This window comes from Oryzias latipes, chromosome 1 (assembly GCF_053564925.1).
Source record: "Oryzias latipes strain Hd-rR chromosome 1, Olatipes_Hd-rR_3.1".
Classification (NCBI taxonomy): Eukaryota; Metazoa; Chordata; class Actinopteri; order Beloniformes; family Adrianichthyidae; genus Oryzias; species Oryzias latipes.
In genome coordinates, this window is record NC_136237.1 from 31,683,412 (window position 1) to 32,260,127 (window position 576,716).

At 40.2% G+C, this 576,716-nt stretch overlaps 7 protein-coding genes and 2 long non-coding RNA genes across 59 annotated transcripts in view; 4 read left to right on the plus strand and 5 right to left on the minus strand.

Annotated features, from left to right (window-relative positions):
• Positions 1–61,583: 61,583 nt before the first annotated feature.
• Positions 61,584–66,884, minus strand: LOC144992900 (uncharacterized). Its single transcript, XM_078949453.1, has 5 exons — positions 66,658–66,884; positions 65,783–65,963; positions 65,535–65,705; positions 64,695–65,456; positions 61,584–64,576 (listed from the first exon to the last, which is right to left on the minus strand). Exon 5 carries the CDS (start codon positions 62,541–62,543, stop codon positions 61,584–61,586), a length of 960 nt encoding a protein of 319 aa, XP_078805579.1. The 5' UTR covers positions 62,544–64,576; positions 64,695–65,456; positions 65,535–65,705; positions 65,783–65,963; positions 66,658–66,884.
• A 3-nt stretch (positions 66,885–66,887) lies between these two features.
• On the minus strand, positions 66,888–70,200 carry LOC144991199 (uncharacterized). Of its 3 annotated transcripts, none has more exons than XM_078945216.1 (6): positions 69,376–69,519; positions 69,075–69,263; positions 67,944–68,201; positions 67,423–67,500; positions 67,216–67,310; positions 66,888–67,022 (listed from the first exon to the last, which is right to left on the minus strand). In XM_078945216.1, exons 1-6 carry the CDS (start codon positions 69,413–69,415, stop codon positions 66,888–66,890), a joined length of 795 nt encoding a protein of 264 aa, XP_078801342.1. In that variant the 5' UTR covers positions 69,416–69,519. The 3 variants fall into 3 exon arrangements, with proteins under 3 accessions (XP_078801342.1, XP_078801344.1, XP_078801345.1); XM_078945218.1 differs by having other exon boundaries at positions 69,075–69,260; positions 69,376–69,505; XM_078945219.1 differs by lacking the exon at positions 67,944–68,201 and having other exon boundaries at positions 69,376–70,200.
• Positions 70,201–77,329: 7,129 nt separating this feature from the next.
• On the minus strand, positions 77,330–252,941 carry LOC101166443 (adhesion G protein-coupled receptor L3.1). Of its 16 annotated transcripts, none has more exons than XM_078945360.1 (26): positions 252,467–252,941; positions 233,347–233,431; positions 209,442–209,607; positions 201,385–201,598; positions 175,812–175,921; positions 166,001–166,015; positions 164,175–164,963; positions 140,084–140,494; positions 139,840–139,943; positions 137,690–137,875; positions 135,816–135,854; positions 128,389–128,572; positions 119,536–119,658; positions 119,151–119,356; positions 112,507–112,683; positions 111,739–111,948; positions 105,124–105,344; positions 102,266–102,332; positions 99,098–99,189; positions 93,410–93,578; positions 91,470–91,598; positions 90,869–90,962; positions 84,158–84,196; positions 83,002–83,019; positions 82,378–82,680; positions 77,330–81,208 (listed from the first exon to the last, which is right to left on the minus strand). In XM_078945360.1, the coding sequence occupies exons 2-26, from the start codon at positions 233,371–233,373 to the stop codon at positions 80,565–80,567; spliced, it is 4,737 nt and encodes a 1,578-aa protein (XP_078801486.1). In that variant the 5' UTR covers positions 233,374–233,431; positions 252,467–252,941; the 3' UTR covers positions 77,330–80,564. The 16 variants fall into 16 exon arrangements, with proteins under 16 accessions (XP_078801486.1, XP_078801483.1, XP_078801481.1 ...); XM_078945357.1 differs by having other exon boundaries at positions 84,116–84,196; XM_078945355.1 differs by having other exon boundaries at positions 84,158–84,286.
• Positions 218,842–249,088, plus strand: LOC144991386 (uncharacterized). The gene is made up of 3 exons (XR_013655369.1): positions 218,842–218,973; positions 238,896–239,006; positions 248,950–249,088. It is a non-coding gene; the product is annotated as an uncharacterized LOC144991386 (long non-coding RNA).
• Positions 252,942–253,408: 467 nt separating the features above from the next.
• LOC101166191 (multiple PDZ domain protein-like) lies at positions 253,409–319,803 on the plus strand. 3 transcript variants are annotated; one of them, XM_023956120.2, is made up of 44 exons: positions 253,409–253,977; positions 254,677–254,742; positions 255,860–256,026; positions 261,925–262,155; positions 262,246–262,314; positions 262,421–262,543; positions 262,655–262,738; positions 263,437–263,544; positions 263,653–263,755; positions 263,854–263,945; positions 265,817–266,036; positions 266,393–266,467; positions 267,040–267,119; positions 268,179–268,325; positions 269,926–270,111; positions 270,258–270,419; positions 272,354–272,563; positions 276,494–276,664; positions 281,035–281,158; positions 287,321–287,519; positions 295,523–295,831; positions 301,688–301,861; positions 302,318–302,495; positions 304,937–305,047; positions 306,032–306,088; positions 306,378–306,449; positions 306,921–307,014; positions 307,959–308,167; positions 308,493–308,584; positions 308,663–308,786; positions 308,894–308,986; positions 310,262–310,336; positions 310,419–310,745; positions 310,937–311,020; positions 312,399–312,592; positions 313,136–313,283; positions 313,367–313,438; positions 313,576–313,690; positions 313,772–313,812; positions 314,028–314,150; positions 316,069–316,173; positions 317,164–317,267; positions 318,763–318,886; positions 318,975–319,803. In XM_023956120.2, exons 2-44 carry the CDS (start codon positions 254,730–254,732, stop codon positions 319,119–319,121), a joined length of 5,736 nt encoding a protein of 1,911 aa, XP_023811888.1. In that variant the 5' UTR covers positions 253,409–253,977; positions 254,677–254,729; the 3' UTR covers positions 319,122–319,803. The 3 variants fall into 3 exon arrangements, with proteins under 3 accessions (XP_023811888.1, XP_023811894.1, XP_023811896.1); XM_023956126.2 differs by having other exon boundaries at positions 261,928–262,155; XM_023956128.2 differs by lacking the exon at positions 306,378–306,449.
• A 3,572-nt stretch (positions 319,804–323,375) lies between these two features.
• tyrp1b (tyrosinase-related protein 1b) lies at positions 323,376–331,661 on the minus strand. Its single transcript, XM_011474610.4, has 9 exons — positions 331,552–331,661; positions 330,738–331,096; positions 329,966–330,074; positions 328,087–328,300; positions 327,584–327,788; positions 324,348–324,515; positions 323,966–324,145; positions 323,748–323,894; positions 323,376–323,673 (listed from the first exon to the last, which is right to left on the minus strand). Exons 1-9 carry the CDS (start codon positions 331,563–331,565, stop codon positions 323,468–323,470), a joined length of 1,602 nt encoding a protein of 533 aa, XP_011472912.2. The 5' UTR covers positions 331,566–331,661; the 3' UTR covers positions 323,376–323,467.
• A 5,071-nt stretch (positions 331,662–336,732) lies between these two features.
• LOC105354031 (uncharacterized) lies at positions 336,733–347,633 on the minus strand. Of its 2 annotated transcripts, none has more exons than XM_078945365.1 (6): positions 347,422–347,633; positions 345,987–347,045; positions 344,204–344,548; positions 343,897–344,014; positions 339,122–339,337; positions 336,733–337,107 (listed from the first exon to the last, which is right to left on the minus strand). In XM_078945365.1, the coding sequence occupies exons 1-5, from the start codon at positions 347,483–347,485 to the stop codon at positions 339,151–339,153; spliced, it is 1,773 nt and encodes a 590-aa protein (XP_078801491.1). In that variant the 5' UTR covers positions 347,486–347,633; the 3' UTR covers positions 336,733–337,107; positions 339,122–339,150. The 2 variants fall into 2 exon arrangements, with proteins under 2 accessions (XP_078801491.1, XP_078801490.1); XM_078945364.1 differs by having other exon boundaries at positions 339,227–339,337; positions 347,422–347,629.
• On the plus strand, positions 346,927–367,800 carry LOC110014970 (uncharacterized). Its single transcript, XR_002873433.2, has 4 exons — positions 346,927–347,056; positions 353,286–353,349; positions 354,281–354,442; positions 367,615–367,800. It is a non-coding gene; the product is annotated as an uncharacterized LOC110014970 (long non-coding RNA).
• A 27,478-nt stretch (positions 367,801–395,278) lies between these two features.
• The window catches only part of ptprdb (protein tyrosine phosphatase receptor type Db), a 227,028-nt gene continuing 45,590 nt past the window's right edge, over positions 395,279–576,716 (plus strand). For 12 of the 31 annotated variants that reach the window (XM_023956020.2, XM_023956040.2, XM_023956048.2 and 9 more), the window contains exons 1-15: positions 395,279–395,411; positions 395,585–395,688; positions 443,138–443,163; positions 476,070–476,146; positions 477,274–477,447; positions 478,061–478,099; positions 539,144–539,293; positions 553,463–553,608; positions 556,892–557,033; positions 567,363–567,551; positions 569,361–569,369; positions 571,666–571,683; positions 573,254–573,364; positions 574,779–574,790; positions 576,037–576,306. In XM_023956020.2, the coding sequence (XP_023811788.1) occupies positions 539,209–539,293; positions 553,463–553,608; positions 556,892–557,033; positions 567,363–567,551; positions 569,361–569,369; positions 571,666–571,683; positions 573,254–573,364; positions 574,779–574,790; positions 576,037–576,306 (982 nt within the window). In that variant the 5' untranslated portion in view covers positions 395,279–395,411; positions 395,585–395,688; positions 443,138–443,163; ... (2 more) ...; positions 478,061–478,099; positions 539,144–539,208. Of the gene's footprint in view, positions 395,412–395,584; positions 395,689–443,137; positions 443,164–476,069; positions 476,147–477,273; positions 477,448–478,060; positions 478,100–503,401; positions 503,551–539,143; positions 539,294–553,462; positions 553,609–556,891; positions 557,034–567,362; positions 567,552–569,360; positions 569,370–571,665; positions 571,684–573,253; positions 573,365–574,778; positions 574,791–576,036; positions 576,307–576,716 lie in introns of those variants that run through there. The other 19 variants (XM_023956031.2, XM_023956085.2, XM_023956072.2 and 16 more) reach the window with 9 other exon arrangements.

Here is a 576,716-nt window from a genome sequence, read left to right on the forward strand (position 1 = left end):
TATTGAAGAAATAAAAGTTAGAGTGTCTCAGAGCACTCATAAGAATCTATTTCCCTGATTTGGTTCGGTCATTGTTGAAGCATTTGTTTGTTTGGAGCATTGTGGCTTTTCACCATAACCAACTGTGTTCTGTAGCAGCAGATGTCGTGGGAATGGTGGGGGTCAGTCGTTTTTTTCCCCCCGGTCGATTGTGTAACTGGTGGAGTGCACTTGCATATTTGTGCACACACCGTCGTTGTGTACTCCATTTATTCAGGAATTTCCCAGATATCAACTGGCACGCATTCATTTCCCAGCCTCTCTCATAATCCGCTTCCTCTTTCATAAGTGTTTCCCAGACCAAAGTGGAAAAGCAATTGACTAATGAAGTTTAATCTGACACAAATACTTACATATGTTTTCCCATTCATCATGCTCACTAATGAGGCAAACAGGGCAGCTTAACAGGCTGTGTTTATGGATAACAAAAGCCATCCCTTAAGAAAACTCTACAAAAGATCCATCTACAGTATATTCAGCTCACTGTCTCTTTATTTTCTTAAACAATATTTCAGATTGCATTTGGCCACAATTACACTAATAGAGGCAAAGAAGCACTCTCAACTGTTAACATGAAAAGCTGTACTGTGATTATAGAAACTTAAGTTGATTGTATAGCATAATTTCAACACCGGCCTTTTTACCGGACAGGGCAAAGCTGGATGCGTTCCCTTTTTTCTATCGTAATCATGTAGGTTTTTTTTCTCTATTATTTTGATAAACTGAGAAGCTTCCATTATAATATGGCAGATCGTAAATTAAGTCAGTTAATGAAGGATTCATTTATACTACAACGAAATTAAAAGTTTAAGGAACTTCAAAACAATAATAGTTTAAATGAGAGAATCTATGAGTCATACTCCATAAAAAAAAGTCTTGATATCAACTATTTCCTGCATTTACTGAGAAGCAGTAAAGATATAAAGAGGGACAAAAGGGACAATTTTAATCCTTGTTTTGGTATTCAGGCCAAATTTGGCGTTCGGGTTAATTTTGACCCGAAAACAATGTAAGGGTTAAGACTGTTTTCTGGCTCGACGTAAATATAGCATTGAAAGTCAAACCAGTTGAGCTTCGACCAATCAGGGACTCGGATTTGGTGGTGACGGATGGATGGCGTCACTTTTAATTCACAGAAGTACCAACTGTTTGAAAATTGATCATGAAGGAGAAATAAATAATTGCGGTCTGTGCCTGGCTGGAATTATATGACAGCCTCTTCAAACTGTAGGTGGTGGACATGAGCTAGTAAAAATTAAAAAAGAAAATGTAGCCCCTCCCTACTTGTCCAGTGTGAACACAATTTTAGCACATTCTAGAACACACATCACATGCTCAGTGTAAATGTAGCATTACTGTGGTAAAAACTCCTCTAAATGGTTTTTAGCCTCAAAAAGGATTGTTCCAATTTTTTTTATTGGAAAAGGAACTATGATACTAAGCTTTGTATTTGCAATTTTGTCCAAATTGCTGTGAATATTAGAGACATTTATTGTAAAAAAATAAAAAAAATAATATGAGACTTAAATATCTTTTCAATAAATTCCAATTCCAATTGACGAATGTACAAAAAAAACATGAGATGAAACATCAATTGCTCCGTAAAGTGAGACCAAGCTTGAAAGACAGGAGAGATTTGTGATTTCTAGGAATATTTTTGAAGAAGTCTGTCTGACTGTCTTGCATCAATTATGATTTTGCTGGATTTGTCATTTGCCTGCCAACAAAAAGGCAAACAGCTAACTGGTGCCCCAAGCGAGAAGGAGGCAATGGAGGGAAGAGCGTTTTTAAAGCAGAGATGAGGAAGAGTTTGAAGTGACAAACTGAAATAAAACTCCCTAAAGGAGTACCAACCCTATTTTCAGCTCTGTAGCAAGTATGGTTTTATATAAAAGAAAAGCAAGTCAATGGGGAGGTTAAAGCCTTAGTCACATGCAACTGTATGGGTGCTGCAGGTTTTTTAAGAAGTCTGGGCCAGTGGAGCGGGCGCATTAATGCTACGTACACACCAGGCATGTTATATATGCGCTCAAGTACACAGGTTCTTTTAGCATATAGTGTATTCACTGGACTGTCACTGCCCGAAACTTGTGCATATGCTCACAGTTGGAAGAGGCTTGATGGGAAATGTACAAAGCGGTGCAAATCTGGTGAAATTTTGCTCAATGCTTTGTCTTTCACAGCTCTATTCCGATATATGAAAGAATTTGTGTCATTTAATTCTGGCTGGGCTCAAACTGCAATTGTTAATTTCTCCTCCATTATCAATTTTCAAACAGTTGGCACTTCCGTGAATTAAAAGAGATGCCATCCATACATCTCTACCAAATCAGAATCCCTGACTGGTCAAAGTTCAACTGATTAAACTTTCAACCCACGTTTAATGACTGCATTGTGCATGGAGAACCAAAAAATGGACTTAAAATGTGCATAGTGTGAACGCGACAGTTTTGAAAGCAGAAGCCAGAAATGTGCATATCTGCGCGCTTACATAGACTTCCCATTGGAAGCAGTCGCTTAAATGTGCGTTTCTAAGCCTGGTGTGAACGTTAGGGTATGTCTTGCAATTCCCTTGAGGGACCACCCCAAGGCAAGTCATGAAAACTGAATATGCAATTGTCTTGGTTGTGGCAAATGTACTGTGAAGTATTTGTAAGACTTGAAGCTTGAATCCCCCAAGACACATCATCCTGGATATTTGAATCTACCTCCAGCAGCATTCAGGCAGTAGCGATCCAACATGGATAACCTCAATTGGCATGCACAGCAGTCCAAGACTGATTCTACCTCACCAACACCACATGCACACACATTTCTATTCACACACAACACCCGTCCACTCGTGCACTAACCAGACCCAGAAACCAAAGCCCCAAGTAAACTTTACTTTAAACGTTTTCAAGCCATTCACCACAAGCACTCAAACACTCCCATCTGGCATGCTATACCAAGTCACCCATCTAACAAACTTCATCAAACCATCAGAACCCTTGGTAGACACACAATAAAATTCTGAACAACAACACCCAATGGATGCTAAATACTATTTCTATCTTGCAGGTACATTGCACTCAAATATTAGATTCAGTCTTTATCACCATGTTCAACTTGGTTGCCTTCCAGATAGCCACTGGCTGGGCCCGCAAACGCTATGGTGACAAAATAACAGGCAAAACCCTCCAAAACACCCAAGACATCCTCTTTGCCTGCCACGCCCAGGGGCAACTATTCCACTCACGACATAAGTTAATTCACCTTCCTGACCCAAACCCGTTTTCCTCACCTGTGCAACAATGTAAATCCCTATGTACAATTTTCAATGAAGCTGTAATTTCTGCTGACCACATCCTTTCCTGTTCCTAACAGTCAAATGAGACCAGGCTGCACAACTCCACTCTACCCAAAGCATACCAGAGCTGAAAGGGTCAGAGGCATGCATGATGAAAGGGACTAATGAGGTTCAACCTGAACTACAACTAGTCCATTCTGAGCCTTCCTCATCCACCCTTTTTAGGGGGTCTACGCCACCTGGCTTTCCACCACCAGGTTTCATTACTATTTGTGTCCCTGCCAATTCACCACTAGCCACACCTCTGGATCATCTCTCCCCTCCCATGACAATACCTTCACCCCCATCACCTCCATTCATCCACCACTGCCAGATATGGCGGTTTCCCACCCAATTGGGCGGTTTGGTTCTGAACTTGTGGGCAAAAATTGCTTTGAAATAATTTGGGCGGGTTTGAGGTCGGTTTAGCGTTTTTTAGTCTTCATCAAAATACTTTTCAACCAGGGACGTGCGTGCAGGGGAGGCACCTGAGACAGTACCACACATGCCATCGTCCTTGCTTTCATGAGCAACTAATGATAAAATTAATTTGTCTCCACTAATCTCTCTATAAATGCAATTTTATGTATCAACAAGGTTTACCCAAGCCCAAACCCTAACTCTAGCTCTGACCCTAACCATAACCCTCCACCCATTACAAGGTAACCATGTTGCTACAAAAAAGTGAGACTTAAAGTGGAGTTGCTGGATCCAGTCCAGAGCATTAATTGTTACAATGTGGTACCCCAAAACATGGGTTTTTTTGCTTCGTGAGTCAATAGCTTCAGAAAGAGTCTAGGCTGCTTTGTGCAAGATTGGTGACACCCATGGCTTTAGGGAAGGACCCGTCTAATGTGTAAATTGAAAAAGTGCAGGACATTTCATCCAGCTACTGTTTCAGCCTCTGGGATAAGAAGTACACAGCAGAAACAGGCTTCCACAAAAAAATCGATGTGTTTTAACAAAGGTCAGAGGTGACACAAACGCCTTAGTGGTCAAGAAATCTTGTCAACACAGGCCTTACGAATTTCTTCTCAGCTCCGAGTCTTTGTTTAGTTGGATTTTTAGTTCAGTGGATTAACAGCTCCCCTCCTGCAGATATCAGCACCTGTTGCAGTCCAAAGTGTTTAACTGCTAAACAGCTGTTGGAAAAAAACATAATGTTACAACACAAAGAAATCCAACTTTATATTGTTTTAGGAATCATTGAGACAATCAAATGATGAGATGAGTTCGACGAAGCGTGACCCAGAAAAACAAAGAGGGATAAAGCCTGATTTCCACTGGTTCATCTGCGCTGTGTCTTTGTTGCGTTGACACAAAATAATAAAACATTCACTAAACAATCGGAATGTTTACATTACCTTAGTGACGTCTGCGTTTGACATCGTCCCTCTGCAACACAAGGTTTACGCAGGAGTTCTATAACCTGTCTATTGACGCTTCAATTTTGTGTCAAAAAGAGAGAAATGGGAAACAGGGTTTTAAAATAAAGACTTCTGTTGCGCTTTCAACTTTATACATTTTTATTTTACATCTAAGGTGATGTGCCGATGGGATTACACACCAACACCAGTGTCCTTTTTCGGCAGGGATGATGGGAGTTTAATTTCGGAAGTACTGAAACATAGCATCATTTATGACAAAAAACATGCATTTTACATGAGTGATGAAGGATAGGGCATGGGGCCTGAATACCAAAGTTTTGAATGAAATACTGTAGACAGGGGCAGCAGGACAAACCATTCCTCCAGAAGCCGGGGGGCAGTTAAATGTTGATGCAGCGAAGACAATGTAAACCAGGGATGGGCGCAAACCACTGTGCCACCATGCAGCCACTCCTTCCAACTCCAGCCAACATTCACCCAGTCACACACACACACACACACACACACTCTCCCACACTGATGGCGGATCCGCTGCCTCACACTAGTGCCAACCTCCCACCAGAGGAAAGGTGGGGTTCAGTGTCTCGCCCAAGGTCACTTCGACTCATGGGCTTGCAAGGCGGGAATCGAACCTGCAATATTACGATTATGGGTCCACCGCCCTATCGCTGCATCATGGCCGCTCATGTCTTGATTCAAGCTCTTCAAATGAATGGCTTCCATTAATTCTTTGTTTGGTTTTTGGGCTGTGGGAGAAAACCAGACAACTCTTTGAGCATAAGCACCAGAACACATAAGCTTCACACAGAAGGGCATCTTTCATCTTCCTTGCAACAGAACAACCACTCTTCCACCGCCAACACGGAATCATAATTTAAACGTTGGTAAAAACTGAATTTTAAAGGGCCTCCATAAAGCAAAAATAAACTTTTTGAGCTTTTAAGTGTATTCTAATGTTCAACCCAAAGTGGTATTTTGATCCATTCACGCGTTTCTGAGTATTCCTCTGAAAACCTACGCTCTGAGCAACAGGCCCTCCCAATCCAGGAAAAAGAGTGGGTTCTCACATTGTGACGCAGACACAATCCAGGAAGAGCCTGCACAGCCAGCACCGCCCCCAGTCCAACACACAGACTTTCTCCGGGGAGTTGGCGGTGATCGGCAAAACACTTTTAGTTTATATGCACAATATGCACATTTATCTTTGCAAAAGTTTGGATCCTGTTAGTTTTCGTGGGCAAAGCGCAGAAACGCTGCCGAGGCAGACTCTAGGATGATGTCATGAAATGGGCGGCACCCACAAGGAGAGCTTGCCGGTGCCTCAGAGATCGAGTCATCTGACTTCCAGGTAAGAAAATGAGCTGCAAAAATAACTTCTATTTCATAAAAAATGTGTTCTTCAGTGTGCCAAAGGGAATACATTATCATGGATATGGCTTTAGTTGAAAGGCATAAGAAAAGCATGATAAAAGCACTCTAACTGTTTAACTTTCAAATAAAAAATAAACCAAAAAAATAACTATACAGCTGAAGTTGCAGAAGGCTTTCATCATAAACTCTGTTCTTTTAAAAGATTCATCTACTTTTTTATTTTCAGTGACATTTCTCCATCATTGAGCGAAGATAATTGCATTCATGCAGCATCTTTCCACTCTCCCAATTCACGCTTCTCTCCTGAAGCTGCTGATGCCCTTAAAGCACATATTGATCCTTCAAGTCCTTCCAAAGAGGATGCAGTGATTGATCCCTTCTGTTTTTTCTTACCTGTACCCATGTCGAGTAAGATAAGACATGTAAACAACAATAATGTTCTCCATTTTCTAATAACGGAGCAGATCCCTTGGCCTCACCTCTACATTTTGAAGCATTTAGGGCCTTTCAGAGGGTCTAGGAGCTACAAACACAGTGGTGTTCTAAATGTTCCCCTCTTCTCATCCATGATATTTAAAGTTTCTGAAGTAATAAATGTTCCAACTAAAGCAATTCTACCCCCACCCCTCAGTTTTTCGATCGTCATTGAGAAGGAGTGTGAAGAGGTGAAGGTGGGGTCACATGGTGAAGTGGGATTCCCCCTCTGTCTTAGGGGGAGGGGGGCTTTTTATTAATCTTTTTCACTCGTCTCACCTAGACTCGTCTGTATTCATCAACATTCAGGTTGGTCTTGTTTGTTTTTCCATTGATCTGGAATACTACCTCAGCGCTAGCGGGCTCCTTGTTGTAAAGCAGGCAAAAAACAAATACCTACCTCTGCCTGTCAATGTTCTAGGGAAGGAGCCAGAGCATCTGTTTCCCTGTCATGTCTGTAAATCTTATTCAACTTGGGGTGGGAGAAACTATGGGCAAGAAGGCAAAAAAACAAATCATAGTTGCAGAACAGCATGGCCCAAGAGTGGATACTTAGTGCTGCCCAGTCTTGCTTAAAACCCTTGTACTATCTAATGGGGTCCAGATGACCCCACCCTTACCTTGACGTGTTTTCCTTACCAGGACAAAGCTGGACAAAGGGAATTTCATGTAATCCATGGACACCAGTGAAGATCACAAATCATTGAAGAAAAAAGGTTCAGAGCACTGTCTAGTGGGTCTAGATGACCCAAGTCCAAATGTTAAAGTGCCTAGGATAGCAAAATGGTTACGAAGTATCCACTAGATAGGAATCCACCAGACCTTTCTGGTATCGAGCTGCCAGTGCTCATGCTTTGATGATCTTAAGGTGAAACACATATACATAGGAACATGACATATATTCTTTAAGTTTACTTAACTATATAATTATTTTTTATTATTGAAATGATACCTTTCTGTTCACTTTTGAATACGTATCCCAACTTCTAAATATGTTTGTGATCCATACATTCACTGACAAAGCTGGTGTTCCAAACAAACTTACTGGGTTTTCGTCTAATCCATCATTAAACACAATATTACTGCAAAAAATTAAATGCATAATGTAAATTACCCAATTTTAAATAGAAAAAATAAATAAATGCATTTTTGGCACTAAAAGTAGTTTCCATGAAATCCATGAAATTTCAGTATTTTGCGATAAATGCGAGATATACGTAATTCATAGGTGTTTCTTGCATTCATCATTTATCGATGTGAGCAGATGTCCATTTAGGGTTTCGGCTGATGGATCTTTACATGAATTTGGTTTTGAAGTGTTCTAAATTTTTGGTCAATTATTAAATTAAATATTATGCAATTGTGCGTAATTTTTGCGAAATGTATATGCAAATTTGTGGCTTTCCACAATCGTTCTACGTTTGTCCATGTTTAATGGACTTTTCAGGCATGTACCACTGACATCTAACTGTTATATTGCATATACGGCGCATGTATCATGTTCAAATTACACAACTGACGCACCAATCACTACTGAATTGCATATTAACAGTGCAATAATCACGCACGGTTCATGCTCTGAGTTGGTTTACATGTTCTGTGCGTGACTTATTTGTACTCCTTCCGTGGTTTTAATGAGGTTTATTCGTGATACATTTCGGAAAATATCTAACTTTTTCTTCGTATTTTCACATATGAATAATTTTCATATGTGGAAAATGTACAAAATGCACAAAGGGACACGGCCGTAAAAACAAAAAGCTGCATTGGCTTTAAAGACAAACCCCTGCTATCCTGCCTAAATTGAACTCAAAGTAGCAATTACGGATTAAAGCGTCTGAACTCAGCTCTACATGCTTCAGACATGTTGAATTCACCTCTTCTACCGTTCAAACTCCATTCATTATCTTCACCCACCCCTATATATTTTTTCTCAATTTAATGTTTTTATTTTTTTAACATTACTTCTGGTATCTTCACGCATCTCTTTACAGAGCCATCACTCTGACTCTGAGGCAGACACACAGTCTCACTGTCTCATTTCCTCACACACCCAGCCATCTTTTCAAAATCACTTCCTTGATTCACATCTTTGCCCTCCTCATTTATGAGCACTTTATTGAGAAGCAGAGAGGTGGCAGAGAAACAGACATAATTGCCTAGGGTGGTACGTTATTGGAAAATGGATGAATTGCTTTCTTCAGAGAGGAGCTGTGAGAGTGTCAGGAATAGAGAAGGCTCCTTAATAACAGTGAAGGTCAGGTGCAGGCGTAGTGGGAGGATGAGGACGAATAGATGCATATAAAATTATGTCTCACTTTGCTGCATATGCAATTTATCAGTGTGTGTTTTTAAGGGCATTTGTGTTTGTGTGGTGGGTTTGTGAGGGATTAAGACCACTGATATTGTTTGTGCTGACTTGGGTCACCCAGGTAACGGCCTCTTTGGCCAGTGAGGTTCATCTCCATGGTTACAGTCTGTGATGGCTGCCTACGCTGCCACCCCATCAGGGCACAAACCTCCTGCATCACACCCTACATATAATTTCTCACTTTACATTGTTCACACAATTTCAGATGTTTTCCTTTTCAAACTTAACACAAACACATTTTTGTTTGGATTAAATTTAACTTTTATCAACACATTTCAATTTACTTGATTGCAATTGAATGTTTTTTCTTTTCTTTTTTTTTTTTTTTTGAGTTACCGGTGTTAAGGGGACCATTGCTGCCATCTGCTGCTGGAACCACAAAGTCAGGACTGACACAAGAAAGCATGCAGATGCCTAATATTCAGCAGGCAGCTGATTGGACTGAACCATCAAAACTCATCGAAACTCTTTTTGCATTGAAAATTGCTTTACTTTGGTTTCTTTTTGATGTTCATTTCTTGCAATTTTTTGCATGATATCTTCCATAGGATGGACATTAAATTTGATTTTTTGCTGTAGTTTGTCTTAGTCTTTTTCAGTTCCCCCTTGTGTGTCTTGGTCTGATCAGCCACTCTATATGTTCCCTAGTGTTTTCAATACTTAGATCAGTTTAATTAAGTTTGTTTGTCTGTTCAATTGTCCTCTGTTAAATTTAATTTTTGTTACTTTGACCTCTTTTAAAAGGCAAATTTTTCTCTGTGTTGATGTTTTAAAAATAAGTTTAAATATTTGTGACATGTTTTTTTTGGTAACGCTTTCTTTTACAGTACAGTACTTACAGTGTACTTAAGTGGTATTTACATGTTACTTATTGTGTAACTACTGGGTACTTTCATGGTATTTATATGGTACTTTTTATGGAATTTACTGGGTACTTACAGGGTGTTTACGTGGTACTTTTTATTGGACTTACTGGGTACTTACATGGTACTTTTTTGTGTCTAATCAGTACTTACATGGTACCTCCTGTGTATTTATGTGGTACTATTTGGTTCATACCTATGTGGTGCATACTGGGTATCTTTATTATACTTACTGGGTATTTACATGTTGTGCAATGGTGTCTTTTGTGGTACTTACCACATTTAGGAACAAGGTAAGTACAAATAAAGTAGCTTGACCTTTAGGTCTACACTCATATGTTTCATGGTATTTACCATGAATTTACCACAGAAACTACCCCTTAAGTAAAATTAAACTGGACTGTAAAAGAAAGTCAGCCCTATTTCCACTCAACTACTTGGTACTTTCAGTAGTAAATGATTGGGTATGTTCACGTATTACCTTCCCGTACAGTGTACATACACACTTGGTCTTCTGACCTCACCGAATGAGACAATGTAAACTTGTTGGTAAAGGTGAAGTAACTGCATTGTAAAAACATATTCTGGCCTAATCACTTCTTGTAAAATGTGGCAAATTTAAAGAGAAACAAGACAGCAGTGAAAACAACAATCTTTAATATGATACACTTCTGCAGCATACAAAGTGTCATCACAATGAAATTTGTTTTAAGTTCTCAACAAAACAGTAAAACGCCTCACATGTTGCCAGTGTGATGTAGACAAAAATACAATAAATTTGACTGCAACTATTGCAGAAATGACTTTGGTTGGAAAAGGTGAGGATCTGGGGCCATTTCCTGTTTTCACAGTGGGTGACAAACTCATGAGTTATGCAAAGGAGTGCGAATCATTCCTGGAACAAGACCAAAACTCTGGAAGAAATGATAAATAATATGAAAAAATCTGTTCTTTGGAATGCTCCTTCTTACTGTTTTGTTGAGAACAAATTTCATTGTGATGACACTTTGTATGCTGTCTTGTTTCTCTTTAAATTTGCCACATTTTACAAGAAGTAATCAGGCCAGAATATGTTTTTACAATGCAGTTACTTCACCTTTAACAACAAGTTTACATTGTCTCATTTGGTGAGGTCAGAAGACCAAGTGTGTATGTACACTGTACGGGAAGGTAATACGTGAACATACCCAGCATTTACTACTATTTACTATTATAGTACCGGTAGTTTTATTTACATCTATTGTAAAGAAAGAGCCATAATGATAAACAGATTGGACTCAAACAGCTTACATCCTGATTTATTAAACTAGTTTTTACTTGAATAAGAATGAAGTTTATGTGGGATATCTATTTTTACTTTGCTGTAAAGACCAAGCACTTCTAAGCAATTTATTTCCTGTACTTAAGAAAACAAAGGAACCCCCCACCAATGCTTTCTGGTAAATTCTTTCTTTATGTCATTCTTTCCTGTCTCCCTCAGTTGGAAGGTAACATTGTCAATTTCTGATATATTTTTAAATCAGTAATCAAATTCATGGGGTAACATTGAGCATAAAAAGCAAACTTACTCGACTTTAACAAATAAAATAGGAAGGAGTTTTCAAAGAACACAGCTTGGGTTTATTGGGTCGATATAGAAAGAAGGAATTATGACATGGTTTTGAACAGCAGGCTGTCTGTCACTTATATGCAATGAGTGTTTTTCCAGTCTGTGCAATTTTAAAGAATAACTTTTGATCTAAGTGGGCTCAACAGTGGGATTGGAGGCAACCGTTGAGACTAAACTGCAAATGATGGGAATATAAAATTGAATATATCTTTACAACTTGCTTAATCAACTTTATGTGGCCTCTTATAAAAATAGGTGCAGTAATCTCAACTCCAGGGTGGTAATTTAGTTCCAAGGTTATTAGGTGCAATTTGGGGCTAGAAGACAATTACAAGAAAGATTGGACTAATTTTTCTTTGAGCTTGAATAAAAGCAAAAAAAAAACTGTTTTCTTTATGATTACGAATAAAAAGAATTTATCTTTTCCTTTTGTTCTGATTCTTGATAAAAATTATCGTTTGCTTTGTTGTACTATTGGAAAGAAAAAAACGCTCATTTCAGCCTTAATTACACTGAAATAAATATTCAGCTGGACTGGAACTTTGACTTTTGAATAAAAATAAATTTGTGAGTGACTTCAACAAAGGGCAGCAAAACACTTAAGCTGAAGGCCCGCAGTGAGCATTTCTCTACGTTTATGACATATTTAACAGACATTTTCATTATATAGTCAAGTAAAAAAACAAAATCTATATTTCATTACTTGCAATGAATAAATGCATGAATGAAAAACAGAAAATTATGGGAACTAAAAGTCTGAGAGCATTTTAGAAGGAAAATTTGTCTATGTGTTATGTTTTGTTCATCAAATATGAAATAAAATGGTGACAGTTGGATGAACTTAAAAAAACTCTTAAATACACAGAGGAGGATTAACTTAGCTGTGGATGATTAGCAACTTGAACCTGGTGTGACTGACAGAAAAACCAGACCATGACTATAAAAAACAGCCCTGTTTACAGAAAAGTGTACTCCACTCTGCACAGTTACACATTCCAATCAAAAACACCAGGTCTAATGCTACACACACACACACCTACACACACACACACACACACACACACACCGGGCATTTGGTGCGTATTACAGAACACGCTGAACAGGTTTTTTTTTAATGCTATTTTAGCATCTGGTGTTCACACTGGACTGCCACTATCTGTCACGGCGGGGGACTGAGAGAGTACCCAGACGCAGAGAGGAGGAGGCAGGCGGTTCCAGGACAACAAGGTCTTTTAATACTCAAAGTCCAAAAATCAAATAAACACCACTGCAACAGGCAGGCAAACTCGAAACTTCCAAGAACACAAGAAACGGGGACCATCAAACAGACATCGGACTACAACAGAGTACAAAAGATTATGGACCAGCCCAGGAAGAAGGGAAAGGCAGGACTTAAATACATACAGACAAACGAGATACAGGTGAAAACAATTAGGACAGCTGGGGACCAAAGTAAAACTCAATACAACAACAAAACAGGAAACCTTGCAGAATAAAACAGGAAACCGAAACTCAAAAGATGACAGAACAAAAAGAGAAGCAAACACAAAAGCAAAGAAACGTAAACTGTAACACTATAAGATACTTGTAAATCTGGCTCCAGGGTTTTTCTTTCACAGCTCTATTCTGATACATGATGGAAATATATGTCATAAAATTCCACTATTATTACCGTATTTTCACGACCATAGGGCGCACTGCGTTATAGGGCGCAGTCTCAGTAATAGGTTATTTTTCGGTATTTGACACATAAAAAAGGGTGTTAGGGCGCGGGCACGGTAAAACATGCATGCTAGTGTGTGTTTAAAAAGGCAGCGGTAGCAAAATTGAGTTGCTTGTGATTTATTTTTTTATTTTTTTAATCATAAATCAGCATCCGAAAATCCATCAAAGACCTTGCAGAACAGTGCAAGCAGACACGTGTTGAACCTTTTCTGCTTTGTATGCGCTCCACGCACTCACATGCGCTCTCCCCCCTCCCTTAATGCATTACGCGAGGCCAGACACACCAGTTTAAGCACACACACAAATCCCACAACACACGTTAGCCCAAGCATCTACAATCCATTCACAAACTGTGGCGCAACTCCCCCGGCGCTGCCTCCCACAACAATAAAAGCAGACTTTTCCTGCGCCATTGTGCGTATCACTACCGGCGTTTTATGAAACTGAAGCAAAAGCTTCCTCTGCAGGCGTTACTGCTCTTAATCCATCGCTGGAGCTGCATCATCTTGACTGTCTGAGTTCGTTTTCCAGCTTCCTCCACTTGCGAACCATGGATTCATTCATCTTTTTTTTTTTTTTTTTTTTTTTTTTTTTTTTAACTTGTCCTGTCCAACAGCTAGGCAGACAGATGAGAGCTGAGGGCCTCTTGGGTTGGACATATTTTACTTTAACAAGAGGGGTTATTAATCTTCAGACAAACCAAAGGTATGTCTGAATAAACCCCTTTTGTAATTGAGGCCAAACTTTATTAATTTCAAACATGTCTGAAAATCTTTGGTGTTGGACCGGACGGAAAAGGAAAGACGGGAAGAAGAGAGAGGGACGTTAGAGAGAGGGGGGGTAGGGGGTGATAATAGGAGGGGAAGGGGGATAAGACCATGAAGCAGCATAAAGCAGCAAGTTTACTGGTTGTTAATCATTATGGTAAGGTTCAAATGAAAAAAAAAAACAAAAAAAAAAGGGCGGAGCCTGTCCACACACACACTCAAATGTTATAAACACACCTGTTAGTTGCAAAAATGTCCACCTGTCGACATGTACACAAAACAGATAGTGTTCACACGCATACTTATGCCTTAAAACCAACTAGTGTGAAATATTTCAGTCATTCAGTCTGTTGAGCTAACACCTGTGCTCAGGTGAGTGTTTATGTTCTTCTAAAATGGATGGTGGAACGTGAAAAGAAGGAGGGAGAGTGCCCAGCCATCCCCACCCCAAGACCCCCACCGCACCAGCAGCGGCAGCCGGAATCCCCCCAACGCCACACGGGAACCGGCAGGGAACAACCGCCGCCCGGGCGACCAAGCCCGCCACCCAGGCCAGGGCCAGCAGGGCCGCCGCAAGGCCCCCAGAGCCAGAGAGCAGGGAGGCACGGAGGGAAAGAGGGCGCCGCCCCAGCCCAACCAGGAGAGCAGCCCCCCAGCCGCGCCGGGAGAACCCAACGCAGGGCCCCACCGGAGAAGGACGCCCACAGCCCCAGACGAGCACCCCACCACCACCCAGGAGTTCCGGGCATCCCCCCGCCCCAACCCCAGGTACGAGCCAGGACCCCCCAAGGGAGACCCACTCCGCACTCCAGGCAGCCATCCGCCCGGCCCACGGTTGGTCCAGGGAGGAGCGAGGCAGGGGCCCGCCGCCCCCGCCCAGAAGGGGGGAACCCCGGGGAAAAAAGAGGGCCCACAAGGGGTGTTGTAAATATGGCCCGACCAGGCTCGGCCACAGTTGGAAATTTGGCGGGGCCCAGCACTCAGGAGCAAGGACCAGAACCCACCCCCCAGGGACACGAACACCCCCGGCTCAGATGTAATGTGAACCCCCCCACCGCGCGGAGAGAGCACCGCCGGGCCCAGGAAGCCGGCACCCCGGGGACACAGCCGCTGTTGCAAAGGGGCCCGTACCCCCCACCAGGGAAGAGGCAGGGGACAGATGGTCCTAGGTCCCACCTTCCTTGCAAAATGTGTGTGCGTGTATGTGTGTTTGAGAGAGTGTGTGTGTGCATGTGTGTGTGTTTATGTTGGGATGTATATATTGAGGGGGGAGGGGTGTGTGTACTAAGGGGGGTGCGGTTAAAATTGGCGGGTAGGGCACTAAGGGGACGTCTCCTGATTACTCACAGTGACGTCCCCTCACCCTCCCCACCAAGGGGCCCTAAATGTCTAAGGTGCGGTTAAAATTGGCGGGTAGGGTGCTAGGAGGACATCCGCTGCTTGCTGGCAGTGATGTCCAAGCACCCCCCCTACCAAGGGCCCTACATGTCTAAGGTGCAAATAAAACCGAAAGAGGGGGGGCCCACTCCATACGGCAACCACAGGAGGGGGGTCACTGCCTAGTAAACCCCCCCCCCCCAAGGCTCATCGCAGGCTAAGCCCCCCACCCCCCTCACCCTATTAAGATTCATTCATCTTGAATTCTCTTGCAGCTGCTCCCATGTTCCTCTGCATAGCTGATAGCTTGCAGTTTAAACTGTTTCAGCAATGTTGTTCTGTTGTTTATGCCCAGACTTCTTTCACTCGTTCTCATGGCATCTTCTTCTCTGCTAAAGTTCCACAACAACACATTAGGCGCACCGTCTCATAGGGCACCCCCTACATTTTGGAGTAAATGTAAAACTTTTAAGTGCGCCTTGTGGTCGTGAAAATACGGTAGTTTTCTTCTTTGTGATCATGTTTTTTAGGATGGTACTTCCTGACTGGTCACAGTTTGGCGTTGTGGCGATTTAGCATTCAAGGAGTTCAGCTGGTTAAACTTCCAGTGCTCGATCAATGAACTTACTTAGCGACCCGTGAACCCAAGAGTTCTGGATGTGGAAGCCAAAAATTAATGTTGACATACATTTACATTGACTTTTCATACAAACTGGTCGCTTGAACACGAATCGACGCGGACGGTGTACCTTCATTGGAAGTGGTAGCTAGAGCACTCGTTTCCGAACCTGGTGTGAACGTAGCATAAGACTGCAGGCTGCTCTAAATGATGCCTTCAGGGTACTGTGAAAGTGTCCCAGATGGACCAGAGCAAGTGCCATGTTTGTCATGATGTTCCCACACTTCAAACTGATCTGATAAACTACAGTTGAGTGACTCAAATAAGATTCACAGAAAATTATATTTTTATGGTGTCAGTGAGTCTGTGCAAGAGAGACATTAGGTTCCTTTCATGAGTTCTTGGGAGGATATATGTCTTTTAATCTGCGGATGACTGATTATTTTGGTTTCCGAATTTATGTATGTAGGTGTGTGGGTGTGTGTGTGTGTGATTGTGTGTGTATGTGGTATTTAAAGTTCATTTATTAATCAAGTTCCAGGATAATAACTTGTTTATTATGATAATGAGTGATCTTATAATACTAAGTACTCTAAGTGGGCTGCAAGCTGCTTCTGGCAAGCAAGGGTCAGAATAAAAGCTGCAGTTTCAAAAATGAAAAGCTGCTTGCTGATTTATGGGAGAAGCACAGAAAGATAATTTAGATTAAACACTTTCCAACAACTATGTTTGCTATTCTGCCATTTGGCAAGTGATACAAAGATAAACAGTGCCACTCTGTGAGACTGGAGAGCCGTTTCTCCTCAGGCTGTTAAAGTGTACACTTCAAATGGAAGAGAAAAAATATACTCCAGGATAATCATTTCTTCTGAATGCATAAGTAGGAAAAAGAGACCAAGTGTTTTTCCTTTTTTACAGTCATGTTTTTACACAGTTTATTAGGCTGAAGCTTGAACTGGGGCTTTTAACAGAACACTGGAGCAGCCAGATTTGATCTAGGATCACTGGACATGTGCCAAACCCTCCTGTTGAAGCCATCCTGTTATCTAATCGGCTTTGATAACAGCAGGTCTTTGAAACTAGAACTTGCACAAGAAGGCCATCCAATTAGGGAGAAGAGCCACTTCACGATTAAGTTTGTTTGGGTTATCTTGCAATAAAAGTAATCAGTGATTATTCTGCAATTGTTTGTTCCAGTGAAGCGAAATGTGGCGTGTTGCATGTATTTAGTTGACTATTTGAGAGAGCGTAAAACCTTTGTGTGGTGTTTATTTCACAACATTTTATTTTTATGAATTAAAAATACCCAAATCGAAACTATTTAGTTAAATGAAAAAAAAAACAGACTTGAAGTCTTTGGCTAAGTCCAAATGCAGTCACTCCTCCCTAACCCCTCCAAAATGTTTGGTTGGGTGTTATTGTGAATACACTAACGCGGCTAATGCGTAGTTGTGACATGTGTATTTTTTATGTGGTACTAACAAGATTGGGTTTACAGGTATTGTTAATACGCTAACAGGGCTAACGTGTAGCAGTGTAATACTATGTTTTTTTTTAACGTTTTACTAACAGGGTTGGTAGTTAGTGTAGTCATGGTAACCATTTTTTCTAGAGGTATCAATCTGTTTTTTTTTATATGTTGCAAAAATGCTTGGGACCTTACACGGCTAATGTGTAGTAGCATCTCTGATCGAATTCCCACTCTAATCCCCAACTACTAAAAAAACATATAGTGTGGGACTTTGTATTTTAAAAGCAATTTGGAAACCATGCTTACTATTTTTATTTTATTTTAAACGGCAGAAATGACATCATCGATTTCACAAATTTAAAACTTAATTGATATGAGCGTTTTGCTATGATTATTTATGAGTCCAATGTCTTCTGAGGATAAAAACGTTGATGATTGATTAAAAAGGAACATTTAAATTCCTTTTTCTTTGGCAAAAATTGTTCCGACGCAATGCATTGTGGTGTATATTCGCCGATCTAGTGAGCATTGATGCACACTGGTTTTTCGCAGAGACTTCTGGGAAATGTCCAGGGCACTAGATTTCGGAATTGTAAATTCAGACAGCACTACAAAATGGCCAACACACTGTATAGGGGTTAGGGTGGGTATTCTGACATAGTAATAGTGTTTTTTTTACGTCTTAATAACAAGATTGGGAATTACAGATGTTGTAAATATGCTAATGCAGCTAACGTATAGCACTCTCGCTGTGTCTGAATTCCAACCCTAATCCCTAACTACCGGAAAACGACATAGTGTGAGACTATGTAGTGCCCTGGATTTTAAAAGTAATTCGGACACCATGCTCACGACTTTTTATTTTATTTTAAAGAGAAGCTATGACCTCATCGATTTCATAAATGTAAAATTCAATTGATATGAGCGTTTCAGAACGATAATTTATCAGTCCACTGTCTTCTTCTAAAGAGAAAAACAATGATTTGTTTAAAAAAGGAATTTAAATACATTTTTTATGGTAAAAATTGTTCCGATGCAATGCATTGTGGTCTACATTCGCAGATCTAGTGAGCATCGAGGCACACTGGTTTTTTCGCAGAGACTTCTGGGAAATTTCTAGGGCTCTCGATTTTGGAATTATAGATTCAGACAGCACTAATCTAGCCACAGGGGTTGCAAGCCAGTTGCCTCTGTGCCGGTCCCAAGCCCGGATAAATAGAGAGGGTTGCGTCAGGAAGGGCATCCGGCATAAAAATTGCCAAAATAACCATGCGAATCATCCACAACACTTTAGACATACCGGATCGGTCGAGGCCCGGGTTAACAACGACCGCCACCGATGCTGTTAACCTACAGGGTGTCGGTGGAAATTTGACTACTGTTGGTCGAAGAAAGAGGGGAGGCAGAAGGGCCCGTGGCCAGAGAGAGAAGGGAAAAGGCAGGAACATAGGTTTGAGAATAGGGACTCTTAACGTTGGCACAATGACAGGGAAAGGCAGAGAGCTGGCAGACATGATGGAGAGAAGGAAGGTAGATGTACTGTGTGTGCAGGAGACAAGGTGGAAGGGCAGCAAGGCACGTAGTATTGGAGGAGGATACAAACTGTTCTATCATGGTGTTGATAGGAAGAGAAACGGGGTAGGAGTGATTCTGAAGGGGGAGTTTGTAAACAGTGTTCTAGAGGTGAAAAGAGTCTCAGACAGGATGATGAGCTTAAAGTTAGAAATCGAAGGGGTGATGGTGAATGTAGTCAGTGGGTATGCGCCACAGGTTGGCTGTGAGTTAGAAGTGAAGGAGAGATTCTGGAGTGAGTTGGATGAGGTCATACAGAGTTTCCCCAGAGGAGAGAGAGTTGTTATTGGAGCAGACTTTAATGGGCATGTTGGTGAGGGCAATAGAGGTGATGAGGAGGTGATGGGCAGGTTTGGTGTGAAGGAAAGGAATCTGGAGGGACAGATGGTGGTGGACTTTGCGAAGAGGATGGAAATGGCTGTAGTCAACACTTACTTCCAGAAGAGAGAGGAACATAGAGTGACATACAGAAGTGGAGGTAGGAGTACAGGTGGACTACATCCTATGTAGACGAGGTCATTTGAGAGAGGTTATTGACTGCAAAGTGGTGGTAGGAGAGAGTGTAGCCAGACAGCACCGCATGGTGGTGTGTAAGATGACTCTGGAGGTCAGGAAGAAGAAGAGAGGGAAAACAGAAAAAGAAGACCAAGTGGTGGAAGCTACAGAATGAAGAAACTTGTGAGGAATTTAGGCAGAAGTTGAGACAGGGTCTGGGTGGTCAGGATGAGCTTCCAGATGACTGGGAAACTACAGCAGAAATTATCAGGGAAACAGGTAGGAAGGTGCTAGGTGTGTCATCTGGAAAGAGGAAAGACGGTAAAGAGACTTGGTGGTGGAATGAGGAAGTACAGGAATGCGTCCAGAGGAAGAGGTTGGCTAAAAAGAAGTGGGATGTAGAAAGGACTGAGGAAGGTAGACAGGAGTACAAGGAAGCGCAGCGTAGAGTGAAGAGAGAGGTGGCAAAGGCCAAACAGAAGGCTTACGATGAGCTATATGACAGGTTAGACACAAAGGAAGGAGAGAAGGACTTGTACAGGCTAGCCAGACAGAGAGACAGAGATGGGAAGGACGTGCAACAGATAAGGGTGATTAAGGACAGAGATGGAAAGGTGCTAACAACCCAGGAGAGTGTACAGAAAAGATGGAAGGAGTATTTTGAGGAGCTGATGAACGAGGAAAATGACAGGGAAAGAAGGGAGGAAGATGTGGTTGTTGTGGAGCAGGAAGTAGCAGAGATTGGAAAGGATGAGGTTAGGAAGGCTCTGAAAAGGATGAAGAGCGGAAAGGCCGTTGGTCCTGATGACGTTTCTGTGGAGGTATGGAAGTGCTTAGGAGAGGCAGCAGTGGAATTTCTAACAAGGTTGTTCAATAGGATTTTAGAGAGTGAGAAGATGCCTGAGGAATGGAGGAGAAGCGTTCTGGTTCCGATCTTTAAGAACAAGGGTGACACGCAGAACTGCAGCAACTATAGAGGAATAAAGTTGATGAGCCACACAATGAAGCTGTGGGAAAGAGTAGTGGAAGCCAGGCTTAGGAAGAAGGTGGAGATCTGTGAGCAGCAGTATGGTTTCATGCCCCGTAAGAGCACCACTGATGCCATTTTTGCTTTGAGAATGTTGATGGAAAAGTACAGAGAAGGTCAGAAGGAGCTGCATTGTGTGTTCGTAGATTTAGAGAAGGCGTATGACAGGGTGCCGAGGGAGGAGCTGTGGTACTGTATGAGGTCGTCTGGAGTGGCAGAGAAGTATGTCAGAGTAGTTCAGGACATGTATGAGAGAAGTATGACGGTGGTGAGATGTGCTGTTGGTCAGACAGAGGAGTTCAAGGTGGAGGTGGGACTACACCAAGGATCAGCTTTGAGTCCTTTTTTGTTTGCTATGCTGATGGACAGGCTGACAGATGAGGTAAGACAGGAATCTCCCTGGACAATGATGTTTGCGGATGACATTGTAATTTGCAGTGAGAGTAGAGAGCAGGTGGAGGAACAGCTAGAGAGGTGGAGGTTTGCTCTGGAAAGAAGAGGCATAAAGGTCAGTCGTAGTAAGACAGAATACATGTGTCTGAACGAGGTGGATCAAGGTAGAAGCGTTAGGTTACAGGGGGCTGAGGTGAAGAAGGTGCAGGAGTTTAAGTACTTGGGGTCAACAGTTCAGTGTGATGGGGAGTGTGGAAAAGAGGTGAAGAGGCGAGTGCAGGCAGGTTGGAGCGGTTGGAGGAAAGTGTCAGGAGTGTTGTGTGACAGAAGAGTGCCAGCAAGACTCAAAGGAAAGGTGTACAAGACAGTGGTGAGACGAGCTCTGCTCTATGGGTTAGAGACGGTAGCAGTGAGACAGAGACAAGAGGCTGAGATGGAGGTAGCGGAGATGAAGATGTTGAGGTTCTCCTTAGGAGTGACCATGTTAGACAGGATAAGGAACGAGTACATCAGAGGGACGGCTCATGTTGCCTGTGTTAGCGACAAAGTCAGAGAAGCCAGACTGAGATGGTTTGGACATGTTCAGAGGAGGGATAGTGGATATATTGGTAGAAGGATGTTGGAGATGGAGCTGCCTGGCAGGAGGGCAAGAGGACGGCCAAAGAGGAGATACATGGATGTCTTAACAGAGGACATGAAGTTGGCTAATGTTAGGGTAGAAGATGTCCATGATAGAGTGAGGTGGAAAAGGATGATTCGCTGTGGCGACCCCTGATGGGAAAAGCCGAAAGAGAAAGAAGAGATTCAGACAGCACTAAAGGGTTAGGGTGGGAATTCTGACATGGTCATTGTGAATGACTGACTGATGACCTTATCTCTGCCTCCTCTGTCTCACTTAATGTGCCTTAAAAGTTGATGTGCCAGAAGTTTGAAAATAGACCATTCATTGACGCTGCACCTTTTAATCCTGTGCACCCAATAGTGCACATAATACAGTATAGTGTGGGACTATCTAGTGCCTGGACTTTCACACAATTTGGACACATGCTCATACAATCCTTTTTTTCAAAAGGCAAATACCATGTCACCAATTTTCTAAAGTGAAACCTAATAAATTATCTTCTGATGATGAAAACTTGTGATTCATAAAAAAATGAATCAAATGAAATTGTTTAAACACAATGCACTGTGGTCAATATTTGCTAATCTAGGGAGTATCGATGCAGAGACTTCTGGAAATTTTCCAGGACACTACATTTTTTAACTGTAGATTCGGACGACCCCAGAGAAATGGCGAATACTTTTATTGGGACTAGGTCACATAACCTTTGACTATGATTCTGGGGGGTCACAAGTTAAAAAAAGAGCAATAAAATAAACAAAGGGATGTAACTTGAATAAGGTCAAATGTTTTTGTCCTAAGAGAGTAAGTGGTGGGGTGAGTGGAGGTTATAGTGACCTGCATGTTGAAAGATTTATTGTTGCTTTTACTAGAGATTCAATAAATATTTAAATTCATAAGGTCAAACAGTTTTAAAATTTAAATATTTGTTTTAGTATGATGCACTTCCTACTCCTGGAAAAAAGTCTGAACTATCTGAAATAGTATAACATGATTTATTTAACATGTTCTGGAAGTTAACAGCAGTTTTGGGAGCAGTGCTTTGTTTATTTGACCCTCAGGCCAAAATGTTTATGTTTTTGTACTCTACTCATATTTGTTTCATAGTAATTGTGAGATGTTTGCCGATAAAAGCATACAATTCAACGACTTTTAAGACCAATTTCACCTGTGAAAATTCTATTTCGGAGTGGGAATTTAACGAGAAAGTTTTTTTTGGGCTTGGCCAATACAACGTAGTCCTTGTGAAATCAAAAGTAAACATCTTTTTTCTTCAATAAATTCTGATTAGGAAGCATGAATTATCTTCCTGATTGCCTTATTAATGTAATGTATGCCAAACGTCACAATCTGGTTAAAAGAAGCTATAGCCTAAAGGGGTCATTGTAATAGAGGGGAACATTTGACAAACATAATAGCCAGATTTTAGTTAGATCTTATACTGGAAAAACACACCAGAAAAAGGTTTGCATATGTTTGATTGATCCTCGTTGTTGTTCACCTTTCAGCTTCTCCCTTCAGGGTTTGCCACAGATGTTTTGCGCTAAATGGCAAATGGCAAGATGGGGTTCAGTGTCACTTTGACGGGAATCAAACCTGCAACCAACCAATCAGGGGTCAACGGCGCCCTACAGCTGCCCATCTGGACACAGCCCTGTATATTCTCCAGGCTGGGGACCGGCACAGGACATGGACCCCTTATGGCTGCATAATTAGGCAGTATCCAGCGAAGGATCCTGCCCAAGAAGCCACACTGGATGGATCTTAACCTGAAAATCAAATTCCTCCACGTTGCAAGCCCCTCACTTACCCAACGGAGGTAAAAAAAAAATAGGGATGTACCACTAGTAAATGTTAACTACTGTCAGCTGAGACCCAAACATTTCATTTTGTCATATCAATCAAGCAAACATTTTTTCTTCAGGTAGGTGATCTTCATCATGCCCTCTTATATTTTGCATTCTTGTTTCTACATCCTTTTTGAAGTTATGCAGAAAAACCCCTTAGACAAGGGTCATGAAACACCTTGACAGACATGAGAAACAATAACGAAGTTTGTCAAACCATAACGATTTGACTGCTGACCCCAAACCTAGTTTCACACTGAAAACAAGATAACCCTTGTGCTATCCTAGGCACTTTAACATTGGGAGTTGGGTCATCTAGACCCACTAGACAGTGCGCTGAACTTTTTTTCTTCAATGATTTGTGATCTTCACTGGTGTCCATGGATTACATGAAATCTTTCCACCTTTATCCACCTTTGTCATGGTAGGAAGAACACGTAAAAGTAAGGGTGGGGTCATCTAAGATAGCACAAGGGTTAAAATAACCCAAGTTGGGTTGTTTTTTAACCAAACTTCAAGGTTATAAAGAAACTAAGTTTTTTTGCTGGGTTATTTTAATTTAAAAAAACTCATGCATTTGGTTAAAATGAAATCCGATAACTCCCCAAATTACAATTACTGTACCTAGAAAAGTTGCTCAAAAATATACATCAATTGGGTTGAAGAAATAACCTGTGTTTTAAAGAAACACTGATGAAAATTGTGATTTTTATGTTTTTAACATGTTCCAGTAATTTTAGGTTGGGGGTGTTAGGGCCTGTAAGCTAGTGCGAGAGCATGAAAACAGGAGGGTGAGGGGAAGTGGGGCGGTGCCGCCTACAACACAGAGGTTAATTCTTCTTATGAACTCCTGCCGCTGTGCAGAAACTATGTCCAAGAAAATGACACAGGTTTTTCTGATTTTCACTAAAACAGCATAATCATTAAAAATTGATCCAAATTTGATTGGAGTGGGTCTTTAAGATTCCTGGAAAAGCATTCTGTGCAGATTAGGGCCACAACAGCGTGAATAAAACTGAAATTTGAAAGTTGAAAGGAAAGTGGGCCACCACACTGATGTGAGGATGAGAAGTGCGTGAGAGAGAGTTAAAGCGTGTCAGAGGGCTGTGATTTGTATTAACAAAAGGCTGTAATCACAGCCTTGACAGCCTTTAAGGCACGGCGGCATTTACACCCAGCCCTTCTGGGTCCGTCTCTATCTAAACAGAAGTGATGTGGTGTGCTTTCCATGCTTCATCCCCCCTTTTACACGCGTGCCGGCATCAGTCAAAAATAAAAGATACTTCCGCGTACATGCATCAACACCCGGCTGAAAATTGATTTTGCTTCCAACGTTTTCATTCCAGACAGTCAAAAATAGGCCAAAGTTTCCAGAATAGCTGCAGAAATCATCTGATCAAGGAATCCATCACTTCCATGTGCAATCTCTTTTATTTCTCCCCCTCTGGGAGATGAGTCTCAGGAGCACTGCAGAAGGAAAGAGTACCCAGCATGCCATTAATCAGTACTATGTAACTCCTGGATGCAGCACACTGTCTTATATTGAGAGTTTAAGTGGGACTTTATTGATCTACCCCCCCCCCCCCCCCCCATGTGTTTTATTAGGTTATAATGTTAACAAAATGATAAAAAAGGAATATTTTTGGAAGATTGTTTTGTTTTTAACAAATCCATAACCTATTGACAGATGACTGCTGGGAGGGTTCACCAGACTCTCATGACCTTTGGCTTAGTTAGATGGATAATCAAAAGTCAGAAGTTTTATTTTGTTGTTTATTCTTGTGCGGTACAGTCTGATTTCGTGTGTTTTGTTGATACAGTTCTCCCCAGGGTTGGAAAAGTTGCTTTGCAATGTCAAAATTAGTCAGAATGCCAACAGACAAGACATGCTTCTTTTTATTTTTCCTAAAAAAAAATCCCAGTGGGAATCTGGCGCAAACAGTTTTGGCAAAAGAAAATGTCTATGTTCAGAGAGCACATCTAACGGTCTGGCAGCAAATGAGGCGAGCGGGCAGGCTAGCGTGCACGCTGGAGAGGCTGCACTCCATAGAAAATATGGATTTTATGTAGAGCAGCAGGCCACAAAAGATGCACGCAAAACTGGATATTTTCTTTGTAGCAAGAAAAGGAAGAAGAATGACGGAATTTAACAGGTTCTCCATGCCAGAGGTGTTCATATTAAAAAAAGTGGTAGAGAGAAGGTGCAAAGAATATGTCTTATAGGGTCTTCTAGTTGAGAAAAAGACAAAAATCAGAGGAGGAAGCAGAGAACAGACAGAGCTAAAAGGGGTTTGATGTCTTCTTTTTTCTTACTTTAACTTAATCTCTCTTTCTGTGTCTCTCCCACTGCTGTTGCCATGGCAACCAAGTTTCGAGATGCAAGAGTTGTTTAGGAGGATGTTGTACATGTTTACCAGTTTGTGTGTTTCTACGTGCATAAAAGTGTGTTGATGTTGTCGAACAAAGGAGGTGTGTTGAAGAGCAAGGACAGTCGCTAAACTCACAAGAGGTGTTTTGGAATTTTCGTTTTTTAAGGACAACTTGTGGATTTTCACAAAACATTTGAGACTTTGGTTCAGAATGAGCAAAAAAACAACAACATGTTTGCTACTTTGTATGATTATTTAACAGTGCCACTGTTTGTGAATTTGATTGACTTTAAAAAGAATCACGAATCAATCTAGAATTTGCAGCCGGCAACACACATCTCAAAACAAGAAGGAAGAAAAATATAACAAATTGTTCAATTAACTTGTTGTTGAACCTCTCTGGCTAACATCTTTTGGCACGGATGACTCCTGACTAATACTACCTTCACACGGGGCATGTGATGTTTGTTCAAGAACATGCTAAACATGGGTTCTTCAACGTGGGTTCTTTACTTGTGTTTTTAGCATATGGTGTTGACACTCAACTGTCGCCATCCAATACTGGCGCATGTGCTGACGGGAGAGGCTTGGTGTGAAATGTCAAAGTGGTGCAAATTTTGTGAATATTGCTCCTGGCTTTTTCTTTCATAGCTCTATTCTGATATAAGAAAGACTTGAGGCCATAAATTGTAATTCCGACAGGGCACGAGCCGGGATTATTAATTTTTCCTCCATGATCAAACGGTTGGTACTTCCCTAAATTAAAAGTGAAGCCATCTATACGTAACTGTCCAATCCGACGCCAAGAATTGTCAAAGTTAAATTGGTTTGACTTTCAACACGCGGCCACTGAATGCGCATTTTGAACGTGAAGCCTGAAAATGGTCTTAAAAACCTACGTAGCGATGTTTGAACGCGAGAGTTTTGAACGTAGTAGTCTGAAACGCACATTTACACAAATTAATTCATAGGAATTCGGTGCTTGAACGCGTGTTGCAGAGGACAGGGTAAATGCAGCATCAGGGCTTGGTGCATCTCGCGTTGGTCTAAATCCTGGTTGGGACCTCTCTGTGTGGAGTTTGCATGTTCTCCACGTTGGTTTTTCCAGGGATCTCTGGTTTTCTCCCATAGTCCAAAAACATGCTTCATTGGTTCATTGGTATCTCTAAATTGTCCCTAGGAGTGGTTGAGTGTCCCTGTTCAAGTTGTATTCCACACTTTGTTCAATAGTAGCTGGGATAGGCTCCAGCAACTCCATTTGATGGGTTTTGGTGCATTCTGACTAAGCACTGGCTGACTGGCTGACAGTATGGTTGCTTCACAGGAATAAATATTAATTAGGTTTTGATCAAGAACGGCGTTCTCCATCTCCAAAAAAGTCCATTGAGTTATTTACTATTGCTGCACATGATAAATGTTTTCAGATTGCTCCATGTAGCAGCTTTTTTTTTTATCTTTCACTCTTCATCTTTCCATTCTCCTTCCTCTAATGTGTAAACTTCTGTCAGGGACTGGAGGTAATGGAACCATTATGCAGGAGAGGCAGGCATGTTTTTTTTTTTGGCATATAAAAAATTGTTCAGATGACTGCAAAATCTTAAATGTGAAAACTGAAAACCGAACACACCCAAAGAATTTCTACTCTTTAATAAGTTTGATAAGCCATAAATAGCAAATTTGATTATTATTATTATTTTTGATTCCATGATCACTTTTAGTATCCACGAAATGCAGCAACTCCAATAACAACTTAGTGCATTTTCTTGTGAAGAGATCAAGCAATTCTAGTAACCAGATACGCTACAAAGTCAGAATTGTGTGTGTGTGTGTGTGAGGGGGGGGTACATAATACTAAAGGCCTAGGACCAGACTTCCATGCATCAATAATCATCATGCTGCTGTGATCAGCAAAGCCCCATCACCTCAGGAGTACTCTGCAAAATCATTGTCAACCTGCAGCAGTCCTACTGCTTCTAGCAATGGAACTGTAAACCTCTTTTATGCAGAAGAAAGTGACTTGCCAACTTTGCAAGGAACCGCTGCCAAGAGCAGTGCAAAAGTCAGCGCCTCTGATTCGGCCCGGGCGATTTGTCAAAATGTTCCACTTGATTACTCTAAGTCCATCAACTGTAGATTGTATTCCAAAGCATGTGTGTGTGTACTTATGTCCAGTCTAGTTGCAGGGCTGTCTGCTGCATTCTTCTCACCCTACATTGCTCTTTGCTTTTAGTAGGATTTCTCATCTGGATTTTCCAGAAAGGGACAGAATATATATTTTTTTGCTGTTGGGTAAAAAATCTATCTAAATTTGTCCCACATAGAAAGAGAAACTGAAGGACAAAATGCGATTTGACATATCAGCAAACAACAACCCAACCCAACAAACAACACAATCAAAAAAAAAAAAAATGTGTTCACAGGTAAAGATGGGTAAAGAGAGGATTCCATCTTTTTTTCTGAAAAAACAAAACAAAAAAATAAAAAATAAAGAACGGAGCTCTACATTACTTTAAGTCTCATTCTGATCATCCTTCGATCTATTTTTAAAGCGTTCCCAGTGATATTTTGATTATCATTATGCTGTTTCTAGCCAAAATAAAATAAAATAAAAACCTAGGACAGAGTCACTTTTTCAAACAGCATTTTTTTCGTCTTCTCCTGATTCACAATGATTTGAATAAAATAATAATACACAGAAATGAAATCGTAAGCCTAATTTTCTTAATATATGTCCTTCATCGTTGAAAGATGCCCCAAGCACATGTTAAAAACACACAAACAGGATTTTTATTGGAGTGGGTGTTCAATGGCCACACGGTTTCTCTATGCGGTCCGTGTGCAGAACTCTTGTTCACAAACCCAAGAGTTTTGCTTAAGGAAGCCTGAAATGCACAATAACACACATTTACATAGACGTTTTATAGAAAGTGGTCGCTTAAACACGCTTTGACAAGGGCGGTTGGAAAATAAAGTACCTGTGGTTAAGGTTTTAACGAACAAATCCCTTGTTTGGAGGGGTGTAACAATCAACCGATGAATCGATTTCAATTTCTAGAATCGAACCAGATTGATCTGTCCGAGGTAGAATCAAATCGAACAATACTATTGTAAAAATCCTTTCAAAATGAGATGAATCGAAATAGGAAAACAACATTTGGATCAAGGTACGGCAGTTTTATTTTACTATAACATAAAAACAACCAAGAGCTTCACAGCTGATAACACACTTCCGATGACAGCAGAAACGAATCAGTCCATCACTCCGGTCCAATGTGTGGAAACACTTTGAATTTAGCAAAGTCATGTGACCATTAACAGTGTTAGAATGTTCTAATAATGTTCCCTTTGGATTATTTGGATGTGGAAAAACAACAGTAGGCTAAACTTTACAAAACTATAATGGTAATGGAATTATCAATAATTCTTGTTTACTTGTTAACATATTTGTTTACACTAATTATCTTGTTAAAAATACAAGGAATGTGGAAAACTTCCTCTGCACTGTTCAGTACTACAAGTATTTATCTCTGATTCACACTGGTTGAAGTTTTGGCTAAAGATGTCCTGGATCACTTTAAAGCAGGGAATGGGATCGTTCAAAATGAACCAAAATCAAGGTGAATCAAAACAGCAACCATAAATATCACATCGAATCGTTGTTAGATTGAATTGTTACACCCCTACTTGTTTATAACCATCTTTAGACAGAGGAAGACCACAAGCAGACTCCATAAGTGACATGTGGTGAGGTTCATTGCAGAGAAATGCACAGACTCCTCAGGAGTCAGACCTATAATTTTAAGACTATTGAATTGGCAGCATGCATATTGATTACTGTCAGTGATTCATATCTTAAGAGCGTTTCTATCTCACACACACAAACACACACACACAGGAAGAAATTTGATTAAGGAAATCTTTTTTATAGCAACAGAGCAAATTTAATCTGCACCTTTCATCTGTTTCTGACAATTATCACTTATTCCAAATTGAATTATGGCGATGTAAAATATGTTTCAATTTTGACCTTCAGGGAAGTTATTAGTTGATTTTAAAATGTTTAACTCGGAGGCTTTAATCAACTTTAATCCAAGCACAAGGACAGTAGAAGGACACCAGCCGCTCTCTAAGGAGGGTGATCAGCAACTCGCTTCACCTTTCACTCGCTGCTGAGCTCTTCTCCTCCAAAGTCTTGTTAATGGAAAAGAACAAACATTAGGATTGTGACTTCCCTGTGATTTCTTACTACATAAATGCATTATTCTGTGCCGCAGCAGTCACTGGCTGGAAGGACCGGACTTTTTTCACAGTTGGAAAGATTTCTGCATCTTTGAGCAAAAATGTCACATGTTCGAAAACTCACCAAAATTTGCACACACATCCCGCGAAAATACTTTTTGAGCATAGTAAATGACCCCCCTCCCCCCCTACAACGATGACATCAAAAAATATTTACACTAACGAAATGAAAACACGCGTGTCGGAAATATCCGAAGGAAGTTTTTTAATTATTTCTGGATGACTTTTGTGGCAAAGTATTAGATTTGGTGGTTTTCGTGTTAACCAACAATTTAGGAAAAGAAACTTTTGTTCGAGTGATTTTCACAAAATTTCACACATAAATGCCGCCAGCTTGAGTCAACCTGACGTCTTCCCGAGGTCAAAGGTTCTCTAATTTTCCAAAAATAACAAAATCACCTTCAGTGCAAAACACAAATTAAAACTAGTCCACAGAATTATGTTCTACCACCTCCGAGCTTCTAGTGCATCACTGGGAAGCTACTGTGGAAAAAAAAAAAGTTGCAACTAGAAATTGTAGATTTTGAATGCTGTGCCTGTGGCAAGCTTTCAAATGTGATGTTCTCCTGTTACTCACACAATTTTTAAGAAAATAATGTGAAAATTGAATGCATGGATCCCTGGCTAGAGCTGAACAAATTGTAGGATAGGAACATACTAGGAATGTGGGCATGGTTTGCAAACAACCTCCGTTGCTTAGGAAATCCAAAAATTTAGCGTTTTGCCGATTCTTTTGAAACTCATATCGATCTGTTCGGTATTGCCTGGCAACCAAAACATTTAATGGTTGCTATGGAGATAAAACCAACAGAAAAGCCGACTTTTTGAAAAAGGTATTGTTGTCTTTTTATACCAATTTGTAAAAGTGGGGGGCCATGAAGGTAGGGGTGTGTGTAGCGTTTGCTTAGCAAGTGAGGTGGGCAGGAAGAGGTGCGCGGCGAGTGCGGGTACCGCCTGCAGACCGTACAAACGCCATTCACAGCTTTAATTTGTCTCTGTAGTGTCTTTTTCTTTCTTTCCAAACTCTTTTGTAGCCTCTTTCTTGACCATCTGGACCAAATTTTCCAGGTTATCGTGTGTTTCTCTCTGACTCCAGCGCTCCTGATGGTGAGCGGGATTCAGATCTTCCTCCTCCCTAGCCAGCCAGCTCCCCAACTGTAACCCTCCCTGCTCATGAATAAGGTCGGTCTATCCCAGGATTTTCTGATTTTGGAGGTCATGCAAGGACACAGTATAGATTTTCTAATGTGAATCTGCTCGGATTTACAGCTGGCCTTAGGCATCTTCTCCTGCTTTTGCATCAGGAACAGCGCCTGGTGTAAACCCCTTTGTCAAATCCCCATGGGAATTATTCGGCTATGATGACACCCCCCCCCCCCCCCCCCCCCCCGGGAAGCAGTCAAAAGACAAACAACTAATGCACTGCCTCACTGTCAAACAGAAAAACCCCAATCCAGGATTTAATTACCTTGGATGACAACAAAATCGCAACAAATGTAAAAAAACAAATAGTTTTGATACAAATCTACTGACAAGTGAGATGATAAAATCCGATTAGTGTTCCGTCAAACTTAATCATGATAACCTTTTAATTAAATATGGAAGATCAGGGTCAGAAAGTACTGTACTGGGAATACAACATTGCTGTGCTTTTGCCCAGACTTGTGTTTTTGGCCTTCAACAGTCCCAGGGTAACCTCCCCTTTTGCTGTTCCAGTCTTTCTGTCAATCACCATCTGAGAGTAATGCTGCTTTTTGTGTTTCTAGTGTTTAATTGGTTAGGAGAAGCTCTGTAACAAAGCATTTAAGCTTAAAGGCTCGATTTCAAACCTTACAGTTAAGGATGCCCCGGGTGGCTGTGTGGCATGCTTGTCAATATCTAAAGCTACTTCCCGAGATGACGTGGCGCGCTTATGTTTATCAACTTTTTTTTTTTAATCGTGGATTTACTCAGGCTGACAAGTTTTGTAGCTTTTCTTAAAAGCAAAAAAAAGTTTACTGATCGGGCTGCACAGTGGCGTATAATAATGAAACTGTTAGAAATATGTATGTTTTAGCTTTTCATTTGTAATGGCCTTCCACTCTGGTGTTTTGCCACCCTTCCAAAGGCCTCTGCCCCCCTTCCTCTGTTTTAAGCGTGAGGAGGATACAAAGAATAGTGGATGGAGGCAGCTGATTTGCTGTGGCAACCCCCTAAAAAAGTGGCTGCAGGAAACATTTATAGAAATTTACCATTTTTTTCCACTAGATTCTGCGTGTTTTCAAGCAAGTTTCTACCAATATTACCGAATTTTTGAACGAAGAAAAAAACAAAACTTGCATCATTGTTGTCAATAAGGTTTCATGACAAAACCATTGGAGCTAATCGACAACGCTTTCTTTTAATGCACGTAAAGTCCCACTCTGATCATTTTTTGATCTATTGTAAAATCGTTTCCAGTGGTCTGTAATGATGATTGTGTGGTTTTTAGCCAAAATCGAAAAAAAAAACCTGTGTTGTTTTCTAGGACAGTTTCTGCAGAGCGGCAGGAGTTCATTAGAGTTTATTAGAGTTGTGGGCGGGACTGTTTGTGCGAAAAGAGTGTCCTCTCATTTCCCATCATCCCTTAGTTTACACTCTTGCTGGTTTACAGCCCCTCACAACCCCAAGATAACATAAGCAGTGCAACAAAAGTCTGGAATGGAGCAGAGCAGGCGATTGTAGATTTAACTCAACTACAATCGTCTTCAAACAGCCTTTTTTTGTTCGTTCCTGGTTTACATTGAATTGAATTAAGAAATTCAGGCAAAACAGTTTTAATCTAAATTTTTCGTATGTCCTCCATCATGAGAAAAATTCCACAAGATGTTAAAAAACAATACAAGCAGCATTTTCATTGAACTGACTCTTTAAAACGTAAAATATTAAAAATCTGAAGGTTTTGAATCCATTTTAGTCAGATATATTGTATTAACACATCTTGGAGTGCAGCTTTAAGTACTTAAGAGGGAACAGAAGCAGCTTTGACAAATAGCTAACACACAAATGCTTTGTGTGTCTCCCAAAAACACAATCGAAGGCAGAATTTCAGGATTTTTGTTGTTGTGTTTCTTCAGTGAAAATGCATTACCTTTTTGACCTTACCGCTGAAGCGTACTTCAGATTTTACTTTTGCAACAGACATTCCTCTTTACAAGAGCCGTGACAGAAACAAGAGTGACAGCAGTTCCTTAATTATCAAAATGATTCAGTGATGGTGATGTGTTTTGGTCACAGTGCAACAGGAGTTTACCAGTGAAGGATTAAGAAAGTGTCATATCAAGAGAAAATAAAACCTAAAAAAGAAGAAGTAAGGTTCTTATGTGACAGATGGGCTGTGGGTGTCAGTATCTCAGCATGTGCTAGTGATTTTCTGCACACTTGTGGGCGTTCAGTGGTTCTTACCTGCTTTCTCTTGCCGTCGATCCTCTTTGGTTCTCTCTTTAACCATGCAGTGAATTTATGTGGTGCAGCACAGATAACTCACGGTGGGAGAGAGCGTGTGATACTTTGTGGGCGTCTAAGAGGCATTCGTGGAAAAGATGGGGCAAGAGAAAACGGAAAGGTGCAGATCAAAATGAGAAATGGCGGAGAGAGGGGAGGCCATCTGCACAGGTCAAACCGACTGATTAGTGTGTGTTTGTGCTTTTCTTCTCCACTTTATATTGTTATTGAGAGTGCTTCTTTAAGCATAAATTTACTAACTAATAGGATATTGATTGCTGCTGAATAATAGTTATTAATCAGGAAAAGGCATTTTCCAACTGCGTTTATTGCTAACACAGTGTTACAAACAGAATTCCGCAATTTACACAAATGTCAAACACTTTATCATCTAGATTGGATCCAGCAAGATCTTACAAGAAATTTGTATTTGAGATGTGTGAAAATTCTGATATAGGAAGGAGATGTTTTGCCATTTTTTTTTAACCTTTTTACACCAGAGCTTCAGCTTCAGTGTATACATTCTTTGGACTAGCATAACTTTTCAACTGTTTACGCAAGTAACGTAAAGTCCAGCGCTGATATACAACACTCTACAGTTGTGAAATGTTAACACTAGGGGTGTCTAAACCCAGGCCTTGAGGGCCGGCCTCCTGCTAGTTTTCCCAAAAACCCTGCTTGCTGCTGATCACCTGGATCAGGTGTGTTTAGCCAATAAGGAGCTTCAATGGTTGGTTGGAAAACAAAGGGAAACCCGCCAACAAGGCTTGGAATTGGAAGCCCGTGGTTTTCGCAATCAGCTGATTCTATCACAAAGAAAAGCGTTGTTGCACTGTTAACAAATGTTATGTGATTTTCATAAACAGTTTACGTTAGTAACTGATTCACATTGATCGCGTAAACGGTCAAAAGATTTACGGTACGCCAGAGAATATTCACACAGCCCTGTGCAACGCGATTTCAACTGGCCACTTATGAAGAAAAGTCCACATAAACATGCGTTTCGGCTTTCCGCGTTCAAAACTCTTGCATTCACGTGTAACTCTGAAAGGTTTCACAACCGTCATCGGGCTTTATGTACAAACCACGTGGACACGTGATGCAAGCATTGACTGTATATAGAGAACTGCACAGAGTGGGTGTGACGTCACCCATACAAAATGGTTTACCTCCAGATCCAGTGAAATGAAGTCAATTCAGTTGCCATTTTTCTGTTATACGGCCGTTGCCATGTTGGAGCCAGAAGACAGTGATTTGTCTTAGAGGTCTGGGTCAACGTTTCTATGGCAACTACAGTCACGAATCATGAGTAAGCTTGTTCGGCGTCCACCCCCTTTCCTTTGAAAGTGAGCTCAGGAGAATATGTCAAATGCACGAGGTGGGAGCCAGCTGGCACCACATGCTTTTAGTGAGGCATCTGATTGGTCAGTTAATAACTTGAATAACTTGCAATAAAGAAAAAAATAATGAACAGAAAATTAGGTTAAGCAAGAAGATGTTAAAAAAGATTATTCTGATTAATAGAATGACCGAGTAACAGCTGTTTATTTCTCTATAGAAGTCTATGGGATTTTGGCTTCTTGGAGCCAGCAGGTACTTCCTATTTGGGACGCTAGGGGGGAGGGGTCACTCAGGCCAGTTTTCTATATACAGTCAATGGTTGGAGGTCAAACCCGGTCCAACATTGACCAATCAGGGGTTGGGATTTGATCGTGCCGTATGGATGGCGTTCCTTTTAACTTACAGAGTGCCAACCATTTGAAAATTGATCATGAAGGAGACATTAATAATTGTGGTTTGTGCCCAGCTGAAATTCCATGACAAGTATTTCATAAATCGGAATAGAGCTTTTAAAGAAAAAGCCTGGAGCAAAATACATGAGATTTGTACCACTTTCATATTTTGCACCAAATCTCTTCCTGCTTGAGCTGGCAGACATGCGCTAGAGTTAACTGAACCCCCACAATGTAAGCAACTTTTTTTAGAATCCTCTGTGCTTGATTTTATACAGTTAAAAAAATATCGGGAGCCTCTAACAGGGAGGAGTGGGTCTGCTACAGATTCCAGGATCTCTGTCCAGAGGAGCAGAGCTTCAGGGCAATCACTCATACGGGGGAGGTATAGAAATACATACTGTACATGTTTTTGTGGGCATGTGTAAAAATAACTAACTATTTGGCCCTGCAGAATAAAAGGGTACGATCGAAAACTTCTCATTCTCATTGTTGATTTCTGAACTTCCCAGTCTATAATGTTCACCTTTAAGATGTGCTGCTGTTAAACACCACCCTGAAATTGGCTTAAAATGGTGGCTCTGTTCCCTATAAAAGGAAAAAGTGTAATAGTAAGACGTAGGCACAAATCAGCATGAAAAGGTGGGGATCTGCCCCGTTGTGAATGGGTCAAAGGTAAGAAAAATAGGCTGTCTATTGAAGACATTTTTTTCCCCCCTGCTCATGTCTTACTAGCAGTGAGCAGATGTTAGGCCTGCACGCCTCCAGCAGCATGAAGCCTCAAAAGCTAGCAGTGAAGCAAAAACAGCTTCAGCATGGATGTCAGGTTGTGTGTGTGTATGTGTGTGTTGGGGGGTGAGACGTGCTGACACAGCTAGAGCAGCAGTGGATAAAAACACTTAGAGGTTTAATCCACAAATGTGTTTTACATGCAGGCACTAAACCTTGGCAACTTTTAGTTTGCTTTTTTGTAGCATTTTTCTATTTACTGTTTACCTGGCAATGTAGAAACACTTGAAAAGTTGAAAGTCTTCACACTGGGGTTTGGAAACGCGCAACAACTTCCAACGAAATGACTATGGAAACCCTTTTTATTTGGGCATTTTGGGCTTCATGCATAGATATGTGCATTTTTAAGACCGTTTTCATGCTGAAACTTAAAACGCAGGTCAATTGAACGCGCGTCAAAATTTAAACCAAACTTTGACCAATCAGGGACTCAGATTCGTGGTGACGTTTGGGTAGCATCTTTTTTCAATTCCCGGCAGTGCCAACTGGTTGAGAATTAATCATGCAGGAAAAATATTAATTGTGACTTTTTGCCTGGATAGAATTATATGAGATGAAGTCTTTCATATGTCGGAATGGAGCTTTGAAACTAAAAAAACTGGAGCAAGATTTGCACTGCTTAGACATTCCACACTAATTTTCTTCCAACTGTAAGTACATGCGCTAGTATCGGGTAGTGACAGACCAGTGTGAACACCTTATGTTAGGCATTTATTCCCCACATGGCGAATGTCTATGGTGTAGCACAAGAAATGCAATGTACCACGCCAATCATCTTTTGATTTATTGTAAAAGCATTCTTTTAACTGTGATTTTGTCATAATTAAAATTTTCCTTTTCGATTGGACACTTTTTGCAGAGCGGCAGTGGTTCATTAGAAATTCACCTCTGAGTTGTGGGTGGGACCATTGGCCGTTGTGGAGTGGAGCAAAGGCTTGTGTCCCACCTCAGCATATGTCACAAATATGTTGCTTTTTCAAATGGCAGTCTTGAATTTGCACCTGATTCAGAACGATTTGAATAAAGAAATACCCAGAAATGCAATTTTAAGTTTAATTTTATATTTACGAGTCCTTCATCATCTGAAAAATGCCTCAAGAACATGTTAAAAACACCAACATGTTCAATTTCACTCACCATAAAAATAGAGGAGTAGCCTAACATGAAGGAAAAATATCCTTAACAGCTCTCCGTATTTACAGAAATATTTTCAGCAGTTCGGTTGGCACTTTTACCGGAAACATGGGCTGTTGTTAATGATTCAGTGATAATCTGTGCGAACTTCTTTTCCTGTTAAGTGTTTATATAAGAAGTCTATCCATTTGTGCTCTGGGACGATGTGGGACAAGGTACTATATTTGGGGAAATTATATATTTTTTTAAATTAAGGATATGAATTTCCCAAAGAAAGCACAAGCTTTTGGTTTAATCAAAGAAAAATTAAATGTATCTAAAATTGTTTTGTTAATATATCCACTGCCACTTTTTTAACCAAAACAAAATAAAAGCAAAAGAGTTGACTTTTGGCCTGAAATTTTAGCCTAAAAACCGTTTTGTATCAATTTCCTTTTCAGGGAAAAAATTTCAAATTAATCATGCAGCCAAAGAAGCTTAAACAAAGAATACTGACGTCGCGTCCTGGAATTCATATTTTAGAGGCAGTACATTTAGTGCTAATCGCTACACACATAAATGACTCATAAACCATTAGGTGTATGAACCCTTACATTTTTGTGATTGGATCATAATGAACATATTCTTGGATAATAACAGTCTAAAGTGAGTTGGATCACTTACCTTAGAATTACCAATCTAAAATCTGAATAATAATTGTCAGTTTGATTATTAATTTTCTCCACTATGAAAAGCCTGGGTCAGATTCCTCTTATTTGATAAATTATGTCAGCTTTTACCACCATCACCTTAGTTTGCATTATCAGCGCTTGAGGGAGGGGATGCTTTAGAGTGATAAAGTTCATTTGCCTCAATAATTGGCGAGACACGAGACGGTTATGCAAAGTATTAGCTTTGGATCAGCTTGACTGTATTCATTGTGTTTATTAGCTTGGGGGCATCGCAATGCAAATGTTGTCTCAAAGCTGTTCAATAAGAGAATTCCCTCCTCTTTCTTACCATTAAAAACCCCCATTGTGATTTTATATTTTCAAATTTTGTGTTGGTCTTATCATTCACCCATTACAAAGTGTACTTTTTAGGAGAAAACAGCTTTGTCTCTTTGGACATAAGAAGTTCCAGGAGAAAGTTTGTTGTTTCCAATGGTTGTTTTGCATAGCAAACATTGTGCAGCAAAATGCAACCACAAGAAGGCACAATCCAGAGTTTTTGTGTGCTCATCCCAAGTAAATGTGGAGCGTTGATATTTTGGTGACTTGTAATGCTGTGTTCATACCGAACGTGACATAGCAAAAGTCATCAGCCTCTGTATAAAAGCTCCCCTGGTCTTCTGTGTATCACAAATTCAGTGGGTTTCACCCTTGTATAATGACAAATAATGTCACCATTTTTCTTTTGTGTGGGCACAGCTGTAAGTTGAAAAACCTGTGAACTGCAATGGAAGGAAACCACATCATCATAGAAAATCATGATTGGTTGAATGGAATGAATGGTTTTGCATGTTTTTTTTCCGTAGAGTCTTTCCCTCCTGGGACACCGACTTCCTCCCACGATACAAAACAAAACACACACACGCACACAAACATTAGGTGCTCTTTAGTTGTACATTTGACTGGCAACCTGTCCACCCGATCATGCAAAATAGATGCACGCGATCCGCACAAACAAGAACTATTCTATTCATCAAAAGACTCACACAAACAAACAACATTCAAATCAAAATAAAAATAAAAAATTAACATGCAAGAAAATAACAGCAGGAGCACAAAGTCAATGAACATGTGGCAAAAGATAAAGAAACTTTTGTAATAAATATTCAACACTTTGCACAGCAGATCTGTGAGCCAACATTTAGACTGTAGATTCTGCGATGATACTTCATGCTTGTCAGGCTAGCAAAGGTTGTGTTTGCATGTCTGTATTATAAATGACATTCATGTATTTTAAAAAGTGTGTCAGTGATAAAAGAACAGAAAGATTCCCTTCAGTGACGGCCTTTAAACTTCGCAATAATGGTTACCTTGATACAGCAATGCCCTGTGTTGTATTCTGTGCTGTTTTGCATTTAACACCATTTGAACAGAATGATAAGATGTGACAACTCCTTGTCTTGTCACAGCAAATTAATTAAACAGAGAAAGAGAACACAGAAGTGTGTTAAAAATAAAGTGTGTTGTATTATTCAAGTGCTACCACAGTAGAAAATGTTTCTAGTAATATTCATCTTTATCTGCAATGTTCTAAAGGGGGCCCTTTCTGTATAAATAACAGTCTGTAGTAAAAAAATTGTGTCTTTTACATTAATTGACTTGATTAATGGAGATTGGTATTCATGCAATGTTTTCTTGAAGCCACACACAGGACTTTGGACCTGAATTTGACACGACCCTTGAATTCCCCAAGGCCTGTCTTTGTTCCTTTATCAAGAAAAATCAGTGGTAGATCTGAAATGAAAGCCCAGATTCTTGACCCACACTTCTGTTTTGTTGTGTTAAGGAATTTATGATTTCAGTAAAAACTTACAAGTCCTTTTGTCTGCAAAGAAAAAGCCTCCATCAGGCTCTCACTCTGCAAGACATGCATGGCCTTGAGCGCCTGATGCTTGGTGCCTCGCGAGAAGCTTATTGCAGATTTTCTATTAAATCCACAGATGTAAAGAAGACATGCTCAAAAGCACTGTAGGAAGTGGCAACACCAGGATCCAATTCAAACAAATAAGCAACACAGTGACAGGGGTAGAAATTGAAAGCTCAGAGCATGCAGGTGAGTCCGTAGAGCGGCAAAGGTTCACGCACTTTGCTTTCTTTGAGTATGCTGGGAGCAACAGGTCTTAGCGGATACTGACACAACACGAGGGGGAAAGTAAGGGTTAATTAGGTGAAACGCAGATCTGCTGTAGTCCTTTTTCTTTTTTTGCCTGCGGACTGCTCAAGGGACCTGTAAGTGCTGTTCACGTGATTAAACCTTGAATGCCCAATACAAGTTTTCCCATTTTGCGACCTCAGACAGCTCACATCTATCCGTAAGGGCAGTTGTAACGAAGGCTTTTCCCAAGACTAGAGCAGGGGTGAGCAAACTACGGCCCGTTAAACCATTTATTTTGGCCCACCAAGGTGGAATCAATTATATTTATACTCATTGTGGTTTTTCCCCCCCCTGTAATTCTGGTCTCTGCCGATAGACGGTGCACTACAGATACACTGACCTTTGTTCAGGTGACTGAAAGTTATTCTGCATTCATGTGGTGTCTGATTTGATGTTTTTCAAGTCAGTCATTTTTCCGATTATTCCAACGCCACATGAATGCAGCATTTCTCTAGTTTGTGTTTTCCCTTGAGGGACCTTCAACCTATTTGTGCATTTGGCACTGAAATCAGAACAAAAGCCACAATTTTGAAATAAAAAGTCCCAAATTTTCTGTTTTAAACACATGTTAATTTTCCCAAACAATTGTTTTTTTTTTTTATCCAGATTCCATGTTATTTCTTTCCCTCATAAGGTGGATTACCAAAACAATCCACACATCTGCTCCTGGTCAGGTCTGAACCTTTTGTGGCTCGCAAGTCTAAAAGTTTGTCCATCCCTGGACTAGAGTGTGACGTAAAGGCACTTCGTATGTCTGAAGGGTGCACAACTTACATTCACAATTCACAATTACCACACCTGGAAATTGCAAGATACACATTTGCTCCTCTTAAGACGTGCCTTGAAGTGGTTGCTTCTTTCTACAACCCTCCACGACCCGTGCAACCCAAAAACCTACAACACCTGTACAGGTCAACTCTTGTGTGAGTACACCTTAACCCTTGTGCTATCCTAGGCACTTTAACATTGGGAGTTGGGTCATCTAGACCCACTAGACAGTGTACTGAACCTTTTTTCTTCAATAATTTGTGATCTTCACTGGCGTCAATGGATTACATGAAATCTTTCCACCTTTATCCACCTTTGTCATGGTAGGGAGAACACGTCAATGGAAGGGTGGGGTCATCTAAGATAGCACAAGGGTTAACAATGGTTGCATGTTTGACATCAGTATTACCACAAGCACTAGGTGAGTGCAAGGTTTTTGTACAAATGTGGAAATGGACAGAGTTGTTTTCAAGAAAATTTTTGATGGATCACACATTCCGACCACTTCCTTTGTCATTTTACACTATACCTTAATTTTGACCAACAGCAGTGTAAAAGAGACAGGACTTGAGTTTAGCTAGAGTTGGAAGAACCCCATAGAAACAATGAGTCACATCATAATTTGTGATTTTAAATTGTTGTAAAATGAATCTACCGTGCCTCAATCCAAATGGTAATCTCCAAGATCAATATGATCAATTTATTTTTCATTTTTAAAAGGTTTTCTAATGGTATAGGTTGATTCAATTAACTTTCTTCAGACAGATCGATCTGGTTGCATTGTAGGAAAAAAAATTGATTAATTGATTAAGATGATTAATTGTCACACCCCTTTATAAAACAATAAATGATGTAAGCTAAAACAATAAATGATTTAAGCTGCCTAAAAGAAGTTGCCTCTTATGAAACAGTCTTCATTGAGCATGCAAGAAAAAAATAAAGCTATTTTCTGTCCTCATTATTTAGAAGAATGAGCTTTCTAATAAAGCAGCCATCAATGTCCTTGCATGAGTCTATTTAAAATTGGTCTAGACATGAACTTTGCTGTACTGTCCTTGCACAAACAGTCATACCGAGCACAGAGCCGGTCAATCAAAGGCGGAGATACCCTTCCACAAATGAGGGTTAAGAGTCCCCAAGTGTGTGCATGTGTGTGTGTGTGCTCGTGTGTGTGAGGGTGTACATGAGATTGCAGGGTAATTGAGGTGCCTGGTCCCTGAGTTTTGATAAGGGGACTAATGGTGCATGTGGTTGCTGGGGAAACCTTTGTTTGAATAGTACAAGGACCTTCATTCCTCCACACATCACACATATGCCCCCCCCCCCCCCCCTACCAGATACACTCACACACACAGCATCTCCATCAAATGAGTGTGTAGTGCACGCATCAGTGATTTAAAAAGAGCCTGCAAATACATTATGAACAAGTCCTTGGAGGCACCAGCAAGTAAGTAAGCAGGGACTACTTCTTTTCCTGTCTGCGAGGATTCAATTTCTACCAAAAGTGTCACCATTTGCCAAAGAATCTTTGAAGGCGGCCCCAGTTCATTAAGCATAGCAGGAGTACGGGTGGAGGTATTTACAGAAAACAACCCCCCCCCCCCTCCCCAACACACAAGTGTATCTTCTTACGTGACATTCATGCTGTGGGCGCGTGGGCAAATTGGTAATATTGCAGGGTGCATCGAGGCTTATACATTTCAATAGTTTTTAAATTACATTTTAAATTTAGATGAGCTGTTTCTGACGAATGTGTTGTCCTGTTAACTTACAGTGTGTTGTCCTGTTCAGATGAGGGGGCTGGGGCCGCTTAGAGCACATCCTTCCAATAGCCAATCACTATAAACCACATTTTTATTTTTATTAAAAAAAAAAAAAACATCTCTTGCCAAGTTTGGCTAATCAGACACTTTTTAAAGCACTGAAAGACCTCTATCTCTGAAGTGGGTGTTGACGCTTTGGTAAAATGTGTTGCAAGTTGTTGCCCATAGCTTCTGTGGAAATTAATTAACGGTCTTTCAATCAGGCATATTCATCAAAGCAGATAATCACGCTCACAGAAATTTAATCAGACTGAATGTTTGATAATGCTTCTGCAATTTCTTATGTAAACATCATCGTTCACAGAAGAACTTCCACCCACAAATACCTATCGGTTATTGCCAATAGTCTACCCCACCAACTCAGCTCGCACGCCAAACGGATCTCTATGATGTATCTGTGAAGATCATACATGGCAGTATACATGCAGGAAGAGGATTAGTGCCCATAAATGTTTGCCTTATGTAAACAATCTGTGTATCTCACAAGGGCTGCACCATCAATACTGAGCCAAATACTTGTTTTAAGAGTTTGGGAAAGGAAATCGCTGATTGACGTGTTCCAATTACAGCCATCAGGAAATTTCTTGAAAACGGTCAAAATAAAAATCTACTCTTTCATGGCACTCTTCTTATCCCCCTTATGATATTGATTTTACCAAGTGCTTTCTAAAATGTGCCGATTCAATCTGTGTTTACACTCTTAGTGAACCAAAAGGAAAACTTATTTGGACCTTCCCCAGCCCAGACTTAATGAATGTGTTTATCCACGAGAGGAGAAAGGGCCAATTTTGAAAGCATTAGCGAAAAAGTGTGAAAGACAAACAAAGGGAGAAGGGAAGAAAAAAAAAAGAGCCTCCACAATCAAAATTCTCTCCGAAGATGCTGAGCTGAGAAGTTCTGTAGCTATAGCAACTGGCAAGCGGCATCTTCTCCAGGGAATGAAACAGGATTCATGATTCATATCCAAACAACAACAACCGGCTGAGACTCCAAATGGAGGTAAACACGGAGGTAAACTGACACCCCCAGAAAGTCAGGCTCACAGCTGTGAGACAGAGGGACCAAGGCCAAATAAAAACAACCACAATCATCCTCAAACTCAACTGCATCTCTTCTGGTCATTGCTGTTCGTTTGCCTCTAGTAGCAGTTGCTTACTTGCAATGACAAATTGCTCAAAAGTCAGCTACAAGTGAGTCCATCAGTTAGTTGAATTAATAAAAAAAAAGCTTGTTTTATTGGCTTGGTAGAGCTAAAGGTAAAAACAAAAGGATGCATAAACTTTCCGGTTCAGATCTATTAGATTATATCAAAAAACCTTAAGAGTTTTTAGTATAGCCTGTAACCGTTGTAAATGGCATATACTTGTATAACGCTTTTCTACCTACAAGAACAAAGCGCTTTTACAGTCACCATCCCATTCACCCAGTCACACACACATTCACACACTGGTGGCACCCACCTACCATCAGAGGCAAGGTGGGGTTCAGTGTCTTGCCCAAGGACACTTTGACTCATGGGCGTGCAAGGCTCGAATTGAACCTGCAACCTTATGATCATGGGCCGCCCATTGTGCTATCCTAGGCACTTTAACATTGGGAGTTGGGTCATCTAGACCCACTAGACAGTGCTCTGAACCTTTTTTCTTCAATGATTTGTGATCTTCACTGGTGTCCATGGATTACATGAAATCTTTCCATCTTTATCCACCTTTGTCATGGTAGGAATAACACGTTAATGCAAGGGTGGGGTCATCTAAGATAGCACAAGGGTTAAGTAGTTCTTGGATGTCCTAAAGTTTTTATTTGATTTTATTTACTGATTATTTTTGTGTGATGTGTATGACTTATTTATTATAATTAAAATATTTTTCCAAAATTTATTTTATTATGTAAAGCCCTTTGAGGGGCTCTTTAGCAGGAAAAGTGTTACATAAATAAAGTTTAACCATTCATATTTTAAATATCAGACCAGAAAAAAGTTATACATGGACTACTAGTTCATTTCAGGTTGTTTTTTTTAATTATATACAGTGTCCCCTCACTTCTTGTGGGAGTTTTATTCTTAAAATAACCTCACATCAGGAAAAATCCACGATTTTTCTATTTTTAAATAGTTTTTATAGATTCATTCAAGTTTTTTGTCATTCTTCTCTCTTGTTTGAACTTTTATTAAATATCAAACCTTTGTAAAGAAATGTTGAATGCAAGCAAAGATCTGCTACAGTTTAAGCTAAGTTATGGCCAATCAGGACACACAATACAATTCGCTGTTTTAAGAAGCAAAAAAAAAAAAAAGACGCAAAATTGCCGGAAAAAAATCTGCAGAACTGCAGGTGAACCATCCTAGCAACGCACCACTGTAAAGCCAATTCAAACAGAGTTTTTATAAAACACCTCATAAAAGTTGCTGGAACTGGTGATGTAGAACCCAAAATGCAGGAGACTGACTGGTGGCAGAAACATTAACACTTCATAAAAAAACTGAAACATGACAAACCCCTCAGAGAAACAAAAAAGTGACAAAGCAGAAGACATGACAAAGAAGAACCTAAAAATTAGAGACCTAAATACTCTGAGGTCCACTAACACAATTCAAGACACCTGTGGATGAGAAGACACACTGGGCATGAATGAAGGCACTTTTAGCATACAGTGTTTACACTGGATCGTTGCTACCCAAAACTAGCAACAGTTGGAAGAGGTTTGGAGCAAAATGTCAATGCCATGAATCTTGCTGCAGGCTTTTTCTACCGCTCTATACCGATAGACGACAGACTTTGTGTCGTATCATTCCATCTGGGCTCAAACCACAATTATTAATGTCTTCCTTCATGATTGACTTTTAACCGGCTGGCATTTCTGTGTTTTGAAAAGAACGCTACCCATACTTCCCTACCAAATCCCAGTCCCTGATTGGTCAACGTTCAACTGGTTTAACTTTCAGCGCGCTCAGTTGCTGTGCATTTTGAATGTAGAGCTTGAAAAGAGACTTAAAAATCCTGCGTAGCAAAGCCTAAATACGGGAGTTTTGAACTGTGCATTTACAAATTTCCTGAGCCACTATATGTACTTGTAAATCTTAGTCATTAAAAAAATAAAAAAGGGATTTCATAGAGAGAGATTTCATAGAAAGAAGATAAAGGTAAATGCCAGGTTTTACAGCCTTATAACAGTGTGGGTGTGCTGTATGTTTAAATCTAACCACATTATCTCACCTCCAGAGCCCCACAATGGGAAGAGCTGGCTCTGGTAAGACATCACTTACTCTACTAGGTTGTAAATTACCACCAGAAAAGCAGGATTTGCATGAGGCATAAGCCAATGTAACATGTCTATGACGTTTTTCTTTTTTATTCCTCCTTCTTACTCCAATATCCAGAAAGAACGCAGCCTTCACACATAACAGGACTGCCACACTCACTGCCAAAGAAAATATATTTAGCAGGCCAGGAATTCTTGCACACCATATTTAGCAAAGTGTTGAGCACTGGTCTGAATCATAACAACCATGATTGGAATCTCCTCGTTTAAAAAGTCCCCATTCTTGCACCACTATTGCAGTCCAGTACTTCTTGCCACATTTTGTCTGCTTAAGTAAGCAGCCGCAATCAAGACCCTGCCTGCTGGGTCTACTGTGAGGCAGCTGTGCCTCATTACTAATCAGAAGAACGGAGACACGGCGCCTGGGTGACAGCAGTCCTGGTGTGCGAGTCAAAAAAAAGAAAACCCACACACACAGAGGGTCTTCTTCTCTGTGGTTTGTCACGTTTCTGCGTTGCATGTCATTCACACCTTGTCTATATCACACATTTTTCTCCTATTTTTAGCTTTCTATTTTCTGTTTTATTGAAAACACCAGTAATTGTAATTTTCCCACTGCTGCCAACAAGAAAGATCCTACTTTCAAATGTTTGTGCGATGACACACCTGTGCTAAAATTATTTCTAGTCTTTTGCAAAGCAATTCATGATGTAACTCCATTTCTTTGCTAATTGAATTGTGCTTAAAAGCGTCAAAACAGAATTTTAGGTGCATAAAACAAAAATAGCAATAGTGGAGATGTCATCTTTATAATATTGATACTTTATTTATCCCACAATGGGGAAATTTTTCTCCGCATTTTCACCCATCCCCTGGGGGGAGCGGTGAGCTGCAGACTAGCTGTGCTCGGGGGGCGACAGCTGGCTGTGGAGAGCGGGGATCAATCCGCCAACCCTTCGGTTGTTGGACGACCTGCTTTTCCGCCTGAGCTAAACTGCCGCCCTGATGATATAGGGCCAATATCATGCTTTTCTTAAGCCTTTTAGAGTAAACTATATATGACCTTTGGCACACTAGAAAATGATTTTTTTAATGACACATGAGTTTTTACCGTAGCCATATTTCATGCCTAGAAGTAAGACAGCTCCATCTCTGAGGCACCGGTTTTCGGTAGTGGCGTCAACCTAGACTCAGCCTCGCCCCCCAAAACAAACAACATCCAAACTTTTGCAAAGTTTAACGTGCATATTGTGCATTGTGTTTTTGCCGATCACCGGTAGCTCAGCGGAGAAAGTTGGTCTGTGAGTTAGCATGGGGACGGTGCTGGCAGTGCAGAATCTTCCTGGAAGGGGCTGTTCTTATGCACTTGTGGGTTGGGAGGGGCTGGTGCTCAGAGAGGACTAATACTTGAAAAGATTCCTCTTTCGGGCTGTTTTTGTGAGGAATTAACATTATAATACACTTAAAAGCTCAAACAGTTGATTTTGCATGATATAAGTCCCTTTAAAGATAAATGAACCGTGCACTGAAAAACATTTGAAAGACCTCTTCCCATCCTCTTTTGATCTATTTTTAAAAGCTTTTCCAGTGGACTTTAAAATATGCGGATTTTAGCCACAATCAAAAACCGGTTTTGTCTCCCAGGACACAGTTTCCTCAGAGGGACAGGAGTTCATCAGAATTAGAATAATTGTGGGCGGGACCGTTAGCGCAGAGCAATCTTATCCCCCTCTTCCACTTCCGTTGCTGAGAGCTCTCTGTTTACACTCTCTCCAGCTAGCTTACAACCTCTCACACTCCCAACTTAACATTACCAGTGTAACAAAAATGCAGAGTAATAATGGAGCTAGCCAGTCAGACAGTTTTGAGTCAGATGCCAGCTAAGATGAGGAAAACAAAGACGAAAAATCTTGACTTATTTAAGATGCTTTATCATATTTAACCTCTTTTTTGATAACTACCTAATGCTTAAAATGCATTGCAATGATTCCTTCCAGATTAGCTCATCCATGTAAGCTAATTTAGCAAACCTGACAAAAACAGAACTTTTGGATGGTGTTTGCCAAAGCTAACTGGCATCCTCAATTATAAGTGAATCTTTTTTTAAGGTACGCTTTTACAATCTCACACTAAGAGCTGAAATATTATAAGTGGTAAAAAAGCAGCTACATTTTAGCAATTTTTAGCACATTGAAATTCAGCTGTTTTACGCATTTTTCTTTCTCAGCACATGTATACTAGATAATTGTTAATTTGTAAAGTTATAGTTTAAGTATTTTTATATCTCTAACATCGCTTCATGCGATGTTAGAGATTTTTAATTTTTTTTTCTAAAATCAAAGTCGGCAAAACTGACAACGGACCCAAAGGACAGAACGTTTTTCAATTTTTGAACTTTAGTGTTGGGGAAGCATGTTGTTGTCCTTCTTTTTGGTGGGTTAAAGATAAACATACATACAAAAGTGTTAATTATTTAATTTAGAAAGTTTTCGAGCACACTCAGTTAGCACTCCCGCTAAAACTGTCATTTACGCTTGTATAGCCGCCTCTCTTTTTTTCAGCTGTCCCACAGATAGTCTAAATGTCAGTGTTTTCTGGGCTACCAAAGCCGTCCGAAAATAGTAACCGAGTAGCTGGAGCTTCGTGGAAAAGGCCATGCTCCAGAAAATGCCTGACTCACAAAGCAGAGGCACCAGAAATCCATGCCATCCCAAAGCCAATTAAACATGCAAAGGGGTGTAGTGACCTCAAAGAGAATAAACAAATGTCTTTCCACTCCATAATTTACTGTCCTCAATGTCTTCCTCATTTCTGGTGAATCATTTACGGGTGCCGCGGGTTGACCCGGCAAAGTGTTTATTTTTGCCGCTAACTGTTTTCACATAGAGTGGAGGTGAGATGCCGATCAGGAGCGCGGCTGTTCTAATAGATGATGCTATTTGGACATGCACTAGCGGAAGTAATTCATTTCAAAACTGTTCTTGGAAACGTAGAATTCTCACATGTGTTTCTTTCCATGATGGCCTAAATTAGATTCTGGAATAGCTTTTGTGTTTGATGCTGCTTAGCAGTGCAGAAGAAGGAAATGGGATGGAAATATTAAAATGTCATACTGTATATGGATGAGCTGATTCTTCAACATTTAATAGGATTCAGTCTCTATTTTAAATGTCATCGTAGCCTTAATTAACAGACACAATGTAACACTGTTTCAGAATTGGGCTGCTTGTTATCATGCCATTTATTCACATGCATTTGCTAACACTGGATTTTTGCAACGCCTGCTATGGGCAGTGCAAAGCACCCTGGGGCTTCCCAGAAGAAAAGTCAGTCAACTTAGTAAACATTTGCTTCCAAATTAACATACTGATTCCATTGGGTGTTCTGAAAATCTTATGACAAATGTTTTGCAAGAAAACCTTAAAAGAAATGTTTAAACATTTTGAGTTATTTTAACCTAAAGTGATAAATGAACTAAACTTTTGTAACCCTTGTGCTATCCTAGGCACTTTAACATTGGGATTTGGACCATCTAGACCCACTAGACAGTGCTCTGAACCGTTTTTCTTCAATGATTTGTGAACCTCACTGGTGTCCATGGATTACATAAAATCTTTCCACCTTTATCCACCTTTGTCATGGTAGGGAGAACACGTCTATGTAAGGGTGGGGTCATCTAAGATAGCACAAGGCTTAACCCTTGTGCTGGGATTGGGTCAAATTGGTTTGTTACTAGGGATGAAACACTTTACTTTCCCTACGATTTGGTCCAGACCTTGATTTTATAGAGTGATTTTTTTGCCATTATTCCAAAACTTTAAAAACATTAAAAATTTTGTCTTTTCAAAAAATTATTATAAAATCATTATAAAACATTTTTACTCTTTAAACTCAAAAATATGTGCAGTCAAAACAAATTTCCCTCAAGACAAATTCTCTCTCCTTTGTGCTCAAAACAGAGCAGGACACCGTGCTACAAAAGTCAGCCAATGACAGACTTGAACATAAAGGTTAATGCTGATTGGTTCAAATTTCTGACTTTTGTGGCACATTTGTAACAAAGTGTCCTGCCATGTTTTTACTGCAGAGGAGAGAGAATTTATTTTGAGTGAAAATTGTTTCAAACTGCTCATATTCTTAAGTTTTAAGACCATTTGTCTGTTTCAAGTGCAAAATGCTTTTTTGAGCACACAAAAATGCTAGAGTTTTACGCTCAAAACAGTGAGTGTTGCGCTTGGAAAAATGGCAGAAAAAAATCACTCCATAAACAAAAAAAATTCAGAAAATTCCACTTTTTCATTCGCTAATAAGCAATCCTGATGTAATTAATAAAACAGAAAATAATAAACCACTTTTGATGTGAACATACTGATATGCTATAGGAATGCAACAATGCACTTTCCCCACGATTGGGTTCAATGGTGTAACATACGGTTCAGTTTAAAACCCAGAATTGTTTTAAAATTTTGTTTCTTACATTGCAAAAAAAAAAAAAAAATCTCATTTATTTAGTCTAAGAAAAAACGTCACTTTCCCATTACGATAGACCCACAAACTATGCAAAAATGAAGAAAAAAATGGTTAAAATATTTTTACTTTCATTTGGTTTACATGGCTTTTGCAGCTGAGCAGACCAAAATCCCCCCCCCCATGTTCACTCACCTGACCACTTCCTGATATCTTGGGCTGCGTCCCTTTGGATAGTTGATTAACGGGACAAGATAAATTTACTTCTTCTGCGCTTTTCCTTCACTGTCAGTTATCTTATCCTGTCCCAAAACTAGCAGCTGTTGGAACTGCATGATATTTTCAGTCACTTGTTCCACTCAGTGTGAAAGCAAACCAAATCAAGGTGTGAACATTTTCAAAGATCCCCACCTGTTCAAAGAGACAGGAGGGCTATCTTTGTGTAAAAAAAAGCCTTTTTAGAAAAAAAAGATAACAGCTTTTTCTTACCAGTAAATAAAATAAATAAAAAAATAACTCACCAGGAAAAAACTGTTTTTTTTTTTTTTGTTTTTTTTGGTAAAGTTGAATTTGAAAGTTCGTCCCAATTTTGAGCAGCTGATTGACAAACCATAATCAATAACTAGTGTGTGATCACTTTTTGGATCTTTGTCCCAACTGCCCTTACGGGTGGATGCAGGCCATCTGTGGGTAAAAAAATGGGCAAACCTGTAAGAGGTCCAGGTGGCCTCATAAATTTCTAAAAATCACAGATCCCAGTGAGCCCGTGGAGCTTAAAATGTTCATGCACATTTTGTGCTGTGGGCATGCTGTGAGCAACAGGTCGTAGTGAACACTTATACAACACGTAAGGATAAGTAAGGGTGAAGTAGGTGAGTCCCAGGCCAAACCAGGCACACAGTGCAAGGAGTGACATCATTGGTGCTTTTCAAGTGAAAAGTGACCGCTCCTTTATTGCAGCCAGACTGTAGAAAATAGGGACCCTAACCCCTGATTTTACAGACACATAACCTACACACCTCATGCATGTAAGCATGTGCGGACAGTCAGTAAGGAGCCAGTATACGTACCTAACTAATGACTAGAGGCACTGTACGACAGCATCATTTGCTTAGAAGTATGTACTACATATATCAGGGGTCGGGAACCTTTTTGGCCAAGAGAGCCATAAATGCCACATATTTTGAAATGTAATTTCGAAAGAGCCATACAATAATGTGGTGTCTCTTTCCCACACTGAGGCACGGAGACTTAACCTCTTTTAAAGTTCTTTATTCCGATTACTGCAGACCGCAACAAACGCCGTTCAATTAATTCAGCAACTCCTGAATCTCTCCCGCCGACACGAGAGCGCTTCTCCCAACTTTATATTCCCCTGCTCCCGCTGCAGCCCTCCCGTTTCCCTTATTCGGCCCATAGCTGAACCCCATTGGTCCAAACTACCTAACAACAGGCTGAGCGACAGAACTGAGGGCCAATCAGATCTCTGCTTGACGCGTTCAATGAACTCCAGAACTTTTAACGCGGCCCAACAGCCATCCAACTCAGTCCGCGACAATTTGTTTAAAACTAAATATACAAATGAATGTGTGCATTTGATTTAATTTCAACATTTTTAAAGTACAATAAGTCTTTGGATTCTTTTTTAATAACATTGTTATTCTGTTGCTAATAAATGATGAGTATTTCTCGTGGTAGTTTTGCTGATGGTCTAGTCTGGTTGATACGTGGTGAGTTTCTGCTTCGTTCAGGCGTTGAGGCTTTAAACGTGATCTTAGGTTAGTATGAATGTACTTTAGATGTGAGACAGACTGCTCACATGCAGACGGGGAGCCAAACACACACTCACACGCTGCAGTGAGTGACGGGAAGCGGGTTTTACGTTTTTACAAACCCTGCGCGATTCACCTGCTGCCTGTCCCCACAACACCTCACCCCCACCCTCTGCTTTCTCCCTCACACATCCCGTCCCCGCATCTGCGCGCTCTTTCTCAGAGACGGGAGCGCGTAGTTTTAGGCACGTCAATTCACAAGTTTCCAGCTGGTACAAACTCTGTGAAATAATAGATAATAGTAACTGATAGCGCTGGCGCAGATTTCTCTCTCTAAGCACTGCTACTACTGCTCGCCTCTGGCATCGCATCGCGCCCGAGAAGGACTGGTCTAATGAAAAAAAAAAACTATAATTAAAGATTTGTCTGCGAGCCACATGTGACCATCAAAAGAGCCATATATGGCTCGCGAGCCATAGGTTCCCGACCCCTGACATATATTATCTTAACATTTGATACAAACATGACAATTGTAAGTTCCATTTTCATTATGACCTTTGGCGCCTGAAGGCAACACACCTGCTCTCCCATTAAGTTGTGGTTGCACCGGCCAAGACCTTCCACGGGCCCAGACATGCAGCACTGGTACAGATCACTCAAACAGGTGCATGTGACTAAGGGTGTAATCAGACTGGACACATTTGGTTTGCTTAAAGTGAACCTGAGTTTGTTTTCCCTGACAATCCTGATGTTCTGAATACACCCAAGCGCACCCTGGTCCAGTACCAAGCTTTCTAAGATGTCTCGGTTCGTTTCCAATCGGACTAAGCTCCAGTTCCCTCTGAGTTTCTTCAGTCTAAATAGGCACCATGCTTGGAGCGGAACAACTGGACCAAAACAGCCACCGTAGCATTACAAGGATGTAAACAGAGTAGGAATGTAGCGACCATAGGCTAAGCTGTGGATAAACATGGGGCAACAATGAGACACTGCAGCTCATTGAAATGTTGTCAGATGACTAAAACAACTTTTAAGGTGACACACATTGCTTCTCACACTCTTTTCCCATCAATCTATATGTCATAAACACTTCTCAGCATACCTCAGTAACCGCCTACCAAGTAGCAAATCAAAAGTATTGTACCCATGTTGATTCGTTGGTCAGTGAAATCTAAAATTTGAATAATGGAGCTATCCTGACGAGAATCACAAAGTGTAGGATTTCCATAAGTCGGTCTCTCATTGTTATGCACCGCCCTCATAATTCCTGGCCAATGACTGAAGAAATGTTTAGTCATGTGGTTGTCTTTACAGGCTTTGAGTTGAAACAGGAAGGTCCGCCGTGACGGTAGTCTGAATACAGAATAAACGTAAGGTTCAGGACTCGATCCGCACCAATTTAAGCGGACTCGGTCTGGAACAACAGACTTTTCCACTCTCAATACACCCTGTGATGCTGTACTAAACCTGTTTTCATTGTGAATAAACTAAGAAACTGTTAATGGTAGTATTATTTTTTTCTCTGATGTTGGTGTTGGTTTTATTTTTCATTTCTGGAAATGAATCAATATTTCGACATAAAAAGCCCCAGAGAAATCGAAGAAGACTTTTTTTTCTCTTGATGAAAGCAACATTCTTTTAGATTGCAATACATGTTTTTCCAGACAGTTCACTTCCCATTTTGATTTATCCTTTTCCTTGCCTCAAAGTTGTCCCATTAAGATTCCACAAGCGTCGCCAAAAGTCTGAATTAATCATTAACAAACACAATAAACAGGCTTATTCCCATTAATTTTTATTCCTGCGCATCACTGCTGTCTCATACCTTCCTTTGGTCTTTGAGGCGAATCTGTGAGACATGTTACCCTGTAAGACATAACTGAAAGCCTTCCCTTGAAGGAGGGAAACAGAGAGAGCAGGAAGATAACACAGCCAGAAAAGCACTAACCGATCAGAGCACTCCAGCAGAGATATGACCCACATAGCCCAATGCTCGTTTAATCAGTCTGCTGCTGGCAGAAGAAAGAGGGAGTAGGAGGGAGGTGCGGCAGAATGAACGTAAGGTGGCTTCACCAGGTTTAAAAGAAACTGAAATATATGTATGAAAGTGCACATTTTTTTTTACACTTTTTCTTCAACTTTTATTCATTCCAACCCAATCTGGGACTGTTTCATGTTATTTCCCCAAAGATGTTACATGACATTTTAAGTCCAATCCTAAAAAAAATACAATCAAGGCAGGACAAATATGGCGGATGTCTACAACAGCATATAGTACAAAGGATTACACCCAAAATATTAAAAGTTCTGCCAAGGCATTTTGTGTAAGAGATGAAAGGCTTGCAGCCTTTTCATTAAGCTGCTGCCATAAATCAGAAGCTGACCATTCAGTTTTATTTTGAATTTCCACTCACATAGTAGTCGGCAGCCAACAGCTGATCGTAGAAAAATAGAATCGCTAATTCTTATTTTTTAATGGGATTTTTAAAGAATTTGATCAAATCATGACTAGTCTGTGACGTCATCGTCAGAAATGATTTAAAGTCCTCTATCGACGCATTTTATCATCAATGATTCTGGTATTGACCTTGAGTTGACCTTTTAGGTTGCATGAATAAGAACACACTTATAGCTTGTTTGAATGCACTGCTTGTCCCTGAGTTACTCAGACACTCATTATTCTTGAGCACTATTCATATAAGTAAGCAACGACTGCTGTTCATTGTATAACGCAGCGGAGCAGCACGGGAGTCTCAAGGATGTGAGTGAAGGTTGGGCGGTATAAACAGGATGTGAGGATAAGGTTTTAGGGAGGAAACATGAGGACGTCGTGCCTACTGGAGTCTAGAAGGAAAAGTGAGTCAGAGGACTAACAAATACACCATGAATCAAGGACTGCCAGCTCATCACTGCTCTAAATGAATGGAAGTTATTTGGTGTGCACACGAGGATGGAAGCTAGACGTCAAAAGTGAGAGTTCTTTCTCCCCCTCTGGTCATCGGCGGGAACCGTCAACAGAGTTCTAAACGCACTACATATCCCAGCAACCCCAGCGGACAGATTCTGGATGCCACACACCTGACTCTCACAGTTCACTTAAGTACTGCACTGAACCCCACTAAGGGCTGTTGCAGCCGCATGAGGCCATCCCAGGTTCCGATGGTTAAGGATGTCAAAAACCAGATACGCAAATGGGAAAAAGGGAGAAAAAACCCCCCACACAAGTCTGCATGAATTTTCAAACCTTTTGCAAAAGGGAGAGGCAGGGGCGTCAGCAGAAAAGTGTTCCGCTTCTGCGCTGATCTGCTCTGAGTTCCCTCTTCACAGCAAGCAGGTTTTATTTCCTGACATGTTTAAAATGATGGCTCTGTGTTCATCCTTACAAGCACGAAGTTAAGAAAAAACGGTTCCAGGTACAAATGGAAGGTGTGACCGCAGACAAAAGGCAGATACAGGTTGGGGCACTTACTTCACAGAATGTTTATGTCTTTAAAGAACCAAGTGAATGCATAATCAAAAAGTGTAAAAGTATAATAAAATCCGTGATCATAAAGTACGTAATCATGCTACAGTGCAAAGTATTATTTGTGCCACTCTGCCTGCATTACTGAGTGTTATATCCAGACCTGATCTTCGGATTTCCTGACCCTGTTTTGTGTCTGACTCTGTTTACCTGCTATCTGCCCCGAATCTCGCCTGAATCCTGACTTCTCCATTCTTCTCTGATCCCCCCATTGCTCGTTGTTTACCCCTTGTCTGCCTGACCTTGATTTAGCTTTATGGATGTTTGGCTGAGCTAATAAAACCTGCTACAATTGGAACCAAATCTGCCTGTTCTCGTGACAGAATACTTCGCCAAACCTGGATCCAGCAGCAGGAGTTCCTAGCCCCAAGAACCTGGTGGGGTTTGCTACTTTGTTGCTGGAGCACGGTCACTTCAGCAACTTACTTATTGTAGATTCCATAGCTTCCCTTGGGTGACCTTGTTCGTGTATGTGTGACCGGATCACTTCTGCGTTGTGTTTAAGGGATCAAAATATGTTGGGACACAGCAGCACCCTTGGAGACCACCTCCATTTAATGTGGACCTGACAATTTTCCAAAAAGAAAATAGGAAAATAGCATCCCATATTAGCTCTTGTATGGGGGTGACAGGCAGCAGGAGAAAAGCCAACTCTTACCCTTAAATAAACTGTCAACATCTATAAAGATTTTGTCTTTTTCATAACAGATCTCAAATAATAACAGTATATTGGACACAATTGACATAAGATGATATTCATATTGCTAACGTTACAGGACACCCACCTCTCCCGCTGGACAACAAAATAAAAAGGGAAGAAGGAAAGCAAGTGGCAAACATTTAAAGGGAAAAACCAGTTAAGAAGAACACATTAAGGAGGGGCTACCAACCCGACGCTGCATATAGAGGGGGAAAGAAAACCCAGGGACAACCAATCTTTTGTGTAATTAAAACAAAAAAACAGATCTCGTCCCGTTACACATGAACCACCATAGCAGTGGTCCTTGGCATGCTTGGCTACAAAATGAACAGCACAAGCCTTCAGGAGCCGTGATCCCAACAGAGAGGAAGACTCAAAGCCAAGATCAAGGCAACACAGAGAGCCATTTGCCAGATATGAGGGAGAAAGAGAAGTCCAATAAAGTGATAACCTTCAAAGAAATACAACAAACCACTCAAGACGAAGGCTTTAGGGAATGCTAAAGTTCCCGACTAATCAATTCCTCACTCTGGTTTTGCGAGAGATCACAGGAGCTGTGCTGGAGAGGCTCATAGGAAAAGAGGCCTCACATTACACCAATACATTGTAGGATCTGGTTTCAGGGCTGATCCTATCTGTTTTGAAGACAACCAGTGAGCACTGAGGATGATGATACATTCCAGATTCATGACCAGAAACAGTTGGATCACATCTGAACTTGACAAGATCACACCTACTGTTAAAATGCACTAATGAACCAGAGGTTTATGAAGTACCAGGCGGGTCTTTGAAATGGTAACATCAACTGTAAATTAAACAAAAATTACTTAATATAATTTGTAACCAGCATTATTATTTATTTATTTTTTTACAAAAAGCTATATTAGCTTTCAAAGGGTTTCTGTTCCTATGGAGTTATGTTCTAAAAAGGAACCCATGATAGACAAAATCTGTGAAGAAGTTTATTTTTTTTTTTTTACTATATATACAATATTTGTAGTTATAGGTGTTTTAATGCCCTATAAATTTTCACTACGCAGTTTATACACTTTTCTTAGATAGACAGGAACATTTTGACATTTTTCTCTTTTGTTTAAACTCTCAAAGTCCAAACTCATTTCAAAATGGTTGCCTCTGTGAAATCTCAAAAACACTTTTGGGGTTTATACAAATATACACTGTCTGTCTGAAGATCCATAAACCCCAATTGTAACAATAAAATCTGTCCAATACAAGAGGCACTCTGCTCTGATCTGCTTGCTCAGCTGTTGGACAGGACAAGTTTAGAAAAAGAAAAAAAAAAGGAAAAAGAAAGATTTCACAAGAGTTAGAGAAAAAACATCTTGATTTCCTCAAAACTTGAATTTTTTCTGTCAATACATTGAATTGATGGGTGTTGCAAGGTAGATAAATTAACTTGAACTAGACTAAATTCAATGAAGAAACAAAAAGGAAATAAAGCAGATGACCTGACAATGACAAGCTGAAAAGCAGACCCTTATATAAGCTGAGGACAATCAACAGGAATGAAGACAGCTGTGAATGGTGATGAAGATGAACCTGGAGTGACTGAAGGGGAACAACTCAAAGGAAAACATGAACAAAAACATCCCTGAAACACCAGAGTGCACAATCCTCCCAGTCTGATGATAGTTTGGTTTGTGGCTGCTGCTCCACACTGGAAACGTGCACAGGGAAGACATACCACACCCTTATTAAAGAACAAAAACAACAACAGATGCACATTCTAAAATGCTTGCAACTCTTCAGATGAAGACAACTTAATGATGTTTGATTGTAGGCCTGAAACAATCAAAGACTTCCGACCTCAACATGATGACACTAGAATGCTAACATAGGACTAAATAGAGTCAAAGAAAGGCTTGATGATCATAAGGGATTCCTAGAAGACTACATGACAGACATGTTGAACATGTCATGGAAGAGAGACAAAAGGAAAAGACAAAATTCAACATCTTTTGGTCCAAATTTGACCATACATAACTCAAATTCTGCCCAAGATATGGTTTCTGTTTATATTTTTTTGGTTTAATATCGGGTTGGATGTTATGTTTTGTGCTCCGTTCCGTCACATTTTCTGGCTGGTTTCAGCTCATTTATCACTGCTGCTGGATTCCTGATTGATTCTCAGAATGAATTTAATTGTCTCAGCTCCAGCTTCCAGATTTTCATGTCAGTTATGCTGTCTTGTTTCTACGATGGATTACCACGGCCAACGTAAAAGAAAAAGAAAAAATCATCACATGAGAATAAAGTCGTAATTTTACAAGAAAAAATCGATACTTTTTCAAAAACAAAGCTAGTGGTGTAAGCCTCTCTCCACAGTACGATTAAACCCATCAATGCAGCCATAGATGGTGATGCCAAGAGGTTTTAGTTTATCATAGGATTCTGTGTGCCATAATACATTTGGACCTCTGCATTTGTAATCAAGGCGGTGTAAATGGCGTGTCGCTGGAAATCCACTCCTGATGGATCAAGAATCTTCTTCTCAATTCTTTTCGTTGCCCTTATACTGAAAATAAAATATGATGTCGATTCACAAAAAGAAAATTCAGTATTTTCTTATTTGTTAACTTAAGGCAGAGGTAACAATGTCCTCTACGTCTCTCATAACTTGATTTTCTTCCTTAGTAAACAGTCTTATGTCTCAACTTTAATCTTCTAAATTCTCAGTTTATAAATAGTGAAATCATAACTTTATTCTCATAAAATATTGACTTTTTTACTCATACATCTACAAGTTTATTATGGGAAATGTTGACTGTTTTCTCATAATGTTATGACTTTATTTTGTAAAATTACAACATTTTTCCTATAATTTTACGACTTCAGACATTTTTTGACTTATGTTTAATTTTACTTATATTTTATTTATTCATTTTATTTTTACAGTGGCCCTAAAAGACTGACATATGTTTCACAATCATTTACTGCAAAGACGATAGTCGGTTGCATTTTACAACACTAAATTATTTTGCTGCACTTTAGTTTACAACTTCTAAATTGCAAATATTCCAATATTATTGTTATCATGGTTTGTGACCTTTGCTGTTGACCTCTTGGTCAGGTCACCCTTGCAAAAGAGATCTTGATCTCAATGGTTTTTTTTACCTGGTTAAATAAATATTTATGGTTTTCTTTTTGTATGTCTTTTTTTTTCAATCTGCCTGATTTAATGTATTGATGTTTTTGTTTTAACCTGTCTGCATCTGCTTATAATTTCTTTGACAATGATAAAAGAAAACTTTTTTTTTTTTTGTCATAAGTGTTTCTTTCATTTATTTTATCATTTACTCATTGAATGTTATTTACCAATCATTCACTGTTCTGGCTTAACACGTCGCCGTTTAAAATAACATGGCGGTCTGCAGTAATCACATGACTCATCACAATTGAAACTCTTCCTCTCTGATCACATCATTATACGATGCATTTACTTCTTTGAAAAACTCCATTACTTCAGAATTAAAAATAGTTCTCTCCTTAGTTTAATGCTCAGAGCTAAGTGACGGCTATTAGCAGCTCGGAAAGCATTTCTGGCTGTGAGGTGTTTGTGCATTTTCTAAAAACAAGGATGCAGCTGCAGGCTGGAAAAATCTCTTTTTTTCCTTTTCTTTTTATTATCAACCAAAATTTTAGGTGCCCCATCAAAACCAGACATCATCTTTGAAATCCTTTATTGGGTTCTGGAGAGTGATGATAAACGGCGTATGAACGCCGGAGTGACCGGAGCCTCGTTTAAAATCAACAAAACTGATTACAAAAAATAATTTAAAAAAAAAATCACGACAAATTCCTTAAAAAGCAAAATAACCTGTAAACAATAAAATAACACTTTATGTTTGTTTTTGGTACAAAATTAGACTTGTTAACCTAAAGGCTGGTTCAAAACTGCTGCCATTTGCAACCACCCCCCAGTGGCCATTTAAGGAACTGTAACATTAATAATTTTCCTGGTTAGCTTTAAATCTGGTAAAGGAAATGTGAGGCACGAGAAGATAAACAAAACTGCAAGTGAGCACAATTTTTGATTAATACCAGTGTAAGTATTATCCGTGGAAAGAGAAAAACAAACAAACAATCATGTTGTTCAGGTTTACTGCATCGCTGTTTTGCGTAGCTGATAGTCTTCTGCAGGCTACACCACACAAAGACCTTCCAGCAGGCACTGAGGGAGACTTTCAGTTGAGTGTGAAAAAGCCCAGACGAGATCCAGCACCTCGAAGTTTGAGGCTAAGGTCATCAGTGGGAAGAGAGTGGAGTGCCATCTTTGTGTTCTCAATGAGTCACTGCTTCGAGAGGAAGAGTTGAAATATCTGGAGGCCTCGTTCAGAGTAATGGTGTTTCATGAAGAAGAGAGCCGAGCAAAAAGTCTTAAGCTGTGAATTCACCTGTGGCCCTAAAGTGTAGGTAACTGAACCCGACAGAAGAAGAGACTATGAAGGCAAGCAACAGATTCTACTGAAGGCTGAGGAGTTTGACACAAAGGAGGAAGAGTTCTTTCCATTTGAGATAGGATTGGAAAAGATTTGATGGAAATAGATGGGGAGATTTTAAGGAAAAAATTTTAAGAGAAAAACATGTTATCTTTACCCGATAACACTTTATATTAAAATTCCTTAACAAGCTTTGTTAACGCATTAACAAGCATTATAAATTAATTTATAGGGTGTTAGTGACACATTTATTAGTACAATAAGTCTAATAAGGTTTATTAAATTAAAACATTTACAAGCATTATTATTAAGATGTTTATAAGATGCTAATGATACTGAAACATTTGTTAGGCATCTATAATGCCAATAAATGCATCATTAGCATCTTAAAAACATCCTTATAGTAATGCTTGTAAATATTTTAACAATGTAATTTAATAAACCTTATCAGACTTATTGTACTAATAAATGTCTTACTAACACCCTAAAAATTCTATTATAATGCTTGTTAATGCGTTAACAAAGCTTGTTAAGGAATCTTAATGTAAAGTGTTACCCCCTATTTTTCTTTTCTAATTTCAAGTGTTTTATCATCTTGTGTTTCAGTTTTCCTTGTGTTTGTTAAAATGTTCCCATCCATGAGGTCCATCCTCTGGATTCGGTTCCACGTCTCCTCCGGTTCCACGTCCTCTGCATTCGGTTCCACGTCTCCTCCGGTTCCACGTCCTCTGCGTTCGGTTCCACGTCTCCTCCGGTTCCACGTCCTCTGCGTTCGGTTCCACGTCTCCTCCGGTTCCACGTCATCTGCGTTCGGTTCCACGTCTCTTCCGGTTCCACGTCCTCTGCGTTCGGTTCCACGTCTCCTCCGGTTCCACGTCCTCTGCGTTCGGTTCCACGTCTCCTCCGGTTCCACGTCCTCTGCATTTGGTTCCACGTCTCCTCCGGTTCCACGTCCTCTGGATTCGGTTCCACGTCTCCTCCGGTTCCACGTCCTCTGCATTCGGTTCCACGTCTCCTCCGGTTCCACGTCCTCTGCGTTCGGTTCCACGTCTCCTCCGGTTCCACGTCCTCTGCGTTCGGTTCCACGTCTCCTCCGGTTCCACGTCCTCTGCATTTGGTTCCACGTCTCCTCCGGTTCCACGTCCTCTGGATTCGGTTCCACGTCTCCTCCGGTTCCACGTCCTCTGCATTCGGTTCCACGTCTCCTCCGGTTCCACGTCCTCTGCGTTCGGTTCCACGTCTCCTCCGGTTCCACGTCCTCTGCGTTCGGTTCCACGTCTCCTCCGGTTCCACGTCCTCTGCGTTCGGTTCCACGTCTCCTCCGGTTCCACGTCCTCTGCATTTGGTTCCACGTCTCCTCCGGTTCCACGTCCTCTACATTCGGTTCCACGTCTCCTCCGGTTCCACATCCTCTGGATTCGGTTCCACGTCTCCTCCGGTTCCACGTCCTCTGCGTTCGGTTCCACGTCTCCTCCGGTTCCACGTCCTCTGCGTTCGGTTCCACGTCTCCTCCGGTTCCACGTCCTCTGCATTTGGTTCCACGTCTCCTCCGGTTCCACGTCCTCTGCATTCGGTTCCACGTCTCCTCCGGTTCCACGTCCTCTGCATTCGGTTCCACGTCTCCTCCGGTTCCACATCCTCTGGATTCGGTTCCTCGTCTCCTCCGGTTCCACATCCTCTGCATTCGGTTCCACGTCTCCTCCGGTTCCACGTCCTCTGCATTCGGTTCCACGTCTCCTCCGGTTCCACGTCCTCTGCATTTGGTTCCACGTCTCCTCCGTTCTTGGCACACTTACACTTACTTTTTCTTTTAGGAAAGGCACTTTTATTTCCAGTGAAACATTTAGTTAGGAGTTCATTCCCCTCCTTTTTTATTTAAGTTGCTAACTTTGCCCTAATTCCCCGAGTTTGAAGCAGGAGGATCTTTGTGGTTGAAGACTTTTAACCTACTTCATGTTGGACTTCAGTTCAAAGGAAGGTTGGGACCAAATCAGGAGAAATGTTTTCAAATGTTTCAAAACATGATTACATCATTTATACAGTGAGCAGTTCAGCCTGCTCTTCATCTAGAAAGTTTTTGTCCACTCTTGACCAAAAAAGAAAAAAAATTGGAGTCCAGTTCCAACCATAGTCACTGGGACCTCTTTTTGATGAAAAACTAGTTTTTCTGCATAACCTTATCTCGTCAAACCTACATTTCAGTTGTCTGTGGTGAAAAACCTAATATTTGTCATTATTTTCGAAAACCTTACCAAATGCTAAAACGTGCAGGAACATTCTTTCAACATATTAACTATCTTGCATTGCTGCAATGTTCTCTACAAGTTTGAAGTTCAGTTTTTGTTGCACTAGTTACTGCTAAAGAAATCATTTAAAAGGTTAATAGAAGAGTTGATGCAATTGTTTTTTACAAAATATTGGAGAATGTTCAAAAACGGACGATTACTGTGGTACTTCCTAATTTGATTTTGTTTTTCCAAATCTCAAATTCACAGGATAAAGGTATTTTGTTGTTTTCATTAGCAGGTGGGTGGATGTATAGACAGAGTTATCAACCTCTAAGCTTGTTTCTTTCAATCAGTATGTGGTCATGCCACTTTTCTTCAACGTTTACAATCCTTTAAAGAATTTATTTTCATTTAAAAATATAAATACTTATATCTATAATTTTTTTTAAACACAAAGTGTAATATATATTCTTACTGCCGTTTGTCACTACCAATAATCTCATTCTTTTTAAACACAATTGCTGGTAATTTAGGAAATGGTTAAAGAAGCTTTAAAATACTGTTAAGAGAAAAAAAACACAATTTTTTCATTTATTGTTGGAAGATTATTAGACCTTGTTTTTAAGTTTCTGTGTTTGACCAACAAAAAAAAAACAATGAAAAAAAACATGACAAGTCTTCCAATTTTGCCTTTTTTATTTCACCAATTGAAATGCCGAATTAGAAAAACCAGTTAGGGGACGTGCAAATGCTTTTTAATTGACTGTTTTTGTTTTAGAAGACCTAGTACGCTTTAGTGCAGGCTCTTCATTTTATTTTTGCTATGTCAGAGTGGCAAAAGTTCATGTAGAAAGCCGTTTGAGGTTTGGACGGTCTTATTTTTAACGATTCTTTTCAAGAATTTTAAATCCCAATTTATCAAGAAAAGCTAAGTTTCGGTATGCAACAAATAAACGTGGAGACACGTCTTTAAGAAGTGGGAGAAGGCCAAAGGGCCCGGAGAAAACCCACACGCGTGTAACAGGACCACATCTGTCTTTTTAACTACAGACTAAAAGACAGATACGTTTAGCGCATTCTTTAGCGATATGAATGCTCATTTGATCTCAGTTATGTCCAATCTTCTTTTATTATTTGAGATCTGTTATGGAAATTACAAAGACTTTATAAATGTTGATGTTTTCGTGATTAGCTGATTTCCCTCTACCACCCTCATCTAACACTGTGGATTCTATTTGCTTGTTTTCGGAAAATAGTCAGATTCCCTAAACACAATGCAACCTTGTTAGACTTAAGTACGCTTCTAATTAAAATGATTTTTGAGCTTCTAATTTGACGTTTTTACAGAGGAATTAAAAAGCTTTGGCTGGTTTTTGCACGTCCCCTCCTAGTTTTTAGGTTTTTCTTTCTGCCAATTAAATCCATTTGGTTTGGGTGGTGCACGCTCCTCTCCTGCCCAAGCTCTCTCTGAAGACGACGCCAGGGGGGGTTAAAGGAGCTGCAGAAAAAGTGTGTAACAACCCCCCCCACTAGCACCACCAGCACCACCATCACGCCAAGGAGTCCTGTTGAAAAGAGAAGAACAGCATGTCAGGAAATGACACTGCTGGAACATCTAAAGCTTGATTTTGGAGACATTTACTTTTTTACATACTGTAGTGATTGTCTAGGATAACAACTCACCAATATTTGAGACACAGAAGGTCCTGCCAACTCTCTCTGGAGGACATCCGCACACGGCATCCACGAAGGTCACAGCAACACAGACGAGTCCCGGTCACTGGAACGAGGAAAACGAGGCAGGTCTTTCCGGGAGAGTCAACATTAGCACAATCAGTGGAGACAGAGAACCCAGAAGAACACCATTTAACTTTTGTCCAGTTTTTCTGTAACTACTTGTATCTCCACCCCATCTGGATTTTCAATTATACTATACTACGTTTCTTTTAACAACATTCTGTTTTTTAATGCTGCTTGGTGCCGTGTTTCCAAACATCAAAGCAAAGGAAGACTGAAAAAAAAAGGAGTGTATCGTTTAAGTTTGGGGTACTTTAACAAAAGGACGTAGTAATCATGGGAAATGCCACTTTTTAAACCAATTCCAATTCTAAATCTGGCATAGTTTCCTAGGTAGTACAAAGAGTAAAAACTTTCATTTTATAATATTGCCATCATTTGCCCCTAATGCAGCTAAACTTTAGTATTTATCATTTTCCCTTACACTCTACATTTATATTCTAAGGTCAATTTAGGTTTGTGATTTTTGCTAAAATTTCTAAACTTTTTAAAATTTCAGACTTTTGAGTTCTCTGTTCCTGTGTGTGTGTGTTTGTGTGAGTGTCTGTGTGTGTGTTTATCTGAGCCATGGATGGTGGAGGAGGTCTTGGAGGTTGGGGCGCTGTTCTACGGAAGTATCTAAACATGCTTGGAAAAAGTCTTGGCACTCTGGAGAAAGTAAAGTAAAGTAAAGTAAAGCTGAAGGTCAGAGCCCGAGTATCCATGCAGAGACAGATTATTTCTTACCTTCTGACAGTTCATCGTCAATCATCTGATCCCCTTCGAGAAAATGTAGTGTAGAGAAATCGTTGCAGTAATGGAGGGTCTCATACAAAACTACTCCAAGCTGCCACACTGTGGTTGATCCAGGGCTACAAAAGCCTCTAAATGCTTCTGGGGGAGCATTTATGGGAGTTCCTGGAAAAAATAAAATAAACATGAGTCATATTCATGCTAATTTTCCACGTTTTTATTTGTAGATGCAGATCTTCTACCTGAAAATCCTCGAAGGATGGAATCCTTTTCTGCCATGCAGCTCACTCCAAAGTCTATAAGACGAGCTTGTGGTGTATTTGTGTGGGTTTGAATGAGGATGTTGTCAGTTTTGATGTCTTGATGGAAGATATTTCTGTCCTCGAGGTCTATGGCTGTGCGAATTAGCTGTGTCATTATGATCTGAAAGAGATAAAAAAGAAGTAATAAGCTGAGGCAGCAAAGCCCAAGCCTCCTTCTAAAACAGCATCCACGCCGGCCTCGTCAAGATGCGTTCAGGTTCACTTCCAATGAAAAGTCTATGTGAATGTGGGTTTCGGGCCGTCACCTTTAAAACTCTCAATATGCACTTTTTTACGCCGTTTTCAAGCTCCACGTACAAAACACACGGCCATTGAACATGTGTAGCAAGTCAAACCAGGTTGAATTTTGACCAATCGGGAACTCAGATTTAGTTGTAAAGTATGGATGACATCCCCTCCAATTCACAAAAGTTTACATTTTGTGCCTAAATCGAGAGATTTGCACTGCTTCAACATTTTGCACCAAGCCTCTTCCAACTGTAGGTGGCAGACATGGGCTGGGAAACAGTGGATAAAGGCGAAGAAGCCCGCCCCTGCTTGTCCAGTGTGAACACAAAGGGCTAAATGTGTGTTCAAGAAGCCACGTTTAGCACGTTCTTGTACCACGCATCATATATGTAGCTTTAGAAGTACTCTTCTTTCTAATGTTCTGAACCTGCTGAAAGCTACTTTTGCTTCTGCATTGAACGCTTAACTACTTTATGAAACAAGGTTGCATTGAATAAACGCTTCAGCTTCAGGAAGTTTCTGCAGAAACAGACAGAACATCTCAAACCAACACAGACTGCCACTACCTTGGCTTCTTCTTCTTGCAGTGTGCCTCCTTCGCTGTCAGTGTAATGACGTAGGTCCTCACAAGGGATCGGTCTCTCCATGACCAGGAGGATTTCTCCACCGATCTCATACCAGTCCAACAGGGCTACTGGCGCTGCTTTTCCATCTGAATGAATGGACTCATCTTGTAACTTTAACATTATGGCCACTTCAGAAGGAACCATTTTTCCATTGCCATCGTCCTGAAGAATCAAAACAAAGAGAGCAATGAGGAAGAGAAGCACAGAAACCCATTTAGACCAGAGATACTCCGAAGAATTTGGCTCAAGCAACTTACCATTTTTTTATTTGTGATTTTACGTTTGAAAATGTGCTTGACGGCTACCTGCAAGACACAAACAAGAGCATCTCTGAGTGTGAGATGATCGACAGGAGGATTTCCCCTCCATCAAAATCTATTTTAATTGAGACCATTTGGACCACAAACATCAACAGTCTGATCATAAATGAATATACCCAAGTACTTTTCTCATGCTTTTATAAAAAATCTCTAGCTCATTTACTCTAGAAACACTTACTGGTAGGTTGTCAGATTTGCGAAAGCCACTGAATATGGATCCATAACCTCCTGAAGCAAAGTAATATTCTTCCACATATTTGGCTTCAAATTTATCTGAACACAAAAAAACAGAAATGCAATGTTAGTTCATTTATTATTGAAAATTATATTATTAAACATAAAGTAACAGTATAATCAAACGGAAAATTGTATTAAATCATCAGACCTTTATCGGTTATCAAGTCGTCCCTCTCAGTTAGCTCTGAGGAAGTTGCAATCTGTTTGGCGTCACAGGAACTGGAATCTGAAAATGACAAGAAAAGGGTTTTCTTATTGCACAGCTTTTCTTTTTGTACACCTCTACTACCCCTTTGTGCTAAAACTTAGAGGCAAAACTGTATTTAATTGTTTTTCTAAATATGTTTTTTTTTTTTAAATGGGCTGAGCAGTTTAAGAAGCAACCTTAGGAAAGTTGAACCACAGACGGTTGCTTTGATTGTAACAACTAAAACATTTTAAGGTTCAGCACAGTTTAAATTAGAGTGAGTGCTCAGGAAATGTAAAATATGCTGATGAAAAATAGAGACATTCATTTGGTTGCAGTGTTAAAGCAGACTTTAAAACAAAGACAACTCATTTTTACTTTTTGAGATAGTCCAAGCGGAGTATGTCCTTAATTTGTTATGACAGTTTTATTTTTTTTCTTGTCCCTCGAGAAAACCATGAGGTCTGTGTCAGCTTATTTACCTTTTGGAGGAGTTTTCATCTTCTTCGACTCTATTGTTTCTTCTTCCTCTTTGTCTTCCTGTCTTTTTCGCTTTAGTGTTTTCACTGGGGTGTTGGTAGATGGTTGGGAAGGCTCAGATTCAGAAGACTCAATTGGTTCCTGGTTTATGTGTTTATTCTTCTGTTTCTTCTTTCTGGAGACAGGCTGCCTCTCAACATTTTTGTTTTGTCCATCATCTGGAGATGCCTTATCTTGTTGTCCCATGCTAGTGCTAGACTCTGAAAATGACAAAAAAAAACAACAACAACAACAAAAACAGCTTAATTACTATAGAATATTTCTTTTATATCTTCACCGTTTACTGCTCGAGCTCACAAAGTATGTCAATGTGTTGGGGGGTTGAGATGTTATCACAAAAACCAAACTTTAGCATTTTTACGAAGCAAACGTGTGACTAAAAGTTTTGCTGGGACTCTCATTTACCAGTATATTTTGGATTGTCCATGGCAGAATCTTTGTCCGTGATCGTTTGCTGTTTATTACACAAAAACTTGAGTAAATCGGAAAAACTTTCCTTAGTCTCAAAATACGTGCTTCACTTTAGAGCTCGAAGAATGTTATGGCTTAACCGTGTTGCTAAGCAACTTATAAAATGGGGTTCAATGATATCAGTGATGTCACAGTCTGTTGCTAAGTTACACAGCATGTGACTTTGGCTACTTTTTAGTGTTTATGTTTAAATTGACACATTCTGAAAAGCACTTCAGTGTAAAACCTTTTCGAAAATGTGATTTTATTACATATGTACTGTTGTGAAATGTACGTTAAAGGTTTGGTGCTATAGTCTTGGACAGTTGATTGCTGTAATGAGCTTTGAGGCACACAAACTTGCTCCTACGTCTGACAAAGCCTTAAGAAAAAACCAGCGACTCAACTTTTGAGATGGTCTGGGAGGAGTGTGACAATCTGGTAGTTTTTAATTTGTCATGCTAGTTTTATTTTTTTAATTTTCTGACCTTTCATTTCTTTTTGTAGCACTGTACTGTCCAACTATTAGAGACATGTCCTTTTAAAAATAAATTAGAATTAGACCTGTTCTGTTCAGCCTACAGGTTATCGTGTTGTTTGGGGGTCTGTTTCAGCTCATTTACCTTTCAGTGAAGTTTTCAGCTTCTTTGGCTTCATTATTTCTCCTTCATCGTCGTCTTCCTGTCTTTTTTTCTTGAGTTTTCTCACTGGGGTGCTGGTAGATGGTTTTGTAGGCTCAGGTTCAGGAGTCTCAATTGGCCCAGGGAACGTCACTTTTTTCTTCTTTTTAGGACTGGTCTTCCTCTCAACTTCTTTGGAAAAGCAGGATGAGTTAAAATATTATCATAGCAACACAAAAACTAAACTTTAGCATTTTTACGAAGCAAACGCGTGACTAAATGTTTTGCTGGGACTCTCATTTACCAGTATATTTTGGATTATCCATGGCAGAATCTTTGTCCATGATCGTCTGCTGTTTATTTCACAAAAATCTGAGTAAATCAGAAAACTTTTCCTTAGTCTCAAAATACGTGCTTCACCTAAGAGCTCGAAGAATGTTATGGCTTAACCGTGTTGCTAAGCAACTTATAAATGGGGCTCTCTGATATCCGTGATGTCACAGTCTGTTGCTAAGTTACACAGCATGTGACTTTAGCATTAGTTTACTTTTTGGTGTTTACATATCAATCGGTACAATCTGAAAAATACTAAAACATTTGAGAAAAATGTGATTTTACAACATAAGTACTGTATTTTTCAGACCCAGAGGTCCAACAAATTATATCGTGCATAAAGCATAAAAGCTGTCATGAACTTGATTTGACTACACTACCCATAATGCCAAGAGGAACTAAGCGGCAGGGGATTGGTCAGAATGGTTGATAGGAAGCTTTTATTGTGAACTGAGTTTTAATTGTATATTTTCTTCATTAAAAATGAATCCATTGAATACTTCAGTTTATTTCCAGCTGCAACGTTTTAAATGTCCTAGAATGCTTGAATGGATCACCTACTCCACCAAACCCCTCATACGGGGGAAAAGCTTTTAACAGCCAATCAGAGGTTGTGGCTGTTTTGCTAGGCCCAGCAGCTCTCAGATCAGTTTCTGAGCACGTTTAAAAAAACGAGTCTTTTCACTTTAACCACGGAAAACAGCTCTTGCTGTTCTAGCAGAACAAGCTGTGGAAGACCAGAGAGGCCTCGCTATCGGGGTGTTAGCTTCAGCAATTAACATCTCAGCGGTCATTTTGAGAGATGTAGCGCGGCTGAAATCCACATGTTCAGCTTTGAATCCACAACATTGGTGAGAAATGTGTTCCTGTAGCTGTGATGCTGCACTGTAAACCCGAAGAAGTTACCACAATTATTTTAAGTTGATTAACTTTGTGCAAATCAAATATTGGCATTAAATATGACTTACGTTTTCCTGTTAAGACAACTTAATTGTCATCAGTTACTATGACTCACCAGGTTCAAGTTTTCACAGTTTGCATAACTTAAAAACAAAAATTAAGTACACAACAACAATTTTATCTTAACAGAACTTCATCTTTATTAGTTACCTTCTTGGACAGGGTTCATCACATTTTTTGAGTCAGTAAACTCAAAACCATGCGTTTCAAAACTTAAATATTTTCAGGGAAATGATTGCCTAAAAAGCAATGAGTAGCGGTAACTTAAATAAAGCACAATGTCATAAACATCTGCCCAACAATATTATTTGCTCATTCCCTTCTGTGCAATGTTGAAATGAAAGAAAATTACACTTAATAAAAACGTCAAGACAGTGAACTTTGAGCGACTGCCTGAGCAAATGCAGAGTAGTGCAATATTTTTTAGGCATATTTAGACAAAGGGAGATAACTATTGCTTTATACCAGTGTTTTTCAACCAGTGTGCCGCGGCACACTAGTGTGCCGTGGGAGATGGTCAAGTGTGCCGTGGAGAAATTGCCCTCATTAATCATTCACTGATCTAAAAATATTTCCCATCTCCAGGATATCAGCTCTTTGTTCATCCAAACAGGCCCTGATAAAACAAGTGGACAATACAATGAAGCTCAGAGACGCGAGTCTTTCTGCAAGTTTTCGGCAGTTTTCACACTACATCTCCCATGATGCATTGGCTTAAACGGCCAGTGTCCCAGCGCACAATGAGTCGTCCTTGCGAAACGCCTTGAAACCACAACAAACAAACAGTTTCTAAATTTTCTAATTTAACTTTCATTTCATCTCTTAGAAAAACAGCCGCAACTTCCTGCTTTTCCGGCCACACTTATCACAAAAATGCACGTGAGATTGCGGGGGGGGGGGGGGGGGGGGGCTGTCGATCAATACAGACCATGAATCTCTGTTTTTTTTTTTTTTTTTTGGATGCTGGTGTGCCGCGGGATTTTTGTCAAGGTTAAAGTGTGCCGTGGCTCAAAAAAGGTTGAAAAACACTGCTTTATACCTCCTTATTTCAACTTAGTTTTACATATGTATCAAGTCATTTTTGAGGGTCTGCAACCTGGGTGGTTTTGATTTGATTTGAAATGGTTTATTTCAAGCAAATAAGTAGAAATAATACAGAAAAGCAATATAATCATCAGTCATACATTCATACAGTAACTAATCAAACTTAGGATAATTAGACATATTAATAAATATTGCTTGAAAGGGAGTGGAAGGAAGCGAACTTATATAATCCCACCCCGTTATACTATAACCATTTTATTACATGATTTATCAATATCCGGTTCCTAGCTTTTATCAGACAGAATTAAGAATCATAAGGTATCGATAAAGCACATGCCAAAGATGAATTACTTAAGTATTACGCCAAAAATAACTATTTCAGAAATCAACATGGCAAATGCAGATATATATGCAGATTATATTACTTATAAAAGTCATTCATATGAATAAAACATAATACTATATCAGTAAAGTAGACACAACACTGTTTCAGGAATTTTCATAGCAAAATTTCATCAAGTATCAAAAGTTAAAAACATGTGCAAAATTATGCTACATTAGGAAAGATTTTTGAATCAATTTATCAATTTTTGGAGAAAGTGAAGTAATATCATTAAAAGTCAATCAATTTAACAATTTTCAATAAGTGATTAATCATTTGTTTTCCTTTTTTTAATTATTTTTTGTATTTTTATTTTTTTTATGATAAAGTAATGCTGTAAGGGAAAAATAAAAAGGGTCCATAGTCTGTCGATTGTCCAAGGTTGGTATTTCTTCTTCTGCTGAATAACAGCTGTCCTTCTGGGTTCAAAACAGTTAATAGTTCTCTTCGATGTTATGTCTCAGACATTAGATTCAGGTCCATATCCTTCTTCAGCTGATAACAGCTGCGGTGAAAGTTGAGGTCAAGTTGTCTGCATGTCAGAGCTCTGCTGTTATTCAGGTGACGTCAGACGATGGAGAAAGTGATGAATCAAGGCGTCATATTTCTTGAAATGATTTGACTCTTTAATTTATTACTGCATGTTGTTTCAGACATCCGTGATCAAACACTTTTCAAAGTCCTTCATGGTGTTCACAACCAGAACCTTGGACCGGTCCGGTGGACCGAGCGGTTTGACATAAATCCTGCAGCCTTTAACCCAAGTGTTCTCAATCTGCTTATGCTTCCTGAGAAGCCGTGCATGTTTTGAGATTTCAGCATTCCTTCTGGTCAGATGGTCGTTCAGATAAGCAGCCGAACCTTTCAGGTGTTTCCTTTGGGTCATCAAAGCTAGCTTGTGTTTTTGATTCACAAACCTGATGAGGATCGCTGGTTTATCCGTCTCCTTTCCCCTGGGGAGCAGGTGGCAGGTCTCGATGGTGTTGAGATCCAGGGAAATCCCTTTAGATGTGAGAAATGAATGTATTTGCTGTTCCAGAGACTCTCCACCGCTCGCCGGTTCACTGCTAGCTACGCTAGCGCTAGCATTAGCAGTGCTTGCTCCTGCTGTCAGCTTCGCTCCAGTTTTGATTGGTACTCCAGTGAGAATGACATTATTCATCCTTACTTGCTGTTCCACATCGGGAGCCGGTTTAGCTCGTGCTGGTTTGCGGCGCCTTCCGTCCGTGAAACCAGGGTTCGACTCCGGGCTGCTCCCTGTTCCCTTCTCTACTTCTGTGCCGGTCCCAAGCCCGGTTGCTTTGAGAGGTTTGCGTCAGGAAGGGCATCCGGCGTAAAACATTGCCAAGTTTACCATGCGACTCGTTCGCTGTGGCAACCCCTGATGGGAAAAGCCGAAAGAGAAACAACTTGCTGTTCCACATCGTCCAGTCTTTTCTCCAGAATGTCGACCCGGTTTTCTCGTTGCTCGTTTTGAGCCCGAAATCTTCGGAAGTCTTCCATCATTTCCCAAAGTAGCGTTAGCTTAGCAGACACTTGTTCCTTAAAACTTTTCAGCGTTTCTTGAATAATGTCAAGAGTCTTTTTGAGGTCTTCGTATTCCTGCGTTTTCTTCGGGGGCATGGTGGGCTCTCTTTTTTTTGGAGAAAATCAACTTTTTAAGTAATTTGAAGATAGTTGTATTCGCAGAGAGGCACTCCACGCATCCTGCTGTGTAACCCGGAACCGGAAAAAAGGGTGGTAGTTAACCACCTTCTAGACCAAGTACAATCTTTTGAGTGAATTCAAACGCGTTGGTCAGTGCTTTGAGATATTTGAGGTGCATTGCATAGATGAGTCCAAACATCACCACAAAGGCATCACCGAATCTGGGGAAGCGGACCACTTCATCACAACAGAGATTTTTACCGGCTCGTAGTACACTGGACTTGTGTGATGGTAAGAAGCTCCACTGTGACACCGTCAAGCTCTGGCTCATCAGACTCATCCTGAATTCATTTAAAAAAAAGAAAAAAGAAAAAGAGAGATGCCAATCATAATCCAATCAACAGAAAATATAGTGTTTCTTTATTTAAGAGAATCCTGTTAAAAATCCAATACCTCTATAGTGATAAACAGAAACCACCTGATCTACACACAAATCAATCAACTTAACAGAGAATCTAAATGCAGTGAAATAGACATATTAAGCTGATGAACTAATACTGTTCAAGTTTGTCCTACTGAAGATCTTATCACAGGAAACAATATGCCAATTCAGTTCCTATGTAGCAACACCAAAGAAAACAGACCATTTATGAAAACTGTATAGATAGACTAAACAAAATGATGTTGGCATTTTGATGGACCATTTACATCCTCATGCAGATGAACAGGCAGGGCGTGAAGACCAGATGTGCGCTTGGTGTGAATGTCCTGGATTTCCTGTTTACATAAAAACAAACAAAAAGGTACACATGCAGAAGTCAATTTACTTAACAAAGCTTTTGTCAATTTGTTCACATCTTCAATACAATTAGACAAATGGCAAATATAAATTGGACAAAATGCAATATTAAGGGTAGAAAATCAAGCTAAATGTCAAAAGAAGAAGAAGAAAAAAACCCTAAAACAAAACAGTAAAACAGTCATCATTACTGGATAAACTTGAGATGCCAAATAAGTGGAGAGCTACTACATCGATCGAAGATGCTTAAGCGAACGTGATGGCGCAATGCCCACCCCTCAACACTAGGGGGAGTTTGCACCTCTACACATCCACAGTGTTACCAGAAATTGGGAAGTTTTGGTTCTAAATTTGTGGATAAAAATGGTTTTGGGGGAGTGTGCATAATTCAAGGGATTCTGTGATCGGTTCGGCGCTTTTCATTTTCTCATGAAAATATAGTAGTGGTCTAAGTTAGGCTGGGTGACTGTTGGAGTTCCACTAAGCTTCTATGAACTGGAGTTCCATGAACGCATCATGTGGGAGGAGCTACCAGCTAATGTTTTTAGCCTGATAGCCACATGGAGCGGTGCCTGTGCTTATCTCAGTGGATGCACAATGCACACGGAGAGTATTGAGAGATCAGGTTTATTTATTTTGAATAGTTCTACATGATAACAATGTTTCCATGTTTGAGTTCATGGGATCATCCCAGAGAGTCTCTGCTTCAGCTCCTGCAGTGAAACTACGTCTTGATGATGGCCGTCTCAGCGTTTTTTCCACTCTATCAGAGCGCACAGCGCAGGAGTGTGGGAGCGCAAGTTCGCCGGAAAAGTATTAAAAACAGGTCTTCTCCAAAATAACAGAGACTTGTTATTTTATTAACCCGCTGTGGAGGGTCAGAACGGGGTAAGTCCAAAACAGGGGCAATCTGATGAAACAGATTCCTCCCAGGAATTCAGCTGCCACTGGAACAGGGGTTGCTTGAGACTTTTGTCCTTCCCGCCCAGCCTGGTGATTGGAGGAGGGAAGGAGGGCGCAATCATCTCCTGCAGGAGGTGAAGTCAGGTGGCGTGGTGGAGGCGTCTGCAAAGGACACACACAAACACACACACACACACACACACACACCAAAAGGCTTGGGGCCATAACACATGCCGATGTATGATTTCACTATTGGGAAACTTTGTGTCATTTTGCTGTTGCTTCTTGAAAGAAAGGTTTTGAAACACGTCAATCTTGTTTAGTTTGTCTTTATTTTGTAAATGCATCTTCCTGGAAGTAATTCAGAGAATGTGAGGCTTTTTAGGCAGGTGATCTGATCTTGAAGGTGCAGCTAAAGTGAACCAGATTGAAATCCCACTCTAATTATCTTTTGAGCTATTTTCACTTTAGATGAGGTGCTGCAAAACAATTAATACGTTTATTAATAGTCTAACAGTTTATTAATACATTTGTTAAGCTTGTTAGCAGTTTGGTAATATGGACTTTGAAGAGAATGGTCTGACTTTAGATCTTATTGAATCTTATTAACACTTTCAGGTATTTGCAAGACATCTATAATGCTAATAAATATCTTACTAGAACCCCAAACAACAATAATACTTTTTTAATTTGTTAACAAAGGTTGTTAATAAATCTTATTAAGCTTATTAACACTGACACATTTGTTAAGCATCTATAATGCCAATAAATGTATCATTAGCATCTTAAAAACATCCTAACAGTAATGCTTGTAAATGTGTTAACTAAGTAATTTAATAAACCTTATTAGACTTATTGTACTAATAAATGTATTACTACCAGGGTCAGTGTTCAAGAGACCAGTTAATGCAAACACCCATTTATGTGCAAGCAATTCGGACACCATGCTCACTACTTTTTTTTTTTGAAACGACAGACATAACGTCATCGTCAAAATCTAATTAAAATGAGCGTTTTGCGACGCTAATTTATGAGTCCACTGCCTTCTGATAAAAATATAATAACGTTGATATTTTATATTAAAAAAATACATTTAAATAAAAATTTTTGGTAAAAAATGTTCTGACGCAATGCATTGTGGTCTATATTCGCCGATCGAGTGAGCATTGACGCACACTGGTTTTTCGCAGAGACTTCTAGGAAATATCCAGGGCACTCGATTTTGGAAATGTAGATTTGGACAGCACAACAAAATGGCGAACGCACCTTATACACTATATAGGGGTTAGGGTGGGAATTCGGACATACAGTCAGATTTGGTAGTGATGTTTAGATGGGAACCCTTTTTCGTTTAATAATTATGGAGAAATTAATATTTAAAGTTTGTACTCGGCTGGAGTTAAAGTCTTTCATATATCAGAGTAGAGCTGTAGCTTTTACGTAGCTTTTTACTCCTTTACGTAGCAATAATTCGGATTGGGGAAAAGGATATCGGTGCAAAACAGTTGGAATTCCGTTAATTGCCTAAACGTTCAAAAAGTTGCTAATTCAAAGATCTACGAGTCTTGAAAGGGATAAATGTAGCAATATTTTCTTCTTTTCTTCTTTGTGGCTTTGCATGTCGGGGTCGTCTGTCTTTAACCACCAGTCCTACCCTTTCATTCACATTTTTATAAAAGGAACTTGCTTTTTCGAATCTAACCATACACGTGTGCTTTTGCGTGCAGCGATTTGCTGCCTCTATACCCTTGAGCCCTGCCCCTCACATTTACACATTTACATGCAGGTTTTAACTGCATTTGCAAATTCCCAACATAAGCAGCAGAAAATGAATGGATGGTTTAATGGAAGGGCTCAGCTTTTATGTAACAGATTATCCCTCCATGACTGTCAGGCAGCAGATAAACAAGTGGCAGTAATGGAGGTTAGATCCCAGAGAAATCCTTCACATATTTATCTTTGATAAATACAAGAAAATCATTAATCATTTACTGACAAGTAAACTGGTGCACTCAGGAGCGGTTGCAGCTTCTAATGTCGTTTCAAAAGGGGGACGGAAAGGTGTGTGAGTGGAGGGGAGAACATGTCTGCGGTGTTTTGTGGCGGCCTGAAGTGCATCTTTGACGCAGACGCGCTGATTTGCAATTATCCAAAAAGTTAAAAGGACTCAAGAGGCAGAGAAACCAGAAAGCTATGTCAGTAATTTATTTGTTGGCAAACAACTTTCACTGTCACAACAAATATTAGTTATGAGATCTTTCGACTTGAAACCCATACAAAAAGAATAAATAATTATCAGTAATATTGTAATTATAATCATGATCATAATAATTTAAAGAAAGGAGGAAAAATAAAACAGTGTTATTTTTATATACTCCAGTCTAAAGCCTATTTTTCCAAGCTTGTTTGGCTGTTTTTTTTAAAACCAATAAACAGATAAATAAATAATTTCTCTCTCGGGACATGGAGGGGAGGGGAGCATGGGAAAGCTACAATTCATAAATCTATGACTCTCCATCTCTAGATTTGTAAACCTTGATTTTGCAATATTGAATGGAGTTGCTGTGTGCAAGTTGTGAGGATGCAGCATTTTCTAATTTGCATCGATTAGATTTTTAACCCTTGTGCTATCTTAGATGACCCCACCCTTACATTGACGTGTTATTCCTACCATGACAAAGGTGGATAAAGGTGAAAAGATTTCATGGAATCCATGGACACCAGTGAGGTTCACAAATCATTGAAGAAAAAAGGTTCAGAGCACTGTCTAGTGGGTCTAGATGACCCAAGTCCCAACGTTAAAGTGCCCAGGATAGCACAAGGGTTACAGCTGCGTTCACACTGAATACGATTTGCTCGTCAGAAATGTCCGGCTCGAATGTTCAGCCAATGTGCCGACCCGATCAGAGGTCCAAATTCAAATATCTGAACATTGCCGAAGAAGTTGAGTCAACCTTGTTGATGATCTGTCCCAACATGGAGAAGAACTCCTCCTGAATTTTATGATATCTTTCGTATTTGCATAGAGACAATAATAAAAGGTTCCTCTAATTTTAATTTTGTTTTTATTTTCATTAAACTGGGTCACAGAGACAGAAGTAGCGCCGGAAGCGGCCGTCATTTGTACATTTGTACACAGCTCCTGCAGTAGACGGTAAGGCTCACCGTACTGGGAGAGTCTCTGAATGATCTCATGAACCCAGACATGAAGACATGATTACCGATGTTTTTGTAGAGCTCTTTAGAATAAATGAACCCAAACTCTCAACGTCATCTGTGTCTTCTATGCATTGAAAACGAGATATACTGTTTACCGCTTCTGCGTAGCGATGAGGCCAAAATCTTTGACGGTAGCATCAGGTCTATCAACACATTTTCGGAAGTGTTTCAAGCAGCAAATTAGACCCGCTTAGAAAGGAAGACATCTAATGCGAATTTGACGAGCGAATCGCATTCAGTGTAAATGCTGCATAAAGGCTGATTTCCACTGGTGGGTCTGCGGTGCGCATCTGTTGCGTTGACACAAAAAAAAATGGATCGTTCAATGATAAATCAGAATGTTTCCATCGCCTGTTTACATCTGCGACGCCGGCTTTACACAAGAGTTCTATTTCCTGTCCGTTGACCTATCAATGTCGCTGCAAAAATCCTGAGAAACAGGTCCAGGTTTCAAAATACAAACTTCCGTTGCACTTTCAAAATAAAATGTTATCAAATTCAATTTCATTGCAATAACGCACGTTAACACCACTGATAACATCGGTGTTCGTATTCGCCACAGATGGCTAAAGGTTAATTTTGGAAGTACAAAAACATGACATCATTAATGACAAAAAACAGATATTTTATAAGGACTCCGTGAGGAAAGAGAGGAGACGGAGCCTGATTGCTCAAGTTTTGGATGAGCGAAGAGAGCGGGATAAACTAGACATGGGGGTGGTGGGAGAAACCACCAGGGAGCCAGGGGGGAGAGGGGGACAGACCGGAGACCCAACGGAGACAATGTAAACTAACTGACGGTCATAAGACGGACTCCCCAGGCAACGGAGTTGCACCGCAGACGAACCATGTGTAAAATTGGGGTAAGACTGGCAGTTCTTTCACTCGCCGCCAGTCACTTTAACTTAATCTCTCTATCGTCACAACAAGGTCATGTCAATTTCTATATATTTGGCAACAAAGACAATATATATTAAACCATTTATTCATTTCTCAAGTCTTGCATCTGTATTTTGTATCATCCAGGGTCCTTTTTGCGGCGGTTTTATAAAAAAAATGTTCTCGTTCATCATTTGACCATTTCGTTTTCCCTTCATATATAAAATAAAAATGAAGCAAAGAAGAAAGAAAACACGGTGGTAAAGTATATAGGAAAAACTGATTTGCAAACGTGTCAGTGGTGTTGCTATTCAAGGACCAGGACGTCCTGTGTGAGGGTATATGCATATTAATGAAGGAGTGCCTAAACTTGATCGGAGAAAGAATGACGTGACAGATTGTTCTTTGTTCCATCTGTGGCCCGTAGACGACCAGAACATGTGACGGTTCAGAACAGTCCCACAGACGAAAAGATTTTCAACTTCAAAAATAAAAGACTTAGTCATATGCAACATTTTTGTATCTGTATTCTGTACAATACATAAAAACAATTTGTGAGCTTCTCGTAATCCTTTGATAAATGAAAAAACTTTTACAGAAGAAAGGAGAATCAATCCATTCTTGTTTTCTGTTTTTTTCTTTTTCTTTTTGAGTTCAGTCAAAAGTTTTATGGTCCTTCTTGAGTGAAATACACAGTATCCGTAGTCACTACAACTCGCAGGAATGTTACACCAGCCCAGACACGATTCCAGTTTAGCAGAAATGAAGGAAAAAAGTTTGGGAATTTGGCTTGTTGTTCATCGCTTATCCTTCACTTGGCAGGTAGGTGGTACCTCCCGCTCTGACCTTCAAAACGTTGACAACTTCGTCCAAATAGATGTCTTTTCAGAGCGAGACAGAGAGACGGACACACGGACACACGGTCTGACGGCCACGCCCTTGTGGAGACTAGGTGCTAGAATCTTCTTGAAGCTCATAGTTGGGTTCTTGTCGGGCTACGGTCAGTTGAAGAGTCCAAATCGAGTTCCTGGTAGATGCTTCCTGGTAGATGCTTACAAAAAGAAGTCTTCAAGACCCGCCTTGTTAGTCTGCAGCGTTTGTGACAATACATTCAGTCTCCTGTTTTTTTTTTTTGTTGTGTTTTTTGTTTTTTTTGATTCGACCAGTGATATCTCCTCCATGAACAACTGAAAATGTCCCACACAGTGTATCAATCCAAGGACGGGCCAGCTCTGTCTGCCAGTCAACAACACAGAATGTTTGAACTTTAAGTGTGACGTTGGACTTAGAGGGGCGGGGGGGAGGGGGGTAGAAGTCTGGGCCGGCTCTATAGACTGGTAACCAGATGAGAGGGGTCTACGGGCACCTCCTCGGGAGATGAGTCGGACTCCTCCTTGCTTCCGGACACCATGTACCCATCGCTGCCACCTCGGCCCATGTGGTAGTAGCTCTGCAGCTCGTGTAAGTGATTCCTGGAGCCCAGGTTTGGCATGCTCTTATAATAGACGTCGTCCAGCTCTGGAGCAGTGGCGCTCTTGCAGGGCTGGAGCTCCCCGGAGCTGTCTTCCTCTCCGTCCGTTAAACCATTTATCTGCCCATCTGGGAGGTCCGTCAGCACCGGCATGCTTGTGTAGAGCGAGTCTCTGTGGTTCGGGGAGTGTGTGTGCTCGTCGGTGTGTTCGTTGGTTAGCAGGGGGAAGAAGCTCTCGCTGGGCTCCTGGGGGATGCGCCGCTGTCGGGAGAAGCTGTGAGGAGGGGGCGGCGGCGGCGGGTGGCTGTCTGGCGGAGGGGGCCGTGGCGGCAGCAGAGGAGCGTTGGACTCCTCCCGGATGATCTCCAGACCGAGGTTTTCCTCGTGGGGGAACGCTGCGGGGTTGTCCAGCACCAGGTGACCGTTGTCCTCTTTGCCGCTGCCCACACAGCCGCTCACACCACTGCTGCTGCTGCTGCTGCTGCCCCCGGCCATACTCCCTACAGCAAAGAAAAGAATCAATGCTGTGCTTCCAATCTTTTATTTTGAAAAAAAGAGCTGATATCGTCAGTGTTAGCAGAAAAATCTGGACTTTTCTCCAAAGTTTGGACTATATTTAACACTCTTTGATATGAATGTGACCTTAAGGGACGTCAAGAAAATGGAAAGTACCATTGTTGTGCATGTGGTTAGTGTGTCGTAAATGATTTATAAGTTGCACGCACTTAGGACATGTGGGTGATGCTGTCCTACAGTATCCTTACGCCACACTCTAGTCGTTCATAAGTTGCATGATGGCCCCTTACTGACGGGGGGCAAATGCTGAACGCACAGGGTTGTGTTAGAGCGCATTTATCACTTGAACAGCACTAACAAGCAGGATTCAGAGGGATATAAAAATTTAAAAATCAGTATGACACGCTTGCATTTCACCCTTACAGATCCCTGTATTTTGGTTAAGTGTTCAGTACGACTTGTCGCCCGACTAAAACTAATAAAAATAGAATAAAACATGCGTGAACATTTTTAGTCTTCGGGCATACTGAAGACTAAAAAAAAGACTAAAAAAAATATCAAGTGGCAATGTGGCATACCACATTGATATTTTAGGCAGGACACCTGTATGACCCGTACAGGTTTGTCCTTTTTATCCGCCTGTAAGGGCCATTGTGAATCACGTAACCCCCTTTTTTCCTCAATTGTTGGGGGAAAAAAACAGCAAAAAACTAACAAGTTTATCTGTTTATTTGCAACTGTACTGCATTCATGATGTCTGCCAACGGATGCATCATCACTGCTGTCTGGACTTTGCAACTAACGTTTGGCCAAATATCTTCAGTATTTGGTTTTTAAGCCATAAATACAGAAGTCAAATCAAAAGAAAACACTCCAAATTTGCCGAACACTTTCCTGCTTGGAGTATCCACCAAACTCAAGGACAAGTTTGTAAAAAAAATGGAAAATAAACAAACCATGTGCTGAATGTGCACACAAACAAGTGTAGCACTTTATCTATTATTTTTGTTGTACGTTTTTTTCTAAAAATTAGAAATTACTTTAAAATTAGTTTTATTAGTTTTAAAATAAAATAAAAATGAGTTTAAAAAATGCACATTTAACACATCAACACTGTTGCTCTCAGTGGTAAAACCCCCTACAGCTGATGTACCTCCATTTGCCAGACTGCTGTTGACCAGCTTGTTCATCAGGTTGTGACTGCGCTCCGTGGTCGCTCGCTCGTGGTTGTTAAGGTACGGCGGGATGTAGTTGGAGGTCAGCTCCTTAAGGATCTTCTTCTCCAAGGTGGTCTCCTTGTGGTTGCTATGGGTGCCGTAACCGCCGCTCCGGTCCAGAATCTGAACGCAGTCGCTCAAGTACTCACTGCTTGCCATGTTGTAGTTGTTTGGGTGGTTACCATTCAGAGGAAGTGTATCCATCACACTGGAGTCTCTTGCGTTGTTCAGGATGCCCTCTGGAAATCAATCAAAAAATGTAGAATCTGACAAGATTTGAATCCATTTTAAATATCAGCAAGAACAGAGAATTGACTGCCCACTCGAATGGCAAATACAGACCACAATGCATTGCATTTTAAGGATTTAACTTTTTTTTTAAATTGCGAAAAAAAACTTTTTTTTATACAACTATCTAAGTTCTCATCATCAGAACAAAGTGGATTTATCAATAGTGATAAAAAAAATGTTCCTATTTACAAGGGTTTTTCTTTGGAAGATGGGTAAAAAAAAGGAAAAAGGAAAACAAAAAAGGGAGGGTGAAATCTGGAAGAACTTACTTGTGTCCCGATAGGATGCTACAGGGCAGCAAGAGGTAGGGGGGAGGAGAAAAAAGACAAAATATGAGTTTACACACGGAGAGGAAGACGTTTCAGCAATATTTTTGTCAGATTTAAAAAACTCAGAGTCTGAAGGCCGTGTCACACAGCCACTATGCACATTTTGCACATTTTCCACCCATGAAATTTCTGACTTGTGTGAATCATGTGTGATTTACGTAATTCTTAAGTGTTTCTTGATGATGTCCGTTGAGGGTTTTGGCCGAAAGGTCTTTTCATGAATTCGGTTTTTAGATGTTCAGAATATTGGGACGGTTAAGAATTACGGAGAGTATGTATTTCATGTAGTTTATGCACAAGTAACAGGTAACGTTTACGCAATTGTGCGTGATTTTTGCTACATGCATACACAAACTTGTAGCTTTTTATGACTGTTCCACGTATGGCTTACAGACTTTTCACGTATATTCCCCCAATGTATAAATGTTATATCTACGGCGCATATATCTAGTTAATATTACGTGACTGAAATCTGAATCAATAATGAATTTAGTTTTTTATGTTGATTTTTGTGTTTTTTGCGTGGAATATATGTCATTCTTCCGTGGTTCATTTGTGATGCATCTGTGAAAATTTCATGCAAAGATCACAACTTTTCTTGCTTTTTTCCACATATCACCAATTTTCATCTGTGCAATATGCGCAAAATGTGGCTGTGTGACATGGCCTTTAATCAGAGCCTCTCACTGGTTTATTATAGTTCATCCTTTTTAAAAATATTGTGTTAATACGATGTTTCAATAAAAAGCAGAACTCAAATATGTGCGTAAATATAACAAGCTCCCGGTGATGCATGCACAGACAGCATCCATTAAAACAAAGTAAAAACTACAAACGATAAAAGAAAAAAAACTATAATTAAAAAGGTCCCAAATAGCTTCTATAAATAAATCTAAAATGAGTTGCACAAATATAATAGCGTATTTGGGACATGCATATTACGCTGTGAGTCATTATCTCACTTGGGAACAATAACGAAGACACATTTAAGTATTAAACATTTCAAAATGAAAACGCCATGCAGTACACGGTTAAGAAATAACTCCCAACTAACTTTTGAAATGTTGTACGTTCATAATAGGAACATCAGGCACACCTTGGGTGTTGTACATGCCCACGGCCGGGTTGTTATAGACTGCAGAGTCCCCCAGGAGGGTGTTATAGGGATTGTTAGTACCATGGGGACGAAGGAGAGCATTAGTTATAAGATGATTAGCCATGGCTCCTGGTGCAGGCAGATAGAGAAAGAAAGAAAGAAAGAGAAAGAGAGAGATAGAGAGAGAGAGAGAGAGAGAGAAGGAGCAACAGCCAGGGCAAGAGAGGGGGAGAAAGGAAAAGCAACAGCCAAGTCAGGAGAGGGGAAAGAAAGGAAGAAAGAAGCACTCAAGAAGAAGTGGAGACAGAAGGAAAGAGCGGCGTTGCAGAGTGGAAGTCAGCAAAAAGGAGGTGGGGGGGGGGGGGGGGGGGTAAGAAGAAGGGAAAATGAGTGAGTGTGTGGAAGAAAAGGGGAGAGAAGGGGACAAGTGAATCAAACGAGCAAACACAGTTTAGGGAAAAAGCAGAAAAAAACCCAAATAAAAGCTTGTCAAGTCATTGTTGCAGCCACTGCGTTGCAGCCTGAGGGGGGGGGCACAGAGAGACGAGGAGAGACGAGGAGAGCGTGGCATGGCTCAGAGCAGGCTGTGCTGCAGTTCAAAGCACTCGAGCAGAAAGGCATGACTACAAGATAGTTAATGGACGAAAGGTTGCCATAAAGCTGTGTTCTCAGTGCATTTTCTCCCCCAGCTGGGGGATAGATCATGTACACATTAAGACACTTCAAGAGAGAGAAAAACACACACACACTGACTCACACAGGAGACAAATGAACACATCGGTGCATATCTATTTATCCTCAAACCATACTCCCCCGTTGCACGCAACCTCAACCCCGCGATGTGGGGATATCCTGGGCCAAATGTGTGTTTTTTTAAAGTACAGTGAACAATTTTAGCATTAGGAGGGGCTCCAGTATTCTTTGTCTCATGTATAGCGCCACAGACTGTCATAGGTGGGCCGGTTAGGGTTGATTTCGGGACAAATCGTCTATTTCGTGGTACAAACATATATATATATATATATATATATATATACATATATATATATGTATATATATATATATATTTTTTTTGCAATACGGTAACTTCCACGTTGGACCCAGTCACTAAGCATATCGGTCTAAGTCGATCTGAGTCAACATTTCTATGGCAACCACTCCAGCCAATCAGGAGTGAGATTGTTGGAAATCCACACCCCCACCACTTGAAGACGGGCTACACAAAATCTATCAATCAAAGTTTCAAACGTTTGACCACATACTTTCATTGAGGCATCTGATTGGTCAGTTTCTAACTCGAATAACTTGAACGACAGAAAAAAATAAAGTTATTAAAAGGTAACAGAGCAAGAATGTTGTTCAGACAAAAAAGGAATACTAGCTATTTATTTCTCTATCGAAGTCTATGGAATTTTGGCTTTTAGGGGCCAGGGGTACTTCCTGTTTGGAGCACAAAGGGGGAGGAGTCGCTCAGTCCAGTTCTCATTTACAGTCAATGATTGAGACTAGATCTTTGTTTTTATTCTATACTGGACTTATTTTTCCACTTTGAACAATAGAGAAAACTGTAAAAATATTCACATCTGTCTGAAATAAAAACTGTATGAAGTGTAAAGTGAAGATATTAACAGCCTTAAGACATCAATAATTATTAAAATTAAAAGCCAACCACTTCACGTATTACATCTATCGCAGGTTATTTTTAGAACGCAGCTCCTGCGATGAATGAGGGAGCGGATATTTGGTACAAATATTTACTTTGAGGAAGCAAATCTATCATTTGGACTCAAAATAAGTTCTTGTTGAATAGGTAAAATGAATAAGAATAGAGACAAAAGAAGGTTATTAAAACTTGATAGTAATGAATAATTTATTGACAACCCTCTGCCATGACGACAGGAGACCACTAAGCTGGTTTTTATTTTGTGTTTTTTTAAGTTTAGAATCCACAATTTACAACTACTCAAGCTTATATTTAGTTACGATTCTGAAAATAAACTAAAAATGGTAAGTCAAAAAAACACAACACCTTAGAAATGAAGCGACGTGTGACCAAAGTTTTAAATGGGAGTTTTTTTTCCCCTTTCTTATATGGTCTAAAAAAACGAAAAATCAAAAAGTGAAGGTGTCAGTAACAGGAAATGAGGTTGGAGGCTGCTCTTCCTGCTCTGTCTCTACCAGATGAAGCCCTTTTATCATCATTTCCATTTTTAGCAACTAGATAAAAAAAAAGAAAAAAAACTTTATATGAGACGATAAAGAAATTCTCAATTGGCTCCTACACTGCATGAGTGCTCATCGCCATGAGTCATGACTGACAGGCTGGTTGGTCACGTAAGCACAACAGGTCTAACATTTATCGCAGCATTTCCAGCGCTTTAAAGCGATGAACAGAGGGCGATTAGCCAACCAGTGCAGGTTTAGAAGCTTATGTAAGATGCTTTGCAGCGAGTTTTCCTGATCTCTTTACGGCAGGAATGAACCAAGGCGGGAATCTGTCTCACAGCCCAGAATTACAGTTGTCACAGGTGACGAGCTCAGAAGAAAAAGTCTGTAAAAAAAATGGTTTTGACTGCTTTAAGAGCCTGACAGGAGAGTGTGCAGACCTCTGACATTGAGACAAGATAAAGCAAAGGTTTATGACAGTGTGACAATTCTTTTGCCCTTTTGATGCCTCTCACAGCTTCAACAAAATAGCCAAAATCTTGGCAGCCATTTTTCCACAAAGTTTATGACCATCATGGTGTTGTTCTGTCATAAACGACAGCCCGATTGTGCTAAAATGTTTTTCTCCAAGGAGACTTTGTCAACTCCTGCAATGTGTTTTATAGATTTCAGAGAAATCTGTGGGAGGGTTTGAATACAAAAAGGGCAAAGGGGCATTTTTAGCTTTTAACATTTTAGCCCAAACATTTGTATCATTTTAATACAGGCATTTCTGAGACCCACATCTCATTTGCATGATCAGAACTTTCCATAACCCTTGTGCTATCATAGGAACTTTAACATTGGGAGTTGGGTCACCTAGACCCCACAAAATAAACCTTTTTTCTTCAATGATTTGTGATCTTCACTGGTGTCCATGGATTACATGAAATCCTCTCCACCTTTATCCACCTTTGTCATGGTAGGGAGAACACATCAATGTAAGGGTGGGGTCATAGGATAGCACAAGGGTTAAAGACCTATTGTTTAAAACTTGGTGCACATTTTTTGCCCATGTTAAAAATAAGTGCAACAATTTTGATGTCAATTTTTTTTCATCTTAAACTAACATTTTTGTGAGCAAAAACTTTAAATCAGCCAACGTTTTATAATGAATATTATCTATATCTAGTTAAAAAAAAGATTTTTTTTTTGGTGGATTGCATGAAAGCGCTTAAAAATCTTACTAATTGCCAAAAAAAGGTGAATTTTATGTCAAATTTTTCATATATTAGGCTTGACAGTGTTACACTTTTTCTATGTAAGTATATATTTCCTTCTTTAAGCAAAATTTCTCTATGACTTTTTCGGGTTTAGAAATGTACAACCTCTGGTTTTTGCACTCACAAAATCGAGACAAGAGGTGTGGGGTTTCTTTAGCTTTGCCTCAGTAAGTGTGTGATAATTTAGGCACTGACACACATACACACACACACACACACACACACTGCTTTTGTATCAATCTGTCATGCTAACAGCTTATTAGTGGCCTGGAGAAAGCCTGGGCCACCCTTCAACTTACAGTCTAAGGAATGGCATCGTGCTTTCAGTGCGTGTGCGTGTCAGGCCGTCTTGCCATCGGGTGTCTACACACCCTCATTACACTCGTCCCAGACAGCCAGACGTATGGATTTGCTACCACATTCCATTAAGGTTTCTTACTCTAGAATGTTTGGACATAGACAGCATAAAAATACTGCAACTACTTTGGACGAACCCTAAAAACGAATTAAAACCTTACAAACTTTTGTGGGCATTTTAGATAGCGGATCGTGGCGGACTCGGTCTGATTGGGTGAAAAAAATAAAAAAAACAATTAGACATGGTTTTCGTTGGTCTGCTGTTATAGAATAAGCGACTCGTTTAGAAGATCTGCTTGTTTGGTGACTGACAACAAAGAAAAAAGAAAACCGTGCCTCTTTTCTAAAAATGAACATCAACACTGTCTGGTTGTGTTTTAGGTTTCTGGCTATTGAGGGGCTGTTACCAGGCAGCTGATGGGTAGACAGAATATTATTCAGACAGAATAATTAAACTTGTTGAAGGTTCTCTTTTAATGTGCTGGTGAGTCCCTGATAACATTAAAATTGTGCTAACGTTTGGTCTTCTTGTTGCGTTGTTACCGCTGACTAAGTTCGAGAAACTGGACCAAGTGTGACATCACCCCTAGAAAATGGCTTACTTCTGGCTCCAACCAAATCAAGTTGATTCAGTTGCCATTTTTTCCCAATATGGATTCCGACATGGTGGAGCCGGATGAAGTCAGTAAGCAGTGAGTCGGTCTGAGTCAACAGTTCCACGGCAGCCACTCTCACCAATCAGGAGTGAGCTTGCTGGCAATCAACACCCCTTCTACTGAAAGCAGGCTCGTAAGAATCCGTCAATCAAACGTTACGAACGTTTGATGTGAGACCACATACTTTTATTGAGACGTTTGATTGTTCACTTCATTACTTTGAATAACTTACAATTACTTAAAAATATAACAGAAAAATAGCGTTAGCAAGAATAAAAGGTAGTAGAGCAAAAACAGTTATTCTGACCAATAGAATGACTGAGTAACAGCTGTTTATTTGTCAATAGAAGTCTATGGGATTTTGGCTTCTTGGAGCCAGCGGGTACTCTCTATTTGGAACATAAGAGGGGAGGGGGGGGTCACTGAGTCCAGTTCTTATATGCACTCAATGGTTGTTACTTGTAACAGTTTGTCTGCATCGCTCTAACACTTCACGTCCACGCCGGTCCAGAGCAACCTTGTTGTTGGCTTCTGAGCATCCCAAACCCAGCAAAACCAGCATTAAATAAATGCTAATTGACAGAAACACAGTGCAAAAAAAAGCAAATTTTTACAGTTTGACTCCACTGGTGTGTAATCTAGAGTAAATCCAGATATAAATACGATTATTTTGGCATTGTATGTGTTAGGGCTCAATTCTACAGTCACCAATTCAATCACTGACACTCATTAAAGTTGCACTAGAATCATGTTTGGATCTTTATTTTAAATACGTTTTAAATTTGTGGTCGTCTGCCCCCACTTCCCATCACCCATCTGTTTACCTGCTCTCCCCCTAGCATCCAGCTCCTCACACCCAAATCTAACATTACCAATGCAATATCTGAGCTATCCCGCCGTACAGTTTGGGGCACCTCGAACAAGGGAAAACAACGATGTTCATGGGGCGTGGCCTGACGATTGTAGCATTTACATCATAGCAACATGCTTTTTCCTGTTTTTCTTCTTCTCTTGATCCACAACAATCTGCATAAAGAAATACTTTATGCAATTTTAAGCTTATAACCCCACAAGAACATGTAAAAAACACCATTTTAATCTCAAAGGGTGTTAATACCTCAAAATAAAAGCTAAAGGTTCAAGCAGGGACTCTTATAAGATTAATGACACTGTTTAAGGTAGTTATAGACCCCAACATTCTCTTAAACATTTTAGGATTAAAAAAATCATCATAAAGCACTTTAACAAGACTGAATGGAACATTAAACCTGTTGAAATTTTATACAATTCTTCTAAGGGATATAAATAAGGGAAAATGAGACATTTTTTTAGTTTGTTAAGTACTTTGTATTGTGGTGGTTTATTAGAACGACTGTGGACAAAAAGGGGCGTGGCTACAAGGTACTATTGAAATTTAGCCTCCAAACAAACATGTTTTGCTTGAAATAGTTAAACCTTTACAAAGTACTATTTTATTTCTCAAAAACATACAATTTCAGGGCTGAAATGAAATTGATGAAAATACTTTTGAACATGTGACATTTTTCTGATGATGGAGGACATATATGATCAAAATTAAGTTACAAATTGCATTTTGGAGAACTACTTTATTTAGGTGTTTGTGAATCAGAAGCTTACTCTGCGCCAACAGTCCTGCCCAAGGTTCAGTGGTGAATATCCGACCAAATAAATACACTTTGAAGAAAAAAGCAGGTCACGGGCAACGACTAGGGGTAGAGGGGGTGGGATTGGTGGGCGCTCTACAGAAACTATGTTCTATTTTTATGCCATTTTAGGCAAAAATGGCAACTAGGAGCGCTTTGAAAATAGCTTACAAGATGATCAGAGTGGATCTTTAAGGGTATTTCCGGAATTTTCACACTTTAAAAAAAATCTTTTTTTTTTAAGTCAGGGTTATGCTGAAATATGGAACCAGTTTACCGCCTACAAAATGAAGGTTCTAATGCTGTTGAAGTCAGCTGCAGCGTGTCAAACGTGCCTTCCATTTATAAATTGGTTGATGTTTCACCGCTGTCATTCAGTCTGCACCTTTTTCTCCTCCATTCCAGTAAAGTCTTTAAAGCAGCATTTAGAGCACTGTGTGGCATTTATGTTCTTCTGTTCTTCCACTTTTTCAAAAATACAATGCAATTATCAGGAAATGCAACTCTTTGCTAAATGACAGTATATGCTGCCTGGGCCTCCTGCTATTAATAAAGCAAACACGGTGACAGTGATGCGGATGCAAAAGCTCGGTATCCCGTGGTTACCTCTGTTGAGCGTGGCGGAGCTGTTGATGTCTCCTGTGATGAAGGAGGACTCCTGTTTCCTCACAGTGTCGTTCCACATCCGCCTGATACGGCTCTATGTGCACAGGAGAAAAGAAGCCAGGCAGAAAGAGAGGAGGAGGAAAAGGAGGGTAACGAGGATACGGAGAAGAGTAAGAAAAAATAATAATAATAATAGCAAAAATGAGGGGAAAAAAGTGGGAGTTCAGAAACAAGCGGGGGAGGAAAGACAAAACAAAGAAATGTGGTAAGAAAATGTGGAATATGATGGGCAAAAGAAACGGCAAATTAGTGCAGGAGAGGCATCAAAGGAAAAAGGCAAAACAACAACCAACGGGAGAGAAGTAGGCGGAGAAAAACAACATCAGCATTTGCGGTTCGGTGTGCCCGAATTCTTAGCAACCGTACTGGAAGTCGGGGTTTGGGATACATCGCCTTTAAAAAGAACAACCTTCCACATTTGAGCAAACGAACTTTGCCTCAAACTGTGGAGCGATAATCTCAAACCCCATTTGGCGCATTCTGGCCTCACCTGAGAGTCTGCTGTGCTGTAGCGTCCAGGTGTGCAGGCAGGTAAGCTCACCTGTGAGCCTGTGGAGTAGCGGCCGGGAGTCCTGGAGGTTGTGGTTTTGCTGGAGGAGGAAATGGAGGTCTCGACGCTCTTGCCGCTGCAACAGTGAGTGCGCAGACATTTGCCATACTCTTTGCGCACCTGGGGGAAAGAAAAAAGAAAGTAAATCTCAAAGAGAAGCAAAAAAAAAAGAAAAAAAAAATCGCAGACATTGACTGATGGTCCCTCTCAGCCTCACGTATATTGAAGCATACCTTCAGGATGATGTAGCAAGATAAAGAAAACACCTCTTTCCCTCTAATTCCCAGAGTAAACATTAAACTCAGAAAATAAAGACATTAAAAAATTAACTTCATAAACTTTCCTCCATTAACGTCCACCCTTAAAAAAACCCACGTATCTATCTTAAATGGACACATTCCTCAGGGAGACATCCGATGCACTTGTAAACTGGGAGCATCTGCACTTAGATCCCAATCAAGTTAGAACAAACAAGACTGTAATTGATTTTTAACAAGCTTGTTGGACTGGCAGACGCGGATTGCCACACGGTCTGTTTGAACAGCTGTGTGCTGAGTTGCTCCATGCATCTTGAGAGAAGGCGTGTTGGGCCGAGTCCAAAGAAAACCTCAGCACCGTTCCGAAGACGACTCTCTGGGTAGCTGAACCCACAGCCCGACACATACTCGAGTGCGGCGTTCGCACTCGTTCGTCACCAGTTGTAAAAGCTCCCCCTTTCAGCAGCACTGCTGTAGAGAAGAACACTGATGGCTTTTTTCCCCCTTTTCTTTTCCAGATTACCACTAATCTTGGTGATTCACGGGTCCTGATGATTTGGCTCAAACTGAGTGTGACATTTATCTCAAATGTAAAATATCACGCAAGTGAATTTTCAGTAATCCTTTAGAGCTGAGGTGGGCCATCCCAGGCCTTAAGGGCTGGTGCGTCGGCCCACTTTCGGATATCCATTCCCTACTCTTAACTGATTACTTGGATCAGGTGTGTCCAGCTGATTAGAACATGATAAAGCAAGGTATCTTTACCATAGAACACTTTCACTCTGAAAAGGTATCATTTTTTCCGGGTAATTTTTACCCGATGTAATATACCCAACAAAAAGTACTGGTCATAAAAAATAGATTAAAACACGACAACACATGATAAATTAGACTGGTTTACTTTTATTTTCAACTGTGGTATGTGTAAAAAAATGAATTAGAAAACATAAGTTCTTGAAAACATGCCAAAAAAATTCCAAAAAAATACTATAATGATACTGGAAACTTGGTCTTTGATCCACCCAGTCCTGGGACATGTGAGACTTCCCTGGTGAAGGCACAGACTCCTTGACACAGGACATATTGAAATTCATGTAAATGGTTTTCCTTGGGTGAAAATCACCCAGCAATGGTGCTCTAGGGTTAGAGAACATGCAAAAATTTGGCTCTTGGTGTTGACCCCCGCTTTTAAAACCTATATAGCATATATGATGAAGTTTCTGCGTTGAGCGCGGTTGATGGACCAAATTATAGAAATCAATGATTCTGAAAACTGACTAAAGTAGCAAATTGTTCAACGTAAAAACTGGTAAAGCTGCTCTTCTTGGCTTTCAGAATCAGTTGGATTGAAGTTAGAATTACGCTAATTTTGTAAACAGTTAAAGAGTTACCAAAGGTTTTTAACTACCATTACTCGATAACTGTTTTTTATGCAATTGGTAAAATTCCAAGAGTTTTTTAAAGCCAGCAAAAGTAGTACAGTGTTGCATGTCAACTCAAAACTACCTGTCTTGTCTTTGAGAATCCATTGGAATTACATTGACTGCATGAAAGGTCAAAGTCAAAGAGTTTCTGTTGTTCAACGATTGTGTGCTATTTTCTGTCACCTGCGATGGATCCACAGTTGAAGTGTTAAACCACCCTGCGGAAGTATTGAACCTTTCTCCCGCTCACCTTTTTCTGCAGGATGCAGTGGAAGATGAAGATAAACATGCCCTGCAGGGAGTTGAAGATGGTGAAGAGGTAGGCCATGATCACCGTGCTCTCGTTGATGTACATGAGTCCAAAAGCCCAGGTGAGGCCCAGCAGACACAGCAGAGCGATGGCGCCGATCACCCAGGACCTGAGTCAGTGAAAATCCAGTTAGCAGGACACTCTACGCAATTGAAATTCAGACATGAATTTAGATCTAAAAAGCTAGTCAGCCGAGGCTATAGCATTGTGGGGGCCAGGAGAGAGTCGTCAAAGGGTAGGTGGTGGGGGCTATTCTGAGACCAGGCACTGTGGGAGAGACGGAAGGAAGGAACAGTGGGAGCTTTGCTTAAAGTATTCATACTTGAACAAATCGCACAGCGTTTTCTCTTTTCAAAAGCGGGTATAATCAAGCTAGCTGCTCTAAAGCGCTTAACTAATACTTCATTATGCATTTGCTAACATGAATAAAGGGCATCTTTATTACTTATTACACCTAATTATTACCTAATATTTTCATATTTAAAGGGTGTCCATAAGAAAAATGCAGTGACATTAGCTGTTAAATAAAAAAAGCTGTCTAGGCTGTGAACCCTCGTTTAAAATAAAAGCTTTGAAAAAGAATGAGTCATAGGCTAAATGCAATAGTCACGCTGAGGTATGTTTACGTGCCGATCTCTTTGTGTGTATCTGTGTGTTTGGGTCCATTTGATTGGCTTCATAGAGCAGCAAGCAGAAGGACATTACAGCCTTTACAAATGACATTTCCCACAAAAGGTCACAGTTTTGGGTCTGCCGCAGCAGCAGAGGCGATGACTGTTAATTTGATTGGCTGACTGGGCAGTGATCACCTTTAATGCGACGGAGGGGAAACAAAGGAAAGAGGAAAAAAAAAGACGAGAAAAGAAAAGAGGAGGTGTGGGAGGGAGAGAGCGAACAACACCGAGAGGGAAAGATATTAGCAGCATCATGAGGAGGGAAGGGAGACGGAGGAGGCGAGTAAGTGAGTGAGACTAAGGTGATTGATCTGCTGTTGCCCTCCGTGGCACCATTCAGGCGAGACAGAACCTCCAATAAAGCTTGTCTGATGACCCTCTTCAATAAAAGGAACGCTCATCTTTCTCCTCTCTGTCCCACTGTTTCAGACTCTCCCCCCTAAGCCCCCCTGAGTCAAGGTTTTTTCTCTCACCCAAATTTGTTGTTCCTCTTGAATTCAAAAAACTCCATTGTAAAAAACCAATGGCACATTTTTTATTTTTTTTATGAAATCTTTTGGAAGGCACAGATTATAGAAAGCGGGGTCTAAAGACAAACAAAAGGAGAACTGAAGAGTGATCTTACCAGAGCTAATCCACAACAAGAATAATTAATGATGTCGTGACGTCAAAGGGACAGAGCAAACAAAAGGTAGACAAAATAAATATGAAAGAAAAAAGTAAGACAGATGGAGCAATTCATAAATTAGCCACACAAAAAACACAGAAATGTATGAAATGATAGAAAAACCTGACCTAAACCTAATTAAAGATTGAGGTCACTTGCAAAATAAGATGCACTAATGTCTTTGCAACAGCCATTAATGTCTTATTTTGTCAAAAATCAATAAAATAAAAAAATAGCAAAGTGTCAACTTTGACATGACTAGGGGTCTGCAACCTTTAACACTAAAAGAGCCACCTGGACCAGTTTCTAATGACCAGCAAGAGTCATTTTTTGAAAATATACTTTATGTTTTTGCATTAACCCAATAATTGATCATTTTTAAATATTTACAATAATTTGATTACTAAAGTGTTACACTTTTCTACATTTAACTATTTTAACTTTTTTTTTGTTTTACTTTCAACAGCATATGAGTTCCTTTCAAAATAAAATGCCCCCCGTGTCAAATAAGATCCTCTTGCTTCAGCAGCTTTACTAGAGTTTAAAAAAGCATGAAAGCCAAATCCAATGTGACGTTTTCATTCTTTCATCCTTTTTCCCTCATTTACTATCAAATATAAACACGACAACATTGGTTGTCGTGTTTATATTTTATAAGGGATGAAAGCGTGACTAGACCATTCTAAAACCCTTCATTTCTGCTTTCCTTTGGAGCCATTTTCAAAGAGGGCTGGTTTAGGCTTTTATTGTGCTTCATGACCTCAGTGCTCTGGAACGTCAGTCACTAACTGATGGGAAACACTGGCTTCAGCATTTCAGGTTCCCTAAGTTATGGGAAGTTGTTTAGTTCCTGAAGATGCAAGCAGCTCCCTGTCATTACAGAACCAAGCCCTCTGTTTGACTGTCACGCGCTGTAACAGCACGCATATCTGATTCCTGAATATGATGGCCGTCTAGCAGTGTCTTTTACCAACTCCACCACAAATGCATGGTTTGTCTTGTCTATTCGGTATTATTAAGTAAGTCATGGACTCTGACCTTTAGTTGAGTCCTGTAAGGCCTGCACTGGTTATCCTTTGGTTCTTTTATGCCCCCAAAATGAGTCACTGCTTCACTATTGGGAGTCATTATAGCCAACCTTGAACTGGACGTTTAGAATCTGCTTTGGAAATTCTTTAATTCACCCCAAATGTGCTACTTTTCCAAACTTTTATTGTGCCTTGTTTTTCACTAATTTTTCTGTGAATTCCTGAAATAATAGTTCGGACAGGAATCAGCCCAAATAGCACAAAAGTCACTATTCTTCACATTTTGGTTGTAAACAGTTTTAAATTTAGAAACAGCTAAAAAGGTTTGGTTTCTTTTATTTTGCTAAATCAAAAATAATAATAAAAAAAAACCAGGAGTTTTTTATGTTTACCCTGCTTCCTTTTGCTGAATCAATATGTTTGCTGATCTTAGTCACTAAAAGTGTATAAAAGAAAATAAAAAGTTCTGGCAGGGCTTTGAGCTTGACTGGTTTAAATGTTGCCAGTCAATGACATAATGAAAACCATAAAAAAGATTTATATGAAAAAAAAAAAAATCAAACAGAGTCGCTTTAGAAACCTCTAATTTGCTGCTCTGCAACATGTCCTTGATTTTTACAAAAGCAAAGATGAGTTTTTATTTCTGAAACATTTCACCCTAGGAATTCTGATTAACTGTGAGGTATTCAAACAGAAAAAAAAATATTATCATAAAATTCCCCTTGACAAGCAAACAGCATTTGTGTTATTAACTCTGACCTAGGATTTCAGCCCTTAAAACTTTCATTTTTGAAATTTTGTGAAGCTTTTATTTTGAAGTCGGATGAAAATCACAGGCAGCACCGAAAACACAATTTAGTCGAAATGCACTTTATGCAACATGACGACACAGAACGACATATCATGACGTACGTGGATCTAGTCGTCAAGTGGATGCAACAGAATTATGCTCAGCAGGATAAGTGCAGTGTCTGCGTCACAGATCCGTTCTTTTTCATACTGTATTTTTCAGGTATGTTTGTAACACTTGAGTAGACAGGTGTGTGGACAGGCCCCGCCCCTTTTGACTAACATTTACACCAGGCATTAATGATGGTAACCCTCCAGCATTTTGTTGCTTTATGATTGTAACCCCCCCCCCCCCCCACCACCACCACCACCACCACTTCTGTAATCCTCCTCCAGATTTCCTTAACTTCCCGTTTCCAACAGGACATTTGGCAAAAAAAAACAGCTGTATTTTTCCATCTACTTCTGATTCAATTCACTTACATTTTATTGATTTAACCCAATATTACAACTCAGTTTTCTCAACTGGCTTCCCATCGGTAATTGTTCAAAAACATAGAATCAGTTATAAAATACAATAGCTGATTGTTAAACTAAACCAAACTAAACTAACTAAGTTAACCTGGGCATCCCTGTCCTTAGACCCTCCTTCTCGGTATGGAGAAACTCCTTAAAAACAAAAAAGAAACAGATTTTGGGGAAAACAAAACAAAAAATCACATTGATTAATATTTGAAAAAATCCTAAAAAAGGCTATTTTTATTTAAATTTTCACAAGAAAAGTCCTCCGTCAACAAAAAAATGCCACAAGAGCATATTAAAAACACTAAAAAACCCAACTTTCCCAAGTGACCCAAGTGAATCTTCAAATTAAAAGCCTGGACAGAACGACTACAGTGACTCTAATATTGGGACAGCACCAAAAGCAAATTGAAAGCGTGAAACAATGCACTCCGTAACGACTCCATTATCTTTTTTGCTGAATCTGTGCAAAAACCCAAGTGATATCCATGAGGATTAATTACTCTAAGTGGTTGCATTTTAGTAGAAAATGAGCAGAATGTGTTTGAACTAAATAGTGCCTATTGACATTTAAAAACACAATATTGTATGTTTTTATTTTGCTTCATGCATTTTTTAATTCAATCTTTTTATAGCGGATGAGCTTTAGAGACGTCACAGATAATGAACAGTGTTTTTTTGTCTGTTTCTCGGCTCCTCATCAATCTTACATCAATTCTTATTTTGGTTCTAGTCCTGTTCTTAAAGGATGAGAGTCTTGCTTGTGCTTCACATCATGCTGTCTAGATTCATTTTCAAACAACAACAGTCTGCAGAATCATCGACTCGCAGGTTATTCGTGGCGCATTTGTTCTTGGAAGTTATATTAAATATTTTCAAAATCCAACATTGTATTTCAACTCCTTCATCTTCAGCTAAAAACAAGGATTTGGGGAAAATGCCAGACAGTAGAAGCTGTGATGTGACATCTGACTTTGGTGGCAGGTGAGCAAGTGTTGTGTTTACGTCACAGAACGGCGCTGCCGTCTCCTCCGAGAGCGAGTAGAGCAAAAAAAAAAAAAAAAGTGTCAGACTGCAATGTGAGAGCGGCAAACAAACCTTAAAACCTGTCGCACGCATAATTACTCATCCAGATTTGTTAATCCGCGAACAGGAAGGAAAGTAACAATGGCAGCTGTTAATAATCTTCCACGGATTTCTTGCTGCACGTGAATCCTGACAGCAACATAATCCAACAGGAAAACAAGCATTTGACAGATATTATACTATTACTGAGAGACATCTGTGCTGACTTTCATTCATCCTGGATGGTTCTATAGAAGGAAAAGTTCTAAAAAAGGATCATCTGGACTATTTTCTTGTATTTTAATTAAAGATGTTCTGTCATTAAAAACAAATGCAACTCTCAAAAGCAAATCTCTTCTCTCTTCACTGCAAAGTTTTTGAAGTACTATTCAGGATGTTAATTTCATTTCGTAGCTCCTTGCCTTAGTTTAAGGTCATTTTACATAGTGAGGGACCAAAGGGGTTAACCCTGCTGTCCAAAATTAAAAGATGTGCAAACAAAAAGGGCAACTCTGTAGTTGGAAGCAGTGCGCTGTCTTATTTTGTCCTAATATACTTGTGAGTTTTGAAGGTCAGAAAACCCAGAAAACAAATCTGTGAAAACATGCAATTAATGAAGGCTAATATTGATATAAAATGTTGTTTTGTGCTTCATGGAAAGCATGACACCATCTTTATTTTTTTTGGGTTGAACTCTGTTCCTCCTCTTTATCTAAACCTCCTACTCTACTGGACCTTTGTGTCTCCCTTCTTAAATTAAAATCCATCTTTTATTCCTGAAGTTTTATTCAAAGTTTTGGTGTTAAAATTATAAATAAAACAGGTCACCATCAATACATTTGCTCTGAAATGGTGGTTTGATGAAAGATTGGTATGAACTTACTTGATGTTGTCCAAACACCCGGAGTCTGGTTTCAGGATAGCCGTGTGGTGGAACATCTTATACAGGGCGATACCCAGGAAGATCACATTCAGCTGCAACAAGCGCACATACAGATGAATGCCACTAATTAAAGACGCCATATCAAAGCAGTAAATTACTGGTGAACAGCGCATATCATTTAGCCTTCCAGCTGTAATTGGCTCGGGGGCAGAGTATCGGCTCACAATCAACAAGCCTTTCTGTGCCTCAAATAGCCCAGCTTCAGGGATATGCAGCGGCCATTGCATCGCTTAAAGCTGATTGTTACGATAAACCCAATTCTCCCAGGTCTTGTATTTTCATTTGGCCTGTTAATGCATAGTTAGGTTGGTCTGGTAATGGCTGCTTGAACTGTTGGGCTGGGCCTCTTATGCCAGAGGTCAACAACCAGACATTTCTCTTGTCACTGCGTAACGACGTTGAAATAACAAATAAATTAATTCTGAAGGAATATTAAGTCTTTTGATTTGATCTATTTTGCAAAATGGAGGATTTTTTTTTTTTTTTAATTGGGAAAAATCATAAAAGAACAATGTAGATGTGATGGCAATAAAAGAATAGATGGATAACTAATGTCTTAAGAAAGCTAGCTTTTGTAATACATATGTTTTGGTTTTATAGAATAAATAGCAAAATTATTGAAACATTCTTTTCTAGTCCCGGCCCTGCTTGCCCACGTTTTTTTAATTGTGTTTTTTTTTTTTTAGAAGGCTGGCTTATGCAACACTACGATAAAAAGTAGGCTTTTATTTCTTAACCAACATGGATTTTTTTTTTAAGGGCAAACGATGAAAAAAATCGATATTTACATGAACTTTTTTTCTTCCAGTTTGCTCATAAACATATGATTTCATGAGAAATATAGGCCTACAGCCCCCCTTTGGGTCAGCTGACCTCAGGCTGTTAGCCTAGCCTATTAAACCAAAGCAGAAACTGAAAGCTACAACTTTACTCACAAATGGTATAGTTACAAACAGATTAAATTAACAGCAAGGACACATAAAGCATGTTTTTTTCCCAACTAGGAGTCAAATTATACCACATAGACGATGCAGACCAGACTTGAACTAACTAAATGTACAGTTAGGAGCACTGCTGTTTTACAACACGTCTAAATCTCAAGCAAAGTCTGGGGTTTATGAGAGTCCGCCAGAGAAACCCGACTAATGTTTTCCTTTTTGAGTAATGTGGGTGTAATTAGAGCAAAAATCCTAATGGTCCAATGGATGTAATGTGGGGTAGAGTCATTATTTAAACTTTGCTTTGTATCCCAGAACTATGAATGGCTTACATTATGTACATGTTTGTTTATGTAGCCTGGCTGCTTTGTCTAAATGGAGTTCAGAGCATCAGTTGAACAGTCTGCCGCAAACATGTCACTTTGCTGGACTCTGAATGCATCAGTCACTGCGTTTTTTTTCTTCCTCTTGCGTGTTTGCGTCCTTGCCAACTTGTCTAACTTTATTCCTCACTCTGTTTATTTATCCAAGGTTGAGTGTCTTTTTTTTTCTCTCCATCTGAGAGCGATTTGCTGGCTGTTGACTCATTCTGAATGAAAGGACTGGAAAATGGTCAAAGTCTTTGGCAGTCTGAGTTTCACAAGTAGATGTTCAGTTTGTAATGTAGATACACAGCTACAAACAGGAAGGTAACAGGTATGAAATAGTCATGGGAAGGTTTCTACTTCATAGCGATTTATAATCACTCGGGTTGCATTGGTTGCAGGGCCATCGGAAGGGAATCGCCCCAATCGCTACAAAATGTGACACAAGTTGAGGACATCATCCGCGATTGGAATTTTACGCCCGTAGTGTATATCAGGTCTTTCAATCTATTTTGAACGATGAGAACATGCAATGGCCGAGCATGATCCATCCAGAAATTTGTAGTATCTACATCCCAGGATTTCAAAGACAAAGCCACAATCACTGCATTCTAAGTACATGAGGGGGTAAACATTATTTCATTCTGACTCAGTTCCAAAGAAATAAAAACAACAACTCAACATTTTCTCTTTCTAATGCAACTATACTTCCTCTTTCGGCTTCTCCCATCAGGGGTCGCCACAGCGAACAAGTCGCATGGTAAATTTGGCAATGTTTTACGCCGGATGCCCTTCCTGACGCAACCTTCTCAAACCGGGCTTGGAACCGGCACAGGGGTAGAGAAGGGAACAGGGAGCAGCCCGGAGTCGAACCCTTTTCTAATGCAACTATAACTTCACCTATTTTTGGATAGGATATGGAGCAGGTGGAAAATCTCTTCAAATCTATCTTTAAAAAAACGTTATTTAGTATATTGAGGGTATTAAAACAAACACACACAGAAAGAAATGGTGATATAGCATCTACTGTACATTCCCTTGTCTTGTCCGGACCATTAAATATCCACAAACTTATTTATATGGATGTGTATAAAAAACAGAATCTTAAAGATTATTTATCCTCCTGAGAACCAACCCATTCATTTCTGACCTCTATAGACACCATTTTATCTCCCCGGGAAACCAAACATCCCGTTATCCCATCCAAACACAAAGGGATATCATTGGAAAGACCAGGATGTTCTCATCAGGTCTTAGTAGAGAACTTTAATGAGTCAAAGGACACAATCTAAAAACAAATGTCCCCTACAGAAGACATAAATGAATGGGCTGGTTCTCAGGAGGCTACATCCCTATAAATATATCTATACACCCATAGAAAATAACAAATCACTAAAAAACATCAGGCTTGAAAAGCATAAATACCACTCAGATGTTTGTCGCTGTTATCGCGAACAGTCCCAACCCGAACCGGCCAACAGTAGGGATGCAATACGTCTAATGCGATGGCTGATCGCTTTGAAGAATAAACCGGCCTTAATGTTAATGGGAACTTTGTTTCTCTGAAATTCTTGTATGATTTAGTTCCTGCCCCACGTCCCCACCAAATATGTTCCCACTTAAGAGCTAATCCATGAATAGGATTATTGACTTGGTACAGTACTTTCCCTTTTTGCACACCCAAGAAGCTTAAGCCGACTGTTGAAGTCGTTGAACAAACACCTTAATCTCACCTTTAAAACCCCTTTTTTTCCCTCTGTTTGTTTGTACAGAAAGTTTCATGAGAATGCACAAATGTTCCTCACCATAATTATGAGAGTAGCGGGACCTATGAAGCTCCAAATGAAGTATGTGTCCAATCGAAGCCAGCACCTAGAGACAGAAAGATAAAAGAGTGAGAGGTGGGGGGGACAGAGATATCATGCATGGGAACCACTGAGAAGAAAAACGGGAAGGTAAAAAGAAAGGCACACAGGATTAAAAACAGGCTTCCCTCCCAGATGGATGTAAGCTATAGAAAATTTAGAGGAGAGACATAGATTTCACGGTCACACACACACAAACAGGAGAAAATGGAGGCAAAAAAGAAAGATATTATATGACATACTGTATATCAAATGTTTCATGACTGTAAAAAAAAAAGAAAGAAAGAAATTGGGGTGGATGAAAAAGGGAAAAAGATGGAGGAGTAGAAAGGTGTTACAGGTTGGACAAAAATGGAGGATCCGGACACCATTGGCATCCATCACACACAGAAGGAGAGGCAGCGAGGGGATGAGCACCTGTGATAAATAAACCTTTACGGTCCCCTTTAGGGCACAGATATATGGCGCGGCCACATCCTGTGGTTGCAAATATATGACATGACCGAGATCATTTGAATACTGAGTTATGGAGGCCGACCTCACAAGGCTATTTATGGAGTCTGGGACTGACTGCCATGCCAGAGGAGAGAGGAGGGACGCACAAAAAAACACGCCGGTACATCATTTATGCGCGCCGCCATGCATGAACGACGTGCATGAACACACAGAAAAACCCAGCGTTTCTCGACCTCGAGGTTAGCCTAGCGGTTAAAGAGATAGCGGCGTGTGCTAAAATGATCTTATCACGACACATCTACAGTTGACAGCACCACACAAAGAGGAAGACAAAAAAAAAAAGGGAGGGGGGGCGTCCCAAATCGCCCTCCAAGGAGGTCAAGCCCAACTGGTTTGCACAAAGAGATGCCAGACTGAAACTGCTGGAGCAAAAATCGCCCAGCTGATTCATGACTGAGCACTTTTGAATTATTAATCATTCAATTTTCAACACATTAGTGAGCCCTCCATTATAGGTCTCTTACTGTGTCACAGTATCCTCCATTACGGCTTCCTTTTGCTAAGTCACAGCCTTCTTCACTGTGGGACATGAATGAGGCTCGGTGCCACTGGCTAACATTATATTTGGGGGGGGGGGGGGCACGCTCTGCATGACAAGGTGACCCTGCAGGGACTGCAGAGGATATTTTTCAAAGTTTTGCCTTGTTGTGGTTTGTCAAAAATGCTAGCCAGTGTCCTCTTCCAATCTGAAGTGATAAATAAGTTATACAAGGTGCCGACACCACAAACAGTTCTTCCAGGTTAATGTTTCAATTAGAGCTTTTTGCTATTTTCTCAATAGAGATCACAGCAAAGTGGATCTGTCCTATCGTGCTCCGTTAGTCTATGGCCTAAAGTGTAATTACTCATCCATTCTAACTCATATTTTATTAACTGGCATGCGATTAGATAATGATCTAAGGGGCATGAGAACTGGTGTTGCTCGATAGTTAAATACAGTAATTTGATCTAAGTCTCTTCAAAGTCTTGCTTAAATAGTGGAAATGTCAAATTTCTGCACTTCAAAAGGTCCCCGAAGAACCAGAAAAGTCTAAGAATTTTTTCTTGACATTTTTTTGAAGCTCTTCATAAAGAAACTAACTTGCAATTACTAGGCTTTGAGTGCAGCATTGATGTTGTTACTTGTTGACTTTTCGTACAGATGTTGGAAATCAGGACAGAGTCCCGAGCCTTGCGTTTGCTCTGTATTCAAAATGCCTTTGAAGTGACTAAAGATCTCTTCAGTCATTGGCCAGGAATTACGAGGGCAGGGCAAAGCAATTTTGCTGACCCATTTTAAACGTCTGTATCAACGTCAGGTACAACACTTTTTACTCGCTACTTTGGTACGCTGAGACATGCTGCCTGGCAGTTACTGAGGAGACGGTAGCTAAGAGGGTACGCTGATAAGTCCAGTTGTTCCGCTCCAAGCACAGGGCCCATTAAGACTCAATCGGATGGAGACCACCACGGGGAACTGAGACCACTTTGAAAGATGGGTCCGAGAGCTGTTCCTGGTTCCAGGGCAGGATCTGCTTGGGTGTATTCAGACTGAAAATCTTTTCCAGATTATCGGGGAAAACAAACTCTAGTTGACTTTAAGCAAACCAAATGTGTCCAGTCTGAATACACCCTTAGGTGTTGCCAACGACATCTCTGGTGCTAATGGATTAAAGACCCACTCTACTGAAAACGATGTTTTTAACATGTTTTTATGGAGGACATTTATAAAGAAAATTAAGATTGAAGTTCCTTTTCTGAGTATTTTTTTATTCATGAGACAGTTTTATGCTTTTTTTATTGAAAGGTTACGACTTAAACTCAACTCTGCCCATCCTCGTTTTTCTCACAATCAACCTTTTACCAGCGGTTGGACAAATCAATGCATTCCACACACAGGGGCAGGCTTCATGACAGCTCACGTAAGTGCAAACAAACAGGTTTGTGTGCTAACAGGCGGCTCCATCACCTTCACTTTCCTCAATCTGCTCCCCCGTGCAGACCCTCTTTTAAATCCTTCCATATTCAGACGTTGTCGCTGCTGTGCTTATGTAGACGCTCTGCGGTGCACCCTCTCTTGCTTGTCCCTTTGCCTCCCTCCTCCTCTTCATCTTTCTAAGCTTCTCTCTCGTCTCAGCCTCTCTGTGTCGACTCTCGAGAAGTGCCAAAGCTTGTCGAGTCAACTGCAGCAGGCAAGGCCAAAACGAGAGCGGGCGTTCCAGCTCTCCCAATCCCACCCCTCCTTTCCTTCCACCCATCCGCCCTTCTTAGTATTACAGTATTCTTTGCCCCCATCTACTTACACTCGGTCGGTGCCGTAGCTCCGATAGTCCACCGCAGCCGAGACCGCCACAATGATGGCGGGCACTCCGTATCCTGCCAGGTAGAAATACTTAGTCCTGGAGTGCTCGCTTTCAAACACCTCCACCAGCATGATGTAAAGCTGCACCCCTTCCAAGAACATCCAGGTGAACGCTGCCAAGAAGAAGAAATGCAGCAGGGCCGCAAACACCGCGCAGACAATCTGGGGAAGAGACGGGGAGGATTAACACACACGGTCAGACCCAACACAAAAACTCTCCAGACTGTTTCACACTGCTGACAATTTAAGGAGAGACCGTGAGTATTAAACAAAATAAAAGTGTAGAAAATGAAACAAAAACTGAATAAGAAATAACTTTATGTTTTTATTACACACAATGAACAAGGATCTTAGTAAAATAATCCAAAAAGTTGTATCAATAAAAGAAAAAAAAATCTAAATGTACACAAGGTAAAGAATATCTAAAATCATGGCAATAAATGCAATATATAATTTAAACCTAATTTACTGCCCTCAGAAAGAGTCAGGGTGCCGATTTCACTCTGAGTACTTGCTTTTATTGTCGGTCCAAAAATGTTTATAGAATTATGGGTGAAAAAGTTTCTCCAGGAAACCTTTCGTCAACGATTTAAAGATGAGGCACATAAATACTGCATAAGGGTTTTAAATGATTGAATGGCTAAAACAGCCAAATGTTGTTTTGCTTGTTTTCTTGATTTGACAAAATTTTTTTATTAACATCTTGTGCGTGAAAAAAGGGGATTTTTTACTGTAAGGTATGAAAACTGGATAAGAAGAGCTTTTATTTTGAAATCCCCTTCATAATTTCTTGTCTTTCTACAGACTGTAAATGAGAAGTTGACAGAGTGAGTCTGATGTCATCCATAAAAAAGGAATTTTGTTTCCAAAGAAATGAATGAAATGTTCAAAATGTTTCAACGCCATTCAGTCGCCATCTTTTCGCAATATGTTGCAACCAGTGGCAAACAGTGATTGGTCAGAGTCGGTCTGAGTTCACGTTTCTTTGGCAACCACTCTCTCCAATCAGGAGTGAGCTTGTTAGATGTCCTTTCACTGAAAGCGGACTCGGGAGAATCTGGTAAAGAAACGTTTCAAACGCTGGAGGCAACCAGCGGGTACTTCCTGTTTGGAAGGCGACGGGGAAGGGGGTCCCTCAGTCCAATTCTTATATACTGACAATGCGTCCTGCTTTCATTTTGCTAAAATAATAAAAGGTTTAAAAGGATTGTGCTGGAAAGGATTTCCTTAAAGGATTTTCAGTACTTGAGTTCCTTCAAAAGTATTTTTTTTTTTATATCAAAAAGTATTTTTAACAATACATCCAAAGTTTGGACCTACTTGATCCGACCTTTTGTCTACATATTTATAGAAACTGAAAGAAACAGCATTGAACTGCTGATGGTTTCAGAAATGGCCCGTTCAAATAAAAGACGGGGGGTAAAAATGTGGTCTTTAAGAAAAAAAAGCCACTGCATAAAACGGAGACTGAATAAACACACCGCTGTGATGAAGGAGTTTGCTGAGAGACAATTACCTAATGTCTGAGAGACAAGGAGTTTAGAGGGCGAGGAGAGTCACTCATTTCCATTTCTAATGAACACCCAGTAAAGCTTTCCCAACTAATGTGCAATCACACACACACACATACACACAAAGGTATAGAAAAAAAAAGTGTCCCCTTATGCAAAAGTCATTACGTTTTCCTTCTGGAATAACTGCCCCCGGGCTGGGAGCTAAGCGATGCTGAAGATGTTAATGGAGGTCAAAAATAGTTGCCTGTAATTAACGGCAGAACAGCAAAAAAAAAAAAAAAAAGACAAATAAATACAAAGCAGAAACGCCGATCTGTCTCTCGCAAACACACACAGAGAAATGTGTCATTGTAGAGGCACACTTTTCATCAGATCATCCGGCGTCTTTGTTTGCCGAGAGATTGTTTTCTCTCTAAACGCTCGGCGGGACACAAAGGCCTGTGGCGGTTCTTGTGTAGCACTGGGGAGATAAGGGCACAGCCTTTGGCGCTTCCTCCCAACAGGACACACAACTCGTAATGATTTAAACAGATCAGTCACACGCGGGAGCACACTTTCAACACTGTGAATTACACTATGAACACATCAGCTGCTTTTGTTTGGTTGACCCTAAACATCACCTCAACCGTTGACTGTATATGAGAACTGGACTGAGTGACCCCTCCCCCCATTGTGTTTCAAGAAGCCAAAACCCCCTAGTTTTCCGTACAGAAACAAACAGCTATTACTCTGTCATTGTTTTTGTCAGAATAACCATTTTGCTACCTATTTTTTTATATTCACGCCAAAAATTTCACAATATTTTTTCCTTTGGCTGATGATATTCGTCTTTGCGTATTTGCCTGAGACCAAGCACTAAAACGTATGGAAGTTCCTCTTTGCTGACCGTAATAGGTGCCATGTTGTTCACCTTTCGGCTTATCACATCAAGGTTCGCCACAGCAAATCCGCTTTCACTGATCGCACAGGTGGTTAGGCAGGGATTTTTTATGCCGGATGCCCTTCCTGACACAACTTTATATTTTCAAGGCATTTTCCGGCGCGGCGGGGGGGCTGCTCTCCTGGTTGGGCTGGGGCAGCGCTCTCTTTCCCCCCATGCCTCCCTGCTCTCTGGCTCTGGGGGCCTCGCGGCAGTCCTGCTGGCCCTGGCCTGGGTGGCGGTCTTGGTCGCCCGGGGGGCAGTTGTTCCCTGCCTGCTCCCGTGTGGCTTTGGGGGGGTTCCGGCTGCCGCTGCTGCTGCGGCGGGGGTCTTGGTGTGGGGGTGGCTGGGCACTCTCCTTCCTTCTTTACACATTCCTCCATCCATTTTAGAAGAACATAAACACTCACCTGAGCACAGGTGTTAGCTCACCTTTGCACCAATAGTTTGCATGATTGAATGAATGAAAGATTTCACACTAGTTGGTTTTAAGGCATAAGTATGCATGTGTGAACACTATCTGTTTTGTGTACATGTTGACATGTGGACATTTTGCAGCTAGCAGGTGTGTTGAAAACATTTGAGTGTGTGTGTGGACAGGCCCCGCCCTTTTTGTACTACATTTGAACCTTACCGTGAGTGATTAACAACCAGTAAACTTGTTGCTTTATGCTGCTTCATTGTCTTAAGGCCCGTTCACACCGTGACGAATTTCTTTCGCCGACGTTTAACGCCTCGTGACTAAACAAAGGGCACCAATGTGAGTGTGCACACCGACGCGAAAAAACGCCACGCGTCAAAGCGTCAAAGAAAAAAACGCCTCGGGTTCGTTTTTTTTTTTCGACGCGTCGCGTCGAAATCTATTCGACCAATGAGAATGCCGCTTATGCACACGTGTCTGGAGCTTCTGAAGTTACAGTAAAACACAACTTGGGGGCGCTCAAACACAAAACTGCCTTGCTGAGCACACATACCAACGAAGAAGATAGACGTCAAGTAGCGCCTACACTGCCGCGAAGAAATAATGACGGACATTCTAAAATATCCCCGAACGAAGCACCAGTTGGAGCTACTGGTGCTTGAAATATTCATGTTTTCTTTGTTTGATTCTGACTAGCGCGTAAATACTTGCTCTCTTCTTCTGAGTGAAAAGCGACTTTAAGAAGCGTAAAGTTGCGCAGCGCCACCTTGTGTACAGGAGTATTTCTGTTTACATTAAGCGCCATCTAATGTCAGGGAATGAAATTGCATGTTCGCTCGGCTCATCGTCAGCGAAAATCGCCTGGGTGTGAACACAAAATACGTGGCGAAAAACGCTGGCGAATAACGCCTGGCGAATATTCGTCCCGGTGTATACGGGCCTTTATCCCCCCTCCCCTCCTATTATCACCATCCTAACCCGCCCCCCCTCTCTCTAACATCCCTCTCTCTTCTTCCCTTCTTTCCTTTTCCTTTAGAAGAACATAAACACTCACCTGAGCACAGGTGTTAGCTCACCTTTGCACTAATAGTTTGCATGATTGAATGAATGAAAGATTTCACACTAGTTGGTTTAAAGGCATAAGTATGCGTTCGTGAACACTATCTGTTTTGTGTGCATGTTGACATGTGGACATTTCTGCGGCTAGCAGGTGTGTTGATAATATTTGAGTGTGTGTGAACAGGCCCCGCCCTTTTTGTACTACATTTGAACCGTACCGTAACGATAAACAACCAGTAAACCTGCCTGCTCTATGCTGCTTCATGGTCTTACCCCCCTTCCCCTCCTATTATCACCCTCCTACCCCCCCCTCTCTCTAACGTCCCTCTCTCTTGTTCCCCTCTTTCCTTTTCCGTCCGGTCCAACACCAAAGATTTTCAAACATGATTGAAATTAATAAAGTTTGGCCTCAATTACAAAAGGGGTTTATTCAGACATACCTTTGGTTTGTCTGAAGATGAATAACCCCTCTTGTTAGAATAAAATATGTCCAACACAAGAGGCCCTCAGCTCTCATCTGTTTGCCTAGCTGTTGGACAGGACAAGTTAAAAAAAAAAAAAAAAAAAAAAGGCACAAGCAGACCCAGATAGACAGCAGCGCTAAGGATCTTGCCTAAGTCCTGATGACACAGACTGGATTTTTTTCTCTTTTGTTTCATTGGGCCCCTGGGAAAAACCAACTATTGACTTCATCTCGTCGGAGGCAAAAATAAGCCATTTTCTATATGTGACGACAGACTCACTCGGTTCAGTTCTCATGTACAGTCAACAACACCACTTCATTTTTGTGGGAAGGGAGGGTCAGAGTGGAGACCAGATCTTTGACATGCAGTGAAGTACTTACCCAATCAACGTGAATCAGCTGATTCCGTTGCAAAGAAAAGCAGCTTTGGCTGGAATTAGCTTATCCACTTTGATTGCGCAAACGGTCAAAAAGTTGCAGCTGTAAAGCGTTGCATATCATTGCAGGGATGCTTTTCACCAGAATCCACTGGAATTCTTGCATCAACTTTTCAAGAGTTATGGTAGTCAAAAAAACGTGAAATTTTGATCATGCGTGATATATACGTAATTCAGGAGTGTTTCTTGCGTTCGTCATTTGTCGATGTCTGTCTTGGGTTTCCAATGAGTCTGTGTATGATTTTGGTTTTGAGCTGTTCAAAATTTTGGGTCGGTTGAGAATTATGCACTTGGTGCGTATTTCACGTAGTGTTTATGCAATTATTATCTAAGTCTTACGCAGTTGCGCGTAATTTGTGATGCACACGAAAATTTGTGGCTATCCACGACTGTTCCACGTTTGTCTAATGGATTTTAACAGCATGTACCACCGATGTATAACTTTCAGATCGCGTATACGGCGCACATATCACGTTAAAATGAAGTAATTGACGTAAAAATCACTAATAAACTACATAAAAACAGTACAATAATCACACATGGTTCACATTACTCGTACTTCTTTGGTGGTTTTAACGTGGTTCATTCGTGATATATCTGTGAAAATTTCACGCAACTTTTCTGCCTTTTTCCACATATATTCACGTATGACTCATTTTCATCCGTAGAATGTGCTTAGTGCCTGTGTGATACAGCCTTAAAAAGATAATACAAGAATGTGGATAATAGAGCTAATAAGAACTGCTGTACTTTACAGTCCATTACTTTTTTTTCCTGAATTCCTGCTCTTCACCCACAGAAATGAGTAGGGTGTTGAATTCTGAATCATAAAAAATGATTAAACTGTGACTAAATACCAACATGTGTTGTTTGTTCCCTGCCTGACCTTGCTTGATTGGAAGGTTTCAAGATCCTATATTTTCGTACAAGAAAAAAAGCAGGTATATAAATTATGAGGAGAAAAAAAAATCCTTGACAATTATTGCAATACCATATGGTGTGCTTTTACTGGCAACATTTACATTAAAAGCATTTTTTTTCAGGCTTTGCTTTGTCTCAGCAGCACTAAAGCTGCAACTGCTTGCACAGCATAAACCTTTAAGAACACCACTTTGCTGCAATCAATATTTAAGAAAAAAATGTTTTATAAGTATGCTTTCTTTCCAACACAAAGGGCTCATTTTTCTCTGCAGCTCCCAAAATGTTTTTCTACTCTAGCAGTGACACCTTCACACTGAGGCCTCAGATTAAGTACAGTAGGAGTGCAGGATGAATTCCCAGATGCAGGTCATGCAAGGCTTCATTTTTACAGTTATTTATCTTCAACACAATCAACAGACTCCTTTGGTCAAACAGATATACTGCAGAACTTATCTCAAGGGCAAATATGGCCAGTGAAGACTGACATCATCAGATAAAACTCATAAACCTCTAAGAATTACTGCTGCAGGTCTGCCTGGAAAAGCTTTGCATTGTAAATATAGTTCCCTTTTGGGGATGGATTCAAATGGGACAAATTAAAGTTTTAGACACTTAAATGTATTAGGTTGCCTTTTGCATTCACAAAGTGCAACAATTCAATCCAACAGTCAGTGATGTGGCTCCAATTTGCAGTGCAATTACTGTGAGGCTGTGTTCTGTTTGGTTGGTTCATGAATGTGTTGAGTAAAGGAGATGTCAAGAATTCACTTCTTTAAAGTCCGACATAAAAACAGTAACAATCCCTAAATCTAGTCTTCTTACCGGTTGATCTGCCTTGTTGATCCCAACCAGAAACAAGGACTCTGCGATGAACAGGCTGATGCAGAGGTTCTTGTGAATGGTGTTGCGGTCACTCTGAAGCCCTCGGAAGAAGCAAAAGGTGAAGATGCAAATCAGCAGGCACACCAGGGACAGCAGGATGCCCACCCACGTGATGACGTCCAGGAGCACGTCGTGCATGCTGTCCGTTTTCTGTAAGAAGAGCGAGAACGAAGTAGAGCGTTTAAAAAAAAAAAACACCCACTTACTTGCTTGCACACGGGTGTTCCATGTGACTTTTTTTTGCAGGAATCGCACATGAATCAAAACCTTGAAAAATGAAACCCACTGACAGACCCCCCTTGCCTCTCTACTCTCGCCATCCCTGACTGATGTGAGCCTCGCTGTGTGTCGCTGAACGTTCAGGGCCGCGGCGTTACGCTGCATTGCACAGGTGTGCAGGCTCTATCCATCAGTGTCCTGCAGGCTGGCAGGCAGAGCAATGTTCAACATAACATTGCTGTGATGGATCTACTGTTCAAAACCTCACACAGCGTGCACAGAGGGCAGCCAAACTCCCCAGCTCTGACCATGACCTCTTTGGATGTAACACACATCCTCTGGCTCAGATGGAGAGAATAGATGTCACGCGGCTGATTCGTGACAAAAGAGGGAGACAAACCCCGCTAAGCCTGAGCCCACAACCTAAACAAATAGCACTTTTACCATTCCAACGTAGGCACAGCATAGCACGGCCACGTAAAGGCATACCTTCACTTCCACATGAGCCATGAGGACCGCAAAGCTGGTCAGGTGGGTGCAGGAGCAGGTGGTGTGTGTGCGATTGGTGGCCAGCAACCGGCAGTCCTGCGTCGACCAGAATCCCGTCATGGTGCGCTTGGAGTAGCTCCAGAAAGAGCAGTTGGGATTGAAATTCTTTTCCGAATGCTGAGGGAGGGTGGGAAGGAAACAAGAGACACGGCGATCAGGATGCACCCCAGACAAAACGGACCAATCTGACAGACAGAAAAGCAGGAGGGCCAGAGGAGCTTGATGGCAGAGAATAGACACTTGGCCACGAGAAACGAAGTAGGCAGAAAGCACGGCGTGGCTGAGGAGCCAAAACAAGTGAGAAAAGTGGTGGGAGGAATTGGTGGGAAACAGAAAAAAAAAAAAAAAAGGACGGGAGCAAGTGCACACACAAAACAACACAACAAACAGACGCAACAGAATGCAAAAGTTCAGCAACAAATAAACATAGCGGCCATGGCAGGAGGTGACAGCGCGGTGTGCGTGGCTGTTGTGTGCGGTTCTGGAGTGCAGAAGCGGCTTGTGTTGTGTAAACTGACGACATCGTCTTTGTTCGGTTTGCAAAGTAACTCCCAAAAAGACCAAGTGAGGATTCTGTCGCTGCCAACAAGCTGGGTCACCAACTGGATTCACATTTGCTTGTTGGATGAGAAACATTTAAAAGTTACTCTCGAGCTGTCCATCCCGATTGAAACAATAAGAGGCAAGATGGAGTTCACTGGAAATGCCAGAACTCTGCGCAAGGTCACTTGCCACTACCATGATTCTTAGTCTTAAAATACGAAGTTCTAACATTTCCCTGTCAGAGCTGGGACTACCAACATGTTATGGCAAAGAAAACAATAAAAAATTAAATAAAATCTGAGCTGTCAGGAAGCCAAACGGCAGTAAAGACTTTTTATCGTTTCAGTCCTAAGTTAAGTAAAATGTCAAGTGAATGGAACTCTGGGTAATCGGTGTGATAATTTTTTTTTTGTCTTTCCCAGATAAGAGATGGCCAAAGTCAAAGAGCTGTAGCAGTGTCTTTGATCAAGGCCGAGTCAAAAAGTGAGAGCAGTTCAAAGATTTGCTGTTGGGATAATTTCACCAATCGAAGACAGAAAGAGACGTGTCAAAAAAAAAAAGATAGAAAATGGGAGCGATCCAAACTGTGAGATGTGTCTTTTAGGCACCTATGGAACGCTGGCCTCATTTTTTTATTTATTTAACATCACAAAGGTCATGACCTCATCATCTCCTGCCTTCCATCTAATTTATTTTAGTGTGCAGAAAAAGAAGAAGCTGTTATTGTTAAAACGCACAACAGGGGCACGGCCAGGCTAAAGTTATAGCCAGGGAGTATCAAGAGTATAAGGATATAAATAAGCACAGAAGTGTTTACTTTTCTTTAAATCCCTTTAAATAAACAAGTTATTTTCTACACTATAAGCAACACTTAAAGGTCTTAATTTTATTTCGAAAACCACCAGTGCTTTTAATGACGTAGTAGGGCTGTTGATCATGGCGATCTAATTTTATTCACGAATCAAGATCAATAATTCACAGATCAAACTACGATTCTTATTTTTATATTGTTATTGAATGGTTACCGTGGTACGCTTAGGGGTTGTCTTTTTACTGGATGTATGAAAATCAAAATAATATGTATTGAAGAACAGATCAGAATCAACAAAATATAACAGATGGAAAGAAGTAAATGGTATTTGTCACTTTCAAAAAAGGTTTTTCTGTCAACTGCATTGTTAACTTTAGCAGTAAAAAAAACTGAAATCCCTGAACATATGAGTATTCAGATACAGCCCTATAAGTGAAGCATCTTTACAAAAAACAAATGTCTGTCCTTGCATAGTGACGGACAGACTATTCAATGTACATTGAAGTTTAACATTAAAAGACAGTCTATCAAGACAATTAGTTAAGGTGTAGATATTTAATCCAAGATCGTGTTGCCCCCCATCAATCCATACGTTATAGATCTACACTCTCATTTACTACAGGTTTTTTCTAGGCAAAAAGTACTTGAGAAACATTATTTGTGCTCGTCTTAATGACATAAAGTTAAGATTTTTAGCTTTCAACAAAAGCTTTCAACAAAAAAAAAAAACCCTACAGATTAAGTCAAACCTCAAATTTAGTATTGTACTCTGTTTTTATTAGTGCTGTTTTAGAGGGGAGGCAGTGCTTTCACTGCTGGCTCTTGTTATTTAATTCTCAACCACAGCGGCTGTTGATGTGTTGCTGAGATCCGGCGGGGTGGCTCAATTTGCTTTTTTCTCCTATTTAAAACATTAATGTACACTTGAGTCATTTTTATGTGGAGCCTATTAAGAATTCATCCTGATCAAATCATCCCTATTGATTAAACTAAAACTCTGCACAAGTCGGCGCGCATGATCAGAGACGGCGTGAAGACTTTTGATGGTAAATCACTCCTTTTCAGCCATCTTTGGCACAGAAGGGAGCGTTTGCAGGCACTGCTGGTGCTGCCAATGCAGCGTTGTTGTGGAGGACCCAGATGCAGGGATTGGATGGAGGGAGGCAGATGGATGAGGGGCAAAAATAATTTATGAAACTCAAAACAAAAGGCCTGCCAAGCAGGTGATCCACAGAACAAAACATGGACATGGAACAAAGGGAAACCAAGGAAGCTATGTGGGGCAGTGGTTAACAAGAGAGCACAGGTGTAAGACCATTGATGGTAAAGCAGAACAGGAAGGAAATGAAATGAATTACCATGAAAAAACAGATCAACAGACAAAAATAAATAAATAAAAAGGACTAGAGTACAACACTGCAGCTGCTTATTTCATCTCATCTAGAAAATGTCAGTGGTGTAGTTTATCAATGTTTGAATATGAAATACAGTTTATAAACCAATTTGGGGAATATTGTCATTTTCTTTTAATAAGATCATAGGCTTCACCCAGAGGATGTAGAGTGCAAAAAACAAAAAAAGTCTGAGGTGGGTTGGGTCATGTTAATTTGCTCCGCCCCCTCTATAATGTGTGAAAATTTGGCCATTACCAAATGTGAGTTTTGCTGAGTCCAACCACCTGCCAATCAAAAAAAGAAAACAATCCCTAATTATTTTTTAAATATGGGCTCTAATGAATTAGATTTAAGTGTAAAATTTCTTTTTGTTGAGAACTAATGTATGTTCCCCACAATAAGGCACACTTAAAAACCTTAGCTAAAAGAAAATTATTATAATCTATTCGACATTATATATGGATTAATGCTGGTTATTCTTAATTATATTAAATCTATTTTGAGAGGTACAGTACCTCAGGTACTTCAATATGTCAGTCTGTTGTTTTCACAAGGTTGAGTGGTATCGCGGCTAACATGTAGCGGTGTCCTATCATGCTTTTTTAGAATATTACCTACAATGTTGGATGTTATTGTGAATACAGCAATACGGCTAACGTGTACCGATATTGGACAGTAGTTTTTTTATCTGTTACCCAAAAGGTTGGTAGTTAGCATAGTGAAAGTAGTGTTTTTATAGTGGTATCAGTCTGTATTAAACATGTTGCAAACAAGGTTGGGAAATATAGGTAATGTAAATGCGTTAATGTGGCTTCCACGCTTCCAACATAGCTAACATGTGTCAAGGTAATGCGCCTTTTAGTGTCTTTTATAGGAGCTACGTTTGAAAATAGACCATTGTGGAAGATACGGTGCTTACAGTTACATAATATTTAAAAAGAAACAGCTGAAAAAATAAAGAAAATCATATAAAATAAAAATTGATACCAGTCTATAGAAGATTTTGGTGTCAAGTTGGACCTTTTAACGTTGGAGTTGTCATGGTTTGGGTTTCTTTGTATTGGTTTTTGCTTTCCATTTTGAGTTTGTCATGTTTCAGTTCTGTTTCCTGTCTTATTTTGGAAGGTTTCCTGTTTTGTCATGCTTTTGAGTTTTACTTCCCTGGTCTCAATCTCTTCTGGTCATGTTCACCTGTGTCTTGTCAGTCCTGTCTGTATTTAAGTCTTGTCTCTGCCTTCCTCTTGTTCTGGTCCATTACCGTCTCTTCTCTGACTGTCTTCTGCCATGTTTTCATGTTTTACCCACAGTAAGTTTAGTTTTGATTCCCTAGTCTGCAGCACTTTTTGTTAGTTAAATAAACCCCTTGCCCTGGAACCGTGTGCCTCCCGTCTCTGCATTTGGGTCCTTCACGCTCCCCAGCCCAGCCCAACCTGACAGGGGTCAATTGGAAATTGCTACATTTTGAAGCCAGCCTCCAGTGTTCAGTTGAGGAGTGCAGCATTTAATATTTTGAGCTTGCCTCAAATTTCAAAATAAAATTTGCGGTGAAAAAAACAAAAAACAAAGAAAAGTAGTTTCGTCAAATACTATTTAGAATAAAAAAAATAAGATCAAGACAAAGGAATTAATATTTTTGACTATAAAAAAATAGTGGACTGTGACAGAATGCAACCCTAGTGGAGAATAAAGACAACTGAAAGAAAACAATAAGGTAGGAATAGACGGCACAGCAGTTGTCCAGGGATTAGATGTAGATTATAAACATCTTGAGCTCAGTGTTTCCAAAGAGTCTTTTTTTTTTTTGCTCCTCTGTTGCTGCAATAACAAAAACCAGGAAAAAGTGGACTAAGTTTCTTCTTTTGTGAAAACATTTTACACCCCCTCTACATCCTGTGATGAAATCCTTCCTACCACAACTTGAATGCACTCTGGAGCCAAATATGTGTGTAAATGAAATGTTTGTAAACTGCAGATGGTAAATGGACTGTGCTTATATGGGGCCCTCTCTTGTTTATTCGACCGCTAAAAGGTCTTTTACACTGCAAGCTACATTCACGCTGCACTTCTTTTTTTAGTCAAGTACAAAGTGCATTTGTCACATTCACACGTTCACAATAGATGCATCAGGGTCAACGTGGGGTTAAGTGTCTTGCTCAAGGACACATCAACATGGGAACTGTAAAGGGGACTTTGTGAGGAGAGGAACAACACGCATGGACATAAAACATACAAAGACGGGTGAAGGGCTAGAATTTTTAGCACTAGAAAATTTAAATGTGAATAAAATGCTTCAAGGTTATGGAAAAAAGTGTGAGAGAATAAAGATTTTTTCTTGAAATATCCTCTTAGAGGAAAACCCCCCCACAAAACTAAGAGCTGGACTCTTAAAGCCTTAGTCACATGCACTCGTTGGGTGGTTCACCCGCATGGGTACTGCAAGGGTTTTAGGGCTGTCTGGGTCAGTGAATGGTAAATGGTGTACATTTATACAGCGCTTTACATTCACAGTCCAGAGCACACACATTACTGGTGGTTCCACTGCGCCAACCTATAACCACCAGGAGCAATTTGAGGTTCAGTGTCATTGCCCCACGACACTTGAACACACGAACGGGCACGGCAGGAACCAAACCTGCAATGTTCAGATCAGAGGTCGACCGCTCCACCTCTGCACCACGCCTGCATCTTAAAGGGAGCGCAGGTGTGTCTTAAAGTTCCCTTAAAACTTATACGGCCACCTTAGGGGACATCAATAAAAATGGAAAAAGTGGACTAAGTTTCTTCATTCTAAAAATGGAAAGTACCATTGTGGTACGTGTGATAAACATGTATGCTGTTGTACGGTCCCCTTACCCCAAACTCTTGTCTTTGGGTGTCAGACCTCGAGGGCCGGTCTCCAACATTATTTTCCGACCAACCTGCTATCGAAGCTCCTAATTGGCTAAACACTCGGCAGCAGATAAGGCAGGATTTGTGGAAAAACAGAAGGAGGCCAACCTTTGAGGCCTGGAATTTGTTAACCCTGCATCTAGTCATTAGTGTTTAGTGCAAATATTGCACGATCTGTGTGTACATTGTACCTAGGATGAACATAGAGTCTCAAACTACGCTTTGATTGCCTTAATTCCTTATTTCTAACAGTCAGGCTGCCTGCAAGGAGGCCACAAGAAGCCTCTGCTTTCACCAGGCATGTGCGCATGCGCGCTTAGCATATTATGTTTATACTGGACAAGCATGGAGGGGATTCTTCTTCTTTTGTATTTTCACTGTTAACAAGCGCATATCCACCACCTACAGTTGGAAGAGGCATAGTGCAAAAAGTGGTCTAAATCTTACTATTCCACTATATAAAATACTTAGTGTCATATAATTCTGGTCAAGCACAGACCACAATTACTAACTTCTCTCCTCCATGAACAACTTAGGGTTGGCACTTCCGTGAATTAAAAGGCGCGTCATCCAAACGTCACAACCAAATTCGATTCCCTGATTGGTCAGAGTTAAACTGGTTATCTTTCAATGCACGTTTAATGGATGTTTTGTATGTAGAGCTCTAAAACGGTCGTAGAAACTTCTGTAGCGACACGTGAATTCGAGAGTTTTTGAAGGCGGAAGCTCAAAACGCGTATATACAGACATTTGCATAGACTTTCCATTAAAAGAGGCCACTTGAACGCACGTTGCCAGGGGCGGTGTGAACTGCTTTGATATTTCGTGTCGGGCACCTGTACAGATTTGCCCATATTTCCCCCGCAGACAGCCCGTTTCTACCCCTAAGGGCATTTGTGACTGAGGCCTTACTTAAAGCTCTGTCTCGTTACATGTGTCTGACCTACCTGTAGGTGTTTGACAGTGAAGACCACCGGCTCAGACAGGTAAACCTTATTGCTCTCCTTGTTGATGGAAGCTGTGATGACCGGTGAGTTGACGATGACCGAGTAATTCGGATAGACTGCTTCACCGCCCAGTCGGACGCTGGCATTCTCTGTGGGCAGGTATGAGCCCAAGTTTCTGTACAGCACAAACGCCATCCTGATCTCACCTGTAGAGAGATATATGGGATTGTTGCTCTCAATAATGGCTGGCATAAACCATTATGACAGAAATAAATGGTGGATGGGAAGTTTTCGAAAAAAGGGCTTGCACAGCAGTTCCATGCATGGCTGTGGATCCTGCAGTGAGCGAAAGGAAAAGCAAAAAGGTGCGAGTTTTGTCCTCTACCATTTTTGCCGTGTTGCTTCAGAGTGCTGGCTGACAGCTGGATGGAGTTTCCGTGTTGCTCGGACTGAGGGAACGTCAGGTCGGCGAGGTTTCCGTCCGTGCTCAGCCTGGCCACCTCCAGCTCTGCAACACACGTGCATGCAAGTGTCAGGTCTTAATGCAACACATTCCATCAGATCTGCTTTTTTATTCCACCCTGTTTTTTTTCCTACTAAGTGCTGGGCGGCAGTTGTTTCCGAGCTTCAATAAGAGGGAAAAAAAAAGACAACTTTTGAAACTAAAAAAGCTAATGATGTCTCCAAGCAACTATTTTAACACGATGAGGTGGATTATCTTGCCTCTTTCCTGAATTGTAGGAACCACAGTTCACAATCCAAGTTTGTTAGCACATTCCTGATTACAGCTGCTTAATGTGTGAGATAAAGTTTCTAATTAAGGACTAATTATACCTTTGGTATACCACTATCTTGTGCCTCTGAATGATTCACTGATTTAGGCTGCTGCTTTCATGTTGAAGCAGCTCGACAATCACATGAACAAGTCAGTCGCATCTGCAACAAAAGCGAGAGTGCGTGCAGAGGGGAGAACAAAAAAACTAAAAATCGGTTGAGGTGGAAAGGAGAGGAAGTTGAAGAGGTCAAGGGAGGAGAAGGAAGAGATTGAAAATGGAGGGCTGTCAGAGAGCAGAATGGATGAGAGGAGAAACTGAGCAGATGCGTTGAGAAGAGAGAGGGCTGGAGTGGAGACAGATGGAAATGAGACTATGGTCTTTCACTGAGTTTAATATATGGGGGCCCAAAAGCGGGAAACTGCTGCCGAGAAGCGGAGAGGCCGCAGAGGCGAGACGTAAACACAGACAGTGATGCACACCAACTGGAGGAAAGAAAGAAAGACAGAAAGAAAAACTCTGGTCAAGTGTTCAGAACAGCAAAGCTAAACATTCAAGGGAGGTGTACCATTGAGAACTGGACCGAGTGAGTGTGATGTCACCCATAGAAAAGGACTTACTTCCAGCGCTAATGAAATAAAGTAAAATCAGTCGCCAATTTTCTGTGATAAAGACGCCACCAGGTTGAAGTCAGACATTAAACGTAAGCAGTGATTGGTCCAAGTCGCCCTGAGACATAATTTCTTTAGCGACCACTTTTGCCAATCAAGAGTGAGCTAGTTGGAAGTCCACACCTCTACCACTTGAAAGCCTTGGTACTGCTATCACAAAGGATACAAAATCTGTCAGTCAAACATCTTGAACATTTGACGTGGGGAGCATCCATTGATTGTATATGAGACCTGGACCGAGTGAGAGCAACATCACCCATAGATGTAACGTCATCCGTAAAAACTGTGATTGGTCCGATTCGGTCAGAATCAACGTTTCTATATCAACTACGTTTGCCACTCAGGAGTGAGCTTGTTGGAATTCCACAACCCCACCACTTGAAAGCAGTCTACACACAATCTATCTATCAGACGTTTCAAACATTTGAAGTGGGGGCCAGCCATTGACTGTATATGAGAACTGGATCGAGAATCCAAAGAAAATGGATTACTTCCGTCTCCAACAAAGCAAAATAAATTCAGTCGCCATTTTGTATGCAATATGGACCCTGCCATGTTGAAACCAGAAATGTTATTAGGCAATGATTGGTCCAAGTGGTTGTTTTTATGTCTAGAAAATGACTTGCTCCCAGCTCCAACAAAATGTAGTTATCATTTTATTCCGGGATACAGATGCCACCATGTTGGAGCCAGGTGTCGTCAGTGAGCAGTGATTGGTTGGAATCTGTCGGAGTCATTGTTACTCTGGCCTCCACTTTTGCCAATCAGGAGTGAGCTTAATGGAAGCCCACACCTCCAACACTTGAATGTGGTCAGCACAAAATCTGTCAAACTAATGCTTCAAATGTTCCATGGAACACAACATACTTTTATTAAGGCTTCCAATTGGTCATCCTATAACTTGATTGGCCAATACTACAAAAAGAGTATAATGAATATAAATTAGGATTAGCAAGAACACGTAGCAATGACTGAGTAATAGCTGTTCATTTCTCAATAGAAGTCTATGGGATTTTGGCCTTTGGAGCCAACGGGTACTTCCTGTTTGGAACGCAAAGGGGGAGGGGCCACTCAGCTCATTTCTCACATACAGTCAATAAGTTGCAGACCCAATCCTGAAGATCTGGGTGGTATCAAGACACACTGAGGCTAATCTTGTTAAAACATGTTAGTGACGATTCTCCTCCTAGACAGACACTCGTTCATTACTGTCACCACACAAGCGCACTGTTAACCGCCGTCTTATCCTTTCTCAATCACTGTTTTGCTTCTAATAATAACACTTTTTCGTCATCCGCATTGTACTCTGCCTCATTGTCTCACGCACACATTCTAACGCAATAATAGCATCTCTCCATCGCTAATAATTAATCCTTGTCACTCATCGAAAGACTCGCCGGAGGGGAAAAAGAGGGTGTTTAAAAGGAAAAAAAAAACAGTGGAGAATTAGAAAGAAGAAAAAAAGAAAGATATATACATCTGGGGAGAAATAAAAAGAGATGGTGTAGGGATGAATACGAGCGAGACATAATCGCGGTGGATCACTGGATTTAGCTGGGAGGGAAGATTAACGGCACAAAAAGAAGAAGACAAATTTAGGGGGGAAAATAAAATAAAAACTTGCTATTTTAAGTTCCCCTTAGAGATGTTGGAGCCTCCGTCTCCATTTATGTAACCATATTTATGTATTTCATGCAGGAAAAATAAAAAAAAAACATAAAAAGGAGGAGATTGAAGCCAGATATTACGTAAGTTGTGTAGGATGTCAGCTGTTTCAGTTTAGGTTTCATCCAGAAAAATATGATGAAGATATTTGGGACAGGATTTTTTTTCCTTCTCTGTAGTTTTTCTTCTCTCTGACGGGGAAAACTACAGTAATGTAATCGTCACGCCGTGTGACCTAAGCAGCAGTCATTTCTCTGCTTACTGATGTGAAAGTGAGGAAAAGAAAACCCCTCAGAGCACCATTTGACATTCTGCTGCCACCATCAGCCATCCAGCATGCACTCAGCCAGCTTTTTTTCCTTATCTTCCTGTCTCTTCTCTCCCCCTTTGCGACTCCTCGTCTGTCATAGAAGCGGCACACAACCACGCTTACGTAAAGTGGGGAACATATGAGACTAATTTTTTTAGATTTCATATCAAACGGAGAACACTGCAGGATGACTAAGCGGAACGTACGTGCATCCAGTTTTCTGGTAGGGCAGGGTGAAAAATGACTCAAAGACATTTCAGCAGTTTAGGCGGCAAAATTTCAAATTTTTTTTTTTTTTTTCTAAATCGCAGTTAAAGGACCTTCCAGTGACCTCCATCCAGCTTCTTTGCATATTAACGTTAAATAATAACAGGCAAACCCATAAAAAGATCTCCCTCTTCCTTTTGTATGACTATACTTTAAGCAGGTAAAAGGCCACTGTAATTATACAAAGCTTTAATTCCACACAAAGGGAGCCATTATCTCCAACACAAAACACTTAATGTGAACCAATTGAAACAGTTCATTTAAAAACCTTTTTTTTCCCTTTGTTACTCAATAAACTCATCTTGAAATATCATTCATATTCCTGCTGATTAGATAGATTGGCAAACCATAAACATGTACCAGAATTAGGGAAAATATGCTGTAGATGTGGATCATATGAGCAGAAACAGGAGCTAAAAATCGTCCATTGCAGCTTCTCATCGCCTCATCATCGCAATGAGGAGGTGCTGGGATGATGAAAATGTGGGAAAACAGGATTTTTTATCTTTTAGCATGGAGCATGTAAATGACTATAGGAGCTAGGAATTATAAGCATTCTAAAACACGTTCTGGTAAAGTCTGGTAAAGTCTTTTAGGCTTTGCCACACCATTTAATGAAAACGTCTTAGTGCAGTTGCGTTCAAAATTCAAAATAGAGGCACAGTAAAACAGATTAAAATAAAATAAAATAAAACAAATCACTGAAGTTGAGGATTAGAAGTCTTTTTTTCTGAAGATCTATTTAAAGATAATTATTTTTTATTTTGAAGCTCAATTTTTTAATTATTAGATTTATAATTGATTATTTACTTGTGTCAGCATGTATGACAAGTGCTACATTAATAAAGGTTAATTTTATTTGAAGGAAAGTATGGCAAGAATATTGTATAGCATATATATATATATATATATATATATATATATATATATATATATATATATATATATATATATATATATATATATATATATATATATATATATGAAGGGCATTGGTAGAGAAGGGCATTGGTAGAGACTCCAGAGGAGCCAAACACCAACTCCTGGTCGACAGAACAGCCGCCCAAGACTGCAAGTCACGACACACCAACCTGTGCACAGCCTGGATTGATTACAAGAAGGCCTATGACTCAATGCCACACACATGGATCACTGAATGCTTGGAGCTGTACAACATCAACAGGACTCTAAGAGCCTTCATAGGAAACTCAATGAAGCCGTGGAAAACCACCCTTGAAGCCAATGGGAAACCACTTGCACAAGTGTCCATCAAATGTGGGATATACCAAGGCGATGCTCTGTCCCCACTGCTGTTCTGCATAGGTCTGAACCTCCTCAGCCAAATAATCAACAAGACTGGCTATGGATACCGACTCAGAAATGGGGCCAACATCAGTCACCTCCTCTACATGGATGACATCAAGCTATATGCTAAGAGCGAGCGTGACATTAACTCCCTGATCCACACCACCAGGATCTACAGTACTGACATTGGGATGTCATTCGGGCTCGAGAAATGCAGCCGGATGGTGACAAAGAGAGGCAAGGTAGTCCACACAGGAGGGGTCTCACTCCCAGAAGGAACAATAACAGACATCGAGGACAGTTACAAGTACCTTGGAATTCCCCAGGCAAATGGCAACCTGGAGCAGGCAACAAGGAAAGCTGCAACAACTAAATACCTCCAACGAGTAAGGCAAGTCCTGAGAAGCCAGCTCAATGGCAAAAATAAGACCTGGGCAATAAACAGCTACGCACTGCCAGTTATCAGATACCCTGCAGGAATAATAAGATGGCCAAAGGAAGAGATACAGACCACGGATGTTAAAACACGAAAGCTCCTCACCATGCATGGAGGGTTCCATCCCAAATCCAGCACACTGAGACTGTATGCTAGCCGCAAGGAAGGAGGCCGAGGACTAGTGAGTGTAGAAGCCACTATCCAGGATGAAACATCCAAGATGCATGAGTACATCAAGCTCAAGGCCCCAAATGACAGTGTGCTCAGTGAATGTCTCAGGCAATGGAGAGCAGAGGACACAGTGCTGGAGGACAGATCCTCATGGGAGGACAAACCCCTGCATGGGATGTACCACCGGACCATAACTGAAGTGGCTGATATCAAGAAGTCCTACCAATGGCTAAAAAAGGGCTGGCCTACAGGACAGTACTGAAGCGCTCATCCTGGCAGCTCAGGAACAAGCCCTGAGCACCAGAGCGATAAAGGCTCAGATCTACCACACCAGACAAGACCCAAGGTGTAGGCTGTGCAAAGAGGCCCCTGAAACAATCCAGCACATAACTGCAGGGTGTAAGATGCTGGCAGGTAAAGCATACATGGAGCGCCACAATCAAGTGGCTGGAATAATATACAGGAACATGTGTGCAGAATATGAACTGGAAACCCCAAGGTCAAAATGGGAAACACCTCCGAAGGTGGTAGAGAATGAAAGGGCAAAGATCCTGTGGGACTTCCAGATCCAGACTGATAGGATGGTAATGGCAAACCAACCAGACATTGTAGTGGTGGATAAAGAACAGAGGAAAGCCGTTGTGGTGGATGTGGCAGTGCCAAGCGATGGAAACATCAGGAAGAAGGAACATGAGAAACTGGAGAAATACCAGGGACTCAGAGAAGAACTGGAGAAAGCCTGGAAAGTGAAGGTGACAGTGGTGCCTGTGGTAATTGGAGCACTCGGGGCAGTAACCCCTAAGCTGGAGGAGTGGCTACAACAGATACCTGGAAAGACATCAGACCTCTCAGTCCAGAAAAGCACAGTGCTAGGAACAGCTAAGATACTGCGCAGGACCCTCAAGCTCCCAGGCCTCTGGTAGAGGACCCGAGCTTGGAGGAGAAACCACCCGCGGAGGGTGAGAGGGGCGTTTTTTTTTTTTATATATAAATACATACATATTTCATTTAACTATAATTTAGGACTAAATTATTTGGACTGATTGTGCATTGACATAACCCACTGGTTTGTATCATCTCAATTTACAAACCACTTTTTCGGCTCTGTGGTTTAACAGTTTTTGGCCAAATATGACATATATGGCAAAACAAAAACATGCATGCATATAACATGTCTTTATTTGAGCCACTATTGTTTTTAAATAATTAAATAAAATAAAAAAACTACATAATGAAGTTCCTCCAATGACCGCTGGAAGCTGGTTTCAAAAGAGAAATATTTTAAAAGTCCAACTTTACACTCGAAATAAATCCTTTACAGGCTGGTATCAAAAACTTTGCTTTAACTTCTATTAATGGCAGCTCTGGGGGGTGATTTTCTTCTTCCCAATCTGTCATTTTGATGTTAATTGTTTATTGGCAGGTGGGTGGACCCATGAGTGTAGTCCACAAAACTGTCATCTCTGTTGTTCCCACTCAATCATCTATTTTTGGAGCATTTCCGAGATAAATAAACTCCAGTCAACATGTCTGTCCCACTTCAGGCTTGATTTTTACCACTCAGAACTTGACGTGAGAGATGTTCATTCCTGTCTAAACATGTCAATGACTAAATCCAACCACAGAGAACAGAAAAGGGTTTTAGAACTAAGCTGTAGGCACAAAAGCTGAACTCTTTAGTACTATAGTAAAAAGGGACTTACTTTCTTGCAGAACTAACCCAGTGGTCACCTGCTGAATGTTACCTTTGAATTGCAACCAGCTTTGAACAGGAAGGAAGAGTATTGCCATTACTGTATGTATATTGGAAAAACAGGATGGAGTTTATACATACTTAAGCCAACAGGTTGGCTTTCTCAAGTAATGTTTGCATTAATCCTTTAACAACGGAGCTTTGGCTTCATTGTTGACATTCTTTTAACTCTTCACCTGTTTACACAATTATCATATTTCCAGCAGATTCGGAAGCGGAGAAAACAAAAACAGCCTTGTGCCGAAATACAACATGGTAAAGTGATATATTGTTACACAATTAACGTGAATCTGCAGACTCTGTTATAGAGAATAGTGGCTTTGCACCGTTACGGAACACTTTACATTAGTAATTTACTAATTACTGTTGTATATCAGGGCAAAGTCGTTATGAAAAATCCCTTTTCTCTGTGTTTGAATCAGCTGACTCATGTTGATGGCGTAAATGGTCAAAGAGTTATGGTAGGTCAAAAAGGTTGTGATCAGTGGTGTCAGCAACATCTCCGGTTTTAAAGAGTTAAGCAGGTTCCTTAAATCTATGTTAACACCGGGCGTTAGACGAGGGAGGGGCTTCCTCTTTTCCTTTTCAACTGTTTACTAACTCATGTCCCCCACCTTCAGCTGGAAGATGCTTGGTGTGTAATGTGGAAGTGGTGCAAATTTCACAATTTGGTAAGATAAACCAGCTACACTGTGAGTTTAGTGAGTTTCACCATCTGCTCCAGTTGCTGCGTAATGATGTTGGTTGCTTCCAGCGGTACTTCCATCTCTTACGTATGGCGAGTCTCTACCATTGGTCACTACCAAATCCGAGGCTCTGGTTGGTCAAAAAAATCTACCAATGGTTGAACTTGCAATGCAAAGTTAATGGCCGGAAATGGTCATAAAAACTTGCGTAACTTAGAACCCGGAATAATGTTTTTTTGTTTGTTTGACTTTTTACTTGTCCTGTCCAACAGCTGGGCAAGCAGATGAGAGCTGAAGGCCTCTTGTGTTGGACATATTTTACTTTAACAACAGGGGTTTTGAATCTTCTGACAAACCAGAGTTATGTCTGATTAAACCCCTTTTGTAATCGAGGCCAAACTTTATTCATTTTAATCATATTTGAAAATCTTTTGTGTTGGACCGGACAGAAAAGGAAAGAAGGGAAGAAGTGAGAGGTATGTTAGACAGAGGGGGGTACAGGAGGGTGATTATAGAAGGGGGGGGGGGGGGGGGGTAAAACCATGAAGCAGCATAAAGCAACAAGTTGCTGGATGGTTATAATCATTACAGTGAGGTTCAGATGTAATACAAGTCTATAAGGGCGGGGCCTGTCCACAGACACACCCAAATGTTATAAACCCCATTTATGTATTCTTCAAACATTGAGAAAAACAATCTTCATAAATACTACTTTGCTTATTTTTACTTTATATTGATGAAGTGAATAAAGAAAAAAACAGCTGTTGAGCCTTGTAGCGGTGGCTATAACACAGATTCTATTTAACCAGTGTGAATTTTCCCAGATTGCTCCCATGTTTTGACATTTCAAGAACATGCCTGTTTGGTCAATTCCTTACCTGTGCATTAGAGTAGTACTGTGCTTATACTGTATGCAGTCCTTTGCCAGGTCCTGAGGACAGTGAAATGCTGGTGCATCCTCCACTACAGCTCTAAACTTACGAAAGTCTTGCACAGCAAAAATAAAAAAAAAACTGAATGTGTCTGCTTTCCTATACCGGATGGACACCTGTTAAATGGCAGTGCAGCCGCAGGTCACTGCTCGAATTCACTTTAGCAAATGAAAGTTAAGTGCTGTGCTCGAATGCACCTCGGCTGCAGGGCCCAACTGAGAGTCGGTGGAAAAAAAAAAATAAAAAAAGGAAGAAAGAAAAGTACTCACGGATATATTCTGTTGTCTCTTGCACAGTGTCAGTCTTCAGGAGGTTGTCAGCCAACATAAAAGCTCCCGTTTCCACCGTGTCGAGGAGCATAGTAGCTGAGTGCAGCTGCTCGCTGGTGGGCAGCTCCCTCCACGCCGTCTGGGCTCGTGGATGCAGCAAATTATTTACCGTTTCGACCATTGCCTGGGGCAGCAACAGAGACACTTAAGGTTACATGTTGCAACTAAAAGCAAAAAGCAAAGACTTTTTTTTGTGACTTTCAGTCAATAGCATGAAAATGAATGTAAATCTATTCAGAGTATGAGCAGCGTTGCAGCGCACTAACAACTGAGGACAGAAGTCAGTGGGATGCAACAGTGAGAATGCGGTGGCTTCTTCATTTATCACGTTGATAAATCGTGGCAATCAAGACAACAAGATGCCAGCCATGCAAATGCGACATTCCCATGCAGACACAACAAAAGCAAAAACAAGGCATCGACATATATTATATGAAACAGTACATTCAAATGCCTAATATACTTTTCTTTGAGGATAGGCAAAAAAAAACCTCAGAGCAGTTCTGAAAAATTAAGCTAAGCTGATTAGTTGATTGCAATCACTGTGTGTTGAAACCCCAAAACCTGGTTCAGCTTTTCTCTCTCTTTTTTTTTTTTTAAAGCGGCTGTCTTATCTTCAAGTTGGGAAACTTGTGCTTGAGGGTGTGAGAAAAAATTTGAATTTCATCAGATAATGCTTGCTTGGTCCAAAACTCCAGCTGTGCTGTAAATCTAAATCCTCCTCAAAAGAAATTACAGAAATAAATTGAAAGGGTGTTTGCTTTTGGCACTGTGGGGGATGTTTTTCTATAAGACAAAGCCAAGTTTTAGTGCACATTTCCTTATATGTTTTTTTAAGTCTCACTTTGATCATCTGTTGATCTATTTTCAAAGCGTTCCCCAATATCTTTTAAAGTTTTTAGTCCAAATCAAAAAACCCGTGTTTTTTTCTAGGACATAGTTTCTGCAGAGCGGCAGTAGTTCATTAGAAATTTGCCAATTGTAGTAGTAAGTTGTTAATTGAGGGCTGATGCCGAAATGCAACTTGTGATGTGTTTTATACGTCACATGTTCTTCCATTTTTAAGATGCAACTTTTTCGTCGGAAAAAAAACTCAGAAATGCAACTTTGAGCTAAATGTTTACAATATATGTCCTCCAGTCTTGAGAAAAGTGCGTCAAAAACACGTTAAAAACACCAAAAACTTTATTCTCTTTAAGAGTTGAACTATTACCTGTATACGAATATTGAACCATGTGAATGACATCACCCACGGAAAATGACTTATTTCCGGCTTGTGCCGCCATGTTGGTGCCAAAAATCCTCAATAAGCAGCGATAAGTCCGACTCAGTCTGGATCCTCATGTCTATAACAACAACTCTCACCAATCAGGAATGAGCTTATTGGAACGCCACACCCCTACCACTTGAAATCGAGCTTGAAAGAATCTGTCAAGCAAATGTTTCTTTTGAATGTTCAACATAATGACCTCATACTTTTAGGAGGCATCTGATTGGCCCTTTTATAACTTGAATGACTTGCCCTACAGAACAAATATCATGAAACAAATAGGATTAGCAAGAATGTATATATAAAAAAAAGTTATTTTGACAAGTACCATATTTTTTAAAGTTTTGGTCGTGTTTTTTTTAATATTTATGCCAGGGGTGCGACTTATATTCAGGTGTGACTTACAGTACAGACCAAAAGTTTGGACACACCTTCTCATTAATGGGAAGGTGTGTCCAAACTTTTGGTCTGTACTGTATATGTGATTTTTTTTTAAATAAATGCCAATAACCACTAGAGGGCACTGTCGGTGTGTTTGCAGCATTTGCAGCTGACAGCAAAGTAAAAGAAGAAGAGCTGCTTAGTCTGGCGCTGGATTTGGCGGAATTGCTCCAAAGCAGCACAGAGGAGGAAGAATTAAACGAATTTAGTGATTTAAAGAGTTTAGTTGACTTGCTAGCATGTTCTTTATGGTTATCAGAATTAATGTTCATGATTTGCCTTTCAAAATATTGTTTTCCGTATTTTGTTAAATAAATGTCTTTCAAAAGTGCAACTTATATATGATCTTTTCTTCTTTGTTATGCTTTTTTTCTTTTTTCTTTTCTTTGGGTGCTACAACAGATAGTCTAAAAAAAAAGCTGTATATTGACTGAGTAAGTCTATGGGATTTTAGCTTCTTGGAGCCAGCGGGTGTTTCCTGTTTCGAAGATGGGGAAGGAGGGGTCGCTCAGTCCAGTTTTCATATACAGCCCAAAATCCAGCTTTTGTAAATCTAAATCCCTCCTTACAAAATTCACAAATAAATGTTTGCTTTGCGTGCTGTGGGTGAGTTTTAGCTATCCTTTCCCTATGTTTTAAAAATTCCAACTCTCTTCTCACTGCTGACGCTCGCACACGCGCGTGCGCGAACTCACGCAGCCGACACACGTATCAGAAGGCCCGTGGAGAGATAAAAGAGACAGAGAGAAAAGAGAACTGGTGCAGAAGAGGAGGAGGAGAGCCATGGGAGAGGGATAAAACAGTCCAGTGAGTCCATGGTGACAGGCGTCCACTGGGAGCAAGAGAGGCGGAAAAACGAATACAGGTGCTATCAAACACGCGCATCACAAACTCCCCCGGCCGCCGTATTTTTCTTTTGCTCCGCGCGCCACCTTTCATGCAGACACGATGCCATCCTTCGCTCATCTTCCCTACATCTTTCAGGGGAGAAAGCAACAAAAAAATAAATAAATGACACAGGTGCCATTACACAAGCAAAAGGGCTCTCCAGTGGGAAATAACAGGGGCTGGGAAAACGGACTGGAGTTTATTGCCGTTCACATATTCTTCACTTCCTCCTGGAGTTTGTCACTCCAAGGAAAGACCGAAGGGGGAATGATGTGTTACATCAATCAATACAAAATAAAACAACAACAAAAATAATCCCAAAGTGTTGGAATTAGGAGAAATACTGTTCATTTTGGTCATGCGTTGTTCACATTTATGTAGCACACATGAACACTGCTGCTTAATCAACAACCTAATATGATAATGTTATGTCCTCTTTTAGCACAAGCCGCTAATTAGTAGGAATACATATTGAATGAGTTTGGGAGGGGTACATGTAAACAAAAACTAATTAATTCACTTCTTCGGAAAAAAAACAAAAAACAGAACAAACAGGAGTGGATGTGATGCATGCACACGCATGCCTCAACTTATCGGTCTCTACCTGCATCAGTCCAAAGCCGGACGACAAGACTGCAAGTTTAAAGTTTTTTTCTTTTCTTTTAAATAAAACTTTGTGTTTAATAACAAAAAAGTTCCTTTTTTTGTTTTTAAATCAAAAACTTTACAGTTAGGGATGAATTAAGCCAAGTTGGTCTAAATTCCTCCAATGTTTCATTAAGCTAATAGCATCAATGTGTTACGGTAGTGAAACGGGCAGATATCCTGTCTATCATTTTTATCTTTTCTGTTATTAGGATTTGCCTTTCAAGATAAAATGTCGGATTTTACTCCCATATTTTGTTAAATACATTTCTCTCAACTTATATATATAATCAATTTTTTCTTCTTTAATATGCGACTTTTACTCCGCAGCAACTTTTTCTGCGATTAATACCTTCTGTTTGTATGTATGTCGAGTTTTTGTGCCACCTCCTCTGCAAAGGGTGAACCAGACTTTTCTAGTTTAGTTTACTGAGTCTCCATTTCCTCTAAATTATGCTTTAAGGTTCCCTCCAGCTAATTTTATTGTATTTTCATTGTATGCTTGCTGTTGACCTATACCCGGTAAAATTATGCAGAATACATGGAAACTCGCTTCATATTTTTCCCTTAAGCAATTGTCAAAAATGTACTTCCAGTTTAAAAAAGTGTTTTTCTTTATTCATTTACTTTAAATAAATCTGATTTTATAACTTTATTCTGTCTAAATGGGTTCCCTGTGACGTTCCACGGCCGATGAGGCCTTGCTGCCTCAAGTTTCCATGAATGTTGGATGGCACATGTTGAGCAAGACTGCGAGGCATATGTGCTTCTATCTGGGTTGGCATTGTGTGTCCTCAGCGCCCATGTGTGTAGTTGAGGGTGTGTACAAGGGGCTCGGAGAGGCATTGTAGTGCATCATTCTGCTCCACTTGCTTTACAGTAGCAGCCCCGGCAACAGAAAGGAGACTGAGGCAAAAGGGGGTGTTCTGTACTGTAAGCAAGGCAGATATTAGAGCGGCGGCGGCGGCAGCGCTGCTTTCTGCTCTGTGGGAGCCGCTCACACATGCTCACAAGGACGGATTCCAGATAACCCGGCTTTTCTACCCTTATTAAACTTCCCGCAGCTTTTTTATTGAAGTTTTGACTATCTTGCATTTTCAATTTCATTTTTTCTCTCTCAATGAAATTCAATTGGTGGAGATTACATCTGCAGAGGAAAGAGATAGGTAAAGGAAGAGAAAGGGTTGTGATTTCTTTGAGTTGCACACATTTCTAATATTGGTGGTGTGTGTGTGGGCATGTGTGGAACAGCTGGGTGACTTTTTTTTCCTCACAAGTAGAAGCACTTAAGGCTAAAGTTTTTTGTTTTTTTAAAGGGATGTTCACACACACAAAAAAAAGACTGCAAATACAGATAAGGGGGAGGGGGGTTACAATGAGTGTGCAAATTAGTGCATTTGTGTCTAAGTTTTGCACACATGGAGACACACTTCAGTAAATGGGGCAGAAGTGAAATGCTTTGAAGCGTCGGGGTAATCCAGCGTAAACAGCTATGGCAAGACAGGCTGGAACTGAGTCGGGCTACTACTCCCAGCTGCACGAGGGGAACACGGGCACACGCTTATGCGTGTTAGATTTGCGGAAAGAGGCAAGAGCGGAGAAAATAGTTTTTTTCCCCCCGTTTTTTTTCCGTTCTCGCCTAGCCGAGCTTACTCTGAAAGCGTCGGAGGAGCGGGCCGACCTTTCATTTGTTGGTAGCTTTTTTTCCCTTTTTTTTTGTCTCGGACAGATGAGTTTGCAGCTAAATCAGGCTTTGAATTCACACATTGCCACGTCCTGACCTGCCATCCAAATACAGAGGGCAAATTAGACACTGTCATTGAGCATCACTGTCTCCTCACTGCCCCCATTACTGTTTTTCTTTCTATCTCACCCCCCCCCCCCCCCCAGTTTTATTCTGTTTCTCTAAATTTCCCTCCTTCCCCATCTACCTGGCATGCTGCCTCCTTCCATCAGTGCACCCTAAAGCATCAAAGCCTCTCCACACCACCAACTTCATCATGAATAAATTGCCAATTTGGTACACATGAAACGAGTCCCAAGTTCCCCAAATGAAGTGAGTGAGGAGGGGAGATGAAGTGTGGGAAGGAGAGAGAAATGGAAGAAAAAAAAGAAAAGAAAAAAAAGGAGGGGGGGATTCAATTACTTTTTTTGTCTCTATTAGGGACCCAAACCTCCTGCCCACTCTTTTTCACTTGACAATTAGTGCTGTTGATAATTAACGAGGAGAGGGCACCACCCTCGGTGTCCCTAATCACGCACATTTCTATCAGGCACAGTCATGGACTGTTGCTATCTTTTTTTTTTTTTTGGGATATAACTAAGATTAATTACATAATCGATTACTTCCAGGAGTTGTGATCGAGCTGGAAGGTTTGGATTTGAACCGGCAAGCAGTGTGACCGGCATTAGTTGGGATCACGAACTCCCGAGCGTGCTGACATGACAGCGCGAGATCATCGGTGAAAGTATATTTATATATTTGTCGAGCACGCGTGGGGTGAAGAAGTGTGTGCGTGTCAGCTTGCATACAGTCTCTAAGCTGTGTTCTATGATGTGACATTGCTGACTGGTGCTGACGTTAAGACTTTTCGGAGGGGGGGGGGCTGCGAAAAGCCTGCATCAGGAGAAAAAGAGCTATCCTATCAGGAATGCGCGTGGGTGCCCGTTAGTGTGAGTGCACACGGGTTTGGGGGTGCAGAAAGGGAAAACGCTGCAGTCTATGTGCTGCACATAAATGAGGATGTCGGGTAAAGGGGGCGGGGGTCCTTTGATGTTCTCAACAGTGATTTTAGCTGACCAGCATAATCCCAGCGCCACGCTAGATTAGCGAACAGCGTGAACTCATGCTATGACACAAACAAACATCAGTGTAAGCAGACAAAACATCACGTAAAGGAATATTAACAGTTAAAAACCACAAGCTGGTAATTTTTCTGGGCAACAAAAACAGGTTAGACATAACTCAACCTCAAAAGAAGGCTCTTTTTTCAGCAACAGCAATATCCAAAAGAAAAGAAAAAAGCAAAGACTTTGAGGAGAGCATGTGTTGGAAACAGCTGTTTGTAAAAGAAATTCAACCTAATAAAAATGCCAGATCATTGACTGTATATGAGAACTGGACCTAGCAAGTGTGACATCACTACTAGAAAATGACTTACTTCCAGCTCCAATGAAATGAAATCAAATCAGGGGGGGGTACAGATGCTGCCATGTTGGAGCCAAAAATCGTCAGTAATGGACCGACAGAGGTTGACGACACCCATAGAAGATAGTTTACTTCTATCTCCAACAAGATGAAGTCGATTCAGGCGCCATTTTTTCGGAATATGGATGCCCCATTTTAGAGCCAGAAATCGTCGGTAACCAGCGATAGGTCCAAGATAATGTTTTTATGATACCCCAAAGGTGGCAAACCATTATCTGTATACGAAAACTGAATCCACAGAGGCGATACGGCTTAATCCCGGTTCCAACGAGGTAAAGTCAATTCACTTGCCTTTTTTGGTCGTAATACCGACATCGCCATGTTTAAAACTAGAAATAGACTCTAAATTGGTCTAGATCACTGTTCCTATGGCAACCACTCTCACCAATCAGGAGGAAGCTTGTTGGAAGTCCACACTCCTACCGCCTTATTCAACATTTTGAAAATTCAACATGAGACCACATAATTCTATTGAGGGATCTGATTAGTCATTTTATAATAAATAATTTGAACTACAGAAAAAAAAATAGGATTAGCAAGAACATGTTAAAAAATATGAATATGACTAAGTAATAGCTGTTTATTTCTCCATAGAAGTTTATGGGGTTTTGGTTTCTTGGAACCAGCAGGTACTCCCTTTTTGGAACACAAAGGGGGGAGGGGTCACTCAGTCCAATTCTTATATAGAGTCAATGAGCCAAACACCGTTCTCTTATGCGACTGCCCTCCTCAAAGGATTGGGTTTGCCAAATCACAAGACAATCACCGCTGCGTGGAGCTGCAACTCTACACAGACGGTTGTCATCACACACATTTGCAAGCGCGCTTTCCAGATGCTGAGGTGTTAAACAATAAAAAAAAAAGCAAAAACATGGACAACTATGGTGTGATCTACCCAAGCCAGGAAGCAGATACCTGTGTGAAAAACCTGCAGGACCTTTCTCTCTTCTGAAGCTGCAAATTCAAACAGTGCGGCAGTTATTAGAGATTCCACACATTCAAATGCACATAAAAGACAAGAAAAAGCTGCTTTTATGCTTGCCTGGACAAATCGTTGGTTCCCTTACCTGCATATCCGGTGAATTCTTTCTATTGCAATCATATTTTTGTTTTTCTGTTTTTTTACTCTTTCCTGCTTTTTTCTTCCATATTGAGTTATTTTGTGCATCTACTGTCAAGCGAACTGATGGCAATAATTACAAATGCACTCATGTGCGATTGGTTGCATTTAATTTTTCCTTAGCATAATTAGCATAATTAGTGAGCATCCTGCTCAATTAGAATTTAATCTATTTTTTATTTTTAGTCCATTTCTTTAGTAGTAAAACAGACATTGAATCATTATATTTGTCTGCGTTGATTGCAAGTATTAGTGCATTACTTTACTTTAATTAAGCTAAACAATTTTTAAGTATGTGATAGTTGGTTCAAATGCTGCTAGAAAGGAGAAATGAAAGCATAAAAAAGACATGAGGTTCAAACTTTACTGCTAAAGGCCGTGTCACACAGCCACTACATCCATTTTGTGCATTTTCCATGTCAGTTGAGTATCATGCAGTTTACGCGTAATTTACATAGTTTTTACAGTTATTAAGTAGATCTTACGGAATTGTGCATTTTTTTGCGAGATGCAGATGCAAATTTGTGGCTTTCCATGACCCTTCCAAATATGTCCACATATGTCTAACGAACTTTTCGCAAATGTACTGTACCACCAATGTGTGATCTTTATATCACATGTACAACACACGTCACGCTAAAAAAAATCACGTAATTTTTGTATAAATCGCTAATAAATTGCATGCACACAGCACGATAATCACACACGCTTCATGTTCTTCATTGATTTACGTGTCCTTTGTGTGGTTTATTCGTCTGTGGTTCATTCGTGATACATCTGTGAAAATTTCAAGACCACAACTATTCTCACTTTTTCCTTGAATATTCACCAATTTTCATCCATGCAATATGCACAAAATGTACTTAGTGGCTGTGTGACACCGACACGGCTTTAAGATGGGATAAATATGCGTCTTTTGGCAGTTGTACAGCAGAGGTTTATGCTAACTGATTGGCTCAATTTATAGATCTTTGTCAGCCTGATTGGTTGACAGCTTAATTCAAACCAGCGTTCTTAAAAGTTCCAGAACAGCATTCTATGGAAAAATTACAATTTGTTCCACCTAAGGGAGATTAGTCGGTTAAACCAATTTGAAGTAGCTGTGGTAAGGGATTGTTTGAGTTATAGTTAATCTAATCCCAAATAGGGACTCCAGCCTGATTGTCAGCATCATGTTAAAAGACGAAGCTAAATGGCCGAGTTATATTATGTGATTCATGATGTAGAATCGGTCCCAAGACCGTGCTGTAGGTTGAAACGAGAAGAACCGAGATGGGGTATTATTGAATTTTGGTTGTGATTTGTAAAGAGTTGAGAGACCCTGCCAAAGACTAAAAGCAGCTATCTGTCTCTTCTAACGTTAGGCAAAGCTTGTTACAAAGATCCCCACAGAAATGAAGATGAGAAAATGTCTAAATGCAACAATACATCATGTGGAAATCTGGAATGTTCCGTCTGCGCCTTCATCAAACTCTGCATACAGACTTTTTGTAACTTCTGAAAATGACTTAAAGGAAAAAAGGACCGAGCCAAGTTGTTTATATTTCATTTCAGAGATACTCTACCGTTAGATTTGTTTCTCCTGTTTCCTTTTTGTTGTGAGCTGATTCATTTACTTTCATAGAAAATATTATTTTCACTGCACATCTTTCCACTAAGAGGGCAGTACCTTGGTGAGGCTGCGAGCAGCGCTGTCTTTGCCACCAGGGGTTAGGTTTCGGAGTTGAACGTCCAGCAGCTCAACCAGCTGGGCCATGGCCCTGACCGTGGACGGCACGTCACCCGGCCGCAAAGGGCCCTTGGTCTGCTCCGCCAGCTCCCTGGCCACTATCGCCGCCGTCTCTCCCGAGCGGAGCTGTAAGGCAAAAACAAGGACAGAGCATAGGATAGAAAAAAAAAGATGGATGGAAGCTTTGTTTTAATGTCAGATGAGGTGAGAAGTGAAGGGTAGGTAAAGGTAAAGAAACTAGAGCCATAAAGTATCAAGAACAGGGAGAGAGGACGTTACGGCTAATAAATAAGAGCAAGGACAGAGATGGAGCACAGAGGATCAAATACAGACAAAAAAAAATGAAGCCAAAGAAAAAAATAGGAGTAATAATGTAAAATTGTAAAGGACTTTCTCAATTATATACTTTGACGGAGCTTGGTTTAACTAAATCTGGTGCACCCTGGTCGTTATCCAAAACCACGGAGTTCTAACCATTTAACACCAGAGCTTTAGCTCCAGTGTTGACATTCTTTCAAGAACAGTAACTCTTCAACTGTTGACGTTATTAACACAATTTCAACAGATTTTGGAGAAAAGCAGCCTTGCTTATACAACTGACATAAATCAGCGGATTCTGTCATGGAGAAAAAGGACTTTTCGCCATTTAGCGACCCGTCGTATAACTTTACTAACGTTTACATTGATCAAGTGCTGCATATTGTTGCAAAGCTGATACGCAAAGCCCCTTCTCTCCGCGTCAGAGTCAGCTGATTCATGTTCAGTGTACGCTATTTAGGTGACACCTGCTACATTTCCAATGTTAAAGGTTTCATCTAGCCAAGAGAGAATTATCCATATATCCATCCATTTTGGATCAAGATGGAGGATGGGTTGCCAGTATCATTGCAGGGTCCCAAAGAGAATATATACAATGAATCTAAGTCCAGTGCGGGCAGTTGCAATGATAGTGTGACAAAAGCCAAGACAAAAGGATAAAGGTAGAAGCTGAAACAGTATGACAGATTAATTTCAGAAGGATACAGACTGACAATATTTGAAAGAAGTGATGGGAACACTGATCAGAGCCACATGGGAACTGCGTTTGAATACAGAATAAATGGAAGCTGGGATCAACCACACCAGGAATGTGTCCAGGCTGTACTGAGATCCAGCACATTACAAATTAAGTTGAAAGGTTGTTGGAGGTAAGGCAGATAAAGAATGCCATAAACAAGTACAATGAATAGTCTTCAGAAACATCTGTGCGAAATATGAGTTTGGAGTTCCAAAGTCATACAGACCATCCAATGGTTGTTGTTCACCTTTTAGCATATCCCTTCAGGGGCCGCCACAGCAAATCAGCTTACATTGATTTGCACAGTTGGTTTGGCAGAGATTTTCATGACAGATGCCCTTTCTGACACAACCCTGTATTTTATTCAGACTGGGAACTGACAGAGGGGGACCTGGACTTGGGCTCCTTTGTGGCTACATAATTAGGCAGTAGCGCAAAGGGTCTTGCCCAAGGACCCACACTGGATGAGGCTCATCATGCACCTTGGGAAAGGAACCCTCACTTCCCATGCTCCAGTCCTACACACAGCCAAATGAGCTGTCCAGCTGCTATAAAGACCATCCAAAAGTGGTGGGGGTAAAAACAACAAATCATGATGGCCGACCAACCAAACATTGCAGTACTGGACAAACACAAGATAAGGACGCGGTGGTGGAGAGATATATACATCGCCAAGTGACCCAAACATCAGAAAAGAGCTCAAGAAGACCTACTAGAAGAGTAAGAATAGTAAGGAAGGGGAAGACCAGGGTTGTCCCAGTAACAGTTGTAGCGCTTGAGGCCCCAACAGAAGTCTAAAGTCTAGAAGAACAGTGTCTTCAAGGTTCTCTAATCATCATTTATCTTTCAATTGTCCTGTTTTTAGAGAAAACTTTAATAAAATACCAAATAAAAAGCAAAAACACTGTCTTTTCATCACCAAAATGAATATTGCCTAAATGAAGTCATTATTAGCCCTTACAAAAATGTTGTGCATTACAAGTAAACATGGACACACCAGTATATGTCAGTCTTTGTAGAGGCTTTAACTTACCTTCTGCATGATGTGATTCACCCAGGGTGAGGTACAGTTGCTGAGGTCGGGGCCTTGAGGATCCCAGTAACCAAAATGTGCCATGCACACGTAGGTAGCAACTCCTGCAGAACAAGCGAATCATACTGGGTGACCCGTCCTAACCTACCATAAACTGTCTTTGGAAGCGCCTTCTTCAAATGAACTTTTGGATTAAAACCTGAGACATAAGCCCTGTTCACCTGTGCAGTGCTGGCCCTCTTACCTAGTGTCCCCACAGGGCATGGCTGCTTGGCCGTCTGGCCTTGTTGTGTCCGGGGCCACGAAATATCGGCTGTCACCCTCGGACTGCAGAAATCTTGGGGAGGAAGGGCAGGGGGCTGTGGGACTGCCGGGGGGATTAGCACCGGAGGGGATCCCCCAGCTTTTTGGTTGGTGTCCGGAATCTGGTTACTGTCAGACACCGAGCCTCCAGCGGGAACCAGGATGGGCTGGCGGACAGTGGTGGTCGTCCGATAACGCTGGCCGGGGGAAGTGGTAAGAAGGGGCCTGGGGGTGGTGTAGTACGGAGGAGAACGGGTGGTGGTACCTCGGCCAGTCGACGAAGAGGAGGAACCCCCACCGCCTGTGTGACCTCCTCCCCGGTTAGGTGGGATGATGGGAGGCGGTCGGAAGTCTATGGAAAGAAAAAAATGGTAGAAAAAAAAGTAGATGTGAGTACAAAAAGATCTCATGAAAAGAAACACACACAGCACCGGCGATGTAAGCAATGGCCTCCAGGAGTAAATAATATAGAGCAGACACAAACACATTTGTATACATTCATTTTCCCAGCAGTAAACGGCTGTGACAGCTCGTGGCTCATGTTTCTGATGGCTTCCAAATGCTAGTCACTGAAGTCTCATATCAGACCCCAGTGATACTTTTAACTGTAAGTTGACGACATAGTCATAAAAATTTTAAAATAGAGCGCCACAGTGAGCAAGTGTTGCTTTTTGAGTCCTAACAAATGACTTTTTATTCTGATTTCCACTCATTTCATTGAGTAAAATGATCACATCTTACAGAAAACAACATTCTTTTAGCGTAATGCATTAATCATGACATCACATGACGCAGAAAGGCCACTTTTGACGCTCTTCTATAGTCAATATTTTATTGTAAAAAGGCTCCATTATTCACAGTGACCCTATTTGAGTGACAGATATAAAGAATGGATGGATAGAGAGGTGCAAAGAATGAGGAGTTAAGCATCTTTGTCGATGCAAAATACCCCTTTTACCATCTGGCTATTACTCACATTTTCCATAACTACAGGCCATTTAGTTTTTCTCCATTTTCATTAAAAAAAATGTTCATTAGTGTTAATAATTGAAACGCATTGTGTGTAATATTAGCATAGATAGATAGATACTTTTATTGGAAATGATTGATACGTGAGAAAAACAAAACAAAAATTAATTCATATACCTGATTTGAAGTCTTATTTACTGAGTCCATAAACTTGAATAGATTTGTTAAACGTTTCAATGTACTGTTTTATAGAGCTATCTGTAATTTGCATACCAATATGAAACAGAAAAATGGAATTTCCACATCATGTACAAAGATGTACTTTTAGCTACCATATTTTCTGCATTATGGGGCACACACACCAGATTATAAGGATGGCCATCAATGAATGGTCTATTTTTAAACTTATATCATATATATGGCGTATTAAGTGAAACAAAAGAGTCAAAAATAGGTCAGTACATCAATCAGATCTTGTTACAACTTTTTGGTAAAAAAAAATTTAAAAAAAAGGTTGTGTCCAAATTCCTTCACTACTCACTACGTAGTGCACTATGTAGTGCGTTCGCCATTTTGTAATGATGTCCCAATCTAAAATTCCTAAATCGAGTGCCCTAGAAATTTCCCAGACGTTTCTGTGAAAAACCAGTGTGATTGGTAATAACAGACCACAATGCATTGCGTCTGAACAATATTTCCCCAAAAATGTGTTTTAATGTATTCTTTAAATAAAATGTTCATAAAACGCAGATATCAATTAGATTTTGACTTTGTGAGATTGATGAAGTCATATTTACACTTAGAAAAAAAGAAGTAGTGAGCATGGTGTCCAAACTGCATTTAAAATCCAGGGGGCTACATAGTCCTGGATTATATAGGTATTTTCTAGTTAGGGATGGGAATTTGGACACTGTATAGTAGGGAAAATACAGTAATCTATTAAATGTCATATCTTTATTTCATCAGTAATCCTTGTGCTTTTCATTGTTATGTAGTACAGATGTTTGACTCCCATGAAGGCCACAACCTAAAGTAAGGTTGTATGAGGTTGAGAAGTCATACATTATGCAAGACATGGAGGCTTTTGACGGACACTTTTGAAATAACTATTTCATCCACAATCAAAGCGGGGGATCAAGTGCGGGATAGTCTTTATGACAACACTGTAACAAAAGTTTATTCGATTTTGCAAACGTTCCCTTTTTGCAGAGCTATTGAGGTCCCAAAGCAACATCTTTACCCCCCCCCCCCCCCCTCTATTTTGTTAAAGACTTGCAGCTGTGCTTGGAAATCTTGTCCTGCATCATGAGGTCATGTTGGATGAATCATATGCTTTCGGACAGGCATCGTCTTGCTTCATTCTTGAATACTTAGATAGAGTTGTGGGGTGGGTCTCATCGCTGGAATGTCGCCTAAAAGCTGTAAAATAAGCTTCACTCCACCGATATTAAGCTCAGCACTTGAAATGGGCCGCACACTATGGAAGAGGTCAGGTTTGTTTTGAAGTAAATTATCAAAACATTGTACAAGCTTGTAGGGCTGTAACAAGTATACTCGAATATTCACGATCTGTTCCCGGAATATTGAGGATGAATAGTTGTGACGTTGGAAATCGCTCTTTTGCAATCTTTTTAAATGTAGTAGAGTAAAATTACACTTCAGGCAAATAAATTATCGTTCTGTTATTAAAAAGTAGTGTTGGATTTTTTGTATAAAAACCAAACAAACCTAATGTGCTACTGTGATCAGAAGTAAATGAATCTTCAAAGTAAAGTGTGAAGGTTCCCCTTTTTTAAAAATAAAATTATAAAATGTTTATTTTTGAAGTTGAAAAAGTGAGACTACAGTTCAGTTTCCCGGAATAAGTTCTAAAAACAGATTTCTTTTTGATACAATCACCAATCTGAATCAAAAAATGATGAATATGAAATTAAAAATATTGTTAAAATCTTGCAACCAATTGTGTGATGTTCATCAAATATATAGATGAACATTCAATGCATTTCCAGTTCAGATGAAAAAAAAAGTCATTTTTAAAGCATCTATTTTGGAAACAGTGTTGTCAGTTTAGAATAAAGGACTGTGAGTGTTTTCTAATCATTTTTGTTTGGTGTTGCTGTGCCTTCATTTACTATCTTCTTGTTATCTATCCACTGTAACAGCAGTCAGCAAGACTTTGAGGATAGAAAAACATTTTTAGGATTTGTTGTAAAATGATTAAAAGCAACAGTTACTTTTATGTTTTGTTTAATGCATAAGTTAACCCGGAAGTTGACAGCAAAAAAAAAAATGTGAAAAATTGTTTAAAATGATAAATATCAAGTTTAAATGTTTATCATTTTAATTTTCCTACATCCTCTAAACAGACGTACTTGTAACAACTGTTCAAGGATAAAATATGAAATAATAAGAATCGTGGTTTGATCTGTGAATCGTTGATTTGTTAACCGAATAACTACCAAAAGTTTTAGTCACTCACTACTGGGGTTGACCTGTAGTCAACCATGGAGGGTCGTAGACAGGGGAGTGCAGGTGTATCCTGCAGCTCTATTGAGGCTTGAATGGCCACCCCAAGGGCCATCGTGAAATCAGAACAATTGTCATGCGTGTGGTAAATGTATCGTGAAGTATTTATTAGGCTAATGTAAGTTCTATGCAGTAATAGGTGCCTGTACGCTACACTCTAGTCAACAGTAAAGTGCGAGAACTGGCCCCTTATTGACCGTTTGCAAATGTCACTTGCATGTGTTATTTAAGTTCTTGCTACAACCCGTCCCCCACTGGAAGCCTCTAGAAAAAATGTGCATGACAATTTTCGGCTCTACAGGCTCCCCGAGCAACCTTGATACTTTGTGCATCCCCCCTGCATGCCCCATACAGTTTTGCCCCGCAGACAGCCCGTATCCACCCATAGGGGCAGCTGTGACGAAGGCTTAGTGACAATCTATCACATAGTTGAACACCTTAGTCCTGTTTGTTTCCTACATTACATAATGGGTTTTTGGACGGATCCTTTCGGAGGACTGTGTTCATGTTTCACTATCCAGTTTTCTTTTTAGCAAATGTTTACAAAGCCTCTGTTAATTGGCAAATCACAACCTGGTTGTTAATCATCCAGTGCAGCTCTTCAAACAGACATGGTCATGGCCTCGTTATTGTTAATGCATCTCCCTGTCATATTTATCCTCTCTCCCATGTGTAGTCAAAGTCTACTAGTGGATTTAGACACATTTAACCTTGTACTTCATAAATTTTGAAAACCATTTCTCAACATTATAAGCACTTTTGCTGACGTTTAATCTAACACAGCCAATTAACGTGTGGAGAGTGATTATTTATTGATTAGCTTGCAACACATATTTTTTTTAGATTAAGCCAAAGACTTAATGTATACCTGTTTTTTTTTTTTTAATGAGCTAACTTCAGCTTAAATTTTGCTTCAATATTAAAACTATTGATGTGAAGAATCTTTGCCGGACTGTGAAGCACAAGCCCTCGCTTTTTTCTTCAAGACTGCTTTAGGCAAGATGGCATACTGTCAGAGGGGCACCCAACTGACAGCTCACTACATGTGGCTGTACAAAATAGACTGTGAGTGTGTGAATTACATTAGAGTAAATTTATGCTAAATTTATTGTATTTGGCTTTTTAATCAAACTTGATTTAACTTTACTGTAGGTTGCTAAATGACTATATTAGACTGAAGAAGATAGATCCCTAGAGATTACTTATTCAAGGATGCTCCTGCTCATGCATTTCAATGTATTATTTTCTCACTTTTTCTGCAGAAAGGTCTGTGAGTCTCTGTGTAAAAGGATGTTATAAAAGTCTAATATTGTGAGTGGATGTTCATTTTTCTTACTTTGAGCTCAAAGTGACAGTTGCTGTGGGTTTTTTCGGATCAATTAAAGAAACCATACCTCCCTCCACGATTTCTAGCGTCTGCCTGTTATGACAGACAGCCGCGTCAGATCTCCGCCGTTCTGTTCTCTGCCAAGACTCGACGGAGGGTTTCTCTCTGCCTAAGCCGCGCACCGCTCCCGTCATCCCGACTGCTCTGCCTCGCGCATTCTCCGCAGAACATCGCCATCAATCACGCTTGGCAGCAGCGGCCTGGGGACTACCTGTCAATCTGGCTGTTTGTGTGACTGCGTGTACCTATGAGGCAGAGAGGCGGGGCGTGCCTCTCAGGGCTTCGAATGAGAAGCTCCATTAGGAGTCCTGCCTCAACAATAGCAAAGTAATGATGTGTGTGTTTGTGCCTGAGGTTGATGCCTGCTGTCATTTGAGTACAGGCCAGAGAACACAGGCGGTTGGCAGCTTACTTTTAAAGTAACACAAAGCTTGAAAGCATCAGACAGAAGACCACCTCTTTGCTGACCTTTTTTAAGTCTTTTTGAGGACATTGTTTTGCAACATCTTTTCCATTGATATAATCTGTATTAAACTCATATTAAGTCCAAAAAAGGCAATCCTTCTCCTCAAAGACTCCCCCAGAAGATCTCCCAGTGATTTCTTTTAATTATGTGTATGCAGTGTCGTTTTCTAGGACATAGTTTCTGCAGAGCGGCAGTACCGGATTTTCAGCACTATAGGTCGCACTGGATTATAAGGCGGACCGTCAATGAATGGTCTATTTTCTGATATTTGTAGGCGAGACAAAATAGTCAGAGATAAGTAAGTACATGTACATCAGTCAGACTGTATTAACGGCGCTCATAGAAACTTTGGTACTTGTTAGCAACAACATTAGCGTTTTCACAACACCTGTAACTCCCAACCTTGTTCACAACTTGTGGAAGAAAAAAAACAGACTGATACAGCTAAAACAAACAATACTGTGACTAAGCTTACTCCCAAACTTGTTAGCCATACATTAAAATAACACTACACATTTGCAATGTTAGCATATTAACGATATCTGTAACTCCTAGCCCAGTTGAGAATATGTAAAAAACAAACTGATACCACTAAAACAAACATTACAGTGACTACGCTAACTCCCAACATTATTTGCGTGAATATGTTAAAATAATAGTCCGACACAGCTAAGCGTTAAACACGTTAGTGTATTTACATTACCCGTAACTCCCAACCTTGTTTGTAACATATTAAAAAGACACACTATTACCGCTAAAACAAATGTTACTGTGACTACGCTAACTCTCAACCTTGTTAGTAGCATAGAAATAAAAAAAAACAGTGACACCGCAACACATTAGCCACTTAGAGTAGTCACAATAACACCCAACATTACTTACAATTTGTAAAATAAACAGACATTTTGACAGAGCGTTGTGTACCTCTCAGGGTCACTTTGAAATAAGTAGCCACAACCTGAATTAATCCACATATGAAGCACTCCAGAATATAGGGCACACTGTAATTTGTTGGAAAAAAATAAGACTTTTAAGTGTGCCTAATTGTGCCTCTGCGTTGTGGGCGGGACCATTAGCACAGAGCAACCTAGTCCCCCTTCTCCTCCCCGTTGCTGCGAGTTCTCTGTTTACACTCTTCTGCTAGCTTACAGCCCCTCACACCGCCAACCTAACATTAGCGGTACTACAAAAATGGTACAAAAAAGCGATATTGGAGCTATCCACTCGGACAGTTTTGAGGCAGAGGCCAGCTCGGACGAAGAAAACAAAGACTTAAATGGATCTGTCTACAAGTGGATGCATCAGAATGGAGCCGAGCAGTGAGCCTGTGGCCCACCCAGGGTATTTCCTACGCTCTTTTTTACAAACTGCTTTTTTTGTGTGTTCTTGATTCACAACATTTTCAATAAATACGCAGAAATCCAATTTTGAGTTTAATTTTCTTTACACTTGTCCTCCATTATCAGAAACATGCCACAAGAACATGTTAAAACACCAGAGTGGGTCTTTAACTGTACTTCCTTCCATTCCTTTTTTTTATTTTTTATCTTTTTGCAGTACTTTAACATGCCAAAGATGAATTCATCAATTGCATCACTCAAAGCTCAACGGCACTAAAGGAACATGACATAACAGGTTTATAAAACATTTATAAAGAGGAGGGAATAGGTAATGCTCACAGGAACTGACATTACCCCCTACCCCCGCTTTGTGTGTTTAAACTTACGAAGCTTCGAGTAAATCCGCTTTGACAGTTTCAGTTAGCCCAAACATTTGCCTCTTTGCTATGCTTTTACTGTCATAAACCTCAGGAAGAGGTTCATACACTGTTTATACTCTCAGTGACAAGTTTGACGAAATACATTTTAGAGGAAACATCAGTTATCACATTCACTGCTTTTGCCTTCCTGGAGTTTTTATGTAAAACAACAACAACATTGAAAGAAACGTCCTCTAATTTCTATAGTTTTATAGCCTTGGTGATGTCTTTCTTTCCTGAAAAAACAAGGTCCTGCTGCAGTATATTAGACTTTTCTGCTATAATTTTAAATATTGCATAGTAAAAGGAAATAGTTTGATAGTAAAACTGAATGTACACAACCTTTTTCAAGGTTCGAACCACATCCTATCTGTGAGAAAGACTGAAATATATTTCCGTATCATATGCCTATTCAATAAAACCATTAAAAGTATCGGAGTACTTTATTCTCCAAAGCTTGTGTGATGCGGCTGAAAGTTGCAGATTTATGGCTCCTAAAGAGACACGGTAGTGAGATATTGTTTTTATCGATAGTGTAAGTCAAGAAATAAAGATTCGCTTTCAGCTTTTAACCCAGGATAGATGAAAAGTGTGTTGAAGATGGAAAAAAAAAAACACAGAAACAATACATCTAAATCTTCCACGGGCTAAAGAATGCAAATAATGACTAGAAGATTTTGCCAACTGTTGTCTTCTAGTGTATTGACCTGGAAGTAGGCAGAGGTGAAGGGGACGACTGGACGGACAGTAAGCTAGCTCTTGAAGATGTCATCTGTCACCACACTGTAGGGAACCATGCAGGTTCTGTCCATCAGACTGGGATGTTAAGCACATCTCACCTGCAGACAATGAATGACTGCTTGTGTGTATCGTCGTACAACTCTGTGTTGCTAGGTTACTCTTTTTTGTGAAGTTTCGTACCTTTTTGCCCACAATAGTCTAGTTGACTTACTATTTGGTAAAAAATGAAAGACCATAAAACAGCAAATATAAAAGGTAACAAGGTAGGTATGGAAGAAAAAGGAGAAAGAGATACTAGAATAGAGGTAAATGTTTCTAGGAACTACAATGGAGTGTATACTCTACTATTGACTTTAATCTAATCAAGTATTTTTCCAAAATGATTAAAAACTGCAGTTGTCCAACCTCTTGTAGAGTGTAGATGTTATAGATCATAATCTAAATGTCATTTCGTTTTCCAAGAAATCTTTTTTTTGAAATAGCTGATTTGATCACACCATCAGTTGACTTTACAGGTGCCGTGCATTTTTGGGTTGTCCAGGACAGCAGAGGGTTGTGGGAAGTAGCGACCACGTCTCAAGGGGAGGGTGGGTATGTATTACAGTATTCTTGACCGCCATGGTGTCTCGTGAAATATTAGAAAGGTTACTGGAAGTTGCATGCACTTATGTCGTAGGGTTGATGCTGTCGTATGGCCCCGGACGCCACACTATAGATGTTAGTGGGGTGCGAATACTGGGTCCTTACTGACAATGTGCAAATGCCACAGACATGAGGTGTGAACATGATACGTAAGTGCCTGTAGGACGGCCACATCAAATATGATCTTAGTGCACAGCAGTAACAGGCTCATAGCGGGAGATTTCGTTGGATTGAAAAAAATGAAAAATTCTTGTGTCACTTTTACTTACCCTTAAGTGGGGTACAAGTGTTCGCTACAACCTGTTGCTCACACCATGCATTTTCGCGATACGGCACATGTGTCAAACTCAAGGCACGCGGGCCAAATGCGGCCCGCCTTGTCATTTTATGTGGCCCGCGAGAGCATAAAAGTTTTTAATTTCTTAAAATAAAAAACAAAAATTGGTGTGTTTTTATTCATATCTAGGGGGAATCAGACTTGAAATATTGGATTGGGTAACTATACATTAGGACTTAAACAATGTCCATATAACCTAACCGAATCAACAGAATCAAATTTAAAAGGATTTATGCTAGAGTAACAAGAAAACATATGTTTTCTATTCAACTGTAATTGTCACTTTAAAAGGTTATAATAAATAAATAACGGGTTGTTTAACATTAAGGAGTAGTTACATTTATTTTTCATTACATTTAGTTACATGTATACGATATATCTGGCCCTTTGAGGACAACCACTATGTTGATGTGGCCCTCGGTGAAAATTAGTTTGACACTCCTGCTCTAAGGGCTCACCAAGAGGTCTACAACCTTGATATTCCTTACAGGCCCCATGCGCGCCTCGTACAGGTTTGCATATTTTCAATGATAAACATTTAATATCCACACATAAGAGTAGTTGTGACTAAAATTTAGGCCGAATCAGAGAAGAAGAAGAAGCGGAGAAGAAGCACTTTTCTTTATGTGGGGTGTGCTTTGAAGCACACAAGTTTACACTTAAATGTAAGAAAAGACTTTTTGTTTTAGCATGCCCTTTCTAAAGTTATAAAAAACATGTTGCAGAGCGCTAGCAGGTCTGCCCTAACGTAGCTGACCGGTAACTATTGATGACGTCATCGAGTGGGAGTAACGTCCAAATTCGAAGACGCAATTTTTTTTATAACTTTCTATTTGGAAGGCTAAATGCAGTGGTAAGGAGAAGTTTTTGTTACTTGATCTAAGTGAAGCCTTTGATGTTGTAAATCCTAAAACCCATCTTGATAGAGTGGAGAAGTGGGTGGGGTTATCAAGTACACTCCATAGTTTGTTTAGATCTCATCCTACATTCTGTCACTTCTATTGACGCTCAGAAACTTGAGGGAGTCTCATAGCCAAGTGGAGTTCCTCAGGGTTCAATTCTTGGACCCATTTTGTTCAATCAGTACACGTTCTCTCAGATCTTTCAAACCAAGAATGTTTCACATCGCGGTTATGCAGATGACACTCTTTTAGTAGCTCTGTCACCAGAAGAACTATTGTCCATTAGGCTCTAGACTCGAGTCTAAATTCAAATTCTGGGTTTATGGGCTCACACATTCAGGCCACAACTAAATCCACTTTATCACCTTCCCAGAGATTTGCAGCATCTCTTCATTGCCTGCAAGATGTACTACGGTCACCGATATGTCTGCTCTACCAAAACTGACTGCTGGAAAGCTGTAGCTCCTTCAGAATGCTGCTGCCTGAGTTTTAATCAGAACCACGAGAACTGACTACATCACTACTGATCTCAAGTCTTGACACTGGCAATGATGTCAGGACTAGTCTAATGTTGCTGATACCAAATACCCATCAGATCTACTGACGGTATATAAACTCAATAAAGCTCTGCTACAACGGACGGAATAGAATAAGAACCAAAAAGGGTGAAGCTTCTTTCAGTTGCTATGATTCCATCAGCTAGCTGATGAGCTCAGATGTTCCCCATCATTGCCCTTCTCTGGTGCCTCTGTAGAAAATGCAGCACTTTAACCATTTCCCCTATAATGATGCTTTGTTTTAGCGCTACATCTCTGTAAAGCACTTTAAATGCCCTCTGCATATGGAAGCTGCTATAAAAATAAAGCTGTCATGCATCAAGATTGCTTATAAATGAATAATAATTGTTCCTGCATGCACATATATGCGCAAGCCATCTTAGTGATGCTTCCATAGGGGTAATAGCAAAATGATAGTCTCAGTAGGGGGTGGGGGCGCAAAGCTTTCTAGGTTGCACACACACCCATGCACACACAGTGAATAAGGCTGCATACTGCGATAACACACCATCCCTATGGCAGGAGAGTGCGTGCACACAGACGCGCTCCCTTCTCCAGACCTATTTTTCTCAGGCGCGAACACTTCAACAGACGCGCGCTCATGGAGCTCATGGCGAGCAGCTCAAGCCTGGTGATAAGACGGAACGGAACACTTCAAAGAAGTGATGCTTTAAGATAAAAAAGAAACAGCCTCAACTAATAGAGCCTCCTCTAAAATGGCTGCCAGACATCCCCTTCTTCCACGGCTAATGTTTCGCATCCAGACACACGGCTGCTCGGCCCTGCTGGCTTTGCCTCATAGTTGCACAATCACGTCATCCTGATGTTGAGGTTTTGGGGGCATTTGATGATCTCCTTTTTTTGAGACCAAGGGAAGTTCCCATGTTCAAAGAAATAAACTGAAAGGACAAAATAGCTTCTTTTTTTTTTTGTTCTTCGTTTAATAAGCAATCATCAGCATATTTTTGAAAGCCTTGACCGTTTTAATAGATTTACGTTAATTCTTTGGCTTCATCTGGGAAAATGTCATTTATGAGCTTTAAAAAACTGTAACCTTTCACTGCAAACTTAGTGGCCATTCATCAACTTGGTCTTTTTCATGCACAGTTTGTGAATTTCACAGACAAACTTAAAAAAAGACACACAATGCCATGTTGTCACTTTGTCTTGCCACTCTCAGGATTGTGTATACTTCCTGTGAAAAAGGGAGGGGGGGGCAGGTTTCCTTTCCACCCTATTGTACCGGCCAGGTCTGCCTCATTCGGCGTTTGCTGTTTGGCAGAGGGGACCTGGTGCAGAGGCCAAAAGCACGCAGAGGTTCTGCCTGGGACCGTTCTATTGATAAGGACACAGTGCAGGCGGAGAACAGGTGCAGCAGCTTATCTGAAGCACAAGTTCGGTCCCTGCTGCAACGGCAGTGTCGTAATCTATTTGGGGGAGGATGGGGAGTCGTGGAGGGGAGGCGGTGACGGGTGCAGTTAGGGAAGACAAATGAGAGAGGGTGGGAGAGCAGGCTCACCTGTCAAAGAATGCATTTGTGCGTAGCATTGTAGAGATAAGTTGTGTAACACAGTGACAGTTTGGAGAATTAGATGTGGAGGGAGTATGTTCATATGGGATCTTAGGCAGTTTGGATGCTAGCTCCAGCACAGGAAACTCCCAAATGTTGCTGAGGAGCCCTCGCTATACTCTAGTATCATTGACTGCATAATGAGAACTGGACCTCAAATTCAAAACAGGAAGTACCTGCTGGTTTCAAGAAGCCAATATCCTATAGACTTCTACTGAGAAATACATAGCTATTAACAGTCATTCTATTGGTCAGAAGAACCTTTTTTGCTCTGATAAGAAAAGAGATAAGATAGGCTTTTATTGTCACTGTCCAATTGGACCATGAAATTGAAGCCATCACCATTCAAACTGCAAGGACAAAATCTAACAAGTAGAATATAAAAACTATCAATATGTATAGTATGTACAAGATGTAAAATGGAAGTTTGCAAATATGCAAAATGTGTGAATATAAAATGTCCGTAATTGTGTGCAGAGTGATATGTACAGATATAAACATGTCAGATGTGCAAAAACAGCATGTAGGTAAGGAAGAGTTGCATGTATGCATATACACATATATAAACATGTACATTGTAATGTGCCGTGGCAGATTTTATCTGTGCATTTTGGAGTTTAGCATGGTTAATGCCTTGGTGAAAGAAGCTATTTATGAGTTTGTTTGTTTCAGTTCGGATGTCTCAGTGGCACCTCCCAGAAGGCAACAGGTCAAACAAGTACCTCTGTTTTAACATTTTCTTGCTGATCCTAATTTTTTTTCATTATATTTTTTTCGGTAGGGCAAGTTACTCAAGCTATAAACTGGCCAATCAGATGCTTCAATAAAAGTTTGTGGTCTCACGTCTGTCGTTCCAAGCGTTTGGTTGACAGATTTTGTGTGGCCCGCTTTTAAATGTTAAGGGAGGTGGAGTTCCGACTAGGTCACTCTTTATTGGGTAAAGTGGTTGCCAAAGAAATGATGAGTCAGACAGATCTGGTCCAATCACTGCTTGTTGACGACATCTGGCCCCAATGACATCATCATTTTTAGTTTTGGCGAACCGCCCATATGCAATGTGCTACCTTCGATCTTGTGGTCACTATATTTTTTTTCCGCCATTTTTGTGACTTTAGATTACTTTTAATTGTGTGTTTAATACAATTTATGCAAGGGCTACACTTAGGTCTGGACCTTTAGGCTAGCTCACTTCTTAACTTCTTGCACAACCCGCCATAACTCTGCGGCGATCCTTGTCTACAGTATCTCTCCGTCCGCACGATGACATCAAACAACCTGACATCAAAACGGTGCGTTCGTTCATATAGCTAGGATTAACTGATAAGGGAGGGCATTTGGATGGTTAGAACATCATTTCGCGCTACTGGTAGGAAAATCAAAAATAGGTCGTTTTCTGTAAAAGACGTCACACCTGCTCGGTCCGGTTCTCATATGCATTGTCCTTGAAAGTGTGATCAATACAAAAAAAAAAAAAAAAGAGTCACATTGTCAATATCCAAAATTTAAAAAATATATAATGTTTATATTCAGGGAAAACTTGTGGAACAGGAAGTAACGACACCCAGAATCAGAGTAAAAGACACCCCCCTCCTGGGGGGGGAAACCTTACCGAGTGTTATTTTTGCCAAAGTCACAGAAATGCCCTCCCATGTGGGGTTTGAGCCTTATTTAGAGAGCAAAGGTTTACCTGACTGCTGCAGCAATCCTATTAACCTCCTTTTTTCTGTTCATTAAGAATTCCCCCTTTACTGCAAGCAGAGCAGCCGCTGCTCCACCTGTGAGGGTGCAGCTTTCCCTTCATATACTGATACTATGGAGCAGGAAAAAAATGATGTCATGCTTTGGAATAAATTCACTAAAGCAAAGAGATGTTAACAAAGTTTTAGTCACTACAATAACATGTTTTGATGAAAAACGTTTTGTTATCCATATTTATGTGTCTATTGCTTTTGTAATAGCAAACTAAATGTGGAGTTTTGGAACAAACCATTTTGAGAATAAAAAAAAGAGACTAAAATGATGATGTGTGTTTTCCTACTTTATTCTTGTGGCTCGGAAAAACCACAAAAATATCCCATGTATCAGCTATTTTGGGTTTTCTAAAAGTAAAATCCTAAATGTTGCTCCTATCTCAGTGTTAGCAGTCAAGATAAAAAATCCAAAACCTTTACAGCACATCTATTTCCAAAGTACAATTCTGGATCAAATGTGGCTTTGAAACGAAGAGTTTTTGTTTTGTTTTGTTTAGATTATATGTATTATTGAGTAAAATTACATAGGAGTGGCTAACACGGGTAGAAAAGGAAGTACCTCAATGTCAAAATGAAGGTGGCCTTGAAGTGTAAATCGCATCAACACAACATTAAACACAAACACATTTTAAAGGTAAAAAAATAAAAAAAACAATTACCAATTAAAAAAGTGGGGATAAAAAAAACATTTCAGGAATTTAAAATAAAAAAACCAAAACATGAAAAAAAAAAATAATTTCCAGAAATCAAAATGAGATGTTAAAAAAATTCAACAAAACAAGCAACTGGAAAAGTTTGGTACAATAGGACATCACAGACTGGATGATGATGTTGGAGGACACAGAAGGATGTTTTGTTTCTTATTTTTTCAACATTTCATTTTGATTTCTAAAAGTTACTTTTTTTTTGACGAAATGTTTCCTTTCTATTTTGTGTCATTTTTTCATTGTGTTTCTTTTGATTTCTAAAAAGTAACGATCTTTATTAATAATTTTCTTTCTTAATGGTCAGTGTGACCTTTATGGTTGATGGTGTGTTTCTTGATGTGATCTGGACTTCAGATGGCAGAAAAACAAAGTGTAATTCTGGAACACAAAAGGATGGGAAATTTCGTGAAATTCAGTCATGTGAAAGTCTTCCAGAGCGGCCGTGGTGCAGCGGTAGGGCGGGTGATCGGAAGATTGCAGGTTCAAATCCTGCCGTGCCCGCACGAGTGTCGAGGGTGTGTGGCTGTAAAGCGCTTTGGGCCTTCAAGGAAGGTGGAAAGCGCTTTTCCAAGTATACGCCATTTACCATTTATTTTTGTTAACCAACTATATAGAAAGAAAAAAACATTTTTTTTTTTTTTTTTTTCTGGATTATCTAGAAGAACCCCATGATATTACATTTTTTCAGCACAGATTAATGATATCCTAAAATTTCATTTGAATTTTGACTTTTTCGGAAGATAAACTGTCTATTTTGTGACACGACATAATAACATTCTTTAAACAAATAGGATTGGGGCGGAGCAGAAAAAGAACACGAAGGTTGTTGCCATCAGCGATCCGGTGAAAGACGGTTTCCACATGAATGCGTTCACACTTCCTGCCGAGCAGTCTGGACGTGCGGTTCGTAACAGCGGAGGAAGAAGGCGGTGTAAGCGGGTGGGGGTTTTGGGGGTGGAGGGGTTAGGACAATAGACACTCAAATGGGTGAGTTCCTTGGGAAATGGAACTCTGATTTGGACCATTTAGAGGTCAAAGGTAAACCTTTCAATTGCTCCGAGCAGACAGAGCGGCCAGCAAAGGTCATTTCTATTTATCCGGACAGTTCATGGAACATAATGGAGCTCCACTGTTTCATTAGGTTTATGTTAGGGTTGTTGATTTCACCTTCTGATATGCTAAATAGTCAGTACGGCTAGAAAATATAGTTTGCGTTCAGGTTTGACGAGTGAGGCGACGTTTTTATAACTTTAAATGCTAAGAAATTCCACAAAAAAATAATGATACAACAGCAATGTTTCATAGATTTTTATTTTCTTGGTGGTAGAAGTAACACTGACAAACACATTAGTGCTGTTAGATAAATGAGGTGAACATTAAGGTTGTTATAAAAAAAAGTTTTGCTCCTTAGTGATGAATTTAAATGAGAAAGTGTAAACATTTTGCAAAGACAGCTTGTTTTGCTTCAGTCGTTCAGATAAGGTTAAGTCTTAAAAATGAGGCTCTTCATAGAAACTTTGGTTCAGAACAGCTAGTTTTCTTGCTGGTGGCTGAAAGGCGATGTAGGAGGAGGAGGAGCTGTGAGGAGATCAGACCCTGAACCTCTGCCACAAATGATTACTGGTACTGCAAATGAATGGAATTAATGATATGGAGAACATCTACAGTTATCTGAAAAAAGGGTTATTATCTTTATTAATATTCTTTTTTAACATTGTTATTAGATATGTGGAATCTGTTTGTAATTTAAATATCATGCAGTAGTCCAAACAACAGGTTTGAAAGAGAAGAATCATTCTTTTTTCAAAGGAACACTTTCTAATTTGTGGAATGATTGCATTATTTAGGTGTAGGCAGTTGGCCATTTGAAATTTCCTTTGGGATTAATAAAGTTTATCATATATATATATATATATATATATATATATATATATATATATATATATATATATATATATATATATATATATATATATATATATATAATAATGATAAAGAAAACACTCAGATAAATTAGGAAGCATGGCAGGGGAAGGATGGTAATGTGGACGAGCTGTGTCAACATAATGGAATGAAGGGGTTTCGAAAGAAGCTACCATTTTTAGAGAACTTTGGATGCAAAAATCCAGCGATTTCATCTAATAAGTCCAGGTCTTTTGTAGGCCTGCACAATAAATTGCAAATTTATCTTTATTGATATATGAAGCTGTGCAATATTCATATCGCAAAAGATGGCAACAATTGGAATAAATGCCAACCTTAAATGTGCTAAAACAATCTTATGGCAGCTTTAAGTATTTAACAAATCAAATAAATCCCTTTATGCCTTTGACCAATCGGATAGACGTTTTTACATTGATAATCAATCAGATGGAGCCCTTTTATGTTAGGTGTTTGCTTCCTATGTAGACGAGGGTCATTTGGGGTACAATATGGGTTATGTTGACTCTTATTTAAATGAAACTGTTGCAGTGAAATGAAAAATATATTTTTCGTTTTTTTGCTATTTGTTCGTGTATCGCAAGTGATATCGTCATCGCAATATTGATCACTAATATCACAAAGCACGAGTTTTCTTCATATCGTGCAGCCCTAGATCTGACCACGATTGAAATTGTAAATAAATATGGAAAGCTGAATAGCGTTTGGGGATTGATTGACAATAATCTATAGCCAATCAAGATAAAGAGGGAAAACAAAAAGCATGCAAGATTGCACTTAAAAAAATCCACGAAACAGTGAGACCGCCAAAAGGTAAATTGTCATTTAGTGAGAGAAAACTCTGAAATGTTGCATAGTGCTGCAAAGGTCCTTTACTCAGAATCAGATTTACGTTCATTCCGTAGACGCTCTTGCATTTCGGCACAGAGCTGTTTTTCCGTTCGAATTCCGTGAATTACGTAAACAAAGCGTTGTGATAATTCAAAGAATGTTAGCGCTGGACCTAAAACTCCGGGGATGAAGGTTTAAAAGTCCAAAGTCCGGCCAGTGGGCCAAATGCGTCCTGCATTCAAACGTCCACCGGCTCAGCACTGTCCAACAAATGTGTGTGTGATTCCATGATTGTGGTTGGCTAAATACCGTTATAAGCCATTTTTAACCCTTGGAGACACGTTAACGTTGGGAGTGGGGTCATCTGGACCCCACAAGATAGCACAAGGGTTAACCTGTCGCACACTGTTCTGGATTCTTCCAGCTCATTTCTGAAATGTCAACAGCAAAAAATCAAAAATAAAATTTGACAAGAAGAGCCGCCAGCAGTCATGTTCATTGGAGGCAATTTTTCTTCATTTTTTGTGAAATAAAAAAAACAAAGTGTCTGTAGTTTGTACCTTTAAATAAGTTTTTTTTGTTTTTTGTTCACATAGGGCACTTTAGAGTGAGGATTTAATAAAGAATGCCGTGTGTCATTTGTTTTTTCCACACAAGTATTTTCTTGAATCTATTTCTGGTCTTTAAATACAACATTTTTGGTAATTTGGAGAAAAATGTATATTTTTGTTCTATGTAGAAAAACAAAATGCATTGCATTAGAATTTCTATAAAATCAGACTTAATGTTATCAGAAGAGTTCAGATTTTCACCTGACCAAATCTAGCCCTTTTTGCAAAAAGTTGGAACACTTCTGACCTAAAGGTATAAGAGCTAAAGAATAAAAAAAATAAAATAAAATAAAAAAGCTGCTGCCATAACCCGGTTATGGCCTGATTAAAATGCTCCAGCATTGAAATGCCTGCAGACTTCAATGAACTGAGGTATTGAGAGAAGAGAGGGTAAAAACACATCGTCATGAGGGGGTGATAATGAAATATATATTTATTGCTGCAAAAAAAAAAAAAAAAAAAGAAAGCTACAAGCTACTAAAAATCAGAAAGTTTACTTAGCTGTTCCTGCTCCTTGTTTCACGTCTCCGAGTAGTTTATATTTAATAATTTGTGACAGAGTAATACATCATGTGCTGCAGTTCATCCAAGGTTTTATTTACTTTATTTTAATGAGCACATAAAGAGAGTACAAAGAATTTAAATGGAGGTCTTCTAAGACTGTTCTATCTGAGAATTTTAGGGGGAAAAAGAAAGAACGATTAAGGAAATTCTTTAGGAAAAAAAAAAAAAAAAGGAGTGGAACTGGATCTAAAATGCAGGAAGCACAAGCTGGTCTGCTCCTGGTTTTAGCCCTCTTTGCCCCTCCCATCCCCAAAATGCAGATAACATGAATAATTTTGTGACTTTGTTGGGGGAAAAAACTTTCTAAAGTGTGGCAAGGCAGACTGGAGGTAATAAATTATTCAAATGCTTCATTGGAGCCACGCTGCGCAGGGGCAAGCCTCTATAAAATGCATGTAAGAAGACGTGATGAAACAGCTCCATAAACAGCGCAGAATGAGCGAGCATTCGGGGGATTGTGGGGTTGGAATTAAAAGGGCCGATGCCGAGACAAGTGACTTTGACTCCGACTTTACATAGGCATTTATGCACTAGGCATCTATAATATATGCATCAAAGGATGCTGGATGAAATAGCCCTGTGTGATGTGGAGGGAACAAACCGGGAGCGCAGAAGGAGGGCAGATTGGAGGGGGGGGGAGAGGCGAGGGAGGGGGCACTGAAAGCATGGAGTTAAAGAGAAAGATGTATGAGAAGGCAGAGAGGAAACTCTGAGATTCCTGCCATTGTGAGTGAATGTTTTTGTGTGAGAAACAGGAGGGGAAAGAAAAAAGAGACTTAAACAAAACGCAAACAGACAATAGATGGAGGAGCAGCTTTTTTCTTTTAAGTGCCAAGGGAGAAAGAGTACACATTTCAAAAATAAGCCTGTACTGTTGCACGCAGAGTGATATATTCATGGGAATAAACCTTAATATTATCTGTTAGCTTGATGGTTTCTTTCCTTTTTCTCGTGATCTTTCAGTCGTTTTGCTCAAAATCAACCTCTTTAACTATATTAGGCTATGCCATACATCTTTCTTCCGCTATGCTACATTCACACGGGGCTCAGAAATGCGCGTACGAGCCATCGCTTTCAATGAAGTCTCTGTGATTTTAAAAGCAGTTCGGACACTATCTTCACTTTTTTTCTTGTTTTTTTTTTTAAACGGCAAATGTGACATCATCAACTTCACAAAGTGAAAATCGAATTAAAATGAGCGTTCTGTGACGACTATTTGTGAATCTACCGTGTTCTGAAAATGAAAACGTTGATGGTTTAAAAACAAACATTTGAATACATTTTTTGCAAGAATAGTTCAAACGCAATGCATTGTGGTCTATATTCGCCGATCTAGTGTGCATCGGTGCAGACTGGTTTTTCGCAAAGGCTTCTGGGAAATTTCGAGGGCACTCGATTTTGGAACCACAGATTCAGTCAGCACTGCTAAATGGTGAACGCACTATATAGTGCACTAAAACGCACGTACATGATCTTTTCGTCCCTCTGCAATAAAAAAAAATAGTGCATTCGGAATGTATGGTATGTAAACCGGACTGTCGATACCTTGATCATTGCCAATCCAGAATCCCTAATTGGTCGAAATTTCACCTGCCTTTACTTTCAAAGCATTTTCGGATACGGAACCTTGAAATACGCATAACCATAGACTTTTCATCGGTCGTGGTTACTTGAACGCGCTTTACAGAGGGCGGTCTGAACGTAACCATAGAAGTGCTTTACATAAAATCACCTTTTTGCCCTACCAGGTCAGCAGTGGAAATTGGAAAGACCCACTCTGATGAAAATCCGGCTTTTAGGTGTTTTTAACAGGTTCTTGTTGTTGAAGGACAAAAGTAAAGAAAAGTATTCTTAAAATGGCATTGTTGAGTAATTCTTTAAAGAAATTGTTGTAAATCAGGAGCAGATGAAATAAGTCAGGGAAGGGGGGGGGGGGGGTTGCTTCATGCTCACGGTCCTCCCTGCAACTCGGATGAATTTCGAATGAACTCCGGCCGCTCTGCAGAAACTCTGTCCCAGAAAAGGAAGGAAAAGGAAAGATAAGGCAGCTCCTACATTTGTTTTAATACCGGGATCCATCTGCATATATATTATTTTTATCACTGATTAGAGCATTTGTATCAAAGTGGGAACAAAAAAGCCGCTTAAGAGTGAGAACTCAGTGGCGAGAAGCGGCCGCTGAAAGGGCAGAGCTCTGCGTCTAGAGAGGACACTCAGCTGACACCACTCTATGACAAATGCTAGGCATGCTTTTAAGCTGAAAGTTCACTGGCGGGTGACGCTGTCAGAATGTGCGATTGCAACCCCACCGAAAAAAAAAAAAAGTCATAATAAAGCAGAACAATTAAATAAAAGGTTAGGCGTCATCGCAAAAGGTTATGTTTAGCAATGCATTAGCCATCGCTGCTTAATAGATGTGAGAAAATGCAGCAGCTAGACAATGTCCCACATCAGACACTGTATTTCAAAAAGAGCATGACCCCCCCACCCTACCCCACCCCCAGTAGCAGTTTATTTTCAGTGTTGCCCTTCCTATCCTCATCGATATCATTTGCAACAACATGACCCTACAAAACATCCATGGTGTTGGATGAAGCGCCTCTCCGACTGAATGTAAATGTGTGACAAGTGCAGTGCAGATGACATCCACTTAGTACTTTTCTAAAGCCTGATAAATGTGTTTGGAAATCCAGAGAAATGTGTCTAGAAATGACTAGCTTGAAGAGCCACTTTTGGTGCTTTTATTTTGAAAGGCAGACTTCACTTAGGTTTGTTGCATTTCTTATGAATATTCTCTATTGGCCTTGTTAGAAAATCTGTCCGTTTGACAAAGTAGTCGTTTTTTTGGAGGAAAAAATATGGCCGCCAAACAAATGGGTTTGTGTTTACTTCTGAAAAAAAGAAAAAAAAAAGGTTGATGGTCTGCAAACTGCCCACATCCTTTAGCTGCAAAACAAGCCCCAACAGTCACCCCCTCCACTCGAGCACTTCACAGCCGGTGTAAAGTGTTTGTGCTGATATGCTGCATTTGACAAACATAATGATGTGCATTAAAGCATACCCCCCCCTGCCCCCTGCCCCCGCGTTCTGCAGGAATTTACGCAAAGGTCGGAACGCTGTGGTGTTTTTTTTTAGCTTTCTGATCCTTGGAAAAACAAAAAAATGAAAACTGCAGAAAATAATCTGGATAATAAAACAAGTGACATCTGTCTTGCATTTTTTATGGCCATTTTACGCAAAATATTGGAACCCTGACACAAACTCACAAACTCACCAAAATTAGAAAAACCGAGTACCAGGTTAGAATGACATTTTTTCACATTGTGAATGACGCCCCCTACAGCCGGTGTAGTGTACAATCTCCTATTAGGGATTTCGATTTAGCCTCAAGCGTCATCGAGAAGCTACTTAAGAAAATAATGTTGGCGATAAAGTTTGTAGATTTTGAACGGCGTCAGCGTGGCTATCTGACTAAAGTGGCAATAATGTTTCTCACACATTTTTTTTTTTTTTTTACGAGTATGAAACTTTCATACATGAATCCCTGGCTCAAGATGAATAAAATGACATTACGTAGCATATGAAAATATTAGATGTGTGGGCGTGGTTTACAAAAAAACCTATGTTGCCAAGGAAATCTAAAAATTCACTTTTGCCGATTCTTCCAAAAGTTACATCGACCTGTTCATCACCCCCAGATGACCACAACATAAAACCAACAGAAAACTGGGCGGGACAAAGAGGGGGGTGGCGAGGCAAGGTAGCACCTGTGGGCCATGCAATGCTGCTCAAGTTTTTGTTCTGCTCCTTAACGTCCACATTATACAGTATTGTATGCAACATTTGAATAAACTATACCAGAGCACTGGCATTTCAAATCTGCAAGATTTGGCCCTACTTTTACAACCCTCTTCATTATTTCTTCACAGGGTTATCCCTTTAGAACACTTTATCCAAAATGTTGCAATGGGAGTTACTAAAAAAAAAAATGATTGTGTGTATATTTCTCCTTTTTTGAAGCCGAACAAAGCAACCGCTTTCGACTTTGCCTCTCCAGAGCGCCCGTCTTTGTTATCCAGCCAGATAGCTCCAACTAAGTAATATGCGCTGTCTGTGTTGTAGCCCAATTACTCTCTGTCCTCTTGGCCGGCTTCTTGGTCTCTCTCATAGTCCGTGGCCCATTTCCTGTCTCATTTTATGGCTTAAAAAGCTCACATGGGCAAAAAAAACACAAAAAAAACAGAAAAAAACTAAAACAGGGTGAGCTTCCAAATAGCCCATTTCCTTTATCTGTTCCATGATATGACAAAAGCAAGCAAAACAACTTTAAAAAAAGAAGGTAAAGAAAGGGCTTTAGTGTGTGTTTATAGTAAAACTAAATATTAAGTGTTTCCTTTTCTCCGAGGAAATTTATAGAGCAAAAATTGTATCAACAGACAACAAAAGCAAACTTCAAAGTATCGATCAGTTGCCTTATTTTCTGAAGAATAGGAAAATCATGCGCTTCAGGTAGGTTATTTATTCCTTGAGGGAGTGTAGAGTGAGGAGGAAAGTAAAAGAACACAGTGTTGCATTGATTATATGTATTTATCTCTGGTCAGCAGTCTGGCTTGTTGCTGTGCACTGGAGGTCATCCTCCACATTGAAATCCTCATTGATCTTCTCTACAGAGCCCCCCGAGACAGGCCGGGCTCTATAATGAGAGTGATCACACTCTCATAATAAACACTCATGAAATGAGGAAACACAAACTCATCCAGCGAGTGCATTAGCACATGTGTGTCCCGATCATTATTCGCTGTAAATACCCGTTTTTTGTGCAGAGGCGTCGCGCTTCGCGCAAACTCACACACGTGCCTGCAACACTGATCGGTGGAAACCGGGTTTGGAGCTGTCTCTTTCTCTAATTTCTTGTACTGGGCCTCCTAACTGCATGTAAGAGCATGCGCTAATTCAGACATCATTTAATAAGACACACAGCCAGACTTCCTCCACCACTCCATAGAAAGGTGTTGAAAGGCAATTACGCCGGGCAAATAGCCCTTCAGGCTCCAGGGGCCCGGGCCCTTCCATTCGGAGCAAAACGACCAAGGAGGAAGCTGCGCTGCCCACCACGGCTGAAAGCGAGCCGCAGAGTTGGGGCGGTTATCCAGGTTTCCTCAAATGGATGCAGTTAAAGATTTATGATGCAGATTAAACACAGAGATGAATTGTGTCTGTGGTACTCTGAGGAGTTGAAACAACGGCTGATTTGTCAGAATCTTTTAATGGAAAGCGAGGAACGGCTGTTGTGGCATGAACAATTGTCATGAGGCTGAACCACATTAGAGAACGGAGCTGAAATGTGCTTAAAACGCTTAGCTTATGTACATAATTGAATCCCAATCTTTGAATTCTTGAATTGTATTATGATCCGCAAATTATATATCATAGGAACCAATACCTTCACTACCTTTCCAAATCTTTGGGGAGCAACAACAGGTCAGTTGACCAAACACACACAAGTGTGGTCTGCAGTCAAAACCGGCTATCGGGACACCTTTGGTGGTTTCACGCCCCAATCAAACCCTTGATGTTGAGTTTCACGCAAGAAGACATTTAATCCCATTTTTTGAGTATCTTGGAATTGAAGCCCAATCTCCAAGTTTTAAGCAAATCACCACTTGAGCCCTAAGCTAGATTTATAGAAGGTTTAAAGTCGCGCTTCCCCAAAAGGCAAAGTTTTCTGCCTAAAACTGGAATTGCTTGAAGAAAAGTAGTCTTGGACTCACCATTATTCCCGAAGTCCAGTGAATATTTGACCACATGGTAGTTATTCCACACGTACAGAAGGTTATCTCTTGGGTTGTAATCCACGGCAGCGATGTACTGGTAGGAATTCGGGAAGGGTATGTTGATGGTGGTCTCCTTGCTCTTATCAGTGTTGTACATATAGTCAATCTTGTTCCCCGTCCCTTCATTGTCATCGTCTTCGTAGACCGTTTTGACCACATAGAGGACGCCGCAAATCATGAAGGCGTTGGAGGCGGAGCGCTTGTCGTAGCTGGTGTCCCAGGAGCCCTCGATCCGCAGGGTGTAAGGGTTCAGCTGGCTCACCACGATGCGCCCGTTGTTTTGCTCCGTTGCATAGATCACCCACAGCCCGTTTTCGTCCACGGCGAGGTCAATGTCCGACTTGCCGCCCCAGCGGTACGGAGACGTGTCGTGGTAGTTGGCGTTAGCGATTATGGCCTCGCCGCTTTTGATGCGCGTACGCAGGTCAAACTTCACAATGTTGCGAGTGCGCTCTTTGTTGAAGAAAAGCGCACCATCGTAGACGACGAAGCCCGTCCCGTCCACCCGATGGGGTAGTTTGTACGTGGTCGTTGGCCGGCCTGCTATGAAGTCCTCTTTTGACGAGTACTCTGTCAGAGTGTCTGTACGGTAAGGTGTCCAGGGCATATAGTAAATCTTATCGGAGGCCTGCAGTGGGTCTTTGCACCACGCACCAGACTGGTGATCCGACTCAAAGAGATGCTCACTTTGGTAAACTCCCCGCAGAATACCAGGGCACAGAAAAACTGAAACAAACAAACAACAACATTTTTCACATTAGATAAGCTTCACCCCATTGATGTTAAATGTCAGCAATTCTCTCTGGAGTTTCAGCAGTTTGTTTGCTTTTTTCTTTTTGTTGAAAATGTCCATAAATAATAAAACTGTGTTCTAGGTTACCTTTAACAACCAGTGACTGATAATGACATGATAGGCTCACTTTGTTGTGTAGTCACTGTCATCCTTAAGCACAGCAGCCTGTCTTCTATTCAACAGATAATACCCTGCTCGCACAGTAAAGAAATGAAGAGAAAATGGCACATTTTGTTCCACTTTCACTCCTTCTCTTTATTCTTGATTCTCCCTCCCGCTTTAGCTCCTCATTAGCTTCACAGCTCAGTCTTCATTTCTCTCCCTTTCTATTTTTGTCACTAACCACCAACTATGCCAGCTAACAGAGCAGCATTTTTTTTTTTTTTTTGCAGATGTTACAATAATTATTTTCACACACCCCGTTCGGTATTCCCATCTTGGAATCCCGGGGTCGTGTCTTACGAGCCATGTGGGAGATGTGGTAGGAAGCCACTGTGACCAATCACAAGGACTTTTGTAATGTATCTGGAATGTTGCATCTGTACAACACAGACTCTCCGAGATGCCAGATGTGCACTGCACTATTCCCTTTTTTTGTTTTTGTTTGGAACAATAACAGATTTCACTAAAAAGCATGGAAATCTTTAATGAATATTCATCAGCTTTTTATACAAAGCGCTTAAATATCACGGACAGACAATCAATTAATAAATATCAATGTGATTCTCTGCTCATCGGCTCATTGTGACCTGTAAAGAGTTTGTTAAGTGAAATTCTACTCATTCAATGCAACCATAAAGTGTGTCTAATTAGAATCGCTGCCTATACAGTAGTCGCAGGGACTTTGAAGGGAAATGTCATGCAGCCAAAAAGTACAAATCATTTCAGGCTTTGGCTTCAAAGTGACTCTCCATTCCAGATTTTGGAGCGTGTGCGTAATATCAGCGTGTGTTTGGAGTTGGAGACTTACCTTTTTGTTCCACTTCTGCATAAGCCACGGGCAGAGGATTTGAAAGCAAAACGCAGCAAAGAAAGGTTGGGGGAGTGGGGAGGGGGGGCGAAGACAAGAGACAAAAATAGATTAATGATGCAATAATAAGGAAATCATGATAATACAATCTGAGATCTTCATAATCTTCCTCATATTTCATCCTAACCTTGTGAGAGTGCCAGAATGCTCTCCATGTGTGATTGGTAATAACATTACACAAACGTCTGAGGAGACTGCACTGCAGCGAGGAGACACTATTGCATCTAACATATGTTGTGCCACACATGTGAAGGGAGACAAAAGATGAAGGATGACACAATGTGTACCAACACATACATGATCCCTGTTGGTTCCATCACCGGTTTGGAACGAAATAAAATCCAGATTTCCTAAATGTACATGGTTAATGCAACAGCATAACCTAAAAAAAAAAGGAAAAAAAAACTGATGGGATGACTTGGATTGTTAGCATCCTTAGAAGCCAGTAAATGTTGTGTATAGGTCATGGAATGTGGTGAACTGGGTAGGCGTGGATGACAAGGCTGGATGTACCAGTTATCGTCAAGCCTACCAACCATTTGATGCACAAAGGACTGTCTGCAAAGCTTCCTGGCAGCCCTACGCTGAAACATGGACGCTTGCACAGAACCTCTTAAACATATGAATTTCATTCCACCTTGCTCCCCGTGGGACCGAGTGGAATGTGAACAAGGCAGAAACCTTATCCTAAAGGCTGTGCCCTTGTGTCTTTCAAGACCGTTAGAGACCTGCCACATGGAACTGGTCCCATGAGAGGGAAAGGAATGGAGTGGAGGCCAAAAAGCACCCCCAACACACACACACACACACACAGAAGCAACATTTCGTGGAACTTCTGGATGTTTATATATAGAACTTGTGCACTATATATTGCACACATTAATCTTTCAACACATTACAGCAAAAAGCCAACGACATGACAAACAGCACACGTGACACACGCTCACCCAACACACAAGCAACCATTAAATCTTTGGCTCATAAAAAATGCATGCTAACTGGTGCAGTTTAGCACAACTCCTGATAAATAAGCAATATCTGGAAGGGGATCGAGTTGAACTCCGAAAAAAATCCAAACAAGTGTGTACGAGTTTGTGTGCGGCATGAGGAGTCAAGACGTATAAAATGGTTTCATTCCAGGAAGTAGAGCTTCTCTCTGAGGAGAACCGAGGAACGCAAGCCGATCCTCTTTTTTAGGAAAGGAGGGCGTGACCCTGGGCTGGGCGATAAATCAATGTTAGCGATAAACTCGAATTTTTTGTTTGAGGAGATTTATATTTAGGAAAATTAGGATTTTATTTCCCTGACACACTGCTTTCTTGTTTGGAGAGGTCACCTCGCCATTTCTCCCCAACGAGGAGCTTGTTCCCCAAACAGGAACAGTTTCGTCAGTTTTATGGAACCGGTTCAGTTTTGGGACTTTGGACTCGAAGCAACAAACCACACGCTGCAAAATCTATTTGAAGGCTTTTGCTGTAGTAGCGACTTAGGGCTGATTATTTCTCTGCTATTTCTCCGTAGGGGGATACGCGGTGCGGTTGTGGGCGGAGGGCAGGAGTTTACATTTTAATGTCAGTATTGAGTTTTTGATTGTGATTGAATTTCTAAAACCAAATTTATGTATTTTATTAGCACTGGCAGCTAGACATTAAAGTAGATGACCGGCGATTATTGATGACATCATCAAGTGGTAGTAATGTCCGAATTTGAAGACACTATTTTTCTGACTACACATTATGTGTAAAAAGAGAGAGAGGGTTTTGTTTTTGGCAGAATAAAACCGATTACAATTTGCAATTCAAATTATGTGTAAAAAAAACAGAATTTTGTTTTATGGACCAAAAAAATTGATTGAAATTGTATATCAAATTATGTGTGAAAAAGAAAAGAGATTTTAGTCTTTGGTCGAAAAAAAAAATCGATTTAAATCAAATTTTGGGTAAAAAATTAGGGACTTTAGTTTTTGGCTAAACAAAATCGATTAAATTTGCAAATCAAATTAATCGTCCAGTCTTAGCATGACCGTTGACTGTAAATGAGAAGTGGACCATGCGTGTGACATTGAAAAAGACTTACTTCCGCCTCCAATGAAATGACTTCAATTCAGTCGCCCTGTTTTGTGGTACGGATGCTTCTACGTTGGAGCCAGACGACGTCAGTAAGCAGAGATTGGTGAGTGAATCAGAGTCAATGTTTCTATAGCAACCACTCTCGTCTATCAGGAGTGAGCTTGTCGGAAGTCCAAAAGTAGGCTACACGAAATCTGTCAATCAAATGATTTGAATATTCGACCTGAGACTACATGCTTTTACTGAGGCATCTGATTGGTTAGTTTATAACTTGAATAACTCGCAATACAGAAATAATATAAAAAATAAATTAGGATCAGCAAGAAAAAGTATCACAAAAAAAATGGGGGTTATCAGAGCAAGAATGGTTTCTCTGATAAATATAATGACTGAGTTTTATTTTTTTCTCTTTAGAAGTCTATGGGATTTTGACTTCTTGGAGGCGGGTGGTACTTCCTGTTTGGAACGTGAGGGGGGAGGGGTAACTAAATCCACTTTTCATATACAGTCAATGGGCATGAGAGGTGAAACAATTGATGTTAGTGAACCAAACGCAAACACGGGGCACACACAACATTACGAATGAATCCTATTGTGGGCCAGGAGGACGAAGATTGATGACACCAAAACAGCAAGGCCCTTCGCAATCCCACGAGGCCCTCCAACAGCGACTGGCAGACACCAGGCAAGAACCCCGAGAGTTCAAGGTTGCCAGAAACTAATAGATTTTAAATGAAAGTCTGGCAGCAACAAGTGTACCAAATGGCAAAGAAAATGTCAAACAAATGTCATTCAATTTGTACTGCAACTCGGTGCATCGCTAGATTAATAGACGTCTCTGCTGGCGGGCTTATTGCGGGAATTTATTTTTCAGGTGTCCCTTTTTTTTAATCTGCGGGACAGGATAGGAAATCAAATCCGCTCATAGATCACGGGCGTTCTTTATTTTTTATTTAGCGTCTAACTTTCAACAAGGGTAATATATGTCAGTGTGACATCTGCTGGAACTTCCAAGGTTTTCTCAAGGATAGCTGAAGCAAAAACTAGGAAGTCTTCTTCTACCTTAGTGCTATTTTAGATACTGCTAAATGGAGGTAAACAATTGCTGGAAAATGTCCTTAATTCCGGGAGAATCGGAACTAGACAGCATTTGTGTGTGTGTGTTTGTGTGTGTGCGTCAGGTTCTGCTTTTATCTTATTCCGTATCTTTTGACAGATCATTTGCAAAATCACTTAAACTGCAGCGTTACCTTATGCAGCTACAAAGACAGTGTTCTCATTAATTCTGAGCGGGACATTGAATGAACGTAAAACACTTGCAGAATAATAATAAAGATCTGTTGCCTTGTCTAGTTTCACATTTATTAAAAATCGTCTAATTATTCATTAAAATGCGCAGCACAGATCTCACTCTGTACTCTGGATACCATCACAACCCCCCACCCCTTTCTTCTTTTGCACACACACACACAACCACACACATATGCATAGATAGAAGGTAGGAGTGTTAACCTGCCTACGCTGCAGTGTAAAGATAATTAGCATTTTTATTGAAAACGTATGGTTTATTAGGAAGGTGTTCGTCTACGAGGAGAGATGTGTGTTCTTGAGGATGGGGTGGGGGGCACGTTTCCACGGGCAACAGCATCCTTCCCCGTGATTATCGCTGATCTCCAATCAGCTCAGCCCAGCTGAATCTCAAGGTCATTTCTGGACACGGATGGATTTTTTTTTTTTTTTTCTATTGTTCTGTAACCCCCCGCCATCCATCCATCCTAACCTGCCATTCTATTTCATTATTTCATCTCTCCATTTCCCCACCCAAACCAAACGGCCTTTTCCTCTCCTACACCGGCGTCTCTTGGAAACCGTCTGTGTCGTTTGCTCCCACAAACATGCTTACACTCACATAATCCACATGTGAGGAAGGAATTACGCTGGCGGGCAGCTGTTTCCAAGACTACATGCACACACACGTGCATGAAACCGCTCCACTCGTGTCATCGTGATGAAGCTATCCCAACGCTTGTATCTGACAGAAGTCCTTAATTGGACAGAGAAGAAGGGGATTTTATCTTTTAATTAGCTTTCCAACTGAGTCAAGTCCTATTGTCTAAAATAGACTGCATGGGTATTGCATAACATATCACTGGCTTTTCTGATTAATAATTGCTAATTGCTTCCCAACAGCAGCTCCGAGAGGCAGGGCTCGCCGAATGAAGATGAGGCGATAGACACCAGCCCACGTGTTGCTACCTGTCTTTGACGGATACTGGAACTACACCCACTTTTTTTTTTTTTTCCCCTTCCTGAATCTAAATCTATCTGTGCATGACATTTGCCTTAGAGAAGCACTTTGTACAGCAGATGTTAATGGATGTATGGATATTTATAGAGAGCCTGCAGTTCTATCAGAGCGTATACACAGGTGGCTAATTACTGCAGGAGCTAGCTGGCTAGCTTGGCGCACGGCCGCCTCGCACTCGTACGAGACAAAAGTGTTGAAAACATCAAAATGTGCATAGAAAGAAAATGTGAAGAAGAAGAAAATAATAGAAGCAGACACGATTTAATTACCTGTGCCCTCTTTGAGACTTGTTTACAATATTTGCAGAGTGGGAACTGAACCAGTTCGACTGCAACAGCCGTTCCCCTGCAAAAGTAACTACATTTGCAGTGTGCGGCTGGGTCTCGGTGGAGTTCAGCTTATTTTCTTGCCATGCACTTACTCAGTGATTAGCAACACCGCCCTCGGAGACGATTGCTAAGGGGTCAGGTGTTTACACCCAGCAAGCAGCGCAGCGGTGTGCTTAACGTCGGGGGACGTGCGCTCTGAGTTATGGATGTCCCTTGATATTACAGTTGAGTTCACACAAAAAAATAACCAAAAAAGAAAATAGCCTAACTTGCCTTCATAAAGATTTATTCAAGCCCGTACACATCCTTAAAAAGGCAACTTTGAGTGCACTGTCGTATATTTCAGAGCACCGCCGCTGTTTATTGAATCATCGTAATGTGATTTACGGCAACATTTTAGAGATATTTCACCACTTAATGTCCAAGAAAATATATCCCCTCGCACCATTTCCGTTGACAGCGTGGATCTGCTGTGTCAAGTGCGCCGTTTGATCGTTGACGGCCAAATCTCCGGCCAAGATTCAGACATTATTACGTTTTTAAAGAACATTGATTTCATAAATATTTGACGAATTGCAATATGAGGCCTTTGAAGGAGTGTGCCATGTCAAGGTTGAGGTATTTTCAGACAAAACTATCTAAAAGTGTCAAGTTATACCAGGATTTCTTTAATCTTTTATTACATGTTCCCCTCTGTAACGTTGTAAAGAAGTTCTCCAAACACACCTACAGGAGTCAGGTAAGGTTTCCTGGCGCTACCCGATCCAGCTGAGCGCTTCGGACAGAAGATGCTAATGCGCTGCCAAAAGCTGCTCTCTTTTTTTCCTTAGAGTCCTTTCCTTCCCTGGGATGCTGTCTGTTTCTTGCTGGGGAAAAATCTTACCCAGACCGACTTTATCAGATCCCCTAGAACCCCCCCAACCCCACCACCACCACCCTTTTGATCTTAAGCTTTTTCCACCCCCCCACCCAGTGATAAATTCCTGAAACGAGCAGCGCCGCATTATCAAACAGACATACAGTAGCGTTGAAGATAAAGACAGTTTGCGCAGACAAGCCTCCCCTGAACGAAGCAACAGTGAAATCCTACAGTGCATCGATACTTTCTGATGCCAGCATGTATGTGCAGTGGCGGCGTGCATGCACACGTGTATGTGTGTGTGTGTGTCTGCTTAGCAGGGCATTAAGCAGGTATCAGGTTGTGTTTCCATCTGCTCCAGAGAGGGCTCTGATAGTTCTATTATTTAATCTGCTGGTCATTCTAGACGCCAGGCAAGAGCCGTTTAACCAGACATAATTGAATGCTTCAGTGTGGGAGATCACCTTGGCCGTCTGTGTGGACAGCCGTGCCAAAACTTAAGACCATGTTGGAGGAAACATTTTTGCTGAATTTTACAGAAAAAGGTAATCCCCCCCCCCCCTATTTTTATTAATATACATCTTGATGTTGATGCTGTACATCAACATCCAGCTGCTATTGACTCAACACCTGAAGGTCTTTTTTTTTATTAGTCCTTGCTGTGTTTCTTTTTGTACTGATGTTGCACTTCTGTTATTTGTTTATTGGGTATTTATTTGGTGAATCTGAGTTTTTTTTCTCAGCTTTGAAATAATAAGGGGGATTTTCAATGCTCCAAATGCAATTTTATTGTTTTAATGACAATGAAAAATAAAAGGAATCTTGAATCTTGAATGTTGGATTGTCATTTTCGCATAGAGTTTCCAGATTCCGGTGTATAGGGTCAAATTAGGATCAGTCTAAAGTGAATGAAAAACCAGATTTGTACATTTGAAAACAAAAACTCTACAATTAAAATAAAGTAAGTAAAATATTTAAACCTAAAATGGTCACCAAAGTGAAAAAAAACGTTTATATGTATTTTCAACTTTTTTGTTCGTTCCTCCCTCTTTGCTTTCAATTCTCAGTTTTCCGGTTCAATTCACTTTTTTCAAATTTTCGATGCTAAGGTGACCCTATTTTTATGTGGGGGCGGGGCTTTGAGCTCATTGGCTACCAGAACATGTTTCCCATTTGGTGACAGAGGCGACTCCCCATTACACATTTTCTACACTTTTCTCTCTTGTTGTTTCTCTCTTGTTTAAACCTTCATAGAAAATAAGTCCAGTATTAGAATGAAAACGAGAATCTAATCGGGATGAAGATTTATGTAACATCGGCAAGCTGTACGTGCCACGTCTCCGTAAAACACGGCACAGAAGAGATTCCTTGACCAGTTTAACAGCAAAGTCGCGCTGAAAATACATCAACCAAACGGGGAGACCGCAAAAGGAGATTGTTTGGTGATAATGATTTCCCAAAGTTTGGTACATCAGAGTGGGTTGGCACATGAACAGACATTGTTCTGGAGCATAACCATAACCTCTTTGAGAATCATGGGAAATCATGTCCTGGTAATTGTACAATCTCTTTTTAATTTTTATTTTTAAGCTGATCCTACTTTGACCCCAGACCGGAGTTTGGTTGCAGATTTGACTAAAAATCCAACTTTCTTTGGAATTACACAATTATGTACATGTGCAAAATGTATATAGTGGCTGTATGATATGGCTTTAAGATCAATGGGAGTTTGATAAATGAGACTTTTCTATGGTTTAGTAGGTGATGTACACAACCATATCTAGTTCATAGATTTTTTTATAGTCATCCCATAAACTTACATGAATGGTGAAAATGTCAACAACTGTCTTACATTTTGGACAGAAGGAGCCATCATCTGAGTTCTTCTCTGCTTTTCTTTTCTTTTCTTTTTATGTTTTTCTTTTATACAACTGTGAGAATTTACAGAGCAATCCATAGCAAAATGTTGGTATCAATGGAATAATCAAGCTTAATGAAAATACCCTTTATTGAAAAAAAAGTCGTTTCAATTGATCCAATATTGTTTATTTTTGATGCTTTCTCTATGAATGTATCCACCAGATGATTATATTATATGTACTATATGATGCATAACCTTCTGTTTTATTGTTATGATAGGCAAAGGTAAAAGTTTAGAAATACTATACATTTTAATATAACTTTAATAAAATACAAGTTTAGAAACAAGCAATTATCAATTTTTAACAGCTAGTGTTGCGGGTCATCAATTATTTAGGTCAACTCCATAATGTATGTTTAAATTAAAACACACATTTCATTTCACTGTTAATCAATAAACACAGAATTGCATTATGCATTTACTTTTATCCAAACTGTTATGTTAAAAATTGCGTATGGCATCACATTAGGGGCATAAATATGTTTGGCATTCACTATAAAGTAGAATGTGACCTATTTTTCTTGGAAAACTAGTGTAACTTACTAAAACCATGCAGGGAAGAAAAAAAAAAGGATCCTGTACTGAATGCAGAACTTCCAACCTCATAATTTAGTTAAAGGTCATCTTACTTTCTTTCATTTGTCTTTCTTATCCTGTTTACTTTTAGACACATTCTGACCTCCCCAGTGAATTAATTAATTCATCTTCCTCCGTTTTATCCCTTTCGGGGTCACGGGGCTGTCGCAGGGTCAGTCTAGTCCAGGGGTGTCAAACTCATTTTCACTGAGGGCCACATCAGCATAGCGGCTGTCTTCAAAGGGCCAGATATAACTTATACATGTACAGTGATCCCTTGATTATCGCGGGGGTTACGTTCCAAATAGAACCCGTGATAAGCAAAACCCGTGAAGTAGAAACCTTTATTTTTTTACAATTATTATACAATGAAATTCACTATTATACATTGAAAAGAAAGAACAAACCATTTAACAGGCTAAATCAATTGTTTTTTTAACAAATAAAAGTACTTTAGAAACGTTTTTCAACAAATAACTTCTGTAGTGTGCTGTCAAATAATAATTTCAATCATCGATAAGAACAGAAGGCTTTAAATTGCGGAGATTAGCCCCGCCCACCGCGACCCGAGTGGATTAAACGGAGGAAAATTTAAAATGATTATGAAAAAAATAAAAAAGTACAGTGGGACAGATAGTGACACCGGTCTTCTTTTTCACTGCTCTTCATACTGAGCCGCTGCATCCTCTGCAGCGTTTTTTCCTTTTGAAGCCCGCGGTGCAGCTGCAGGTGTGTTTGTTCGGGAGAGGAACATAGTGATAGGCAGTTGTTGTCGCTCTTTTTTCTTCTTTGCTAAAGATCCTTATACACCGACATGCCACCATCGATTATGTTGGAGAACTGTTATGAACGGCTCATCAAAGGGTCCCATTCTTGAGCTACTCGCTGAGTGACTTTTTAGCCAATCAGAATGCAGAACACAATGCACAATCCAAATCCGTGAAGTAGCAAAACCGTGAAAAGTAAACCGTGATATAGCAAGGGATCACTGTAACTAAATGCAACGAAAGATAAACATAACTACCCCTTAATGTTAAATAACTCATTTATTTATTTATAACTTTTTAATGTGACAATTAAAGTTGCATAGAAAACATATGTTTCCTTGTCACTTTAGCATAAATCCTTTCACATTTGATTCTGTCAGGACAGTGTTTAAGTCCTAATGTATAGTTGCCCAATCCGATGTTTCAAATCTGATTCGATATGAATAAATACACACCAATTTTTATATTTTATTTGAAGAAATTAAAAACTGTTATGCTCTCGCGGGCCACATAAAATGACATGGCAGGCCACATTTGGCCCCCGGGCCTTGAGTTTGACACCTGTGGTCTAGTCTTTCACACACTCCCATTCACACCTAGGGACAATTTAGAGTGACCAATTGAACTATGAAGCATTTTTTGGAACGGTGGGAGAAAGTGGAGAAAACCCATGCATGCAAACTCCACACAGAAAGGTCCCCTATTAATGTTCTGGTTCAGGTCCTAAAGCCGGGTCTTGAACCGGGGGCCTTGTTGCTGGGAGGCACGTGCGCTAACCACTGCGCCAACGTGTGTGAAATGAATGTTCAGACTCTACAGAATGTTGTAGCCCGGTCAAAATACTGAAGCAAATACTTTATATGTACAAAAAAAGGTGGAAATGTAGAAAGAACGGGAAGAAAAAATAAATAGAAGTACTTACTGTAAGGGACACACTCGTACTGGACTTCTAGGTACTTGTACGTGCCCGGACAGGGATCAGGAAAAACATCAGGACCGGCCACGACTGCACACTGCGTACGGTTGTTGCATCTATCAAGAGAATAGGAGTTAAATGTGAATACAATACACTTCTTATCATTTTTTAAAAGAAAAAGTTCTGTTAAAAGTGATTTTCTAGAGTGAGATGTACAGACACATTCACAGAAAGTTGTTTATATTTAAAAGAAAACGTAAAAAGTTATATTGCCAGGGAACTTCTCAGTACTGTAATATTTTAAAGCAAAGTAAAATAAATTATTTTAATTAGTAAATCTGACAAAATTATTTTTCTTATAATTAAATCCTAACCAATACTAACTTTTACAACTGTAACACAAAGTCTCTGATTAAAAAAAGAATACATCTATTATTAAGATATTTAGATAATTATTTAGTAATCATCACATGATTTATCTTTATGCTTAATTCTTAATTACCTCAACACTGTGCAAATTGGATGTGGATAAAGAACCTCAACATTTTTGCTTAAAATGTTATATGACCACTTGTTTTCCATCCAAAAACATGAATGCACTATACAATGACATGCTGATAAACATTAATAATGAAAGAAAAGAGGGAATTAAAAGCCAAGAAATGTCTTTTCTTAACGTATACTTGCAAGGTTAGTATCTTTCTGACAAAGTCCATTCTTTTGTACAACAACATTTCATTAAGTAGCAACAGCTTTCAAATTATATATTTGATAATTGGAGGGGTTTTTGGACAGACTCAAACCAAAAACATTTTTATCATTTTCGTAAAGACCCACTCTGAGGAAAGTCATGTTTTTCCTACATCATTTTTTGATGATTTGGGAAAATTCCGGTTTAATATTGGATTTCTGAGTATTTCTTTATTGCCGTGAACCAAAAGCAGATGAAAATATGCCGTTTGAAAAACAGCTTCTTTGTTACGCAGTAAATACTCGGGCCGGCCCATAAACTCCCTGCTCTGCTCCATTCTAATGCATTCACTAGGCAATGACTAGATCCTTGTACGTCTTTGCTCCTTTGCTTGCCGTTTTTGTCACACCAGTAATGCTAGGTTTGGGGTGTGAGAGGCTGTAAGCTAGTGGGAGAGCGTGTAAACAGAGAACTCTCAGCAACGGAGATGGAAAGGGGGGGCGGTATTTTTCTGCGCCAACGGTCCCGGCCACAACTCAGAGTCAAATTCCTATAAACTGTTCCCGCTCTGCAGAAACTTGTGCTATGTCCAAATTCCCACCCTAACCCCTAACTACTAATAACGATGTAGTGCGGGACTATGTAGTTCCCTGGATTTTAAAAGCAATTCAGACACCATGCTCACTTTCACAGAGTGAAAATCTAATTGATATGAGCGTTTGCAACGATCATTTACGAATATTCTGTCTACTGAAAATAAAAGTGTTGATGGTTTATAAAAAATATACATTTAAATACATTTCTTGGGCAAAAACTGTTCCGACGCAATGTATTGTGTTCTATATTCTACAATCTAGTGAGCATCAATGCACACTGGTTTTACGCAGAGACTTCTGGGAATTTTCTAGGGCACTCGATTTAGGAATTGTAGATTCGGACAGAACTACAAAATAGAAAATATATGGTGCACTATGTAGTGAGTAGGGAAAAAAATTGGACAGAGTGTATGTTTTCGAAAACGAAAGCGTTTTTAAAAGACCACTGGGAACGATTTTAAAAGAGCTCAAGAGATGATTGGAGTTGGTGTTTAAAAACTGGCATGTTTTGTGTACTTTGCAATGACAGAGCACACCTTTAACTGTACTGAGGTGATTGCTAATCGCGAGGAAGTAACAAAGAAAAGATGATGAATGTTGTCTTTTCTTTTCATGCGCAAAGTTAGGAGTTATGACAGCTATGACACGACAGATAGTGCCATGACAGTTCAAAAAAAATTATCTTGTCCAAACTCTCTGCAGACGTCTTTTAATTATACAAACAGTTATTATTTCGCCGACGTCTTTGTTATTACAAACTCCAAACAGAATTCCTGGCTAGCAGAAGCGTGTACACACACCCTGCATGGAGACAAAAAAAAAAAAAATGTATATTCGGTCTAGAAGAAACAGATGTTCTAGCTTAACTGTCACGATGTCAGCCTTATGTGCCTCACCCTGCTTTAGCCCAAAAAAAGAAGAGGAGGTTGTTAAAAATTACAGTGTAGCTTTGCTAATCTGGCCTCCCTGTCTCTGTCCCCTAAAACAATCTGCTTCACCTCCCCACTTACTCCGCTGCTAGCAAGAGCTGAATCCCATTACCACACAGTCAGTTTGAGAGAGATGACATCCATATTAATAACCACCATAAACTTATGATAGCTCTGACTTTCTAAGAGACTGACTCTCTTCATGGCATATTATGATATTTTTTTTCTGTGTCTTTTTAGCCTGCAGGAGAAGGTATGCTAACGCCGGTTTCTATTTACACTTTGGGCTTTATTCATATCATTTTACATCTCATTTTGTTGGGTGTGAAGGGGGCGAGAGATTTTAAGGCTTCCTGTGTGTTTTATCATTTTATTCTCAATTGTTTTAAACCTGTTAAGCCCTTTTTGTTGCTGCTGTGTGAAAAGTGCTTTATGAATAAAGTTTGAATTTGACTCCCTACTTAGTGAACTAAAGGTGTTCGCCACTTTGTCGTAGGCTCTGTTCGAATCCCGCCTTAACCCCGAACTACTAAAAAACAACATAGTGTGAGACTATGTAGTGTCCTGAATTTTAAAAGCAATTCGGACCTCATGCTCACTACTTTTTTCATTTTTATTTAAACAGCGGACATGACGTCGTTGATTTCACGAAGTTGAAATCTAATTGATATGAGCGCTTTGTGACGATTATTTATCAGTCCACTGTCTTCTGAAGATAAAAACGTTAATGGTTTATTTAGAAAAAATACATATAAATATATTTTTTGGGCAAGAAATTGTTCCAGCACAATGCATTGTGGTCTATATTCGCCGATCTAGTGAGCATCGATGCACCCTGACTTCTGGGAAATTTCTACGGCACTCGATTTTGGAATCGTTAATTCGGACAGAACTACAAAATGGCGAACACACTATATAGTGCGCTATGTGATGAGTAGGGAAGGATTTGGACACAACCATAGGGTATTTAAATCAATTTACTTCCTGTCTTTTGGTTGCCCCACCTTTTATCATCAGTCAGAGCTCAGATTTTCTTAGTATTTGTCATTTTAGGATTTTTTTATGTCTATTTTAGTATTTGACAAATTCCTGTGTCTGATGTAACTACATAGTGCATTGTGACTACATAATTGGGAATGTTTTTGCACTACCTGATCCATGGCCCTCAAGTGTTTATCATTAGTTACATACTTAGAAGTTCCCTTATTCATCCTGAAGCTCAAGAGTCGTCTGTGATAGAGAACCCTTATTGTTGTTAATGTGGCAGACAATAAACCCTCACTGGTGCTTCTAGAGTGGACATTACAGTAATGGAATCATTGAGTTCACTTGTACACAAGGTGGCCCATTATGGATACTAAAAAACCTGTCTCACAAGGACACTCCTGGGGTGTGTGTGCAGCGAGAACAATAACCCATGTCTTTAACAGTATTTTGACCCAGACTCCAGATAATTAGATCTAATCATCAGGGGGGCCCTCTCCTCTGACACACTAAATGTAAGTATTTCTCACTCCTGCTAGCACTAAAACTATTATAAGGTAGCACGCTATTAGTTTTCAGACTGAGTGTATATGTTTACATGAATGTATGTAGTTTGTATATGGCTACAAAAACACACATCAAATTTATGTGTGGGTGTAATTCAGGTTGAGGATGTTTCTCACTGTCAAAGGTGCTTTAATTTTGGATTGGGGGAAGACTGGTGCTTGTATGTTATCAAGATAGATATATGCAATATCTCAAAATGCTTCTGCTTCGCGCAGAAGCGCCACTTTGTCTCAATTGGAGTTCTGGTTGAGAATAAATGATTTAAATAGTTGAAATGAAGACTGCATGAAAACAGACAAAGAAAGCATGAGATGATGAAAAGGGGTTTCCACAGATTTGATTTTTGCCTGGATGGATGGATGGATGGATGGATGGATGGATGGATGGATGGATGGATGGATGGATGGATGGATGGATGGATGGATGGATGGATGGATGGATGGATGGATGGATGGATGGATGGATGGATAGATAGATAGATAGATAGATAGATAGATAGATAGATAGATAGATAGATAGATAGATAGATAGATAGATAGATAGATAGATAGATAGATAGATAGATAGATAGATAGATAGATAGATAGATAGATAGATAGATAGATAGATAGATAGATAGATAGATAGATAGATAGATAGATAGATAGATAGATAAAATATTATTTGCAGTCGGATTGACTTTATTTCCATAGAAATTTAAAGCTCACGCTGGCCTACTGGGCACTTTCGGTGTCAGTTTCAGACCACTTTGAGGACTTAATTGGGGGCGTGAAACTTAAAAACTATGTTTATTAGAATATGTCTGTCATATTTTAATAACAACACACGCCCCCCTCCTTCTCCTTTCTCCTCCCTCATTTTGCTTTCTCGCCTCTGTGCTTTTTAATTTCTTGCCCCAGTGCCTTTATCATCACTCACCTGTCACCAGTGCAACTCGTGGACTAAAAGTAGGGGGGGGCATAAAACTGACATCCTGTCACAACTTCGCTCACAACACCCACCAGCAGACACAACTAGCCGGGGTGCAGCGGCGAATCAGAGCACAAAAAGGCCCCCCCTTCCTGTTAATGAAGCCCCATATTTCCCAGCTTGAAAAGCCTTCACCACTTTTGATGTCATTACACAAATAGACAAGTGAGCTGAGCTAAGTGTTACACTTCTAGTGTTTGGAGGTTCAGCCACAGGCACGAGCAGCGTTTTAATTATTTCCACACCCTGACTTTGAGGTGAGAAAACTTCACTTCTGAGAGAACAAAGAAACCTGGCTGGAGGGGTTTCTTCAAGTGTCTCGTTATTAAGGTGTGTGTGTGTGTATATGGGTAGGGGGTGGGGGGTCTAAATGAAAGTGCAAAGACCTGAGAAAAGTAGACATTAAAAATAATAATAAAAAAGCATATTAGGGAAAAACCATCAACATGAAAAAATGTTTTAATTAAATTCCTCCTGCAAATTCTGCTCAAATGAGTCAAATTTCTCCTCCGTATCATCACATATTTCCCTTTTTTAAAGAGATGGCAAATATTTTATCATTATGCTCTGTCACTCTAGATGGTCTGGCTTTATTTTCCTTTAATTTAATTATTATTATTAAACCTTAATTTTGTTGGAAAAGCTGGCACACTACAAACATTTAGGTAAAAACTATTCAGCAAAACCTCTAATTACCTGCATCGCTTCCATTTTTGTTTTTTTTTAATGAAACTTACGTTGGATTTTTTGAAAAAAAAACTGCTGAAACACTAGACCACTGAACTATAAGCTATAACACTTAAAGAGTCATTCAGGTTGATTTCTCACAAAAGACAATGCAGTTGAAACTCGTCTGTCGCCTTATAGAGAAAAAAGGTTCTTCTTTGTATTTGTTACTTTTAAGATAAATATCAATATGATTTATTTTCAAAATAAAAGACATCCTGTCCCACATAAGATCATCCCACTGAAGCAAATGTAATAGTAGGTAGTCCGATGTCAACAGTGATAAAAAACAAAAACAAATATGCACAGTTTATGTTAATGTTTGTGATGCATCTCAGCCAGAAAGTCATAAATGTATCTAAACTTAAATTAGAGCTAATTGAGTGATTATTTTAGACCATAACTTAAAATCCTTAAACTGTTTTATAAAATAAACATTCCACCTTGTAATCTGGTCCGCCATAAGTATAAATTCTGGTTGTGCTTACTTACTTCAAACTAATTTTCTGTGGTCTACAGCACTCAAAAATATGTCAAAAGGTTTTTGTTCGACTTCAGTTAACTGTGAAGCTGCCCTGCTTGATGGATTGCTGGAGGATTATGGGTACTGTAGTCAGCAACATGATGGAGTGGTACACACTGTGCTTCAAGTGTTTGTGAGTTGAATAAAGTTTGGCTGTTTTGTTTTGCTTGATGCGCCGTGCAGTCTGAAAAATATATCAAAAACATTTCTTTAATCAGAGAGCTACAATGGAGAGGTAAAAAAGCCACACTGCACTGCACTAGACTGACCTCGCTCCTGCCCGCCACTTTTGACACAAGTACTGAAAAAAGAAGCACTGCAGGAATAAATTCAAATCAAATATGAGTGAAATTTCTTTTCGACAGTGTGTGCATTCAGACCAGCATTGCAGTCTGGTGTCGTGGAATCCGCAGCCAAGCTAAGCTCAAATGAAAAAGACATTTCCTCTCCTTTTCATTCGATTTCTGCGATGCGTCCGCATGCGTGCAGCTCTGATCAAACTCCCCTCCCAAACTGGGTCATCTTTTACACTGCATAGCGAGCGCGCCCATACGAAGACTAGAAAGAGGCGCTTTAATGCATTTCACACAGTAATCATGTTAACATCTGCCTGCGCTGCTCTTAGCTGTGTTATTGCTTCTTGCATCTGTCACCACCTCCAGAACAAGCGCATGCCCTGCATCATAATGCAGATGCCGTTGATTTATGAGGAAAATTTGCTGCCAATTGATTATGGTTGTTGTTGCAGAGCCAACTAACCCAACCACAACTTGGAATTGAAGATGCTAAACGAAAAAGTTCTTGACGCACTTTTGTCACAATGTGGCACAATGTATTTCTGCTTTATGACACTGCAAATGGGCATCATGGCTGAGTCATGAAGCACTGAAGGTTATTGACTAAATAAAGACTAGAGAGCAATGATTTGACGTGATCTTCCGTGCACTCATTCTCTCTATGTATCTATATTGTCTGCAATATCTTCATTTTTTTAATCATTCCCACATTCTCTAAGGGAAGATAATCACTAATTCTGACCCACAGCATTCCTGGACTACAAGGACAAAGATTCGAGCACAATATGGAAAAAAGAAAACTTTGGTTTGAGTGATTTTCACGACATTTCTAAATCGTTCCTTTGTTGTTAGCACATTTTTTAATTGTGATTATTGTGAAATATTATTAAGTAAATCTTTGGCTCAAGCTGAATGAAACACTATGACGGTATGTAAATATTAGGAATGCGGCCGTGGTTGACAAAAAACCTTAGTGTGAAATTCCAAAACTTACTTCAGCCGATTTTTCTAAAAATGACACGGATCTGTTCATCAGCCTCAGGCGACCAAAGAATAAGAGGGTTGCTATGGAGATCAAACTGACTATGATAGAGATTTAGGGCCACCAAAAAAAAAGAAAAAAAAGTGATATTACGAGATTTAAAGTCATAAATTTACGAGATTAAAGTGAAAGTCAGCATACAGTACAGCAGCAAGTGAACGCCGCGCAGCAGCAGAGCAGACCGACTAAACTTAATTGAACAGGTAAGCTGAATGATTGATAGCGTTAAAAATGTTTGGAATCTAATTGTTTGATTTACGATTTATTAATGTTTTATTTATTGATAGGTGGTTTGCAGGATCTCAGGCCGTTGATGAAGACATCGGTGTCCCTGCAGCTGTCCACTTCAATCCTTTCTTCCTCCATGAAACCAAGATCTCTAAGTCTGTTTGACGTCTCCGTCTGAGGAGGAGCACTTTTTGGCATTTTTTATGCTAATAGACTACAGTATTTTCATTCATCTTTGTTGTTTTATATTGAAATGAGACGTTTCATCTGGAGGAGGGGACGTGTGTAACACTGTTTCTGTGTTCTGGGCATGACAGACAGGTTCATGACGTAATGAGACAAATGGACTTCTGGGTTGTGTTAATGATGATGGCAGGATAAAGTAGCGGTCCTCTACACCCAAACGTGTCTCTGAGCTCTTTATTTTACATTTGAAACTCTGCTTTATCGACACGAAGTTCGGAAAGACGGCTACACTGACAATAATCTGATTTTGAGTTCCGGATTTCTTTGTTTTTGAAATCTAACTGTAAATAAAGCTTCTCAAACTGCTCCACATCTTTCATCTTCAAGCAAGGCTCCGATAAACAGACAACTTTGGTGGTTTTTCTCGTAAATGTACAACTTTTTTTTCAAAAATGTACAACTTTAAATCTCGTCATCTAAAAAAAAAATGTTTTTGTCTGTAAACTATCTCTAAAACTCTGTCGTAACTAACAGAAAAGCCGCCATTTTGAAAATTGTGTTTATTTGTTTTTCTTCCATGTAGCTGTCTGGTAGAGGGGAGTAAGGGGTGTTTGAAGGGCCTGAAGCATTCATTCATTCAGCCAGTGAGGGTTGGTTCTTGCGGGCCATGCAACTCTGCTTTTTTCTTTGACAGTAGTTTTTTTTGCCCGTCCCTCCTAGGAAATAATATCTCCAGGCTTCTTCCATTTCTTTGTTTCTACTTCCGACTGTCATTCTTTTCTGTCACTTCAACCGTCTTAAACCCACTTAGCCGCAGTTTCCAAATTCAAACCCAGATATATGTGGGAGGCCTGGTACTGCTGCATCCGCTCCCTCTCTCTCCTGTTCTCTCTCCCTCCTTAATACCTTTTCTCCTCCCTGCCTCCCTCAGGGCGTCATCTACAGCCTCCCTCTGCTTCTCCTTCAATCCCTCCATCCCCAGCAAAGCTGACGCTGACGTCACCCGCCTTTCTGAGCCAGTAGCTTGTGTCGGTTCCAAAAAAGACTCCCTCATGTCTCCAACACGTCCATCTCTCCAAGAACCAAAACAATTCGACTTATTTTTTTCCATACTCGTTCTGTTTTCTCTGCTTTTCTTTAATTAGCCTGACCACATCAAAACAAGACAGTGGCCTGGATGCCGTCTTACCCGCTGGTCTCGCTTCCTTGCAATGTACAAGCACACAAACACGCACACACTGTACACAAACAAACTTTTTTAGAACAAAGCGGAGCTGTGGTAGGCAGAGAAAGAGAAAGAGAGAGCCTTGCTGCTGCTGGTGGTGCTGGTGCTGCTGCTACAGTGGGTGCTAATGTTGTCATGTCTCTGATCTTTTTCACTTTGTCAGAACTCCCTTCACTTCATCTCTGTTCTCTCCGTCTCCCCCCTTTCACAAAAACCTCCCTGACTGACTGGTTTGATAGGGCTGTTGGTGCATGCACGTGCTCGCCGTTGTACAACTGTGGTGATGTGTGCACATGTCTGCAAGCACATGCCAAAGAAAAAAAAATAATGTTGTAAGTGTACATTTGTGTCACGAGTGAATGTGCTACAATTCCGATGTCTTGAGGAACTATATAATTACAGAACAAACGAGAGCTGGGAACTAATCCTCATGAGCTGAAAGAAGTGTCTAAGAGTGAGTGACGCACAAAAAGCTTCTCAAATCAACATTTAAAATGCATTTGCAATCCCACAGTTAGCTTCAGGACTGTGTGAACTTTATTTTTTTTTTTTGCTACATTAAATCATTCAAGTGTGTAAAAAGACAAGGATGTGAGAACAGTTGTTTGAAGAAAGACTGCCTGATAAAGACCTATGCCGATGATCGTTTGATCTGGTGGTCTATAAATAAAGATTATGCTATTTTAATCCAAAATCCTTATAATCTGTGTTGTGAGAGCACCAGCACTAAGCCCGCCTCCACTTCCCATCATTCATCTCTTTACACGCTATTTCACAGCCCAACACAACCCTAGCCTAACATTACTGGTCCAAAAAAAATGGTTAGCAATATCAGAGTTATCCAGCCATATTTTATTGTCTAAGTCACAAATAAAAATTTTTTTCCAAACAGCATTTTTTCATCTACTTCTGATTCACAAAGACTTAAATAACACAAATTACAAATTCAACTCTTGCTAATTAAACGTCCCACTCACTTTAGTATCTTTCAAAATAAGATAAAACATTCTTTATGGATCCAGTTCAGTGATTTCTTTATGTGGGTAAACATTCCTGATGACAAATACCACTCAATAATATATCTGAGGCACCTTCTTTACTTGGTATTTTTTCTTTTCATTGCTGGAATTTTGAAAAATTACTATAGTGGCAAAATATGAAATAACATTAAATATTTGTACCTTTCATTTAACATTTCATTTTAATTCTGGCTAGAAAAAAATGTAGAATTACTGTTTTCCTTTTGTTTGTCTTGATATTTAAAAATTCTATTTTCCTCGGATTCTGTCAAGGTTGCTTTTTATAAAATAACTTGATTTGTTTGCAGTTCAAACAGTTTATCAGAATTTTTCGTAAATTCACGTGGACACAACCAAAAAACTGCAGAAGCAAAAACTCTCAGCGGACTGAGGCGATTGCAATCTGACATCCAAAATGCATTTTCATGCTGCTTACACGCAGAATGTGTTCCAAAAAGCTTTTTCTCCACGCACAATTCCTGGAAAACAGTTTGAATAACCACACCAAATGATTGTCCTGATAATCTGAATTTAATTCCTTCACCTATTTGGAGCTTGATAAGCTTTGTGATCGTTGAGTTACCTTCCGTTTGGGGGGTAGACGAGCCTGCAGGAAGGATTTTTCTTTTTTTCTTTTTTTTTTGCAATTGGAAAAGATTTAGAAAAGCTAGAAACCCTGCAGAAGTTGTCAGATGCATTTGATTATACACCTCTTGTCTTTTTATCCACTATTTCTTTTATTTTATAAACAATTTTTTCATGTCAGCTGACCTGCTCCAAAGCAAAGGTATTCTCTCAAACAGAAAAAGGGGAACAATCTCTGACATCTGAACCATTTCGGAGGCCACTTCCTGACTAGAATGATGTGTCTTTCGGTTCCTGTTTTCACCCCAGCAGGATCACTCATGATTCAGGATATTGAGAAATCTCTTGATGGAGCTCCCTCTGAGCAATATGGACTCACTCTGCAAGTGCCGCCAAGTTTTTCCATCACTTTTTTACAGAAAATCTGGAGTCTAAGAACAGGAGCTGGTGGCAAAAATTCACGTTTAACCCTTGTGCTATCCAAGGCACTTTAACATTGGGAGTGGGGTCATTTGGACCCAAACCTTTTTTCTTCAATGATTTGTGATCTTCACTGGTGTCCATGGATTACATGAAATCTTTCTACCTTTGTCATGGTAGGGAGAACACGTCAATGTAAGGGTGGGGTCCTCTGGATACATCTTAATACATTTTCTTAAACATGGCGACAGAAAGTTTGGAGATTTAGGAGATCCCACAAATCTGTCCATTTTGTAGAAGTTAGCATCAGCAATCTTGTCTCTCGCCTCCTCTTTTCCCTTTAACCAGGTATTTTCCAAAATAGGAGAGGTATTTTTTAAAAACGTAATCGCTTAGGACCAGTCCATCGACTGTATATGAAAGTGTGACATCACCCATAGAAAATGGTTTACTTCCGACTCAAACGAAAATAAGTCAACTTGAATAACTTGCACTAAAGACCAAATTTCATGAAAGAAAACGTTAGGATTAGCAAAAACATGTTAAGAACAGGAAGTAGAGTAAGAATGGTTAATCAGAGTAATAGATGTCCCAATAGAAGTCTATGAGATTTTGGCTTCTTGGAGTCAGCAGGTACTTCCTGTTTGGAATGCGAGGGGGGGGGGGGGGTGTCAACTAGGCCAGTTCTCATTTACAGTCAATGGACCTGCCACAGAGGAGAGACTGTTGATTTCAATTATAACCAATGATATGCCCCTTTATCATAGTCCCATATAACAGCTAAATCATTGTCCATACACCAACTGTACCATCCTCATCTTAGCGTTTCCATTTTCATCATATCCAAATAATTATTCCCATACTAGTATATACGAAGTATACAGCAGTTACATGCATATTTTGCACACCTCTTTATTTTGCTGATACAATTCTTACCAACTGACGTTTTTGCGTAAGTTTATGTCCTACTAAAACAAACAAAGCTTCACGAAGCTTTGCGCTGAAGTGAACCGATGAAAGGCTTCAATGCTTCATAAAGCTTTGTTTGCCCATCACTACCAAAAACAAGACACATATATGCTCAGGCCAAATGACAGAAATGAAACTCAAACTTTAAGTGACGTGACAGGGTGGATAGCTCACAACATACATGACTAAAACAAAGATAATACCATTTAAAAAAAAGCAAATTAAAGTGCACAATTTTCAAACAGAAAAAAACAAGGAAAATTACATAATTAAAAGCAACTTTGTTGATAAGTTGTTGCTTTAACTGTTATAAATATAATATATTATGAAATGTTTACGTTTGGTGAAAGAAAAACCTTTGAAAAAGCATTTTATCTCCTAAAAATCGGTAATTTTTAGCACATGTAATCATCGCCACCTTTTTTTAATCATGTAAACATACCAGAGATTTCATTTCAAATCAATTCTTCAATAACCCGATCTGATAACTGAACGCGGGTTTGCACTGAGCCCCAAGTTTAGCAGTTAGAAAAACAAAGAGTTGCTGCAGGAAACCACAAAAGGAGGATAACAAAAGGAGAAAGATGATTTCTCTGGGCTCTTTGTGTCCTGCGGGAGCGCAGGAAGCCCATTTGACGGTAGATAGAGCATAGTTACTATATCTTGCTCCAGGATAAAAACCCACTCTTCTCCCTTTCACGCGTACAGCACATGAGCCTCCTCTGTTACTGGCCTCATTTCTCCTTTATTCTCCCCCTTTGAAACAATTCCACACACATACAGTAGGGTGCTTCAAACACAAGACAATTGGAGTGACAGAAATGGTGGGCAAATAGAAAAAGGGCAGAAAGTGAGGGGAAATGTAGTCAGCGCAAGTGTGTGAAGGCTGGGATTGACAGAAGTAAGAAGCAAGGAGCACAACACAAGCACCTGTGTGTGTGTTTGTGCCCGTTCGCTTGCCTGCGTGTGCCATTGGGACACGCACAAGCATCAAAATCCTCCGTCACAACACTGCCCTGATGGAGAAATGACGGATCTGTCTCGCTCTTTGTCTGCCGCCCGCACACATAACACGGCACACGCTGCGCAGCGGTCCCTGAATTAGTTTCTGTCAGCGCAGGAGCAGCCTGTCAGACAAGCCACAGGTAAAAAAAAACAAAAAACTGTTGTTTCCTCTGCAGGGAAAACAAAAGGAGGAAAAAAAAGAAACTTTTGAAATGTGCAATAATATTAATAATAATAGCAGCAGAATGCAAGCCTCCCACATATTAGGAGCATTTTCTAAAAAAAAATATACTGAACCTGCCGCAGGCGCTAAATCTACGGACACGCCACAAACACTGAATTCTGCATGTATGTGGCTCGAAGTAGACCCTCAGGACAATCTGTGTCCACATCAATCAAAACCATGAGAAACATGCATGCTAGAAAATATTATCCATGAAGACATTATCTGGAATTACAAGTCCTAATGAACTGAATGTGCTTTGATAATCAAAGCAAGCTACTGAGTCATCAGTCGACGCCAGAGGGGGCTATGTAAAAGCTTTGCCCCTCAAATTTTTAATCAATGTTGACAAAAAATAAGAAATCCTTAATGCAAGCTTCCTTAAGAATTACAAAAATATCAAAAACAACATTTTTAAAAAAAATTTGAGAACCTCAAATGACGTATTTGACCTATTTTTGACATATTTTTGATCCTTTCATTCGTATTGGCCTTCAATTCTGCTGTTTTCATTTGCCACCTTTTTCAAGTCTTCTAGCTTCACCATTTGGTCGACGCAGATCTGGACGTTTGTAAAAGCAGGTGAGACAAAGCTTACTCCACATGGAGCATCATTTTATATGCAAACGAAAACCACTCTGAATCATTTCTGGAAAACAGTGAGGATGAAATGTGTCAGCACAATCTGATTTCAATATGCTTTCTAGATATGGAGTTTGCTGCTTATTTCTGTATTTAATTTGACTGTAGATAAAAACCTAAGAAGTTTAAAAAAAATCCATAATGGAAATTATAAGGCTATGCTTTGATGCTAATCTGGCTATTAACAATATTAAATTTTTGGATTATTTAGATTTTTCTGTCTTTTTTCCATTTGAACTTTTCACAATAGCTTTCATATGATTCAAATGATTCTTCGAAAAAAAGTTAAATTGCATATTTCTTTTACATGTAACCTCGGAAAACCAGAAGGGAAACGGGGGAAAAAAAAAAAAAACTTTCTTTAAAAATATTTGTTTTAAGACCCACTCCAATCATCTTCTGAACTATTTTAATAGTGAATAGTGATCCCAGTGGTCTTTTAGTTATTATTATGTCATTTTTAGCCAAAATGTGAAAACCTGTCATTTTCTTGGACATAGTTTCTGCAGAGCGGCAGAAATTTGCCTTTAAGTTGTTGGCGGAACCGTTGACAATGATCAACCCCACTGCTGAGAGCTCTCTGTTTACATGCTCTCCCGCCAGCTTACAGCACAACCAAAAAATCAGTGCAACAAAAATGTCTAGCAATATTTTAGCTATCCAGCCACACAGTTTTGAGTCTGATTCCACTACAGACGAAGAAAACAAAGACGTACATGGATCTAGTTGAGGGCAAATGGATCAGAATAAATGTTTCTATATCAGAAATACCAACTCCTGGTTCATAACAATTTGTAGAAGAAAAACTTAGTAATGCAATTTTGAGCCTAATTTGCTTTATATACATCCTTCATCATCAGAAAACATGCATTAAGAACATGTTAAAAACACCCAAAACACATTCTTTATTGAAGTGGGACAACTTACCAAATGCATTTAATGTTAATACTTTTGCTGTTTTGTGTAGAAAGATGGGGGAACAACACACAACACAAACACTTTTTTTCCCCCCTCTCTGTCTTTCTGGCAGGCTGACAGCCAAGTCAAGTTTTTTGAGCTCAACCATCTCCCCCCTCCCTCCTCTTCTAGTGGTAACCATGGCAACCTCCACCACTTCCAATTCCAGGACACATTCGGAGAGTCTTCCTCCTTGTTTCCAGCAAAAAATAAATCAAAAATTCCTGAGCTGCTCTCTGCCCTGCTATAGATTTCTCTGTGTAGGATAACGCCTTTGTTTTCATGGCTCTCGTTCATGCAGGTCTTAAATCCGAGCGAACAATGGACGTCGCTCGTGTGTCGTCTCTCAGAAGAAACCTGTAAGACAGCATCAGCATTGTGGGCTGCGCTGAGACATTGACTTACAGGATTTAGTCATCCTCACCCGATGAAGCAGGAAGAATTTGCGCATGAGGAGTTGGGGAGGGCGGTGCCATGTTTGTATATATGTATGCATGCTGGGATGTGTGCTTCGGTGTCAGCGTGTCAAGCCAGCGCAGCCCTGATCCGCGCTCTCGTCTCTGGATGCGTCGCGTCTTTAGCTTGCATTTCAGAAGAAAAGAAGAAAAAAGTTTGCGCTGTCTGGGTCGATCTTGAAACCTTTTTTATTCTCTCAGGGAGCCTTGGAGCTTTGCTGCTCAGTGAGGCACGATAACTGAGGTTAGCAGAGGCGTGTACAACGGGGTCAGACAGCAGAGACTCGCTGCAACATGCAGTAACCTATGCGCTGCTGTCAAGAACGTACAGAAAAGTGCATTTTAAGGGGCCGTACTATTTGTGTTTAAGTATATCTGCACTTCCATTCATCTGTGTGTGTGTGTGGGCCCTAATTACTCCACTGAGCTAGGTGGCAGTTGGGCCCCTAGGGTGCTGCAGGGCATCTCCTGTAGCTGTGGTGACTGTGTAAGGGTGCCCACACACACACAAAGAAATATATATAAATATATATATCGCATACGCCATTACACACGCGTGCAGACACATTAAGTAGGACATTTCTTGATATGACCTCATTCTGTGGGAAGCCAGATAGTTAAATGGAGGGAGGACAGAGGGAAAAAAAAAAAAAAGAAAAGTCAGACATTGATGCAGTAATGAGAAAAATTTGGGAAAATCCCGGCAGGTCAACTTCTCCCATGCTACGTTCCCATCGGGCGTGTGACGCGAGTTCTTAATTGTGCATTATCCACTAATAGGGCACGTGAGCTGGGGTTAGACCGTCGTGAGACAGGTTAGTTTTACCCGTCAAAAAGTGATAACCGCACGCCCCAAAAAGATGTTCCGGTCACCTATCCTAAATCTTCTGTATTACTGCACTGGCTTCTTTAAAACAACTTTAGCTTCATCATCTGGACAAAAACAAGCAGTAAGAGGTGATATCTCTCTCTGAACTGATGCTTTATTTAACCCATCGGGATGATCAATATATATATATCGCCTTTATATCGCCGAATCTTGACTGCAGCAGTGGTGCGGTGCCTTGTCACGGTAACGTGACGAGGCACCGCTATACATAACAAATAGTCCGCTTTTCGTGAAAAGAAGAATTAAGGAATAAAAAAGGGTTAATATTTATTTATTTATTTATTTTGTAAATGACCATGGTATAAGCAGGTTAATGGCCGACGAAGTGTGCATTATCACTTTTTAGTGCACTTTGCTTCGCGGGCCATTAACCCTTACATGTTCGGCACCTACAGGTGGTGCGAATTTCGTGAATCTTGGTCCAGGCTTTTTTTTTTTTTTTGATAGATCAGTCCGGATATATGAAAGACTTGGTGTCAAAGAATTCCATCCAGATTTGTATGCAGAAACCCAAAATTAATTACGTTAATTTCGGGCAGCAAGTGCCTCAGACTCTAGAGGTCGTCCAATAACTGAATGGTTGGCAGTTTCGTTCCCTGCTCTCCCCAGTCAGCTTCCGAGCGCGGCTAGTCTGCAGCTCACCGCTCACTCAGGGGATCGGTCAAAATGCAGGGAGAACAATTTCCCCATTGACGGATAAATACAGTCAACTTTATTTTATTTTATTACTTAAATCCGTATACAGTTGAAGAGTTATGGTAGTCGAAAGACTGTCAACACTGGGGATAAAGCTCTGATGTTAAAAAGTTAAGACTTGATGTAAAGTAGCAGATAAACACTTGGGACTTGACTTGGATTCATCACCAGAGACTTCAGACTTGACTTGGGCTTGCAAAAAAAAAAAAAAAAGGGACTTGTGAGTATCTCGGCTTGCCATAAGTGCATAGCCCCACAGATGGTGAGAGGTCGCACGTGTGGCAAGAGATTTTAAATGTGTTTTTGGAAGCTGAACGAGTGTATTTCCAGAAACATTTGTGTTCTTTAGCTGGTTGGCACTTCGGTGAATGACAGGGACGCCACCCAAACTTCACTACCAAAAATCCAACTCCCTGATTGGTCAAGATTTGACCTGTTTAGCTTTTAACACACGTTTAGCAGTTGCGCGCTTTGTATGTAGAGTCGTAGAAACATTTGTAGCGACACGTGAGAGTTTTGACCGCAGAAGCTGTAAACGCACGTTTACACAGACTTTTCACTGGAAGTGGTTGCCGGGGAGATGGGAACGTAGCTTAGGACAAACACAAAAGAACACAATCATAACCACGAAACTATGTCAGAATATTAGATTCCTGACAACAACATTGTTTTTTGCTGTGCACTAAGGTGAAATAATCATAAATATGCAAAAATGCATATTTTGGAGAAAGTTCCAAGCATTTATTTATGTCATTATCTCATCCGCCTCTATTTTCTTCTGCAGAAAGACGGATTAAACCCAAATGGAGAAGACACACGAGCTGCAGATATGCCTGAAATAGAGCCAGAACCTATGGCACAGTTCACTAGTTGCACAGCGTTAAGACTGCAGCATCAGCCAACACTAGATTGCAGTCTGTGTTTCAAGTGGCTTTCTATAATTCAAAGAGTCAGAGGGGAAGAACTTCAGAGGGTTTGCTTTGCAGTCTCCAGCGCCAGCGAGTTCAAACGTGTGCTGGAACATGCTCCCTAACATGCAAACGGAAGAGAATGGAAGTGCGAGGGCGCACATTTCACCAAAAAAAAAAAAAAAAGGCACGCATAGACCTATATTCCATACGTGTCTGCACAGAAGTGCTCCCACACTGGCACACTAGTCTGCTGCTTTAAAGATCTAAAAAAAAAAAAAAAACCTTCTGCCAGGAGAAGCCTGAGAACTGATTAGAAACTCTTGAGAGTCTGTGTGTGTGAAGAAAACAGAACACGAAAACACTGAATGTATATTTATCTGTGGGCATTCACAGCTTAGGAGTTTGGATTTGAGTGTTTATTGGAATGGTTCCGCTCAGGTTCAACCCGTTTTCAACTAAAGAACTGGCCCGTGTCCCAAGCTTCAGGGGCGAAGCTTTGGGGAGGCAGCTGCCACCCAATTTTTCAGTCAATATTGACAAAGATTAAGATATCATCAAAATAAACTTCTTCAAGCATTGCTAAAATTTCAAAAAGCAACGTTTTTACCCCTTAAATTGCGTATTTTTTATCCTTTCATTTGTAATGGCCTTTTAATTCTGCTGTTTTTCTTTGTCCTCCTTCAGTACCTTCACTACTAAAATGTAACAGTTCAGCCCATGTATGTTGAGCGTCTAAAGCACCGTGCAGCGTGCAGGACAACCCATAAGCCTTTGCACTTCAGCCTCAACTCAACCTTTACCCTGCAGCTGGAGCCAATGGGGGGGGGGGAGTGCAAGTGGGAAAACAAGAAAGAAGCTGAAAGCTGAAACAGATGGAGAGGGAGGAAGGAAAAGTGACAGAGAGGGGTGACAAACACAGGGCAAGAGCCAATCTGTGGAAAAGGAAGAGGAAAGGGGAAAAAAGAGTGACAGAGATTCAAGATATCAAGTGTGACAGATAGGAGAATTAGAAATGAAGCGTGTTGCTGTTTAACGCCTCCAAAAGCATAGAAGTGAAAAGAAGAAATAAGAGCAATGCTACATCCATGCTTTTTTGCTTGTTGTTTTGGGGTAGGATAGAATAAAAAAATGGAAAGAAATTTGAAAATAGCAAATCTGGAGGTGGTACAGGGGTGACGGGGGAAAAGGTCTGTTTTGAAGTTCAAACGAAATTTGCTATCGCAACAGCTGGAGCAAAAAAAAAGCAGGTACTGTTGACGTGTGTTTGAACATTCTCAAGGACACTCGGCACCACAACCCAACACGTCTATCAGGAGAATTCTAGGGGCTAAAGAACACAAATGTTTCTGGAAATACACTCGTTCAGCTTCCAAAAACACATTTAAAATCTCTTGCCACACGTGCGACCTCTCACCATCTGTGGGGCTATGCACTTATGGCAAGCCGAGATACTCACAAGTCCCTTTTTTTTTTTTTTTTTTTTGCAAGCCCAAGTCAAGTCTGAAGTCTCTGGTGATGAATCCAAGTCAAGTCCCAAGTGTTTATCTGTTACTTTACATCAAGTCTTGACCTTTTAACATCAGAGCTTTATCTCTAGTGTTGACAGTCTTTCGACTACCATAACTCTTCAACCGTTTACATAATTAATGTAATTCCAGTGGATTCGGAAGCAGGAAAAAAATCGGCTTTGCGTTAACATTCTATTAGTATTGGTGTAAATTCACTTTTCTGTTCACTTTTCTGTGTGTCAGAAACAGTTTATTCACATTAATATGGTTAACAGTCAAAAAGTTACAGTTGGACAGGCAGCATGTGCCATTTAGGTTAAAGGGTTACAACATTTGGGTAAAAGGAATATCTTATATTCACAAATTGACATCAAACTACTTTTAGACAACTTGTGAGGACACAAAAACAAGCAGTCGGGTCTTCCACATCCCAAACACTTACATTAATGTATAGCTATACAAGTTTTTACAACCCTTTTCGGGCTACGTACCTGGTTGAACTTTGACCAATCAAGGACCAGGATTTGGTAGCGATGTATGGATGACTTCCCATTTAATTCATGGAAGTGCCAACTGTTTGAAAATTGATCATGGAGGATAAATGAATAATCGCTGTTTGTGCTCTGTTTTTATACAACACCAAGACTTTCGTATTTAGGAATAGAGCTTTGAAAGAAAAAGCCTGGAGAAAGATTGGTGAGATTTGCACCGCTTTGACTTTTTGCACCAAGCTTCTTTCAACTGTAGGTGGTGAACATGCGCTAGTAACCAGTAGTTAAAGAAAAAGAAGAAGAAGCCCCTCCCAGCTTGTCCAGTGTGAACACCATGGGCGGAATGCGCAGTCAAAGAACATTTAGCTGGTTCTTAAAGTGATGATGTCACTTGGTCCAGTTCCTCTAGTCTAGTCAATGTCAGATTCACAGCTGGCCTGGGTGCATTACTTTCTCTGGTTTACTATCTACCAATGAATGGGGTGGAAAAAAATAGAGCCAACCTGCCTTTACTTTCCCAGAATGCAGCTGTGGCAGTCTGTCTAATAGATCTAAATGTACCTACTCTATTTACATCAATGCTGTCTCTCATTGAACACAGAAGAATTAGCAGCTTTGTTGATGTTGTGGTTTGTTTGAAGTCCAATTGAGCAAGCTCACACACCAAAAGGGAATGTACCATTATTTACATCAGATGATAATTGCTTGGTAGTTAGCCAAAAAAAAAAAAAAAAAGCAAGGCCGACGACCTTTCACATGGATTACATACCATAATTCTTCTTCCCCCACCCATAGGGGATCACCCACATCGCATGTCCCACACATGACGGATTGCCTGGAGCATCATTTGCTTCTTTCTTCTTTTTTCCGACTAGTATTTATGAACGCTTACCCGGCATAGCCATTATGTGTTTCCTATGAGAATGGACTTGGCATGCTTAACCATGTAAGTAAGTAGTATTAAAAGGAAAGGAGGATAAGGGGAGAAAGACGGCTAAAAGGTATTTGGTTCATGAGGCACTCAAGTATCAGAAAGGGAGCAGGGAGAGTATATCGGTTCATGCCATAAAGCCATCTTTATGTGGATAGATCACTGGAACTTGGAAGCATTTTAGCACTCCTTCTGTGCATAAGTGTACTTTCACACACTCAATGTAGCCACACCCTTTTTTTTTTTTTTTTGTAGAGATTACAGCTTTTATTTTGGAAAGCTATACAGGGAGGAACCGGGGGAGGCCAGTGGTGCCAGTGGGCTGAGGCAAATACCCACTGACAATTGAAATCCTATGTTTGCATCCCTTTGATTTAATATTAAAAAGAAAAGTTTCAAATGGAAATATAAAAGCGGATGCTCTGTAGCCCCTTCAAATAAATGGGGCTTCAGTTTAAAAAGCTGATAAAACGGAGTAAGTTGTCGAAGCGAGGTCGCTATATCACTAAAATTGGCTAAACATAACTTTCATGACCATGGCTTCATTTCCTCCTCAACCCAGCGCATCCCAGTGGGGAGATAATCTGGGAAATGCGGCGGTATCAGGTCTTTCTAGGTTGCTTGAGAAGCTTTGTGAGACCCTCCAGAGATATGGAGCTTTGATATCAGGACCAATTATGTGCTATGAGCGCACACAAACAGTCCACATGTGCACACACGCGTGTTTGGAAAGTGTCCGTACACACTATCCTTGGCCTTGGTGCGGTAAAATAAAAAAACACAAAAGGGAGAATATGAAACCGAGGAAACGCAGGGCGGGTGGAACATGCTCGGATTTTTATCGGCATTAAAAGCCAGAGGTGGTGCCGGCGTGGAGGGGGAGTGTCGGAGCGGACAGACGGACGAGGAGGGGATGTGAAGGCAACTTTGTGGTTGAGAATGCACCAAGAAAAAAGAAAGAAAACTTCACTGCATTGTGGGTCTCAATAAAGCTTTCAGTTCACATTTCCAACCGTTCGAAACGCTCGTGCACGCTCCGACTCCCTGTCTGCTGTATGCATGTGTGCACTCACAGTGTTATGTGCAGCAAATAACTTCTTTCAATGCACATTTGCTAAAAAAAAAAGAGTGCATTTCCGGTCTGAGTCACCTCCACAGAGGATCCTTAAAGATTAAGTTTGGCCTCTGGCTCTGCTAATTGGAGCTTAAAGTCTGGTGTAGCCCCTGGGCAGAGTGTGCTATGAGCGGAACATGCCGTGCGCGCCGGCGCGTGTACGTATGCATGTATGCGTGCGTGTGCCTGTCTGATTGTGCCTGCCTGCAAATAAATTATGGATGGAAAGGAGGGGGCTGGAAAGAGCGGCCACACAAGCTGCAGGAGAGTTTGGAGGAGGCCAGAACAACGGCAACAGCACAACCCGTCCGAGACCGAAACGGAGGATGGTGGACAGAAGCAGAGAGCCATCCAAGTCAGAGAAACACAGGATTTGAACATGCAGATGCTGAAATGAAGGAGTTATTGACATCTGGGTGCACTGCAAACTGTTTTCACTACATAAAAACCTTGTTTTTAGACATTTAAGATATGTTACTAGGTTTAAAGGTGTTTTAAAGACAGATGATAGTTGCATTTTTGGTGTTTTTAACATGTTCTTGTGGCATTTTTCTGATGATGGAAGACATATGTCAAAGAAATAAAACTGCATTTCTGCTTATATCTTCATTCAAAATGGTGCAGATCAGGAGCAGTCCTACTGTTAATGTTTTGGTTACATTGAAAATATGCTAAGCTCCCTGCTCTGCTCCGATCTAAGACTCCTAAATCCATGGACGTCTTTGTTTTCCCCGTCTGAGCTGGCATCTGGCTCAAAACTGCATGCCTGGGGTTGTGATGGGCTGTAAGCTAGTGCAAGAGCGTGCAAACAGATGGATGTCGGGAAGTGGAGGCAGGCTCACTTCATGCTCAAGTTAGAGGTGAATTTCTATTGAACTCTGCAGAAATTTTGGTCCAGAAACTGACGGAGGTCTCATGATTCTGGCACAAAAAAAACCCCAGCATAATAACAATTAAACGACCACTGGAAACGCTTTGAAAATTGATCAAAAGATGATTGGAGTTCTTAAAAAATATGATTTAAAAAGTGGATTACTTGTAGTCTTTTTTTTCTTCTTTTCATTCATTATATATTTTTAAAACTTTTACTACTTTTAAAACACATTAAAAGATAATTGGAGTGGGACATTCAGAGCTGGGATCTAGAAAGAAGAAAATCATCATTAAAAAGTATTAAAATCCTTTTGCTCCCAACTCTTGACAATTTAATTGAGACTCCAAAAACCTCAAATTTCACTGTAATTTTTGGTTCCATTTTAAGGATGTTATTTAAAAGTTCAATAAATGTTGAAAGGGTTAGCCTGCCATTCATTATTTTGGGAACAAAAAATTTGATTTATGTTCTAAGAATTAGTTCTAGTTTTGAGTGACAGCCATTTTTCTGTATTTTGTGTCATATAAGCCCATGCGGGCTGGGCATATTAGTGCATGAGACTTAAATAAAATCAAACTCATAAAAAAAGTTGGAGGAGAAAATGTTTCTACTTTATAGTGATTTCCTTAAGATTCATGTTGTTTTTCCCTATTTTTAGGCTACTTCTTTTCGTCAAAAAAAAGCATCTCTTTTGTGTCCGCGGTTTTAACAGGCTCCAGTTGTTTCTGCATGATCAACAAGCCCGACCACAGAACAAGAAGGTGATGGCGCGGCCCGTGAGATCCCGAAGAGGGTCCTCGCTGAACGCTGGTGTGAGTAAAACTAGAACTATTGACAACCTCTTCATGGAAAACACGTTTGAAAAATTCATGCAGTGGCAGAGAGAGTGCTCTCATCTGTTAATAAAATTACAATCTCAAGAGCAGGAAGAGGAGCTGAAGGACGGGCAGAATCCCTGATTATTTTCATCTTTTTAAATGCGCCGCGCTCCAACAAATACTAAAATAAGTTAGTCCACCTATAAAAAAACACATTATTTTGTGGATTGGTACAATTTTAGGTGAGTCATTTGTTTTTTTTTTCCATGTTCCTGTTATTCGAGAAAAGTATTCCAGGTGACACATTAAGAAAATGCACAGAATTTTGTATTTTATTTAATTTTTTTATCCATAATTAAAAAGAAATGTATTTAGAAAAATAAAAACTGCTTATTTATACATGCACAACTATATTTTTTACTGATTTCCAAACACTAGCCTTCCCAAACACTGGGGTATTTCCCCCAAAATGTCACTTGTGCTTTCATTTTACCAGGAGACGGCTAATTTCAAAATAAGAGTTTCTTAGAGAATCTTCATTGAGGCCTTCTGAACGATCACAGCAGGGCAGACCGATTGAAAATGATGGGGGGGGGGGGGGGGGGGGGTCTAAAATGCCCATAAGGGTTGTCGCGCTTCATGACCTCAGAAAAAGTCTGCTACTTTTTTTTCATTCGAAAAATGTCAAATTTCGACTAAAAAGTACAAATAATACACAGAAATGCTTTTACCATTTCAATTGTCTGGCAATTTGATTCAACTAGTTATCTGAGGCCATCCAAACTATTGGAGGGCCCTTGAATCCCTTTGAAAAGCACTCTTTCTAATGAGGAAGGACACTTGAGCACCAAAGCGCTTCGCCAGGGTAATGATGTTTAAAAGTTTTCTCAAACTTGTGTCAAATCAAAGTCTAATCAACACTTCTGCCAAGAAGATTTATTGTTTCATTTTTTTGTTAAAAGTATAAAATTGCATGACTGTGTCCCTACAATAATAATAATCAAAAAAAAAACTGTATGGAAAAAGCTAATAGGATGTCAAAAATTCTGGTTTAAGTAAACATGTTATAATATTATATTTTATGAATCCATTGTACATAATAGTTATATTTTATTTGTTGTTGCCTAGTTTCCAGACAAAATTACCACTAATGTCTACAAAAAATACAATAAATGATCCATAAATATAGAAATTATAACTTTTCCAACTGCATTACATATAAAAAGTAATACCAAATGCAAAAATAAAGGATAAACTTGCTTTTTTGGGAAGTTAAACTAAACTGGAGAGGACACCTGTTGTTCATTTCTATTTCTATTTTACAATTTTAACTCATTATGAAGTAAATAATACACTACACTGTGACTTTTAAGACCCAATCCGATTCATCTTTCTGATCTGTTTTAATAATATTCCCAGTGGTCTTTTTGTCATGCTTATACCGTTTTAGCCACATTTTTAAAAATCTGTGTCGTTTTCTAGAACATAAGTTTTGTAGAACAGCAGCAGTTCATTAGAAATTTGCATTCCAGTTGGGGAGCCTCTTTTCATTTCCCATCATCCATTTGTTTACAAACTCACCCGCTAGCTTACAGCCCCTCACTACCCCAACCTAATATTACTGGTGCAAGAAAAACGGCGAGCAATATTGGAGCTGTCCAGTTTGGGGATACCAGCTCAAAGACGTTTATGGATCCATTTGTCTGCAAGTGGATGCATCAGAATGGAGCGGAGCAGGGAGCCCAGTCTACGGTACGACACAAAAACACCTTTTTGCTCCTGATTTACAATGATTTGAATAAAATCACTCCATTTTAAGCTTGCTTTTATTTAAAAATGTCCTCCATCATCAGATGAAGGCCTCAAGAACATAGTAAAAACAGCCAAAACATTTTTTTTAATCAGAATGGGTCTTTAAAAGTGACTTTCATGCAGTTTAATCTGAATTGGAGACAGAACCAGAATAAACGGCCCGTTTCAAATTGCTTTTCTAGCGTGAATCCTCCGTGTAAAACCCACCAAAGCAGACATGTAGACTGAAGCAACCGACAGAGCAGCAGACAGGACATGCTTCCCCAGAGTCCACGCTAGCGTGCTCACAAGCGCTGACCTGAATGACATGATCTTGTAGGCATCGGGCAGGTAGCACCGCGTGTTCTCCATCTGCGCCGGGTCCGAATCGCAGATCTTGTCGTCCGTGCGGCCGTAGTTGGCGCTCTCGATCATGATGACGTCAGTGCCCGGGCAGCGCAGCTCGATGGGGTAGGACTCGCAGGACAGCTCCCGTCGCACCACTGCCATGGGGATGGGCGCCCGGCCATAGACTGGACACACACAACGGGGGAAAAGTTTTATTTTGGAGACACCGCTACAACACCAAATATTCTATATCCTTTAATTCATGTTGTTGCATTTCGCCTGCACTGGAAAACCTGAAAAACAAATATTGATGCAGGAGGTAAATAACACCAGCATTCGGAGAGGCTGCATAAGTGCCGTCATCCTGATGTGTCAGGCTGGATGGTTCCCAGGGACTTTGGTTGTTGTGTTGTGGCCGGGATGTTGTTATTCTCTGTTATTGAGAGCCGCGCTCCCTTGGAGCATCAGCCATCATCCCCTTGATAGATGGGTTATGAGCTGAGGTGATCCCTTCTTGTTTTTTTTTTTTTGTTTTGTTTTGTTTTTTTCCATCACCTGCCTCCTTTGTAATATTAATGTTGACTGTATTATGTTGCGTTTCATTCATCACCCTCCACGACGGCAGCTTCCTCCCGGAATCTCATATGGGAATTCTGGCCATTTTCGCTATACATGTTATTCATTTTCATACTTGGATAAAAAAAATGATAGAAATGTGGCCGAAAGTCACGTCAGAGCATCTTATTGTGTCAAAAATAATTTATATATATATATATATATATATATATATATATATATATATATGGTATGTTTGAGCAGACAAAGATGTACATCTCAAAAACAAAAAAAACAAAACCTTCCTTGCTCTCCCTGTTGCAGTAACCATAGAAACCTTGTCTTCCCTCCCTGGGCTCTTTCATTGGTTAGGGGAGTGTCATGGTTACACATATGCAGCAAAGAATCTGAATGAGCTCAATGACACTCTGCTTGGCTCAACTTAATACTGCCCTTCACCACCACCACACACACCTACACACCCACACACACACACACACACACACAGCATGCATACAAATGTTCTGAGTGATGGAATGTGAAGGTGGAAATTCACAGCCGCTGCCAACCATATCTGCTGCAACCTGGAGGCGCAACTCAGAGAAAAGGCAGACTCTAGCTTCCAGATACCAATGATATATCATTGACATTTACTGGAAATGTCCTGTTTAATGAACACACATATGTAGGTGTATCGCTTGGACCCACGATTGGATGCCGTCTCTGTGAACAATTAGGGGGCATCATGGGGGATCGTGTGTGTGTGCAAGCGGAGCTCCAAGTGCCGTTTTTGTTTCTTTAAATGTATATTTTGTCCATAGTGACACCATGGCTGCCTTTGTGGGCCTAAATGTGGAGTAGGGGTTCATTATAGTGGTGTGTGAGGGTAGTTTGAAGCAGCTGTCTGTATTTGCGTCAATCAGAGCCCTCATCAGTCTAAACACACTCTTTGACACACAGGTATCACATAGACTGTACTCAAATTTACAATAATTTGCCCCCATTTTCATATTTGAGACAACATTGGACTTGAGTGTTTAAATTTAGACCAAGAAAAGATGGACAGAAAGGCAAACGGATCTATTTCTAACAAGGTTTAGGTCTATGTACGATTGCTGCCATAATATACATCAGCACAACGCAGCAGTCGGAGAATAAAGTGGCTGTTTATGTTAGTCTTCACACCTATTTAACAGAAATCTAAGAGGTATTGCAGTTATTTTTGACAGTAGAAAAATGCGTGGCATGCATTGAGTACCCAGAATACTGTTTTGCCACTTCTGAAGTGCAACTCTAGATCAGGCTAAGCCAGTGTGAGGATTTTGGAAATTGTAGTTCTAATCTTTTTGTTTTTCAAAGTCCTCGTTTTTCACTCCCCCTTCTGCTTTTCGTTTCTTCTTTTTTCTTATTCACATCTTTTGCAGCTTTTGTCCTTAATGTTTTTAAGTCTACTGCTGTAGTCACAACTTCCCCTATGTGTAGATACTAGCTGTTTGTGGACAAAAAATGGGAAACCTTGCACTAAATATCGAGGTCGTAGACCGCTCGGTGTGCGTGTAGAGCAAAAATATTCTCACACACACCCTAACCCTCTCCCCCAAATTCTGCCCAGTTCACAAGGAGCCCATTCATGTAAAAAGTGTGCGTAAGTTGGTTGCAGCCTGTCTGCTAACCCTGTCACATCCAGAGTTCAAATATCTGAGCTTTAGTGAAGAAGACGCATCAAGTCAACCAATTAGGGACTCAGCTTAGGCCCAAGATGTGTTGATGACGTCATCAATGGTGGAGTCCAAAACCAACACACAGGAGAATCTGATCTTTATACTGAACTTCATAATATTTATACTATTTGTGTGTCTGCAAATTTTCACGAGGTCATTTAGGGGCCAGTACTTGTACCTTAATAATGACCCTAAAACAGCATCGCTGGCATAAGTGATGGCATGAGCCTTTCAAACACTTTGGGTCTGTTTTTATGGGTATAACAAAATGTGCGGCCATTGAACGGGCAGCAAAGGTTCAATCAGTTGAACTTTGACCAATCAAGGACTCTGTGCGTGCATAACGTCCTTTTTAGGCCACAGAATTGCCAATCATTTTTAAAGTGATGAAGGAAAATTACTTTGTGCCCATCCAGAACTTTATGACACCAAGTCTTTCATTTATTGGAATAGAGGCAATGAAAGAAAAAGCTTGACGCAAAATCAGCAAGATTTGAACTGCGTCGACATTTCGCACTAAGCCTCACGGCAAGAAGGCCCCTGGTTCAAGACCCGGCTGGGGGACCTGACAATGGGGGACCTTTCTGTGTGGAGTTTGCATGTTCTCCCCGTGTATGCGTGGGCTCTCTCTTTCTCCCACTGTCCGAAAACATGCTTCATAGGTTAATTGGCAACTCTAAATTGTCCTTAGGTGTGAGTATGAGAGTGAATGGGTGTGTGATTGTGGCCCTGCAACAGACTGGTGAACAGTCCAGGGTGTCCCCTGCCTTTGCCCACAAATGGCCAGGATAGGCTCTGGCATGGGATAAAACGGTAGAAAATGAATGAATGTGAATTCAGACCATGTATTACACGTTGGACATAACTATAAACCATAAGCTCCCATTAGCAGGGATCTATTAGGAACAACATGGATCTCCATCAAAAATACAATTTACCTGAAAACAAACATTTACTGACTATAACTCTAGACATAAGCTTCCCAGCCTATTAGGAACAAGTATCGATTTAAAAAATAAAAGAAAACAGAAGAATATTGGCCAATGTTTTAATATCAGACCAATACCGATGAACTCAAGTTATGCAAATATCGGCGATACCGATACTGGCACCAATAGATCATATATCTAACCAGAACGGATCAACGCCCAGAATGGCTTAAGGCTTCAGCTGCTTCAAGATGAATCCATTTGTCACCTCGTAGTTGGTCCATAGTTTGGTCATCTCTACAAAAAGGTGATTTTTCTTTCCCTTGTTTTCTTCTGCAATTAATTGTTTGAGGTATCCTTAAGATGTTGGTGCTAAAATCACTTCAACAATAAATTAGCTTTAATCTGGTGAAACCTTAAAGAAAAGGTGCTTTCAAAGTAGCCTAAATGCCTTTATCTTTAACTTTAACTAATTGTGCCTTAGTCACAGTTCTTATCATTTAGACTAATATTTATCAAAAGGTGTATGCAAATAATTGAATAAAATGTCATTATTTATCACTTTTTAGCAAGATTATTTTTTCCTTTTGTAGGAAAAACTGTTTTTCCATCGGGTTATGCCATCTTTTTCACCATATTTCTTCAAAAGTATAATAGAAACATAGGTGACTATGAAGCGGCTATGATCGCAGATCATCATGTATTCCTGAGAGCGTTCTGAAACCTTCACAGTTGATCTCTATACATCAGCTGCCTTACCTACGCTAATGAAGTGCCACCAAGGAATTCACTTCCCACCGTTTACACACTGACAAATAAGAATGTTCAGTCACGGAGGGCTTGTTAAAGATTACGAGATACAAACACGTACAGTGCAGGGGCCCATGTTTAGCTCGCTGCCTTTGTCTGGTAATGTGTGAGGCATAAGTGCATGTTAATGTGTCTGTCATTAGGTGTGTAAGTGGTGACAGAAGCTTGGCAGCCACTGATAGTACAGACAATCTTATTCAGACACCTCCCACACCCCCAACCTAAGGTTAACTGTGCAACAAAAATGGCAAAAAATTTTGGAGCTATCCAGCCGTGCAGTTTTGATGTGGCAGCTCGGACGAGGAAAAGACAAATCACAAAAACGAAATGTCACAAACAGGCTCTTTTTCAAACAACTTTTTTTTTTCCCCCCCGACTGCTTTTTACAATTACAGCGGTTTAAAAAAAAAATCCAGTACTCATTTCTGGACTATAAGCCACTATTTCTTTTACAGGCGTTTAGCCCTGGAGCTTAGACTACGATGCGGCTAATTTGTAGATTTTTACGGCTTAACCCTTTGGAACCTGAAGGCGTCCTGCCGAGCGGCTGTGAGGTCAGCGTGAAAAAAACGACGTCTAAAATAAACTTTAACTTGAGATTTTACAGATTGAAAGCGAGGCTAGGGCAAGTATTTGTAGTTTCTAGACAATAGGGATCTTTTATTTTAAAACCCTAGATGAACGGGTACAGCTTGGAGCGGAGGATCCGCTATCAGAAATCCAATAACAAGGAAGTCGATCATTATTTTAGGATGGCGGGGCGATGGAATTTTACTATAACAACAAACACCATTGAAAGTGAAACAGCAAAAGTCCCGCCCACCGCCATTGCGGGAGGAGAGTAGCTTCCCCTGAATACAAAGTAGTCCACCTGTGAGGCACTGTTCGTAGTGGAAAAATCCCATAATACAACGTGGACATTAGCAGCTTAAAGAGAAGTGTAGCCTCTATACAATAATCTTTGACTTTTTAAATTTAGTGGGTGTGGCTAAAGTTCATTGGACTCTGTAGTCTAGTTACTCTACTAACAAATGCAATTTAAAGTTACATTTTCTGTTTGTCCTCCATCATGAGAAAATAAATATGTCAACACTAAAAACAAGACTTTTATTGTGTAAATATCTAAAAATCAATAAAAATCCTGGTTTTATCTTAAAAATGCCTGAAAAACTCTAATTGTGCATCTTTCATTTAGAGTTTAAGTGTAAATTAAAGACTTGTGCATTAAAAAAAAAGATTTTAAAAGTGTTTTTGCAAAAAGTAAACTTCTTTTATCTGAAGATATATTTTTCCCGTAAATCAAATATTCAAAATGCATAAAAAGGAAAAATAAAATGACATTTTAATAAATCTGCTATTGCAACTTATTTCAAGCTGACAGTGAAGCAGGAATAATAAAAAAAAGTATTTTTCCTTTCATCCAGCCCCACTTTTGCTGGTCACTGTCAATACTGTGGGCCTTGCAGCTTTTATCTCTTCATTTTGATGCTAATCATGTTACCTAGGAGATCAAATTCTGCATTTACACCCACTGAGATGAATTAGATCAGCTATGTCGGTGTCCGCAGAATAAGGCACCCTGTGGCACCGGCGCCCGCAGAGACGACTGGAATTGAAATACATAAAACATTGGAAATGTATCAGAAATGAACGCCCGTCTGAATGTGGGCGCGTACATGTCTGCGTGTTTGAGCATGATGGCGCTGTGGTTAAAGGGGCAGGTAAAGACGTGCAGAGCGTGGAGAGGACGTGCAAAACAACTGCCATGAAACAGATCAACCGAAGCAGATAAACGCCTAAAATAGTCTCATTTGATTTAAAAAGAAAAAAAAAAAACAGATCAAAACCATCAAAGTTTACCATACATCTATATATATTTTAGGGAAACCTTTGATTTAATTTGTCAGTCAGTGAGCTTTTTTTTGATTAGATTTCTTGCGAAATGCATTGAATTTTTTACAATTTTCTATTTCAACATTTTTAAAATAAAAACTTTTGTACGACGGCGTTTTAGGGCCTTCAAAATAAAAAAAAAGTAATATTGAGAGATACATAATAAAAATCTAGCAAATTTATTAGATTTAAAGCCATAAATGTATGACTTTAAAATCTTGAAAATTAACTAGATTTATTTCCTTTATTCTTGTAATTTATATTGGTAAATCTACGACAAAGTCTTAATTTTTTATAATTCATTTTTGTTTGTGAACTGGCCCAAAAACTCTGTCGCATTTTGTATTTGAGTTTATGTTCTGTTAAAAAACAAAACAGTTATGAAACTAAAACGCTTTTCTCGACACACCTTGGTTGCTTTGAACTACACAACAGTTGCAACTTTGTGAATAAATGTAATAAGGTTGACAAACTTAAAGTATTCTAGGAGTGGGTTGGGGCCTTTTTGAGTTTTTTTTGACGTCACAATTTGCTCTGTTAAATGCAAGTTTTTCAGCAAAGTCGGCAGCTTTTGTGATCAGGAGGCAGCAGTTGCGTTTTGAGAAAAAGTTCAAATTAAATGGCATCTGGACGATGTTTTTGACATTGATCAGTGGCTGCCCAGGCACATTTGGAGGTTGCGCGATGGCAGTCCGGTGACAGGTGGGGGGCAGGAAGGCAGCAGCGTGATAGCTGACTGATAGGAGGGTTTCCAAATTCCCCCCAAATCGTCTTATGATCAGCCGATTTCAGACCGTCACCCTCCAGCCCCCCACCCCCTGCCCCTGTGCTGCCATCCTACTGCCACATCCGTTCATCTGATGCAGACTGCTGCTGCGGCTGGACCTTTGTTCTGGGCGCTGGAGTTTTGCCCTTGCTGGGTTTCCTGGGAGGCATCTTGTCAAAAAATTAGCGAATTTGTAAATTCACTAGGATATAATGTGTGCTTAAAATTTAAGATTTATGAATGAGCAGTGGAGCAGAATGGCCCAAATTTTCTCTAACCCCGGGGCTACCAGGTGGTTAGTGGCACTTAATATGGATGGCCGCCATCCAAAGACAATCAGAGCCGTTGCTAGTCAGCGATCCGGCTGCCTCCGTCCTGTGGCTGCCCAGCTGTTGCCCGATTTTGATCCGCTGTCTGCTGTCGTCTACAATCATGACCACGGCAGCAATTTTTTTTTTTTAAAAAGGTGGCAGCATGAAATCTTAAAGTTTCTGCCAATCATTTCAGTGATTTGAGTCTGTGAATTTGCCCATTACTGAGTTTCAGTCTGTTGGTGAACATGTATAAATTTAAACGAAAAATGCCTCCCCATTACGTGGTGGCAGTTGTATTTGTGACCGTAGCTTAGTCCAACCCCTGATAGAGTTATGTGACAGAAAACTTCCACAATATCCCTAAAACTGTCCAAAAAACTCATTTTGGAGATGTAAATTTAACCATTTTGTCAAAAAAAAAAAGAAGTGAAAATTGTGTTTAAAAAAACAGGCAAAGAGGTAACAGACGAATAACTCTTGTTATATTTCTTTTTACCCAAAAAGGTCAAAGCTAAAAACTTTTTTTAAATCTTTACATTCAATTTTACATAAAAACTACAGGAATGGGGGGCTGATGTCATTCTTGTCATAACTACACAGGTGAGTTAGAGGCTGTAAGGTGAGAGGCTACCATGCAGGAAACCAGGGTTCAATTCCCAGAGGAGGATAACTAATGGTACTGAACCAATTACCATATCAATGGCAAGCAATTTAACATCACCCAGTGAGGGCCCTTAGGCAAGGCCCTTAACACTACTGTTAGGCTGCAGCTCACCACTCCCCCAGGGGATGGGTCAAATGCAGAGAAGAATTTCCCCATTGTGGGATAAATAAAGTACAATTTATTTTTTTTATTAAATGACAAAAGCAACAAATATTCACTATATTTATATATATAGAGAGAACTGAAGAAATGGGTCAAATGTCATGATTATTTGTGTATTTCTACAATTTGTGTTTTCTGTCTCAAAAGAAAACAAACTTTATCCTGAAATTGAATGAGCATGGGGGGGGGGGGTTAATGAGTGACGGCGTCTTACCGCTGGCTGCAGGGAAGAGCAAGGTAGCGATGAAGAGCAGGCATCTGGCCCACATGACGTCCAAGGTTGACCTGGAAGTGGATGAGTAGGTACTTCCTGCTGAGTCCAGACGGTCGTGCGGCGAGCCGTTTCTCTCACAGTTCAGTGTTTCTGACACCATGCAGGCCTGCAAATTGACACGCAGAGAGGATTTGCTCACTTGGTTGCTGTCCTCAAACACGATTTGACACTTATGTAACCCTTTTGGATTTAAGTGCAGAAGTTAAAATAAAAAAACACACAAGACACACAATACTTTCCCTCTTTTTTCAAACAGCCGGTCAGCTTTTTTGACAAAGCACTGAAAACGATCCTGACAGCTCCAGAAAAGCATCCTCATTTCCTGCACAAACGCGGGACTCAAGTCAAACTGTGGATGTTTCCTGTTTGGATTACATTTGCCTTCATGCCAGTTGCTTTTTCAAATCACCATCAAAGTGTGAAATGTAGTAATGTTCCAATCTAATTGTTGATTTCACGCTCCATCAGCAATAAACAATTAATAAGATAATGGTCTCTGAGATTAGGTGTGGCAGGAAGAGAGGCTGGAAAGGCTCGTTCCTTTCTTCTTCTTTTTTTTCTGATGCGATTAAGGCGACCGGCATTGTTCAATTACTGCTTCACACGCCCTCACACCAAGCAAACGAGTAATTCAATTACTATCTGCCTGCAACCCGAAAACTCAACATTTCCAATGAGTAAAAAGATTCTGTTGGTTTATCTAACATCATTCGGTAAATGGATTAGAAATCCAGCTTGGTGTTCTCTTTTTTGCGTTTTCCTGCTTGTATATGACATCGTCTCTGTTCACAAAGTCTGCCGCAGCTCCAACTAAACAGGCCTGTCACCTCTGTGTGTGTGCGTGTGTTTGTGTGCTGGTGTGCGACTTTCAGACAGGGAGAAACAGCAGAAATTTGCAGGAGCAGGAGGACAGATGGAGCGGAGCAGACAGCCAGAGCCATGGAAAATAAATCATGTGTAACAGAGACTATTGAACAGTGTGGCCATGTCATTCTGGCCCTGCAAGACAATAAGAAGCTATACTCAACGTGCTTTGCTCTACGGAAAGAAAAAAAAAAGTCCCATCCAATATCTCAATTTGGTTGTAAAATGACATATTCATTTGATATTTGTGCACAAAAATAAAAATGGCTTTTGGCACATTTTCTTTCTATAAAATGTCAAAATAAACCCTTAAAATTCAAAATTAATTTAGGACATTATCCCCCCCAAAAAAACTGTAGCTAAACTTAATTTTAGCTATGCCTAAACAGTAGGGATTACATTTCATTAGCATTCCTGAACAAAGTAAACATTTGATCAAATGCGTTTATTTTTAGAAACTTTGATCATATTCGTGCCTCTTTGGTGATGCAACTGTTTCTTTTTATTTTCTTTTTGATTTATTTTACAAAGCTTATGGTTCAGTAAAGCTTTCTTTAAAAAGAAAAAAAAAAGGGGGAAAAAAAACTTTAAAAATATTTCCTGCTTCCTGCAGCCTTTCAGCCAGTGTCATAAATGGGTTTTCAGAAAAAGACCCTGCTGGGCTTGTATGAAAGTTCCTCGTTTGGCCAAAGAAACAAGTTTAGAAAAAAAAATGACAGAAAAAAGCACAGATATTCCAATCCCAAATTAAAAAAAAAAAGTGCCATACTTTATACACATATCAAATTTGCACTCACTGCCTCTTTTTCCACGTCAGTCACATTCATGTCATGCTGCTTCAATTCAATTTAATTCAATTTTATTTATATAGCCCAATAATACAACAATATTTGTCTTAATGGGCTTCATACGGGTAATTGTTTAATTAACATGAATCATGAAGAACATGAAGTTGTAGAATTCAGTGAGTAATGGCTAAACTGAACTAAACAGAATAGGTTAAACTGAGCATCTCTGCCCTTAGACCCTCCGTAAGGAAAACCCCCTAAAAAAAAAAAAAATATGTATATATATGTATATATATATATATATATATATATATATATATCAACCAAGGACAGGAGCAGTGCTTCTTTTTCATTCATTTTCTCTGTACCGCTTTGTCCCTTTCGGGGTCACGGGGCTGCCGGAGCCTATCCCGGCTACTTGGGCGTAGGCAGGGGATGCCCTGGACAGGTCGCCAGTCTGTCGCAGGGTAGAACGTCCACAGTCACACACCCATTCACTCTCACACTCACACCTATGGACAATTTAGAGTTGCCAATTAACCTATGAAGCATGTTTTTGGACAGTGGGAGGAAGCCGGAGATCCCAGAGAAAACCCACGCATGCACGGGGAGAACATGTAAACTCCACACAGAACGGTCCCCCATTGATGTATTTTTCAAGTCCCCCAGCCGGGGCTTGAACCAGGGGCCTTCTTGCTGTGAGGCAAGAGCGCTAACCACTGCGCCACCGTGCAGCCCTGCTTCTTTTTCATATGGGTCAAATTCGCGTTCGCTCCACCCCTTTTCAAAGCGCGTCCAACTCACATCCGCTGCCTTTTTTTTGTGATGTGCATCAAAATTCGCGTCCACTGCCCCTTTTTTCAACACATCAAGTTTGCATTCGCTGGCTCTGCTTGGATGCATGTCAAATCCACGTCTGCTGCCTGTTTTGACGTGAGTCAAATTCAATGCTCAATGCTTGTCCAAAAAAGTGTTGATAAACTAAACGCTCCTGTTGCGTGCAGGAGAAGGTACTGGCGTGTTTTAAGTTAACACGGATGAAGTTAAGAGTTGCACAACTATACAAAAAAAACAAAAAAAAAAACTTGACTAATACTCCTAGAAATATGGTGTTTACCACTGACAGCACAGACCTAACAGAAGCTCCTGGACCAGTTTGGATCTGGCAAAAATCACCCATGAGCGTGGGAAAAACCCAAATAAATTTGATTTTCAACATCAAAGCCTGTGCACCTGATTCCTAGAGGGACATTTCCTGTCTGCAAATAGTCTCTGACAAATCCCTAATGGCTCTAAAATGATAGACTCACAATAGACTTCTGATTTATTCCTGCCTCCACTTAAACAAGTGAACAAGCTGCCCCCCCCCTTTTTGATTGATTGGTCCCTAACTCGGTTGAACATGAGCAATCTGACCAGCTGTCTCCAGCTCAACAGAGAAGGCACACGGGAACATATGGCCGGACGCCACCAGCCACAGCATTCCACTGTTTCATAATTCAAAAGCTATTCCATCAAACCCCCGTATGCTCCGCCATGCACCTCACCCATCGGTTAATTAACTCTTTCATTTCCTGGACGCACACGGGGCCCTAGCTGACAATAACGGCGTGATTGCCCAGAGCTGTCCTAATCCAAAGTCGAGACGTTCGTGCATAATTCAGCAGGGTTTGCGCTGTCCCATATGTTGATTCAGTGGCATGAGAAAAATATGTTTCATCTATAGTCTATAATGAATAGGCAATGGTGAAAACCCAAAGCAATGCCTTTCTTCTCCTCACCAGTTTCCTTTCATTATTCTAATGGGCTGATTGTCTCAAATAGTCTAAACAACAAGCAGTAATGATGCTAATTATCTGAACATGCGCGATGTGTTTAAGCTCCCCTCAGTCGTTTGTAGAAGTAAGGTCTGCCACACATGTGCCTCTGATGAACCTGCCCATTGTTGAAAATATTTGGGTTCATTTTTCTTGTAAAGTGAGAGAGAAAAAAATGATCAAAGGAATTTGAAAAATAAAACTGTCAGCAAGGATTTTGATGACTGTATCTTTTGGGGCCACTCAAGAGTATATGAAGTCTGCTAAAGTACATAGAATTTTGTGCATTTTTTTTTCATCTGATTTTGTATAAAAATCATTTTTTTATGTTTTGTCCACAATTTGTAGTCAAACCCTTATCCTTCCTTTTTTAAACTTGCTTTTTCACTTAAAAAAGAAAAGAAAAACAATAATTGTGGCCTTTTAAACTGCCCTTAGCAAAAAGTAATGAATTTAAATTTACTGTAAGTCTACTTGGTCTATACTAAGACTGATACAGTATACTTGAAGTTCATTTTGTAAACTTAAAATGTTCAAATTTAGTCTGAAAGGTTTTGCGTTTGGTATAGTTTTTTTCACTATTAGGCGCACTTTAAAACCTCACTTTTTTATAAAAACAAAGTGCATCTTACAATTCGGAGTACCTTATATATGGATTCATTGTGGTTGTGTTTACTTATGTTGAAGCCATTTTGTGAGGTAAACAAAACTCTGTCCAAATATCAGTCTGCTGTTTTTAAGAGTTGCAAACAAGGTTGGATGTCATTATGAATATATGCTAACGTATAGCAGTGTCCAACTGAGTTATTTTTTTACACACTACTAATAAGGTTTAGAGTTAGCGTAGTCACGGTAACATTTGTTTAGCAGTATCAGTCTGTTTTTTGTATTAGCGTAGTAACAAAAATGTTTGTTTTTGCAATATTGGCCCTTATTTTTTTAAGTGTTAGCGTAGTCACGGTAACATTTGTTTTAGCGGTATCAGTATATTTTTTTACGTGTTAGCGTAGTCACAGTAACATTTGTTTTAGCGGTATCAGTCTATTTTTTTACATGTTAGCGTAGTCACGGTAACATTTTTTTTTTTTTTTGTGGTTTTAGTCTGCTTTTTACGTGTCAGCATAGTCCCAATTTCCTTTTGTCTTTGTGAAAACGTATCAGTCTGTTTTTCTTTCAAGTTGCAAATTAGGTTGGGAGTTACAGGTAGTGTGAAAATTCTACAGTAGCTGTAACACTTCTTACACGGCTAACGTTTAGCGTGCTACAAACAACTTCTACAGTTACTGTGAACGCTATTAATAGTTTTCACTGATAAATGTATTTCTGACTCTTTAGTCTCGCTTAATGCGCCTTATATGTGAAAATAGTTCGAAAACATTTATTGACGGTGCGCCAATTGTGCAGAATATACTGTATACTTTCTGCACTACACATAAATTGTCTATAGTGTACTGGCAACACAATAGCAAGGATTCTTTTCTAAGTATACAAATAGTGTCAAAAGTACTTTTTGCTAAGAAAGATGTATCTTTTCTTTGTGTTGGACAACATTTTACATGTTTTCTAAAAATAATATCTGACAGTGAAATTAGGAAAGAAATGGGTAAGAAATGCTCGTCGTTGCAGCTGAGACATTCCGCAACCTGAAAGGTTCGACATTTGTGATTCCTCTGGTTAAGTACAAGTCAACACTGGAAAATGAATCAATTTCCTCCTGAAGCACATGCACATGTTGAAAATTGGTGCACAAATTGGTGCCAAGCAAGCGAGTGAAAACAGCACACACAATCCCACCACCAAGAGTGTTTTTGTGCTCCAAGACATTTTGGTTTTATTACCCCTGCAATCGTGTTATGATGTTTGTGTACGAGACTATTTAATTTGCATGTTGTGTGGTGAAAACCGTTCCCCACACACCCTGTAAAACCCTGTTTTGAAGCACCAAGAGGATAGACCTCTCTGCACTCTTGTATTCGTAAGTATGCGCTGTGTCCCACATTTTTCTGCCCCAAATCTTTAGTTCCAACAGAGTCTGCATTAACGAAGCTGTCGCCAAGGTCCCTGTACTCGCACACTATATTGCATGCATCCTTGAACTAATTGATGTTGGGCCAAACACCTAGGCAGCCTGACCTGGTTGGTGCGTCTACACATGCAGTCCTGCCTGTCACTGCAGCGCTCATTCGAGGATTCTCTCTTTCACTAATGAGTGCTGACCAGTCTGGATCCCTCGCTGCCTCGTCAACACACATTTCCACGCACACGAGCGCTTATCTCCCGGAGACCAGATGCCCCTCTCCTTCAGCCGTCATGCAGGCTCTCAAACGTATCTTCACCGCGTTTGCAGTCTACTTTGTGTGTATGCCCAGAAGCATACCATGAGGACTTGTGTCTGTGTGAAGCTTCAGAAAAACCAGCTGAAAAAAATAAGATTTGCAGCTACACTGTTTTCGCGAAACGGAAAAAAAAAAACCTCATGTTTCATTCAAACCCCTTTAATTTGAAGAAAAACAGTTTTCCGAGATGTGTGTTGACACTACAGCCAATGAAGCGTTTGATGTGATTGCATGAAAAAAAAAAAAAACTCTTGCGCATAACTTTCAATCATTCCCATATACTCAGTCAAATCTGTTTGTTTTGCACAGTGCCATAATTGCAACGAAGGCACTCCGGTACTCATACACGATTTTTTTTCCCTCTTGTCATTTTGTTTAATCTACTTTTTATTCACCTGATGGTTGCTCATTCTTTTCCTTGCAGAAGGAGAGGTCGATTGCAGAACAAAGCTCAGGAGGCTATGCACCATGTTGAGTAAAATGGTATCTGTCCACCAAGGTATGGTAAATTACCTCCAGTTGGCTTGCTGGGGGAGCGTTTAACCGCCGTGGACCGTTGCTCATGCGTGCTCCCTTGTGTTTGTGCGTGAAGCGAAGAGATGGAAAAGAGGATGTGTGTGAAAGAAAATGTGTAGGCAGTGTGGCAAATCATCATCAGTGCAGGTAGACAGGTTGGAAGAATTTTGATTAAAGTGACGAAGCACACATGTATGGAAACACACACATTCAGGTTGTTAATTTTGTAGAGTGCCGCAGAAGAGATGACTAATCAGGATAGAACGTGGTGGGAGTCTGGCCTGTGGCCTATAATGAGAGACATCAGACACAAGCACACACATACACGTATGCACACCGCTGCCAATTACATAAGATGCAAACTACATACAACAAACATGTACATGGGGACTAGCCAGCACGAAGCACTGGGAGCAGGAGATGCTGCTTGGCAGACTGTAGCGACCACAAAAGCAAACAAAAAAAATACATACTGTCAGTTCCAAACAATTTAAATGTCTTGACATCTTGATCCCAACATGTGTCTGCACTGTTGCACGTGTCAGACATCTTCTGGAATGAGAAAGCTCACACACAGGCGCCCTCCAACCAAGTTAAAATCACAATTAGCAATGAGTTAGTGTTGCATCTTTGTGCGGGTTCAATCTTAATGTAACAAGACGCACAGTCACGTCAGCTTGTGTCTGAGATTTGGGATCTGTTTGTGTGGCTGGTGCAGCCAGCAGCAGTGTGGATGCTTCTGTGGCAGTTTTGCGACATGGATGATACAGACACAGGCGTGGGGGAAGCATGCGTGTGTATAGGTGGGCAAGGGGCTAGTTTACTAGAGGAATGTCCTTCATTGTCATCGGGGCCCTAAAGACAAGCAGGCTTATTGGGGAAGTATTCTAAAAAGCCTCGGAGGTAAATCCTTTGTGGGTCTGAGTGGAAAAGACTAGAGAGTGCTGGAGAGTAGCCTTCAAGGTATGGGTCACCTCTGCATTGGGGTTTAACACGCTTCAGTCATGCCAGGGTCAATCTAACAAACCTCTATGATGAAAAACAACTGGCAGCCGAGTGTCATATGGTCATATTCATTTTTTATTCATGCATTTTATGGAATCTCTCATTTTTATTTGTCTATGGTATACTATTTCTGATTTTACTCCACAGTCATATGACCAAGTAATTTTAAAGCCAATAATATCCTTATCAAGGTCAGTTGTGCTATAAAACTACTATAGATGTAATCAGGTGAAAAGTGTGGAACATCCTAGACCAAAGACAAACCAATCACAAGGCCACTGTAGATTCCACAGTATTTGGAATCACTAATAGTCAATCACCTCTTGTCTACTGGTATTACTTTTGGTTCACTGACCAAAGAAGATTCAAGAAAGGATCAGGACAACATCCAGAATCCAATAAGAACAAACTGAAGTGGAATCCTCCATGCAGGAAGGCAACAGTCCCAAAGAAGGACCAGGCTGCAGACAAGATGTTACTTGACATCATCAGTCGGTGTAGGTACCATAACCGTCCGGCCTGGAACTTTCGACTGAAGGTAACCTCACACTACGGTAACCCCACTTGGACAAACTACGAAGCGTCGACATCTGCTTGGGCTCTACACATTTTCATTTCATGTTCCCTTTTGTAACCTAAAGTTATTTTCCCTCATAAATTGTGTCTGACAATATTCTTTGTAATTTTTATAAAGACATGTTGCCACAATCCGCTTGTTATTCCAGTTTAAGTTCAGCCCTGGCTGAAAATGTTGTTTTTCCGGGACCGTTCTTCCAATAATAAAGCACTGGGCGCACGGATTAAAATAACTATAAGCGAACATGCATTCAATAATAATCATAACAATAATAAAGGCACGTTTAGAAGACAATCTCGCTTTATGTCGGAGCTATGTTTGTTTACAACATACTTCAAAATATTTTCTTCTATGGTAGTATTGTAATTTGTCCAGACCAATCACTATCTGACACGTCATCGGACCAACCAACAGCCAATCACAAAATGTGACGTCAGCATTAGTCCGAGGACCCCGAACGGAAGTCCCAGGTACCTACACCGGAAGCAGAAATTATAAAAATAAGCCTAACCTTAACATTCACCCTAAGCCTGACCCAACAGTTTTCAAAATGGGCAAAAACTATAACTGTTAAAGGTCGCCAGTTTTTTTTTAGCAATATGGGTATAATTCCATTTCCGGCCAAGAACTTCCGATTCAGGACATTGATGTTTGCAGCAGGTTCTCTTGACTAGGGATGCTAGATTGAAACCTAAATCGTATGTTACATCACTGAGCTGCATTGTGTGGAAAGTGTATAGTTGCATCACTACTGCATGCCAGTAAGTTTACGTTGAAAGTATCAAACAATTTTTGTGCCAAATTTAAGTATTTTATATTTATTGTTTTATTACATTGCACAAGGCTTAATATGAGCCTACTGAAAGATTCTTATTTCATTTTTACTTGCTTACTAGCTATTTTTTGTATGTTGTTGTCGTATTGTAATACACAAATTATACATTGAACCAAAACAAAACCTTGACCCAAAAATCAAGATTTGAACTGAGTCATGGGTAAGTGAATTGTTGCATCCCTTTTCCTAACCATGCACCAATGCAGTCTTATGGAAAACAAATCAGTTGCACATTTTATCAAAAGTTTGGCATAAACTACATGTCGTTTGAAAATCATGTCCAGTCCAAACATCTTGAAGTTTTTGACTAAGTGCCTTATCCTTCACCTCCACATTAGACATGCTTTGCATTTGGAAAAGCTCTCGCTTTGACTGGACCACTGCAGTTCTCGCATGGCTGCCTCTGGCTGCTCTGAGGACGCTCCCAGAAATCCAATGCTCTGAAACCACCCTGAAAATCCATCGCCGGCGACCCTGTGTTTGAGGCACATCCGATTTGATTCTTTTCTGCCCAGCGGCGAGACACTACTTTCTGTTCTCCTCTGCTCTGAACTTTCTAATACTCCGTTCTAATCAACTCCACGCGCACTGGCTGCCTCACGAGACAAGATGGGGCTAAGGTGGAGACATGCAAGGCTGAGCTGGAAGAGCACAACACTGATAGAAGGAGGGATTGAAGAGTGAAGACAGCATGAAGAATATGAGAAGAGGATAGAAGAGAAAGCGGGATAGAGGTAAAAAGTGAAGAAAATTAGAAATGAAAGCTGAAGTGGCTTCAGGAAGGAGAAAGAAAGGCCAAATAACTGATAGAAATGCGCTAAAAAAGATGTAGGGAAATTCTCAAAAACGCAAGAAGATGTAATTTCTTTACCTTTTGAATCTTTAAGATTGACTCAACAAAAACAAGGCCTCATCTTTCACACAATTACCGAATGCCTTAAAAATGGCTAAATTAGCATATTATCCTTAAATTTCACAAATGCCTAATTTAAAACGATACAAATAGCACCTAAAATTAAAAAAAGAAGATAATCCTTAAAATGGTTGTTTAAAATAAAATAAAAAGGTTTTTAAATCCCAATAACAAGCTGATAAATTAACATCTAAATTTAGCCAGCTATCGACAAGGTTCGAGCTAATGTTGTTCTTACTTTTTGTTGTTAAAGCCATCTTTAAAATCATAAAAAAAACAGTTTTTGATTGTTGGATAACTAGCCATACCCTGGATTAAAAATGAGATCAAATAAATGAACACTAAAAGAACAAGTCATGCTGGGGGCTAACTAGCTAACGCTAGCATACAGAAAGGACTAAAAGACAAATAAGCATTAGCTGAAGGCTTATAAAACATGTAAAAAGTAAATGTGAATACCAGTTTGGCTTAAGTGGACTGATGGAAAGCTTTCTCTTAACATTTTGTTATTAAAAATAATTGGAGTCAGATAAATTATGTTTAAATTTCATACTGTCACTTGTACTGCAATAAACTAAGCTAATTCAGATGACAGGAACATTGGGGTAGTACCACATATTTTTTTTAGGGTTTTATTTATTTGTTATTTACTTGAAGTAGGAATACTGTATATAAATATAAAAACTGGGTTAGTTTAAAATTTAAGTTTCGTTAGGCCTTCCTCTACTTGAAGAATGTTCCATTTGAGAAATACGAATGAATCTCTAAGCCCACTGAAAGAAAATATTCATTAAACAGTGAGATATTTTAACAGGGGAAGTCAAAGTTTGCGGGATGGTAGGAGGAATAGGCGTTTCTCGTGGTAAGGAGACTTAAAGCTAGTTTTAAGGTTATATCTATGTTTGTCGCATTGTCAATTCAGGAACTGTTAGTCTCTTTGAATCCCAGAAGTCTATAACAAAAGGTTCAAATATCCGAGTGAGCAGACTGAAGTCACAAGTGAATATAGGTCTTATATTAGCATATATATTAATCTTTTCATGGTGTTTTCAGGATGTTCTCTTACCGTTGAAAGGTTAAAATTGCCCTCTAAAACTTACTTTAAGGCAGAATCTTTTTTTATGCATATACCTAGATTTATATATAAAAATGTACATGGATACAGAAAATGAGTGACAGTCCATGTCAAATATGGCATGAGCAAGTAGGAAGTTGTATCTCAATGCCAAAAGATTAGGAATTTAATTTGTTAAAATACTTTTTTTAAAGATTTTTTTTTTAATTGCTGAAACATTTGCATGCATAAAAGAAAAGCAAAAAATATGAGTTATTCACCTTTCAGCATATATCATCACTGGTCGCCACAGCGAATCAGCCATCACTGATTTGCACAGGTGGTTTTAGCAGACATTTTTACACAAGATGCCCTTCCTGACACAACCCTGTATTTGATACAGGCAGGGGGCCGGCACAGGGACAAGCAATAAAAGATACACTCTCCAACATATTAAGATAAATCCAATCACCAGGCTGGGCGGGAGGCATAAAAGTCTCAAGCTACCCCTGTTCCAGTGGCAGCTGAATTCCTGGGAGGAATCTGTTTCATCAGCTTGCCCCTGTTTTTGGACTTTTCATAAGAAGCCTGTGGAAACGGCCTGGTTTTCCCTCTGCGTGTGATCTTTGTTTTCGGTTATGTTTTGTGTCTTTGTGGTTTTGTTTGTTTGAATAGTGCCTGAGCCTTTAAGTTTGTTACCTTCTTTTCAGCCTTGTTGCTGTCACTCAAATAAACGTCTGCACTGGCAGCCTATAAACCCTACCAGCTTTAATATTATTTTCTTAATGTTATCTATTCTTCCTTCCCTTTGGGTTGGATGTGACACTAAAAAACGTAGAAGCACGACTAGAAGACAACAGTACCAAACATGCACAAGTAGCTACGGTCACACCGCCCTCAGCAATGTTTGTTCAAGTGGCCGATTTCAATCAAAAGTTTCCAAGTTTCAAGTTTCCATGTTCTACAATCTACACAAGTTTTTACAACTCTTTTCAGGCTCTATGGATAAAACACGTGGCCATTGAACATGCACTGCAACTTAAAACCAGTCAAACTTTGATTTCACTTTTAAGTCAAGGAAATTGCCAAAATTGAGAATTTGCGGTTTGTGTCCATCCAGAATTATATGACACCGAGTCTTTCGTATACGGAACAGAGCTGAAAAAGCCTACAGCGAGATTCATGACATTTGCACCGCTTTGACATTTTGTACCAAACCTTTTCGAACTGTCGTGGTGGACGTGCGCTAGAAAAAATTGAAACAGTAGAAAAAGACGGAGAAGCCCCTCCCTGCATGTCCAGTGTGAACAGCATGGTCAAAATGCAGGTTCAAGAAGCTGTGTTTTAGCGTGTTCTATGTAGCTTTTAAACATGGCAGTCTAGCTAAAAATCTCAAATTGTTTGAGGGGTAAATTACCAATTTGCCTGATACTTTGAACTTTGTCAACAAAAGATGCAGTGATGCTGATTCGGCTGTTGCTGTTTTCCTGCCTTTGATTCATCTGTCTTCTCCTTCATGCCACCTTCTCTCAGCCCCCAAAGCCCAACTCCCTCTCTTCCCCTCTGTCACTGTGCTCTAAAGCCAGTGCTGTCACAAAGGATATGTCAAAGCCTAGCCTTAAAGCCAGCGGCGGAGTTTATGTATGCATGCAATTGGATTTATGAGACAAGAAGAGAAAGTTGTCCTGTACTGTACAAAGAACAGCCACCTCAGCAGTGAGCGATGCTGCATCAAAGACACGGGCAGGGTCTGACACTCGTGACCCAGATTTAAACCCTGAAGACAGGCCTTGGCTCATTTAGCAGGGGAATACACTGGAATCTTTGTCTAAATATCCTTGTTTTGATTGCTTATCTCATTTTTCATTCCCTCCATTAACGTCCGTCAAATTGCTCCTTTTCATCCAATTTCTTTATCTGCCTTTTACAATTTGTCTCTTTTCGCTGCCATTTTTCTTTATAGTCTTTCCTATCACTCCATTTCCCGTGTCTCCTCGATCATCCGCCAAGTCAATCCAGAAGCTTCTGCTTTTCCATAAGGATGATAAAAAAAATAAAAATCTCATATCTTTATGTGTTTTTCATGTCAAAATAACCTCTAATAAAAGAGTAGAAGAGCTTCCTCGGACAGAGATAATGAGACTGCTTTCCGCTTTTCCCTGATAGTTCTCAGAAGCATGCAAACTTTCAAAGATTTGTTCAGAATCAGCAAACTTCAAAAGAAAAAAGAAAAAAAAAAACTCTAGAGATCCTTGTAACTCTGTTGGATAAAAAGGAGTTTGTGCATAAGACATTAGGACCAAATCTTTGCAATGGCAGTACAGGGCAGATGTGAACTGTGTGTATCAGGGTTTTAAAATATTCATTCAAAAAGGCTTTTCTGGGGTGCTTACCGGGCTCTTCATAACTTAATAATGCATAAGCACCAACACTGGTATATAAATATAAAAGAAGGCACTTAACGCTGGATTGTCTAACTGTGGAGAAAATAACATTGGAAGTGCAGATGGATCCACCTAGGGGAGGAGATTGAATTTGTCTGCAGACGGGACCCTTGATTTATGCAATAAAAACAAAGTACATATAGAAATGAATGTCTTTAAACATTTTTTCCACCACTTTGCGGGCTTTTCTATGCAATGAAGTGAAAATAATGTCTCATGGCATATCCAAGATGATGCAGGAGCATCCATTGGCAAGAACCTTTGTTTGCTTTTGCCTTTTTAGCTCTATGCATACCAATAATAGTAATTGGAAGTTTTCTTTAAAGGGCCTATATCATGCAAAAACTACTTTTTAAGCTTTTAGGGGTATAAGCATGTTAATTCCTCACAAAAAACAACCTCAAAGCGGTGTTTTGCTTCATTCATACAAAACTCAGAGTATTCCTCTAAAAACATGTTCTGTGAGCACCAGCCCTTCCCAATCCACGCAAATGACTGGGTCTTCCATTGTGACATCACAGAAAGAGGAACAGCCCCTTCCAGGAAGAGTCTGCACTGCCAGCACAATCCTCATACACACACACACACACACACACTTTCTCTGTGGAGCTTGCGGTGGTCAGCAAAAAGTTTTTCCTTGTACATCCACAATATGCACATCCATCTATGCAAAAGTTCAGACGTTGTTTTGTTTTCGTGGAGGAAATGCAGATACGCTGCAGAGGCCGGCTCTAGGTTGAGGTCATGAAATGGGCGGCACCCACGAGGAGTAAAGGGGGTGCCTCAGAGATCGAGTCATTTTACTTCCGGGACGGAAAATGAGCTGCGAAAATAACGCATATTTCATTCAAAAAATTGATATTTAGTTTGCAAAAGGTAATATTATTATCATATATGTTAATAGCTTACCCTGAAAGGCTTAAGAAAACCATGATATAGGCCTCAAAAGGGGGCCAAGGAGAATCAGTATTAGGTATTCAGTACTGGAAATGCATTAAAAATATCAATACAGGTAAGAATTACTTCTCTGCTGGATTGGACTTCCCTTTTCATTCCAGAGCAAAAACATTCATTGACTAATTTGTCTCAACCAAAAAAAAATAAAAAATCCTTGCAATTATCCTAAATGCAAGTTAATATTTTATTACTTTGGTGCAATCTAGTAGCCATGTCAATTGCATGCGACCCACACACACACACACGCTCACACAAACACAAAATGAGTGCTTCAAATGCAGCGATTTGTTGAGTGCACAGTGCCGATGGCGGCGTAGCTCCCCGCTGCACCAGCCACAGCGGAGACAGTGGACAACTTGCATATCCGATAAGCTCTATCCATCACTTTTCTCGCACCCATGACACAATGAGCTCCTGCAGGATGCGTAGGTGGCCATTTTGATGCAATCATTGGGGACAGCAAAAGGTAAACACTGAGCTAAATGTCAGCTGTGGTGATTGCGCCGCCACAATATCACCTCGGGTGAGGGATCCAAATAACCAAAATCAATAATCTAATCATTTCATATTCAAATCACACAGAGTAGAGGTCTGGATCTTATTGCAGTTTCATATCCCTGGTGGGCTGATTTATTCCAATAAGCAAAGCGAAGCAGGCACTCGCATTGAAAATACAGTAATTTCAGTATAGCTAGAAATGCCGATCAGAGTGATTGGACTGAATGCTTATCACTCGATGTACGTGTTGGTTGTTGTTTTTGTTTTGTTTTGCAATAAGTGTGATGCACAAACATTATTGTACCTTCCTGCTTTCCCCCTACTCAACAGAAAGCATTTGTCTGCAGATGTCTAGAATAAAGTAAAAACAAAACTCCAGCAAGAGCAGAAACACAGAAGAATGCCGTTTATTTAGTTCAAACAACAGAACCCAGGGTGTGTAACTATGCATCAATGCATAATTGTGTCTGAGAGGAATGTTTGATCAAAAATTCATTTTTCTGACGCTCAGATCTTCATATTGAGGTTGTAGCTCGAGGTGTTCAGGATCGCTTCACTTTGAAAAGTTGTCCATTGAAAAGTTTTTGCGCACAATGGCAGATCGTGAACAAAAAGACGACGCCATCCCCACATTTATTCCGCTCTGCTATGGGACTCAAGAGACTGGTTTATTTATTTTTCAGGGTTGAAAATGTGACAATCTGGATCTGAGGGCGCCAGGATGCTACTTCCAATACATTTTTACATTTTTCACCCCGAAAAAGTCACAATCTGCCACATTTGACCAAGAAGTACAAGAACGAAAGGTAATCGAAGGTTTTTGATACATTGATAATGACCTTATGGGTGGGTACAGGCTGCGTATTTGTGGTAGATCTGGTGGAACGTACAAAAGTTAAGCTACATTTTGGGACCATTTTTGTAACAGCTCTTAAAGTGGCCCCATAAGCCTCAAGGGAACTGCAAGACACACCTGTGCTAACCTTAAGATACAGCTGCAACTGTCTACAACCCTCCATAGGCCCAGACAACACAAAAACCTGCAACCCCCAATACGGACATAATTTGTACTGCCCAAACAGATTAACCAACCTCCTCAGCATGTGATGGGGATAATTGAACTGGTAAACAAACACAATGAGTGAGAAATCTCTGTGAGTCCATCTGGTAATCAACAAATCCAAATCTATATTCACAATACAATCTCCACGATTAGGACTGGCCACCCAAGCGAGAACATCACAAATGGACAAGGACACAGAGGGAAAAGAAAGGGCAATAGTAACTGTCACAACTTGTTTTCTTTCATAAAGACCCTTCTCACAAATGAGATGGATTATCCTTCCTGGAATACAGCAACCCTAAATAGCTGCTTTTTTTCCAGGCTGTTGACAAAGAGCATCTCCCTGGTCCATTCCCCTCCTTGTCGACCGTGTGCTTGGATGAGTGTGCGTTGCACAAGGTGTGCAAGTGAGCTCCTCTGCGTGTGCACAGAGGACCAGATGCTTGTGTGTTTGATTGGGTGTGTGCATTGGTTTTTGTTTTTCATTTCCCCTCTGATGCTTTGTCTCAGCCTTAGGAGGAAAGAACGAGTTCACCAGGGAATGACTTGTATCGTCAATGTAGTCAAGAGGATCCAAGTTGCAGCAAAAGTTGAAGCGACAATCTTTTCTGACTGCTAGTGATGCAGAAGAACTGCAGAGACCCACTTTTTGCATTTTTCGCAGAAAATGACATCAATCCAAACAAGTTTTTTTCTCTTCTGAATGCCCATCTGAGTGGAAAAAAAGCTGGATCACTTTTATCCATTAACGCTGTTACACCTGAGCTGTCTAAGGAAGCGCACAGATTCACGCTCTTGAACACAGAGCTGCCTCACTGGAAACGCTAAAGGTTAAGTGCCCGGAGGTTGTAGTCCTGATGGTATTTCTTGAGGGGGCTTTTACAGCCAAGATTTTAACAACTGACATACTACAGAGACGTCCAACCATGACCTGTCAGTCACAAGATCATTCCCTCTGTACCCTCGTGTTGCTGCAACAATCCTGTTTGTAGATGCAGAATCAAGGGGCCTCCTATCAAACCGATTTGCACAAATACATTTGTAATGAAACAATGCCCAGTTGTTCATCCAAACCTGCAAACAATTGTTTTAATCTTTATTTTGAAAGCAGGGTGACGAGACAAAGTATAATGTTGTATTTTTTATTCCATTCAAGGTGATGCTAAGTTACGCGGAGTTCTGGTTATATCCTATAAAGCTACATACACACCACCCTCGGCAACACACGTTCAAGGTTATAATGTAAACATGTAATTGCAGGTTTTGGGCTTCTGCGTTAAAAACTATCACGTTCACGCCTGGCTATGCAAGTTTTTACAACCGTTGTCAAGCTCTACGTACAAAAACGGTAAATGTAGATTGCAAGTTAAACCAATCAGGGACTGGGATTTGGCAGTTATTACTTTAATTCTCTAAAGTGCCAACTGTTTGAAATTTGATTATAAAGAAGATATTCATAATTCTGGTTTGTGCCCGACTGGCATTCTTTGACAACAAGTCTTTCATATATTTCAAGTCTTTCATTTTCATATATTCGTACTAAGCCTCTTCCAACTCTAGGTGGCGGACATATGCCAGTAAACAGAAGATAAAGAAAAAGAAGCTCCTTCCTGCCTGTCCAGTGCAAACCCCAAGGACTAAACGTGCATTCAAGAATCCGCATTGAACGCGTTCTTTAATGTGTGTCAAATACCAGGTGTGAACGAAGCTTTAGTAGCAGTGTTGATGTTATTTCAACTACTGTAACTCTTCAAACATACATATACGCAATTCATGTAAATGATACTGTCACCAAGAAAAGCGACTTTTGTTTTTCTCTTTGCGTCTGATTCTCATTGATTGCTTAAATGCTCCAGAAGGGCGCGTCTTATTTAGGAATCGTCAGCAAGGCGGTAATGGTAACTTGCAATTTAGCGACACATGCAATGAAAGGGTTAAAAAAAAGGTTCATTGTTTGCTAAATAGAGACTTTATTTTATTGATTTTCATCTTTTCAACTACTTCCTGTCACTTTCATACAAACTTGTTGCTTTCTTCAAATCACTTTGTTTGCAACATCAAAACGACCATTTTCCTTGCAAAATCAAAAGGAAAAACGCACAACCTGTAGAAAAAAACTGAGTCGTCACAGTTTGGTAAGCACATGGGACGCTCCACTTTCGTAATTTGTCAAGTATAGCTCAGAAATATTGACAAAAATAAATGTTTAGTGCCCTCCTCCATTACAGCTTCTGTCAGATCCAGTATTTCAGTGACATCTGCATCTTACCCAGCACTGGCTCGTGTGCCCATTTGTGTGTGTGCGTATGAAACCCACAAAAAAAAAGCTGAGCCTAATTGCACAAGTCCATCTGCTGACTCCCAAACAGGCTTCTAACTCGCAGACACAAACAACACAGACAAAAAATAGAAAAAAATGCAAGTACAGGCAACACACATGCCACAAGTTTCTGCCTCAAAGCAGTCAACTTAGACCCCGCACAATCTGCGCCTTTTTCTTTGGCAGCTGTGTGGATGGCGTTGACTGGCATGGTTTACAATATGGGCTCTATTGTTTCAGGACAAAGGCTTCTCAGCTCAAAGCAAAGGTCAAGTGAAAAAACAATAAACCAGTATTCATGGGCAAGAGGGGGGAGAGCATGGGGAGAGTGTGCTTGTATATAAGCATGGATGCTAATTTGACTACATTTAGAGGTTTTGAAACCAAAAACGGGAAAGCCTTTGCCCTCTAAGTTACAGTTCTTAAAAAAAAAATAATAATTGGAGCCAGGCACAGTTCACCAAGTGACCACCAAGGGGCTGTCACCCTTGAAACAATGGAAACCATGGACTGTGATGTCTCCCATAGAAAACGGTCAACATCCAGCTCCAACAAACTCAAAACAATTCAGTCTCTATTTTTGTACAATACAGATGTTGGAACCAGATCTAATCAGTGGGCAATAGCTGTGTTTACATGGACAAAAGTAATCGGAAAGAATGCCTGATCGGAAGAAAAATGTGTAAACACGCCGTTCGGAATACTCTGCCCCGATCAGACTCGTTCAGATCAAAATTTTTCTTTCCGATCGAGATAGGAGGGTTATGCCAATTGTTGATCCGATCGTTGTTCATGTAAACAGTTCATTCCGATCGTGGGTCACTACTGCTCTGCTTTAACGTCATGCATAGACGTGTTTCGCTCCAGAGAAAGCTTTGGAGCTCAAACAGGACCGACCCGCTGCTCTGCGGATGCTTGACGCGAAGCGCTGCTTCGCTCTCGCCCAACTGGCTCTTCCCCTTTCCCCTCTCTTACACCCCTTACGAGGGGGGTGCAGGGGAGGAGCGCTTCGTGCCCCGTGACGTCTGGACGCTGCGTGGTCCGGGCTCGGGCGCCGGTGGACCAAGCGAACTGTGTCTCTGAGCAGAGCAGCCGGACGTATTAATGTGTGTTTCAGGGGATGGAAGGATGCTTTGTTACGTGTGCGTTTTGTTGTTTTGTTATGTGTGGGATACTTCGGACTGCAATCCGTCCCACCGCTCTGGGTTAGCGGCTGCCGGACTCAGGAGAACCGTGTGTCCGAGCAGAGCTCCGTGTGTGAGCTTTTCAAAGCAGAAATGCCACTCAAACTTCCGAAACCGTTCAAACAATCAGCTGGATTTGTGTTTTCAGTCGTGTCCCGAAAAAATAAAGGCTGATGTTATGCCCACATATTTACGTGCAGCCAAAATGCAGGTTGCGGCATTTCCAGCATGGATTTTGTGTTCATCAAAGGCTAATATTGTTAGCGCGTGTTAGCCTTCTTCCAGCTCCATTCTTTCACAAAAAAAAAGCACTGACCACACCGATTAAACTCAAAATGATGAGCGAACAGGCGCTTCATAATATTCATAACATTAATAAAAGCATCTTTAGAAGATAATCTCGTATATTACCGAGCTACTGCATAAATGTAAACGGCAACTCTGTTTACAATGGGACCCATTTCCGCTTCCGGTATTTTCAACACTACTGCGCATGCCCAAATGATTTATTCCGGCCAAAAGTGTGACCGTGTGAACGTTTGTTCTAATCGGAAAATGGTTTTCTGATCCCATGTACACGGTTGGATTTTAATCCGACCATTATCCGATCAAGATATGTTGCGCATGTAACCGCGGCTAGTGACTGGTCCAAGTCGGTCGAGTCAACATTTCTATGGTAACCACTCTCAGCAACCAGGAGTGAGCTTATCAGAAGTCGACACCCCTACCACCTATAAACAAGCTCGGGAGAATCTGTCAATCAAAAATTTGACGTGAGACCACATGCTTTCATTGAGGCATCTCATTGGCCAGTTTATGCAGCTTGCAATACAGGAAAAATATCTTGGAAAAAAAACAGAGTTAGCAAGAACATCTTAAAAACAGGAAGTGAGCAAGAATGGTAATGCTGACAAATATGTGTCCAAATTGGAGGGCCGCGCTCTTCCTGGGCTGCATTTGTTAGTTCCTTACGTCATAGCGTCACGACAAGTGCTGTGCAAATTCAACGACTCCATTAAAATGCGGCCAACGAATGCGGCCTTCTTGATCCTGATTTCAAAGATTGGTCTGGTGTATCCTTCTATACTGTCCATATCCCAAGATGCATTGGGGCCGAACCCAGAGTTTTTTCTGTCAGCAATGGCGGAATGGGAAGCAGAACACGCAGTTGGAAATAGTCACACCTTTTTATAATTACACATCCAAGATTAAAAATTGAATCCAATAAGCCAAGAAGATGTTGGGCTCCATGCCTGGTTCACCACTCCTCTCTGTTCAGGACTCATGGTTGCTAGGCGAAAGGACATTCGCCGATGTAACAGCTGGAATTATCTAAAGGCTAGGCTCGTCCAAATTCTCAGCTGTTCACATCCGGCCTACCCGCTCAATGAAGGACCCGGCCATCGTCGCCCGGGAAGGGTCGCCCGGGAAGGCCATGGCCATTGAAAGAGGCAGCCATGACGACTAACAGTTTATTATTTTTTTCAAAATAAACAGCTGTTACTGGAATCATAGCTCATTGGAGCCAGTGGATACGTCCTGTTTGAAATGTGAGGGGGGAGGGGTCACCCCGTACGGTTGCTTTGCGTCATAGTAGTACGACTACAGCAAAATCAAATCTATTACCAACAACGATGAAGGTCATCCAGCAGCTTGTTTTTTTCCACTTGGCTTTTGCTACATCGTATAGACAACTCATTCAATGTTGTTTGAGAGAAAATTGTGGGGCGGTGAAGAGAAATACGCTTGTGCTGGTTTGGCACTTTCATTTGTCGCTATGCCCCTCAGCCAAACAACAGGTTTCATTGTGTGACCACAGTAGCTCTGCCCTAACCGGCCCGTTTCATTTTCCTACGTACTTACAACCAGTGGGGCACAAAAATGGAACAGTCCGGCTTAATGGAGCCATTCTACAATGGAAACACTCAACATACCGGACCGGACCACTCAGCAGAAACGAGGCTTTAAACAGACAATGTTAAAAAAACCATTTTTATTCCCAAATCAAATCAAACTTTATTTATAAAACTCATACATAGGTAACACAAAGTGCTTTAAACTGCAAAAACATTTTTACATCTTAAAACCAAAACTACTAGCACAAACCTTACAACCTATAAAAAACTATACAAATATACATTGTAGATTCTTTTCTTTAGATCAATTTACACCTACTGTAAAAGAAACCCCACACCTGTAACATGTGAAACTCTTTTTTTACAATTAGTACAAAAGCCCAAAACTGCCTGCACAACTCTGTGAAAACCAATCCGACCGATCAATTCAGAAGACGTGAAACTTTACGTGATTTGTCGGTCAGAAGGGGCCTTGGAGTACATGGTGTGAGCGTGCTGTGGGTAATACTAATTCAGCAGGAGCGGACAATCAAATTATGGAGATGTGTTTTTCTAACAAGTAGGGAAACAAAACTGCAATCTCCATTATGTAAATCACAACAGTTCCACTGTTTGGATATGGATATTGTTTGGCAGGAGCTGTGGATAAATTTAGAGAAAGTCACCTGAAAATGTTGTGTCAGCAGTCACGGGTGCACCAGACACAGATGTGAATATATCATTTAGATAAGTTAGGCTATATGTAGAATTGCAGCTCTTTCTTTTCTTTGTTTAACAGTCTTTTTCAAATTTTACAAACAAATTAAACAAAACAAAAAAACCAAATGTTTTGGGAAAAATTATATTTTCTGTGTATTGGTTGATGCGCTTGCATGACTATGTGACCCACGCAGATGCAGTCATCATGGCAACAAGTAAATATGAACTTAAAATTAATATGGACCTCCGTTAGCAGTGTGTTCAGTGAAGGGTTTTTATTTAGTCATGTTTGTATGTTTTTACTGTTCTTTCTCTTTTGCTCATGGAAATAAAAAAAACATTAAAACAAAGAAGTGCCCGGTGATGTCACAAAATAAAATTTCAAGCCAAACAACCTCACAAGAGACAAGGAAGGAAGGCGGGGCAAAACAAACAAGACAGGAAGTACATTGAAATTGATCTACAAACTTGCAAACGTGATCATAGAAAGTAGAAAACAAGAAAAAATAATTATAAAAAGAATGAATCCTCAAACTTAACAACAGTCATCCATTCTATACTATCTCTCAACCTTCAAATGTAAATCAATGTCTAATAATGACCATTTATCATAGACATATGTCTGACTTTGAGGTTTATTTAGGATCCTAAGACCGTGTCACACAGCCACTACGCACAGTTTGCTCATGAAAATTGGTCAAACATGAATTTATGTAAAAAAGTCAGAAAAGTTGTGGTCTTTACATGACATTTTCACAGATATATCAAGAAGGTGCGATGTTAAAACCAGGCAAAAAGTACGAATAAACCACACAAACATGTAAACTTAACGTACATCATGAACCGTTCATGATATTGCGCTGAACGTCAATAATGTAATTTTCACATTATATGTGCGGCGTGTATGTGATATAAAACACATGCATCGGTGCTACATGAGTGAAAAGTCCTTTAGACATATGTGGGACTGTCCTGGTAAGCCACAAATTTGGATATCCGGCACAACGGCGTATGATTTACATAATATTTGCGTCTATGCTAAGTAAAATAGGCATAAACTGCGTGATTGTCAACTGACCAAAAATTGTGAACAGTTCAAAACTGAATTCATGTAAAGACCCGTCGACCGAAACCCTCGACTGACATCCGTCCGCATCGCTGAATGTGAGAAATGCATGTATCACAAAAGACCGAACTTTCATACGTGGAAAATGTGCAAAATGTACGTAGTGGCTGTGTGACAGGATTAAGTGGTATGCAATTTAAAATAAATAAATAAATAAACACCTAAACTGCAAAGGAAAATGCTAAATCAAACAGCAGCAGAAATCAGCAGCAGCGTTAGCATCACTCTCAGGAAATGTAATCAATAAGGAATAGGATTGCAGATGAAAACATGACCTCTGGGTTTTTATACGGCAAGGATGCAATATATTGCTCTTCTAAGAGAAAAACGGATGTCAGGCAGCATACTTCGGCACGCATGTCAATATCCAACAGCTGCAGGACCCCCCCACCCTCCTCCTCCCCCTCCCGCCGCCAATAAATTGAACGAGCAATTCATCAGCCAACTCTAGGAGACAGTATTTCTAATTAAAAGGGAGCTTGTAAATTTGACATTTTATAGGGCCTGCTCAGCTTGTAAATACACTGTAAATAAGTTGTAGTGAGTGGCTTCATGGGCAGATGAAGGTCTGCGGCCAGCGTGCCGGGGCCTCCGGCAACGGCAGAGCGACTAAGAATGAGTCTCTCGGCGTTCCTTTGCTCTCTGTTGGTACACCTAGCTAACACAAGAGCCCCCCCCCCTTGTACTTTATTTTGGAGCTCGTCGAAAAATCAGATTGGATTAGCACTTTCAGAGGACACATTTGTCGGGCCAATTAGAGCACTTCCTGGCACAGATGGAACCCGAAGATCTCTGGGGAGAGCGCTAGGTCACATTTGGCTTCTAAAAAAGCGTAATGCATAGTGTAGAGTCTGCAAAAACAGCACACCAGGTGTGTGTGTGTTTGTGCGGCTAGGCCCTCAGGCTTTCACTCGCCTGCTGTAAATAAGAATACCTTTTGAACGACAACACATGAATTAGATGGAAATTACCACACAGTAACACTGTGTTTACCTGTCTCCGTGCACTTTTTTTTTTCATCAAAGGGGTCAGTCAACGGCGAAGACTCACATCTCAGTGGCAGTGGTACGTCCCAGACCTGGAAAGATGGGGAGAAAAAGGAGGGAGGAGGAGGAGGGGCTTTTTTAAAGCTCGCTGAACTTGTCACTTTTTTTCCACAATGGAGACAAATAGCCGTGATATGTGCTGAATGTGGGGTGCCATGTGAATAATGGCCTCCTCCAGATTGTGTGAATAGCCATAAGCCACTTCAACACAAAAACCAGACAGCTCATAAGCCCCTTTGGCTTATGATTGCTTGTTTAGTGTTTACGTGTCAATGCCCTTGTGTGCGAGCACAACACACGTGTCCGTGCCGCCTCATAATGACCTCTTAAGTGCCAGGATATCAAAGTCTATAATAGCCTTACTCTGTGTTTGCTGGCAGTTTATAGCTAAAAAAAAAATCATAAAAAGCTTTACTTTTATGCCATGATAACTGGCTTGTATGGGGGAACGTTTAACCGTCAAATGCCAGAGACAAGGAAAATTGTCAACTCACTTTCTATTTTGTAGGGAGGCAGTGATTCATCTTTGAGATGTCTTGTCTTCTGTTGTTTGTGTCAACTTTTTCTTTTTCTTATCCTCAGCTTTTTCCTTTTCCGTTGGTGTGTATTTTTCTTGTCCAGATGATGTTTTTTTTGTGGAAAGAACTAGTTTGTTTTTCTTCTCGAGTGGTCCATCTCACTCTAGCTGCATCTCACAGGTCAATCTCGGGACTATTGTTTGTGTTGTGGCTGACAGGGCGCTCCGGTTTTTTTTGAGTGCATCCACTGACAGGTCAAGCAGTGTGAAAGCAGGTTTTATTTTATTTTATTTTTTTTCCGTTTTGAGCGCACATGCTGCCGTTTTCTGGCAAATCTTATGGAAAAAGAAGTCCACTTTGACCGCGACCAACTGCTGCTGGCATGCAGCATCTTTTTACACCCAACACCTCGATGTACACTTTCAGGTTTGATGGTGCAGCTGCTCCCTTAATTCCTTTTTAAATTAAAAAATATATGTAAAAAGAAGGGATAACCCCAAGACGTGTGTGTGTGTGTGTGTGTGTGTGTGTGTGTGTGTGTGTGTGTGTGTGTGTGTGTGTGTGTGTGTGTGTGTGTGTGTTCCAACAACTCTCAACCCGTATACCCAATTTGGAAATATGTGATGAAAAAACCAGATTGGCGAATATTAACAACAATGCATTGCACTTGAACGATTCAACATTTGAAAACCTGTGTGTGAGTTTAGTTTGTAGGAATCCTCCTAGTTGGCATCATCACAATACAATGGATTCATTAAAAGTCTTTGTAAAATGTTCATATTTATTTGGTTTTTATGCGTGACGTCATATATAGGGTTTGAAAATAAAATTGGTGAGCTTGTTTTCCACTTGCATTCAAATCCAGGGCTCTAGATAGTCTTGTACTACATAGGCTGAATCAGAATTGCCCTAATTGTAGGGGCATTTGAAGCTGTAGTGGCGTCTGAAAGGGCTTTTTGAAGGAGAAGCCGTAGTGACTTAGGGCTGCACATCCCTCTGCCCGTAGGGTCTCCCGCATCGCGTTATGCTGCAGAGGATAAACGCATTTTTTCACGTGAGCGTGGTAAAAGTAGGTATCAGTGATGAAAGTCAGTCATGGAAAAAAACCTGAACTTTTCTTTGAGCAATATGGCGGGCGCGGAGCAAAATTTTGGAAAAATACATTGTTTTGGATGAATTCTGGTGATTCTGGCAGCTAGTTTTTCACTTCTTAATCAAGAAACTAAGACTAATTGGAGCATCATGATTTGTCATTCAAACCCCTAGTTTGACTTGGCATTAAGGACTTGCTGGTCCTAAAAAAGAATTTGTATAATTGCTAAAAGTAACACAATCCTACAATCTAAGCTTTTCCTAAAAGCTGCAAAACATACAATTGTTAGAATATAGTAACATCAAAGCCCCAAATGGCAAAAAGAACACCAGTAACTATGATATTCTATGCAAGTACCTCAATTATTTGAACGATTTCTGCCATAGAAATATTGTTTTCTTAAACTATAATTACATCAAAATATGGGATCTGCTTTAAACTATCTTTCTATAACATAATACATCAATTCTTTAACACCAATACTTATTAATCTGGGAAATATCAAAACAAACATATAAAAACAAAATTAAACATTGTAAACATACTTTTTTTAAGGGAGTGTGGGTCAAACCACCAAATACTTATAAATTTTTTTTTTTTTTTTTTTTTTTTTAACTTGTCCTGTCCAACAGCTAGGCAAACAGATGAGAGCTGAGGGCCTCTTGTGTTGGACATATTTTATTTTAACAAGAGGGGTTATTCATCTTCAGACAAACCAAAGGTATGTCTGAATAAACCCCTTTTGTAATTGAGGCCAAACTTTATTAATTTCAATCATGTTTGAAAATCTTTGGTGTTGGACCGGACGGAAAAGGAAAGAGGGGAAGAAGAGAGAGGGACGTTAGAGAGAGAGGGGGGGGGGGGTAGGAGGGTGATAATAGGAGGGGAAGGGGGGTAAGACCATGAAGCAGCATAGAGCAGACAGGTTTACTGGTTGTTTATCATTACGGTACGGTTCAAATGTAGTACAAAAAGGGCGGGGCCTGTTCACACACACTCAAATATTATCAACACACCTGCTAGCTGCAAAAATGTCCACATGTCAACATGTACACAAAACAGATAGTGTTCACGAACGCATACCTATGCCTTTAAACCAACTAGTGTGAAATCTTTCATTCATTCAATCATGCAAACTATTAGTGCAAAGGTGAGCTAACACCAGTGCTCAAGTGAGTGTTTATGTTCTTCTAAAATGGATGGTGGAATGTGAAAAGAAGGAGGAGGAGCGCCCAGCCCCCCCCACACCCAGACCCCCGCCGCAGCAGCAGCGGCAGCCGGAATTCCCCCAACGCCATACGGGAACAGGCAGGGAACAACCGCCCCCCGGGCGACCAAGACCGCCACCCAGGTCAGAGCCAGCAGGACCGCCGCGAGGCCCCCAGAGCCAGAGAGCAGGGAGGCGCGGAGGGAAAGAGAGCGCCGCCCCAGCCCAGCCAGGAAAGCAGCCCCCCCGCCGCGCCGGAAGAGCCCAACGCAGGGCCCCACCGGAGAGGGACGCCCACAGCCCCAGACGAGCACCCCACCACCACCCAGGATTTCCGGGCATCCCCCCGCCCCGACCCCAGGTACGAGCCAGGACCCCCCAAGGGAGACCCGCTCCACACTCCAGGCAGCCACCCACCCGGCCCACGGTTGGTCCAGGTAGGAGCAAGGCAGGGGCCCGCCGCCCCCGCCCAGGAGGGGGGAACCCCGGGGAAAAAAGGGCGGCCCACAAGGGGTGTTATAAATATGGCCCGACCAGGCTCGGCCATGTTGGAAGTTTGGCGGGGCCCAGCGCCCAGGGGCAAGGACCAGGACCCACCCCCCAGGGACACGAACACCCCCGGCTCAGGTGTAATATGAACCCCCCCACCGTGCGGAGAGAGCACCGCCGGGCCCAGGGAGCCAAATACTTATAATTGATGTCAATAATGTTTTTGAGCAAAACTGAACTAAATTATGGTAATTAGGAAATACAAAAAATTAGATAGAGAAATGTATTCAAATGTTTCAGTTTTGATCAATGTGGTCGGTTATTCTGCAGTCAGATCAAGAAAAACTCACAAAAAGCGGACTGTATGTTACGTAATGCGGCGCATCGCGCATCACGCAACATACAGTCCACCTTGCGCAGCACCACCGCTGCAGTCAAGATTCGGCGATATATATATCTGCTGATGGTCCCGATGGGTTGAATAAAGCATCAGTTCAGAGAGAAAGTTCATTTCTCATCCGAAAGCAACTAAAACGTCCCGTCATTGGTCAATTAGGCCGGGAAGACGAAGACAAGATAGCCGCGCCAAGAGAGAAAGCGATCCACGGAATACAGAAAATACAGCGAAAATTCTCCGATTTCAGACATTTTTCTTTCATCCGGAAAGCGATTTGTCCGTAGAGATCAGGTCTTTATTTCCCGGAATATACGATCGGTTTGCTCAAAAACCCGGATTTCCGGGAATTCCCGGAAGACTTTCATCACTGGGTATATGCTATGGTTACATATCCCAAAATGCCACATCGTGGCGACCTAAATGCAACTATCTATGCAAATTCGACAAGTGGCTACGCAGTGGCATTGGTGAAGGGGGTGCAGCAGTTGCATTTCTACTCGACGCGCGATGGCTGGGGAGGTTTTAAGAATAAGTTGAAATTTGATGTGAATCAGACGATTTTTCTGTAAAAATGGACATGGTCAGTAGACGCATGCGCAGATTTCGAGGTTGCCCAAAGGTAGTCCAGTGACAGGCAGAATGGCCGGCTTTTTATATACCCCCGGGCTACCAGGCGCCTGGTGGCACTTAATATGGACGGCCGCCGTCGAAATACACTTGCTTATCGTCAAATCAGAGCAACCACGACCCTGTGGCCGCCCCGATTTCATCCCCGCCTGACTGATTGACACCTGACCGCCACCGTCTATTCTCACGACCACACCAACGATTCTCAAAAAATTGGGCGGCGATTCCCCGTAGCAGTCTTATTTGTGACTGTATCCATATGGAGAAGCAACAGGGCTAAGTAAGCAATTTGGATTCAGCCATAGTCTTTTGTGTGGTAGTGAGAGAATTTGGACACAGCCTAAATAAGCAAAATGCTAGGAAACAGATGATGTCATCACCAACTTTGCTCCATCTATTTATAGTATTTACTTAAAACACATGATTAGAGCAGTTCAGATCAGGGATGTTATCAAATCATTGACTTCAAACTGATCATTGATTAGGATTTGTTGGAGTGAATTAGATTAGTTGTCAATTAATTGAACACGCTGCAGTCCTGTTTAAGGCCGGCTCTCTAATCCGCCCACTTCTCTGTGCTGTGGAGTCGTTTTGTTATACATGCTCGTCCTAAAGCCAAGGCGCCGACACAAAGGCAAAAAAATGGGTCAAAGCATAGGGTGGGAACATTTCTGGTGTGTGGATAACAAAGTAATAGATATGCAACCCAACAGTACGTCTAAATGCTCAAAAAGTTTACTAGAAACACCACCTTTATAACTCATTATCAGATGTCCTGCAGTGAATTCCATAAATCCAGGGTCAAAAATGACTGACAAATCATGACTATCCATTTACATGCATGGTACGAGAAAGTGCATTAGCATTGATTTAGCCTTTTCCTAACCTCAAAAATGTGCATCTGCCAACAACTGCAGTGCAATATTTCATTAAAATGCATTATTCCTTCCCACAACAAAACAAAAAAGAACAGCTCCATGCCCTGCTTTGTACTTTTTTTCTCATGTGTCTAAAGAATAAATGTAAATGATTGATGTTATGTATGTATATGAGCAAATCAAAGGTGCAGAAGTGCCAATGGCAATGGAGAATTAGTGGAAAAGAAGTTGGTGGCAAACTTACCCACCTACACAGACTCTTTATACATGTCTGCCTTGTTTCTCAGGGAGAAAAAACAGGCCGTTTGCGTTACTGCCCGCCAAAACAATCATAGTTAACAAAACGGAGGATCAGTGAGGAGGACGTTGGGAGGTGCAACAGAAACAGGAAATAGGAGGTGAGTGACTAAGAATGTGTTTAGGAATTCATTTTTTTGATGGGTTGTTTTACATAAGCAAGTGAGAAAAGGGAAAAAGATTTTTTAAAGCAGTTTCTGAAAGAAATGTGTGCACACATCAGAGGCATACCACTGTGTTCTTGTTCAAGGCTAAGGAGGAGTTATGACGTTAGCCTTAGTTGTTTTTGAATCACATTGTGTGTATGCTAAAAAAAAACACATAACAAAAAAAACGTTTCCCTATAATGTTGCGGTAAAACAATTTCTAGTCATTATATATCTCAAGGGAGTGACATACAGGCTCCTTAAGACAAAAAGAAAACCAAAAATCTGAGGTTTTGTGTATACTTAAATTAACTTTGGTTATTCAAAAAATTTGACAGAAGTGAAATTTTTTGTCAAACTTTTCAACATTTAATTTGCCTATATTTCAAAAATATATTTTTTCATTTGTTTGCGTAGTTAGAGTAACAATTGTTTTACCAGTTTCAGTCAGTTTTTTTTCCGTGTTAGCATAGTCACAGTTTGTTTCTTTTAGCAGTTTCTGTCAGTTTATTTACATGCTAGCGTAGTCACAGTATGTTTGTTTTAACAGATTCAGTCAGTTTTTCTTTTTCATGCTAGCGTAACAACAGTTGGTTTTAGCAGTTTCAATATGTTTCTTACATTTTGCAAACAAGGTTGGTAGTTTAAGGTATCGTTAATACGCTAACGTGGTTAACGTCTTGCGTTTTACAAACAAGTTTTGGAATTACTGTGAACACGATGAAGAAAGTCTGACAGACTTATCTCTGACTCGTTTGTCTCTCCTAAAGCGCCTTATATGTGACACAAGTTTGAAAATAGACCAGTCATTGACGGTGTGCCTTATGTACTGGTAAAATACGTAATAATAGGAAATATGGTAATCATCTGACCCCCGCAAAAACGAATGCATTTACAGGAAATGCCTGTAATGACCACCTTTTTTAACATTGTTTTATTTGACGATGAAACCAGTGCAGCTGCTGTTGTGTTGTATTAGCAAGTCGTTCAATTTTCTCTGAATCTGTAACACCTCCTGGTATTCTGCCAATCTTACAGCCCCCATTTTCAGAGCAAGGGTGCAATTCCTGGACTGTATATGAGAACTGGACGGAGTAAGTGTGACGTGACCTATCGAAAATGGCTTAAATGGTCATGTTAGAACCAGACAACGTCAATAAGCTGTGATTGGTCTAAATCAGTCTGAGTCATAATTTCTGTGGCAACCACTCAGGCCAATCAGGAGAGAGCTTGTTGAAAGTCCACACCTAACAACGGAAAGTGGGCTTAGGATAATCTGTCAATCAAATGTTTGACGTGAGACCACACACTTATACTGAAGTATCTGATTGGTCAATTCATAACTTAAATAACTTATAACAAAGAAATAGTATCAGGAAAAAAATTAAGATTAGCAAGAACCTGTTAAAAACAGGAAGTAGAGCAAGAATGGTTATTCTGATATACATAATGACTGAGTAACAGCTGTTTATTTCTCTATAGAAGTCTATGGGATTTTGGCTTCTTGGAGCCAGCAGGTACTTCCACGAGGGGGGAGGGGTCACTCACTCCAAATCTCATATACAGTCAATGATGCAAACACATTGTTTTTGGCCAGAGAGTGTTTTTAGGTGAAGCTCATGGAGGTCTATGGCCTTTCAGGCAGCAGTTGACACACATACATGGACGACATTGTTGGTTCACAGTAAATGCTGCATATTAAATAACTAAACTAATAGAAGCACTAATAAACAAATAAATAAAAAATGTGCCAAAATGCAACTCATTCAGACCCAACTCCTGTATTGTTGTTCCAAAGTATCATTTTTCAAAGCTAAACTAATGAAAACAGGCCTGGACAAATTAAAAACCACCCGTCTAAATGTTTAGTTGTGCAACCTTTTAAGGCAATTACTGCAATCATCCCCTTTCTGTGTCTGTCAAGGAGACCTCTGTACCTGTCAACAGGTGTTATGGCTCACTGCTCATGAGCAGAAACTGCTCCCGCTGCATCGGATTTTGAAGGATGCCTTCATGATCGGAGCGTAAATGGGGCGTCATGGAAAAGCATGGTGATTACTCGTTACCTTTTAAAAAAAGGCTGACAGATCAAATACAGGTGTGAAGACCCCCATGATGCTAAGCAAAGGAAAACATCATTTTTATGTATTCCTTTGGTCAAATTAATTTAAGTTTTTACTAGAGTACCATACCATGAAATGTGTTTTTTGTATTTGACCCGACTCCTGGGGGTGTGGTGATGTGATGTTGTAGCTGCGTTTGCGAACCACTTGGTGGTTCAACCCACTCCCCAAACCAACTTTAAAAATCAAACAAGGAGACCTTGGGTCCAATTTTTAGAGTCTCTGGTACAACGTGACCATGGATTTGGCCAAACAAAGGGGTCTATATCTGCAGATGGTAGAAACAATAGACTTGTCTTTTCTCTTTTTTTTTGGTTTTGTCTCTTGGATCTTTTTCCTCTCTCAAAAGGAGAAGGACACGAGAGATGCTGCGCTCTTTTCCCACAGCAAAACAATAGCGCTTTCTATTATGGGAAGTGCCGGCTGTATCAGTGTCGCACATCATACCTATTAGTCAGCAGTCTTCCTCGTGTAATTAGGTTGACTAGGATGTGCTTTCATGACAGTTTTTTCAGTGTTGCCCTCTGTAATTATGACATCAACGAAAGACTCCATCTAAACACATCAGATGGAGATTTACGGACAAACCAAGCTCATATGGGTGGAGATCTCATATTTGAAAAACCCACAGCACCCTCAATAGTCTCAAATTCACTGTTAGCATAAAGAACATGAAGCAATATTGTCCGTGGTATACCCAGGCGTTAAATTAAAGACTTTTCTGCGGGCAACATATAAATCTTTAAGGAAAGACATAGAGATAAATGAGGGACAAGGGTGTAAACAAACAAAAAATGTTTATTTGTCCTCCTAGTGTGAACCATTGAACTGCAATCAGCATTACTCAACCCTGGACAGAGAGATATTACGATACATGGATGCACATAGGCATTCAGACATGAGGCACACATCAAACAGGATTAACATTAATCTTGCTAAACACAAAAATCCCCTAAAGTCATTACTTATATGCACTTGATTGTGTGTTTTTCTTCTTTCTTTTAAAGCTAAACATCATTCATCAAAGGCTCGTCTCTCCTCCATATTATGATTGCCTCCAAACCGATTGCATCGCTCTCATTTGTGACGGATCCCGTCTCATTTATCATACCTCCGTCGAGGGGGTTCTAAACACATGTAAGCACACTAGAGAACGCACAAAACGCTCCACATTTGTAGAAAACAAGACACTCGGACCACGTTAAGTTATTGCTGCAGGCCCACGGGCCAGAGTGGTAGTCATCCGTCTTTGTGTGACATTATCAGGCTCGCTTGCACAACATAGAGGTGGTAAAATGACTTTATAGCACCATGTTAAGGATGCTTTAGGGACAAATTCATGGGGGCGGATATACGCCAAAGGGGCATGGTACTTCATGTAAAACAAGAGGGTATGGCGTTCAAAGTCTCTGAACAATGGGATTTTTAGAGTCTTTAATGTCCAAAAAGAGGCCGGAGACTTGAGTTTGATTGATTAGTTGGATCGTATTCCTTTAAAACAAAGAGGGTTCAATATCAACGCAGAGGTCAAAGCTTTTTCTTTTATCGTACAAAATCATAATTACTAAACAGTGCAACTGATCACTGAGATACCCCTAACCTCTACCTCAGTGTTTTTAGATTCATCAAGCGTTACCGTCTTCCACTTTCTTCAGCCCTACCCGTCAACCCCACCAGCGGTGCTGCGGATCAATACTCCCTGGCACATATTCTGACTCGCAAAGACTTTGGAATGAAAACGCCGTTCAATACCAATCAGGATCACAGCAGTACCGCCGAGCGCGCACAATAAATGACAAAATTATTTTTTCAAATTTACCGTCAAATGTCCAGTCCCATCAAAGACCCCCACCACCACCCTACCACCCCTACAGCTATGTCTTTCAGTCCAGTTTATGCTGAAAGGAAGCAGATGAACAGTAGGAGGAAGATGTATGTAATGCAGTTAAAGTAAAAGCTCAGTAAGCAGGAAATTTAAGAGGGGCTAAGGGGGGCTGATGGCATTACAGCAGACGCTGATCGTGGACAATCTGCTGAAGAAGGAAAAGATAAGGAAAATTTAAGCAGATGCACTATAGGGGATATCAAAGGCGGACAAATGTAAATATGTGCAGTCTGCAATGTTTTTGACGTCTTGGTAATAGTTGAAGCCGACACTTCCGAAGACATTAAATCAGAGCTTCTCATTTCTAGTCTCGGCCAGTGAAGTTATTTGACCCGGTCCTTCATCAGAGTCAGGCCTTGAACAAGCTAGCTTTTTCAAACCCTGCAGCTTGCTCCATTGATAAGAAACGCCGTCTTGTCTTCCACGCCACCGAAGAGATTTATGCCCCCAGCCCTGCCATGACCTCATTGTTCACTGCCCCATAATTCAAATCTGATCCGCCGCGTTGCATCACATTGTGTATGACTCATTTCCATGTTGCCCATTCTCTAAACAAGCCAGCCTCCCTGGCTTTCTACAGTCTACCAACGGGCAACAAAGAATTTCCTGCCAACAGACTGACTGACTTAACGTGGAAAACACACACGAACAGGGTTTAAATTGACAGAACGGGGGAGGAGTGAGGGCTATTGTAAAAGCCTTCCTGGTGAGACCAAAATAATTGGCGGGCCTTTGAGAGAGCTTCTCACAATAACTCGCGCCTTGTGCGCTGATTTCATATTCACATCTGCAGTGACACACAGGAGTGTCACTGAGGTGGGTACACAGCGGCGGGTGAGTGGACGACGTGTAAGCATGACTTGTTGGTGTTCAAGTTTGCCACATTCACAGGTTTTGTTGGCACTAAAAATATGTGTGTGTGTGTGTGTGTGTGTGTGTGTGTGTGTGTGTATGTGTTTCTGGTGAGTGGTGACAGCTCTGAGTGCCGCACAAGGAGGTGAAGGGCACACAAGAAACAATGTTTTTGGACTGGAAGGACTTTTTTCCTGTTTGTGAAAGACAAATCCGAACTACTATAAATGGCAACTAACAACATCGAAACGCCATACGTTTGGCCATGAGCAAAAGTTAGTAACCCCCTCAAAATGTGTATATTTTTAGTAAAAAACTGACCTTCGGAAGTCCCCCTTAACCCTTGTGCTATCTTACATTGACGTGTTATTTCTACCATGACAATGGTGGATAAAAGTGAAGAGGATTTCATGTAATCCATGGATCACAAATCATTGAAGAAAAAAGATTCAGCCCACTGTCTTGTGGGGTCCAGATGACCCCTCTCCCAATGTTAAAGTGCCTAGGATGGCACAAAGGTTAAAAAAACAGCAACAACTTTTATCTAAAGGGAGTGCAAAAGGATGTGGAAAATACCAAGTACCAACATGACTCAATAGCATCCAAGTTCAACTTAAATTCAAACGTGTCTCTTTTCCCTTAAGGTGCAAAGAGATTCTTTGCAAAGAGAGCCTCTTTTTTTGTTGTTCTCACAAGTAACCAGGGTCATTGTTGGACCTAATCAGCTTCACTTTTTGTATGTTGAATTTTTAAGCAATAAAGTAAGTGGTGAGGTTGCAGAAATAATGCAAAAAACCAAAAGATATAATGTATTTTCTGCACTGTAGGGCCCACCGGATTGAAAGGCGCACTTTCAACAAATTGTCCATTTTCGAATTTACCAAAATTCACCAGAGACAAGTCTGTCACTCAGTCAGACGTTATTTATTGCGTTCACAGTAACTCTAGAATTTGCTTGTGACACGCTACACGTTAGCCACATTAGAAGCATTAGCCATGTTAAGGTATTAACAATACCAAAAACTACCAACTTTGTTTGGAACACATAATAAAACAGATTGTTACCGATAAAACTAACTGTACTGTGACTAAGCTAACTCACAACTTTGTTGGTAACACATTAAAAAAAAAAAAAAAAAAAATTGTCCGACACAGCTACTTGTTAGTCGCGTTAGTGAATTTATAATACTAAGAACTCCAAACTTTTTTTGCAATTGAAAGACATAAAAAAACAGACCGATGCCGATAAAACTGACACTACTGTGACTATGCTAACTCCCAGCTTTGTTAGCAACATGTGAAAAAAAAAACACAGTCCAACATGGCTAGACGTTAGCGTTCCTTGTTAGCAACAGATTAAAAAAAACAACTGATCCCGATAAAACTGAAGTAACTGTGACCATGTTGTACCAAGATCCTTGTACCAAACTTGATGTAAAAAAAAAAACAATGCAGTGCTGCACGTTACCATATTACAATAAAATCCAACCTGTTTGAAACAGAAATTATCCATAAATAAGACATTTTGGATTAGTCATTACAACAACAAAAAGGGTTCCAAGAGTGCCTTATCAAAAATATATATAATATATATTATGGGGTTATATGTTTCAATTAATTAGTTTGTTCCAAAATGGAAATGTAGTATTTACTTAAAAAGCACTGTTTAATAGTTACTCATGTTTTTTCTTCCACAGAGATCATTTTAAGTAAACCTGCAAAGTGAAACGATAACTGGACACCTTTCAAACTTATCTAATGATTAAGGTCACAGCCGCTTACCTGAACCAGTAAAATTAGAACTGATCCTTTTGACCAGAATTGAAGCTTCAGAAAAGAAAAAAAGGAAAAACATGAGGGAACAATGTCATAGGGGCATTTCAAACAGCTCATTTCCTAATGGTCTTTTTTCCTTTTTAATTTTGGGCTGATTTCCATAAAAGAGGTCACCACAGTGAAGCAATTTGCACGGTCATTTGGCAGAGGTTTCACACCGGATCCCCCTCCTGATGCGACACTGTGGCTGAACCTGGAATGAAATCCACAACCTGCTAATTTCTGCCACCACGGCCACAGGCACAGCATGTTTCCTGACGGTCAACGGACAGATATCTGCTAAATAATGATCTAATTTTCCATGTAGTTATGGTCCGATCAAGTCCTTCACCCTTCATGCATGATATGTTGCTTAGAAGACAAACTTTATAGAAATGTTCAAACGTGGCTTTGAGTGATGATTTTCCATGTTATGGACCAGAATTCTCTTTTTGATGTGGTTGCCTTTTTATGGTTAGGCCTTTTTTTGACCTAACCATAATTCAGTTTACAGAAAGTTTTTTCCTACTAAAAAACTTTTTCATGCTCAATAAAGAATCAGGTTTGCTGACATGAACATGAACTATTTAGTATATTTTCAATTTTTCTCCATCTTTTTTTAAACAGATTTATGAACCCTTTTAGGCATTTTGGGTTCACTTAAGTCAAAGTGAGCTAATGAAGTTAAAGAAATAAAATAATGTAGAAATGAGTGTGTTCTTTTTCCTTAAAAATATCAATGCAGAAGGAAAAAACGTACATTATTCATTGATTTGTCCAGTTCCATCTGCTTCAGTTACATTTAAGGGTTAGACTAACAGTAAATTTGCCCTATATTTTGTTTTTTTTAGACGCATTTTAATACGTTACAGTGGTTTGTTCACAATGTCAACAGCTCATTTTTTTTCTTTTTTAAATGGATTTATAATTTCTTAGAGGTGTCCGGAATTTATTTTTTGCATTAGCTATAAAATTCTCCATATAAAAAGGTCATTTTCATTACAACATTATTTTTGTTATTATTGACTTGTGTGCATTCAGTAAAAGTCTAAATGCAGAAAATATTTTTAACTCATTGAGGTAAAAACTTTATAATAAGTATCACTCAAAAGATTTTTATTTTTAATAGCATCTGTGACTTTGGGTTCTAATCTAATTACTAATGTCTAGGATGATTAAAATGAACCTCTACAATATTAAAGGACCGCTGCAGTGGGTTCTCTTTGACCTTTAGCGTTTAGTAGACAACAACATAAGAAAACAACATTTTGGAGGTATTTTAACGGCCAAAAAAAAGAGGCTTCAATAGACCAGCATTTAGAAAAAAAGTGGAGCATCTTTCTCTGGAGGGCAGTTTTAATCGAAATCACATGAGTACCGAATCAGTGAATACCCTGAGACCTGACGGTTGAACGTCTTCTGCTGCCTTTCCGGGCATAATTAAGTAACTGCACACTCCTGCCGCATGGTCAGACACTAATAGAGCTGAATGATATCGGACACGAGTATTACACATGAAGACAGGAGGGCTGAGCTGACAGCTCAAGTCAACAGTGGAGAAAGTCTGGCTGATTCTTTGAAGGAGGGCAAGGGTAGGAGGAGGGATGTGTTAACACATGACCGGCTTCTTTCAGCCATGAATCAGGGCTCGTTATTTCAAAACGGAAGAGAGATGTCATCCAGCGCTGGAAGATGAGCTTTGGAATGTGGATGAGGCGAATTTTAAAAGTTGTCTTCTTTTATAAAGTAAGCACCTTTGTTTATTTTTAATTAAATAAACTTTTGCCAAGGCTTTAAAGACCCCCCCCCCCCCCCTCAACTTATAGGTCAAAAGAGTGGCAGATCATTTATATTCACCGGTCTGTTGCCTCTGAGAGGAAAACGTTTCCAGTTTATCTCTACAATTCTCTGACATTAGGGTTTACCCTCACTCTACATACGTTTATGGAATAAGAAACTGGAAGGCCAAGAAAAATGTAGGTTCTTAAAATGTTTTTTGTTCTGCGAAGAATTCACCACATCTATCAAAATGAAAGTTATCATCTTTAAAATTAAGGATCAAAGAACCATTTTCTTCTGGGCTTTTGAAGTTAATGTCACTATTTTTTGATTAATTCATTTTATTTTATTTGTGGTTGTTCATTTTGTGTAACAGCAAGAAAGATTGGCCAAAGAAAGAAAAAGAAAAAAAAAGCCAAAATACTGCATAGTGGTGTAGTGGCAGTAGTGGCAATTAAGGTTGTCAAAATAAAATAAAATAAAATATGTTACATGTAAAAATACCACATTTTGGGTAACAGCACTAAAGATTGGCAAAATAAAAAAATAATAAAAATAAAACAAAATGCTAAAATACTTCATTTTGGGTAGGAGCGATTAGAGTTGTCAAAATTAAATTAAATTAAATTAAATTACATTTAAAAATACCACATTTTGGGTAGCAGCAATTTAGAGTGGCCAAATAAATAAACAAGCAAATAAAAAAATTTAACACAAAAAACCCCACAGTGGGACAATTTCATTCCGTGGGTTTACCAGGGTAAAGATCCTGACATTCACATCCAGTGGTTTAGCAAATGCTGATTAAGCTAAACCTTCATCACAAATCAACAACCCCTAAATAACCAACAAGCTATAGCCACCAGAACAGCAACCAATCACGACCTGGAACATTTCAAACCTGGAAAAGGTCTACCGTAAGCCCACCCCACTGGACACCAAAAGCGTTTTCACACTGAGCTGTTGAGTTCAGGTAAGATGCTCTGCTTTGCTCAGTTAATGTGAGAGCTGATGGGAACTCCACCTGAAACCAGGGTCAAAGTTTCATTCAGAAACAAAAAGTGGTAGTTACCATGACGCCATGCATGGTCAAGATGTGAATGAACAGCTCCCAAAGCAAATCTGCAGGACCGCGGTCAAAATAAAGACAGAAAATGTCTTAAAAGGCAACAAACATGAGGCAAAACGAGGCAGTTTTCTTCTTTGATCTTTTATGGCCCTCTAGGTCAGAGGTCGATTCAGACTATAGCGCCCCCAAATGAGCAGCTGATGGAACTGGGGGACTTTTTTTGGGGTCACTTTTGTCTACTCGGGTTGGTGTGTGAAAACAAACCAAACCAAAGAAAATATTTTTAGTATTTGCAGCAAAAAAAAAACTGTCTTGGTGTTTGTTACTGCATGTGTTGTGTGTGTGTGTGTTTACACACTTGTGCTTGACTTTTAGCCCCTGCAGACTTCTTCCTCAACACCTGCTGACTCCGCCCACCCCCCCTGCAGAGATGATTGAGGCTGCCACCCTCCACCAATCACCTGGCTGGGAGGGAAGCTTAAAAGCTCCCAGGATCCTCTGCTCCAGTGGCAGCTGAATTCCTGAGAGGAATTCACTCTTCAGCCTGCCGCCGCCGCCGCCGCTGCTGTCCGTCCGTCCGTCCGTCCTGTCCGGCCTCAGCCCGTGAAAGCCTCTGGTTTCCCTCTCTTTTCTTTGTTCTGGCTTTGTCCTTTTGTTAAATTGAACCTCGTGAATATTTTTTGCTTACTATAGAGTTTACGTTAATTCATCATTTCAGTCTTTGGTTGGTTAGTGTCCTTGATTTTTACGCTGCAACACCTGCCACCTGGCACCCGAATAAACGTGTGTGGTCAACCTAAGCCCGCCCGGTTAGTTTTTCTTTCTGTTACCTATTTTCTCCCTCCTCCCTGAAGAGGGACGTAACAGTGTAGGAATACAGAAGAAAAAGAAGGACATTTCTAAAGAACGTCTTCTAGAACCTCATCCAAAACCCACCATATAGCAAAGATGTATCCTCTGGTATAAAGGAAGTCATGTTCCAACACAAAACATTCATTTACTGTTGTCCTGGAGCAGAATCAGATGGAAAACAGGACAGAAATTTCAATCTGCAACCACATTTTCCACAGTATTTGGAGGATGCAACTGTGGAGCAACATCAACTTTTTTTCCTGCAACTAGCAGCCCTGTAATGCGTTTGAAAGAACAGAAATGGGGGACTACGGAAGCCTGGAAGGGAGGAAGATGAATGGCATCCGGAATGTGTGAACTTGCACCAGCCACTGTATTCAAACGGATAATGGAAAAGAAAACTTTTGTGGCGTCAAATGTGTTATGCTCTTAATCAAGATTTTAGAAACTTTGAGATACCCCAACAGGTACCTGCAGTATGGAAATATTACCGATTTTACCAAAAGAAACGGACGATTCTTTATGAAAGTGATCTAAAAAGAAAAAAAAAAAAATAACACCATGGTTCTGTGCATGGCCGTATATAGACATGGGCAAGAGGAGGGCAATGTCCCACTTTAAATATGATGACTCGCAAAAAATCCAACTACAAAAAATAAAAATTACAACCAAAAAAAAAACCCTCACAAAGAGCCAAAAGTCAAATAAATTGACAAAAACACAACAAATGTAACGAATCGAGTAAAAAAAACACACAAGGATCGACGACAGATGGATTAAAAGACAGACCAAAAAAAAAAAAAAAAAAGATAAATGGAGCCTCAACAAGACACAAGCCAGTGAGTGTCCTGCTTGTGCCTGTCCCTAGCCGGGTAAACGTTGAGGATAGTTTCAGGAAGAGCATTCAACATAAAACTTACAAAACATGTCAAATAGATCAAAGGAGAAGATCAGTTTGTGGCTAGATGAACTGATATGATGATAGCATGGTTTTCTATGCTTTTTTAGGTGCACCACCAACTCTCAGCACATTCTACCGGCACCCCATAAGGGGCTGGCCAAATCTGGGCCTGCTTCTGTGTTTGCACAAAATTGCACCAAACCTGAAGTCGGACTTTCTAACAGCCAGCTGTAACTAATCTGATTATCCTCCCGCTTGTCTTCAGTGATCTGATCTCCGGCGAGATTGAAATTTTCCCCGTGAGCTTTGGACGTTCACAGGAGATGGGTTGGAGGTGGGCCCCCGTTGACACAAAAAGATCCTTTCATTAGCGGGTTAAGAGACTTTCCCAGAATCCTGTTAGCATGAGGGCGCTCCGAGTGAGGCCTCCATCCAAGCAAAACAATTCAAATCAGCACAGCCACAATGACTCACGCCCAGTTATTTATTTTTATGTTATCCCACAGCAAAAGATGTTTGTCTCGCTTTCGGAATGGGAAACAAAAAAGGAAGTGGTGAGCTAATTAAAGGAAGACGCAGAATCTTTTTTTTTTTTTTGCTTTTGTGCATTAAATAGACGTCTGGGTTTGCAGACACGTCGCATAACGGGTTTCAGCCGTCTATCATTAACGGCGTGAAGCCTGACAAACATTCTGTGGGTCACTTTTGAGAAGTTACTTCACTCTGTCAAAAAAAAAAAAAAAAAAACTAAGAGTTTTGACTGCAGCTGGTGTTACTTTGCACAAAATAAACCCCAATCAGGACCGGAAAACACAACAATCCTCACTGACTCCATGTTTGCACGAGCAAGAAACACTAAAGTTGTTGATGCTCAGCCACAAATGCCCAAGTGACCTTGAAGACGAGCCTCAATTTTCCACAAATGTGGCTAAAATGGCAGCCAACCTTTTGCAATATGTTTCCTCTGGAGCAGCATGGACAGTTTAACGCCAGAACCGACCCCTTGCTCTGTGGATCCCTGCAGCAACAACCTTCCAGCCGGCATAGGCGACCCGGTGCCGCCGCCGCCGCTGCCGCCATCCGCCCACCGAGATCAACACGCACAGACACACAGGAGTTTGCACACTGAATGTTTGTTGTGAGACGGTGTCTGTGCCTTCATTCAAGTGGCCCAAGCACAGACACCATCAGCAGGATGAATGCTGGGGGGGAAGGAAAAAAACCCAAACACTTTAATTGCACAATATCTGTAATTATTTGTGAGGCACTCCATTGTTTAAACATGTGGCCAACAATTAGTGTGAATTTAGACAATCATTAGCCCATTTCCTGCTCGTTTCATCTGATTTGGTACTTCTTTTTCTGCTTCACAAGGTCATCTGCAACCCAAGAAGCTTTTTTTTTTTTAATTTTTTGACTGTAAATAAAAGCCAGGGGCCTTTAATCTTGTATGTGCGTGATTGACGGATCCTAAAAGGTGCACTGTCCTGCTGCTGGATGCTGCTTTTCCCCTCCAGATTCACATGGATTCCTGCATACTCCAATGACAGCCGCAGAAAATAAAAAAATAAAAAAAGAGAAGGAGGGGGGGGGGTAAGAAAATGAAAAGAAAAAAAAAAGAGAGAGCTGATCTGTCATCCATCAAACCAAACCATGTGATTTGTCACTGCAGCCTGCAGCAGATAGACGCTGCAAACACATAAATAAATAAATGAAGAGAATCAAATGTGAGGGGTGCGAGAGCGCGCGCCATGCCAGTCCGATTGCATTGATTGGAGAGGCAATTTGCCTGTTACTTCACCTTATGGCAACATCTCCCATCCGGAGCGACGCCCATGCATGCAGGCGCGCTGGAGCATCTTCCGCGTGAAGCCCATACATCCATGAGGCTGGATTGCAGTGGTCCTTTTTTTTATTATTATTAGTATTATTATTGTTATCCCTTTAGAGAAATATTTCGCAGGCCACATTCCCATGGGCATCAGGCAAAGTCAGCGCCGCCACGCAGCTTTCAGAGCATCTCTGTCACGCAGGCACGCGCTGTGACACGCAGCCAGGAGGATTTTTTTTATTTTTTGTGCGTGTCTGTGGCTGTAAATTACACTGAATAAACAAATGAAATCCAAGCGGGGTCCTTACCGTGTCGCCAGGCGCAAGGGGTACATAGATGCACACATCTAGCGCAGAGGAGTCAGGAATAACCTTTTCCTGCGCGCGTTCATCCAGTCACCGCGGCGCAAAAACGCACCAAAAATAAGAAGAAGAAAAAAAAAGAAAAGAAAAATCTTCCTTCGGTCGATGGTTCTTCAACTCTCGTGAATTCTTTTTTGGCTGCTACAATGACAGACCTTCATGGAAGGGGGATAGAGCTGGGGGGCATGAATAAACCAGCCGCTGCGTGTTTTGGTATCCCGATCACACAGAAGGAGAAGCAGGAGGAGGAGGAGGAAGAGGAGGAATCGCCGCGTCGGTTCGGGCTCGCTCAGCGCGCAGCGAGTGCTTGGAGGAGGACAGAGGCGGATCTTTCTCTCCCTCTCTATTCGTCTGTCTGTCCTCCCTCCCCTTCTTTCCTTCCTGCCTCTGACTGTATGCTTGTCGACTCCTGCCTGTATGTTCTTTATATCAGGCTGTCCTGGGGTGGTGGTGGTGGTGGTGGTGTGTGTGTGTGTGTGGGGGGGGGGGGGGGGTGTCCACACGCGCGCGCAAAGAGCCGGGGTCAGAAATGACAAACCAATTTGGAGGCGCCGGTGAACGCTCCGTTGATCAGAGCGAAGCTCCGGCGATGGGATGGGTGGAGGAGGTGGAGGGGATGGGGGTGCACAGGGGGCAATGATTCCTGCCTTTTTTTTTTTTGGGGGGGGGGGGGGTGCAGGAAGAGAAAGAGATGGAGTGGAGGGGGGGGAAACGTGGAACTGGACCTCTCCTTTTGTCCAAATGTCTGGACCTATGGCTCCACCTGCCGAGGGAAGGCGCGCAGAGGCGGCGCGCATTTCCAGCATCATAACCAGAACTGCAGCTCCGGTTTTTTGTTGTCCCTCATGACTTATGCATTTGTGCCCCCCCCCCCCCCCCCTCTCTTCTTTTTTTTTTTTTTTTTTTTTTTTTTTGCCCCTAACACCAAACTTTAGTCAACCCACAGTTTGTGACAGCAGTTTCCCAGCAGCAGAAATGACTGGAAGCCGGACCTGCTGCTGCTCCATGATCCCATTAGATTTACAAATATTTTTAAATGAAAGGGCCCCCCGAAATGGTTAAATCAATGAGAGAATGTGTAGAAAATAGGTTTGTCGACATGTGGGTGTGTGTGGTTCTAGAATGGACAGATCCCTCAGCCCCTCAGGGATGAGCACTTTGAAGATCAGAGGGAGGGGAGGTGTGTGGGTTCATGCGCACTGGCACGGTGCGCTCTCAAGCCGCGCGGACATAACGTTTGGAAATAAAGCGGAGAGGTGGAAAAAAGTGCTCGCACGTCCCCTTTCCAGCTGTATTCCCCTAGAAACACTAGAGTGTGTGTGTATATTTATGTGTGTGTGTGGCGTTCCTCACGCTGGTGAAGGCATCATTTCCTCCTGGGGGGACGGAGGCGCGCGGTCTGTGGTGAGGAGAGGAGCGCAGGGACCTGTTGATCATCTAATGGCGCAGCGGTGGAGGTGAGATGAAGCTCCGCACCATCACCTGATCAGATAATGCAATATGTCAGGATTGAAATATCAAAGTATTTGACTGTTAATTAAATTAATCTGAAGCAAAGACAGTAATTTGTCTTTTTTTTTCTCCTTTTCTATTTTTTTAATTATTATTTTTGCCGGCAGCCAGTATTGCTGCGTTATTATGAAACTACAGATTTCATTAGGCTCCTACGAAGGGCGAATAAGCACTTCCTATATCCCTGGTGCCCATCAGTGGCTCCTAATTAAATTTCAGATGAGACGTTATCATTTCCAGGCTGCGTTTTGCAACCCAAGTGGTATATTTGTGTCATGCTTTGAAGCTGTACAGGTCTCTTTCTCTCCCTCAAGTCTGAATGGTCAGGAGGCCGTGCTTTGTCGCATTTAATTACCATCACTGGCTGCTAAAGCCTTTTTCTGCAGAAGACTTAAATCCCACTAAAGAGCATTATAGGTGACAAACAAGGCGCTTGCAAACAAGCATTGCTGCAGGCATCGGAGGAGAAATACCAAAGGCCAGAGAAAACAGATGTAAAATAATTACGAGGAAACTGAAAAGATAGATTTGCACAACCGGGAGGGTTGCAAACTGTTTTTTAAATGAGATTTACTGTACAATTAGTTGTTAATATGTGGAAAAATGTCCCACCAGGAAACTTCTGTTGTTGTTTGTTACTGCAGCAAACCAACCGGCTTGTGTTGCATCTAACTTGAAATCTGGACCAGTTGGAGGAATGGAGGTGATGGGTAAGTTTGCGTGGAAAAAAAAAAAAAAAGGTTCCGCTAACCTTAAACTCTGACACCGGTTGGGATTGTTATGAGAATGAGTGTAACTTCACCCATTGAAAACATCGTTCTTTCAACCACATGCAGTCAATTCAGTCGCCATTTTCCCACGATATGGACGCCGCCACGTTGGGACCAGACGTTATCAGTCAGCTGTGATTAGTCTGAGTCGATCTGAGTCATCGTTTCTAGGGGCAACCACTCTTGCCAATTAGGTGTGAGCTTGTCGGAAGTCCACATCCCTACCACTTGAAAGTGGGTTACGCGGAATCTGTCAATCAATCCTCAACGTCAAAGTGGAAGGGGTTAGGGTTAGGGTAAGAAGCAATCGGATCAATCACTGCTTATCGATGATGTCTGACTCCAACAAGGAGGTGCTTGAATGACAAAAAAAAGCTGTAACAGAACTGACATCATACTCTCTCTTTCCAGGTCTCATATAAAGTCAGTGCGGCATCTGATCGGTCAGTTTTATAATAGGTTGCATTACAGAAAGAAGAAAAAAAAATTAGCAAGAACATGTAAAAAAAAAAAAAAGGGTATCAGAGCAAGAATGTAAATCATACTGACTGAGCAATAGCTGCTTATTTCTTAATAGAAGCATCTATGGGATTTTGGCTTCTTGGAGCCAGCAGGTACTTCCTGCTTGGAACGTGATGGGGGAGGGGTCACTGGCCTGTACCTTCAGCCAGACAGGAGAGAGTGCTTCCATGAGCAGGACTCACACCTTCTTCCAAAGTTTGTCCCGAGAAGTTCATAGGGCGTTAGCCATCTGCCACATGCAATCACGAGTGTTGAGGCTTGCACTCTTTAGCCGCTGCTCTGATAAATGAGCAAAGACAACATGGCCTCTTAAAGAGGTCGCTCACTAAGTTTATAGATCAGATTCATCTCCAGACATGATGTCAACATATTTTCTTCAGCCATAACCCACTACAAGTGCATATTTTGTTTCATATTTAGATACTGGCTTTGACTCAAGGTCACCTGGAAGCTCTAACACTGTGTGGAAAACGATTGGAAAGTGGAGTAAATCCTGCTTCTGAATGCGATAAATAATGGGGCTGTCTCTTTGCAGATACTCAGTGTGCCTTGGAAGCCGTGGAGCGGCTGCAAGCCAAGCTGAAGGAGAGAGGGGAGACCCCCACCCAGGATAAACTGTCCCTGCTGAAGACTGTCCTGCAGAGCCCCTTGTTCCTCCACATCCTCAGCTTGCAGGAATCTCAGCGGAACCCCCCGGCGAAGGTATCGCACCAGTGTCGACGTGTGGGGGGTTGGTATATATTGAACAGTAAGGAAAGAACTGGAACTGTTCCCGAAGTACTGAATGCAGGAACTGAACAGGATGAGTAATCAGCTTACCTAAGATTAACACTAAAGCTCTGTGATAGACACAGAGTGGGGGTATAGGGGGTAAGGTTATCTGTCATGGTAAAGTTTGCAGTAGTCATTCGTCGCGTCATGATGTGCAACTCTTAGAACCCAAAATCCCCACTATTGTGAATTCCAGAACCCTCTAAGAGTTATGTTCACAACGGGCCTTGGTAACGTACGTTCAACCGAACACTTCCAATGAAAAGTCTTTTATCAGCACACATACATGTGTGTTTCGGGCTTCTGCTTTCAAAACTCTGGCATCTACCTGATGCTACGTACATTTTAAATCAGGCCCTACTTATAAAACGGCCATTAAAGACACGTTGAAAGTTATTGACCAAATTGAACAAGTCCCTGTTAGGGACTTGGATGTAGTAGTGACGTAAGGATGGCGTCCCCTTTTCATTCACGGAAGTTCCAACAGTTTGAAAACTGATCATGGAGGAGGAATTAATAATTGCGGTTTGTGCCCGGCCAACTGTCGTCCAACTGTAGGTTCATGTGCTAAGATCAGAAAACAACAGTCTAATGCTAAAAGCACGTTCAGGAACCGGGTTTTCGGCGCGTTCTTGAGCGCACATCACATGCCCACTGTGTTCGTAGCATTACAGTTCCTGATCCACTATAGCAGCGGTTCCCAACCTTTTTTGCACCATGGACCGGTTTGACGTTAGACACAATACTGTGGCAAAGCTACGATGAAGGAGGCAGAGAGACATGTTAAGACGAACTATAAGCTTTTATTTTGACACTCATGACATCCTACATGACCCCCCAGCCCACTGAATACTCAACTGCTCCATCAGTCACGTGACTAGAGGAGCCATGAGTTGTGCATGTCCCGGCACGAGTAGATAATATTAGAAAGAACATTTTTGTATTTTTACTTTGAACATTATAGTTGTTACCAGGCCAGTTTGAATGGTTTTTGTTTGTAGAACAAACTGTAAATGGCATTTACTTGTAGATAATTTTTCCACTTTCCTTAACCCTTGTGCTATCCTATGGGGTCAAGATGACCATTGACGGGTTCTCCCTACCACGACAAAGGTGGATAAAGGTTGAAAGATTTCATGTAATCCATGGACACCAGTGAAGATCACAAATCATTGAAGATAAAGGTTCAGCGCACTGTCTAGTGGGTCTAGATCAAGGGTCCCCAAATCCAGGCCTCGAGGGCCGGTGTCCTGCTGGTTTTCCAGCAACCCTGCCTTATTTGCTTTTGATTACCAGGACCAGGTGTGTTTAGCCAATTAGGAGCTTCAATGGCAGGTTGGTTGGAATACATGTAGGACACTGGCCCACCAGGCCTGGATTTGGGGACCCCTGGTCTAGATGATCTCACTCCCAATGTTAAAGTACCTAGGATAGCACAAGGGTTACAGACACAAAGGTCTTTTCAGTCCCATTCACACACACACGTTCACACACTAATTGTGGTTCCGCCGCTGCCCAACACTGGTGCCAACCTTTAACCACCAGGAGCAATGTGGGGTTCAGTGTCTTGCCCAAGGACACTCCGACACATGGACGGGCAGGAACCATACCTGCAATCTACCAATCAGAGGTCAACCACTCTTCCTTTGCCAAACGGCCGCCCCAACATCAAATAATGGACTTGAGATAAAAATCCACCCATAATAAATGACCAATATGAAGTATCGGTAATTGGTGTTGAAAATTTGATGCAAATAGTTATCAGTATCATATCCAATCTCAAAAGTGTAGCATTGCCGATCACTAATTCTGATGCGTTCCACAGGTCCTCGAGCAGTTTTCTGACAAAATCTTGAACTCTTTAGCCCTTCTGTTGCAGTTTTGCTGCACAGACGGATGGGAGGTGCAACTGCCAGGAGGTGCAGGTGGAGCACTGCACGCTCCACCTGCAGCAGCATAAAATAAACTCATTGCTCCAAGAGATCATCAAAGTTTTATTAATGCAGATTATTGGCATACAGCATTATCTGATAGTTGTTACAAACATAAATATCAACCTCGTAAAAGACTAACCAGCCTTATAAAACTGCCACTGCCTTGGATGTAGTCATCAATGGACATACAGAAAATATTTGTATTTTTAAACACGTCAAATGAGTCACATTTGTCTTATTATGATTTATTCTATAACTCAGAAATAAGGTGATAAAGGCTGAAAAGTGAAATAGCTGTGGTAAACTACTATATATATATAGTAGGAATTTCAAGTCTGCTGCTGTTATTAAAATGCAACTGATGAACTGATTAGCAGACTGAGCTGGTGAGCTAATCTGAGGATTGCAGCTGTTTGTTTTTGTCATAACAAGGATAAAATACAGGAGGAATGAGTGTTGAGAAGTGACTTGCTCTCAAGCAGTCTGATAATGGGTGTTAAGTCCTTTCCAAACAAACGGGAGGAAGAACGTTGCAAGCAAACGTGAAGCTTTCCAGGTGCTCCAACAAGGTCAACACAAGGTCACGATGAAGAAGAACAGGAACCTAAAACTCAGCAAAATCCTATTTGTGTTTCTCCCAAGTAAGAATGAAACTCAACAAAAAGCTGTTTTTGCTAAAGAACATAATGGAGTGGGTTTGGTTTGATTAAATGAATCACAAAAGAACAATACTTTACATTAAAAAATTCAAAGAACAGATTATGAAAATCGCTTTTGATGAAAAAAATAATATTACAAATCATATCAAAGTAACTCCTCATCACAACAGGGAAGCAGGGTGGTAGACCTATCATGATTTGAATATGATTTTGCAGCCACAGGCCCTCACAGTCAATGACGCTTTAGTCTGATCATCTTTTGATCTATTTGTAATGTGTTCTAAAAACCCTGTGTCATTTTCTAGGACATAGTTTCTGCAGAGCGGTGGGAGTTCATTAGAAATTCACCTCTATATTGCTCTTCCTGTAACCCATATCTGAGAGCTCTCTGTTTACACTCTCCCCTCCTAGCTCATGGTCCCCTCACACCTCTGACCTAACATTACAGGTTCAACGAAAATGGCGAGCAATACTGGAGCTATCCAGCCGTACAGTTTTGAGCCAGACGGCAGCTCAGACGAGGAAAATGAAGACGCTCATGGATCTATTTGTCTTCAAGTGGAATGAATGGAAGCTTTTTTGGGGACGAGCGTGTTTACTTAGATCGTTTTCATTGCTCATTTTTTTCGTCTGCTCCTGATTCACAAAGAATTGAATACATAAATCCTCAGAAATCCAATTTTAAGCTTAAACTTCTTTATATCTGTAGAAAGAAGGGCACAATATCATGTTAAGAACACAATTTCCATAAAGGTGAACTCATTTCTGAATCATAGTATTCTAGAGGCAGACTTGAAGCAGATTGTCCTGCCGCTTGCTGGACTGGGGGAGAAGGTCAAAGATCAGAAGTTCAGCAGGAAACGAACAGCTGAATAATTGAATTTGTGTTAAACAAACCACAATGTCTCATTAGCACTAAGTTAAAACACACATTAAATGAAAATTTTGAACACAACTGAAGAAGCATTGTCTCTCTACATCCTTATTGTTGTTAACTAAGCCAAAAAAAAGTGAATCCAGTAATTCAGAAAGTCATAGATGTAATCAGACTTTGTTTCTCTAAATAAATTATCATTTGTATGATTTCAATTGTTGATGAGGGTTTATGTAATTTCAAGAAAAGGGAATTTTTGATGATGTGTAAAAAAAAGAAAAACTCTCTGATAAAGTTTATTCTTCTCAAACAATGAATTGTTTGAAGACTGGTCTTACCACACCAGCTCCTCCGGCATCTCCGAGGAAGCCTTTCGGAGAGGCCCGGAGCTGGAAATACTTCCAGAAGAATTGTTGAATCAACAATGGAACAAATTGCCTTCAAATGAGGCAAACTGTGGACTTTGAGAGAGGGCATCCTGCAAGGAGCCTCACCAACACAAATACAACAAAAAAAGAAAAACCAAACCTGCTGTGCTTTTGGAAAGCTCCTCAGAGCAAATCCCCCACAGTTCCAGTTTTTTAAATCTTAATGCCTGTATCCAAAATACAAAAAGCACTTAACCATGATTGCTGTCATTGGGGAGGAGGATTGAGATGCGCTGTTATCAAGGCTGTTTCAAACAAAAACATCTTAGAAGTATTTACACTACAACAGCTTTGCAGGAGGGATGGCCTGCAGCCCGTTTTAGTCAAAACTCACATCTGCAGAGAACGCTGTGAAGGTCTTTTGTTCATCCGCTTAAACGAGCATTTGTGTATTTTCACATTCCATTTGCATGCTTTTTATGTGTTATCCCCTCACATCTCCTTCCTCCATATGGGGGGGGGGGGGGGGGGCATTTTAGTCACTGTTTAGTCATTTAACTCACTTGTGCTCAGCATCATTACTTGGTAATTGTCCGATGTGGTGTGCTCTAATAAGATAACCACCGCCTTGACACAGAAGCTTTATTAGATTAGCCATGTTGCATGAGCCTATAACCGTTTAGCATCAATGTGTTCCAGGAACTGCGGGTTTGGACCGTGCCAATGGTCTGGACTATTGAAGGGACAGACTTGACACTGTTTTGGGTCTTTTTGGGGAGATGTAACACTGTTTTAATGGCTTTTATTTTGGGCTCCTTCAGCAGCTGTCGAAACGGATAAAACCACAAAACCACAGCTAACGACATTTGAGAAGAGAGGATCATTCTAGTCAGTTTTTCTGGAAAGAAGACCTAACATACATGATAGTGCTGTGTGCTGAAACCAGGGGCGGAGCTACGGGGGGGACAGCTGCCCCTCCTGCAAAATACTTTTTGAGTTGATATTAGTTTTGACAAAAATGTAGCCTTTTGAGTGTTACTAATAGCGCCTCAGCTAAAATAACTGTTTTTTTTTTAACAACAATAAAACAGTTTGAAATACATATATTTTAGCTTTGCATTTGTAATAGCCGTCCAATCTGTTGGTGTCATTTGCCACCCTGCCTAAGTCCCCCGCACCGACTTAAAATTTTCTAGATTCAAAAAGAATCTTTTTTGTAGAACCGTCTCTCCTTCAGGCTGCCTTTCACTGTAGATTTTTGTTGTTGGGATTTCTTCTTCTTTTACCTTACGTTTGGATCTTTTTTTGTGTGTCTAAAGCCATGCACACATCTGGCATTTGATGCACATTCAAGGACGCGCTAAACGTGTGTTTCCGAACCCGTGTTTAGCCTGTGGTGTTCACAATTGACACGAAGGGTGGGAATTTTTCTTCATTTTCTTCAGCTACTGTATCCTAGCACGCATGCCTACAGTTGGAAAGCTTGATTCAAAATGTCGGAAGTCGTGCAAATCTTCCGAATCGTCCTCCAGGCTTTTTTCTTTCACAGCTCTATTCCGATATATGAAAGACTTGGTGTCATTGAATTCCTGCCGGACACAAACCGCAATTATTCATTTTCAGACGGTTTGTACTTTAGGGAATTAAAAGGGACGCCATCCTTAGATCACAACCTAATATGAGTCCCTGATTGGTCAAAGTTCAACCGGGTTTCACTTGAAACACACATTTAATGGCCACACGTTTTGTACATGGAGGCCGAAAACGGTAGCAGAAACTTGCCTAGTGACGCGAAAATGCGAGAGGTTTTGAAGTGGTTGAACGCTTGTTGCAGAGGGTGGTGTGAACCTAGCTAAATAATGCTCATTTTTTTCATCCTTCTTTTTCCTTTGATCACTCTTTCAACCCATTTTCTCGGACTTCATGCCTTCATTCTTCAATGAATGGTGCCATTGCTCCATTGATCTACTCCTCCTTTCCCCCTTTTATGCTAGCAGGGAAAGAACATCTCCAAGTCCGTATCCATGAACTGCGGCCAATGCCCAGGCTTATCTCTTGGCTCAAAGGCACTAAGCCACAGTGACTCGTACACATGGGCCGTGGAGAACCGAAGGTCCAGCAACACCAGATCCCTGCAGAGACAAGGCAGCCTTTCCTCTTTAGGCTCACATGAGCTCCCCTTTTCAGACCTTTTTCCAGACAACCACACATATGCAGAATCTCAGGTATGCAAATAAAGAAATGATAAATAACCCAAAGTAGAGATGAATAAACTGTAGAGCGCAGTCCAACAAGAAATGTCATTTTTCCTCTAGTACTGCACTCCTCCCCGAATTTCCCGCACCATGTCATTGGGGAGAAACCTTTCTGCTATTGCACATGAGGTACAGTACAAATAAAAAAAAACATCCACCGTTTTCCTCACAGAAGCTGTTGAACTCATTTTTGGTGTTTGTGTTCCTTCTGTTTCTGCCTCTCTGACATGTTAAGAGGCGGCATGTGGAGATCATAGAGCTGACTAATGATGGGAAAGGACTCGGCTTTGGCATAATAGGGGGACGCGCCTCAGGGATCATGGTCAAAACCATTCTTCCTGGAGGAGCAGCTGGAAGGGTAAAACTGGCTCTTGAGAGAATGGTCCTCCGTTAAGGAAAATGTATCAAATGTACCAGTTAGATTTTTGTTTTAACAAGAAGCTTTGTTTGTTCTATCAATGTTTGTCAGGATACTCGCCTGCGAAGCGGAGATCAGATCCTGCGCATTGGTGACACGGATTTAGCGGGCATGAACAGCGAGCAAGCAGCACAGGTGAGGCATCACATCAAAGTTACAAACGTTGGAATGCAGAAGCCTTTTTTTGTGAGTCCAAGTCACATTGGAAGTCTTTAGCTTGATTTCAAGTCAAGTCAAGAGTCTTTGGCTTTGAGTCCAAGACTAGTCTTGGGTTTTAAGCTTAGAGTTGAACTCAAGTCAAGTCCCAGGTCTTTGATTGGAAATCCAAGTCATATCCCAAGTATTTTGCTTTAAAATAAAGTCAAGTTCCAAGTATTAAACATTTTAGATACAACTCATAATTTGCTCTTACAAATATCATTGTACCACTTCAAAACAGTTAATGCCAACACAGTCAGCACCAGGTGGGGTTTCTGCATCTTTACCAATTGAAAAACAACAGTAAAACATGTAACATTGGATCACTATAACCTAAAAGGTTAATGTCATTAAAGTTAAAATAAATAAATGAACGTTGTTCACAAATCCCAATAGTCAAGTTTGAAGCCTTTGAGGTCGTGTCTGGAGTCTAGTCTTCTAGAGTATGACTCAAGTCCAAGTCTCTGTTGCTAAAGGGCAACGTACCTGTAACCTCCCAATCTGCCCCACTGCATGTGTTAACAGTAACTTTTACATAGAAAAGTTGCCCCCCATTACATGTTTTTATGTCTGTTATGTATTCACGCTCACACTCCATCACTTTTCATCTGTTCCTAAATGACCACCTGGCTCAGGTTCTGCGAAATGCTGGAAGCAAGGTGAAACTGCTCATTGCTAGGAATGTTACCAAGGATAATCACCTTTCATCTCCCGTCCTCAGCCAGGACAGCTCTGATGACAAGGTGCATGTGTGTTCTACACTCAACTCACTTAGATGTTAGAGGATATTAAAATGAGCAACAGATAATCTTTCGAGCCCAAATATATGTTCTTCCTGTCCCTTTTTCCAGATCATTGACTTGAACGATGACTATGAGTTCAGTCTGCAGTTCACTAAAAACAGCCGAGGCTTGGGATTCACCGTTTCCAGCTATGTAGGAGACTTAAATTCAGGTGTGCACCGGAATTATTTCAAACACAGATCATAAATTATTTCACTTTACTTTGCACAACCGGTGTTTGATTTTTTTCTTTTCTTTTTTTTTTTACAGTCTATAGTGCTGGTGTGATGGTGAAGAGCATAGCGAAAGGCAGCACAGTTGATCAGGATGGACGGATGCACATCGGCGACATCATCCTGTCTGTAAGTTCTCTTGAAGGCAGAGGTTTTCGTCTTATTTATTCATTCATTAACCAATTCAAGCCTGAGGAGATGGTTGTCAGCCAGAAAGAGGTTGGATCCTTCACCGGGTATGAAGTGAGTCACTTCAGTGAAGGCGTATTTGGGCGTTTTCTTCAAAAGCGGCGGTAAAAAGGAAAAAGATGGGATCCGATGTGTGTTTGCAGTGCTGTCTTTGCACTGGTTTTCTTATGATTAAAAGCAAAATGAGTCAAAAGTCGAGGCTCTCGACTCATCTGCTGGTCCATCTGCCTACCTGAAGAAATTAATTTACTTTACAAGGCATTAAGGGTCTCCCCTTGAGTTGGATTTTGAAGCCTTGTTGCCTTCCTTGGAGGGGCTTGGAATAGAGCTAATACTCCTCTCTGACAAGAGTAGCTGGTGCTTTTTGCCACCCTAGTGAGGCATCATGGGGATTTTCAACTCAGGGAGGACCACGTAATACACTAGACACATGGGATCCCTTTATATATATGAGCTGAAAGAGGTGGGTAAGAAGGGTTTAAGCCTTGGTCAATGGGCAAACCTGTATGGAGGCACGCTGCTGTCCCGCACAAAATAACAAGGCAGTAGACTGCTTGGTGAGGCCGTAGGGGGCCCATCTTTATTCTACAGGTGTGCTGTAAGCCACAGGTCGTAATAAACCTGAAAGGTTATGTAGGGGTAAAGAAGGTGGAGAGCAGGTGTGTCAAGGATCTTTCATTTTTTTCCATCCTCCCCAAATCCTTTGCATTGGAAAAGTAGCCCGTTAGTGCTGTTCACGTGATGAGTGTGCGCTCCTTACGTGTAGCCTGACTGTTTGCCCTCGACAAAGTGCGTTCGAGCGACCACTTCCAATGAAAAGTCTGTGTTAACGAGCATTTCGGGTTTCAAGCTAGCTACAGGGGTTTCTAGCTCTACTTGCAAAACGCGTGACCATTGAACACATGTTGGACACAGGTTTAACATTGACCAATCAGGGACTTGGATTTGGTACAGACGTTTGAATGGCGTCCGTTTGAAAACTGATCATGGAAGAGAATTGAATAATTGCGTTTTATGGCTGGCTAGAAGTATATAGCCCCACATATTTGGTTTATCGGAATAAAACTCAGAAAGAAAAAGGCTGGAACGAGATTCACAGGATTTGAGATATCCCATCAAGCCTCTTCCAACTGAAGGTGGTAGTATCGGGTAGCAACAGTCCAGTGTGAAGACCATATGCTAAACATGCGTTCTTGAATGGACGTCACATTCCCAGCAAGAACGTAGCTTTAGAAATTAGGAAATAATTTAATTTAATTTAAATGATTTAATGTATTGATTTATGTTAGGCATTGTAGTCAAAGCAATAAAGGATTTATCAAACTCATTACAGAAATGATAAAATGCAAAGATAAAAAGAAAAAGATAATCAGAGCATAGTTTATATGGGCATCCTATCATCCAGGTGTCCAGTAGCGGAAGGGCCCTGTACAACAGCCTCACCCATACATCTCCCATTATTGTGATGATTACTTCACTATAGACTTGCCACTTTGCGACAAACGTCCATTTTTATGACCTCTCTTAATGTTTGAGCCTCAATGGAAGTGCGAAGAAACACCTGTGTTTCCTCAAGATGCGTCCGCTCCTTTCTACGATCCTCCACGGGCTCGGACAACCCACTAAGGATTTAGACTCCTCCTTCCCCAAGAGTTGAGCCGCTAAAAGCTGATGGATATATTCATTCCAGTGCACCTCCATCTCACAACAGAGTTCTAGAAAAACCCTCAAGCTTGATATGTGATCAGTTTGGATGAGTTCTTTTGCCATTTTTTCACCTTTTTTTTTTTTTTTAATCTTCTCCCCTTCAGGTAGACGGCGTGAGCTTACAGGGCTGCAGTGAACAGCGGGCCATGGAGGTGCTCCGGAGGACGGGACCTCTGGTCCGGCTCAGGTTGCTGAGGAAAGCCGAGCGTCTGAGTCCCAGCTTTCTCCAGGATCCTCCTCTGCAGCAGCAGCCCCTCCGTCACTCCCACAGCTTCCACGAAGGCAGCGCCTTCAAGGCCGGCCTCGGCAAGATTCAGGAGACAGGTGCTCTGCACTCAGAAAAGCAGACATGCGGGCTCAGCCGTGTCATGAGGGAACTGTTTTAAAATTAGAAAAAGCAAACGGGCAGCACTAACAGCAACATATGAATCTCCCACTGTTGGGGTGTTATTTGACAGATGAAACTTCCTTGTGTCAGACTGTCACCTGATTCAGACTGTCACTTAAACCAATTTTTAGTGCCATTTTTTTTTAAAGCCCAAGTAATTGTTTTTTTCTTTTTACCTCTATTATGCTGCCTCTCCCATATTCTTGGTGGAAACATGTTTTATTTTTATTTTAGGATTTTGAATGTATGCACATCTGTCAGGATTTCTCAAAAGTCTTCCTCTGTCTCCAAGGGATCTGCTCTCTGCGTGAAATCTCCCGGCAAGCGGCGTACGCCAGCCGACGACCTCCACCCGATTTCAAAGACGGTCGGTTCTTCTTTTCGTGCCGCACAGCGGTGCAGAACTGGATCATGGCTGTGATGTGTGCTGATTGGGATCACAAAACAACAACGTGCCACTAATGCACGGCTCTTTGATGGGGGCTCTATTAATAGATTTGATGCAATCATTTGTTTATCCAACTCATTCAGCTCATTTCTGGATGGCTTGTCGTTCATCGGCGACTTTATTTGGACAAGAATTTCGGGGCCTGATTAGAGAGCAAATAAACCCTGATTGCTGCAAGGTTTTAATACAAGGAAAAAAATCACTTTGCCATGAAAATATAAGGCACTGGATGCAAATATGCATGCCTGTAGTGTGGGTGTTAGCCTCTCTATATATGTCTATCTTAGTGTTAGTGCGCTGACACTGCTTTTTCACCTAGACAATGATGTTGTCTTCTTCCTATAATGGAACTAAGGTTATTTTTTTTATATAGGGTCCTTTTTGTACTGAGCGGAGCTTAAAACAATGTGAATATATTTGGGCCTTTGAGTGGGTGGATTCACGTATTTACTCCAAACTAACATCAAGATGTTGTCTGACTATTTAAAAAGGTGTAAAACTGAGCCCTGAGGACGAGGAAAACCTACGGAAGAGGTGGCAGCATGCAGTCGGACCACGATACGAAGTGACTGTATGTATTTTGGTTATTCAGTTGACCTTTTTTGAAGAAAAAAAAAAGTATTTTTGTGATAAAAAACTCAGTGGTATGAAATTATCATGTTGATTGCAATTATTTAATTACAAACAAATTAGTGCGCTACTTTTTCTTTTGTTTGTTTTCATCTAATTTTTAATCCACAACCATTTTCGTGTACTTCTTTTTTTTTTTTTTTGCATGGTTTTATTTGAAATCAGCCAAAAATACATCTTGAGTCACTCTCTGGCTGTGTCCGAATTCCCACCCTACTAGCCTAACTTCTAAAAAGCTATATAGTATTTGACAATTAAGTGAGCATTTTTAACAGAGACTTCTGGGAAATTTCCAAGCACTCGATTTTGGAATCGCAGATTCAGACAGCACAACAAAATAGTAAACGCACTATATTATGCACTATATAGTGAGAAGGGAAGGAATTCAGACGTGTGTTCTTGTATGCAGCACACATGTGCAGCTGGCGATGCTGTGATGTCATTAATGTGTGATATTGTGGTTTTTAACAGTATTGATCCAACACACCACAGCTATTAAGTATACTAATAACTAGAGGACTCTGGACCTGGTCATTTTTTATTTTACAAAAAAAACTAATAATAAAAAAACCTTTGGTGGCGTAAAAATAAAGTTAGGAATTTTATCACAATAAAAAACTTAGTCACTCTATATTCGGATCTTTAATCATGCCACAATGACACATTTTATTGAAAACACCTCAAAATCTGGGTTTTTCTGCAGTTCTTAGATTCAATTTAAATTGGATTTATTCAATTAATTATTTACAGGTGATAATGAATTAATTGCATGTAAAAAGTAGTCACATGACAACACTAATGAAAGCAGTAAACCTACATAAGAACAATAACTGCATTTATGTGTTAAACAATAATTTTAATTTGATCGTGCTCCTTGTGACGACAACACAGCATTCTATTCTATTCTATTCTATTCTATTCTATTCTATTCTATTCTATTTGTAAAAGACAAAGCGTTGGTTAGCTGACATCTCCAAACTCGCCTCCTGACTTTTTGCAGGTTTGCCAGCTTCAGCGTTTCAGTGAAACCAGCGGTCTGGGCATCAGTCTGGAAGCTCGGGCGGGACATCACTATCTATGTTCCATCTTACCCGAAGGACCCGTTGGTCAAAGTGGCAAGATCCTCATCGGGGATCGGATACTGGAGGTAAAAAAGCAAAGGTCTAACATCTGTGTCGGCTCCCCTGAGCGATTATACCTATTAATGTTTCTCTCTCCAGTTATTATCAAAGTGGTGTTAGACAGCAGATGTCATGAAATACTCTGAATTTTTTTTTTTATTGAGCTGCATTTGTAGGAAATGAATGTGAACGCTGACAAGTATTGGCTCATGGCACCCACATTTGTTCTTCATGGTGGAGAACAGTCTGACAAACGCTTCAGTTACAGTAATTACTGTAACTTAACGCGCTGTACAGAACTCCCTTCAACTTGGCTCATGTTCTTCTTATCTTTGAAAGAAAAAAAAAAGTTATAATTTGTGTCACAGCTCAGCCTTTGATATTAGATAGCATCAGCCTGTCAAAGTTGTCATTCTGTTTAAAAAACTGCTTTAGCTTAAATGTTTGCTGCAGTATTGTAGTGTACCGTAACCATGACGTCTAAAACCTAAAAAGCATCATCATGTCTATTTGGTAGCGTTTTTTAATGAAATATTTACATACTCTTATCAACACATCTTAAAAGTATGAAGTTCTTAAAGACGCGCTCCACTGATAATGGTATTTTGGTGTTTTTTTCTCTTCCATTTCTGACTATTTCTTTATTCAAATCGTTTTAAATCAGAAGCAACAACAAAAAAAAATACAGCTGGTTAAAGAGCGGATTTGTGACGTAGAAATATGCTGGGTGGGCCACTAGCTCCCTTCTCCGCTCCATTCCGATGCATCTGCTTGTAGGAGACCAAATTCAAATACGTCTTCATCTTCCTCGTCTCAGCTGGCATCTGGCTCAAAACTGCACGGCTAGTTGTCAACAATATGGCTTGCCATTTTTGCCGCAACAGTAATATTATGTTGGGGGTGTGAGGGGCCGTAAGCTAGCGGGAGTGTCAAAAAACAGAGAGCTCTCAGTTATGGGGAAGGGGAAGGGGGGGTGGGGTTGCTCCGTACTAAGGATCCCACCCACAACTCAGAGGCAAAGTTCTGTGAAACTCCTGCCGCTCTTCAAAAACTATGTCCTAAGAAAAACTACCAATGTTATCTAATTTTGGCCAAAAACGGCATAATCATACTTAAAAAACACTTTTACAATAGATCAAAAGGAAATTGGAGTGGGTCTTTACTGGCTGTGAGGGCAAAATCAGGTTCACATCATGATTGCTCTACTACCGTGCTTCCTGTGACGGGGCATTTACGGTGATGTGATTAGAAATTGTGCTTCTTTTTGTATCAGTCAGGATTTTCCTCGTAGAACAAGCTGCTAGTATTTACTTGCAGCAAGCTGACTTCAGCTACTTTCGTTTATAAACGTTCATTATTCTGAAAGTCAAAGGTTCATCCCATAATCTGTACAGATATATATATCAAACACATCCATGTATATCGTGGAAATTCTATTGCAGAAAACCTTAGGATGTTTTCCAGACATAAGCTATTTTTTCTTTGTTTGCAATACTTTTTCGGGGAGTGTCTTGTCCCAAAAAAAAAAAATCAAAAGAAAAGTCATAAATAAAACACCTAAAATTCTGATAAATGATTTATTTTCCAAACACGGTACATTCTGCTTATTTGGCATGTTCTCGGCAGGTGAATGGGATCCCTCTGGTTGGGGAGACCCATAAAGAGGTGGTCAACATTTTGAAGGAATTGCCGAGGTCTGTGCACCTCGTGTGCTCCCGCGTTGTTCCCCCATCGATTCCGGAGAGCGAGGAAGACGACGACAATGATGTTCAACTCAGTCTCAAGGAGCTGCTGGCCGAGTTCAATGACAAGGTGAGGGCACACGGGGTAGGTGGGATCATTAAAATGTATTAAACTGCTCCCCATTTAGGAGGTTTAAGCAAATTATGCATAAAGATGACACATAAAAAAGGCTACGGTTCTTTTGTCCTTGTCCTGTCTGTTTCTGCACGTCCCAGTTGGACCAGGGCTGTGTTATCCCTTGTCCGACCGCAGAGGACATTACTAAGCGGGGCGTGCCCCCGATGTCGCCACCTCTTGCCATGTGGGAAAAAGACGCCCAAGTTGTGGAACTGGAAAAAGGAGAGTTGGGCCTGGGCTTCAGCATCCTGGACTACCAGGTCAGACCAGAAATTCTAATGGGCCGGGTCCGAATTCCCTCCCTAACGCATATCTACAAATAAATTACATAGTGTGGGACTATGTTGTGCTCTGGGAATTAAAAGCAATTCGGACACCACGCTTAACCCTTGTGCTATCCTATGACCCCACCCTTACATTGACGTGTTCTCCCTACCATGACAAAGGTGGAAAAAGGTGGAAAGATTTCATGTAATCCATGGACACCAGTGAAGATCACAAATCACTGAAGAAAAAAGGTTCAGCGCACTGTCTAGTGGGTATAGATGAACCAACTCCCAATGTTAAAGTGGCTGGGATAACACAAGGATAACAAGGCGGATATGATGTCATGGATTTCATGAAGTTAATATCTAATTAATATGAGGGTTATGCAACGATAATTTATGAATCCACTATGTTCTGAAGGTGAAAACGTTTATAGTTTGTTAAAAAAACTACATTCAAATACATTTTTTGTGGCAAAATTTGTTATGACGCAATGCATTGTGGTCTATATTCGCCGTACTAGTGAGCATCGATGCACACTGGTTTTTCAGAGACTTCTGGTAAATTTCTAGGGCACTCGATTTTGGAATTGCAGATTCGGACAGCACTACAAAATGGCGAACACACTGCATGATGCACTTTATTGTGCGCAGTGAAGGAATCCGGACTCAGCTAAGGTTTTTCTGAAAAATCCAGATGAGGAATTCCTTTTTTCACAAGAAGAGATTTGACTTACACTTCTCCCATTTACATTTATCAAAATAAGAGCTTCTGATTTGAAGGTGGTTCTCCTTCTTTTGGAGAAAACTGCAACTTTCTCCCAAAAGTGGGACACTTCTGAACAAATCTGCTTTCCCTGGTGTAATCCTTCGTTCACATCGAACGTGATTGATGCGTCCGTTGCCTCTTTTTCGATGAGTCTAATTTGATGCTCAGTGCTTGTCCAAAAATGCATTTATAAACTTTATAAGCATGGATGATGTTGAGAAATCAGGATTTTTTTTATTTTAAAGAGAGTTACCAAAATATTGGTGATCACATCTCCCTGTCTAAGTACATGAGATCATTCAAGTTATTTTTTATGCTGATCTTTACCCCCTACTGCAGTGGCTGCACCTGATTCACGGCACATTCAGCAGTACATCTGTGTCGCTGTGATGCAGTTTGATGATTTGCCTTCCCGCATTAGTCTGGGAACAAAAAAATAAAACAAGAATAAAAAAAATCTCAATGCAAATAAGAAAAATATCATAATATTCAGGAGAACGATCAGATTGTCCTCTATGTGTAACGGTTTTCAGTTTCTTTGCCTCTGTGTTTGTTTCCTTGTTTTTCTGTTTAGGTTTGAGTGACTTCCTGTTTTATTTTGTAGTATTTCCTGTTTTGCTGTTGTTTCGAGTTTTACCTTTCCCCGTCAGTCCTGAGTGTTTCCACCTGTGTCTTGTTTCCTTGTATGTATTTAAGTCTTGTCATTCCCTTCCTCCTGTGCTGGTCCATATTGTGTTGTTCCCTGGGTTCGAGTTTAGTGTGTTTTCAGAGTTTCGAGTATTCTAGCCTGCTTAAGCAGTGGTTTTTTTTTATTTATTTTTTTATTATTATTATTAAAGCCCCCGTTCCCCTGCAACCTCCTACGTCCTCTCCTTCTCTGCACCTGGGTACTTCCTCATCCTCCCCCCCGTAACACTATGTTTGAATTGGCGCTTCTTCTTCTTCTGCTGCATTGCTGTCATTAACAAACACTGAGACACACACCTAAAGGCCAACTGGCTGTTAGTGGGAAAATAACAAATATATAAGTCAATACTTATTTCTTTAAAACCACATAAAAGTCACACCCCTGGCCAAACTATGCAAAAAACAAATGCAACTTATACTGCGAAAAATATGGTATTCAAAAAAAACAAAACAACGTTATGCTTGACTCTAGGATCCAGAAGATGCAACCAAAACCGTCCTGATCATTCGGTCTTTGGTGCCTGGAGGCGTCGCAGATCGAGACGGTCGTCTTCTTCCTGGTGACCGACTGATGTTCGTCAATGAGACTGACCTTGAAGGCTCCAGCCTGGATTATGCCGTGCACGTCCTGAAGTCTACAGACTACGGTCCAGTCCGCATCGGTGTTGCCAAACCCCTGCCGGTATGTAAGACTGAAAAATAACTGTGTGTCCTTATAAGATGCCATAAAGATTAAGGGCTTTATCTTTGGAATCTATAGTGTGTAGCAAAGCTTCTATACACAGAAGTCATTTGAGCATAGCTTTAGTCACTTGATATTTAAAAAAAAAAAAAATCAGTCTGCATGCTGAGTGCAAGTTTCTAAAAGGTTGGCATAGCACGCCTCATTTATGGCCATGTTTTGCTCAACACCAAATGAAAAAAAGGTTGAATCCGAAAGCTGGAATTCTTAAGCGAGATCCGTATTTTTAGGTGGAGTTTTGCTGTAAGTCTTTGTACAGCACTTAATCTACAGCACAAGTTCATCCAAAAAACACAGGTGGATTACTTAACAAAACTTTACAGCATGAAAGATTAATGCAGCTTCAGCTTTAATCCCAAATGACCAATTATAGCTTTGCTTTAAGTGTTGTGACGGCAAAGAATTGTGGAATTGGATTATTGTGTGTAATTACAAAAAGGATGGTTTCTCAAACTCATTTTCACTGAGGGCCACATCAGCATAGTGGTTGTCCTGAAAGGGCCAGATATAACTTACACATGTAACTAAATGTAACTACTCTTTAATGTTAAATAACTCATTATTTATTTACTATAACATTTTAAAGTGACAATTACAGTTGCATAGAAAACATATGTTTGCTTGTTACTCTAGCATAAATCCTTTTAAATTTGAATCTGTCAGGTTAGGTTATAGACAGTGTTTAAGTCCTAATGTATAGTTGCCCAATCCGATATTTCAAGTCCAATTCCCCCTAGATATGAATAAATACACAACAATTTTTATTTTAAGAAATTAAAAACTTGTATGCTCTCGTGGGCCACATAAAAGGACATGGCGGGCCGCGGGTTTGACACATGTGGTTTAATGTGTCTGATGATATAATGGGTGAGGCAGTGGACCGCCTGTCCTTTTCAAATTTGCTGAATACAAACACACTTTTAAAAATATTGTATCAAAAAAATAAAATCAATTTTAATTTATAACCCTGTGAAGTTCCTTCTTTTGATACCTGTTTCAGGAGTTGTAATGTGAAGGAAACAAACACTGATTGATTGATTCATTGATTGACTGATTTAAAATAAAAAAAGGGGAAACGACAATGAAAGTAACAGATATATCAAATTGAATTGAGATATTAATTTATTAACCTATTTAGAAACATAAATCAACATAAATTATTCCAATTTTAGAAGATATGCTGCTATCTCCTTGGCATTATATTGGCTCCAAATCAGGAGTAACATATTTGCACTTATGCACCACAGCACACACACATATGTATCACATTAAATCAATTCCTAATTGTCAAATAGAGTTTGATAGATTGCTTGAAACAGAGTGGAAAGAGGCAGCTTTATCCAATCCCTCCTTCATAGTTTACTTTTTTTATATGTTGTTATCATCATTTGGTTCTTATCTTTATAAAGACCTAATAGCGTTTTTAAAAGGTTCTTGCCGCATTTTTCTAATGATGGAGGACATATATTAAGAAAATTAACCTTAAGATTGTGGCACTGGTCACCCTTGAAAAAAATGCTGGCCACCACACCAGAAAAAATGTCTACAAATTTATGTATTTTTTCCAACATTTGTGTGCTGTCAACACAGTCCAGCATTCTTTTGATTTTTAAAAGTCAAAATCTTTCGAAATATGATAATGGATTTCACATTAGCACAAACTTTTTCCGCACAGGGTGCGTGAACGTTTGGTCGCCATGATATCCCTCATCCAGAACCTGTCCAAGAAAACAACACAAGTTTATATGTTTTTAGCTTAAAAAAAAAATAACACTGGAGACACTTTGGAATAAATCAAAAGATGAGCAGAGTTATTTATTCGTCCACTAAAATACTTTAAAATAATAGAACAATTAAACAAATGGAAGCACGTCAAAGCAGATGACCTGTCACTGACAAACGGACAACCGTGGATTGAAATAGACTGAAGGACTAATTACCTGAACGAGAAACAGCTGTGGATGATTAAAACAGAACCCTGGTGTAACAGCCACTGAATAAAAAAAGAAAAGAAATGAAAGCAGAACACAACAAATGAATCTAGTAGAAAGCCATCCATCTTCACAGCGTGAAGCAGAAAAGTCCTGTGATACACTCACTAATCAACACCACCATAATGATCCAGAGCCAAATGTTAAAAGTCGATTCAAGTCAAAAACTTAGATATTTAATAACATATTTAATCAACTATTGTAACATATCCAGCTAGCTTACAGCCTGCTTGGATCCACTCAAAACCAGGGCTATGTCCGGATCCCCTCCTTAACCCCTAAAAGTTATTAGTGCAGGACTAAATTAAAGCGATTCAGACTCATGTGCACTACAAACTATGAATAATTACATATAAACTACTTATGAATCCATTGTGTTCTGATAATAATCAAAAATGTGTATGATTGATCAAAAATACATTCATAAAAATGAAATTTAAACAAAGTTTTTTCATTTACAAATGATCCAAACATATTGGTTCTAGACTTGCCAATCTAATCAGCATTGATGCACTTTACAATACTTTTTTCACAGAGACTTCTGGGGAATTTCCCAAACATTGGATTTTGAAATTGTCGGCTATGTCTGACTTCCTTCCGCACTAGCACTAAAACACTATATAATTCAGGATTATCTAGTGCACGTGATTCGGACACATGCTCACTGCTTATTTTTTAACACGGCAAAGATGAGTTCCCCCTTTGCAAAAGAAAAACGATTAAATATGAATGTTTTGCAAAGACTTTTTTATGAATCCTCTTTTTATGGAGGATGAGAACTTGGATGATTTCATGCAAATAAAAGTACATACATTTTTTACACATGCATTGTGCTCCATATTCCCCAAAATAGTCAGCATCAATGTACACGAATTTTTCGCAGACTTCTGGTTTTTCTGGATTTTGGAGTTGTAAATTTAGACAGCACTACAAAATGACAAACGGCCAATATTATAGAATAGAATAGAATAGAATAGAATTTAAATTAAATAGAAATTAAATTAAATTAAATTAAGTTAAATTAAGTTAAATTCAGTTAAATTAAATTATATGATATTAATTTAATTCAATTTAATTTAATAATAATTACAAAGTTGTACAAGCACAGAGAAACTGGTAATGTTGATTTAAAATGTTTACTAAAAATGGTGAATGGTGTCAAACTGGTGACGTTAGCCCTGCTGTAAGCTGGGCAGAGGAGCAGCTTTTTTGAAACCTACAGAATACTAACACTCCTCTCAGTAATTGGGGCATTCCTGATTTTTACTTGGACATGGCTGGCTGGAAGAACGTCTAGTCAAACTGCTTGGTGTCATGGCAGCAGGATGCACAAAATATAAATCCCTTTATTTAATGAAATATTGTTACAATTAACCGTTCTATGCATTAAAAAAAAGTGACTAAACTACGTTTGAGCCAAACTAGTGTTTCGGTTTCATCTCCAGCTAACATGCATACTAAAATTTGTGCAGATAATATCCATCTATGTTTGTTAATTCAAAAATGTCCAGTACATGGGTTAAGTAGAGTTATGTTTTCAGACGTATTGCATTTCTTTTCCTTTTTTGTTTTGGACAGTGGCTTAGTAACAAGAAGCACAGAATCCAGTTACAGGCCCTCTGAATTTTTAATGCAGCTGAGAGACGAACACAATCCTCGACCACACTACAGACGACAAGAGAAGGCGGGGGGGAGTAGAGGGCGTCTCATTTGCAGTCACCTTCTGCAGCTTTGTTGCTTCATGTTTGAATAATACAGATAGATTTTTTTTTTTTTTTGGTTTTAAATCTATGTTCATGATTTTAAATGTGTATTATTATTATTTCTGGTGTGCTTGAATGATGCTCCTTGACTCAAAGTTGGAATTCTATATCCTCAGCTGGAACTGTGCGGCGGCTTGACCCCCATTTCAGAGAGAAGCGCGCGGGCTTCGTGTGATGACACCGACAGCCACACTCAGGTCAGCCTGCTAGCTGAAGCAGCTGAGGATAACATCAACACCACATCTTGGAACCCAGAAGACACCGGCTTTAACCAGCTGTGTTCCACGGTATGTCACGAGAAAATTACCACCAGCATTTTGATTGTAGAAGTGTGGGAGTTTTTTTGTTTAAAAAATAAACACAATTTTTGAAATTTTACTCTAAAGCTATGTTCACACCGGCCAGGTTCAAGCAACCACTTTCGCGTTCAAAACTCTCGTGTTCCTGCATTGCTATGCACGATTTTTTGGGTTCTTCGTGCAAAATGCGGATTTTGAAAAGTTACCGTTGAAAATTAAAACAATCAGCAACTCAGATTTGGTAGTGACGTATGGGCGGTGTCCACGGGAGTTCCAGACCTCGGCTGAAAATGAATTGGAAATTAATATAATAATAAGGGTTTGTTCCCGACTGGAATTATATGACACCAACTCTTTAACATATCAAGTTCAAAACTTTCACATTCATGTAGTGTCTACGATTATTTTCAGGCTCTACGTACAAATGCACGGCCATTGAACACGCGTTGACAGTTGAACAAGGTTGAACTTTGACCAATCAGTGACGTATAGATGATGTCCCTTTTAATTCTCTGAAGTGCCAACCGTTTGAAAATTGATCACGGAGGAGAGATTAATAATTGCAGTTTATGCCCAGACAGAATTTAAAGGCCACCAGAATAGTGCTTTGAAAAGAAAAAGCCTGAAGCCAGAATCACGAAATTTGTACCGCTTCAACATTTCACATCAAGCCTCTTCCAACTGTAGGTACATGTACTAGTACTGGGTAGCAACAGTCCATATGCTAACAGTGGATTCAAGAATGCCCGTAAAGGACGTTCATGACAGGCAATGTGTGAACGTAGCATAAGAAGTGATGTTAAAGATTGTACAGGATAAAAAATAAAAAAACAGTTGGAGGTTTTTGCAGATTGTAAATATAAAAGTTCTTAATGTTTCTAAAGCCACAAGAATAATATCCTTGAAGGCCAATTGCAGTTAAAGTAAACAGCAAAGAAGACACTCCTCATGAGCACACAAAATTGCGCCATTTTGCCTGCTCCAAATGAGATCCCAGAGTTTGTTTCTTCATTCACGTTCCATGGCGAGGAGCTCGGCTGTATCAGTGTCAGAGTGTCAGGTATAGAGAAAGTGCTCGGTGTCAAAGACTTGCATTGTGGTCTCGATTAAAGTCCTATTGAGGCAACCTGCTCCACTCGCTTTTGCTTAATTGCCAACAACTTCCAGCCGGTGAGAGCTGCTCACCGCCTGCGTTTGACAGGTGATCTGACAAAAGAACATGCAGTTCTGACTCAATGTCTCTCGCTAGTTTTCTCATCAAAGAACGTCTTGTTGCAGCGGAGAGCTTCAAAACCTGGCAGTTGCTCGTACTTCCTGTGAAAATTCAAAGATCTCCTTCTGACACTTTAGTTAAGTGCCGGAGGGGATAAAAGAAGTCAACGTTTTGCAGTGTTTTACATTTGCGAATTAAGGTCTTCACCTTCGTGGCTTCCCAGCCGTTAGGGAGATCTGTCTTTGATGGAGCCACAGCTGGGGGTGAATGACCGGGGGGCGGTGGAAGGAGCAGAGAACCTTTTTAGGGTAGCAAAAGGAGGAATCAAAGCTGATGCTTATTCTCACTTTTGAACATTTATGCAATCATCCTCTTTTTTTTTTTTTAAGTGTAGAACTAAATGTTTACCACCATGTTGTCTTTTTGTCAAACGATTTGGATCGCTTTTCTCACAAAAAGCGGACTAGTTGTTACGTGGTGCGGTGCGACAGTCTGCTACCGCTGCAGTCAAGATTCGGCGATATAAAGCGATATATATATATAAGCTGATCTTTACGATGGGTTGAATAAAGCATCAGTTCACAGAGAAAGTTCACCTCTTACTGCTGGTTTTGTCCAAATGATGAAGCTAAACGTTGTTTTAAAGAAGCCGGCGGAGTGATACAAAACATTTAAGCTAGGTGACTGACATCTTTTTTCACCGTCCGGTTATTCTGTTGTATATCACATTTTAACGCACACCCAGCAGCCAATCAGAATCGAGTATTTACCCAGAACATGATATAAAATAATTTAAGATTAAAACTGTGTTTTTTTGAGAATTTCTTTATACAGTAGCAGATGAAAAGTGTCCGCAATCTGAAAAAGCTTAGGTTTGTGACGCAGACTGCCAAGAGCAGGCCAAAGTCTCCCTTGCTACAGTTCTGAAGTAACCACTTGCAGACAAATAGAACAATTGATGCCTTCATATTCCTCATACTGTCCTCAAAACTGTACGGCTGGATAGCTCCAATATTGCTCGGCGGTTTTTATGTTATGCTAATGTTGGCTTGGGCTTGTGAGGTGCTATAAGCTAGCAGGAGAGTGTGTAAACATAGGGCTGATGGGAAATTAAAAGAGCTAACTTTCGCACCAACAGTCCCACCCACAACCGAGGGGCAAGTTTCTAATAAGCTCCTGCAGAAACAATGTCTTAAAAAACGACACAGGTTAAATATTTTTATCAAATTGACTGGGAATTTCCTATTTTAAAACCAGTTGAATGGCATAAGCATGTCTTGAAAACAACCATTTTTTTTGAACAAATGTCATGTATTTCAGTGAAAAAAATACTCACATTTCCACCTGTCATGAAAGCAGCTGTCCTCCCTGTAAACTCTCTTTAAATTTACTTTACCGTTGACATTTTAGAAATGAGCTAGAAAGTGTCACAAAAGGGTTGCACTTTGGTTTTGCCACATGTTTAACATGGCTTATGATCTAATTTAGGCAGTAAAAATCAACAAATTATTCACACTGTTATTGGAGAGTGCTGGGGACCTCACAGGCCGGTGGAAATGTTAATGTAGGCCGCATTTGGTCCAGAGACCGGACTTTGGACATGCCTACCTTAAGTAATTTATTCAGTGAGTGACGGCCTTAAGGTAAGCATTTCTTTAGTTATTGCCGTTGTGCAGTTAAGGTGGAGGAGATCAGATAAATCATCTACAGCCATTTAAAAAAATAAAAATCATAAAAGATAGGTGTTGCACACAGAAGATAAAAAAATAAAAAGGATGACGTAACTGAGACAAAACAAGAATCAAGTCAAAGGAAAATAACTTTTGTGAAGAAAAACATGAAACAGGGCAGGAAAAACGACCAGGATGTAAAAAGGATTAAACAAAACCAGGCTGACACAAACGCGTTGAAGGATGATGAAATAACAAGCTGTGGTTCTGGTAACTGCAACTCAAACCAGGTGTGAAGATTTGAAAGCCACAGAGGGCTGAACTGGGCAGCAGGAAGACAACAATCTGATTGAACTCAACACTACAGACACAAAGTCAGAAACCATTTAAAAAATACAAAACCAAAAGGATGAATTCTATAAAGTAAAATATGAAAATACAACTCAACAAAAACCCCGTTTGTAACAGCAACTCTTGTTAAATTAGGATCTGACCTCCTTTGAGCCTTTGCTAAATAAAACACTAAGCCTTTGTCACAACAGCCCTTACGGTTGGATACAGGCTGTCTGTGGACAAGAAATGGGCAAACCTGTACCCGGTGAGCCTGTAGTGCAAAAATATTCTACAGGCTTGCTGCAGGTGACAGGACATAGCAAATACTTCAGTAGGATAAGTTAGGATAAAACAGGCGAACAGCAGGCACATCCTACGAATTATAATTTTTCTTAACCCTCACAAATCCTGTACTGACTGTTCACGTGATAAGTGTGGGCTCCTTACTGGCTATTAGAAAATTAGACGATTAGAGCATAAAATGGAAGTTCTAAACAATTCAACTGGACAAATATCTCTCATCCGAGCGGCTTCTTCGATTAGAGCGTAGTTTCTGTGGATGCGGCGTCAGGACGCAGTACGTCATCAGTACGTGTAACTTACATTAGCCTTACTTCAGGATACACTTACCACACATACATGATAGTTGTACGTTTCATTTTCATGACGTCTTTGAGGTGATTATACAAACCTCAACGGGCCCGGATGTGCATACCACATTATGAGTGCAGGTGACTAAGGCTTTGACCACAAGTTAAGAGAACATGTACACGGTGGGTTTAACACTAAATTGGATTGAACCATTGATGGTAAACTTTCATTTACTGATACAAAAGGTGCTACACAAAAAGCAATACGCATTGAGCTTTATTATAATACAGCTCAGTGTGGATCATTCCAATATAACCAGATCTTGATAAGTTTCTTCACCTTCTTTTCTGCACCACGTTTAATCATGACGGTTGTCCAATATTTTGAAGAACCTGTGAACTGTGCTCTATTTTTCTTCAATCAACTCTTCAAGTCTTCAATCAACAATGCAATCTAAAAAAAAAAAAATTCTCTTCTAAAGATCCAATTTGATCTTTTCATTCTGTATTAGCTTTTATACATTCATACTCATTTTTTATTGTCTTTCTTAGGAAAGCCGACTTCATCATCGCTTTGGCGTCATGGAAGAGGACAACAACCAGCAAGCCCCACCTCTCCCCTCCCACACAAGCTATGAGAGGACAATCACTGTTGTCCGGGGCAACCGTAGCCTTGGTATGTTCTCCGTCTTTCTCATGGTGATGGTGTCTTGGTGTGTGTACGTCACAGGCATGGCATTAATTACTCTAATTGGAGGTGGTGATGACGACTGCCCTGAAGAGGAATGGTGACTGAACATTTGAAATAAGAAAGGAGATAATTGTGTGTGTGTGTGTGCATGTAAAGGTAAAGTGGGGGTCACACAGAAGTCAAATTAATACCCTAAATTAAACTGTACATGTTATCTCCGTACAGGTTAAATTTTTTTTTAATACTTAAGAGTTTCATAAAGGGCCCAATGTCAGGTTTTTCAAATATGACAGACAAAAACTGAGTGAACAGCCATCCCTGTACCTTGTTCTGCAGGTGATATGCAAAGCATACTCAAAGAGCCTGATTTGTATTATGGAAAAACTCAGTCAATCCCAGGCACTGCACCACAGTGTGTAGGTCGGGGCGTGTTGTAGAGTTTGGTTTTATTAAAATATGGGCTTCAGAAAACAATCAAGGGCCCAAACTACCTTACTTTGTTTTCCACACTAGAGGGCGTACCACATTATAAGGCGCACAGTCAATAAATGGTCTATTTATAAACTTATGTCATACATAAGGCCCACCAAACTATTATTACACATTCACACCAGGCACGTGATGCATGTTTAGCATACCGTGTTCACAATACATATTTGGTACCCAATACGTCCTACTTTAGTTGAAAGAGACTTGGCACGAAATATCGAAGCGGTGCAAAACCTGCAAATCTTGCTCCAGGCTTTCTCTTTCAGCTTTATTCCGATATTTGAATGACTTAGGCCACATCCGAATCCCTACCCTTAAGACTTCTCCCTATCCCTACATTTATCCCTCCAAGTAGAGAGATATTGAAAAAATAGTGTCTTCAAATTTGGATGTTTCTACCTCTTGATGACGTCATCGATAGGTCATTTACTTTAGCGAGTAGCTGCCAGAGTTCCGAAAACACACAACAACATTGTTTTTAGAACTTTATAAGTCATGTAAAACAAAACCATATGACTTACTTTTGAGTATAAAACTACTGTGCCTCAGAGCCACCCATGTGAAAAATTGCATTTCTCTTCCATGACACGATACAGATCATCCTGCTGGCGAAAGGAGAGCCTACCCTAAGTCCCACGCCTCCTCCTTAAAAAAACACTTTCAGACATCACCTTAACTTCAAATGCCCCATAATTGGAGCAATTGAGAGGAGCCAGAGGGCTAGGAAAGCAACTTGGATTCAGCCTTGGTCTCATATAATTCTGGTCAGGCACAAACGGCAATGATCAATTTTTCCACTATGATCAATTTTTCAAACGGTTGGAACTTCCGTAAATGAAAAGGGACGTATGTCACTACCAAACTGGGTTCCTGATTGGTCAAATTTCGACCTGGTTTAACTGTCAGTGTTTGTTTATGGGCCTTATGTTTTGCAGACCAAAAAAAGGTCTTAAAATGTGCGTAGCTACATGTGAATGCGAGAGTTTTGAATGTAGAAGCCAGAAAAGCACATTTATGCATCTTTACATAGACTTTTTAATGAAAGTGGTCGCTTGAATGCACCTTGCCAAGGGCGGTGGCAATGTAGCTTCAGGGGCAGGAAGCAAGACAAAAGAGTCAGAGATGAGCCATCAGTAAGTCAGACTTTATTAGCCACACTAGAAGCGTTAGCCTCGATAGTGTATTCAGAATTCAGAATTACTTGTACTAATATCACTAAAACAAACTTTACTGTGAGCGTGCTATCTCCCAAAATGTAAAGAAAATCCACTATCCGACATCGCTACACACATTAGCGTATTTACCATCATACTCAACCCTTTTTGCAATTCGTTAAAAACACAGACAAACATTTTGATAGAGCCTCTCAGAATTGCTTTAACATAAATAATCCATATTTAAGATGTTACGGATATAAGGTGCACTATCGTTTAAAAATAATAATAAAATTCCGATTGTTACGTAAGTGTGCTTTATAGTGCAGAAATGGGGTACCGCATTTGGGGTTTACATCCGCTTAGAATATTTTTGTCTTCCAGATAAGTATTAAATCGTGATTTCTGGAAATTGAAATATGAACTTTTTTCTCTGTAATTTTCCATTTGCTGTGGAGCAAATAAGCTCTATGTGCTCCTAAAATCCAGCAAAACATCTCAGTGAATTTTAACCAAAACATAGCCTGCACCTTTTCCCCCAAAACACAGTTTTACTCACTGCAGCTTAATATTCCAAGCCAAGACAGCTTTTCTTCTTCTTGAAGGTCATATTTGTGCAGAAGTCACTGTTATTGATCCCAGAGCCTCCAGAGCCGACTAAATCATGTTAGAGACCTTTGCATAATTTTATTGTATATTCTCTGAGCGTATATATTTTAAGTAAAATGTCCTCCTGAACCTTGACTTTCATCCCCTTGTCTTGAGAAAACACTCAAGAGAAAACACTTGAGTCGCGTCAAAAATTGGGAAAATGTTTGATTTGCAGAAGAGCTTTCTCTGTTTTATCTGTCATAATTTTATTATTGTTTTGTTTTGAAAGTTTTGTAGATCATGACATCAAACAGGGTTCCTCCAGAGTTTGCAAAGAAAACTACAATTACCAACATTAACAGTTTGTGTAAAAAGTACATTTTGTTGGAAGAATCTTGGCCTTGTCTTTAACTGTAAAACAATATCTAAAGGCAACATCAGCTCAACAAGGTACAAAATGGGTTTTAAAAAATAGAAAAAAATCAAATTACTGAGAACTTTCCCAGACATCCTCACAAAACCTCCATTCTAGTCCAAGGTCGTCACTTTATCTCAAAAGCTATGTGCACACTAGGCATTTGACACAAAAACGCATTCTTGAATGCATGTAGCCCATGGTGTTTACATTGGACAAGCAAAAAGAAGCTTCTTCTTTGTCTTTGTTGTTTTTATCCTGCTTCCTAGCGCATATATGCCAATAAACAGTTGGAATAGGATTGGTGCAAAATGTTGATGCAATTCAAATCTTGTGAATCTTGCTCCAGGCTTTTTATTTCACAGCTTTAGTCTGATTTTTGAAAGACTTGGCTTCATATAAATCTATCTGGGTACAAACTCCAATTATTAATGTCCCCTCCATTAACAATTTTCAAATATGTCATCCATACGTCACTACCAAATCTGAGTCTCTGATTAGTCAAAGTCCAACCTGGTTTAACTGTCAACAAGTGTTTTGTACATAGAAGCCAAAAACAGTCATAGGAACCTGCGAAGCTACGCATGAGCATGAGAGTTTTAAAACACAAAAGTCCGGTCTTCGCATTAGACATGAAAGGGCTAATGGCCGATGAAGTATGCATTATCACTTTGTAATGCACGCCGTGGAAGCCTGAACCATCTGACGCACAAGGGCAAAAGTGCGTTAATGCTGAAAATGAACACTTCGAAGGCCATTAACCCGCTTAAACCATGGTCACTTACAAAAGCAATAAATAGTAACCGTTTAACTCCTTAATTCTTGTTATTTTTCCGATTTAGATCGCTTTTTTCACGAAAAGCAAACTATTTGTTACGTGGTGCAGCGCCTTGTCATGTTACGATGACACTTTGCCGCACCACCGCTTCAATCAAGATTCGGCGATTTAAAGCGATGTATACATGCTGATCGTCCCAAGGGGTTGAATAAAGCATCAGTTCAGAGAGAAAATTCACCTCTTCGTGCTTGTTTTTGTCCAGATGATGAAGCTAAACGTTGTTTTAAAGAAGCCGGTGCAGTGATACAGAAGATTTAAGATAGGTCACCGGAACTTCTTTTTGGGGCGTACGGTTATCACTGTGCGTTGTCACTTTTTAATGCACACCTTGTAGCCAATCAGAATCAAGCATTCACCCGGACCATGGTATAAGCTTGCTTAAATACATGTTGCACACAAGCTATGTTCATGGTGTGAACATAGCTTAAAGGAGATCCCAGGTACCTATGGAGAAACATTATTCAGCCTCTTGAATCTGGGATCTAATCCTAATCCTTTAGGTCATGACAGTAAATGAGAGTAGGAACATAGACCGACCTGTAAACTTAGAGCCTTGCCTTTTGGCTTAGTTCCTTCTTCACTGCTCTGGATCGCTACAGCGACCGTGTTACTGCAAGCGGTGCACCTCTACATCTGTCAATCTCATGTTCCATTCCTCCGTCTCTCATCAACAAAACCCCAAAATACTTCTCCATTTGGTGCAGGAGCTCCCTACCCACCTAGAAAGGTCAAACCACCTTTTCCGGTAGAGAGCTATGGCCTCTAACATGGAGGTGCCAAATCTCATTCGAGCCTATTCCATCTGCGCATTGAAAGTTCTGGTTTGATGAAACCAGAGGACAATATCATCTGCAAAAAAACAAGATAAAATTTTATGGTCTTCAAGCTAGACCCCCTTATGAAAAGAACCAATGCTGAAGGGAACCCCTTGAAGTAGGTTCCACTTACCAATCAGGCTTGTTCTGTGTTGATACAGAGACACTAGACGGTCCTTTATTACAGGGACCCCAGATTTTCAGATTACCTCACACACTTTTTCTAAATCCACATAACACAACATGCAATGGAGAAGGGCACATTTATTGAGACCTGGTTGAAGAAAATCCCTTCTCTGGTATGTACCATTGACTGTATATGAAACCTGGACCGACAGAGTCTGAAGTCACCTATAATAAATGCCGTACTTCAGTCACCGTATTATGGCATTCAAACGCCGCCACGTTGTAGCCAGTACGCAGTGATTGGTCCAAAATCTGTCAAACGTTTTTGACATAGGGGCCAGAAGGCACCAAACACTTTTATTGGAGCATCTGATTGGTTAGTTTATAACATATATGAGTACAGAAAAAAAGACATTGTGATAACAAAAAAAAAAGATTAAGCAAGAATGGTTATTCTGACAAATAGAATGACAACTGAGTTGTTTATTTGTCAATGGAAGTTTTGGGGATTTTGGCTTCTCGGAGCCAGCGGGTACTTCCTTTTTGGAATTCAAAGGGGGAGGGGTCACTCCCCCCTTATTTCTAATATACAGTCTTTGGTTAGCACCATTGGGCAAAGTGGTGGGAGCTTGCTGCTCCTCTTTTTTTTCCTGCATGGCTTTGAAGTAGGCATGAAATTCTGTTTCATTGAAAGGGTCTTTGGACTTTCAATGCAGCTAATTAAAAATAACTAGTAAATGCCTGTAGGAACCCTGTTTGAACTTTTGCAGGATGGCTGTTCCGGCGGCTTTAAAAAAAAAAAAAAACACTGTGTATTTTTAATTATTTTTTTATCATCTTGCTTATCAAAGTATAAGACATATTTCGCTGATTTGTTTTACGTTTAAAAATAAGTTAAATGTCTGGTTTAAAACTGTTTGACAAGGAATTGTTTTGAGGTAAAACATACATATAAAAGTGAATTTACTAATTACCAACTAGTGGAAGCATTTGTAATGTACTTTTAAAGTATTTGAAATAGTTTCAGGCTTTTCGATTGTGAAACATTGGGCTTTAGATTCTTCTGTCTTTGAAATGTGTGTCTTCTGTTTGTCCTGTCTTGTCTTCAGCTGATTGATTGTACTCCAAGCACTATGATTGTATTGTAATTTGAATGTAATAAAAAAAAACAATAAAAACAGTTTATTTATTCAAAATAAGCACAGTCATTTATTTTTATCCAGTTTCAAATTATGTACGACCATAGTGTTGTGGATGTGACTCATTTGTAGATGATGATGTGGTACACCAAGCACCTTATTTCCTCCTGTGATGTGTGTCTGGATTGACAGACTTGCATGAATGCTTCTCTGTAATCCTTGTCGTGTCCAAATTGTGGAAGTCAGGTGTTTGTGTACCCGGTTAAGTATTAACCCTGCGGTTCCCTCTGTCCCAAGCCCCCCCACCCCCCTGCTTGTGTGCATATGTGTGTGTTAGCACTTTGTGTGACTAGGATGGTGCTGTGCAAATGTTCGGTGTGTGTGTGTGTGGTCCTGCTTGGGCGCTAATCTGCCTTGTGTCTGACTTGATTATGCTGATTGTTGCCACTGCGAGGTGTTTGTTTGGGTGAGCGTCTGTGTGTTTGGCTTGCAATCACCACAGTCTTAGCCAACCCTCTACTCACCTGTGCTTGTGTGTGCTTCTGTGTGTGCGTGTGTCTATGTGTACGCACATTGGCAGGCATGTCGGTGAGTGCTATCAAGGACGGCTCAGGCATGCTGGTGCGCAGTGTGGTCCAGGGGGGCTCGGTTTGCCATGATGGTAGGCTGGGGGTGGGGGACGTCATCTTGGCCATCAACAGAGAACCGACGTCCAACCTGACCAGCGCCCAGGCCAGGGCCATGCTTCGCAGACACTCTGTCATGGGGCCCGAGATGAGGTGAGAAGACAACCATTGTCAAAAAATAAATAAAAAAAATACATCACTTCATGAATAACACAACTTGAGCAAAAGTCAAACATTTTTACAGTTTTTTTTTCATTTTTTTTTCTTTTCTTTAAAATCAGGGATTAGTAGAAATCAATAGAAAGAAATCTGATGCAGTGAAATATGCCAAAGAATGTTTTTGGCTGCAATCTTCCTTTATTATAAATGAATGAAAACAGGCAACTCTTTACTATCCAATAGGGCAATAGGGATATTCCAAATCCAAAATGTTCAATCACCAATATTTAAATATATATATGATTAAAAATATACATAAAAAAGACTCAATAAAAAGGTGCTGTGGGGCTTTGAGGAACATGTTGCATTTTGGGACATGGCTGCTGTGTCAGGGGTTGATTTGTCATCAACAATACTTAGAGAATATGAGGCAAAAATTAAGAGTCTGGTTTTTTTTAGATGGAACATAAAAAATGATGCATGACAAACAGCGAAAAGTCGACTTGCCTGGATCGTCATAACGAATTAAAAAGCAATAACACATAAAAAAAAAATAATAATAATTAATAAAAAAAAGCAATAACACGCCCCCTGGAAAAAGGTGCAAACTTCCTCCAGTTTGAAAAATTTTCTTTAAATAAGCAAAAAAAAAAAAAAAAAGAAATCAGCTAAAGTGGATAAGAAAAATTGTTTAAACCAAAAATTCTTATTTTAAGAAGAAAGATTTTTGTCCCAGAGACATGTTTTCTCAAACTACGATTAAATTGCTACTGAAAAACTTTATTGACAAGATGATTTTTCTTGCAAAACAGAAAATAAGTCAATATTCTTGAAACAACGTTCCTTTTACTTTCTCAAGATTCAGTTGGCAGTGATTTACACTCTGAAATGCATTACAGAGTGCATGAGATCCTCCACAGGCCACGCCCCCTGCAGGTTGTGAACCCGTGTCACTGCAAAATTCTACCGCAACAGAAGAAACAATCTTCTTTGAGATGATTAAAAAGGAAAACTACAAGTTCAAAGCACTGAAAAGTTATTTACTACTTTAAGTTTAAATAGAGTGAATTGTATGAGACAGACTGCAGGAAGTCCAAATTTGGGTCTATGAGACTGCATTAAGGTCATTTCTGCATCACACCCATGCGTGATAAAGCAGCCTCGAGAGTCGAGTTCTTTCTTTTAATCCTGCGTCTCCTTAGATCTTCACAGGCTATTACCCCCTCTAGGTCCATCCCCCCAGGGAAAAAGGTCGAATGTCAGTGCTTAGTGCCTCTGCAGGACGGTCTGGAAAGGAGGTTTGCACGTCTTGGTTTGGTTACGAAACAAACCTTTTTGGATAATCTGTAAATACATAAATAAAAGCCACAAAAAGTAAAGCATTATTTGTGCACAACATTTGATCTGATTTATTGTTAATGCAACATAAAGTGCAGAAGGACTCGAGGTGGTTCTTGGTCTAACTTACCAGAATAAAAGTATAAGGAAACACACTTACTGAAGGGATTTTTCTTTTACAGAAATATAATACTTTGGAAAATTAAGTTAATTTATTTAAAAACATGTATTTTATTGAATTTTGGCTTAATTAAGAAACAATTTTTCCAACGATTTAAGCTCTTTAAATCTTTACTTACAGGTTTAATTCACAGAAAACAGGACAAAAAGTGAAATAGAAAAGGAACAAACTGACTGCTACAACTAAAATAGCCCAACATGGTGATTTCTCCCACTGTACATTGCGTCGCATGTCATGGGGTCCACGCTGAACGACGCGCTAAACTAGACGTTCCACATTTCTGTGATGGGTTGGTCTGTAGGACACTTTGAAGGCAAAACTCTATTATTTGGGCTTTGGAAAAGAAAGTGGTGCAAATGAAGGAAAAATCTAATTTTGACACAAAAAAAAAAAATCCAGCTAAACTGATATTTGGCAGGATTATTCACAGTATTGCTGGCCTCACAAGACACTAAACCAGCGGGCAATTACAGGCTTCAATGGATGTTTTCCTCATATTCTTACCCTACTCATGGCTGATTACCTGGATCAGGTGTGTCCAGCCAATCAGAAGATGCCAGAGCAGGATATGTTGGAAGACATGCAGGAATGTGACCTTCAGTGTTCACATCTGCACTAAACCTCCTCATTAATGAGGGGAGTGAGGAAAGAGTATTTAAAGTCCAACTACAATAGTGTTTAGATCTATTGTAAAAGTCTTATTAATTCAATTCAATTTTATTTGAATAGCCCAAATTCACAACAACAGTCGTCTCGATGGGCTTCGTGTTGGTAATTGAAAAAGTGAAACATGAACTCCAAAGGATCATGAATACATAGAGTTCAATAGGAAAATACTAAAATGAACTAACAAACTGACTAAGCTAAACTGGCATTCCTGCCCTTAGACCCCCCTTCGCGTTAAGGAAAAACTCCTAAAAAAAACGGATTCCGGAAAAAACGGAGAAACCTCAGGGGTGCCCACACGAAGGAGTGATCCTCCCCCAGGACGGACAGGCGATTTACCAGAACTCTTAGAGAAGAATTAACTTATCTACCTCTACAACTACATATATTGAGTCCAGCAGACGAGCTTCATCCAGACGGAGTTGGGGGGACAGTCAGGGGCGCGAGTCAAGCCGGAGACAGGATCCACAGCCAGGTGTCGGAGCAGGAGCCTGTGTGAATTGTGGCCTCAGTTTCCTGTTCTTAGCTGACAGGAGTGGTACCCCGTGTCTTCTGCAGCTGCAGTACATCTGCCTCAAGGTTGGACGTGTTGTGCGTTCAGAGATGCTCTTCTGCAGACCTCGGTTGTAACCAGTGGTTCTCTGAGTTCCTGTTGCCTTTCTATCGGCTGGAACCAGTCTGGACATTTTTTATTTATTTATATATTTTTTTTAAATGGTTTATTTCAAGCAATTAAGTAGAAACAGTACACCAAAGCAATATAATCATCAGTTGTACATTCATAAAGTAACTAATCAAATGTATGATAATTAGACATATTAATAAATTTGCTTGAAAGGGAGTGGAAGGAAGCGAACTTATATTCTCCTCTGACTTCTTGCATCAACAAGGCCTTTTTGTCCACAGAACTGTCACTCACTGGATATCTTCTCTTTTCAGAGCATTCTCTGTAAACTTAGAGATGGTTGTGGGTTAACATCCCAGTTTCTGAAATACTCAGACCAGCCCGTCTGGCTCCAACAACCATCAAAGTCACGTAAATCCCTTTTCTTCCTCATTCTGATGCTCGGTTTGAACTGCAGCAGATCGTCTTGACCATGTCTACATGCCTAAATGCATTCAGTTGCTGCCATGTGATTGGCTGATTAGAAAATTGCGTTAACAAGCAGTTGGACAGGTGTGCCCAATAAAGTGGCCATTGAGTGTATTTCAGACATTCATTTAGCACTTGTACTTATTTTTGCTTGAATCTGTGCTTCTTTTTACAGCACAGAAAGATCTGTGGTTGAAAGCAGGAAACAATCAAGCAGAGTGATTAAATTCTGCTCATCAAAAAAGAACAAAGAAAAAAAAATAGGCTTTCTCATCCCTCCTAAATGATCCCATTTGCTATACGTTTGGAGCGATGCAGTCAGATCTGAGTGATGCCGTCGCTCACAGATGAGATGAAGTGATTTGAATGACTAATTGGGGAAGTTCTGACACATCCTGACATCAGCAGTGGTGGTTTCACATGCAGAAGGCTTGTTTGGGCCGACTGGGGACGAGTTCCACCTGAGCTTCACCTTTGCCCCGCTAAACACCCACTCACTTTCTCTTCCCTTTTTTTTTTTTGTCTTTTAAAAGCACACAAATGAACACACACACACACAGCCTTTCAGTTGTCTAACCTCCAAAAACACCTTTTTCCTGCTATGGGAAATATCTCTGAATTATTCATCACTCATCTCACCTTGAGCAGTGTGATTCTGAATAAAAGAGTGTTTTAAAGAGCTTCTCATGGATGCTCTGAACACACAAACGAACCCCCCCCCCCCACGCACACACACACACACATATAAACTCTTTCTCTGCCTTCTGACAGCACTTCAGACAATCTAAGAGCAAGTGGAGGCAGCTGAGTTGCTTTGGCAGCCTCAGAAACAGACACAAGAGACGTTTGAAGGTTTGTCACGATCAAACCACCTCTTTTGAGAGAAAGCAGGCTGTCCACATTGTTTGGTCACAGCCTAATAGTGCACAAATCCTCCATATTGTTCCTGCCAGCCAAAATGTAATGCAAAGAATGAGCTCCTTTCATAAAGTAAAACAGCCTGTCAGCACAGAGTTGTCCAAAAAAGACATAAACAGAAGCTTTAAATGACTTCTCTTTTTAATTGGTCTCATTGCAGGTTTGAGCAAAACACCAAACTCGTGCATTTAACGATGCTCACTTTTTTTCTGTAAGTCGTGCAGAGTATCCACATAGTGATGCCTGTATTATTATTCTAAAGCACGACTCAGCACTTTGTGATTTTACCCAACCGTGCAAATGTTCCAAAAGACAGGATTCCATTACTAAGTGCATACTTAATTTAGTTTGTAATTTTGAACAAATAATAAAAATCAAAGAAAGTACTTGTCCCATAATGCACAGGGAAACCACTGACTGTATAGGAGAACTTGACCAAGTGAAGTCACCACTAGAAAAGGCCTTATTTCTGACTACAACCAAATGAAATCAATTCAGTAGCAGTTTTTGTTTTTTGTAATATGGACATCGCCATGTTGGAGCCAGACGTCATCAGTACGCAGTGATTAACCCTTGTGCTGTCCAAGGCATTTTAACACTGGGAGTGGGGTCATCTAGACCAGTGGTCCCCAACCTTTTTGTCACCGCGGACCGGTACAACGCAAGGCACGTTTACTGCGGACCGGGGGTGGGGGGGGTGGGGGGGGGGTTGAGGTGCAACGCAAGGTGTGTATCACATGATGTTTGGTGTCGTGACTTTGACGTGCGTTAAGTGTGACGGATGTAACAGTGAGAATCCGGTCACTTTTCAAAATAAAACGTTTTTTTCGGAAAAAAAAAACAATAAAATGGAAATTATTTTTTCTTTCTGTGCGTCCCGGTGCCAAAATTTGTGCAAAGGTGCAAAGTGTCCGGTGGTTGGGGACCACTGATCTAGACCCACTAGTCAGTGTGCTAAACCTCTTTTCTTCAATGATTTGTGATCTTCACTGGTGTCCATGGATTACGTGAAATCATCTTTACCTTTATCCACCTGTGTCATGCTAAGGATAACACTTCAATGTAAGGATCGGGTCATCGGGACCCCATAGGATAGCACAAGGCTTAATGTCCAAGTTGCTCTGATTCAGTGTTTCTATCCCAACCACTCTTGCCAATAATCAGTAGTGAGCTTGTTGAAGGCCACACCCCTATCCCGGGTAGTTTCATACGTTTCAAACGTTGGACGTGAGACCCCATATCTTTACTGAGGCATCTGTTTGGACAGTTTTGAACTTGAAAAAATTGCACTAAAGAAAAAAAGTTTAAAAAATACATTCAAGCTAGAATGGTTATTCTGACAAATAGAATTAGTTTCTCAATGGGATTTTGGCGTTCAGTTCTCATACACAGTGAATAGTCTAAACAAGGCAACATATTTTTCATTGGCTCTATCAAAAAAAGTACACATCCCGCCCAAATTGATTCTGAACTGGCAAATCGTGGCCACCTTAATCCATTTTGAGTAACTGATTCTTTTCCTAGAGTTTTGGTTCGGCATGCTGCTGTCTGAAAATCAATGTTCTAGTTTTTTTTCTCCCTCTGCAGAAGTAAAAAACTACCATGTAGCATTTCCTTTCCTCCCTGCATAGACATTTTAGTTTCAAATGTGGTTCTTAAATGCTAAGAAAACAAGAATGCTGCTAGAAAAGGTTCCCTTTTTATGCTCTAACCTTAAATATTCTGACACATTTAATGAATTTAGCACATAATCCTTAAGATTTTTTTGAATTTTTTGAGTTTAGATTTTCATTGCATAAAAATGTGTGCTAAAGTGCGATGGAGCTGGCGCCCACAGAGGGCGGGGTTTAAGCAGATCTGTCTGATGTTGAGGAATTTCTCAGGCAGATGTTTTTGTTGGCACTTGGAGCTTAGCATGTGTCTTTGCTGATCTTATCTCACATTTACAGCTCGTGTAGTGTTTACCCCTGAGATCAAAATGTGTTTATCCAGCGTGATCAGGTTCCACCTTCAGTCAGTTATAGTGCAGTCAGTGCATAATAAATGCAGCTGCTTGTCCACAAAGTGGTTACAGGATGCTGACTAAAAAGGTTCACAATGATGCCGTTTGTGGATAATCGGATCAGTTTTCTCTGGAAGCAAAATGCAAGACAGCATTTTTTGGTTTTTTTTAATTAGATTTCTTTTTCCTCTAATAAATAAATGAAAATGAAATATAAAATGTTTATTTCTTTTAGGTAAAACTTCATATAATACCCTAAAATAGAAGATTTAACTTGTTAATTAAAAAATATATAGATGTTTTCCTTTATCCATTAAACAAACAAATAAATCTTTATTGATCCCACGTTTAAGACAATGTTTGTGAGAGAAGTGGTTCGGAAAAGTTGAGGGGAAAAAGTATTCCTACTTTTACGTTGTGCAAAAACATGATATATTATTTCAAATAAGTAATTAAATAGAATTTTAAGAAAAAGAAGAAAAAACGGGTTCATTTATGCGTCACACAGTTATAAGGTCTTGCTGAAGACTTTTCAGACAAATGACTTGCAGAAAATGTGGTCCCAAATTGCATATATGGTCTTTAAAATGTAGAAAAGGTGTTTTTATTTCACATTTCTAATAAAGAATTTTTATTTCTCTATACCAGGGGTCTGCAACCTGAGGTTCCGGAGCCACATGCAGCTATTTTATCTCTCCATTGTGGGTTTCTGGTCTTGTGGAAAAATGCTAACAACTTGAATAAATAAAGGGTTTTCCCTTCATGTTTAGATATTTAACATGTCAAATAACTGAGCAAAATGATGGAAAATGCTTTAATCCATGGTCAGAGTAGCACTGCAGTGACTAGTTGCTGGTCAGAGGCAAAGCACTGAATTGCATAATCATTTTAAGTGCAAGTAAGTCTGCTGCAGCAGGAGGATCTTATGTGAGATAGGATGCATTTTATTTTGAAAGGAATTTGTATGTGCTGCAGTCAAAAGTTAAATTTGTAACATCCAGATACATAAAAACCTTTTTTAAATTTTTATTTAAAAAAAATAAAAGCTGCATTTTAAAAGCTGCATGTCCACAAAAACACAACTAAAATGTATTTTTCCAAGCTGTGAATTGTCTTTCACTGTTTTTTTTTATTTTTTGTTTTTTTTTAGTTTAGCAGCTCAGTCATGTACAAATTTTGAATAAACAATGAGTTAAATAACGTTTTTGGAAGTAAATATGTTACAAACTGTACTCTCAGACTGAACTAAAACCATTCAAAATAAAATCCTTACGGATGCAAATCTAGCTGACGTAGAAAGTTTACTAAACCACCTAAAAGTCCATCATGGAAGTTCATTTCATCTCATAATGATTTTATCATGACCATACAAACACAATATTTACAAATTCTCCAGAAAAATATAAATAAAAAACGCAACTTTTTTTAACACATTGAGCCTCCAAAACGTCAAATTACATCTGCTAAAAACACAAAAAAATTGGGTCTAAATCATCCAAATGTCTCAAATCATCTGTAAAATGTCTGTCTTATATCTAAAACAGTGTTTAACGGTAGTTACTTCTCAAAAAATCTCAAGCAACCATCCAGATAAATCTGCAACATTTTTGTGTCAAGTTCTTTTGTGATTTTTAAATCTTTCATTGACGTCTTTTTGCATTTTTCTCTTGTTCTGAAGGTGCGTTCAAACACAGCTCAATAACATGTTGTTTTCCACTCTAATGCACTCTTGAGTTGTCACTGAACTGTTATATAAATGCATTTTCCTTGAAAATGCTTCATCCCACTCCCTCTTTCAGCATAACGTACGTCCCAGCCCGTCAGGTGGATGAACACCGAGCCCGCCTGTGTCTGCCCCCGCTGGCATCCGTCCCGACAGACAGCGCCTCGTCCTCTCCCACTCTGCCGTCCGCCCCTCCCCAGCCTGCAGCTGCTTCAGTCAGGTCCTCCACCTCCCCATCGTCTCTGTCGCTCAGGCCGTCCGCCTCAATGAAGCTCAAAACCGTGACTCCAGATTCAGCAGCCGGCGTTAGGAGCTCCGCCTCCTTCAGGGGGCCCATCAAAGACCCCGCCGTTGTCCCCAAAATCACTCCGGCCTCAGACTCAAGGTAACTCCAAATGGTCTCCTAATCCTACAGATTGGGGCTCTAGAGTGCAAAATGAATCTGTCTGTGTATTTTGGGCGGATTTATCAACACTTGATAGTTACTTAGTACTGAATTTTTCAGAAAATTCATCTTTGAATCATATAGAAAGTCAGGTTACAGATTAGGAGTTTATGTTGTTAATGTGGGAAATAAGTATTTGACCCCCCGGTAACCATAAAGAGTTCTTTTTTGTTTTTGTTTTTTTGTTTTTTTAACTTGTCCTGTCCAACAGCTGGGCAGGCAGATGAGAGCTGAGGGCCTCTTGTGTTGGACATATTTTACTTTAACAAGAGGGGTTATTAATCTTCAGACAAACCAAAGGTATGTCTGAATAAACCCCTTTTGTAATTGAGGCCAAACTTTATTAATTTCAATCAGGTTTGAAAATCTTTGGTGTTGGACCGGACGGAAAAGGAAAGAAGGGAAGAAGAGAGAGGGACGTTAGAGAGAGGGGGGGGTGGGGGGGTGATAATAGGAGGGGGGGGTAAGACCATTAAGCAGCATAAAGCAACAAGTTTACTGGTTGTTTATCATTACGGTAAGGTTCAAATGTAGTACAAAAAGGGCGGGGCCTGTCCACACACACACTCAAATGTTATCAACACACCTGCTGGCTGAAAGAAAAAAAAAATGTCCACATGTCAACATGTACACAAAATATACAGTGTTCACACACGCATACTTATGCCTTTAAACCAACTAGTGTGAAATCTTTCATTCATTCAATCATGCAAACTATTAGTGCAAAGGTGAGCTAACACCTGTGCTCAGGTGAGTGTTTATGTTTTTCTAAAATGGACGGTGGAATGTGTAAAGAAGAAAGGAGAGTGCCCAGCCGTCCCCACACCAAAACCCCCGCCGCATCAGCAGCCGGAACCCCAACGCTACACCGCAGCAGGCAGGGAACAACCGCCCCCCGGGCGACCCAGCCCGCCACCCAGGCCAGGGCCAGCAGGACCGGCGCGAGGCCCCCAGAGCCAGATAGCAGGGAGGCACGGAGGGAAAGGCAGCCCCCCGCCGCGCCGGGAGAGCCCAACGCAGGGCCCCACCCGAGAAGGGCGCCCACAGCCCCAGACGAGCAGCCCCCCAGGAGTTCCGGGCATCCCCCGCCCCAACCCCAGGTACGAGCCAGGACCCCCCAAGGGAGACCCGCCCCACACTCCAGGCAGCCACCCAACCGGCCCACGGTTGGTCCAGGGAGGAGCAAGGCAGGGGCCAGCCGCCCAGGAGGGGAGCGCCCCGGGGAGAAAGGGGGGCCCACGAGGGGTGTTGTTAACTTGGCCCGACCAGGCTCGGCCACAGTTGGAGACTTGGCGGGGCCCAGCACCCAGGGGCAAGGACCCGAACCCACCCCCCAGGGACACGGACACCCCCGGCTCAGGTGTAATGTGAAACCCCCCCCGCGCAGAGAGAGCACCGCCGGGCCCAGGAAACCGGCACCCAGGGGACACGGCCGCCGTTGCCAGGGACCCCGTACCCCCCACCAGGGAAAGGGTAGGGGACAGATGGTCCTAGGTCCCACCTTCCTTTTAAATGTGTGTGCGTGTATGTGTGTTTGAGAGGATCTGTGTGTGCGTGGGTGTGTGTTTATGTTGGAATGTATATTTTGAGGGGGGAGGGGTGTGTGTACTAAGGGGGGTGCAGTTAAAATTGGCGGGTAGGGCACTGAGGGGACATCTCCTGATTACTCACAGTGATGTCCCCTCACCCTCCCCACCAAGGGGCCCTATCCCCGGAGGCGCCGACATCCCCGGCCCAGCACCACCCACCCCACACAGAGAGAGAGGAGCCAGAAAGCGCCGGCCCCCCGGAGAAAGCCCAGGCACCCACCCCCAAGCGCCGGCCCTAGAAGAGCTCTGGTCTCGACGGGACCGAGGCAGCCAACCGGCCGGGGCAACCGATTGCCTCAGCGGAGACCCCGACCCGTCAACCCCCCATAAAGAGTTCTGGTTCGACTCTCCTAATCAACCTATCACCTGAACTGAAGACACCTGTTGTAACTGATCACCTGTGGAAAAGACACCTGTGTACAGAATCCGTCGCTCAGACGCCAAACCCTCCAACATTGGAAAGAGCTTCCAGTGGATTTAAGGAAGAAGATTGTAGACCTGAACAAGACTGAACTGGACTACAAAACCAATATAACCAATGGGGACGAGTGTTCTAGTCAAAAACATGTCCATCAACCCACCTGTAGGTCCGGGATTCCAACGATAAAAACAACACAGCAGCAGCTAGTTGATGATCTCAAAGCAGCTGGAACCACAACAAAACCATTGGTAAGACTTTACGTCTCAGTGGTTCAATGTCCCACAGTGCTGGTAAAGTAGCCCTGCGTAACCCTTGTGCTATCCTAGGCACTTTAACATTGGGAGTTGGGTCATCTAGACCCACTAGACAGTGCTCTGAACCTTTTTTCTTCAATGATTTGTGATCTTCACTGGTGTCCATGGATTACATGAAATCTTTCCACCTTTATCCACCTTTGTCATGGTAGGGAGAACACGTCAAAGTAAGGGTGGGGTCATCTAAGATAGCACAAGGGTTAAAAAAGCACATGAACATGAACAGACCCGCCTGATGTCTGACAAAGAACACCTTCATGATTTAGAGAGTGGTTGGGAGAAGGTTCTGTGAGACCAACACTGAGCTCTTTGGCATCAACTCAACCCGTTGAGTTTGGAGGAAGAGCAGTGCTGCTTATGACCCCACAAACACTATCCCCACTGTCAAGTATGGAGGCGGAAGCATTATGGTTGGAAGCCATGTACTGTCAAATCCTGAGTGAGAACCTCCTTCCCTCCACCACGAGGCTTAAAATGGGAAAATGACTCAAAACATGCAGCCAAGGCAACCAAAGAATGGCTGAAGAAGAAGCACATCAAGGTCATGGGGAGGCCCAGCCAGTCTGTAGACCCTAATCATGTAAAAAAACCTATGGAGAGAGCTGAAGCTCAGTGTTGCTAAGCGACAACAACCAAATCTTAATGATTTAGAGTCATTTGTAAAGAAGAATAAACCAGAAATTATGTGCAGAAACCTGCTCATCAACTAAAAGAAACCTCTGACCTCTGTGCTGCTAATGAGGATTTGGCCACAAAGTACTAAGTCTTTCTGGCAAGAAATACTTATTTCCCTCAAGGAAATGTAAATAAATTAATGTAAATTTCTTGATTTTCTTTGTGATTTTCTATTTCCTACAGTTCAACTGAACCCACTTTTAGAATGATAGGCTGTCTATTTATTTTTAAGCGGGCAAGCGTACATATCAGCAAGGGATCAAATACTTATTTCCTCCACCGGTCCCTTTAATTGACTGTAAATAGGGGAAACGCTGGGTTTCAGCGCGCCGCCGACTTAGTCTGAGCTTCTTCCAGCCCACAGCTTCCTTCTTCTCAGCAGTTAAGTCAAAGCTTGTCTCAGTGTTGAATCTCCCAGTTATATTTAGCTGTTCACTTACGGATCCGGGCGCCGACTGTCAGGGAAAATGAATTGTTTCGCTTCAGTCTGTCCCTGCTTTTCACTCCGTCTTCATGCCTATACCTTTACCCCCCCCCCCCCCCCCCAGTCCCATTTCTCTTGCAACTTTGTCTTCTCTCCTATCTTTCAATCAAGCCATTTTTTTTATCTGTACGTGTGCCCACATCCATCTTTCATCTCATCCACGGCCATCGTTCTTGCTTCCTTTTCTCCTCTTTTTTTTTTTTCCCCTTTGCTCTCATCCCTCTCTCCTGACCGTCCTCTTTCAGCCCCCCCTCCCCCACCACAGTTGGAAGCATTTGTTCTGCCCTCTTCTGAGCGTTCGCCGGCTATAGGATCCCGCTGTGAAGATAGCACCGCTATCATTCACGGCCTCGGGCTTATTACAGCCCCGCACCGTTAAACATATTCATGAAAAAAAAAAAAAAAAGAAGTGTCCTTCTCCCCCTCTTATTTCCACGCTTACACTGTGTGGGGGCCATAAACAGAGGTGCTTCTTGAATGTGTGCGCACATAAACAAATCCCCCACTGACACGACATGTATGTTTTCAAAGCGTTTTGCACCTTAATCCGAATCCTTTCAGTTCTGACTAGAAGTTCCTGTCGACTGTGGAGTTTTGTAACTAGAAAAATATAATCTAATCAAATCAAAACCTCCAACTTTATTTAATAATTGTGCAGACAGATGAGAGCTGAAGGCCTTTTGTGTCGGAGAGATTTTAGTCTTACAGTATGTATTACATTTGACCTATATATACATATATATATATATATATATATATATATATATATATATATATATATATATATATATACATATATATATATACATATATATATATATATATATAGGTTTTTTTTTTACAGAGGGTAGAGAGAGGGGAAAAGTGTGAGAAAAAAAAAGGGGAATAGAAGAAAAATAGAGAGGGGGAGAAAAAAAAGCAAGCAATCTAAAAAAAAAAGAAAGAAAAGGGAGCCAACCAAATTGACAGTATTTTCTGCACTAGAGGGCAAACCGGATTATGAGACGCGCTGTTAATATGGCGCATCGACTTATAAGGCGCGTTAGGTAAGACAAGAGAGTCAAAGATAAGACTTTATTAACTGTGTTCACAGTAATTCTGGAACGTGTTTGCTACACGTTAACGTATTTATCATACCTGTAAATCCCAACTTTGATCGCAAACTGTAAAAACACAGAGGTATACCTCTATAACAAACATTACTGCGACTACGCTAACTCCCAACGTCGTTTAAATGTTTCTACAAAAACACAATGACATTTGTTCCTGGCCCAGAAACACAACCAGAAGAAGTCCATAAACTAAACACTCCATTTTTTTTATTTTTTATGGAGACTTTTAAAAAATACAGTTAATTAAAACCAACCCACCCCTTTTGCCCCCTTCCATTAACACATAATGAATACAGGCATGCAAACCGGACTGTAAATATAAGAGAAAGAATGTCAGTTTTAAAATGTGATATTCTCGCTCCAATGACAATCACGTTTTTTGTTATTTAACATGTTCTTCTGGCTTTTTTCTCAAGATGGAGGACACACATTTGGAAAAAAGGCCTAAAATTGCATGTCTGTGTTATTCCTTAGTCAAATTGTTGTGAATCAACAGCAAAAATATATATATATATATATATATATATATATATATATATATATATATATATATATATATATATATATATATATATAGTTACGTAGAAAATACAATTGGCGGGCCACAATTTTCCAGCAGTCCTTCATTCTGATGCATCCACTTCCAGACAAATAGATCCATGCACGTCTTTGTTTTCCATGTTCCAGCGGGGCATTCGGCTCAAAACTGAACGGCTGGATAGCTCCAGTGTTTATCACCGCTTTTGTTGCACCGCTAATGTTATGTTGCAGGTTTGAGGACCTGTAACCCAGTGGGAGAGAGTGATAATAAAGATCAGTAACAAGAAAGGGAAGGGGGGGTTCACAACGCGGAGGCAAATTTCTAATGAACTACTGCCGCTCTGGAGAAACTATGTCCTAAAAAAAAAACAACACAAGCTTTTTTTACTTTGACTAAAAACTGCATATTGGGAACGGTTATACAGTAGAATAAAAAGATGATCAGAGTGTGACTTTAATGTAGATGCATTTGGAATTTTAGGATTATGTCAAAAAGAGTTGTAGTTTTGGAACAGGAAACTGGCATTTGAACGCCAAAAAAAGGCATAAATCCCTCCAACTGCAATAAAGTAAACAAAGTACATTTCTGAGATGGATTCCATGACTCATCAAAAATGATCCCATAATCTATTTTTGCCCCATTTTACTTTTTTTCTTGTAGTTGGCAGATTCCCAGGTCCCAGCTCCTTCCGAAAAAAGAAGAGGATGGAGAAACTCTGCGGGAGAAAGAGGATGAGATGAAAGCCGGACGAGTGCAGATAAGGAGGGATGGTAAAGAGAAGCCTGGAGAAAAACTCAGCACTCATGATTCAGCGTCCTGGGATCAACCTCGAAGGTTAGCGAGTCGGTGATTGCCGTTACAGCTTTCAACTCGTCCTTCAACTGCTCTGTAGCAGTGAAGGCTTCACAAAGCTTAAATTGCGTTCCTGGCTTGGGTAAAGTGCTCCGCCAGTCTTCCCATGTTTTTTAACACCTCCCAGCTTTTCTTTTTTATTGCACATGTATTGGATTTACTGCATCCCAATGGAGCGCCTCACAAAATGCATGAACGCAGCTTTTGTGTGACTTCCACGCAGGTATAATATTCCATTGTTTCGAGTTAATCTCCGAAATTTAATCCACGGTGCGAAAAAAACAAAACAAGTGAATGTCAGAGGACCTGGGCAACAGTGAACAGCAGCAGATTAACTCGCAGAATTCCTGTGTTTAAGTGTGAAACACGCGTTCGGCTCTGCACTTGGAGGACCATCGGATGTGGCGAGAGTCAACGCGGCTCTTCTCTGTGTTTCAGCGTAAGGCTGACTCGAGCGGCGGGCCAGTCCCTGGGCATCAGCATAATGGGAGGCAGAGGCATGGGCCGCAGACTGAGCAGCGGCGAGATGATGAGGGGTGTCTTCATCAAGCACATCAGCCCTGACAGCCCAGCAGCACATAATGGCACCCTGAGGGCTGGAGACAGGATACTGGAGGTGCAGATGTGTGTCTGTGTGTGTGTGTGTGCACATGTCGGTTTTTGGGGCTTTGCAGCATCAGAGGAGGAAATGTGTGCATGAAAAAAAAAAGATGGGATCATGGGAGTTTGCTGCACAAGCATGTCATAAATCTGTGCTTCAGCCGAGCTGCAGCAATTTGGTGATTTTTATGTATATGAACTATTAGGTAATTGTGATGTCAACCAGCGAGGAAAAGGTTCAAATTTCATCTTAACACAGATTGTAGCGTTTTATGATAAAATGAGTTGTCGCTCTATTTCATTTTTTGTTCTTTTTTTTTTTGCTGACTTGACACTTTTTCACACTGCAAGAAAAGATAGAAAAAACAGGAAAAAAGTATGAATCTTAAGAAGAAATTCACTAAAACTGCTCATCCATCTGTTTTCTTAGCCTGCTTTATCCCTTCTGGGGTTTTCTGTCACTGCAGACAGTACATTTTACTTTAATTACTACAACATCCTATGATAAAATACCAAAATCTTCAAAGAAGGGGTTTCACACAAGTATTCAAAGAAGGGAAAAATAAGCGTAAAAAAACTGTTAAGCTACGTTCACACTGCCCTCGCTAACACCCGTTCAAATGAACCCTTTCAATGAAAAGTCAATGTAAACGCGCATTTTGGGCTTCCTGGTTCAAAACGCTCGAGTTCATCCGCAGCTGGACAAGTTTCTATGATCATCTTCAGGCTCAACGGACAAAACTTGCAGCCAGTGATGGAAAGTGGAACCAGGCTAAACTTTGACCAATCAGGGACTCCGCTTTAGTAGGAGACATTAATAATTGCGGTTTGTATCCGGACAGAATTCTATGACATCAAGTATTTATTATATCAGAATAGAGCTGTGAAAGAAGAACATTAAGCAAGATTCTCGAGGTTTGCACCGCCTTGACAATTCACACCAAGCCTCTTCCAACTGTAGGTGGCAGATATGAGCTAGAAATCAGTAGAAACAGAAGAGCAAGAAGAAGAAGCCCCTCCCTACTTGTCCAGTGTGAATACTTGCATTTAGGAGCCACATGCTGGTCAAATTAAATGTTCTACAACCCAATATTATATTTTTTTATTATTATTTTAAGCTAACAGTTTGTATTTTTTGAGTTTTTATGTATTTTAGAGCCTTTATGTTATGGTTGTAGTTCATTTTGATTAAAGTGACAAAAGAAACTAGTGTAATAAGTGGAAATGACTCATCATAGAACAAAATCGGAACAAAATAAGAATACGATCTTAGTACAAGTTGGTCCATCATAATAAATCCTCAAAAAATCTAAAACTAGTTCTTTTTAGAACATTAATCTAAATGTTTGTTTTCAAATGAACTTTAAAATAACATCCCAAAAATTGAACCATTATAAAAAATGTTTTTTGAGTCTTAAATCAAGTTTTCCTTTAGTCCAGAGTTTGGAGCAAAATTATTTTAATTCATTTGAATAAGACTTTCCTTATTATTAGATCGAAGCTCTTGTTGAGACAAAAAAAAAAATCTCAACTGTGTCAATTTTGAGAAAAGCTTGGAAAGGTGTAGAGCAAAGATAAGTAACTTCAAACTTGGTAAACCATCTTGGATGTCTAAAAAACGTACTTTGAAATCTTTGCAGGGATCAAATAGTTTGTAGTGTATTGATAGTTAAGATTCTTTAATGCATTTTCAAAGCGGTTTCCATCATGTTTTAGATTGGGGACAAAGCCTGACCTCCTAGTTTGATGGTTGGCGAGAGAGAAAAAAAAAAAAAAAATCAGCCGATCTGTGCTTTTGACGACAGTAGAAATCAGAGGAGAAAGAGGGGGCTAGAGCTGACAGAAAAGACAGCTGGAATTCAAATAAACCTCTTTTTTTCTGCATCTGCGGTAAGCAGAATGCCATGACAATGTACGGCATGTTGAACCTTGAGGCGAGGGAGCAATAACAGCACAAGACCATGTCAGATTTCTCTCCCATCAGCCAAAGAAACAAGTAAACAGAGGTCGCGGCGAGCTCAGCCCCACCAGCACATGGCAGATGAAGGCCGCGTTGCTGAGCTGTGAAAAGAGACTCATTTTTTATTTTTTTTAAAGTGGTTCTCTTTCACAAATGTTGTCACATCATTTCGTAGTCACTGTCTGTTTGAATTAAGACTGTTTTGCATTTTAGCTGCGTTGCTATTTTAAGGCCGCTGGAATAAAACACGTTTTCTCATGTTTTGTCAAAAAAACAAAGTGTGTTTTTTGTGTGCTTTCATTTGAAAAGTGGGCACTTTTTGTACACCTTAACCCTCTGCTTACCCAACCAAGACTAAATCAATAAAACTGACCCATCTATTGCCTTTTAATGCACAGATTCAACGTTTTTACAGAATACATGTTCTAAATGTGCTTTACCGTTTGGTTAATCGGGCTCTTAAAGGGGTAGAATTTGATGTTTCGGGTTTTCTGAAGGTTAGTGGAGTGGACCTAAGAGATGCCAGCCACGAGGAGGCGGTGGAGGCCATCCGCAGGGCAGGAGACTCAGTGGTTCTCCTGGTCCGGTCCGGACAGGATAGGTGTCAGGTAAATTAGCTCAATAATACTTTATTTAAAAAATGTGTGAATAGTGGGTTTAGGTATTCTAATTCTTCACTTTAATCTATTTTTATGCAGAAATCCCTCAGATCATTGACTGTATATGAGAACTGGACTGAGTGAGTGTGATGTCACCCACTGAAAAATGGCTGCATTCTGGCTCCAAAGAAAGTTGATACATGTCAGCATTTTATTTGCAATTGGGATGTAGGCAGTGATTGGTCTGAGTTTCTATGGCAACCACACTCTCCAGTCAGGAGTGAGCTTGTTAGAAGTCCACACCCCTACCCCTTAAAAGCAGGCTACACAAAATCTGTCAATCAGATGTTTTAAATGTTTGACTACTTTATTCAGGCGTCCAATTGGCCAGTTTATGACCTGAATAACAATGAGGAAAAAATTATGGAGAAAAAAAATTGGATTACCAAGAACTTATAAAAAAGGTAGCAGATAGATGAATAGAATGATGAGTAACAGCTGTTTATTTTTCTATAAAAGTCTATGGAATTTTGGCTTCCTTTTCTTTCTTTTTTTTATAATTGAACACAATACAAAACAACACCAGGGAATTTTGGCTTCTAGCAGCCAACAGGAACTTCCTGTTTGGAACGTGAGGGGGAGGAGTCACTCAGTCCAGTTCTCGTATACAGTCAATGATCTCATATAAAAGCACAAACAAAAGGAAATGTAAAAATCTGAAGTTTAAATATTGCAAAATGATAAAAAATCAAATCAATCTTTATTTATATAGGAATTTTTCACACATGGTTGCAATTTGTGCTACTGCATACACGTTAGTATATATAAAAAAAAATATATAAAAACGTATCCCTAACATTTTTAGATAAAGTTTTTGAACCATTAGTTTGATTTTAAATACATTAAACATAAATCACACATGCAGCATTGTGAACAGCTGAATGCAACATGAAAAAGTTCACCAAATTCCCTTTTTTTGTGTTTGCTCTACAGTCTCCTGCTCCCACATGTCGAACTCCGACCCCTCAGTCAAACTCACACAGCAGTAAGGTAATGCACGACAGTGGCTTTTCTTCTTTTTTTTGTTTGTTTCAAGTGAAAACATTTGATCCAGCCTCTATTCTTCTGCTTCCTGAGCAAAGAGGTCTAAAAGCAGCAGAACAGAATGTAAACAGCGCCTCTCAGAGGCAAAAAGCTGGAATTAATGTTGATTTGCAAAACAAAAGGAATTTCAATTTAGCTGAAACATTTTAATATATTTTAAATATATATACAAATAAAATTTTTGGCTTTATTAAGAGTTTTGTTGGACGTCATCTGTTTCCCTGTGTGATCCCAGGAAGAAGAAGCACTCAGCAGTTTGTTCCTCAGTGTTTCCCATAGAAACCCCTTCACTCCCACTCCCTTTAAGGTCGGTGTGTGTGTGTGTATATATGTGTTTGTGTGTGTGCATTTGCATTAAACTCACTTGCAAAAAAAGAAAAAAGTGTAATTAACAAAGTAGTAAACAGAAGCCCTGCAGTTCAAAGTCCTCCCCAGCACCACCTTGTTTGCTGCAACCTCTGTTTTCTCCTCCTGATGGAGATGCATAAATCCAAACAAAGCTAAAAAAAAAAAAAAAAAAGTGCATTCTTTTGAAGTTCATTTTTTATTGTAGACTTTAGTTTGCACCAAAATAATGCATGATTCTGGTCAAACTTTCATGTTATTTTAAGCTGACATTAAAACTGTCTTCATTACTTCCTTTCTGTTCGTCTGCTTCATCAAGTACAATGAAAAAAAAACGAAAAAAACCCTCAGGGGTCGGTCGGCTCGCGCCTGAAGAGCCCCTGAGGCATCCCGAACTCTACCTTTTCAATAATGCAAAAAAACTTCTCCCAAGGCGCCCTCGCCGACATCCGACAGAATGGATGGGAGGATTCCCGTAAATGCCACAGCGGCGGCGGCAGCTGAAGACGGGGACGACGCCTGCAGGAGTGAGTGTGCCTCATAAAGATGTCACGCAGACATCAATAATGACCCGTTAGAGCCAAACACACACATTCACTCAGAGCTTTGAGCGCTCCTAGGGCTTCAGAAATATGGAACCGCATTTTTGGCATATTTTTGAAAAAACCTTTTCATTTTTGTGAATAGGAAGCAACCTGAACAAGGTGACAGCCATTATAAAATGAAGTCAAACTTTATCGATGTAGCACTTTTTTCAGAGTAACAAAGTGCTTTACAATCAAAATTGAGCAGGTTAAGGATAAAAACACAACAGCCTAAATAAAATACATAAGAAAAACAGAAAAAATCTCAATAAAATGAACAGAAAAAAAACAACTCCTGAGTCTAACAGCCAGTCCTTTTTTTAAAACAAATATCTTAGCTTTTTTTTTTTTTTTCGTGTCTGGGGGGTTATTTTCTTTAACATAAAAAGAACAATGAAAGGAAAATTGTCCCACAATTCTTTGCAACATCAATCTTTAAAGGGGCTCATGAATAGCCTCACCAGTTAAAGGTGATGTAAATGCATCTAAAGGCCTTTGCGTTGCATTTGTAAATGACAGATTTATATTAATAATGTCTGTTGAAATCCATAGTTTGATTGGATAAATGAATAAACTGGATGTTTTCTTACGCATTTTCCTTTCTTTACACATTTTTTAACTTTTCTTTTGTCTGTTTGCATTGAAGTACTCAGTCCACTGTTTTTGTCTGCTATTTATTTAAAAATGGATGCAGAAATGCATGCTGGGATGACACAGTTGTAGATTTAGAAGGATTTCCAGCTAAAACTCTTTGTGCAGAAGCACATGACTCAGATCCAGTAAATCATAGTATGTGTGCACTTTGGTGAAGCCATCCTCAAAATGCAGCAGCTCAGCCACCCCCTCCTCAGTCAGTTTTTCCGTTGGTTTTCCGTCGTTTTTCCCAGAAAAGATGCTCCAGCGCTACGGCAGTCTGTCCGGAAAGCTCCACATGATCGAACTGGAGAAGGACCCCGCGGTTCCCGGTCTGGGAATCACTTTGGCGGGGAGCAAAGACGGCTCCAGGGCCCGCTTAAGCGTGTGCGTGGCCAGCGTTGACCCCCAGGGGCCCACCGGTCTGGACGGGAGGATACAGGTTGGGGATGAGCTCCTGGAGGTGAGAGGAATTATTAATAAATTAATTAAATTAAGGCAGACTGAGGCTTGTGGAAGTGTGGATCCTTAGAAATCATATAGGGAGACAACATTTAATTATAAAAAAAGGAAAACAGGTTTGAATCTATAAATAAGAAGCATAATATTGTGCATTTTTAAAGACTCGTTTTATTGAGGTTATGAATTGAGGATTTAGAAAGAAGAAACGTGAAATGAGGGGAGAAATTAAAAGACAAAAGTCCCAATAATTATCATCTCTACACAAATACAAGAAACGGTGCTTTAAAAGATATTTTTATGTTCGTTTTTTCGTTTTGTTTTTTTAGATCAACGGTAAGATTTTGTACGGCCGGAGTTACCAAAACGCCTCCACCATCATCAGTAACGCTCCTTCTAAAGTCAAGATCGTTCTCATCAGGTAACGTGACTCACAGAGCTGCTGAAAAAGGCCAGAGTCCAGCGGCTTACGACGCATCTGTGTTCTTTTTTTTTCCAGAAATAAAGCAGGTAAAGCTGTAAAAGAGAACAGAACCGAGGGGGAAGTCGTAATCGACTGGCACCCAGACGCGGCCGATGAGGAAGAATCGTGCAGTGACCTCAAACGCATCGTCCTCACTCAGGTACGGGTGAGGTTTTTGCACAAGACAATGAAAAAAAACTGAAGTTACTTATTTTTAATAAATTGCTCAATAAAAGGTTTGTGATTTGCTGACTCATCCCTTTTTAGGACCATGCTGGTTTAGGTATTCGCCTTGTGGAGGACCCATCCTGGGAAGGAGTGGTCGTCGGATCCCTGATCCAGGACGGATCTGCTAGTAAGGTGCGAAAATGTTAGGAGAAAAAAAATCAAAAGGACTTTTATTTTCTACATGATCCATGAACGCAATAGTAATTGTTAAAAAAATGATCCAACAAGAACATATGTTTAAATTGCAAAAAAAATAGAAAGTTGTTTTCATTTAGTCGCACAGATCCAAACAACAAATTCTAAAGAGCTGTTACAGATTGGCTGAATGACATGAGAAAAATATGAGCTCAAAGACTGGAAATGATCAGAAAGCCGCTTCAAAAGCAGCATTTAACACACAGTGGTCAAATATGTTCCTAATCTGAAGCGTTTCCCATTTGGAAAAAATATGATCAAACTGGAAAGACGGTTGGAACAAAACACTCCAACCGCCCCCAAGTAATGTTTTTTTCCCAGATAGTCCTAGGAAATGTGCTCGGGCAAGAAGGGGGGGGCTTGGAGGGGAACCACAGCAGGTAACATAAACCTGTCTAGTGGCCTCAGCTCGGATCAGAAACAATCTGCTTCTAGAATTTGGTTCCACGCAGGAGGAACTTTTTCCAGTTTTCTATTTATCCCCAAACATGTTCTTGTGGCATTTTTCTGATAATGGAGAACACACATATGTGTGTGTAAATATATATATAGATATATATATATATATACACATAAGTTTAAACCTAAATTTGCCTTTCTGAGTGTTTCTTTATTAGAACGGTTGTGAGAGCTCTCAATAATGCAGAGGGGAAGGGGTTGCTTTGTATTAAAATCCCACAATTTAAATGCAAACTTCTACAACTCCTACAACACCCAGCAAAAACTGTCCTAGAATTTTTTTTAAAATTCTGACTATAAACATCATGATCTTACTTAATGGACCACTGGGAATACTTTAAATACACCTTCAAAAAAAATAAACAGAGAGAGCCCGCCCCCCCTTCCCATCATCTATAACTGAGAGCTTTCTATTTCCACGCTCTCCGGCTAGCTCACAGCTAAAAACACCACATTTATTTTAGCAGGTCTTTAATCTTTGGGAGTTTGGCTGCAGTTCCTCTTTCAGGATAAAAGGTTCTAATAATGCACCAAGCGCTCATTGTTGTGAACTCTGCAAATGCCGGATGCCAGTTTGAAAGGACTTGTCGTTCTAACGTGCTTTCATGTCTGGCCTCAGGCAGCATGTATGCAGACATTTATCCAGAGGGTGTGTTTGATTTTCAAGCCTTCTCTCCGTCCATCTGTCTTCTGCATTTTGGCGTTCAAACGTTTGGCTCGCCCGCGCGCTTCAACTCAATTTCCTGCTTGTAGGACGGAAGGATAAAAGTTGGAGACCGAATCCTAGAAGTGGGAGGTGAACCCGTGGCTGGACTATCGGTGGAAAAGGTTCAAACAAACTCACACACACACCGAAAATATGCCTTTTAAGGGCTTTTTCTCCTGACTCGGCTGTTCGTATTGCATGCAGGTGTCCAGTCTGATCTCCAAACAGCAGGTCGCTGTAAAGCTCTCCATCATTCGTTCCAAGAGCCCCCTTTCATCTCCCCTTTTTCCTCCCCCTTCACCCCTCCCCCATCCCTCCTGCATCCCCCTGCCCTCCCCCCCATCTCCGTTAACTCTAAGCACTCCACCAACGCCTCCATCAGAGCACTCGAATTTGCTCACCTGCTCATCGCCCTCCAGTTGTGATCCTGTGAGCTGCCCGGTGGTCGCTGGAAGGGAGACGACCATAGAGATCCATAAAGGAAATGTAGGCCTGGGGCTGAGCATCGTAGGAGGATGCGACACTCTGCTGGTGAGAGGAGCCTTCAGAAAAGTTTTGTTTACATTTGACCACTTTTATAGAAACGTTTGATCATTTAAATAAAAAAAAATAATAATAATAATAAACATTAAATATTAAATAAACCGCTTTGAATGATACAGTGTTTGTTTAGTTTATTTTACAGTTGTGAAAGTCATTGTTTTATCAATTTGAACCACTAGGGGGCAGTAATCATCCATGAAGTGAATGATGGAGGCGCAGCACAGAGAGATGGAAGACTGCAGGCTGGAGACCAGATTTTAGAAGTATGAAAGACATCTCACATGCATAAACACAAACGTGTGTGGACAAAGCACACATATATTACTTTTGTGCACTAATAATTAACTTATTATTAACTTATTGGTTATTAATTCTTTAACCTTTTTTTGGTAAATATTTAATGCAGTATAATACATTATTTGCATTATAATACATCAAAATGTGTTTATTTTAAAATACTATGTCTTTTGTTCCTTTAACTTTTTGACATAAAACGTTTTGTTATGCCACGCATCAGCCCTGGAATTTAAGGGTCATCAATATTTTCACATTTCTTCATCCGTACTGCGAGTTTGAGCAAAATTCCACCAACACGCCACATCTTCAAAAACTCACCAGTTTCCACGCACCTAGTACGCCGGTGAAAATCAAGTTTGGGCATAGCCATCGAAACCCCGATCGCTAAAAGTGAAGACATCACAGTGGGCACAAACGTAAAATAAAAATAAGAATAATACATCTTTTATAGGGCTCAAAATAGATTTCAAAATCTGTCATTGAATTTAAGACACAAATGTCAGGGATATCCAAAGAAGTTTTGAGATTATTATGGGATGGCCACAGAACCTACAGGTTGGCGGCCATATTGTGGCAAAGTGTGAAATTTGGCGATTTTCAATTTTTTGCATTATATGGTAAAAGAAAACTTTATTTAAGCGATCTTCACGAAATTTGACACAAATGGTGTCAGGTCTACAACCACAACCAAAGTTCTGTTGACCTTTGATCTCGAGAAATGGCCAAAACAAAACAAAAAGATTACCTTTTGTACCAAATTTAAACGTAATCTATCATATCATAACTCCTGGAAAAAAAATGTTGGAAATAAAGTTTGCAGATTTTGAATGGCGTTACTGTGGTGAGCTTGGTGTTCCGTTATTGCTCACATTTTTTAAACCAGAATATTGAGAAGATATTTCACATGAATGTCTGGCTCAAGCTGGACAAAACAATTTCAAATATCACTTTCAAACCATTTCAAATAAAAAACATATGATAAGAACATTTTTGAAATGTGGGCGTGGATAACAAAAATCTAAGGAATGCTAAGGAAATTATGATTGTTGATTCTGCTAAAACTTAGATAAACCTGTTCGTCTCCCCTAGGCGACCATAAAATACAATGGTTGCTATGGATATAAAAACCAACAAAAAGGCCGCTATTTTTTTTCCATGAATTTGACCAGGCTGGCAGGGACAAAGAGGGAGAGTGAGGCAGCCAGACCCCTCGCCACTGACGGCTTTAATATTTTACTTTTACAATGTTAGGTGTTTTCTAGGAAAAATATCTTAACATTGCATTATCTTTCTATTTTTCTGCGATTAAAAAGACAATCAAATTGAAATTGCCCATCATCACAGGTAAATAGCATCGACCTGCGGCAGGCCACGCACGACGAAGCCATCGCAGTGCTGCGGCTCACCACCCAGCAAGTCCGGCTGTGCATCTTCAGGCACCAGGAGGCCTACAGGGAGGAAGACCTGTGGGACGTCTTCAGCCTGAAGCTCAGTCCCCGTCCCGGAGAGGGGCTGGGGTTCACCACCGTGGGGAAGAGGTGCTGTCATGCTGCTGTTAATAATTACAATCTTTTTTGGAAAAAAAGAAATCTGTCCAACTGTGATTCCATGTTTCCAAACAACTTAAAAAAAAAACAGTCTAAATCATGATGGGTTAGAAGATTTTTCTGGATTGAATCACCCAGCTTTAGCAAAAGAGGTCACGGATATGAAAAAATAGTATTTTTAATAGCTAATATAGAGATAATGCAGCTCCTGTCTCCTCTAGACTCTTTAAAGGTGAATTTTGGTTGCTAAATCTGCCTTTTTTACCCTCAGGTTATTATCACATGACGATCTCCCTCTAGATTTTGACCTACAGAAGGCTCTTTGGTGCCCGAGGCGCATCATTTCAATTTTTTTAACTTTCGCTTTTGTTCCAGTTTTATTGTAGCAAGTATTTGCATAGACTAAGAAACAAATGAATGAATGACCTTGGAAATGAAAAACTATTCTTAGGAAATTCCTGGAGGTGGGTTTTGGAATTCTTTACAGTCCAGTCAGAAGACACACATGTTGAGAACTTGACCTCTGCCCCGCAGCAACGACACGGGCATCTTTGTGTCAGACGTCATCAGAGGAGGTGCGGCGGATTCGGACGGCAGGTTGTTGCCCGGGGACCAGATTCTGTCAATCAATGGGGTGGATGTCCGTGCTGCGTCGCAGGATCACGCACAAAAGCTTCTCCAGGTTCGGATTGCTTCACGGTTAGCGCAAAGGTCTAGTGTGTGATGAAGGCTGGGTTTGGCATGAACTCTGATGTTTCCCTTTAGAGCTCCAGCGGCGCCGTCCTCCTGGAAGTGGCTCGTTTCAAAGCCAGGGTGCAGTACTCACGCCAGAGTCAGGTGAGCGTTAAAGATGATGTCAACATTTACAGAGGAAGCTGAAACAAGGATAAGGAGGGTAGCAGCTTCGTCTCTTTGTCTGCAGATAAAGTTCTGCTCTAATAGCTCATTTTAACAATTTAACTGTGTGATTTTAGGATTACGCTAAATTCTGCTTCATCCAGCATGAAGACTCGGATTGCTCCACCCTGACACCCACAAGCGGAAGCGATACGTCCTCCAGAGGAGCAAACAGCAAAGCCAAGTGCAGCTGTGAGCACGAATCTGTTGCACAGTTAAGCAAGTTCAAATTTGTCAAATTCAAATCCCTCACAAATGGGATTTTTCTTGCAGCATCTCAAGACCGTGAGGTCAGGAAAGTAACCGTGCAAAAGGTAAGTCTGTCGTGTATCAAAAACCAATTTTATGTGTTTTTATTTTATTTTATGTTTGTTGTTCAGACATCACCTCTCATAATATAGTCTTTTTTTTTATCCTTAAGCCTAAAACAAGATTCCTTAATTATGCATCCTCAGACTTCCTCGGTTATTAATCTGCTCTCAGATATTGACCAGCAAAGGTCTTTAATGTTTGTGTGACATTACCACAGGGTCCCCGTGACTCGCTGGGCATCAGTATAGCCGGAGGAGTGGGCAGTCCCCATGGCAACGTACCTCTTTTCATTGCTACCATGGATACTAATGGACTGGCTGCCAAAACAGAGAAACTACAGGTGAGAACTACCGTTGTATATGTTTGCATTATTTATTGCATGCTGGGAAGGCACTGCCTAAAGCAGGGGTCTGCAACCTTCAACACTGAAAGAGCCATTTGGGTTGGTTTCTCACTGATGACAATGTCTTACTTCATCCTAGAGAAAAATATGGCTAATATAGTAAATACGTTACTATTAGATATTGATGAATGATTGTTTTTTTTTGGCATAAATAAAACTAACATAAAAAGGAAAAAAAAAAACTTTTTATTTTTAATATAAAATAGATATTTACATGACGTCCTTTCAAAATAAAAGCACACAGGATAATCCTGCTGCAGGAGTTGTCATATCAACGAAGTAGGTAGTTAGCAATGATTAGAAAAAACAACAACCAACCACATTTGGTATCAGGACGATCCAAATGCAGGAACGAAGAGGTGAAGTGGAGTGAAGAGAATAATGTAATAAACAAAAGGCACCACTTTGAGTGGGAATAAAACTCCAGAAGCACAATAAAAAACTCAGGCCCTTAGCACTGACGAGAAGCCCAAAAGTACCAAACAGAAAATGTGCTATGACACCCAGCACGGAAACACTGGAGCTTAAATAGAATCCAACAAATGAACTAAAGTGTAGGTAGCTGTGCGCCACTCTCAGGTACAGGACAGGCGAAGGGGCGGAGCCCTCCAGGAGCTACAGCCAATCTGCACGAAAAACAAAAAGCCACAGTTCATTCTACCGTTTGTGGATCATCTCAGCCAGGAATTCATAGATGTAACCAACTCAAATGTAATCAAAGCTAATTAGGTGATCTTTGCCTGGTTTTTGAAACCATAACTTCAAATCCTTGAGTTATTTTTAAAATTAAACAGTCCACCTTATAATCTGATGCACCTTAAGTAAAAATTCTGGTTGTGCTGCTGATATTTTGTACATAGTACCAAAAAACCTGTCAAAATGTTTTATTACAACTGTAGTAAACTATGAAGCTGCATTGCTTGATGGATTGTTGGAGGATTATGGGTATTGTAGGCAGGAGCCTAGTGGGCTGTTACTAACTGTTTGTGAATGAGTTAAATAAAGTTTGACTGTTTTTGTTTTGCTTGATGCACCTTTTTATTTGTGCTGGAGCTGTATGGCACACTGTGGCCTAACATGTGTATATATATGTTAGGAATGATTAGAAACAGAATAGTTAGACACTCCCTTTTGTATTTTATTAAACTAACTTTTACCTTTTATTACATTAATGGCTTAACCTCGATTTACTATGTATTGTCATCTCAAAATTATATTACATTTGAAGAAAGCACAGCCAAACTATTGTTCTAACAGTTTCTTCCCATACTCCCTCTTTTCTGTGCATGTTTTCTGCTGAGCAGGCCTCAGACTTATCTTCACTTTAGCCTTGGAGCTTCCCTCCAGCAGTAACCTGTGGGCGTGATTTTCACACGAAGATCCTCAGACCATCTTCTGAATATGCTAATGCAGGGTTTTTATACCAAAGCCCATCCCTGAGCTCGTTGGTTCGGACTTTGAATGTACCATGTTCATGTCTGTCCCCTTCGTGTTTGTGCGAAGTAAAACCTCCACAAAAGCTAAGTTTTGTCTCTGAGTCATTATTCATTATTTCTGTGTGTAAGAAACTGACGGGGTTACGAACTAAAATTTAATACAGTCCTTTCTAGAAAATCCAGTTTCTTCACAATATACGTATACCGGTATATGTACATATATATACATATAACATATATACACGCATATACATACACATATATATAAATATATAAAAGACAGAGATCATATTATAAAATAATAACATAAATTGTAATGTATCTGAACTGTCAAAAAAAGTGGGTCAAAGGTCCTGTAAAGTTCAAGAGGAAGGTGCTCCAACAGGAGTGAAAATGATAGGTGTGCCTTTGTCATTCAGACAGGAGACCAGATCCTCTGCATCAACGACGTGTCCACCGAGGGAATGACTCACGACGAAGCCGGGGCGCTGCTGAAGAACGCCGCCGGAAGCGTCACCCTGCAGGTAGTGTCACAGCGATGCGCTCGGCGGTCCAACCACCATAAGGCTCCGATACTCATTGCAGAGTCAGCAGAAACTGTATCGCTGTCTGCAAAAGGAAGCCCGCTTCAGTTTCCACCCCCCTCCTAGCATTTCCATTAAAAAAAAAAACTTTGACATAAGTCTGTAATGAGGACAGGAAGTGGCGTGAAATCTGTGAAATTTGGGGCGCATGACGAGACGGTGGAGAATTGGTGAAGAACCGTGCGTCATTTGCTCGTGGGATGTGTTAACAAAGAACATCAAAAGGTTTTGTATTTGTGTTACTCACAAAATAATAACTGCACTAGATCACAATGACACAATCTCACTGCTGGGTTTTTAACTCGGATCATGAAAAAAACATTTATGGAAGAGGTATAAAGGAACACAAGTCTTAATCATGCTTTGGAAAGAAAGACGGAGAGATTTAAAGTCACATAAATCCTCTTTTTGTGTCATTTTTAAAAATTTGACATTATAGCTTTTCATTGAAAGTGCCACAAACGCACAAAAGGTTTCTGCTGTCTGGTCTGTTTCTTCATGTGCCCTTCAGACTGACTTTTTTTGGTGTTGTGGCTTTTCTCTGATGGCGGAAAACACAATTAAAATGAAAGTCGCATTTCTAAGTATTTCATTGTTCAAATTGTCCGGAACAGATGAAAATTGGTGATGTAGAAAATACGCTGGGCCGGCCACAAGCTTCCTGCTCTGCAACAGGGGATTGCTCTGCACTAGTGGCCCCGCCCACATCTCTGACGCCAATTTCTAACGAAATACTGCCGAAACTGTGTCCTGGAAAGCCACAGGTTTCTAGATTTTGGCTAAAAACAGCAAAAATCATAGTTAAAAGACCATTAGGAATGCATTTAAAACAGATCAAAAGATGATCAGAGTGGAACTTTAGGTGGTCTAAATGTGAAATCTGGTTCTGCAACCCACTGTGTTTGTGTGTGTGTGTGCGTGTTTGTGCAGGTGACAGCAGACTCTGGTGGCGGCAGCAGACAGGACCATAGCGCGGTGCACGCCGCATCATCAAGTCAACCTGGCAGCCTGACTTGGTTTCACAACAACCTCTGGTACGAATATTAAACAACTTGCTGCTCTTTTGGTGTTCTTTATGCATGGATGCAGCTGTATTTCTCCTTGATTTATGGGTCACTGTTTTGCTCTTATATATAATTTGTGTCACTACAAAACAACAAACAAAAAAATCAGAAAAATCATTTTTAATTTGTTAAAGGGCCTATAAATATAATACTTTTCTTCAGCTTTTTATAGTAAATGATATCCATGTATGTAATAATATATCACATTTGACACACAAAGGAACACATTTTTTATTAAATGTTAATTATTTTCGCAAACTATTTTCCTGCCTGAAAGTCAGCCACCTCGATTTCTGAGGCACCGACTTTCGCTCGGGTGGGTGGCGCCCATTTTGGGAGGGGCTGTTGTTCAGAGCGCAGGATTTTAGAGGAATTCTCCGAAATGCATGAACGGATCAAAAAACCGCTTTGGGGTGTTTGTTGAGAGGAATGAACATTATAATACACTTTAAAAAAATAAAAACTTTGATTTTCCATGATGTAAGCTATTTAATAAGCAAGTAATGATGAATTACTAAAACTAAGTGTGGTGTAATAAAACAGCCATAAAAGTATGAGGCCTACATGTAGCCCATCCAATGTGTTTGACACTTTCAACATGAATATGCAAATGTAAGCAGTCGGTTTTAAAGTCCCAGTCTGATCATCTTTTGATATATTTTAAAACTGTCCCAATGATCTTTAAATTATGATTATTGGACACGGTTTCTGCAGAGCAGCAGTGGTTTATTAGAAATTTGCCTCAGAATTGTGGCTGGAATTTGTTGGCACGGGACATTACCGCCCCCCACTTCCCATCATCCATCTGTTTATACTCTCACCCGCTGGCTTACAGCTCTCTCACAACCCCAACCTAACAACACAGAAATGGCGAGCAATATTGGTGCCACCTGGCCATTTTCGAGCTCAATTTTCTGTATACATGTCCTCCATCATGAGAAAAATGCCACAAGTACATGTTAAAAACACAGTTTTCATCAGAGTGGGTCTTTAAACTAAGAAATTGTTCAAGATCTCAGCTGACTTAACGTGTTCAATTCTCCTCCTCTTAGTTTCCTCTTGTTTTTAACTCTGGGACCCGGAGTCTAAAGTTGTCACTTGCAAATAAGCCGCACTGATTTCTGCAGAGCAGCAGTGGTTTATTAGAAATTTGCCTCAGAATTGTGGCTGGAATTTGTTGGCACGGGACATTACCGCCCCCCACTTCCCATCATCCATCTGTTTATACTCTCACCCGCTGGCTTACAGCTCTCTCACAACCCCAACCTAACAACACAGAAATGGCGAGCAATATTGGTGCCACCTGGCCATTTTCGAGCTCAATTTTCTGTATACATGTCCTCCATCATGAGAAAAATGCCACAAGTACATGTTAAAAACACAGTTTTCATCAGAGTGGGTCTTTAAACTAAGAAATTGTTCAAGATCTCAGCTGACTTAACGTGTTCAATTCTCCTCCTCTTAGTCCTCGCAAGTATAAGACCATCACTCTGGAGAGAGGCTCATCAGGCCTGGGGTTTAGCATTGTCGGAGGCTTCGGCAGTCCTCATGGAGACCTGCCCATCTATGTCAAAACTATCTTCAACAAGGTGAGGGAGAAGCTACCCAGCCTCCTACAGCAACATGCGTGTCCAGCAAATTTAGGCAACTCCTGGCTCTCTCTCTCTCTTTCGGCAGGGGGCGGCTGTGGAGGACGGCCGGCTCAAACGCGGCGATCAGATCATCGCCGTGAACGGACACTGCCTGGAGGGAGTCACTCACGCTGAGGCGGTGGACATCCTGAAGAGGACCAAGGGAACCGTCGTCCTCACTTTACTCTCCTGAAAGGCGAGCTGCTTTCAGGGTCTAACGGACAGAAAAGAGGACTGTCTGAATTCAAAACGTCAGAGGGAAACTACCTCCAGCTGCACGGGTAGAGTCAACATATTACACCAAAGTCAGGTTGGATTTTCCTTACCCAAGTCAGGATGTTATCTTCTTATACGAATACTTACAGAATGTGTGCATCCACATTCAATCTGCAATCTCTATTTGCTCTGACCATACAAGTATTTAAGATAATAAATGAAATGTGCAGTTCCGGATCTGTCCACTCTCTTCCTGTTTTTGACCCGGACATGCCAAGTGCTTCTGCCAATCTTTTATATGGCAATAAGGTTTCAGGATTTTGTTTTTCTTTACATTCCAAATGGTAAAGATGTGTTTGTGTTTATGAATGACACCGGTCTCATGTGTTTTGATGATAATTGTGAATGATTACTACCTTATGTTGAGCAGATGGAGTCTGACACACATTTCTTGAATTCTGTTGAAGGCTTTTACCCAGTACATCTTGCATTTTTATAGATATGCTTGTCTTTTTTTGGCACTTCAAGTTAATATTGTTAAATTATCTTTGAAGCTTTCTAATACCCTTTTTGTATTATCTTCATTACAATTTCTTGCTGTAATTTATCTAATTTAAACACTTGTAACATCAATAATAAAATAAATGTTCATTTGTTTACATCTTGTGTTTTCTTTTTTAAATAAAGTAAAACCATGCTTTTTTTCTTTTTTAGTGCGGATGATTTTTATTTTAGGTCTGGGTAAATCAGCTTCCACTGATTCACACTGGCGGTTTTGGCAAAGATTTTCATGCCGGATGCCCGTCCTGACACAATCCTGTATCTTATGCGGGCTGGGGACGGGGACAGGGAGACCCAGCCTTGTGGATACATGTGTAGATTTTCTTTACAGATAGAAAGAAAATTGTCTTACCATGGTAGCTGACCTCTGGCTCCAAACTGTTCAGATGGATGGTTCCGATTGGCTATTGCTGGTTATTTTTTGTTGCACTGCTAATGTTAGCTGTCAGGGGCTGTAAGCTAGTGGGAGAGCTAGTAGAGCTACTGCCAAACTGAGATTTCCTTTTTTATTTATTTTGGTTTAAAGCAGCATAATTACAATTAAAAGACCACTGGGAACACTTTTACAATTGATCAAAAGATAAAATGGAGCTTTAACTAACAATAATGGCAAACGTTAGCTAGCTATTGGTGCTAGTTTCCATTTTTGTCTTTCCACTTTCTGCTTCCCTTTTTAATGCAGATTTAGCTGCTAGTTTGACATCATTTGGAACAGAAATCTGCATTCTAAACCTTTTTAATCTTGCAGATATTAAAGCATGTTCTATGGTTTTCTGTCTTTTTTCAAACATGTATCCATATTCCAAGTCACTCAGGTTTTGTCAAGTTTGTGCCATGTGAAATGGCACGACAAATGACTCAAGATTTTAGAAATGCAAATTAGGACAGAAGTAGAAAGAGCAAGAGGGATTATGGAGATAAACAGCTTTTTTTTCCAGGCAGCTATGAATAAATAACTCCAACGTCAAGTCAAAGACTAGAACCAAACAAACACAAACAGAGTAAAATTACATTTCACTGTTTCCCAATAAATGCATAATTCTCTGACAGAAATCACTCGTGAAATAGGTGACAACTTGACAAACAACACACTTGCCCACAAATGTCTCATTTAGAGAATAGGAGGCATCTTGGGAGATCTTCGCTGGAGCGTCTGCATTAGTCAAAACCATCTGTTCACATTGCAAGCTTTATTGAAACCCCGCCATGGCGGTCTGGTTAATCCTGCTCCAGATGAACAGTTGCTCGCCTGCATGCACCAGGAAGCTTCTAAAATGGAGAAAACGGCGCAATGCCTTTGTGCACTTCAGGATTTCTATTCTATGACGGAATCCTTCTGCGAGTGATTTATTTATCATCCTGAATGTTTTGTAGACACTTTTGTTTGGTGGATTTTCAACCAGTTCAGTTAAAGAAACCGTAACTAGTTGATGTCTTGCCAGATTTTCCACCAGGAGGAGGCTCTTGTTTTTAAACTTCCAGTTCACCAAAAGAACGTAGTTGGGAAAAGATGCAGTGTATTCTGTGCTTCATCCTAGAAGAAAGGACCGTTGAGATGAGCACACTTGAAAGCCACTAATGATCCTCCGTCCCCTGAGGTTGGCAGTAACCAAATGATTGTTGCGACTGTCAACTCTATTCATATTCACATATCCACAGGACTGCAACCTTTACACTGTAGCCTGGTGGTGCCAAAAAAAAAAAAAAACTGATAATGGATTCCAAAAAAAAAGAAGCTTTTTTTTCATCCAATCCCTTGAGGCTCTTTGTCAAGATATCATCATGTGCTGCAAAAATGCCAGTGTTAAGTTATTCAGTCCAGTGCTGAGTCTTAAAAAATAAAAAAAATCCCAGTCCTCTTAAAATAACCCAACAGGAAGAAACACTGCAAAGGCTAGACATCCTGAAGGCTCGCACTTCATTACAGCTTCAACCGCCGGTGCCACCATCTTCATGTCAACTCTGGGACTCGGAGTCTAAAGTTGTCACTTGCAAATAAGCCGCACTGATTTAAATTTTGGCATCGAGATGCGTGCATGCCTCTTGTCACTCATTTTGCTGAGAGCCCTGAGCCAGAAATAATTACGCGGGGTCGTGAAGCTACAGCACAAGTTTTCAAACTGATCGGTAGCACTAAAAATGATGATCACTCCTGATGCAGATTGAGAGCTTTCCTCTCCTTCAGCCTCTAATCTGTCCTGCTCAACTTGAGGAGTTTAAAGACACTGTTTTCCTCTCAGCGCAAGGATAATCTTTGGAAAATATATTCAGCCAAATCTTCAAATTTGGTTTAATCTGTTTGTTCTGCAATCCTGGAAATATAGCACAACTTCCAGACTTCTTTCTAGTAATGTGCACGATTTGAAAAAAAAACGTTTTTCTTATTGTAAATTGTAAATCAATCTATACCCAAATATTGAAGTAAAATGGAGAGGACTTGTGCAACAACTTGTGGATCCTACATAAATATTAAAAGTAATAAAGTACTATTATGGTCATGCTATGCCGACCTGACATAGTTACAGTGTGTGAACAAAATTTTTAAATAGTAAAAGTAAAATACAAAAAAATGTATTAGAAATTAAAATAAATAAAAACATAAAAATAGTAGGAATAAATAAAACAATTGAGGAAAAAAAATTAAATATAATTATAAGAGGATTTTAGAAAAGTTAAGAATGCAAAAAAAAAAACAGTAGCAATTAGAAAAAAAAAAATCTGTGGACAGAAAGTCACAACAGCCCTTAGCAAAAAAGCAGTGAATTTAAGTGTATTGCAAGTATGTTTAGTCCATGATTAAAGTAAGACATGTTTGAATTTAACTTTATATACTATCTATAGCCTTTGTTGTAAACTTAAAATGTTCAAATTTAATCTGTTTAGATATTGAGTTAGTATACCTTCTACACCACAGTGACATGACCTATAGTACACTTTCTATACTATAATTTATAAAGAAAAAAAAAAAACTTCAATTGTATTCTTTTTTGTGCATTTTAAAGTCTGCTACGGAAAACTTTTACCAGTTCTGGTGCACCAAACTACCAAAGCCCCAAACTCTGACGCATGGAATTGTGTTGTAACTGTGTAAGACTGTGATGTGCAAAAAAATAAAATAAAATTCCACTTGCAGGACTGCATCCATCCACGTGGGGGCAGTGTGTGTGCTGCTATTACATCATTGAAAATCCGGCTTCATCAGTGCTTGGATGGTAGATTAACATTAAGTGGTGCGATTTGCCAGATGGCCTTAGGCTTAAAGACAAACAAATTTGCACCTGCAGCAAAAGGCCCGTCTTAAGACCAGACTGCCGCCTCCTTCTCCAGCCCAAAGCCTGTTGTTTACAAAGAGAATGGAAGGAACGAGAACATGAGCATATAAATTGTCTATGTGACATTATGGGGTTTATCTCTCAGACAGTCGGATGTTCAGGGCAGAGCGATAGTCTTCGGCTCTGCAGCTAACGATGAGATCCTTTATGAGGAAAACGATCTCCGTCCTTCCTTCTGTCCTTTCTAAAATGATGGTTTTGACACTCAAGTGGCTGAGCAGCAGACATGGTAAATCACAGCTGCCTGAGCATGGAGCTGTCTGTTTATTTCATGATCTCCCGGCTGCCCTTTGACCCCTCCAAACTGCAGCCTTTTTGGCAGAAAAGACACATCCCAGTTGAGGTTTTGAAACCAGTTCAACTTTATTAGAAGAAACCGATGAATTAGAAAACAAAAATCTCAAGCTCCCTTCCAGGGAAGCGTGGGGGATCAGACGACAGACTGCGACTTATCCAACCTCCTGTCATCCTCTGAGTAGCTCCGGAAGGTTTCCCCCAGCAGCGGCTGCAGGGCCTCAGCCGAGTGGTGGGAACGAGCTCGGACCACGCAGGCGATGAGGCCCCCCAACGCCGCCACAACCACCACTGCCGCCACCACAGCCACAGTGATTATTTCAGACAGAGTTAGGGGACGGGCTGCCGCAAGGAGGATGAAAAGGAAGGCGTCAGGGATGAGTATTTGGTTTTCTGGAGGCTTTGCCGTCACTCACCTGGCCACTGGACTTCGTATGAGTATCCCAGACTCTCAGGGGCGCTGACAAACATTTCCGCATTTGTGACCGGAGGCCAAAAAGGAACCATGTTGAACCTGCGGTTGTGCCCAATAGGAGCATTCTCCTCGGGGTAAACCACCTCACCTGTAAACCAGGAAGAAAACTCTGTCGCCTGCTGCAAAGTTGCTGCGTTTGCACGTGTGCCCAAGGCGCACCTGGTTGGTGTCTGCGAAGCCACTCATCGAAGACCGCATCCGTGAAGGTGTGCAGCAACACAAAGATGGGGTCGTTTGGAGACAGGTGAGTCTGACCTCCCGTCCCATTGAGGAAGAGATGGGCCAGGTTGTGGAGGCTGCGGATGACTGGGTCGTACATCCCCTGGGGGGCGCTGTACCCTGGAAAAAGAACAAAACCACCTTCAAGTGAAGTTTTTTGCAACTTCAGAATGGGAACGGTGGAGCGGTTTAGATGCACACGTAGGACGAGGGTTGAGTTTGTTCCTGGCTTAGTTCACATCTATATACATATACATACACACTGAGTTTCACCAGCTTTAGTTTCTCTGCTTTGACTGGTCCCTTCAAAGCAGGAGCAGACCTTCAATGCTGTTCCTGAAGCTCTCTGACGAGGTGGAGTAATAAGGAGGAGTGTCGAAGGTGTTTAGCTCCAGACATTCCAGGACGTCCTGGGGCTCCGGCAGCCTCTGAACCATGGGGCGCGCCACGTTGCCCGCCGGGTTTCTCCTGATGGGGCTGCTCTCTGAACCTTGATGAAGGAAAAAAATTTAAAAAAATACAAGAGATGAAGGCCAGAAATAAACTTCTTCAACTCATATAAAAGGCAGTGTCACGCAGCCACTAGGTACATTTTGTTGCATTTTTCGTATATTAAATTTCGGTCTTTCACGATACATCCGTGATCTACGTAATTCATGAGTGTTTCATTCCTTTGTCGATGTACGCAGATGTCTTTCGATGAATATGGTTTTGAGATGTTCAAAATTTTTGGTCGGTTGATAATTACGCAATTTATATGCCCTTTAAATAACTTATATGCAATTATCATGCATTTTATGCAAATGTGAGTCATTTTTGCAAGATGCATAGGCAAATTTGGCTCTCCATGACCGTTCCACGTATGTCTAACAGACTTTTTACACATGTACACCAATGTATACATTTAACGTCTCGTATCGCACATATCACGTTCACTTCACGTAATTGTCGCACAAATCATTATTGAATTGCATATAAAACAGCGCAATAATCACCCACGTTTCATGGTCTATGTTAATTTACGTGTTCTTTGTGGTACATCTGTAAAAATTTCACGTAAAAACCACCACTTTTCTCACTTTTTCCACTTACAGTATGACCAATTTTCCTCCATGCAATATGTGCAATACCTACGTAGTGGCTTTGAAAAAATAGTTTGAGTCTCAGATTACAAACGACAAAGATCTGAGCTCCCCAAAGAAAAAGAATCAAAAGATGATGAACATCATTTACGGTAGATACTTTCTAGACTAGTTTGATCGTTCTCAAACATGACAAGATATCAGTTAAATTGTTTAATTTTTCAGCAAAAGCCAACAGTATGGCGCTCTGTGATTGAAGTTTTCTTTTCTCCAGCATTGTGTGATCTACTTCTTTTCTCCTCTTTTGTTTTTCCTCCCTTTTCTTTTGCCGCCTCTCCTACACACAAGAGGGGGGCTACATACCAGAGTTGTCTGCGTGTTTGAAGATTATTCCCTCAGATCAAAGGAAACCAGGATACCGCAAGATTTCTGTCTTCAACAGGCAGATGCACAAATCAAGACCCCCACCCCACCCCCCATTAACCCATTTTAGGTGTTGTTGTGGGCTCCCCCAAGTAATACCAGACCTGTCACGACTCTCCATAGAGGGAGACGGATCACTCCGATTTTTGGCACTTTTGCGTTCCTCCTACCACCTTTTTCCCTCACTGTGTTGTCATATGAATCGTGGCCGGGGAAAAATATCGCCTGACATCCTTAATCCAAAGCTAAAGATCAAAAGAAACGTGAACTTTTCTTTCAGCACATGAGAAACAGGTAGAGGACTAATCTGGTGCCAGTGTGTGGAATGAGCACTGATCCCCTCAAAGCTGATGGTCATGCGTAGCCGGGGCAACATTAAGTTTTAGGGGCATTTTTGTACTACATTTGAACCTTACCATAATGATTAACAACCAGTAAACTTGTTGCTTTATGCTGCTCCATGGTCTTATCCCCCTTCCCCTCCTATTATCACCCTCCTACCCCCCCCTCTCTCTAACGTCCCTCTCTCTTCTTCCCTTCTTTCCTTTTCCGTCCGGTCCAACACCAAAGATTTTCAAACATGGTTAAAATTAATAAAGTTTGGCCTCAATTACAAAAGGGGTTTATTCAGACGTACCTTTGGTTTGTCTGAAGATTAATAACCCCTCTTGTTAAAGTAAAATAAGTCCAACACAAGAGGACCTCAGCTCTCATCTGTCTGCCCAGCTGTTGGACAGGACAAGTTAAAAAAAAAAAAAAAAAAAAAGTTTTAGGGGCAAAAGGGTTCCCTCGTTCAACCCCAGTCGTGTATTTTTCTGACTTATAATTCACACTTTTTGGAGAAACGCATGTAAGAAAATACAGATTCAAGAACGGCGTAGATGACAATAACAGACTGAATGTTTGCAGGCTTCACTACCGTAACACATACCGTATGAATCTAGTATATTAGCGCAGCATTTAGACAAATATTAAGATTAACGGGGTGGGATTATATAAGTTCGCTTCCTTCCACTCCCTTTCAAGCAATATTTATTAATATGTATAATTATCCTAAGTTTGATTAGTTACTGTATGAATGTATAACTGATGATTATATTGCTGTTGTGTATTATTTGTACTTAATTGCTTGAAATAAACCATTTCAATTCAATTCAATTCAAAATACCATAAATAACATGTTAAGAAATCAACTAAACTATACATCACTTCATCTTCAACCTGTGTGTCACTATGGAACAATTCCTCCAGCATCAAGATACCGTCACACTGCCCTTGGCAACGACTTTCAATGAAAACTCCACGTAAACACACGTTTAGGGCTTCTGTGTTCAAAACTCTTGCATTCATGCATCGCTATGCAAAAGTCCGTTTTTAAACTCTATGTACAAAATGCTCGCCCATTGAACGAATGTTAAAAAATAAACCAGGTTGAACTTTGACCAATCATGGACTCGATTTGGTAATGGCGTATAGGTGGTGTTCCTTCTAATTCATGGAAGTGCAGACGGCGGCAAAATTGAGGAGAAATTTAGAATTGCAGTTTGTGCTGGGCTAGATTTATAAGACACCAATTCTTTCATATATCAGAAAAAGAGCAGTTAAAGAAAAGGCCTGAGACAGGATTCGCCTGGTGTGAACGGTGTGAACGTTTTTTCTTCCTCGTTGCTGTTAGTTGCATATACCTATACACTCACCTACAGTGCCCTCTAGTGGTTGTTGCTATTTATTTATTTTCCAAAAATCATTTATAAACCGCACCTGAGTAGAAGTTGCAGTCCTGGCTAAACTGCCAAAAAAAAAATAAAAACCTCTACTTATACTCAAAAAAAACAGGGAGCCAGAAGGCAAAGTCTGCCATTAAGCGTAGTTATGAACAAACTGTACTAATAAAGAGCAATGCTGGGTTTAGCACAACAGCTGTGTGTTATTATTTATAGCTGCTTTATGTTCCACATGCTCCCTTTATGAGCTCTTTGCCCTCTTTTTTTGTGTGGTGCAGCTGAGGTGTAGCTGCAGTTCTGCTCGGCGGTGTCGGTGCATCTGTCTTTACTGTTGCAGATGGTGCCCAAGGTGTCGTAGTCCTCCACGCTCTCGCAGATGACCCTCCACTGAGAGAACACGGAGTTGGGGCTGATAGAGTTCATGTCGAAGGCGCTCCTGGCTCCCATCAGGTCGTCCGTGCAGATGTCGCATTCGCTGCCTCCGATGGCAAAGTTCCAGTATGGCAGGGCAAAGGAAGGGTCTCCCAGCATGTTCTAAATAGAATGAAGGATTTTTTTTTTTTTTTAAAGGAAGGAAGAACTGTTTTCCTCTTTCTAAGATCATTTTTACCTTTTCTTCCAAAATCATCCTCCTCCCTCCTCCTCCTCCACAGGGTCACTATATTTATTTGTGTCTGTTCTATTCTCTCCCTACACTCCCCCCTTCTTGTGCTGGAGAGCTTCCCACTCCATGTTAAAAAAGGAAATCCTCCTCTCTTCCTCCTCATTATCTTGTGTTGTTCTTTTCTTCCTGCTCTGACTCTGCTTTCTTTCCCTCTTTCATGTTCCTCACCTGCATGTCTCTCTCCAGTTGCAGCAGATGAAAACGGTGCCAGGTGACAAAACCCGGGCCCTCGTGGGAGAAATCGACGCCTCCGAAGCTGACCTGGCCCGGCCCCAGGTAGGTTTTACTGACGGAATAGTAGTGGCTCCAAACAAAATAGTTATAAATGGTGATGTTCTCAAACTGCGTGCTGTTGCCATCGGGGCCCAACACCTCCTGATACCTAAAAATAAAAAATTTGCTTCATGAAGTTCTTTTCCTCTCTAAACAGATTTTTTTTTATTTAAAGACACACTGCAATGAAAATATTGTTTTGAGGCATTCTTCTGATGATAGAGGACATTTATAAAGAAAATAAAGCTGATTTTTTTCCCCCTGAGTATTTCTTTATTCAAATCATTGTGAATCAGGAGCAGACGAAAAAATGTAGTTGGAAAAAGAGCTTTTTTGTCTGGGCTGACTGCAAGCTCCCTGCTACGCATCGCGGATGGGAAGGTGGGTGGGGTTGCTCGCTCCACACCCACGGTCCCACCCCCAACTCAGAAGTAAATTTCTATCGGACTACTGCCTCTTTGCAGAAACTATGTCATTGAAAACAACACCAGATTTTCTTTATTTAGGCTAAAACCGTATTTTCCGCACTGTAAGGCATACTTAAAAACTCCAGTTAACTGATTACAATGCCAAAAATCGAGTGCCCTAGAAATTTCCCAGAAGTCCCTGCAAAAAACCAGTGTGCATCGATGCAAACTAGATTGTTGAATAAAATGTATTTAAATATATTTTTTTTAATAAACCATAAACGTTTCTATATTCAGAAGACAGTGGACTCATTAATGATCATTACAAAGCACCCATATGAATTAGATTTTAATGATCGATGATGTCATATTTGCCATTTAAAAAGAAAAAAAGAAGTAGTGAGCATGGTGCTTTTAAAATCCAGGGCACTACATAGTCTCACACACTATACAGTTTTTTAGTAGTTAGAGGTTAGTGAGGGAATTTGGACACAGCTTCTTTTTCTTGTTTCTTACAAGGTTGGGAGTTAGCGTAGTCCTAGTAACGTTTGTTTTAGTGTTATTAATCTCTTTTTTATATGGTGCAAACAAGGTTTCAGATATTGTAAATTTGCTAACACTTCTAAAGTGGCCAATAATTAGCATGTTATAAACAAGTTCTAGAATGACTGTGAACACAGTTTATAAAGTTTGACTGACTGACGGCTTTTTTTCTGACTCTTTAGTCTCACTTTATGTGCCTTATATTTTGACAGTTCGAAAATAGACCATTCATTGAAAGTGGGCCTTATAAACCGGTGTGCCCTAAAATATGGTAATATAAAAATATGGTAATTATCCTTAAAAGAGCAATGGAAGGCTTTTTAATAGTTGGAGTGTGTCTTTAAAAAAATCTAATTATTTTAACACTGAATGAACCTGCATTTAATTTGTAAATAAAACTAGGTCACTCTGTCAAATGTTAATTTTTATATAAATAGGTTCTGATACCTGCAGGTATTTAAATTGAATTCATTTGCACACCTCAGCTGACTTAGAAGATTGTTATTAAACACTCACTAGCCAGGTTTTAATCTAAATAATACCAGTCTTTGTGTTCCTTGTTGAAGCTGCATCATCTAAAAAATGTTTTTTTTAAATGTAATAAGGAAATCAATAAAAAATTTGTTTATAAACCATAGAGTTAACTGCATCATTTTCTGTTCCCAGACCTGGCTAGACTGAGCGTACAAGTCTTTTGGCAAAACCTCTGTCTGCTCGAAGGTGTTTATGCAAGACTGTCTGGCTGAAAATACAAACTCCTGTTAAAAGTGGGTCACTGCATGAATTAGAAAGGCTCCCGTGATCAGCTTGTTGAGCTTCCGTACCTCCTCGTGCAGATCACCAGGTCGGGGTGCACCGTGCTCTTGGCCTGGTTCAAGGCATCCACAAATGCCTGCTTCTCAGCTGCAGTCATCTGCATGATATTCCTCCTTACTTCAATGATGAGGGGGCAGGAGGGACAGAACACGAGATTAGTAGATGGAAACATTTTCGACTAATGCAAAAAATGGAAAAAAGAAAGTAAGGATGCTTGGCTGGTTAAAAAATAAACGTGGTAACGCCTTGACGCCAATTGATGAAAATATGCATCAAACTACTTCTGCTGTAAACTTACCTTTTACACAAAAACATGGTATTTTTTTAAATAAAAGACATGACAGAATTAAAAACAATCTATAATTTGATTTATCTTGATTTCATGTTTTCTTATTGCACTTCTTGTGTTTTTTATTTCAGATTTTCTCATTTTAATCAATGGAAATTTCACCAGTTTGTAATTTAAATTATTAATAACAGAAAAACAATAAATAGTTTTTTTAGTTGGATAAATAAATCAGTTTAGGATAAAATACAGGTAAATAATACATCAAATAAAATACAAAAGATGGGAATTAACCTTGGAAAAACCAAGAGAAGCTTTTTGGCATTTTGACCAAAGTAATAAAATGAAAAACAAAAAAAGAAGAAATAATTCATGAAGTTAAAAAAGTAATACTATAAATGGCAGCCAGATTTGACCCTGTGTTTGCCAGTGTAAAATTGAATGGATTCATTATTAGCCTTTCTCAGGAGTCATCCTAAATTTCGTTCTCTCACCCACAGAGACTCTCTGATCGCAGTCTGCTCCAGTCAGTCCGTGTTTGCACTGCCCGCAGTTGTAGCCGCTGAAATTCCCATTGCACTGGCAGGTGCGGTTGAAGAATCGCAAGGGCCACCTCTCCCTGTCGTCCCGTCCAGAGTAAGGGTACTGGGGCCCGTGGCGGCGGTTGTCAGCTGCGATGGCCACGCACTGCCCTCTCCCCGTGCTGGAGCCGCACTCATCCCCGGACGCCCCCGTCGGGGACGGGCAGCACTGGCCGCTGCGCAGACCCTCGGGGGTCACGCACTCCCGGGGGAACTGCGCCAGAGCTAGACCGGCACACAAGGTCACCACCAGGAGAGCTTCTCTCCACATGCTGCAGTTTGGAGAGAAAATAAGACAAGAATCCATATTTATTTGTCGTTTTACGCACTTTGCCCCCACTTGGTGAGAGTGACAAATCAAAACACTAAAAGCTGCTTTGCTAAAAAAAAAAAAGATCACTTTTCGTCAAAGCCACTTGTTTCACAGCTATTGCAAAACTTCTCAGATGGTCCTTCAGGCAGTGCAAGTCATTATTCATGATTCACAAAACCATTAGCTTTCAACTCTTGCAAGCTCAGAAATGCAATAGATTACAAGAAAAGATTTCCTTCAGCTAAATACTCTGCGTCTTTGAAGCTTTACAAGAAAAAAAAACAAATGGAGGGAATAATTTGGCAAAGCAATTATTTCAAAATAGCATTTTGAACACCAGTGCTTGCTCATAACGCGCATCCCTGCAGCATCAAGTCTGTGGAGATGACACGGAATTATCAGGTGATGCCCTACCTCTGATTGTACATGCTGCTCCACTGTCTGGAGAAATGTGGTCCCCCCCCGCACAAGAATCGGCCCTTTTTCTCCTTGCGTCTTAAATAGCCGCCCAGCGCATGACCAGACCTTTGTGGAGCTTGTGTAAGCACATTACTTCTTTTGCCCCCCCTTCCTAGGGGGCTAGGCAACACTTGAGGGCACTTGAATGCTCTCTCAAACCTTCATTCATGTGCCTTGTGATCGTAGCTCAAATGACTGGATGATCAGTCACTAACATCCTGGGAGCTAGCGTTCATGCTTTCAGGCCGTGTCAAAGAGCCACATTTTGCACATTTTTTCACGTATAAAACGTTGTTGTTTTTTTTTGTGTTCCATGTGTTATAAACGTGTTTCACAAGTGTTTCCAGATGTCCGTCAAGGGTTTTTTGTCAGAATTCGGTGTTAAACTGTCGGTTGAGAATTGCGCAGTTTTACATGTATTTTATGAGGTTTATACACAATTGTTAAGTAAATCTTACGCATCTGAGTGTAATTGTTGCTAGTTGCATATGCAAATTTGTAACTTTCCACGACCATTTCATGGATGTCAAACAGACCTTTCATGGATGTTCCACCAATGTATGACCTTTATATTGCATATATAAATATCTATATATAGGCTTTTAAGTTGATTTACGTGTTCTTTGCGTGGTTTAACCCTTGTGCTATGACCCCACCCTTACATTGACGTGTTATTCCTATCATGACAAAGGTGGATAAAGGTGGAAAGATTTCATGGAATCCATGGACACCAGTGAGGTTCACAAATCATTGAAGAAAAAAGGTTCAGAGCACTGTCTAATGGGGTCTAGCTGATCCAACTCCCAATGTTAATGTGCCTAGGATAGCACAAGGTTTAAATTCATTAAGTTCATTGGCAGAAGAAGGTTCAAGCGCAGGCAATTGCCCGGGACGCAAATTTAAAGGGGGGGCGGTATCTCAGTGCTTGTAAAAAACTTTAAAAATCTCCGCCACTATTGGTTTTTTATTATCGATTATATCCCAGATTTTGTAACGGCCTGCAACCTGCGATTTCGCGCCCCCGCAGCTGCACGCGCTCCTGTCTCAGAGAAGGTGCAGCAAATGTGTGTGATGGAAAAGGGGAGGGGTTGTGAGCGCAGGCTGAGCACGAAGCGCAGCCTCGATTGCGCAACACCTGGATCATTGCGGGCCGTTAGTTTACTCAGCTCATGCTAATATTGTCATTCTTTATTAACTATTCTAGACATTTTTATTATTTGTGTTTATTTTCCATATAAAATCTATTTTTTACACCTGCCTGTCCTTTAGTTGGTGTTAGCAACCTAATTGACATAAAGACGGCAGGTAATGCTGGCAGTAAAACAATTGCGCTTTTTGAAACAATAAATAAACAATAGATCATTTGTTTATGAATGTATTGAGGCTTTTTGGAGGATTTTTACTGTTGGTCTTGCAAAAAAAATAGGAACATGCCAAATATTTTAGGAGTAATCCCAGGGATGAGTTCTATGATTTAGTTTTTAATGTTTTACGAGACCTAAAAATTTTATTCACAATGACAGGTTTTAAAAAAAAATCAAATCCCTCTGAAAAGTTTCACAAAGACACACACAGGACATCACACATGAAGCAGAAATGAACTTAGTGCTAAAAAACATGCCAGGAGTCCAGCTCTTAAAAAACTGACAAAAGAGAAAAGAAAATGGAATCATTTGATTTGTTATTTCTAATTATTATTTTCTTTAGGCTTTGTTTGTTTTGTTGTGCTGCATGTTCATGTTTGTGTAATTTTGACAGAGTATAGTTTTATGGAACAAAATACTGTATGTTCTTTATGGTTTAACTTGATTTATTCTGTTTTTATCCATATTTATGTTCAAAATATTAAATTTAAAGGTTTAAAAGTTTTGCTTTAGTGTGATCAATAAATGTTTATCTTGTTCGGCCCCCAACCTAAAGTGTGTTTTGGATTTAGGCCCCATGTGCAACTGAAGCTGACATGAGGTTATAAAACTCATGCTTTTTTTGGTGTGTAAAACGAGCAGAAAAAAAATATAGGGAAAACAAGAGGATGCCGACAAACTGTGTGGGTGTGTGAGTGTGTGTGTGTGTGTGTGTGGGGGGGGGGGGGGGGTCACTCACCCGGGGAGTACGTTTGTGTAGAAATGCCACTGTTCATTCGTGACACATCTGTGTAAATTTCATGTGAAAGACCCCAACTTTTCCCACATAAATTCAGGTATGACCAATTGTTGAGTCACGCATGCAATTTTTTTTTAATTTATGTATTATTTTATGATGGTTTCGTTATGTGGAGGCCGACAGGTGATGAAACATTGTAGAGGATCATTTTTGATCATATTTACATGTAAAAATGGGAGAGATAGATGCTGAGTCATAGAGTCATCTGGTCCTCAGGATGTCTTGGATGAAGGAGTGAAAGTTCAACAATCTGACAAGAAATGCATTTGCCTTCTGTTTAGCAACATGAGATTTGCCTGGAAACGGTGGAGACATCAAGAGTTGATTTGAAGGAAAGTACATTTTTCTATGGTCTATTTCTTAATGTGAAGGTGTTTTTTACAATATTTGTATTGATTGCCACTTTGATGTCCTCTATTGATTCAAAAATAGATACAAATGAATTGCCGGTAGGTTATATTGATAGCATTGATTGTTTATAAGAACTGGTCTGAGTGAGTCTGACGTATTTCTGATTCCATAGAAATACCGTCAATACAGTCACAGTTTTTTTTGCAATATGGACAGCGCCATGTCGGAGCTAGACAATGTCAGTAAGTTGCTCCGAATCCGTCTGAGTCATCGTTTCTTTGGCAACCACTCTCACCAACCAGGGGTGAGCTTGTTGGAAGTTGACACCCCTACCACTTGAAAGTGGGCCACACAAAATCTGTCAACTTTCTAAACTGACCAATCAGATGCCTCAATAAAAGTATGTGGTGCCTACTGTCCCCTATGTCTGATGTTTCAAACGTTTGATTGACAGATTCTCCTGAGTTCCCTTTCAAGTGGTAGGGGTGTGGCTTCCCAACAATCTTACCCCTGATTGGCGAGAGTGGTTGCCATAAAAGCGTTAACTCACACCAACTTGGACCAATCACTGCTTTCTCATAGTGAAAAGAATGGCAACAGAAAAGACTATATTTTGTTGGAGCAGGGAGTAACCCACAGTGTATGACTCAGTCGGTCCAGTTCTCATATATCGTCGAAGGGTGTGACCCGCCTTCATCCTTCAGTAACTGGAAAGGCTCCAGTGACCCCGTGACCCCAGACGGAAATGAAGCAGGTTTGGAAACTGGATGGATTATAGGCATGACCCATTCACCACTGTGAAAGAACATCATCTCATCTTTGCCCCAGGAAGAACACACCTTCAGTCTCACATGTGGGTCTGACTGTAGGCGTAGCCTCCATGTGCTTAACCCTTGTGCTATCTTAGATGACCCCACCCTTACATTGACGTGTTCTCCCTACCATGACAAAGGTGGATAAAGGTGGAAAGTTTTCATGTTCAGGTTCAGCGCACTGTCTTGTGGGTCTAGATGACCCCACTCCCAATGTCAAAGTGCCTAGGATAGCACAAGCGTTAATAGAGATGGAGCTTAGTTTTATTTTAAGTCATTTAGATCATCCACTGCTTTTCCTGGAGTGGTAGATGCTGATGTAGGGGACAGTAAATTAGAGTTTTTGGCTCAATTTGTTGGAGTTTTTATTTATTTACTTTGGTCTTAGAAGGAAAACGTGAAACAATAGAATGTTTTTTTTTCTTTATTTTCTCTTTTAATTGCCTGTATTGTATAAATTTGATAAGAAGTTTTAGGTAATCCACCCTGTGGCTTAATCAAATACCAGCCAGCTATAAAATCTGCTCAGACACACTCTCTGCCTTTGTTCTGGCCCGAAGCAGTCCTGGACTGTGAGGACCAGACTGTTTTCGCAATTTTTCCTTCTTACTGTGTGTTTTTAGCAAAAGTTCACCCCCGCCACTTACTCAATACTCAAGTAATGACATCCAGGAAGTGATGACATCACAGCGGGAAAGAAAAAAAAACGGAAGAGGCCAAAATCTCTTATGGGGCTAAAAAAACAGTTCAAAATCCACTAATGAAACCAAAACATGCGTTGGGGAAATCTAAAGAAAGTTTTAACAAAATTATGGGATGGCGACAGGACTAACACCTTGGCGGATGTTTTGTGGCAAAGAGTGAAATTTGAGAAAAGGAACATTTGTTCAAGTAATCTATAAACATTTTTACACACACACCAGCAGTCTACAACCACAACTGTGAACTTCGTTGACCTTTGACCTCAGAAAGAGATTGCCATCTTTAATTTTCAAAAAGAAAAAAACCTTTAGTGCCAGCTACAAATTTAAACTATCCCTGATTATTTTGATTGATCTTCTAACTCTTTGTGCAAAACCTTTTTTTTCCTTGGGGAAAGAATTCTGAAGTAATTCAATTCAATTTTATTTGTATAGCCCAAATTCAAAACAACAGTCGTCTCAATGGGCTTTCGTATAGAGTAAGAAGTTGTAGATTTTGAATCGATTTCAAACGTGGCATTCCTTTGTTGCTCGCACATTTTTCAACCAGAATTTTGTGAAAATTGAACACGAGTCGTTGGCTTAAGCTGAACGAAACAATAGGTCAGATTTTAACAGGACATGGTTAATAAAAGCTTCTGTTGCCAAGGAAATCCAAAAATTTACTTTTGCTGATACTTCTAAAAGTGATATAAAATTGTCCGTCACCCTTAGGCAACCAAAATATAATACGGTTGCTACGGAGATACAACAGAAAATCAGAATAAAAAAAAAAAAAGCAGATTTTATTCCCTATGAATTCGACACGTGCAGCAATGACCTGGTTGTCAGGTGAAGAGGGGGAGAATGAAGGGCGTGTGGCAGCCGCTACTCTCCAGTCAGTGAGGGCGGGTCAAAAGGAGGTGGCGGGGCCGAGGGAGGGTCGCTCCTATGGGCCATACGACACTACACAAAGCTTTAATTTTTACATTGTTTTCCACTGCTTTGTCTGGCATCCATGATCCCTGAACATTTTTGTAGCATTAAGACTTTGACGACTTCAAATCAAATTCATAACACTTATCAATTAGAAGAAAATGATGCTTTTCCCACTATATTTACCCACACAATCCAAAAGCCTCTCCTTTTTTATTCAAGAGACATGCATTCATAGACAAACATAGAAACACAATAAAAAGGTGATACACTTGTTATTACTGCAGAGAAGGCCCTGTTTGTGTTGGTTTTTTGTCAGAGTTCAGGTGAAACAGGAACAAAAAGTGTATTTTTTTTTTTTTGCTCCTCTTGTGCTTGTTTAGACACAGTAGGAGCAGAGACACAGTGGGGCTTCTCAGATGGAAGTCCGAAGGGTCTGTGAGGAGTCTGGTTCTGGTCCCGCGGAGCTTGGCTGGAGGTCTGACATGGCCATCTGACACTGATCTTCTCGCTGCCCCCTTTTTGTGGTCGCCGTTGACGCCACATCAGATGAGAGGAGGCCAGCTCTCCTGGCACACAAGACAGTATGGCATGTGGTAGTGATTGAAAAGTTGTTTTAAAATTCAAACTAAACATTAAGCCTTCAGAAAAAGAAAAAAAACACTTATCAAACATCTATTTGTAACAAATTATAAGGTCCAAGAAGAAAACAAGGTTGTCTCAGGTGGGAGCAAAAGGGAAATTGCTCTATTTGATTTTGTTGTAGAAGATTGTAATGATCCACCTGGACATATATTTGGATTTCCCGACACTTTTTGCAGGAAAATGCTGTTCTGAGTTGAATCATGTTCAGAAAGTGCAGAAAGCATTTCAAAAATACAGCTTTTAGTAAGGACCAGGTTAGAACTGCAGTTATACTTCAGCTGAACAATAATGCGCAGGCAGGTTGATAAAGGAAAAAAATTAAAATTACTTTTTTTTAATTTTACATTTCCTATATCAAAAGGCTTTGTTTAAAAGTAAAACATTCAAGAACCCATTAGCTACAATAATAGTATAAAAGCTTTGATGTTTGCCCATAGGGGAATTCCCAGGCAACGTTGCATATTATTATACTTATTAATATAGTAAAGATGTAATTAACACTAAAGTGGGGAAAAAAATCTTTGCATTCTCCTTAAAGCCATCTATCCATCCATTTTCTTAACCTGCTGTAAATTCCTTTTGGGGTCACGGGGTCGCCTAAGCCTAGCCTGGCTGCTGTTGGCCGAAGGCGGGGTACACCCTGGACAGGTTGTCAGCCTGTTGCAGGGCCTCACATTCACAGAACCATGCACAGACACGCCTAGGGACAATTTAGAGTAATCAATGAGGCATGTCTTTGGTCTGTGGGAGGAAACCGGAAACCCACACATGCACGGGAAGAATAAAGCCCGTACAGAAAGATCCTAACCTGGGTTTGAACTTGGGCTTCTCCCTGTTAGGCAAAAGACTCACCATGGTGCCACCATGCCAATTCTGTAAATTTTGCTTTAAAATAAAATAAAATAAAAGTCATTTTTTAGGACATAGTTACTTCAGAGCGGTAGGAGTCACAGATAAAAAGAATTTCTGTTAACACATTCTCCGGCTAGTTTACAGCCCCCTCAAAATAACCTAACAAAAATGGCGAGCATTATTGGAGCTATCTAGCCGTACTTTTTTTAGCCACATGCCAGCTCGAACGAGGATAACAAAGACGTACATGGATCTACTCATCTACAAGTTGGACGCATGGGAATGAAGCTTGTGGTGTGTTTTCTATGCCACAAATAAGATCTTTTTCCAACTGCAGTTTTTTTGTCTGCTCCTGGTTCACAATGATTTGAATTAAAAAATACTCAAAAATGCAATTTCAAGCTTAATTTCTTTTTATGTATACAGTGCCTTGCAAAAGTATTTACCCCCTTGGATGTTTGCCCCTTTGTGGCTTTCATAAATCACTCATGGTCAGTAAATTTTGTCTTTCCTCACACAAAGATTTTGTAGAAAGAAAAGCCTTCAATGTCAATGGGAAAACAGAAATCTACAAAGGAATGTCTTCAGCTGAGCACCAACCTCGAACTAAAGTCAGGAATGAGTTTCTAAAATGAGTTTCAGGCACATGGACTCATCCGTTCTGATACCTTCGCAACCACCACTACAAGTGCACACTTCCACTCGCTTCGGATTCTCAAGCTCGCTCCTCCATGTGACACAGTGAGAAGAAGGCTGCTGCCTTACAGACGACCTGGAGGCAATCAGCTGGTTAGCACGAATGGGAGCTTCTGTGAACTACGCGTCTCAGGTCAGCTGGCAGTAGTCTGGTCAGCTGAGGGTTGTACAGTCAGACATGTCTAGATTGCTATTGCCAAACAGTCAAGTACTGTGAAACCTACCGAAAAAAAACGGCTTCAAAGCGGAAAAAAATCAGAGAAATTCAACAAAATAAAAGCTGATTACATTACTCATTCTTTTATTGTTGAAACAAGATCTTACTGAGTTTTTCGACTAATTTATGATTCTATTTCAAACCCTAAACTAATCCTGAGATTACTGGCACACCTGGGAACCAATTGGGATACATCAATCTTTTATCCTCTGCTGTCGTCTGTCGCCTCCATACTTGTGCACATTTTTTTCCCACAGCCAGTTTGGAGTCGAACGTACTGTTTCGGCTCTCCGTTTTCTGCGGGTAAAGTGTCGTCACTGCAGAGGCTTCCTGTAGCCGCCTCAGGGTCAGCACAGGCCTCCTCACATGCCCGCTGCAGGCCCGCGGTGCTGCACACAAGCACAGGAACAATGGCCCCAATCATTCAACAGATCACAGTACGCCAGTTCCTGGAAGAGCGAATAAAACACAGACTGTTCTCTTTTAAACAAAGCACTATGCACATTTTAACACATTGGTTTATATTTCATTGTTTTTCGTGTATAAATATAGTCCTATACTCGTCAGTTCTTTGCATGTTTAAAAGGTTCAAAGGGTATAGTTGAGGCTGGTGCAAAATGAATTCAGAGGAAATAACTTCACTGAATCTTTTATGGCAAAAATAAGTGAAAGTAACAGCAACAAAAACTTTAATTTCAATTAAAAAAAAACAAAAACATTTTAAATCTAATATGTGTTGTAAAACAGGGACATGGACAGGATTTTAGAGGGAAAGGGCCTCCAAGTCAGAAAAAGGCACCAAAAACACTTTTTTTTGGTCCATTAAACAATACAGAAATGAAGTCAAATTTTAAAATAAACTACTAATAAATGAACTCAGCTATACTGTTGGTAAAAACTTTCATTGTTTTATGTTTCTGGTCATATTCTGTCCTCTCTCAGTCACCCCTGGTTCACAATAATCATCCACAGCTGTCTTCATTTTTGTTCATTGTCTTCAGTGAGGAGGTGTTTGGTTTTCAGTTCTACCTCATCAGGTCATCTGCTTTCTCTGCTTTTTGTTTCTCCACGCTTTTATCCTTTAAATGTTTACGTTTCTGCCACCAAGCCCAGTTTCCTACACCAGTTCCTGACAGTTATTATAAGTATCAAATGTGACTCTGGTTCTATGTTGGGTTTTTCACTTCTGATCCTCTAAACACAGACTTTTGTTGCGCTGAGAAGATTTAATTCCAAAAGGTTTTGAAACGGAATAATTCAGAGTTTAAAGAAGGCAATTCTAATCAGAAAATATTAGGTTAAACTGAATAATTTGGTTTCAGACCAGTGGTGAGGAAGCAATGAACTCGCCATAACTGTTCATTTATTTTGACATTTCTCCAGAGTTTTATTAAGTAAGCACCCAACTTCCTGTCCCAGCACGATCTGCTCTGTAGGTGAACTGATGTGCCATGTTCAGATGTCTGGTAAAAGTGAATACTTGACTAATATAGAGTGTTTTCCTGAAATATTAACTGTTAACCGAAGCTATTTAAATCAGTGGATGGCAACTAGTTGGACCAGAACTCTCACATTCAAGTTGCTTCACTGTCACGTCGACTCTTCAGTTCTCCATGTGGGAGCCGTGTCTGTCCCTGACTCTCTCTCTGTCTCTCTGGTGGCTCCGAGTTCGAGCGGAGCCACAAAGACAGAAGCAGCAACTCGGAACTGGGGGGATTTTGTCTCCACATTTTTTTTCCTTGTATCTCTAACAGAAATGTATTAATGGTAATACACAAAAAAAAAAGCTTTTTTTTTTTATGAGGCAAAAAAGGGCAGGCGCTGAAGATGATTCATAACAACTTTCAGTGGTACCATCACATGAGATGTTGCATTTTTACCTAAAAAATGTCAAATCTCTGTGTTTCATTCAGAACTGTGGGTGCACAAATATCCCCCTGCCGCGACATTTCTACCAGGTTGTGATCTGGACTCTTTTCTTGTCAGACAGATGGTCCTGTCTGCCAAAGTCTTGGGATGAAATAAAGTGAGTAACTCCTCCACTTGAGTTCTTTGCCAAACACAACGCTGTGCTTCATGGTCAAACGTCTCTATTTTGATCTTCTTTGATAGCATCCTGGGTGCAGATTGCTCAGCAGAATCCTTGCAAACAAAGCGGCCGCCCTGCTGATCCATTTTAGGTACCGTACTTTTATTTTTTATTTTTTGAGAAAACAGGCTTCATTTTTGCAGCCCCTGCCAGTGTGTGCTCCTTAAGTATAAAAGCATAAAAACATAGAAAATGAAAATGGAAAATGAAATGTGATTATCAACATCCAGCAACTTGTTGCTTTATGCTGCTTCATGGTTTTACCCAGACTTTCAGCTCTCATCTGATGTGTTGTTGGACAGGACAAGTTAGAAAAAGAAAAAGAAAAAAAAATGAAAAAAGGAGTGACTATGTTTTCTCCTTGCAGACCAACTGGAAATTACTGTTGAAATGATTGCCAAAACTATTTTAAGATTTATATTTGCAATTAGGTCCTAAAAAAGGACAACAACTAGTTGCTAACAGGAAATAATACGCCGTAATATAAGTTGAGCCATAACAAGCAAAGCAGATTTGAGGAATACCAGAACAATAGATGATTAGTACTCCCCCCATATTGTTGGAAGAAAGGAATGAAAACATGTCTGCAGCCTGCAAAGAAAGCAATGCTCAGTAATGGAAATTCCTTTAAGCTTGGTTTAGTGTTGGTGCTTAATTAGCCTTTGGTTTGTGTTGACTATGTTCAGCTGGGAGGACCAAGTATAACCCAAAAAGGATGACACCAGGTTCTGATCAGCGCTGCCCGACCAGTGTGGAATGTCCTGGTTTTCTGTTTTAGCTTCCATGTTAACATGCTAGCACATGCATGCAGGCTGTACAGCCTTCGTGTGATTCGGCTGGGACTCGAGCGACGTTTCAGCAGCACGCCAGCCTGTTTTAAAACAGTTTTAATGCTCATTTTTCACAATTGCCTCTGAGAAAGTATTTCTGGTACTTTTAATAAAACAAAGGAGTAGTTATTTGACTGAGCCTTTGAGAATTTTAAAATAAATTTTTATCTACAATCTAAATAGTTTAATATACTTCCTGTTTAAAACACGTTTATAGAACTATGTCAGCCAAAATTCCAAAAAACTTTGCAGCAGAAATAACGAATAATCAACACAAAAACCCTAAAAATGAGTTCCAGAAGCTGTCACCTACCTAGGTTAAACCATTGGGTGATTTAAACCCCAAAAATCCAGCCTCTCTCGACTTTAACCCCTCCTCTAAGTCTTTGGTATGACTTGGCCATAAATTTGAACTCCAGACCTTCCAGTTTTGGGGGCAGACACTCTACCAAAAGGCCATTGAGCATGTTCGAGGCTCCAAGCAACGATTGTACGACCCCCAAATGCTTTTTGCCTTCGCCCTGGCGGCCCTCTTTTGACCCGCCCTCATTGGCTGAGCGGCTGCTGCACACACCTCACTCTAACCCTCTGCCCCACCTAGACCTGCACGTGACAAAATCATGAAATAAAACAATTTTCAAGATGGTGGCTTTTCTGTTGGTTTTATCTCTACAGCAACCATTTTATGTTTTGATTGTCTGGGTGTAAAGAACAGGTCTGCAAAAAGTAAATTTTACTGATTTTTTTTTGCAACAGAGGCTTTTTGTTAACCATGCCCGCATTTCTCGAATATGTTCATATCGTTTGTCACATTGTTTAGTTCGAATTTAAGTCATGGATGCATGAACTACATTTTCACAATTTTCTGGTGAAAAATGTGCGTTCATCAGGGAAACGCCACTTTCGCGAATTCACCCAGTTTGTAGCTCGCTCTTCCTCTTGCCTCTTCCTGAGGTCAAAGGTCAACAAATCTTTCATTGTGATTGCAGATTTAACCTGTGTGTGAGATTTCATGAAGATCGATCAAGCAAGCCTTCTTTTCCCATTTTGTGCAAAAATCTGCAAATTTCACACGTTGACGCAAAACGGCCGCCTGTTTTAAAACAGTTTTAATGCCGATTTTCATCAATGCCTCTGAGAAAGTATTTCTGGTACTTTTCATAAAACAAAGGAGTAGTTATTTGACTGAGCCTTTAGCGAACCTCAATTTTACACGTTGACGCAAACTGGCCGCCAAGCCGCAGGTCCAGTGGCCATCCCATAAGAATTAAAAAACTTCCCATGAAATAAAGTGTTAGGACATGAAGTAAAAATGTCGACAAAGTATAGAATATTTTTAACAAAGCATCACATCATTAGCATATGATGAGTAAGCTAAAGGCATGCAATGAACCCAGTTTGCATGGCATTGCCTCAACTCAGTCAATGCTGTTTTTGAACAGATAATATGCAAAATACAGAGATTTTGGGTATAAAATTGCTTAAAATGATTACAATTGTACATATACATTGCATTTATAGCACAGATGAGTGGACATGTATTATATATTTTAGTACACATCTTATCTAACCCTGTATTCATAAACACTATAAAGCAGAATCAGAGAATGGCATGTCAAAAGTTCAACTGAGCTTCTTTTTAGGATTTTTTTGGTCCTAAATGGCACATAAAGCATAGTTTATTGTACAGATCAGCTTTTTGTTGGTCTCTTTCTTGAATCCCCTGGTTATTCTGATGCTACTTGACAATTCAAGTCATAGAAATGCCTGCGTAAAGGCTGCTTTTGACATTTATCTTACATTTTCAAAGAATTGCTGCTTTTTATGTATTTTTATTTCCAACCTAATGAGTCACTGTGCCATTCAGTTTACAAAAAATAACAAATTCCCTAGCATTTTTTTTTTATTACTTGACCATCAAACTAAAAGCTTTATTCTCCTTAAATCTGCATGTAAAGTGTCAGTTTAGTGGAGTAACATCCTAATACTGCCACATCCCCACCACCGCACAAGGAGCTGGTGCACTTACCCTTTTTTCTTTTGACATTTGAGGATATAGATAATGATAACAGCAGTCTCCACAATCAGAAAAACGGCTGCGAACGTAGCTCCAATTTTCCATGCCCTCAGGCCTTGCTCATTTGTCTCTGAACAGATGCATTAGAGGAAAAAAAGAAGACAGAAAGGCAGGACAGAGAATAAATGGGAGTTCTGCAAATTCCTGGAGAACCTATCAAAGAGACCTTAACAGCCACTGTTTTTGTATCTTTCCAGCTTCAAATCCGGCCTAAAAGAACGGCTACACACTAATTTACTTTTCCTTAATGATTTCTCACCTCTGATTCTAGGTTTTTCCTCCACCTCATTCCACTTTCCACCTTCCACCTTCAGCTCATCTGCCTTTCCAAATGGCTCATTCTCTGCCAGAGGGTGCTCAGCCAGAACATCATTCTCAGAGTTCTCCAGCGTAGGTTGGGCCATGTCAAGGTCATGCAGCGAAAGGTTATGAGTGGGAATGATGATTTTGTTGCCTTGCTGGTATTTTTCATTACACTCGACACTCTCTCCTCCTTTCATTCTATAAAGTGATAGATTTAGGGTGGGAGGTTGGTTGTCGGGGCTCTGTCCAATGAAAACGTCCTCTCCGTCCACAGGCCAGGGGCTGGAGAGTTCCAGGATTTCTGGAAGAGAGGGTTGATATTTGTCACTTACTTGAAAATGAAGTCAAGGGGTCATGGTTCATGGAAAGAAGAGAGAAATTTAAAGTGCTAATGAGGCCATTTGTGAGGTTTACACCAACCAGCCTAAGTCACTGCTGCCCTAATGGGTGAATAAAGTAAAAAAAAAAAAAAGGGGAGAATTTGTAACGGAGAACGCAGATGGCCTGCAAGAAAATAAAAGATCAGAAACCTCTTGGTGAACCAGTAGAGCAAAAACGTTCATGCACGTGTTTTTGTGGATGAGAGATTCTATGGAGATTCTAGGGAATACTTTGGGTGTATCCAGAATAGAAGTGTCAGTTGTTCCCGATCGAGTCCTGATCCTGGTCTGTATTCACACTGCCGTCTACTGGACATTTCTGACCCAAAAACACGTGGAAAAAGGATCTCTTCAGTCGTTGGCCAGGAATTATGAGGGCAGGGAGAAGCAACGAGAGAAAAAATGATTAAAATCCCACACTTCGCAATTATTGTTGGGATAGTCCACTTGTGTTTTGCTGACCAATTTTTAACTTCTGGATCTACTTCAAAGTTCAAGACTTACTTTTGCGACTTTAGTATGATGGAGGCATGCTGCAATGCGGTTACTTAGGAGGCGATTGTCAAGAAGGCACACTGATAAGGGTCTATGACATATAGATTGTCGGGAAAAAGAGTGAGAAGCAATCTCTATCACATTAAAAGTAGTTTTAATGAGACTACATTCACACGCCCACATTTCAATCAGTTGCTGTGTCTCATCGTTGCTCCACGTTGGTTTGAAACTTATAGTTGCCTCTTTTCAACACTTTTTACATCCCATAATTACTGATAACGATGGCCATTTTGGTCCAGTTGTTCTCCTCCAATCACGGAGCCTACTCATACTGAAGAAACTCAGAGCGAACCGAAAAACTCAGTCCGATTGCAAACTAAGACCACTTCAAAAGATGGGTCAGAGAGCGGCTTCTGGTCCCCGACCGGAGTCCACTTGGGTGCATTCAGACTGAAAATGTATTCCGGATTATCAGGGGAAATGAATTCTGTATGTCTTACAGATTTTTTCTTTTCAACCCCATGAAACGTGCACAAGGGGAATGTTGATGCTGATCTTACAAATACTTGACGATACTCTTACCCCACACACAACAATGGTACATTCAATTTTTATGATGTCCCAAAGACACTCCAAGACACACCTGCACTCCCCTTGAACACTCCTTTCTATGACCCTTCGAGGGGCCTGGACAACCCAAAAAGTCTAAACACCCATACGAGTCAGCCCGACTAAGGTATTGGGATTCAATAAGGCAATGTTTTTTGACTGAGGGCAGGGACTTTCAGAAAACTAAAGTGTAACAGATTCTTGGGTTTGAATTCCAACCTTTGCAGCTGCATTTATTAGATACACATATCTCACCTTGATTCTCTCTTTCACTGCCATGAGAGTCCTCCCCAACTATTTGTTCATCTGGACCCACTTTTTTGTCATTGCCCTCGTTCATCAATGTGACAGTTTCTTCTTTGGTTCCAGTTCCTTTTTCCCCTCTTGTTGCTCCCGTGAAGTGTGAACCTTTTTTTGTACTTTCCTCCAACAAAAAGCCATATCCATCAGCTCCTTGGAGTTCCTTCTGTGTCATCTCTTCTGCATTTGTCTTAGAATTGTTTGCAGACGGCTCAATCGTCTCCCCTTTGACTTTCTTTATTCGAGTTTCTTTTTTCTCTTGATCAAACTCTGCCGGTTCCTCCTCCTTCACACCCAGAGTGGTTTCAGAATCTTCAACAGTTTTGTTCTGTTCTGATTCTTTAGCGACTGCCACGGACACAACTGACGTTTTGTTTGAATCTTGCATTTTTCTTTCAGTTGCTTTACTTTCTTCTATTGAAGCAACTTGGTCCTGGTTGTCCTTTCCTTGTACTTTAGCTTCCCCTAAACTTTTATCTTCTTGATTAAATGTATTACCTGATGATTCCTTGGTGGCGTTCAAGCTAGCTTCTTGTTTGACTTTACTGCCTACAGACTCAGTGGTCTTCTCCATTAATTCAGCACCTGTTGGACCTTTTCCTTCAACAAGAACTTCTCCGTTCCCACCTACGTCTTCAAATCTAGCAACTTTCTCCATCTCCCTCTTCCCATCAAACCCCAAACGTTCCCCCTCTGTTGTCAATATTTCCGTTTCTTCATTGGATTCCGTCTCTCCCGGTGCGTCCGCTTCATCCACTTCCTCCACCTCCGCGGCCTCCTCTGCTGCTTGGCCGAAAGCCGCCTCCACCACTTTCTCCAACAACTCCTTCAGCACTTCCTCTGCCCCACGACCCTCCACCTGCTCAGAGGCTTTCTGCACAGCCTGCTGCACATCCTTTAAGCTAGGAGGGGATATGACTGGCCCTGTCTCTGCAGCAGGCTGCTTGGACGCTTGTGGTAAGCTCTGGACGTTTTGGTGGATGACCTCCATGGAAGGAGTGGGGGTAGACACATCTAAAGAGACGGTAGGAAGAATGTTGGTGTTCAATCAAAAAGAATGACTAGTCTGATTATTATTTTGCAATATACTGACTACTTAAGAAAAAAAGATTGGTGAGCCAGTTAAGGGGTAAATGGTGGATTTCTTGCCATTTGTGGCATCAGAATCAATCTATGGTACATGTTGTGTGGTAAAATCTCTCCATTCTACAATAGACATTCATTTTAATTTCCATTCATCAATTTTATTTAGTTCAATTGAAATGTTTGGCTCATCACAAGGTATTTCTTGGAAAAACAGCAAATAATTCAGTGAACACTTCTCTCTACCCATCAAAAATTCACCCATACAACCTACTTTGTGAAGGAAATGAGAAATTTAGCATTTTACCTTCAGATGTGGAGTGCTGTAATATCAAAACCACCAGGAATCCTTTCAAATTACAATATCTCATGTTGGTAGGAAAAAAAAGAAACAAAAAAAACTGTTTTTAATTTCCAAACTGCCTCCCAAAAAAAAAAAAAAAAAAAAATACAACTCAGACGTCTAAAAGTGTGAACTCCGCTGCAAACATGAACTGAGTGTTCCAAACCGATGGCAGAATTGTTGAACCAGCCCGTCGAAAGGGAGGGCCGTGTTAACAGATGACAAAGAAATGATGGAGCGCCAAAGATAAGAAGAAGAGTGTTAAGTGTTGCAAGCCCAAAGCATCTTTTTTCCACCAGGTGTCTCTACATAAAGTAGCACATCAGTGTCAAATGCCTTTGAGAAACTAGCAAGGACAGTGGTGAAGTATCAGCGTCGTGTCACACACACGCTGAACTCTGGAGGAGCAATTATAGGCAAACTGTTGAACTTAAGCAGGAGTGACTTTACCAGTGGGACTTGACATGGAAAAAAAGAGAAAGTAATGTTAGATGAAGTAAAAAGGTTGCAAAAAAATGATTTTTTTTTATCAAGAACTTGCTTTTTTAGAGTTAAGTGTTTTGATTGATTTTCCTTCAAACCATTTCTCTATTCTTTGCAAACATTTGTGTGTTAAAAAACAGAAACATCTCAATAGCCTCAGTAAAGAGATGTGACAAAAATTGATGAAAGTTGAATAAAAATGTGACACGCAGCTGAACATAAACTGTTTGGAGGCCAGCAAAGCTCTGGGAGTGGCAGAAAACCAGGGACTGTAACAATGCTCAATTTGTGCTAAGGGGCCTAAAGAGTGCCAAGAAAATATTCTCCATACCATTACACCACCACCACCAGCACCAGCTTGAACCGAGGATAAAAGGCAGGATAGATCCATGCTTTCATGATGTTGACGCCAAAATTCTGACCCTATTATCTGAATTTAGCAGCAGAAATGGAGACTCATCAGATCAGACAACGTTTTTCCAATCTTCTATTGTCCAATTTTGTTGAGTCTGTGTGAATTGTAGCTTTAGTTTCCTGTTCTTAACTGACAGGAGTGGTACCCGGTGTAGTTTTTTGCTGCTGTGGCCCATCTGCCCCAAGGTTGGACGTGTTGTACGTTCAGAGATGCTCTTCTGTAGACCTCCGTTGTAACCAGTGGTTATTTGAGTTACTGTTATCTTTTTCGAGCGGCCATAGTGTAGTGATAGGGCGGTCGACCTCTGATCGGAGGATTGCAGGTTTGATTCCTGCCTTCCCGCCCATGTGTCAAAGCGCCCTTGGGCAAGACACTGAACCCCACTGTTGGGTCTAAACTAAACCAACATTTCTCAACGATATTTGAGCTGGAAGAAAGGACACAGACTCACTTTAAATCTTTTCTCGAGAGAGAGAGAGAGAGAGAGAGAGAGCAGACAGGGACATACTCACGCAATTCTCCGTTTGCTCTGAGTTTACAGAGGTCTGCCTCCTCGTATTTATTGAAAATCAGGGTGTTTCCCTACATACAGATGCTTCTAAAAGGGAGGGGTAAAACAATGGAGCCCACACAGGTCAAGAAACTAATCTAAACAAACATCTTAAAAGAAGCGTTTGCTCCTTTGAGATCCAGTTTCATTGTTGACCCCTGTGCTTCCAGAGCTCATCTTCTGCAGAGCAAAGGTCCTGCATATCAAAGGTGACCATCTGTCACCGGGTCAAATGCAAGACAGCTGCATTGGGTCACGTTATTCGTTCCTGAGAACCAATTTCTCGTAGTAAAGCAATATACACACAATATATCAAAAGGTCAGAGTAAATATGAGATAACTTATGTACAATTATTCTAACACCCACCTTGCCTCTGGTGGAAGCTTAGCACCAGTGTTCGGCAGTGGAGCCACCACCAGTTTGTGAATGTGACTGTAAAGCACCTTGGGCCTTCGAGGAAGGTAGAAAAAAAGCGCTACATAAGGATATGCCATTTACCATTCTACCAGCTGGAACCAGTCTGGACATTCTCCTCTGAGCTCTGGCATCAACGAGGCATTTCTGCCCACGGAACTGCCTCTCACTGGATATTTTCTCAGTTTTTGAAAGACTCGGGGGGCCAGCCCATCTGGCACCACCAACCATCAAAGTCACTTAAATCCCCTTTCTTCCTCATTCTGATGCTCGGTTTGAACTGCAGCAGATCATCTTGACCATGTCTACATGCCTAAATGCATTCAGTTGCTGCCATGTGATTGGCTGATTAGAAATGTGTTGTACCAGTGTGCCTAATAAAGTGGCCAGAGAGTGTAGAATCTACACTGTAGATTCTCAAATCTAGTGAGCACCGATGCACACTGGTTTTTGCACATAGACTTCTGAAATTTGACATTTGTAGATTTGGACACCCCAAAAAAATGGGGAACCCCCCGACGGCATCAACAGCAACACTGCTATCTCATTTTTTGTTTGCGTCTTGTGAATTGGTAATTATTCTCCTACTTAGCTAGCAGGTTTTTTTTTTTTTTTTTTTTTTTTTTTACCATAAGGCAAAATTGAAAAAATAAAAATAAAAAATACAGTCATATCAGGAATAAAGATAGCCATATCGGATCTGCAGCTTGGCAGGAATAATCTGGTCTAAGTTGCTGAAATCAGTTCCAGAACATTAGGACACTTTCTCAAACGTATTCTTTAGAAATATTCTCAGCCTTTAACTACAACCCCTCAGTACACACACCCTTTACCCCTCATAATATACACTGCAACACAAACACACATACATGCACACACACTCTCCACTTTAGAAGAACGTAAACACTCACTCGAGCACGGGTGTTAGCTCACCTTTGCACAAATAGTTTGCGTGATTAAATGAAATATTTCACGCTAGTGTTAAGTGTTGTTTGCAAAAGCATGCGTATGTGAACATTATTTGTATTGTGTACATGTTGGCATGTGAACATTTTTGGAGCCAACAGGAATGTTTATAACATTTGAGTGTGTGTGTGGACAGGCCACCCTTCTAGATTTGTATCACATCTGAATCTGACCGTAATTATTATGAACATCCAGCAACTTGTTGCTTTATGCTGCTTCATGATTTTACCCCCCCCCCCCCCCCCCCCCCTTCTATAATCACATTCCTGTCCCCCCTCTCTAACATCCCTCTTTCTTCTTCCCTCCTTTCTGGTCCAACACAAAAGATTTTCAAATATGATTAAAATGAATAAAGTTTGGCCTAGATTACAAAAGAGGTTTATTCAGACATACCTTTGGTTTGTCTGAAGATTCATAAACCCTGTTGTTAAGGTAAAATTTGTCCAACACAAGAGGCCTTCAGCTCTCATCTGTTTGCCCAGCTGTTGGACAGGACAAGTTGAGAGAAGAAAAAAAAAACATTTTCAGCCTTCTAAAGAAACAAAATTCGGAATAACATACTTTTTTTTTCAACAATAACTCAACCACATTTGTTCACTCAAAACTCTTTCTGAAGAAAATCTGTCTGGAACCTTCACCAATTGCAGGCCAACTTTCAAACATCCTTTTATTGCAAAGATTGTTGAAAAAGCTGTTTTGACACAGCCAAACAACTTTCTGAACACAGACCGCCTGTTAGACATAATTTCAGTTAGGCTTTAGACTCTGCAGCACTGTGGAAAGATATTCACACCAACTCTGACTCAGTAAAAACATCTTTAATGCTTACAGTCTTTGATACATTGGACTGTGAACTCCTTCTTGTGGGTGGGATTTTCGGGTCAGTCCACATTGGTCAGTACTTATCTGACAGTCAGGGGTTATTACTATTGGTGATCTTAAATATGCAAGACTCTCCAAATCCTGTGGTGTACACCCACAGGGCTTGATTCTGGGACTTCTGCTGTTTGACTAATACATGCTCTTTCCAGCTCAGACCCATGTTTTGCAGTTATGCAGATGACACTCAGGTTTACGTAGCTCTTCATATAGCTCCAAACCACTGCAGTTTGCGCAGCTGCTCAGAGGAGAATTCAGTCAAATATATAACATACCTAAATCTGAGTTTCTGTGCTCACTTCAAGGCTGCGACTAAATCAGCCTTTAACAAATCAAATCATGATACAAAGATTTCACTTTCAGACAAGATTTACACAAGCTATACTCAAAAGCCTTTTTTTTTTTCAAAAAACAACTGTGTGCTTAAATATCAATTCATTCTAGTTGTGCTTTTGCAAACAATGCCTGTTATTGTAAATACACGAATGCAATTAGTGTGCCGCTGTGTCAGACTGAGTTGTTTTACTACATGTTACTAGCAAGGTTAGTAGTTATAGTCACATTAATGTTTTTTTTAGCTGTATCAGCTTTTTTAATTTTTAATTTTTTACACATTGCAAACAAGGTTCGGAGTAACGGATTTTGTAAATTCGCTAAGGCGGCCAACACAGCTAACCTTTTTAACGTGGCTGACATGTAGAGAAAAGCTGCAAACCTGCCAAAATAACAACAATTTCCTACAATTTATTATTTAAATTTTTGTATTTTTTTATTTGTCTGTTTGTCTTTGCACTTTTTTCTATTCAGTTGCTTCATTATGCTGCAAACAATTACCGTCAGGCAAATTTCTCACACCATCTATGGCAAAAGCATGAATGGGCGATTTTGTTCTGAGCATAAATGGCTCTATTCTGCTGCCAAGGTCCAAGAGAAGATTAGCAGAGGCTAAAACCTTTTTAAAGTAAAAAGAATTGATAGAATTACACGTTTCCCTTTGATAAAGCCACTCTCACCTCTCAACTTGAGTTCATCCTGAGTGTCTTTGTGGCATCTTACCTTTAATCCTCCATACCCCAAATTATTAAATCACAACGCAAATAATAGCCGAGTTGCGACTTGTGAAATTAAGCTTTTCCAACAGCTATTTTCTTGCATTGTGCTATTCAGAGAAATCAGCTGATTCTGACCACAGGCGCCATTGATTCTCCTGGCAAAAGACCAGCGTGATGCAACTGAAAACACACTTCTTTTCGATGAGACCTACCAGACTATTATCCTTCTGGTTTCTCCGCTGGAAAAAGGCCTCTCAAAAGCCTGGAAACTGTCTGAGAGGGAAAAAAAAATAATGTACACACTCTGTCTGTCAATGCAAGTGAAAGAATATGTCAAATTAAGTCTCTGTGGTCTTTGTGTGGCGTTGGATGCACTCGAGGTGACATGGTGCGATCTTTGCTCCAGTGTGATTTTACTTGACAATGCAGAAGGAAATCTAAGCTTTTGCATTTCTGGAGTCTCTGTTCTTTCAGTCAGAAGTAAACCACTGAAAAGGACAGAATCCAAAGCTTCTAAAAAGTAAAAATGTACATATTTTATGTCTGAATAGCCTGTCTTTGTGTGGACTTTTTAAGTTTTATGATCTTTTTCATTCATGACTGCAGGAGATTAAGGCCAAAAGGTTCATGCAGTCACATGAGCTTCACGTTGTGCGTGTGCTACCAGGCAGCAGTACCTCATTCTTGGCTTGTGACTGGGGCTGCAGAAGGGGATTACCGTTAAGATAATGTTCATGCATGTGTGCTAGTTGTTTTATTACTCAATCGTTTGTGGTTATGTTTTATTCGCAAACACTCATCCACACTTAAAAAATTTCCTCAGAAGTTATGACCAAAAAAAAAAAGGAATCACTAAGGTGTCATTCACACAAAAGTGTGTAACCTCTCAGATGTGTCTGTGTGTGAAGGGGTAATTGGCCGTAGAAGTTGCTGGCTGTATTTCACATGTGGATGCTGGCATTTCAGATGAGTTCTCCATTGGGCAGAAGAGGTCAAAGTGAGCAACCACTATGAACTTTGACCCATTCAACCATGATGTCAAACTCACCCAGCTTGTGTCTCTTGTAGGTGGAAAGCAGCTTCACATGCATGGAGCGGTGGGTGTCGGCTTGTGGGTGGATGCCACCTGCAGGTAAGGGAGGCTCTCTACCGCACCACACTCAAGCATGGAAATGCAATTTCCGCCTCTAATATTTATTTTTAATGCATTCCTGAAAAAAAAAAAGACGATTTTTTTAAATTTCCACTGATACATTTGTGTGCAGCTTTGGTTCCTGCCTTGCATGTCACGACCTGTAGTTCTCAAAACCATTGGACACCTATGTAATGAGGTGTCCAGACAAGCAGCCAGACAAGCAGGCAGGCAGTCAGGCAGACAGACTAGTTGTGTTACAGTTTTTATGATCAAATTCTGCAAAACTGCTGTTTTTTTAATGGAAATTATGCAAACCAGCCCTGACTAGTTTTGGTTAATACAGGCTGAAACACCAGCTTCTGTTTACGCGCTGTTTTGATTTGTTTGACGGAACTCTTGAACAATATCTTAGGTTATGATACAAGTATCCAGCCATCCATCTATTTTCTGAACCAGATTGATACCTTTCAGGGTCATAGGGTTACTGGAGCCAACCTGTGGGGTACAGCCTGAACAGGTCACCAGTCTGTTGTAGGCTCACACACTCACGCATGCACACTTTGGGACAACGTAGAGACATCAATGAACCTATGAAGGTTGTTTTTGGACTGTGGGAAAAATAAAACATAATGCTCGGAGAAAACCCAGGCATGCAGAAGGAGAACACCCAAACTCCACACACAAAGGTCCCAGCCGGGATTCAAACCAGGGCCTTCTTGCTGCAAACCGCTACACTACTGTGAAGCTCCCTGATGCAATTATTCATCTTTGAAATTACTTTAACAACAATACAAGAGGCAAACAAACTTCATAATACTATGACATTTACATATTTTCAGATGGCAACCAATAAAAGGTTTTGTCATGACATTTATTTAAAAAAAAAAAAAAAGGAACTTTATGAAAATCCTTCCTTGGTGTTTTTCAGACATAAGATTGGCTACTTCCAGGATTTCTAAGTGACCCTCATGTGTGAAAAGGGAACAGGTCATCTGACAAATAGCTGCACTCCATCACGGGCCGGAGGCGTCGGGATGATCGTGGAATAGCCATCATCTGACCTCCGGTCACAGAGCGTTTCGGATCAAGGGTAAGAGCCGCACCTTTACGGTCGCCTCTGCAAACAACTCGACCTTGTATGCACTTGATTGTTTCACTGTTCCAAACTATAAATTCTAAATGTCGTCTTTGTAATGCATCATGAAAAAGAAAAAAAAGAAAAGGACTGATCTGGGATCGAGCTGTCATCATCAGTGTGCGTTAACAACCATTTCACGCGGTGCTCAAACGGCGTAGAAAGTAAAAGTTCTGTTGCGTGTCATCAGACTTGTTGGAATTAGTCATTCGTAAAACAGAGGAGGCTTCATTTTGTCGTTCCCCCTTCTCCATCTTCCCCCGTTTTCTCCTTCTCAACTCCTCACCCCCTGTGTCTCTGTCTGCATTTCAAGAATATTTCAAAAGGAAATAACCCCCCCACCCCCTTACACACACGGATCTGGGACATTTTTTGGGTCACCATTAAAACGATCACCCAGACTTATAAAAGATGCAAAGATAGTTACCTTTTTTTTTTTTTTTTCTCCTTTTCATAAGTCAAGATCTGAGCCTTCCTACTGACACAAACAACAACAACAACAACAACCACCACCAGCAGTACCAACAACAGAAATAATGTATGCTCTTATTATTATTCCTGTTTAGAGTTATAATTTATTCAGCTTTTGTAGGGAACAGCAGTTTCAAAGGAAAAACCCACCAAGAGTGGCTTGTTGATAAGGCACCAAAGTGAAGTCAATTTATGCAGTTCTTCCTCTCTGTTTTCCAACACCCCCCACCACCAGCACCACCCCCCATTTCCCTCTCAGACATGAATACACAAACACACCCATAAAATGCTCATATCAGTAAGCGCACTCACTTCAAGTGGTGACAATTTACAATTAATTAGAGGGAATCCACTTCCTTGTGTGTGTTTGTGTCTTTTCAATTGCTCTATGATCTGCAGCTCAAAGCAAACCAGCGACGTGAGAAGCTCAAACACTACCCTCCCCCCATCTCACCACCACCACTGACACCACCCTTCCTTTCTGCTCCATATGCTTGCAGGCGGCTCCAACGCTTTACGATTGACAGCCGCGCGTGGACTGCCAAAAAAAGAAAAATTAAACAGCCCAGTCACTTCCCCACATAGTGTACACACATCCAATATCAGAATAGCATCTCTTCTGATGAAGTCATCCTTCATTTTTCTCCACTAGTTTAGGTGTCTCAGTGTTGCGATTCAAGCTACGTTCCCCATTCAGGCTTCACATTCAAAACTCTTGCGTTAACTCATAGTTTTCGGGGTCTACGTACAAAACATGTGGCCATTTAACACTTGTTGTAAGTTTGACCAGGTCAAACTTTGACCAATCAGGGACTTGGGTTTGGTAGTGACACATGGATGGCATCACTTTTAATTCCCGGAAGTACCAACTGTTTGTTAATTTGTCCTCCATGATCTGTTTTTCAATCGTGGTTTGTGCCCGGCTGTAATTAAGCTACCTACACACCCGGTAAGTGTGGTGCGTTCAAGAGCATGATGAGCTTGGGTTTTTGAACGTGCTTTTAGCATTTGGTGTTCACACTGCAGTGTTGCTACCTAATACTGGCGCATGGCTTGGCGCAAAATGTCAAAGTGGTGCAAATCTCACATCTTTGCCTCAGGCTTTCCTCTTTCGCAGCTCTATTCCGATAAATGAAAAAACTTTGTGTCGCATAGTGCTACGTTCACACCGGGGTGCTGTTTGATTGATGGCTTCCAATGAAAAGTCTATGTAAACACATGTACATGTACATTTTCGGGCATTTGCACCAATTTGACATTTTGCACCACAAAATGTCAAATTGAAATTGAAGCGCCATCAACAACGCACTAAATGTGTGTTTTTATAACACTCATCAAATACCTGGTGTGTACGTATATTCACCGTATCCTCAGAGCTGTAGGGCTGTTTGCAGTAACCAAATCTGAAAGCATCGTCATCGACCACGGTCCAACTGTTCATGAGCCCAAGTCCTCGTCTGCCCGTATAGACTTTTTTTATTCTTATATGCTATAAATAAAAAAGGAAAAACAATACTTGCACATTTCAATGTCTCCTTGTAAATGGAGCACTTATATAAGGCACAATTGTGGATTACATAAATATCTCAAAGTTATCAATATTTCATCCTCTGTGTGTTTGATGTGTTTGGTAATTGGATATTTATGTTGTGGGCTTCCTCTCTCAAACCCCTCTTGCCTGTGGGTGGGTTTAGTTCTGGGAGAGGTGGAGGTAGGGGGTGCATTTACTTCGTTTTTTCCTTTATATGGACGCTGTACATACGTATTTTTATGTTTTATTCGTGGTTGTTGGAAGCCGAGAAGGCCACCCTCAGTGTGCTTTCACATCTTTCTCTCATCACTGTGGGCTGGTTGGACAGAAAGGCTGCTGGGATACGTTGGTTTGTGGGGGTCTCCCAGAGGCACCCAAGGGGTTGCTGGTTCCTTTTTGATGATGACTGAGAACAAGGATGGAAGAAAGGAAGAGGAGGAGAGGAGGAGGAGAAGCACCAGCGTGGGAATTCCTTGGCGGGGACTTGAGTCTGATAAATGTTTAACACGGTCTGACGGTTAACGTAACAAAAGAAATTGCCTCCATCTAGAAAACATCTAACAAATCCTTCACAAAAAAAGAAAAGAAAAGAAAACAGCTGGCTTCTGTTGAATTGAACGCCCTCTGACTTAAACGCAGGGAGGAGCACTGTGCTCAGCAGATATGGGTGGATGGAGAAAGAAGGGGCGCGCAAAGTGGCAGGTGACATGGTGGAGATGCAGTTCTCCACCATGGCCAAGTGAGGGAGCCGTTGGGTTTGATTTTAGATATCCCACAGGAGAAGCAGCACCATCCTGCCAGGACCAAAATGGAAAGGAGGAAAAAAAAAACAACAGATATGAGAACACAGAGAAAGAGGAAGTGAGAAAGAATGAGACAGAGAGGATGATGAGCAAAAAAAAAAAATAAAAGAAAAAGACAGAGACTGACTATTTTCACAGTGTATTACATCACTGTTCTCTGTGAGAATACTCCTCTCCAGCTTACGTCAGTGGGAAAGACTCCAATCACACTTCTGGTACTGGAGCAACACCTTTGATGTGCTATATTGCAACAGCAAATACAGTCCTCAACAGCTGAGGACACATAGTTGGAACACAGCAGAGGATGCATGACACATGGTCGATTTGCAAAAGTCAAAATCCTCCCAGATCCCGAGGTTTCCGGGGTTGGGAGGAACACTGGAATATCTTAGGCGAGGCAAGCAGAATTCACTTGAGCTCGGTAAACAGAGCAAACGCTTCCCCTCCGAGCTGTTCTAGTTGTTGACAGCTTTACTGCTCATCAGACTAACAGCACCTCTGCCCCGTTGCTGATGTGCCTGCTTACCTGCCTGCTTCCTCAGCAGTTCAGCAGAAAGTTGTCCCAAAGTAGCAGCAAGCAAGGGAGAAGATAGCAGGATGGGAGGGGGAAAAAAAGAAAAGGAAGCAGCAGAATGCCAGAATCAGAGCTACGATGCAAAAAAAGCTTCTTTTTTTTAAATGTTATTACTATATTTATTGCTTTAATCTGCACTGGGGTTGTTATGGAAGATGAGATTTAAGTGGGAGCTAATGATCCCAAATTGTTCATCTGACACGTGAAAGCTGCAGCTCAGGGGACCTAAGGTTCCAGATAACCTGTTTGTAGGATTCTGCTGCGGTTGCACATATATTCTGGGTGTCATCATCAATCATTAGGCATTCTCTCTGGTTGTTTGAATCAGGTTTGGCCTGCTGTGAACACATTTAGTGTTCCAGGACCTGCGTAGGCATGTGCGTGTGTGTGTGTGTGTGTGCGTGCGTGGGCTGGTGTGAGTGAGCGCCAGAGCCAGAGCGTCATGCTGCGAACGCAGATACAGCTACACTCAGCACTGGACATCGCAGCAGGCAGCAACCTGAGAGGGATTGAGAGAGGGTGTGCTTTGTGTGGTGGGAAAAAGTGCTGCTTGATGAAAAAGGTGGAGGGTGCAGAGGGAAGAACGGGATGAGGGAATTAGTGTGCGTGCGTGAGATGTACAGCAGGACTTTTAGATACACAAGCATTTTTTTTATTTTCTTTTTTTCTCCACACACAGAGTCACAGTGCAGGTGCAGAGGCTGGTGACTGCTTATGATGAAACAGCTACTCACAGGCAGAAATAGGTCAGCGAGCCTTTGGGCCACTACAGTCAAGAGGGCTGGTGTCTCTCTGTCTGTGTCACGTGCACGGGCGCGCACGCTCATCACACAAGCCGTCTAGTCACTAGGATATACTGTCTGTGCAAAATGCACAAAAACACCACCGGTGAGTCGATCCAGGCTAACAATCCCGCTGGAAAGGAAGCAAAAATATAAAACAAAAAGTCTTATTTTGCTAAAAAAGGATCTCAGAAAGAGAATTTTATTTACAGTCAACATTGATTGGGGGGGGGGATATATCACCAAGCATGGCTGTGACTGCAGTTCACCGCCCCCCAGGGGATGGGTCAGAAATACATTTCACACATCCAGGTGTTTAGGACTTTCATTCTTCTAGCGGCTGTACAATAATCAGATCCTTTAAAGCTGAATGTAACCAAACTTAGAATCAGGGTGAGGGTTGGACAGTTCTCCTGTGACCATTTGAAGAGGAAACCTTTAATATTTATAGATTTTTTTTCTTCAAGACGTCTATACCAGAAGTGACAAATTAAAAGCATGCTATGGTTTATGGATGCCAATGTCAGCTTTTTCACATCAGCATTGCTTCCCTTCTTGTGTTTAGTTCTGGTTTCTTCTAGATTGATTGCCTCTGTAAAGCTCTGGTTTTATGCTTACTACTGGATCTTGTAAGATCATTATCCTTTTTGCAGTCGCCTTAGTTTTGCTTCCTGCTCTTGTTTCAGTTGCTGACTATAACACACATGATGTCATTCATCACCTTATTTAGCATGAATTCATATCAGCCCGTCTTATTTTGCTTATTTCTATGGAACAATTGGTTTTTGTTTGGTAATAGTATTCAAATAAATATAATTCCAGACTTTTTTGTTACATGTTTCATGTGATGTGGCACAAAAAATTCACTTCATCATGGTTCATTACTGAAATAAGTATTAAAAGGGGTCAAACATACTTTTTATATTTGTCTTACAGCAGTCCTAGACTGCAAGGACCATAATTCTTTCTACCTTCAAGCTTTTATTATGTATTCACTTATTAACTTTAACAGGTTTTTTTTATTATTATTATCTGTAATGTACAACGCTATATTCATAAAGAACCTGAACACGATTAGAAATTGAAATAAAGACGACAATGTTTTTTTTTATTGAATTCTTCTTTCTTACTACACAGGTGAGCAAAAATGTTGCCCAAACCACATCCTAAAAGACTCACTAAAATTTGCACGCGGCCAGTACCCGGTGAAAAAAGAAGGATTAAGGCATAGTGAAGAACCCCCGCCCCGAATGATGACATCACAGCTGGAGAAACCATCAAAAATAAATGAATGGAGCCAAAATCTAGTATGGAGTGTGACCCTTATGCTATCTTAGGTGACCCCACCATTGATGTGTTCTCCCTACCATGACAAAGGTGGATAAAGGTGGAAAGATTTCATGTAATCCATGGACACCGGTGAAGATCAAACATCATTGAAGAACAAAGGTTCAGAACACTGTCTAGTGGGTCTAGATGACCCAACTCCCAACGTTAAAGTGCCTAGGATAGCACAAGGGTTAAATAAAAATATTTTAAAATCCACTAACTAAACCGAAATATACACGTTGGGAACATCCATGAAAAGTTTTAAAATGATTATGGGATGGCCACATAGCTTGGCAGCTATGTTGTGGCAAAGTGTAACATTTTGCCTCAATAAAGAGCACTTTTGCTTGATAGATCATGAACTTTAACACTCATACCACCAGGTGAGGTCTAGAACCACAACCAAGGTTTTTTTTGTACCTTTGACCTCAGGAAGAAGCCGCCATCTTGAATTAAAATGAATAAATCACCTTTTGTACATTCAATAAATTTAAACTCCTCCTAGGGATTTCGATCTCCTCTAACTCCTCAAGCATCACTGGGAAGCTACTTGAGGAAAAAATGTTGGTTTGCCAATCATTGGTCTTGTTGTTTAACCTTGGTCACAGGGACACGGTGATTGGCCAATGATTGGCTGCAAAGCATGCTGGGAAACGTGACGTACTGCTATTGTTGTTATGCTACGAGCTAAAGGTAAGTGCTTTAGGCGAAGCAGCCAGCTTAATATGATGTTTTTCAGATTTTCATCGAGACAATAACAGATCGACCATTCTTGCTTTTATTTTTACCCCTATTGAATGCTCACAGAGATACGGATGTAGCGGCAGGAAGCGGCTTTTGCAGCAAGATGACGGAGGGCATACCAGATGTGAATGAACGTGAATACGATGGATGTTTCTGTGCTTTTTAAAATAAACAAATCTGTTCTCTAAACATCCTCCGTGTCTTCAATGCAATGTAATGAGACACAGACAGACAGAAATGTGAAGGTATCTGCTGTAAATCTATGACGTAAATTAATAACAGGATAAATGATCGGCTAGTCAGTTGGCATGTATCCTTATAGCCTTCGAATGTAAAGCGACTGACTGCTAAAGTTAATAAAAGACAAGCCCTGAATCTTATTATTCCTATTCGACCCTAAACTACAATATCAGCTGTCTGACAACAGACCAGCCAGTAGCCCAAATGCCGGCATACATCAAAGAGCTCTGCGGCGGCGATAGTAGTAGCCTAGCAGGAGCTATCGTGCGACAAAGCAGCCTAGTTATCATAAATCTTTTGATATTTTTCTTATATTCATTGAGACGGTAATAAAGTGATCATTTTTGTTTTTCATGTTCCTTTTTTGAACGAATATGGGTCACAGAGACACGGAAGTTACCGCTGAAAGCGGCTTTTGCCGGCGTACAGAGAGCATATCCGCGTGAATGACTTATGACGTGAATAATTATTGCGTTCGAACGGATTAATTATTGCGTTCGAATGACATAATTATTGCGTTCACACGAGTTAATCATTTCGAGGGAACGGGATAGTATTTCGAGGGAACGCAATAGTATCTTGTGGGAACGGAATAGTATCTTGTGGGAATGGAATAGTATCTTGTGGGGACGAGATAATATTCTGTGGGAACAAGATATATTTTTATATCTTAATGTCAGGACACGGGCTCCGTAGTTTTCTGATTTGGTAAATACTGAAAAATGCCATAACGGATTGTCATAAAGAAAGGCTAAGGGAAAGGATTTTTATATTTTGTGACAGCTTCACAAACTTCCATCAGACTACGTTTGGTCTTGTGTTGGAGCTATTCTTCTGGCCTGCCATACGTCTTGCACGATGAAGGAAATACACAAATGTGCTGATGGCATAGGACCTCCTGCTGAAATGCATTACTCTTAAAAGCCATACTAGGTGTCCCACACACACCTAAACACAGTTTGAATCCATCAGAGCAACAGCAATGATTTCTGCTGTCCTACTGTTGTGTTGCCATGATACTCTATTTGACAAACACAGGAAAAAAGCGTTACATTTCATGGCAGCTGTCTAGGATGTAGCAGACAGTTAAAGTTACAAGGTTTGTCTGCTTAAAAAAAGTATTGGCAACAATAAATTGGGTAATATCTATTCTCAAAATATCATCTTTATGTTTTGCTGTAAGTAAAAGTAGAAGAGGGACTTCATCGAGGACAAACTGAATTCCTTGTTTGCTGTAGTGAAGGACAAGCTGACACACAAGGTAAGACAGAATCTCCACGGGCTACAATGTTTGCAGATGACATTGTCATTTGTAGGGAGAGCAGGCCAGATGGAAGAAAATTCTAAAGAGATGCAGGTTTACTCTGTAAGGAAGGGGAATGAAGGTTAACCTCAGCAAGTACATGTAGGGAATGAAAGATGATAAATGTAACGGGAGGTCACAGGGAGTGGAGAGGCAGAAGTTGGAGGACTTTAAGCTTAGAATGTGAAAAAGGAGGTAAAGTTAGTAGTTTCAAATGGTTTAAAGGATAGTAGCATGGTTGTCAGGTAGTCATGCGTGACAAAAGACGTCATCCAGAATGAACCAAGACAGTGGAGAGACCAGCGATGTTCTATCAAGATAAAGGAAGAAAAGCCAGAAGACCGTAAGGTTTTCCATGGTGGTGATGAGGATGTATTGGGTCAAAATTACACACTTCGAGGTGACAGCTTATGCTTGATGTTCAAAAAATAAGGTCAAGGAAGTTGGAGGAGAAAATGAAATATTGGTCAAGGACACAGACATTAGAGCTTGGAAGAAAGGCAAGATAAAAATCCAAAAGAAGAGTTACGGCTGTTGTGAAAGAGAATGTGAAGTTGGTCAGCACAGCGGAGGGTAAATGGTCTATACTTACAGTATACAGAACTTTTCTACCTTCTTTGACGGGAACTTTGACACATGGGCAGACAAAGCGGGGGGAAAAAGCTGCTGTCTTCCGATCAGTTTATCTCTGCACTACCAAAAAGGTAAAAGACTTATTCATAGATCCTTCAGAGTTAGTCGCAATAGCCTTACGGGTGGATATGGGCTTCCTGTGGACAAAAAAGTAAAAGGGTAAACCTGTACTGGACATGCAGGTGAACTACGCAAAGTAATATGGTCACAGGCCACTTGGTGAACCCGTAGAGTGAAAATGTTCATACAAATGTTTCACTATGGGCATGCTGTAGTTACAGGATGTAGTAAACATACAGTATATACTTACACGCAATATGCAAGGATGAGGGTGAAGTAGGTGAGACTCTAGCGGTTGTAGGGGTTTTTTATTTCTATCTCCCAAATCCTGCACACTGCCTGAAATATGTGTAGATCAGAAAAATCATGATTGTAAATCACATTTTGAGAAACCAAGTGAAGTGATATGATTAGAGATCAATTACTTTAACCATCTTCAATAGTTGATTCAGTAATTTTATTATTGTAATTATACGGTAATGCTGTGAAATAAAATGGTCTATATTCAGTCTTGTGCATATAAAATAAAAGTGGTTTGCCCATCACCGCTGGGTCTGCGGGGAATGGGTGCGTTTGTGTTAGCATGGTGGCGGTGCTGGCAGCGCAGACTCTTTGTGGAAGGGGTTTTTCTTACTTATCTACGTCAAGATGTAAGGACCCACTCATTTTTGTGGATTGGGAGGGGCTAGTGCTCAGAGCGCAGATTTTTAGTGGAATACTCAGAAATGTGTAAATGGAGTAAAACACTACTTTATGATCGTTTGAAATGTGGAATGAACATTATAATACACGTAAAGGCTCAAAAAAGTTTGCTTTTGCATGACAGAGCCTTTAAAATACAGCCGTTCCTGTTTACGACCCTCCACAGGCCCAGACAATCCAAAAACCTACAGAACCCAAAGGGGTCAACCCCAGTGATTAAAGCATGTAGCTGAGGCTTTTTAAATATACTGTATTTGCAAAACAAACTCAAATATATTTCATTATAGACGACACCCCTTACCTGCTATAAGTTTTAAGGACATTAATTGGCTTTTTTTTCTTAATGTTTTAGACTTTTTACCCCACCCTTTTGCCCTTCTTTGAAAGGCTGTGACATCAATTCTAACTTTAACGCCAATAAAGAGCAGTTCGTCACCGGACCATCTTTATACGATCAATATTTGCATCATCAAATAACCCAACAATAACATTTAGTCCCTATACTATTTGTATTTTTTTTAGTAATCCAAACTTTTTTCTAAAACGTTTATAGATTTTTTATAAGCTTTAAAGCTCTGACATGTATGGTAGCATATTTGTCTCATAATTCCAAACAAAAGTCAATACCGAAAATGCTTTTTTGATTTTCATAATAAAAGCTGCCTTCCTTGATTAAAAAATAAAATGAAAATACATTTTTTGTACTTCATTGGCTTTAATTCGACAAAATGAAACCAATAAAATCCTCTTTTGAGTATTCTGGAATATTTGTCGACAAATCACAATCACATGCTCTTATTCTGCATGAACTGATGTCAATACAATAAAGAATTTAATATTCTTTATTTAATATTTACGGTCATAACCACATCTAAAGATTGTTGATATTAATTTGTTTTTTTTCCCTGAGTTGATTTATTCACAAGATCAGGAACTAATTAGCCCCTGAGAGACTATCAGACGTTTTTTTTCTTTGTACAAGCTTGTAGTTCAAGGATTCTTCAACTGGGGGGGGCATAAAAGTGCCCAGAAGTTGCCTCATTATGGAAACAGTGGAGGAATATGGGGTCACTACCTCCAAGTTCTTAAGGTCCTGACTTAAAAAAAGGTAGTTTCTGCAGGCATTTTCACACATTTTGTGAAATTATTGATTTTGTTTTAATTGCGAATGTCATTTTTAGACAAAATTTAAAAGAAATGTTGTTTTCTTGGACATATTTTCTACAGAGCAGCAGTAGTTCATTGGCAATTTATCTATAAGTCGCAACCCCACCCCTTCCCCTCCCCTCTGCTCCATTTACATGCTCTCTTGTAGCTTACAGCCCCTTCACGCCTCCAAACATTACCGGTGCATTACAAATGACGAGCAATATTGAAACTATCCAGCCGTATAGAGCGGAGCAGAAAGATGTGGTCTGACCAGAGTTTTTTCTCAAACACGCTCTTTTTATCTGCTCCTGATTCACAGCGATTTGAACAAAGAAATACTTAGATATGCAATTTTAAGCATCATTTTCTGTATGCATGTCCGCCATCATAAGAAAAATGCTACAACATGTTTGAAAACACCCCAAACACAATTTTTATTGGATTGCGTTTTTGAAGTGTCAGATCCCACAGGAAAGGAAAACATTTTTTTTTTGGCATTTTCTGTCCTATTGTAAAAAGCAAATTTTATATCAACCCCTCAACTTCTGGAATTACATTCAATAGAAAGATAGTAAAATCAAGCTTGCATGTCTGCTTTTTTCTTGAATGCATAGAAATTTGCAGTTTTTTTTTTTTTTATTATTTGGATGCTTATTGTTTGAACAAACTGCAATTTGGTTTAATTTTCTTTTTGTAAATATGTTCAAACCAAAAGTTAAGGGCAAAAATATTTTTCCACCCATGAAAAACACTTAAGAGTTTAAAGAAATATTTTCCCCAAAGGGTCTGATTCCATCCTAAAAGCATCTTCAGCTAAAAAAAAATAGTTTATATTTTGCTATCATTTTGGTTTATTTAAACCTTTTATTGTTTTTCCATTTTATTTTCAATACAGCATCATTGCTTCTTCCCCATGCTTTTCTTCAGCACAGACAGTACACGTCCAATTGTTCAAATGTTGCACTACAGGCACCACCAACATACCGTAATTTTATTCTTTATGATTTGCTTCAACCTCTACATTACCTCAGACTTAACGCCCGTGTGTTTAGTTTTATTCAAAGCATTTGCAAATGACTGCAAAATGTCCAGACAGATAATGAACAAGGAAGTTTATCCAGAGGTACAAAAAACCCCTCCAAAGTTGCACAGCACTGTCAAATTATTTGTCGACATACCCTCTGATGTTTAGGGAAGGGAGACAGTTGTTTTTTTTTTTTGCTTTTGGACCATCAGACACAGTCGCTTAATGAAAAAACATGGTAGCACTAATACAGAATGAGCTCATTTTCTCTTTCAAATCTGTGTTTTGGTCCCTGGATCCAGATCTCCTGGCTGACTGTCAGGTCGGGTATTTCAGAGGAACCCTCCTGTCGTTCATTATTTCCCAGCTTACAGAGAGAGACATAAAGGAGCATCTTTTCCTTGCTTCAGGTTTCAAAGCGGCATCACAGCCATGCACTGGAAACAAAGCAAATGTTTTCATCTTGACTTTTAAGAGAACCTACTTGCTATATATATCCTGTCACCAGCAGAGAAAGGATGACGGCACTCTTGTCTGCTCCAGACTATGTGGGGGAAAAAAAACAAAAAATAAAACAGCTGATTTTCTTTTTCTCACCACAGCATTTAGGTTTTTTGTAGCTTTGATAGTACATCTATAGTTGTGTGTACATCATATTGGAGGAAAGGTGGATCAAAGTAAAATAAAAAAGGTAAAACTGTAAAATTGATTAAAACATTTTTAATTAAATTTTAAACAGAGACATTCAAAAATTCCTAACAAAATGAAAGCTCAAGGGCGCAAAGAAGAAAAGTGAGCAACACAAAAGGGGAAATGTAGTCTGACTAGTGATGATCCTGAACTGCAGCGAGGGCAAGATGGAGCAAGACAACCCAAGAGGCCTCAACAAAACATCCTCACTTAAGCTCAGAAACTCCAGGGTCCTTCTGTTGCTCTTAAAATGTTAACCATAAGATTTTGGGTTCTTTTCCTAGATGGTTAAACATTTTTTTGTCGTATAATATGGCGACAAAGTATCACCCTTTGTCTGCTAAATCTCAACCTTTTGGATAGTCGCTTTTGAAATCCAATAAGGCAATTTCATGCACAATTGTTTGATTGATTTAGCCATCAAAGCTAATTTATGGATTTTGGTTGTTCAGATTTGAGTTGCACTGATCCTTATTTAGTGCCTGGATTGCACGATAAAACTATAACAATGTACCTTAGCCTGTGTCCTGGAAGCAGCAAAGCAGACCTGAAAATGCATGTTGGGTTCTTGAATTACTTTTGATTTTGATTTTTTTAAAAGACCCACTTCAGTAAAAAAATGTGTTTTTTTGATGTTTTTAACATGTTCTGCTGCATTTTTCCAAAGATGGAGCACATACAGAAAGACATTTAAGTATTTCTGAGAACTTTGTTTCAAATCATTGTGAATAAGATGAAAAAAATTCAATTTGAAAAAGCTTGTATTTGTACATTTGCAAATAAACAAATGCATCTGCTTGTAGATGACTTGATCCATAAACAGCCTCATTTTCCTAGTCTGATCTGCCATCCGACTCAAAAATGAATGTCAGACTCCTCCCCCTCTCCTCTCCGCTTGGTTCCCTGAGTCAGCCCAGCTGCGACCACTCAACTCATCTTCACCGCCTGCCTACTTAAGGAGCTCCTGGACCAGCATTCATTGCCAGTCTGTTGCCCCTGATGGTGCATAATTGGCCTTCACGTCAAGTTCATGTTTTGCTTCTTTGTCTTAAGCCAGCAGTTATTAACGTTCATCATCTTACCTTTCTCCAGGAAACCTCAAGCCACGAGTGGTCGCCCGAATCAGCAGTTATCTGGAAAACTCCTCTGGACTGTTCCCTCCGACCTCACCACGAGCCTCTGCCGAACTGCCATCCTCACGAGACGGATCCACGCTCCAGACCCTACGAACGTATATCCACCAGTGACTCCACGAGGCTCAGCCTCTCACGCTCTTGACCTCCAGGAACCGTGACTTTCTCGCTTTCTCGAGAATCCACTTTCTCGCCAAGTCATCTCTGCTCTGTGTCTCATTCCGGGTTCCAGCATCTGGGTCTCTGTTCTGTAGTCATGACAACTTTAAAGTCACAAGAAAGGTAAAATATCAAAAAGAGTGGGTGTCCTTGTCTGGATTTTTGTGAGAAACTTTGGTTCATCTCACTGGTTATTATTTCCTATTGTGGCCCTGGGTTAAGTGTTTTATCTAATCTTTATTGAGAAAATTATAAAATGAAGAGGACCTTAACCTAGACATTTAGTGTACTTTTAATAGCAGAAAACATGCAACTTATATGTAATCTTTAAAAAAATGAATATGGTTCCTTAAATCCAAGAGAAGCGATCATTGCAGAGGTTGGAGATCCATCTTTAAAAGACTCAATCAGATATCCAGCCCTTTGGTGTTACACGTCCCTCCTTAATGGGATCTGTGTAATTACACTGTTTTTGAGGTTGTTGTCTGGCCTCTGGGATCTCTGACGGTTGAGTTCTCTCACTCTTCCCTTGAGGAGCTGTGTGAACTTAAAGATCACAGAACCTGTGGAGCATTTTAATGGTGGCTGAAATGAGCGTTTCTTCAGGCAATAGCTCTACTTTCTCCCACTCAGGAACTTTCCTGGAGCACTACATGCAGCCCACCAAATACTTCTTCATTGTTGCCTACTCGCTTTGCTTCGCATGTCCTCCCACAACAGCTTGCTATTTGTCCCAATTTGTGCATTTTTAGTTTAACAAGCTTATGAGGTGTTTTTTTTTTTTTTTTTTTTTTTTTAGTAAATTAAGTTTTATGCAAAAAATATAAAAACAAATGTAAAAAATCTCAAATTGAAAAAGCTGCTAAAATATACATTTAAAACGATTTGCTTCATTGATTTATTGGTTTAATTCAAGCTATTAAAGCAATAAAAAAGACAATAACATGCAAAATACATAAATGTATCCGATTATTTCAAGATTAGCTAATTGGTTGGAATTTTATTTTTTTTTCAATTATATTTATCATACTACACATATTTGCACAAACACACACGACAAATCCATATTTCTTTTATTACTTCATTTTTTGTTTTAATCCATTAGTCCAAATGTTCCCTTTGTAATTGACACAACTTGCCCCTACCAAAAGCTGTTACCAGATGTTGCTTCCAATCACTTTCATGCCGCTCTTGTGCCCCGTACTTTTTACAGAATCTGCCATCTAACTTTCCAGATGTTTCTATGTAATAAACCATCTGCTGCCCACAGATATCAGCTTTATGTTTTCAAACGGACAGTAGCCCACTCAATTTCTGCCTTAAAGACTCAACATACTCTGATTCAGGGAGAGGCACCGCACGCTCACAGGTTGCAGATGAAAGTATAAAAACACTCCTTTTCTTCAAGCTTCTTTATTTTATTTTTTTCTAAAGTTGTATAATAGGTGTCACCTTGAAAGTTTTCATGTTTTGAAGAATTTTTTTCCATTGCAGAACCAGCGCTCGTCATTACCACCATTGTTCCAATGATATTTCTATATCTGTAAAAGCTGAGTTTTCCATGAAAAGTTGAATAAAAGTATGCCTGACCTCGGACAATAATGGGTAAATCCCACACGTTAGTCACTGATGGTGGTTTGTACCAAAGCAGAGATTTGGGTGGAGAACGGCATGGAGGAGGGCCAGTGAAAAACACTTGGAGTGAGGATAAACAACCATCCCTGAATCTAAAAGACAAGAATTTGATTGGCTGGAAAGAAGAAAAGGGCCATTTAGAGTGAAGACTTAATTGATAAGGGACCTGTAGAGTGGAGTTATCAGCAACCCAGGATACTAAGAAATGAGATCCATCTTCTCTACTAAATCATGAAATGTGGAAACTAAATTAGAGTGTGAATAACACTTTAGCATCCAACATAATACCAATGTATATTTGTTACAGAGGAACGATAGCATCTGCAAGGGGAAAAACAATATAAAGGGGGCTTTTTTAAAGCTTTTCTTAGAAAATAAAATAAAGCAATTTCTTGTCTTAATATGTTTCAAAGCAACATGAATCGATTTTTGTTCAGCTATTATAAGCATTTGTTTTCATTTTTTGGTTTTACATGGGAGTGGAGGGGTTATTTTAGGGAACCATTGAGCCAGCATCCATTTCTAAGAATCTACAATTCCTGTAAAATCTGTTAAATCAATTAGGCAGACTAGTGGTTGTTATTTTTATGGTACCACTCTCCAAAAAACACATGTAACCATTCAACATTAACTTATCATTTGATATGTTAGTTTTATACACCCATTCTTTAAGACTTTCTCCAGGATAAAGAGCTTTCCAGTGTGATCTAGTTAGTTTGAAACTTGTCTGATTCAGCCTCGGGGACAGGAGAATGATTAACAGCAGTTTCTGGAATATTTCAATTACCCTTGTTACACTGATTAATTACACCGCTCAAATTATGATCATTCATTGCAATGCTTATGGGGACATTAATCTCAAAAGAGTTTGCAAACATTTGTTAGTGTGTGTTTTCCCGTCTGCCTCGGAATGAAAAACCAACCTTTATGAGTGTGATCGATGAGGCGTGCGACAAAATACACTGTCTTCTTCGAAGTCCCCAAGCTTTTGCTCATTTATTAAGCCAAACAAGTTCAGTAAATGCTAAATCGCTATCTTACCAATCTTAATTTCTACTGAGCTTCTCCAATTGTCTTGACAAGCTTGGTTGCCGATGCAGTTGTAAACGGGGAGACAATGTCGAAAGATGGAGGATGTAATACAATTATAATCTACTTAAAATCAATAATATCTCTGATGCTTCGTTCCCAACAGGCTTGGGAACGTACATTTGAGCAATTACTTCTCATGAAACGTCCACGTAAACTAGCATATGCATGCAATTTTGGAATTGTAGATTGGGACAGCACTAAAAAAATGGCAAACGCACAACATTGTGCACCATGTAGTGAAGGAATTCAGACGGAGCCGTAGATGTGGTTCCTGTGTATGGTGGCCCTGAAGTGCAAATCACATTAACCCTTGTGCTATCCTAGGCACTTTACCATTGGGAGTTGGGTCATCTAGACCCACTAGACAGTGCTCTGAACCTTTTTTCTTCAATGATTTGTGATCTTCACTGGTGTCCATGGATCACATGAAATCTTTCCACCTTTATCCACCTTTGTCATGGTAGGAATAACACGTCAATGTAAGGGTGGGGTCATCTAAGATAGCACAAGGGCTAACAAAATACTCGATGCAAAAACATTAACAAACAAAGAGACCTTAAAGCCATAAAAAATAAAAATGTACATTTTAGAAAACAAAAAAAAAATAGAAAATAAAATAAAAATGAAACATTTTGGGTTTTTTGTTTTATCCAGAAATCCAAATAAAATGTTAAAAAGAAAAGAATTTAAGACTCTGGAAAAGGTTGGTACTAAAAGGACATCCCTGATTGGACAATAATGTCTTCAATGTCTGCACTGAAATTAAAGTTTTACGATTTGTACAGAGCATCTCTAGTTTTTGCTTCATCCCAAATAACTTTCAGTTGAAATGATGGACAAACATCACCATCCAATCAGTGATGTCCAATAATCCCCAGTTTTTTCCAGTTTCTAATATCATTTCAATTTTTTCCCATTTCTTTGTTACAAAAATGCTTTCTTTTTTACGTAAACCGGAAAAGGTAGTTACTATGGGACATAGCTGATTGGACGCTAGTTGATTTGCAGTTCAGGGCCACAGTATTAGGGCTATACTACACACTGCGTTCTTCTGTTCATAAGCTCCTGACAGAACTTTGGAGGTCATTCCTGTTTGGACAACCGTTTCTGGCTGAAAGTTGAACAAATGTGTGCGATATTCAGTTGTGGAGGTCGCCTGTAGGCAAAAACCCCAAGTGTCACGCCAGTGTCATTAATGACACCATGTCCCTGTGCAGCTGTATTTACAAATCTTTTTTTGTTGTTGGGATATCCAGTCAGTTTAGCATTATACTTTTTTATAAGTGTAGAAAGCAAAGATATTAAAGATATTTGTTAAAGTTTAAAAACCATTAGGGGCATTAATAAAAGATACTCTCGAATCTGGCCTACATTGATAAAAAAAAAGTGTTTTATGCCTAAATTGCCAATCTACAATGTTTTACTCCATTATGGTCAAAAAAGAAATATTTTCCAACTAATGACATTTGATTAAAAAAAAATTGAATAAAAAACAAAACACTTATTACAAGAGAAAAAGAAACATTTTGCTCCAAAAAGTTCCTAAAGATACGATACGATCAGCGCCAACTATTAAAGATGTAGATGTTAATTTTCTACTTGTTGAAATTACTGTATTTTAAATGTTGTATGTAGATTGTTTGCAGCAGCGAGTGGGATGCAGAGAGGAGGGACAACAAAGCAAATTTGCTTATACCCAAACGACTAACCGCAGCAGCACTGTTGCTCCGACTGAAAATAATTTAATTTAAGGTGGTGGTCCCTGAACAGGGAACAAGGGAGAGCAGGATGGGCATCGGGAGACACAGACCACCAATTATTAGGTTGGTAAATAGTTTAATGTCAGGCTTTTTTGGTTTTAAAGTCCAAACCAGTAAAGAGCAATCAAGAGGAAAAATATGTTTTCCCAAAAGAATCAGGTTTTCTTCTTCCTCCCTCAGCCTTTCGTCTGCATAGCCATTAATGCTGACAGTCAAAAATAAGCCGTCCTCTACAACTGTGCAGTCGCTTTATCCGATGATACAAATTTTTCCACAAAATCGAATTCTAACCCTGTAAAGCATATGGAGTTGTCTCAGAGTTTGAAATGTGCTGCACAAATAAGTCTTCCTTTTTTGTAAGTATTTCAGCCCAGTCTTAAAGCCCATTTTGGGCTTTTTGAACTCTGTGTGGGGTTTTCAATTGAACATCCGGTGATTCTCTGGATTCTGATATAGTTAAAAACACATCATCTCTTTGCTTGGAGCTGGAAGCTAGAATAAACTTTGTTAGGCTACCCTTTAATACAAGCTTAGAGGTCCTTTTTCAAGGGTCATTTTCTAGTATTGTCACAGGTAAAATTTCTGATTACAAAACTAGGAAATTGATACCAAGACTTTTTCAAATTATGTATGGGCCAAAAGGTTTGGGATTTGTGGTTGTGTGTGTATGTGTGCGCTTATTGGTCACAAAACGGGGGTGTAACAATTCGTTTTAACAGCGATTCCCTTCATATGATGATTTGTGGTCGACGATACGATTCATAGTCGATATTGATTCACTCTGAACGATCCGATTCACTGACCTAATATTGATCCAGGACATCTTTAGCCAAAACTTCAACCAGTGTGACTTAGATAAATACTTGCAGTACTGAACAGTGCAGGTGAAGTTTACCAGATTCCTTGGATTTCTTGCAAGATATTCAAATGTTAATAAAATATTTGTCCATTCATATTTTAGTTTAATAGAGTTCAGGCCACTGCTGTTTTTCCATATAAAAAACAAATCCAAACGGAACATTATTAGAACATTCTATCACACTGTATGGTCACATGGCTTTGCAACATTGAGCTTCAATGACGGATTGATCAGTTTTTTTGTCTGCCATCACGTGTGTTGTCCGCTGTAATGGCACCTGGTCCCTTTTACAATATAGTCAAATAAGCCTACCAAGCCTCAATCCAAATGGTATTTTCCAAGATTGATTATCGTTTCATCTCATTTTGAAATGATTTTCTAATGGTATAGGTCGAGTCGAGGAACAACTAGCCTCAGACAGATCTATGTGGTTGGATTGTACAGGAATATAAATTGATTCGTTGATTAATCATTACGCCCCAATCACTAATGTCTTTAATTATAACAAACCGGTACTTTAAAGATTTTAAGACTTTGTTATTAATATTTGATGGAAATGTCTGACAGAGATGCAGTTACTCTGACCTGGGGCGTTCATCTGGCTTATCATCAGGGTTGGTTTAACTGAATAGTCAAATTGGATTGGCTGCTGTTACATGTCTGCCATTTTGGCCAAGTTTTTGATTTGTCATCTACTTTTTCACTTGTTGTTCAAATTGCTTGGTGGCGTCTGTCCTGTATGCTCATTGGCTGTCCAGGGAAGCTGGTGGAACCATGGGAATGTGTGGGCAGGTAAGCTGGGCTTTATGTTGTACTGATATATTGAAACCAATGAGTTTGGTTGGTGCACATGCACAACATCAAAGTCCTTTTTTTCTGCCTTTATTCTTTAGCGCACACAATAAAACACTTTAAAAAGCCACAACAGAATGACCTCAGCCCTGTTGAGCTGCCCCAGCTTACATTGCCCTCTGATTGGTATGTGTTGCATCAGTAGTATCCAGACACACTGTGCAGGTTGCACAAGTATGCATGGTCCATTATGTTTTGGAAGATTATTCAAAAGTTTCAGTCACTAGTTTAGAAAAACGTTTGGCAACACCGTCACAATGTCGTCCATTTAGCTGTGTCTGTTTTAATGAATCAACAGGTGCAACCTGAACTTTTTGTCAGCATGTAAAAGAAGAATTCACCCCCATCAAAAACCCCTCACTTTTACTTCAATGTTTGACACAAAAAAATTAATAAAATAAAAAAAAGCGTCATATATTGCAGTTCTTCAAATGACCACTTGGGGGCTGGTTTCAATATAGAGCCATGACTCAAATGTTTGTACAGCCTTGTGTAAAAAACTGTTTTTATTTATATCCAATTCATGTATGGAGGAGAGGGGTGAACAGTTACTATTTAGGGGTCTTATTTTACTGGAGCCCAAATTTTCACAAAATTCACACTTTCATCGGCAGGTGGGTGAACCAAAATGAACTTATTTTTCCATCCCGCCCAATGGCTGTTAAGTGAAGTCAAATCTAGCGAAATAAGTAACATTTTCACCATCAAATACTTTGGCACCCCACTGACTTTTGTTGGTAGAAGTGTATAAATGTCGTCTTAACAGTTTCACGGACGAACCCATTTGTCACAGGGGCTGTTAATGTGTGTTTTATTATTGTTTGTGTTGTTTTTTGCAGTAAACTCCTTTAATGTCCATTTTTTTCCAATGTTGTACCAACACTAAACATTGAATGACGACAAAAGTATTTTCCCTAATTAAACTCAGACAAGTTTGAGTGATGGGGAAAATATCTTTGTTCTGTTGTCTGACTATGAGTTTTAAAAGCCAAAGAAATAAAAACCTAAAACAAAAACAATAATTTCATTTTTAAAAAAGGGCAGTAATTATACAAAGCATACAGAAATGAAACGATATGAAATGGCCAGATCTTGACCTCATTTTAAACATTTGATGGTTGGTTTCTGTAAAAACATAACATTTCCTCCCCTTTAGTGCCTTGTTTTTTTTATATCCTCGCCATATAAAAAAATTGGGGAAAGAAAAATAAATCTCAAGCTTTCATAAAACTCTTAGGAGGCCAAACACATTAAAAATGTTATTTGAAATCTCTCTGCAGAAAACATACGTCTACTTGTCTTTTAGCATGAAGTGCTGTCCTCTCATTTCTCTGCAGTTCAGCAGAGTTCAGTTTGTGATGAGTAAGACTGAGAGAGACTGTTCACTAGAGACCCAACTCACACCCCTCTGCCACCGCCACCGCCACAGCCACCTGCTTGTCATGAACGAAGTCTTTGTGATTGACAGAACTGTCTCATCTGGTTTCCCCTCACGTCCAGTAAACACAGACCAAAAAGTGGTGAACTACCACATGGAAATAGATCATAAACTAGGTTATAAAAGTATTCTCATCATTTTTTTTTAAATTAGTAATCAATCAAGTTTGTTTGATATTAATGCTCCTGTCACCGACTCACGACTTTCTTTGAAAATGTGCATAAAAATGTTGTTCTGTAATCATTTTTCCCTCAGGCTTTATGTTTTAACATGCCTTCGCGAGCTTGCAAATCATGCATTATTATTAATGTATACATTTTTTTGCATAAAGATCTGCAGTCGTTCCACTTAACCATAAGATTTTATTGTCTACATTGCATTTACATGAACAAGTTAGATGATATGCATAGGCTAAACTAAATGTCATCAAATAAATATTATATGCAGTAATCGCATGAGGCGTTCACAGTCAGGGTATTTTTTTAATGGATAGGAATTACAAACCAACGACCCCATCAGACACATCAATTAGTAACTTTAACTATCACAAATAGACATGTAGCCAAGCTGATATATATTTATGGTTTTGTTGATCCTTTAACAGCTTTCTTAGCTGTACAAAAAAAACAAATTACAGTGGATACTGTACTGCTCCTAAGTGGCATTGTGGGTTATTTATATTTGATGCTCCGAGTGTGAACCGAGGCAAAGCAGCCACCTGGTTTTTGGGCCCCTCCAGTTATTTTGTTGCTTTATTTTTGGAAGGAAACTGAAGGCTTTGGGTGCTGCTGCAGGCTAGCCTGTTGGCAGCTGTATGCTAATAGCTTGCCTTATTTGTAGCTTCGAAATCAAAGCAAGTCTGCTCTGGTCAGTGTTGGGTTTGCGGGGGGGGGGGGGGGGGGGACTTTGGATTTTTCTTGACAGCTTTTGTGTCACTACTTAAACTACTCAATGAATGAATGTTTCTCCCCCCCCCATTAAAGTTTTGCTTTATTCAATTAAAAGAATAGATCAGGATGCTAAAACTAAGATGTTTGAGCCCCAAAGCAAAAGGATTCCCGCTGCTTTTGCTTGTCACCTTTACGTTCGTAGCTTTGCCCTGATTCCTTACCTTTCATTTTCTCTGAATCTTTTTTTTTTCTTCAAATCCACCTCCCTATTTCCTTCCAATCTTTTTTTGCTTTCTACCTCTCTTTGCTCTCCGTCTTTCATGCCCCCCCCCCTCCATTCCTTGCCACGTAGGCCGTGTGATATGTAAATGCGCAGACAGCTGCTCTCGTTTTCGGAGTTTTCATTCAGCCATCGTCGTAATTAATGGCTTTTGCGAACTGTGACTCATCCCAAACTAGGTGAGTGCGCCCTGTTAGCCTGATGACTGCACTACTTTTTTGGCTCTTTGGGGGGGTTTATTCTAAAATATTTTCAGAAAATTTTGGGGTCATCTTGCAACAGCTTTTTAGTGCATTCACCCCCGTCTCAAAACTCCTCCATCCATCTTGTTATGTTCTTATTCTGTATAGCGTCTCACTTCAACCGCAGCTCGCAGCAACTTCTTTGCCCCCGTGCTCCCACGTCTTTCCCAGTCCTACTTATCTCTTTAATGGGGATATCAATTAAGATGGGAAACTGGGACCTGGGTGTCTCTTGGAGAATAAATGCATTACATCTAAAGGCAAGGGGAGGCAACAGAGCAGTCTGCTCCCTCTCCAGAAGTCACCTGTTCTTGCATTTTCTTTTTTTTTGTTTTTTGGTCTGAATTGATTCACATTTCTTTAGCTTTATTTAGTCATTTCTGAAAGCTTGTAAGTCACCAGCATCCTTTGTGTATTTACTTATTTCAGCAACATGACAGCTGGTGGATTTTAATTAAATTACATGGAATGGGAAAGGAGGGAACAACATGTTTTTGCAAGGATTTCAAGAGTGCAATGTTTATGTACTATTACTGGAGAAGTGATATTTCATGTTGATTCTTGTTAATACTTGTTTTGTTTTTTTTAAAGGACCCAAATACAGAAGATATGGAGCAAATCAAAAATAACAAACACTTAGGAAACTAAAGCATGACTTGACACAAAAAAAAAAAACCCAACTTCAACTAGTAACACAAAATCTGAAATCTTCACCCACAAATAGATCAGGGCAAACTGAATATCCAAACACTTTTATGGACTAAGGGGAAAGCCTTAACACAAAGCAGCTGAGTTGATTGGTAATTGAAACCTGGTGTAAACAGGAGAAGGAAACCATGACACGGAACGAAAAAAAAAAAAAGAAAACCACAGGACTCAGATAATAAAAAAGATATTCTACAGGATTTTAGAGAACTTTTTAGAACTTTTTTATGTAAACCCTGGTATATGATCACTTTTTAATGTTAGAATAAATTTTATATCTTTGTATGAAACAAAGATTTTGATGTCCTTTTACATTTAAGGTTTAATGAAAGATATCATTTGATTATTGTTGTGCATAACAGAAATTTTACATCATTTATAAATTTCAAATGTGAAAAAAAATTCCACCAATAAAATGATTTCGAAGGTTTATGTTTATTTGTCATGACTATTGTAAAAATGTTTTAAGGTTTCACAAATATGCATTAAGGTACCTCGATCTTAGAGGTATGGATCATGAAGAATATTAGTCAAATGAGTCATAACCTAAACTAAACGACAATAAACTGTAACTACAGCTACAGAAAAATCTGAATTTCTGCCAAAGAAATATTGTATAAAAATGACTTTTGCTTGCTTTTAGTTTTGACATTTTCCTTTAACTATCTCCTGCTAGACGTAGGAGCTGAAACATAATTATATCCTCTAAATGTAAAAAAAAAAAAAAAAAAAAAATCTAAAAGATGGTTACAGATTTTGTTTGCGAGTATATGACTCACTAAACTGATATTTTCCTAAGCTTAAGCAAGTAGCCTAAAATAAACCATACAGGGATTTCAATTAAGCCACAAATAATAAATACTAAATAATTTCAAGTAGAAATGAAGGCAGAAGAGATGTGAAGAACCGGAGCCTAATGTGTGGTTGAATTTCAGTTTAGCTGAGTCCTGATGTTTTACAGACCATAGTGATTTTTGATTTTTTTTCCCCCCATTTATTCTTAAGAAGTAAAAACATGAGCTGTTTATTATAGGTCTTAAAGTCCTTTTTAAAGTAACATTAATTGTGAAATTTCTTTTGTGATTGATTACGCCAATTGTCCACATCAACAAAGCTACCAAACTAGAAATAAAAAAAACAATCAAAAAAACTGTTCATGAAAAAATGATATAAACTTTAAAGAAAATAGAGCCATAGCAAGAAATAAAAAAAAGGAAATTGCAGACTCTTGAGATGAAGCATAAGAAGAACAAAAATCCCATTGACTACTGGAAACCATGGTAACCACATGCTGCCGAAATGATTAACATTTGGACACTGGTGTGGCAATCAACACAACCCAGGTGAGCACCGGCAGGAAATTTAAGGTGGATTGTGACGCATAAAGATGAGGCTATGTAAAAATAAAACAGGAAGCTGAACAGCAACCTTAACAAAACCCAACTCTATCATCCAAATAACAAAAAGCCTAGACAAACAATCTCGACTAACAAAATTATAGAAAATTCATTTTTTTGCAGTGGCTTCTTCTCTTCTTCTTTCCTAACAACGGAACAAGCAGAAAGTAAAGTGGTCTGTGATAGTTGTGCTGGACTGACCATGAAGGGGTTTGTGGCGTGTTTGTAGGGAGGGATTCATTAGAAAAGGGCATCCCACCATCACAAGCTGAAGAATGAACTTCAAAATGATGCATGGATGTTCATCAAGCAGAATAAGGTTGATTCACTTGTTTTTGTGATTAAGCGTTTGATGTTCTCCTGAATATAACTCCAGCCAGGGGTTTATCAGATGGGCGGATTGAGCACGAATGTCTGTTCGCGCATGGGCGTGTGTACGTTGTCTGTTTTTTTTTCCCTCTCATTTTAGCTTTTGAGACGTTTTTTTTCTCTTCTTCTTATTTAAACCATGTTGCTCTGGTACCCCCTGAGCTCTCAAACCCCTGGGTGGTCGATGTGGCCTAGTTTTTGAATTTCCTGCTGCACACAAACAACTGGCACACACACACACACACACAATGCACCGTCAGCCCTACTTTCACGGGGCACATACAAGGCAACACAGCCCCTGCGAGCAAATCGACAGAACATGTATGACAATGCTGTGTTCTCTCATTATATTCCTGGGAGGGATGAGAAGAAAAAGCGTGTAAGGAGAGAAAGGAGCGACGAAGAAAAGAAGGGGAGGTTCATTAAGTGGAAGGGAAGAGGATGAGAATAAAACTGGGAAGAGGAGAGTAATCGAGTATAATTATGTGGTACAGAATGTAGAGCTTTGCCAAAATCCCACATTGTGATTTATTTTTTTTCCCGTTTTTAAGCCGGTTACTGTTGCATTAAAAATGTAACGCCAAATATGTCCCATTGTCTGGCTTTCTTTAATCATTACAGCCCCGGGGAATGGATAATTAAGACACAGGGATGAGAGACTGCCTCTAAACTCTATGCTTTAATAGTTTCCCAGTGAGTTTAATTCAGTCGCCTTGAATAGAACGCTAATACTGTGACCCTATACGTAGTGTTTATTGTAGGAACAATTTATAAAGGTTTTGTCCATTCTGAAATATGTAAAAGTTCTCTCTGAGAAACATCATTTTAATTAGTTTGATATTTATTACCCCAGAAAATTAGGACAATAATAAAGAACGTTCCAAATAATAAATATTGAATATGTCAATAGTGGGTATTTCCACGATTTGGCACATGACACTTTGACAGCAGCGTCTACTCACTAGGCTCATAATGTTGCCCTGAGGTAATGTCTTCCTCAAGTGCTACAACCAGTTCTGCTATATGTCACTTTGGGGGGAGGCCTACGATTCTCCAGTCTCTGCTTCAGGTGGTCCCTGACATGCTCTATGGGTTTCAGAGGACATTGCTGGCCATATCATATGAGGTACCTCCAGTTCCTGAAGTCGAGCTGTGACAATTTGTGGTGAAGAAAGTTGTGGGTGTGCTGGTGGAATTGGGGGGTTATAATGGTTCTATGATGTCTCTGAGATAAAGACGTGCAGGGACTGGGCCATCTGTAATAACCCAATCTGTGGTGATGTCTGCCCAAACTGTAGCACCTCCTCCACCAAAACTAACCCCGGGGACCATGTTGACCTCTGCATTCAGCTCACCTTGGGTTCTCCAGCAATGCTGATAACCATAATTTCTGTGAAAGGTGATCCGACACTCATCAGTGAACAGGACAATAGACCACTGTAGCATTGTCCAGGTCACAGGGTCTTCTGTCCACTGCAAACGTTAATGGTGGTGTCTTGGAGTCAGTGGAGTCGCCAGCAACAGTCGTATGGCAGTCAAGTCAAAGCGTTGGACTCAGTTGCGAATGGTTTGTGTGAAAATCCTATAGTACTTCTCACATCTGGTAAACGGGTCTGCACCTGTGTGGCATTTGCAAAGCCACGTCTGAGTGCACAGGTCCATGGTTCAAACTCTGGTGTCTGTTACAAACTCTGCCAATAGTTCTGGGTCTTGATGCAAGTCTGCTGATGACACTTTCCGACCCACCAAGTTGCAACCTGCAACATCTGACAGCCTACTGCCACCCCCAAAGCACGCTATGGCCAACGGTGCTCATCCATAAAGCAACGTCATGTGTTCATGGCTGTTTAAATAAGGAACTTCTCGTTGAAATTGATGCTGCATTGAAATGGGTTTTTCTTTAAGAATCTTTTGGGTTTGCCCCCAAAAAGTAAGGCACACTGCAATGAGACTATTATTTGGAGAACATGAAATAAGGGTGTGTCTAATACCGCAATACAATTGCCTACCCATCCCAAAAAATTTGTGAAATGAAACAAACACTGTTCACGACAGCCACTGAGTTTTTCCACAATTTTTCTTACTAACTGTGAAGAGTTTCTGTCTAAACCTAGATTCTTTTTTTTTTAACTACAGTTGTACCGTGTCATTCTCACAGCAGATCGCATTCACATTCCAGGTGAGCATCAACATTTGCCAAACAAAGTGAACTGTCTGAAGAAACAAAATTCAGTGCAGATCAAGCCTGCCAGTGCGAATGCGCCTCAGTTGAATGTTCCCTCGGGAAACAGACAGTTTACACGATCGTTGGGTGTCGGTACCTTGAGGGGCCAAGAAGTGGGGCAAACAAGCCTGACAGATGCTGGAATGTACTTAGCATGTCATTTTAGACCTCAAGATTCATCAGTCACCTGCCAATCAAAAGACTTCTTCCCCATTGCACACAATGAGCTCTATATAAAACAATTTCCCAGAGATCAATTAAAGTTATTTTCTTCTTCTATTATCCACTGAAAGGATGAAGAACATTCGAATATTCTACAGGAAATTTCCAGGAAGAAAAAGAATCGACCACAAATGAGAACCATAAAAAAACTAAAAATGTTTGTTTCCATGGTAAATGGTAAATGGCGTATACTTGTAAAGCTCTTTTCTACATTCCTTGAAGGCCCAACGCACTTTACAGTCACAGTCCCATTCACCCACTCACATACATTCACACATTGATGTTCAGCGGATTCGCTGCCGAACACTGGCGCCAACCTTCCACCAGAGGCAAGGTGGGGTTTACCGTCTTGCCCAAGCACACTTCGACTTATAGCCGGGGAAGGCGACAATCCAACCTGCAATCTTACGATCATAGGTCGACCGGCCTGCCACTCCATCATAAATTTGGTTCATTTAACCCTGTAAAGTCCGCAATCAATTAAGAAAATTGACAGAAAGTTGGGGGATAATATGTTTTTTAAACCCTTTAATGAAATCTACAAAAAAATACATTCTTCAAGTGAAATTGAGTGATTTGCCAAGTTCTTTTTTTAAGGAATAGTTAGATTCAGAATCAGAATCAGAATAGCTTTATTGCCAGGTTCTGTAGAGCGCACTTTACAGAAGGAGGAATTTGACTTGGTGTTGTCAGGTAGTGCATCTCAGATAAGAAAAAAATAAAAACAAGTGCAAACAGTATAAAATACAGAATGCCATGATAGCAGAACAGCAAAGCATACAACATGACATTGTATTTGAATAGTGCAGTTAAGAATAAGTTGAAATGAAGTTATCAACAGACTACATACAGTGGAGTGAAGTGGGTGGACTGGGATGGTGGGGCCTGTAAATGGCAGCGATAGTCCTTTGGTTGGGGGGGGGGGGTGTCAGCTGGGAGGAGTTGGGGTACTGTTCAGAAGTTGGGAAGAAGTTGGGAAGAAGCTGTTCTTGTGGTGCCAGGTCCTGGTCCTAATGGACCGGAGCCTCTTGCCAGAGGGGAGGGGCCAAAAGAGTTCATGTCCTGGGTGAGAGGGGTTAGCTACAATCTTGGCTGCCCGCCTGGTCTCCTCCGCTGAGTGGATGACGCGCTGCAGCTTGACAGACCGGGGTCCAGTTGTGCAGCTGGTGCAAAAATATTGTGTTCATGAAAAAGAAAGCACCTTGTTTAGTAGGGGTGTAGGGAAAAATCCATTCGGCAATACTTACTGACCGCTAGTTGGCAGCACACTGTGTCTCTTTGATCAGCTCTTCAAATCACCAAGACAACAAGATCTCACCAGAAGCAGCTTGTGTTAAATGTTAAATGTTCATGTCAGCCTCGCAGTTTTTGTTGTTATGAGACATGTGCTACTTAGTTTGTGCTTGGGATGGGTACTAAACCAAAACTCTGTGCCGCGTTGCTGTCTTTATTATATAAAAATACTGATTGTGGTGCTTTGTAGAGGGCTCCAGATAAGAATGAGTGACACTTGAGATGTATTGTGATACATATTGTATTGTGATATATTGATCTCAATATATTTCGTGTCACCAGATACTTGACAATACACAGCCGTATTATTTACACACTGTTTCAAATTTGATCCAAACAATTGTACCGTGGTGTACAGTAAACCCTTGTTTTTCGCGGGGGTTACGTTCCAAAAAGAACCCGTGACAGGCAAAATCCGTGAAGTAGAAACCTTTATTTTTTCTTACAATTAATATACAATTAAATACTCTATTATACATTGAAAAGAAAGAACAGACCATTTTACAGGCTCAACCATTTGTTTCACAAATAAAGGTACTTAGGAACGTTTTTTTTTTCAACAAATAACTTCTGTACTGTACTGTCAAATAATAATTTTACTCATCGATGTGAAAAGAAGGCTTCAAATTGCGGAGATAAGCCCCGCCCACCGCGATCAGAGTAATTGCATTAACGGGAGAAAATTTAAAATGATTACGAAAAAATACAAAGTACAGTGGGACAAATAGTGACTCAGGTGTATTTCACTGCTCTTCAGACTGAGCTTCTGCATCCTGACTCCGCTCTGCAGTGTTTTCTTCTTGAAGCCCGCGGTGCAGGTGTGTTTGTTCAGGAGAAGAACATAGTGATAGGCAGTCGTTGTCGCTCTTTTTCTATGGGTTTTAGAGAAACTCGAAATTGCAAGAGAATTTGCACGTACGTAATGTTAATTTGGCAAGCTGTTTTACGTACCTGTACATTTTAAACTGCATCGTTATTGACGCGCAGGTAGAGAAGAAGCGGAGTGACTTTTTAGCCAATCAGAATGCAGAACACAATGCACGATGCAAATCCGTGAAGTAGCGAAACCGTGAAAAGTAAACCGCGTTATAGCAAGGGATCACTGTAACTGTATTATTAAAAAAAATAAGAATTGCCAACAAATGTTGCATTATTTCAATACAGCAAGAAGTCATTTAAAAACTGATTAACAATAGATGAGTTATTCTCACCACATATTTTTTGAAAATTAGCAAAACTTTTTCCTGCCAAAAGTTTTTTGAGATTTCAAGAAAGGAGCCATTTTGAAATGAGCAGGAAATGCCCTTCCACTGTCCCCTAGTGGAATGATGAGGAAACACAGGCCAGAAAAACACAGTACAAGTTACCGTATATACAATGGGTTTGTAACCCTTGTGCTATCCTAGCCACTTTAACATTTGGAGTTGGGTCATCTAGACCCACTAGACAGTGCGCTGAACCTTTTTTCTTCAATTATTTGTGATCTTTACTGGTGTCCATGGATTACATGAAATCTTTCCACCTTTATCCACCTTTGTCATGGTAGGGAGAACACGTCAATGCAAGGGTGTGGTCATCTAGGATAGCACAAGGGTTAAGGAAAGCTTGGATCAATCTAATGAGATTGGGGTTTTGGAAATGATACAAATATGAAACAGATCTTACAGGGTTAACATTTAAATGAATAGGAACTTTACATCTAATTATTTGGGTACATGACTTGGCTCAAGTCACTCATATTACATTCACACCTGACTTGGAAATGTGGTTCGAGCAACTGTTTCCGATAAAAAATCGTAACTACTTTTACTAGATTTTATTTTATCCTTTTTGTCTTGTATGTGGTTTTCAACAGCCTCAAAAATTCCACATTGGGATTCTGTCTGTCCGTCCGTCCGTCTGTCAAGGCTATGTAAATGTGCGCATATGTGCGTTTCAAGCTTCCGCTCTCACAATCATGCATTGCCACACCATTTTTTAAGTCAGTTTGCAAGCGCTTCATCCAAAATACATGGTTATTTAATGCGCGCCAAGAGTTAAAGTAGTTGACAATCAATTATGAAAGGAGAAATTAACAGTTGTGGTTTGTGCCCAGCTGCAATTATGACACCAAGGCTTTCATATACTGGAATAGACATTAGCATGGAATAGACAATTGACATGGAATAGACACTACCCGACATTAGTGCATCCACTATTGTCGGGTAGCAGCCTCTGTGAGCACCATATGCTAAAAGCGGATTTAAAAACCCACGTTCAGCGCATTCTTAAACGTGTCACACATACCTGGTGTGAACGTGGCATCATAGTTTTCAATGATTGCACCTTGCTTTATCCATGTTTACAGCAGTCAACAGGAGCTCTGTCAATAGGGTCACCCTTCCATGCTTCTTTGCTGGAATTTCTTCAAAAGACGCGTTTTTTGTTGATCTCCATGCCAAATAGTTGCTTAGACTTCTCCCATTTCAACTGGCAAGCTGAGAAGCAAAAAGGGTGTTTCATGAAAGAGTCTCCGGATTGACAGATGGATAAAAGTACAACAGAGAGTGCAGAGCAATAAGATTCATCACCTTGAAATCCAGGTTTAGACCTAAGTCTACTGAAGGGTTGAGTCCCAGAATGTCTTAAATAAACCGCTCTGAAGCCTACGCAGTTTTCACAACTAAAAGAAGAGCTTGAAACTTTAAATCCAGAGAGTAAAAGGATTTATAATATATGCTTAATCACTCCTACAAAAGCTTCCCCTGTTTTCTATTAGGTAAAAATAAAAATTATGTGTTTGGATAATTACGGCAATGGCTGAAATGTCATTCTTTTCATCACATGCTTTATCTTTGAATACCACTTTCACATTATTCTGTTAGTTTGTACAAAAGCAAAACATTAGGTAGTTGCATGCTTTGGACTGTGGAAGAATCAATATTTCAATACACGAATCAGAAAAGAAGAAAAAAAACCACACTCGAATGAGCCCACGTGCATTAACATTTGGACACACAAAGTTACACAAGCACAAACAGATCCACACACAATACACACACATCCCATGGACACATTTCATCCCACATGCTCTGTAAATAGAGAGCAGGATGTTGCAGACATTTGGATGCATGGGCAAGCGAGATACGCTCCTTCTGAGAAAGAATGAGAGAAAGAAAGCAAGCACAAGGACAAACAAGAGGTAGAGACACACGGGAAAGGAAAAAACTGGGGGTAGGTGGACAGATGAAGTGGTGACTCAGGAATGAGATGTGAAAAGAAAAGATTCAGCAATTGGAATCTCTTCCCCCGTTTCCCCCTCTTTTTCGCAAACATCAGGTACAGTCATGTATCTCATCCTTTTTCAAAACCTGATCTCCTTCCCTCCCAATTTACCTCTCCATGGTGCCTCCTCTTGTTCCTTACATGTTTTTTTATTTCATACTACTTCTTTGAAAGGACCAAGGAAAGCGATTCCTAAAGCAACATTAAGCAGACGAGACTTCTCACGGAAACTTTCTGAATTTAAAAGTTTACGACAACAGTTAAACAAACAATGCCAAAAAAAGTGACAGTGATTTGCTTTGTCATTTTTGCTCAGGAAAGAATCTGTTTGAAAGTGTTGCCTGAATATATATTGCTTTTTCTAGCAGTTTTCCATAGTTTTACCTCTGTATTAATTTGTCAGTTGTATGAAAATCCCTTTGTGGCATAAATAAAAGTAGAGCCCAAAATCCCTCTCTGTTTACAGGCAATTGTGTTTGAAGAGTTTGAATTTCTGCGGCAATGAAAAACTTTTTAATGGGGTACATATATTGTGCTTGCTGTGCTTGCCTTCACGTTTTTTTTTTCAATTAGATTGCGAACTACATTTATATTATGGTGTTGTTTCATAATAAAGTATGACTCGATTTTTGCAGATTTTTAAAACCTTCCATTTTAATCTGTTTAAAAATTAAATTAAGCGACCAGGAACCTCAACCACTGAGATCAACGAATACATCAACAATTTGATGCATATAATTCTTTAGATTATTGTGTATTTTTAAAAATTTCTAAAAGGAGTCAGCATTTTTGGATTAATAGGCTAAAGACCGTTCCAAAGTATAGTTCTTCTCTGCAAAAGTGTTAGTTTTAAGATGACTGAAGCAGCTTGTTGTCTGAAAAAAACTGGCACTTTTTCAGGCAAAAATAATCCACACACAATTATTAAAAATGTTGAAAACCAGATAGAAAATTTCTGCAAACTTAAGTTGCTGGGACTGAAAGTCTTAGACTATGTTCAAATTCCTCACCTAACTACGAAAAATCTATATAGACTGTATGTATTTGTAGACTGCTGATATAGGCTATAGGCCTATAACCGTATTATTCCATTTTTTATGGTAAAACTGTGGCGCAGTGGTTTTTGCTCTTTTCCCCCCAGCCCGCACAAGTCCCGGCCAATCAGCGCGGAGCTAGCGGTGATTGGCAAAGGCTTAATTAATTTAAACCAATAAAAAATTATACAGGTTCTAACTAAGACAGTGCTACGAACGAAATGTGGGGCTTTATCCATGCAGTCTTTCTGTGATTTTGGTATTGTACCAACAATAGGTGAATGTGATGTTTTTATGTTTTTCTAAAAGGGTTAAGTAGGCCTCTTGTTTCTATAAGACATAAAATGTATGCAATGCAATCTTAAAGATTACCATAAAAGGCTTCAGGGGGCATGTGTAAATAGGCTATTTTAACATTTTTACAAATTATTTTCTAACATCTTTAACAAGAAAGTGTCCATTTGTAGATGTCCCCTTGATTTCTATTAAATCACTGTACATTTGTCCAAAACAATTAAAGTTTATTAAGGAAAACAGCAGCTAGCAGTAGATGAAGGAAAACTGACCCAAATGAGTCTTTTTACCTGGTTGAGAGCGTCATCTTTGCTGGAAAATCAATCTTTTCTTGCCACATTTGATAGACTTACGAATATGAATTCAAGGTAAAGCAGTTACTGGCGTCATCTTTAAACTGCAGACTGTGATGCTTGATCTGGTTTATCATCATCTCAGCCTCAAAGCCAAAAACCAAGTGAGTCACAAAGCAATGCTTCTCCACCTTTTCCTTTTTTTTTACATTTCAAAGTGTTGTCTAGATTTCAAACAAATCTTTAGGAATTGCTTCCGGTGAATGTTTTGAGTCAGCGTCATGAACTTTGAGATTAAGTGATTCAACAAGGAACAAAGGCAAAGATGGCTCAACGGAAATGCAAAAATCAAACAAATATCTTTGAAATGTGATGATATTGTGAATACTTCAATATGAGTAACAATATTGCCAGAACTTAAGTCAATCAAGATCAGTATTGATTCTTGGGATTTTTTTGTGACTCTTCAGTAGTTTATACTGTTGACGTTGTTCCAACGGATTCTGAAGCAAAGAGAGGCAGCTTTACGCTGATATGAAACACTTTACTGAGGTGAAAGTGCTAATGAAATCAACTTAAATTGGCTAATTATGATACAGAGCAAAGTGGCTTTGCTCCGTGTCATATCTACTACTAATGTAAATGGTTTCAAATCAAGGCTGTTATCCTTGACATCAGAATCCATTAGAATTGTGTTAATTACATAAATGGTCGAACAGGTATGGTAGTTAAAAGTGCATTTGCTATTTAAGTGTGGCCTGCGACATCTTCCATGTAAAAGGTTCAATATGTCTTTCTTTTACCCTGGCGTTAGCGCCGATGTTTACATTCTTTCCACTAACTTTTCCACAGTTGACATTAGTAACACACAGTAACTCTAGTAGACTACGAAGCTGAGAAAAGCAGCCTTGTCCTGATATGCAGCACTGCACACCAATTAGCATAAAACTGTGAATTCTGCTGCGGGAAAAAAGAGACTTTAAAAGTGACTTTGTTATTTAACACTTTACAATGTTAATGTATTACATATTGGTGAAAAGCCGTTATAAAAAGTCATTTTTCTTTGCGTCAGAATCAACCGATTCCCGCTAATCATGTGGACGGTCGAGGAGTTACGGTATGTCAGAAAGCGTTTTTTGTTTAGACGTCTTCGGCGACATCTCAGGTGTTAAAGGGTAAAATTAATGACATGGTTAGTTTCCTTTTCCTGCATGTTGTATCTGAAGAATCAAGAGCCAATATTGATTCTTTTCTTCTTAAGGCTGGTTTAGAAATCAATGATCTGGCGACCTCATTTGTAGCTTTTGCAGAGTCAAGGCAGCTTCCATTTACTTTGATCCAAACTTGTATGAACATACTTGGAATACTGTTTAAAAAATATTTTGTACTTTAGTTGCTAGAATTTTTATTTATGGTAACTGGGGCTGAGTTTTCTTTTCATGTCGGTTTTATAACATAAATGACAACCAAAGCTTGCTCAGATGGAGTCATGGTCTTTTGAAGAACAGGTGGCCTTTGAATCCTTGGCTCTAGAAACATCATTACTGGCTGTGTTCCAACGGCTGTCACACTTGTTTGTTCTGCATATTTGCCTGGTTGGTGAGGTCCTATTCTGCCAAAATCTGCAGCAAAATCTACAGCCAATTAGAAGTTGACCGCTGGGGGCTGGTTTCAAAGGGGAGCAGTTTTCCATTTCCTACCATGTTGAGAAGTCAGACATTATACCATACAACTTGTGCACCCTGTTATAAAAACATGTACACATGATGATGATGTTTACTGTTTTATTTTTTGTATATCAACTGTGTGTTTTTGTGTATGTTTTCTAATTTTCTTAGACCACGAACCATGTTCTTTGACTGGCAAGTGGGCGAACTTAACAAAGCTGTCAAGTTTCCCACCAAATTTTCATGATGTACTTCAAATTTTTTGAGTAAACTCCAAGACCCCGTTCCATTTCAAAATCTGACGCAAAGCAGAATAGGCCACATTTTGTAGTTCCACCCCAGCCCACTTGAGACAGTTCCAGAATGAAGCAACTGTCCATTAACCTTTGTATTAAAAAATAGAGATTTTACACCAACAATCAAAGTATGGTTTTAAGGATCTTGTCTTTTTTTTCATTGTTTTATGTCTTGTTTATGACAATAAGAAGGGGGAGACACTTTTCCCCCTAAATCAATTGTTTAAATATCAATACAGAACACATTTGTGAATACTTAAACACCCACTCCGATCATTTAGATCTATTGTAAAAGCATTCCCAGTGGTCTTTCAATTGTAGTTAGGCCCTTTTTAGACGATATAGAAAAACCTGTGTTGCTTGTGTTGACAGTTTCTGCAGAGCAGCAGGAGTAACCCTGACCCCACGCAAAAATCATTTGAAGATCACAAGAATTTAAAAAAATATGAATATATGTAAAATTCCAGAAACCATAGCACAATTCCTAAAAATGAAACAAAATAAAAACTATATGTTTCAGAAAACAAAAGCAAAGTCCAGAGATCTAAAGGAAATGTAAAAAAAAAAAAATTAAACAAAAATGGAAACCAATGCCAATGCCAATAACCTTTGCTTGCAATGATGGACAAACGTCATCATTAGTGATTTCCCATAGTACCTACCTTGTCTGGTTTCTGTTAAAAAGGAAAAAAAAAAATTTGGAAAACAAAAGTAATTTCCAGAAATCAAAATTCTTCTTTCTCTTTCGGCTTTTCCCATCAGGGGTCGCCACAGCGAATCATCCTTTTCCACCTCACTCTATCATGAACATCTTCTACCCTAACGTTAGCCAACTTCATGTCCTCTGTTAAGACATCCATATATCTCCTCTTTGGCCGTCCTCTTGCCCTCCGGCCAGGCAGCTCCATCTCCAACATCCTTCTACCAATATATCCACTATCCCTCCTCTGAACATGTCCAAACCATCTCAGTCTGGCTTCTCTGACTTTGTCGCTAACACAGGCAACATGAGCCGTCCCTCTGATGTACTCGTTCCTTATCCTGTCTAACCTGGTCACTCCTAAGGAGAACCTCAACATCTTCATCTCCGCTACCTCCATCTCAGCCTCTTGTCTCTGTCTCACTGCTACCGTCTCTAACCCATAGAGCAGAGCTGGTCTCACCACTGTCTTGTACACCTTTCCTTTGAGTCTTGCTGACACTCTTCTGTCACACAACACTCCTGACACTTTCCTCCACCCGCTCCAACCTGCCTGCACTCGCCTCTTCACCTCTTTTCCACAATCCCCATCACACTGAACTGTTGACCCCAAGTACTTAAACTCCTGCACCTTCTTCACCTCAGCCCCCTGTAACCTAACGCTTCTACCTTGATCCCTCTCGTTCAGACACATGTATTCTGTCTTACTACGACTGACCTTCATGCCTCTTCTTTCCAGAGCAAACCTCCACCTCTCTAGCTGTTCCTCCACCTGCTCTCTACTCTCACTGCAAATTACAATGTCATCCGCAAACATCATTGTCCAGGGAGATTCCTGTCTTACCTCGTCTGTCAGCCTGTCCATCAGCATAGCAAACAAAAAAGGACTCAAAGCTGATCCTTGGTGTAGTCCCACCTCCACCTTGAACTCCTCTGTCTGACCTACAGCACATCTCACCACCGTCATACTTCTCTCATACATGTCCTGAACTACTCTGACATACTTCTCTGCCACTCCAGACGACCTCATACAGTACCACAGCTCTTCCCTCGGCACCCTGTCATACGCCTTCTCTAAATCTACGAAAACACAATGCAGCTCCTTCTGACCTTCTCTGTACTTTTCCATCAACATTCTCAAAGCAAAAATGGCATCAGTGGTGTTCTTACGGGGCATGAAACCATACTGCTGCTCACAAATCTCCACCTTCTTCCTAAGCCTGGCTTCCACTACTCTTTCCCACAGCTTCATTGTGTGGCTCATCAACTTTATTCCTCTATAGTTGCTGCAGTTCTGCATGTCACCCTTGTTTTTAAAGATCGGGACCAGAACGCTTCTCCTCCATTCCTCAGGCATCTTCTCACTCTCTAAAATCCTATTGAACAACCTTGTTAGAAATTCCACTGCTGTCTCTCCTAGGCACTTCCATACCTCCACAGGTACGTCATCAGGACCAACGGCCTTTCCGCTCTTCATCCTTTTCAGAGCCTTCCTAACCTCATCCTTTCCAATCTCTGCTACTTCCTGCTCCACAACAACCACATCTTCCTCCCTTCTTTCCCTGTCATTTTCCTCGTTCATCAGCTCCTCAAAATACTCCTTCCATCTTTTCTGTACACTCTCCTGGGTTGTTAGCACCTTTCCATCTCTGTCCTTAATCACCCTTATCTGTTGCACGTCCTTCCCATCTCTGTCTCTCTGTCTGGCTAGCCTGTACAAGTCCTTCTCTCCTTCCTTTGTGTCTAGCCTGTCATATAGCTCATCGTAAGCTTTCTGTTTGGCCTTTGCCACCTCTCTCTTCACTCTACGCTGCGCTTCCTTGTACTCCTGTCTACCTTCCTCAGTCCTTTCTACATCCCACTTCCTTTTAGCCAACCTCTTCCTCTGGAGGCATTCCTGTACTTCCTCATTCCACCACCAAGTCTCTTTACCGTCTTTCCTCTTTCCAGATGACACACCTAGCACCTTCCTACCTGTTTCCCTGATAATCTCTGCTGTAGTTTCCCAGTCCTCTGGAAGCTCATCCTGACCACCCAGGACCTGCCTCAACTTCTGCCTAAATTCCTCACAAGTTTCTTCATTCTGTAGCTTCCACCACTTGGTCTTCTTTTCTGTTTTCCCTATCTTCTTCTTCCTGACCTCCAGAGTCATCTTACACACCACCATGCGGTGCTGTCTGGCTACACTCTCTCCTACCACCACTTTGCAGTCATTAACCTCTCTCAAATGACCTCGTCTACATAGGATGTAGTCCACCTGAGTACTCCTACCTCCACTTCTGTATGTCACTCTATGTTCCTCTCTCTTCTGGAAGTAAGTGTTGACTACAGCCATTTCCATCCTCTTCGCAAAGTCCACCACCATCTGTCCCTCCAGATTCCTTTCCTTCACACCAAACCTGCCCATCACCTCCTCATCACCTCTGTTGCCCTCACCAACATGCCCATTAAAGTCTGCTCCAATAACAACTCTCTCTCCTCTGGGAAAACTCTCTATGACCTCATCCAACTCACTCCAGAATCTCTCCTTCACTTCTAACTCACAGCCAACCTGTGGCGCATACCCACTGACTACATTCACCATCACCCCTTCAATTTCTAACTTTAGGCTCATCATCCTGTCTGAGACTCTTTTCACCTCTAGAACACTGTTTACAAACTCCCCCTTCAGAATCACTCCTACCCCGTTTCTCTTCCTATCGACACCATGATAGAACAGTTTGTATCCTCCTCCAATACTACGTGCCTTGCTGCCCTTCCACCTTGTCTCCTGCACACACAGTACATCTACCTTCCTTCTCTCCATCATGTCTGCCAGCTCTCTGCCTTTCCCTGTCATTGTGCCAACGTTAAGAGTCCCTATTCTCAAACCTATGTTCCTGCCTTTTCCCTTCTCTCTCTGGCAACGGACCCTTCTGCCTCCCCTCTTTCTTCCACCAACAGTAGTCAAATTTCCACCGACACCCTGTAGGTTAACAGCATCGGTGGCGGTCGTTGTTAACCCGGGCCTCGACCGATCCGGTATGTCTAAAGTGTTGTGGATGATTCGCATGGTTATTTTGGCAATTTTTACGCCGGATGCCCTTCCTGACGCAACCCTCTCTATTTATCCGGGCTTGGGACCGGCACAGAAGTTACTGGCTTGCAACCCCTGTGGCTAGATTTTCCAGAAATCAAAATCAAATGTTAAAAAAATGAAACAAAAATCGTAAAACTGAAAATATTGGTGCTATAAGACTTTGCTGACTGGATGGATTAGACATTTTTTGTTGAAAAGAAGGACAAATGTCATCATCTAAACAGTGATGTCCCATAGTCCCAGACATTCCTGGTTAAGGTACCATAACCATTTGGCCGGCAACAACCGTTCGGCGTCCTTCGACTAGTGCTGATGTCACAATATGTGATTGGCTGTCTATTAGTCCGATGACATGTCAGATAGTGATTGGTCTGGACAAATTACCACCATATAATACCACCATAGAAGAAGATATTACACGATCCTGTAAACAAGCAGAGCTCCGACATGGAGCGAGATTATCTTCTAAACGTGCTATTATTATTGTTATGATTATCATTAAGGGCATTTACAGCGAAACGGACTGCGGTCCGAACACTTCTCCGGACCGCACTCTATAACAAAGCACCTTCCCTGCCTGCGAACACGAAGCTAAAGCTGCTCTGCTCAGAGACACGGTTATCTTGTGTAGAGCAGAAGGGTCGTTCTAAAAGCCACAGATCTTTTTACTAAGTGGGTTATGGCAAAATCTCTCTATAAACATTACAAAGAATAATGTCAGACACAACTTATGGGGTAAAATAACTTTATATTACAAAAGGAAACGTGAAATTAAAATATGTAGAGCCCAAGCTGATCTCCACGCGATGTAGTTTGTCCAAGTGGGGCTACCGTAGTGTGACGTCATCCTCAGTCGAAAGGACCCCGAACGGTTATTGCAGGCCGAATGGTTACGGTACCTACACTGGTTTCCTATTTTGTTTAGTTTTTTAACATTTCTTGAAATGACTTTTGTTTTCCAAACTGTTTTGTTTTTATTTTGTTGCGTTTAGTTTTTTTGTTTTCTAAAATATATACATTTTGTATTCGCTTCTTTTAATTGTTTCTGTTATCTTTAACATGTTTTTGATTGAGTTGTTGGTGTCAAAATGTGTATGTGGGACAAACTGGCATTAAAAGGGTCCAATATACTGTATATAACACTGGGTCATGTGACCAAACACTGTCTACTGTCATCAGAAAGATATTCTGACAAGAGTGCAGGGGCGGAGCTACAACATTTTTAAGCTCCGCCCCTGTAGGAGTGACATCGAAATTGGTGAAACTAAAAGATTAAAGTCATTATCATTAAAGTCATCATAATCAGTCTGGATTGCGTGTATTGACATGCATGGTGTAGAATAAAGTTGTGTGTAGTTTGTTAGTTTGTATACGCAGCACAAGGCTTCAAATAAATGCGATCAAAATCCATTTATTAATACTGGGACCTTTCAAGTAACTGGTCCTGCCCTCCCCAGCTGATCTGTCTTGATCCACTTCAGGAACTTTTCCGTGGAGATCTTCCTCTCAGTGGATGCTTGGCTCTTCCCTGCCCCTCTTCCTCTCCGTGTCTCTCCCTCTCTCACTTTCCTCCTCCTCCTCCTCCTCCTGCTCTTCTTATCTGTGTGCGCATCGTCAGCACTAGTTTGAAGTCAAATCTGACAGCCGCTGCCTAACCAGCTCCTTTGCCCGTCTCATTTACTCCCCGATTGTCATTCCGTCTTCATTAAGAGGTAAAGCCCCGCTTGAGCGCGCAGAACACGTGTTAATATTGATGTACTTTATGAAAAAAAAAGGGGGAAGAGGTGGGCGGGTAAAAAGCGAGTGACCTCGATTGCAGCCCGGGAGACTGGAGGTATAGGACTCCCCCTTTTTATTCCATCTCAACTGTGCTCTGTGTTCGCAGACTGTGGGATCCGTTCCGATCTCCTGCCTTCAACTTGGAGCGAAGAAAGACGCGAGAAACTCCTCGGGATTCTCCGCACCCCGCGCGCTGATCCCGGCTTTCTGGTGAGCGCGCGCGCACTTTCTTTCCATTTTATTGATTGTCGACTTTTGTTTGTGCACAACTGAGATTTTTGTTTTTGTTTTCTTTATTTGTGTGTGAGATGATCCCAAGTGAAGTGTATCAGAAGAGTGTGGGAACGCTGCCCTCTTCCTCCCTCGGGCATCTCCATCCTTATTACGCATGCGAATTAAACGTGTCCATTTGTGATAATAACCACTATGGTCGTTATTCATATCACGAAAGGGGCGGGGGGGTGGGGGGTAGTGATGCCGGCTGGAGAGTGGGAGGGGAGGGTTGGTCCTTAGGGGACCCCTGATTTTTTTTCATATATTAAGTAAGGGGGGCTTTTATTAGACTTTTATGTCTTCTCAATGATGACATTATCTGATACCTATTCCTAATTTGCTATTATTCTCCATTGTCATCCTAAAGGGCTGCAGAAATGTATGGGGCCATTTGGTGTTTTTTTTTTTTTTTTATTGTCCTGTTTATCAATTAGGCTTGTCTATAATGGAGATATCACACTTCTTCCAACATAAAACATTACTCTCCCACACGCCATCCGTTATCATCTCACCTCCCACATAGCCACACTTGCTGTCCGCAGCCGATAATCTGGTTATGTGCCACCATTGGAGCTAATAGAGGGTTTCTACTTAATGTAATGACATCTCGATCTGTCAGGCCCATGCACAACAGAGCGCTGCTTAAAGGCTCATAAGCGGTGTCATCAAGGGCAGATTGAGAGGCCATAAAAGACACCGAAGACAAGACAAAAGTGCCCACAGAGGTTGTCTGAGTAGTTTTGCTAATGTGTTGCGGTGCTCCCAAGTACAGTATGAGGCCATCCCCCTGTTAACACTCCCTCCAAAAAAGTGTGCACAATGTTTGTGTGTGCCACTCCTATCAACGACACAGAATGATTGAGCGAAAAAAAGGGACAAGAAGGAAAGAGAGGGATTATGCTAACTCAAAGTTCTGGAGGGAGAGAATATCCGTGTAAGCAGTTTTTTCCTTTTTAGCTCATATCCCTATGTGTCTGGCTGTCACAGTCCTCACTCATTTGCAGCAGGATCTTTTAGCTTTTACATGTCTTTTTTTTTTACCAGCTTGAGGTTTATATGATTGAAAGCCATGGTTTATTTGAGCTCAGCTGAAGTCTAAATGGCTAAAAAGATTGTCCAAGCAACACCACAGACTTTAGTTGACATTGGGGGGGGGGGGGGGGGCACACAAGATAAACACAAGAGAAGAATGTTGAAAAAAAGTGTCCAAAACCCTCCACCTTCTAATTACCTCCTGCACTTTGTTTAGATGAGTCTCAGTCAGGAACTCATGCAAATAGACATCACCGACTATCATGCGGTCAACCAAACATTTAGCCACTGCACCCCCCCCCCCCCCCCACACACACACATCAGTTTTTCCTGTCACCACCTGCTGTGGTGTCACTTCAAAGCTGACAGTAGTTATTTTTGCTTTTAATGACAGAAGTTTTTCTGTCCAAAAACAAATCACTTGATAAGATGGAAATCTTGAACCATTGACTCCTATTGATTGAGATATCTTTTTGATGCTTGATGAAGAGTTTTTGTTTCATTAGTTGGGAAACTCGTCAGGACTTAGTTGTGCGTAGGATCTGGAGCTTTTTACAGACTTCTTACCAATAACATCTGCTTCATAAAATCCACTCCCTGTGCAGTCAGACTAGACAATCCGAGGTTACGAAGAAAATACTGTCCACACACTTGATTTTGACTCACAGCATAGCTTCCCCTTCTGCGGAAAATCCGGCCACAGTTCGTCCAAGATGCATTTTTCTGTCTAATAAAAGCCAACACAATGAATAGAAGTTGCATAGTTAAGTTTGACTCCTTTTGCTGAGCAATAAAGAAGGTGGGAAGGTAGGGCAGAGCCGTGCCACAGCCTCAAGCTCGTCAGAAGTCATGTCAGAACACAGTTTTGAAGTATATATTTATTTGAACATTTTCTACCCTGCTCGGGTCTGGAATTTTATTTCAAATGTTGAGCAACAAGGAGAAAAAAAAAACTTTTTCTTTTATTCTGAAATAAGTAAGAAAACAAGGTGAAAGACCTTGTAATCAAAATAAATGGCTTAACTTTTCAGTGAAAAATGTCTGTTCTGTTCGATTCAACACCTTCTCACGTCTGACATTTTCGAATTAAAAAAAGCTATTAATGGTCATTGGTTGTTAAATACCACTAAAATAACACCAAAAGAGGATGCGTTATGTGTTTAATTATGCTTTCTAACCTCCAAAACCGTACATTTAGATTCTCTTTTAGCCATATTTACCATAATAGACCTTCAAAAATATACAGCTAACAAAAAAGAAAAGACATCGGAAGTTGGAATCAGCCAGGATAATTGCAATTGGTGCATGTCTAATATGAATCAAAGCAACCCAGTGGCGGCTTTTGCATCAGAGAGTTGGATGCTAACACCAGCACCATGTCAACACCCGAGGATGTGGGGATATTTTTTATTAAAACTTGATTTGTAAGGATAATGTTCTATAAATAATCTCAACTGAGGGATTTTTACAAACTGCTAAAGGATCTTTTAAAAGTCCTCACTGCCTCCCTAAGACCCTACTCCTTGCCATTATTCTAATGGTAACTGAACATGTCAGCTTCATGTGTGAACGGAGGCCCTCGTTGGTTTTTTTTTTCATTGTTTTTTTTTTTTTAAATTCCAAATGGTGAAGGCAGTCTCTCTTGATCAGAGCAGGACCTTTTAACTCAGCGCAGGGTTGAACTGCATGCAGTCACATGAAAGGCTTGGCGCGCGTTCTTGTTATTTTAGTATATGTTGTGCTTCTCAAAAGAATCTGACAGCTTAGGGGGAAAAAAAAGCGTTGCTCTTCAGAGTGTCCCACATTCATTTTTCATTCGTCAGCCATTAAAACCAGTTATTAGTATTTTTCTTTTGCCCCACTACAACTCTTACAGACCCACTCAGATGAAAATTGTAAATTAGGTGTTTTTAACGTGTTCAATTTTTTGACAATGGAGAACTTTTATTAACAAAAATTAAGCCTAAAGTTGCATTTCTCAGTTTTTTTTTTAATCTAATTGATGTGAATCTGAATCAGATGAAAAAATGCCATTTGAAAAAGATTGTATTTGTGACGTAGAAATTGCGCATGGCGGGCTACAAGCTCCCTGCTCCAAGCTCTCAGCAATGCGGAGAGGAAGAGGGGCCGGGGTTGCTCCATGCCAAAGGTCCTGCCTACAATACATGAACTACTGCCACTCTGCAGAAACTATGTCCTAGAAGATTTTGGCTAAAAACATCATCATTATAATTAAAAGACAACTGGAAATTCTTTAAAAATAGATCAAAACTAGATCGGAGTGGGGGAAAAAACACTTACTGGTCACAGCTATGTTTGAATTAGGTCAATAGCTAATTGTTTTCAATTTATATTGGATTGAAACACGACAGACAAGGTACCCTTTCCCTATAACTAGAGATTAAGCATGATGGGAGCTTTTAGCTGTGATTGTGGTGTGATTTTTGTCAAAAAAAGGCCAAGTTTTAACTACTCAATCTCTTTTTTACAGCTCTAATTGGCACACATGAGAAAAAAAGACCTAATTTCTTTGCTGAGTTTACAGAGGAGCACCATCAATCTTGTTTGCCATGGACTATCATTGATATATGAGTGACTAGAAAGAGGCTTTACATACAGTATATGTTGTACTATGAGGCGTACCTAAAAGCCTTAATTTTCTTCTGTAAAAAAACAATAGTATACAAGGATTAATTCTGATTGTTCTTAGTTATGTTGAAGCGATTTCAAGGGGTATAAGGCATTCCCTCAAAAGGTCAATCTGTATATTTTACGAGTTACACACAGGGTTAGATGTTATTATTAATAGGCAAGTGCTGGTAACATGTGGTGGTGTTGAGCTGTTTTGTCTGTGTTACTAAGAGGGTTCAGAGTTAGTGTTAAAGTGACGTTTATTTTAGAGGTATCAGTCCGGTTATTTTACATTTGGCAAACAAGGTTGGAAGTTACAGGTATTGTGATTACGCTGACACGGCTAACGTGTAGCGGTGTTGGACTCCTATTTTTTCGTGCTACTAACAAGGTTGGGAGTTAGCATGGTCACAGTAATGTTTGTTTTAGCGGTATCCGTCAGTTTGCTTGGAAGTTACAGGTATTATTATCACGTTAACGCGGCTAACGCAGCTAGCGCTTCTAACACGTAGCGTGTTACAAACAAGCTCTAGAGTTACTGTGAACGCAGTCAATAGTCTGACTGAGGTACAGACTTATCTCTGACTCTTTTGGCTCGCGCAATGCACGTTGCAGTTTGATGCGGTATAAATATGACATAAGTTAAAAAATAAGCCATTCATTGACGGTGCACCCTATAATGTCGGAAATACGGTAGATTGGGGTGAACATTTTCTGACGGTCCTTTTTCTTTGACTATGTCCATAAGCAGGTGCATTACGTCATGGCTTAGCAATGTACCGCCGCTGCACTTAGCAGTAGTGTCGCTTCATCTTCCATCAGACTAAGATTACAAGGACTTTCTTTTCTGTGGTGATAGCTTTGTTTATTTGAAGACCAGAGGCAGGCAGCGGCTCAAAGAGCTTTTGGGAAAATGCAGACAAGTTTGGCGTTCTGTGCTTAATGGGGGCTCTGACTGAATTAAGAGTTGTTAAGATGGTGGGTAAGCACCAGTAGTCATAAGAACATATCATCCATGCAAAATGGTTGGAAAAAACAAATCCAGATTTTTTTTTGTCTGTGTGTGACAGATTGCGAGCGCTTTTTTTTCTTCCTTTCGGTCTTCCGGTTTCTGTTGGTCTTTCATCTGCACATCTGATAAATCACAGAATGCACTCTCACACATTATCCTCATTCTATGACGGACAAATGGGACAAGTGGGGCGTCCAGTGCAAGGCAAAAATTCCAGATTTGCTCACGTGATTATGCAAAATCGCTTTGCCTTTTCTTCCGTCCGTTCAGACGAACAGGAGACGGCCTATGGTTTTAAAAATAGCCGGGTGCAAACGTGCAAACAAACACGGCATTAAAAAGGGAGAACCCCGGTGTGCTGGCATCTCACCAAAGGTAGGGAGGAGGGGGTAATTAACTCCACCACCACCTCTCCACCACCTCAAACTTTCCTAGACCCCCTTTTTTTCCCCCTTTTAAATTTGATTCATCCCAAACGACATGTTTTTTCCCAGAGAGAAGACGAAAAACACACCCTATCCCTCCAATTCTGTCTTTCTCTTCTTTCTCGCCAGTTATAGTTGAGCCCCCCCCTGTCCCCTATACTCACACACTATCTATTTCACCCCCCCCCTCTTCCTTTTCCTCCTCTCACATCTTTCTTCTCTCTCCTCCCCTGGCACTTCGATGTGTTTCTCTTTAATTGAGATGCATTTCAATGTGGTGCAAATTAGCTCTCTACAGCTCAAGTTTGAACTTGCGACGTACACGTGTGCACGCACATGCACAGATGTGTGCACGTCTGACGAAAAAAAAAAAAAAACGAGTTGAAAGTGAAGGCACTACCTTCCTGTTCCTTTTTTTTTTGCTTTTTTCATGTGATGACGCCTCCTTTGCTCAAATTTGTGTTTTGAGTGCAGCCGTAATGAAATCAGCTGCTTTGAAGTGTTTGTGTCGTTGGGTTAGAGTTGGGGTCTTTGTCTCAAGCGGGACGGCTCATTAGGTGAGAATCCTAGTCTTTTTTCTGATACGATCTGCTGGTTTGCTAAAGGGCAAACCTGGTTGCTCATGTTCTGCCGTGTGAGGTGTGAGGATTGGCATATGACTAGAGCACAGAGTAGTATGACTCATTTAAGAGATGCTACAATGTTAGAGATAACTTTAGAGTACAGCAAACAACAGTGTTCAGCAGCTCATGCTGTCAAGTTTCCTGTTCTTCCAAAAAAATAAACAACCTGAGAGCTCAAAAACAATAAATCACTATCAACTGTACTTGCAGAGTGAAAGGTTATGATGGACAAAAGGAAAGTTCTTTTTTTTGCACTAAAAGATCTCAGTTATCGTGGACTGTAGGGTAAATGTCAGAATGATCACACGGAAAGGTCCTGGTTGAGTTCTGCACCGCAAACCTTCTTGCGATAAGGTAGAAGTCCAACGAGCGGGAAATCTTATCTCCACCGTTTGCAGAAGCTGACATTTTTCTAAAACAAACTTGTGATACAGATGCTGCAATCTTTTAGAAACAAAGGCAGCTAAAAAAACGATGTTTGATCCAATTTTAATCCTCCCAGTTGGACTTTTTTTTGTTGGCTTGTATTATACAACAAGTGGAACATCGCTTAACAAGCGTTCTAAAGAAGGAACCCCTCTGTAAACGCCTTCGTGCCTCAGCTATACAAAATAAACAGCCCATTTGGCGTTAAACATTTAATTTTCATAAAAATAAAAAACATCACTTTCTTTGTCATTTTCTTTCTGATTTCCTTAACCATTAAATATTATTATTAGTGTTTATTGTTGTGTATATTGATGAAGAATAACATGACTATGACCATTAAATTATAATTATTATATTATGGTTATGCTGAAAACACATCTATTGAATTTATTTATTTTTATTGTTTGTTTGATTTGTATTTTTACGGGGCAGGTTTTAATAAGCTTATATGCTGCCTGCTCCCTTTCAAACACGTGTTAATATTAATATTATTTTTGTTATTGTGGTTTTTACTATCATTGTTGTTGGGTCATGTTGACTGCACTTTATTATTAACATTTTTTCGAAAACAAATTTTATTAAATAAACAAATAAAAGCACCGGAGCTGTTGCCGGCAACAGGAAAAAATAAATCTCGCTGTTTGAAGGATAGTAACTCTTCGACCAATCGATGTTTTTCCAGATGCAGAAATGAAAGCTGCTCTACTGCTGTAAAGTCTTGCATTTCAGCACAAGGCTGCTTTTCTCAGCTTTAGAATCAATTGGAGTTTTATTAATTACGTGAACAGTTACAGAGTTACAATATTTTTTAACGCCAGAGCTGAAGCTAGATTACACAATTCCCCCTATTGGAAATGGTTAAAACGATTCTAATAACGATGGTGTAACAAACGCACACAGGAGCAAATTGCGTTTTGAAAACCTAAACTGGACAAACTAGAAACAAGGGAGAACAAAACTGAACCAGATGACAGAAAACAGATGACCTGACACCGTCAGACTGTAAACTGTGGTTGTAAATAGACGGAGGACTAATTACCTAAAAGAGAAGCAGCTGTTGACGATTATGCCATGAAACCAGGTGAGACTGGGACGGGGGAGGGGGCACAAAAGCTGAAAAACAGATCAGAACTGGAACTTATTGGGGATATGTAGGATATACAGTATCCTGGACGGGTTAGTTTGTCATAGACGACCGCATAAACTCTAATCAGCAATTTTGGTCGGACTACAGAAGCTCGTTAGGTTCAAAGAATGCATTTTTGGATTCTGGAGAAAAATCTCAATTTAGACCTTCTTTCACGGTGCTTTTCAGCCCACCGACCCGTATTTCAATGTTGCACTTCCTTAAGTTGGTATATAACCACAAATAACACACTCATCTGCATAATTTTCAATTTATCAACATTGAATTTGAAATGCTGCCCATTTAGTACGTCTTAATCAAGACTCCATGGAACTGCTACGACAAAAAATACTTAGGCTAACGCATAAGAAGGCTCTAGCAGAGAACTGTTCAACCATAAACCCTGTAGGTGTCATCAAATCGAGCAGCAGGCGTGGCAATGAACTCAAACCAGGTGTGAAAGCCACAGGCCTGAGCAGAAGGACACAACATATCTAAACACAATGGCAACTAAGAACCCCCAAAAACTGAACAAAATGACCAATTCCTCCATCATCTGGATCAAACATTTCAAAAATGTTCATTTTGTCCAGATCTTTTACCAATGAGCTTCAGGAATCACACCACACCAAAACTCGGCTGCACGCATTTAACTAGAACCAGAAAGAAGAAGCCTATCACTCCAACTTTGAAATGTTTGCACTGGTTTCCAGTCAGCTTCCAGATGGATTTTAAAGGTTCTTTTGTATTTGTTTATAACAGTTTAAATGGAACTGACTCCTCATTTTTATCAGATTTACTTATGACTGTCCCAGAGTCCTTGGGACAACAGGTGCAGGTCTGCTGGTGAAAGTCAGAACAAAAACCCACGGCGAGGCCTCATATCAGCACTGGGGGCCTCTCCTATGGAACAGCCTCACCTGTGAAACAGCCTCACCTTAGGAACAGCCTCACCTTAGGAACAGCCTCATCTGTGAGACAGCCTCACCTGTGGAACAGCCTCAACTGTGGAACAGCCTCACCTTAGGAACAGCCTCACCTTAGGAACAGCCTCACCTTAGGAACAGCCTCACCTTAGGAACAGCCTCACCTTAGGAACAGCCTCACCTGTGGAACAGCCTCAACTGTCGAACAGCCTCACCTGTGGAACAGCCTCACCTGTGAAACAGCCTCATCTGTGAGACAGCCTCACCTGTGAAACAGCCTCATCTGTGAGACAGCCTCACCCGTGGAACAGCCTCACCCGAGGAACAGCCTCACCTGTGGAACAGCGTCCCTGAGGATGTAAGGGCTTTGTCCACTGTGCAGGTTTTCAAGAACAAACTTAAAACGTATCTTTTTAGTAAAGCCTATATATAGTTTTTAGTTGTCTACATGTTTTCATTTAATTTTAGAAATCTCAGTAACGGCGGTGCTCTCTCCGCACGGTGGGGGGGTTCATATTACACCTGAGCCGGGGGTGTTCGTGTCCCTGGGGGGTGGGTCCTGGTCCTTGCCCCTGGGCGCTGGGCCCCGCCAAACTTCCAACATGGCCGAGCCTGGTCGGGCCATATTTATAACACCCCTTGTGGGCCACCCTTTTTTCCCCGGGGTTCCCCCCTCCTGGGCGGGGGCGGCGGGCCCCTGCCTTGCTCCTACCTGGACCAACCGTGGGCTGGGTGGGTGGCTGCCTGGAGTGCGGAGCGGGTCTCCCTTGGGGGGTCCTGGCTCGTACCTGGGGTCGGGGCGGGGGGATGCCCGGAACTCCTGGGTGGTGGTGGGGTGCTCGTCTGGGGCTGTGGGCGTCCCTCTCCGGTGGGGCCCTGCGTTGGGCTCTTCCGGCGCGGCGGGGGGGGGACTGCTTTCCTGGCTGGGCTGGGGCGGCGCTCTCTTTCCCTCCGCGCCTCCCTGCTCTCTGGCTCTGGGGGCCTCGCGGCGGTCCTGCTGGCCCTGGCCTGGGTGGCGGTCTTGGTCGCCCGGGGGGCAGTTGTTCCCTGCCTGTTCCCGTATGGCGTTGGGGGAATTCCGGCTGCTGCTGCGGCGGGGGTCTGGGTGTGGGGGTGGCTGGGCGCTCCTCCTCCTTCTTTTCACATTCCACCATCCATTTTAGAAGAACATAAACACTCACTTGAGCACAGGTGTTAGTTCACCTTTGCACTAATAGTTTGCATGATTGAATGAATGAAAGATTTCACACTAGTTGGTTTAAAGGCATAGGTATGCGTTCATGAACACTATCTGTTTTGTGTACATGTTGACATGTGGACATTTTTGCAGCTAGCAGGTGTGTTGATAATATTTGAGTGTGTGTGAACAGGCCCCGCCCTTTTTGTACTGCATTTGAACCATACCGTAATGATAAAAAACCAGTAAACCTGTCTGCTCTATGCTGCTTCATGGTCTTACCCCCCTTCCCCTCCTATTATCACCCTCCTACCCCCCCTCTCTCTAAAGTCCCTCTCTCTTCTTCCCCTCTTTCCTTTTCCGTCCGGTCCAACACCAAAGATTTTCAAACATGATTGAAATTAATAAAGTTTGGCCTCAATTACAAAAGGGGTTTATTCAGACATACCTTTGGTTTGTCTGAAGATTAATAACCCCTCTTTTTAAAATAAAATATGTCCAACACAAGAGGCCCTCGGCTCTCATCTGTTTGCCTAGCTGTTGGACAGGACAAGTTTAAAAAAAAAAAAAATCTCAGTAACAATTAATCCGATTTATTTTGATTCTACTTCTGGGATGTGTATGTGTTGGTTTTTTACGTGTTTTTATTTATCTATTTTATTTTTATTAATAGTATTTCTATTTGGTATTTGAACTACAAATTTTTTAAATCTTACTATTATTTATTTTATTATGGGAAGCACTTTGAGATTCTTTTTTTAGCAGGAAAGTGCTATAAAAATAAAGTTTAATTTAAATTAATTTAATTAATTAATTCACAGAGCTTTACTTTTAGCATTTGGCTCCAAATAGACTCCAGCAGGTTACGTCCTCAGCTCCAAAAGGTATTTTTGATCCGAGCTGGTGGCTTGGCAGATTATCATCCAATAAGATCCATTACCGAAGTGTTGATTGAATTTTTGCACCCTGGGTGTCTTATAAAGATCATGATTGTCTCCTAGTGCTAACATATCCACTTTCAAAGCCTTGTACTCTATCTTTCTGCGTTTACAGATGCTTAATATTGACAGAGCAAACAAGAAAAACAACAAGGAAGTATTACATAATCTAATATTTTGTTGCCAACAAACTGTTGATAATGTTTTATCACTGAATCCATGCAGACAACTGCAACAAGCTTTGGGGTAAAACGTGAAAACATTCACATTATTATGTTTGCCTAATTGAAAATGTGAAAGGAAAACGTTAACCCATGAATGTCTTGAGTCTCCTACAGCTGGTTAAGAGTAAATAGAGAACTCATTTTTAAAAGTGAGAACTCTTATTCGTTGATACAGAGCATTTATTTTATCTCAGGTTGCATCTAAGGTGACAAAGAACCAATATGGTGTTTTCTGTTGGACGATTTGTCAGTGTGAGCCTGGCACGGATGGGACTTGTTATGACGCTGTTCATACCTGTGCGCACACGTATGTGCATGTGTGTGCACGGGGGAGAACGCGAGGAGTCATTAGAGAGAGTGATGCTGACAGTGGGGTGACCTTGGTGCTCCCAGTCTTCCTCCTGTCGATGGGAGCGATGACTTAGTGTCTCCCTCCCCACTCATGATGGCTCATTTATTATCATTAGGCACATAGTCAAAAGATGCTGCTCAGGCCGTCCAGACTGAGTGTGTGTTGGCATGTACTGGAGATGCACAGATTTTCTGATTTAAATGTTAACCTGCCAATTTTATTGTCTTTAGGTGCCAGTTTTTTTTCTTCTTGATTGTAAAACAACCAAAAGCAACTATCACATATTTAATGTAAATATATATATTTTTTAATCAAATTTCTACTCAAATGTTTTGTGAAAGTTAACTAACCAATATAAAAAGTAAAACAGTAGTATGTCATTTTTACAAGCTTAAGGGAAAAATATTTACAAGTTGAATTTACTTAATATAAAAATCTAATCTAATTGCATCCGTGATATTTCCTTTTTCAAGCTCTTTATTGAACATCAGACGGATCTGTTATAAAAAATGCAGCGTATTCAAGCAATATCATTGATTTGTCTACCTATTAAGGTCACAAACATTAGTATGAGGAATTAAGCTCTTGCAGCAGACTGGACTCTGCCGTGGGTAGATGCATTGCTGCCACTGGTGTTTTCCAACACAAACCTCCTAATTAGGACCTCCTGTCCGTGAAGTTAGAATAGTTCTTCATGCGTGTTGTTGGGCCAGGGCTCTGCACGAATTATTATTATTTTTAGTGCAGAGGTTGATTTTACTTACAACCGCTAAGCACAGCACACAAACATGTTCTTACAGGCAGAGTGTGTGGACAAAGAGAGTCCTGTTTGGTGCTAATGAGAATTGTTTTGAAGCTGAAAGCACCGGTCAAGACTTCATACACGGTTAACTTGACTATGTTGACTGTTAGACTGGGGAGTTAGTTACTTGTTGAAGTGAAAGGAATAAAAATGGCAAAAAAAGAACAAAAAACCGGGCTCAGTTGTGCTTTAGCTACATAGATCTGGCATCCAGGTCATGACATCACATGACTTCAGAGGTTGAGCTAAAAAATGGTTCACTGCTCATTTGACTGGCTTTCCAAAGTCTTCACTGCTGATGAGGAATTTATGATGCAGGATTGATGCCAAAATGGTATTAGGATGGTTTTCTTTCAAAATTTCACTTGAAGGCTTTATAAAAGTTATTAGCTTTGACAAGTTTGGTTTTAAACAGACATAAGAGTTGTGACATAATTGTAACACCACTTGGAAAACAATCATTAGAACATTGTAGTTTAGTGACAGTCTTTATGTGTCGTGTATGAACTGTTTGTTTGAGTGCAAATATGTCTGTTTATGTTAAGGAACAATAAGTTCAAGAAGGTAGCATCATATATATTTTTTGATAAATTAACAAATTAACATATTGAACAGCTTTTACAGATGTTTTATTTTTATTTTTGTTGGCTTTTTCCTGTGTTTTTATTGCTGAAATTGCTTAAAAAGGGCCAATTAAATCAATCAATCAACCAATCAAGAGTTCAGTGGAGATTCACCTGCTTTTTAAGACATTTTTCCAATTTTCTTTAGCTAGTATTTGCTTTGTTTTCGGATTTAAACATTTAAATTTGTGTTTACACAGTCTTTTAATCTTTGTTAAAAACATAAAAATTGTTTGTTCTCAATCCTAGTAATTTTTTTTACTTAATATGTCTTCATTGACCACTTGGAATTTAGTTTTATGTACAGTTTCAGATTTATGGAAGAAATGTTGTGTAAATGTTATGCAAAAATAGGTGTTTTTAAGGTAATTTAATACTTTTACATTCTTTGACCATAACTTTTGAACCGTTGGCGGAATTAACAGAATTTCCAGTGTATTCTGTAGTGGAGAAAAACAGCTTTTTGTGCTGAAGTGTAACACTTTCCAGGAGTAAAATGCTTATGCAATCAATGTAAATAAGTTGACTGTCACGGAGGAAAGCGGCTTTGCGTCGTTACAGATCACTTAACGTTCATAAAGAGTTGCATATCGTTGCAAAGCTGATCAGAATCATCTTATTCACGTTGATTAAGTAAATGATCAAGGATTTAAGCAATGTCAAAGAGTGTTTGCTATTCAGAGACATCTCCGGTGACACCTAAAATACCACCGGTCTGTGGGTCATTTGGTACCGGGCCGCAGAGAAAGAATAAAAAAACTTACATTACTTTTGTTTTATCTATTTCGGAATCTGAAAGATGTTTTATTTTGAAAAATTGCCCGGTTCTCTGTTACATCCGTCTATGTCACTCTTGACACTGGCCAAGTCGCTCTTCTCGGTCACGTGATAGGTTACCGCTAAAATAAAACCCAGGAGCTAGCAAAATGAGTAAACAACAAACGTCTTTGGAAAGTTTCTTTGTCAAGGGGAATACGCCCAACCAGGAGACAGAAGATGAGCCTTCGATTTCCAAAAAAAAGAAAGCTACATTTAATAGAGGGTACTTCTTTTTTCCACCATGAGTGTGGGAAGGGGAGAGGATGATGACACCTGTGCGATGTACAATGTTATGTGTGTCAAAATAAAAGCTCGGGGTTCGCCTTGTTATGTCTCTACTTTCATCGTAGTATTGTTATGAAAATCACCGCCTACATTTGAAAGACTGGTCCATTTAAGTTTTGTGTTATGTCATACCGGTCCGTTGCGTCAAAAATGTTGGGGACCACTGTACTTAGAGGAACCTTTACAGATCAGTTGCCTCGAAGAACAGGATCCTGTAGTCATTCTTACTCTGTCTTTACCCTGAAATGTTGCGTGTCAGAGTTTTAACAAGACATATAAGCCCCAGAAGTAACACGATGGGGGTTTTAAAGAAACCTAGAAGATCCTTTTTGCGTTCCAGTGGAAAAAAGTCTATGAAGAGTCACCAAAGGTAGATTGCTGCTTATTCAGGACATTCTATTAACTCTTCCCATCACTGCCTTGCGTTACCTCCTCGGTCTACAAGCAACTCCTTCCCAGTTTGAGGAATATGAATCTTACCATTGTCATCCTGGAATATTTCCTATGTCATTAAAGGAAAAAAAAATCTATTGACGGTAGAATTTGGTCATTCAGTATATTCGGGTAATAAGCTGACCTAGCTTGTTGCCAGCTGAAACACATTAATCATTGTAGTTGTATTCCAATGGGATGCTCTTCCCGACTTGCTTAGTTAAATCCAGGTGGTGATTTTTCCTCTTTTTTTGGGGGCCTGACAAGACAATGTGTTACTTAACAGTAAGCTACATATATTGTACTTTTTTTTATTTTACTGTTAATACCGGCCTACGTTAAAGTGACTGGAGAAATCATAGAAACCTTAGGAATTTCTAGTTGACGCTTGGTACCATGACTGAGGCTGATCCCAAAGCTGTATCCGTAGTGTGTACTGATGCTACCGTCTGCCTTTTGTCTCGCCCTCTCAATAACAGAGATACAAAAGGAGGCTTTCACTCTTATGATAAGTGCTGCATGTTGAAGTGTGTTTGTCAGCTTGTGTTAGTCACAGGTGGCTTTTTGCTTCGCTGTGAACATTTATCCCCATGTTGACGGCCTGTCATTCCACATCTCCTGCTGAATTGCGTCTCTCTGACTGCTCACCATGCTGTATTAAAAATAAAGGGGAAAAAGAGCCTGTGCCATAACCCTGAGTTCACGTCACACACACCCCCCACCCCCACCCCCCAGCCAGTCAGCCAGCGACATCAGTAGTATATGGCTACATCAGGCCGGCCTCTGCGCTATCGTTTCTCAGCATGATGGATGGAGACTTCTGTGGGCCAGTCAATACCCAATCTGAGCCCCACTGTCCTGATTTAAGATACACCAGCAGCAGGTGACACACTCAGAAGTCTGCCACTTTAATCACTCCCAGCATCTACCATACACTGCCAAGATTGGTGTGTGGTTGCTTCAGTGTGTGTGTCCATGTGTGTGATTGTATTATTATCTCACTCAGTCAAGCACTGCTGTAATCACACAGCGATTGGCAAGTGTTCGCACTTGTGACAGAGTTAACATTTCATTATAATGTAGAGGCGCTGACATAAGTAACATATAGGAGGGAGGATTGATACCAGATGAGGTGGAAGTGCACCGGAAAACTTACATTCTATGAAAGAGAGGGCAATTTGTAGGGATCCAGGTGTGCGTTCGCCTTCTCACAGTTACTTTACTTTCCACTCAAGGATGTTAAACATTTGAAATAATAAAATCTGAGAGGTTGCAGACATGACAACAACAATTGCTCATTTTTAATTTATTTTCCTCACTATAAGGTGCGCTGGATTGTAAGGCACACGGCCAATAAACGGTCTATTTTCAAAATGATGTCATATATATTGCGCACCCAACTACAAGGCGCGTTAGGCGAGGCATAAGAGTCAGAGACAAGTCCTTCAAACACACTTTAATAGCTACACTCACAGTAACTCAAGAACTTGTTTATAACACACTACACATTAGCCATGTTAGGAGCATTAGCCACGTCAGCATATTCACAATACCTGTGACCCTCAACCGGATTTGCAACAATTAAAAAAAGACTGTCCGACACCGCAACACGTGTGCGGTCAATAACAGGCATGAGATCATCAGAGGAGAGACAGGGTAGTCAGGATCCAGGCGAAGGTTGGAGCAGTATCTACAAAGCACCCAAAGTTGTTTGCAACTCTATAAAAAAAAGAATAAATAAATAAAAAAACAGACAGACATTGTGACAGAAATTGTTCAGATATCAGCAAGAACAACCAGAATTAATCATTATATTAATCGCTACTGATTATAAGGCGCATTGTTGTTTTTTGTTGTTATCAATTAAGGATTTTAAGTGTGCCTTATAGTGCGGAAACCTCTGGAGAATGATTTGCTGATTGGTAGATGTGAAATATGGTAAGTGGTAAACGGCTGTCACAAGAACAGGCAGACGGCAAATGCAGCAGGTTTATTAGCTCAGCTAAAGGTCCACAAAGCTAAATCAGGGTCAGGCAGACAGGGGTCAATAACAAGCACAAGATCATCAGAGGAGAGACAGGATAATCAGGATCCAGGCGAGGGTTGGGGCAGTCGGCAGGCAAACAATGTCAGACTCAGGGTCATGAGACAGAAGCTCAGGTCCAAATAGACCACTCGGTGGGGAAGGCAGAGTGGCACAAACTATACTTCGCACTGAGCTTCACTCAGTGCAGAGCTTAAATATGCTTTGGTTGATTGAATGAATAAAAGTCAGGTGTGCGGCATCAAGGAAGTGTGTGCTGGGGTTGCTGGGAGCTGTAGTACCCCAGCGACCAAAGGGAGAGACAGAGCTCTTACTTCTGACAATGGCATATACTTTTCTACCTTTTCCCAAAGGCCCAAAGTTCTTTACAGTCACAGTCCTATTCACCCATGCACATTCACACATTGATGGCGGCTCCGCTAGCAAACACTGTCGCCAGCCCATAACCATCAGAGGCAATGTGAGGTTCAGTGTTGCCCGAGGATCAGAGGTCGATCAGAGGTCGACCACGGCTACTCCAAATATGAACAGTTGAAAATGACCTATTCTTAAGAAAACAAACTTTGAATGAGAGTTGCTGTTATTTCTTTGCAAGATTTTACAAAAATGTTATTGGGGAATGTGTGTGCTTTGTCCAAAAATCCAATTCTAACTTCACTTGTGTTCATTATGGGGATGCGACAATTCTCAGTTTGAAGCCGAACCGAATTGCGAAGAAAGCGAAACGTTGCTTCCCTACCAGTATGTTTACATCCAAAGTATCTAAGACATGTTTTACTAAATTTAGGAAGGATTTATTATTTCTTGTTTTTGATTTAACCAAGCTTAGTATAAACCAACTGAAAGGTTTTTTGGAGCTCAGTTAAGTGCATAGACAAAACAGCAAAAACAGCTGTTTTAGAAGTAGGAGAACATACATTTGTGTGGGTAAAAACAACTCAGTGAGGAGGCAAAGGCACTTAGTTCTGGGCCATTTCCCAGTGGTCTGGTGGGCCCAGTGTAAAAACAAAACCATACCAAATGAGAGTGTGAAATGTTGCTGCATTGCTACAAATTAACCTGCTGCAAGAAAAACCTCAGAATACTAACACTCAACACAACGTTTTATGACATCCTAACACCGTGTTTGTACAGAAAAATGAACTTTACCTGTGGTTATCAATGTGATTATTCAACTTCTAAAACAAAACTTGTCAACCTTCTCAGAGTTGTTTTTGTCTTTTTGAATACTACATGCAGTGGCAAGGTAAAACGAATGAAAACGATGTCAACTGTATCGATTTTAGCCAAATTAGGAAGTTATTTTCTACCCATTTTGTTCATTCATTGAGTCTTGGTTGACGAAATGACTCTAATTTGACTTTGCATTATTTTTGTCACTTTAAAAGTTGCAAACACATTAACTTTTTAGACCAGAGCTTTATCTCCAACATTTAAAGTTTTTCACCACTACCTTAGTCGTCAATAGTTTATGCAGATACCATAATTTCAGTGGATTCTGAAGAGAAAAACAGCCTTGCACTGATATGAAACGCTTTACAGTAGTGAAGTGCTTGCACAGATTAACAAAAATCAACTGATTCTCTGGTGGATGAGATCATTACCAGCTTTACATTAGCGCCAATATGAAAAGCAGCTTTTCTCCGCATCGGAATCAACTGATTCATTGTCATGGCAAAAAGCGGTTGAAGAGTTACGGTATGTCACTAAGTTCAAGAATGCGGTAATAGAGCGTCCTTGGTGCGAAATGTTCAAGTGATCCAAACCTCGTGAATCTTGCTCCAGTTTTTTTCTTTCACAACTGTGTTTAGATATACGAAAGACTTGGTGTCATATAATTCCTTCCAGACACAAAGCGCAATTATTCATTTCTCCTCTATGATCAATTTTCAAACAGTTGGTGCTTCCGTGTTTTGAAAAAGACGCTACCAAAATCCGAGTCTCTGATTAGGTCAAACTGGTTAAACTTTTAGCGCGTTTTCAATGGCCGCGCATCATGAAAACGCTCATGGGAACTTGCGTAGTGACACGTCAACGCAAGAATTTTGAACGCAAGAGCCCGAAACTAACATTCACATAGACTTTTGGAAGTCAAGCTCAATCTGCGTTGCCTAGGGCACTGTGAATGTGGCTTGAAAGGGTTAATCCAGTGTTGAACTTTATTGACACACATGCATGAACAGCAGGGGTTCCTGCCCAAAAACAGGGATGAAGGTTCTAGATTGCCACAGCACAGAACAGGTGATATGATCAGCACCTGGTCCAGAAACAGATACTCAAGTGTGATTTATGTTAAGTAATCTACATACTGTATTTACATTGCAAATCAGCGGGATTAACGTTAAGTAGTCTTCTGGATTTATGATGATGCAGTTCAATAAATTTCCCAGAAAAAAATCAATGTAATCTGTTTCAGGTCATCTTCAGGTCAGCCTTTGATTTCTGTGTCATACCTGCGGGTAGTTCCTCAGCAGACATCTAAAAAGTGCGGTTCCAGCTCGAAGATGTAATCAACGGACGTTTGATACTTAACCTGGTTTGATGCGAAAATGTGAAAGAGCCTTCTGACTCGAAGGGTAGACGATGGAATATAGCACTAGTGTTCCTGCTATTTTTGCTTATGAGGGCTTGATGCGGGCGAAGACGCTTCGTGGTAATCAAGGCGAGATTGTGTTTGTGTAAGTGAGCGGTTGGGCATTGCTTCTTTATCAGAGAGTAATCTGTTTGCGCTGGTTCAAATTGTTCCCCCTCGACGCATCATCATTCTCATACATGCACTTACTTTTCTTGTGTACACACAGACACTTGCACGCAGTCGCATCCCCCTCCCCTCCAGACCTGCCGGTTTGGCTGTTAGACTAATTTATGAGGCGCCGTTAATTTGGCCTAAACGCTTGTAGCGAGACCTCCCTCCTCCCTCATCCCCTCATCTCTGTATCCCTCTTCTTCCTCCCTCTCATCAGTCACTCGGCAGAGTAAATCAGAAGGGTGGTATTGCACAGCAGGCAATACACCGACTGGACACCTTGACTAATATACCGCTGTCCTTCTCCCTCCTTATCTTTCTACCAGTCTATCTTACTTTATCCTCCCCTCCCCTTCTCTCTGACTGTTGCTCACTGTCTAAATCAAATTTTAGTCCTCCGCCTTCGTTTTTTTTTTTCCTCTTTTCAATTTAGTTTTGCCTTGTCGAACTTCTTCTGCCTATCTTGTGCGCTTTTCCCTCTTCTGTTCCTGTTTTTTTTTCCCCTCAACCTGGCATCTTCCTCCGTCTGTCCTCCTCCGCTCTTCCCCTGCTCTCCATCTTCACTCCCTTACCTCGCTCGCTCTTCTCGTTGCCTCCTCCTACCCCCATTTTCCTGTTCTCATGTTAGGTGTAAATTTAGAACAGAAGGCAAGAGGGGATGCTTTGTGTGCCTGTGTGTGTACGTGTGTGTGTGTGTGTTTGTTAGAGAAACTCTACTTGAAAGCTTCTCGGGGTCTGATGAGGCTGATTAAAAAGCTAAAGTCGTGGTTTCCATCCACATGCAGTATTCAAATATCGCGTCTGATGGGGGGGGGGGCATTGGCTGAAACGGCGAGCAAAGACACCGCCAGGCATCCGAGGCTCCCTCGCCACTTCACATTGTTCCCTCTAATTCCTCACACCTCGCACACTTGGGAGCAGCCCTGCGCTGTAGCGGACTGCCCGGCACACCTATAGATCACTATCTGTCTTCCTTTGTCTTTGTCTGTTTTCTCAGCTTTTTTCTACTTTTGGTATCTCCTTTTTGCTCCCTCTCCCAGCTTCCACCTTTCCCAGCGCTCCTCACACCCATCCACAGCCACCAACCCCCTCCCCATCGTAGCCCCTCGCTTTCATCACTGTCTTCAAATTGCTGGGGCACAATGGGGTTTAGCTGCTGCTCAATAATGGAGCAACATCTAGTTGCTGTTCTTCTTCCCACTCCGCCCTCCTCTTTTTTCTTCTACCGTCTATACTGTACCTCTTCCTCCTCCTTCTTTCTGCCTCTTCTTTCCTGTCTTGAATGGTTCCTAAAAGTGCGCACTTAGAGTCACAAGATAAAGCACGTTACCTCAGCCTTATTCCTCTGTGTATTATATAATCTCAGCTTGCTTATCATTAGGAAAGAACACCATAAAACACTGTCTTATCCTTTCGAAATGTAGTTTTTTTAAAAGCAACTTAATCAGAATAAAAGACAATAGAATGAGGTAAAAAAGAAAAGAATAGAATTGTGTCTGTTTTGGACATTGCTGACTTGGATTTTGTTTGGAAACCCAGCTTCAGTTTAACGATTAAAAACATTTTACTGCAAGATTACGTAAGAAAATTGGTATTTCTACCGTCAGGTGAAGCTAAAGCCAGAAAACAAATGCACATGCATCTAGTCTTTTATTGGTTATCTAAAACTGAACTCACATATAGAATTCTCTCATTTAACCGCTTAACACTAAAGCTCCAGTGTTGACATTCTTTTAATTACTGTAACTCTTCAGCCGTTTACACAATTAACGTAATTCCTGCGTAACCTGTCACAGAGAAAAGCAAGTTTTTGCTGTGATGCTTTTCGGGGCAAAGCCGATGTGAAAAGCTGCTTTTCTCCACATCCGAATCAGTAAAAACGGACCTACCTGCAGCTAAAACTTACGCAAACCCTAATCCTAACCATAAGGAAGGAGTGTTTAGAATCATGGAAAAAAGTTGATTTAGGGCTTAAAACGGGAAAAACTGTAAATGTTAGGGTCAATATAATTGAAATTAGGGCTGCACGATATGAGGAAATCTCGCGATATGCGATATTGGTAATTAATATTGCGATAACGATATAAATTGCGTTATATAAACAGATAGCAAAAAAAACAAAAACATCATTTCCATTTCACTGCAACAGTTTAAAAATTATACTCCAAATGACCCTTGTCGACGTAGGAGGCAAACATCAAACATAAAAGGGCTCATCTGATTGATCAAAAGCGTAAACGGGTCCTTCTGATTGGTTAAATGCATAAAGGGATTTATTTCATTTGTTCAATATTTCAAGCTGCCATGAGTTTGTTTTAGCACATTTAAGGTAACCATTTATTGCGATTTTTGCCGTCTTTTGCGGTATACATATTGCACAGCTTGATTTCGCGATAACGATAAATTTGCGGTATATTGTGCAGGCCTAATTGAAATAATGTTTTTTGTTTCCAAGTAAGATAGGTTCCTGGTCGAGGACTTAATGTCTTCTGGTTCACGTTGATTGCATCAACCAGTGATTTCCAATCTCATGTCTGACAATATTTTCATGAATCCGCCAGTACGAGGCTGAAGTGTTGAATTGTTTATTTATTTATTTTTTTTTGCTTTCAGTTACCCTTAACTTTTGGGGGTAAAGTTTATCTTTACCCTCCGTAAAATATCTGCAGCTGGTTTAAACTTTATTTGTGCACTGGATTTTGTGTAGAAACTATTTATTGTGGAGATTTTCCCTTAACCCAAAACTGTCAAAGTGAAAACTAAAAAACAAAAAAAAAAGTTGTGCATCAACTTCAACTTCGTTCGCCTTTTAAGGTGCGACGGATTAAAAAAATAAAAATAAATAACAACGGTGGAAACAACTGTCGTAATAAATCCATATTTGGAGTAAAGACTCCTGGTTTTGTCTGTTAAAAAAATCTTTTTTTTCTTTGAAGTGGGAGGCTCTTCTGTTTCCTCACAGGCCCTTTTCCCAAGAAAAGAAATGTAGTTTCTACATGTGACTTAAAAGAATGAGTCGGATGCGGTGGAGAATCCAGTAGTTTACAAAATAAAACTGCCTTCAAAATCAGATAATAACCGAAATATCAGAAATATTTTGTATTTTTCATCTCTGGGACCACTGGTGTAAACGGTCAAAGTGTTACGAGAAAAGAGCGACAGTGTTAAAGGGTTAATACTAAACTGAAACTTTCTTATGGTTATAAAAAAGAACTAATAATTGGAAAATTAAAGCCATTGTCAACTGAAGTCTTTATTATTTCCTTAGAGCCTGTTCTGCTGCACTTCACTACTCGTGTTCAAGTTGATGTACTGGAGATAAATTAACCACGAGCGGTGATCATGACACGCTGGTGAAAACATCCATTACCTCACAAATGAGAGGCTTTAGAAGCAAGACACTTTTTTCCCGACGGGACAATTTCAAGATGAAAACCTTTATTACACAACTGCCCATCAAACAACGTCCAGCGCTTTCAGCTTCGACGATAATCAGATTCATTAGAAAGACACAGAACATCCAAATCAACCATGAATCAGATGTGTATTCTTGTGCAAATCCACAATGTGGCTGCTTCTCTGTGAGATCTCCGGGAGGCAGGCCAAGTGTCTCTGGCTGAGTCGTCTCTATTCGCCGCGTGTGTGCGTGTCTGTGCAGTCGGCCACACAGAAGACGGATAGAACCACCAGTCTGCTCGCCCCTCCAGTCACACCAATGTAATCAGACCTCAGCAGCCATAAACCACCAGCTATAGACACCCTGCCCGGCCCGCTGTCACACGCACCCGCACAAACACACACCCACGCGCAAGCCGCGATGCGCGGATGCAGAAAAACGACTGCAAGTGTAGAGTCATGAACAAAGACAGATATATGTGTGGACGCCGAAAGAAAGCTTGGAACTGCACGCAGCGCCTTTGCGTTCGGTTCGTGTGCGCGATCACAAAGCTTTAAGTGCGGAGCCACATGCTGAGTGGTGGCCCTTCATAAAGTGAACTGTCTGCCCAAGGATCTTTGCCCTACGTGTTTCACTCTGCTGGGGCAGAAAGGATGTCTTCTGGCCCAAGGGGGAATTTTAATCATGCTGCTCATGCTGCCACTACCATAAGAGCGTGCATGGATTGGCGATGTGATGTGGAAACTTGTTTCCTCATTTCATTCCCGCACTTCGCCACACTTTTTGCACCTTCTTTGGTCATTTTGGGCCCATTTGTGCATGCGCTCTATCGCCTAACGGCCTTTCTTTCTGGCGCTCCAGCTTTGCGATGTGAACGATGGTGGATGAGCATGCTTTAGGAGATTTACTGCCTGATCCCGTCTCTGTCAGGTTTTGAAACGAAAGGAAAGCGATGAAGGAGCGGGCTGGGGAGGGGCCAAATGAGAACACAAGAAGATGAAGAAGGCCAAGAGGGGCGGGAAGTGGAACCAGAGGATGATGGCAAAGAATGGGATGAAACAGAGTAGATTATGCAGGGGAATGTTCTTTAGAATGGGCTAAAATGTATAAGATGTGAATAGAGTGAAAAGCAGAGCGAAGGATGGGACTAGGTTTCAAACAATCTCAGAATAGAGTCTGGTAAATTGCCTCTGATGTAAGTGAATCTCCCTTTTTTCGATCTTTTCCTCAACATAATCATCTGAATGTGAACGGTTACATTTTTTGTGAACCTTTTGTGAAGAAATTGCACCAATAAGCAATCGCTGTCAGCTCATGTCATCCAGAAATAGATTGCTCGCTTTTTTTAAATCTCCGCAAAAAGAAACGTTAGTTTTCTATACCTGCTTTATCGTCTTTGGGGTCACTGGGAGTGTGAGAACTATCCCGGCTGTCACTGAGACTGGGTACAACGGGGACAGGTCATCTGTCACGGAAACATTAACATTCAAAGGTCGGACCAGCCGCTGCAAAGCAAACATTCTATACATTCACAGGTTACTATGCTATCAAGAGCAATCCCCGATTAATCAACAACAGAAATGTGGGGAATTGTAATTTTGAGTGGTACCCCCATTGGATCCTTTGGTGACATAAAAATCCTATCAGTGTTTCCTAATTTCTTGAGTTTGAGAAGCAAACTAAGAGGAAATCAACACACTTCCGTCTTTTCCTGTAACTGAAATAAGGTTTTACTTCCTTGTAGGTGACAAGTCCTTTATTTTCTCAAGTGACTGTGAAAGACCCACTCCGATCATCTTTTAAGCTATTCCAAAAGCAGTCGTCTTTTAATCATGTTGATGCTATGACATGGTTTCTGCAGAGCGGTTGGAGTTCATTAGAAACTTGTCTCTGAGTTGTGGGAGGGGGCACAGCAGGGATTTCAATAAAGAAATACTCAGACATCCAGATTATAGCTCAATTTTCTTAACATTTGAGCTCCGTCATGAGAGAAATACAACAAAAACATGTTGAAAACACCATTTTCATCGTAGTGGGTCTTCAAGCACCTGATGCAACTTGATCTTCTGATTCAGGCGTAGATAAATTACCACGCTCGAGCGCCACAGACACGCTCAGTGTGACCCTGGCTCTTTGATTGTCCAACAATTCTGTGGAAGCTCAGAGTTTCAAGGCTGACACAAACACACACAACGTATGACGTGCATCTAAACAATTGGATTATTTCTGGCTGCAGATCCTCATGAAACGGTTTAACTTTCTAAATCCCTGTCTTATTATCCCACTCTTCACATGCATCCATTTTATTTATATATTTTTACTTTGAACATTTCAGCTGCCAAAACTCCATCCTGACTGTTAGTATTATTGTTTCTATCTAAATAATTTTTGTTCCTAAAGACGCTTTTTTTTCAACAAAAAAAAACTAACAACCATAAAAGTATTTTTTTTACATAAGCAAAGCAGAAAACACCAGATAAATACTTTATTAAAAAGTTTTTTTTTTAAAAGTGTGTTATATCTTATGCTACATACACACCGAACGTGTGATGCACGTGGGCTCTTGAACACTATTTGTGGGAAATCTCATAGAGGTGCCGATCTTGCTAATCGTGCTCCAGGCTTTTTCTTTCCCTACTCTATTCCGACATATGTAAGACTTGTATGATTTTAGCCGAGCACAAACCGCAATTGTTAATTTCTCCTTTGTGATCAATTTCATGCAGTTGGTGCGTCTGTGTTTTACAAATGACCCTAACCTCACGCCACTACCAAAACCGAGTGTCCGACTGGTCAAAGTTCAACTGGTTTAACTTTTAACACGCGTTGTAGAGCCCAAAAACTGACATCAAAACTTAAAGAGCGATGTGTGAACGCAAGAGCTCTGAATGTGGAAGAATGAAACGCACATTTACACGTGTCTACAGGCTTTTGATTGGAAGTGGTCGCTTTTATCGGTTTTGTAGATGTTTTTAGTGCAATTTTTCTTTCCTTCCTTCCTTCCTGTGTTGTGAGGAGTTATACTCTTAAAAAATGTATAATAATTGTTAAAAATAAAAGTGACCTCTTCCTGTTTTTCACTTATTGCAGGTTACTTTTTTAAAGGGCTACTTCTACTATTCACAAGGGACTAATGTATGTCAAAATATTTCGTTTTTTTACTTCTTCGTATAGCTGCAGTACTAAAAATTGTAATACCAGTTTTTGTGTATTTCTGATAAAGCACCCAAACTAATTATTTGTGAAAGTTTTTTGTGCAACAGATTTTACCATAAATTGAGGCCTTGCCACTTTTTTTTTTGCTTTAAAACTTAAAATATTTGCTATTGCTTACGTGATTTAAATATCTTGGTTTGACTTACGTTCATGTGGATGTTTGCATTGAGAATTTTTGATCAGGGAAAGGTGCTGGTGGAGACCAATGGTCTGACATTGATAGAAACAACTCAACCCAAGAATGAACAACCTAAACTGTAAAAACCATGAAGAAAACAAAGGGAGTAAAAATGCATTGATAAGGACGTGATTTGATGCTGATTAGCTAAAAAGCAAAACTTTATCACAACGGACTAACAGAAATCCACCCTGCAAACATGTTAGAGAAAATAAAACATTTAAAACAATTAAAGCACAACTTTGTACATTTTAATGCTGGGCAATAAAAAAAAAACATATTAAGAAAAAGTATTAAACAATTACCTGTAATAATTATATTTAGAAATAATTCATAGGTTAAAAGTGAATGTAATTCTGATGTTTAGTGAAATGATCTACTTTCGCACTCAAAGGAAATGGCAATGTGTCAGTTTTACAGAAAATCTCTGAAGGTCATTTGCAGGAGCTTTGAAAGCCAGAGGATAGGCGTGAGTTCAAAGACACGTCATGCGATCAGCACACAAGCTGGACACGCATACCTGTCCGGGCATGAGCGATCGCCGCTCAATGTAAGGAAAAGCAGAAAACGCAAAAAAAAAACAAAAACAAAGACGAAGCAGGAGGGATTTTAGGCATCTGTCAGAGAAAAAGCAGAGGGTCTGTCGAAGGCGGGTAGGTCACAAACGGAATAAAAATGTACACACGAGGAGTGAAGTGGCCAAAAAATATAAATAAATACATAGGCATGGATCCACAGAGGGACGTTAAAGAGACAGAAGAGGAAGAGAAAGAGTGAAAGACGGTCAAGTGGAGAGCGTGACAGAGTGGCGTCCTCAGAGGGAACCGGCGTGGGTGAACGTGAGAGCAGCACCAGCTAACTCGTCTGTCAGTCGGAATCTGTGACGGACACTTTAGGGTCCAACCTCCCCGAGATCTTCCTCTCAGGGTGTTAGAGCGTATATAGGGTCACATGTTCATTCAAATGAAACTGAATGTAAAAGTCCACGTGTATCTTTTTAACATATCCACACACATGGAAGCACAGTCTAGTAGAGATGGGTCTCCTAAAGGTCCAATCTTGCTGACTGGACTTTAACTTTTGAGACATAACCTTTGACATTTCCTCCATCAGCAATGTTGCTTTTCCCAGGATCTTTCATATCAAACTCTATATGTCAAACATAGGTGCCCTCGTATTGTATAGTCATTTTATTTTGTTTTTCCCTTCACAAACATATACGTAACATGATATTTTCCTGAACACACCAGTAAATCTATACATTTAATCTATAAAACCAAAATTATAATTTAAAATGCATATTTGACATATCTATGTGAAAGAAAACGTAGATCCAGATATCTGTTGAATATAATATGTAGGTAATACAGTTGAATACAGGAAAAAAATACACTTCTCCATTTTTGAGTTTCTGCGCCTGATAAGTTATTGACTGGAAAAGCAAAAGAAGCTGTAAGATCTATCTTTACCTTTTGTCAGTTCAGTTTTGAACAAAATAGAACAAACAGCATTCCTTGCATTCTCCAATAATTGCTGTTAACATCTCTTTTCTTAAAGTTCGATGTTCAAACTAGATCCTTAACCCTTGTGCTATCCTAGGCACTTTAACGTTGGGAGTTGGGTCATCTAGACCCACTAGACAGTGCTCTGAACCTTTTTTCTTCAATGATTTGTGATCTTCACTGGTGTCCATGGATTACATGAAATCTTTCCACCTTTATGCACCTTTGTCATGGTAGGGAGAACACGTCAATCTAAGATAGCACAAGACTCTGACACCTTTTTAACAGGTTTTTGGAAGGGGTGTAGACTTTGAGAAAGCTCACCTCTGATTGGCGAGAGTGGTTGCCATAGAAACAACTCAGAGCAACTCAGACCAATCACTGCTTACTGACGACGTCTCACTCCACCATGGCTGTGTCCGAAGTGCAAAACAAAAAAACAGTGACTGAATTTAACTTTTTAATTATTTTAATTTATAGATTTTAATATTTGGTTGTTTGTATAGTTTTATTCTTTTTTATTGTTTTAATGTTTTTCAGATGTGCTTAAGTGGTTGTGAATGCAAGCAGCTGGCTGCTTTTGAATTTCTTTTTGGATTGAAGCTTCTTTTCATTCATTCATTCATTCATTCATTCATTCATTCATTCATTTAATTGGAGCCAGAAGTAAGTTATTTTTTGTGGGTGACACTCAGTCTAGTTTTTATATACAGACAACGGCTTTGATGAATGGCTGACTTGGCAAAAGTTGTTGGGATTTTCATTTGGGAAATAGAATATGCAGATGACTTCGATGCTTTTGTTGAAGTTATTTTTCATAACATTTTTGACTGGACATGACATCATTAATTTTTTTTAAGTTACAATATTTCTGGCCGCTTTCCCATGACTTTATTAAACTTTTAATTCCACTACTGAAGAAATCAAAAATGTTTTGTTGTCAGAGCTCTGATTGTTTGAATTCCAAAGTTTGAATTCCAAACTTTGTTTCTTCTTACAAAACAAGCTTTGTCGTAACAGTATTTACTGTGGCCCTTAATGACACCAGAGGTAGCATTGCAAGTAAAGAAAAAGCAGTGAGGTTGAATACTCTGAGGGATAACTAACAACTGGGACACAGCTGTGTTTAATGCACACCAGACTTAGGTGTCCACTGTGCATAACTCAAAGACTGAAACAATACACATTACAAGGCTAAATGGAACACAAGGTCAAAGTAAACTTGAGAAGTAAAAATTAGATAAATGAACTAAGATAAGCACAATCACGTTCAATTATGTAATAGAACTGTGCAGCATTCGGTTAGTCTTATTTCTTCCTGTACATTGTTTGAGCATTAGGTTTTTCCGAAACAATCGAGATCCCTAAAAAATGAACACGTCTTTACCAGCTCCTATGCACAAAAAGACCTTTAAAGATTTAACTTAGATCCAACCATTTGCAGATAGGATTTAGCAAACAGCTCTGAAGTTGTTCCCTTGCACAAGGACAAATGAAATAGCTTTTAAGTAGATAACAATGCCGCTTTGTCCTGTTTTCTGTAACTCAGTTTAACTTCTCTCCTAATAAGTGAGATGTCCTTATTCCTAAAGAGTTTTTCTGTACTTAAGAAAAAAAAATAGGCTCCTATTCTCCTGCAGTTGTTTTTATGCCAAGCTTTAGAATCTCTCTGACAGAAGATGAGCCACAGCACCCCTACTTAACTGTTTACAGTTCAAGTACAAACAAGGACGAAATGTATTGGCTGGTATTCGATTATGAGATGGGTTTTTTTGTTTAATTGTTCCTGTCCTTCCTGAAACAATGCTGCTGTTGTTCTTTAAGGATCATTATTCGTCGAAAGTTAAATAACATCTTTTTTTGTGCATATGCATACATGAATAATACAGTTTTTTTAAACCACACAATTAAATAAGACTTAAGGTGGTTAAACATAATCACTGCAAAAATCCTTGGATGTGTCATTATAGGCAGTAAATGCTTGAAACTGCCCTCACTCTGGTGTTGAGAGTATCTAATTTTCACAATATTATACATACTTTAAAAATGACCCTATTTAATGATAAATCCAGTCCAAAGTAACATACTCTAATGCGTTTTAACGGTGTCATTACACAATTATCTAACCAGCTAATGACGGCGTGTCAAGGTCAAGGTGACCTGCTGAGTTACAAGTTTAACTGAAAGAGCTGGTGATGGAAGACACTTTTGCTGATGCTCTTCTTTACTATCACAATGTTGCAGCAAAAGTAAATCAACTCTAATTCAGCCTGGAACTACATTTTTATCGGCTCATATTTAAATTTTGGTGACTTCCGTATGTTTTTATTTATTTATTTTAACGTCTAAGACAAGTTAGACGTAGTGGAGCCTTCTGCTTCTGTGGACAGTCTGCCGCAAGAATCTGTTTGTCTCAGTTCTCCTTCATTCAGCATCAATTCGTGTTTAAATCAGATTACGTACCAATTCCAAACCTCTTTTTTTTTTTTGGTTAATGACTTAAAAACAGGGTTTAAAAATCCATCCATTCATCAATTTTCTCTTTATCCCTTTCAGCCTTGCATGGTTGCTGGAGCCTATCCCACCTAGTGTGGGGTAAACCCTGGACAGGTTGCCAGTCTTTCACAAACATCACAGAATTGGAAAATTTCTTAAGAAAAAAAAAACATGAACAAAAATATGTTTTAAAAATCAAGAGACAAATTATTTCTGACTGATATAAACAACCGTATTTTTCAGATCATGGGTGCAACTTACACTGAGGTTCTGTACAGTTAGCAACTTTTACTGAATGGGATTTGAAATTAAATAGCAATAACCAACGGAGGGCACTATAGGTGTGTGTATCGGTAATTGCCACTGACAGTAACGCAAAAGAAGAAGCGCCACAATTGTGAAATGTGCATATATTCAGTGTATTATTGTTAGCTATTCCATTATTATGATTTGCCTTTCAAGAGGAAATGTCATTTCTGGTTCCCATATTTTCTTCTTTAATATGCTTTTATTTTTTGGCTGCAGCGACTTATGTCTGAAAAATACGGTAGTGTTGTCCAATGCTGTCAAATAAAGCCAAATGACTGAAGTACTTTTAGTTACATATCCTTGTACTAAGATAGTATGCTGTAGAGATGAAAATATCTGATTGTGTGTTTCGTGGCCGGGTACCAGTCTTAACTGACTTGCCTTTGCGTTTTCTCATCCGATTTAGGCTTCTGCAGATTCTGTCCAACTTGTCAACGTGACTTAAATAGCTCGTCGACCTGCTACCATGTGATCGGCTGACTAGGGACTTACTTACTGCGGCCACGGTGTGGATTTAAACAGTGTGCAGGATTTACCCGCACATATTCAGCAATTAGAGAAGGAGTCCATTTGGCAGTTTGTGTGTGCATGCACATCAGTAGGGGTTTGTGACTAATGGGGTCATTATTGATGCTGAGTCAGGATTACAGCTGATTGTAATGGTTGGAGACCAACCTAACGAGTGTGCAAACACACGAATGTAGCACACAAACCTTACTTCTTGGTTGTGCACTCATGCTTTCATGTGTACTCTTATGCCCACTGACTGAACACCTCAGCTAATACTATTACCAGTTCCTTTCACCGTCATTTTAAAACCGCTTCAAAGTAATTCTTTTTTAATTTCCCATTTATGAGGCTAATGTTTGTGCTTCCTGATAGCCAGCATCAGGGAGTACCTGAACTACTGCTGCAAAAAATATTTACCCCTCATAACAGCCTACCCATGTCGCCCCCAGGTTTAAAAGTTAAAACCGTGTGTTGCTCGTGCGTATACGCCTGGTTGTGGATTCCCAGCTCTGTGTGATGTGGCAGGCTTCAACAGCCTGGAAAACTGCAATAGATTCTAAATCAAGTCTTTTATGAAGTTTTGCTGCTCTTGGCACACCATTAACATTTCATGTCACCCCGGCTCACTGTTCGTTGTACTTCAGTTTGCATGAAGCAGCAGTTTGCTGTCTGAGGAATCTGTGCTACCGTCTGCAGAAAATGGACCATACTGCCCAGACTTTTTTTCTGACTTTTACTTACAGGGACCTTATTTAATGTTGTAGTATATTTTATAGATTGGTCTGTTTATATGATTTTTTTTAAATCAGAGAAAATAGTGTTTTGACTTGATAGTCTGATTTTATTAGGGTTTTGAAGGTAATAAAATCCACTCATCTATTTTCTACAGCCTGTTTCACAGCAACTTTGATTCAGAGATCTGGTTATTTCAACCCATTCATTCCTTTCTAAACGTATCTTCCATCTTATCATCCTAACCCCCTCGGTCTAGTAAACTTTTTCTAACAAAAGTAATTTTAGTGAGACGCACAAACCCTTTAAGCTGAAAAAAAAAGGAGAAACTCCCAGCCCCTTCCGGATCTTCTTTTTGGTCCAGGTGGTAGAAGAGAATGCCAAACAGGCTCAGTGTACCCAAGCATTTAGTGAGAGCGAGCCGAGAACATTTGGCAAAAAGGCATCAGTCCAAAAGATTCTCAGCACATCAACATCAGAGTTTAGATTGTCTTTTGGTGAAAGCAGCTCTTTCATAAAAAAAAAAAATCTAAACTGAAACACCATCCCTACTTAAAAAAAAAGGTCATTAAAGCAGAATGAATTTCAATCATAAAATCCCCACTTTGGATGTTGTTGGCATGTATTGCGCATTGTTAGGACTTAAAAAAACTGAATGAAGATTCACGTTGGCAATGGTTTGAGGTGCTAATAGGTATTTTTGGATGGGGGGATTTTTCATTGGTTAGAGAGCAATGGTCACTGTACTTGCACTGTAGCTTTTTCACGCCACGGACCGTTTTAATGTCAGACAGTATTTTCACGGATTGGTCCAAACGGGGTCAAAGCTGGCGTGTAATATTTTTAAGCTTCTGATTTCTGAAGATGATAAGGATTGTATGAAAGAAAATTGTTAATTTGCAGAAGTTGTTTTTAAATTGTAAAAAGAAAAAATCAATAAAAGCGACACTAGTTTTTTTTGGTCCATTGAACAACATTATATCATTGAGAACTCAACCCAAGTTCAGATCATCCTTCAGAGCAAAGATATATTTTTCATATTTTGTTTTTACATAAATCCTGATTCATTGTGTATTTATTTTTAATCACTGGAACATTTTCTGTTCTAGTTTCTTTCCTGCCCTTCCTAATTCACCCCTACTCTCTCCTTTAAAAGTTTCCTCAGTTCAGAAACGTCTTCAGCAGGTCGACAACTTCATTTGATTGAATCTTCATTCTCTGTAAAATGTTGGCAGCTGGTTTAAACTTAGACTTTGTTATGATGATGAAGACGTCAAAGTGGATGTGAACAGCTGGATCCTAACTTTAGCTGCAATAAAGCAAATTGAATTGGCACAACCATCTTAAAACTGGTATTTTCTAAATATAATAATAAATATGAATCTGCATCTTTATTATCTACATATGTGAAATAGTCAAGAATAAGTCGCTGTGTATCAGGCAGAGCGGAGCAGCTTCTGGTACATGTGACAACTGTCTCAAGAAATCTACTGTATACAGTAAGTCAAGGAAAAATCATGTTTATTTCTGTGAAAAACAGCTTTGTTTTTTTGTTTTTATTCAGATTCCTTGATGGCTTTTTTGTCCCCAAAGAAACTTTCCAAGTTTGTTTTTTGTTTTTTTTTCATTAGCTTTTTAGCTTTAACCTTTTAACTTAGCAATACGAACCGCTGTTTTAAGTCATGTGATGCATCAAGACAGATGGATGGATGTGGTGAACAGAATCCGGTAGTAGTTAATGAAACTTCCTTTAGTATCACAAAATAGATAAATAACTAATAATAAACCTCAGTCTTTTAACCCTTTTTTTAATGGAGCATTAGCTCCAATGTTGACATTCTTTCCACCATCGTAACTTTTTGACCGTTTACGCAAATAAAGTACGTAGCCCCAGCCAATTTTCAAGCATAAATAAAAATCATCCTATTGCTTGTATGTAATACTTTACAGTAGTGAAGTGCGTACCCAATCAATGTAAAGCAGCTGATGGGAATAGTTTTATAGTTAGTTTTGTGTGTACAGTGTGGAATATTAGCGCAAAGCCAATTAACCCTTGTGCTACCCTATGCACTTTAACATTGGCAGTGGGGTCATCTAGACCCACTAGACAGTGTGCTGAACCTTTTTTCTTCAATGATTTGTGATCTTCACTGGTGTCCATGGATTACATGAAATCCTTACCTTTATCCACCTTTGTCATGGTAGGGAGAACACGTCAATGAAAGGATCGGGTCATCTGGACCCCATAGGATAACACAAGAATTAAAAAAGATGCTTTGCTCCACGACAGAGTCAGTTAATTAATGTTGATTGCATGAACAGTCAAAAAGTTACGATATATTAAAAGGCATGTGTTATTGATGTCGCCCCCGACATCTTTGATGTTAATAATACTAATACATTTTATTTAGAAAGAATGTGTTTTACATTTTGAAAAAAAATCTCAAAGCGCCAAATGTGAAAAGGTTTTACGTTTAGTGTTTTTTTATGAAATCCTGGAGCTGCTAGTGGCAATCGCAGAAAGACAAGCACACAAAAAACCCATGTAATAAACGGAAAAACAAAATCTCGACTTGGCAATTGTCCTTAATCTTATCAAGGTGTGTTTGTAGAACCAGCCCAGTTGAAGTGATGAACTTTTTAGTGAAACAATGATAACATTTGATTTGATTTGATTTATTTCAAGCATTATTGTAGTCAATACAATAAAAAAATTAGACAGATTTATGAAACTCATTACAGAAATGATAAAATGAATAGATAAAATGAACAGAGAAAAAAAATAAAGACACACTGCATTTGCTTAATTAAATATAGTGATCATTAGATAAAGTCAAGTGGAGTTTGATTTATTGCTTGAAATGGAGTGGGAAGAAGCACGCTTATATAATCCCACCCCTACTGAGATAATTCAGTTTTTAGTTTTGCATAGTTTTTGTGATCCGGTTCTGATCAGATAGATTCTTTTCAAGTAACAAAATCATTGATGATTATTATCATTATTGATGATTGAAATTCATGATTTCTCTGTAGCATGAAGGCTTGACAGCCTCTAAACCATCTCTATTCTAATGTGTTATGCTCAATTTTGTAAAATATGGCTGTCATAAGTAGTGATTTATCGACATTTGCACACATGCTTACTTTTGAAATGCTGCCCTTTTGGTGTCACATCTTGGAATTTTAGTAATCCACCTGGGAGGGAGATAAAACATATAGTTGGTGATATGAAAATGCCCTGTTTTACAGCAAAAAACAAAAAGAACAAAAAAGTATCAACCTTGAAGTTACAGCTTTCCACCTATTATGAACAGAGAATGCAACGTGGTACAAAGATGCAGGTGGGGATAAAAACGGAGACTTCGGACATTTCTACTCTGAGCTATTATAGCGCTGTGACAGCATACCGCAACTCGAAATGGCTCAGAGAATGAGATGTTTTCTGCCCTCAAAGGCTCCAGACAATGTGACAGGTTTATGTTATGTCAAAGTTTTTCAATCCAGAGTCTCTTTTCAAAATAAATATGCTGTGAAGGTAAAAAAAAACATCTTTCCACATATCTTCCTCTGAGAATATGTAAATGTTAGCTGTGTGTGTGTTATTTTATTGACAAATATATTGTGAAAGTCCCACTCCAATCCTATTTTTTATCCAATGCAAATGCGTTCCCAGTGATGTTTTATTTTTGATTAAGCCATTTATGAGCAAAATATTTTAAAATTTTTGTTTTCTAGGTGTGAGGGATCGAGCGGCCAAAGAGGACAACAGAAGTTTCACAAAAATGAAAATTTTAATTTTCTCAAAAAATGTAAAAAGATGAACAAACTGGGCCCGTAAAAGAGGTCAACAGAAACATAATTAACTCAGGCAATAACTTTAACTTAACCAACTGAACAGACCAAGTAACAGAAACAAACTGACCTAACCAAAGACACAACAGGGGAACATATATAGTGGCTGATCAGACCACTTGAGAAACATGGGGGGGAACTAACATGACTACAAAAGACATTTAACAAAGACTATAAAGACAAGACTATACACAAAACTTGGCCTCTTAGTGGAAGAGAAAATTCATCAAAAGTGGAACAAAATGAATAATGAACAACAGAAGCAAAGCAAATAAACATTAAATAAGTCCATTAGTTTCTCCCCTGGAGGCTTCAGTAGATGGTGCCTTCCTAATTGCCCGGCTGGAGTATTTAAAGGCTGTGAAGACTTGAACTCCTCCTTTGCCAGTCCTCACAGCACAGCTCCAGGAGCAGAACCTCAGCCACACCCGTAGCGACCAGTAGCCCCCTCAGCACTGGCAACTCAAAAACAGGTGACATTAATTAAACAAACCAAAATAAGTAAACTAAACAAGTGTCCATGTGCTAGAAATTATTGAAAATAAATAGATGTATATTTTAACTCAAAGAAATATGTGCATTTATTTAAGAATAAAGAATCTGAAATAATAAAATTAAAAAGAAAGTGTGCAATGCTGAAGGGAGGTTACCGCCATGTTGTTTGTGGGTGTGGCAGGGTATGCTGCCATCACACTAGGAAATGGTTTCTGCAAAACAGTTGTGGGCGGGTCTGTTGGTGCGGAAATAAGCCTCTACTGATATTCCATCATCCCTTTGTTTCACACACGCTCCCACTAGTTTACAGCCTCTTACAACCCCTAGATGAGTGTATCTAATTGTCTGCAAGTAGATGTATCATAATGCAGTGGAGGAGGGAGACTTTGGCCCGTCCATTTGACATCATTCAAGGTGGTCTCGGTTTGTTTCCTATCTGACTGAGCTCCGGTTTCGCTCTGAGTTTCCTCCGTCTGAATGAGCCTATTCAGAGCCTAACAAACTGGAAAACAACTGGACCAAAATGGCCACCGTAGCCACGCATTACGGAAAGTAATAGAGTAAAAACGTGGCAACCATGCCAATAAGACACAGCAACTCATTGAAATGTGGTCGGATGAATGCAGGCTCATTAAAACAACTTATAATGTGACAAACATCGCTTGTCACACTGTTTTCCTGGCAATCTATATTTCATAAACACTTCTTAGCGTACCTTGTTAGCCGTTGTCTCCTCAATGACCGTCTTACAGCATGACCAAAGCAGCAAACTATTGTGTTGTGCATGATGTTGATACAGACGTTCAGGTCACAAAGTTGGAATAAGTGAACCATCCCGACAAGAATTGTAATGTGCAGGGCTTTCAATTTTCTTTCTCCCGTTGCTTTGCTCTGTCGTCATAATTCCTAGCCAAAGACAGAAGACATTTTAGTCAAATGTTTTTTTTTTAACAAGCTGTGGTTTGAAACAGGAAAGTCCTCTAGACGACAGTCTGAATACAGACGAAAAGCAAGGTTCAGGACTCGATCAGGACAAAATTAAGCAGATTCTTTCCGGACCAACAGACTTTTCTAGTCTGAATACACTCTTAATAAAAAAGCTACAAGTTAAAAACTCTGAAAAAAAACGATTTTTCATTGGAGTGGAGTTTTTAAAAAGGTTTTTGTAAGGACACACTGTATACCAGGAATTCTCAGCAAGGATAGACCCAACAGCAATTTAGCAACTTTTGTTTTTCCAGAGAAAAGAAGTTGTAATTCCTTACTTTTTGGTAGTGTTGTAGATTCAAAAAAACTTGGCCTTATTTTTTTTTCTTTTCTCCATTTTGAAATCAGCTCAAAGTTTTATGGGGAAACATCTTCTCTAAAGTTTCATCACCTGACTTTAAAGTCTCTTCTTCTCACTATGTCCTCACTTTTTAATATTCACCACTCACTTGTCAGTTCTGAAGCACAACTTGACTTAAGTATTGGGATTTAGAGCAAAAGCTCATCTCATTATCCCCGTTTGTGTGAGTGTTTGTGTGTGTGTTTTATGTATGTATGAGTGTTCAGCTGACTCTGGGAGTGTGAGTGAGTGATGGGTGTGTAAGCCTTCCTCTCTCGCACTCCGTTTGAAATAAAGCGACAGATAATCGCAGGGCTCTGGTGAAGCGAGCTCATCTGAGCGCCAATCGATAAGGGTGCCATAGCTTCAAAGCAACCCTTCAAAGACGAGAGAAATAGCCATATGCGGTGCGGGCTGTGTGTTTGTGTATGTGTGCGTATGTGTGCTTATGTGTGCGTCCGTGCGCGCGAGACAGCCTGAGCACAGTGCGACCTCGGGTGGGAGACAAGTCAGGAAGTCTTGATCTGCTAAAGAAACAGTGTTCATTTGAAGGATAAGATCATCAATTTTGACTTGAAGTGCACTTGAATGCATCTGATGTTTAATTGAACACATACATTGTTTCAGTTCCATCAATGATTTGGGAGCTGCTAATCTACAGATGAGCCCTTCTGTGAAAGCAAATCAGGCAACGAGCAAGGATGAGAGACACTTGCACAAATTCAGGAAGTCATGCTCAGTTAGCAAGAGTCTAACCCTTAAAAAATGGTATTTAAAGGAGGTGGGAAAAAACAAGGTTTGGTGAACTATGGCCCACAATGCATCTGATGTGATCATCAAGCATGTTTCATCACTGGAATCTAAGGCTACAACCTCAACTTTGCTAAATCCGAAGTTGTGTTTAACCCTTGTGCTATCCTAGACACTTTAACATTGGGAGTTGGGTCATCTAGACCCACTAGACAGTGCTCTGAACCTTTTTTCTTCAACGATTTGTGATCTTCACTGGTGTCCATGGATTACACGAAATCTTTCCACCTTTATCCACTTTTGTCATGGTAGGGAGAACACATCAATGTAAGGGGGGGTCATTTAAGATAGCACAAGGGTTACGCTAATTCGACATGACAGTTTTTGAATTTTCAGCCATTTACCCTCTTCAATGATAATTGCATTTTTGCTGTTTTTAACATGTTCTTGTGGCATTTTTCTCATGATACAGGACATATAGAAAGAATATTAAGCTTTAAATTGCATTTCGTAGTATTTCTTTATTAAAATTGTTATAAATCAGGAGCAGACAAAAAATACTTTTTCCAAAAAAATTGTATTTGTTACTTTGAAAATATCCTAGGCGTGCCAGAAGTTTCCTCCTCTGATCCATCTACTCATCTATGTCTTCATCTCACTTTCTCCTGTCCACAAATCAGAGGTGAATTTCTAATGAACTACTGCCGCTCTGCAGAAACAACACAGGTTTTTACATTTTTTTATTATAATTAAAAGACCACTGGGAACGATTTGTCAAGCGATGATCGGAGCGGGGATTTAGCATAATTCCAATAGCTTCTTAAGCAGAAAAAGCAGCTTTGCACCTTTTTCTTTTTCTCTGCGTCAACATCCGTTGGTTAATTGTGTCAACAGTTGAAGAGCAAGTGTTATTTTGCTGTTGCCGGCGACAGCTCTGGTGTTAAAGTGTCAAACAGCTTTACTCTTTGTCCAAAATACTGCAAATCTTTAAATTTACCACTAATATTTGGGTCTTTGAAACAGACTTCTTGTTTTCATGTTGACATGCATAAACCTTTCTTTCTGTTCATTGGCGGATGGTTAACCAGCAAAAAAAAAGAGCTGCAGTCACTGCAGTACTACTATACTATAGTACTACTTACTATACAGTAAGAAATGGCATTTGTGTTTGGGGCACATCCAATGGAGTGGAATTGCAGGATAGCAAAGATTTGGGACTGCACGATTCAAGGTTACCCATACATGGGATCTATACGCCATTTGGTCATATTCACATCAGGGTTGATTGGTCTAAATCAAACTTGCTTCCACTGATAAACTGATTTTATTTAAACAGGTGTGGAAGCTCATTTGGATTTGTTGATTTAGCAAGCAAATCCTGCTCCATTTTCTTGTAAATAAACTCAAGCGGGGCTTATTACAGTAGGAATGCAGATCACATTTTCAGTGGGCTAAAGAATTATAAATGCAAAGTAACATAAGTAAATTGCATGTTACGAAAAAAAAGTAATTTTAAAAATTGAACGGAAGAAGGGATATTCTCATATTAGTTGGATATTGTCTTGGAAGAAGACAAGAAGACGTGCAAGCACTAATTAGTATCTGACAGTCAGATGACTTACAGGATGTGCTTTCAGGTTTTTTTTCTTTATTTTTGTTTTTTTTAGGTCAGTGCTCCTTTGGGCAATGCCACACTCAACGCAACAACTGTTTGTGTGTGTGTTGCATTGCACCCATCCAGCTTTTAAGAGTGCAAAAGCAAGCAAAGCTAAATAGAGGTATAACTTTTTTATGCATTTATTACCAAATCAAACAGTGGAGCTGGTTATTGAAATAATCACACATTTTGCGGTACAAGCACCAAATTTTCCATGAATGTACCTTAGGATCCTATGTACAAACAGCCCATATTTTTTAGACTGGGGCAAATAGTCAATAAATATTTTTATAATAATTGAGGATATGGCCATCATCTTTACAAATTACATATTGGATTTTTCATGTGGCTAAAGTGCTTTTCTAAAAGAGGGGATCAAAAGGTACATGCCAAATATGGTGATTAGACCACAAAATGCACAATATCAACCTAAGCGGCTCTGCTAAACCAAGCATTTAAGCAAAGTCCCGCCTTATGTTCATACATCTCAAAGTGGAAAAGAAGAACAAATGCCATAATCATATTTTAAATAAATAAAAATAGTATAGATGCTTTGGTAAGGGAGCCAGATTAGCTCGTGCTGGTTTGCTGCGCCTTCTGTCCATGAAACCAGGGTTCAAATCTGCTCCCTATTCCCTGCTGCTGCTCTCTATTCCCTTCTCTGCTTCTGTGCCGGTCCCAAGCCCAAGTGAATTGAGAGGGTTGCGTCAGGAAGGGCATCCGTCGTAAAACATTGCCAAGTTACCCATGCAACTCATCCTCGACAGAGAGGTTGTTTAGCTGTGGCGACCCCTGATGGGAAAAGCCGAAAGAGGAAGGAAGGATAGATGTTTTGGTACATTCTGGCATTATGTATTTTTTTTTATCACTGCATAACTATAAAATTGTCTTGGAAATGTGTGAAAATTTTCTTTCCAAAATAATTATCAGTTCTAATGGTGTCATTTAGTTAAAATTAGATGTCCCTACAACAGACTGGCGACCAGTTTAGGATGTACTTCGCCTAACAGCCGCTGGGATGGGCTCCAGCAACCCGTGACCCCAAAAGTGATTCAGCGGGATCTTATGGATGATCTGTCACCTCGATCCCTATCATGTAAAATTCTAACATACAGGGGTATAGCTCTTTCTACATCAGAAAGGCGAACTATTAATCCATTATTAATTCAATTCTATTCAATTTTATTTGTATAGCCCAAATTCACAACAACAGTTGTCTCAATTGGCTTCATACCGGTAATTGTAAGGTAAACATACAATCAAAAAGGATCGCAAATGCATAGAATTCAATAGGATAATACTAAACTTTAACTACACAGACTAAACTAAACTGGCATCCCAGAACTCATAGAAAAGATTTAACTTATCTAACTCTACAACTACATATTTAAAGTCCATTAGATGATCTTCATCCAGATGAAGTTGGGGGACGGCTGGGGGCGCGAGACGAGCCGGAGACAGGATCCACAGCCAGGTTTAGGTGCAGAGACGAGGTACACGGCCAGGTACAGAGCAGAGACGAGCCGGAGACAGGATCCACAGCCAGATGTAGGAGTAGTAGTAGAGGCAAGCCAGAAATGAGGTAAACGGTCAGGAACAGGAGCACGGATAAGCTAACTGGGATCTTGAAGCACTGGAGTGGGAAAAAGGGACAGTACATGAATCGCACTGCACCAAACAGAGGCTTGGAGAACTAAATCATAAATACATGATCAAGAATAGAGGAGAGAAGGAGAGTAGAAGTAGGCGAGAATAGAGGACAAAACCCCAGTGCACCATAGTTTCCCCACCTTCAAACTTCTAGCAGCCTAGTGTCAACTTTATTGTTATTGTTAAGTTTAATTTAAACAAATGAACAGTAAGGTAAATATTCTCTGAAGACTAGCTAGTCTGACAATAAGCCTAGGGTTGGGCAATGTCCCTTAAATTGGCAGTTGACGATGTTTGCAGTAAACCATCGGGATGGATGAAAATATCATCGGGGGGGTATTTTTAATTTTTCGTTGTTATAGAATTATTATTCGTTATTTTACTTTATTACTTCATTTATTTTATTTATCAACTAATGACTCATCCGCAATGATCCAGTATAAACTGAGGGAAGTGACTTTAACAAAAAAATTAAAATAACAAACAAAATGGAAAAGAAATAGTCCGCTCCTGCACTTGATTACTCAAGTGGACCGGGGGACCGTGGGGGACCGGTGGACCGTGTCTTTGAGCAGAGCAGACGGACTTTGTGTTTGAGGGGAAGGGAGGATGCTTGGTTACGTCTGCGCTATGTTATGGAGACTTCAGACTGCGATCCGTCCCGCAGCTCTAGGTGAACGAGCTACCGAACTCAGGTGAACCGGGTCTTCCAGTAAAAGTGTGTGTCCGAGACCGCAGAGCTCGGACCCAATCCCACACAATCCCAAATATGTCAATCCCACATATTTACGTTCAGCCAACCTGCAGATTGCAGCATTTCCCGCATTGATTTAGTGAGTGTTAGCCTCTCTTAGCCCTGGCTGCCTTCTTCCAGCTCCGTTCTTCAACAGAAAAAGCACTGACCACACGGATTAAAAATAAAATGTTGAGCGAACAGGCGCTTCATAATAACCGTAACATTAATAAAAGCACGTTTAGAAGATCATTTCGTATATTACGGAGCTGCCAGATATCTATGTATGTAGCCTCTCAGCGGAACTCATTTCCTCTTCCGGTATTTCAAACCCTACCGCGCATGTGCGAATGATTTATTTTTTCCGAAAGTGAGACCCATGTACACGGTTGAATTCTAATCCGACCATTGATCCGATCAAGATATTTTGCACATGTAACTGCAGCTTATGGTGTCGACTCGCAGCGTGGCGAGGGCGTGGCATCACGATGGTGTTTCTCCATCGTGATGTCAGTCAGCCATCACGATGGACGATGGTATCGGCACAACCCTAAATAAGCCTGTCCAAAGTGGAAAACAGGGGCTTGATGACTAAAGGCTCTACCTCCAACTGTGCTTTTATAAATTCTGGGAACCACAAGCAGTCCTGCATTTTGCGAGCGAAGTGCTCTGTTTGGTTGGTAAGGTACTTTAATATAGGATGGGGCCATACAGTGTGAGGCCTTATAGGTTAGCAAGAGGATTTTGAACTTGATTCTAGAATCAAAATCATAAAGGTCATAATCATAAAGGATAATTTAAACTCAACTAAATCTATTTAGTTTTCTGTTCAAATGAGTTTTGAGTTGAACCTGAAATACAAGTCTCCACATGTCAGAAATAGGAACATATTTCTGACACTAAAACACCTTCCTGCACACCCGTGTTCTTTTAATTGTCAGACGTTAATGTGTGGTTCCCTTGAAGGAAATATTGTCCACCTGAGATTTAAAGTCTGCAAGTTTGCGGGAAGCGACAGAAAGTCAGACAAGGAGAACAGATCTTATAGCGAGCAGGGCGATGGCGGTATGAGATTGCACGCAGGAAGCAAACGTGTGAGGATGTTAGAATGACAGAGTGAGAAAAGAAAAAGGTGGTCCACGGAGATGTGAGACTAAGACAGGGAAATGGAGGCTGTGTTTAGCTGTGCCATCTCACCTCAGTCAAAGTGAAAATTAAAATGTATTTTTGACTTGTCTACGGTACAAAAAAATAAAAAAGGGGGTGGGGGCTTGTCTGGAATTTTTGTGTTAGTCTGAGTGTGATAACATGCACCCTTGTGTGTTGTTCCACATAGCGTAGATGTGCACATGTGGTGTAACGTGCTGCATATGTGTATGTGTGTCAGCATGTCTAATTAGCTGAAACAAGCAGGTGTAAAACAGTAATTAATGGCACAACTGACTGACTTCATTGTGTCTACATGAGCTTCTACTTGGCTTAGCAAACACACAAAAAACAACCCAACATTCCTCCGTACAACATGGATATGAGCATGAGAGAGTGTGTTCCAATGTAGAATAGAAGCGTGGTGTGGATAAGTGAAGACAATCATTGCACACGCTTGACCACTCAGACACTCGTTTAGTTTTACAAATGTTCTCATTACTAATGAATCAGAAGCTGAGCACACAGTAATGGTTTGGCTACCCTCCCAAATTCAGATGGATCCACACATCCACACACACACCCGCATTGACAGAGATGGAGAACGAGTGTCCAAAAGCCCCAATTACCTCCACATCCAACGTACGAGAGAAAGCTAATTACAAGTTACCCACATGTAAATGGGAAAAGACACAGGCATCCACGCGGATGATGTGTGGCCAAAAGCATGGCTGTCTTGTTTCTGTCTGTGATTGTTAGTGTTTACCAATGAGCTTGTTATGGAAAACATGGTTGCGTCATTACATTATTACCATAAGTCATTATTATGGCCTCTGAGCCTCAACATACTTTATTGAATCATCAATAAGACTGTATAATTTAGAGATTCCCAGTTTTAGCCAGATTGATTTATGCTGCTGTTCTCTGCCAGACTTGAATGAGATCAAATGAAATGAGATCTCTCTAAACGCACCATATTGCCATTCAGGAAGTGGAATAAATATGTGTTTTATTTGTTGTCCAAAGACATTCCTGTAGCGGTCGTTCTCCAAGAGCGTAGATAGTGCTGATTCCCTTTCCTCGCTGTGGAGAGTGAGCCGGATGACAGTGATTGGGCAGAGTAATTTGACCTAATGAATATATGTCGGCAGCCTGTTTCTTTTTCTCTCCATTAAACACAACAGGATTAGATTTACGGTGCTTACCCTAACAACTTAAAGACTCCATCAGTGCGCCGCTTGGCTCATAGATACACACCAATCTGTACACATTTACACACAGTTGGACACAGATTGGCCTAGCTCAGTAGATCAATGGCCTCTTGGTCAATGTCTCCTTGGGGAGGGCTATCTGTCAGCTCCTTACTAATGAAACAATCTGATTGCTCAGTGGGTGAGAAAGAATGTCTGGTCTATGCTGTCATCCCTAAGATTGACTAAGAGTTGCATGCACAGGCTTTGGAAAGCTTTACGTTGATCATAAACTTTACCAGCCTGCAGTAATGTGGAGTTTGTTTTGGTTCATCATGGTGACGGGAGTCAAACCAGAAAACAAAGCCCTAAATTTACTGGTAAATATATATATTCCTTAACTTTAAGGGATGGGCAACTCCAGGCCTCGAGGGCCGGTATGTCTGCACGATTTCCAGATTTCCAAGTCCTACTCATGACTGATTACCTGGTTCAGGTGTGTCCGGCCAAAGCAGAGTTTGTCGAAAAACATGCAGGAGTGCGACCCTCAAGGCTTGGAGTTGCTGCTACCTACATGTCATAGAGGAGTTGTTCACAAGCCGCAGCTCATGACCATAGACTCTAAGTTGTGAGCAAGCTGCATAAAGCTTCCCACAGGTGGTCTCCCTTAGTGTTACGATTTAACATGTTCCTGTAGCATTTTTCTCATGATGAAGGAACATATCTGAGGAAAATTAAACTTCAATAGAATTTTTTGAGTATTTCTTTGTTTAAATGATGGTGAATCAGGATCAGACGAAAAAATGCTATTTAAAAAAGAATATAGTACATACATTACTATGTACTATATAGTACATTGTAATATATATATCTTTGTTTTCTTCATCCAAGCTGGCCTCTGGTTCAAAAATGTATATCTGGACGGCTCCAGTTTTTCTCACCTTTTTTTTTGCACTGGAAAGTTTAGGTTGTGCGTGTGAGGGCTGTGAGCTAGCGGGAGAGAGAGTGTGACAATATGGATGTCGGGAAGCAGGGGAGGATTTACTCTGCACCAACAGTCCTGCCCATAACTCAGAAGCGAATTTCTATTGAACTACACTCTGCAGAAACTATGTTATACAAATTGACACAGTTTATTTTATTCTGGCTAAAAGCGGCATAATCATAATTAAAGAACCATTGGGAAGACTTTGAAAATTGATCAAAAAACGATTTGTGTTGGTTTTGTGGCATTGAGACAAACTGACAACCTCCACAGAGTATACTAGACATACCCTCAACAGTAGCAGGGATAGGCTCCAGCAATCCAGTGACCCCGAAAGGGATTCAGCAGGTTTGGAAAATGGATGGATGTTAGCTAGGTTATATGTTACCGAAATTTACTTGTGGGAATGTTTTGCTTAGTCACCACTTCATATCGGGTCAAGGCAGCCATACAGAAATCAACTGTCAAGTAATTTGAAAACAATCATATCTAACGTTATTACCTACAATGTTATGATTATGAGTTTTCAGATGAATATTACCACATTATCTCTACACTTATCTTTGCTCAGCTGTTAAAGTGGGTTTTTTGTTTGATGGAGTTGACTGGTTCGCTGTTTAATGAGCCTCATCTCCTGCATTAGTTCAGTGACACGAGTAGAAATTTGTTGCCACTAAATTTGACACTTAAGGCACATTTTTTGTTCCCTCTAACGACTTGGACATAGTTCCAAAAACCTTCACCACAGCAGTGCTGCAGGCATGTTGGGATGTTATGCCAAATGCAAATGCGGAGCTCAGTGGAGGCTCTAAAGCGCTTGCGTCACTGCTCTGAACAGGCAGGCAGAGCGTTTCATTCAGCAAACGTAAAACACCAGCTGCAACTTCATGTGGGTCCATCTGACCGAGTAGTGCTAAAGATTTTCAACTCTCTGAGTTGAACAGTTGCTTTGATTGTTTTTGGTTTCAGTTTCAAAGCAAGTAAATGATTTTTTTTTTTACAGACAAAGGGCATTGTCCCAGTCACCTGATAAGGGGCTCCCCAGTTTATATGATGCAATACGGTAGAAAGCAACCGCTTTGTATTTGGATTTTGAATGTGATCCTCTCCTTCGAAAACATGTCATCTGTTGTGTTAACAACGAAGGCCCACGTTTTAGCATATCTGAATAATTCCTAAAAAGGTTGATGTTGTTTAAGACGTAGCTAGGAAAAAAAGAGTTTCATATTTTAAGATGTGCTCCGCCATTTTTTGTACTGCGGCTTCGGGCCCCTGTAGTTTGTCCTCTCTGATTATTTCAGGTGCTTATGTTGTCACAACAGCAGGAATGGTTTGTGTTCCATGATACACAAGAACCAAGATTAACATAACAAGCACAAGACAAACTGTTCTGTTGGGTTGCATTGCCTGGAATAAATGTTGGATGTTGCAGGTGAATCTAGCTGTGTGGAGACTGGAGAACCGTTTGCTGAAAAAACTTCTATGAAGCATCTTCCAGCATATTTCTAAAAATAGCACTTCTTTTTTTGTCAGAATGCAAACCTGCGTGTCAGCAAAAACAAAAAAAGGAAAAATATGTTGTACAAAAATAGTTTAGACACAACTTGCAGTTGCGAATGCTTAAGGGCCCAAATGTACTTAATTTTCCTTGATATGATTACTTTATATAGTTTTTATACATTTTCTATAAATGGGTCTTCATTTATGCATAACATTTTTAGATAATTTGTAAAAATGTATGTCAATTTACAACCAAACTTATATAAAATGTCCATCATGTTGTCATAATAAAGTTTATACATATATATTCTGAGGTGAGGGGTACAAATAGTGCCTTGTCTGATCCAATTTTCAGAAACAAGATTTTTTGTGGTTATTTTTTAGGAATCAGATCAAAGTGCAAAGACATGAAAGCAGAAATCTCCATATATATCTTACTTATTCTTTACCACTTCAAGTACAGATCATTTAAAGACCCGCTCTGATGAAAGTTTTTTTTTTTTTTGGGTGTTTGTAGTATTTTCTTGTGGCCATTTATCTCATGGTAGAGGACATATTTAAAGGAAAAATTAAGCTCAAAATTACATTTCTAAGTATTTCTTTATTCAAATTGTTGCGAGTCAGAAGCAGACGGGAAAAAATGTTGTTTGAAAAAGAAGGTATCTGTGTAGCTCTAATATTGCTCGCCATTTTTGTTGCACTGGAAATGATAGGTTGGGCTACATCCCCAACTAGCTGTAAGCTAGTGGGAGAGTAGATGGATGATGGGCAGTGGGGGTGGACTAACCCTGCCAACAACTAAGATGTGAATTTCTACTGCGCTTTGCAGAAACTATGTCCTAGAAAACTACACTTTTTTTTTCTTTTTTTACTAATAGTTCAATAGATGATTGGAATGGATGTTTAACAAACCCATAAGTAAAAAATAATATCAAATAAAGTTGAAGTGCCCTCTGATTACACAAGAAGACACTATATTATTCCAGAGATCATTATTGCTTTTGTTAAAAACACATTGTTGTGCATCAAACTGTTGAAAATCCATGTTTTTTCTCACCTGTTCTTTTTTTCTCTTTTGTCCCTCCCTTTTCCCCCCTCTTCCCCTTCTCCTGCAGTCTGATGTGTTGGCGTGGTTCTTAAGGTAAGAATGTTCTCCCGCCTTTTCTTTCCTTTCAGCCGGATTTTTTCTAACAATAAAACGCAGCACACCGTCAGCACTTGGTGCACTATGTGTACCATGGAAAAATCAGAATCAGAATCAGAGATACTTTATTGATCCCACACGTGGGAAATTTGTTTGTCACCACAGCAACTGACAGCAGAGGGGAAAAAAGACTTAGAATTAAGTAAAAAAAACAAAAAAACAAAGATGGGAGCTTTGAATTTTTCTGGCTTGGCTTCCCGCTCAGTGAAACACAATAAGAGCGTGTAAAGAAAAGAGACTCGAGAGCGCATAGCTGCTCTATTGCATCAAAGTTGTACAGACCTACAGGTATTTATAAGGATTTTTACAGCACATGTCAAAAGATTTGTGACAATAGTTCAGCTGATTAATAAATTGGAAATCTTCTGCGTAGGGTTTAATAGCCCCCATCAAACCTCCTTTCACATTTTCTTAGTATTGAGTGCAGTTATTATAAGGTCCTCCTGGAGAGAGAGAATAAAAAGTGGTTTTGGACTACAGGTTTCACCTGCACCATACTTGAAAGTTAATCTTTTCTGGGTGGATTGCCCTGTAATAATGCCAGCAGACTCCCTATTTATTCAAGAGAGAATGAGATGTGCCACATTGCAATGAAACTGACCTTGTGTTTGGGCACACAGAGTGTATGCATAATATGTGCAAACTGTGATGGACATGAACTGGCCTTTCCTTTCTGACTTCTTCGAAGTCCTTCGGATTTTAAATCATCTTTTATTTTTCCTCAAAAGTTGATCTTTGCCTGGTTTTCCAATTGTAAGTAATATTGAGAAAATGACAGAAGACCTTTTTCTAATTAAACAAAACAAAAAATCTCTTTATGGATAGCATGTGCACTTCTATGAAGACTATGCAAAAAAACATCAAGTAAATCATTTTAAAGACCCACTTTGATTAAAATTTTGTTCTTGTGGCATTTTTCTCATGATGGAGGAATTTTATTGAGAAAATTAAGCTCAAAATTGCATTTTTGAGTTTTTCTTCATTCAGATAGTTGTGCATCACCAGCAAATGGAAAAATGCAGTTTGAAAAAGATCGGATTTGTCATGTAGAAAATGCACTGGGCGACCCCAAACTTCCTCCTCCGAGCCCTTAGCAACAGAAAAGGGAAGGGGGGCGGGGTTGCTATGTGCCAATGCTCCCGCTCCCAACTCAGAGGTGAATTTCATATGAAAATTGATCATATGTAAATATACATGAAAAAGGTGAGAAAAGTTGTGGAATTACGGGAATTTTTTACAGATGAATCACATATGTACCTTGTTAAAGTCACACATGACGTCTGAATAAACCACGCAAAGAACACTGAAGTAATGGCCAAGAATTTGTGCTTCAATTAGATGATTTTAATGTGATATGTGCGCCGTATATGAGATAATTAAGTCATACAAAGGTGTTACATGCGTGAAAGGTCAGTTAGACACATGCGGAACGGTCCCGGAAAGCCACAAATTTGCATATGAATCTTCAGATATCAGGCACAATTGCGGAAGATTTAAGTAATAACTGGGTATAAACTACATAAAATACGCATAAACTGCGTAATTGTCAACCTCTGTGCACATCAACTTATGGAATTACATATATCATGCATGTGTCATGAAAGACCGAAATTTCATAGGTGGAAAAAGGCACCAAATGTAAGTAGTGGATGTGTGATATTGCCTAATGAGCTGCTGCCGCTCTGCAGAAACTATGTCCTTAAAAAAAGCACAGGTTTGTGGATTTTGGCTAAAAAAACAAAAATAAAAACACTGGGAATGCTTTTAAAATAGCTCAAGAGATGTTCAAAGTGGAACTTTTTTTTTTACTTTTCTTATTGACAAAGCGGCCAGCTTTTGTGATGTCTCTACCACAGGCCAGCAGAGGATAACCAGATTGATAAGTCATGTCACTGCTTGTTACAAATAAAATACAACCTATAGAATATATGTGAAAGCCCAGCAGGACGAGCTGAAAGCAGGTGGGCTGCAGCAGTGGGGAACCACAGAGGTTGCCACTCTTGTTTCTATAAATAGAAAATACTAACATCACAATTTGCTGTCTAAAAAAATAGAAATACAGGCATTCCTTCTGCTGTATGCAACAAGACAGAACAAAAAAAACAGAGCTTTTTCAAAACCTGGTTCTTGAATTTCACCCCTCTGCTTGTTATCCAGCTCTCCCTGCTCCCTGCTGGTTAGTTGGATTATGTGTATCCTGATTCTGACTGACTGAAGTCACCTGATCTGTGTAATCAGCAGCGAGGGGGACAACTGTAAGAAAACAAGCTTACGAGAACCAGGGGTGGTGGGCGCTCTTTCCAAAGTTATCTTTAAATTTCCAGTAGTAGCAGATAAAACTCTCATTACGTACTGGTTTCCACCTTGAAGACTCACCCCAATCATCTTTTATTCTATTTTCTGATTCAACACAATTTAAGTAAAGAAATACTCAGAAACGCATGATGATGTCCTCCATCATGGAAACACCAAATGCATGGTTTTCATTGGAGTGGATCCTTAAATTGATTTATAAAAATAAAGGAAATGTTCTTAAATACCTAGAAATCCACGTTTGTTAAAAATTTTGGTGCAATTTAACAGTAATATCTCAAAAAAACAAACAAAAAAATTGAATTCAAAAGACCAAAACTTCCCAGTTAAGTTAAAATTGCTTTTCATAAGAAGCTCTAGGGTTGTACTCATACCAGCCAGGTTTAGTTGACTAGGATTAGCTAGGATTCAAACCAGGCGTGAGCGCTGACCACTGTGCCATCATGCAGCCCAGATCCCTGTCAGTTTTCTTTAAAAAAAATTAACAAAAGCTCAGACGTTAGAGAGCACGTTGCTAAAGGATGACAACAGTGAATGGTAGTAGAGCAAGTCAGGTGATTGTTTCAGATCTGTGATGTGTGGATGGGAGTGATCACAATAGTCAATTTTACGGGGGGCATACATCAAGTCTCCAACTTGAAGCCCCTGTCCTCAAAACAACCGTTCAGACTGGAGGGGAAATGGAGTGGGAGGTGTTGACCTGGTGGCTTTAGCAACAGTCTAGCATTAAGTGCCTGAAGCAAAAATGCAGATGTCAGCCAGGAAAGTTTTCGTTGGAGTACGAGCCACGAAACATCTCTTTTTGAGTTCTCAGTACTGATCAGCATCATTTTTCTTCAATGTTTGTTAAGTGTCAAGCCATGAATTTTAGCTCTAGGTTTCTGCAAATCATGTTAATCCTAAAAAGTGGCTGATATCTAAAACAATGCTTTTTATAATAAACTGAATAAGCAGAAGTGGTTGTAAAACAAGTCCCTTTTTGAGTTTGATAGTCGCGTCTTCACTACCAAACTCACCCAACTACCGTACCAAATGGGCTTTTCTCACTAATTGTGATGAAATGTTCAGGTATATTAATAGCTTTGTGATTAGAATCTAGTTCCTGGAAAATATTGAATAGAGCGGGATGATAAATAAATAACTTCTGAGAAATAAATATGCATATCCTGACACATAAATAAAAACTGATACACACTAAAGACCAGCAGCAACAAAAGATCGTGTAATTAAAAAACATCAGTCCACTTATAGACGCTACAGTTCCTGCTGTGCTTTAGGTCCAATCTGTTGTTTTGTGTGCTTTCAAAGTGAACGCACACAGATTTTCTCATTCTTTTGAATGAAAGAGAATCTTTTTACCATTGATGTTTTCTTGTCGTTCCCACATTGCTAATATTTCTGACTCGTCTATTCATTTTTGAGAAGACTGTAAATGATTTAAAGTCGTTTTGTTTAACTCTGCACCGTTCCCCCCCTGCTGCTGACAAAGAAATGTCCAGTAGGATTTCTTATTCTGTGTGTAAAAACTTCCACCCATGAATTATACATTCCTCTTTCCCTATTCCTTTTACTGTTTGTACATTAGAGTAAAATTAACTGGTCATGAGTGAATCAGAAAAAACACAAGAAATCATTGCCGTCATACTGCTGCTCCATGTGTTAAAAAATGTACTGCCTATTGCAAATTCTTTTCAGACGGTATTTGTCACAAAACTGTAAAATTCAGTACCTTATTATTGAGATAAATCATGTTTTTGTCATGGCATGTAATGCGATTCTATCCAAACACAAGTCTTACGTATTTTCTATGCTTTTACAATTCTTATTACCATTAAGTGGGATTTATTTAAAAAAGGAAACTTAGCATTAAAAAGTTTCTATATTTTTATACAGTCCAATGTTAGTGATGTCACATCGTCAACTTTGTCTCCTGCTTGTCACTGAAAATAGTTGTATTTGTCCTTCCTTAAACAGTTTAATGTTGTATTTAGAAAAAATATGTTCAAGCTCCATAGACTTCTTTTGAGATATTAGCAGCTTTTATTATTACTGAGTCAGTATATTTATCATATTGATCATTCTTGCTCTGCTACCTTTTTTTTTAACATGTTCTTGCTGAGTTCTTCTCTGGTGCAAGATATTCAAGTTAGAAACAGACCAATCAGATGCCTTGATAAACGTATGTGGTGCCTCCTGGCCCCCGCGTTGCACATTCCAAACATTTGACGGATTTCGTGTAGCCCCCTTTCAAGTAGTAAGAAAGACAAGAACAGCTACGTCTGTTCAAAGTTTTTTAAACCCACTTTTGCAAGATAACAAATTTGGTTATATTGAGATAACTTTATTATTTAGACTTTGTGGGGGATATGAGTCAAAATGGCAAATACAGGATAGTCATGAACTGATCAATTTATGTATCAAGTCTCTCGCACCAAATTGGAAAAAGGTGCTGCTTTTTTAACAATAAAAATAAAACGGTCACAACAAAATGAAAAGATCAACTCTGGACCCCTTGCAGTGACATCCGAAAGACCCCTTTGTCTGCCATTTTGGGAGTTATGCACACATTGTTTAGATACATCCAATGGGTAACTTTGGTGTAGAGAAGTAGACACCAAATCTCATTGCAGTACACACATGCATTGCTGTTGGTTTTTATAACAGGAAAACTCCAAATTCAAGCAACTAATTTTACTGATTTCTGCAACATGAAGATAGAAAATGATGGATTGCTACAGTCGAATGGGAAGGATGGAGCCCTAGAGATACCAGCAGACTCTGTAGTGAACATTTTGTGCCAGATAGGCCTATGGTTAGGGATGGGTCCTGTTTGGGTTTGATCCAGTTCCGTTGATCAAAGGAGGGAATTGATCAACAGCACACAAGAAAAGATCTGCGACACTGAGCTTCTCTGTTTGCCTCCCAAAATGTGGGAGAGGGCAAGCACAGTGATGTCACAGGCAAACGGTCCATAGGGTCAGGCTCCAGCCAAGATTACTTTAACAATGTTTAAACTCAAGCACGATTGAAAAATGTGTTGTTTTTTGTTTGTCTTCTTGCAAAAGAAAACTAATAAGTCTTTATCACCAGAAAATGAGGTCTAATTTTATTTCAATAACTTGAAAAAAAACAAAATTAGTGTTCTCTAGATAAAAATATGTTCACTAATTGTTCCGAGAAAACTTTTTCTTTTTGTTTTTTTTAACATTAGCAGACATGGTCGTTCTCGTCCTGTGTAATATGTCATTTTTTTTCCCAATAAACTTCAAGCACTCAAAGAAGCCAAAACATAACTTTTTTTTTTGGGGGGGGGAGTTTTAAAGATAATTATGACTAATACTGTGAAAGTCTCAAAAGTAGACAGTTTGCCTCAAGCTACAGTCACGCCAAGCATGTGACACATGTTCAAGAATGTGCTAAACATGCATTTTTTCAGCATACTGGAAGAGCAGGGAGGGGCGTCTTCTTCTTTTTCTTTTACTACTGTTTTCTAGCGCATATCCTCCACCAACAGTTGAACGTGGTTCGGTGCGAAATGTCAAAGTGATACAAATCTTGCTCCAGGCTTTTTCTGTCACAGCTCTATTGTTATATATGAAAGACTTGGTGTCATAGAATTCCAGTTGGGCACAAACTGCAATGATTTGATTTCCACGATCAATTTCTAAACAGTTGGCACTTCAGTGAATGGAAAGGGATGCTACCCAAACGTCACTAGCAAATCCAAATCCCTAAATGGTCAAAGTTCTACCTGATTTCACTTTCAACATTTAGTTCGTAGAATGTACAAAAGGTTGTAGAAATTTTTGTTGTGACAAATGAAGGCACGAGTTTTGAACGGGCCAAAAATGTGTGGTTACATAGACTTCTCAATGAAAATGGTTGCTTGAGTGCTCCTTGCCGATGGGGGTGTGGACCAAGGTTATTATAGTTAACGAAAACGAACGAAAAAACTAAAACTAGAACTGAAAAAACATTTTCGTTAACTGAAATAAAAATAAAAACGAGAGTTTTTAAAAAAATGAAAACTAACTAAAACTGTTTGTTGTGTGTATAAAACTAACTGAAACTAAATAATATTAACCCCAAAAAATACTTCGTTTTCGTCTTTGTTCATACATAAGTCTTTTGGGTTGAAATAAAGTCTATTTACTTCACCCTGCTAGTTTTACTGTGTATCTGAACTAGAGGGCTGCATTGGGATTGGGTCCCGCCGGGTCCCGCGGGACCCAACCCAAATCTCGCGGGATTGGGCGGTTTGAATTGTGCTGCGGGCGGGAGCGGGCGGCAGAAAAAAAACCCGCGGGATCAGTGCTGCCATGAATATCTCATGAATATATATTAGCGGACTACGTTAGGCTGAGCGGCTGTTGGATTCTATGTACTGAAGCTCCGTGAAGGCATCAGGTAGAGACGCCCAATGTCCTCTGTCATCTAACCTGTTGTTGGGGGTGCGCCCCGCCCCGCCTCTTACTAAGAGCGCGCTTCAGGCCGTCTGTCTGCGCGCGCACACACGCACACTTTTAACCGAACGGGATTTGTGAAAATATATTTAATAATTAAGTTGCAAATTACACAAAAGAGGAATGTATGAAAAGATGAGGCTGCAGGAGGGACATCATAAAACTCATGAAAGAACGAGACCAAGCCTTAAAAAAAGCAAATAAAACTAAATCAACCCATGACAGAGGTCTTTTTGCCATACTGAGAAATAAGGTGGTAAGATCATTAAGGAAAGCAAAAGCAGATTTCTTCCTCACAATAATTGAAAAATCACATGGAAACTCTAAAATAATATGGAACCAGATAAGAAAAATGACAGGTGATCGCCCTAAAGAACAAAACATTCTAGAAATGAAAATAAACAGACAACTAACAAACAATGCTCAAGTCATAGCAGAGGCCTTTAACCATTATTTCATTGATTCTGTGGCCAACATAGCGAGCTGTTTCACACCTGTGGAAACCTACAATCTTTCAATAGACGCAAGCCAACCGACATTTAGTTTCACAAATATCACAGAATCCGATGTATCACAGACCATCAATTTACTCAAACCATCCCGATGTAAAGACATTTTTGGCTTGGACACAGTGATGCTCAAGGACCTCTGTTCATCACTGACACGCCCCATTACCAAAATTATCAATCTATCCCTCTCACAAAAAACATTCCCGAGCACTTGGAAACCAGCCATTGTCTCTCCCATTTTTAAGAGTGGAGACCTTCATTCCATGTCCAACTACAGACCCATTAGCATTCTTCCAACAGTGTCAAAAATTGCAGAAAAACTGGTAGCTAAACAAATTATAAACCACCTCGACACCACACTCTATTCTCTCCATCCTATGCAGTTTGGCTTTAGAGCCAATTACTCCACGGAGACCGCTACCTGTTTTTTCACTGAAAATATCAGGATTTTGCTGGACCGAGGGGGGGTTGTAGGTGCTGTTTTCCTGGATCTCAGGGAGGCTTTTGACACTGTTAATCACAAAATCTTACTGTCAAAATTATGCAATTTTAACTTTTCTTCTGATGCACTGCAATGGATTGACTCCTACCTCACTGACCGCTCCCAACTTGTCAAAGTCCAGTCATTTAAATCTGCAGCTCTCAGTCTGCCAACTGGTATTCCACAAGGATCAATTTTGGGACCTTTGCTATTTTCATTGTACATTAATGACCTTCCATCCAGTTGTCCTGATGTTTCTGTGCAGATGTATGCTGATGACACTGTAATATATGCTCATGGCAGTAATTCCTCTCAGGTGTCTGAGAAGCTCACCAATGCCATGGTTAACATCACAGCTTGGTTGAAATATTCTTGTTTGCAGCTAAACACATCTAAAACTGTTGCAATGTTTTTCACCAAGTCCAATAATAATCTCACTGCTGAACCAGATGTTTTTGTTTCAGGAGAAAGGCTACAGATTGTATCAGAATATAAATATCTGGGTGTCATTTTGGATTCAAAGCTGTCTTTCAAATCACACATAAAAAGAGTCTGCAACAGAATCAAATTCAACCTCAGTAATTTTAGACACATTCGCCACCAGATGTCCACACAGTCAGCAAAAATGTACATGCACTCTATGATCCTCTCTCATATCACTTACTGTTTGCCTGTCTGGTCACAGGCTTGCAATACATCTTTAAAACCTGTCCAAACATTATACAAACAAACTGTTAAAACCTTGGATAAAAAACCCAACATATTTCACCATTGTCCAATATTACAAAAACATGGTTTACTTCGTTGGGACAACATGGTCAAATTTTCAAATCTCTGTCTCATGTACAAAATCCTTCATGGCTTATCATCCCCTCCTCTTCACCAGTTTGTTAACATCCGGACAGCAGATCACAGCAGAACTCGGAGTGCAGTCAGAGGAGACTGTATCATTCCCTTCAGAAAAAGCGCTTTTGGTCAGACCGCTTTTTCTGTTAGAGCTGCTACTGAGTGGAACTTCACACCTGTTAGTATCAGAAATCAAAACACATATCATTTATTCAAGACACAATTAAAGAAATGGCTCATTGACAATCAGAGCTGTCAACACTGAGTACATTTCCTCTCACTGATCCTCATTACTGTCATGTCTTTTATGTGCACGTATGTTCTTACATTTTTCTGTTTTTGGATTGTTTTATCATTAATTTGATTTTAGGTTAACTGCTTATTTTATTGAATGCATTGTTTAATATATATATGTAATGTTATGTAAATATGTAATTTTACTTTGATCTTTTAGGGTGATTTTTAACATCTTCCCAGGGACTGCAGATGAAAAATAGCCCTTTGGCTAACTCTGGCATATTGACAGAAATGTTTATTAATATGCGCTGTCCCCCCTATTCAAATAAATGACTGACATGAATCTCTTTAATAATATCAATACAAATACGTGTTTTTTTTCCTGCGGGACGGGAGACAATACAAAATCAATGCATCTCTATTACTGTGCGGGACTAAATTCTATGAGTTTTGCGGGTGCGGGCGGGAGTGGACATACATATTGCGGGTGTGGGCGGGAGTGTAACGCATACGTTGCGGGAGCGGGCGGGATTGGTCAGAAATTCAGCGGGCGCGGGATGAAGAAAATAGTCCCGCGCAGGGCTTTAATCTGAACCTTACGGCATCACGTAGTCTGTGACGTCACATGATGTCTGTCCGACACTGCCGGCTAGCGTTGTCATAGACATTTACATGAGCGTGATGGCTGCAGTAAAAGTTGGGAGAAAGCGGGAGAGTCCTATTTGGGACTTTTTTGAATATAACAGCGTCGAAAACTAAAGTAAGTGCCTTGTAGTCGAAGCAGGAGACAAAATTTGTGGAACGCTCCTCAAAGGGAAAAACCCTACGAATCTAAAAGTACATTTAAAAAGCGCACACAACAACGCAAATCAACAGTACCTAGACAAGCTAGCCTGTCGCCCGCCCTCCCCCGAAAAAGAAGCCAGAGCAGATAACGTAATGCTGTTATCGGCTGTTGTATTTTAATTTAAGGATGGTTGTCCTTGTGTCCTCTGAATAATAAGTGTTTCAAAATGTATCTTTGATTGCGTTTTTATCATACAATACTTATTCTGGTGATTTTGAATCATGCACCTGACAAATATCCTAATTTACAAAAAAAAAACTAAAACTAACACTAAAACTAATAAAAACTAAACTAAAACGAAGCAATTTCAAAAAATAAAAACTAATAAAAACTAGTAAAGCAGCCTCTAAAAACTAATTAAAACTAAATAAATTTAAAAACAAAAATTCAAAACTAAATAAAAACTAAAACTAATAAAAAATCTGAAACTATTATAACCTTGGTGTGGACATAGCTTTACAGATATACCCAATGCATAAAATTTTACCTAAATTACACAAATGTACTCATTTAAAACAGAATGTTAAAAGAAATACTTCAAATTAATATTTGTTACTTCCAATAATTAAAAGTTTAAAAGGAATGATATGTGAACATTCATGTTTAACTTTAACAAAACAGCGCGTTGATTTTATCCAGATTTCCTACAGAAAAATAAGGGTTAGGGAACCAAATTTATCATGTAAAAGTAAACATTTGAATAAAGGGCTTCCTAATTTGTCGTGAACATTAACGTTTGGAAAAACCGTGTGTGTCTGAAAGAAACATCTAAGCCTTTGTTCCCGTCCTTGTCTTGACCATGTGTGTGTCGACTTCGCTGTTTGGAAACGCTCCCTGTTGGGAGGTTGCGTAGAGCCTCATTAGTAGCTCAGGTTTGGTCAGCATGCTGCTACTGGAGACACTCAGGGCACCAAATCATATGCTACCTTACTGCTGGCCCATCTGCTGCTCTGGCCCTCTACTTTAGACTTATTTCTTATTCTGTGCTTATGAATCTTGGGGGGGGGGGAACAGACAGTTATGTTTTTTCTTTTTTCAGAAACTAAATTATGAGCACCGATTCCTAACCCAGTAGGATGCTAAATTTACTTTGTTTAGCCTCATAAACTTTCAAGCAAGGAAAACTATTTACCAAATTTGAATAAATAAATAAGACATTAATACATGTTTTTAGAAACCCCATGGATTTTAAGTATTAAACCTTTTGTCCCAAAACGTTTAATAAGAAATGAAATACTGTTTTCTTCTATATTGTTTTGCTTTTATTCATTTGCAGTAGATGAAAGTAAAAATAGATTGCTTTATGCATCATTGGAGTCAGAATTAAATCTAGTAATAATTAGGTTTTGCTGCTTTCCCAAATTGTTTTCCCCAAAAAATAGTTTTTTAAGTTAATTTTGTTAATCTTGTCTCAATCAAGAAAAAAAGTATAGTGCTTTAATTTGTAGAGAATTTACTACATTTTATTAGACAGTAATGTTACAAGTACTGACGTAACTGGAGACACACAGGGCTGTTGGAGCTTTTTGTGTTGTTGTTTTTTAGCACTAAATTTCCTCCTTGGCCATAAAACACAGTTCTATTAAGCACTAAGTTTCGCAGAATACCGTCTTTGTTCTAAAACGTTATTTTGACATTTGTTGCAGACCATCTTCCATCCACACTGTGGCTATTTTCTCAACTTTCATTTGCAGATGTCTCTTAATTTCCTTGAATCAGAGAGAAGATTTTATATAACCTCTTTCATTGGAAGACAGGAGTTTCAATGTTTTGTTTGGTACAAGGATGCGTGGTGCATGGTTCAGATCCTTTCTGCGTGCAGTTTTTCATGTTCTCCTCATGCATGCGTGGATTTTTGTCCGCCAGTCCAAAAGCATGCTGTATTGGTTAATTGATCATTCTAAATACTTCCGAGGTGTAAATCTGTTTATGTGGTTGTGTGGCCCTTCAATGGACTGGCGTCCAGGTCCAGGGTGTGCTCTGCTTTCGCTCAATTGTAGCTGGGATAGGCTCCAGCAGCCCTGTGACTCCAAAAGGGTTTCAGAAAATGGATGGATGGATGTTAAGTACAACATTCACCCACCAAGTGCTCCCATCTAAACTGATCTATCAAATGAGTTGCTGTTACCAAATGTCCATTGGATTTTGATGCCATTGCCCAATGGATTGATTTAACAGGATTGACCATAGTCAGGAAAACACTTTGTGACCAACCAACACACTGGCTTAAATCTACTACTAATTATATGACAACACCTAGTTTTGGTGACAAAATCTAGTGTTAGAAGACGTAGAGTTAACGTGACACCCAAAGCTCCGCCCACCTCTTCACATTTGAACCAAATCATACCTGGAGTTTGTGGTCAACGTCTCGCTTACCATCCAAGACTACGGTAAGGATATTTATTGTGTATTAACTCTATTTATACTCCTATTTCAAAATAAATTCTGTCAAATAAACAGTGTTGTTGGTTGTTGCCCGCTGTATTTTAGCTAGTTCGGTATTTCAATCACTAGTTTTAAATGGCTAACGTGGTGGAGTGAAAACCTAGCTTAAAATGCACGCCAACTCCGTCCAACTTTACAATATCCGTGTTTGTAAAATGACGTGTTAATTCGACTTCATCTTATTTTGCCGTGTGCGTATTATGTCCTTTGTTCCCCCTTAAAGTTTATCCTATACAGTTTTACTTGATTTTGAGAGCCTTCTTGATTCTGAAGCTCTGAACTGTGACCAATCAGGGACTTGGATTTGGTAGTGACAAGTGGGTAGCGTCCTTTTCAAAAGACAGAAGTGCAAACTGTTGTGAACATTATTACAAGAGATATTAATAATTGCGCGTTTTCTGCCTGGCCGATATTCTGACACAAAATCTTTCACATCTTGGAATAGAGCTGTGAAAGACAAAGTCTAGAGCAAGATTTGCACCACTTGGACATTTCACATCAGGCCTTTTCCAATTGTAGGTAGCGGACATGCGCTAGTCAACAGTAAAGAAATTCATTCATAACTCGCACACTAAAGTATACACGTCTGTAGCTTTATATTGCTTTGATATTTGTATTATATTTCTTATAGAAAATGGTACCATTAGAGCTTCATAGGTTGCTACTTTCTATTTTAAGATAAAAGGGTTAATTGTCACAGTGGTATGCCTTTACATTGCGTGATTTCTGTTACTTGTAGCAGTATAATATTTGTAACATTTAATATTCTTGCAGCAGCTATGCTCTATTGTAAAGTACATGTTCTCTCTTTGTATAATTGTTATAACATTGTACCATTTTAACCATGATAAATTATGTGCTGCAGGAACCATGTTGATAAGGAGACTTGGTGATGTCCAAACATTTGTGAGAATAACGGAGCTTGATCTAAAAGAGTTTCTGGTTGTGACCGGTCATCGATTCTGCTGCTGTTGCACCTTATTCCTCCTTCTGCTCAGGGTCGTAAAAGACCAGGAAAAGTCTCTGCTTCCCAAGCAGAGAAGCATTTGGTGGTCTTCAAGAAGGTGTGTTTTTGTTTTCAGCAATGCGCCTGGTGCTGCCATGTTGAGAAAACATGTGCTCATAGCCAATGACTGATGAGCACCAGAAACTTTTCTTATGCCCAATTACCTTATTTCCCAGCTTTCATTTCAAGTACATTTTTGAAATGGAATATTACTACAATGTCACTGTAAAAGTCTCAATATATGCTTTATGTTTTTTCAGACAGGACCTAACATTCAAGAACATCTTGATTTCATGACGACAAGTACTCAACCCTATCTCCTGGCTGTAGGACGAAGTAGGAAAGAAATCCAAAAGTTCTTTATCCTCCTTGACAAAAATGCCATCGCTTGTAGGTCGGCTTCCTCACTTGGTGCCTTTGATGAACTATTTAAGGCATATTTTGTTTTTGCCAGGACGTACAGCCCAATGCTACACAACATGTTCACATTCATCCAGACAACTGGGTACAACATAGATGTTGGGAAAGTGAAGGAGAGTCCCCGTGTGGCAGAAGTTCGGGCCAGGCTGCTTCATTAGCACATGAACTTATTTATCTGAGATGAGGTGTTTTGTTTGTCACTCTGAGTTAACTTGTGTAAATGCTCTTGTTAGGTATTTACGAATAGTTCATGGTTGCATAGATGGGAAAAATCTACTACGTAAATGTTCTCAGACTTGATGTGGTCATGCACTTGGCACCAAACACACCAAACACATGGACACATTTGACCAACAAGGCCATAACAATGTCAGTTCAAGAAGGCCAAACCTTGGTGATGCAGGAGACCTTGCTCCTGCTACTGTAGAAGCGGCAGCAACATCTACCCAATTGACAAAGTCCAGCCCTTTAGACATGTGTGCCACTGCCATTGCACAACTCAAAGCAGCTGGATTAAGTCAGTCAAATGTCACATAATTTGTCTCTTCAATGGAGGAAGTGATTTTTGAGTGTCATAGTCAAGCTAAGGATGTAGCTTTACAGTGCATAACAAAGAATCCAGAAAGTAGGAACAAATTGGAACAATCATTCCAAATGTCGCAAAATCCATTCACTTCTTTAAATTCGGAAGTACTCCACAAGCACTTGAAACTGAAATATGGAGTTATTTACCCGGTTCAAAAAGCACTTGGCACAAGATTTGACAGCAGAAGAAATAAAACTACTGGGACATATGACCAAGTGATTGTAACCGATATGTTTGCGCATGTTCCCATTTGGGAAAAATTGAAGCTTATTTTACAAAAGGATAATACTGAAGCCATGTTCTAGCCCAGGTATATTTCTAAGGAACGTGTTTATGCAGACTTGAGAGATGACACCCATTTCATAGAGAGTCCACTGGTTTCCACTGAAAAAGTTTCCTTGCAGATCCAGCTGTTTTGTGACGATTGGAAACCGCAATGTAGTAGGATCCAAAAGGGGTCTTCATAAATTGGGGGCTATATATAGTTCACTCTACGAAATTTCCCCCCTACTTTTTATTTCCATTATTTTATTTCCATGCACAGGACATCAAGCAATCTAGCTTTAATTTAGTACTAGAACCACTTACAGTATTAATGATCTAAAAGTGCTTGAGACAGACTTAAAATTCCAAATTATGAACACATAATTCATGATACTGTCGTGCAAGTCAGGTATGACAATCCTGGGTTGCATGGGCTGTCTGGCTTTGTGGAGTAATTTGGAGCTCGATTCGGAGCTGCTGTCGTTTCGGCCTCCTTGAAAAACACAGTTTTGAAAATGTATTCTGTGAAGATGATCCAGAAGTTGTTTTAAGAACAGCTGAAAATGCATGCATAGCACTGTCAGACTTCACAAGCAGACACCAGACTTCCTCATGTATATGGTGGGAAGGAAGCGCTTTTACCTAATAAAGCCAGCAATTTATCTGTAGATATCATGCATGACATTCTAGAGAGGTTGGCCAGTTTGAGGTAAAATTGGTTCTGAAATTCATTCAAAGTAACTACTTAAGTGCTGAACAATTTGTTGGCATAATACATGCATATAACTATGGTTTTAATCAGCAGTGAAACCGCCTACCTCTGCCAACAGATACCTTAATGGATGGAAGCAATGATTTGAGATTAAATGAAACACAGTCCTGATGCTTGCTGCGGAACATGCCTTTGCTTTTTGGTGATTGGATTAAGACACATGATAATCACTGGCATCTCCTACTTTTGCTTCTACAAATCGTTACGTTGTATGTTCCCCTAGTTTTGTCAGGGGCCATGACCATATAGCTCAAACATTTAGTCATTGATCATCATCAGCTATTCAAGTTGGTGCATGTGTTACGAAGTAAAGCACACATTTTCTAAGCAATAATTTAAAAAACTTCAAAAAAAATCTCAATGACATTAGCTAAAAAGCATTACAGTTACATGTCAGTGTATTTTGAATCTTTTGGCAAAGAAAAATTACTTTTAGATCCTGGAAAGATGATGACCTTTGGAGTTAAGACAGGCTGCAGAAATTGCATCAAAATTAGGAACTGATTTGTCAACCTCTGTGTTTTTTGCCAAATTGATAAAGAACTATGGTACAGAAATGTGTTGTGACTTCATAGTTTGTACAAAGGAAGTATGTGAGATACCTGTGTTTTGAAAAGTTGACATGTGTGCTGTAAAATATGACTGTGTTTTGCCGGAAGGACAATTGATGGAAACCTTGTGTTTTGATAATCATTATCATGCTTTCAAGGTCCAACTCCACCCATAAAAGGTTGAAAAACTGTTTCACAAAAATGATCTTTTTTATTTTAAACCTTTTGATGTGCAAATGAAGTACGGTACAACTGATACTGGCTTATATATTGTTCCATATTGTCATTTATTGCAGACTTAAGGTCATGTTCTACAGGGCTGATGTTGCTAAGCTGTTAAGTTAACTTGATGTCAGTGGATTTGTCTTATGTGTGCTCCTGAAACCATCTACTTCATAATGTTATATTTTGGCTTTTACCTGGAGTTCTGTGATGGCAAAAAAGGTGTAGTTACACAACCCCAAAGTTTCTGTGGCTTGTTTTTCTTAAACTAACAATGTAAACAGTATTTTGAACTGGGATACCTGGCACAGCAGGTGAATGTCATTGGACAACTTTTTAGTTTTTATTTCAGTGCTTCTCTATTTTAAGTAGTTTGTACAACAAATGAGTCAAAATAAATGTTACATGTTTTAAAAAGCGATGACGTTGAATAAAGTTTTGAAAAACATGTTTTTGGTCGTTTATTTTTCAATGATCGACTTTAATAAGATGGCATTTAACAATTGAAAAGTGTAAATAATAAACTGCAGCTTACAGTGTGAACCTTTAATATTAGACTTTATCTGAGATGGTTTTACTCAGCTAAAGAGTAAATTATCACCTCGATTGAGAGTAAAGTTAGCACTTTTCAGAGCTAATTGAGAGTGTGGTATTACCGGTACCTCCAATTACTCAGTGACATAGTGCCGTGTTAAGTATAATTTGAATCAGAGTAAATTTATACCTCAATAGAGTAATGTATCAATGCTGCAAATAGTTTATATTTACTCTCTAGAGTCAAATGATCCAAAGAGTTACATTTAATCAACACTGCAGTGTCAGTCAGAGTTAATTTTTTACTCAATTTTGAGTTAAATTTACTCCAGAATTGTAACACAATAAAAACAGTTGATTTAACACCAGATCTGATAAGGACCAAATACACTCAGAAACAGTGTTAAATGTTAAACTCTTTTGGAGTTCATTTAACACTGCCATATTTAAGTCAAAAGTATACTTTTGCTTTAATTGCTGTCATGATTAGATTCCTCACAGCAGAGCCAGGCCACACGTTTCTTTTAAAAGTTTCTACAGTGATGTTTGTGTCCACGAATTCATTGTCTGTGGGGTCATGGGGTTCTTTCAGGGGGGCGGGGGGCAAAGAGGTGAGTTGGCTTTAGTTTGACTTTCTGTCTTTTTGATGAGTTGAGTGTCGTCTTTTTTTGTTGTTGTTGTTTTTTGGAAACCAAACCTATTTTTTTTCTTCTATAGTCAAACTGTCTATAAAGTTCTGCGTTTTGAATGACATCTACACCTGACAGTGTTAATGATTAACCTCCAGCAATGTGTTGCTTTGTGACTCTACCCCGTCCTACTTCTTTAATCATCCTCCAACTTCTTTAACCCCGCATTTTTTCTGCCCTTTTCTTTTCATACTCAATCAATTAAACAATCACACCAATTTAACTTTAAATGAACAAAGCTACAAAATATAATTTTATAAAACCAGTGTTAATTATCAAATGAAATCCTAGATATCAAGTATTTTCACTTTTTATCCAGAGTTTTTATAGTAATTTCTAATTACACTTTTTCCAACTGGCCAATTACAGGTAAAAATATTTTTAAATTTACGCTTCTGCAGCAGCAAGAAAAACCTGCAAAAATGACGTTTGCCACATTGTGATAAACGCCAGTAAGTAGTAGAAACTGGAGCTGACAATGCTTATAAGTCTATCCGTGCCTCAAAAAACAACATTAAACATTAAATACAAGCAAAAATCAGCTGTATTTATTTCCCAAAGCTCTCTCTGATGCTTTTCTGGATTTGTTTTTAACTGACAACATATTTCTACAGGCAAAGAACAGCCAAAACTAATTTAAAAAAAATCAAAACTTCCTGGAGCAACAATAAAAAAACAGACATGCATTAAAGCTCAGTTTGCTGCTCTGCTGGATACTCACCTGGCAGAGATATTGGGTTTGGATACAAAATCCTTAACGTGATGCGTCAGGCTTAGAGCTGAGATAATCTTCCAGATTGTATGAAGGTGTTCATGAGGAAAACGACTCTGGTGTAATGAATTGCTTTTCTTCATCAAAGACTCACACTTCGACTTTTGGTGGGTTTTCATCACATGTGGCAGTGCATTGTGGTAGTTGTAGTGTGTGTTGGTTATCAAATGTCATCATGGTATCCATCCAGCCAGCGGGCCTTGAGTTTGACATGGTAAAACATGGTGAAACAAACTGAAAACTCAATCGTAAGCTAGTTTCACAACAAATGCGATTTTTGCGGCACAGGCGTCCACTTTCAATGTTATGTTGATCAGCAGGTGGAGTGCAAAACCAACATGGATCGTTGGATCCATGTTTGTATTGAGACAATAGTAAGAAGTTCCTCTAATTGTATTTTTTTTTCCTGCCATGGACCAATTTGGGACAGCAAGTCATCCAATTGGATCACAAAGAGATAGAAATACCGCTAAAAGTGACCCTTAGTCAGATGCAGTTCCTGCAGGAGATGGTGAACCTCCCCGTACAGAGAATCAATGTGATCATTGATGCTTTTGTAGAACTCCTCAAAATAAATAAACCTGATCTTTCAACACCATCCAACAATCCATGGATTGACTGTTTATGAGGTATACAGATATACAGTCAAAAACTCCCACATGCGGCAGGAGCATTAGGTTTATTACCACGGTTTGGACAAGTATATAGTAGCAAAGCATTAGACCACATGTGTCAAACTCAAGGCCTGCGGGTCAAATGTGGCCCGCCATGTGGCCCGCGAGAGCATAAAAGTTTTTAATTTCTTAAAATCAATATAAAAATTGTTGTGTATTTATTCATATCTAGGGGGAATTGGACTTGAAATATCAGATTGGGCAACTATACATTAGGACTTAAACACTGATCATATAACCTAAACAGACAGAATCAAATTAAAAATTATTTATGCTAGAGTAACAAGCAAACATATGTTTACCATGCAGCTGTAATTGTCACTTTGAAAAGTTATAATAAATAAATAAATAAATGAGTTATTTAACATTAAGGAGTGGTTACGTTTATTTTTCATTACATTTAGTTACATGTGTAAGTTATATCTGGCCCTTTGAGGACAGCCACTATGCTGATGTGGCCCTCAGTGAAAATGAGTTTGACACCCCAGCATTAGACATTTCTCACAAAACAGAACTTTTTCTTTTTCTCTTTTTCTTCTTGTTATCAAATTTGTTTGGCAGAATAAATGCAATTGTCCATTAATTACCAGTTTGCTTCACATAGCTATAATGATATTTGATGAAAGCACATCACCCTTTTTTGTCTTATGACTCTTATCTGGGACTTAAAACCACAGACCTAAGCATTGGACTGTATAAGGCTTTCTTTCCTCCTCTAAAATGCATCTACTTGAAAAAATACATCTAAATGAAAATATACAAATGTGATTTAACTAACATTGTTATACTGTAATACAGAGATTTGCAGGCTGTCAAAGAGCCTACATTTTAGTTTACCTTTCCATTATTTGCCATGTTTGTCTTTGTCTTTACTCACAGTGGTTTCCCAAGATATCTTTGACTGTCAATAGATTTCTTTTCTTTTTTAATATATCAACATTTCTACCCAAAAGCTTTCTCAAAGGAGACATTTGTTTGTGTTGGTTTATACTATCTGATATTGTTGTTACTCATTTTCTTACTGCATCTGCCTCAAATGTTTGCACAGGACTTGTGGTCAAATCCGTATGTAAGTCCATAATGCTGTGAAATGTAGACGCAGTCATTCATTCCACTCACTTTCATCGCTCCAGATGGCAGCTTGTAGACAAAGATAAAAGACAGAGGTTATCCAACTGATGAATTGGATGTCAGCTGATAATATTTAGGGTGCTGTTTGAATAATTCCTCTTGATTAAAAACAAAAAGCGGAATGGTTTTGTTGAGGCAGTTGGGTGTAAAGACCCAATGGTGAAAATTGTGCTTTTAACATGTACTTATTGCCTTTTTCTGATGATGGAGGACATATAAAAAGAAAATTAAGATTTAAATTGCATTGAACATCTTGCTTTTCATCGTCCGAACAGCAAAACTGTACAGCTGGATGGCTCCAATATTCCTCGCCACTTTTGTTGCACCGGCAATATTAGCTTGGGTCTGTGAGCTAGCATGAGGGAGTGTAATCAGAGAGCTTTCAGTTACGGGGACAGAAAGTGGGGCGGAGTTGCTCCATGCCAATGGTCCCACCTACAACTCAGACTTTCTACCTCTGGAGAACCCACAGGGTCAAATTTTGTTTGTTTCATTTTTTTTTTTTTTTATGTAATCTTTTTATGTGGTTTTATTTTTAATTTTTCGGCTGATGTTAAGTGCTGCTTTGTTTAATAAACTTTTAAAGCCCTAAAGAAAATTGCTGTTGGGTTCTCCAGGGCTACTACTGCCGCACTGAAGAAACTAAAAACAACAAGGTTTATTGAGTTTATCTAAAAATGGCACAAAAATTGTTAAAAGACTGAGAAAACTTGAAAAAAAAACTTTAAAATATGATCAAATTGGGTCTATAAAGTTTCTTCGGCAGGTAAGTATGCAGCAGATGCAGTGGTTTGGAATTCAAAAGTGTGCACGACCTGCACGAGCTAACAATCATTAAAGCTTTAGCTTTAAATAACGGAAGCCGTGTCATGTGTTTGTGAAGAAAAAGGTTTACAGCTTCAGCTTTAATAGGTCCTCTCAGCAGGAAAAAGGTTAATTATCACATCCTGCTGTAGACAGATAGGACACCTCCTCCTGTCAAGCACACATACGTCTCACTCTGAGGCACACAAACACGCAGACTGCCAGATAAACATTCAGTTGCTACAGACCTAATCTAGCGTCTGCTTGTCTTCATTCCCTTCATCAAACCACCAAGATCTTTGTTCCTTTTCCTCCCTTTTTCCTCCATCCGTCCTCCTCTCCCACCAAAAAAAGAATTCACAACGTGAGAGGAATGAGGATTCTTCCTGAAGAAGAAATGGAGACAGTCCTCTCAGATCAAGTTGACCTTGATAAAAAATGTGTGAAGCGTTTGCCAGATAACTATAAAACATTGGAAATGAAATTGCAGACGGTTGAATGGAAATGATTGTGTGCTTGAGAAAAATCACGGCTGCTGTAATCATCAGAGAAGAATCCAACACGAGGAAGAAAAAAATTCCACATTTTCCACAAAAATAAGACTATTATTAAGTCTATGATTTTTGAGAAAACTTTAAAAATGACTTATTGATGTTTGTCATTTTTGCATCAAACAGACTTTTTATCTTTCCAACCAATTTCTATCCTACTATTTATTTTCCTCTTTGCGTTGTCCCCGCCCCCTCGCTCTCTGGTTCCTCATTTCATTGCCAGTCTAAACAGCGTCAGCAGCAGGTGCTGCGTCTCGGAGAGGATGAGAAAATAGGGTGAGAAAAAGATGAGGGAGGGTAAAAGGAAAGAGCCAGGGGGGGAAAAGAAGAACAGAAGGAGATTAATAGATCAAGCGGAGTGGCGTATGACGAAAGTTTAGCAAAGTATTGAGAAGAAAAGGAAATTAAAGGAACGGAGAGGGGTTGTTCGGGTTAAGGTGGGATCGGAGCAAAAAAAAAAAAAGGAAGAGGGGTTTGAAGAAGAAGGGGAAAAAATGTATCCAGACTTGTTTGTTAGGTGCAAAGTAAGGTTATTTTGATACAGGGTGGAAATCACATGCTTGAGGTAGGTAGAAGTGCCACATGATGGCCCAAGGAGGATTGTGGAAGGTGTGGAGTGGACAAGTGAAGGAGGAGTGGGGCTGTAAGGAGGACAGGGCAGGTGAAGTTCTAGAAAAAAAAAAAAAACTGTAGAGGCTGGAATAGATACCTGAATGGTGGATGAATGAATGGATGGAAAGTGTGGAGAAAATCGAAACAACATTTGTGTTTTTGCAGGACGACACTGACTGCAAGGAAGTGAGGTGGGTAATAAGGTCATAGCTCATTCTTGTGGAGGTTTGTGTGTGTCTGACAGAGTCTGTGTGCACCAGTTGTGTGTTTGTACCAGAGAAGGAGCGGCCTCCATCCTATTAGTGACTACCTCTCGCTGGATGACTTATATGCACCTCGTTTTTCTCCAACTGGATGACAGCAGATACTTGAGAAGGGAAAAAAAAGGAAGAAACATGTGCTCACGCACACAAGCCCAGTTGTGCTGCCAAAGGAGTAATCAGTTTGTCCTTCCTGATGTGACGGAAAATGTCATCAAAGCTGAGAGGGAAAAAAAAACAATTATTAACACCAACTTGTGAAGAAATACCTTGAATACAACTTGTTCAAAGAATTTCTGGCAAAAAATATTGATCTACTGATCGTTGTTTCAGTTCATTTAAATGTGTTCAGAGAAATAATTTATTTGATATCTGAAATGTTTTAAAACCAGCCTATCAATTTAATATTTAGCCATAACACATAATACAAGTTATGGCAGCTTAACATGGAGCTTCCAATTTGAAATTGAAGCCATAAGATGATCATCCATAAACCACACCCTACATCTTTAATTGTGGATTTCACATGGCAGTTTCATTGGGTTGCACAAATCAAATTTACACATTTTCTATCTTTTCAACTTTAGGACTTTGATTTTTTCAAATGCACTGCCCCTCTAGTTCAAGGAACCAGAGGATTCATGTCAAATTTCGGTAGGCGGAGTAGCCGGTGGATCCCTACACAGATACTTCTTGGCAGGAGTTTTTTGAGTGTTTTTTATTTTATTTAATTTTTTTATTAACCGGTCTGAATGGTGGTTTAGTGGTTGGTGTAGCACTCTTGTTTCAGAGCGAGAAGGCCCTAATTAGAATCCCATCTGGGACCTTTCTATGTAGAGTATGCATGTTCTCACCGTGCCTGTGTGGGGTTTTTCCTGGGATCTCCGGTGTTCTGCCATAGTCTAAAAACACGCGTCATAGATTAATTGATGGTTCCAAGTTGTCCTACGGTGAAAGTTAGGGTGTGATTGTGGGGCCATGTGACAGACTGGTGACCGGTTCAGGGTGTACCCCATCTTCACACGACAGTAGCTGGGTTGGCTCCAGCAACCCCACGACCCTGAAAGGGATTCAATAGGTTCCGAAAATGGATGGATAACTTTAATTCTATTAATTCTATTTTACAATTTTGATTCCTTTAGTAAAGGGCCACACCATAGCATAAAATAAATTGGGGTGCAAACTCTTTTACAAAAGTATGTTTTTGTGGATCACTTTTGCTAATCTTAACAAAGTTTGTTTTATTTGTCAGTTTGATGGATTTTCAAGTAACATACTATAGAATTTAGAGCTCACATTCCAATGAATAATCTGTACAGAAGTCACGGTTTTACCTGTACCATAATAATCTCTTTTGAGTACTATGATATAGGTACATGGGCTTACAAGTGCATGGAAAATATCCATCTATTTGCCCAAACTGCTTAAAACCTATGATGCGAAGGGGTTGCTGGAGCCTATCCCCGTCGGTTTTGGATAAAGGTTGGGTACAGCCTGGATGGTTGGCCAGAGACAGAAAACCACACACTCATACCTATTTAGTCACCAATGGATCTACAGTGCATGTCTCTGTAAGCTGGAGTACCTTGAGAAAGCCCATCCATTTACAGGGACAACATACTAACTCCACTCATAGAAACAAACATAGAATACATATTATTTTAGTTTTATTATTTTAATTAATTTATACCCCAACATACTTTATATGAGCAAGAAATTAGCATATTAACAGACTTAGCTAAACTATGGGAATCAAACATATATGAGTAGAATACAGACTGCTACGTGTGAATGAACCTTTGTAGTATGTCTTAAACGTTAAAGGATGCATGCACAATACGACTTACACTCGTTTGCTTACATGATTTTCGCAAAGGCCAGAGAAAACAATACTAGCTCGTCAACTTGACAAAAGTTTTGGTGGCTTCCTCAGTAGTGGGCACACAATGCTGTGTCATTAAAAAATAGGAAAATGTTCATGGGCAGTGTTATCACAGCGTTTCTTTTTTTTTCTTGCAACATGAAAGTTTCTTTGTGCATTTTTTCTTGTTTTGCTATTCATTGAAAATGTTTTGTACATCAAAGGACCCTCAAAGGCTACATTTATGATCGAGATCACAGGAAGTCTTTCACCAGCACTGATCATATTTGCAGATGATACTCTGCTTTAGAACTTAACTCATTGCTTGTTGAATCTTCTAGAACAGTCAATAATTCAGTCAACTGAACGAAAGAGAAAAAGAAACTCTCTTGTTCTTGATATGGTTAGTAATTTTGTAAATGTTTAAGCTTCATAGATAGGTTAGCAGTTTTGAGAACTTTTTTGGAAATAAAGTTAGAACAATCACACGTCCATTTAAAAACTCAGTATTAATCCAATTTTGTCCTTTAAGGTAAAGTTAATTTACTTTCTATGAACGCAAAGCTTTCACTGTGACATTTTCTCCTTGGAAAGAGTACTGACCCTTTTAGGCTACACAGCCCCCAGAGTCCAAACCAAAGAGGATTTCTGTGTCTGTCTAAATAATATTTTATCCAAATGAATACGTTTCCCCTTCACTGTTTAGAATTTAGGGCATCTGTGTCTTTTAAACAAGGAAGTGGGGGGGAAATGGGTCACCATGCAGTGGGACTCAGACTATTCATTAGGGCGCACATTGCAATCGTCTCGTGGCCATTCTAATTCTGCCCATCATTCCCAGTCAACACTCGTTTGGAATCCAATATGTGGCTAACATTTGCGACCTCATGAAAAGTAAGAAATAACCAGGTGTCAGGTCATGCTGGTCTCTTCCACCTCCACAGTGGTGACATTCTGCCACCTTCCTCTATTTATTCAGCCTATATTAAAGCTCCATCTCATTTTCTTTTGAAAGAAAAATGTCAGCTATGCAAACTCCAAAAGTTTACAAGTTCCCTGTGAGCGAAAATGAGAGGCGTTTATCTTAGCAGTAACAGAAGTCAGGAGTTGGGACATAAACTGCTCTATTTTTTACCTAAAATGTACTCTGCAATTTAATCCTGTAAAGATCCACTTTTAGGAAAATTGTGTTTTTGGTGTTTTTAACACGTTCTTGATGCATGATGGAGGACATATACACTGACCAAAAATATAAATGCAACACTTTTGTTATTGCTCCCATTTTTTATGGTATGAACTCAAAGATGTGAAACATTTTCCACATACACAAAATAACCAGTTCTCTGAAATATTGTTTACAAATCTGTCTAAATATGTGATAGTGAGCACTTCTCCTTTGCCAAGATGCACCTCACAGGTGTGCCATATCAAGATGCTGATTGGACAGCATGATTGTTGCACAGGTGTGCCTTAGACTGGCCACAAGAAAAGGCCACTCTGAAATCTTCAGTTTTGTTTTATTGAGGGGGTCAGGGGACTCAGACAACCAGTCAGTATTTGGTGTGACCACCATTTGTCTCATGAAGTGCGACACATCTCCTAAAGAATGTTCAGCTCAAAATTGCATTTCTGAGTATTTCTTTGTTTTAAATCATTGTGAATCAGGAGAAAGATTGTGTTTGTGACTTAAAAACACGTCAGCTGGGTCATGAGCTTCCTGCTCCGCTTCATTTTGATGCCTCCACTTACAAACAAAAAGATCCGTGTACGTCTTTGTTGTCCTCGTCTGAGCTGGTATTTGGCTCAAAAATGTACGACTGGAAAGCTCCAATATTGCTCGTCATTTTTGTTGCACTGGCAATGTCAGGTTGGAAGTCTGAGAGGATGTAAGCTTGCAGAAGAGCATTCAAACAGATCGCTCTTAGCTACGAGTCATGTGATGTGAAGGTGGGGTTGCTCTGTATCAATTGTCCCACCCACAACTTGAAGTCAAATTTCTGATAAACTACTGCCGCTAAAACGGCTAAAAATGACATAATCATAAATAATAAACCACTTGGAAGGTTTTTAAAATAGAGGTTTGTAGTGGGATTTTAACGGCAATAAATGATCATTTAAAGATTTAGGCACAGGTTAAGATTCTTCTCTGTCCATTTCTACCTCTCTTCTCCTCACTCTGTAACTCCCATTCATATTTCTTACTTACCCCTTTCTATTGTAGAGTCTTTCTTTGACTTGCTTCGCCTCCTCAGATCGTCGCTCCGCTGGCCTCCAGCACAGTAGAGTTCAATATGTCTTTGAAAGTGGGACATCACGGCGCAATTTGTTGCTCCTACAAAGCGATTACTCAGAACTCTCACCATTTATCCGTGACTACTTTAGACCCGCTTCAGGCCCACAATTGCATCTTCTGCTCAGGAGGACAGCCGTCATGGTTTTCCCGTTGTTGTCGTGGTTCAGCACAGCCCTTCTGTCACAGTGGAAGTCGTGTCATTTGACTTCCATTATACATTTCCTAATGAGAGGTGTTTGCAGTCACGGAATGCTGTAGCGTCAACACTCACTGTCAGTAAATTTGAAAATTATTATTTTTTTGGTTCCTTTTTTAACGCTTTAACTACCCAACCAAGACAAAATATGTGCTCTAGTGTTTGATTGAGCAGGCAGGTAAAGGGTTTTGCACATTGTCTTAGAATTTCTGTCAATTTTGTGACTTTTGAGCTTCCTCTCTGAACAACACAGTGATTTTTTTTTTTTAAGCTTATTGGAACCATGCACATTTTTTGGAACCATTCACATAATAACAAAATAGAAAAATTGGACTTCTCACACAGGAGGGAAGCTTAAGATAGCATCTCTCCTGTGTGTATTCTGTTGGGGTTTTTTTTCCTGCAAGTTATCCAACACCGATGTGTGAAAATGGACCGATTCTGCAGCTACAACAGATGAAACATGGTTTTGCACTTAAACTTGAATTAATACATATTTCAGTGGGCTGCACACCACCTTTATCTCTAAACTTGGCATTGTCTGATAGACCTCCCTTGTTATTCTGCTTGTGGTCAAATGCTTGTTGCATTTGCATTGAACGTTTGCTTTCATTTAGAATCTGTAAACCGCCGTGAATCTATCAACCGAAGGACTTTATATATTTAAAAGGATACATGAAAAGGTCCAGGACAAAGTAAAATGTAGATTTAAATCATCAAAGACTGAAATCTGCTTTAGCAGTAGGAATTTTGTGAAACAAGAAAAAAAAGTGTTTTATTTGAGAATCCATACTGCTTTTGACTTTGCAAGAACAGATCAACACTTGCACAGTACACCTCCTGTTGTGTGATGTGCTTGCAGTTCATTCACTCATTTCCCCAAACCCACTTTGTTCTATGCAGAGTGATGTGGATAAACTGGAGCCTTTCTCAGCAGGAAACCCACTTTTCTTTTAACATTTGTGTCCTATTTTGTTGTATTTTGTTATGATTGATGTTCTCTGAAGCTGGTCACTGTTGGGTTGTTCTTTTATTGTATCTGTTATGTCACAAAAGAGTTAGTGATTAACAAAATCAAGATAATTTATTCCAGTTTTTTTTTTTTTTTTAACTATAGAGAGGATTAAGGTGATTAAATAGCTGCTCTTTTCCACCTGCTGTTGTCAATACACTGACATTTTGGAGCAGGTCTAATTAGTCTGGAGTCCGTTAAAGTTGGGTCGGGCTCTGCTTGAGTGAATGAGGCCTCGTACGACTGTCATGGATCCCTACCGTCATGAAAGACTAAAAATGAGATGCGGGAGAGGCAAACCGAAACCCTACAAGTCCCGTTTTAGGAGATCTGTCTCATCTGTAGCCCATGTTTAACTGTTTTAGCTGTCCCAATTGGATACTTTTTTATTAACAGCTAAAACTAAATCATGTTTTTATACAGTAAATCATCAATCAATACAACACATCACACAGCTTGAAAACTCAGTGTCGCTCCATGTCTGTTTAAAAAAAAAACACAGAAATCTTTTTGCAAATATTTAACTACGGTTAATAATTTATATGGCATGCCACATTGTGTTGATGTGTTTATTCGCTCGCTTTGAAGCGCCCACATTTGATCTGGGGCATCTCTGTGTGGAGTTCTTTGGTTCCCCGTGTGACCGTGTGGGTTTCCCCCCTCCCACGATCCAAAAGCGTTCACGTTTGGTTATTTGTGCTCTAAACTGTCAGAGGAGTGAGTGTGGAAGCTTTTCCTGTCTTATATGTCTCTGTGCGGCCATGTGATGGATGACGGTGCCTCTCGGCGGATGACAGCTGGGGTGGACGCCACCTGACCCTGATAAGGGGGACGTAGGTTCCGAAAATTATATAGATTTGTTTGGTGTCAAAGGGAGAAAATGGCAGACTTAAGAGATAAACAAATAACCCCCCTTTGTATTAATTATTGCAAATAGTTGTTGATGAGCACCAGAAACCATTGGGTTGCATCACTTCCTCTATGCTGAGTTGCCGGTTTAACCAAATTCCTGGACCCACAGACATCTGGGCTGGATCCAGCTCCAGGAGAGGGAACACTAGTAAACTAGTAAACACTAGAAAACTCGCCTGTGGTGATACATTTTGCAGCACACAGGTGTTTTAAATCCCGCTGCCAACTTTGATGAATTTGACTTGGCAGTGCTGCCATAAAAACAACAATACAGCAGGTGAGAAAATGGAAAGGCAACTCTCCGTCTTTGGTGATCGTAACAAATCCAGAAGCAGGATCGACTCCTAATTGGCAGAGCACAGCTGTCTGCATCCAAGATTTTTGAAGATGTGGAAACACCAAAGCAAAGCCACTCACATGTTTGTACAAATCTTCAACTAAACCCTATAATGCTTAGACGGTGTTTAACAGGGTCAGAAAGAAATCCGACTGGTCTGTAGCTCATGTTATGGCCAGAAAAAAAGTGGACTTTGAATGTGGATGGATGTAGTGGTTGTGTTAAGATAATTAAAATCCAGTTTTTCAGCCATGTGGTCATTAATTTAGCCCAATACCTGGACTTTCCAAATTCCAGTAAAAGCCTTGATCACATTCGCCTGTTAGGGCAATACTGTATTTGTACTGTACTGTACTTCTGGTTTTGGGGTTGTCCAGGTCCTTGAAGGGTCGCAGACAAAAGCAGCCACATCTTAAGGGGAGCAGAAATGTGTTTTACACTTCCCTCAAAGCTGGACATCATGAAAATGGAATGTACCATTGTCGAGTGTGTGCATTGTGAAGCATCTCTAAGGCTAATGTAGGATTTTGCTTACTTAACCTTTACTCCTCCTTGCGTGTCCTATAAGTGCTTGCTAGGACCTGTCAGTATGCCTTTAGAAGAAAACTCACATGAACAATTTGGCTCTACAGCCTTACAGAGCAGCTATGACTTTTAGATTTTGTGCAAGCCACGACATATGCCCATTCTTCCTGCTTTTAAGTTGGAACTTTTACATTAGTGAATGAAAGGAGTCTTTCTTGGTTAACCACAATGTGGGTATTACGTGAACTGTAATTGTTTTCAAGTTTTCCCTTTATTTTAGAACAGCTTCAGTCTGGAAGTCAAGGGTTTGCCTCTCAGATTGTTCTTGTAGGAACCCCCATAGCAACGCTGCAATTTCCAGACTTGGTTTGTCTGATATTTTCTTTGAGGTCTTTGCCAGGGATGCACAGCATACACAATATACTGTAAATGCTGGGGAAAAAATACAAGTGCATAGAAAGCTGGCAACTTTTTATCCACCCATCCATTCATCTTCAGAACCCGCTGAATCCCTTTCAGGGTCACGACTGCTGGAGTCAACTCAGCTGTTGGGTAAAGGCGGGGTACACACTGAACAGGTTGCCTGTCTTTTCACAGTCACACCTATTGGCAATTTAAAGACGCCAATTAGCCTCTGAAGCATACTTTTAGACTGTGGGAGAGGACAGAGTACCCGTGGAAAACCATGAATGGGGAGAACATGCAAACTCTACACAGAAAAGTCCCAGCCGGGATTTGAACTACTACTCCGTGCAGCCCCAAAATTCTACTTTAAAACAAAAAAAACAATACTCCGTGCCCCCATGTGTGTGAATCATTTAAAGGAAAGTGTCGGTCACACCACATTTTTAAATCATAGTAGTCTTTGTTTTGTTTTTTACCTTTTGACAAAAATGAATGACTAATTGAAGTTCCTTCATTTTGGCATTTTTCTCTGAAATTTAAAAAATCTATTGCTTTTTTTTCCCATGCAAGTTTACTGAAGCACAATATGAAAGGAGGGAAGGAGGAATGTTTTAGTTTAAACTTCTATAAGTTTCAGTGAGGGATGCTTTGTGAAACCAGGACACGAATGCACAGTGGAGCGCTGTAATCCACCTCACTCCAAATGCCAGATGTGGCTGTACTTATTGTACTTTCAGCCACTAAGAACAGTTTCTTCACGTAGTATGGGATTAAAATGAGGCACCAGCTTACCTTTCAGTCTGTTCCACTTTCTAGAAGAACTGCACTGAAATACTTCTTATTTTACCAAATCTTTTTCTAAAACGATTCAAGGCCAGAAAGTCGCTTTTGAGTTCATGCGGGATTGATTCCCAGCACTTGACGTGCATGTTTTGCTGTACTGAGCACGTGCAGGCCAATCAAAATCTTCACTTGTTTATGCAGAACTGTGTCATGTTGTTTTAAATCTCGCTTGCCAACTTGGCCAGCAGTGCCTTCCTGAACATTCTGGGCAAATGTCGATGAGCGTACCTCAAGACTGTAAACACGATCGCAGCCGAAATGTGTTTGCTGTGCAAATGAAAAAAGATGTTAGTGAGCCGATTATTTCTGCCCGACTGATATTGAGATGTTTGAGCAACATATCTAGATGAGATGAAGGTTGTTGGCTGGCGTGTCTGTGTTGCGGGTGGCCCTACTGTGCTACTACATTTTAAGCAGACTTAAAGGATCAACATCTGATGCCCACTCTGCTGCCCTGCTTACCCACTTGCCTTGATGTTGAGTTCAGTTGACAGAAGCCTTTCACACATGCTGAGTGAAGCCAATCCAAAGTAAGCCAAGTTCCCTTTGAGCTGCCCTGTTTAGGGTTGAACATCAAAAAATTATCTGGGCCATCGCTGTGCAAATCACTGCAGAAATTGTTTTTTTTTTCTGTGAAAAGAGTTCATGCGAATTTGCTTCGGTGACCTAAATAATCTGCTGCTTTGGCCTGAATCATATCCAGCACCAGCCGATATGATAGAGCGTCCAGACGGAGCACCTGGAGACACAACTACTTCTAATTGTGAGCAATATTTGGGGCCCCGAATTGTCACTTCAGCCATTAGGATTAAAGGGTTTCAAAGGCTGCTCTGAAGGCGTCCTATGGGAGTCCTCACTGAGACTTCGAGCTCCCCCTTTTACCAAATAAGTTTCCAGGCAGATATTCCACTTTATCACACAAAAATCATGGTGGAATGTGGAGTGGCTTTGCGGATAAATGAAACAACATGAGCTTTTTTCCGAATGATCTAGTTTCAAACCCCCTCTTCGGCACAAAGCTGCCGAGGGTTTAATTACTGCTGCTGGGCCAGCACAGGTGAAGCATGAACTCGCTAACAAGGTGTTTTTTTTTTTTTTTTTTTTTCTTTTAACCGCCCAGCTCTGAAATCTAACAGAGAGATACGACAGAAAGGAAAAGTGCAGGCCAGAACTGCAGCCTAGCCTTGATGTTCTTTGCTCCCCGGCTTCCTGAGCAGGCGGCCCGGTGACCGTCTGACTCCGAGAGGTCAGCCTCGCAGAGGGAGTGCAAAAACTGAATGAAAAAATGGAGCATTTAACCCCTATTGTGGCACGGTTGTAAAAAAGAACTAAGAAAGATGATGCAACAGAAGAAGAAAGCGAGGGAGGGATGTGTCATCAACTGAAAATAAAGTGTGAAGCCGTTCTCACACGTGGCACATAACCATTTGCCACAGTAGATATGATATAAGCAACCCAGGCCTGTGATGAAATGTAACACAAGCAAGATCATGGGAGCCAAATGCAAAAGGCAGATTCTTCAAAATGGGTTTGGGATGACATTACGTAAGGCGTCAGTGGCCTCAAAATCCAGTGGTGTTTATGGGTCAGGAGGTGCACCAGCACCAGATATGGCACACGCCCCGCTTCTTATTTGCAATTAAAATCATTGGAGGTTTGAACATCACCGGATCCTGTGTTTAATGTATGCTGCCATCATCGCTTGTTACGTCGGTCAGCAGCACAAGCTCAAGGCGCGGTGAGACAGCACAGACTGGTGGCGGCTCGCCGTCATGGCAGCCTTCTGTTGCCCAGAGCCAGATTTAGTGATGTCATCCTCCGGTTTTGCAGTAAAAATAGATTTTATCTCCTCCGTTTCATCGAGCTGAAACAATAAGAGGGCTGTAGAATGACTGAAGCTTTTAAAGGACAGGAAATTTAAAAAAAATTAAAAAAATTATATATAAATTTTTTTTGTCAATCTCCCTACATTACAAAACATGGAACGCCATGTCAGACTGGCATCTGCATGTGTGCATATACATTTCACACGCCTTCTTGCTCTCATGTCCTAATGCGACCCCCCGCTTGATCTCAGAGTGTGTACTTCTCATGGATGCATGCTTTTCCCACCCGGGTCTTACAGGCCCTCTTTCCCTCACAGCTCTTAAGATCTCTAAGCTGCTGGCATGGAAACCTTAAAAGCCTTAAAAGCTCCCACTGCAGGAGTTGAGCTACGGAGGTCCATTTGACCCGAACTGCTTTTGGAGCACCTCGTCTGCACTAGCTCAGAATCAGAGTTCCCTTTTGAAGCCTTGATCTGAATGCTATGACTTAAACATTGGCTCTCTGGTCTCATTCTCAAACACACACATGCAAGCACGCACGCATGAAGAACTTAGTTGAAGGTCAGAGTTGGATTTTAGGTCTATAAATCTGATGCTTTGCTTCTAATCTGTCTTCAACGTCCTCTCTTCCTGTCTTGTAGGAGAATTCTGGGGAGATTTCTTTCCTCTTTCGATCCTCAAGGATGAAGGCTTACGTCGGACCTGTGCACTAAAACAGGTGAGGACCTTTCATCATCACACTGACTGTAAACCGTTAACTTCCTTTAAGCTACGTTCACACCACCCATGGCAACACGCGTTACAGTAGCCGCTTTCAATGATAAGCCTATGGAAACCCAGATTTCCGGCTTCCATTTTTAAAACTCTTGCGTTCATTTGTAGCTACACAGGTTTTGGGCTCTACACACAAAATGCATGGCCACTGAACGCCCGTTAAAAGCTAAACCAGTTGAGCGTTGACCAACTTTGAAAACTAAAGAGCATGGTTTGCAGGATTTGGACTGCTTTGGCATTTTGCACCAAGCCTCTTCCAACTGTGAGTACATGTGCTATAACTGAACACCATATGTTAAATACATGTTCAAGAATGAGCATTTAGCAAATGATTGACTGTGAGTCGCATGTCTGGTGTGAACGTAGCTGTAAACTCACACTTCCTTTTAAGGCTACGTTCCCACCACCCTCGAAAACACGCGTTCAAACGAGCACTTTCACTGAAAAGTCTATGATAACATGCATAAATGCGCATTTTAGGCTTCCATATTTAAAACTCTCACATTCACACGACAGTTTTTCAGCTCAATGTACAAAAAGCGTGAAATCTTAACACATGTTACAAGTTAAACCAGTTGAACTATGACCAATCTGGGACTTGGATTTGGTAGTGACGTTTTGGAGAAGAAATCCATCTTTGCGGTTTGTGCAAAGATGACACCAAGTCTTTCATATATCAGAATAGAGCTGTGAAATAAAAAGCCAGGAGGAAAACTCACAAGATTTGCTCCGCTTTGACATTTCGCACCAAGCCTCCAACCCCCAACAGTAGAAAAAGAAAAGGAAGAAGCCCCTCCCTGCTTGTCCTGTATAAAACAATGGGCTAAACGCAACAACCTTCGTTTGGCGTGTTCTCAAAGATGCGTCACATGCCTGGTGTGTATGTAGCTTCAGAGTAGAAAGCTAATTTAGATCATTAATATTCATAAGCAAAAACTACAAGGGAGCTATGGGAGGGGGGTGTCTTTGTTCCCCGACGAAAGTGATGAAAACTTAGAAAAAACCCTGAGCAAGCAAAGTCACTGTCGATTGGCTGAAAGTTTAACCGAGCATCATCCTACCCCCCTACAGGAGCAACAAACCTGCTGCCATCGCAGCAAACACACCCGAAGGACAGACATACAAGGAGACAGACGGGCAGACAGGACAAGAGCGAGCGGCGATCCCCAGCTGTTCTTAAAACGCTGCCACTGATACATAATTGAAGACGCGGCTCTTCAACGCATCGCTGAGCCTTCCTCTCAGGTTAGCCTTCAAGTTTGCATAGCGTCACCGCTCTAAATATAAAGTCTTCGCTCATCCTCTTTGAGGTTGCTAATAGTTGCAGAGATTGCACGCAGCTTTCAGGGCCACTTTTCTTTCCAGTTGGTCTGACCGTTTTGATGAGAACTCTTAGTCATCCAGGTCATGTTATCCCAGGATTTCTGTTCTTTGGAGGAGGTTTTTCAGAACTTCAAACCCCCAAATTAGCTTTTCAAAGAGTTCTTAATGATACTTTAGTGAGAGTCATTCAGACTTTTAATTAAAAGAAAAAAACGCACCCACATTTCTTTATGTTTTTATTTGCTCCTCAAGAGATTTCACCTGTTTAAAGCCTTTTTGTGTGGAGTACCTAATCTAATCTACAGGTGGCAGCAGAGCAACATACCCTGATTCAATGTGGCTCCCTTTTTACCAGTTCTATCTTTGCACTCCTCTCAATTATCAGTCCCTCATCACTGCAGGTTCATAAGGGAAATATTCTCCCCATTAGTAAAAAAAATAAATAAAAAAATAGACTAAAAAGTCTCATGAATGGCTGATTAGTTAGCGTGTGACTGGCGCCATCCTTACATGACTTATTCTGTTTCCTTTTTAGCTCCAACTTTCCAGCTTCAAGAATGAACCATGTGCAAAGGTACGCTTTGCCTTCCTTTAAAAAAGAAAAAGAAAAAAAAGAACAAAAAACAGTTCTGGTGTCTTTTTGCTTTTGTTTGTGCATTTTCCTTCTTGCTTGGCTGCGTACACTCTTCTTTTTTTATGCACACTGAAGAGACACTTATCCATGTCATTGGGAATGTGATCGGAACGACTCACTGAGCCGCACACCGACTCTGCTTTGAGGAGATCTTCCGACGGCTGGGAAATGTTCCACGGGTGCCCGACTCACAGGAGGGTTGCACTTTATGGCATTTTACACTGAAATTGCACGTTCAGTGAGACTGTTGGGCAAACTGGTCTAAGCACTGAAGAAATTGCTGCCTTTGGGAGCAGTGATTGTAACACTTAGGCTTGAAGCACCACTCAGAGTCAAAAACAACTCTGGGCTGAAAGAAAGCCAGTGATTTCTGCACTCTGTTCTAAGAAACTGGGGACTCTATGAGGTCTGGAGGTAGAGATTACCAATGTTAACATTCACATAATATTAGGACATTTAAATTCAGTTTTTTTATAAAGCGCAAGTTCACATCTAAGATCACCTCAAAAATCTGCAGAAAAAGCAAATTAATTATGCCCCCTCAGCAATAAGCTTTGCTCCTCCCCAATGTTTGAGTCAATACTAGTATCTTTATTGACAAAGATATAAATCATCCATATGTGCTTCTTTAAGCATTGTAAAAATAGCAAAAGTATAATGTTTAAATGAAATTTAAACCCCTCAATGCATTTGCTTTTGTGGGGTTCTGGGCTTCCACTCTGCTGTTCTCATTTGCCACCCTGCCAAAGTCTTCTGCCCCCTCTCCTGCCCGGCCATACAAACATGTTCTACCTCCACCCTTGCAGAAAAAAAAGACATAAAAAGGAAACATCTTTATTTAGAAATCATATTTATAGTGTTTTTAAGTGTGTTTTTATGTACATAAAGACTATAAGTAAAGGATATCTGTGGTAAGATAAAAAGGCAGCTTAATACCTGCAGTAATAAGAGAAAAAGAAGCAGATAAAAAAAAGCCTAAAGCATCTGCTATAAGACAAAAAAAATGATGTTAGTCGTTGCAGCAGTTTGAGACCAGGAAGCAGTCGAGCATAAAGACAGAGCATCTGTTATAAGAGAAAAGAAGTCAATGATGAGAGAAGATGATGAAGACTAACAAATTACTGCAACGTGGATCAGAAAAATGAGTTAGTGAGAACATAAACAGTACATAGGAATGAAACCACAGGAAAATCTGTTAAAAGAAAAATTCATGATGAAGATTGACAAACTCTAAATTAGTTGTGAAGAAAAAAAGGTTGTTGTTGTGCTTTCAAATAGGAAAACGTTTTAGAAGAGAAGACCAAAAGTCCAGATGCTGTGACTTAACATGAAGACATCACCTGGATGAATGAGAATCTTTATCAATTAAAGAAATTATGCTGCAGGATGCAAACAAACACAAAAACATCTATTAGAAGCCAAGAGATGTACAAGGGGTTTAAAAAAAAAAAGTTTCATTTTGGCCCGGTTTTGTACTTGGGTTTCTCCGAAAAACTAGTCCTGACCATGTCTTACTACTTAAAACTGCATGAAAAGATATACAATCATTAAAAGTCAAAGTTGATCTAAATAATTCACTATATAGGAGAACTGGACTAAGTGACCCCACCTTGTATTTCAAACAGGAACAAACCGCTGGCTCCAAGAAGCCAAAATCTCATATTCAAAACATTTAATTGACAAAATGAAGAAAGGTGGTTCCTGGTTTCTCGCACTGTAGGGCGCACCGTCAACGATTGGACTATTTTCGGAAATATGTCATACATATTCTTTAATTTTCTACCGTTTTATCCCTTTCTGGATTAGGGGGCTGCCGATGCCTATCCCGGCCACTTTGCGCGCATGCAGGGGGACACCCTGGACTGTTTGCCAGTCTGTCGCAGGGCCTCAATCACACACCCATTCAGTCTCACACTCACCCCTAGGGACAATTTAGAGTTGCCAATTGACCTATGAAGCATGTTTTTGGATGCATGCATGGGGAGAACATGCAAATTCCACACAGAAAGGTTCCCCATTGTTGTTCTGTTTCAGGTCCCCCAGCCGGGACTTGAAGCAGGGGCCTTCTTGCTGTGAGGCAAGAGCGCTAACCACTGTGCAGCCTATGTCATAGATATATTTTCACAAAACTATATATTAGTAGGAGTGTGGACTTCCAACAGGCTCTCTCCTGACTAGCAAGAGTGGATTGCCATAAATCAATAACTCAGACAGACTTGGACCAGTCACTGCTTACTGACGATGTCAGGCTACAACATGGCGGCATGTGTATCACGAAAAATGGCGACTGAATTCATTGGTTGGAGCCGGAAGTAAGTCATTTTCTGTAGGTGACATCACACTCAGTCCAGTTTTCATATACAGTCAATGATCTACAGTCAAATTGATTTTTCATTAGACATTGGCTAATAATTTTGACCAAAACTACATTTTATGTTCCGTCTTTCATCATGTTAAAAAATAAATAAAAAAGTCAAATCAACATCAAGCTCTTTGCACTAACATTTAATACAGCTGGGCGGCATGGTTTTAAAACTTGATAACGCTGAATATGTTTGCTTCAAAAATACTTCTAATTATTGAAGCCACTAGGGGGTTATTGCTGGTGCTCCTCTTTGCAAACATCTACACAGATTTGGAGAACAGAATTGGAAAGGGTCCTTCCTTAAGCAGAACCTTCTCCTGCTGAGTTCTGCCTGGCTCTTAGCAGAATGTTTCCTTGTCATGCCCACTCATAAACCTTTTAGTTCTCTGCTTTTTTGTCGCACTCAAGAATCTATCTTTTATTTTGTATTATTTTTCTATCCCGTTTATGTTTCTTTTAAATGCATATTTTTCATTGATAAAATTGGAATATATGATAGACAGTATATGTTTTGTCCCGATGTTTCCTTCTGATTGCTCAGACAAGATTGATTTATAAAGTTTTTAAAAGCACACATGCATGTGTGGATATAAAAAGAAGACAGGATACAGCAGCAATCACTTTGACAGTTATGAAGTAAAAAAGTGAGTTTGTTCCCCGTTCACGGTTTGCTGAAAATGCCTCATTGCTGTTGCATAAGCAGCTCATAAGGCACATGGTAGATCAGCACAGGGATGGTGCCACATCCGAGGATAACTGGGTGTGAAATGAGAGCGAATGCCTGTTCCTTAAAGACCACCTTGCAGAGGAAACCCAACTTACTGCATTAAGTCTTTCCTTTGATTTGATTTTAACCACCATCGCGAGGTGTCATGAGGTGGAGGATTGCAGAGAAGAGGAGGAACTTTGGTACAACAGGAGAGACTAAAGCTGAAGGATAAACTAAGATAAGGAAGGACAGGACACAGAAAAACAAAGGCAATAAGGCAGCAATAATGGCTGTGGGACAACATAGAGACTAAGGTAATTACAGCAATAACAGCATATACATTATGTATACTGTATATGCAGTGAGTTTCTCAGCATCCTTGGACTCTGGGATCATATCTACAAGAGATGAATTAAGATGAAGCATCCTACTTAAACCCTGGAAACTTCAATTTAAACTTTTTTCTAAAGTTATAAGGCTTTAGTGATGCTGGAATGTATTGAGAAATGAACAATGTGCATAATTTGGTGTCTGAATCAGCTTTTATGTGCAACTTAAAGGACATTTCAAGCTCAAAGCAATTTGGCTGCAGAGGTGCAGAGGAGAGATGAAAGTCAATGGAAACAGGGAGGAAATAATAAAAAAAAACTATTTGATTTTGACTGGAGGACATAAAGAATAAAATTGAAGGTTAATAGTGATATTATATGCAATGCTGATGGAGACAAAACCATGTTGATTAAGCTAAATGTTGTCAAAGGTTTTGGTGAGACAACAGAAAGAGGAGACATTTTTACATCCAATAGATATTTGTATATCTGAGAGTGTGTGGATGAGTATGTCTGTGACAGGCCCAGCGTTTTTAAGAAACAACTACATTTGAAAGCTACAAAGATAAACCCCCTCCTGTCCGTTGCTTTGATCACTCTCCAACTTTGTTGTCTTATACCCCAGTCTCCCATCTACAATATACCACTCTCCATCTCTTTTTCTGACTTTCAAAAAGAAAGGCATTCATACACAATAAAAATAAAATGTAGCCTCAAGTACCACAGGGGTTTCTACAAATATACACCTCATGTGTCTAAAGCTAGAAAAACCAAAATCAGCTTTTAACTGTTTGCTTATGCTAGACAGGATAAATTATTTTTAAACATTGTTGAAATTCACGTAGTTTAAGAAACAAATGGAAGGCAGCTAAAGCTCATGCTATAAAAATAAATGTCTCGTGGCCACAGAAACCAAAAAAATACAAAAGAACTATCCAAAATTTGATTATTTATTACATTTTTATCAGAAATCCACTGAAAAGTGGATCACCTTTAAACCGAGCATCAAATAGTCTCTTTAAGTGTACTACAAGTATTATTAGTCTTTACTCAAAGTGAAGCAGTATACTTGAAGTTCACTGTTTAAATATTATCTATATATTTTAAACTTAAAATGTTCCAATTTAGTCTGAAGACGTATTCAGTTACTAAACTTCTGACAACACAGGTAAGGTAAATCACCTGTTACCCCTCGTTGGGACATGCAGGCTGCATACAAGAACTCTCCAGGCAGTCTTGGACGAGTTCTTCCAGTTGTCCCCACGTTTTTCACATGCTATTGAGCCCTGCGTCCAGATCTCGGCGCCACATGTTCCTAGGTCTCCCCCTTTTTCTTTTTCGTTTTCCTTGGGGATTCCACGTCAGTGCCTGCCTTGTAGTGCTGGATGCAGTTTTTCTTAGGGTGTGGCCAATCCATCACCATCGTCTTTTGGAAACGTCTTCCTCTACTGGTTGCTTCTCTATCCTGTCCCATAACTCATGATGATGTTGGGCCAGCGCACCTTTAGGATTCTTCTGAGACAGGTGTTGATGAAGGTCTGGAGTTTCTTCATCAGCTTAGCAGTAGTCCTCCATGTCTCAGCACCGAGTGGTGTGGATTTTACAATGGTGTTAAAGATCCTCATCTTGATCTTGCGAGTCAGATCTGTTGCTCCCCATATGTCCTTCAGCTGATGGAATGTAGCTCTTGCCTTACTGATGCGTACTTTTACATCATACTCGAGTATACTTCAAGAGTACTTTTGCTAAGGGAATGACAAAACGTTGTAATAAATCTGAAATGGTGTAATAAACCTGACCTTGAAAGAGCAAAAGCAGCAGGGATTAAACAAAAGTATCAGTTTTTGATAAGAAAAAAAAATCCTCATTGACATTTATTGTATGTCTCTTCTTTCTTTAGAAATTGCAAACCTAGAAGTATCTTGCTGTCTTTAGCACACTGGAGACTACTGTCAAGATGGCAGTGTGTTGATTTATTAGTTCCAAATATATTGTGTCTCTGTCCTTGTGTTCATAGAGTTCTGAGCTATTTCTTTTATTACCTCTTTTTTGTTTTTACACCTCAGAGTGATGAAAGACGCTCCAGATCTTAATAATTTACTCACACAAGTGGCAGAAAGGCACCCATGCAGGGGCTGTCCCAATTCTGTTCCCACATTGTGCTTGTAATGACGTTTAAATACAAGCAGGTTTTTTTTTTATATATATTTACCCTCGTGTGTGCATTTTAAGACTTATCAAAGCCTTGCCCACAAAAATTCCAAAGATATTTCCCACTTTTGTAGCCCTCCGCTCATAAATTTAGGATTCCTCTTGACAAAATAGTGACCATACGTAAAATAATCTTAACGGTTCATTAACTTTTAGCTGTATTTAAATCTAAAACACTTGTATTTTTCAATGTTTTTTAACAAATGTGGGTATTTTCTTAGAATTAGATAAAAAGGGCAGATTTAGGTTTACCATTGGCTATGCACTTAAAAAGCTTTGGAATTTGTTTTACTTATTTTGTAAAAAATAAAAAAGATGTAAAAGTAGTTAAAAGGCACTTTGATGCACTGCTTTTGCTTTTAGGTTTCAAGAAGTTTTTTTTTGTTTTTTTTTAGTGGAGCTGGTGTAGGTGTATGTAAATCTTTCATCCAAGCTATTGTCCCTTTTCTAAACCTGCTCTTGCCCACGCTTCCCAGGCATTTATTACCTGTACTTCTGTAAATCAGCCGTTTTATCACAGTAGAGGGGTTGAGTTGCTGGCAGCTATGTTTTTAGGGGTGTTTGTTTATAGTAGGTCTTTCTGATGTGCTTATTTTAATGATGACTAATACCTGGTATTGGGTCAGGTAGTGTCAATGGGAGTAGGCATGAATTTGGTTTGGGAACGGTCCATGTTGGTCTTAAAATTCTGGTAACCTTCGGCATTGTCCTTCTGGTATTAGAGAAGAAAGAGCCAGTCTATTTCTGCAAAAGGGGTAGTTTTGAGATGGTTAAAGACCAAATTAGTTGGTCACATATACAGTCACAAATTAATGTTTTAAACACCCACTACGATAAAAATGTTCACATGTTCTTGTGGCATTTTTTTATGAGGGAGGACATATGCTATGAAAGTGAAGCCTCAAAATGCTTCTGGTGGTCTGGCCAGAGCTGCGCATGGCAGCTCTGCTACCATCAGTGTATGATTAGGTGTGAATGTGAATGGGACTATGACTACAAAACATTTTGGGCTTAACTTTGTTTCATGGGGGTGGCCAAGGTGCAGGAATAGGGCGGTCGACCTCTGAGTGGAAGACTGCGGGTTAGATTCCCGCCCACATTGCCTCTGGTGGTTAAAGGTTGGCACCAGTGTTTGGCAACAAAGCCTCCATCAGCGTGTGAATGTGTGGATAAGACATGTGACTGTAAAGCACTTTTGGCCTATGAGGAAGGTAGAAAATCGCCATGCAAGTGTGTGCCATTTATCATTTCGGGCTTTAAAGAAGGTAGGAAAGCGCTAAGTTAGTATACCCCAATAACCATTTACCTATCTGCTACCTGCCTCAAGTAGTCTCTGGGAATTCCTGGTTTGTGTCAAATTGGGGAATGAAAAATCAGGGGCATGGTTGATTTTCACCAGAGTTACATCCATCCATTTTCTAAGGGTACACCCTGGGCAGGTTGCCGGTCCGTTGTAGAGCCTCATAAGAATTTAGCAGAACTTTTAAACCTAGACAATACAAGCGGGCTATCAAAGGAAAAATTAAGTGGAGCAAACTGCCCTAATACTTGAACAAGAGGCAGCACATGACCAACTAGTCCCATAACTAGCCTATATGTGCAATACATGCAAAACACAGTTGCGACCTCCAAACCACTGAGTGTGTCTGTGAGAGGACCATTACATTTTAGTATGACAAGTTTTCCATATTTTCTGTAGAATAATGACTTTAACCTTATAGCAAGCCTGTTGGTTTGACAAAGCATGTTCAGATTCTTATCCTACAACTTCTGTTTAGGTGCATATCAGTATTCACTATGAAGTTCAAGAATAGTAAAGCAAATTTAAGAAAATCAAAGAAAAATCCTCTCTTAAAAGCTTAAAAAAGGGAAGACACAATTTTACTAGAGATCTCTAAAATATTGTTTTAAATTGTGAATGCAATGGTGACAAACAAGCCATCAGAGCTCATAATGATTCTGCTCCCAGGAGTGCCACCTTGGGGGAACCAATCCCATTTTATCTAACAAATTAAAACAACCCTTGAGTAATGCTACCAATACATGTCTAACTATGATCATGCGTGTCTATTGTGTCTCCAGAGAGCTTAGTGTGGTCCCCTTAATAGCTATTGTGACAGCCACAATATGCTGTACCATACAGAGCTGGCTTCACAAAAGGATTACACCTAGATGATTCCTCAATAGAGAATTTAGTCTCGGCTAGCCGAGCCTAATCGACGGCTGTGGGAGCGGACCACAGCACTGTGGAGCCGTGGCCAGATATGACAAGAACAGAGAGCAGCCAGATTAGTTCAAACTGAGCTCCAAGCTGACTGAGCATCTCCTGACAGCTTCTTCCAAATCTCTCTGTGATGCAGTCTGAAGGAAACACTGTTCCCCCCCATTGTTTCCTTTTGTTGAAACGTTTCTGTCTTCCGGTGTGTCGCTGGTCCTCATTTTGAGAGCAACCAATTTCTGGGATGCATGTGAGCCATCGCCTCATTAGCCGGTGGCTTTCTGGGTTGGTCTTTCGTCTTTTTCCCACCGTCTCATAAATTGGAATTACCCCAAATGCAGCTTCACATTTGATCATTTCGGTTTGGTGGGTAATGCAGGACTCGGCTGTACTCATACTCATTGCATGTACCCACATGTTTAAACACAGTGGAGAGCTTAACATGCACTACATTGCTAATGAGATTATCGCTGCTGAGGGCTCCACTCATCAACATCTTACCTCTCTGTATTCATCCTTTACAGGTTCCTCATGAGAATCTGTTTCTAGGGGAGTTCTCTTTCTTTCTGTCTTACAGTGCACTTCTTGATATCCTCTTTCACCCTATTGTTTACCCTTCTTACCTAATCTTAGCAATCTAAATGCATGTTTTTTTCTGTCTGCTTCTCCATCCATAAAAACATGTGACCACTTGTGTTTGTACATGGACTCTCTTTTAATGTTGTAACCCCAATTTAGGAACTGATGTGGCTAAAAAGACACAAACAAATGGACTATGAGAACACCGGGAACATTGTTTTCCCAGAAAGACATCATGCAACTCCGCAGATCACTTTGTGAGCTAGTTAGAGTCTGTAAATGCACAAATCTCAAACTCATCATTTAACACTGGAGCTTTGGCTTAGTGTTGACATTCTTTCGACTACTGTAAAGGCTGCATCAATTCACACGAATGCACGTAAACTAGTGCATCGCTACGCAAGTTTTTAAGTCCGCTCACGGGCTCTACGTACAGATCGGGTGTTTATTGATCACACGCTGGAAGTTTGACCAGTTGAGCTTCTGACATCTCAATTGCAAAAATGCTGAACTATGTCCAATTAGGGACTCTGATTTGGTAGTCATGTTCGGGTAGCATCCTTTTCAAAATCAGGAAGTCCCAATCATTGTTAACATGATCAAGGAGGAGAAATTAATAATTGTGGTTTGTGCCCGGCCGGAATTATATGACCGCATGATGTACAATTAAAAGCCAAGTTCCATGACCGGAGTTTGGGCCGCGGAAGCACCCACCTTCGACTGCCACCCAGGTGGAGGAGTTTATATGTCTTGGGGTCTTGTTTACGAGGGAGGGAGTGTGAGATTGACAAACGGATTGCCGCAGCGTCTGCTGTAATGCGGCTGCTGTACCGGCCCATTGTGGTGACAAGAGAGCTGAGCCAGAAAGCAAAGCTCTCAGTTTACCGGTCGATCTACGGTCCAATACTCACCGATGGTCATGAGCTCCTGGTCATGATAGAAAAAAACGAGGTCCCGAGGGGCGGCTGGGTGCTCCCTTAGAGATAGGGGGAGGAATTCAGTCCCCCAGAGGGAGCTCAGAGTAGAGACGCTGCCCCTCAACATCGAGAGGACCCAGTTGAGGTAGCTTGGGGATCTGGTCCGGATGCTTCTTGGATGACGTGTTCCGGGCATGTCGCACTGGGCAGAGGCCCCAGTGAAGACCCAGGACATGCTGGAGAGATTAAGTCTCTTGGCTTTGCCTGGGAACATATCAGGTTCCCCCCAGGAGAGCTGGAGGAAGTGGCAGTGGAGAGGGATCTCTTCAACCGTTTGGGCAATCATCGTAAATCCAGATGATTCTGTTGTGGGGGAAAGCTGTTTTTCTCTGCATCAGAATCAGCTGATTCATGTTAATCACGTATTACGGTATGACAAGGACAGTGTGTTATTAAGGTGTCGCCAGAGTTAAAAGGTTAAAAAAGGGGTTTCCTGGTGAAAGGTAAAGGAGTGTCCTGGTTTCCTTGTTTAGTATTGTAGAATAGAAACAAAGATCTGCTTCCGATCAAAGATTTATGTTGATTTGGCAAACATTATGTTTAGGAGATGCTGTCCAGCCAATCAGTACGCATTGTGATGTTAAATAAATAAATAAATAAAAAGTCTACCAAATTGAACTGCTAAAAATCTGCAAAATAACGAGGTGAACCGTAATACACAATTATTATTGATTTAAACTGAAGGGGCACAGTAAAAGTAGTCATTCTGAGTGTTAAAGTCTTCTATTGGTCTTTAATCAATCACAAATTCGTACTACAGATTTTCAACAGTTTTCACAGATATTTTGCTCTTTTCTCATTTAAGATGTCATCTCTCCGGGTTCCAAAAGCTGAACTGTGAAAATGTTTCCAAAATATGCAAAACGACTCTCTAAAAATAGTCACCAAGTTGCTGCAGATGTCTCCAATCCAACTCATTTCAAGTTTTTCCCAATTAGGTTTCGATGAGTCATGAAGTGCTCAAAATGTGGGACAACTTTGTGAGAAGCTGACAATCTATACTAATAGGATGAGACACAATAATTGTGACTGATTAGAGATAAGAATATATAAAGAGAGAGAGAGAAGGATTCTTTGTGTTGCAGATGCAGCCAGCATGTCATTACCACCTAACATATTTATCAACAGCTGCTGAATTTGAAGACCGATTTTTCTCAAAGCATCCAGATTTTTGTGCAAAGTTTAGGATAATTCCCTGTAAAACATTTCCCAAGATTCTTAAAATTCTCCCTTTAGTCTAGGAGTGATTTGCTGCAGCCTAGCAGGATACTAAATTTAGAAGAGTTTTAAGACACATTCTGTTTCACTGAAAGAAACTTTGTCCCACCAATTTTTGAATGGGAAACAATCCCAGGGAAACAAAAGTGATCCCAGATATTTATCAAATTTAAATTACACAAAGCATTATTTGTGTAAATTTTTAGACACGTTCATATTTAATGTAGTAAAATTGGTTATAAAGAGTATTTTATCTTCGGGGTCGATCATGCACTAGTTGCAATTACTTTTGTAAGATGATAGAAAAAAAGGTTAGAAATAAACTAAAACATAACTTTTTTTTTGTTTTAACTTGTCCTGTCCAGCGGTGGAGCAAACAGATAAGAACTGAAGGCCTTTTCTGTTGGACAGATTTTACTATAATTATAGGGGGTTATGAATCTTTGGACACATGAGGTGTATATTTGAATAAACTCCTTTTGTATTTGAGGCTAGACTTTATTTATAGTATTTATATTAGTATACATTTATTTTTTGGACTGAGACAAAAAGAGTGGGATGTTAAAGATGGGTGATGAGGGCACAAAAAAGGGAAAAAAGGTTTAGTCAAGCATTTGTAGTACAAAAAAATGAATATAAAGGATATGAGGATTACAAAAAGAGGCAACAAGTTGGCTCTCAAAACATGGCTCCAGAAACCGTCATACAAATACATTTCAAGATGTTCAAAATACAAAATGCACATGCACAAATAAATGCAAACTAACAAACACAAGCAATCATAAAACATGTATAATAAATTAATTATTATGATATAATATTTGCTAAAACATAGCTACAAAAACTGCACATGGAAAAAAAACAGGAAAAAGATGAAAGAGGGGAAAACAAAAGTACAAAGTTTCACGTTTCCTCACAAAATGTCCCTAAGATTGATAGGAAGTTCACTCCACCTGTCAAGACCCTGGCCTGTAAGTGCACACAGGACTTCTGCCTTGCATTATCAAACATACAATTCACTTATGAAACCAAAATTAGCTGTAAAGTGTAAAGTGTGAATTTCCATCCTTTTTTTAATGTGTATTACAAACACACAACTGATGACAGCTTCATCCCATGTAAATCTATGTTGCGCCCATGAATTCAATTTACAACAACCCTTAGTTTCAATCTATTGGTCGGCTATTTATGTTATTATTATATCACATTTAAGATAATTTGCTTTTTTTGGAGTGATTTAGACGGAATTGGGTTGTAATGATTTACAATTTTTTTGGAATGAATGGGATTTAAAAAGTCATAATCATTGACTTTTGTGTTGCATCTTTAGACAACCTTAGTTGAGAATTAGTATTTCAGAAATACAATAAGTTCAAGTAAATTAAACTATCCCGATTGAGTGACAAAACTCGAAATCCATGTCAGAGGTGATAAGTAAAAAATAACTGTCCATACTGTTTGGGACAAACACATTTCCATCATTCTTAGTGGCAATCTACCAATTTCATCAGGTCTTTTATTACCCACAGTCCTTTACAGGTCATCTGTGTTTTCTGTTGATGGAAATATTAATGCAGATATTGGCAGCAGAGCGATTGTGTTCAGGCCAGTGCTCTGAGTGGTTCAATACAGAGTGACTGGAAGTGGAGCTACACATTCATTCAGTGAGGATGGCATTGGGAAGAGATATCCTGTGAAAGCTGTAATCTTAAAGACCAAACCCTTATATCCACAAAGATTTAAAAAAAAAAAGACAACATGCACACGCATTGGATTAGGGCGGGGATTGTGCAAGCGCAGCTGTAAAACAGACAGAGACAGATAAGTGTCATACTTGATAAAAAACACACACATATACACACTGTATTAAGAGTGAACCGAAGCATGGATTTATTTGTTTAGGTTAATGACTTTTATGACTCACAGCGATTGAGCTTGAGTACAAAAAAAGAAAAAACTAGGGGGAAAAAGCAGTTCAATGGAGCACCAAAGAAGCTCTAGCAAACAATTACCGACCCAGAAAGAAGATGACATGAACTAAAGGTCAACGATATTTCGTGTAGCGTTCACGTGACGATAGTAGGTTCTTAATCTGATGTAAAAACTAAAACCCTGTTACATAAAAGGGAAGACAACTCCTGGAAAAATGGCATCCCTGCTATTTAGGGAGTTTTGTAACCCCATCTTGAATTACGTTTCTGACACCAGTAGGGATAAATGATGAGCAGCAGAAAAATGTTACAATCTTTCCAATGTGATGCAGTGCCTTTGCAACTCTTAAATGGCCTTTTTACAGAAAAAAAAAGTTGCATTTGAAAACTGCTCAAACCTATCGACATCATAAAAGACGGCATCTATCATGGCTGGAGGATTTACTTTCCAAGTTCTGAAAAGTCATGGATGTCATAATGCTTAAACAAACTACAGTCAGGACCATAAATATTTGGACAGACACATTCTTTCTAATTTAGTTTCTGCACATTACCACAGTGAATTTTAAATAAAACAGCTCAGATGCCATTGAAGTGCAGACTTTCAGCTTTTATTCCATGGGTTGAACAAAAAGGTTGCATAAAAATGTGAAAAACTAAAGCCTTTTTTAAACACGATCCCTTCATTTCATGGGCTCATAAGTAATTAACAAATGAAATAACTGTAAACAAAATTTTCATTACTAATATTTGGTTGAAAACCCTTTGCTGGCAATGACAGCCTGAAGTCTTGAAGTCATGGACATCACCAGATGCTGGGTTTTCTCCTTCTGGATGCTCTGCCAGGCCTTTACTGCAGCGGCTTTCAGTTGCCGTTTGTTTGTGGGCCTTTCTGTCTGAAGTTTAGTCTTCAACAAGTGAAATGCATGCTCAATTGGGTTAAGATCAGGTGACTGACTTGGCCAGTCAAGAAAATTCCACTTCTTTGCTTTAATAAACTCCTGAGTTGCTTTGGCTGTATGTTTTGGGTCGTTGTCCATCTGTATTATGAAACGCTGCCCAATAAGTTTGGTTGCATTCTCCTGGATCTGCACAGACAGTCTGTCTCTGAACACCTCAGAATTCATTCGACTGCTTCCTGTGTCACGTTATCAATAAACACTAGTGTCCCAGTGCCACTAGCAGCCATGCACGCCCAGACCATCACACTGTGTTTTACTGATGATGTAGTGTGCTTTGGATCATGAGCCTCTCTACGCCTTCTCCATACTTTTCTCTTGCTATCATTCTGGTAGAGGTTGATTTTGGTTTCATCTGTCCAAAGAATTTTTTTCCAGAACTGTGCTGGCTTTTTAGCAAAGTCCAATCTAGCCTTCCTATTCTTGAGGATTATGAGTGGCTTGCATCTCGCAGTGTACCCTCTGTATCTACTTCCATGCAGTCTTCTTTTGATGGTAGACTTGGATATTGATACACCTATCAACTCCAGGCCTTTTATCTGCTTCACTCATAATGACATAAAAAGGGAATTGCCCACACCTGCCCATGCAATAGCATGGAAGTCAATTGTCCAATTACTTACGAGTCCATGAAATGAAGGGATTGTGTTTAAAAAATGCTTTAGTTTTTCACATTTTTATGCAATCTTTTAATTCAACCCATGGAATAAAAGCTGAAAGTCTGCACTTCAATGGCATCTGAGTTGTTTTATTTAAAATTCACTGTGGTAATGTGCAGAAACTAAATTAAAAAGAATGTGTCTCTGTCCAAATATTTATGGTCCTGACTGTATGTGAAAAATATGGACTCACCTCATCTGAGAGACAGTAAGCGCTGCAAACAGCTCTGACTGACTTCCGGTGGCTCACCTGACATATGTCTCGGGAGTCAGCCATGAGCTGTGACCCGCGAACCGGCTCATTAAAGCTTCAATGTTATTCATGCCATGAATTGAGCATTGGAGCACCATTTGGCTTCGTATATCTCAGTAGAGTGAGTTTTGTTAGGAAAATGAGCGGACATGTGGCAGGAGTGGCTCTCAGTGTGATTTACGACTCACAGACATTGGCTCGCACATGATGGGCTGTCACTGTGCGGGTGTTACTTCCCCAGAGCAGAATCCACAGGCGAGGTGAGCCCATAAAGAGTCACAAGATTTTATTTAGGCTTATGATCAAAAAAAGGGATGGGGTTTGATTGAAGAAACAATACAAAGATTAGATTGTTTCCGATCTAGCAGCCCCTCATGTTTATGACCATCCACAGTCAACCCACAAACTTTATAGGTCATCCCCATATGGGTGCTTTTGACATCATTTTGTCTGTAAGGACTATTGATTTGGTTTTAGATTAGCATGTCTGAGGTTTGAAAGGCTTTCACCAAAGAGTTGCCATTTATGTCACACTTCTGAACTTCATGATTTTTGGTTTGATCTCCTGAACTTCCAAATTATTTTCTTTTCATAAGGTACGTGTTGTCTTACATCTCACCTGGTCTATCTAAAAGACGACCTGGTGCATGGTAGCTGCTCAATTCCATACTAAAGGTATTCATTCAGATTAAACTTAAAAGTAAAAAGATTATTTTTTCTTTGTAAATTGCTCTGATTGGGTAGCAAACTAGTAAATAATATTTTAAGCTTTGGAAAATAACTTTTTTCTCTGCGAAAATAACTCTGACTTAGCTGAATTGTGCGACTGAATACTGCCGTTTTACACATAAAAACTATTCATCCGGTTGAAAAGGAAAGCATAGTAAATGTAAGCTCTTTCATACAAATTGGCAGGTGTGGGCGATGGTGTTAATGCAGGACCAGTCCTGTGTGTCCTTTAAAATTAATTCCAAGGAGATGCAGAGCTAATCAGGATTCAAAGTTTATGCACGCTCTCCATTGAAAGCCAGTCCCATGCTTTTCATACGCCATCAGTCCTGTGGCGCCTCCTTCTGCGATCAGCCGTCAGCTGCGTCAAACACGTCCCACTCACCAAAAATATCATTCATGAGCATTAAACACACTGGAAGTCTGTGGCTTTCTGGGATCTCATTTAATCTCCAACTGCCAAAAAAAAAGAAGATGTCATATCTTCATGTCCTTTTAATGTCACTCAGCATATTTCTGCTCAGCATTCTCCCCATCCTGCTGAAACACAGAACCCACAATTTTACCAACCTTCCAATTTGCGTCTTGAACACAAACACACATGGGGACGCGCTCGCTGACACGTGCTGAAGCGCCCAGACCTCAAGTGTTGCTGTGGTGCATAATGACAGATAATTGGCTATTGTGGGCTTGCCCTCGGCAGTGAGAACCAATCACAATGACAGCTGCTTCTCCATCACCCATGTGTACACCGTGTGAGCTATATGAGCATCAGATGTCTGTGTGTGTTAGACATTGATAGCAGTTAATTTGGCTGTGCGTTCGTCGCTCTTTATGTCAAAGTAATAGTGAGCTGACATAGATGACGCTTCTGATACAACACACTCTGAGTCAGTGTGTTCAACTGTCTATTTGTGTGAAATCTAAACTGTTTAGACCAGAGTGTGTGTCGATACATGGATACACTAGTAGACCTGAGTGTAGCAGTTTGTGGCTGCAGAGCAAAATTCAATTCAGGAATTTTCAAATTCAGTCCTAAAATATAAAGCCTAAAGGGCCTTACACACCGGGACAATTATCGGCGCACGTTATTCGCCAGCATTTTTCAACACGTTTTTTGTGTTCACACCCTAGCGATTTTCGCTGACGATGAGCCGAGTGAACATGCAAATTCATTCCTTGACATTAGATGGCGCTTAATGTAAAACAGAAATACTCCGGTACACAAGGTGGCGCTGCGCAACTTTACGCTCCTTAAAGTCGCTTTTCACTCAGAAGAAGAGAGCAAGTGTTTACGTGCTTGTCAGAATGATACAAAGAAAACATGAATTTTTCCAGCACCAGTAGCTCTAGCTCTAGTTCCAGCGATGAAGAAATTATTGTTCTGTAGAATGATGTAAGACGCCGGAAAAGACATCAATTTTGGGTACATCCCATGGTTACCAGAAGAGAAGAACATGGGGAGTTTTATCGACTGGTACAAGAGCTGAAAATGTATCATGAGCGTTTTTCTGGGATATTTTACAATGTCCGTCAGTGAGTGCATCTTCCTCGTCTTATTTCTTCGCGGCAGTGTAGACGCTACTTGGCGTCTATCTTCTTCGCCGTTACGTATGTGTGCTCAGCAAGACAGTAAGTTGTGTTTTACTGTAACTTCAGAAGCTCCAGACACGTGTGCAAAAGCGCCATTCTCATTGGTCGTATAGTTTTTGACGCAGCGCGTCAAACCAAAAAAACGAACCCGAGGCGTTTTTTAAAAAATGACGCTTTTACGCGTGGCGTTTTTTGCGTCGGTGTGCACACTCACATTGGTGTCCTTTGTTTAGTCACGAGGCGTTAAACGTCTGCAAATATCGCTCTCGAAATTCATCCCGGTGTGAACAGGCCTTTAGACAGAGTATTTGGGGCCACAATAGAAAATTAAAAAATTAAAAAACAGTAATAAACTGGGAAAGTCCAAAAATAATGAGATAGAAGTTGTAAAACTGCAAAAGAAATCTAATTTTCGGGGGGGAAAGTGGTAAAATTATGAAGAAAATTGGACTTTTATGAAAGGAAACTCAGGAGGAAAATTGTCAAGGATTCCAAGGATGTACTCATATATTTATTAGAAAAACAGTTAAAACATTTTTGAGACAGAAAGCCTTAAGGCCTCACCATCAATGGATGCATTGATGGATTTGACGGCAAGTAATGTGGTTGAAGGTTTCCACCACCAACTTCATTTTTGAAAAAGCATGGCTTTTCTTATAAAATTATAAATTTTTCCCCTCATTTTTTGAGTATTTTCCTTTTAAAATTACACCTTTTTTCTTCACATTTCTTTATTTTTATGATGGCCCTAAAACTCAGTCGTAGAAGTCCCCCATATATTTAGGATTTGTTTGTCTTTTTATTGTATTTTTGCAGATTTACAGCATATTTTCCTCAAAATATCAGGACTTAATTCCTCCCCCTTTTAAAAAGTGTGTGCTTTTGTGGACTACTTCCCTGTTTTTACCGAATCATTTTCTTGCATGAGGTCGTTCTGTCTTTTAAAAGCCGTCTTCATACAACCCCAGCCCACAACTTAAATAAAAATCTGTGCTCATGTGTGCACAAAAGCTTCTGTAGAGACTGGATATTGCAAAGACACTCTGTTATAAAATAAAAAGAGGAGTGTTTGCGTGCACATATGGAGAGGCGCTTGTGTACTTCATCATGGCGGCTAGCTCAATATTCCAAAATTCAATTTCCTCTGAGTGAGAAGAGCGGGCCGGGTATTCATCATTCCTTTCTAACACTCAATAAAGGATGCTTTAGGACTGTCAGCCTGCTTGCTCTCTTGTTCTTTTCATTTTGCATCACTCTTTTTACATCCCAGTTTTTTGTGACACAAGTGCAGACGACTCTGCAGATTCACCTTTCGGCATCATTTGTCTCGTGGATGATTCAAATTCATGCAACGGCATGTTCCCTCTGTGCTTCTTTGTAATCCTGCTTAATTTTATCAGCCTGCAAACGTACATTTCCGCCTCAGATTCAATTCTCCTCTTGTAGTTAATGAACATTTTTCGATTTTGGAGGTTATTTTTGTGTCTGTGTAAGCCAAATTGGTCAACTTATGGCTCAAAAGCTCCTGTTGGACAGGGATTCGCCTGGGCCGCTAACATGTAAACAGGAAGTAAAACAGTTCTAATTCATTTTATGTTGAAGAACTCACAAAGGATTGCATAAAAACGCCCCAAATCCCTTCAGTTCAACTCAGGATATTGGTGCACAATCCACCTTTCAGCTGCTTTTCCCACGAGATTTCCCTAACTGTTCACGCTCTCCTTGTTAGCCGCATTAGGATATCTCTTTATGAAATTACGATTTTAATCTTCCAGGTGCAACCTGGGATGTTGCCATCTCTTATACCAGCCGAGTCTCTAATGGTTAGCAGCCCACTGCAGCATCTATCTGGGTGGAAACCAAAAACGCCAGGAGAACTGACAAGTGCCAAGTCTGTGCCTGAAGGTAGTAAGGGATAATGATGTGTTTGGGGCGTGTGGTACATGGGGATGTGTGTGGCATGTGTGAGCAGTCCAAAAATATGCAAACTCATTGGTATTTTTAACAAAAATAACAAAAGAAAAGTTGTTTTTTTTAGGATTGATTTCCTGAACTTTTCTGTTTATAGATCCTGAGGTTTCTTTCCGTTTGTACTGGGAAGCATGTGATCTTCTCTTGTTCTACCGATGACTCAAACATGCAGCCCAAGTTAAAAAAAAAAAAAAATCTTCAGCTGCAGGAATAAGAAACGCAGCAGTTGATGGTCTCAGGAGATAGACTCCATCAAGTCAGTGCAGCATGGCATAATGGGAAAGCAGCACACAGAATTCAGGCCAACACAACAACAACAGCTTGTTTTTTTTTTTGTTTTTTTAATGAAATCATTCAATAGATTAAAAGCAAACGCGCTCGCCAAGGTTTCTTCACTTCACCTGCAGTGTTTGCGAAGCATCCATGCGCGGTCAGGCATGTGTGCCACGCATGAATCATTGAGTTTCTATAATGAGGACATAGGTGTGTGTTTATGTCAGTGGAGCAGGTGGGTGGCATTGAGACCATCAGTGATGCTGAGATTAGAGGCAATTATTGAAATGTCATGTCTTTAATGGACCTCCACTCTGCCCTGATCTCATAAGTCATGAGTTTAACCTTCAAGAGAGAAGAACAAAAGCAAGACTGGGCCTTCATTTTTCTCTTTTATTTTTATAGTATTTACTCTTTGTTTCCATTTAGCATGTCACTATAGCCTCCATTGCAGCTCTCATCTGATTTATTTATTTATTTTCTTTTATGGCCTTGCCCACAACTCAGAAGCAAATACATTTCTAATGAACTTCAACTGCTATGCGTTCTAGAAAATAAAGCAAGCTTCACAAAACAGCAGAATCATAATTCAAGGACCTCTGGGAACTAGGGGTGAGCGGAAAAATCGATTTGGCGATACATCGCGATATTTCCTTTGGCGATTCAAAATGCTGTCAAAAACAATATCTATGTCATTATTTATGAGCATCCTCCAGCGTCTGACTCTTGTTTTCCACTTAAACCCCTTACCGCTAGTTGGCAGCACCGCCCACTGAGGCTCTTTGAGCCGCTCTACACCGCACAAAACAACTACAAGGTCTTAGCAAGATCATGAAATAAAATGAATGTCACCATTTGATTACCAGAAAAGGTGTATTAAGTCATGCAAAAAAATGAAAACGTGTTCCGGTACAATATTGCGGTCAGGAGACGTGTATCGGGATACATTTAGTATCGCCAGACTCTTGCCCCTTAAGTCGGAATGCTTTTACAATAGATCAATAGATGATCGGAGTGGGTCTTTACGTGTTCATTTCTCTAAACACCACCGCCTTGCTGGCAGGCTCTTTTTCCAACCACCAGTGCTGAACCTGAAAAATCACGATTTCAGAAAAAAAAAGGAAAATATCTCTAAGGTAAATGTGCTTTATGACAAGTTTTAAAGTGCTAATCAATTATGTTGATAAGGCTCTTCTTTGAATAACCAAGCTTTTGATTAGAGACCTTCACGCTTTTTGTTTTGTATTTCTGGTCAAACTTTTCTTCGAGCAGCGCCGCCATGATACAACTGTAACTGATTTTAACTCCGCGGTTCGGTTTGCTTCTGACATTGGTCCAACCTCCACAAAGCAGCGTGAAATCAAACCAAACAAAGGTGTGCAATCTTTTAACGCCCCCCTCCTCGGAACTGCATTAAACTGTCTAACATAGAGAGAAAGCATTGTAATGGCCGCCAATCTCTTGCGGTCAAAGGGCATCTGGTTTCATTCCCCGTCGTAAATCACAATGCTCTAATAAATCTCATCGGAGGAGAATCGCTTTAATCTAACATTCGCTAGATTGTGTGGGTAATGAACTGCAGCCATGCTTGCTTTGCCATTAACAGGCTCTTAATATCCTCCACTCCTTAATATGAGCATTAGCCGCGGAAAAGATCAGAGCAGAACACTATCTAAGTCTGGCCTCACAAAAGTATGTGCTTTAGTGAATGGGAGTTGTTGATTTAAATGCATTCAGTTTTAATTTTACAACAAAACCACATATAGTGTCATATGATGCTTTACTTGATTAAGTAAAGCTCTAGCTTTAGCATGTCTCTTGTGGCTCTCATTGCACGTTTTGTGACTGTGGGCAAACATCATTTAGGAAACTCAGAATTCCTGCAGAATTAAAAAAAAAACATTAAAAAGCAGAAAAAGAAGTGTGTCAGAAATTCACAATGTGTGCCTGGAGGGCGCATGTGGACTGGATGGAACATATGTGACCCACACACATAAAAATCATTAATGTTTGCTCACAACATCCAATATTGACCACTAAGTGCATACATTTTCATTAGAGCTTTGCTTGAATGTGTATTTAATTGCAGCGGGATTTTGTGGGTATGCTAAATTTGTGATACTTTTTGTGTAAAACAGCTCATTCAACACCCGAAGAAACTTGTATATGTGCGCTGCATGCATCCAGCTCTGTTTTAAAAGTTTTGTTTTGTTCTACCCCCTAACCTAAGGGGTTTGTGCAACAAAAGCACATTCACATGCCTCCGTTTCTTTAAAGAACCACTCCGATTATCTTTAGATCTATTTTCAAATAAAGAAATACCTAGAAATGCAGTTTTGACCTTCATTTTCTTTATATATATGTCCTCCATCTTGAGAAAAATGCAACAAGGACATGTTAAAAACATCAAAAACATGATTGTCAATTGACAATCACAAACATCGTATTTGGTGTTGTAGGTCGACACAACCAGAAAGGTTTGTGGGCATGTTGCGTAGTGTGAAACGATGCATGCAGCATACATGTTCTTGTGTTCTTGTGATACTCTTTTACGGAAACAAGTAAATATATTTCAATGACAAACTCAAAAAAAAAAAAACAAGTGCAGTATTTTTTGCACTTTCAGGCAAAATAAACAACTATTTTCAAAATTATGTCATATATAAGGTGCAGCATAAAGGCAAAGAGACACAAACAGTCCTTCTGGGCACACAATCCTTCACGCTGAGCTCAGCTCAGTGCAGTGCTTAAGTGTGCTGTGGTTGATTGAGTGAAATGAGAGTCAGTTGTGCGGCATCCAGGAAGTGGGGTTAGAACTCTGAAGATGGCTCCCGATGGTGACCAGAGCGGGAGACAGAGGTCTGACCTCTGACAGATACTGTGACCACCCTAATTCCCAGACTTGCTGATAACGTAAAAAGAACACGGTCCAACACCACTATAGGTAATACCCATAAGCGTATTCACAATAACATTTTGTACCTTTCAAAATCAATTTCTGATTTCTGGCTATCACAGACCTGTAACTTCTTCTTTAGGAGGATCCTCTGTCCTCTATTTGTTACCTGTATTAATGGCACCTGTTTGAACTGGTTATCTATTTAAAATACATATGTCCACAACCTCAAACAGTCACACTCCAAATTTTACAATAAATTAATTAATTAAAAAATTAAGGGTTTTAAGTGTGCCTTATAGAGCGAAAAACAAGGTAAATACTATATATACTAATGGAGGATAAAGAGGTAGATAACGCATCCTCTTCTGGTTTAAAGTGTTTCTCCAAAGCAGAAATAGGTTTCGCTTCTTTATACCATCCATCTAAAAGAGCCTCTGACTCCAAGTTTTTTTGCTGCTTGCCGAATGTGCTGTTCACAGGCGGTTTTTCTGTCGGCTATTGTGTATACCAGCGTGTGCAATCCTCTTTACAATCAGCTCCAGAGCCGTCCCCTTCTTTATCAGCGGGCTCTCTGTCTTTGAGACACTGGCTCTGCCGTGCCGACTGATAACCAAAAAAACCAAAAAATTTCTCTTCCCAGCGCAGAAGCTGTTCTCTTACTGCAAATCTGGAAGGAGTCAGTGGAGTCCGAAAAAGTTTCACATTAACATGTTCCTGCAGGAAATGATCAACCACACAAAAAATCCATTACGGTCTATTTACCCAGAGGTAGAGCTATAAGGGGGGAGGGGGGTCAAGGGGGAACAGCTGTCCCCCCTAGCAAAAAGCTTTCACCCCCACTTACCCTTCTTTTAGAGTCAAAATAAAATTTTCAAAAATTAAAAAAAAATTAAAAAATAAAATTTACAATAAATTAATATTTTGTTAATTTGAATTAAAATCAAATGTTCTCTTTTGTATACCTTTCAAAGTTTTATGCCCCCCTCACATCCCCCTCATAAAATGTTCTAGCATTGCTGCTGTTTACCTCAAAGATTTTTATTTATTCTGGATTCTGAGGTAACAGAAGTGGAAAATTATTTGACAGTTAAGTGAGTTATGGAGGTTTACTTTACTTTTCTATGTGAAAGTTGAATAAAGTTAATGTATTTAATGTCCATCAAAAGACTTAATTCAAACTTTTCAAATGCTGAAAATAGCAAAACACTTCACAATGTTCACTCATGCATGTGCATTTTTGGCTGTTTATATATATATATATATAGAGAGAGAGAGAGAGAGAGAGAAAGAGAGAGAGAGTGAGAGAAGAGATTTGTGAGACTTTTTAACATTGACAAATGAAGGCCAGCAAAAAAAATATTTAAACTATGATGGTTTTAATGTGATTCATTAGCTCGGATTACTTTTTTTAAATACATTTTCTGTTCAAAAACTAACTTTTGCTGCTTTTTCTTGATACATTTTTGCTTGAAACTAGATTTAAACATGGATCCCCAGTAAGTCATCAATTTACCAGCGAGCTGAATCTTTCTTATGCATGCTGTCATAATCACACTGCACATCTTAAGCGCTCTGGGCAGCTCCATCTGGGAAGATTTTGGATTTTATTGGAGTCGTCATCCAGCTGGGAGAACACATTTCTCACATCTGTTCAGCAAAATTAAAGGACGAAAAGAGAATTTCATGCTTCCAATGACCCCTCCAAACCCATTTAGGGATTCTGTACTTTCACAAAGTAAAGGGAGGCTCTGAATAATAGGAAATATTTAAGCAGCAACCCCCAACACACACACACACAAACATACACACACAACCCCTTGCTTATCAAAAAGCTGCTTCTCTCTGGAGATAATATCAGCTTCACTTGTCTCCACAGATAAATCCCGCTTGTGATTGCTGCTCTTTTAATCTCCAAATATTATCCGGGAGAGCTTGTCGCCAAAAGTCAAGCAAGATTTAATCTGAAATTGAGTTAAAATTTCACAAAATAAGGAAGAAATAATAATGCCACACATTACTAACGTAAAGTGTTGCATACCAGCGCAAAGCAGTTTTCCTCTGTGACAAATCTGCTGATTTAGGTTTGACTGCAAAAGCACTTCCCTTTTCTCTGCTTCAGAATCTCCTGGATAATGAGTCAATAATCAATCCATTAAAGTAGAAATCGATCTTTTATGCCTTTCCTTTTTTCTGGTGACCTAACGGAAAACAACAGTAAATCCAAAGCCTGCTAGCTTGATGCTAACGTAGAAAGGAATTTCCCATAGGACGACTAACCCTAACACTAAGTTGACCTAAACATACATTGCTGACTAAGTGAACAAGTTTATTTACACACAGTCATGTATTTTCCAAACTCTTTTTTTTTTGTGGTCTAAAACTGTTTTTGCTCAATCTTAAGGAATAAAGTCTAATCTCTAATGCTATCGTGCAAGCTCCACCTAGTGGCCAAACTGAAACGCCCTCCAGGAGAGGCAGAACACTATGATCTGTATGTTTTTGTTGGAGCTTCTCCTTTCGATAATCATGTGACACTGTATGGTGTTAACAATCTCATTGGTTTATTATTTCACTAATACATTTTACAGTATGTGTAAAATGTATCAGATTAAAATGAATATCTTCAGAATGTATATAGATAGATTAATATTGAATTTCTATACAAATATGTCTGAGTGTGTAAACCATGCAAATTGAAAACGGAATCGATTCGATCCAGACTCTGGTGGATCGAATGGATTCTGGAAATTATTGGTGATACCCAGCCATATTTATTATGATAATTTTGTAAGAATCTCACTACTGTAATACGCGGCACATCAGCAAAATAATGCTGATGTGAATAGAACAAGCTCCTACTGGTTATGTTGTGAACTGCAGGTTGATCCAAGCAATTTTCCAAGGACAAAGGTCAAAAAGCATCTTAAAGTGAAACATTTCCAGGCTACTAAATGATTTCCCTGACAAGTTTGAAACTTACCTATTTTTTTTAGAACATCCCCCCCCCCCCCCCCCCCCCCCCCCACACACACACACACACGCTCCTGTACTGCTTATTGATCCTCACATCCTCCTCTTCCTCAGTCCTCCACCGGGACCGTTTCATTTCTTTCCGTGATGAAACAAGAACAGGCTGCCCCCCCCTCCACCTATAAAAATAAATAAATAAAAAAAATGTCGCATGCAGATCATTCTGATCGCGTCTATCTCTAAAATCATAATCTACCCAACTTCAGTCCAGCCGCCGCACCTGAGGACTCCATCTCACAGATTCAGACACACGCTCACACATACACACGAACACACACGGTGTGGGAAATTACTGGAGCGAGAGAGCGCGTTGGCTGTGTGGAGAGGGAGGGAGGAGGAGGGGGGGTCGCCACAGACGCGCGGAGCTGCTGGATTATTCGGGCTGCAGCCTCGCTGGATGTTGTACCGACGACGGACGGAGAGTCTGATTCTCCTCGGACTGCGAGTTTCCACCCCACCCCACCCCCCCACGCAAGGATTCTGATATGGTGAGCCTGTCGTTCTTTGCTTTGTCTGACCGAACTTTGGCGTCTGCGTGCGTCCGTGCGCGCGATCGCGCACCCATAACGCGTGTGGTTGGGTTCAGGTGATCGCTTTGGGTACTTGTCCGGATTCCAGAGTTGAGTTCAGTCCCATAACCTGCCATTCTATAATTCAACCTTGCGTTATAATATTAAATACACACATAGATAAATACAGAGTAGAACCGTTCCAATAGATCCAATTGAAACAACAGTTGTGGATTGATAAAGCTGGAATTCACGGGGTTTCTTCTGGTGTTGATCACTGCCCCCTCCCACAAAACACCCTCAGGGGTATTTCCCCATGACTGGACCCACTGGCACTGCTGTGTAGCAAAACTGGATGGATGTTCATGTTGCATATGTCTATGAGGCTTGACTTGATGGAACCCTGTGAGTTTGTCAGAGGATTGATGGAGAAAGGAGCGCTTTTCACCTGTCTGTGGAAGGAGGTGATCACTCCCTGTCAGGTGTCGGTGTTTGACAGCAGTCAGCACTGCAGCCCATACATACACTTGCCTGCAGATCAATCGAGCAAGCAGCCGACAATTAGTAAGTGCAAGAGGGAGATGTGTGCAGCACAGGAAGAAAGAAGGTCTTAATGAAGGGCTGCTGTGAGAAGTGGGGGATATTCTCTAAATGTGAAATACATCTTTAAAAACCAGCTATTTTTTTCTCATAAAATTTTTTTTAGTTCAATATTTAGGTTTGCAATCTTAAAAAAAAAAAAAAAAAAAGATGAACAGATGTGTTTTAACGCCAGAACTGTAAAATGTGTGCATGCTTGACATCGAAAGTGGACCACTCGCATCTCAGAGGGTCAGAGGTGCCTTGTCACATGTCAGATTGTGGATGAAGTTTACCCGGGCTTATCCTCATTTCTGCCAATGTATGTGTGCGCATGTGTGTGTGCGTGCACGTGCATCTGCACAGCTGTTTCACCTCTCAGAGAGATTACGTTTCACAAGATGTGATGGATGCCAGTGTCTGCAAAGCCAGCTGTGTTTCTGCACAAACCCCCTTTCGTCAGCACATTCTCGGTGACATGCGATGTATGTGTGCATCTGAAGCGACAGTGCCCAGAAGGCTGAGTCAGGGCTGGGAGAGGTGGCGTTAGGGTCAAGGATGTTATGAGTGGGGTTTGGTAATTATAGGGACCTTTTCGGTTTCCCACGGACCGGGCCAGCTCAGTCTGAACCAGCAGGATGTGAGAGGAGAGGGTCAACAGAGCCATCCTGTCAAGATGAATAAAACGTGCACAAAAAAAAGGAGGGGGGGGGGGGGTTCCTGTTTTCCCACACATAGAAACTTAAGCACAGGTGGGATTGTCATGAGTCAAACTGCGGATGTAAAGGCTATTTTAGGCAGAAGCCCGGCAGTGAAAATGGACTTTCTACAGCCGTGGTCAGCCAGCATCCAGCTGCGGTGCAGAAGTGATAGGATAGAGCAGGGGAAAAATAAAAAGAGGACGTGAGATGGGGGGGGGGTTGGTGGTGATGAGAGAGTCAGCAATGCTATTGATTTAGCTGGCAGTCGGAGGGGACAGCTTCCAATCCATCTTGGCTCTCCCTATCATCTGTCCGCCAGTTCACCAGCGTCTGTCCCGGCCTTCCTGCCTTTTTATTTTCTCCGCCTGAGATCTAGATTGACCCTCACTCTCACTTTCCCAGACATCCCATCCAAATCGATAATATTTGTTTCTGTCATCCCTCTGTTTTACTTGCTTGCTCCCTTTGTTTGATCTGTTACAACTTTTGTGCATCACCGATTTAGAGGAATGTATGTTATCTTTTCCTCGCAAGTCATGCCTGTTTTCTTTTTATGCATCACATAATTCCTGACATGAATCAGCAGTGCCGGACTTAGCAGTTTGGGAAGCCCAGGCCAACAATAACACGGGCCCCTCTGCAGCAGTTGTATTATAATTTTTTTTTTTTTTTCAAAATACTTAAGTTACATTCACATTGGCCTCGTTGACGTACTTGAAAAGTCTGTTAATGCACGTAAATTGCAGGTTTCAGACTACATTTAAACTGTTGCGTTCACACATAGCTGCATACGTTTTTGTGACAATTTGGGGGCTTCGCTTACAACACACATGGCCGTGTGTCGCCACGTGTGTCGCCAGCTCAGTCAGATCATCTTTGACCAATCAGGGATTCAGATCTGGTAGTGACGAGGTGAAACTCACCAAGTGAACACAGACAGGCAACCAACCTAAATACGTCTGCCTTTGTTTTTCAAAAAGTTTTATGCCATTTTAGTGATTTTGGGTTGTTATGACAGAGTTCAATAATATTGAAATTTAATTTTGACATTTATTTTAAGTGTTCAGCAAAGGCAATCGCTCACGTTTGCCTTATGGTAAGACCGCCCTTGGGAATCGGTCGTTTATAGGAAAAATGTGTCTTTCCCTGCGGAGAAGAGCATATGGCCAGATATTAAAAATTTAAGTTAAGACTTAACATCACTTCATCTGTTCCCTGCTCGAGCACGCCTCTCCTTTACACTTCAAACAAAACAACTCACTTCTTTTTTCACCATCTTTTCCAAACAAAAGTGGCGTCATGGCAGAGCACAGCGAAAAAGCACTTTTCCGCTCGGGGACATTTATAGCTGCGTTCTGCTTACTATTCCATAACAGAAGACAACCCTGGCATCAGATTTCCATATTTATTTCATAGGGCCTGTGTTTTGCCGCCGTGTGTTAGCGTGCGCAATAATGGTCTGACAAAAATAGAGAGAAGACAGTTTCAGCGTGATGAGGAATGGCAGACAAAGTTTGCGGCGAGGAGGATCCGCTCAGAGACCCCCGCTTATTCGGGAGCCGAGCAGAAGCCACAACAATTCCATTTTCCACCCACACTCACACAAAAATCATAAAAACAATCTGAGCCAATCGTTCACAGTCATGGCTTTGAGTGTTTCCCTCTTTCTCTCCCTCTCCTATTATCTTTACCCCCACCATGTGCCCCTCTTATGTTGTTTCGCCGACGCCGAGCGTCCAGCTCCCTCATCTCCTTTCCCCACAGCACACATGTTGGCTTTACATAGCAAACATGTGCCAGACCATAAAACCCTCATTTCTCCCTGCAGCTCTTTCTCCTGCTCTTTATATATATTTCAGTCAGACAACTCTTGCAGTAAGAAATATTTATTTGACATTTTTCCACATTCTTTAAGTTGGCATTCACATATTTCCGTTTGGCATAAGGCTCCGTTCAATTCCATAAAACTTCCATAAAATTCCATAAAACTTTCGGGTAACAAAACCCCCCTTTACGGAGCCCACAGGTGGAAGCCGGGGAGGAGGGTGGGGCGAAGAATGAGCGCTGAAGGTAAGAAAGAATGAACAACTGCGCACCTGGCTTAAATAGGACGCTGAGCAGGTGAGTTAATTAACTGAACCGCCCTAGGGTATTTACCTGAAAAAACACTGCAGCGAGTATCTGCCCGAAATACGATAAATCGTCATTTCAGTCAGACAACTCTTGCAGTAAGAAATATTTATTTGACATTTTTCCACATTCTTTAAGTTGGCATTCACATATTTCCGTTTGGCATAAGGCTCCGTTCAATTCCATAAAACTTCCATAAAATTCCATAAAACTTTCGGGTAACAAAACCCCCAACACTAAAATCATCCAGAAGAAGAGAAAATGTGAATGTAAAATCAGTGTGTAATAAAATGGGGTGTGTTTTCGGCAGCATTCCATTTTCATTTCATTTCCCAGTATGACTGCTATGTGTGACCCGGCACCATTGACCGTTTGGGCCGCCCCCGTTCGAGTACAGCGCCACGAAGGGAACATGCTATCTAGTGGATCTGCTATGTGTGACCCGGCACCATTGACCGTTTGGGCCGCCCCCGTTCGAGTACAGCGCCACGAAGGGAACATGCTATCTAGTGGATCTGCTATGTGTGACCCGGCACCATTGACCGTTTGGGCCGCCCCCATTCGAGTACAGCGCCACGAAGGGAACATGCTAACTAGTGGATCTACTATGTGTGACCCGGCACCATTGACCGTTGGGCCGCCCCCATTCGAGTACAGCGCCACGAAGGGAACATGCTATCTAGTGGATTTGCTATGTGTGACCCGGCACCATTGACCGTTGGGCCGCCCCCGTTCGAGTACAGCGCCACGAAGGGGACATGCTATCTAGTGGATCTGCTATGTGTGACCCGGCACCATTGACCGTTGGGCCGCCCCCGTTCGAGTACAGCGCCACGAAGGGGACATGCTATCTAGTGGATCTGCTATGTGTGACCCGGCACCATTGACCGTAGGGTCGCTCCTGTTCGTGGAAACCACTAGAGGAACATACTATCTGAAAGAGAGAGGGAAAGAAATAAAAGGGGAGCCAACATAAACTGATCTTAGAACGTAAGCTCACTTCCGCAAAACGCTGTGCTAAACTATAATTTAAACCGCCAAACAACCCGTATGATACACCAACTTAACATCCAATCCAAAGCTTCCAATGGCGTATGACATGCTTAACAGCCATTATTCAAACTTCTATTAAACTAAGAACAAGTTTGATGACCATAAACTCTACCATTTTTGGCAACTATATATACACGCGCTTAATTAACATCCGTTATTTCGAAGCTCCCAACGACAGTACCACGAACGAGCTTAATAGCCATAATTTTCTCCATTTGGCATACCAATTATAAGCGCTCAAGGAACATCCATATAAATGAGGTTCCATCCCAATATTAAGAACGAGTTCAACGCCCATATTTACTATGCTTCATTGGCATACTACAAACAAATGAGCTTAAGAACCAGATCCGAGCACCGCGCAAACTATGATACAACTTAGAGCAACCTAAAATTTTTGAGGCTTCCACCTGGCTATAATTTTCTTTTAACATCTATAATCGAAGAATTTACATTCATTCTGCGGTTGACATTGATTAATTAATACAGTCAGAAGTGTCATTGGAATGCAGAGGAGGTCCAACGCCCCGTCACTTTCAGTGCAGCAATAGGTACGTCGAGCAGTCATCGTTGCAGCACCAGATCAAGGAATGCATTGGTGACATCATTTCCTGGAAACGGAGAAGCTGATCGGGGCGTAGGGGTTCGCAGGCTCAGGATGCGATGCATAGATAAAAACAAAGCAGTATTAGTCTTGACAAGAATATATAAATAACCCAGAAACTGATCAGTTTCAAAAATGATTGAGATAAATTAAATAACAGTGCTTTTAAAAAGAAACAACAAATCTGAGAAAGTGAAATTTAGTAGATAGTAAAGGTAAAGACCCATTGTGGATTTATCGCACCCTAGAAACCCCCATAATCACAAATTCCAACAGTGAAATGATAGTGAAATATATAACCTGCACGAAATCTGAACACCAATTTTTATATACTCCAATGATGAGAAAAGTAACCTTTGACAGTTTCAGAGGGACGCACCTTCAGGAGGCCATCGAGGAGCAGGTGATGGGAAGAGTAGCCAAGGAGATTTGTAGATGAGGAAGGTCAACATCCCACGTAGCAAAGGATTACAGCTCGGCTGGATTTGATGCTTTGATATTAGTGATTCTCAAATTTTTTAATTAGCCAATGGCGTCTGGATACTGCAAAAGAGAACTTGAGAGCCATGAGGGATCATAGGTTTTGATAGTATTTTTTTCTAGACTGAACCTTAAGCATTTAGAGGCGGAGTATAACAAGCCTCTAAATGGGGATGCATCTAGCAGAGTGTCATCTGCTTAAACAAGGCAGATGGAAGACTGACTTGTGGACACAAGATTTAACTCTTGAACTAAGCTTGAGAGCGCAAGTGATATATTTCCTACGGTCAGGGTAGAAGTTGCTCAAGGTGTTATTTAAACATTAACCAAGTCAACCGATGACAATACTATCATTCAATATTGAATCAGCTTTAATATAATCTCCAAGGATGAAATAACCGGACAACCCTTAAAAACCAACAGAGCTGTAGATTCCGGCGGCCGGACAAACACAAACCACTCTTCTTAAATCCTTTTCCCCCAAACCAGAAGGCGCAGACTCAGGAGAACAAGTGGAGGGAGCCTGAAGACACAACAGGTATCACAAAACCACTTCAGGCATAGAGAGGGAAAGATCAAACGCAAAACACGAAAATCCAGAACAGGAACACGTGGCCCAGGATCGAACTACCCAGAACAAGAACACAAGATGAACGGATGACCATAGGACCAAAGCTACAGCAAACGTCAGGTGGCCCAATCATTGACGAATCATATCCAACCAAAATTCGAAGAAACGACATGCTGCACAAGCTAGAGATGACATAATGGGGAGAGACAAGCATCAATGAACCACCCAAATCTACAGAAGAAAAATAAATCCGGACGGGTGGAGGACCATACATTATAGATAACGTGGAAACCCAATTTTGAAATAAAGTTTTTTCACAGAGATTCAAAAGACCAGGGATACAGAGTAAAGTTGGCCACCAAGAAATAATCAATAACATGCAAAATGAAGGGCACCCATCGCCTACAAATATCCAGTACAGGGCGATAAAGTCGATTTTATGAGGACTGCCACGACAACGGAAAGGTAAACCGACAAACACCTCGAGCGCCAACTGAAGGCCAAGAGACGCCACTGAGAGGCATAGAGGCAGAACAGTGAGACCATCAGTGACAGTCATCCTCAGCCTTACATCGCGTTCGGAGGAAATTCGTGGAGACAGCATGGGGAGCTGAAGAAAATATATACCAATCCTGAAGGCGCATGGGGAACCAGGCCACTGACGCCCAGAAGATTAACTGCGAGGCGCTAGCAGGTCCAGATCAAGTCACATCAACCTGAACACTTCCTAGGGGCCACCCTTAGTGGCAGCTTGAAAACGATGCCCCGGAAGAATCCATCACATAGCCCCCACAAACCTCCAACCAAACTAGAGAGAGAATAACAAATTAACTGTCCAGCCGAGAAAACGAGGCCGCGACGAGACTGACACACTCACTAATGCGGCCGACGCAAGTCCCTGAAGCCAGGGCATGACCCACTGGGGTACACAGAGCGGGGAAAAACAGGTGGAGCAGAACGTGCGGGGGCAATGAATGAGGATCGCAGAGTGAATAAAATGAGCCATAGACGCTGCATAAGAGAGACCAATCATAAGGGAAAATGTCCATAGAGCAGAGACGGGTCCAAAAGACACTGATTCACATTCCAACTAACCAGCAGCTACAACAACGAAGAAAACAAACAGAAGAACCGCCATAATAATAAAGCCAGCATCAAATTAAAGACAATCAAGATTTACACACAGCTCCCAAAGAACAAAACAGCAATAGAAAACAAATGCTAAAAGCCACGATAAATTCAGCCAGCATGAGAAACCTGTCCAAACGAGGCCTGCCAGCCTTCACAACCACAGAAAGGACCCCACAACCCCTGAAAAAAAATAAATAAAATAAAACAACCGGACGACGCAGAACTACGCAGCAGAAAAAGAATCAGAAGTGCATCATGAAGGACCCGGAAAAAAAAACTACAATTCCCAGGGTCCTTAGGGGCGTGACGTCACCGAAGTAAACAGGAAGTGAGACGCAGCCATAGAAAACTATATGGGAAAAGTACCGCGTGACGCTCACCGTGGATAATTGGGGCGACCACGGCAGACGAGAAGACCCGACTACTCCTGATCGGGGGGCACGGACATCCCGAACATTGCGGAAAGCACACCCCCAGCAGATGCACGCGACCGCGGCGAAACGAACGCGCTGTGCGCCGGCAGCCGCCCGCGGATCGTCAGCCGCCCGCGGATCGGAGGAGAAATTAAGGAGAGCAGACGCGGCGAAACCAAAACCCCACATCAGAAAGATGGGGATCATCCTTCCCAAGGACGGGGGAACACGGCAAGACGCCGAAAGAGAAGGAGACCCGCGGGCTCGGAGACCGGCGAAGAATGAGCGCTGAAGGTAAGAAAGAATGAACAACTGCGCACCTGGCTTAAATAGGACGCTGAGCAGGTGAGTTAATTAACTGAACCGCCCTAGGGTATTTACCTGAAAAAACACTGCAGCGAGTATCTGCCCGAAATACGATAAATCGTCATTTTTTGACTTCCCAACCCTCCTCTCTGCCGTACAGTTTAATCTGCAGCGGGGGGCTTAGTGGCATGGCTGCACAACTTCCACATCACTTCTTTTCTTTCTGCCTGGGATTTGCGGTTGTTTGTTTCCCCCCCGTTCCTGTGCTCTCTCTGTTCCAACTAGTAGTTAAAAATTTAAAATGCATTTTCCTTCAGCCGTTCCACCTTATCCCCGCTTTATTTATTTTTATAGTCCACTCTACAGTCGCATCCTTGTGACACGAGTTTGCATTAAATCCCATCATACTCTTCCATAAGGCACTGTCATGGATGTAAAAGCCAGTTTCCACAAACCCAGAGATAAGTTTGTTGGACAGTTTCCATCAGGGTTTTTTTTGTTGTTGTTCAAGTGACAAGAGGAGAAGCCAAAGCTGGCAACCACTTAGCCCTTTTTTGCCACCTTTCCTTTGATTTTGGTTTCATCTTTGGCTCCAAACTGTCATCACTGTGGTGTTTTTCCTTGAGATTACCTGTCAGTCACTTAAGACAGCTCTTTGGTTTGGGACGAAGAGAGGTCAGTTGTTTTTTGGCAATAAATAACTTTCCTAATAATATTTTTACTCATGCAGAAATATGTTTAAAAAGTATTTTTTGAACTGTATCAGGCAGTTACATTTTTAAAGTTTGACTGCTCAGGAGCCTAAAAATGATCCAAAACAAACACAATTAATGTCATTTTCAGAACTGTTACCGTAGTTTTTACCGTTTTTACTTTTACCGTAATAAAAAGAAAACAAAATTGATCTGTTTTGCAAGTGTGAAAATCAGGTTCATAAAGTAGACAGGAAAGCTTGGAATAATTTATCCACTTTAATTTATATTTAATCATTTTATTATTAATTTTTGACTAATTAAAGTTATTGACTCCTTTTTCTGTAACCAAAAATCCATGAGGTTTAAAGATAATCAACAGGCCCATCTTACAATTGTTTCACCTAAACATCTGGATCAAGGTTAAGCTTGTCAGTTGGTTAAATAAATATTTGAGAATATTTCCAAAGAAGACCTTTTACACCATTTGGTTGCCCAGGTGTGTTGGTTGTGGCTAAACTTTTGCATTTCTGCTCTGTCTGCATTGCAATGTTAAGTCCCCTGAAATGCAATGGAACATGACTGGCGTGGCCACATCTATTGACTGAAATCGGCCCTCTTGCCTCACACCGATGTGATCGATGCCGTTACAGATGCTGATTGGTTTTCCTAAAGCAGGTTAAAACAGTTTTGAATTACATGTATGCTGGCTGATTCATGCACTTTTGTGGTATATTTGCAGTCAAAGTTCTCTTCACTGGCCATTAAACACAAGTCTCTGCATCTCTTAGATAACCCTGCATAGCTGCCTATGTTCTTCTCATATATCTCGATTCATCAATTTATATGATGTTCAGTCTCGAGGAGTTTGAGACCTGACTAGTGGTCCTTTTATGTCACAAATACGATCCTTTTATGTCACAAATACGATCTTTTTCGTCTGCTTCTGATTTACAAAGATTGGAATAAAGAAAAACTCAGAATACGCTCAATTATCTTTATGCATGTCCTCCATCATCATAAAAATGCAACAAGAACATGTTAAAAACACCAAAAGCACAGTTTTCACCACAGTGGGTCTTCAACAGACTGAACAATAAAAGCCCCCTTTGTTTGTCCTCCCTTACTTTGACCTGAGCACACCTTTTCTAAAACAGGATTCTTCTAGTGGCGCTTCCAATCGCTTGTTTCAGCTTTAACGTGGCCTGTTTCCAAGGACCGCATGCCAACACAAGGACAGGTAAAGCAGTGAACCTGCCCGCTAAAATCATTATCAGTGTGAAAAAAATGTCTCCTGAAATTATTTTAAATACATTTTAGGGTAAAGAAAGACTCCTCAGACCATAACCAGGTTGAAAAGTGATAGCCAATGGAAATCATGGCTGCAGAGCTTCAGTCTGTGGTTCATTCTTGAAACATTTTCCATTCACAAAATACCTAGCAGTAACTGGACACCTGCAGTTGCTTCCAGCCAGTCATCCACTGCACAATAACTCTTGCTTTAAGGATAGACCTTTATGGAGTGTAAGATATTTTTCCGGTTTTATTGACTGCCCAATAAAATGAAAAAGAAAAAAAGGGCATTTGGATTGAGTAGTAGAGTAATTTCTTTTTTTTTATCTCCCCTCCTGATGCTCTTTTCTCTCCTCTCGAGGAAGCTAAGTCTCAAATAAATCAGATTTTATTTTTGCTGTTTATATTTAGAAATTACGTTCAGCCTCCGTATTTTCTTCAGACTCCCTGCAGCACCTGGGATTAAATGATGCGTGATACAGGATGTGTGTGTGTGTGTGAGGGCTGGATTCTTTTTTCCTTTCCCTGCTCAGGTTTTCTGCATGAAGCAGCCACATTACAGGCAAGGTCTCTCACTTCTTAGATGCAAGAGGTTGCTGCATGTGTGACCAACCTCTCAAACGTCCGTGCATGTGCAGGACATAAAAGACTTCGGAAACATTTAAAAACGAACAAACGTGCAGGTTGGTACGCCTGCAGCTGGTAGCAGATGTGGGATGTAGATTTGGTGGTTTTTATTTTTTTCATTTATTTATTTTTTAATAGAAAGATTGGGATGGGAGTCGATGGAAACATGAACAAAATAATGTTACTGCATGCTCAGCCGCAGTGCATCATATCCACACACTTGGTCGAAATACGATATTTTGTCTCGATTAAGGGATCATATAATGGAAGCCTACATGACTTCGGGGTGCATTAGATGAAAACATAGCAACAGACAGCTTTGCATAATCACACCGTGCCCATCAGTTAGCTTGTAAATATATGCTTTGAAATCATTTCCTTTTCTCGCTAATGTATCGCAAACCACCTACTCAGCAAGGACCAACTACTCCATTCCTGAACAGCCTTTAGACACAGGAAGTGCCTTAGCAGGTTTCTCAATATCCCTATATTAAATTAGACCTGTCATTTAATACATCCCCCGGCGTTCAGACTGGCATCATTTTTCCCAGAGTATCCTCCACATCTTCCAGCCAAAGCAGAGACTTCATACCAGATGCTGGCTAGTATAAAATCTTAGAGCAATAAAGCATCCAGTTGTTTTTTTTTAAAGCAATTTAATCATTTTGAAAGGATTTTCTTTTTCTTCTCTCAGAAATCTGGTGATTGACACTAACCAGAACCAGCCTCTCTATGAATGAGATGTGGACATCAATGTACTGCACTGGTGTTTACTTTAAAGACCTACTCTGGTGAAAATGTATGTTTTTAGCATGTCCTTGTGGCATTTTTCTGATGATGGAGGACATAAATAAAGGGTGTATTCAGACTGTTCCGAATCGAGTCCGCTTAGATTGTTCTAGACTGAGTCCCAAACCTTGCGTTTGGTCTGTATTCATACCGCCATCAAGCGCACCATACTGTTACCGATCAAAGCTTGTAAACAAAACAACGTGAGTAAAGATCTCTTCAGTCATTGGCCAGGAACTACGCGGGCGGGTCAAAACAACAACAAGAGAAAGATGGGCGTGCTGCTCTTTACACTCCTTATAAGGACAGTTCATCAATTAAACTTTATATTTCTATTACCAGTTTTGAACGTCGAGAGGGGTACGAGGGCAGTTCCTGGTCCAAGACAAGGGTCCGCTTGGGTGTATTCAGACTGAAAACTTGCTCTGGATTATCAGGGGGGAACTAACTGTGATTCAATTATAGTCGACCAAATGTGTCCAGTCTGAAGACACCCTTAGAAAATTTAGCTCAGAATTGCATTTATGAGTATTTCTTTGTTCAAATTGTTGTGAATCAGGAGTAGATGATAAAATGCTGTTTAAAAAAGAGCTTATTTGTTATAGAAAATATGCTGGGCGGTCTTTAGCTCCCTGCTCTGAGGTCTCAGTGGGGAAGGGGGGGCGGGGTTGCTTCGCGTCAACGGTCCCACTCTCAACTCAGAGGTGAAAGCCTAATGAACCACTGCTGAAACTGTGTCCTAGAAAACAAGACCGTTTTTTTTTCATTTTGGCCAAAAATGACTTACTCATAACGGCAAGTCCATTGGGAATGCCTTTAAATCAAAAGTTTATTGGAGACGTAAAAAACCCAAGGCCATGGTTAAGGTTGGATTAAAGTGCTCACTTAAGGCCACATTTTGCACATTTTCCAGATATGACATTTTGATCTTTTGTGATACATGTGTGATACACATAATTCATAAGTGTTTCTTGTGTTTGTCGATGTGCGCAGATGTCTGCCGAGAGTTTCGGCCGATGGGTTTTTACATGACTTGGGTTTTGAGCTGATCAAAATTCTTGATCGGGTAGTATGCAATTGTTAAGTAAATCTTACGCAATTTTGCATCATTTTGCAAGATGCATACGTAAATTTGTGGCTTTCCACAGCTGCTCCATAAATGTCCATGTATGTCTAATGGACTTTTCACGCATTTACTACAGATGTATAACTTTTAAGTCTCATATTCGGGGCACATATCACGTCACAATTAAGTAATTGATGCAGGAGTCACTAATAAATTACATATAAACAGCGCAATAATCACGCACAGGTCATGTTCTACATTGATTCACCTGTTTTTTGCGTGGTTTATTTGCACTTCTTCCATTGTTTTTAACATGGTACATTCTTGATACATCTGAGAAAATTTCACATAGACCACAACTTTTCTCACTTTTTTCACATATAGTCACGTCTGACCAATTTTCATCTGACTGTGTCAAGACCTTTACACACATTCCAGACCAGAGTTTGGGTTCTCAGATAGTTTTTTTAGACAGATTTGGAAGCTCATCTGAACTCTAGTCCCTTTCACTACAGAATGAATTTACATTCAAATTCAATTCAGTACAAAAATACTTCATTGACTCCCAAGGGAAGATTAAAAGTTCTATGTAGCGTCTTCAGACCTGTAGAAGTTACTCAGACGAGAAGTGAAACATCTTCTGGATCAACCTTCAAAGCCCAGCCTCCCTGAAGAACTGAATCCTGTGAAAACGTGACCAGGATTACTGACAATTTTCACAGTCACCTTAAAAAAGAAAAATAAGACCCAAAACTATTTAATACATAAACCAACGAAGTATAGGTAAACCAAAAAATAAAAAAATAGAAGCAATAGTTCTTGAGAAATAGTCACATGCACGTACAGAGGAAAAAACCCTAGAGGGTCGTAGAGAGGAGTGGCCGCATTTTACAGGTTCCCTTGAGGTTTTTACAGCCATCTGATGGGACACAATGAAAATGTTATGTAATATTGTCGTGATAAGAGTATTGTGAAGCACCTGTAAGGCACGTTCTTAGGACGTATGGGTGATGCTCCCGTACGGTGCTCCTATGCTGCATGCTAGTCATGACTAAGGTGCGCTTCGTGGCCCCTTTACTGACCTAACGCTTAAAATGTGCATGAACATTTTCCTTCTGCACCAAGCGCTTTACGACCTTAATATTACATGTTTGCCCAACAGATTTGTCCATATTTCTCTGCAGACAGCCCTTATACACCCTTTAGGGCAACTGTGACTAAGGTTTAAGAAGTTAGTACCGAGAATAAAATCTTGTGGACATATGTGTAGTAGTGAGAATGTACATGCTCTTGTCTATCATATAATAACCGTGTTTTGTTCTTTGTGTGATAATTTGCAATATGAATCCTGCCATCAGTTCATATGTCATGTTGTTCAATTGCCACAAATATTAAGTGTTTTTTTTAAAAACAAATTCCATCTTTCATTTCTACGATTTCCTGGGGAAGGTGTCTGATGTTTAGCCTCCGTACTTCAGATACCTTCACGGAAAAATCTGCCTCAATTTTGTGTTTGTTCCCTGGAAAACACTTGAGCTGGGTTCAGCAATCAGTCACGGCACAGATTCATCCCATGTCTCCTTGCAGGGATGTGTCACCTTCTGAGCCCGAGACTGTTCGGGTTCCCCGGTGGGTTACGTGCACAGCCAAACGTGCGCAGAGTGTGTGTTTGTGTGTCTTCGTTTGAACATGTAGGGAGTTACAAAACTGCAGTGCATAAACTTGACGTACAGAGTTTAAAGCAACGCCACACAGGATTACAAAGTAATCAGAGATTTCTTGGGTGATATGATGATTCACAGATTAGAAAGCAGCCCGCCATGCAGGCGGCGAGGATGAGTGTGTGGCGCAGAAGCATAAAACACACTTTGCCTGTGTGATGTTTCTCTTCCTTTCCCCTGAAAGAGAGCAATTATCCATATGACAACAGAAAAGCCACATCTCTCTCTGATTGAAATTCTATAGTCAGCCTCTGCATTGTAATCATCCGGCACAGGCTTTCATTCTCATTCAAACACCGTTGAGCGAGGCGGTGATGAGGCTCACGCGTCCAACGAACACAAGCAGCAAAGCTTGCTCGACAAATTGGCTGCCCGGCTGGCATCCTGCAACATTGAGATATATATATTTTTTCCGTTTTTCTGCCCCCCCCGTTGTTGTGCGTTGTCATTGTGGACGCCGCGGCCACACTGCTCTGCTCTCCTCACAGACGATTAGGCTGCCTCTCGGCTGCATTGGCTGGCAGCCAGCAAAATGGTGGCTTTTCGTTGTGTTGGCTGCCATTGATTTGGCACAGCAGGTCTCTGAAGTTGCACACTGTTGCCCCGCCGGATAGGCCTGAGGATATGCGCATGTGTGTGGGCAAGTATCCGACTTGTATAAAAGGGGTGAACGTTGGTGAGGCCCTTTTTTTTCATGAGGACGGCTGAAAATCCCAGCCTGCAACTTGTTTGCACTAACCGCACGTTCCAGGCCCATTGGGAACACAACAGGAAGCTACTTTTGTGTTTTCCTTATCCGTAGACAGAAGCGTAACAAGAAAAAGGATCTTCTGAGAAATAGCATGCTCTGGAACTTTCAATATTTCATCCTTTTCCACCCTTTAACTCGAAGACAAACTTTGAAAAAACAAGCGTGGGGAAGTTGCCGTGAGACCATAAATAATGCAGAAACACACACTGAGGTCAAATCTTTTGAATTCCCCAGCTCACATTTTGCATCATATGTGTTTTCGTGTGATTTTTATTGACAAAATGTATTCCCGGGCGCGCAATCATCATGGTAATTGAGTGCACACGCAAACTCATTACACACTGTCAAATACCATGCCAAGCCCGCTCTGACTCTGTGGTGCACGCACAAGCTGTTTCCTGACACGATGTCCCTTAATGACAAAGCGTGACAAACGAGTCTGTTCAGAACACATTTAGGGCCCATCGCGTCGACCCCGCCCACATCCACCCCCACCCGGCCGTTTCTCTCCTTCTTAGAACTTGGACAAGGGCAGCTCACCCATCCTTTCCACACACAGCCCCTGTCCATCAGTGTGCTGCCAGTGTGCTGCCATAACCTGCCGGCGCTCCGTGACAAACGGCTTCCCTCATCCTGATGGATTGGCCTATCACGCATTGAGGAAGTGACAAATTAGATCATTATTTTCCTTTATGATCCTACCCCCTTTGTTTTTTTTTTAAGATTTTAGCATTCATCCAAAGCATTTTTGCAAGTGTTTAAGAATATGGTGTGCTGGGAGAGAGAAGAGTCTTTGAATATCTATACCTTATAATCTGTGTTTAAACAAGCAAATATCACATTTTTCAAGCATATTTGTAGAAGTGTACGAATCAGAAAATGATTGACAGATCATTATTTCCTTGGAAATGCACCTACCGGTAAAGATTTTCTTGAATGAAAAAGGCCTAGAAATATGTGAGATAGTTCAAATTTTTCAATATTTGAGTAATTTTTATCAAGAACTTTGTTTTTTTTCTCCTTACTTGTTGGCAACTACCATATATTTGTTTTACCACAACCCCATCAGGTAAAGGATGCGGAAGACACTGGCTGACAGCTGCCAAACGTCCTGTTCTATGGCAAAGATGCTGTTGCCCTTTGTTAGGATTGTCAATAAAGATAAATTTGGAATGAATGTAAAAAATGTGCTTTTTCGCTGATCAGTGTATTCTGTAAAAGGATGACCAGGTAAAATCATCTGACATTCTAACACCATGTATTCATGTTTGTTCCTGAACCATTCAGTTATTGTATCTAGATCCCCGTATAATTGCTAAGCTACTTTCATAATTATAAAACGCACGGCAAGTCCAAGCAGCCACCTTCATATATGATATAAATGCGCGTTTTTGGGCTTCTGCATTCGAAACTCTTATGTGTCCCGAGTAGCTACAAGTTTCTACAACTGTTTTTTGGCTCTACTTACAAAACGCACGGCCATTGAACGCGCATTACAACTTAAGCCAGGATGAGCTTCGACCAGTCAGGGACTCTGATTTGATAGTGACATATGAATGGCGTCCTTTTCAATTCACGGAAGTGCTAACTGTTTGAAAATTGATTTAGAAGGAACATTAATAATGATGGTTTGGGGCTTGAGTCTTTCCTACATATATTAGAATAGAACTGTGAAAGAAAAAGCCTGGAGCAAGATTCACGAAATTTACACTGTTTTGACATTTCATGCCAAGCCTCTGTCAACTGACACGCGCAACTTGAAAGTAGCAAAAGAAAAAGAAGAAGAAGAAGCCCCTCTCCGCCTATCCAGTTTGAAGATAATGGGCTAAATGCACGTTAATGAAGCCACGTTTAGCACGTTCTTGAACGCACATCACATGCCCGATGTGTACATAGTCTTCTAGATAAAAACTACTTTTCTTCCAAAAAAACATTTGAATTCCAGCATCTCAATTGGCTTTTCTGTTCTACATCTGGGGGCTTAAGGTTTCTTAACAACAGAATAGAATATTTTTGCTTGTATGTTTGTGTTGTTAATAACTTAGCACAATGTGGCACTCTTAAAAATGTAAAAGAGTGAAGCTGATTTAACAGCCACAAAAAATATTCTATACATAGAACAGGTACATATCTTGGGAGCAGCTTTAAAGCACTTTACCACACCACTTATACTCCCAAGCCATTTACTAACTTTGTTTCAGTTATTTGCTTTTTCAGCCTCCTGAGTCCTGTTTTTTATTTCTACTTTCAATGTTTGGACATTTTTCAACCTCTTTCATCTACTCAAAAGTCTGTTTGCATTCACAGTGTGAACTGAACCCCCATCTTTAGATGAACCAGCCTGGTTGGTCTGCAGCAAAGTTTAGGTGAGATGTCACACCTACAACTTAAAAAAGCAAACTTTGTTCTGGGCTCCACAGTAATGTGGAGTTAGTACTTTCACCTCATACTGAGAAAGCCCTGGGTCCTTTCTGTGTGGGATTTGGATGTTCTCATCAAGGATTTTCTCCAGGCCCTCTGGTTTTCCTCCCACAGTCCAAAAACATGCTTCATAGTTTAATTGGTGCCTCTGAATTGCCCCTTAGGTGTGAATGTGAGTTTGTGTGGTTGTTTGCGATGGATTGGTGGACTGTCCAGGGTGTACTTTGCCTTCGGTCAACAGTAGCTGGGTCGGTGCCAGCATCCTAGTGACGCTAAACAGGAATAAGAGGGTACAGACACTGGATGGAACTTAGGTTTCATAGTGAAAGTGTACAAAAAACAAAAAATATAAAGCATGGCACATAACTATTTCTATAGAGATCGACCAATTTTCAAATCACAAACTATTGAATTTTCATTAAACAGATTAAGTAAGAAATAGTTTTGCCTTTAATGTTCCCACTTTAATCTTATTGAAATGCTATTGGAAAACTAAAATGGAAACAATCACTGGAAGAGTAGTGATTGTTTATAGAGCGTCCATGCTGGAGCTAAAGTTCCGATGCTTATAGGTTAGGTGTTCATGAAAGGCAAATTAAGAAAGGCAGTGATGGCTTATTTAGAACCTTTGAACTAAAAGTATTTAGTGATAAACCGGCCTAAGAAAACCAAGGAAATTAGTGGAATGTATTGGGGAAGGGAGAGTTTAGGCCTATTATAATCTAGACACCACAAATTGATTATCTGTAAGTCATTTTTTTAGATAAAGGGCCAAAATAGAATACCCATACATTAATAATAATAATACAAATAATAGTATATAATAATAAATATAAAGTATATATAGTCCTATATTATATATTGTATAGGGTCGACGAAGTGTGCATTATCACTTTTTAACGGACTTGCGGAAGTGCGTTAAAAAGTGATAACGTATTCTTCAAAACCCGCTCATACCATTGTCATTTACAAAAGAAATAACCTGTTTTTACTCCTTAATTCTTGTTTTTTTTCCGATTTGGATCACTTTTTTCACGAAAAGCGGACTATTAGTTACGTGGTACGGCGCCTTGTCATAGGAACATGACAAGGCGTTGCACCACCGCTGCAGTCAAGATTCGGTGATATAAAGCGATTATATATATATATTATTATTATATATCACCAATATATATATTGGTGATATAAAGCGATTTTATATATATATACATATATATTGATCGTCCCGATGGGTTAAATAAAGCATCAGTTCAGAGAGAAGGTTCACCTCTTACCACTTGTTTTTGTCCAGGGAATGAAGCTAAAGGTTGTTTTAAAGAAGCCGGCGCAGTGATACAGAAGATTTGAGATGGGTGACCGGAACTTCGTTTAGGGGCGTGCGGTTATCGCTGTGCATTTGCACTTTTTAATGCACACTCAGCAGCCATAAAATAATAGTAATAATAGTAATCTGAGTTGTTACTTTATTATTGAGCTGTTTAAGGGTGTAAAATCTGTCGGGGTGTTGTTAGTTTTTCAGGCAGAATCCAATTCAGAAATAGATACTTCAGTTTTCCTTTGAGCATGTGACAGTAGTCAAAATGAATTGACCTAAAGCACAGCAATTTTAAAGCTGTTGTTTTCTTCATCTCTAAATTTGAAATAGAAAAAAAAAATCACCCAACTTCTGTGGAAAAACCCTTTGATGGATTATACCAGATTCCGTACTTCTCCCTTATATAATGCAACTTTCATGCATCGTCTGTGATCTGTCTTTTCCTTAAACCAGCTCTCAATCAATTCCGACCTGAAGCAATCAAAGCAGCAAAGTGACTCTTTGACCTTTCGAGTGGAATCATTTCTAAAGCCAAAAGTGTTTTTTTGCTGTGTTTTTGTGCCTGTCTCATTCATGCTAAACTGTGCAGGCTTTCTGCCTGATCCCTGATACCCAAATCCCCACTGATGTTGCGATGTCATGATTGATGACGTCAATATGAGCATCAGCGACACATAGAAATGAGGACACGCCTTGACAGACTGCAGCCTTGCCACATTAATCTTTCTCTAGTATGTTTGCAATTGTGAGGATGGCGGGGTTTCATGTGAGAAAAATGAACATCTAGGTACTAATTAGCATTTTCTCCAAAATGGGAATCCATCACTTCAGGAGCTGTTAGTTGGGATCATGCAAGTTTGTTCTGTATGTTGCTCTGCACTCCAGTGTAGGGGGGGAAATGCCTCTTGGTACATGGAGTCTTCTCAGTATTCCCTTCATGGCTCATGCTCTCTTTTGCTTTAAGATAAGCTCTGCACTGCTGTCGCTAGCGATTTAATGTGTACAGTGCTGCACAGAGCCCCACCTCCCTTCACAGGTGGACATGTTTAAAGGCTCTCACTTATAATGGTGGTTTCTGGCTGCTGCACGGCTTCACCTTCCATCATCTTGCAGTTTTTCTCTTCCTGATACTTGCAGTGCTTGGGCTGATGGCAGGTTATGCATTTTGAGTCTGGGATTCTTCTCCCTGTCTATACTAATACTACAAAAAAACATTGGTCAAAATTAAGGGAAAGTATGCTTTTCTAAACTACATTTAAAAAAAGTAGATCAAACACCAAGTGGATCAAAAAAAGACACTGTTTTCAATTCCTTATGACATGTTTTCATCTTTTAGAGCAGAGTAAAACTGTTAGGTCGTAAAGACTGCCTTAGAGTTTTGGAAAAATAGTGGAATGCCTTCAAACCTCAGAATGTTAACACTGTGAGACAGTTGCATTTGGAACAAAGAAAATGATTGCAAAGGACTAAGGAGCCATGGAAAACATGCATTATCATTGCAAGACATTTAAGTTATGTTGCAGAAATAATGTAGGCAATATCATTGTGCCAATGTGGAGAGATTTAGGTTCTATTCAGACTGGATACTTGTGGTTCACTTAAAGTGAACAAGAGTTTGTTTCCCCTGATAATCCGGAACACATTTTCAGTCTGAAGGTTCCCAAGTGGACCCTGGTCCAGGACCAGGAACTGCTCTCAGACCCATCTTTCAAGGAGGTTTTGGTTTGTTTCCAGTTGGACTGTGCTCTGAGTTTTTTCTCCATCTGAATAGACTTTATGCTTGGAGTGGAACAACTGGACCAAAACAGCCACTGTAGCCAGGCGTCATGGGATGTAAACAGAGTAGAAAGGTAGCCATGAGGATAAGACGCAGCAACTTATTGAAATTTAGTCAGATGAATGAGGGCTGAGCAAAAGAACTTCTAATTCACATTACTTCTCACACTGTTTTCCAGACAATCTATATGTCTTCTTGGCCGTCATCTCCTGAGTAAACGCCTTGTAGCATGCCTCACTGTACCAGCAGCAAGTAAAGAGCGTTGTACCCTACGTTGATACAGATGCTCAAAATTGGTCAGCCAAACATAAAGTTAGCTATAAGTGAACGAGCCAAGGGTTGCAAAGTGTAGGATTTCAATTGTTCCTTCTCTTGCTGCTTTGCCGCACCCTTATAATTCCTGGTCAATGACTGAAGAGATCAGGGTCACGTGGTCTTGTTTACAAGCTTTGGTTCAAAGCAGAAATGTCTGGTTGAAAGGCAGTCTGAATACACACCAAACTCAAGATTCAAGACTCGATCCAGACCAATGGATTTTCCAGTCTGAACACACCCTTCTGAATATTTTAAAAAGACAGACACGAACACTTGTGCCATATTAGTAATGTTACTTCAGAAATGATGAAAAAATTGGTTTTCACTCACTAACTCACTTTTCTTGAGTCTATTATCACCCTTAAATGATTTTATCAGTAAAATTAATGATAAAATTTTTAAATATGCATGTAATAGTACAATTTGTTGTCACATGTTAGGCTATGGCACATAAGGTCAGGTTTCAGAGGTTTTCAGAATTATGAAACAAACAGAATATTCTGTCTAAGGATCATCTGATGATTGCTCCATATCTCTAAATCAGGGAAGCCAAATCCTGGTCTTCTACCACCCTGCCTGTGTTTCAGCTTTCTCTTTCCCCCTTAGTACTGATTAGCGCACTCAGGTGTGTCCATGGCGATGTCCGAATCCACAGACCATTCCCTTACCCCCCCAAAGACTACTGGACTATCCTGTGCCCTGGATCTTAATGCAATTCGGACTCATTTTCACTACTTTCTTTTTCTTTTCTTTTTAAACATGACATCACACATTTGCCGAATTAAAACCTAATAGATATAAACAATTTACAAAGACTATCTATGAATCCAATGTGTTCTGATGATGAAAACTTGGATGATTAATATAAAAATACCAAATTGTGCAAACCCAATGCATTGTGGTCTTTATATGCCAATTAAGTAAGCATTGATGTGCATTAGTTTATCGCAGAGACTTCTAGGAAATTTTTAGGCGACTGGATTTTTGAATTGTAGATTTGAACGCTCTGAAAAGAAATGACTAACACACTAAATGGTGTACTACCTGGGGAGGAGTGAGTTAATTTGGACACAGCCCATGTTTTCTTATTGTATGACCATCCCTGATTCAAGTAAGGAGCAGCAACAAATGCTGGGAGAGCTGGAAGGCAGGTAGGGTGGTAGATGGACCAGGATTGGGCAGCCCTTACCTTAATGTTGTAGACATAAGAGTTTGAGGTGAAGAATACCTCAAACAAAAAAGAAAGAAGGATAAGAAGAGGCAAATAAAAAGAAGTAGAATTAAAAACACAGAACAGTTTGATGTTGTCTTAATTTGATTTCTATCCACCTGATTGGAAAGTTCCATCTGGAACTCCATCAGGTCTTTGAGATCCTACAAGGCATCAAACATGTTAAAGAACACTTTCTTTAGCAGAAGAAATGTGTAAATTCCCAAAATAAAAACCTTGTGAAAAGTAAAATGTGAACCTTGCTCTTTAAGGTCTCTCTGGAACATCATGTCATGGTTGGCTCCTTCTTTCCTGTCTCCTCTCACACTTCTTTCCAGCATTCACTCTCTGCAGGTCTGCTCTTCGTCTGTGACATCACTGAGTTTTGGCGCTCCCAACGGCAGCCCGTCCGGGAGAGGCGGAGGTGCTTGCATGTGTGAATTGATTCACCTTGACAACCGAAGAGCATTTTGGAGCGCTGTAACCACGGTGACTCCCATCACAACATTATGGGTGGTTGGTCAGCAGTGGGGCCAGTCAGGGGAAGTGTTTCATCTATACATTTTTAATACCCAGTGTACTTAGTCGCTTTTCCTGGGCCTGTCTCCCTGTGGCCTCATCTCCAAGAAAGAGACGGACACGGTGGAAAAAGCCCCCATTACATATTTATTGTTCTCAGTCATAATTATGGAGCCAAGGGGGTTGAGCCTTCTTCTCTTCTACTGAATGTCTTTTAAGTTGAAGATGTTTGAATTTACTCCATTTTCCCTCCTTATCACCTTCTCTACATTTGTCTTCTAGTTCTTCTGAACTATGCTTTCATATATTTTAAGTAACGACTTGTAAAATCTTACATTTTACTCATAGCAGTCTGAGCTGTGGAAAAAAACACGACTTGCTTTTTTAAAGACCCACTCCAATGAAAATCGTGTTTTTGGAGTTTTTAACATGCTCTTGTTGCATTTTTCTGATAGTAGAGGACATAGTTTAGAAAGATTGAAATTAAAACTGCATTGTAAAGTATTTCTTTACTTGAATCAATGTGAATCAGGAGCAGACGAAAAAAGCCTGGGAGGGTCACAAGCTCCATGCTCCATCCCATTTTGATGGATCCACTTCTAAACGACTAGATCCATGTACATCTTTGTATTTCTATTCCCAGCTTGACTCAGAGGCAAATTTCTAAATTTCTGGTGCTCTGTCGAAATCCCATGTCCTACTCAAAGGCCAGAGGTGTTTTGTTTTTGGCTAAGAACGGCACAATCAAAAATAAAAGACCATAGGGAAGTCATTTAAAATATATCAAAAGATGATCAGAGTGGGTCTTTAAGCGTTATTTGGATTCAAAGACAGATATGTCCACCTGCTGGGCATAAATATGTGACGCAACGTCATTTTATTGCTAACCACACAGAAACAACTAGGTAAAGTCTATCTTCTCTTCAAAATGTTTATTTTGGATAATTGTAAAGTTCTGAATGTGTATGTTCTAGTGTGTCTAATGCCAGGCATGCATGCTGGTCTTAAAATTTCCTTGCATGTTATTTGAGTTATACTCCTGTAATCTTACAGCACGACCGGCCAAAATCAATTTGAGGGAGAAGGTTTTGTAACCCCATCCCTCTCGTTTAGTCATCGGCAGAATACATTGATCAAACGTGTATTTTTGGCCTCAATTGTCAGGTTTGACCTTGAGAGCTTTGCTTTTTCTTCTTTTGAATTGAATTGCCAAATTGGTTCCTGTATTTTGTTCATTCAAGTTGATTTTTCCTTAAGTACGAAGACATGCTGATCTTTCTTTAAGTGATTGTATAACCTTAAATCTGAGTGAGATTGAAGGATTTGCTTTATTGTGTGATCTGCTTGTGGAATCACCTTGAAAAGAGCGTGGGGGCGGGTTCTGTATCCACAGCTTCAGTTCTCCTTTATCTCGTCAGCAGTCCCGCTATGGCAGATTGAAGAGGCGGGTTTTCACTCTTGGACACTTGACTTGTGGCGGACTGTGGAATTCTGAGAATGCAGGAAGCCGAGTTCACGAACTCCTGTGTGGTTTGAACATGTGATTTTCTGTTATAGGAAATTGCACCATGACGGACATTTAGGGAACTTTAAAAAGATCAAAGGTTTTGCAGATTTTTTAATGGCATGATGAGGAATCAGAGCCTTTTGAAAAAGCGGATTTTTACACAAACGAAAAGTATTTGGCAGACAGGTTATAACTGGAGCACCATGTGAATAAAAGGCACAGTTATTTAAGGGTTAGCCCGCTTCAGGCTCAGAGGAAATCCATATTTTATTTGACGTTAGAGCTGCTCAGGGGCTGTAAATTATTACTGCTCTACTCCACCTGCTCATGGAGGTCACCCATCCTGCGAGATCGTTTTATCTGTGTGCGCGGGCGTGCGCTTGCATTTTGTGTTTGTGCATGTGTCAGCACTCAGAGTCTTTCAGATTTGTATCCAGCCCTGCTATCTCGGAGAAGTATGCGTGGCATGCTACGCGCCTGCGAGAGTCACACTGTAACCATACTGCAGACTCATCCATCCATGGATCCATCCGCCCCCCACTCCACCCATCCATGTTCTAAAGCACATTATAGAGCTGACTGCTTCCAGTGTGCCACTTTTCACAAACTACTGAATGCTCCAGTAAAAAGAGGATATTGTAATTATATTTACAGAAATGTAAGCATTGAAATATAGATTAAGTACAATTTTTTAAAGCCTAAATCAGATAAATGCTTCTTCTGGGGCACCTTAAATAGCCATGGCTCCTTTTTGTGGGAACCAACCTTTTTTTCCTGGCTGGAAATGTCTAAAGATCCACTTCAATAGCTGTGTTTTTAACATTTTCTTGTGGCATTTTTCTCATAATTGAGGACAAATATTAAGAAAAATTAAGATCAAAATTGCCTTTCTTTATTCAAATCATTGTGAATTGGGATTGTTTTTTAAAAAAGGTGGTGGTTGTGACATAGGTGCTACAATCTGTGGCCAAAGTGGCTCCCTGCTCTGCTCCATTCCAATGCGTCCAATTGGAGGTTTTAGATTTTGACTGAAAACTGCATAATCATCATTACAAGACCACTGGGAAAGCTTTTAAAATAGATCAAAAGACGATCAGTGTGGAACTTTAAAAACTCCAACAATACTTAAAAAAGATACTACTGTAATTGAAGCAGAGCCGGTTTGGTTGATATTCTAGATAAGTTGTGCATTTTTAATTAAATTTGCATTGGATGTACCCTAGAATCCCCTCTTTCAGAAAAGCACGTTTGCCACATGAAAAATCCAAAATGGCGGCCAACCACTTAATCATTACAAACATTTTCAATTTCTGTTTTCCTCAGTCTCAACAATATGGGGTGTTAACGCACAAAATGCACACTTTTCACCTGAGAGATACTTACAGACTACTAATATAGAAATACAAATCTTGGTTTTTCTTGTGGCATGCATGCTTTTTTGCTTTTATTAAGCTACACTTATGCCAAATTTGGTGCCTGTACCACAAAATGCACACTTGTTCAAAAAACTGGTTTTACTAGTTCTCCAAAGAAGTGTTTGGACCAGAAAATGGCACAGCAAAGATAAGATATTTGTTTGATATATCCATAAATGACTGCGTTATTTGGATTCCTCCACTCCTTTTTCTTTTCTGGTCATGTCTGCTATCCTTTTGTTCTCAGCACTCCTAGATTTAGGCCGTAAGTGATGCGTGAGCTTGTTTCCGTCCCGATTCTGCTACTTGTAATGACTTTCATCCGAGATCCAGTTACACAGTGACAGATGTAAAACGGCTTTGCTAAAGTAAGAGCATTACCTCACTCTCCCTCTTTCTCTCAGCTTACCTTTCCCTGCGCCGTTGAGATCTCGCTCTTTAACCTTCTCACCTGTCAGCAGGTTCTCATCTCTTGCGTCGTCCCTGCATCCGTTCCTCTGGAGTTCTGCTACTGTCTTGATGGCCCAATGAGGTGGGATTTAATGAGGTTTGCTTTAAAAGCCGTCTCAATAGGTTATGGCATCTTGTCCCCAACCTCCTGATAATCCACTCGGCCTTAATCATCTTTCAAAGGCAGATCTACACTGTTTGGTAGTTTTCAGTTTGAATAGGTCATGTCATCAGATTTCAGTCCATCCCATAAGTCCTTTATTATATGAGATTTACACTTGTTTTCAGGTCATCAGTTTTTGGCCTATTTAGCTTGTTCTGAATTGCAACCCTGCAACAAACTGGCAACTTGTTCAGAGTGTACCCTGCCTTCACCCAACAGTATCTGGGTTGGCTACAGGTGGATGACTGGCTACCATGTTACACAGTAGATCAAACAGATTTACAGCCCTTTTTTTCTTTGGTAAAGTAAACTTCATTTTTTTGTTCAAACAGTAGTCTTCTCTTACTTCAGTTGAAAAACAGGAAGTCTCTTACCCGTCTAGGTTGACTAAAGCTAATTATCTCAGTTAGCTTTCATACTTTAGGTTTAACCAGGTTATAAATACCTTCAAAGACCAGTTATAGGTTGACTGCTATGGTCGTTCTCATTTTTTGCTGACTTATGTTCTTCTTTTGTTCTCTAGGTCATGGATGAACGCTACTTTTAGTTTAATGGGAGTGTTGGTCTGATATTTACAGCTGGATCAAGCTTTCCTTTGCCCTCTTTATCCTCAGCTTCCCTGGCCTTTAGCCATGATATTTTGGAGATCCTACATTCTAAAGCTGCTAATTCGTTATTGATTTAAAAAAAATCAAAATGATCCTCACTCGTTTTGAACCGTATGCATTTCAGCTATATATCTTTCATTTACAGATTCAGACATGTGTAGAGATAAGGACAGCAGAAATGGCCAGCTGCTTGATGCGTGATTCATTCAACTGTTCAGCAGCTTAAATCTCAGAAAGGTCAAGTAGAGGTAACGGGTCTCCAACGGCTTGAAATGTTACAGATAAACTAGCTTGAAGAGGCTGTTCCAAGTGATGTCATTTGCATATATGCACTCCAGGGCTTTTGTATCTGCATGCACTTGTCGATAAGCACATATTTTGGGCAACGTGGGACTCTGTACATCGCTAAAACATCTCTACGAGTGGAAATGCATGGGACTCAAGCGTTGGTCTTTTGACTTGAAAACAAAGCCGCTTGTGCAAAAGCTGGACCAGAAGAGCTAGACATGAACAGAGGCACTGGCAGAGACATTCTCTTTCTGTGTAACTGACAGTCAAAGAGGGTAGACTCTGTGTTCCTGCACTCCAACAACTGTTTATGAGATCAAACTGCTCGCCTGAAGGCGTCAGCCCAGAAGTTTCCTTTAAAGCAGGTAGGATGTTTTATTGGGTCTGTGTGGGCTAAATAGAAGAAAATGGATTTTTTTGGTTAGCTGAAATCGAATTGTGGGTTAAAATGAACTAATATGGTTTTTACTTAGACCTTATCTATAAAACAACAATATTTACTGAGACCTATCTTATATCTTAGTCACAACTTCCCTTATGGGCATGCTGAAAAAAAAGAAAGTAGAAAAAATTAGTTGTTTTTATGAGGGAGAAGCATGGAGAAGAATAGTCAAAGATTGCAGTGATGGTCATTGACTGCACCACAGAAGGATAAGACAGAACAGAGGTGGTTGTCAGGAACCGAGTCAGAAAAAAATGAGGAAGGAGGACAGCCTAAATCTTCGTTTCACTGAATCAGACTCTTCCCTCATCTCCCCCGAGTTTATACTATCGATTTCTTGTGTAACCAGCGTCTTAAAAGCCACCTCAGATGCCTTTTGGGAGTTTTGTGTTCTCATTTTCCCGGTACAAAAAATGGTTTTGTTCTTGAAGTAGCAAATGTCCTCTTGTAATGTTTTTAAGATGTGCTGCTTTATAAAATCGATTTATTTGTTATGGTAAAAAGGTAGTGATTAAAGCAACTAAATTCACTGGATACTCTGGATGCATATTTGAAATCAGGAATTGTGACATTGTGGCAAGTAAATCATTCAGGTCTCTTCATATTTTCTTTCTTTACATGGGCTTTTGAAATTTGTTGTCATATTGTGCATCCTCTGCATTCTTCATTTAGTGGTAGGCAGTGGTTCATATTATCACACTGAGATTCCTTTTTATTGGTCTTTATGTTGGCGGGAAAGAGCACTAATGCCACTTTAGTCCCAAAACATATATGCTTTTAGCATTAATTATTGCAGTGGGCAGGATCCTTACATGTTCTTGCAGTTTTTGGTCTTGCAAACCTAAAATTCTATCAGTGAGGCAACAGTTACGGTCCTTCTGATTTACAATTTAACAGCAAAACAATGTTGTGTTTTTTTTTATTTGTCCCAGGTTTAAAATTCACTCTGCTTAAACAGCCCGAACTTGATGCTCTTATTTTTTGTTCTCTTGCATTTAAATATAGCATTACTTTACTGAATTGAAAAGGCAGCTTTTTTGTGATTTTCTTATTTTCACTCCTGGAGGAAAAATCCGAAGACCAGCATTTTTCTTTATTCATGATATTTATTGGTTTAAATAGAGTTTTTACAAATCTTTAAAGATAAGCATTGATAATAAGGAGTTTGCAGAGGGTTTCCAAGGCTTTTCTTTGATTATTCCAAGTTGTTCAATTTGGCCTCACAGGTGTGAAAATGGTTACTGACTGCATTTCGGAGAATAAAATATTAATTGCGAGGGGAGCAATGCGGTTTAGCCACAATTACGGGATTAATTTGTCATATCTTCTTTCAGATTTTAGTTACTGTTCAAAAACAATATATCATAACAGCTGGGATTTCGCTCTCCTTGCAGGGGTGTTTTGAAGACCTCCAAAAAAAATAAATGAAAAAAGCTCAGCGTGCTTGATTGAATTTCATATTAGAAGAACGCAGTAGGATCCCACGAGATTTTATTTGCTGGGATTATCGTGAGCTTCTGACTGATCCTGGATGGAGCAGTAGTTCAAAAGTCGGTCATTTAACCAACCAAAAATAAATAAATAAACATTTTCCCAATCAAATGCCTCTCATGTAACGCATGTTGGAGAAAGCACTCAAGCCCCAAATGTGCACTTGCAGAAAACAAGCTTACTGTATGCAAATTGAAGCGCACAGTGCTTTTAGGTGGGTGGTAAACCATATGAGTCATTGTGTTCAAATACAAGTAAGGTTTCTGTCATGGTGTCATCCCTGCAGACACTTCAGCTGAGATCAATATGTCTGTTGAAAACATGCTCAGGGGCTACGTGTGGACTCCTGCATTCGGGTTGGTGTGACGCAGGAGAGATGACAGATAACCGGGACGCTGGTGAGGCTTGTGGAAGTAAAGGTGCGCACACACATTCGGTCGTCACATAGATCAAACAAACAAGTGGCCCTCCAGCATTTCCAACATATCTGTTTTCCTTTTAAGAGAAAAAGATATGTTTAGTCGACTATTTGGCAACATGACATGGTTTTTATTGATGTAAAAAGTTTTATGGGGAGAAACATCAAAGTCTCCTCTTAAGCTTCCTTGTGAAACCTGAGGGATGTCAGTTTCAGAACGTCATTGGACTAAATCAAAAGGGTGCTGCAGTTACAACCAAAAAGCTTAATCCTGACAATTTTTCATTGAAGTCCTATACTTTTCCTATTTTTCATTAGGTGTACGGACCTAAGGGTGTTGCACAAACATTTTGTTAAAGAAAGATTCAATTCTAGCTAAATATTTACAACTGTTTTCTACAAGCAATAAATACTATTGCACGGAAAAAAAGCACACATCTCTCTGTGTTTGGAGACATATTTTGAATGTTTTAGTCTATATTTGAGTTAAGTTTCCATGGTTTTTTAAACAGGTTGTGAATTAGCTTGAGGTTTCCAGGAAATCCCCACCTTAAGTCACAGAAATGAAGTTTAGTGTCAAAAGGCGGCATTATAGTTTTGCGTGAATTTCTTTCAAGCCTCTGTAGCTGTTTGCCTTTGTTACTAGTGTAATATTGTTGACATGACTGTGCAAATGTTACTTATTTTTTATTTATTTTTTAATGCATATACTGACCAAGATATTTTATGTGTTAAACTCTAAAAAAACAAAACAAAAAATACTGTGGTTTGCAAAATGGCACGCTGTCCTTAATGGCTTTTTGTGCGTTCCTTTGATGTGTCAGAAGTTCAAGCTCATTAACCTAAAACCTTCTCACAAGGAGTTAGCATCCTAGTATAAAAGGCATGAGTTATCCGAGAGACAAAAAGAAAAAAAAAGAAAAAAATGGCGTATACTTCTAAGGCTCAAAGCACTTTCCAGTCCCAGTCCCATGATAGTTTATACTGGCGCCATCCTGTAACCAAGGTGGGGTCAGTGTCTCTCCGAAGCCCACTTTAACATAGGCAAAGCAGGAACCAAACCTGCGATCCTCCGAACAGAGATCACCGCTCTACCTCTGCTCCACTGCCACCTACTAAAACAATGTAATAGTGGCAGCAAATGCAAGACAACTAAGCCAACTTGTTAGAGTTGTTGCAATACATTGGTCCCTCGCTATATATCGCGGTTCATTTCCCGCTGTCTCGCAGATTTTTTTTGCACAATTTTGCATGTTTTGTCTATTTATTTTAACAGCAGGATACATTCTGTGTCTTAATTGGCTGTGCCGTCACTCCTGTACCGAATGCGTTCAGTTTGCAAAATGTAATTTAATTGCGAGCATCTTTGGTTTCATTCTACATCACTGGTCTTATTTTTCCAAAGGTTCGAACTTTGAGAGTTAAAACACAGAAATGCATATTTATTTTCCCATTTAGCGTTTCAGTGTTTTTTGTGCAGCTATTTGATGCAATAAGCTTAGTTTGTCTGCCCACTGATAAATCGCTCTGTCAGCCACTTTTTTCAAAAGGGCAAAACAGAATAAGTCAATTAACATGTCTAATTGCATTTGGTGCTTAGCTTTGGGAGTATCAAATCAAATTAGGATTTTCGCTGTTTGTTTGCCTGGCACATGGTTTGCCGGAAGCACAACATTTCCAGGACCTGCCTTTTGTCTTTGTCTCTGTCTTCATCTAGATCCCTACTAGCTACATCTGTAACACTTTTACTTTGCTTCAGGACTTCTTCCTTTCTATACTCCCAATTACTTTTGTACACAGCTCTCTATTTTTAACCCTCCCTTCTCATAAAATCTGTATTTTGTCCTTTTGCTTCTAGATTCTATCTACCATGTTTTCCACACTATAGGGCACCAGGTTATAAGGCGCACCATCAATGATGGTCCCATTTTTGAACTAACAAGGCGCACTGAACTATAAGGCGCATAGGTGAGGCAAAAGAGTCAGAGTTAAGTCCCTCAGTCAGACAGACTTTAGAAACATCATTCCGATTCTAGAACGCTGCACGTTAACAGCCTCATTAACAAAACTTGTAGCTCCCAACCTTGTCTGCAGCACTTAAAAAAAACAGACTGATACCAAGAAAGCAAACATTACTGTGACCATGCTAACTCCCGACCTCTTTAATAACATGTAAAAAATAATAATAAAAAACAGTTTGACATTAGCCACGTTAATGTAATACAGATACTTATAACTCCCAACCTTGTTTGCAATACATAAAAAATAGGCTTGTAATGATAAAACAAACATTACGATGACTATGGTACCTCCCAATCTTGTTAGTAACAGGTAAAGAAAAGACAATCCGTCCCCACTACACAAAAGCATATTCCCAAAGACAACCAACCTTTGTTTGCAACTCGTAAAAAAAACTAACTAATATTGCTATAACAAATGTTACTGTTACTATACTAACTCCCAGTCTTATTAGTAACATGTAAAAAAGGTATCTAACACCGCTACTTTAGCCATGTTAGTGTTTTCACACTAAAACCCAACCTTGTTAGTAATACATAAAAAACAGACTAATACCACTAAAACAAATGTTACTCATAAGAATATTTAAAAAAACATACTGACGTTTTGACAGAGCAATGTGTACCTCTGAAAACCATGAGGTCTGTTACACAACCCTAAAAAGTTAGGGATTTTAATTGAGCCTTTTAGTGAAGAAAATACAATATATTGTTCCTTGCTGCTTCTTTTTTTTTTTTTTTTTTTTACTGCATATTGTTTCTTATTTAGCCTTTTCTTATACCTCTTTGTGTGCTGCAATGAAACCCCAAGCTTGCACACCAGTCACTGGCTTTGTTCTGCCAGAAACTATCCACCAGATAAGTGTAACCAATATCTGCAGACCCGGGCAGACAGACGGTGTATAATTGAGCGATAGCAGCTAATGTGAGTGAATAGCTTAGAACTGACTGATCCGAAGCAGAAGCTCGGGCTTTCTGTTAGCCCCTCGGTAATACCAGCAACAACAGCCACCCAGATTACAATCTGGTGACTACCTGGCTGTGTTTGGGAAGCAGAGGGAGTGTGTGTGTGCTCGAGCACGTATGTGTGGCTCCTGTTATCTTCTTTTTTTTCCCCCCCTTTTTTTCAGTCTTGTCTGTTTGTCGCTCAGCTTTCATTTGTCTTTCTCTCCACACACCTTCTTTTTTTATCTCATCTCTCCTGGTTTCTTTTTATCTGCCCTTTCTTGTTACTCAAACCGTGCACCCCCCCCACCCCCACCCCCACCACCCCCGGAGTTATCTTAGCCCTTTAATTAACGTGACGTGCTGTGAAGTAAGATGCTAAATAATGCAAGCTTTTCCAGTGACATCGAATCAGCTGGAGTGATTAGCGGCCACACAAGCACTCTGTCTGACACACACACACCCCAAATGATTCCCTCCTGTATCACTTTCAGGATCTCTGGCCCTGCAGCCACATTGCAGGGTTTATATTTATTCTAGTAATCTCGTTTTAACAAATAGAAAAAGACACTTGAAATGTGTGGATAAGATGAAACCCACCTGCCTGATGAGGAGTTGCTGCTCCTCAAACAAACAGCTGAAACCTACTGACAGCACAGGAAGTCTTGTGGCGTCTGGTACGGAGACGCCGAGACGCATGGATTGCTCTTGTTCAGCACATGGATCCTTGATTGGATTGGGATCTGGGGAGTTTGGAGTCCGGCTCAACATGTCAAAGTCCTTGTTCTCATCATCGAGCCGTTGCTGAGCACTTTGTGTCGTGTGGAGAACATCCATTCTGGAGGAGGGATGTTTCCGCCGTTGGGGAGCAATGTTGCCACAGACGGTGTGCTGGCTCTACAGCAATCTTTACATGGAGTGGCTCCTCATTTAAGTGATAGTAGCATCATTGCCAAGACCTGTGTAAGAGGCAATGCTTTTTGCTTAATAGTATAAGACATAAAGTTTTGCACAAACTACTTATAGAAAACCAAACAAATTAGGTATTTTAAAACAAAAAGAAGTGACAAAAAATTACTCTTTATTTACAGTATTCGTAAACTGTATTACATTACAAACTCATCGTAAAATTTAGTTCTAACCAATAAATGGGGGTTTAGTGGCTAAAGCTCAATTTGTTTCACTTAAGCATTAGTCTCATGCACCTTTACAGGGCATGACCCGTATGGGTGCTCCGGGCTTGTGGATTGGGGCCCTCCCAGGTGTTTTGTGTTGTGTTTACAACAATCTGTCGCCCACGGCATGCCCGTAGAAAAAATAATGTGCATTACAAGGGTTAAAATTTTGTTTGGGCCACCTATGTACCACTGTACAGGTTTGCCCATTTTAACATCTCAGAAAGCACCAATATACAACAGAGATAGTCCAACAATGTTTCACAAAGAGTAAGAAACATCAAAACGAATTAAAATAATGAGAATTGTTTTAAACTAATTCAGTCCAAATTAGGTCAATAAGCCCAAAAATTATTTGTAATATCAATCATGTCCCTTTAAACTCTGCCTGACAGATAAACAACAGTTTGGTTGTTTTTTTTGTTTCATTATTTATTCTATTTTAGATTCTGACATTCAGGACGCGTAATCAAACATGTCGTTTAAACTTGTTTGACTGACCCGGTGCATGGACTATTCCACAGTCATGTAATGGAACTGTCCATGCGCCGTCTGATAGCTGGTCTTTGAAGGTTTTGCGTGCGACAATCCACATCTCAATGGACATCTGTAATGAGAGTGTTGTCTAAACTCAACTGTCTGGACGAAACTTGCCAAACTTAAACAAATACAAACTTTTTTTTATTTTTTATTATCTTCAGGGTAAACTGTGATAGTGGAAACAAACCAACATTTTGATTTTTAACATTTTAATAAAAAGCTTTTATTTCCTGTTTCATATTTTTATCTCAATTGATGTGTTCTTAGTTCAAGGTCTCGCATTTGAAATGAATTTTGTGTTGGTAGCCACGCACAGTTCTTGAAGATGACACCGTTTTGTGCGGCATTTCGATGTCTACCGTAGAAATCAGTGCAGAGGACTTAATTTGTGCTGGGACAGATCTAGGTTATCCCAAAGCAATTGTTTTGGACCAAACCAAGTGGAAAATCCAGTGTGGGTTTAGTTCTTTGCTGCCTGGGCTGCAGGGATGCTAAGAGCTCTGGGTTCCACCCCCCCACCCCCTCGTCTTTTTTTAATCAGATGGCTTGTTCAGGAGTGGAGGGGATTAAGACTGCTGCTGTTGCGGCTGCTGCTGATAATGAATCTGTTCAGTTTTGGAAAGCACACAAACATATGCACATATCCCCTCACGTGTACAGGGGACATCTCAGCTGCACAAACATGTGGAGTAGATAAGGTCTGCCTTAGTAGACACAGGAATGGAAAGGCTCAAACACATGCATTAACCGCCAATAGGAATGCATGTATTGAAAATCTTTACGATTCCTTTTTTTTTTCTTTTTCTTTTGTGAGTCACGTTAATGATCTCTAATTCAAAAAATGTGAGCAGTGATCTCGCCTGTCGCATCCAATCATGTGATTTGATTTGTGAGATTTTGGACACACAACTCTTCAAACGCCAAACACTTAACGCTGAGTGCCACTAATGGCGAAAAGACATACACGCAGATGGGCATGGGGAGTAAAAACCCGACCGGTGGAAACGAAAGATGTACGTGTTCGTGGAGCAAGGACGACAGGAAGGAAGGATGTACACTTTTGAAAGAGAAATATTTCAAAAGAAATGTGAGACAAAGATGAAAGGATCGGCCTGCCGAGCTGTAGGTTGATCCAGCACTTTGTGCAACATAGCTAGCAGACAACACCAGTCGTTCTCCGCCCGTTTTAATCCATCCGTCATCCATCAATCCCGGGCTTTTCCACCCCTCCTTCTTAAAGCCATCAACTCCTTTTCATCAATCAAAAATTGTCCTTTTTTAAGGCACAACTGGAGAGAAAAAAAAGTTATATTCCAGAGATAGATTGAGTAACGAGTACAAACTGACACATAAGAAAGTCTAATGTTGGAGGAGACTGATGTCTCTAAATCTTTGCGATATGTTGAAATTTTGTTTGCTGCTGAACTCCATCCCAAATGCGCACAAACCCACCTCTGGCAATGAGTGCATGGTTCTAATGAAGCAAGAAGGAGAGAGGCAGCTGGGGAAGGGCTGTGGGGGACTCACGCTCTTCAGGTCTGTTTTTGTCAGCCGGTGTGTTTGTGTGTGTGTATGTGCTCACAGACCGGGCCTGAAAACTCTTCATTTGGACTTCCTTAATGATTGCATTCTCTCCTTCCTTCCTCAGGTTGTGACGGCTTGTCTCTATCATCCCGTGGTGCAGTGAGGTGCTGAACTCACGGTGGATACAGCATGCATGTGTCGATTTATCCCACGATGCACTCTGCCAGTCCAGGCCTGCTCCTCCTCAGCATCCTCTTCCTCGCTGATGCTGACTGTGAGTGCTCTCTCACGCCTGTCTGCTCTTTTTTTTTTTTTCTCTTTCCACTGACACTCATAGGCACACACACACACACACACAAACACACACCCACTCAATATGCCATTGTGCAAAAGGTTTCAGAGACTGAATTTGTTTCCGTGTCATAAATTCCTAACTGAGTTTCCATTATAACGCCAAATGTACAGCCAGAGTCATAAACAATTATCTTCAGCAACAAGGAGTGCTTGGCGTCTCACAACAGATGGTAAGGCCCCCACATCGCTTTGACCTCCAACATTATTTAGTCAGTCTGGGATTACACACAGAGACAGACGCAGTTAAGGCAGGCTACAATCCAAAGAGCTATATTATTCTGGCGAGTTGGACAGCACAGCCTACCTGCCAAGCCCCCCAGGAAACATGGACGTCTCCACCTAGGACGACCAACCTCACTAACAGTGACTTGTTCAGGATTCTACCACCTACCTCAACTCCACTTTTATTGCCTAAACACTAACACAGATAATGCACACACATACGTGTGAAGGAACCTTTTTTTTTTCTTTTGCGTACGGACATTGACTATATAAGAACTGGACTTAGTTTCTGGACTGTCACCCTTAGGAAATGGCTTACATCTGGCTCCAACAAAATTAAGTCAATTCAGACTCAACTTTATTTTTTGTGATGTTGTAACTGGAAACCAACTGTGATTGGTGTGAGTCAGTCGGAGTCCTCATTTCAATGGCGACCGCTCTCGCCAATCAGGAACAAGCATATTGGAAGTCAACGCCCCTAGCACTTGAAAGGGGGCTACACAAAATCTGTCAATCGAACGTTTTGAAAGTTTGATGAAAGACCACAAAAATTTATTGAGGCATCCAATTGGCCAGTTTATGACTTTATTAACTTGCACTACAGAAAAAAAATGTCATTGCAAAAAAAATTTGATTTGCGAGAACGTGAGTAAGTAACAGCTTTTTATTTCTCTATAGAGGTCTATGGGATTTTGGCTTCTTGAAATCAGCAGGTACTGATTCACTATGTACAGTCAACGGTTACAAGGCGCTCATCTTCAAATATCACATCCCGCTGAATGTGGGGGATTGTGGATCTCTTGTCTACTTGTGTGTTAATGATTTTGGTGTGTTTTGGAACAGTTTACATGCGGGCTGTTTTTATCCATTCAAAGTTTAACCTGGCAGATAGAAGGATAACTTACAGCAGATCTGATCATCGACCAACTGTGCTGCGATTGAAACTGTGTTTTGCGATCCCTGCAGACAATCTTTCAAACCATTTCTTATGTTTGTCTAATTGCATATTAGCATTCTTGTTGTGAGCTGTAATTATCTCTTTATTACTGGTATCTGGGAGCAAAGATAGTTATAAACAAAAGAAAGAAAGTAGTTAAGGGTCATTTACAACTTATTTATAAATTTTCGCCAACAGGCCGAAGCCCAACACAAGGCAAAGTCACACACTAAAATCACAAATAATGTGTTTAAAAAAACACACAAAATAAAATAAAATAGAAAGATGCATCATTTCAAGGTTTCACAAACCCTTGATAAATGTCAAAAGACAAGACTTCAAAGTCCATTAGTCAGCAGTGAGAACATCAAGGTGAGGACAGGAAGAGTAAGTATTTGCTAAAATACAAATATGACAAAATGGGCCAGATATAATTGTCCAAACGTGAGCAAATGGAACATGGAATAAAACAGCTTGTCTTGTGGTTCATCTACAGATTTTGCACTCTATTGAATGCAGGTGATTGTGTGTATCTTGTGTCTTTCCTCGCAATTGACAAATTTCTGATCCAAAATCAGCCCGAAAAACAAAAAAAATATTTTTTAATAAGGTTTACTGTTGAACGTCCAATTTGAATTTAATACACAAAGATGCAGCCATCGGGACTTTGTTGGATTATTTATTTTACTATTAACCCTAAACGTTATCATGATATCCATTTAAGTTTAATACCTGATACTTCAATGGAGTTACTCAAGAGCAGGTAGACTTTGAATTTAGACGACTGTCTTTTACTATTGTATTTTCAAACTGCAGTTGAAATCAATAATTGAATAAGAAACAGTGAATAAAGCAGTTATGGAAATTAAATTTAAGGTCAGAAAGTAGAAAGAAAAAAATGTGACGTTTGCGAACATAACATAGATAGTCAGAATTTCATCACTATTTAAAACAAATTAAAACTTTCACAGAAGAACTATGAGAAATTCAATAAAAATGAGTTCACTATTTCAACTGCATATATCATCTGTTTAACTAGAATGCAATAAAAAAATGACTTTACTTCATTTTTTTATTTAACTCTTCCAGCTAACTGTCATTAATGATTATAAAATGAGAGTTTATGCAAAAATGATTAGAATTATAAGAAGAACATTTGCAGAACATTCAACACTGCTCATTCTGTACATGAATATGAAGCTGATGAGGATGTCCAAAGGAACTGGAATCCAGCTGAAAAAAAAGTGGTTCCATGACAGTCAAAATGTATCACCAACATCCTGTTGTGCCAGAACAGGCTTGAGGTAGTAATTTCCACGCTGCAATGTTATAAATGCACAGTCGCGTGGAGCCCAGTAAAAGCGCAGACACATCAGCAAGCCTGTTGTTTTGCTTTCAACCTCCTGCCCTGCTGTCCCATGTGGAAGTTTCAGGGTCAGCCACTAAAGGCCCAGTCATCCATCAAAATGTTGATGCCTCTAGACTTTCTCTGAGGATTAGAGGAGCATCGCTAATGCAACAAGGGCTGAAAGTATTCATAGCCTGTCTTCTGTGTCTATATTTTCCGGCTTTTCCCCTCATTTGAATTGCTGTGATTTTCCCCGTTGCTGTCCTCGCGCTCTGCTTCTGCCATTACCCAGCAAATCCCAGGAATCTGCTGAAAGAGGGTGGACAGGGGGCTTCACAGAGTGGAGGAGGAACAAAAGTTTGCTCTTTTTTATCTTTTTCTGAGTTTTGACTCCTTTAATATCAACATTAGGGACTCTGAGATTTGAATACTTAGAACGGGAACAGAAGGTCCTTGGGAGCTGACATATTGGTTGCTTGTCACATGTCAAAATGTTTTGAAATTTTAAACACATTGTACTTATCGTCTGTAACACTGGCTGCTAAAGGAGTATTTTCCCTCTTTAAAAAAACAGAAGAGGCTTTAAAATGTTTGAAAATGAGATTTTAGCAAACACATCATACACTGCCTGAATTATAATGTCATTATTCCAGTAAAAGCACCAATTAATCCTGATTTGTTGTTAACTTAAATCAACCTGAGCAATGATGTAAGGCAGAGCTGGCCAATCCTAGCCTTCAAGAGCCACAACCCTGCCTGTTTTCCACTTCTCCCTGACCAGCTTGCTGCTGATTAGCTGACTCAAGTGATTCCACATCCTGATTGACTGAACACACCGTAGTGAGCATCAAGCAGTCCAGGGAGAGCTGGAAAACAGGCAGGGTTGAGGTTCTTGAGGGGGGTTGGCCAGCCATGGTGTAAGACAGGGGTCGGGAACCTATGGCTCGCGAGCCATATATGGCTCTTTTGATGGTCACATGTGGCTCGCAGACAAATCTTTTATTATACTTTTTTTATTTTCATTAGACCAGTCCTTCTCGTGCGCGATGCGATGCCAGAGGCGCGCAGTAGTATCGGTGCTTTGGGAGAAAAATCTGCACCGCATATCAGTTTATTATTATCTAATTTTCCTCAGAGTTTGTACCAGCTGGAAACCTGTGAATTGCCGTGCCTAATACTGCGCGCTCTTTCAGTTGCGGGGACGGGAGGTGTGAAGAAGAAAGCAGAGGGTTGGGGGGAGGGGTTGTGGGGACCGGCAGCAGGTGAACCGCGCAGGGATTGTAAAAACATAAAACCCGCTACCCGTCACTCACTGCAGCGTGTGAGTGTGTGTTTGGCTCCACGTCTGTCTCACATCTAAAGTACATTCATACTAACCTAAGATCACGTTTAAAGTCTCAACGCCTGCATGAAGCAGAAACTCACCACGTATCAACCAGACTAGACCATCAGCAAAACTACCACGAGAAATACTCATCATTTATTAGCAACAGCATGACGATGTTATTAAAAATAATCCACAGACTTATTGTACTTTAAAAATGTTGAAATTACATCAAATACACATATTCATTTTTATATTTAGTTTTAAACATATTGTCGCGGACTGAGTTGGGCTGGGTGGCTGTTGGGCCGCGTTATAAGTTCTGGAGTTCAATGAACGCATCAAGCAGAGATCTGATTGGCCCTCAGTTCTGTCGCTCATTCTGTTGTTAGGTAGTTTGGACCAATGGAGTTCAGCTATGGGCCGAATAAGGGAAATGGGAGGGCTGACGCGGCAGTGAGGGAATATAAAGTTGGGAGAAGCGCTCTCGTCTCGGCGGGAGATAATAAGGAGTTGCTGAATTAATTTTACGGCGTTTGTTGCGGTCTGCAGTAACCAGAATATAGAACCTTAAAAGAGGTTAAGTCTCTGTGCCTCAGTGTGGGAAAGAGACACCACATTATTGTATGGCTCTTTCAAAATTACAATTAAAAATATGTGGCGTTTATGGCTCTCTTGGCCAAAAGGGTTCCCGACCCCTGGTGTAAGACCTTAGTCACATGCAGCCATACAGACGTTGACTCGAATGGGTACGGCGGATTCTTGGGTTGTCCGGTGTTACGGCTGTGGCGGTTTTTTTTTTTTTGTTTGTTTTTTTATTAAAAATGGAAGCCACACCCTTTCCAGCACAACAACTGGCAATAATCAGTCACACACACAAAGATCCACAAAAACAACGAAGTCCCACTCTGATAGAAATAAAATAAACAAAACACAGCATTAAACAGAGCAAACAAAACCAAATACGCCACAACCGTAACACCGGATCTGTGGAAGGTCAAAGACACGTGCAGCCACATCTTTAAGGGAGCAAAGGTATGTCTTGCAGTTTCCTTGTAGTTCCCACAGCCACCTCAAGGAACGTCATAAAAACAGAACATGCGATTGTTATACGTGTGGTAAGTGTATCAAAAAGTATTTGATAGGATAACACAAGTTATGCACACTTTTGGCGTACGGCTGATGCTATATTGCACGGTGTCCTGTCAATAGTGAGGTGCACGCACTGGCTCTTTACTGACAAATGCTGCATGCAAAGTGTGTGCAGGTGATGCGTAGGAATCCATAGGATGCCCATAGGATGCCCTGATTGTCTAATGTCCTTAATTGCAACAGTCATGTTGCAAGTAAGTAGCGCACACTTATCCCTTAAACGCTACTAATGGGTCCCTTGCAGTGAGTGGAGGTTTTAGGGGGAATTGAAAAAATTAAATAAAAACATGGGAGATGCCTGCGTCTTATCACCCTAATTTAGCCCTACATGTTGTTTAAGTGTTAGCTTTAACTTGTCACTCGCCGCATGCCCGTAGAAAAAATGCACATTAAAACTTTCTCTTTATGAGTGGTATTAAACTTCATGCAGGCCACCTGGGTGCCCCATACAAGTTTGACTGTTTTTTGCCAGCAGTCAGCCCATATTCAACCGTTAATAGGCAGGTGTAACCAGATGCATGCATCTTCTTCCTTTTACCGTCCCCTTTTTACCACTCCCACCTATCTTTTGTTTTGCTGTATTGTGTTTTCTGGTTTGTGGCATCTATCCGGTGGATTAAGAGTAATGCCCTGATCCCTCTGCAAACTAGGCCACTGCTCCATGTACAGTGTGACACCCTGTGCGAGAAAATCACATCTCCTGATTTGTCATTCTGTCGTATGTAAAACGCAGCATTAACACGGGTCCTTTGCAAGAACCTTGTTTGCCCCGAAACCAACAAGCTGTTACTCTTCCCCCTCCAGCTTTGACGCAACAACAATTCCAAACCAAGTAAAACCTCTTTGTGCGAGCACCACAACACAATCAAGTGTGTTGTTTTGTTTTTTGTTTTTTTCAGAGGCTTACAGTAGCGGATACGCTGCTGACCTGCAACCCTTTGCTTTAGTGAGCAGACTGTATGTTATAAAACTGGAAAGGAGAGGTTCAAATAAGGAGGAACCGGGTATCGCATAAATCTTTACCTTCATCTTGAATGGGTGTCTTTTATGTGCTATAAAAGGTTGTTGTATACCCCCTGAAAAAGTTTCAATTTACTTTCTAGTTCCTGAAACTTCGACCTTTTTTGTATTAGTCCCCCTGAAAAAAAGGAGCCGTCTCATGTGGTGACTGATTAACCTGTCAAAAGTCCACAGCATTGCCAGCTCTTAAAGGGCCTTTGGGCTGACTGAAACTTGAAAGGTGGTTGGCTGGATCTCATACTATGACAGCTTGTTTGCTTATGCTGAGTTGAGCCACCTTACTTGCAAACACCAGTGTCTTTTTTTTTAATCTGCAAGTTTCATTCGATTTCATTGGCTTGTAAAAATGAATAGATACATTTTCTGTCAAAATAAGCTCTTTCTATTGTTATTTTGATAAAGTTGGGGGCATTTTTTAAAATGCTGTCATCTTGTATGGATGTTATTAGTAACCCGTGCACAATTTTTTAGTACATTTCTGTTTCACATTTATATGCAGGACAGCATTTGCAGAGCCCAGAGCGGGCATGATTGGATTGAAACAACCACGTTGAGTTACGTAAAGCTTGTGGCCTCTTGCTGCTGATGGATGAGGTAATGTGAGGATTCGCTGGGATAAGATTTAGATATAGAGGCTTAATCTGAGGTTGGATGTTTCTGACCCGATGATCAGCGAAGGGTGTGAAAAGATCGGGTTTATAGAGGTCGTCTTTCCTCTCTATGATTATTTGGACTCACTGTGAAAATGGAAAGAAACAGCAGGATCATTGTCGAACACATTATTATAAAATGTGCCAAAGACCATTCTTGGCAGTTTAGGTCAGGAAGGGGAAAAAGTATTATTTTTAGATGGAATGAGTATGATCTATACAATGCTGGTTTTTATTGGTAAGCTTTTAGATAAGTTCACATATTTTAATAATTTTTTGCAGTGGTACCTTGTTAATATGTTCTATGCTTTGATTTTTCAAACTCTTTTAAATACTTTAGAAATACATTGATGTGTCTTACAAAAACCTAGATTTCAAGGATCATTTTACCCCATAAAACCTTACCTGTCACATATCTGTCTTGATTTTTGAGAAATAATATTTGTAAATTTTATGACACCTAAGCATATATGTTTTAGGAGATGTCATTCCTCGCCTAACAACACAGAAACCTTATGCATTGTGTACATTAAAGACCTGTTTTGAAAGTTGTAGTGATTGACTAAAATATCTTCACTTTATAAAACAAAAGAGAACTTAATTTAAATACTTAAACACAATTTTACAGTGGTTAGCACAGCTATTTGTGACTCTGCTGCAGTCTGTTCCATGTTACACAAATCGCAAGTGCTAAGTACATACTGGGCACGTGATGCACGTTCAAGAACACGATAAATGCAAGTTCTTGAATGCGCTTTAAGCTTACGGTGTTCACATTGGACTGTCGCTACCCACTACTAGTGCAAGAATTCGCACTTTCCTGAATTAAAAACGACGCCACCCATACGTCACTCCCAAATCCAAGTCCCTGATTGGTCAATGTTAAACTGGCTTTACTTACAACACACAGTCAATGGCCGTGCATTTTTTACGTAGAGCCAAAAAATATAGGCTTTTAAACTTGCATAGTGACGCATGAAAGCGAGCTTTGAACATGACTGCCCAAAACGTGCATAAGTGCATTTACTGACATTTTACTGGACTTGGTCATTTGAACGTGTGTTGTTGAGGTGTGTGTGAACATAGCATTAGTTATTAAAAAAAAAAATAATTAAGTTACTTTAAATTATACCTACATCTTTTGAGGGACCACCCGAAGACTTTCTCTCACTTTTTTTTAATATTCCGATTACATTAAAAATGTAGCCAAATAAGAAGTGAAATAAATTTCTGTTTAAACAATAAAAACAAATAAGCTGTTTCTTCCGTCAATTATTCAAACAAACTTTGTGACAACAATTGTGAAAAACCTTTTCTGTTTAGTAGTTTCTATAGGTACTTGCTTTTCAATTTCTGATTTTGTTTTTATTTGTTGATTTTGTGCCATATGAATTCACAAAGTACCATTTAATCCAGGACTCCCTCTAAGGAAGCATCACCTTGAGTGGAAAAGCATTGAAGGATACGTTTTTTAAATATAACTGGAAACAAAGTCAGGCATTAAGGCGTTGAAGTCATTTTATATAGACACAGGTATACATAACAAGTGTAGCAAGCACCTAAAATTAAAACAATACAGTACTGTCCAGATTTTACATATTAGCCGACACTACACATTCGGAGCTTTTGGTTATATCTGGATTAGCGTAGCATAGGAGAAAGGTTTTCTGCACTGATGTCCTAAAGCAAAGTTATCAACAGCTATAACATGGCTGTGAACTCATCTGTGACTAACAAAATCTGATTATCTTAGTTTAGCATTAGCTTAGCAGGTGCATTGGTCTGTAAAGAGGCCCTGGTAGCGTTAGCTTAGCTTCAGCGTACATAAGCAGTGGTGTGGAACTAATATACTGCGACCAGCACTGAGAAACCCTCTGTTCATTTTCATGGGAAGCCTGCACTGACCCAGTAAAGTTGTGTACTCAGTGGGTAGCCTATGTGTTTCTAATGACCTGTGCATAAAAAGGATCCTGTTTGATTAATTCCTCCCCTTGTGTTTCTAGCAAATTAACCCTGCTTAACTCGTCACTAGCCAGACCCTGCGGCTTCTATGGGGGCATAAATGGCATGCTAATTGGACATGCACTGCTCCGGGCAGTGAAAGTGCATTTTATATTTGGGTTTGCATCATTTTCACGTCATGGCGAGAATGTCATTGTTATCAATTGTAATGCAACTTGGAGATATTCCAGACATATTCTACAGCGTTTAAAGGAGAAACTTTAAATGCAGTTCAGATTAGGACTTGAATCAATACGAAACCTAATTTGTGTGTTTTATCAAACTTTCATTAAATGTTAGGGCACTTTGTTGTGTATAATTTAATTTTTCCTGTTGATATAGCCGGCATGACCAAATGTTTTCCAATTAACACTTGTGTGGGTTCTGCAGAAGGATGATAGCTTTTGGCTTATTGGCCTCAGCTTTCCAATTTCATTACCGGGACAAAAGTGAGCACCTTATAATTTGCTGACAGTGTGCTCTTAATATGTTGTAATTTGCTTTAAGTTATTGTTGAGGCCAGCTGCCCTCCCATTTTCCAGCCTCACAACGACGGCACCGCCTCTGTCCCTTATATTGGCCTCGTTCTTCAACCCCTCTGACAGGAGCGATTTGGTTCTCATAAGGTGAATCGCCAGTTAACTGGATCGTTAGTAGACAGTAAAAAATTTATCTGCATGCTCAATCAGACAAACAATAACGATTACCCTGACATGAGGCTCCTCCTCTTCTATCCTTCTTCTCCAAAAAGTTAACCTGCTTTTCAAGAACTCATTATCTTTTGAAATCTGTTGGTTATTTCTTAACCATGTGAATGTTTGTTTCTTGGTAATCTGTGAATTTGCCTGTTCTTCTCTGTTGAGACTTGCATTATCAGGCAGAGTGGGTCTTCTTTGCACAGCTCAGGCCACTGCTTTTTGTTTGATTTGATTTGTTTGGAAAGGCCTGCCTGCTTTATGCTTTTTCGCATCAGATCAGCTACAGTAAGTGATTGAGGGCACATTCGATGAGACCACAGGGCACATCAGTCCCCGCATCTTGCCAAGGATTTTAGAAGCTGTACAGGAATGAGTTCAGATCACTGAGCATTAATATATTAGACTTGTATCTAGTGTCATTATGGCATTTAGCTGGCTCTGATCATTATTCAGTCTGTTGGGGTGTTTTTGGCAGTTTTTTACACCTTTTCTGTTATTTTTTTAATCATATTTCCTGTAAAAACTTTCCATTCTAAGATTCATATGGTACCTTAGTTCCGACACACTATATGCACTAATCCTTTCTCCCTGAGGCTTTGGGCAAAGCATCTGTTCTTACAAACTTGACTTATCTTAAGTGTCCCTTTGGGTTAAGACAGCATCTGTCAGCCACAGCATGCCCCTGTAGTCTCCAAGTGCAGTTAGCTTCCTTTACTCCTGCTGTTTATCAAAGTTCCAGCAATGCTATTGAACCTCAATTGTACTATTACAGGTCTTTTAAACTTGTGTCATCAAATCAGCTCAGAAGCTACATTTCACACCGCCCTTGACAACGTGCATTCAAGCGGCCACTTCTAATGAAAAGTTTATGTAAACGATCAATGCAAATGATACCCTAACCCTAACCCTAACCCTTTGGCCAAGCAGGGACCCGGATTAGGTAGTGACATATGAAAAAAAAGACCTTTTCTATTCACGGAAGTGCCAACCGAACTACAAAATATGAAGCCTGGAGCCAGATTTGCAAGATTTGCACCGCTTCAACATTTCGCACCAAGCCTCTTCCAACTGTGGGTGGCAAACATGCTCTAGGAAACAATAGATAAAGAAAAAGAAGAGAAATCCCTTCCCTGCTTGGAATTTAATGTGACACGCGCTCCGTTCGAGAACGCACTTTCTTGAACATGCGTCACATGCCCAGTGTGTCCGTGGCTTAAAGCTCCACATGTAGTTTAAGTTCTCTGGTGATGCAACGGGTCTTTGTCTCCTTGGAAATTGGCACGTGTATTCACATATCAATTATAAGTTGCATTGAGAGCAAAATTGACTATTTAATCCCTGTCATCTGCTGAGTAGATCCAATGTTAAAGATATTCATCCATGTAGCCTCCTTTGAATGGCTCCTATCAGACACAAAAATAATACAAATATCCCAAGTTGGGACACTACGATGTGGTCTAAATCTGGGGAATCTTACCCTATGCTTCCATGCTGTTTATTTTTTAAATCTTATTGTGGGGAAATAGAGGCTGTTGCACAGTTTTCATATCCTGTATTTGGTCTTTTTTCATTAAAAAGCAGATTAAGAAATGAAGTCTAGGAGAAAACTTATTGCAAGAAAGAACATACGGTTGTACTGTTTCGTCTACCGAACTCCCGCCATCATAAAGTCAGTCAATGTGACAGGAAGAGTTATGTAACACTCCAGAGATTGAAGAAGGATATGAGAAATAAGTAAGAAGAGGGCGGAGAAGAAGAAGGAAGACAGAAAAAAGGAGTGAATCGAAGGGTTTGTAGTGGGTTTCATCTGAAACCAAACTGAAACAGGAAATCCAAAAGTTAAGAAAGATCTTTGAGTGGTCTGGAAAGATAAAGGAAAGGGGAGAAATTAAACAGAATAAATTGAAAGCTCTGCCATGGCTGTTAGTGTGGTTCTGCTGGCGTTACACTTTTCATTTGTTTTGTGGAGGAGAGATTAGCAGAGGGATTAAGAGGGAGATTGCCCCGCTTCTCTTTCTTTTTTTTTCCTTCTTCCCTCAGCCTTTCTGTCTCTTTTATGTAGCTTTAGCTCCCATTGACAAGATGTATGCAGGTAAAAACGGTCCCATCATAATTGCATCGTTAATATTTCACATACACAATATCAGGATTTGCTAATATTTTGTCCTCTTTAACCACATGATAACTAAGTGGGATGTGACATATTCAATATGGGAAGGGAAAAGAAGGGACCGTGACATTTTCTCAGAAGGCAAATGCAATCTCTAAAAGCCCCGAAAATGTCACATTTAATGTACAATAATGCAAAAACCCACCAGTCACATTTAGAGTTTTTTTTCCTTCTTGCTCATCAAACGATGATAGATCAAACACTGAAGATCAATACTGCAAGTAGATTACATACAGTGGAACATTTATTCACAGTGACACTTTGCAGTATTTTTCATTTCATTGTAGAAAAGAAAATGAACCCACAACCATTACTACACATTTTCTTTAACTAAAATGTTAAAGGCCTGTAATTTTTAGCTCTTATAAAAGTGTTTTTTTTATTATGATTATTACGTTTTTAGTCAAAATTTAAAAAGCGTTGTTGTTTTCTAGGACATAGTTTCTGCAGAACGGCAGTAGTTCTTTAGAAATTTGCCTCTGAGTTTTGAGCAGGACCGCTCATACGGAGTAAGCCCATCCCCATTTCCCGTCATCGATCCAACTACAGCCTCTCCTGCTAGCTTGTGCTATGTACACACCGGCCATGTGAGGCACGGTGTGTGGTACGTACACACCGGGCATGTGATGAACGTTCAAGGATACAATGAACGTGAGTTTAAAATGCACTTATTGTGTTCACGCTGGACTACCACTACCTGATGCTAGCGCATTTCTGCCACCTACAGCTGGAAGGGGCCTGGTGCGAAATGCGAAAAGCGGTGCCAATATCACAAATGTTGAGCCAGGCTTTTTCTGTCACAGCTCTATTTCGATATATGAAAGATTTGGTGTCATATATATATCCAGCTGGACAATAATTAATGATCACTTTTAATGGGGAGCGGTTGGCAAGTTCATGAATCGAAAAGGACGCTTCAAAAGAATCCAGATTTTCCTTGTAACCCGAGGTGGCAGTATTATGATATGGGGATGCCTTACTTTTAAACTGAGTTAAGTAAAAATAAAACCCATATTTTTAGTCAACTAAACAGTTTTTCCTTCAATGGGTTGTCCTCTTCACTGATGACCCAGGGACATTCAAGGATGTCTTTGGTAAAGTGCAACTCCCAGGTAAAAACTAAAGGAAAATTATTGAAAGTATTAATACAAAAAAAATTAAATACATTTTTTTTAGTAAAATGAAAATTAATTATGCAAAATGTGCAAACAAAGATGCAATGTCACCAAGCAGGATTGTTAAACCAGATAATATTCACCATAGACCAAGTTGTAAAAACAATGAAATTTTTAGCTAATGTCTTCATCCACAGAAAAAATAGGCAAAAGAACATGTTAAAAACACCAAAAACACAATTTTCTCCATAGTGGGTCTTTAATGGATTTGTGCATAATGACCCTGTATAAAAAAAGGTAATTCTGTCTAAAAAGGGATAAATAAATAAAAATATTTTTTGAACATCTGCATCTTTTCTTTTTTTTTTTAATATAATCAATTTTGATATAATAACAAAAAGCTTTATTTACATGTAATATGACATGTGCAAGGAGGGCAAAAATAAAAGAGAAACACTAAATCAGCTCATAGGCAAACGCATCCACACACGTGTGTTGACGGAGGTTAGAGTTGGCCGTGAATCACTGAGGTGTAGAGTTGATTGGGCAGCTTGCTTTTCTCTGACTGCTTGCCATCCTATCTGACTCACACTCTGCCTCCCTGTCTCTTTATGTTGTATTCGCACTCATCTTCCTCTTTCCCTCCTCTGCTCTCCATCTGCGTGTCTCCCTCTGTTCCTTTTATCTCATCCGTTCTTCTGTTAATTTCCCTTTTTTTTCCTCTTCCTCCCCTTGCTCTGAAACGCTAAGCTTCCTTTCCTTTTCTCCCTGATTTCTTTTAAAACAGCAAAAAGCAATTTCTCTCCCTTTGTCAGGGTGGTTGGCAGTAAGCCCTTAAGTAGGGATTTTCTGGTTTGGTTGGAATGCCATTAGGCGAGCGGCTGGTGACGTGCCGTGACTGACGTGCCGAATCTTTTTGATGTTATGATGTCACAATCTAGCGGAGGCCGCCGCCATGATATTGTTGGCGTCCCCGAAACGAGGGGCTTTAGTGGTCATGTCAGGAATAAGTCTTCATAAATCCTTTATGGCACAGAAATATTAAGCTTCTTTTGCCGTGCAGGGACAGAGGGAAAACATGGGGGAACATGCACACACATGCAGACTCCAACCCACCCACACGTCCAAGCTGAATGCAACGAGGTTGTTGTAAGAAATATACTGAGAGAATTTGACTTTCTGCATTGTTGCCCTTTAGTTATTCTCAAACTGCACAAAAAATCTACTAAAATTATATTTTCTATGCATTGCATGTGTTGCATATGGACAAGGAAAAGCAATTTTTCATCTCTTGAGAGCATTTAGAAACATTTTATTTTATTTTAGTGTATGCATGGGTTTTCTTTTTTACATCAGTGCTACTAGTGACTAGTAAATATAACAAAGCTGTCAGTTGCAGCGCCCTGTTTCACTTCCAAGCATGTTCACTTGTGATTTTCTCTCTTCTCACAGCATCTCCTAGATTCACACGAACCCCAGAGGACCAAACAGGAGTCCAGGGGGGAGTGGCTTCCTTTGTGTGTCAGGCCGCTGGGGACCCACAACCCAAGATAATGTGGAACAAGAAAGGCAAAAGAGTCAGCAACCAGAGATTTGAGGTAAGACACTGTATCTCCTGCAAGAGTTAGATATTTATGCCTTCCGCTGATGACGATGCATTGGGGTTTTACATAAAAGTCCCTGAGGGCCATAGCTTAACATCTTTACTGACAATATCAAATACATATATATAAGTGATTTTATTTTAAATCAAAGAGAAAACACCACTTTTACTAGGCCTGCACAATAAGTCACAAATTTATCGTTATATCAAGATGTGCAATACGCATATCGCAAAAGATGGTATAAATTGTGATAAATGGTTACCTTAAATGTGCTAAAACTATCTTATGGCAGCTTGAAGTATTTAACGAATCAAATAAATCCCTCCACGCATTTGACCAATCAGATGGAGCCCTTTTATATTAGATACTTGCCTCCCATGTAGACGAGGGTCATTTGAAGTATAATTTAAGGTATGTTGACTCCTATTTGAATTAAACTGTTGCAGTGAAATGTAAATGATGTTTTTGGTTGCTTTGCTATTTGTTAAGGTATTGCAAATTATATTGTCATCGCAATATTGACCAATTATATGACCACAAATTACGAGTTTTCCTGCAACCCTAACTTTTACCTTTTTTTCTGAAACAATTTAAGAATTTTCCAAAAAGAGTGAATGTGACACATGTATAAAGCTGCATCCTTTTTTTGACAATAATGTGGGCCCATAAACAAAATTCAGGGTGTACTACCATAATTTGGATAAACATAAATTAACGGACCATGTATTCTAACATTTCGACTAATAACCTCATATCTCACACGGTTACAAAGGTTTTACTTCTACATGGTTAGAATTTGTAACATTTTAGTTTTACATTATTCGCCATCTTAAATGTATATACAGTGGTCCCTCTTTTTATTGCAGGAGTTTCGTTCCAAAAATAACTAGGGATGGTGACTCTGTCTGGACTCTGTAACTCAGTGTTCACACTGGACAAGCAGGGAGGGGATTCCTCTTCTTTTTCATTTACTAGTGTTTGCACATGACCACCACCTATAATTGGGAGAGGCTTGCTGCTAAATGCCGAAGCGATGCAAATCTTGCCAATCTCTCTCCATGCTTTTTCTTTCACAGCTTTATTGAATACACGTACATATATACAGTATGAAAGATTTGGAGTCATATATGGGACACAAATCGCAATTATTGAATCTTCAAGCGGTTGACTCTTTCGTGAATTAAGGATGCCATCCATACTGATAGGTCAAAGTTGGTTCATGCTACCAAGGGCGGTGTGAACGTAGCTTTAAAGTTCAAATTTTTAGGGAAAATAATTCCAATTTGATCAAATTAAAACCAAGATCTCCTCGCCAATGTACATTTATTTAGACTTGGCAGACTGGATGCATTGTGTAGATATAGAAGACACAGTACAAAGGGGATTGATTGACAAGACTCTTCAGCCAATCAGGGCGCTGAATAAAATGTGCTGTTATATAGATGACTGTAATACAGAATAGAAAAGATCATTTGTGGCATAAAAATATTCAATCAATCAAAATACAGGGTTGTGTCAGGAGGAGCATCCGGTGTAAAACTCTCTGCCAAACCACCTGAACAAATCAGTAAAAGAGGATTTGCTGTCCCTTAACGAGATACGCCGAAAGATAATCAATAATTTCCATGTGACTTTAACTGAACAAAAAATAAAATGGAATTCATGCTTGTTTCATGATTTCTTTGTTGTAACCATGTTTGTTGTTTTGTGGACACAGCATTTAAAGAGTTTTGTTTTTAACACCTTTCGCCGGTGAAAAACACTCGTTCTTTGAGCTCTTTGACATACCATAAATCTTCGGCCGTTGACGCGATCGCCATGAATGGCCTGATTCTGTCAAGGACAAACGCAGCTTTACACCACTATGCAAGCACTTCACTACTGTAAAATGTCGTACATTAGTGCTATGCCGTTTTTCTCCGTTTCCAAATTCGCTGAACTTATATTAATTGCATCAATGGTTGAAGAGTTTGGATAGTCGAAAGACTGTCAACACGGGAGCTAAAGTTCCGCTGTTAAAGGGTCGTAAGAACTAAGACATGTTTTCATTGAACAAACGAGCCTCAGTAGTGTTTCAAAGCTTGCTAAACATGACAGATGACTTATTTTACATATCAAACAACCACTTAGTATGGAAAATATTCTGTAGAGCTGTGCCGTCTCCACTTAATTTGTGCAATTAGAACCATCAATAATGGTATTATTATAGAGTCCCTCTTTAAACCAGTGCCCGCTGGGAAAATGCATGGCATTTATGACAGTTGAAGTTGACATTAAAGACAGAAACGGGCGGCTTTATGTTTGTGATCTTTGTTTAACGGGCATCATCGGTTTACATTCAGAGACCAAACTGTACCTTTAAAGGCAATCAGATTTGTCTGTAGTTGTGCTTCAAAGGTCACTCAGGTGTGTGAAGCACCGTCTGCCCATACTCTCTCTTATATGTCAGATGATCCCTCCGGCTGCTGAATATGAGATTCTTATATGATCAGTCTTATTGGTTTCCCGAAGGCAAAAACTTTTGATTTATTTGCACCCTCATGAGTCACCTTTCAGTTGCAGATGTTAAATCAGACTCTTTCCAGTCTGGTCAGTGTTGCCCAGGATGCTCCTCCGCTTTAATAAGCAGAGTTCCCTCCCAGGTTTAGGTTCATCTCTGTGTCTTCCTGTTTGTGATTAAATCACTCCAGGAGATGCTTTATTATTGATCCAAACTATATGAACCGAGGCTACATGCTGTTACTTGTTGCTGTTTTGTCGGTCAAGACTTGTGGGATTGTTACTATCCGATTTCCATTTAAGTAAACTTTCCAAGAAAATCAAATTCATTCTTACATATATGTGCATTATTCTGAAGCGAAAGCCTTTTTAATGCACAAAGCAGGGTTTCTAAAAGAAGTTAATACACATCCCAGAATATGAGATATAAATTTAATTACATCTTTTTTCCTATAAAGGAAATAACTTACATAGATGCTGATGCCACACAAAATCAGCTTTTATGTGTGTAGTGAGTTGTGTTATCCTTTAAAGTCAGCTTTCCCTAATAGATGAAAAATAACTAAGGGAGAGATTTGAAACCATTTATTTTTTTCTAAAAATGATTTTTCATATTAAAAATCAAAATCAAAGAAAAAGCAGAAGCAAACAAATGAAAGACTTTCAACGCCACACTTGGACTGTATAATAACACCAACCACAGACAGATTCCATACTTGTTCAGCTAAACCCCTCCATGATAGAGGTACGGCTGCTTGACTGTGACTTCCACCGACAGGTAATAGAGTTTGACGATGGATCCGGTTCAGTCCTGAGGATCCAACCGCTGAGAACTCCCAGAGACGAGGCCATTTACGAATGTCACGCCTCCAACTCAGCAGGAGAGATTACTGCCTCCACCCGACTCAGTGTGTTACGAGGTAGGTGGGAAGACTCCCGCTTTTAAAAACTCCAAATTGTCCGCTAATCATAAAACATCTCTCTGTGGGAATATTTGTTTTCATCAGGGACCAAAAGGGTTTTATTAAGTCATATTTTACTATCTACCTGACCTTTTAAGTGGTTTATTATTATAAAAACTGTATAAAATACTTATATTTTTGATATGTGATCCAACTGATTTTCTTTGTTTTTTTGTAAATAATATCTTTGAGTTGAGTCTTAGAATATTGAACAGATTTACAATTAGGCTGAAATGCTCTAAAGATCTGTCGATATGCTGTGTGTCATATTTCATTTTAAGTCTTTCAAGTTTAATTGTGCGTTATCATGAACCCATCAATTCTTCATTAACTATTTATGATGGAGTCAGATATGCTTTAAAGGCTCTTGACAAAACAAAAATACACTTACTGGCCACTTTATTAGGTACACCTTGATAGTATCAGGTTGGACCCCTTTTGCCTTCTCAACTGCTTTAATCTTTGGTGACATAGATTCAACAATGTACTGGAAACATTTCTCAGAGAGTTTAGTCCATATTGACTTGACAGCATCACACAGTTGCTGCAGATTTGTCGGCTCCATGATGCCTATCTCCCGTTCCACAACATCTCAAAGGTGATCTATTGGGTTTAGATCTGACCATTTGAGTCCATGTTCTAGAAACAAGTCTAAGATGATTCTAGCTTTATGGCATGATACGTCATCCTGCTGGAAGTAGACATCAGACGATGTGTATACTGTGGTCATGAAGTGATGAACATGGTCAGCATCAAAACTCAGGTAGGCTGTGGCTTTGTAACCATGCTCAATTGGTACTAAGAAAATATCCCCTACACCATAACACCACCAACAACAACCTCAACACTTGATACAAGGCAGAATTGATCCATGCTTTCATGTTGTTGATGCCAAATCCTGACCCTACCACCTGAATGTGGCAGCAGACAATGTCGAGGACGTTACCGGTCCTCTATTGTCCAATTTTGATCCTGTGTAAATTCATTGTAGCCTCAGTTTCCTGTTCTTAGCTGACAGGAGTTGTACCCGGTGTCTTCTGCTGCTGTATTCCATCTGCCTCAAGGTTGGACATGTTGTGCATTCAGAGATGGTCTTCTGCAGACCTCGGTTGTGACCAGTGGTTGTTTGAGTTACTGTTGCCTTTCTATCAGCTGGAACCAGTATGGCAATTCTCCTCTAACTTCTGGCATCAACAAGGCATTTTTGTACTCTGTGGCCAGCCTGTCTGGCACCAACAACCATGCCACGTTAAAAGTCACTTCAATCCCCTTTCTTTCCCATTCTGATTCTCAGTTTGAACTGCAGCAGATCGTCATAACCATGTCTACATGCCTAAATGCATTGACCTGCTGCCAAGTGATTGGCTGATTACAAATTTGTGTTAACAAGCAGTTGGACAGGTGTGCCTAATAAAGTGAGGCACTTTGTATAAAATTTTAACAGAGGAATTTTGGTTTTGTATCATTTGGAACTCTGATCTGAAGCGTTTTATGCATTAGGTCAAATAAATCACTTAAATAAGTGATAAATGATCAGCTGTTTTATCCGCATTGAATCACTAAACACAGATTCTCAGATCTATTTACACAAAAGCGTATACATTTATGTGTGGAGTTTGCATGTTCTCCCCTTGCAAGCGTAGGTTTTCTCATGCTTCATAGGTTAATTGGTTACTCTAAATTGTCCCTAAATTGTCATGCTGGTGTGAGTGTGTGGGAGTGATTGTGGCCCTGCAACAGACTTGCAACCTGTCAAGGGTATACTCCGCCTTCGCCCAACATTGGCAGTAATATTAACGTGCTTTGGCGACCCCATGACCCCGAAAGAGATACAGCGGGTTATAAAAATGGATGGATGAAGGTCTGCAGCTTTTTACAGAGTTGTCACTTTTTCAAAGTTTCTAACTCTGAAACAGAACTGAGAAAGGTTGAGGTTGAGACAAATCTGTGACTATTTTTAAGAAATGTTTTGTAAACTCTTTCTTAATTTGCCAAGAATTTTTTTTTACACTTAAGAAAAAATCTGTATTTCCTCTCATGGAAAAACAAAAAAACATTTGGAGACATTTTTAAACTCATTTGCAATTAATGCTGCAGGGCTTTGAGATACAGTGAGAAGTCCAAGTCTCTTATTTACCTGGAATAAATTATATTGATAATCCTTATTATTTTCACTGTAATTCCCATGGATGGTACTCTATAAATATGTTGACCTTTGTCTAGGTGCAGAAAGTCATTCTGCATTCATGTGGTGTTGAATAATTTGTTGTTTTTCTGACATTTATGTTTGTTTTCCGAGTCAGAGAGTCATTTTTCTGATTATTCCAACAGCACATGAACATGCCGTTTTTCTAAGTTTGCATTTTTCCCTGAAGGTCATCCACCCATCGCGCAATTGGCATGAAAATGAAAACAAAAGCCACAGTTTTAATATGAAAACTCGTTCAATCAAATTTGAACCACAACAAAAGCATATTTTTGGTAATACACTCAATGCATCTGCTCCTTGTCTGGCCCTTCTGTCAAATTTTAGAACCCTTTGTGGCCCACGAGTCAAAAAGTTTGCCCACCCCTGATCCAGACAGATGAAGCCACTTGGATAAGCAACAAAATGTTTCAAAGAGGAAGTCCAGTTGCTATGACTCAACTGCAAGACAACACTACCAGGATTAATGAGAACCTATACTGACATATTGCTTCACATGTTTTGGGGGGGAAACCCTTAAAATGATCCAGGAATATGAGAAGACAGCTAGAAAAAATAATCTTTCAAATTACAGGCACCCTTTTAAAAATGTACTCTAGGTTACACTTTGTTCGTTTTTTTTTTTTTTGCTATGGTCACAAATACAACTGCCACCGTGCGATGATGAGGCATCAACAAAATCTTCAAGATTTTTTTTTTAAACATTAGCGTGGTGAGGCCTCTGCAACCGCTGCCTCACGCAACAACTTCTTCTTCTTCTTCTTCTTCTTCTTCTTCTTCTTCTTCTTCTTGTGCGTGTTGCTCTTCTTTGAGAAGTGCAGCAAGCACAACGTTCCGTCTTCTTCGTATTGGTCTCAGCATCAGCGTCAAGACGTACTTGCCAAATTTGCATTGCATCCGTCTTTTTGTGTCTGGCAAAAAGAAAGCAAAAGGAATTAGCTCCACTAACCTGATGTTGTGTGTGTCTGCTTTGGCTGTAGCTATAAACAGCTTGTCTTCCACCTCCTCATCCAGCCTGTCTCACACCTTATTGTCTTCTTATTCAACAACCCAGCAACACTAACAATCGATGTCCACAATGAGCAACACCTCGCACTCCTTCGGCTGTAAAGCCTGGGCCGATTCTCTCAGCCTGGATTCACTCCAGTAGATGATTTAGTGTAAGCAAGGGTCCATTAATGCAGACAGTGATGTTGGTGTTAGTGGAGTCCATTAAGAGAACATTATGAACCGGTAGTTTGAGGATCAAGAGCGTCTTATTGAGTGAAGTTGCTCAAGTGTGGATAATCACATCACCTGCCTTTGCCAGTGATACTCATGGGGGGAAAGATGTGCAGCATGTTCCTCCTCTTCCTCCTCTCCTGTCTCTTTGAGGGTTAGAAGGGAGTCTGCAGTTCTTTCTCTTGTCATCTCCCGTTTTTATGTTTAATTTTTTAGCCCCCCCAACCACCACTACCACCACCATACTCTTTATTCTGCCTGCTTTTTCTCTTCTGTCTGTTTCTCCACGTGCTTTTAGGTCTGCTGCACAGCTACTTCTAAATAATTCACAACCAACCACTCTTTGCATCTTCTGTGCTGTTCCGCTCCATCCATCCATCCAGAATCATTCCTGTCTCACGTGGTTAGTCTTCGCCTGTCTGTCTGTGTGTGCGCCTTGTAATTGTGCGAGCACACCAAGCTGTGCGCCTACATCTGTGTGTGTGTGTACCTTTTTTGTTGTTTTTGCATCTATTTCAAAGTTCTCCACCTCTGTCACTGGATGGTTCGATCCGCTCGCCCGTCTTTCTTTACCTCACGTACACACACACACGTGCGCGTTTCTCACAGACAAACGTGCCCTCAATTTAAGACAGTGCATCTTTTTATGTGGTGATTACCCTCTTTCTCTTCCTCTGAGGAGTCATTGTGCTGTGGATGAATAAGAGGCCACCTGGGAGCAGCTAATAGTCCCTGATAGGCTGTCAGTGCAAATGTCAGTCGCAAAGTACACACACCGAGACACACACACACACACACACACAGCCTTGTCAGTCATGTGTCCCCACTCAACACCACCTCCACAGACTCAGCCCACTGACTGACTGCCTGACATGCGGGATCTGGTATAAAGGTCAGGAGGCTTAATTACTGATGATTGGACCAGACTGCCTGAAATCTTGGCTCACAGTAAATGGCCATAATTGGCAGTGGCTGAAATAATAGTTTAGCATAGAGCAATTATATGCTTTTGTATCCAGCGCACAATCGGCTTCTGTATAATTCCTACTTTCTGTAAAAATTCACATGTACCTGGGGTGACAGGTGACAAGCAACAAGTCCGGAAGTGAACATATTTCTGTGTGATCTGACTTTTTTTGTTGCTGTTGTTATTAATGAACAGTTTACTTTTCTATCATCCAATGCTTTAATCACTTCTCAATATGGGGAACATTTTGCCCAAAAAACTTCCTGGAAAATTGTTGCACAAAGTTGCATAAGAAAAGCTGACACTGGTCCAGTTGGCCATCTGACTGTCATGTGCTTAAAGACTTGGCCAAGATCATAAAAAAAACTTGGCATTAATGCTCAAAACTGGTGGATCTTCAGCAAATCATCCCAGTTAACAAAGATTTGTGCAAAACATGTAAGCTTATGAGTGAGACCGTGGTTGTATATTTATGGACCACAGCAGTCCTGGACTGCAAGTACCGTATTCTTATTTCCTACTGTACATTGAATGAAAATTTCACCCCAGCTACATAGTCCAAAAAACACAGACTGTACCTGGTGGAAATGAACTTTTGACATAATAAATACCCCCCCCCCCCCCCCCCCCATATGATTACAGTACATTGCAGCGGCAAAAACATTAAAAAAAGAAAATGGTGCCAAAATCTCTTACATGGCTAATAAATGGCTGCAATTCCGCCAATTAAACCGAAACGCACGTGTCAGGGATGTTTAAACTCCTCTCCTGGATTTTAATCTATCGCCTCCTAGCTCCCAGAGCATCACTGGGAAGCTACTTGGGAGCAAAAACCAACATTTGTCACCTGCAGTTCTGATGAGAGGCAGAACTGGTGCATGAGGAGTGTTGTCGCAGCAGCTCAGCCAGTGGTTCAAAAGGGGACGGGGTGGGGGGGGGGGACGGGGGGGAGTGTCTGCAGACCATACAACGGCTTTAATTTGTTTTTGGGGCTATTTAAGACTGCATTGATAATTGATTTTTTTTTTTTTTTTTACCTGTAGTTTCCTTCCAGAATCTGTTTTCCCAGAGGGCAGCTCAGACGAGCAAAACAAAGACATAAGTGGATCTATTTGTCTAAAATCCATCAGAATGGAGCAGAGCAGGGAGCATGTGACTTGCTGATTGTACCGCCTACATCACAGCTTAAAACTTTTTCCATCTGCATTTTTTCGTTTGCCGTGTCATTTGAGTAAACAAACACTCAGAAACAATTTTAAGCTTAGTTTATATATATATATATATATATATATATATATATATCTTCTTTCTCTTTCGGCTTTTCCCATCAGGGGTCGCCACAGCGAAAAAACCTCTCTTTCGAGGATGAGTCACATGGTTAACTTGGCAATGTTTTATGCCGGATGCCCTTCCTGACCCAACCCTCTCAATTTATCCGGGCTTGGGACCGGCACAGAAGCAGAGAAGGGAATAGGGAGCAGTCCGGATTCGAACCCTGGTTTCACGGGCCGAAGGCGCCGCAAACCAGCCATATACATATATATATCTGTCTTCCATCATGAAAAAAATGCTAAAAAAATACCATCTACCAGCTACCGTACCTTTATTTTTCATGATGTGGTGTCTGCACAGCTGATACAGGACCACAAAGCACTTTATTTAAAATAACGGGAAGTAAATAAATAAAACATTTTAATCTATAACATTTTATATACATTTTTTTATTATTATAAAGAGTTAGTTTAGAAAGACTAAGGCGCTTGAACGAGCTAAATGGGTGTAAATGATAACTGTCTTTCCTTAAAAAAAATTCAGATAAAAATTCTGACAGAGCATTAAGATCAATGCATATTAAGAAATAGACAGTTATCCTTTGGATTGTGCTCAATTGCGTAAGAAATGAATCTCTCGGTCAAAACAGTGAGGGATGCAAACAAGTTTGCTTACAGCTGTTCTTATTATGTAATTGTGAGGCTTCTGATACAGCCTTCCCCTGATTAGAAGAGCAGGCACGAATCGCAGTCTTTCAGGCAGATGATGAAACCCGTGGCGACGTGTGTAGATTACATTTGGAGCATTCTGTAAAATGACAGCGTTCTCACAGCAGTCCTCATTATTGTGAGAGCGGGCCTCTCTGAGAGCTTGGAAAGGATCTGGATTGCTCACAGTGGAAACAGTGAGTTGGGAGCACATCCAAATGAAACAGTGTGGTGTGTGGAGATCTGTGTCGGCTCCAAAGTGTAGGATTGCACATCTGCTTTGACCTCAGGAGGTCTTTAACTCCTTGCATTCGGCAGCACAGTGAGAAAACCAATATGCGTTTGTAGCTTGGAGCCTTAAACAGTTGTTCTTTCTTTTCGTTGCAACTCAAGAACTACTTTGCGCGTCTTTTTATGGGCATTTTTGAAGATGTTACCTGTTTGCAATTACATGACTTTTTTTACAGTCAGTTAGCACATTCATGCCCATTCGAGTGGCTGTAGAAGAGTGACGGAGAGAAATGCACGACATCTGGGAGCTGCTTTCAAACTGTGCACTCTGTTCGCTGCAGTGTCCCACCCCAGGTAGATGAAATAGAATGCATTATTCTTGCCTACAAGGGGCTGGCTTTGAAGTAAGTGTTTGCATAATGAAAGCAGAGAGAATCAGGATTGCTATGCTGTACAATTCCCTTGCGCTCTTTCACCCTCTCTGTCTATTTCTCCTGCTTGTTCTCTTTGGTTCTCCTTTCTGTCACTCTTTCTTTGTCTTTTAGTGATGTCTTCTGCTCGTCTTTCTTTCTTTTTTTAAGTCTCTACCCTCTTTAACCGTACGCGCTTTAATGCGGACTCACTCACTCCCAGAAACACTTCTCCGTCGTGTTCAGTTTAGTTTATTATGCTTGCGTTTCCATTTGTCAGGCGATGTGATTGATTGAAACCGGAGCTGTTAAAAGGCCACGCATGCACTCGATGCCGGCGTCTCACGACCCATTGGCTACGGTTCGATGATACCTACCAGAATTAGCATCTCCTCAGTGAGGTTAGGCGCTAGGATTTCCTGTTAATGAGGCTCTGTGTGGTATAGATGGAGAAAGTCACAGTGGATTTTAGCTCTGACCAACAAAAAAACTCAGGGAAGACTGCCTTTTACATGAATACCCCATCATTCAAACATCCATTTCTTACTTATCTGACTTCTTTTCAAACTTTAATTCTCTATCCAATTTCCTATGATGATTGCAGACTCTTGAATTTCCCATTGCTCGTTTAAAATTTAGGACAAAATGTAAAACTAATCTGCTCCATACCTATTTGATTACAAGTCTAGATACAGTTTTTTCTCCTTTTTGTTCCATTCTCTTTGATCCTCTAAATGCTCCAAGCACTATTCCCTCTTTCTCTCCTAAACCTCCCTCTTAAAGTGAATAAAGTTAGACCAATGCCTTTGATTTTCCATGTCACAGCGAAATGGTTTTCTATGTTTGAGTTAATTGCCACTGATGTCAAAAAAATTAGCATTTAAGTTACCGTCCCACAAGGCTACAGCTCCCAGTGGGCAGGACTTTATTGAACTTGCCTGTTTGATTTTATACAACAGGTGAACTCCAGGGACAATTTCTTGGACTGGATGAGGCTTGTAAAAGTGTGCTGAGTCACGTTAAATTCCCTGAAAGAATATGCTTTAATTTTCTCTTTAATTCTGTTCAAACAGCAATGACTGACTGTCTTGGGATGGCATCTTTTTTTTAGGACCTTCTTATGGGATCCCTCAAAAGTCTGATCTTTTATCAGGCGTGACATTACGGTATTGGCAGTATTTTGAAATGAACACTGCCAATACGTCACTACCAAATTCAGGTCCCTGATTGGTCAAAGTTCAACTGGTTCAACTTTCAGCGTACGTTCAATGGCCGCATATATTAAATATATAGAGCCCAAAAACTGACTTAAAATCTTGTGTAGCAATGCGTGAATATGAGAGTTTTGAATGTTGAAGATCGAGACCCACTTATAAGCGCATTTACTTAAACTTTTCATTGAAAGCAGTTGCTCATATGCGTAATTCCAAACCCGGTGTGAACGTAGCAGTACTATTCTAGATATGTTTTTTAGTTGGACTTCTTAGGGTGAGCGGTGATGTCTTCCTTTAAGCTGTTAGCAACAGATCATTTGAGTCTTGTAAGGGCCTTCTCAAAGCACACCATTTGTTATGAGCCTGAGTACATTTGACCTAAAATGTTAGTTTGTTTTATTGTTGTGATTTGTTTTGTTGAATGCTCAATCAGGGAACTCTTATGGTGCTTCCAGATGTGCAATAGCACCATAACTGGGTCTTCAGATTGGTACAGTGGTGCAGTGATCCCAAAACTTATCATAATCTCAAACGTTCCAGAAAGTATGACGAGTGACTTATAAGCCTATTTGGACTACAACTAAACACAAACATAAAAACTAAGATTCATCTGATCTGGAGCAAAAGTTGAGTATCTAATACACTTAAATAAATCATTAATATGACTATAGATGATGTTGGTAAGTCACTACATGTCTCATAAAATACCAGTGCTACCATATGTAGTGGCGTACAAAGTGATTGTGCCACGGCACAAAGTATTTTGAGTGACAGTACTCAATCAACGGCATATCGCATCAGCCCTGTTCTGTGGAGATTGTGGGCTGTCTATAAGCCTTAACTATTGAGGTGAGGCACTCCCATAAAGGTTCGGAATTGGTTTGGCCTGTATTTCAAAAGAGGTATTAGGAAAATGAGTAAAGATATATGTGTGATACAGAACGAGGTGCATAAGACAAGTCCATAAATCTTGAGGTGAGGCTCTGGGCTGGTGACTATAGATGAGTAAACCCCAGAGCCTAGTTGCTGATTGTGGTCAAGGACCAGACCATGCATAAACACCGCTCCCAGTGGAGAATGTGATGGCTGGCAAAACCATTTGGAATGCAGAGATAGATGATATCCATGAATTTTAAGCCAAAATATGAAGGCAATTGGCTGGAAAGAAAGGCAGGCGATTTAACGATTGGTTTAGAATGATGGCTTGATTACTGAGTAACATAAGAGAAGCCCAGGAAGTACCTGGAGGCAGAGTAGATCGTTCTTATAGAAATTATGAGAAAAGCTCAACTTCCTACAATTGCTCAACCAAATTGGATGTTTTGAACTTGGACACCAAGCAGCTCCTCTAATGATTTCTGATCCGCTTTCAGAAAGTGTTGTGTTGCTGTAAGAATCCCCTGCTGTCACAGAACACACTCGTCCAAAATACATTCCGCACTGTGCCTTCTTCACATTGTGTGTCCTTGGATCACTTTTTTACTCCTAGTCCTAGCCATCTTTGTGGTGCAAAAAATGTGATTTAGTAAATCAGACAATGCCCTCCTTTCGGTCAACAGTCAAGTTTTAGTCATTGGTTCTTATACGTATGGACAAAAGTCACTGGAGGTACTCAAACACCCCTAATTCAAAACAACTTTGGGTTCTGACATATTTCTGTCAGATCAGACCTGAAACTCTTCAGCAACTGGAGCTTCTGTAGTTTTTTATACTAGACCTCAAGTGTCAGCCTATCTTACCTACATGTATCAGTGATCCTTGCTCCACATTCCATGCCACCAAAATGTTCCAAAAGATCTGCATATGTGGAGATCCTTAGATCTACTCTAGCCATAATATGTAGAACTTTGTCAAACTCTACTTAGTTCTCGCATGAGTTGGTTATTCCACCCTCTAATGAATTTAGGGACACATTTTTGTTTGTTTTCTAAAATATCTCACTCCCTGACAGGTGGCATTGAGAAGAGATTCAATTATTTGTTTTGTCACTGGTTGGAAATTGTGTCATTGACTGATGGGTGGCTGTTGATGATGTTTGCTTTGTTTTGCATGTATTTAGAGGACCAGCTTCCCGCAGGGTTTCCCACCATTGACATGGGCCCCCAACTCAAGGTGGTTGAGCGTTCTCGGACTGCCACCATGCTCTGTGCTGCAAGTGGCAACCCTGACCCGGAAATTTCTTGGTTCAAAGATTTCCTGCCAGTGAACACATCTAGTAACAATGGACGAATCAAGCAACTCCGCTCAGGTAAACAAAACTTTGACCATTTTTTTATTTTTTTATTCCCTAATTCCAGCTTCTTCTTCCTGACTCCGTTTTTGATTCCCATTTCGAACTTGCTGCTGCTGCAAACTATGATTTTGATTCTGCTGATCTTCAACCCTTGTTTCCTCGCCGCTGATTCACCCTCCTGCGTAGTAGCCAGCTGTGATATTTTAGCTGACTTTGTCTGCTGCTGCTGCTGTGATACGAGTTGGCTGTGTATGATTCCCAACCCTTCTATACTTTACCAAACCTTTTGAAACAGACTCCCAACTGTCCTCCAAACTGATGACTTCCTATACAAATCACCATCACTATCAATTTTATTACTATCCACACTCGTTTGAGATATTTCTGACATGCATTACATGTCTGTAGTGAAGGTTCAAGTTATTATATCAAAGTTTACTTACACGAAATACAGGTGATGGTGGCATGTACATCAGGAAGTGTCTACTTCTTAATGCTGTGACCATACACTGGGATTATTCTTTGTTATGCGCACATAATTTTCTCCCAGGATCTCGATTATCTTTAATAAAAAATTCTTAAAATTTTTAGCGTTATTTGAGGAAATTATAACCCTTAATTCGAAAAGGCTGTATCACATGGTAAAAGCAAATAAAAATAAAAAAATTAATTTGCTGCTTTCACTGAGCTTTTTTTTTTTTTCCTTCGGTTTGAGCTTTAGAAAACTAAAAAGGTTCTCCTCATGAAATTATTTCCATATAGCTGCTTTTAAGATGAGTAGAACTTTTAATTCGGAACAAAATCTGCATCTTTATGGAGCAGAGATGATTCAGGGATTTGACTAAAATGTTTTAAAAATTACATAACCTGATAAACCATCGGAATAAGCCTCCAACGCATACTGTGTTCTAATTGGATGATAATTGGAAATTTTGTCGTCACAAAATACATAGTCTAATTCTTTATAATTATTTTTTATAAATGTTGTATGTATAAAATAAAAGAAAATCAATTTGGGAACCTCTATTATTCTGTTATAACATTATAACAAAAGGAGCGCAAAAGAAATATTGTAAATTTGTCCAATGTGTGAAGGAAGAAACTTGCATCAATATGAGATATATTATGAGAATGATGGCAGTTTTAAATAATTTGTCTCAAGTTTATTCTTGAGACAAAGTAGCCAGGATAGGCTCCGGCAGCCCCGTGACCCCAAAAAAGGTATAAAACGGAATAGAAAATGAATGAATGAATGAAAAGTTTATTCTTGTTTTCCTTTTTTAGTTTGCTTTTGCCATATTGACACAGATTTTTTCTGAGAGAGGGCTCAGCAAAAAAAGTTAGCACAGTAGCTCTATCTGCCACAGTAACGTCTAACAAACCCAATATGTCATAAAATCTATTCCCCTTTGAGTTCTCCCTTTTGCTTCTAGAGACTTAAAATCCTCTTTAAATTATTTCAGTCAAGTTATCCTTATCACCCTAATTTCCTGGAAAAGCATTCTTTTGTCCCCGCTTTATTGTCATTAATATTTTTTAGCTGTTTCAAGATGATTAGCCTTCCTTTTAAACTTCTATTTGACAAAAAACAATGTTACAATATAATAGCTAAATATTTGTCATGTTAGTTTAGCTCATTTTTATGATTTAAATGATTGACTTTCTGATTCGTTTGCCACTAAATACTTTTTTTATAGTAAAGTTCTGTGGAGTTCCAATAAAATGTTTCGTAGTCTTTCTGCTGAGCACATCTGTGTCACCAATGGTCCCATTGTAATGCCATGTCTATGCTGTTCTTTTCTCTTTGTATCTTTTTAACCACAGAGTCCTTTGGTAAGTGCTTCTGTTTCGAGGCCTACATCCTCACTGTCCACTCTTCTATTTACTGCTCACTACTGTTGCTACACTTGCTGCTTCTGCTCACCTTTACAAATGTGTTAGTGTTATTAAAATGCATGGTGCGCATTTTACTAACCGTCACACTCCAAATCAACACGAACCATGGATATTTATAAATGCACTCACCTGTTGCCTTAGGGTTCAGGCAACAGGAAAGACAACGCTCACACAGTGACACACATGCACATGTGCACCAACTTCTTCATCACCTTAGACGTAGCTGGCCTCACCTTCATCCGTGCACCTGCAGCTTTCCCAAACCCAGACTATTGTAACTTGCTCCCAACACTCACCTATTTACTTTCCACTCATTGACTTGTTTAGATATCTCTTTCCCTCACTCATTCACCCACTAATTATCTCCACTCTGTGGTACTATTGTCAAAAAAGCTATTGATACCAGATGGTAGATAGGTGTGTTTCGGGTTTAAAATTAATTAAATACAACATCTACCAGTTTGCTTGTAGTTCAGCTGTCTTTGCTTTTTTGCTGCTGATTCCCTGGATCAGGTGTTTTCAGTCCATCAGAATCTGGACACATCTCATTTAACTAATCAGCACCAAGAAGGCTGGATAGCTGGAAGAGATACAATGTACTAGGTCTGAGTTGTCCAGAAGTTTTTCATTTCTTTAGAATAATCCACTCTTTCAATACTTGTGCTCTTATGTATAAGGTTTTTTGGTTAGCAAGCTGTTAGGCCTTAGTCACAACTGCCCATACGGGTAGATACTGGCTGTCTGTAGGCAAAAAATGGGCAGGTGGCCCTCACAAAATACCAAAGCCGTGAGCCCGTAGAGCAAAATTGTTCACGCATAATTTTCTGTAGGAATGCTGCAAGCAACAGGTCATGTTAACACGTATATAACACATAAGGGTAAAGTAGGTGAGACGAAGGCGGGTCATACAGATTTATTATTTTTTCAACCGTCTCAAATCCCATGTACTGTGCAGGGGTCCATTAGGGCTCTTCAAGAATATGCACACACTCCCTGAGGGCTCATTGCGTGCAACCTGACCGTTAGAATTTAGGATGTTAGACAATCAGAGCGTAGTTTGTATGGGCACCCTACCCTAAGGTTTCTAACTGTGGAATTGGGGGCTACACTTATGCCATCAAGGGAGACTTTCTGAGCAGACAGAGCATCTCTGAGGTTTTTAGGACCTAGTATAATGACCTCAGTTTTTTCTGGGTTCAGGAGGAGGTAAATAATTGTCATCCAGGTCTTGATGTCTCTGATGCAGGCATTCAGTTTCTCTATATGGTCTTTTTGGGTGGTTAAATTGCTATCCATCCAATTGCTATCCTCAAGATCCAAACCCAAATCAGCGGAAGTGAATGGATGGACGACACAGTAGCACTTACTGTATGTCCCCATTCAAACAACCCTTAATTGATAGAACTTTTACACTCAGACAATCTGACACTCAATCGGGCAGGAAATGTGAAATTTTATATTGTTATTTGACCAGGTGGGCTTTTAGAAACGTAACAAACCATCTGGAAATTTCACACAGACACAACAGCTGCTTATTTGAGGGATGGAACCACCCAAAATGAGAATTGACAGCAAGAGTGAATCTTGATGATGAATTCTAGACCTTCGAGTTTTTGTTCTGTGCTGGCAAGGTAAATAAAAGGCCAAGAGTCACGTGTGCCGCGACCTTTTCATATGAGAGATTTAAAGCCCAATATCAACAGAAAATACAAATCTATTCAACATCAGACAGTATTGGAGAGTGGATTTTTTTCTTACTCCTAAGAGCAGATATGAAAAAGATTTCTATTATATCCAATGAGCAGGATTAGACCTGCGTTTGGTTTATGCAGAGAGCACAAGCGGTTTACGGGTCAGGACATATACGATAGTTAAAATCCACTAGTCAGCCTTAGACTTAGACTCACATCTGCCCTACTGCAAGTCAATAAAATCCAATCTATAACCCATCTTCTTATAGCTCTGCCACTGTCTGTCACTCTATCTAAGATCTGCTTTTTCCTCTTGAGCTTATTCTGCCTCTATTAACCCTTTCTGAATTCTTTTAATGTCTCCTCCTCTTCTCAATCTCTGAGGATCTATATTTTGAGTCCCTACTCACTAATTTGGTTCTATTCCTCAATAAGTTAGTTCCCTTAGTCCCTTTCCTCCCTTATCCCCCTACTCCTTCAGAGGTACTAACATTTTCTTCTTCTTCTCCTTCTCTAATCTCGTGCATTCATTGCCCACTCAGGTGGCACGCCCATACGAGGTAAGACTGCTGGGAGGACCGACATGACACAGTGGCCTGATTCCTTTTCAACCCTGCTTCCTACTTGTCTCGCAGATCTGAAAAGCAGCTCCTGGTGGGTTCATCAATATGAGCTCTCAGACTCTGCCATATTGGTAATTCTCCTGCGACTGCTTCAGATCTGCATTAGGCCCAAGAGGAGGAATTGGAGTTGAGGAAGAAATTCATGATATGATATGATGACCACCTCCCTTTCTCCTCATCTCTCAGCCTTTCTTCATCTTCATGTGTTTCCCATCTCAGCCTCAGCTGTCACTCTGTAACACAGAAGTCTTCATGTGATGATGTGATTTGCTTTTTCTTTACTCATCATTTTCAGTCATTCAACCGTCTACATCTCTAATTTGGTTCAGACGTAAAGCATGGCGTACTTGGTTTCATTATTTCTTGCTTTAGCGAAGGGATAAAATATCCTCACATCTACCTTTTTTTTCTTTTCTTTTTCTTTTTTTTTTTTTTTTTTGAAGGGTCTTGACCTAAGCTTGACCCGGCCTCTCTTTCTAACTTGTCCGTATTTGCCCAACCAAATGTCCCAGTTTTGTTTTCCCTCCCAGCTGTTATTCGCTCTGCCTGAGTAGTCCAGATGGCGAAGACTGCGACACACAAAATTAGAATGCTCACACTCGCATACAAACACACTGACCTCCCCCTTACAAACACAGAATCACGAGTTTCTTTCTGGTTTTTTGCCATCATTTTCTCTTTTCTCCTCCATTACCAACAAAAAGCCCCAAACAACCACTTTTTTGATAAAGTTTTTCTGGGCGCTTTTTTCTTGCCGTACCACATCATCTCTAAAGAACCTCTCTGGCTGACTTTTTTTTGACAGTTTTTCTATTTTCAGGGAGCGAGAAAGCATCGGCCCCCTCCCAAGGCTTTGCGTATGTCGTTCCTTTTTTTTTTTTTTTTCCTTTTTCTCTTTAAATATATGTGGTTGCCCTTGATGGAGCGATGTCTTCACCTCCTCGTTGGTCTGTTTTTAAAATGACATCACACTCCTGATCCCGCTGGTGGATCTGCAAGGGGTTGGGGTTGTCCTATTGCCATGGCAATATCTTTGTCACCTCTTTTCCCTCTGAACTGACCTAACCACATCTCAACTTGCAGCAGTTTTTCTTTTTTTGGAAAAGTTTGTATTGATGAGTGGATTTCTCCTTGTTTGGGCTGCTCGGTTTATATTAGGAGGAAGTTTCTTCTGGGTTTTTTTTTCAGGCTTTTGTATCCCTTTTTCTTGTTTTTGTCATTCCTAAATCATGAAGCTGTCCTTCATTTTGGGCAGATTGTCTGCAAAAATATGTTTGTTTTTTTTAAATCTTCCTGTTCTCACTGAGCTTTGCTTGTTTTCACTTAAAAACCTCTTTTAGACTCATTTTTTCCTGAGGGGTTTGACCATTACAGTGTTGTTGCGTTGGTGCCATACTGTGCCTGATGTGTTTCACTTCTGTGTGATTGCTCTTTTCCCCTCTCTTTTTCTATCTATGCTTCTCTATTGTCTTTCTCCCCTCTTCTCGCTGTCACTCCGTCCATCCAGGCGCCCTCCAGATAGAGATGAGCGAGGAGTCGGACCAGGGGAAGTATGAGTGTGTCGCCACCAACAGTGATGGGACACGCTATTCCACCCCAGCGAATCTCTACGTCAGAGGTAAAATTGTGACTAAAACATGAGTTCATGCCTTTGACTGTAGATGAGAACTAGACCAAAAGATCCCTCCACCCTCGCGTTCCAAACAGGAAGTAGCCGCTCACTCCAAGAAACCAAAAACCCATGGACGTCTGTTAAAAAAATAAACAGTCATTCTATTTGTCGGAATAACCATACTTGATCTGTTACCTTTTTTTCTAACTTGTTCATATTTTTCTGTAGTGCAAGTTATTCAAGTTACAAACTGGCCAATCAGATGCCTCGCTAATAGTACGTAGTCTCACATCGAGCGATCAAAGTGTTTGATTGACAGATATTTCCCGGCTCACTTTCAAGTGGTTGGGCCGTGGCCTTCCATCAAACAATGTCACAAAAATAGATTCATTAGATTAATTGAAAGCAGGTCAAAATTAATTGCATAATAGCACTAAAAAATATCATTCAAATAATTAGGCTTTTTTTTTAAAAGGTAGCAGGGCAAGAATATTTATTCTGAAAAATATTATGACTAAGTAGTTGTTTATTTCTCAATAGAAGTCTGTGGGATTTTGGCTTCTTGGAGCCAGAGGGTATTTCCTGTTTGGAACGCAAGGGGGGAGGGGTCACTCAGTCCAATTCTCATATACACTCAATGGTTTATCCACTAGTAATTGCTATTTTTTATGTATGATATAATTCAATTAAACTTGTATTGATTTATTTTATTTTAGCTTTTAAGCAATGAAAAATGTGCTTCTAAAAAGGTCAATTGGCCTCCTTCTCCTCTCAAGCAAATAAACTTCTGGCCTTGCCTTTTTAACCTTTAGACCCCATTGAAGAAACGAGTCATAGCCCAGATAAGAGTTGTGTTTCTTCCCAAATCTGACAGGCATCTGGCTCCACGGGCGCTGTGTCCTTCTGTGCTCTTTCAACGTGCTCACACATTCCCGCACAGACCCAGCAAACATTCAAATCCTGGAGACGTTTTGATTCCCGAGGCCTTTTGCTCTGTTGTCTGCCCTTCTTTTTTGGTTTCACACATGCAGCCATGTCATCCAGCATGCGCACAGTGTGTGTGATAAAGAACAGACAAACAGCAGAGAGTCAGTGATGTGCGACTAACAGCGCTTGTGATGCCGGTAGAATAGGTTCTGCTGCTCAGTGAGAGTTTGACAGGCAGACTGGGGTCTGCAGGCGGTAGAAGCTGCCTTGAACTCTTCCAACATCAGCCACTTACCGTACTAGATATTTATGTTTATGGTCTTTCTCTTCTCCCACTTTCTTTCCTCTCTTCGCCTCACGCTCCGTCTCTTGCTACCTTGCTTCTTTTTCCAAACTTTATTTCTCTCCCGTTTCTCTGATATTAACTGTGTTTTTTTCTTCTCTCGTCTTCATCTTTCCCTCCTGCTGTTCTTTGTCCCGCTGGCCACTGCAGAACTGCGAGAAGGTTGGTACAGAAACCACTTTGTGGCTCTTTTGAGGCTGTCCTTTCCGTGTCTTTTATATTAGATACTTAAGGTTTGGCCATCTTTATTAAATGACTTTGTTGTAAAATGCTGTTTGCATTCTCACTCATGTGCTTTTGTCAGTTTTCTCCAACTTTTACATACTTTTATTTTGTCGTTATGGTTCTCTAAAGACACACTCTGATATAAATCAGGTTTTTGTTATTTTTAACATGTTCTTGTAGCATTTTTTTCATGAAGGGCATATTTTAAAAAAAAAAAAGCTAAAACTCTCATGTATTTTTAAATATTTCTCTAATTCAGGGGTGTCCAACTAATTTCCTCCGAGGGCCACATCAGCATAGTGGTTGTCCTCAAAGGGCCAGATACAACTTACACATGTAACTAAATGTAATGAAAAATAAACGTAGCTACTCCTTAATGTTAAATAACTCATTATTTATTTATTATGACCTTTTAATTTGACAATTACAGTTGCATAGAAAACATATGTTTGCTTGTTACTCTAGCATAAATCCTCTTAAATTTGATTCTGTCAGGTTAGTTTATATGGACAGTGTTTAAGTCCTAATGTCTAGTTTCCCAATCCGATATTTAAGTCCAATTCCCCCTTCATATGAATAAACACACACCAACTTTTATTTTTATTTTAAGAAATTAAAAACTTTTATGCTCTTGCAGGCCACATAAATTGACATGGCGGGCCACATTTGGCCCGCGGGCCTTGAGTTTGACACATGTGCTCTAATTGAATCATAAATCAATAACAGACAAAAAAATGTTGTTTAAAAAAAAATTATATTTGTGACATGGAAAATACGATGGGTGAGCTACAAGCTCCCAGCTTTCAACAGCAAGGTGGGGAAGAGGGGCGGGGTTGCTTTGTGCCAACAGTCTTGCCCACAACTCAGAGGCAAATTTCTAAAGAACTACTGCCACTTTGCAGAAACTATGTCCTAGAAAACGACAGGTTTTTGTATTTTGGCTAAAAATGACATTATCATAATTAAAAGGCTGCTTTTAAAAGAGCTTTAAAAAAATCGGAGTGGGTCTTTAAATGTTTATTGCAACAGATTTGGAAAAGCTTTTAATGATTTTGACTCAGCATGTACCTGAGTGACTCTGTATGCTTTCTATTTTATTTAAAAGCGGTAAAACATATTTCCTCTCATCCTTCAAGGTCAACTGAGAATTGATAGTATTTCCTGTCTTTCATTTCTGCTTTAGTTCGTCGTGTGCCCCCTCGCTTCTCCATCCCCCCTGCTGACAGCGAAATCATGCCAGGAGGTAACATCAACATCACCTGCGTGGCTGTTGGCTCCCCCATGCCGTATGTGAAGTGGATGCTGGGAGCAGAAGACCTGACACCCGAGGATGACATGCCCATCGGCCGCAACGTCCTGGAACTGACCGATGTGCGGCAGTCCAACAATTATACCTGCGTTGCCATGTCAACACTCGGTGTGATCGAAGCCATGGCACAGATCACTGTAAAAGGTGGGCTTTGAGGAGGACAGGATTTGATAAGGAAAATCAAACCCTTCTCTCATAGAAAAATCATCAAAACAATGATCAAAAATTCAATTAATTACTTATAAGTGATCAAATTTGAGATTTGTGGACAAAAGCTAATTTTTTTATGTACCCTTGTGTCATTTTTTATAGTAACAAGGGTAAATATTTATAAGGATTCTGTGGTTTTGTTTCTGTTTTGTTCTTGTTGATGTTTTTGTTTTTTTTGTCAGTCACTCCAGTTTCAGGTTCATGATCTACAGCTGTCTTCACTTCAGTTAATTCCCCTCAGTTTATTTAAGTATCTTGGTTTCTGTTCATCCTTGTCAGCTCATCTGCTCTGTTGTGTCACAGTTTTGTTTCTCCCCATAGTTTTTTCATGTTTCAGTTTGTTA

Coding starts and splice junctions, on each gene's coding strand:
- LOC144992900 (XM_078949453.1), bottom strand. CDS start 62,543: ATGCAGAGGACGTGGAACCGGAGGAGACGTGGAACCGAATGCAGAGGA.
- LOC144991199 (XM_078945216.1), bottom strand. CDS start 69,415: ATGGACAAAGATTCTGCCATGGATAATCCAAAATATACTG. Junction 68,202..69,074: donor GCTGAAAACTTCACTGAAAG/GTAAATGAGCTG, acceptor TGTCATTTTCAG/AGTCTAGCACTAGCATGGGA. Junction 67,501..67,943: donor GATGAAAACTCCTCCAAAAG/GTAAATAAGCTG, acceptor TGTCATTTTCAG/ATTCCAGTTCCTGTGACGCC.
- LOC101166191 (XM_023956120.2), top strand. Junction 267,120..268,178: donor GACCACGATACGAAGTGACT/GTATGTATTTTG, acceptor GACTTTTTGCAG/GTTTGCCAGCTTCAGCGTTT. Junction 316,174..317,163: donor CCGGAAGCGTCACCCTGCAG/GTAGTGTCACAG, acceptor GTGTTTGTGCAG/GTGACAGCAGACTCTGGTGG.
- LOC105354031 (XM_078945364.1), bottom strand. CDS start 347,485: ATGAGATATTGTAATTTGAAAGGATTCCTGGTGGTTTTGATATTACAG. Junction 339,338..343,896: donor AAATGTCAAAAGAAAAAAGG/GTAAGTGCACCA, acceptor GCTTGTGTGCAG/CACCGCGGGCCTGCAGCGGG. Junction 337,108..339,226: donor GAAAACGGAGAGCCGAAACA/GTACGTTCGACT, acceptor CTTGTGTGCCAG/GAGAGCTGGCCTCCTCTCAT.
- LOC101166443 (XM_078945343.1), bottom strand. CDS start 233,373: ATGAAAAAAAAAAGTGCACGGAGACAG. Junction 119,659..128,388: donor AGAGACAACAGAATATATCC/GTGAGTACTTTT, acceptor CGTGTGTTGCAG/AGCTGGAGGTGGCCAGGCTG. Junction 102,333..105,123: donor AGCTACGGCACCGACCGAGT/GTAAGTAGATGG, acceptor TTCTGTCTCTAG/GTGCTGGCTTCGATTGGACA.
- tyrp1b (XM_011474610.4), bottom strand. Junction 330,075..330,737: donor CGATCAGAGAGTCTCTGTGG/GTGAGAGAACGA, acceptor TCATCATTGAAG/TAAGGAGGAATATCATGCAG. Junction 328,301..329,965: donor CTGGTGATCTGCACGAGGAG/GTACGGAAGCTC, acceptor TTTTATTTTTAG/GTATCAGGAGGTGTTGGGCC.